Raw genomic sequence first — 576,716 nt, 5'->3', positions numbered from 1 at the left:
GTCCTCCCACATATAAGAACAGGGTTCATTAGGTAAACTGACAGGTAATATGTTTACATCTAACAAAAATCTTGTGATCATAAATAATTCAATTTAACTGGTAGCCCAGAGATCCACCTATTTGATTTTGTGTTAAGCACCGTACATGATTTGAAATCCAACGTTAGCAAGGTCATGTGGCGTACAATCCCATTTTATTTTTATAGATTGTGGATGATGAATGGTTTCAGGTTTAGTTATCATTTTAGACCTTTCACCCAAGCAAATGTCTGCGACATGAACAACAGAATAGTCAAGGATAATGTTTAAATCCACTGAAAAGTAAGTATACTGCACTGCAAACTGAAGATACAGAATATAGAGATAACAATAATCTTATAAATCAATGTATGACAATTGATGTTTCCCAAAGTAATATGCACCAAAGTCACCAGTAACCAACACAATTGCATTTGAATGGTTTTCTTCCAAATGCTCAATCTCCTATTAAAAGAGAATACAGTGCCACTCTACCCTTGAAAATCAAAGGTCTCATATAAACTATAATTATTAGAAACTGGGGCGTTAAATAATGCTTACTATTAATCTCTTTGTGGAGGGACAGTCGGAATTAAGGCTTAGGGAGCGTTTCTGATTTGCAAATGATGGCTTTAGTAGCCGGAAAAGGGAAAGAATTCCAAATGAGTGGTGGAAACAATAAAGAAAAAAAATGAATCCTTAAGTATAGTCTCTTGGCTATGTCGGGCAGGTGGTAGTTGTCCTATCATTCCTTGTAATGTACTCCTTTGTGTTCTTCTTTTCCAAGTCCGACGGGATGTGCCACCAATATACCTCCAACAAAAGGAGAATTCCCACGTAAGTAGTTTGACAGGGTTCTCTCAAAACTAGCGTCTCCTACTGTGCTCTATATGTTGAACTCCTACAGTACTTGTGCCTCAGAGGAGTGATTCCTTCACCATTGAGGATTTGTTCTCTTCCCCCACTCGGCGTTTACTCTATGTCGGTTTGCACATGGTACAGACAGTCAAACATACATTTAGTTACCATTCTTTATTTTCAAGGATTTTTAACATTTAACTCCTGTCACCAGCCTTTATGCATATACCCTGTGTGCCACACTTGCACCAATGCTCACCCCTTCTGAGTTGTGACTTTCCCCGATTAGGATGCAGAAGAGTGGGGAAAAGATAAAGTAGCGAAAAAATGTACAAGGGAAAACAAACACGTCCGCCCCAGCCTTTCGCTTTCGATTACTCACCCAGACAGCCACAACTCTTCTGATTCCGGGCGTCTTCCTCTTGCTCTCCCCATTGCAGCCTTCACCTCCGTCTGCCTCTTAGAGCTTCCTTTAGCACAAGGAACTGACTTCCTGCTTTCTCCCATCTACGAGGTGTCAGGATTTTTCTCCTGGTCTCTTCGGTTTGCTGTCCTCCCCACTTTCCTTTCGTTCTCTTGACTTCTCCCCTTCTCTGTGTTATCTCACCTTCTCCCTCACCTTGTTTGCCTCCTCGCCGCCTTTTCTCTCTCCACCCACCTCCTCTGGGAGTGAGTAAATTTTTTCTAGCTAACACAACAAAGAATTTTCAGTTCTATGAAGGACACGGAGGCAAAGATTATGCTTCTCTTACCTTCACTGCAAAATCACAGCAGCCAATTAAAATGGTTTAACATTATAGAAATCAAAAACATACTACATATTACTCAAGAATGACATGACACTCTTTGTCCAATTATGTCCCTTTGAGCTTATATGCCTTGCTGTCGCCATCTTTATACCTCTTTCTTTGCAGTCGTCCATCCAACAATTCAGACATCCCGATAGCCCAAATGAAACTTCTCAGAACTGCTGCATCTTCCTGAGATAACTCTCCATGCGTAACAACGCCAACTCCAAATGCAATCAAAACTATCAACCAGGGATCAGCTTCAGGCATCCTAGCTCTCATCCCTCTTTGCTCTCTGAGCCTTGAAAAAAGAAATCACAAGTCTACACCGTCACCAAAAAGCCAGTAATAAGGGTGGAGATATCAACGATTGAAATATAATAATGACATCAGCATTATAAAACAATTAGGGGGTTATTCTAACTTTGGAGGAGGTGTTAATCCGTCCCAAAAGTGACGGAAAAGTGACGGATTTACCACCAGCCGTATTACGAGTCCATTATATCCTATGGAACTCGTAATACGGCTGGTGGTATATCCGTCACTTTACCGTCACTTTTGGGACGGATTAACACTCCTCCAAAGTTAGAATAACCCCCTTAGTGTTCATATATAATGTGCTTTTATCATTATCATAAAATACATTTGGGTGCGATAATCCTCGCCTCCTTGTCCTTAACAGACACGTTTGCACAACACAATACATAGAACAGTGAGATTTGTGGAAAGTTGTTTCCTTGAGGGATCCTCATTATCAGGCAAGGACTGAATGAAACAAAGAACTACATTGAAGTCCCATAATTCAGAATACTTTGGTTTGGGAGGTTGGATCAAACAAACACCCCTCAACAATTTACAGACTAGAGGCTGTTCGCTCACGGGTTTACCATCTATAGGATGATATCCAGCCAAGATGGCCGATCTGAAATTGTTAACAGATCTGTATGCTAGACCTTGAGCTGCTAAGGAAGAGAGAAAGCTCACTACAAGAAGCATATCTGCGACTAGGGGATCCACATGCCTCTCGTCTCACCAACAAACCCATCGCCAACAGGCCGAGGCATTACGTTTGTGTGTCCCAGGGACCAAGGATTGTTCAAGATAGAAAGAAGATCTGTCTGAAAAGTCTGGCATTTGCCATTGTCTCCCGAAACCCTCCAGGCCATCAGGCTCAGTTGTTTTGACAGAAATAATCCGTGGGGTTGTCCTAAGGGGTCTGCATAAAGGTCCTGGAAGATTGGAATATGAATTAGATTCTGACAAGACATCTCCAGCAACAATGGGAAACAGGGCTGGTTTAACACCCCAGGGAGGTATTAGACTCAATTCGGCCGACTGATGTCTCACCTGGGAAATGATCAGTAGTATCATGAGAAAAGTTGGAAAGGCCTAGTGGAGATTCCCGAACCAATTCTGGAGGAACGCTTCTGAAATTATTGTCATGGGAACCCGGTCTCCAAATGAAGAACATCAGACTTTGGGCATTCAGACAGGACAAAAACAGGTCTATCATACAATAACTCCAAAAACTGTTGATCTGAAGAAAAATTGAGGGATGAGGTTTCCAGTCGCTGGAAACCCTCAAATATCGGGAATTCCAATCAGCTACCACATTCATTTTTCCAGGGAGATACTCTGCAATTACTGAGATCTGGTTCTGGAGGCAAAAGTGCCATATGTCTTTGGCAATCTCTGCTAGGGGGCAAGATTTGGTGCCCCCCCAATTTGTGGATATATTGTACCGCAGAGATTTTGTCCATCCGCAGAAGGATACAGCATTGCAATTTGAGAGGGGACAAAGTTTGGATCGCAAAAGATCCTGTCAGAAGTTACAAACAATTTATGTGTAACTGAAGCTCTGCTGTGGAACATCGGCATCCCGTAGATAGTTGTCAACATCTTGCTCCCCGCCCCACTGACTTGCGTCAAACTCAATCACTATATCTGGGGTACATCCAAAGATGGCTTTGACATTCCAGGCTTCCATGTGGTCTAACCACCAAGAGATCTCTGTCCAGGCTTCCGTGAAGACTTTTGAGATGTTGAATGGCTCGGTAATGAAGTGGGTCCAGGAATATCGCCTGGATGGATGAGGCTAAGAGTACCACCAGTCGAGCCTGTGATCTGAGAGATACCATCGCAGATGACAGTGCTCGTCTCAACTCCCTTTTGATCGAGAAAATCTTCTGAGAGGGGAGTTGTAAAGTTGCCTGAGAAGAATCTAATCTGAAACCTATGAACTGTGTTGTTTGAGAAGGGCGCAGACAAGATTTCAGAACGTTTATTATGAACCCTAGTTCCTGAATCAAGTTGATTGCCCAATGCAACTGACAAATAACGTCATTTGGACCCTGGGCCATGTTGAGCATATCGCCCAGGTAATAATAAGACGTACACCTCTGAGCCGGAGACCTTCCACCACCAGTTTCATCAACTTGGTGAAGAACAAGGGGGCTGAAGACAGCCTGAACGGGAAGGCGGTAAATTCATACAACTGGCCTTTCCAAAAGAATTGGGGGAAGTGCCTGTGCGGAGGGAACATCGGGACTGAAAGGTAGGTGTCTTTTAGATCTAGGCGCACTAACCCACCGTTGACCTGTAGAAGGTCCCTGTGAAGGTGGATACTCTTTATTTTGAGCTGGCGATAAACCACCCAACCATTGAATGTTTTTAAATTGAGAACTAGCCAGGAACCACCTCCTAATTTCTGTACCAGAAAGATAGTGCTGACGAATCCGCTGGGGTGGGGAGCAGACTGCACTATAGCTCCCTTCTGCAGAAGATAAAAGAAATCTCTTGACAGGAAAAAGACAGGGGAGTGGGAGGCACTTCTTGAATGGGGTTGTTGTAGAACTCTATCTTGAAACCCTGTATTGTTTGTAGGACCTACGGGTCATTTGAAATTTTGCACACTGAGGTAGGAAGTGACGAACCCTCCCCCTAAAGACTACCTGAAGGGGTGAAATCAAATTTACCAGTGGAATCCACGGATCTGGAATAGCCACCTCGGAAATTGTTTCTGCTGTAGTTTCCTCTGGGCTGTTTGTGTCTGGTGGAGTAGAAGGTTCCTTGATCTTGGGCGTTGTTGTAACCACCCCCTTCCTCTGGGCAGGAATCCTCTGGTAGAGGCCTGATTGAATCCTCAGCCTGGCACTCGGCTCCTACTGCGTCCGCCCTTACAAAAAGTGAGCCATGGAAGACCTTTTTTAATGAGGATTGAGCCGTGACCAATTTGGAGAAGGTAGCCACATGTTTACTTAAATCTGTGACAAAGTGGCCATCAAACAATTGTCCATTTCCCAGGGCGCTAGAGTCCACTGGTACTAACTCTGCTAGTTTTGGATCTATTCTCATGAAAATAGAGAGCATCCTCTCCAATGAGATGGCATAGTTAGCGTTTCCTAAAAAGCTAATTGGCCCCAGTCCAACAAAACAGGATCCACCGAGGACTGAAATTCTTTGGCAAGGGTTGCCATCTACAGGATCTTGGTGAGGGGGCCCGCTAAGTCCAACACTTAGTCCTGGAAACCTTTCCACGCTCTATCTATACCTTTTTTGGGACCTTTGGCATAAACACCACCATACTTTCATCAATCTGAGGAGTTTCCGCTACCTTGCCTTGTAGCGATAGGCGAGGACATTTAGGGCCAGATGTAGGTACGTTGCAAATTGCGACTTGCAATTTGCGAGTCCGAGCGACTCGCAAATTGCAACTCGCAATTTGCTATGCAGAAAGGTGTCTCAGACACCTTCTGCGACTCGCAATGGGGTCGCAAAGACCCACCTCATTAATATTAATGAGGTGGGTCGCAGTTTGCGACCCCATTGCGAGTCTGGGCACTCACGGGGATGGTGGCCTGCTGGAGACAGCAGACCACCATGTCCATGACTGCTTTTCAATAAAGCAGTTTTTTTTTTCCATCTGCAGCCCGTTTTCCTTAAAGGAAAACGAGCTGCACTTGGAAAAAAATACTGAAACCTTTTGTTTCGGTTTTTTTCAGAGCAGGCAGTGGTCTATAGGACCACTACCTGCTCTGAAAAAATATTTTTCTGATCATTCACAAAGGGGAAGGGGTCCCCTGGGGACCCCTTCCCGTTTGCGAATGAGTTACCATCCACTTCAAGTGGATGGTAACTGCGAGTTGATTTGCGACTGCGACTTACATCGCGTTGCAAGTCGCAAATAGGAAGGGAACACCCCTTCCTATTTGCAAGTCGGAAACGCATTTTGCGAGTCGGTTCTGACTCGCAAAATGCGTTTCTGCATCGCGTGTGGGCTTTTGCGCCTCGCAAACGGCGTTTTTCGCCGTTTGCGAGGCGCAAAAGCCTTGCTACATCTGGCCCTTAGTGCAAAGTTTCACCAGAACGTCTTTTTCAAAACTTTTGCAGAGTCTTGACTGTACATAGTCTGCCACTTCTGTTGAAGGGCACCATTCGATGGATCTGGGGTGGATAATGGAATCCGGATCGAAATCTAAGAGGAGTTCTGGCTGAAGTTTTTCCACATCAGTTTAACAACTGTGTTTTGCTGGAAGTGGAGCTGATGTTTCCCCGGACGAAGTTGTCACACTAGGTGAGTCGGCATCATCTTGCGTCACCAGTGAGGGTTGTGACAAAATAGAGGAACCCGATTTCCTACAAACCCATAAGCATGATCAATTAAGGCTTCTTTAGCGATGGCATGCAGAGTGAAGGTGTGTGGCCAAGCTTGATCCACCACCAGAGGTTCAACAAGTTGTTGATTAGGCGCCAAACGTTGACCTCTACGATCTCTGTCTCTGATGGCAAAATTTGTCAGTTGGCGTTCAAAAGGGACTCAGAGCAGCCGCAGCCACCAAGGCTCTATTAACTGAATCCTGTACGGAGTTATCAATCGCCTTCACCAAACGGTCCTCAAATTGGATTTCTGAAGGATCTTCATATTCGTAATACCCATCAGTATAGCCCTCATTAGAATCATCATTTTATGAATATCCTGCCATTTTGTTGTAGAAAATCAGTATACAATTTAATTGCAGTTATGTGGTGAAGGGTTCTAAAAAGGAAGGGGTTGCCTCAAACAGGCATGTGGCACAAAGCTTGAAATTCAAGCCTGCTCACAAGAGAGAGCCCACTATAGTCAGCAAATATATAGGCTCTCATTTTGAGAATGGCGGTAAATGCTGCCTACCGCCACGGTGACGGCCGCCAAAAGACCATCGCCACGGCTAACATCCGTTCACCAAATTATGACCACAGCTGGATTTCCGCCACAAGAAGCGCAGAAATCCGGCTGTGGCCATGCTGGCGGACGGTGTTAAGGTGGCGCTAATAATACAGCCTGACGGTGTTCTGCTGGTGGGGCTGCTAGTGGTAGCAGCGCCCCGTGGATGTAGGTAAGTCAGGTTTCCGACAGGGGAGAGGGGTGAGGGGTGTTGTGTGTGGGGGGGTGTGCATGAATGTGTGAGTGTGTGTGTGAATGCGAATGTGTGTGTAGTGTTGTTTGCGTGTGTGTGTGTGTGCATGTGTGGGACTGCATGTATGAATGGAAATGTGAATGCGTGTCTGTGTGTCAGTGTGAATGTGTGTGTACGGATGTGTGTGTGAATGAATGGATGCATGGATGTATGCCTGTGTGAGTGAGTGTGTGAATGTGTGGTGTGTGCCTGCGATTGTGCGTGTATGGGGGGACTGGAAGGTGGGGAGCGTTGATGGAAGGGGGTGGTGGGCGGTCTGGGGAGTGTTGGGGGGATGGATGGGCCTTCTACCAGTGACAGGGAAGGAATTCCCTGTCACAGTTAGGGCCTTCCGTCATGGTTTTCGTGGCGTTACTAACACCACAAAAACCATGGCGGTAGGCAGGGTTAAAATTCTGCCTGCAGTACAGTAGCGACCGCAGGGTTGGAGATTGTTATCTCCGGCCCGACGGATGCTACCGCCATGGCGGTCAGTGTGGTATATTGGAGGGTTGGCTTCAGCCAACCGGTCAATGTCATAATGTGGTGGTATGTACCACCAGCCTGTTGGCGGTACTACCGCCACATTTACACCGACTGCCGGCGTCATAATGACCCCCATAATCTTTTCAGAAGACTGGAAGGAGGTGCCTGACCTTTCAAGCAGTGCTCTAGTAAGGTGTTATGCAGCTTCCCCAGGCGTATAAAAGAGCTGAGGTAGCGCTTGACAATTGGTAATCTACTGCCTCTCTGACTTTCCATTCAAAAAAAGCGCTTCCAACTCTTGGGCGCCTCGTGCATGTGTGATCAGGGGCCCGCTATAGAAAGAGGACTGCGTGACTAGCGTGCTTCACGCTCCTTGCTTCCTTCAGACGCCTGTATACAAGGCTGGTCCCTGGAACCTCGAAGAGATTCCTCGTATGAGGGCAGCGGGTGCCACGTATATATCCCCTACTGGCCATCCATGGTCGCCGTACTACAGGGAAATCAAACGCACACCATGCACTCTCACTGGACGCTCGTTAGAGACTGCAAACAAATGTGAGACAGAGCGCGGGTCAGTTGTAGGCTGTTTTGGGCAATCTTACAATGTTTATTATATAAATAAAATAATAGAAATGCACTTATCTCCAGACTGCTGAGCTGCAAAAAAAGAGGAATAAAGATGGCAACAGCAAGTTATATAGGATGCAAAGGGACATGATTGGACAGAGAGCATGATGTCATTCTTGAGTAATAGGTAGTATGAATTTCATTTCTATAACGTTAAAACGTTTTAAATGGCTGCTGTGATTTTGTGGTAAAGTTAACAGAAACATAATCCGAAGCCTCCGGTCCTTGCATAGAATCTTTTTTACTTTCCACCTTTCTTTCCATCTCTGCCTTATCCCCTCCTCTCTGTTCATGTCTTTTCCTTTTTCTCTTTCTGGGTCTCCCAACGGATCGGGATGTGGCTCCATAGGGCTCTCCTGCTTACCCCAGGTAACTGTTATATATTTTTTCTGACCCGCCACACCCAAATAAGACTACAAACAGAGATTTGAGTCCAATAAGTATTTTCCCCTTCAAGCCCTACCATAAGGAGTAGCTCACTACTCGGCTTTCCCATTGAATTTTCCAATGCACATGTTACATAAATGGTAAACTTATTAATTTGAAAACTGGTCAATTTCCAAAATTTCTGTATGCAAATATTAGTGTAAAATTATTAAAAGCATTAGATCTGTAATTTATTAATGTCTGATATATTCCAAAACAAATTGACATATTATGGATGACTGTACCTTTATAAATACTCAATGCTCAGTCACAGATTTACATTATGTACCTCATACAACATACATAAGAAGAGCAAGCAACTTCTCATATTCAGAATCAAGGATGATTGTTGCTTGTTACATTCATTTTCAAATATGTGTGAGAACAATAGTGTGTAATCCATTGCCATATGGCGACTCATTTTCCGTATTCTTAGCCCTTGAGTTCAGTAATTTTCCAATACTAATAATATGTAAGAAGTGAGAGGTTCTGCACATTTTTAGTTATTTATCCATTTATTTAGACCACCTAGACAGGTGGTGTGAGGGTGCACACACATTACAATAAGTTAATAAGTCAATAGGCCTGAAGTGCATCGAGATCGGAATATGGCTTGAACAACATAAACATATAAAAAAAGATGGGCTTATCAATAATCGTGATGACAATGAAAAAAAAAATGTTGTGTGGACCAATCTCTTGTCCAGAAAATCTTTAGATGAGGAGCCTATTTGTCAGGGCATCTCAATATCATGATTAGGTATGAGCAAATCTTGGAACACATTAAGCAATTTCTAGTTATATAGAGGGTGTGGCCTGGCAAGATGGCAGTCGGACGCACTTCCACTGAGCAGCAACCCTTTTCCTGCCAATCCTGCATAAACCGAGGGCAGAAATGAGCAGCAATTTCATCCCACGGAACCGAATGATGCTGGGGGAACTTGGCCCGATCCGGAAGACGCTTCTATGCTACATGAGGCTAAGGTAGCTTTTTTGTTGCATGCGGACTAAAGTAACCTGGAGCTAGCGGATTGGACAACATCAGTTGAAAATCCAACATGGCAACCACAAAACATGAAAGCTGCAGGCAGAACTACCAGGCTGTGATCTGAGAGGCCTGGTGGGGTGCCCAGGGGTGCAGAGGTGCATGACACCACTCCAGCACATGAAGAAACTACAGAATGCCGACCTAGTTAGAGGCAAGGCAACTCATCTAAACGAGAAAAAACAGGCATGAATGACAAGGGGACCAGATAGTCCTGAGTACTACACCAGCCAGCCCCTGAAGGTCACTAGGATCGGCCCACCAGCAAGATTGCTATAGAGACATTGCCCAATATATGTAGGGATGGTGCAAGTTGGAAATAAGGGGTGTTCCACCCTGTGCCTGCATTAGCTTCTGTGGCCATAAGTGTAAGGTGTTATGGAGGGGTGCAAATGACTACATTACCAAGAGACCTTGTGTGCCCTAGCAGGGGAGAAGGGGACTAGAGGGAGAGTTTATGAAGAGAAGCAGGACTCTGGACATATGGGGAAAGGGCAGGGCTATTGATCATTCAATCCGCTCAATCCAGTCATGTACATGGTTAAAGTAAATACCGTACGTTTGTCAACCATAGTTTTGCGCCGCAACTCTTAACAGAGAAGCCCAACAAAATGAAAAGGGAGCAGGCAAACAGGGAAACAGGGAGCAGCTGGCATGTGACTCAATAGCTCAAGGTGACAGTATCCTTTAAGCCATACAGGACTACAGACAGCACTGGAAATAAGATTGACACCACAGTAGCGCTAGCAGTTGAACTGCTATAAACTGAAAAGAGGAAGCTGGCTAACAAGCTGATCTCAACAGAGCAGGATGTGCAGCGCCTAAACCTGAAATGATAAACAAGAGAAACCAGATGCTGGATATGAGAGGAAGAGTATGTTTTCTGGAGTTCCACACCAAGGATGTAAAGTAAGAATAGGGAGGAGCAATATTGAGATAGTTAGGCTACTGCAATGCACAGAAGGGAAATATTTGGCAGAGTTCCTCAATAATTGGAAACCTACACATGTGGTTTCGTAGGGACTCTCAAACGTTTTTTGCACCTGAGAGAGCAAACAGGGCTCCTGTTTCACCACCTCCTGCGTGCTCCACTAAAACCAGTGATTGCCAAAATATTTCATCAGAAAGGCTGATGCTTACACCTTCAAAGGGCCAGAGAGAAAGGCATCTCAAGATTGAAAACACACATGTATATATATTTATATTTATTCCTAGACTTCAAGACTGCAGTTCTGGCACTGAGGTGCACATGCCTGCAAATGAAAAATTATTTAAGAAAAACCCAGATCCAGTATATGTCTCTGTTCCCACAAAAGCTGAAACGTATAAATAAAGGGCATACCAACGTCTTTAGAGAGGCAGAAATAAGCTGGGTATATGAACATGGCATTGATGTTCTCTGGGAATCACATAGTGACAGGAGCAAACCACCAAGAGGAGAAAACTCACTTGAGAAGTAAGGAGATAAAATGGTCATCTGTCGCCTGACAGGGTGAGGAGAGAATGAGAGGATGTGGTAGAAGCTCAATAGGAAAGGCAGGTGGAGAGAGGCTCAATATAGACTCCGAACTCAAGCGTGTCTTATGGTGAGGGATCAGAATCAATGGAAGAGGAGGATGAGAAAACCCTGTTGTCACCTCTGTGATGTCTGATTGTCATGAGGTGATGGCGAGTTCACTCTGTAACAGAGCAATTAAGCTGAATTGCATTAATGGGCAATGAATAGACATAATTGAATATACTATGTAAAAGTAATGTAAAGGAAGCAGAAATGTTCATGTAACTTTGCATGATGGAGGTTAAGAGGGGCGTTCTCTTTAGATGTATTTAATTCCCTGTGATTTTGGCAAGAGAGAGGAGTCACATCCAAGTTTTGGACCCAACTACAGAGAATCTGGCACCCCACACATAGCAGGAACTATTTCATATGGATGGGGCTAAAGCAGTTTTAAGCTACGCTGGGAGGAGGGGGGGGGGAGAATCAGTTATAGTTCACGTTAAACCATTTTAGTCATTTATAATGAGCTTACACTGTGACTCAATGTCCTATGAAGAGAAGTGAGTGTAATGGGAGTGGAGTTGGAGGAGTGAGTGAGCGGCCTGTCAAGATGGCTAAACAATGATTATGAACACCTATAGATGCTGGTAAGGGGAGCGGTCAAGTGGCATAAAGTGTATTCTTAGCTTCACAGATGGGTAATTGACTGTGCATCCCTTTACGAAATGCACATAACAGTCAGAAGAGTGGCCAGGGTATTAAAGGGTAAGCGAGTGCAACTCGTTGACACCTCCTATTCGTTATATGATCTCCTCTGGGTTAGGCAAGGAGTCCCTTTTCTAGCAGGGCAGCACCACTAACCCTTAGTGTAAATATGTAATTATGGAAGGGGTACTGAATTGGGTTCCCATTTGAAAAGCAAGAGTCTATGCACCAGCTACAGCACAGGTGGCGTTTCTAGAGTAGAGTGGGACCACTCAAGTTGGATAGATAACAGGCCTATGATACAGGAAGTAGAGTCAAACTGTGTTTAGGATAGCACATTAGACACATCGTTGCAATGGGACGAGAGTGATTAAAGTCACTGTAGGTTGTATTAAATGACCAAAGTATTGAAAAGGGGGTGACGGAAACTTGTCCACACCTGTTATTCATCTTTTCTCTCCTCCGGGTTAGGCCATGAGTCCCCGTTCTGGTGGAATTTAGCACCACCAAAGCATGAGTCTGTGCACCAGCTACAGCCCAAGTTGTGAATCAAGAGTAGCGAGGAACCACTTACGTTGGCTAGTTAACAGGCCTACGATACAGGAAGAAGACTATAACTGTGTAGAGGTAAACGGTTAAATAGATTGTTGGAGGGGGGACAGGAGTGGTTAAAGTCACTGAAGGTTGTGTTAAATGGTATAATAATTGGGAGCCATCAGAAGCATGGAGTGTCCAGCACCTAGTGAAGACTGAAAATGTGCTTTATTCAGGGCAGGACCTGCTATCGTGGCTGGACATGGTTCTAGATATGGATCATATGGTAGGATACACTACATATGCAGGATGTTTGGGCCATACCATAATCAGACCAAAACCTGGCCCTAGGATATTTCCTAAGGGGGGGGGGGAGCAAGTTAGGCCCGCTGAACAAAGTACCTCAAATCCTGGTTGCAGAGCTTTGTGAGATCTCACATCAAGGATGCATTGTGCAATGGCCGTTCTGGGGAGGCTGTGGGCTGAGAAGTGAGGTCTTGAATCAGGAATGTGTAGCACAGGGGCAGTTCTGAAGTGAAGCTGCAAAGAGATGAGTGGCACTGCACTGGTTCTGTTTTCAAATGGTCAAGTACTATGTGGCCACTGCTTGGGGTGGGGATGTGGGCTAAGACTCATGGCAGATAAAGTCAGGGTGCAGGGTTCAAGGTGGCTGGAGCCTTTTCTGTCCCTGAGGCTCTGATCAGGAGGGCAGCCGACTAGCCTTGGAGTCACTATGGTAGTCCCTTGTTCAAGATGGAGGTCCTGTCCTTTTCACTCAGGCAGCAGCGCAGCAGAGTAGCTGTAGTTCTGATAGAGAAGAACAGCAATCATTCTGAGCCTTCTATCGGTCCAGAGGTGTAGGTATGGGGATCCACTATTTATATGTGGTACCCACCTTGAAGTAGAAGAAGGTTCTGGAGGTTTCCTACCCCGGAGATGTCTGAAATGTTCTGCCTTGCAGCCCTGCCCCAGCATGTCTGCGGACACAAAAGTGTCAAATCCTTTCTGGGTGTTCTACGGCAGTGCCTTTGCGATGTGCAAGTGTAGTAGATGACAGCTCTGCCCACCACCAATTCAGAGATGGCCCATCCTGCTACAACCTGTTTCCCTTGCTGTCTAGGAGCAATACACAAAAAACAACTACCAGCTACACCTAGTCATGTGACCCAGGATACAGGCACAAGGCACCAAATGGTTGGGACAAGAAAATGCCAACTTTCTAAAAGTAAGATAAAAGGATGATGGAAGGAGTGCTGAACCTTTTCAAACACTCACCCCCAGGCACAGAGCTGGGTTTAGTGGTTTAATCTATTGTTCTTTTGCTCACATGCCACCCCAGCTTGGATCCAGATATGTGCAAATCAGTCTTGACCCTGTTCTCCATGAGAACAGTCCAGCCCAAACTGCCAGGTCAGGTCCTACCTGGACCAGAAACAAGCATCTGAGCACCGGTTTCATGGTTTTACCCTTCATCAGACAGGCTAGCTTGAATCCAGTGGTACAGTGAGCATGGTACCCATGTCTGGGCATAGCCTTCCCCAGAGGGCAATTTTAGCAACACAAAAGTATGATGGATGGAGTGCTGAACCTGTTCAAACACTCACCCCTAGTCACAGATTTGGGTTTAATCCATTGTTCTTTTGCTCACCATGCCACCCCAGTTTGGACCCAACCATATGCAAATCAGTCTTGACCCTGTTCCCCATGGGAACAGTCCAGCCCGAACTGCCTGGCAAGGTCCTCCCTGGACTGGAAACAAGCATCCTAGGACCAGTTTCAGGGTATCACCCTTCATCAGCCAGGCTAGGTTGAATCCAGTGGCACAGTGAGCACAGGACCCACGTCTGGGCATACCCAACGCACTTAGGGCAACAAAAGAAAACAAACACAAATGATGGACGGAATGCGGAACCAATCAAACATTCACCACCAGTCACTGATCAGGGTTCTAAAAGCCAACAAAAACAGATTCGGAAAACAGGAAGGTGAAGGGCAAAACATTTGGGGATGACCCTGCAGAAAGCACCAAGTCCAACAATTACTAACTGAGGAAACTGATAAAACATTCATATCAAAGATCTAACTACTAGACAAGGGAGAGCATGTTCATGGAAAACAATAATGATGAGAGCATTGAGAGAACATTGAGAGGACTGTTTTAGCAAGATTTCTCTAGACTTTTTATTATTATTATTATTATTATTAATAATGAAGACTATGTAATAGGATAAGAAATTTTATCAGTAGAAATTTGAATATTTGAAATAGTGAACAAGTGGTGAAATTACGAAGACCCTTTATTGTTTTTCATAGAAACTTCAGGAACTAGGTTTGTTATGTACAGAAATCAGAGACTACAGGTGCAGGTAAATGTAAATATGGAAAGGGTTATTGGCAATTATGGAGGAGAGGGCTTTAATGTCTGCCACCAGTGTATTAGAGATGTTAGGATATCATGTCTGGGAGTGACACATTTTTTACTAATTGCTGAAGTACGAATGTGGTATATTTGACTATCTGCCTATGTAATCAGGGGTACGCTGCTGAAACCAGCTGGGAACTGCATATTGGATAAATGAGCTCAAATCTGCTCTTAGGACCAAGAAAACAAAGGCCCCATTGGTGGACCACTTTTTAGAGGTGAAACATGATGAGCATGGCATCTGGTGGTCCATTTTAAAGAAGTTACAAGCAAAACGTAGAGGTGAAAACATTAGCAAGTTGAGAAAGATTAAGGAACAGTTTTTTATGTCAAATTTCAACTCATGTAGACTTGACTTAACAATGGGGAAGAGTGGGAATGTTAAATTGTTGATTAACTCTTGATTTAGATTTTGTTTAAAGAATGGAGGGTTCATGCCTGTTTTAGATCTTTTGGAGGCTGTATATGGCAGGATGGGAATTACATGGTGAATGGAGTTTCCACAATGAGTTAGATAGCCTGAATGTTTCCCCTTTATGGAAGAGTTACCCAATATGAGTGGCAGACGTTGATGCATTTCCAAGATGACAGCCATTAGGAGCTTAGTTTCATTGTGGAGGATGAGCAGAGTATTTAAATGAGGAATGCCTCATGGAGATTGCACCTGCACTTCACACCAAGTAAGTTGTCCACTAGGCATGAGTGCAGTATTTCTCATAAGGCTTTAGAGTGCTCATTTTGAAGGGAATATTTGTTGGTAAAGTAGGAAGGAAGGTGTTTGTATCTGATTACCATCAGGTCCATTCAGCCTTTGAATACAGTTGTTCAGACTCCGATCAGTTTTCTACATGTGGGTTTAATGATCAACTAAATCAAAGGAACCTAATGCAGTCAGAACACAACACCACCTTGGACAAACTGAATACCCCACACCTGACACACATTAGACACACCAACACACACAACTATAAAACACACACCCACACAACCCACAACACTTTGCACAGGCTGAGGGTGTCAGGGGCCCTGGGAGGGCACTTGTGGGCCAGGGAATGGGGCCCCCAAGGGACTCGACTGGCCAGGAAATTATCTCCCAAGTCCTACGAGCATACCAGCACTCCCAGGGCAAGATGGTCCAAATACTCACCATTCTGGAGGGAAACCAAAGGCTGTAGAGGCAATACCAACAGGAGGCCATGGAGCACTGGCAGGCCCACAATGCCACAATGGCCTCCATTGCAGGGGTGCTCAAGGAGCTCATAAGCATCCTGTGTGCTCCCTCCACCACACCAGCAGGCCCCATCCACTAGCCAGATACCAACTGAGCCATCAACATCAGCCTCAGCTAGTGGAATGGAGGCTCTGCCAGAGGAACCACAGGCCACTAGCACCCCATCTTTTGTAGCTGAGGAACACCCCATCTCTCCCTCTCCCCGAAAACATGGTTGTCCGCCCAGACATCCTGCAGGAGCTGATTCCAAGGCCAAACCCACTGCCAGGAAGTGACCCTCTTCTGGACATTCTCCCTTGTGTGCCACTGAGTTACCCTGTTGGCTGTTTAATGTCATTACTCCATTTTCACATGGCCCTTGGATACTTGACATGAACTGGCTACAGCTATGCCACCTACTCTGATGTTTACTCCAACCACACTCATCAACTCTTCCAAACTTTGTGGACAATAAACACCATAGAACACAGGAACTGTCTTCATGTCTTTATTCTCACATGTACGAAGGTCAATCCTAGCGAAATGTAATGTGTGGTAATTCCCCTTCACAAAAAGTATGTCACTTGGACAGCAGAGGGAGCCACTCCCTGCAGCTGACACCCTACACCAGACAGGGTCCAAATTCTAGTTGCAAGAGAGTCACTAGCCCAGCTACACATAAAAGATCCACAAATACAACCTGCAAATATACCAAGACAGGGACTCACATCAGTAGGTAGTATGCATGATGTGAACTACAGCACACATGTAGTACATTGTTGTCATGCAGTGTGAATTTGCAACTACGCAAGAGACAACAGTAGACAATGTCACACCCACAAGATCAGGAATCACTTGACTACTACGCAGTAGATCACAGGTGAAATGGGTAAATCACTACACTTACTACTGTTTTGTGAAAGGACAATGTCCATGAATACCACAGCCAATAGTTTTGATAGAGAGACACACTACACAAATCTTCACTTGGTAAAAATCTGCATAGGACCTTGCAGGACACATGACACACTACATGCCTGTACATACAAACTGTCAACCTACCAATCGGCATTCAACACACCTCAGTGAAATTTCATCAGTAAAACAGCTCCTGATAGGCTATCTGTTGGACTTTTTTGCTTATGCAGGGTCATCCCCAATCTTTTTGCCTCCGGCCTCCTATTTTTTCTGACCTGTTGCTGTTGGCTTTTGAACTCTGAGCACGTTACCACTGCTAACCAGTGCTAAAGTGCATATGCTCTCTGTGTAAATTGTATGTAATTGGTTTATCCATAATTGACATATTTGATTTACTAGTAACTCCCTAGTAAAGTGCACTAGAGGTGCCAGGACCTGTAAATCAAATGCTACTAGTGGGCCTGCAGCACTGGTTGTGCCACCCACATAAATAGCTCTGTAATCATGTCTCAGACCTGCCACTGCAGTGTCTGTGTGTGCAGTTTTAACCGTAAATTCGACTTGGCAAGTGTAACCACTTGTCAGGCCCAAACCTTCCCTTTTCTTAAATGTAAGGCACCCCTAAGGTGGTAGGCCCTAGGTAGCCCCAAGGGCAGGGTGCAGTGTATGGTTAAGGTAGGACATATAGTAATGTGTTTTATATATCCTGACAGTGAAATACTGTTAAATTCGTTTTTCACTGTTGTAAGGCCTGTCCCTCTCATAGGTTAACATGGGGGCTACCTTTAAATCTGATTAAAGTGTAGATTCCCTTTGGGAGAGGATGGACATGTGGAGTTTGGGGTCTCTGAGCTCACAATTTAAAAATACATCATTTAGTAAAGTTGATTTTAACATTGTGTGTTTGAAAATGCCACTTTTAGAAAGTGAGCATTTTCTTGCTTATACCATTTCTGTGACTCTGCCTGTTTGTGGATTCCCTGTCTGGGTCAGTTTGACAGTTGGGCTGGTTGCACCTCACACTAGACAGTGACACAAAAGGAGCTGGGGTGTAGTCTGCATTTCCTGATGAGCCATCTGTGCTAGGAGGGAGGGCAGGAGTGGTCACTTACACCTGAAAGGGCTGTGCCTGTCCCCACACAATGCAGTCTCCGACCCCCTGGTGAGTGTCTGGGGCCTGGCCTGGGCAAGCCAGGATTTCACATTCAAAAGAGACTTTACTTTGAAGTAGGCCTACTTCAAAGGAGAAATTGGGTATAAGAAGGGCACCCAAAACCACAGGCTTTAGGAACACTTCTGGAAACAAGAGGAACCTCTGCCTGAAGAAGAGCTGAGGAGAAGTGCTGCCCTGCCTGTGACTGTGCTTTGTTGAGCTATCCTGCAGTTGCTGCTTCTGCCAGAGTAAGAGGGCAAAGACTGGACTTTGTGTGCCTTACATCTTGAGAAGAAATCTCCAAGGGCTTGATTTAGAGCTTGCCTCCTGTTGTTTGAAGTCTCAGGGACAGCAAAGACTTCTCTCTGCCAGCACCTGGAGTCTCTGGAGAGACTCCTGCTCTGACAAGTGGTGCCCTATCCAGTCCCTGGGCCCTTGAAAGGAAAGCTTGTGGAAATCCAAGGAAATTGCCTTCGGACGACTTTGGACCAACACCACTGCTGAATCGGGTGACGCCGCCTGCAACCGACTCCGTGATCTTTGCTGGAACGCAACGACCTTCGCAGGCCCGACGCCGCTGCTGCACCGCTAAAGTCCGCGACTCCGTGGAAGTCGCCGCACCACGTCGTGACCGACGCCGCTCGAAGTGCGCGGATTCAACACTTCACACCGACGCCACAATCCCCAACTTCTCGCATGGACTTGTTTTCATTCTTCACCAAAGGTACTGTACTTGGGGGTCTACGCGACTCCGTGTCCTGCGCCGCTGGTGTTGGCTTGCTGGGAACGACTCCGTCACGACGCCGTGTTAACACCTCATTGAAGCATTTTGTGTTTCTAAGCGCTATTTTTGAGTTTAATCTTAAAAAATTCATAACTTGACTTGTGTATGTCGGATTTTTGTCATTTTGGTCTTGTTTTGTTTAGATAAATATTTCCTATTTTTCTAAACTGGTGTTGTGTTATTTTGCAGTGTTCTCATTACGTTACTGTGTGTGTTGGTACAAATACTTTACACCTAGCACTCTGAAGCTAAGCCTACTGCTCTGCCAAGCTACCAAGGGGGAGGCAGGGGTTAGCTGAGGGTGATTCTCTTTTACCCTGACTAGAATGAGGGTCCTTGCTTGAACAGGGGGTAATCTGACTGTCAACCAAAAACCCCATTTCTAACACTATCTGTCTCCCACCACAAGTCACACAGAGGAGTAGGTACACTGAACACCTCAAATTATGTACCAGACCATGAGCAGCACTGTCATGAGGCATTTTAAAAATAATACACCTGACAATAAACACACAACATACCTGTATGTTACTGGACGTAATGAGTGATCAGCTCTGTCCTACAATCAGCTGCACCTTCCTCATCAGCCTCCTCATCACTTTCCATGTCCCCAGCATCAGCCACTGGTCCAGCTGCCTCCTCCTCATTAGCCAGTAATGGAATCTGTTGTCTCAGGGCCAGACTGTGTAGCATGCAGCGGGCAACTATGATCTGGCATACCTTTAGGGGACTGTAGAAGAGGGCACCTCTAGAGACGTGGAGGCACCTGAATCTGGCCTTCAGGAGCCAAATAATCTTTCCGTTACTCGCCTCGTCGTACCATGGGCCTCATTGAAACAGTGTTCCCCACCCGTGGTAAGGTACCTCACTGGTGCCAGCAGCTTGGGAAGGTTTGGATAGCCAGAGCCACCTGTGTGCACAAGGGTAGAACCTGTCACAGCAGCGGTAGAGGCACAGGGCTGAATGGGATGACAGTTGACATTACAGTGACACACATCCTATTGCAAACTTACCAATGAGCCACACTCTTTCTCTCCATAGTTTTGCCATCATGTGTGGGACACTGCTGTTCCTCAGAATGAAGGACTCATGCACAGATCCTGGATACTTGGCCATCACTTGGGAGATATACTGGTCTGCAAGACACACCACCTGCACTTTGATGGAGTAGTAGTTTTTCCTGTTCCTCTAGAGTTGCTCATTAGCTGTGGGAGGGACCAAAGTAATGTGGGTGCCATCAATGCCCCAATCATGAGGGATGCATCCAATATGATAGACATCAGCCTTAACAGTAGGCAAATCCACTTGTTGTGGGAACCTGATGTAGCTGTCCATGTGTTTCAGTAAAGTTAGACAGTACATCTGTCAACACAAGACTGAACATGGGCTGTGACATCCCTGCTGCTAAACCCACTGTTATCTGGAAAGAGCCAGAGGTAAGGAAATGTAGCACAGACAAGACCTGTACTGTGGGAGTAATAGCATAAGCATTACATATTGCAGGCAATAGATAGGCTTCAACTGGGTACCATTATGGTGTTACAATTCAAACAATAGGCCTGGATGATGTGTCTCTCCTCCAGGGTTGAAAGGTCCAATAGGAAGCAGTACACTGGTGCATGTCTCCTTCTCCCCAATACTGGGTGTCTAGGATAGAGAGGGAAGAATGAAGAATGTACAACTTGATGACCACTCAACACATGCTAGATGACAAGACCCTCGTTGCACACAACATACACTTGTGACAAGCCCCAATAGTTGCCACATACCATTATGGTCATGTGCAGGGCCCATGTAGACCAATCTAGCTGTCCGTTACAGGGCCTGGACAACAGCATGTCACACACATCACATGCCCAATGGTCTATGTAAAAGCTGCATATTAGTCCAGCACGTCCCACGTAGGTACAAATGCCACTGCTTCATATGGTTACACTGCCTATGAGGTACTGAGCCACTGGTCATGCCCTTAATTTGAGATCCGCCCATTCTACATCTCTGTGGCATGATTATCACATTCATGGGCCCAGCCATGATGGCTGAACATAGGCCTACAGTGCATTCGGTACATATGTCTATCATGATGCACTTATTACTTTACAAACCATCATATGTGCCTAAAATGGCAGCCGTCTGTCCTACGTGCACTGGACACATGGAAGTGACCTAACTCCGCCGGCGTATATGTTACCATGGCTGTAAGTGGTCACAACCACTGTGCAACTCCTCATTGGATCACATTGCTACCTATGGGGGACTGGGGCTAATGATGATCACCGCCGGCGTTGACAATCATGTATGCGGCAGCCGTAACTGCCATTTTCTGCCGCCTAGCTCACTTGACTCCTGACACTCGTGCAAGCAAGACCTCCACTACGTAGCTTCTGTGTCTTTCTATGGGATCCACCATACCACGTCCTGCAGGAGATAGGGCCCCAGCCTTCACCCAGGAGGAGCTGGAGAAGCTTGTGGAGAGGATTCTACCCCTGTATGGACAGCTGAATGGGGCACCAGAGGAGCAGGTGGGATAGAGGTGTGTGAGGCAGTAAGGTATTTCCATGCCGTTGTTATGCTATTAATTGTGTTTGACCAATGACTTTTGTGTTTCACCACTGCGCATATTCACCAGTAGCACATTACATGTTGTATTCAGTTTAGCTGCCTATTGGCTTTAACATGGCATTGGACATTACATTTGGTATTTAGGTTAGCTGCCTATTGGCTTTAACGTGGAGTTAGACATTGCAGTTGAGACATTGCAGATCAGCTGTGTTTTTCCAAGCTGTGTTTTTCACACCAAACCCTAGCTGATAAGAGAGCGTAGATTTTGTGTTTACCTTTCAATCCAGCCTGGGAACGAGTGAAGTTTGGAGAATTGGCCACTCTCCAAGTTTATTTGGTTCCCACACTGAGCTTGAACGATGGCCCTGGGCAGCATCGATGGGGAGAGGATCTTAACTTCAGACAGGAACGGACGTCAGTTGCCTGTCTCCCGTTTGGGTGGAAAATCTCTTTCTCGCAGTTGAACCGGAGTCATCAACTTGCAGCCCTTAGAAAGATAAAGCAGAGTGATAGGCCCTACAGTGATGCAATTTTGCCTTTTATGCTTTGCTTTGAAGTTATGCTATAATATAATCACATGTATTTGCTGTGTACATTGCGACTTAGCAGTACTTTGATATATTTTGCTTTCATTGCTGTGACTACTTTTAAACGTGTGCTTCCAACCTACTAATTTCGTCTTTCAGGAACCTCGTGGTGAAGTAATAATAACAATAAATGTCTTCTTTAAACTAAGAAGTGCATTCCAGAGAAGTTTAGTAAGCTCGGTCATAAGATAAGAGAAGGAAAACAAAACATTTTGGCGTTCTGGGAGTCGGAGTTAGAGATTGGAAGTGCACTATTTCAAAGTGTAATTGTTTCTTGTTGTTTAGAGAATTAAAGAAGCATGTCAGACCATGTTTGAAAATGCATCTGAAGTTAAACTGCCTTATGGTGCTGTGAGAAACATGTTTTCTTGTTTATCAGGACTTTGTGAGTCTTGGCATGAGTGCTTTGTGCCTTTTGAAAGAAATGATGTTCCTTTTGTTCTTGACAGAAGGGTTTGGATACTTTTGTCTGCTTACAAAAAAATGCAGGAGAGATGTAGGCAGTTAGAACATGAAAATAATAATTTACGTGAGCAAATTAGCCAGAACACATTATTGCACGATAATGCTGAAATCTATAAAACTATTGTAGTAGAATCTGGCTTTTCCCATTCCAGTAATGAGAAGGTTACCAGTGGGGGCCAGTGTGAGCAGAACGTAGATGTGCAGAACAGCCCACGGTTGTTGGCAGGTGAAGTGAAGCTTGTTTGATTTTTGGAAACATCTGAGTGAAATCAGACTTTAGGTTTCTGCACAGTGCAAGAGGGAAACACTGATTTACATGTAAATCAGAATCAGGGAAGACAAAAGTGCCCCGGGAACTTTCGATGAAGCTTTTGACTTGTTATTGGGCTCTAGTGAATACTGAGCAAATGACATTAAATGATAATGTAATTCTGAAACCTGAAATATCAAGCATGCAGTGGGTGATGAGTTCACCTAACTCTCACAGTATGGGACAGGCACAGGAGGCTAGTATCATACACTGGATCTGGTACATGCAAGACAGGGCTAGAGTCACTGCAGCCCTACATGAACAGGTGTCACAAGCCCCTTTTCAGGATGAGGAGAGGGTGCAGGGAGTACCACAGGTAAAAGAGTCACCAGTGAAATTGAGTGCACCATTTGAATTCGTGTCCCCTGAGGATAAAAAGCATGTTTGTTTGACTAATGATTCATTGACTGAAAAGTTGTCTACCACAGGAGAAGGAACAGAGTTGTACAATGTGTGTCAGACTTTAAAGCAAGAGCTGCTTGAGATGTGTCATTTTTACACTGATTCTTGGTTCACTGCCAATGGTTTAGCCGTTTGGTTTTCCACATGGCTTGTACATAACTGGTTCAATTCCCTTGCAGATGTTAAAGAGAAAAATTCAGAGTCTGAAGTGTCCACCCAGAATTCTGACTTAGTGGGGATGGCTAAGTGGGTGCACCAGAAATGTGGACATCTGGGAGAAAAAGCCATTTACAGGTGGGCAGAGATTAGAGAGATGCACATTCCCCTAGATTTGATCAAAACTATGATTTTGCAAAGTCCTATTTGTCAGCACGCACAACAGCAATCTGTCCCACAAACAGTCAAAGATCAGTTGGGGAGAGTAAAGTTACTAGGACAGATATGGCAAATTGATCAGGTTTTAGGGGGAGTGATTGCTGCAGATTACCAAGTAGAAATCAAAATTATGCTGATAACTAGAAGAGAATCTGATTCATTTATACAGATTGGAGACAGAATTGCCCAACTTGTCATAAGTGCAGTGAATGGAGGTTTGGTAAAGAAGGAGTCTGCCCCAGCCCTTCTGACAGTGCAAGGAAAGGGAAGCTGTGGTGCAGCAGATAAAAACATCAGTGCTAAGGTGTGGGTTGAATCCCCAAATGACCCTCCAGAACCTGCAGAAATTATAACAAAGGGCCCCAAGATTATAAAACAAGTAAAGGAAGAAGAAGGGCACATTTCAGATGACAAATGTTATTTGCAAGAAAAGTCATACTTTTTTCTTTTGCAGATCCTACCACGACTCGCCACTGACCATGAGTGTGCTGTGTGGTCTCCCTTCAGGTGTGTGTGTATGGGGTCAGGGGAGGGACCGCCCCCAACCTGAACCTGATTGATTAAAGCACAAACCCCATGGATCCATTTTGCGCAACTGGCGCCTTCAGTTCCAGTTCTACATGGGATCAATATAAAGTTTGTCAACTTGTTTGATTACATTCTTCCACTGGAACTAAGCAACCTTACCAGTTAATTGTCTGTGTTTTTTTTCGTGTGGAACACTGACTTTCGCTTACATTCCAGCAAACCTTTCAGGTGGACCGTGTACCTTTACATGAGTAGAACTCATGCTACATCAACTTGCTGTTTTAGAGACACTATTATCCCAATCAGAGTATATAAGTTTCAGTCTTTTCATTGTAGATGTATCTGGTTTGAAAGGTTATGAGATCAATATGTTAATCCACTTCCATTGCTTTACAGTGATTGCTTTTATCATTCAAATCTTATTTGCTTATAATGTTTTTTGTTGTTGATGTTTTTGTTTTTTGTTTGAAATAAGAGGTATGTAAACAAAAATTCATTGGTCATAGGGTGGAGTGTTATGCTATTAATTGTGTTTGACCAATGACTTTGTGTTTCACCACTGCACATATTAGTTGCTCAATGTTCACCAGTAGCACATTACATATTGTATTCAGTTTAGCTGCCTATTGGCTTTAACCCCTTAGCTGCTGGGCCATTTCCCCCCCAGTGCTGAGCCCTTTTTTGGCTATTTGGGGTAGTTAGCGCTTAGGCCTTCATAACTTTGTGTCCACATAAGCTATCCACGCCAAATTGGCATCTTTTTTTCCAACATCCTAGGGATTCTAATGGTACCCAGAGTTCGTGGTTTCCGTTGGAGGAGACCAAGAAATTAGCCAAAATACAGTGAACATTTCTTTTTTTCCAAAAAAATAGGAAAAAAGGGCTGCTGAAGAAGGCTTGTGTTTTTTTCCCTGAAAATGGCATCAACAAAGGGTTCCTGGTGCTAAAATCACCATCTTCCCACCTTTCAGGAACGGGCAGACTTGAATCAGAAAACCACATTTTTCAACACAAATTTGGCATTTTACTGGGACATACACCATTTTTACTATTTTTGGTGCTTTCAGCCTCCTTCCAGTTAGTGACAGGAATGGGTGTGAAACCAATGCTGGATCGCGGGAAGCTAAACATTTCTGAAAACTAGACAAAATTCTGAATTAAGCAAGGGGTCATTTGTGTAGATCCTACAAGGTTTTCCTACAGAAAATAACAGCTGAAATAAAAAAAAAATGAAATTGAGCTGAAAACAACAGCCATTTTTTTAAATGTTTTACTCTGTAACTTTTTCCTGCGATGTCGGATTTTTTAAAGCAATATACCGTTATGTCTGCTGGACTCTTCTGGTTGCGGGAATATAAAGGGCTTGTAGGTTCATCATGAACCCTAGGTACCCAGAGCCAATAAATGAGCTGCACCCTGCAGTTGGTTTTCATTCTATACTGGATATACAGTAATTCATTTGCTGAAATATGAAGAGTGAAAAATAGGTATCAAGAAAACCTTTGCATTTCCAAAATGGGCTCAAGATAAGGTTTTGAGGAGCAGTGGTTATTTGCACATCTCTGAATTCCGGGGTGCCCATACTAGCATGTGAATTTCAGGGCATTTCTCAAATAGACATCTTTTTTACACACTCTCTTATATTTGGAAGGAAAAAATGTTGAGAAAGATAAGGGGCAATAACACTTGTTTTGCTATTCTATGTTCCCCCAAGTCTCCCGATAAAAATGATACCTCACTTGTGTGGGTAGGCCTAGCGCCCGCGACAGAAAATGCCCCAAAACACAACGTGGACACATCCCATTTTTTGACAGAAAACAGAGCTGTTTTTTGCAAAGTGCCTACCTGTAGATTTTGGCCTCTAGCTCAGCCGCCACCTAGGAAAACCTACCAACCCTGTGCATTTTTGAAAACTAGAGACCTAGGAGAATCCAAGATGGGGTGACTTGTGGGGTCTGACCAGGTTCTGTTACCCAGAATCCTTTGCAAACCTCAAAGTGTGGCTAAAAAAGCACGTTTTCCTCACATTTCAGTAACAGAAAGTTCTGGAATCTGAGAGGAGCCACAAATTTCCTTCCACCCAGCGTTCCCCCAAGTCTCCTGATAAAAATTATACCTCACTTATGTGGGTAGGCCTAGCGCCCGCGACAGGAAATGCCCCAAAACACAACGTGGACACATCCCATTTTTTGACAGAAAACACAGCTGTTTTTTGCAAAGTGCCTACCTGTAGATTTTGGCCTCTAGCTCAGCCGGCACCTAGGGAAACCTACCAAACCTGTGCATTTTTGAAAACTAGAGACCTAGGGGAATCCAAGATGGGGTGACTTGTGGGGCTTTGACCAGGTTCTGTTACCCAAAATCCTTTGCAAACCTCAAAATGTGGCTAAAAAAACACGTTTTCCTCACATTTCGGTGACAGAAAGTTCTGGAATCTGAGAGGAGCCACAAATTTCTTTCCACCCAGCGTTCCCCCAAGTCTCCCGATAAAATTGATACCTCACTTGTTTGGGTAGGCCTAGCGCCCGCAACAGGAAATGCCCCAAAACACAACGTGGACACATCCCATTTTTTGACAGAAAACAGAGCTGTTTTTTGCAAAGTGCCTACCTGTAGATTTTGGCCTCTAGCTCGGCCGGCACCTGGAGAAACCTACCAAACCTGTGCATTTTTGAAAACTAGAGACCTAGGGGAATCCAAGATGGGGTGACTTGTGGGGCTTTGACCAGGTTCTGTTACCCAAAATCCTTTGCAAACCTCAAAATGTGGCTAAAAAAACACGTTTTCCTCACATTTCGGTGACAGAAAGTTCTGGAATCTGAGAGGAGCCACAAATTTCTTTCCACCCAGCGTTCCCCCAAGTCTCCCGATAAAATTGATACCTCACTTGTTTGGGTAGGCCTAGCGCCCGCAACAGGAAATGCCCCAAAACACAACGTGGACACATCCCATTTTTTGACAGAAAACAGAGCTGTTTTTTGCAAAGTGCCTACCTGTAGATTTTGGCCTCTAGCTCGGCCGGCACCTGGAGAAACCTACCAAACCTGTGCATTTTTTAAAACTAGAGACCTAGGGGAATCCAAGATGGGGTGACTTGTGGGGCTCTGACCAGGTTCTGTTACCCAGAATCCTTTGCAAACCTCAATATGTGGCTAAAATAACACGTTTTCCTCACATTTCGGTGACAAAAAGTTCTGGAATCTGAGAGGAGCCACAAATTTCCTTCCACCCAGCGTTCCTCCAAGTCTCCCAATAAAAATGATACCTCACTTGTGTGGGTAGGCCTAGCGCCCGTGACAGGAAATGCCCCAAAACACAACGTGGACACATCACATTTTTTCATAGAAAACAGTGCCTACCTGTGGATTTTGGCCTCTAGCTCAGCCGGCACCTGGGGAAACCTAGCAAACCAGTGCATTTTTTAAAACTAGAAACCCAGGGGAATCCAAGATGGGGTAACTTGTGAGGCTCTGACCAGGTTCTGTTACCCAGAATCCTTTGCAAACATCAAACTTTGGCCAAAAAACACTTTTTCCTCTCATTTCGGTGACAGAAAGTTCTGGAATCTGAGAGGAGCCACAAATTTCCTTCCACCCAGCATTCCCCCAAGACTCCCGATAAAAATGGTACCTCACTTGTGTGGGTAGGCCTGGTGCCCATGACAGGAATAGATCACACAACGGTCAAAGTTGGTCCTTACATGAGGCAGCTGTTGACCCTGGGGTGATCCATTGCTGATGCAGGCACTAGGTGTAGGCACTCAAGTGGGGTAGTGTTTTTATCAGGACAGGTGAGGAATCACTGGGCAGTAGGAATTTTGTGGATCCCAGCATATTCCTGTAGTTTGTGTGACAGAAATGCGAGAAAAATAGAGTTTTTATTCAACATTTCAGCTTTGCAGGGTATTCTGGGTAAGACAACTTTGGGGAATCCACACAAGTCACACATCTGTGGACTCCCCCGAATGTCTAGTTTCCAGAAATGTTTGGGTTTAGTGTGTTTCTCTATATGGCCGCCGAACCCAGGACCAAAAACACAGGTGCCTGCCTTACAAAACCAGTTTGTTTTGAGATAGATAATTTTGATGTCTCCACAATACGATTTGGGCGGTGGAATTTGGGGCTGAACTAAATTGGGGAGCTCCCAAGAGAGCACTCTCTCTCTCTCTCTGCTTGCCGCCACATTCACCTGCTCTCTGGGTTGGGCTAACCCACTATTACCCAGTTGCACAGACTGCTTGCGAAGGGACAGCAGGACTGTCCTCATCACCTCCCTCATAATGTACTGGAAGAGGAGTTATCGAATGGGACTCCTCGGACTGAAAAATCACTCCCAGAGTCTGCGCCACTGTCCTATCCCTCAGATGCTGTCTCAGTATCTGATGTCTCAGTCTCTGATCCTATGTCAGAGCTGTCCTCTATAACCCGAGTGACGGCAGCAGTCATCCATCAAGATGCCATCTCTGCTATTGGCTAAACTGTTGCTCTAATACACTAGCCTACGTAGACAGTCACAAAATCGATGGTGTGTGTGAGATACGTGCAACAGTAGAGGCCACCTTACCTGCGCTTCTTCCCTCAATCAGCACGTTCTTTCAAGACACTCAAAAAACACCTTGTCACATACCATTCGTCACAGTCTTTAGCACCTCCTGCGCCCAGTCCAACAATCATTATTGGTGCTCCCACTCCCTCCTCCTCGGATTCCCTCATTACCACCCAGCAAAAGTGCCCTTCATCTCTCCATAGCCGCCCTCCACCCCGCACATACATTTCATTTATATTATAGCGCAGGTAATGGCTGACTTTACTAATGTACTCAGCTATTTACATAAAATACAGATGTGCTCTTTGCAGTAGGCATATAAACCTTCTGCGCTTCTTTATGGCACTAAAACTGCCACTAGACAAGTCTGACCCTTTTGTAGCAGAAACATAATCGCAATACTTACTTGACTTTTTTATTGCTGCCTAAAAGCTACAGTTGAAAAGCGTCAGTTGAAGTATGTGCATTGCTTTGAAGACGCAAGCTGCAACTGCAAGACAACTGGTGGCAAATCTATATATAAATAGAAGAGCTTCCGTGTCTCCCAGGGATAAAAAAAAAAAAATCCTCGGGTGCGATGCACCCGAGGATTTATTAACCCCCTCCCTGGTGTCGCCCACTGGTCGTGACCCGCACCAGGGAGGTAGTGTGGGCGTCGGCCAGTGGCCGACACCCGCACTTAAGTGGTTAACATGGCATTAGACATTACATTTGGTATTTAGGTTAGCTGCCTATTGGCTTTAACGTGGAGTTAGACATTGTAGTTGAGACTTTGCAGATGAGCTGTGTTTTTCCAAGCTGTGTTTTTCACACCAAACCCCAGCTGATAAGAGAGCTGTTTTTTGCAAAGTGCCTACCTGTAGATTTTGGCCTCTAGCTCAGCCGCCACCTAGGAAAACCTTCCAACCCTGTGCATTTTTGAAAACTAGAGACCTAGGAGAATCCAAGATGGGGTGACTTGTGGGGTCTGACCAGGTTCTGTTACCCAGAATCCTTTGCAAACCTCAAAGTGTGGCTAAAAAAGCACGTTTTCCTCACATTTCAGTAACAGAAAGTTCTGGAATCTGAGAGGAGCCACAAATTTCCTTCCACCCAGCGTTCCCCCAAGTCTCCTGATAAAAATGATACCTCACTTATGTGGGTAGGCCTAGCGCCCGCGACAGGAAATGCCCCAAAACACAACGTGGACACATCCCATTTTTTGACAGAAAACACAGCTGTTTTTTGCAAAGTGCCTACCTGTAGATTTTGGCCTCTAGCTCAGCCGGCACCTAGGGAAACCTACCAAACCTGTGCATTTTTGAAAACTAGAGACCTAGGGGAATCCAAGATGGGGTGACTTGTGGGGCTTTGACCAGGTTCTGTTACCCAAAATCCTTTGCAAACCTCAAAATGTGGCTAAAAAAACACGTTTTCCTCACATTTCGGTGACAGAAAGTTCTGGAATCTGAGAGGAGCCACAAATTTCTTTCCACCCAGCGTTCCCCCAAGTCTCCCGATAAAATTGATACCTCACTTGTTTGGGTAGGCCTAGCGCCCGCAACAGGAAATGCCCCAAAACACAACGTGGACACATCCCATTTTTTGACAGAAAACAGAGCTGTTTTTTGCAAAGTGCCTACCTGTAGATTTTGGCCTCTAGCTCGGCCGGCACCTGGAGAAACCTACCAAACCTGTGCATTTTTGAAAACTAGAGACCTAGGGGAATCCAAGATGGGGTGACTTGTGGGGCTTTGACCAGGTTCTGTTACCCAAAATCCTTTGCAAACCTCAAAATGTGGCTAAAAAAACACGTTTTCCTCACATTTCGGTGACAGAAAGTTCTGGAATCTGAGAGGAGCCACAAATTTCTTTCCACCCAGCGTTCCCCCAAGTCTCCCGATAAAATTGATACCTCACTTGTTTGGGTAGGCCTAGCGCCCGCAACAGGAAATGCCCCAAAACACAACGTGGACACATCCCATTTTTTGACAGAAAACAGAGCTGTTTTTTGCAAAGTGCCTACCTGTAGATTTTGGCCTCTAGCTCGGCCGGCACCTGGAGAAACCTACCAAACCTGTGCATTTTTTTAAACTAGAGACCTAGGGGAATCCAAGATGGGGTGACTTGTGGGGCTCTGACCAGGTTCTGTTACCCAGAATCCTTTGCAAACCTCAATATGTGGCTAAAATAACACGTTTTCCTCACATTTCGGTGACAAAAAGTTCTGGAATCTGAGAGGAGCCACAAATTTCCTTCCACCCAGCGTTCCTCCAAGTCTCCCAATAAAAATGATACCTCACTTGTGTGGGTAGGCCTAGCGCCCGTGACAGGAAATGCCCCAAAACACAACGTGGACACATCACATTTTTTCATAGAAAACAGTGCCTACCTGTGGATTTTGGCCTCTAGCTCAGCCGGCACCTGGGGAAACCTAGCAAACCAGTGCATTTTTTAAAACTAGAAACCCAGGGGAATCCAAGATGGGGTAACTTGTGAGGCTCTGACCAGGTTCTGTTACCCAGAATCCTTTGCAAACATCAAACTTTGGCCAAAAAACACTTTTTCCTCTCATTTCGGTGACAGAAAGTTCTGGAATCTGAGAGGAGCCACAAATTTCCTTCCACCCAGCATTCCCCCAAGACTCCCGATAAAAATGGTACCTCACTTGTGTGGGTAGGCCTGGTGCCCATGACAGGAATAGATCACACAACGGTCAAAGTTGGTCCTTACATGAGGCAGCTGTTGACCCTGGGGTGATCCATTGCTGATGCAGGCACTAGGTGTAGGCACTCAAGTGGGGTAGTGTTTTTATCAGGACAGGTGAGGAATCACTGGGCAGTAGGAATTTTGTGGATCCCAGCATATTCCTGTAGTTTGTGTGACAGAAATGCGAGAAAAATAGAGTTTTTATTCAACATTTCAGCTTTGCAGGGTATTCTGGGTAAGACAACTTTGGGGAATCCACACAAGTCACACATCTGTGGACTCCCCCGAATGTCTAGTTTCCAGAAATGTTTGGGTTTAGTGTGTTTCTCTATATGGCCGCCGAACCCAGGACCAAAAACACAGGTGCCTGCCTTACAAAACCAGTTTGTTTTGAGATAGATAATTTTGATGTCTCCACAATACGATTTGGGCGGTGGAATTTGGGGCTGAACTAAATTGGGGAGCTCCCAAGAGAGCACTCTCTCTCTCTCTCTGCTTACCGCCACATTCACCTGCTCTCTGGGTTGGGCTAACCCACTATTACCCAGTTGCACAGACTGCTTGCGAAGGGACAGCAGGACTGTCCTCATCACCTCCCTCATAATGTACTGGAAGAGGAGTTATCGAATGGGACTCCTCGGACTGAAAAATCACTCCCAGAGTCTGCGCCACTGTCCTATCCCTCAGATGCTGTCTCAGTATCTGATGTCTCAGTCTCTGATCCTATGTCAGAGCTGTCCTCTATAACCCGAGTGACGGCAGCAGTCATCCATCAAGATGCCATCTCTGCTATTGGCTAAACTGTTGCTCTAATACACTAGCCTACGTAGACAGTCACAAAATCGATGGTGTGTGTGAGATACGTGCAACAGTAGAGGCCACCTTACCTGCGCTTCTTCCCTCAATCAGCACGTTCTTTCAAGACACTCAAAAAACACCTTGTCACATACCATTCGTCACAGTCTTTAGCACCTCCTGCGCCCAGTCCAACAATCATTATTGGTGCTCCCACTCCCTCCTCCTCGGATTCCCTCATTACCACCCAGCAAAAGTGCCCTTCATCTCTCCATAGCCGCCCTCCACCCCGCACATACATTTCATTTATATTATAGCGCAGGTAATGGCTGACTTTACTAATGTACTCAGCTATTTACATAAAATACAGATGTGCTCTTTGCAGTAGGCATATAAACCTTCTGCGCTTCTTTATGGCACTAAAACTGCCACTAGACAAGTCTGACCCTTTTGTAGCAGAAACATAATCGCAATACTTACTTGACTTTTTTATTGCTGCCTAAAAGCTACAGTTGAAAAGCGTCAGTTGAAGTATGTGCATTGCTTTGAAGACGCAAGCTGCAACTGCAAGACAACTGGTGGCAAATCTATATATAAATAGAAGAGCTTCCGTGTCTCCCAGGGATAAAAAAAAAAAAATCCTCGGGTGCGATGCACCCGAGGATTTATTAACCCCCTCCCTGGTGTCGCCCACTGGTCGTGACCCGCACCAGGGAGGTAGTGTGGGCGTCGGCCAGTGGCCGACACCCGCACTTAAGTGGTTAACATGGCATTAGACATTACATTTGGTATTTAGGTTAGCTGCCTATTGGCTTTAACGTGGAGTTAGACATTGTAGTTGAGACTTTGCAGATGAGCTGTGTTTTTCCAAGCTGTGTTTTTCACACCAAACCCCAGCTGATAAGAGAGCTGTTTTTTGCAAAGTGCCTACCTGTAGATTTTGGCCTCTAGCTCAGCCGCCACCTAGGAAAACCTTCCAACCCTGTGCATTTTTGAAAACTAGAGACCTAGGAGAATCCAAGATGGGGTGACTTGTGGGGTCTGACCAGGTTCTGTTACCCAGAATCCTTTGCAAACCTCAAAGTGTGGCTAAAAAAGCACGTTTTCCTCACATTTCAGTAACAGAAAGTTCTGGAATCTGAGAGGAGCCACAAATTTCCTTCCACCCAGCGTTCCCCCAAGTCTCCTGATAAAAATGATACCTCACTTATGTGGGTAGGCCTAGCGCCCGCGACAGGAAATGCCCCAAAACACAACGTGGACACATCCCATTTTTTGACAGAAAACACAGCTGTTTTTTGCAAAGTGCCTACCTGTAGATTTTGGCCTCTAGCTCAGCCGGCACCTAGGGAAACCTACCAAACCTGTGCATTTTTTAAAACTAGAGACCTAGGGGAATCCAAGATGGGGTGACTTGTGGGGCTTTGACCAGGTTCTGTTACCCAAAATCCTTTGCAAACCTCAAAATGTGGCTAAAAAAACACGTTTTCCTCACATTTCGGTGACAGAAAGTTCTGGAATCTGAGAGGAGCCACAAATTTCTTTCCACCCAGCGTTCCCCCAAGTCTCCCGATAAAATTGATACCTCACTTGTTTGGGTAGGCCTAGCGCCCGCAACAGGAAATGCCCCAAAACACAACGTGGACACATCCCATTTTTTGACAGAAAACAGAGCAGTTTTTTGCAAAGTGCCTACCTGTAGATTTTGGCCTCTAGCTCGGCCGGCACCTGGAGAAACCTACCAAACCTGTGCATTTTTGAAAACTAGAGACCTAGGGGAATCCAAGATGGGGTGACTTGTGGGGCTTTGACCAGGTTCTGTTACCCAAAATCCTTTGCAAACCTCAAAATGTGGCTAAAAAAACACGTTTTCCTCACATTTCGGTGACAGAAAGTTCTGGAATCTGAGAGGAGCCACAAATTTCTTTCCACCCAGCGTTCCCCCAAGTCTCCCGATAAAATTGATACCTCACTTGTTTGGGTAGGCCTAGCGCCCGCAACAGGAAATGCCCCAAAACACAACGTGGACACATCCCATTTTTTGACAGAAAACAGAGCTGTTTTTTGCAAAGTGCCTACCTGTAGATTTTGGCCTCTAGCTCGGCCGGCACCTGGAGAAACCTACCAAACCTGTGCATTTTTTTAAACTAGAGACCTAGGGGAATCCAAGATGGGGTGACTTGTGGGGCTCTGACCAGGTTCTGTTACCCAGAATCCTTTGCAAACCTCAATATGTGGCTAAAATAACACGTTTTCCTCACATTTCGGTGACAAAAAGTTCTGGAATCTGAGAGGAGCCACAAATTTCCTTCCACCCAGCGTTCCTCCAAGTCTCCCAATAAAAATGATACCTCACTTGTGTGGGTAGGCCTAGCGCCCGTGACAGGAAATGCCCCAAAACACAACGTGGACACATCACATTTTTTCATAGAAAACAGTGCCTACCTGTGGATTTTGGCCTCTAGCTCAGCCGGCACCTGGGGAAACCTAGCAAACCAGTGCATTTTTTAAAACTAGAAACCCAGGGGAATCCAAGATGGGGTAACTTGTGAGGCTCTGACCAGGTTCTGTTACCCAGAATCCTTTGCAAACATCAAACTTTGGCCAAAAAACACTTTTTCCTCTCATTTCGGTGACAGAAAGTTCTGGAATCTGAGAGGAGCCACAAATTTCCTTCCACCCAGCATTCCCCCAAGACTCCCGATAAAAATGGTACCTCACTTGTGTGGGTAGGCCTGGTGCCCATGACAGGAATAGATCACACAACGGTCAAAGTTGGTCCTTACATGAGGCAGCTGTTGACCCTGGGGTGATCCATTGCTGATGCAGGCACTAGGTGTAGGCACTCAAGTGGGGTAGTGTTTTTATCAGGACAGGTGAGGAATCACTGGGCAGTAGGAATTTTGTGGATCCCAGCATATTCCTGTAGTTTGTGTGACAGAAATGCGAGAAAAATAGAGTTTTTATTCAACATTTCAGCTTTGCAGGGTATTCTGGGTAAGACAACTTTGGGGAATCCACACAAGTCACACATCTGTGGACTCCCCCGAATGTCTAGTTTCCAGAAATGTTTGGGTTTAGTGTGTTTCTCTATATGGCCGCCGAACCCAGGACCAAAAACACAGGTGCCTGCCTTACAAAACCAGTTTGTTTTGAGATAGATAATTTTGATGTCTCCACAATACGATTTGGGCGGTGGAATTTGGGGCTGAACTAAATTGGGGAGCTCCCAAGAGAGCACTCTCTCTCTCTCTCTGCTTACCGCCACATTCACCTGCTCTCTGGGTTGGGCTAACCCACTATTACCCAGTTGCACAGACTGCTTGCGAAGGGACAGCAGGACTGTCCTCATCACCTCCCTCATAATGTACTGGAAGAGGAGTTATCGAATGGGACTCCTCGGACTGAAAAATCACTCCCAGAGTCTGCGCCACTGTCCTATCCCTCAGATGCTGTCTCAGTATCTGATGTCTCAGTCTCTGATCCTATGTCAGAGCTGTCCTCTATAACCCGAGTGACGGCAGCAGTCATCCATCAAGATGCCATCTCTGCTATTGGCTAAACTGTTGCTCTAATACACTAGCCTACGTAGACAGTCACAAAATCGATGGTGTGTGTGAGATACGTGCAACAGTAGAGGCCACCTTACCTGCGCTTCTTCCCTCAATCAGCACGTTCTTTCAAGACACTCAAAAAACACCTTGTCACATACCATTCGTCACAGTCTTTAGCACCTCCTGCGCCCAGTCCAACAATCATTATTGGTGCTCCCACTCCCTCCTCCTCGGATTCCCTCATTACCACCCAGCAAAAGTGCCCTTCATCTCTCCATAGCCGCCCTCCACCCCGCACATACATTTCATTTATATTATAGCGCAGGTAATGGCTGACTTTACTAATGTACTCAGCTATTTACATAAAATACAGATGTGCTCTTTGCAGTAGGCATATAAACCTTCTGCGCTTCTTTATGGCACTAAAACTGCCACTAGACAAGTCTGACCCTTTTGTAGCAGAAACATAATCGCAATACTTACTTGACTTTTTTATTGCTGCCTAAAAGCTACAGTTGAAAAGCGTCAGTTGAAGTATGTGCATTGCTTTGAAGACGCAAGCTGCAACTGCAAGACAACTGGTGGCAAATCTATATATAAATAGAAGAGCTTCCGTGTCTCCCAGGGATAAAAAAAAAAAAATCCTCGGGTGCGATGCACCCGAGGATTTATTAACCCCCTCCCTGGTGTCGCCCACTGGTCGTGACCCGCACCAGGGAGGTAGTGTGGGCGTCGGCCAGTGGCCGACACCCGCACTTAAGTGGTTAACATGGCATTAGACATTACATTTGGTATTTAGGTTAGCTGCCTATTGGCTTTAACGTGGAGTTAGACATTGTAGTTGAGACTTTGCAGATGAGCTGTGTTTTTCCAAGCTGTGTTTTTCACACCAAACCCCAGCTGATAAGAGAGCGTAGATTTTGTGTTTCCCTCTCAATACAGTCTGGGAACTAGTGAAGTTTGGAGAATTGGCCACTCTCCAAGTTTATTCGGTTCCCACACTGAGCTTGAAAGATGGCCCTGGGCAGCAGCGAGGGGGAGGGGATCTTGACTTCAGACAGGAACGGACGTCTGTTGCCTGTCTCCCGTTTGGGTGGAAAATCTCTTTCTCGCAGTTAAACCGGAGTCATCAACTTGCAGCCCTTAGAAAGATGAAGCAGAGTGATAGGCCCTACGGTGATGCAATTCTGCCTTTTATGCTTTGCTTTGAAGTTATGCTATAATATAATCACATGTATTTGCTGTGTACATTGCAACTGAGAAGTAATTTTATATATTTTGCTTTCATTGCTGCAACTACTTTTAAACGTGTGCTTCCAACCAACTAATTTCGTCTTTCAGGAACCTCGTGGTGAAGTAATAATAACAATAAATGTCTTCTTTAAACTAAGAAGTGCATTCCAGAAAAGTTTTGTAAGCTCGGTCATAAGATAAGAGAAGGAAAGCAAAACAGCTGTACAGGGATTGGATGCATGTTGGGGCCATGTAGTACATGAGTTTGTGCTGTGAAGACACATTGGTGTGGGCATGTGATGTGTATGATGTGATTAGTCCACTGCTGCTGTGTTGCCTTCTACATGACCTTTTCTTTCTGTCTGTCACCCATGCAGGTCAGCGCCCATCAGAAGAAGGGGATCTGTAGTATGTAGTGCCATCGCCAAGCAAGTGCGGACCCTGGGGGTCCACAGCCGGTGGAGCACCCACTGCAGAAAGCGGTAGGAGGACCTGAGACGCTGGGCCTGGAAGACTGCAGAGGCCCAGCTGGGGATGTCCTCCCAACGAGGGAGAGGTGCCCATCGGACCAAGACCCCCCTAATGGCGTGCATTTTGGCGGTGGCGGTACCCTGAGGTAGATGGGCGCTTGAGGTCAGCACCGCAGCCACAAGGGGATGAGTACAGGGTCCCACCTCCCACATGATAGGCCTTGTTTGGGATAGAGAGAGTACATGTGGGCAGATGTGCATATGATCAGTGGTTGATGGACATCCACAATGGATATCAGTCACCCTACCAGGCTGTGAATCGGACATGTGTGGCTATACACTGCTTTCAGTGTATATCCAATGGGGAATTTTGATGGTTGGGTGAGCTGGGGCACTGGATGCATTGTGTCAGACCAGCTTCTTCCATCTGCATCAATATACCTGAGGTGTAAGTGCTATCACATCAGTATTATCTCCCACTATGACCGAAGATTTCTCTATCTTGCACAGTAACTGCCACGGACTGATTGTGGGGGTGGCATCAGGGGTATTCAACATGGATGGCCTAAATGGGACTGAATTCAGGAAATGACTCCTTACCATGTTGACGTATGTTGCCCTAAGAGTGTAGGATATGCGTAGGGTAACAACCATGGCATACTGCTACATGTGACTTTATGTGTGCAAATAGCAACATCTATTGTAGCACCTGTCATTCTGTGGTCTAGCCTTTCCAACTCTGCTATGGTAGTAGATGTGGTAAGTCCCCTGGGAGGTCCCTGGAATCTTACCCTTTTGTTGAAAAGTCATGCATGACATCGTCCTGCCAATCAAAATGTTGCTCTGCAGCGTTTCAGCCTTGCCAATTCACTAAGTCAAGATGTTCTTGCAATAGCTGGATTATGAGCCTAGCATCTTGCAATTCATAATGTATGTGTATTTACTGAAATGCACTGACATTGTAATGGTATGGCATGCCATTTGGTAATTGGTGAGATATACATGTTGATCTGTGTTAATGGTTGGTAAGTATTGAGCCTTTTCCATCCTATTTTTCTCTCTCCTTCTCCCTCCCTCTCTTCCTGTGTCTTTGTGAGCATCATCAGGCGAAGGAGAAGGGGCACAGGTGAGTGTGGAAGCAGCAGCCCACGGGACCCAGGAGGCTGACACCAGCAAAGCCGAAGGGACCAATGGGATGGAGGACAAGGGGAGTGCCAGGGGGGAGACAGGTTCATCTGTGTCATCTATGGATTTCTCCTCTGATGGAAGCTCCTTGGTGGTGGCGGACCCATCTGGGACCAGCCCCGCCACCCCCCTTACCAGCACCGCCCTCCCTGTTGCTCCCCACCCAGTTGCACATGCCTATTCACCCTGGAGGAATGGTGTCTCCTTCCCCGCGGGCACCTCTGCCGCTACCCCAGTCAGCCCTGCTGCCCTCAGTGAGGAGGCTATTGACCTCCTGAGGTCCATCTCTGTGGGTCAGACAACCATTGTGAATGCCATCCAGGGACTGGAAGCTCAGGTTCAACAGAGCAATGTGTTCCTGGAAGGCATTTACAATGCTGTGGCTGGCCTGCAGAGATCCTTTCAGGCTCTGGCCTCTTTGCTGACGGGAGTCAGTGTCCCTCTTTCTTCCATCCCCCCTCCAGCTACTTGTGCCCAATCTCATACCCCTCTCCCCACACCCATCCAGAACACAGTCAGACCGTCATTCATCCACCTCAACAGACACAGTGCGCAGTGACAAACACAAGCATCATAAGACCCAGCACCGGCATGCACACAGGCAACACACACCTGCACACACAACAACATCCAATCCCTACACTGGCCCCCACACCACCCCCTCCTTCACAGACACTACACCACTCACACCTGCTGGCACAACACCAACACTCCCTGAACCAGCCACTAGTCCCATCATAACCAGTCACCACACTTTCAGACCCGCATATATCCACCACATGTGGACTCACCATACCTACCAACAGCTCCACATGCAGCACATCCACCTTACCCGCAGGGACCACCCCAATAGACAGTCACCCTTCCACCATGGCATCTCCCTGCACATCCTCCTCCTCCCAAGACACCTACTCGCCCGCAGTCCCACACCCAACAGACACCCAGCACACACATGCCTTCCACCAACGCACCTGCACCCACAACACGTACACACCTCGCAACCATCCCTCTCCCTCAATCCCCAAACGCTTTTCCCATGACAGCCCTTGTGTCCCTAGGAAAAGGTTCCTATATGAATTTTCCCTCTTCCCTACCACACTCCCACCCCATGATTCCCCAAAATGCAGTGTCCCTCTCTGACCCCAGCCCTTCCACCTCCCAGTCCTCCCTTGCCCCCCCCGGTGTTGCCCATGCCCCTCCGCCTGCCAAACAATCAACCCCCCACCTCCCAAGGACAAACCTAAGGAGCTACAAACTAAGCCCAAAGCCAAGCCCAAACCTCCCCCAAACCCAAGGACCCCCTCCCAAACCCAAAACCCCTCCTTAACCACCACCCCATCACCCCTGAGATGCCTGTCTGCCACCCTTTATGCACCTACCATGTGGAGGGCACTTTGCAGTCAGGAGTCAAGTTGGGGATTCACAAGTGCATATGTGCCAGGTGGCACTTGGACTATCTGGACTGGCCAGTTGGCCCTGTTTGTACTTATTTGATAGTTTTGAAACTTCATTAATAATATATATGGGCCAACCATCTGTAGGTCTCAATGGAGACATACTTGTCCTGCCTTTCCTTTGTGCTGGATGTGCTGTATTTGTGCGATTTGGTATGTGTGTGTTTTGTGTATGTGATTGTGTTCAGCATGTTTTGTGTGGTTTCCTTGTGCATTCTACTCGATGTGATGTGTTGTGATGGCACTGTGTGGTCATTGAGTGTGTGTGTGTGGTGTTCGATTTGTCATGTGCGCTGTGTTATGTGGGGACGTGGTATGACATCTGACACAAGTGGCAGTGTTTTGGTATGAGTTGGTTGTATGTGGTTGTTACGTGTTGCTGTCAGTATGTGTTTTCATGTGGAGGTGTGCAGTGTTGTTGCTTGCTAATGGCTTTGTGTGTTTGCGTAGTGATGTTGTTGTGTGTGTCTGTGGTGTTGGGTATGTTTGGTTTAGACATTAGCAGTGGTGTGTGGGTGTAGGGTGGTGTGTGGATGGCACGTGTATGTTGAATGTGGTGTGTGTAGTTTATGTGTGTGTGTGTGTTTATGTTGGTGTGTGTATGTGTGTTGGTACAGGTGTTAGTTTGCATGTGTGGCCGTCACTCGCCATCCTGGATGCGTGTGTTGTGTGTGGGTATGTACTAATGCTTTTCCCTCCAGTTTGTGCTAGGAGGGTGTAATAACGGTTGTTGTCTTCATCGCCATCGCTGGTTCTGGAGTTGTAGGGCGATCAGGAGCACTGGGAAGACTTCAAGTTCAGGTTCCATGGCGGCTCCGGACATGTCTGTGTTACTAAAGGTGAGGGTCTCCTTTTATACTGGTTGTTTCTGCTAGGGTTTTAGTGGCGGTCCAACCGCGCAGATATCCTGGTGGTGTGAAACCTCATAATATGCTCGGCGGTAACATGGTCCCTGCCGGACTGGAGATGCTTGCCGCCTTCCGTGGTGGTCGGCCCACAATGGCGGTCTATTGGCTGTATCCCATTGGGAACACCGCCAAGCTCATAATATGGCGGTCTTCTCCAACGGGCCTGTGGCGATGTGACCGCCACCTCCACCATAGCGGTCCTTGGACTGCCAAACTCGGAATGAGGGCCTGAGTGTGTAGGATATTTGATTCCTGAATGTAGGGATGTGTCCTGGAAGTGAAAGGAATATTTACTGGCAATGAACACCACTTGATACTGGATAGTTGTATATGTTTTTTTAATCCAGAGAGTTTTTTAAAAAACTGTTAGTGTATGATTGTTTTTTATCAAATTTGGACAAGTATATGAAAACCTTTTTTCGATGGATTAATTTAAATTTTGAATGTTATTTGCCTGTAAAGTGGTTTTGATGTTTTGCTAATATGTTATGCATTGTTCATATTTTGACAAAATTAGGTGGAGGTTGGTCATGTCTTTAATATGTTATATTTGGTTTTACTTTGTAGATGTACGTGAAATTGTTTTTTAAAATCACAGATGATTCATAAGTGTGTTAGTCCTAAAGAAGATGGAATTTATAAGCTAACCCGACCACAATGTGTCCATATAAAGACATGATCTATGGGCACTCGGAGTCTTTATATGATACTAATCAAATATCTTGGCCATTCAGTGATACGTAAAGTAAAGGTATATACATTTAAAGTCAGATTGACTTGTCTTAAAAGGATCTTTCTTGTTTTTTTAAGATGTGCGATATATCTTTTCTTACTTGTTTGTATTTTTAACACAGATTGTGGGACTAAAACCATATATATTTTACATACCTTTCATAGTATTCTAATTTGCCATATTCAGCAGTATGAGTTTATGTATGTGATAAGTGTGGGATTGAATGGTGTGCAGTGCTTCTCGTTTTAAGTTTTAATGGTTACTAAGGGGAGCACTTATAAATATGCTGCAGACAACTCTGTTCCCTTGGTTTGAGGAGTTACTGTCTCTCAGCTTGTGATTGTAACCCGATGCACTGAAAGATAAGGTATATAAATCCTAAATTAGTATTTGACCCAGTACTTTAAGGACAGCAGGGGTAGAGGAGACGATGCATTGGTAAAATGGGATGCTTTTAAGATGTATCTGGTGGGCATATGTATTAAAACTGTATCAGAATCAGGAAAATGCTGCCAGACAGTAACCATAATGGAAACAGACATTAAAAAGCTGAAGATTAAAGTGACAATGGACCATGAAGCATTATCTCCCCCTAAAAATTAAGAGAACAGATTACAGGGCTGCCTTGACCAGATTAAGGAAGTTTGATTATAACCAGTATGTGGCTAGACAAAACTGGTAATTTGTCAGCACGGATACTGCGTACTAAGCATATGGCTACTCCAATGGCTGCCATCAAAAAAGTGAGGGTGTACTTGTCTGCTCCCAGTTAGAGATTAACAAAATGATGAAAGATTATTATAGTACATTATATAGTAAACCTAATGGCGTCATCCAAAATCTGCATGTTCAATATACTGAAGTGACATGTTGAATACAGTATCAGAAAAGCAGGGCAAAGCTGGATACCCTCTAAAAACAGAGGAAATTGTAAGCTCCAGAGAGTGGCAGGCTCCAGATGGAGTTTTATAAAGTATATAGTGATTACCTAGTTACCAAACTGTTTATATATGGAATCCAGACAGAAATGGTAGCTACCACGAACTAGCGCTGAAGCTTTAATAGCAGCTCTCCCTAAATTAAATGCGACCGGGACCCACAGGTACTGCCATCTTATAGACACTTGGCCCTGTTAAATATTGACTGCAGTGTTCTATGTACACTGTTATTAGAGACTCACTAGAGTGGTTCTTGACTTGCATCTAGACCAGGCAGGATTTGTCTCCAAGCGAAACGCAATGTTAAATGTTAGAAGACTTTTCCATGTTATGGGGAGTTCTCTAGAGAAGCTCAGTTACCAGTAGTTATAGCAATGAACATGGAAAAGGGGATCAACATGCATGATTGGAGTTGTATGCTTCAAGCCCTACATGTGATGGGCCTCTGTCCTAGGATAGAAGTATGGATAAAGTTATGAAATACATCCTCTAACAGAAGAATTCAGACTACTAAATGTATCTCAGATAATTTCCCCATTCAGAGAAGCATAGCACACAGCTGCCTTCCATTGCTGCTGCTCTTCGCTTTAGCAATGGACTTTTTTGTCACAACACCCAGGAGAACAAATATAGAAAGAGGGGTCTGGATAAGAAATTAAATTGTGTGCATACTGTATCTTTGAAAGCAGTTGATGTCATGCCTTAGTTAAGTAATGTAGGATCAGGCTTCAATTCAACACTTGAATAATTGAGGGAATTTGGGAGAGCATCAGAGCTGTAACTCAATAGAGATAAGTCCTATATCTTCACCTTTAGAGCATTAGAAAATGAAAATTGACAAGACCCATTAAGCTCACAGTTAACTTAAATCATAGACATGTTTAAATATCTTAGAGGTAAGGGTTTTCTTTTTATCCTCAAGTGCCCTGGTCATACGAATTCCCTTCTGCTTGATGCCTACTAACCAGGTCATGCCCTTGCCCAGAACCTTGCTAGCAATGATGGCTTAAGCATTGGGCTTTTATTGCAGGATTATCCACCATCCACTTCCAATAACAAGTCCATAAGTTCTCTGTGTTCCTACTATGGCAGGTCTCTCAATCCATTCCCAGATCTTATCTACTCAATCCAACTATTCATTAATGGTGGGGATGTTACACAGTAGCCACTTTACGCAGATCTCCCTCCGTAAGATAAGCAGTGAGTAAAATAATAACCTATTCAGATTGCTGGAATGTACCGATTTAGCTGCAAGTCAGTTCCAAAGACAAAAAACTTACCTTCACTCTTGGTGTCAAGATTTCCAATATTATACTACTTACTGCCTTCCAGTATATACAAATAATAAATATGAATACATACTGAAAGGTATTAATTTCATTTTTTGCCATAAAAAATCGAATAAATAACAAGAATAAATTATTTAAATAACAAGAGAGAGTAAGAGGTAAATGATTTTATTTAAGTTTATACATTTTTCGCACCTTCTCCTTACCATTTCCCCAACTGGGATTTATGCTAAACAAGCATACTATGGAGAGCACAGACAAAAGTAGGCTAAAAAGGCTTGCCATTTTTAAGTCTACCTTCACTTCAGAGCTTTGTGACTGATTCCTCTGCTGAAGATGATTACTAGAAGGCATACTGAAGAGAACCCTGCCAGTGAGGGACAAGTTACAAGCATGGACATTATTTAATCAACGAACGGTCACAGCATCAATGCAGTTGATGCAGGAGAGCATAGGTTACTTACTTGCAGCCTCTTTTAATGAAATAATTATTTCCTCCAAGAGATGATCCATAGATCTCTGAGGGACGCAGTTCCCATGCCACAAAACAAAAATGTGTTCCCTTTAATATAGGGAGTGTTGAGGCATCTCAGACACAGGTACCATCCATTTCTTCTAGTGATTTTCCCACTAATAAGTTGATGAAAATTTCCTTTTCAGGATATTCCATCTGCAGACTGTAGTCAAGTGACTCAGTGGTTTAGCATGACCTTTCTGATTCAGATATGTTATACCCTGCCAATCCCCAGGATATAAATGATGATATCTTGGGGGATGCACTAATTCAGTAGTGAGATCCTAGTTCTAAATCCTCTGAAATGTTGCTTCATTCCTCAGGTAGCCTTTTTTTTTATCTTGAAGTGATAATTCATCCCAAATCAGATAAATAGGCCCTGTTAGAAATTGGGCAGAGGTATACACCCTTGTACAAGTAGGGACCACAATCCTAGTCAGGGTGAGTCACAACACAACCTAAATCATCCTGTGCTCACCCTCTGGTAGCTTGGCACTGAGCAGTCAGGCTTAACTTAGAAGGCAATGTGTAAAGTATTTGTGCAATAACTCATAAAGTAATACAGTGAAAATACAACAAAAATACATCACACAGGTTTAGAAAAATAGGTAATATTTATCTGAGTACAATAAGGTTGGAATTATGAAAATCCAATGTACATAAGTAAGGTTATGATTTTTTTAAGATTAAATCCCACTATAGCGCTTAGAAACTCAATAGCTCTAACAGGGGCTATCATGGCGTCATTGAGGAAGTCGCTCCCAATAATCTGACGCCACAGGTGTCTGTCACGGAGTAACACAGACCCCCAGGTACAGTACCTTTGAAAACGAAGAAACAAAGATGTCGCTGGAGCCGGTGCGGCATCAGTCCCTTATGGCATCAGGGAAGGTGAGGCGTTGGTTCCGTACTGCGAGGTAGGGGAGGCGAGGCGTGGGGTCTGTCCGGTTACAGGGGGAGTTAGTACAGTGTTGGTGGCGAGGCGTCGGTTCCTTGAGACCCGGCAGGGTAGATGGATCCAGTCGCTCAAGACGTGAAGAGTTGACTTCACAGTGCTGTGATCACACTGTGTGATCTCAGAGGCGATGTGGAAATGTTGGACTTGCATTGCAGGCTGAGGTTGTTGCGTGCAGTGATATCCACGGATTGGGAGCAGGCTGCGGCGTCGATGCTGACTTCGCTGAAGTCGTTCCTGACGTTGCTGAAGTCGGAAACCTAGCTAAAAGCTAGTAGATTAAATCTTTGCTGTCCCTTAGACTTCAGAACAGCAGGCAAGCTCAATCCAAGCCCTTGGAGAGCACTTTTGGGGAAGGCAGAGTCCTTTCAGCAAGGTCAGAGGCCAGCAGGGCAGCAGCACAACATTCAGGGCAGCAGTCCTTCCCAGCAAAGCAGTCTAGATGAGTCCTTTTGACAGCCAGGCAGTTTCTCTGACAGAGTGCATGTGTAGATCCAGAAGTATCTTGATTGGTGGGGTCAGAGACCCAGTTTATATACTCAAAAATGCCTTTGAAGTGGGGGAAACTTAAAGAGTGGTTTTGAAGTGCACAAGTTCCCATTTCAGCCCAGTCCTGTCTGCCAGGATCCCCGTGGGGTGTTATCAGTCCTTTGTGTGAGGGCATGCCACTGGCCTTTGAAATGTAGAGAGAGACCCTCCACCCTGCATGCCCAGGGAGATTCATTCAGTATGCAGGTGAATGCAGATGAGACTGAGGCGGTCATTTTGACCCTGGCGGTACGAGACCGCCAGGGCTAAAATGACGGAAGCACCGCCAACAGGCTGGCGGTGCTTCCTGGCCTATTACGACCGTGGCAGAAGCGCTGTGGTCGCACCGGCGGGGCCGGCGATATTCCGCCAGATTTGCCCTGGCGGTGATAATCCGCCTGGGCAGCTCCGCTAGCAGCGCTGCCCAGGGGATTACGAGTCCCCGACCGCCAGCCTTTTTCTGGCAGTCTGAACCGCCAGGACAAGGCTGGCGGTACGGGGAGTCGTGGGGCCCATGCCACCGGCACTGCCCATGCCACCGGCATGGGCAGTGCAGGGGCCCCCTGACAGGGCCCCATGCGGCTTTTCACTGTCTGCTATGCAGACAGTGAAAAGCGCGACAGGTGCAACTGCACCCGTCGCACGGCTGCAACACCGCCGGCTCCATTTGGAGCCGGCTCCCATGTTGCGGCCCACATCCCCGCCGGCCCAGCGGGTATTGTCCAAATGGGCACCGCGGGAGTGCGGCCGCATTGGCGGCCGCCCGGCGGTTACAGCTTGGCGGGCGGCTGACCCCCTGAGTGTCCTGTGTTTATGGCTGTCTGGGTGGAATACACAAGGGGAGCTGTTAACCAGCACAGTCCAGATGTGGACTGGAGACAGACTGCAAGGCACAAATGGCAGTAAGTGCAGAGATATGCCTACTTTCTAAAAGTCGCATTTGTAAAATAGTAATATTAAATCCAACTTCACCGATAAGCAGGATTTTCTGTTACCAATCTGGCAATACTAAACATGAAAGGGCCACTCCTTCCAGATCAGATTCTACCACTCAAAAGGATATGATGGCCAGTTCTAATGCTAGTCTATGAGAGGAGCGGGCCTCATAGTAGTGGAAAACAAATTGGTGAGTTTTTAACTACAAGGACATGTAAACCACATAAGTACATGTCCTGCCCTACCTACATAGCACCCTGCCCTATGGGTTACCTAGGGCTTACCTTAGGGCGTATGTATGTGTAGAAAAAGGGGAGCTTAAGGCTTGGCAAGTAGTTTTAAATACCATGTCCAAGTGGCAATGAAACTGCACACAAAGGAATAGCAATGGCTGTCTTGCGATGTGGTTAAGGGGCTACTTAATGTGTGGCACAATCAGTGCTGCAGGCCCACTAGTAGCATTTAATTTACAGGTCCTAGGCACATGTAGTCACTTTACTAGGGACTCACATGTGAATTAAATATGCCAATTGGGTAGGAACCAATGTTACCATGTTTAGGGGACAGAGCATATCCACTTTAGCACTGGACAGCAGTTGTAAAGTGTGCAGAGTCCTAATACCAGCAGAAACAAGGTCAGAAAAATGGAGTCAGGCAGGCAAAAGTTGGAGAATGACCACCCTAAAGCTGTCGGGTCTAATAGGCCCCTTTAGCAACTATTTCCGCTTTCTTATCTAATTGGGTTAGAAAACTGATGGAAAAAGCCAGTCGTAACAAACTCTGACCACAGTGAGTGTCCTAGGTCCTTACTCCCTCATATATTTTCTACCCCATATGTGGATCCCGCAATGGTGGCTTTCCTCTCCAAGAAAGGCAAAGATCCCAAAAAGGGAATTGACAAGGCACTGCAACCATGTCAGGACAAACATTTACATGTCCTGGAACCCCTAACACAAATTATGAAGATTACTGGGGATGCAGCTCCTACTGATGCTTCAGAAAACCTTCCTGTTCTTACAACAGAGGTCTTCAAATGTTTTGCTCTGAGCCCACATAAGTAAATTGTTTTGAAGCTGCACCCCCTCTAAACTTGTATAGCAAGAATTGGGGAAGCAAGAGAGGCAGGGCTTGGGGAGGGGTTGGGGCTTCTAAGATCATTTCAGGGGAATCTTCTATGTAGCCCATAATCTACACAAAATGTGGGACTAATAAATGAGCAAAGACATAGAATAAAAACAGAAATTGACCAGAAAACACTACCCACCTAATTGGGATGTTATAAGCCCTGCACTCACCTGGCTCTCAATGCAATTGCACCCAGTGCACTAATGACAGCTGTAGCCATGAGTAGCAAGCTGTCTCTTCAACCTCTTTCACCCCTTCTCCACCACACCTGGCCATGACTCCAATCTTGAAACAGGCTCTCAGTCCTATTCAGAAGAAAATGAACTCTTGCGCGTTGCCCCCTCATTGTGACAAGGGTGCCTTTGGTCATAATGCTAACATGGAATATGAGACCCATTCCCCTTTTGTAGAATAAAACAGTCATAACTGTGATGCAGTGGGCCTTTCACACTCTTGGCACCACTCTACTTTACTAATTATAGCGAATGTCTTGCAAAGTGGGCAGTCTCCTCAGCCGTTTGTTAAAAATAAGGACCCCCATGTTGCTTCCTTCCTCTCTCTGTCAACCCTCTGAGGCTCAGCTCAGGTATCTCCTCTGCTTCATTTTTATCCTCCTTTGGGCCATTCGTCCAAGACCAAAAGCAAACCTGGCACAGCAAAGGTTCGCTGGGCTCTAATAAGATCAAAGGATAGTGAAACAGACATAAGGTTTGTTTAGCTGGCCCTTAACACTGCTGGGCTCCAGTGGAACTGCACATACAGAACAAATTATACCTAAAGCCTTGCAAAGCAAGCTGTTCCCCTTACCCATTTCACTGGGCCAACACTCCTAGGCCTGAGACACAAAGCAGGCTATCTGCTCCCTTATGTAAAAAAAAAAAGGCAGGAAAGAGCTCCACACTTCACCCTGTCACTTGTGTCTTGTTCCCTGCGCAGCAAAGGTGACCCAAGCTCTAATGCAAATAAGGATAATGGACCCCTAACCCGTTTTGTCTTACAATACAGCCATAATTTCTGTGCAGTATCCCCTCAAGCCACTGCACCTGCTACAGGAATGACAATGGTTGCCCTTTAAAAATGAGCCTCAAAATCTCCCACCTTCTATATGGCATCCCTCTGAAGAAGCTGTCTCTCTCCTTTTATAAACAAATACATTAGCCCCCACATAACATCCCGTAATCTGGCCCATCTCTTTGATGATATTCATAGATCTTGCTAATTTTTGTTTTTTTCTGGGATAATTCCATGAGGACCATAGGTCAGGACTATCAGGGCACTCCGCTTTCTTCTGGGATATTACCATAAGACCAGGGGTCTCGACTATTAGGACTCTTGTTCTGAAATAGAAAGGCTGCTTGAGGGTCAGTCTATGTTTCAATCAATGGAGTCACTGAATATTTATGGCAACAAATATTTACTCTATTTGAGAATTAATGTGAGGGTGTTAACTGAGTTCTGGAAAGTATACTGTTAATTGACTCAAAAAATGTTTGCACTGTGTGCAGTTTACCTATGTCTAAAATATACACTTTGAATGAAACTGTTTTAGCTAAAACATAAAATAATTTTGCAGCACCCTACCTTATACTGTGTGAAATACAATTTTACAGTAATGACTGACATATTCATACTGTTTTTTGTTACAGGGTTGGACCTCGCAGGACTATCCATACACTAGTCACTATTCCCCACTGCACCAATCAGGATTTAGGGGCAGATGTGTGAAAAAAAATTGCACTTCCAAACGCTGCGAATTGCAAAATTTGGCCGTTTGCGAGTGCAAAAAAGTGGTCTGCGATGCATGAAAGGCATTCGCAGACCACAAATAAGAAATCGCACAAATTGCGATTTCTTGTGTTGTGACCTGGTTTTATGAGTCGCAATTTGCGATTCGCAAAATCCAAATCGCAAGGAGATGCTGCAAAAAATCGCAAATTGCGATTTTTCGCAGGATGGCATTTTGCACATGCAAAATACCATCAAAAGAAACCAGGTGGTAACCTGGTGCAAAATTTTAAAATGCATTTTTAAATTGCACATGTAAAGCACACATGCCCTTTTGGCATGTGTGCACCGTACATGTCCCCAAAAATGTTTTTGGGGTGCAGCAGAGGGGGCCTTAGGGCCCCAGCACCCTGGGGTTTTGCATTTCCAAAATTGCGATTTCTGGTTCAGAAATCGCAATTTTGGAAATGCAAAAAATTCGCAGACAGGCCCGTAGCTGCGAATGGGGCCGGTATCGCCATTTGCGATTCGGTAATAGCATTTGCGATTTTTAAGTAATCGCTATTACTGATTCGCAAATGTGATACATGGCACTTTGCAAGTCGGAAATAGCGATTTCTTTAAAATCGCTATTTCCGAATCGCAAAGGGCCGTGACGATACATCTGGCCCTTAGTTCTTAAGCTCTTTGATCACACATACAGGCATCTGCAGTGATCACATTAACTAGAATAACCAAAGCCAGTATATCCATGCGGGTGATAGTGAGCTTTACAAATGCACATAACATAACCAAGGTTTCATATGTAAAAAAACTGCATTGCTCACTGATTACTTTAACTTGCATTTATCATGCATTTAAGGTTTGTGTGTTTTTGCACTCAGTTACCTGAAAGTGAAAAAAAGGAAGACGCTGAATATTTGGTTCTTTTTATGTAAGTCTTTGACCCTCGCCACCATCACCACGGCACGGATTACAGTTCCCTCTTTCTTAAGCATTTCACCCCTGCATTCACATGAAGGCAGCCCGGAAACACACCAAATAAAGAAATTCATGCTTCCTGGGCTTCTTCATTTACAAGTACTCGGAGAGGCATTTGTGCCCCTCCTCCACCAGGGACACATAGGGGCAGTGCTCCCAACAGTTCTACTTTAGAGGTTGGAGGCCAAAAGCTAAATTGTCCTAGGTAATGCAAAAGGAGGGAATCTATCCTTATGAGAATTGACTCTAAACTATCGGACACAACATAGAAGGAATTGGGTCCTGAGTATCATCTCTTTGGAGATCACTTTGTAAAAGCATATTTCTTCATATCTACAGACATTTACGTCAATTGACAAAGCACAACAAAACCTAAAAACAAGTATTTTAGCCATGTGTTTTTCGAAAAGCTGGTCGAGGAAGAGCTTCCTCTTCCAGTGTTTCCCAACAGAGCTCCTTTCGGCCATCATTCTATGCTTCCAGAGGTGGGCATACTTTTCAATTCAGTGATCTTGCAGGGCATAAACCTTTCTTTCGACAAAATTGAACTCAATATAGAGGGCAATTTCAACGAGACAGAGGTAGATGCCATGCCAATTGAGATAGGTCACAATACTTAAAATATTTTTCTCACAAGAAATTTGGGTTGCAGACATGCTCTTTTTCTCAACAACTGGTGATTAATTATGCCATATCATTGGTTTTGCAGGCAATTCTTTATCGACCAATGGAATTCAATAAACTAGCAAAATAAGTAATTTTACAAGGAGTCCATGACTTGTTGTACAAGGGTGCAATTCAAAAAGTACCACTTCATTTTCTTGGCTTTCTCAGTCTCCTTTTCCTTTTGCAGAAAGCAGACAATGGCTTCATAAATCTCAAACTATTAAACAGCTTTGTTCATTCTGGACATTTCAAAATGGAGAGTACACACTGTCTAAGGGATTACCTTCAATTGGAGGATTGGTTGGTGAAGATAGATATCAACATAGAAAGAATTGCGTCCTGAAGCAGAGGATCATCTCTTTGGCGATCACTTTGTAAAAGCATATTTTATCATATCTACAGACATTTACGTCAATTGACAAACCACAACAAAACCTACAAAAGTATTTTAGCCATGTGTTTTCAAAAGGCTGGTAGAGGAAGAGCTTCCTCTTCCAGTGTTTCCCAACTGAGCTCCTTTCGGCCATCATTCTATGCTTCCAGAGGTGGGCATACTTTTCAATTCAGTGATCTTGCAGGGCATGAACCTTTCTTTCTACAAAGTAGAACTCAATATAGAGGGCAATTTCAATGAGACAGAGGTAGATCCCATGCCAATTGAGATAGGTCACAATACTTAAAATATTATTCTCGCAAGAAATTTGGGTGGCAGACATGCTCTTTTTCTCAACAACTGGTGATTAATTATGCCATATCAATGGGTTTGCAGGCAATTCTTTATCGACCAATGGAATTCAATGAACTAGCAAAATAATTAATTTTACAAGAAGTCAATGACTTGGTGTACAAGGGTGCAATTCAAAAAGTACCACTTCATTTTCTTGCCTTTCTCAGTCTCCTTTTCCTTTTGTGGAAAGCAGACAAGGGCTTCATAAATCTCAAACTATTAAACAGCTTTGTTCAATCTAGACATTTCAAAATGGAGAGTACACACTGTCTAAGGGATTACCTTCAATTGGAGGATTGGTTGGAGAAGATAGATATTAAAGATGCTTATCTTTTAGTCCGAAAACACCGTTTCCACACACATTATCTACAGCTTTTCTGGGAGGGGTGCAGGTAACAGCTCATCTCCTTACCTTTCAGCCTCTCATCAGCTCCCTGTTGCTTCACCAAAATCCTGAAAATGATAGTGGCTCTGCATCCACAATATGGGATTGGATTAATCACCTACTTAGACAACATGTTGCAACTGGCCAATTTCAAACATTTGTTACACACTCAGACCCAATTGAGTGTCGCCCTTATGCAAGGATTTGATTTTGTGATAAATCAAAAGAAATCCATTTTGGCCTCTTCCCAGATGATTCAATTCTCAGGGATCATTATATATTCCAGAAAGGCAGCTCTATTTCTCCCACAGGAGATGAAAGTAATAAAGAAAGAGATATGTTAAGTTTGAACATTTAGCAGATTTTTGCTCTGAAGATTAGCAAGGACAGTAAGCCTGTTATCAGAATCCATACAAGCAATCTTCCCTACTCCTCTTCACTATCGGGTGCTCCAATATTTGAAAGCACTTCATCTTCACAGATGCCTCCCTTAGTGTTAATTTTCCTTTCCGTAGAGGCAAAGGAGGAGTTGGGAGTTGTAGCTCTCCCAGATCCAGATGAAAGCCTGAAATGGAAAATCCATTTTTGGTCTGACCCCAGATATCACGTTAGAGTCAGATGCCAGCAAGACATGGTGGGGGCAAGATGTGGTCTTATTGTAAGAGGGGGAAAATGGCCTCCAGAAGAAACTCAATATCATATCAGTTGCTTAAATCTGGCAGCAAGTTCCTTTACTGTAAAACATTTAGCCCCCTCTCAAGTAAATTGTTGTAGCTGTTGGACCTGGCCCTATCTGCAGGGTCACACCAATACTTTTTGACTTCACTCCTCATTTTTTGCCTAAATCGTTTTAGTTGGCTTTAAGACTCTGTGCACTTTACTACTGCTAACCAGAGCTAAAGTGCTTGTGCTCTCGCCTCTAAAAATGACAACATTGGCTTACAGCCAATTGTCACATTTAATTTACTTTTAAGCCCCTAGCCAAGTGATACTATTGGTATCCAGGGCCTGTAAATTGAATGCTACTAGTGGGCCTGCAGCACTCATTGTGCCACCCACTAGCCTTTTCAAATGTGTCTCATGGTTGCCATTTGCATTTAAACTGCCATTTCGAGCTGGATAACAAACCCTTTTGCCAGGCCTCAACCTTTGTTTCCTACATATAAATTACCCCTAAAGCATGCCCTAAAAAACCCTTAGAACCGGGTGCAGTGTATTTTAAAAGTTGGACATGTAATGAAAAACTCCTAAATTACTTTTTTATTACTGCAAAACCTCTCCCATAGAGTAACCTAGGGTTACCTTATTACATTTAATAAGTGATAACTTTTGATTTGTAGCAAGTAAGAACGTCAAGTTAAATCTCCAATTATTTGGAAATTAAAACCCACTTTAATGTTAAAGCCGGATTTTTTATCACAATTCTGACATGCCACTTCTAGAAGATTGGCATTTTCTTGTCCTAACCATAAAGGGCCTACTGCCAGTATCCGGGTCACATGACTATGTGTAGTTGGCCTTTGTGTAGTCCTCCCAGGCAGTATCACAAACGGGGGCTGGTTCTGTCACCTATGACACTTTCACTTCAAAGGGGATGCCTCAGCATACCAACACAGGAAACACCCTAGTCTATTGTCAGCCCTGATCCCTCAGTGCCAGGGCAGGGGAATGAAGGACATTTCAGAATCAAATATGGGGTTGAATTCCATACGTTTCTCCCACTTCAAAGCTGGCACCAGCAATAAATATTGTGCCGTAAAGTCCACAAGGTCAGACTCCATTTTGAGTTGGCCCGAAACATCTTAGGTAACGGGAGTCATCATGTCCAACTTTTATGCAGAATTATTGTCATGCCTGCCACTTTTGCAGATGTCGTAAGACCTTATCTTTCTAAGAACCGTGGAAGTGTCAAGTCATTCGGCTAATGACACAGATATAACACCGGATATCAGTCTTGGACAAGTGTCTACTTCTCACCATGTAACGGTCAAATACGAACAAATTAAAACATATAGCCAAAATAGTGTAGTCTGAATTGACAATCTTTCCCCTTGCATGTTCATAAGGAAATGTCTGGGACGTACACCTTCATGCACGTAATCTCTGTCAGACATTTCTAAATTTATGTCAGAAAATGTCAATCTCTGATAAGATTTAATATATAAGGGCTGCCACTTTACCACTTGTCAGGAGAGGTCCTTCAACCAAGGAATCACACAAGATTCTGCCAAAGACAGTCTCATCACCTGCCAGCACAGTTCGAAAATGTTGTCTCTTACCTGATGCTGATAATGTTGACTCCCTGAGGAAGGCCATTACCGCAGAGCACTTGCCTTTTGCAGGGAACACAGTCTTCAGCAAGCTATGCAGTGTGTTGCTTCTTCCTACAAAACTCTAGACAGCACGTTCCTCTATTCTCCCTGCTCTACTAGTCTAGCACACAGAGGTAGGTAGTAGGGTGTTAGGTTTTAAATTACATTTTAACCATGTTAGAAATGTTTATTTTATTCTTGTTCACAATGTCTTTTTATGATATCTTATGTAGTTGCTTTAGATGTGCTGAGAAACAGGTTCACCCTGTTGTAATAAATGCTTCTAATTAGGGGAGGTCTATGCTTTTTAGTAAGTGTGTGATATTGTGAATAACAAACTAGGTTTGTTTCTGGTACCACAGTACCTCAGATCTCAGTTTAAGGACTGTTAGTAACCAAAGAGCAGTGATTTCACTTCAATAACGTATTGGGTGGTGTTCTGCAGGGCTACAAAACCTGTCTTTCACAGATGCAGTGAACCAAGTTCATCTGTGTCACCTGTGGGTGGGAAAGCAAACCTTGTAGAGGCTACGCAAGAGTTGTAATTTACACAACAACTAGACACATAGGCCAACTCTTCAGATCACTTCTAGACCTTTGGAAGAATCAGAAGGACTGCTCTGCTGCCCTGCTGCTGAAAGGATATCTCTGCTGCCTATGGAATACTGGGCCTGCTTTTTGAGCCCAGAATTAGATTGACTCCAGGGGTTAGCTCACTGACCTGTTCTGCATCTGTCCAGACTCAACTAGCCCTGCCAGTGCCTAGATGCTGGCCTCTGCTGGAATAAGCTCTAATCCCCAAGAACTGCCCCTTTGGTCCTGGACCCTTGGCTGGCATCAGTGTACTCCTCCTTGTTCAATTGTGGGTCTCCTCAGAACCAATGCACAGCGATGCAACTTGACGCAGGTCCTCGCATCACAGCATTTTGCAGCTCCACATTAGAACCAACGCAGCTCAACACAACCCTATGTATCAAGGCCATAAGGTACAATTCTCAGTGAGACTAACCTGGTCCCTGTAGCTGGCCTGCACTCAATTGCGGTCAGCATGAACTTGTGACTTTTTCCCGCTCCGGTGTGCTTGTTGCGCTATTTTCACTTTAGACTTTCAAAATTCATAACTCCAGTTCTACTGATTGGATTTTTGTCATTTTGGTCTATTTTTATTCATTAAACCGAAATCTAGTCTTCTAAATTGGTGTGGGACATTTAATGTGTTGGGTTTTCACTTTACTACTGTTTGTGTGATGCATAAATACTGAATACATTGCCTCTAAGTAAAGCTTGACTGCTTTTGTGCCAAGCTACCAGAGGGTCAAACAGACGCTAATGTACTGATTTTCTGTAGTTCACACTGACGAGGTTTGTAGTTATTGCTTCGGAAGGAGCTCACCTCCCTCAACAATAACGCAATTTCTCACAGCATTCTTCTTCGAATGGACAATATTTCCACAGTTCTATACATAATCAAGATAGCAGAAATCAGATCAAAAGGCTAGCATATTAGGCCAAAGACTTCTTGCACCTTTGCCTAGACAGAGGGCTTTTCCTTCAAGTGCAATATATCCCACGCCTTTTACAATTCAGTAGCAGACTGGGGCTCCAGGTTCCTCAACAACAACAGCGACTGGTCGCTTCATCCCAAACATTTCAGGTAAATTCTCTGTCTATGGGGCCCTCTTCAGATCAATGTATTTGCCTGTCATCTTAATTGCAAGATTCCATGCTACTTCAGCTGGAGACCAGATCCAGAAGCAGTTGATGCATTTCTGCAACAGTGGAGTTCTCTCCTAGCTGATGCTTTCCCTGCTTTTGCAATGATTCTCAGAACACTTACATATCAGAAGAGACTTATTCTTATTAGTGATAATATTACATTTTTTGACCTTCCTAAGTGTGGTTCCCTCAACTTCTGAAACTCTAGTTAGACTTTCCAAGACCTCCTTCTCTATTTCCAACATTTCTCATGAATCCTCAGTGTCAGCCGCATAACCGAGTTCCCCAGGGACACCCTCATCTCATGACATGGAAGATTTCAGGTAGGCCTGTCATGTCCCATGTCTTTCGTCAGAGGCGTTGTTGGTTATCAATGATTCCTGGGCTCCTTCCACTCAACCCAGTTATAAATACGTCTGGACATTCTGGGTTAGCTAGCGTGTGGAAGAGTGATTAACCCAATATCTGCATCGCAGGTAGAGGCAGTCAATTTTCTAGAATCCCTTTTTATGTCTGGTATGGCTTACAAAACAGTCAACACCCACTGGTCAGCTATTTCAGCAGGTCATATCTTAGTAAAGGGAGAACCTGTTGATAAACACTTCCTAGTCTCTAGAGTCTTAAAATCTATCTGACCCAGGATTCCTCCAAAACCCAAGAATTCAGAACTCCACGGCTTAAAGCTGGTATTAGATTTTATTTAAATTAGCCTCAAAATTAATTTCTTTCATTAATACAATTGTCAGTCAAACTAACTATGCTTTTGTGTCTTATATCTTTTAGATGGGTCTCAGATGTTAACCCCTTCGCTGCCAGGCCTTTTCCCCCTCCTGTGCCAGGCCTTTTTTTGCCTATTTGGAATAGTTCTCGCTTAGGCCCTCATAACTTTTTGTCCACATAAGCTACCGACGCCAAATTTGCGTCCTTTTTTTCCAACATCCTAGGGATTCTACAGGTACCCATACTTTGTGGGATCCCCTGAAGGAGGCCAAGAAATTAGCCAAAATACAGTGAAGATTTCTGAATTCAGCAAGGGGTAATTTGTGTAGATCCTACAAGGGTTTCCTACAGAAAATAACAACTTAAAAAACAGAGGGGGTCATTCCGACCCTGGCGGTCATGGACCGCCAGGGCCGGGGATGGAGGAAGCACCACCAACAGGCTGGCGGTGCTTCTGGGGCGGTTTCCCGCCGGTTTTCCCCTGCCCCAGGGAATCCTCCACGGCAGCGCTGTTTGGGATTCCGACCCCCTTCCCGCCAGCCTGTTCCTGGCGGTTTACACCGCCAGGAAGAGGCTGGCGGGAACGGGTGTCGTGGGGCCCCTGCAGTGCCCATGCCACTGGCATGGGCACTGCAGGGGCCCCCTAACAGGGCCCCATTCAGATTTTCAGTGTCTGCAAAGCAGACACTGAAAATCGCGATGGGTGCCACTGCACCCGTCGCACACCAGCAACTCCGCCGGCTCCATTCGGAGCCGGCTTCATCGTTGCTGGGGCTTTCCCGCTTTCTTTTGGCAGTCGCCCGCCCGCCCAGCGGGAAAGTCAGAATGACCGCCGCGGTCATTTGACCGCGGTGCGGTCTTCTGGCGGTCTCCGCCCGGCGGGCAGCGCCCGCCACCCGCCGGGATCAGAATGACCCCCAGAATATTGAAATTGAGGTTAAAAAACAGCAATTTTTCTCTACATTTTACTCTGTAACTTTTTCCTGCAATGTCAGATTTTTTAAAGCAATAAACCGTTACGTCTGCTGGACTCTTCTGGTTGCTGGGATATATAGGGCTTGTAGGTTCATCAAGAACCCTAGGTACCCAGAGCCAATAAATGAGCTGCACCCTGCAGTGGGTTTTCATTCTATACCGGGTATACAGCAATTCATTTGCTGAAATATAAAGAGTAAAAAATAGCTATCAAGAAAACCTTCGTATTTCCAAAATGGGCACAAGATAAGGTGTTGAGGAGCAGTGGTTATTTGCACATCTCTGAATTCCGGGGTGCCCATACTAGCATGTGACTTACAGGACCTTTCTCAAATATACGTCTTTTTTACACACTCTCTTATATTTGGAAGGAAAAAATGTAGAGAAAGACAAGGGGCAATAACACTTGTTTTGCTATTCTATGTTCACCCAAGTCTCCCGATAAAAATGGTACCTCACTTGTGTGGGTAGGCCTAGGGCCCGCGACAGGAAATGTCCCAAAACACAACGTGGACACATCCCATTTTTTGACAGAAAACAGAGCTCTTTTTTGCAAAGTGCCTACCTGTAGATTTTGGCCTCTAGCTCAGCCGGCACCTAGGAAAACCAACCCTGTGCATTTTTGAAAACTAGAGACCTAGGGGAATCCAAGATGGGGTGACTTGTGGGGCTCTGACCAGGTTCTGTTACCCAGAATCCTTTGCAAACCTCAAAATTTGGCTAAAAAAACAAATTTTCCTCACATTTCGGTGACAGAAAGTTCTGAAATCTGAGAGGAGCCACAAATTTTCTTCCACTCAGCGTTCCCCCAAGTCTCCCAATAAAAATGATACCTCACTTGTGTGGGTAGGCCTAGCGCCCGCGACAGGAAATGCCCCAAAACACAACGTGGACACATCACATTTTTTTACAGAAAACAGAGGTGTTTTTTGCAAAGTGCCTACCTGTAGATTTTCGCCTCTAGCTCAGCCACCTAGGGAAACCTACCAAACCTGTGCATTTCTGAAAACTAGAGACCTAGGGGAATCCAAGATGGGGTGACTTGTGGGGTTCTGACCAGGTTCTGTTACCCAGAATCCTTTACAAACCTCAAAATTTGGCTAAAAAAACACATTTTCCTCACATTTCGGTGACAAAAAGTTCTGGAATCTGAGAGAAGCCACAAATGTCCTTCCACCCAGTGTTCCCCCAAGTCTTCCGATAAAAATGATACCTCACTTGTGTGGGTAGGCCTAGCGCCCACGAAAGGAAATGGCCCAAAACACAACATGGACACATCACATTTTTTCACAGAAAACAGAGGTGTTTTTTACAAAGTGCCTACCTGTGGATTTTTGCCTCTAGCTCATCCCGTCCCAGGGGGGACAGAAATGGCCTAAAATAAATATGCCACCACAACCCCCCTCCCCGGGGAGCGACCCTTGCCTACGGGGTCGCTCCCCCTGCGTGACATCGTCGCAAAAAAAAAGATCCCCGGTGCCTAGTTGTTTATGCCCCCTTGGGGGCAGATTGACCTAAAATCGTCTGATTTGCCCCCAAGGGGGGCAGAAATAGTCTCAATACAATTTGCCCCCCAGGGGAGCGACCCTTGCCTAATGGGTCGCTCCCCATCTCTAAAAAAACAAACAAACAAAAAAAAACACAAAAAAAGCATTAGCCCTGGCGCCTAGAAGTTTCTGCCCCCAGGGGGGGCAGAAATGGCCTAAAATAAATTTGACCCCCCCCCGGACCCCCACAAGCCCCTCCGGGAGCGACCCTTGCCTACGGGGTCGCTCTCCTTGCATGACATTGGCGCAAAAAAAACATCCCCGGTGCCTAGTGGTTTCTGACCCCCTTGGGGGCAGATTGACCTAAAATCGGCCGTTCTGCCCCCAAGGGGGGCAGAAATGGTCTAAATACAATTTGCCCCCCAGGGGAGCGACCCTTGCCTAATGGGTCGCTCCCCATCTCTAAAAAAACAAACAAACAAAAAAAACACACAAAAAAATTAGCCCTGGCGCTTAGAGGTTTCTGCCCCCCCTAGGGGCAGATCGGCCTAATAACAATAGGCCGAGCTGCCCCCAGGGGGGGCAGAAATGGTCTAAAATAAATTTGTCCCACCCCTCCCCGGGAGCGACCCTTGCATACAGGGTCGCTACTCTTGCGTGACATTGGCACAAAAAAAATAATCCCCGGTGCCTAGTGGTTTCTGCCCCCATGGGGACAGATTGACCTAAAATCGGCCGATCTGCCCCCACGGGGGGCAGAAATGGCCTAAATGTAATTTGCCCCCAGGGGGGCCACCCTTGCCTAAGGGGTCGCTCCCCACCTCTTAAAAAAAAAAAAAAAAATGATCCCTGGTGCCTAGAGAATTCTCTGCCCCCCCTGTGGGCAGATCAGCCCCTGGGGGCAGAAAAGGCATTTAAAAAAATGCCCCCCCTGGGAGCGACCCTTGCCAAAGGGGTCGCTCCCTTATGCCAATTTCCACTTTCAAAAGAAATCCCTGGTGTCTAGTAGGTGTTTCAAAAGCCGGATTGCTTTACAATCCGGCTTTTGAAACGCTGAGAGAGACTTCAAAGGGAAGGAAATTAATTTCCTTCCCTTTGAAGCCTCTCCAGCCTCCTCCACGTGATCGGAAGAGAAATGCTTTGCATTTCTCTTCCGAGCGCGCTGGAAGCTGAGCTTCCAGCGTGAAGGAGGAGGCCTCTGTGACGTCATGGGGGCTGGAGGAGGGGTGGTGGGGGGGTGGAAGGGGAAGGGATTCCCCTTCCATCCACGACCGAGGGGATGTGGGTGGGGGGCCCATGGGGGGAGTGCTAGCGTTCCCCCCGGTTCCCAGGTGCAGGACGAGGTGATCTCGTCCAAGGCACCCGGGAACCGGTGCCTTGGACGAGATCACCTCGTCCAAGGCACAGAAGGGGTTAAAGCTCTACATATTGATAACAAACCTTTTTTCTCCATGGGGGTAACATTTTATATCACAAGATAAACAAAACAGATTCCTCCTCAATATTCTACCCCTCTTTTCAGAATTATAGAAAGCTGTGGGTAGTTTAATGTATTCGTTGTTATGAAGTCCAGACTACTGTTTTTTCTTCTGCAGGTCCTTCCCAATTATTGATCTGTTTTACAAAGTCTACTGCTCCAATTTCTCCACCTACTCTTGCTAGATATGTCAGATGGATTATGGCAGAAGCTGGTACAGATATTTCTTTGTTTGGGGCCCATTTTGTTAAAGGGGCTATGGTGCCTAAAAGCTTTTATTTCAGCTGTACTTTAGAGGAGAGTCTTAAAGCAGCAGATTCATCAAGAGAATCTACTTTTAGAACATTTTATTTCAAACCAGTCAATCATATCTCCTGTAATGTCATTGCACTGCTTTACACTTGTTATAATCGAGCCTCAGGTCTTGCAACAGAATGGAAATATCCCCCACTAATGTGATGGAAGGTTTGGATTGTATTAAAGACGTAGGAGGTAAAGATTACACCTCCCACCTCTCCCAGCAATTATTATTGTTAGTACTTTTTAACTTCAATACATTCCTCTGGGAAGAGAATCATTCTTTGTCTCCATTATTTCAATTTCAAGGCTGGAGATTTCCAACTTTGTGGTTCAAAATGTGACAAGACAATTGTGTATGTTTGCATTTCGTATGTGTTTCTACTTTTTGTACTTATATTGCAAAGAATAAGTGTGCTGTCCTGCAGAGATGATTATACTACACTATGGACACTGATTAGTGGAGCATGGGCATGAGGTCATCAGCACACTGGACCTCTGTTTCTATACTCTGTATAAATATTTTATTCATCTGAGTTAATGTATTTGGTTTATACATTGCAGCTAGGGTTTTGCCAATAAAGAAGATATGTTAGAATCTTCACATCCATGTCTTTAACAGAATCCAAACCTCCTGTCACATTAGTGGGGGAGATTTCCATTACTTTTGCTAAACTATTTTTATAGTGATGCAACCTGCAAAATGGCATTTCAACCAATGAGACTGGGTGTTCCGTTCCTGGTCCCTACATCCTGGGATTTTATACCCTTTTATCGCCACATACATCTTTGAATAAATTAAGCTTTCATAAAAGTATCACAATTCCATTGCCAGATTAGGTAGTGCCTGTAGTGTTCTGTGGGTTAGTGATGACATGGCCCTTTTGGGTCCTGATGGACTCTGTAGAACTGTGAAGTAATTGTTCGGATGTGGTGAACAGATTTAGAATGTTGAATCTGCAATTACACGCAGAGCAGTAAAGATGTGTAAGATCAAGCTCTGTGTGTGGCGAAGTCATTTACCCAGGCTAGGGAGGACGCTACAACTGGAGACGAGATAGGGGATACGTAACCTGAAGATTGACAGTGCGGTGTTTGCCGTGGTCCAGCAAACTGCTCGTGTGTGCCACATGTGCCTCAGTCGAACTGAAGATTGATGTTTGGCGTATGTGGAGTTAAAGCGCCACTCCAGCCATTGTGATGCTTTTGAAGATAATGAAAGCCTCATTGAGAAGATTATGCATTGCTGGTGAGAAACTTGCTAGTAAGGCAGTGAATGAGGTACAGCGCCACTTTGCAACACTAAGCTATGAATCAACCAGCACAACAACGCAAAAAGCAGTGACAACCAGGTACATAGAAACACTAAAGGCAAAAAAAAAAAAAATACAATGCAGAGAGGCGAGAAGGGTGAAGAACCCGTGCAAGAAACAAAGTCGCTATTCACTACCAAAGAAGAAGACATCGCCTCACAGACAGAGAGCGGGCGCGACGACTCAGGTAGTAGCATGCAGCTAGTCTTTGCAAAGGTGCCAGCACAAGTGGACAGCAGATGCTGCCAGAGCAAGCACTGCTCTCGACAGCAGAAAGTTCCACAGGTTATGATGCTGCCATGTTCCTAAAACGACTGCCTCCCTCTGATACAACTAAACATGCAAAATATTGCGGACAGATTGACTGCCTGGATAGAAATGTTTGATGATCTCATCAATGCACTTGAAGAAACAGACAACAAAAAGATTGTCAAATACCTCAAAAATCTTGCTGGTCAAGCTGAAAAAGAGGTAATAAAGAAACTGTTGCGAACTGAAGTCACATACTGTCAAATCAAAGAAGCGCTAAATCTCAAGTTCAATCCAATGCCAAATGTTGATTACAAAAGATATATTTTCAGTCAGGAAGGACATTACGTTTTTGGAACAATCGACAATTTTGTTAAGCGACTTGATGCACCTGTCAAAGACTGTAAGCTCAATAAATTCAATGATGAAGAAGACATATGTCTTTGAATTACTGACGGATGTCCGTCAGATTCATTCAGACAACGAATGCTAAGAGAAACCTTTAGTCTGGAGCAAGTTCTCATGGCTGCCACAGCTGAGGAACGTGCTGATCGACAAGCTGCTGACATGAAGGCCAAAGTGCCCAGAATAAATTAGTCATGAACATGAAAAGTAAGCAGAAACACAAAGCTGGAGAACACAAAGTGACAACTTTAAAGAAAAAGAAACTGTGCTCCACACGTGGCTTTCTTTCTTCACAAATCTAAATGTCCTGCCACTGGACAAGTATGCAAAGGATGTGGTAAGGAGAACCATTTCATAACGGTTTGCAGAACGAAGGAAAAGCTAAGTGCATCACGACAAGAAAACAAAATGGATGTCTGAAGGTTCCAGAAGCGACACTCAACGCACGCCCACAAAGACAAGAAGCAACATCAGCTGAGGCAAATTGGCACTAAACGAACTTGATTGTCATCTAAATCTTCATCCAACAGTTCTTCAGTTTCATTGTCAAATGACAGTAAGGTAGACGAATGTGCCATGTTGATGTTTACCTCAGTTCCTGTTGCTGTTTCATGGATTGGGAACTCCTAAGACTATGAAAGTGAAACTGCATATCAATGAGGATGTTTGTCCTGTTGCTCAAAGACATAAACAAATTCCATTCCATCTACAAGAAGTTGTTTAAAAAGAGTTTAGGACATTACTAAAACATGATATGACTGAGCAATCTACTGGTCCAACTCTGCAGGTTTCGCCCACAGTGCTATTGCCCAAAAAAGACAGTAAACGAGCTGTAGGCATGTGCTGATATGCATCAAGCTAACAAGGCAATTAAAAGAGAAAAGGCAACCCGGTTAGCATATTGCCGACATGATCACACAGCTAAACAGTGCTAAAGTCTTACCTCGCTTTTACCTGAACAAAGGATATCATCAAATGGAACTCAAAGAAAATTGCACGTACATTACCACCTTTTCTACACATATTGATCTGTTAAGATATAAACATTTACGTTTTGGTGTGTCATCAGCTGCAGGACATTATCGGGACATCGTCGACGTATCATACAACCTGTTATGAATGCTTTCAATTACAGTGATGACATATTGGTTTACAGAGCTACCCAAAAGGAACATTGTAAAGCTCTTACACAAGTGTATTGTTTACTTGCTGATGCAGGTTTAAATCTGAATGCTGAGAAATGGGAGTTTCACAAAACAAAGCTCAGACTCTTTGGCCATATCCTTTCTGATGGGGGTATGATGCCAGATCCAGCTAAAGTATAAGCTTTGTCAGCCACCAATCCCCCACAAGATGTTACCATGTTACGTTCACCCCTTGGCATGGCCAGTTTCGGTTCCAGATACATATGTGACTTTGCCACAGTAAGTACTCCCTTAAGAGACTTAACAAAAAGAAATTCTTCATTTTACTGGTCACACGAATGCGAACAGAGATTTAAGAAAATCAAGAACGCAATTGAGAACCCCACTTAAGTGGCCTATTTTGATCCAAATTTTCATATGGGGGTTGTTGTTGATGCAAGCCCTGTTGGGTTGAGCCCAAACCTTCCTCAACACAGTGGACACTTAAATGCTCGAAGGCATATTGTGGTATATGCAAGCAGAAGTTTGTCACAAACTGAACATGCCTATTCCCGACCTGAGAAAGAAAGTTTAGCAGTGGGGTGGGCTTGTTAACATTTCCACATCTTCTTATATGGAAAGCCTTTCACCCTTGTGGCCGATCATCAAGCATTGCTTACCATCTTTGGCAATCCAAAAGCCAAGAATCCTCCTAGAATTGAATGCTGGGGTTTGCGACTACAGAAATATGTATGACTCCACTACTGTGCACTGCCCAGGGAAAGATCAGAACCCTACTGCCTACTTTTCACGACTGCCAGTACAGTGTCATGGTACCTCTTCCAAAGCTGTTGAAGCCTACATTAACTTCACTGTAAAATTCAGTAGCCCCACCATTATTTATTTGGAACAAATTAATACTGCAATGAGTAAAGATAGTAACATGTTGACCCTAAAAATACATTATTGCACATCAATCCTGGAAACAGCACATCTGACCTCCCACAACACAGTGAATATCAGAAGTTCAAAAATGTGAAAGAGGAAATGTCCGTTACTCAATAAGGTATTGACTTACGAGGTTCGAGAATTGTCACACAGGAGAATCTTTGACAAGTAACTGACGTGGCATATAAAGGACACTGTGGAATTGTTGCCACTAAACGAACTCTATGAGACTGAATTTGGTTTCCTCATCTTGATGAGAGAGTTGAAAGGGTGTTGAAAGTCTATTATTTGTGCAAATGCTTGTTTCCCAAAATCACTCAACACACCTTGGACATGTTAGATTTACCATAACATGTATGGAAGAGAATCACTGTTGATTTATTTGGTCCTCTTGACAATGGACCTCACCTGATGGTGATTATTGATGCATACTCCTGTTTTCCACTAGTAGAAATTCTCATCCATTACTCAAGAAACAGTCATCGAGAAGTTTGATGGCAGTTTTGTAATATGGGGTGTTCCTTCAATTTTTAGGTTTGACAATGGCCTGCCTTTCAAAATTTGAGAATTCAGAGACTTTCTTGATCATCTCAATGTGAAGCATCAGAAAAGCACACCTCTTTGGCCACAAGTAAATTGTGTTGTTGAACGCTTTATAAACAATCATTCAAGTCGTATTTGTAAGGTGTGGCTTGTCACCCGAGAGGATATCCAGGTGCTTGCTGCCAGTATTAGTCGAAGAGCCAGGGCTTAAGCCCTTTTTCTGCTGTGGGTCAGCAAGGGTATGGTGCGGAGGCGGAGGGTGTTCCAGGCTCTGGTGGTGAAGTAGGAGAATCTTGCAGAGCGGCTGCGGTGCTTGCGAGGTATTTGTGTGAGGGCATGGTGTGTGGAGTGGAGGTTCCTGGGAGGATGGTGGAAGTGCAGGCAGTGGTTCAGATAGGCGGGTCCTTGGTCGTGGAGAGCTTTGTAGGCATGAGTTAGGAGTTTGAAGTTGCATCTCTTCTGAATCAAGAGCCAGTGGCAGTCCTTCAGGTGCTGGGTGATGTGTGATTCCTTGGGCAGGTTGAGGATCAATCTACCAGCTGCGTTCTAGATCATCTGGAGTCTTTGCATGAGTTTGGTGTTGGTGCCTACATACAATGCGTTGCCGTAGTCCAGTCGGCTGATAATTAGGGCTGGCATCACTGTCTTCCTGCTGCAGATGGAAGGCCATTTGAAAATTTTGCAGAGCATGCGGAGTGTGTGGAAGCAGGGTGAGGAGACGGCATTGACCTGCTGTTTAATGGAGAGTTTGCTGTTGAGGGTGGTGCAGAGGTTGTGGGCATGATCCGTCAGCATGGGGGTGGGTCTGAGTTCAGACAGCTGCTAAGAGTCATTCTAGAGGGCTGTGTGTCTGCTGAAGATTAGAACTTCAGTCTTGTCCGTGTGTAGCCTCAGGCAGCTGTCACTCATCCAGGCTGATACGTTCTTGATACAGTTGTGGAAGTTGATCTTCATCGGGGTGGGGTCTGCTGAGAGAGCGAGCTGCATGTCGTCAGCACAGGAGATGATGTTGATGTCATGTGATCTAATTATGTTTGCCGGTGGTGTCATGTAGACATTGAAGAGAGTTGGGCTGAGGGATGAGCTTTGGGGGATGTTGCAGATGATGTGCTTGCCTCATGAGGTGAAGGGGGAGGCCGACTATCTGGGTGCGCCCTGTAAGAAAGGATGCCATCAATCTGAGCACAGTGCTTGTGATCCCAATGTGGCGTAGTCGATTGATGAGTGTGTGGTGGGAGAGGGTGTCACAGGCTGCGGAGAGGTCGAGCAAGATCAGGGGGGCTGATTCTCCTCTGTCGAGTAGGGTGCAGATGTTGTTTGTTGCAGTGATCCGAGCTGTATCTGTGCTATGATTGGTTTGAAGCCTGATTGGGATGGGTCCAGTTGGTTGTTTTTCTCCAGGTCCTTGGTGAGTTTGAGGTTGATGGCCTTCTCCAGGACTTTGGCAGGGGACGGGAGCAGAGAGATTGGACAGCAATTCTGCAGCTCGCTAGTGTTTCAGGAGGGTTTCTTGAGGAGGGATCTGATCTCTGTGTGTTTCCAGGCATCGGAAAGATGGCTGTGGTTAATGAGGCGCTGAGGATGGTGATGAGCTGGCGGGTGATCTCATCTCTTCCGAGGTTCAAAAGTCGGTGGGGGCAGGAATCGGTGAGTGCTCCAGAATGGATGGAGTTCATAAGTGTGGTTGGGTTCATTGTGCTGAGTTGTTCCCATGCAGTGAGCGGGTGGTCAGCGGTGGTGGTTGATGGGATGCTGAGGAGGTTGGAGGGCTGGGGATCGAAGTTTCTATAGATGGTTTCTATCTTGTTGTGGAAGTGGTCGATGAGGGCATCGCAGAGTTCCTGCGAGGAGGGGATAGGGTGTTCAGTGGCCGACAGACAGGTCAGATGGTGAAGCGTTCCTTGGTTTGGTTGGAGCTAGCCTTGATCTGGTGGGTTAAGGCCTCCTCTTTTGTGTTTCTGATTTGGTGGTGGTGGTAGTCGTTGAGGGCTGATCTGGAGGTGGCTCAGTCGGTGTGGTTCCTGCTAGTGTGCCATCTTCTTTCCAGTTGTTTGCACCTGTGTTTTGATGTGCTGAGTTCTGCTGGGGGTGTACCAGCTGGCTTGTTTGGAGGGGCTGTGTGATTTGGGTGGTTTGGTTAGAGCGACTCAGTTGGTGGCGTTGGTAATCGAGTCATTGGAAGTTCTGTACTGCCTGATCCAGGTTGGTGGTGAAGTTGGGCTGTGTGGTGTTCAGGGAGTCGGTCCATTGTTGCTGAGTGACCTTAGTCTAGCTGCGGAAGGGGGCACTGTGGCGGTTGGGAACGGTGTGGGGAAATATGGCATGGATGAAGTGAACGATGAGTGGTCCAACCAGGTGAGTTCTGAGGTGTGGTTGTATCTGGTTGTTGCTGGATGCGAAGATGGGGTCCAGCATGTGTCCAGCTTTGGGTGTGGGGTCTGTACCTGCTGCCTGAGGCAGATGTTGTCTAATCTTTTTAGGGGGTCTGTGGAGTTGAAGTCAGTGGAGTCGTCCAGGTGGGCATTGAGGCCTTCCAAGAAGACTTAGTGCTCAGATTCATGGCGAGTGTGGTGATGAATTTAACAGTGGCATTGATGAGACCAGTGCGTGGTCCCAGTGGTCTGCAGGTGAGTGTGCCTTTGATGGTGGTGTTGTCATCGGTGTGGAGCGGGATGCTCATGTGTTCCATGATCAGCGTGGTTTTTCATTGTTGGTGATGAAGCAGATGATTGATTCCTTGGGTATGATGGCAATGCTGTCTCCGTGTCTGTTGTTGAGGTCCTGGTGTTTAATTTTGTACCCGGTGGGTGTTGCCATGGCAATGTCAGGAGCTGATGCAGGGTGAGCCAGGTCTCTGTGATGACGGTTACATCAGGGGCGAGGGTAGAGATGGTGTCCTAGACTTCGGTTGCGCGTTTGCAGAGTAATCTGGTGTTGAGCAGGAGATATCTGAGTTGTTCAAGGGGAAGTGGGATCTCAGTCAGCAGGGGATGGTGAGGCATTGGTAGCTATGATGGCAGTCGGTCATGGGGTGAGGAGTACCGGAAGTGGATGCAGGTGAATGGTCCGGCTGTGGAGCGCGGTGATACGAGCCAGCAGCTGTTGTTGCCTCTGGGATCTAGAGCATGGAGATGTGCGGGTGAGTATCTGTATGAGTGCGAAGAGCCAGGGCTCCTGGCGCCGTCCAGCCAAGGACGAGCGCAGACGAGTTTGCCTTTGGCGCACCTTCGAGTACACTCAAAAAGACTGTCCAGCGTGCTAAATTAGAGAAGCTTGTCCTGAAGTCAGCTCTCCGTTCTACTCTTCGAGCTTATCAGTCGACTCCTCATTCAACGACAGGTGAAAGTCCTGCCAGATATTCGGGAGAGCCATGATGACCAAGTTACCACAATTGGCCAACAAAAGATCTACAACAGATAGAGAACTTCGAACAGACTTGTGTCATCAACAAAAGATGAAAGCATATGCTGACAAGCGTTGATATGCCAAGAACATTGTTTTGAATGAAGGAAATCGAGTATAGGTGCAACAACAGGGAAAATGCAAACTGGATGCACCCTTTGATGCTAAACTCTTTGAAGCTGTAACTAGCAAAGGACACAAGGTGATTGCTCACTGTCCTAGAAAGAACATTTTGCAAGATTCTTTGCACTTCAGGTATTTGCCTCATCATTCGCCAGCTCCTGATGTCAGAGATGGGACTGGTTCAATGAGACTGTAGCGAGCCCCTTGACTGCACTTTTTCTCTACATCACCTGTGCCAGTCGCAGACGTTCCTCTTCTCTTTCACATCTGCAGAAGACACAATCTTGGCGTTTAGTCAGCGCTCCACAACAACTCATAGAGGAGTTGTAATATATATCTGTAAAAAGATTGTGTCTTTTACTTAACAAGGGGGGGTGTAGTGTCTCGAGTTAGTGATTATGAGACCCTTTTCATTCCTGATGGATTGTAGAACTGACCTTAATGTTTGAACATGGTAAATAGATTTCATGTTTAGTTGAGTTCGCAGTGACACGCAGAGCTATAAAGACATGTAAGACCAGCTCTAGGCGTGGTCTAGTCACTTACGATTACCAAGGCTGTGGAGGACGCTACAGTCCTCTAAGTGATGAAAGGAGAAGAGCACAGCAGCAAGGAAGATTAAACAAATGTATTCCAGCGAAGAGTTGAAAGCACACATTGTCTCTCTGATTCCTCCAGTTTCAGCAATAACTGAAGAGCCAGAACATCCACTAAGCAATCTCAGCAAAACAAGTGTGAATGTTCCAAAGATTAAAGTGACAAACCACAACTAGTTTATATCATACCTCTTCCAAACTTTACTTTGTCTAGGATTATGACACTACGCTTTGTTTATTCCAACATGTTTACACTGTTACTCCGGATCAAAGACTACTGTATCAAGTACGTCTGATGTGTAACTTTATATGTGTCATCACGTAGGAACTGCTCAATTCTAGACCCTCACTGTTATGGTACTTAAATTAACACAGGTATTGGCTTGGTCGGTTTACTATTCAAAGAAGCACCTTTTCTAAATTCCAGTAAAGGGTGCTAACCACCACAACCAGTTTTGCAATTGCATTATGTGGAGACATTTATACTGCTACCGATTATTTGTTTTCAAAAGCTAACAACAGTTTTGGCAGAACAAAAACAATAATAAATTCCACTTCTTTCCACGAAATCTTGAGCATTGCTGTCCTTCCATTTCAGTGGCGCTAAATCAATATTTTCTACGGGCATTCACACTCTGCATATAATATATGTTCAGTATAATTCCTGAGAATCTAGGAGAGGGGAAAAGGGTGTTCCCAAAGACATCCGTCTCCTTCTTTACCAATTTAATGCCACCAGTATCTGGATAACTATGCCGCCATGCCAACAAAAAAACATTATTTTAGACCATTGCATCCCTATTGAAAACAAGGCCATGGCAAGCATTTGAATGTAAAAGTGCCCGCAACACGACGTTTTATCTATGTAATCTCGAAACAATGCCCTCCCGCCAGCCAGGGAAGATCTATTGGATTCAGGGGGCTTCGGAGGCCCCCCACCCAGCTTTCAGCTATTGTCTCCTGCAGCCATATGAGCTGCGCGAGCTTCTCCAAAAGCGTCACAGCCGTCCTCTCGCGCGTCATACATTCCACGTGCTCAGCGTTCCAAGCGGTTCGAATCAAAAAGCTACCGTTGCCTGTCGTTTTTAATGCCATTTACATACGCGTCATTTCTTGAGAAAGCTATCAGTCAGCGCTTTACTATCACTTATCACTCGACCAACCTTTGAAACGAAATACTCGCTCTTAAACTATGTACAAACATAGCATCTCTGCCCCTACCACCACTAAACCAACGTTTAAAGTAACACCTTGGCCTAGGGAGGAAAGGGGCGGGAGAAAGTGGCTGACCTCCTTAATACCCCGCAGACCGCATCTGTACGTCGAAACAGAAAGCGGACGCAGTTTTAAGCAGGATCTCACTGCACTAACAAAACCGGAAGCGTTGTTTGGTGCCGCTAGCTATACGTATGTGAGCTTGTAAGAAAAAGCTGCAGCACAAAGCAAAGGCCGCATGGAAATCAAACACGTTTTAGATTTAGAAGCTAAAATAATGGGCATGGTTTTGTGCATGAATTGCCAACTTAAATTGTAATGTAACGTACAGAAAGCCTTTACAAACCTAACGATGCTTAGTAAATGCATTGAAATTGCATAATATATAGCGTGCTCCAGACTTATGTTAAAGTACTCAGCTGTGTATCTAGCGTCGCCGAATCTCTGAAGGGCATGTGCATGTGTTTCAAGATGGCCACATAATTAATTAGCGTTGGCAAGCCGGGTAGTTGACTGCTGGCTAATCCCGATCACTGAGCTTTCACCCTCTAAAGAGTCGGAGGGGTGAAATTGAAAGCCGACTTTGCAGGAGCCAATGGAATGTCGGTATGTAAATAAGGCAGGCGGCAGTTGGCTGTTTCTGCCGGTAGGAGCACAACGATGCACTTTGAGGTGGAAACGGGGTAGTGCTGAGGGAGGCGGCTGCGGCTCAGTCTGCCGTGCTACTGCCTCCTCCAGGTCGTGCCACCCTTTCAGGTCACCCGAAGAAGAGCCGCTGGAGTGCAGAGCCCCGATGCGGAGTATGACTCTAGAGGAGCTGACAGCGGAGCAAGCTATGGGGAGGTAAGTCCTGATCAGTGCGTTTGACTGATGCACAACCCTGAGGGATACATTGTGCATCAGAGAGCTGCGAGGAAAGGCATCCGGGGCATTGAAGCGATCGCGGATCTAGGGCTACAAGGAGAGCCTTTGTACTCTGGTGTCTCTCAGAGGAGGCTGTGTGCATCAGATTGCAACGTGAAGGAGGTGTGAATCGAAGGCTGTGAGCGGACTGTACACTCAGGACTGTGAGGAAATTATGCACGCAGGGCTGTGCCTGTGAGGAGACTGTGCACATATGGCCGTGAGGAGACTGCACCCACAGTTGTGAGAGGATCAAGTGCGCCAACGGATTTGAGGTGATCGTGTGCAAAGGAGTGGGCTGTGTACATCCAAGGCTGTGAGGGGACTGCGTGCGCTCATTGCTGTGAGGGGACTGCGTGCGCTCATTGCTGTGAGGGGATCGTGTGCACCCATGGCTGTGAGGGGGTCGTGTGCACCCATGGCTGTGAGGGGATCGTGTGCACCCATGGCTGTGAGGGGATCGTGTGCACCCATTGCTGTGAGGGGATCGTGTGCACCCATTGCTGTGAGGGGATCGTGTGCACCCATGGCTGTGAGGGGATCGTGTGCACCCATGGCTGTGAGGGGATCGTGTGCACCCATGGCTGTGAGGGGATCGTGTGCACCCATGGCTGTGAGGGGATCGTGTGCACCCATTGCTGTGAGGGGATCGTGTGCACCCATTGCTGTGAGGGGATCGTGTGCACCCATTGCTGTGAGGGGATCGTGTGCACCCATTGCTGTGAGGGGATCGTGTGCACCCATGGCTGTGAGGGGATCGTGTGCACCCATGGCTGTGAGGGGATCGTGTGCACCCATGGCTGTGAGGGGATCGTGTGCACCCATGGCTGTGAGGGGATCGTGTGCACCCATGGCTGTGAGGGGATAGTGTGCACCCATGGCTGTGAGGGGACCGTGTGCACCCATGGCTGTGAGGGGACCGTGTGCACCCATGGCTGTGAGGGGATCGTGTGCACCCATGGCTGTGAGGGGATCGTGTGCACCCATGGCTGTGAGGGGATCGTGTGCACCCATGGCTGTGAGGAGACCGTGTGCACCCATGGCTGTGAGGGGATCGTGTGCACCCATTGCTGTGAGGAGACCGTGTGCACCCATGGCTGTGAGGGGATCGTGTGCACCCATGGCTGTGAGGGGATCGTGTGCACCCATGGCTGTGAGGAGACCGTGTGCACCCATGGCGGTGAGGGGATTGTGCGCACCCATGGCTGTGAGGAGACCGTGTGCACCCATGGCGGTGAGGGGATTGTGCGCACCCATGGCGGTGAGGAGTCTGTGCACCAATGGCTGTAAGGAGTCCGAGTTCATCCGTGGCAGTAAATAAGGCTGTGAGCACACGAAGTGCACCCGTGGCTGTGAAGGGATCTCAGCGACGAGGCTGCGCGCCCCCTTAGTAATTATGAGGCCCATCCAGGGCTGTGAGGGGACAGTTTGCACCCAAGGTTTTCAGACGACCGCGCAGCCCCGAGACTGTGAGGAAACTGCACCGAAATCTGCGGACACATTGTATGCGCTCGAGGCTGAGGGGAGACTTGCATGCTTTCGCTTGCAGTCTTTCAAGACGAGCGCACCCATGCATGAGAGACGGCTAATTATCGAGCTCTGTTTAATTATCGAGCTCTGTGTGCAGATACTTTATGCATTTGGCGCAGATCTTTCGTTTCCATGGCTGTAAATAGACTACCGAAGGGACGCAAGGATGGTTGTGCTTTCACTTTCATTACTGCGCGGATACTGCCTCAACACAGACCCACCTGATGTAGGGTTATAGGGCTGCGTGAATGCACCGACTCTCGCGTGGTAGGTTGTGAGAGGATTCACTGTGTGCGCAATTTAGACGGTCATCAGAGTACACTTTTATATCGAGTTTGATTAAGGCCCCGAGAATACACCACGTTCACTGACATACTTGTAGTGTACGTTTAGCAGTCGCTTTGTAGCATTCTGAGGTCACATTGCGCATGTCTTGAACTGGGGTCTGGAGAGGGCATGCTGTGCAATGGGATTCCTGTTTTTTTTTGGTAGCTTTGTTTCCATCTGCCTATTGTAGAATGCAGGAATTAAATATCACTAGAGGGTGAGACGCATGGGCGTGCATTACAGTATCTGTAACTGTCCAGTGGCTTCTCGCTGCCACATTGTGCGTAGGCACGAACCTATGCTTTCGGGGTGGGGGGACGGTGCGGGATGCGTTGCAAGTGCATCTATGCCGAGCCCCACTTTGCACCGTTAAGTCTTCGACATTATGTGTTTAGCAGTCGGTGGCTCCTTTGCGCTGACTACATTTCTGGGTAAAGCCGTCATGTTTAATGCGTGAGCACGGAAAGCACAGCCCGCTTACCAGCAGAGGTCACGCCTGGGGCATGTCCAGTCATCGTAAGGTTCCTGCCCCCGGCAGTGCTGCAAGGCATGAATCTGTTTAGGACTGCACAGGAGTATTGGCTTTCGTTTATATAATGAATACTCGAACCACCGTTAGAGAGATTTTTATTCTTGGAATCAATGTGGGCACGAGTTGTTTAAAAAAAAAAAAAAAAAGTACCCAATGTTGATTCCAAGGATGAGTGTTTAGGTCCAGTAACTGAAAATTAGAGACTTTAGCCGTGGTTTCGCAATTGTGGCAAGATGTAATCTCAGTATGCACAAAAAGGCATTTTTGTCTCGCCTGTTAACAAATGGGGCGATTTTTAGAACAGTTAATGGTTTCGTTAGATGGCGTGCGTTATAGGGGTGGGCACTGAGTACTAGACTTAACTGTTGCAGTATTTTTTATGGGAGATTTCAAACACGGGTTATTTAGCCCCTGTATAACTTTTTATTTATTTATTTGTTATCCTGTGTACTCCAAACAAAGTTTTAGCGCTTGATTGAGAGTTTCAAGTTCAACCCCCCCCCCCCCATCCCTCTTCCCCCTTCCCCGGTGCAGCTTTTTAGCGTTTATGACGGTATTTATTTGTAGTCCTCGTATACTGGAGGCAGACATATTAGTTATGTTATGCCAAGTGCAGAGGTTTTCTTCTGTTTACGTCCGGTATCCCTAATGCAGAGTTCGTAGTCTCGGTACCCATGCAGCGTTAAATCCTGGTTTCCCCAATGGTGAATGTTTGGTTTGTGTATTCCAGAGGTAGATTTTTTTATTTTAATCCTGGTATTCCAGGTGTAAAGTGTTTAACCCCAGAACCAACAATACATAGTTTTTATTCCCAATGCAGATTTTTTAAATGTGTTTAGTTCTAGTATGCCCTGTTTGTCCTCCTGGTAACCCCAGCGGCCAAGTTTAAGGTTCAGTTCTCGTCCCATAGTTATTTAAATGTATTTGGCCCTGGTGTCTATCTACCCAGTGCAGTGTTTTTTTGTCTGTGTAGTTCTGGTGTCTTCAATGCAGGGCCTTACCTTGGTATCACAGAAGCAGAGTTTTTAGTTATTACCAAGAAGGTTTCGCTTACGCCTATTTTTGTTTTTACTGTTATATCCAGTGCATTTATCTGGTCGTAGTATCGCCGGCACAAGAGTGTAGGCCCGTGGGAATTTAATAGCCGTACATAAGGGACGGCATAAAATACACTCTTGTTATTTATCTGTGCTAACCATTTTCTTTGTTTTAACAGGATGGAAGTGGTGGGAAGTGCCTTGGAAGAAGTTCTCAGCAAAGCTGTAGTGCAGAGGAACATCACCGTTGGAGTTCTTGAGGCTGCCAAAGTTTTGAATGTGTATGTACTAGAACCCGTTTTTTTGCTTTTTCCATTGAGTTCCATCTTTGTTTTATGGACTTGTGATTAGTCATCCTCCGCACATGAATATGTTGGGCATAGACCAGGGCATCTTGTTACCTTCTCTATTTCCCTAGGGTTTGCTTTATGTCATTAGTGACAGGCTACTGTTTTGAGATACTCCATGAAAAACCGTGCGTCATGGCAGCGCTAGTACCATGTGTTCTTTTTAACATAGCTAATGTTTGAAATGACATAAAGGCAAGGTGCATTTTTCTTTATACACACAGGTAGACACATATAACGCTGTGTTAGATCCCAAATGAGGTACTTTACCTTCTGTTGAAGTAGAATTGGTCTCATGCTTATTATGGGCACTCACTCAGATGTGACTCAGACAATTTGTGGAAACAACACAAGGTCTGCAGAAAGTTTTCATTATCCCCAGTGAAATCCATTAAGGGACAGCCATTTCGATTAAGTGGATAGTTAACAAATCGTGATGTTTTAAGAAAAAAAGGCTAACAAAAATACAGAAAACGTGGGAGAATTGACAGGCATCGTTTGTGCACAACGTGTAGTTATCAGTCTGCTGATGTGCTGTGCCTATTGCAAACGTAACGCCACTAACAGTATACAATAAAAAACTGCCCGTCGTTTTTTTATTTTTTAAAGAAAATAATAAATTCCATTATATTAATTCTATGAGTTAGAGCTCTTCTGAGCAAGAGAACAGTTGTGATTCCCTTACGTGCAGATGTGTATTTAGTTATGGCCGCTGTCATGCATGTAACCAACCAAACAAACACATTTTCTTTAAAAGGTATTTACCTAGCATGTTACTTAGCGGTTAGTGTTAGCATCCTTTTTTTTTCTTGGTGTTTTGTGGGTGTGTCTTAAATACATTGGCATTAGTCATGCTTTGTGTTTTGTGTATGTAATGGGTGTGTATCTCCCAGGGTCATAAAGACCCTCATGCAATGCCTAGCCTGCCTTCCCTGCAACGTGAAGGTTTTCAGATAGGCTGGTGCCTCTGTAAAACCAGTAGAGCTAGCGTAGTCTGTCAAATCCCTGACTGGACTTTGTGGACACTGCAAGATTTTTATAGAGGCATGAGCCTCAGGTGGGCAGACGGGGTTATAACAAAAAATCAGTGTGAAGACAAACGGGAAATAACACCTTTGGCTGATCACCAGGCAGGCGTATGCCTCCAAAGCTAATGTGTCTAAGAAAGGCAGTGGAACGCCAATTGGTCTGTAGGGGCATTTGTATATTTTCGGACATGGTTGCGTTTTTCAGAGCCTCATGAGTCTGAGGTAGTCACACGCCAGGCAGAATTTATGAACACTTGACATTTCCATACGTTTCCGCAAAAAGCGTATAGGGCGCAATGCAGAGTTATTGATGGGCCCAGGGATGTAACTTCGGATGGGGTATTAACCTCCCCCCCCAATGAATTGATTTTCTGATAAATAGTTGGGTACAGGTGCTTTTAGTCTGGTATGGTATGGTGTATGTCAGATTGGGGGCTTGGGGGGGAGCCGAGGTTTAACCCGGTCTTCCCCCAGGCTTATCGGGCGGATGGAAAGGGCCACAGAGAGATCGGGCACCATTGGGTGATCTGACAGGATGGGTCTTTGAGGTGGGTATATAAGGGGTGGGCTGGATGTGGGCGGCCTCTTTTGGCCGTTGTACACACCCAGGAGGCAGTACTGTTTTTTTGGACCCACCCGCCCTCCCTTTAATTAGTAGTTTTGATTTTGTTCGAGTTTGAGTCTCTTTTGTAGGAAAGGGTGGTTTTATTTCTTTGGGTAAGAAAGTTTTGTTTGGTGTAGCTTAATTAGGCTATAATAGGACAGGTTTCTTCATGATGTGTGGTGTTATTTATTGGTATTTGAGTATTTTGGTTAGTTTAGTTCATGCCGCTGGTAGGCAGGTCTGGTGGGGCAGGGGATTTACACAAAAAGGCTTTGGGGGAGGAAGGGGATAATGCCAAAGATTTGAGGGCAGGGAGGTTTTAGCGAGGGGCACAAGGGAGGAAAGGCAAGGGTAACTGCAGAAGGTGGGCAGCAGGACAGATGGGGAAGGGATTGTTCAAGGGGTGATTTGGGGAGTGGAAAGTTTAGAGGGTGGGGGAGGGGTTAGGAGAGAAATATTGTATAGTGAGGTTTGTAGTTTTGTGAGGCAAAAGCCAAGGTTATTGTTTTGTACCAGACCTGTTCTATTAAAGCAGCCTTTTATCCCTTACAACGAGCGTCTGTGGTTTGTTCCTCTTTTCCGCCCGATTCACCAGGAATGTGTACATACACACAGAGAAAAATGCGTGCAAACTCTCTCCCTTTCTCTATTTTGAAAGTCTTCAAAAATATTGGCAAGTTTACAAAATACTGTGATTTCCCTCTCTTAGTAGCCATACCAACTGCACTCCTCTCCCTTTCCGCTGCCCCTTGAGCTCCTCTCATACTCCACTCTTGTGCAGTGCAGTTTTACATTATATGCCAGCGTAATTGTCGGAAAATCTGAAGCTCACACTCTCCTAATCTTATTGGCCTAGCTACACCCCTGGATAGGCCACACAGGTCTATGGGATAGGCATGGACCTCTGAACGGTCAGGGTTGAAACAGTCCAGCACGCCAGGCAATGTGATAGAAGGGAAAGTTGGAACTTTCGACAGGGGCCGGGCAAGCGAGGCATAGTCAGTCATCCCCCATGCTTCCACGTGCTGCCTGGCAGGTGACTGGCACTGCCCCATCCTTACCGACCTCTTAGAAGCACCAACTTGCATAACAGGACTAGTCCGGCCCTATCGGCCTCGGGGGCACTTTCCTCACCCCGCCTTCATGTGGATCCTTTACTAAGGAGCAGGTCTGCAGTTAGCGTGCTTTCTAAAGCCGTGGGAGGCTGGGCGCAGCTTCCTGCCAGGTGCACGCACGCAAGCGCTGTGTGTTTTTAGTAAACTACTTTTATTGCGGTTGTTTGAGGAGCCTTGGGCGTACGTCAGCGATTCTAAAAATAAAAACCCTTTCTCCCCCTTCCAGGGATCCCGATAACGTCGTGCTTTGTTTGCTGGCTGCTGACGAAGAAGATGACCAAGACGTGGCTCTGCAAATACATTTCACCCTGATCCAGGCCTTCTGCTGTGAGAATGACATCAACATCCTGCGAGTGGGCAACGTGGGTCGGCTGGGAGCCATCCTGGGCGGGCCCGGCACAGAAGAGCCCGGGGCGGACCTGCACTGTGTGCTAGTCAATGTGAGTCAACCCCCACTGACTGAGGGGCCAGCGGGTAGGGGACCTTTCGGGAGTCGCTCCAAATGTAAAAAAAAAAAATGCAACCTGCGAGTTCACAGCGTTGGGGTGTGTGGTGCCTGCCAGCACAGGGGTTGGCAGCGCATGCTTGTTACAGTCGCTTGCCAACTAAGCCCTTCCTTCCCTTTTTATAGAATGGTTCGAAACTGCATGCTCTTTTGTTAGAATCCCCGGAGTAAAATCTAAATTCCTTGTAGAAACAACCACGGTAATTTTCACCATTAATTGCATGTGGCCTAGCCTGGCAGCGGTGAGAGGAGTACATGGATTTTACAAGTAGATAAACAGCCACGCTTTTAGCTGAGAAGGAACCTCTTCGCCCCAATAGGTTGGATAGCTATGTACGCCAATAAGTTGAGGATGGTATGTCTAATCGTGTGCCCTTGTGCTCAGTTTAAGGGGGTGCTCAGTGAGCGTTAGTGCACTCCTGCAGCGGCTGCTCCGATTTCATTTCCTCGCCCCTCCTCCTCTCTGGCTGCAGGGAAACACCTCACGCATTCCTCAGCAGCAGGGTTTCGGTGAAACGAGCTCACTCAGCACTTGCTGTGCCCACGCTGCTCTTTGCCCTGTAATGAGTACTAAACACGAGCTCCTCAGCGAACTTTAGTGGAGTTCAAATTGTGTAATATGTATTTGCGTTCCTAACACAGATTGACATTTGAGAGGTGGCAACACCGGTTTTACGCGTTTTCATTAATTACTTGTGGACCACTGATTAAGATTTGGCTGTCGGGCCCCGTCTTTAACACATTTTCTTGTTTGCTTATCCTTTTGCATGTAGAAACAGCACTGCACTCCTTAAACTTTCAGCGCCATAAGAGATGCCTCATAAACCCTTGATGAACTTGAGTTGGTTTGCTTAGCTGCAGTGGTACTCAAAACAAGCACTGGGCTACCTGAGATGGATTGGCTTTGCCAATGTGGTTTAGCCATGTTGTACAGCAGTGTAGAGTGAAGAGGGATAGACTGAAGTGGGGTGGAGAGGACTGGTTTAGCGTAAAGTAGAGTGGCTTTGGGTGGCTTAAAGTAGCATTTTGTGAAGTGGCGCAGCGTGCAGTGTCATAGAGTGGTGTATAATACAGTAGTGTAGAGAGGTGGGTGGGAAAAGAAGCAACATGGAAGAGGAGTGTGTGGTAGGGAATAGAAGCTATATGCAGGATGATATGGGGACAAACTGAAAACACAAGCACTCGTATGGTGTGCTTAAACATGATCTTTCTTTAGGCTGTGCAGAATTCTGGACTAATCATCAATTATTGATGACCTCAGGTGTGCAAATAATTAAGGGAAAATAGTGGACCCATAAGAACGCACAGCAAGGCAGCACAATAATGGCACAATTTCAGAAAATTCAACCTTCTGTTATGTATTAACAGTACTTGGGTCAGTTATTGCCAGAGATAAAAAAAATATCATTGTACTTAAGGTTCAGAATAGGCACACTTCCAATAATGACTTATACTAACAACTGGTTCAACACGTTTTCAGCGACCACACATGGGGGTTGACCATACCCAGCAGGATGTCAGCAGGGCGTTGATGTAGCAAGTGCTGGCTGCCCATTGAGTGTTGGGTGCAGGGCCTGGCCTTGTGGCCAGTTCCCACTGTGCATGGTTGAAGGCTGCACACTGTGGGGTATATCCACCCACTGAGTGTCAGGTGCAGAAGCCAGGCCATGAGTGTGCATATCCGAGTTGGGCCACATGTGATGGTTCGAGCGCAGGACCTACAGGCCAAGTCCTGCGTGGATGTTGGCTGTCTATGGAGTGTTAGATGCAGGTCCTGGCCAGAGGTCCTACCCTGTCGCAACTCTCTGCAGCATACGGCTAAAGGTGGGGGAAGGTGGAATCGCCACAGCAAGTTGGGCACAGTGCCTGGCCAGAGGCTGAGTCCTGTTTCCAACACCCAACTGCCCACGGAAAGATAGGCAAAGGACCTGGTCACAGGCCAGGCCTTGTGACCAATACCCAGCTGCATACGATTGAAAGACATGCACAATGAATGGGTTGAGTGTGGGAAACCTTTGGATGTTACAGGAACAAAAAAAACTCAGAAACTCATCTACACATAGCCCCATTTAAGGTGCACTTGTGGTAATGAATTGAAACTGAAAATCTAATACATTTGATAGATTATAGATAGGAGCACACTCCATAACTCACACAAAGGCCATGTAACCCCAACTTTCCCACCAAATGTATAGCTTATGACCTCACAGTATTTATAAAAGCAAGTAACAACACCTAAAAGCGAAATGTAATTAAACAAAAACACATAATCAAGCCAGTTAATGAGACTACATACACACTTGTAACAGTAATGAGAACTGATATGTTCTGACGTGTGTAATTCATAATTGCATCTGTTTAGTTAAAAGTGAGGTCATCAGCACTGTGCCTGAGTTATAGTTTGTGTGGCTGTTGCACAAGTTATGAAGTGTGCTCCTAAACCTAACCTGGTGTTTTTTGGGTTCTTATTCTTAGAAACGACGGCACATTTTATACATGTATATCAATTTCTCAATTTTTATTCCCCTACATTGAGGTATGCTAACCTTTTCTAACCAAAGCTCTCCTCACTTTAATCCTTGTTTTTTTTAGTTAGAAATGTGACATGTGTATAAATTATAGCACTTGAGGCAGCTTTATTTGTCCTGCCAGACCTTCTTTTTTTTATATATCATAAATAATATGCATCCATAATGGCTTTTTGTCAGCCGACTTCATCCATTGGTCTGTTAAATTTTCATTCACATTTTGCTTCCAGCCACCACAGCATAGGACAGTGGGTCTTCCCACTTAGCCCATTTATTTCAGTCACTTGGATTGACTGCACAAAGCCTGTGCATATTGTCTACATGCACTGAAAAATAGTTCCATCTCTTCAGTGTCCTACCTGGTTCAAAGTCTGATTTATTTTGGTTATTTTTTTGTATTAACTTAAACTACTAAGTATTTATTTTCCCTGCACCCTAGGTACGCAGTTAAATGGTGATTCAGTGTCTCTCCCCTCATTTTAAAGTAGCTGTTGCAAAGTGTTTAAGTGACATTGTAACTTTGTAGCAGCCTTCAGTGTTAGTGCTCCATTTCGTGGTGTTTTATTCTTGTCTACTTCACGAAAAACAAAATGCATGGCACAACTGCCAGGGTTGCTATTTTAAAAGTATTACTAGTGAAAGGGCCACATCAGTTTTTAAAAAACCTTTTACATTTTCATTGTGAGCATAAGGCAGCAATCTGTCTACTGATTTGTGCAATGCGTGCCAGAAAAAAAGAAATTACCATCACACAAGAAAGACCAATTGACTTTGCAAGTGGTTGTTTTAAATGTATTTTCTATTTCAAGTATATATTTAGAAAAAAATTAAACAATACATGCTGCTTCCTAAACTTGGGGGCATCTAACAACAGTGTCCCAGAGTGTGTCATTTAGCAGCAGCATCACACATAAATTGGAAAAGGAGTGATCAGTGTGCAATATGAACACACAGTGCTCTTGAACTTTGTGTGGAAAATATAACAACGAAAAAAGAAAATATGAATACAAGTAACGGATCAAAAGAGGAGCACCAAAAGTCTAACTGCTGCCTGTATGTTCAGCAAACCATCTTTTTGTGCTACACTTTTGTCCTGATGATGATCTGTTAAATAGTGGAAGGTCAAACCACCGTTGACAGTTCTCTGGGCGAAAAAGACGCCTATATGAACTTTTGATCTTTTACCTTATTCATACTGACAATTGGATGCAGAAATCAAATTGTTTTTGGCCATATCTCTCTGTACAATTCATTTGTATTGTCAGTACATTGATTTCAAGAATTGTATGATAAATTTTTTATAAATGGTACTCTCTGGGGCATTGTTTATAAATGCAAGTATTACCCTGGCCCCTTCTGTGTTTATAGGTATCTCCTGTTGTATGTGCTATCCTAAACATGGCAGCCACATGTTTGCAATAAAGAAAACATATATTGTAATTTTACTAACGGTGGCAAGCTGGTAGGTGTACTTGGAACAGTTATACCAATTCTTTTCAGTTTTGTAATTGTGATATATAAAATATTAGGTAGTTATAGTTGAGACCTAGTTTCCCTGGAAAGAGCGTTTTTGGCGCTATTGACGAATCTTCATGAAATTTCCAAAATGGTCTTGTTATGCATGGAAAGTTTCAGGGTGACCTGTCAAGAGGGAGCCGAGAAAAGGAGGCGGGGCTTCAGGGGCAAAAAAAAAAGTGCATTTGCTTTGTTAATTTCCATAGCTATTTTAGACACAACTTCAGCCTGAACCGCTGAACGGAATTACACCAGATGTGGCAGAAAGGTAGCTCTTGGTCCAAAAGGCACCCTTTTTAGGTCGGGCGTAAGCGCTCATCTTCATTTATACTTCTTATGGCTTAAAGCAATTTCATTTGTTGGTTGCAGTATCGTTTAAAAATTCTTGCTCCCTAGTTTTCAGTTCTGCCTTTTTCTCCCTCCTTTTTCGGTTTCAGAGCAGTGACCAACTACTGTATTACTCCACTGTGGGTTCATTATCTGTTGCTGTGACAGACTATTTTTGTTATTTCTTTGGTGCTCCCCTTTCACTGAGTGTTTTAGGCTGTTAGCTACCTGCGTTTTATTGCAGCATTCCTCTCCTCCCATGTCCCTGACATTTTGTTTTGGCTTTATTCGTGTGCTGTCCTGGTTTACCACTGGCTCCTAAAATAAGATTATTTTACAAAAGAAACACGCGGTCGTTTAGCTCACTGCTCACGAAAGCCACATTATGCACTTTCTGGTAGAATGTAGCTACATCTAGAAGTAATTATGTGAAACTTGTTTAGCTTCACATCGCATCTTAAGTCTCTCTCTCCAGGGCCCCTCACTGCCAGCCCATCGACATTGCACATAGGGCATTGCTTATCTCCTTTATTTGGGCCATAAATCTTCTCAGGCGGCTCTGCTTGTTGAAATGCAAGGCAAGAATGCTTGCAAGATTTTTCATTCTGTTAAAATAAAAATAAAATTATTTTCCAGCCTTATTTTCCATTTTGTGTTCAGATGTTTCCACAACGTGAGATAGTGCAATCTCTCCTCAAGAGCTTGTGATATCTGATATCAGTAGCTGCCAGTGACCACCAAAACATGTCAGAAAAAGATGAAATAATGAGACAATGTATGTGGCAAGAAAAGTCCAATTCTGAATTTACAATGCATTTAGCTCTAACTCGAGAAAACGCAAGACCTATTACATTGCAAATGCTTGTTATTTGGTGTAAATCCGTTCAGTAGTTGTTGAGATATTTAAAGAAAAACAAATTTGTATATCTGGATGGAGCCTAAGAACAGATCTCATGATGATATCTGATTGGCTGCCACTGCATCAACCAGGAAGTGATGGCAGCCATCTTGGGACCAATATACATGATAGCACTCCATTGAAATACACTGTAGTGAATGGCAGGTTTTGAGGGTCACTGAAAGAAGAACATGTAAAGGGTGATAACAGATTTTAGTTAAACAATATAAATCTTTTGTTGATGGTACTATAGTAATTTTAGGAATTGTGGTGTTCTAAGGTGATTCTTACCCAGTGAAAAATCCTTCCGCTGGGATTTCATGAATCATGTTTGAAAGAAAACTATTCTCTCATGAATTTCTCATGGAAGTGATGGAAGGTGCTCCAGAAGCTAAAATGAGAGCAATTTTCCTGAAAATTCACACCATCTTTCTCAGGCATATGAGAATGAAGTCTGCCATTCTCAGTAAAACATGTACTTCCAACAGAAGTCTGTTAGTTGATTCTCTTGTGTTCTGCTGCACCCTCCCAGAGTGTTCTAAAGAACAACTGGAGTGCTAACAGTTTTACTTATGAAAAAGGTGTTGCACACATGAAGCCATTTTGATTGAATCAAACTGATATAATGTAAAACATTTAATTTAGAAAGGAATAACAGGAGGGGGTTCATGATGTCATAGAAATAATGGTTAGTGCTAAAGCAAGAAAAAATATGACATGTTTTAAGTGTGTTTTCAAATATCTTCCTCTTCTATTTCATAAAATATTCTGACAAGCGGACTGAAGCATGCTCTTCCAACATCAGCAGCAGATTGCCAGTTCACTCCCTTGTGATCAGCAGCTTACAGTGTTCTAATGAGAAACCAGAGCTCCACGGAGGGCAGGGGGAAAGGGGGCAGAGGCAACAAATCAATCACGTAGTACAGGCAAAAGAGGCTGTGGCAGTATAACAGACCAATATTTTATCTGCCCCCTGCCTAAAATCTTCTCTGTTTCAATGTAAGGCAATGGGGAAAATCAATTCCCCATATTTTTTTATTCAAAATCTCCCTCTTACCAAGTTAAAAATGTTTGCAACTATGGTACATTGGATCACGGAGGGCAGGAGGAATGGGGTAGGGACATGGACTTGGATAACAGAGGGCAGTAGGGTGATTGGCAGGGGCACCAAACTTACCTTACCTGGCAAGCGTCAGGGGTTGCTGCAGCACAATACACCACACAGGGTGAGTGGGACGGCAGTGCAGCACAACAGACCATGGAAAGCAATAGTGAATGGTCCGGGCCATGCACATGGACAACAGAGAGCAGAGGGTAAAGAGGCAAGGTCAGCAAGCTGACCATACTGGACAGACAAGAGGGACAGTTGCAGCATATGGATCATGAAGGGCAGGAGGAAGGGGGCAGAGGCCGCACATCGGACCATGAAATAGGGCTGGTGCATGCACTAGGACAACAGAAGGTAGGGAGGAGGTGGATGATGCAACAAGCTAACTGTTCAGGGCAGGCAGGAAAAGCAGTGGCAGTACAACAGCTGCACAGGACAGTAATGAAGGAGTGGGGGCATGGACTCGGACAGTGGATGGCAGTGGGGGAGGGCAAGTTTGGGTGGGGCAGCACAATGCCAAGCCTTCTCCCACCTCATACATGCATTGCAATGAGCATCTTCCTTAACGCTAAAAAACCTAGACATTTACTGGAAAAAACAGAGGTTAGAGGGACGTTCTAGTTAAGAAATAGAGTTTTTTTAAACGTAGAAATTCACACAAAAAAAAACAAAGGTTCCGTGGATGTTATAGTTGGGTTCGGATTTTACACGCATAAAGCCATAGAAATCTGTATGCTAAGATAACTATAACTTGCACCCTCGCCATGCACTGCTATTACCCCAGTTACTACATTACTCATGACATCATATTTGACATCATTTATAATATCAGTAACATTTGCCGTAAGATTATTGATGATAAAACTATACATGCTGAAGGCATGAGTTATAGTTACTTGAAATAACTCTAACTTCAGGGAGGACTTGGCTTAGCAGTTCGAGTCTCATCGAAAATGCTAGCTTGAATCCAGTGGCATATTGCCCCTCTGCCATATGTAGAGTGGATGGTTAGATAACTTTTTAAAATTATTATTTGAATGCCCATCCAAATAAAATAACTGCAACACCCTGGTATGGTGTTGTGTCTGTATTTTTATTTTATTTTAATTATTATTATTTTATTTTTCAGCAACAAACTCCCTGTTTGCGTGTTTCTTTTGGGGGGTGGGGGGGGGAATGTTTTACATTGTTCAGTTCCCTGTCCATCATCTGTTCTTTTTGCAATTATGCATAATTCAGTTTGAGGTTGTGCTTCATCTATCAGAGGTTTCCTTTTGGGGTTCATTCACTCCTGAACCACAGTTAGTGTGAGTGAGTCGTTTGGAGGATGTGTTATTATTCAGGTGTGACAGAAAGGGTCCTGTGGGGAAGAGGGAATAGGTTTTTCACCTTCCAAACTAACTTATATGAAAGTGGTGTGTGTGTGATTTCTTGCCTCTGCATTCCTGTTCCCTGTGGCAGGTTAGGTCTTATAGTCCTCTGTCTCATCCATATCTTCTGATGTTCACGGAATTCTGTCTATGAAGGTTGGTATTCTGGGTCTTGTATACCTTATAGCATCAGGATTCTTGCATTTGTTTATTTTTTCTTGTGGTCTTATGGCCAATGATAGTCTGTATAGTCTGTATACGCTTCCCAGTTAGATTATTCAACAGTATACTTTCTTCCAATGTAGGCTTCAATGTAACTAAAATGGGCATGCATCCCACATATGTATACTCCTCAACTTCTGTAACTATCTAGCTGTCCATCTCCCTCAAACTATACATGCATTCTTTCGTTCGGTAGATAAACTACATGAGCTACCAGAAGTGCATACATGTGTATGTATAGAATGCAACCCCAAATATACAATGCAGAGATCACAATGAAAGACACAGTTAATCAGGTAGGTCTGCAGTTCTTGGATAAAATTACCTGTAACATTGGATATCCATCACAAGCATCTCGCACACTTCTCCAGGTAACTGTTTTGCATATCTAAGAGCAGTTATCTGCAATCTCAATGAGTCTAAAAAGGGCAGCTATTACACATTTGTCTCTTGAAGAATGTTTTTTTCTTTTCTACAAATAAGGGGCTTGTTTACGTGCTGATTATAACATTACCCACTCAGAAGCCATCCTGAAATGGATTGCTTAGAAGTGGCCAAACCTGTGTGATCGGTCATATAGTTGATGAACTATGGTTAGTTTTCCATTGGTTTTTGGTTCTGTCTACATAAAAGCGTAGGGATTTCTCTCTCTGTTTGAGAAGACATATTTTGAATGAAGGTTGTGAATGAAATTGACTGATTTACATAAAAAAATGGAAATTACTTTGGAAATAAAAGCAGGGCTCTTCTGATGGAACATTGCATGGTTCCTGAAAATACAAAGCCCAGTTAGATAAATAGAGGATGAGGTGATGCTGACCAAGTCTCCTACAAGTTAAGTCTTCTAAAGGAGCTTTGTGCATCCATTCGGAGGGGGGAAGGTTGTCTGATTCAAGAGGACTGTATTCAGTTCCCCGTATCTGGGGCAGAGGGTGGTAGATGGTTTCCTAACTAATGGAAGCACTTTTCTTATACCCTCTAAAGTCCCTTATCACAGGGAGTTTGACGAATTAGGTTTGTGAAGGATGCTTTCTTTATGCTGAAATAGCTTCCATATGTACCACAATTAATTAATTAAAATTGCCTACAAATAGTTGTGGCTTGAAGTCAAACATGGCAGATGTGTTTAGCATGCTTTTGGACTAACAACCCTGAAACCCTATGACTTCCTGACTCGGGCCAGCTTTTACTGTCCCAAACTGCTGTCTGGCCTTGGGGGAGTTCCTACCATCTTCATCGGACCTGAGCTCTGGGCTGATTCTGAGCCAGTGGGAGGTATGAGGGAGTGACTCCTGTGATGGATGGCAGAGACAGTACCTGCTGGCTGGCTAATGAGCAGGTAAGTGGAGCGATAATGCAGCAGCTGACCAGAGTGGTGTTTATCCCGTACCCTCCTTCTGGGCTGGGAGGCTGAAAGTCGGTGCGCTGAGGAGTAGGTGAGTCTGACACTTCAGATGGGGACTGGTGGTGGGGTGGCCACAACAGCTGTGGCCTGTTGGTAGGTCAGGTGGAGCCTGGACAGGACTGTGGCCTTCACTGGGCCTTCACTGGGCCTTCACTGGGCCTCAGTGACCAAACCTGGCAGCACTAGATACCAGGTCAAGGCGCCTGCTGTAGCGCCTAGTCTTAGCCTCAGAGTGATGTGCATGCTGCTGCACAACCCTAAACTCAATCTACATTGATTGTGGTGGGCCCTCCAAACCCCCTTCTGTGGCATTGGTGAGAGACCTTGTTTTATTAGCCTGATAGCAGACCCTCTCAGTCGAAGCTGTGACCTGGAACTTGTGGGGCTTAGGGGACCCCTGCTGTATGAAACACTTTCATTGTAAACCGCATGTAGAATTCTTGCACCATCCCACATATCTCTCAGTGAGTGACTTTTTTCGGAAGAGTATCCAGGCTGGGGATGAGGCACAGCTATTCGACTTTGGAGCCTTTAGAACCCTTAATCAGATGTGGTGATAATCGCCAAGCCTGCATAATTCACCGCCAGGTGTGCTGTAGTGCCCCGTTCCTATCACCTGTTCTGGTCTGTCCCTACCACCTTTTCTGCTCCTTTCAAGTCCATGCAGATAGGACTCAATCTAGAGACAGCTAGACCTAAAAAGAAGCATTCTATCCGTGTGTTTGGGGAGGGCCTCACCCTTTCACTGGGCTGTGGTCAACCCAGTTGCTCGACTTGACCAAATAGGGAAAGAATGAAAAGTTTACACACCACGCTCTTCATCCAGAAACTCAAGCAGATAAACTCTCAAGTATTATCTCAAGGCATTTGAATCGCAGATCAAGGCAATGGGCCCCACCAACACTATTCTGCAAGCCATCTCAGACTTACGTACTGCACTTGAACATAAAATAGGAGAGGTAGCCTTTGATGCATTATTGCTGCACAATAATGTTTGACATATAGTGGAAAGGATCACTGGTAGAAGGAAGGTAGAATCTGAAGTGGAGGACGCACTCCGCATACTAAAATCCATGGTTTCTCATCTTTCTATTTCAACTAAGGCCCATACTGAGAGGTTTGAACATGCTGAAGGGCTTGCTGCTGCAGTAAATTGCATATTATTGGCTTCCCCAAAGGCGTGGAGGGAACACAGCCTGAGCTGTTCCTTTGAGTCATGGCTGAAAACCATCATTCCTCCAGATAAACCCTCATAATGTTTTGTCTTTGAAAGAGCCCATCATGCGATAGCACAGAAACTACCACTGGATGCACCATCTTGAGCACCGATATCCAAAATCCTAAATTACAAAGATTGAGATGTGATCCCAATGACGGTTCACACCCTTGGTGAACTGAAGCATAATACACAGTATATACCCAGCTTATTCTTGGTTCTTCCAGACTCATAGTCGTTTGAGGGCATTAAAACAACTCCTAGCTTTAAACCAAGAGTATAAGCTCCTATATTGATCTAAGCTGAAGGTTATTCTTCAACCAAAATTATTTCTTGACACGCCAGAGGCTGCACGGGAATGGGTTTAGGAGAGTAAGGATCTTCAAAGTACTCACCTATGCCCCTTTTTGCAAACTTTTTGCCCCCTAATCGACAGCGCAGGGAAACAAGGTGAGGGCTGACATTGGCCCGACGTTGTCAAAAATCACAATCCGATGTTTTCCAGATATTCTCCTTATCCTATTCCATCTGCAATAGGCATAGCCACAATCCTGCAGTAATTTTTTGTTTACTGTGTGGATATCTCAAAACCAAATGCGCACTAGTTCGGATTGCTGTACAGATGATGCAAAAACACCAACTTAGAACTATCTGAAGTTTGGTTATCTCCCTGACTAGGGCAAGAACTGCTATTTATGGAACAGGCCTAGAAAAATCTACTTTCCCACTCGCTATGGCAAGTCCTATTTTATCACGGCGGGACCTACTCACCTCTTCTGGCGAGGTGACATTTCTGTCCAGTCAGAAAGTGAAGGAGCAAAAAAAGACGCCTTTAAATCTTGTTCTTGTCACATTTTCTCTGTGTTCAGAAACAGAGGTCAAAAGTCATGTTGACATTTTTCATTCTGACTGCAGAGTTCCAAATTTTTTTAAGGCTAACTGCCTGACCTGCTTTAAAACGTGTGAAATTAAAGGCTGCAGAGTGTCTAGTTTTTCCTAACACAGAACATTTAAATAACTAAGTTAACCGTACAAACATTTCAAAATGTGTCCGTAGTTGTGAAAGACCATTTTTTTATTTGTTGTTTTAAAAATATTTTAATAGGATGAAAACAAACCAGAACACTTTGCTTGGTGATGTGCAAATGATAAATATGTTTTCTGAAACCCAATTTTCACAGATTATTGTTAATATACTATATAGTTTTATCCCCATTAAGCTGCAAGCTAGTTGGAAGGTTTTTGGACATTTCTTTCAAACTTACTGTCTGTAAATGACAGTGTGCTACCACATTATGCTTCAGTAATATACTTATTAAAGTGAGTGTTTAAAAACACTGAGAAACACTCTGATGGCAATGCTATAAGTAAACAAAGAGACAAGTCATGGATCGTGTGTACCCTATATGTGGGCTAGATTCTTGTTATACATGTGTCAAACGTTTAGTCTGTTTAATTAAACAAAAGGTTTTTTTGTACAGCAGGAATGCTGAACTCACATATGTACTCCCATGTGAGAATAAAGAAAAAGGTGACTGTAAAATAAAATATTTGCCTAGGATCAAACAATTTGAGGCCTGTTTACATGTCAAGTACATTACAGTTATATCGAGTAAATTATTCAAGTTACTCGACCTGCAGGTCTAGCAACATTTAATGACTTTTCAAGGCCTGGACAGGGTAATCACAACACCAGCAGCACTCTAAATCGACCCACCTCAAAATGTCTATTCATGAAAAGCTAGAAACATGACAAAGCCTTATGACTCTTTTTTTTTTTTTGCAGCACAGAACCCAAGCATAGGATTAGTTAGTGCTGTCTACAATGAGCTGAAAAATGACAAACACATTTTCACATTTCAAGGGCAGTACTACAATTGTATAATACTTTCCAAGATAACCTGGAATGAGTAAAAGCACCCCCTGACATGTTTCGTTCTCATTGGAACTCTTCAGGGAAAAATAGCTGTTTTCAGACATGAGGGACATCTACTGTAGGTCTAACCTCAATGCTTTGGAACGCTGCTAAATTATGGAAAACACCTCCTAGGAACTCTTGAGTAATTTCCTGGTTGTTGACTGCAAAAATGTTAAGACTATTATTACTTTAGTTTGGGCAGGGGTTGTAGGCACAAATGCAGCCGGCCATCTATGTGACTCCCTCTACAGGATGGGGGAGCATGGATGGCTCCAGTCTTCCTCTTGTCTGGCACTCTCACATAGCTCCCACCCCCTGTCCGGCCTTCCCCCAGTTACTACCTGTTCAGAGCCCTGAGTGGCAGTGTTTTACCATTAAAATCAGTTGTTTACTTCTTTTCACCTACTTGCCCTTTTTTAAATTTCATACCTTAGGGAATAAAATGTGATCTGCACACTCTCAAGCCTCAACCCTCCATGGCCTCATAGAATGCATTTTAACATTCTTTTAAAATGATGATACCTACCTGAGACCCTTAGGTAAATGTGTTGATATTCTGTCTGAAATGTTGAACTGTGTATTTATGAATTCTAAGTATTGCATGTGCATGGAGTTTCATCACAAAAAGGTAAGGGCTGCAGTTTTTAGGTTGAGTCTACCAGATTTTGCAAGCTGTTTGGTTGCAAAAGGTCTATTGTGGACTTACCAAAAAATTACAGAGGGTTCAGCACAACTATTGCTTACCATTGTTGGCATCATTTTCACTTTTGCTTCTTATTCTTCGACTTTCCTTGCCTGTCATGAGTTTGTCCCTCCCCTGGAGCATAGCTTCTTTATAGGCTCTCTGATTGGCTGGCTTCTATCCTTCCACTTTTCACTTTTAGGGAACTTTTTTTTTTTTTTTTGTTAAACACTTCATGAGAGTTCATGTGTTTTTTTTTCAAATGTCTCCTTTTTTCCCCTTGCGTGCTTCCTCCAAATACCCAGCCCATGCTCTCTGGTTCTCGCTTGTGTACTTTATCCTCCGTCTTCCCTCACACTCTTTTATTCTCATCCTTCTGAGCTTGTATCCACTCCTTATATTTCTGACCCTTTCGAGTGATTCTCCTCATTAGTATCAATTTCTCAACCCCCCGCCTTCCCCCACATTCTTTTCTCACTTGTGCTGTGTTCTTCTCCTCACGTGTGACTCTCCCTTGCGCCAACATGTTTCTCTGGTTTGCACAATACTATCTCCTTGCCCCCACCTACACCCTCCTCCATTATCCCCACTCTTCCCCCACATCCACCATCTTGGATCGGTAAATAAAGAGTTAAAGTAAAATGATGCTAGATCATTCTGCTGGTGCATGCATGCGTTCTGATGCATGTGGTTGCACCATTGTGCCTTTTCAAAAAAATTATTTTGGGCCATTCTGCACAGTATTGGGCTGTAGAGCATTGCCAAAAGCAATTGGTAAAGCCAACAGGTCCCAAAGATGAGACTTACTGGCTTTGCCAATGCTTGTTATTGATTGGATCTACATAGTACAGTCATTGGCATATTTACCTTCTCTGTGTTATCATTTTTTATTCTATGATACTGATGGAGTAAAAGCCAAAATTGTTATTGCTATTGTAATTACAGATAAATAATTCTAAATATTTTATTTGTGTTTGAAAAAACTTTCTTTCATTATAGTCATAAAAGGGGTGTATCCTTGATAGTGGACTATCAAAACTTAACTGCTTTTACCCGCTCAGAATAAGGCAGCTTGGGTTATCCAGGCATGAATAAATGTGAAAACATCTTATTGCAGTTGTTACAATCTGAATACATTTGATGAAAACAAACTGCGTCTCCTAACTTGCAAGGATATGCTTTACATCACTGGTGGTCTCTGACAAGGAGTTTTCTAGACTTCTTTCTAACTGCACAGTTTTTAATGTTGAATGATTTCAGTTACTATTTTATGAAGGAGACAAAGATGTAAATGGATTCTTGTGAAGTAAAAGATAGGTGTTAAATGTTGGATGATGCCCAATAAGTCTCATATAATTCATTTTTAGGTTGAGCACGAAGGTGCTTTGACCTGTTGTAAGTCTTGTTATTATTTCTGTGATGTAGAGTCTTAGCTTTGCTTATAGGAGTTAGCCTTCTAAAAGCGGAATCTAAGGGTGTGGCCAAAATGGCAGATGGGTAGGCAGCATCCTGCTGTCCTATGCCTGACACCAGCTGAATTGATAACCGGAGGAGTCCGGGGGGCCTCCACGCCAGTGTGGTCTTGCCGCTGATGGCTTGGCATGTAAGGGGAGGGGGCCAGCTGATGCTGATGGCCCTGATCGTGTACTGAACCAGTCCCAAGAGCTGGCAGCAAGACACAAAGACAGTCAGTGGGTAATCTCCGGCCATTGTGGAGCAGCAAACCCAGGAGGAGACAGAGCCCACCATGGCGTGACGTCCTTGGCCATGGGACTCCATGTGATTCAATACATAACAGTGGTGGATGGTGGCAACAGAGATTTGACATGGCGAAGGTGGCCTGCAGGGCCAGAAATGGGGCCTAGAGTAAAGCCAGGAAATGGCAGGGCCATCTTTGCGGCGTCAGAGTACGCTGCGTAACAGATGAAAGCATGGTGCTGCCCCAGAACCAGGTTGCTTGCGGGCTGGGGTTACCCTAGAGCCCCGACATTGAATGAGCCAAGGTCCGGAGCAGACAGGCAGGCTGGAGGCTGCTGCTACTCGACAACTTGCAGCAGCACAGGTGGCTACTGATGGGACCCTCAAATAAGAATGGGCCAGGAGAGCAAACTGAGCCAGTGACCAGACAGTGCGGTTTCAACACTGACCATCTGGGGGATTATGGTGCATCAGGTGCACATGTAGGAAGCCAAGAGGGATAGTGCCAAGAAGCCACCTCTAGCCTAGATTCAAGAGACTGAGGGCCTCCCATGTGAAGTGAGGCCTCCAGGAAGGGGTGTAGGGAGGGGGAGGTCTGCCTCCTTTGGAATGTGGTGTACTTGAAATTTGTTTGGGAGAAGATCTGTGTAACTTGCCTCTTCCACAACCCAACTCCAACCCTAGTGAGGCGCCATTGTAGACTGGCATGGTAGGAGACCTATCCTCCATTTGGCACTCAGCAGTGTAAACAGCTCTGTCAAGTGACTCCCACATAGGCACCAGTGCTTGGTATATTGTTCCGATACACAATCATGGTGTGGCACCTGGGAAATATAAGAAAAGGAAGTGTGCAAGATATGAAAAGCAGGTAAGCGATGTCCAAGCGTGACTTACTCTGCGGAGACTGTGCCCCCATCCACCCCCCTCGCTGCGTCTTTCCCTGGTTGCCGACATGGAACCCTTTACTTAAGCCTCCATGGAGTGCCTCTTTGACACTCTGAGCGGATCTGTTATCTGTTTTACAAGACCTTACTAAGGAACTCAACAAAGTCAGAAACAGGATTTTAATGACATCGGCAAAAAGCTTTCTACTCCTAAGGACACAAGTACATCACAAGACAGGCGGAGATGTGAAGCAAAAAATCATTACACCAAAGGACCAGTAGCTAGAGGTGGACCATGGAATTGGTCCTAGTGGCAAAACGTACGAACAAGGTGTGGTCCCGCAAAAAGAAGAGTGCTCTGATACAGCCCAGTATGTACAGAGGCTATTCCAACACATTTTGTCTGCCAAGGACACCTGTGACATCGAGATTGATAAGGTGGGGCCCCGTGGTCCAAAAGGCTATAGAGCCTCAGACATTATAGCCTGCTTTCACCACTTTACAGTGTGAGATCACCCGCGCAGTGAGGGAGTGTGGCTTCAGAGTTCTGGAGCCATAAGATCTCACTGTTTCAAGACCTTGATTATCTCACTGCAGGAAAGCAGACTTCAAACCTGTCACTGATTTCCTCAAAGACAAACTATGGTTGGGCCATCCATTTTGTGTTATCTTCAGATTGCTAGAACGACTATTCTAGCTGAGCTCGATTTTGAAGGTCCAAGAACTTGCATCAGCAGCTATGATCTGGGATTAGCAACTGCCCCCACGTGTCACAGATAGCTGTGTCCATTCCTTGACAAACTTGAAACTGAATCCCTTCACCATGGCTCTAGAAAGACAAGCCATCTTAGACAGCTTGCTGAGGCAAGAGGACATATTTAATACTTCATAGCAATCCCTCCTGAGATTTTTGATCTGTTGTGCCTGAGATGGGGCCTCGTTGGGAGTGCTGTGCCTTTCAAAACTACGCAGCTGCAGGCAAAGGGCAGCCACCCAAAAGAAGACCCTGTCAACCCATACTGTAGGCACACAACCTTTGCTCGTTCTCCTGTGTGTTGCCCCTTTTTGATGACCATGGATTGTTACACCAAACTAGTTTGTCATGGTTTTTCATGGCACTAATTTATTGAATCAAACTTAAGTGTTAAGATGTATTGCTGATAGTCCTACCATTCACTTCCATTGGCCATCCACTTGCCCACGTTTCATCACCCACTAGCTAAAAGTTATTCTACTAACCACATACTATGGTGAGGCTGGACAAGCTAAGCGTCATGGTTTTTCACTTTCAGGCAGAAGTAAATAGCTTTAATATTGGGGATCAGACCAACCCAGCTAAGCAGGCGGTGATGCTCGCCATGTAACACATGACAGAGTGCGACATATGCCTTATTCACGAGACCCAAATGCTCCCTCAGGAGTAGCACAGACTCAAATACTGGTAGTTCCCTAGAACATTATTTCCTTCCGGCCCAAAAATAAGACGGGTGAGTATCTTGGTGTCAATCAGATTTCTGGGGATGCTTGGAGCCTAAGTTTTGGAGCACAAAGGACGGTTCTTGGACTTCTGGTATGAGCTAAGCAAGCAATCCTTCACGGTGGTGAACTCCTGTGCCTCTTACAAGGGTCAAGAGTCGTTCCGCCATCAGGCCAGCACAGCCATCCTACAGTCGCTACTGAGTGTGGTTTTAGTAGGAGAAGGCTTCAACATTATGAATAATGAGGTAGATAGGTTGTGCCGTAGGTATGGTCATTCCGAGGCCTTTAACACATGGCTGAGACGGCTAAAGGAGACCCGGATGGTAGATGTGTGTTGACGACTCCATCATATGTAATCTGACTACACATACTCCTCGGCCACACAAAAACATGTGCAAACATTAACTACTTCCAAGGTAAACACTTGATGTTGGAGAAGACAAAGGAAATAGAGATTCCTCCCCTGACCCTCTCTGATCACACCCCAGTCTCTATCAAGCTATACTTCTCTGGGGTAAGGAAAGCCCAGGGATTCTGGATGCCATTATACAATCTGAGAACAACATAGCATCAGTGCAAGCTGCCATTTCCTGGATTTTTGGCTGAAAATGACATGGGGGGGGGGGGATAGAGCACATCAAGTGCACCTTATGGGACACATTGAAGGCAGTAATCAGACACCGGATAGCCATTATAGCTAATAATGCAAGAAGGGAGAAAAGGGGGATCTTGAATGCTCCATGCAGGAACTGGAAGCGGCCCACGAACAAAGTGGGGCACCAAGAGTTTGGCAAACACTGTCATCCGCACAAGCCCAACAGTGGCTACTAGATTTAAGACTGGGCTGAGTATGCTCAGGTTAAAGTACTTGTCCTCAAACTCCGGGCAAAAGTAAATCAAGAAAGAGTGAAACACCTCACTGCTGTACAAGACAACAGTGGATGGGCAGATTGTGCAAAATTAGAACATTTCACAAAACCCTCTATACTCCACAGAATCTACTCTCCACAAATTTCCAACCATCATGAAGGCTAATCTTCCCCATGCTGACCACCCCACAAATTGAGCTTCTAGATGAACCCGTTACACAAGCAGAAGTTATTTCGGCTATTGCTATGTTAAAACCAAATAAAGACCCATTCCCTGATGGATTAATGCCTAGCTTCTAAAATATTTTGTGCTAGACCTTGGTCCCTATTCTGGCTGTTCCAGTAAAAAGGGGGACTAGGAGTTTAACTGGTCCAGTGTACGTACTCCCTAATCATAATGAATCAATCAACAGAGTATGCTGTTCCAAACACTTAAGGTGTCTCAGGTATGGGTAGGATCAGAAGCAAAGGCCCTCATGTATCATCATTGGGCTTACTCCACGTCAGACTGGCACTGCAGTGTCTGACGGGACCCTTGTTTGGGCCTCTTTGACAGAATTTTGTGACAGAATAAAGGGTATAACAAGGCTGGAGAGAAAGAAAAAAATTGTAAAATTGGCTCTGAAGCTCCCCTAACCACTCCATTCTATGCTACTTCACTCTACTCTGAAACAATCTACTCTTTGCCACTGCACTCTATTCCACTCCACACCACTGTGCTTTATGCCGCTACTCTTCAAACATAAGCACTTTATGCCGCTACTCTTCAAACATAAGCACTCTATGCAATTCCACTCCGTGACCATCTACTCTGCTTTATGCCACTCTACTCTACAACACTCTATGCAACATATTCTACGCCACGACACTCCATGCCTCTCTATGACACTCTACTCCACTTTACGACACTCCACACTTCTCTGTTTTACCCCACTAACTTTTATTCATGCTGAACAGAAGCCACACTGGTGTGAAACAGTGCTCAAACATGTTGGCAAAGCCAATAGCTCTTCCATTGGCTGGACCTATTTGGCTTTGCCAGTGCTTGTTCTAAATACTACTAAAACATACTGTATGGGGCAGTGGGTCAACCTCCTTCAGCTGTTGGCTAACTTCACTGTGAGTGGTTCCATTCTGCCACTTTACAAAGAGCACATCCCCACACAAAGTAGTTGGTAATGACTTTTACTTTTAGCCATTGTGTGTTTTTAAAGCCATGCTGCTTCTCCTATAATAAAATGCAGCAGATGATGGATTATGTGTCAAATATGGCTCTTCCATAATTATGCAGTAAATCCCAGGGCCGCAAAATTGCATAATTTCAGTGATTATAACTTAGCATCTATATGGGAGTTTGGTGTAGGACATATGATTTGGAGAAGTACTTCATTCATGATGCAGTGAACTAGTAACTGTGCCTAAGTACTGGGTGTTTAAGAACAGACTAAGTGCCCGATTTAGTTCTTGGTGGAAGAGTTACAACAGTGACAGATATCCCGTCTGCCAAAATATAAATCCCATTAAATCCTATGGGATTTATATTTCGGCGGACGGGATATCCGTCGCCATTGTTACGGAGTAACGCAGTCGCTAAGAACTAAATCAGGCCCTAAGTCATGCATTTTGGTATCTATCTTCCTTTGTAGGAACAGTCTTTGCAGTGGACACTTATTAGCAAAGGCTTCTAACCGAGACCACATCTGAAACAGGAAGTTATAACTTTTGTGTAGCATGTTGGGCAAAGTCTGAAGTGGGTTAGAATAAAACGTCTGCAATGATTAGTTTCAATAAAGCTGATGAGATGGGAACGGCACTGAACGTGGAGACATGGGCGGCTGGTTTGAAAAGTTGCTAAGGTTTTAGGATTAGGCTGGCTTAATTCTGTACCATTCCTGTAATGAAGTCTTGATGTTGCACTTACATTGGCTGTAGATGCAAAAATAACCGAGATCCAGATCCAGAAGTTAGGTAGTTTTGTATTTTTATCAGATTCTGTCCACTTTGAAGTTTATAAAATATCCGTGTCTCTAGCTGCTATGATGTTTTTGTGCTTAGCTTTTTATTTCCAAAGGCCTCTGTAGCAGACATACAAAATAAACAATTCCACCTCGAATGTATAAAATAAATGGAGTAAGAAACTCTGGTAAATGTGGTCCAGATGTATCAAACATTTTTGGGCCGTTTGGGATCGCAGAAATGCGTTTTGGTATGTAACAAGTCCAATTTGCGATTCGGTAACTTGTTACCGAACCGCAAATTGGGTTTGCAACTACATACCGATTCGGTATTAGGAAGGGGCGTGTCAAGGGCGTCCCTCCTAATACCGAATTGCAGAGATGTGTATGATTGATTTGTGACCATGAATGCGGTCGCATTCTACATGCAAAAACGTTTTTTAAGAGCAGGCAGTGGTCCCACAGACCACTGCCTGCTCTTAAAAAATGAAAAGAAAAGAAAACTTTTCATTTTTAAACGCATCCCGTTTTCCTTCCAGGAAAACGGGCTGCATTTAAAAAAATAAATAAATGATTGCTTTATTGAAAAGCAATCACAGACATGGTGGTCTGCTGAGCCCAGCAGGCCACCATCCCTGTGATTGTAGCCATTCGCAATGGCTCACAAATTGCGACCTACCTCATGAATATTAATGAGGTAGGTCGATTTGCGAGCCCTTGCAAATCGCAGTATGAAACTCCTGGAGTTTCATACATTCCAATAGCGATTACTTAATTGCAATTTGCTAAAAATCGCAATTAGGTAATTGCTATTGTGAAAAATTATACATCTGGCCCTAAATTCACAGTTTCTGATGGATACAACTACCTGTGGATTCCTCACCTAATGAATACTCCCATGGCGCCAGCATTCGACGGAAATCTTCTTACTAGTCTCTGCACGTCGACGAGGACGTCACTCTAGCCCACGCGACGCCGTCTGACGTCATACAGACAATAAGAGGTCCTCGACGACGTGCGGACGTCAGTTCCCTTTTTTCCATGCATTCGAAACGGTTATCTTCGAGGGAGCAACTGTTACTTTTTTGGTTACAGTGTATTTTTGCTGCGTAGTCTTTCGCTGTGGTAATAATGTCGCAGAGAAAGTCTGGATTTAAGCCTTGTCGTGAGTGTGGAGGCAAGATGTCGGTGACGGATCCTCATTCCGATTGCCTTTGGTGTTTGAGCTCCGACCACGACGTCTCGACTTGTGATTCATGCCAGCACATGAATCCAAAGGCCCTCAAGGAACGTGAGGCGAAGCTGTTTATGGCTAAATCGAAGGAGAAGCATCACAAGAAGTCTTCTTCTCCAAGACATCGGCGTCATCGAGACTCCCGGCGCCGTAGAGAATCTCGGCGTCATTCGAAGGAGACTCGTTCCAGGTCTTCGGATCGGCGCCGAAGGACATGGGAGATCAGTCCCACGGTTACGCCGCATCCTTCGACGCCGTTGCCCTCTCCGCCGTCTCCGACTTCACCTGGACAGGCGTCGGTGATTGAGGTATTGGAGCCTCAGGTGTTTTCTCCGGCGCAGACGCCGAGGCCGGCGTCGGGGTCGCCTCCGAGACAGGCACCTCAGTATCCGGCTTTTCCCACACCTGGAGCCGATAGTTCCGCATTCTTGAATGCGATGTATGCCATCTTCCAACAGATGGCTCCAGGGGGTGCTCCGGCTGGGCCTTTGGCCTTTTCTTTGGGTGATCCTGCGCCTCTTCGGCCGGCACCCTTTATGCCCTTTCTCCCTTTTGGGAACGTGGGCTCGGCGCCAGTGTCGGCGCCGGTGGCCGCTCCGGTGGCTTCAGAAGGATTGGCCCCGGGGATTTCCATCCCGTCGACGTCGAAGTCGGGATTTCGGCCTGTGACTCCGGTGGGTCCATCTGCTTCAGCTGCTCTTTTGTCGGCGCCGAAGTTACCTGTGGCGCCGGACGCGGCGTCGGTGGCTTCTGAAGATCGGCGCCGATCTTCGACTTCGGCGGAGGCATTGTCGACTCCGCGTATTGAACAGCGACTTCATTCCAGGAGACGTGCTCTCCGTGTATTAGAAGAGCAGGAGTACCAACGAGCCCTGGAGGAAGGAGAGCTAGAGGACTCGTGTGATGGGCTGCGTGGACTGGGGTCGGCCAGTGGGCTGGACACTTCCCCTGAGTGGGATCTTTCGTCCCCGGGAGAGTATACTGAGGAGGCTGCTTCCTTTCATGCAGTGGTACGGAAGGCAGCTAGTTTTTTGGACCTGCCTTTGCCGGTGGTGGAGGCTAAACAAAACCTTTTAACAGAGGTGCTACATCCGGCCTCAGCTGCGGCGGAGCCTCTGTTGCCATTTAATGACGCTCTGCTGGATCCGGTGATAGAGGTGTGGAAGAGGCCGGCATCTTCCCCAGCAGTTCACAGAGCTGTGGCCAGGAGGTATCGGGCGGCTCCGACTGACCCTGGGTTTCTATCTAGGCACCCTACGCCGGAGAGCTTGGTGGTGCAGGCCTCCTGTTCAGCCAAGTCAGCGCCTGGTTCTTTCCCGACGGTGCCTGGGGACAGAGATTCAAAGAAGCTAGAGGCGCAGTCGAAGAAATTTTTTTCGGCCTGCAGTCTGGCGTTAAAAGCCACCAATGCAACCTGTATCCTGGGGAGGTATATTCATGCTCTGATGGATGACATTTCCTCATCGTTTACAGAGATTCCCCAGGGTCTTTTGGATCTTGTCTCAAATGCCCAGGCTGCTGCGACCCAGATTATCCAGACGGGACTGGATACCACCGACTCGGTAGCCAGAGCAATGGGCACAACTGTGGTGGCAAGGAGACAGGCCTGGCTCCGTAACTCAGGCTTTTCTGCAGATGTACAGTCCACATTGTTGGATCTCCCGTTTGATGGGGACAAACTGTTTGGAGCCAAGGCTGATTCGGCCTTGGAACGTTTTAAGGAAAGCAGGGCCACGGCTAAGTCGTTAGGGCTCCAAGCTCCTTCTTCCACGGCCTCTACCAGATTTTTCAGGAGGTTTCGTGGATTTGGGCGTGGCTCTTCCTCCTCTTCCTTTCGGGGAAGATATCAGCAACCTGCCTCTTCCCATCCCTATAGATCTTTCAGGGGGAGAGGTAGGGTCCGCACCAGAGGAGCCTCTCAGCAGCACTCTGCCTCTTCCTCATCCTCTGGCGGGGTGCAGCAGGGGAAGCAGCCTTAGGCTTCCACCATTTCCCACTCACTCCTCTCCTGTAGGGGGAAGATTACAGCATTTTCTCACCAAATGGAAGACTGTTACAACGGACACTTGGGTTCTCAGTATTGTGGGAAAAGGCTACACCCTTCCCTTTCGGGAGTTCCCGCCCCTCATCCCGCCCCGCCCTTCTTATTGTTCAGAAGAACACCTCCTGTTGCTAGAACAGGAGGTACAAGCCCTCCTTTCCAAGGGCGCGGTGGAGTTGGTCCCAGAGCAGGAAAGGGGTCGAGGATGTTACTCAAGGTATTTCCTGATTCCCAAGAAGGATGGTCATTTGAGACCAATTCTGGACCTGAGGATCTTGAATTGGTTCCTCAAGCAGGAAAAATTCAAGATGCTGACCCTAGCACAGGTGCTTTTGGCGTTGAACAAGGAAGACTGGATGGTGTCTGTCGACTTGCAGGATGCTTACTTTCATATCCCGATACTCAAGTCACACAGGAAGTATCTCCGGTTTGTGGTGGGATCGCAACACTATCAGTTTGCGGTCCTTCCGTTTGGTCTTACTTCAGCACCTCGAGTCTTCACGAAGGTGATGTCGGTGGTTGCGGCAGAACTCAGAAGGAAGGGGATAGCAGTATTCCCTTACTTGGACGACTGGTTGATCAAAGCCAAGTCCCCGGAGCTTGTGTCGCATCATCTGCAGTCAACAACCCAGTTGTTGTTCGACCTGGGTTTTTCGGTGAACGAGCCCAAATCTCACCTAGAGCCCTCTCAGCGCCTCCTGTTCATAGGGGCAGTACTGGATACAACATTGGGTCGGGCCTTTCCTCCGCCTCAGCGGATTCAAGATATTCAGGATTTGGTTCCAATGTTTCGAAATGGAGCGGTAGTTCCAGTCCTCAAGGTCCTTCGTCTGCTCGGTCTGTTTGCCTCCTGCATTCTGTTGGTCACGCATGCTCGCTGGCACATGAGGGCTCTTCAGTGTTGCCTCCGAAGGCAGTGGTCTCAACACAAAGGGGATCTAGAGAGTACTGTCAAGATCTCCAGAGATGCTGCTGTGGATTTGAAGTGGTGGATTGCAAGCAACAATCTTTCACAAGGAAAGCCGTTCCAGCAGTCGCCACCAGTGGCCACAGTCATAACGGATGCTTCCACTCTAGGGTGGGGAGCTCATCTGGGGGATCTGGAGATCAAAGGTCTTTGGTCTCCAGAGGAACAGATGTTTCACATCAATCTGTTAGAGTTACGGGCTGTACGTCTGGCTCTCAAGGCCTTCCTCCCTTCCCTTCGTGGTCAGTCGGTACAGGTCCTAACGGAAAATACTACCACGATGTGGTACATAAACAAGCAGGGAGGAGTGGGGTCGTACCTTCTCTGCAGAGAAGCTCTTCGACTATGGTCCTGGGCAAAGGACCATCGGATTTGCTTGATAGCAAACCATCTGGCCGGAGTCTTGAACGTGCGTGCGGACAGTCTCAGTCGCCAATTCTCGGCAGACCATGAGTGGCGTCTCCATCCAGATCAAGTCCGTTTAATCTTCCAGAGGTGGGGGTTTCCTCGGGTAGATCTGTTTGCCACTCGAGAGAACGCGCATTGTCCGTTATTCTGCAGCCTCCAGTATCCGATGCAGGGAGCGTTGGGGGACGCGTTTCAAATAACCTGGTGCGGCCAGTTGCTTTACGCGTTTCCTCCCATACCCTTGATTCCTCGAGTATTGAGGAAGATTCGCCAGGACCGGGCTCTAGTCATCCTAATAGCTCCGGATTGGCCAAGGAGGGTATGGTACTCCGACCTTCTCCAACTCTCAATGTGCCCTCCGCTCCATCTCCCTTTCAGGGCAGACCTCCTCTCGCAGTCGCAGGGGCAGGTTCTACACCCCAACCTCCAGAGTCTGCACCTACATGCCTGGAGATTGAACGGGGCAACCTGAGTTCCTTCTCTCTCCCGCCTGAGGTAGTGGATGTTATATTAGCGGCCAGGCGACACTCCACTAAATCTATCTACGCTAATAGATGGTCTAAATTTGTTGCGTGGTGTGGAGAGAGGCAGATTGATCCTTTGCATGCTCATCTATCGGACGTTTTGTCTTTTGCTCTGTCTCTAGCGCAGAAAGGTTGTGCAGTGGCTACCATTAAGGGTTATTTATCGGCCTTGTCAGCCTTCATATGTCTTCCAGACCAACCATCTTTATTTAAGTCCCCTATTGTTATCAGATTCCTGAAAGGTCTTCTAAATAAATATCCTCCAAAGCCATTCGTTATGCCGCAATGGGATTTGTCCTTGGTCCTGACTTTCCTTATGGGGTCCCCTTTTGAACCTATGCATTCTTGCCCCTTAAGGTATTTGGTTTTAAAAACAGTCTTCCTGATAGCTATAACATCAGCAAGGAGAGTGAGTGAGTTGCAGGCCTTATCAGTAAAGCCCCCTTATACAACTTTTTATGGGGATAAGGTGGTGTTGAGGACCAAGGCTGCTTTCCTCCCGAAGGTTGTTTCACCCTTCCATTTGGCTCAGGCAATTACTTTGTCCACGTTCTATCCTCCGCCTCATCCTTCCAAAGAGGAAGAAAGACTGCACCGTCTGGACCCAAAGAGAGCGTTGAGCTTCTTTATTGATAGAACAAAGGATTTCAGGCTGGAGGATCAGCTGTTTATTGGATACGTGGGCAAGAGGAGAGGAAAGGCAGTCCACAAGAGAACACTATCCAGGTGGGTTGTTCTTTGCATTAAAATCTGTTACTCTTTGGCAAAGAAGGATCCTCCTGAGGGCATTAGAGCTCATTCCACCAGAGCTAAGTCGGCCACTTCGGCCTTGGCCAGGGGTGTTCCTGTGGTTGACATCTGCAAGGCCTCAACTTGGTCGTCCCTTCACACTTTTGCAAAACATTACTGTTTGGATTCTGAGGTTAGAAGGGACGGCCATTTTGCACGGTCAGTGCTGCAGGATTTCTTGGTTTGACCATTTAGGCACCCACCGCCGGGCGTGGTACTGCTTTGGGACTCTATTCATTAGGTGAGGAATCCACAGGTAGTTGTATCCATCAGAAGAACGAGTTACTTACCTTCGGTAACGACTTTTCTGGTGGATACATTAGCTACCTGTGGATTCCTCACGGTCCCACCCGCCTCCCCGTTGCCTTTCTGGTCTTTCCAAGTAATCCTTGAGTGCGCTCCTCTTGGTCTTTGAGGGTGCAATAGATGTTGTATTTATATATATGTATATATCTTTGTGTATATACTTGATGTGTGTATATATTTAAAAAAAAAAAAAAAAAAAAAAGAGAGTTTTATATATATATATATATATATATATATAAAAGATTTACAGTTATTCATGCAATGTTGTGTATTTTTACAATATAATGGGATGTTGCCTTGCTCTTTCATTGCATTGCCTGGTTGTTCTCATGCACGTAAAAAATGATTGGTACTGACGTCCGCACGTCGTCGAGGACCTCTTATTGTCTGTATGACGTCAGACGGCGTCGCGTGGGCTAGAGTGACGTCCTCGTCGACGTGCAGAGACTAGTAAGAAGATTTCCGTCGAATGCTGGCGCCATGGGAGTATTCATTAGGTGAGGAATCCACAGGTAGCTAATGTATCCACCAGAAAAGTCGTTACCGAAGGTAAGTAACTCGTTCATCTTCATCTATCAAGTCCAACAGAGGTAGATAAATGCATTTGAAAATTGTTATTTAGACACTTTGAAGAAGAATTAAGCAACTCAGATTGATGGTGCGTGCTTTCACTTGTCCGTACGTGTACTGATCGATTTACATTTCTGGTCTGGCTTAAAAATGCACATTTTTCTCTTTTTAATCACTATTGCAGTGCTGCAATTAGTGCAGCTTTTAAAAATCGTGAATGCACAATTCTGACAAAGTCAAAAGAACGGTACAAACGATTTTTACAAATTGTGGAGTTCTTGGGATGAAAAGCAAATCTCGGACTTTTACAGGGAATGGTGAAAAGTCAAACTCCTATGTTGTGAGTTTTCATCATAGTGCATAAAACTCGATAAATAATTGTTGTGCTTTAGTTATCGTTTGGAGACTGGAAAATTATCAAATTGGCTACCAACACCTTGTTTACATAAATGTTTTCAAGATTAGTGATACGCACATTATGAGAACGCTTGAAAATTACAACCACAGAGAATGCTGGGATAGTCTAAAGACGAATGGAGATATTCACTCAAACTGAACGTGAGTGTAAACAATCTCCATTATTGAGAATGCAAATTGCCAAATTTTTAAATTGCACAATTAAAGTTCCTTTTCATCGTATGTTGAGAAAGTGTGTTTGTATTGGTTACTCCTTTTAAGGTCTCGCCTACGAGACAACATAGGTGCAAAGAACGATTGTGGGCTTAGTAGAATTTACAATGGGCTTAACGCCTGCCAATTGTCTACCACTGAGTGGCTTTTTTTCACTCTTATTTGCTTGCTCATGATTCGATTTGCGTGTTTGTCCCTCCTCTACAGCAAGGCCTCATTACAATATGAAAATGAAACAATCATTGCTAATGCCAATCAGTCTGCAATTTGGCTGCTAGCATTTTTGTCTTTGTCAGTGCTTGTTTCCTTTAGCAGCGGCTGTATAAAACATTCTTGTAGAAGTTACCGGCGATTTGCCAATATTAAAAATGCATTGGGGAAAAAAGCAAAAATATTTTTGGGTGTCAAAAAGCACACGTTGCCAGAGTTGTCCCTGACACTTAAGGCAACTGCTTTGTGCAGAATGTGCTTCTTGTAAAAAAAATTAAAAAATTAAAAGCAGAATGTTGGCACTCACAGGGAAGTTGGCCAGTGGCAGTATTTGGTTGGCCCACTGCCCCATGTTGCATGTTGCAGTGGGTGGAAAAAAAATAAAAATGAAGAGGGCTAAGTGAAAGTTCACAGTATATCACACATTTAATGTTAGTAAAATCAAAAGGACTTGGCTTGGGTAACGCCTGGCCTAAAGAGGCAAACTATTAAAGTTCCAGTGGAGCTCGAGGAGGAAAAAATATTGTCTTCACTCTTGAACTATTGTGTCTTTTTCTTCCCTGGTATTTACTTGCAGTACACCAGGGACCGGTAATATTACCGCCTGTTATTTATAGCGCCTGGAAATAGTAGTAGTGAGATGTCTTGAAACAAAAGTATAAATCAGTCAAGGGACACGTTACCCTGAGACTTTGTCTTATCGGTTGGTCCTGTCTTGACAACCAACAGCACTTTTCCAGACAGGACTAGCTGGAGGTGTTTGGTATTACACTGGTTTCATCACAGCTCCGAGTCTAGCCTTTTGATGTTATAAATCCGCTACCATTTAATTGTTAACTAGTTGCCTACTATTTGTTTTTTACAAAATATATATTTTCTTTTTAATTCAGAATCCACACGCGTCCCAGTGGAAAGACCCCGCTCTCAATCAGGTGATTTGCTTTTGCCAAGAAAGTCGCTATTTGGACCAGTGGGTGCCAGTGATAAACCTCCCCGACCGATGATGGAAGCTGGACGAAGGAACGCACAATAGAAATGCACTGAAGCTTTCAAGTACTTTTGTCGCTGCTCGAAGACAAACTGGTCTCACTGCCGCAGCAACTGGAAAAAAATCAACACGGACGTTAAGTGGGATAGGCTGAGGTCGAACAACACGTTGTGTGGGAATTAAGCTAGACGAGTCAGCAGATGGTGTGTGGCGAGGCTGGCGGCTGAGGTAATGAGGGGCTGTGTTCTAACAGCTCCGGTGTTAGTCCAGCTAAACCAGCAACAGTTTAAAAGGCTAACGGCCGCAGATGGCTGTCATATGCAAACAGTGCTGCAGCTCACTTGATATTAAAGGTAGTACTGTAGCCATGTTTTGTAGTTTTTGTTTAGAAGTAAAGCGAAAGAAACAAGAACAAAATATTCACTTTAAAAAACAGCATCATTTGAAATGTTGATTGAAGTTGTAAGTTATTCTAACTTAATTGAAGTTTATTTATACTATTAAATCCTTCAGCGACGCCTGTAATAAATTAAAATTGTAACATTGGCATACATAAAAAGAAGCATCTGCACTTTCGTTGCAACAAATCGAAAATGGTTCTCCAAAATAAAATGTAAAAATTACTTTTGCTTGGCATTTTTGTTCAATGGGTATATCAGAATGTTTACACATTTACCGCAAGTTATGCAGACTGGAATTTCATATTTTGGCAGGTTATTTTACTGTCAAATATTCTGTATGTGCATCAGTCTCGAGAGAGGTTGGTGTGGAACTGCGGTGTTTTGAAAATTAAACACAGTTTATGCTCAGCACTGTAAAGTGAAATACACCCATCCTCGGGTGGCATGGCAGTTGGAAGATTCCACACTGGACCTAAATGAAGAAGGCAATTGCATATGGGCTTGGGGGCACTATTTGTATCACAACAATTGGGAAAAGGGTGTGGACTCCGCAGCCTGAAACTAAAGAGATGGCAGGAAGAATGAGGAAAACTATTACAAATGTAAATATTCGGTGTGAGTTTAATTTGAAAGACCTTATACTGAATAATTGTTTGGAGAGCCCCTCTGCCTTTGGCCAGGGCAAGGACCATGGAATCAGTTGGTGCATTAGAGCAAGATAGTGCAATTACGTCAGAGTTTCACCAGAAGGCCCTGTGAAATCTTTCCAGAGTCAGTGCAAGTGCAAGTAACTAGTTCATGCAGTCCTCAATGAGTAGCTCCTGGGGATAGGAACGGCCCCAGGGCACCATATGTTAGCAAGAGGCCCAGTGATTGAATAGTTTAAGTGATAGCGGTATATGTGGTGGCAGCCCCATATAAGACGGGGGCTAGGTTAGTGAATGCCCTAGTTTCCCCAGATGGGTTGGAATTTTACCCTCCAGAGATCAGAGGGGTGACCTAAATTTAGGGGATGGGTCGGTGGTGGACCCTGAGGCTCGGTATGGTGAATCACTGCTCAAGAAAACTGAAAGTTGTTATTCTTGGTAGTATGTTGCAAGTCCATGAAGTGGAGGGTGTGCAATGGCCAGGTAGGTAACCTCTTCAGTATGTCCTACAGATACAGATCCTAACAACAGTAGAGGGAGGTGTAAAAGATGGGATATGCCCACAGTGTCATAGTTGGTTGGTCAGGTCATGACCACTTTACTCTGTGCTGTTTGTAGTGAAAGGAAAAAGTATACACCTACAAGCTCAGACTAAGAATGACCTGTTGGATACACTAAGGAATCTGTAGGATCCCGAATAAGTCTCCCACTTGATGGTTTGTAGACAAGAGATTGCTGGGTGATTGCTTGTGCCAGGCAACCTGCACAGTCCCCAGAGTTACACTCTTGATGCATTAGGGCTTACCAGTTAGCTTGTAGATCCTAACTTTGTGGAGGGCAGGTGGACCAGTCGATGGTTCCGAGAGCTACACAAGGAGTGTGCCAATTTATCTCCCAGTGGAAGATGTCAATTCCTTGACCCCACCTGTGTGGTGGAAGACCTTAGCATGAAAAAGTGGCATAGTGAATTATACTTTCTACACTTGTGCTCTTGTAACTGGGATGCAGCATGATTCTAATTTTTCTGCAATCTGTGGACCTAATTTTTCAAGAAAGGACTGATTTAATAAAATAAAAAAAATAATAGTCTTGCCGCCCACTGTGCTCACATGGCGGTTAAACAGGTCGATACAAAATATGTTCCACAAATCAACTCCACTCTAAGTAGTACTGCATATGAACATAGTTTTTTAGAATGTAGTGTAGTACTTTTTCATGCTTCCTGGCATCTAGAAGCTAAACAGAAGAATGCTTCCTAGTTTTCTGCTTAAGAGGCCAGCCCATGTATAGATAGGAGACCTGAATATACCAGTACAGAAAAAGCAAATTCATTCCTCATGGGACTCTAATGAGCAGAGAATGTATTCTATATTGGAGTTTCATATAGTAATATATGTAACAGATCATGCAGATTGAGAAATACAGCCACTTCAAGCACGTTGACTTAGATAAGAGTTTTTGTAGACCCGTAGATGATGTGGGTATGCCTTACTGAAGTGTAAACAGGAGTGACACTGGAAGATATGACCGGGTATTTGCCATAAATGAAGGTCTGACAAGCAATACGGTTCATAGTGGTGAGTACAAAAGCTGCAGTTGTGCAGTTGTCAACCTATTTTGCTTTCATCAAATACCTTGTAGTTGTGACCAAAGGCTGTCTTAGCTGTTGTCCAAATTCATGTGACGGGAAAAAGGAGTTGTTTGTGTTGATTTCAGCAATAATATGTTTTTCATTGTTTGCGTAGGCGAGGGTGCTAAAAAGTATTACATCTTGGTGAACGCACTATGGAGCTACACTAACACAAATGCCTCTTCCTGTGTTCCCGCTGACGTTGCTATGACCCACAGCAGTGACAACAGCCGCAACCACATTTACCACCAAAACAGGGACCAGCTCAATACCACATGTTACTTCAGGAAAGACCACAGCTGCTACAACAGCCGACCTAACAGCAGCCACGGTGGCTGGGCCAGCAACAACAATTGCCAGCACAACAGAGACCCCTGCTGGAACCATTGCAAGGCCAGCAGCTGTCAGCAAACGAAGGATAACAATGATGGCCATAGTTGTAACCAAGAAAAACAAAAAGTGATAGATGGAGTACTTCAATTAATTGCAGTCCCACATAATTACTTGGGCTGAACCCCAATCCATCTTTTATGTGCCCACCATGCCACCTCCGAGCGAAATCAGCCATATGTAAATCAGCCTTGATCCCGCTCCAGTGGTAACAGTCAAGCCCCACCTGCTAGGCGAGGTCCCCTCTGAAGGGGAATACAAACAACTTCAGACCAGTTTCAGCCTATTTGAACCTCTTCAGTAGGGTGCAGTTTGAGTCCTGTGGTACAGTGAGCATGGGACCCTCATCTGGGCACACTGGTCTCATTTAGGCAAACAAAACATGATGGGTGGAAGGCTTGAATTAATCTCAACCCCCAGAGTTTACTTGGGCTGTTTACCAGTTCATTTGTTTTGCCCGCCATTCTTCTTCAGACAGGAACAAGCCATATACACATCAGTCTTGGCCCTGATACAACAGAAACATGCCAACCATGGTACCCTCTGAAAGGTAACAAAGTCAACACCAGACCAGTTTCAGGCTGTTTGGACATCATCGGTAGAGTACAGCCAGAGTCCTATGGGACAGTAAGCACAGGACCGACAGTCTAGATATACGCATAGCACTTACGGTATCACACTGAGGAAAAACAGATATTACTGGATGAAATGCTTGCATTTATATCAGCAATGATAATTGCTTAGTGCCACATCTCAGCTCATAATTGTTTTGCCCACTGTGCCACCTCAGATAGGAATCAGCTGTATGCAAATTAGCCCTGATTCTGTTACAATAGAAACAAATCAGACCAAACTGTTAGCTCATGTCCCCTCCAGATAGGTGCACATTAATCAGTAGCAGTCCCCTGGCAAAGGTAGTCCACATGTGATTTCTGTTGGCTTAATTTTTTTCATCCACACACACAGGTTGTCAATTTAATATGGATTACACAGGTGCTAAACCAGATGAAGTGCAATGAGGCACTTTCAGAAGCAATGGAAGCACAAACCTAGTGTAAGAAATTGGATTATTTTTTGGAGGTGAGTAACTATCCTGCTGAAGGAATAAAGAAAAAAATCTGTCAGGATGAACCTTCAAAGTCTCTAATTTAATCTCAGCTCAGTGCCATGGAAGCTATGGCGCAGCACAGACAGGCTGAACTTGGAGCAATCTATAAAGTACTAATGCAGTACTAAAGAAGTAATAAAGTCAAAATGCTAAAATATAAAAATCACAAATTAGGAAAATAAAGTAAAATTTAATAAACAAATTACAATAAGATGACAAAGATACAATAATTGGAAAGGGAGATATGGATCTCAAAGCGTTAAGTAGGAACAGCGCAAGGAAGCACATAGTTAATGGTCGCTGTACACTGGGACCTAAGCACACTTTGACGCTGATGGAGTGCAGGTTGGATACACAAACTAGGTTCATCCTGGTCAAATATTTTACCTTCTGACTTTAGTCCTTTAAATTACAATCCACCACAGGGGTTACACTTCTAAAGACCCTCAGGGGAGGTAATCCGACTCACAAGATGTCAGGCAGAGGCCAACAACAGGGTCCAGTGCAGGTCCAGCTGCCACGGGTCAGCTGACCAGTTACAGGAAAGGCCTCTTGTAGCTTGCTGTATCCCTGTAACCTGAACAGGAGGCCAACTTTATGACCATAGCAGCCCACGTCTTTCCCCTGGGCACAAGAGGGAGCAAGTCCAGTCCTTCAGGGCTCCACTCAGGTCACAGACAGAAGGTCATGTTCTCTTCTGTTCTTCCTCAGGTCTGGCTATATTCCTAAATGGGTGCCTGAAGATACCATATTTTTGCCTGGCACAAGCTAATTGGTAGAAAAGACTTGGGCATGCTCGAGCCAACTAAGTAAAAGTTCCTAGGGGCAATCCTACCCACTTTGGACATTTTCATGGTTGAGAAAGTTTTTAGTCATAGCAAACGTGTGCCCTGGAAATGGAAAGTGTTCTATGGTAATCCTAGTTTTCTCCCACATCTAACACTAAAATCTAGCTTCATTCAGGTACTCCACCTCCAATAAACCCAGACACAAAAGTCTGGTAGGAACAAAACAGGGGTTTCCAGCAACCAGACAGTGGACACACAAGAATTTTCTTGGCATCCTGTTTCCTTCTTTTCAAGAGTGCCCCACATGTTGTATGTAAATCCAACAGACCTGTCAAGCAGTCTTTGACACTCAAGCAGGATTTGACATTGTAATGTCAAAGAGGATGCTCACAACCCCACCCTTCTGCTGAGCCTAGATGAGGCATCCCTGCCCATTCAGGTCGACTTCTCAATTACAGTGACCTATTGAGTAGCTCCTGGGAGGCATTTCACTTCGTTTCCCACACCAATTCAAATACTAATCCCTGGGTGGGAGAAACTTGAGAGCAAATGCAAATTAGCCTCTAGGAGCATCAAGCTGGGAAAAGGTAACTTTCTAAAAGTTAAAATCTGACTTTGCCATTGAATTGGATTTTTAATAACTATTAAAAAGTTGTTAAATTATTGTTCTATCTGGATCAATTTCTGAGATGCAGTATGTAGGAAGTTGGCTCTGTATGCACTATTTCAAAGTAAGGAATAGTATGCACAGAGTCCAAGGGTTCCCCTTAGAGGTAAGATAGTGGCAAAAAGAGATAATACTAATGTTCTATTTTGTGGTAGTGTGGTCGAGCAGTAGGCTTATCAAAGGAGTAGTGTTAAGCATTTGTTGTACATACACACAGGCAATAAATGAGGAACACACACTCAGAGACAATTCCAGGCCAATAGGTTTTTGTATAGAAAAATAACTTTTCTTAGTTTATTTTAAGAACCACAGGTTCAAATTCTACATGTAATATCTCATTTGAAAGGTATTGCAGGTAAGTACTGCGCCTTGAGACCCGCACGGGTGAGTAGCGCGCTTTATAAATGCTAATGATTTGATTTGATTTGATACTTTAGGAACTTTGAATAATCAAAATAGCATATATACTTTTTACATAAAACACATATAGCTATTTTAAAAGTGGACACAGTGCAATTTTCACAGTTCCTGGGGGAGGTAAGTTAATGTTAGTTTTTGCAGGTAAGTAAACCACCAGGGGGTTCAAATTGGGGTCCAAGGTAGCCCACCGTTGGGGGTTCAGAGCAACCCCAAAGTTACCACACCAGCAGCTCAGGGCCGGTCAGGTGCAGAGTTCAAAGTGGTGCCCAAAACACATAGGCTTCAATGGAGAAAGGGGTGCCCCGGTTTCCGTCTGCCAGCAGATAAGTACCCGCGTCTTCGGAGGGCAGACCAGGGGGGTTTTGTAGGGCACCGGGGGGGACACAAGTCCACAAAGAAAGTACACCCTCAGCAGCGCGGGGGCGGCCGGGTGCAGTGTGCAAACAAGCGTCGGGTTTGTAATAGGAATCAATGGGAGACCAAGGGGTCCCTTCAGCGGTGCAGGCAGGCAAGGGGGGGGGCTCCTCTGGGTAGCCACCACCTGGGCAAGGGAGAGGGCCTCCTGGGGGTCACTCCTGCACTGGAGTTCCGATCCTTCAGGTCCTGGGGGCTGCGGGTGCAGGGTTTTTTCCAGGCGTCGGGATCTTAGAGTCAGGCAGTCGCGGTCAGGGGGAGCCTCGGGATTCCCTCTGCAGGCGTCGCTGTGGGGGCTCAGGGGGGACAACTTTGGTTACTCACAGTCTCTGAGTCGCCGGAGGGTCCTCCCTGAAGTGTTGTTTCTCCACCAGTCGAGTCGGGGTCGCCGGGTGCAGGGTTGCAAGTCTCACGCTTCTGGTGGGAAACGCGGTTGCTTTTAAGTTGCTCCTTTAGAAACAAAGTTGCAGTCTTGGGTGAACAGGGCCGCTGTTCTCGGGAGTTTCTTGGTCCTTTTAGAGCAGGGCAGTCCTCTGAGGATTCAGAGGTCGCTGGTCCTGGGGAAAGCGTTGCTGGAGCAGTTTTCTTCCGAAGGGGGGAGACAGGACGGTAGGGCTGGGGCCAAGGCAGTTGGTGTCTCCGTCTTCTCTGCAGGGTTTTTCAGCTCAGCAGTCCTCTTCTTCTTAGGTTGCAGGAATCTGAGTTCCTAGGTTCTGGGGAGCCCTTAAATACTAAATTTAAGGGTGTGTTTAGGTCTGGGGGGTTAGTAGCCAATGGCTACTAGCCCTGAGGGTGGGTACACCCTCTTTGTGCCTCCTCCCAAGGGGAGGGGGTCACATTCCTATCCCTATTGGGGGAATCCTCCATCTGCAAGATGGAGGATTTCTAAAAGTCAGGGTCACCTCAGCTCAGGACACCTTAGGGGCTGTCCTGACTGGCCAGTGACTCCTCCTTGTTTTTCTAATTATCTCTCCTGGACTTGCCGCCAAAAGTGGGGGCTGTGTCCAGGGGGCGGGCATCTCCACTAGCTGGAGTGCCCTGGGGCATTGTAACACCAAGCTTGAGCCTTTGAAGCTCACTGCTAGGTGTTACAGTTCCTGCAGGGGGGAGGTGTGAAGCACCTCCACCCAGAGCAGGCTTTGTTTCTGTCCTCAGAGAGCACAAAGGCTCTCACCGCATGGGGTCAGAAACTCGTCTCTCAGCAGCAGGCTGGCACAGACCAGTCAGTCCTGCACTGAACAATTGGGTAAAATACAGGGGACATCTCTAAGATGCCCTCTGTGTGCATTTTTTAAGAAATCCAACACTGGCATCAGTGTGGGTTTATTATTCTGAGAAGTTTGATACTAAACTTCCCAGTATTCAGTGTAGCCATTATGGAGCTGTGGAGTTCGTTTTTGACAGACTCCCAGACCATATACTCTTATGGCTACCCTGCACTTACAATGTCTAAGGTTTTGCTTAGACACTGTTGGGGCATAGGGCTCATGCACCTATGCCCTCACCTGTGGTATAGTGCACCCTGCCTTAGGGCTGTAAGGCCTGCTAGAGGGGTGACTTACCTATGCCACAGACAGTGTGAGGTTGGCATGGCACCCTGAGGGGAGTGCCATGTCGACTTAGTCATTTTATCCCCACTAGCACACACAAGCTGGCAAGCAGGGTGTCTGTGCTGAGTGAGGGGTCCCCAGGGTGGCATAAGATATGCTGCAGCCCTTAGAGACCTTCCCTGGCATCAGGGCCCTTGGTACCAGGGGTACCAGTTACAAGGGACTTACCTGGATGCCAGGGTGTGCCAATTGTGGAAACAATGGTACATTTTAGGTGAAAGAACACTGGTGCTGGGGCCTGGTTAGCAGGGTCCCAGCACACTTCTCAGTCAAGTCAGCATCAGTATCAGGCAAAAAGTGGGGGGTAACTGCAACAGGGAGCCATTTCTTTACACAGTATTAGTATTTTAATCTGTACTCTGGTTTTATACATAAAAGAGCTAGGCCTACCATAGTGAAAACAGCTTTTGGTGCTAGTCACTCTAAGGAAACGACAACATTAAATGTATACATGTCCTACTTTTAAATACCATGCACCCTGTCTTGAGGGCTACAAGGCCTACATAGGGTTGACATATGTAAAAATAAGGATTTTTTTACTTGTCAGAAGGTTTTTTGTTTTGTTTTGACAGGTCGACCAGCATTTTTTACACTGCTACAGTCAGGCAACAATAGTACACCTGGAGCCATTTTGCACTGCTACTGTAATGGACGGCTGAAAAGGTGATGCAGCCTACTAGTGGCATTTAATTTCTAGGCCGTGGGTTAACTTTGTACCATGTAGTAGGGACTTATAGGCAGGTTACATAAGCCAAATAGGAATGTTCCGATTCAACCATGTTTAAAGGGGGTAAAGTCAAATTCAACCATGTTTAAAGCAGGGGAAAAGTGCAGAGGGTTCTAAATCCAGCAAAAATATAAGATTCAGCAGAGGGTGAAAAGTATGGGGCAACCATGCAGAAAAAGATTTCTTACTCACAGGTTTCGGGCTTCTCTTCTTTGGTCAGAGGTATTAATAATGGGCTGAAGGGACTCTTATGTAAATTTGGATACCCAAATGCATCCAGTGGAAGGTGGCAGTCCACCTAACTTCACAGAAAATGGTTGTATTTACATTCTAATACATTCCACATGAAATGGCCTTCTGTTCTGCCTCCACTGCACTGAAAATCGTGGTTGGAAAGGAAAACTCCCTATATGTTTCCCTGTATCTCCTGTCTGCGGGTATATCGGACATGCAGAAGTGTGCATAGGGCCTCTAGCTGTATGAATTATTTCTTTCTGCAGTACTTTTTGAGGGTTTAATTCACAAAAGTTCCTGTCATGCATAGGCAGACTTAAACAAGGAATTTCAGAAGTAAGTTAATGTAAGCCATACCTACTCACAGAAGAAATTATTGTGAATTGGGCCCTTGGACAGTATTTAAAATCCGTCCATCTGTTTATTCGCAAAGTCACCCAAAACTGGTTGTAAGTGTATTAAAAGCTTGTAATATTTTATTGGGCATACCTTAGAGAATGTGCAGAGGGGTGACGGTCCTGTTAGTTCTTGACTAACTAGACCTAATTCTCTGCTGAAAGTATAACTCTTGGGACATGGAGTCCCCACCATGGCTCTGGAAAGCATGCTTCCCCTACCTCACGTCCTTCATACCCTTATAGCCCACTGCCGACGAATATACCTGTTGTTAAAGGCCCTAAATCCAAGGTATAGGCCTGAGCCACAAGCTAGGGCCTATTACGAGGGAGAGGGCCTTTAACAACAGGTATAGCCCAAGGCAGAATGGCTAAAAGGCTATTGGAGAATTCTACCCACTCAGGGTAGAATGTTTTATATGAAAACATGAAGACAAACATTGGAATGTTGGAGCTCCAGGCATATACCAGCCATTATAATTCCAACGTTATAATTCTATTTACTGTCTTTGGCTTTTTATCTCACATTGTAAGCCGAACAATTAAACAAGCTCACTGAGGAGCTTTCCTGTCTCTGGGTCTTTCACATACTTCTGATTGGGATTTGAATGGAAGGTGAGTGTGTATTGTAGGTTTAATGGGTTCACTGGAAACATCTGAGAGAGTAACAAAACCTTTACCCAATGCAGTGCAGCACCCAAAGTTGCTGCAATGCAATGCATGAGGAGAGAGCACAAAAGCGCCATATCTACAATGTTATGGCACTATCCTGGGCTCTCTCTCTAGCGCTGCTGCACAATTGGGCTGCCGAGTGCCACACACACATCTTTGTGCCATAGTGCAAACATGACTGTGAATCTAGCTTAGGTTTTGTATTATAAGTGTGCCATTCCAGTGCAAAATACTATGCCCAGACAAACATTAAAACTTTTGCCACTTTGGATAATTGGTGTACAGTGCAGCACACATACAAAGTGCGAAACATTAGGAGGAATAAAAGCATTTCTTCTTTTTAATGCCTCCTATCAAGTGATGTTATACTTTTGACTCAAAACCCTCTCTACTATTGGCTGCATGGAAACACCCATGGAACACCCCCTTGATGCAGAGTAATACAAAGCAGCGATTCCAGCTGCTTCTCGTTACTGTGAGGCAACCATCCAACACAAAACTAGTTTTGCACTGGAAAGTAAACTACAAAAAAAACTGTGCAGGCATGCACCACTTTTGTGACACAGACCAAGGGTAAAATGTTTGTTAATCTGGGTCCAAGTGTGCTCGCCAACCTAAGATAGTGGATGGTTTTGTGAGAGGTTCTGCATGTCAGTGGTAATAGCAGCCCAGCCTTGGTGCATTAGCTTTCCCTAGTTACTAATATGGCCATGCAGGATTTGGTTGTTGGGAGCCCCCCAAATCTGAGCAGTGCAATAGAGTTGATTGTTCAGCTATGATGATAAATAGTAGCCAGTTTGACCAGTCCTTTATCCCGGATTCCTCCAGGAAGAGGATTGAGTTCCAAGAACGCAGTCTGCCTAACTGACGCAAAAAAAAAGAGCGGGCCAAGAATGCCACGGGAAACCCTGCTCGACTGCCCTGAAGGAAAAAGTGCTCCACTGCTATGGAAGAGAATTCATGACTGTATCCTACAGAGGTCAGCCTGCCAGAGAGAGGCTGAATTCCAGTGCAGCCGGCCTTGATGACTTGTGAGTTGCTGTTGAGATGTGCAAACTGCTCCAGGAACACCATGCCACTCCACTTCTGCACAGGAGAATCTACAACATCTGCTTGCTTTACCCATAGCCTGGGGAAAGTGCCACCTTGAGCACTGGTTGGTGAGCGTGCTTTGTCTCTGACCCACTTGTACTGCAGGGTAACCTGTGTGCACCATTCAGTTGCGTCTTGGAGTGGGGTTTTCTATATCTTCATCTTCCTCCTGTTGCCTCCTCTCCTCCCAGTGAGTACCTAACTATCAGTTTTGGACCATGAATCCTTTTCTGCATTCACGTACTGTGCACCATACTGCCATCTAGTGGTTGGGTCCGTAATAGTCTCTTGTTTCTTTTTTCTTTTTGGGTGTCATCAACCACAATTTGGTGCTTGGTCCGACCCCTGTATGACATCAGATGGTGCCCTGGAAGGTCCTGTGCGTGGTAGCCATCTTCCGATTTTTGTTGTTGTTGCTTTTGTTTACATCAGACCTCTTTCCCACCGGTTTGTCCTGTTCTCATTTCTGGGGAGGTAGGTGGGTTGCACGTGAATTCAGAAAACTCTTCAGGCTGCAAAACTACTACTGGTAAGTAATTATTTCGTTTTGCAGCATGAATCCTTTTCTGGCTTTACATGCTGTGCATCAGATTGTGTAGCAGTTTTCCCCTTTATTTGGGTTGATTGGGTTGAAATGATGAGTTTGCAAACAGGTGTTGCAGTACCTTCTGTCTCACTTGGGCTTCTTTATGCATTTGAATGTCCACACAATAATGTTTTGTGAATGTGTGTGGGGATGCCCATGTTGCTGCTGCACAGATAGTGCCTATGGGAAAGTTTTCCATGAAAGCTAGTGTTGCTCCCTTTGTCCTTGTTGAGTGTGCTTTTGGACCAGCTGTTGGGTAGCATATTTGGATTGTTTCCATGCTCCATTGTGAGATAGTCCCCTTTGTGACGGGAATCCTTTACTGGATTTGGCATATGAGACAAACAGTTGGTTTCCTTTGTGGAGCCGCTTGGTCTCCTCCAAGTAGTATATTAGTGCCCTTCTTACGTCCAGCGCATTTAGTTTTCTTTACAGTTGTGTTTCTGGGTTCTTAAAGAAGACTGGCAACTGTATTGTTTGGTTGACATGGAATTTGCTCACCACTTTAGGTAGGAATTGGGGGTTCATTCTGAAACAACCTTGTCCTTGAGGATTTGCATTTATGGTTTCTGTATTGTTAGCGCTTAAATTTCACTTACTGATAGCATGAGGAAGGTGGTCTTTAGTGTGGTAAACCAGAGATTAGCTTGTGCAGGGGTTCAAATGGTTTTGGTATAAATTGTGTTAACACTGTGTTTAAGCTCCACGTCAGGGCTGGTGCCCTTCTTGGAAGGGTGATTCGTTTGGATCCTTCCAGAAACCTTTTTATACCCGGTGTTGTGAAGAAACCTTCACATAACAATCCTCTGGTGTAAGCCACGATTGCCAACAAGTGTACCTTGAGAGAAGAGTATTTGATCCCACTGTCTAGCAAGTGTCTGAGATAGGTTATTACTGTTTCCTGCCTAGACGTTGCTTTCAGGGTATTATTTCTTGTGCATCATAGGAGGTATTGATTCCATTTTGATGCATAACATCTTCTTTTTGTTGGCTTTCTAGCTTCCTTTAGTATCTCCATGGTTCTGGGTGGTAGGTTTAAGTGCTCAAATTATATGTATTCAGATGCCATGCTGCTGGATTGACTGTTGCTGTTTCCGGGAGGAGCACTTGCCCCTTCTGCATTGTGAGTCGGTCCCGTTCCGCTTTGATCTTTATCATCAGTCCCTTGGACAGCTCAAGTAGGTTTGAATACCATGCTTGTATGGCCCACTGAGGGGCTATGAGGCTGAGGTGTGTCCCTGGTTTCCTGGCCTTCTCCAGTACCTTTGGTAAAAGGAGAATCAGCAGAAAGGCTTAGGTAAATCTCCCTCACCAGGTTAGTGACAGGGCATCCCCTTCTGACTGGTGGTGTGGAAACTTGGAGTTGAATTGTTGGCATTTTTTGTTTTCTGCTGATGCGAACAAGTCAATTGTTGGTGTGCCCCAAATCCTGAAGATTTTTTTCTAGGGTCCTTTGTTTTATCTTCCATTTGTGTGTTGTTTTCCTGTCTCTTTAGTCTGTCTGCCTCTATGTTGTCCTTCCCTGGTATGTGGACTGTTTGTAGGTTGATCGGCTGTGGTATTGCCAAATTCCATATTTCCTGGGCTAGCATGCTTAGGGTGAACAACTTTGTACCCCCTTGTTTGTTCAACTAAAACGTTGTTGTATTTTCTGTTTGGATTAGTACTGTCTTTCCTGATACTTGCGTTTGAAATGCTTTCAGGGTCAGTAACACAGTTTTCAGCTCTATGGAATTTGTATTTGTATTTATAAAGCGCATTCCAGCCATAGCATCGAAGCACGGAGCAATAGAGGGTAGAGTGTCTAAAAGAGAAAACAGAAAAAGAGAAAATGAAACTACTGAGGAAAGAGCCACGTCTTTAGCTGCTTCCTAAGGGCCAAATAGTTATGTTCCTTCCTAATGGTCAAGGGGAGCATATTCCAATGTTTGGCAGCAGCCACAATAAATGCTTTATCCCCCCCATCTGGCCTTATGAGTGCGAGGAACATGGACCAGATGGGATCCTGTTGATCTGAGCTGACGGCTCGGCATATACCAACGTAGCTTTGAGGAGAGATATTCAGACCCGTGCAGATGCAAAGACTTGTGAGTCAAACACAAAGGCCCATATTTATACTTTTTGACGCAAAACTGCGCCAACGCAGTTTTGCGTCAAAAAAATTAGCGCCGGCTAACGCCATTCTGAAGCGCCATGCGGGCGCCGTATTTATTGAATGACGTTAGCCGGCGTTAGCCGCCGGCGCCGTCTGGTGTGCGTTAAAAAAAACGACGTACACCAGGCAGTGTCGGCGTAGGGGGATATGGGACTTGGGCGTCAAGAAATGGGGCAAGTCAGGTTGAGGCAATTTTTTCGCCTCAACCCGATTTGCGCCATTTTTTACGACTCCCAACCCCCATAGAAATGACTCCTGTCTTAGCAAAGACAGGAGTCATGCCCCCTTGCCCAATGGCCATGCCCAGGGGACTTCTGTCCCCTGGGCATGGTCATTGGGCATAGTGGCATGTAGGGGGGCACAAATCAGGCCCCCCTATGCCACAAAAAAATAAAAAAAAAATACTTACCTGAACTTACCTTAATGTCCCTGGGATGGGTCCCTCCAGCCTTGGGTGTCCTCCTGGGGTGGGCAAGGGTGACAGGGGGTGTCCCTGGGGGCATGGAGGGCACCTCTGGGCTCCTTCAGAGCCCACTGGTCCCTTAACGCCTGCCTTTTGCAGGCGCTAAATAACGGCGCAAAAGCGGCCGTACGTAATTTTTTTTGACCCGCCCACTCCCGGGTGTGATTTTTGCCCGGGAGTATAAATCCGACGCACATGCCTCGGAGTCGATTTTTTAGACGGGAACGCCTACCTTGCATATAATTAACGCAAAGTAGGTGTCCACGCTAAAAAATTACGCTAACTCCATGGACTTTGGCGCTAGACGCGTCTAACGCCAAAGTATAAATATGGAGTTAGTTTTGCGTCGAAATTGCGTAAAAAAAAACGACGCAATTCCGGCGCAAACGGAGTATAAATATGCCCCAAAGTTTTTAAAATAATGCACTTCATGTCAGGTAGCCAATGCAATTGTTTCAAATTTCCGCTGGCCGAAGCTGAGCGGGGAAGGTCTAATATTAAACGGGCAGCTGTATTTTGAATCAATTGAAGTTTCCTAAGTGAGGCATTGTCAGTGTTAAGCATTAGAGCATTACAGTAATCTAATCAAGAAATTACTAGTGTCAGGACCACTGTGATTCTAAGCTCCTTTCGTAAATAAGGAAACATTTTCTTCAAAATTTCTAAAAACTGGATTTAATAATGGAATTACCTTGAGACTAAAAAGATAGGCAGTTGTCAAATATAACTCCCAAATGTTTGGTGGATGTAATGGGGGCAGGCAATTCGCCACACACTGATGGCCACCAGCGTGAACTCCACAATTCCTTACTAGAGCCAAAGAGAAAAATTACTGTTTTATCGCCATTCATCTTATGCCAGTTCAAGCCCATCCAACTGTGAACATCACTCATACAGTGATGGAAGCAATCTGTAACGTCCTCTCAGTTCTTAGGAACAAGAATGATTAGTTGTGAGTCATCAGCATAAGAAGTGGCCATAAAACCAAACGATCAAATAAGGCTGGCCAATGGTGCTACGTACAAATTAAGTATGGGACTGAGTGAAGAGCCTTGAGGGACACCGCACAGTAGTTGATATGCGGGTGCTCTAAAATCTCCACAACTTACCGTGGTAGATCTCTCTCCTAAAAAGGATTTCAAAATATTCAGTGCTGTACCTCTAATCTCTGCTTGATAGAGACGAGATGCCATAATATTAGGGGAGATGGTATCAAAAGGAGCTGTTAGGTATAATAGTACTAAAATGGCTCCTTGCCCCTCATACACTAATCTGCGGATAGTGTCTGATGTGGTAATGAAGGTGGATTCTGTGCTATGGGCTTTTCTAAAGCCATGTTGAGTAGAATCTAGGCTACCAGAATCTTGAAGAAATTTGGTTAGTCCTGCATTAATGTGTTGGTCAAAAATTTTAGCCTGGAGAGGCAGCAGGGCAATGGGCCGCAGATTTTTGAGATCATGTGTGCTCTATCTGGTTTCTTTTTCAGGGGAACACTGTCGCTTCCTTCCAGGATGGTGGAAAAACTCCCGTAGTCAGAACCTCCTGAAAGACTGGAGCAAGAGTTGTAGATACTAAATCAGGGACAAGCTGTAATATATGAAGAGGGCAAGGGTCCCTGGAGGAACCTGACTTAATGCCCGTCATGATCTCTTTAATCCTTTGCGGTCGTAGTGGCTGAAAATTAGTCAACATGGGGCAGGCTCTTGAGATCATTAGTAAACCAGGGGCAAATAACTTTTTTCTTCTTTAAAGGGAAAGGGGTTCTAAGCGGGGCCAGTTGATCAATTGCAAAATTGATCCCCTCATTAAATCTGTCCGTTGCCGACAGAGGAAGATTCATTGCCGCTTTTCACCCTAAAACCAATGCTGGTCCTAATTGTTGACTCTTAATGCAGTTCCAATGTCTAACTGGTTTCAAGGTGGGGCTAACATGCTGAGGGCATAGAGCTTTAGTCAAACTAAAAATAAGAAGATGGCGGTCAGTCCAATCAAGCTGCCTATTCTTCAACAAAACCAAATCATCATGACGGGCAAATATCCCGTCTAGCAGGTGACCTGCCCTATGTGTGGCTGTCGTAACTTTTAATTTCCAATCAAAATCGGCCATAAAATTCAGGAACTCTTTGGTGTGAGGGTCCTGACTATCACCAAAGTGAAACTTGAAGTCCCCCAATGCAATACATTAGGTAGACATTTCTGCAGAAAACTAGAGTAGGGACCCAGAGGTCGGTACACCAATAGTCCCTCAAATAACACAGTATTTTTCTGGCAAATTTTAAAGCAAATACCCTCGCACATTTCTGATGTGACATTTATGGCTTCCCAATGAAAAAGACTTCAAAATAATAGCCAGACCTCCTTTACTTGAAATTCTATGCAGTCTACAAAATGAATATCCTAGTGGAGTGACTGCTATGAAATAAGGGCTAGAATCTTCCTTAGTTCAAGTTTCGGTAATGAGAAGGCAATCTAAATTTTGATTGACAATTAAGTTTTCTATTTCGGTCTTATGTTTGACAAAAGAGCGTGCATTAATTAGTCCACAAATCAGAGGGTTAGCATTAACAATCACTTCATTTTTGGAGCTTACACGTACCTCCTGATGTGTTTTATTGCATCCATCATGTTCCATTGGCCTCAGATTCTTAATTTCGCTTGTATGTGCGCCCCATCCCTTGCGGGACATGTCCATTGTGATGGTCACTGAGGCAGTTGCTGTCTTGAAAGGTCTTTGACCTGGTTATGTGTTTGGATGCCCACCATTGTATCTCCTTCTGTATTCTCTCTGCTACAACCACTAGATCCTACCAACTCCCGGTGGTTTGTGACCAGTAGTTGGTCAACCATTCTTGGAATGGTCACATGTGGAGTCTTGCATGGGGTAAGAGGGGAATCCATGATGCCATCATGCCCATCCACTTCATGATTGTCCTCACTGTCAGAGATTGTCCCTTCTGGTAAAGACGAGTTTGCTCTGTAATCGCCTGTATTCTCCTTTGGGCAAGGTAAGCATGCGCTTTTCTTGCATTGAGTCTGGCTCCTAGGAAGATCTTTTCTTGTTGTGGTTTTCAGGATGATATTTTGTGATTTATGCTGAACCCTAGCTTTTGTAGGGTTGTGATCACTATTTTGGTATCCCTTTGACATTTCTCCTTTGAGTGTGCCTTTATAAACCAGTCATTCAGGTAGGGGTATTGTGAATTCCCTTCCATCGTAGAAATTCTGTGACTGTTGCTAGGCATTTTGTGAAAATCCTTTGTGCTGACTTTATTCCAAAGGATAAGACCTTGAATTGATAGTGAACTCCTTCCAGTACAAATCTGAGGTATCTTTTGTGTGCCTGGTTCATCGGTATGTACAGACAGGCATCCTGAAGGTCTATGGTTGCCATGTAGCCTCCTTTTTGAAGGAGTGGGATTCCCTCCTGTACGGTTGTCATTTTGAAATGCTGAGTGTGGATGAATTTGTTTATGAATCTGAGGTCCAAATTGTAAGGTCTTGTTTTAATACCAGGAAGTAAGGCGAGTGGTTTCCCTTGTTTAATTACTTTTTTTGGTACTCTTTCTATTGCTTGTTTTTGGAGGAGTTTTTTCACTTCTCTCCTTAGTTGTACCAGTTCTGTTTTTTGATATGTTTTCCTCTTTGATAGGTTTGGTGGTGGCAGGCTTGAGAGTTCTATACAGTAGCTGTGGTGTACCACGTTTAAAACCCAGTTGTCTATAGTAATTTTTTCCTATTGCTGGAAACTGAGCTATTCTGCCCCTACTGGTGTTGTTTGTGGGCTTGCGGCTATTTGTGAGTCACTTGGCTGTTCCTACTCCCCTGGGGGACTGGCACCTTGCACTCCCTCTACCTCGAAAGGGCTGTCTTGCGAGGTGTTGCCACTTCTGGTACCTGGGCCCATATTTATACTTTTTGACGCAAAACTGCGCCAACGCAGTTTTGCGTCAAAAAAATTAGCGCCGGCTAACGCCATTCTGAAGCGCCATGCGGGCGCCGTATTTATTGAATGACGTTAGCCGCCGGCGCCGTCTGGTGTGCGTTAAAAAAAACGACGTACACCAGGCAGCGCCGGCGTAAGGGGATATGGGGCTTGGGCGTCAAGAAATGTGGCAAGTCAGGTTGAGGCAATTTTTTCGCCTCAACCCGATTTGCGCAATTTTTTTTCACTCCCAACCCCCATAGAAATGACTCCTGTCTTAGCAAAGACAGGAGTCATGCCCCCTTGCCCAATGGCCAAGCCCAGGGGACTTCTGTCCCCTGGGCATGGTCATTGGGCATAGTGGCATGTAGGGGGGCACAAATCAGGCCCCCCTATGCCACAAAAAAAAAAAAAAAACACTTACCTGAACTTACCTTAATGTCCCTGGGATGGGTCCCTCCGTCCTCCTGGGGTGGGCATGGGTGACAGGGGGTGTCCCTGGGGGTATGGGGGGGCACCTCTGGGCTCCTTCAGAGCCCACAGGTCCCTTAACGCCTGCCTTTTGCAGGCGCAAAAAAACGGCGCAAAAGCGGCCGTACGTCATGTTTTTTGACCCGCCCACTCCCGGGCGTGATTTTTGCCCGGGAGTATAAATCCGAGGCACATGCCTCGGAGTCGATTTTTTAGACGGGAATGCCTACCTTGCATATAATTAACGCAAAGTAGGTGTCCACGCTAAAAAATTACGCAAACTCCATGGACTTTGGCGCTAGACGCGTCTAACGCCAAAGTATAAATATGGAGTTAGTTTTGTGTCGAAATTGCGTTAAAAAAAATGACGCAATTCCGGCGCAAACGGAGTATAAATATGCCCCCTGGTATCTTGGACACTTTGGGGCATATTTATACTCCGTCTGCACCGAATGTGCGTCAAACATTTTGACGCACATTGAGCGCAAACCTTGCCCCATATTTAAACTTTGACGCCCGGGCCCGCGGATGACAAAATTCCGCCGTGTGTGTCATTTTTTGGATGCGGCAACCCGCCTTGCATTAATGATATGCAAGGTAGGCGTTCCCGTCCAAAAAATGACTTAAACGGCAGTGCGTCGTATTTATGCTTTCGGGCAAAAATGAGGCACGGCCAAGAGGCGGAGCAGGAAAATGACGCACAGCCCGATTTGCATCACAATTTAACGCCTGAGTCAGGGCAGGCGTTACAATGGGGCAAACACACCTGTATTTAATCAGAACACACAGAAGCAACAGCAGAGCAGCAAAAGGGAGACATGGAGGTGCTTCTCATCCAGCGGGCACGCAGACACAGAGCCCAGCAGCAACAACAGCAGCTACCACAACACCAGCAGGGACCCCAAAGGCAGAGCAGAAGGCAGGAGAGGATATTCCGCACCAGAACAACCCTTCATGGCCTCAGGGAACATGACATCATCCAGAGGTACAGGTTGAACTGGCAGGCCTTTGAGCAGCTGCTGCGCAACATTGAGCCGCAGTTCGCACCCACCTTGCGGACACCCCGCACCATCCCAACAGAAAACAAGCTGCTTGCCATACTTCACATGCTGGCAAGTGGCTCTTTTCAAACAACTGGTGACCTGGTTGCTGGAATATCACAGCCATCATTCTCTGACTTTTTGCCCAAAGTACTGGATACCCTCATTGGACTCACACCCGCCACATCTGCTTCCCTAACACACTGCAGAAGCAGCAGGAAACAAAACAGGGATTCTACCTCATTAGTGGCTTCCCACACATCCTTTGTGCAATCGACTGCACACATGTACGTCTTGTGCCACCTGCTGCAACTGAACACCTCTACCGCAATAGGAAACACACACATTTCATCAATGTGCAGGCCATTGTCGATACTAAGGATTGATCACCAACATTGTGGCTAAATATCCTGGGAGTGTCCATGACTCATTCATCTTTCGTCACAGCACCATCAATCAACACTTCCAGGATGGACGGTATGGCAATGGACTACTTGTTGGTAAGTACAAAAAACTACTTATATACACACTGCACAGCAACCCTCTAGGACACACAACACATACACCACAACAGCAACATGTCGACAGGAACACACTGAGGTTGTCACACCGCTAGCCATGTTTCTTAGGTCACCATTGAACCTGTCACACATCTGAAATTACTTGTAGGAAGTTGGCTCTGTATGCACTATTTCAAAGAAAGGAATAGTATGCACAGAGTCCAAGGGTTCCCCTTAGAGGTAAGATAGTGGCAAAAAGAGATAATACTAATGCTCTATTTTGTGGTAGTGTGGTCGAGCAGTAGGCTCATCAAAGGAGTAGTGTTAAGCATTTGTTGTACACACACAAGCAATAAATGAGGAACACACACTCAGAGCCAATTCCAGGCCAATAGGTTTTTGTATAGAAAAATATATTTTCTTAGTTTATTTTAAGAACCACAGGTTCAAATTTTACATGTAATACTTTAAATGAAAGGTATTGCAGGTAAGTACTTTAGGAACTTTGAATAATCAAAATAGCATACACAGTTTTCAAGTAAATCACATATAGCTATTTTAAAACTAGACACTGCAATTTTCAACGGTTCCTGGGGGGAGTAAGAGTTAGTTAGTTTTTGCAGGTAAGTAAACCACCTACGGGGTTCAAGTTCGGGTCCAAGGTAGCCCACCGTTGGGGGTTCAGAGCAACCCCAAAGTTACCACACCAGCAGCTCAGGGCCGGTCAGGTGCAGAGGTCAAAGTGGTGCCCAAAATGCATAGGCTTCAATGGAGAAGAGGGTGCCCCGGTTCCAGTCTGCCAGCAGGTAAGTACCCACGTCTTCGGAGGGCAGACCAGGGGGGTTTTGTAGGGCACCGGGGTGGGACACAAGTTAGCACAGAAAGTACACCCTCAGCAGCACGGGGGCGGCCGGGTGCAGTGTGCAAACACACGTCGGGTTTCCAATGGAAATCAATGGGAGACCAAGGGGTCTCTTCAGCAATGCAGGCAGGCAAGGGGGGGGCTCCTCGGGGTAGCCACCACCTGGACAAGGGAGAGGGCCTCCTGGGGGTCACTCCTGCACTGGAGTTCCGATCTTTCAGGTCCTGGGGGCTGCGGGTGCAGAGTCTTTACCAGGCGTCGGGATCTGGGAGTCAGGCAGTCGCGGTCAGGGGGAGCCTCAGGATCCCCTCTGTAGGCGTCGCTGTGGGGGCTCAGGGGGGGGCAACTCTGGTTACTCATGGTCTTGTAGTCGCCGGGGAGTCCTCCCTGAAGTGTTGTTTCTCACAAGTCGAGCCGGGGGCGTCGGGTGCAGAGTAGCAAGTCTCACGCTTCCGGCGGGAAACACAGTTGTTTTAAAGTTGCTCCTTTGAAACAAAGTTGCAGTCTTGGGTGAACAGAGCCGCTGTCCTCAGGAGTTTCTTGGTCCTTCTAGAGCAGGGCAGTTCTCTGAGGATTCAGAGGTCGCTGGTCCCTGGGGAGAGCGTCGCTGGAGCAGTGTCTTTAGAAGTGGGGAGACAGGCTGGTAGAGCTGGGGCCAAAGCAGTTGGTGTCTCCGTCTTCTCTGCATGGTTTTTCAGCTTAGCAGTCCTCTTCTTCTTAGGTTGCAGGAATCTGAGTTCCTAGGTTCTGGGGAGCCCTTAAATACTAAATTTTAGGGCGTGTTTAGGTCTGGGGGGTTAGTAGCCAATGGCTACTAGCCCTGAGGGTGGGTACACCCTCTTTGTGCCCCCTCCCAAGGGGAGGGGGTCACATTCCTATCCCTATTGGGGGAATCCTCCATCTGCAAGATGGAGGATTTCTAAAAGTCAGAGTCACCTCAGCTCAGGACACCTTAGGGGCTGTCCTGACTGGCCAGTGATTCCTCCTTGTTTTTCTCATTATCTCCTCCGGCCTTGCCGCCAAAAGTGGGGCCGTGGCCGGAGGGGGCGGGCAACTCCACTAGCTGGAGTGCCCTGTGGTGCTGTAACAAAGGGGGTGAGCCTTTGAGGCTCACCGCCAGGTGTTACAGTTCCTGCAGGGGGAGGTGTGAAGCACCTCCACCCAGTACAGGCTTTGTTACTAGCCACAGAGTGACAAAGGCACTCTCCCCATGTGACCAGCAACATGTCTGGTGTGTGGCAGGCTGCTTGAACTAGTCAGCCTACACAGATAGTCGCTTAAGGTTTCAGGGGGCACCTCTAAGGTACCCTCTGGGGTGTATGTTACAATAAAATGTACACTGGAATCAGTGTGCATTTATTGTGCTGAGAAGTTTGATACCAAACTTCCCAGTTTTCAGTGTAGCCATTATGGTGCTGTGGAGTTCGTGTTTGACAGACTCCCAGACCATATACTCTTATACAATGTCTAAGGTTTTGCTTAGACACTGTAGGGGCACAGTGCTCATGCACTGGTGCCCTCACCTATGGTATAGTGCACCCTGCCTTAGGGCTGTAAGGCCTGCTAGAGGGGTGACTTATCTATACTGCATAGGCAGTGTGAGGTTGGCATGGCACCCTGAAGGGAGTGCCATGTCGACGTACTCGTTTTGTCCTCACCAGCACACACAAGCTGGCAAGCAGTGTGTCTGTGCTGAGTGAGGGGTCCCCAGGTTGGCATAAGATATGCTACAGCCCTTAGAGATCTTCCCTGGCATCAGGGCCCTTGGTACCAGGGGTACCAGTTACAAGGGACTTACCTGGATGCCAGGGTGTGCCAATTGTGAAAACAAAAGTATAGGTTAGGGAAAGAACACTGGTGCTGGGGCCTGGTTAGCAGGCCTCAGCACACTTTCAAATCAAAACTTAGCATCAGCAAAGGCAAAAAGTCAGGGAGTAACCATGCCAAGGAGGCATTTCCTTACACAACCCCTCCCCCCCCCAAACGAAAGAGGATGAGACTAACCTTTCCCAAGAGAGTCTTCATTTTCTAAGTGGAAGAACCTGGAAAGGCCATCTGCATTGGCATGGGCAGTCCCAGGTCTGTGTTCCACTATAAAGTCCATTCCCTGTATTGAGATGGACCACCTCAACAGTTTTGGATTTTCACCTTTCATTTGCATCAGCCATCTGAGAGGTCTGTGGTCAGTTTGAACTACAAAGTGAGTACCAAAGAGGTATGGTCTCAGCTTCTTCAGGGACCAAACCACAGCAAAGGCCTCCCTCTCAATGGCACTCCAACGCTGCTCCCTGGGGAGTAACCTCCTGCTAATGAAAGCAACAGGCTGGTCAAGGCCATCATCATTTGTTTGGGACAAAACTGCCCCTATCCCATGTTCAGAGGCATCTGTCTGCACAATGAACTGCTTGGAGTAATCTGGAGCTTTTAGAACTGGTGCTGTGCACATTGCTTGTTTCAGGGTGTCAAAGGCCTGTTGGCATTCTACAGTCCAGTTTACCTTCTTGGGCATTTTCTTGGAGGTAAGCTCTGTGAGGGCTGTCACTATGGATCCATATCCCTTCACAAACCTCCTATAATACCCACTCAAGCCAAGGAATGCCCTGACTTGAGTCTGGGTTTTTGGAGCTGCCCAATCCAGAATAGTCTGGATCTTAGGCTGGAGTGGCTGAACTTGGCCTCCACCTACAAGGTGTCCCAAGTAAACCACATTTCCCTGCCCTATCTGGCATTTGGATGCCTTGATAGAGAGGCCTGCTGATTGCAGAGCCTTCAAAACCTTCTTCAGGTGGACCAGGAGATCCTGCCAGCTGGAGCTAAAGACAGCAATATCGTCAAGATAAGCTGCACTAAAGGACTCCAAGCCAGCAAGGACTTGATTCACCAACCTTTGGAAGGTGGCAGGGGCATTCTTTAAACCAAAGGGCATAACAGTAAACTGATAATGCCCATCAGGTGTGGAGAATGCTGTCTTTTCTTTTGCTCCAGGTGCCATTTTGATTTGCCAGTACCCTGCTGTTAAGTCAAAGGTACTTAAGAATTTGGCAGCACCTAATTTATCAATCAGTTCATCAGCCCTTGGAATGGGATGGGCATCTGTCTTGGTGACAGAATTAAGTCCTCTGTAGTCCACACAAAACCTCATCTCTCTCTTTCCATCTTTGGTGTGAGGTTTGGGGACTAAGACCACTGGGCTAGCCCAGTGGCTGTCAGAGTGCTCAATGACTCCCAATTCCAGCATCTTGTGGACTTCCACTTTGATGCTTTCCTTAACTTGGTCAGACTGTCTGAATATTTTGTTTTTGACAGGCATGCTGTCTCCTGTGTCCACATCATGGGTACACAGGTGTGTCTGACCAGGGGTTAGGGAAAAGAGCTCAGCAAACTGTTGCAGGACCTTCCTGCAGTCAGATTGCTGTTGGCCAGAGAGGGTGTCTGAATAGATCACTTCATCTACTGAACCATCTTTAGGGTTTGATGAGAGGAGATCAGGGAGAGGTTCACTCTCAGCTTCCTGGTCCTCATCTGTTACCATCAACAGATTCACATCAGCCCTATCATGGAAGAGCTTAAGGCGGTTCACATGGATCACCCTCTTGGGGCTCCTGCTAGTGCCTAGGTCCACCAGGTAGGTGACCTGACTCTTCTTCTCTAGCACTGAATTTGTCCTGAAGTGCCCTGGGAGCCACAGGCTCCAAAACCCAGACTTTCTGCCCTGGTTGAAATTCAACCATTGCAGCCTTTTGGTCATACCAAAACTTCTAGAGCTGTTGGCTGGCCTCAAGGTTTTTACTTGCCTTTTCCATGTACTCTGCCATCCTTGAACGTAGGCCAAGTACATAGTCCACTATGTCTTGTTTAGGCTCATGAAGAGGTCTCTCCCAGCCTTCTTTCACAAGAGCTAGTGGTCCCCTTACAGGGTGGCCAAACAGAAGTTCAAAGGGTGAGAACCCTACTCCCTTCTGAGGCACCTCTCTGTAAGCGAAAAGCAGACATGGCAAGAGGACATCCCATCTCCTTTTGAGTTTTTCAGGGAGCCCCATGATCATGCCTTTTAATGTCTTTTTGAATCTCTCAACAAGGCCATTAGTTTGTGGATGGTAGGGTTCCACATGTGTTTCAGGTATGCTGACATGAAGTTGGTACCTCTGTCAGACACCACCTCCTTAGGAAAACCCACTCTGGTAAAAATACCAATGAGGGCCTTGGCTACTAAGGGGAATAGCTTCAGGGTATCTAGTAGCATGATCCACTACTACTAGTATGTACATATTCCCTGAGGCTGTGGGAGGTTCAAGTGGACCCACTATGTCCACACCCACTCTTTCAAAGGGGACCCCCACCACTGGAAGTGGAATGAGGGGGGCCTTTGGGTGTCCACATGTCTTACCACTGGCTTGACAGGTGGTACAGGAGACACAAAACTCCTTGACTTTCTGGGACATGTTGGGCCAATAGAAGTGGTTGACTAGTCTCTCCCACGTCTTGGTTTGTCCCAAATGCCCAGCAAGAGGAATATCATGGGCTAAGGTCAGTATGAACTCTCTAAACTCCTGAGGCACTACCACTCTCCTAGTGGCACCAGGTTTGGGATCTCTTGCGTCAGTGTAAAGGAGTCCATCTTCCCAATAGACCCTATGTGTTCCAGTTTTCTTGCCATTGGACTCTTCAGCAGCTTGCTACCTAAGGCCTTCAAGAGAGGTTCAGGTTTCTTGCCCCTTACACAACTGTTCCCCTGAGGGTCCCCCTGGGCCTAAGAGCTCAACCTGATAAGGTTCTAACTCCATAGGCTCAGTTCCCTCAAAGGGCAGAACTTCTTCCTGAGAAGAGAGGTTCTCTTTTTGTTGTTGTGTTGCAGCTGGTTTCCCAGTTGTCTTTCCTTTCCTCTTGGTAGGCTGGGCCCTTTTTCCAGGCTCCAGCTCTACTTTTTCACCCTGAGCCTTGCACTGTGCCCTTGTCTTGACACACACCAGTTCAGGGATACCCAGCATGGCTGCATGGGTTTTCAGTTCTACCTCAGCCCATGCTGAGGACTCCAGGTTATTTCCAAGCAAACAGTCTACTGGGATATTTGAGGAGACCACCACCTGTTTCAGGCCATTGACACCTCCCCACTCTAAAGTTACCATAGCCATGGGATGTACTTTAGTCTGATTGTCAGCGTTGGTGACTGGATAAGTTTGTCCAGCCAGGTATTGACCAGGGGAAACCAGTTTCTCTGTCACCATGGTGACACTGGCACCTGTATCCCTCAGGCCTTCTACACTTGTCCCATTAATTAAGAGCTGCTGCCTGTATTTTTGCATGTTAGGAGGCCAGGCAGCCAGTGTGGCTAAATCCACCCCACCCTCAGAGACTAATGTAGCTTCAGTGTGACACCTGATTTGCTCTGGGCACACTGTTGATCCCACTTGGAGACTAGCCATTCCAGTGTTAGCTGGAGTGGAGTTAGAAGTGGTACTTTTCCTGGGACAGGCCTTGTCTCCAGTTTGGTGTCCAGGCTGATTACAGCTACGACACCAGGCCTTTTTGGGATCAAAGTTTTTACCCTTGTACCCAAAATTGTTTTGTGAAGAGGCTCTGGGCCCACCCTCCTGTGCAGGTTTTTGGGGGCCTGAAGAAGACTCTTTACTATTTTTGTTTTTGGATGTCTCAACACTCTTCCGCTGGGGAGGCTTTGTGACCCCTTTCTTTTGGTCACCCCCTGTGGAAGTCTTGGTCACCCTAGTCTTGACCCAATGGTCCGCCTTCTTTCCCAATTCTTGGGGAGAAATTGGTCCTAGGTCTACCAGATGCTGATGCAGTTTATCATTTGAACAATTACTTAATAGGTGTTCTTTCACAAATAAATTGTACAGCCCATCATAATCATTTACACCACTGCCTTGAATCCAACCATCTAGTGTTTTTACTGAGTAGTCCACAAAATCAACCCAGGTCTGGCTCGAGGTTTTTTGAGCCCGCCTGAATCTAATTCTATACTCCTCAGTGGAGAATCCAAAGCCCTCAATCAGGGTACCCTTCATGAGGTCATAAGATTCTGCATCTTTTCCAGAGAGTGTGAGGAGTCTATCCCTACACTTTCCAGTGAACATTTCCCAAAGGAGAGCACCCCAGTGAGATCTGTTTACTTTTCTGGTTGCACAAGCCCTCTCAAAAGCTGTGAACCATTTGGTGATGCCATCACCATCTTCATATTTAGTTACAATCCCTTTAGGGATTTTCAACATGTCAGGAGAATCTCTGACCCTATTTAAGTTGCTGCCACCAAGGATGGGACCAAAACCCATCTCTTGTCTTTCCCTTTCTATGGCTAGGAGCTGTCTCTCCAAAGCCAATCTTTTGGACATCCTGGCTAACAGGAGGTCATCTTCACTAAGGCTATCCTCAGTGACTTCAGAGGTGCTGGCCCCTCCTGTGAGGGAAGCAGCATCTCTGACTATCACAGTTGGAATCAGGGATTGAGGGTCCCTGATCTCCCTAATTAGGACTGGAAGGTGGGAATTCTCCTCCAAGTCACTATCATCATCCTCTGAGTTGTCATCCTCAGAGGGGTTGGCTTTTTCAAACTCTGCCAAAAGCTCCTGGAGCTGTTGTTTGGAGGGTCTTAAGCCAATTGGGATTTTCTTTATTTTGCAGAGAGACCTTAGCTCTCTCATCTTAAGATGGAGGTAAGGTGTGAGGTCGAGTTCCACCACATTCTCATCTGCACCAGGCATTATGGGGGTCATTACAACATTGGCGGTAAAAGCCGCTTACCGCCGTGCAGAAGACCGCCAATACACCGCCGCCGCCGCGGGAGACCGCCACAGCTATTATGACACACATCACGGAATCCGCCGAAATTCAGACACCCACACAAGTCCGCCACACCAAAGGTCAGCGATAAATATGCGGAAACAAATCCTCCACCTCCATGCCAACAGAAACACGCCCATGCTATTACGACCCACGAATCCACGCGGCGGTCTTTCAACCGCGATATTCCATTGGCGGTACACACCGCCGCGCTCAAAATACACACACATCTCCAAAACACCGCCACATTGGACAATTCCAAATACACACACCTGATACACATGCACACACCACTCCCACACACCCAACACTATATAAAACACACACCCACATCACCCACAAACCCCTACGACCACAAATTAGAGACGAAGGCCAGAGAGAGACAGCACAGAATAGATAACACCATCACACAGAGGCACACTACACCATCACCCACACAACATCCACGCACAAAACACCACATACCACTACACTCACCACACTCATCAACACATACACCACCCCACACATCACACACAACACCCCATGTCACGCCAAAGACACCCCCGCTTCTCCGAGGAGGAGCTCAGGGTCATGGTGGAGGAAATCATCAGGGTAGAGCCACAGCTATTTGGCTCACAGGTACAGTACACATCCATAGCCAGGAAGATGGAGCTATGGCAAAGAATAGTCGACAGGGTCAACGCTGTGGGACAGCACCCAAGAAATAGGGAGGACATCAGGAATAGGTGGAACGACCTACGGGGGAAGGTGCGTTCCACGGTATCCAGGCACCACATCGCGGTAAGGCGGACTGGCGGCGGACCCCCACCTCCTCCCCCAAAACTAACAACATGGGAGGAGCAAGTCTTGTCCATCTTGCATCCTGAGGGCCTCGCAGGAGTCGTTGGAGGAACGGACACTGGTAAGTCTAATCTTCACTATCATATCCCCCACCCTACTTGCATTCTATCACACCCCCCCACCCTCACACCCTCCCCTATCACCCTAACTCCTCACTAATCTACCCATAACACCAACCACCCATCCCAGCCCCAAGACCTGCATGACACAACTAAGCATGGACACCCATCACTAAAGCATGGCCACTGCACAGACCCACAACACCCCCCAACCATCACCACACAAGCCCCCACACAGGAATGCCTGCACTGGGGTTCACGCACACCCAACCATTGCACACCATGAAACACACACATGCAATAATCATGTACTTATACCCCCGCAGGAACCCGAAGGAACGTCACCACACCAGAGGGTCCAGACAACACCACTCCACCCCCAGAAGAGGCCCACAGTGACAACAGCAGCTCTGCCCTACTGGATCTTGATGACCAGCCCGGACCATCGTGGGCCTCAGGACAGTCGGTTCCCCTTGCCCAGCCACAGCCCAACACCGAGCTTCCACCCTCTGGTAACCCCAGCACAGCACCCACCCAGCGGGCCCATACCTCCCTACCCAGGACAGGTCAATCAGCGGTGTGTCCACCACTACAGGGCACCCAGGGTAACCCACCACCCCAACAACAACAGGGACCTGGGGGCAGTGGTAGTGGGCACACGGTCCAGGGGACGGAGGCACAGGAACACCGGGGAACTGGGAGGGCTGCTGTGCGACAGAGGGAGGACAGGCCAAGGGAACCCACTCTCCACAAGGCCCTATCCTCCATCATGGGAGCATACCACCACTCCCAGGAGACGATGGCAACGGTCCTGGACAAGTTGCAGGAGACCCTGCGTCTGCAGGAGGAGCAGTATTTGGGGTTCAGGGAGGAGCTCAGGACCATCGGCTCCGCCCTGGGCACCATCGTAGGGGTGCTGACGGACATTCAAAAGACCTTGAGGGACACCATGGCACTCCAAGGGGCCCCTGACACTAGCCAGGACGATGAAATGCCCACCACCTCTGCCGGCGCTAGTGGACAGGACGCCCCGCCACAGGACCACCACACCAGCACCCCACCCCCTGCAGACGGACAACCACCACTAAAGCGGGCCCTGAGATCCAGGAACAGGACAGAGCAAGATGGCAAGACCCCCGCCAGGAAATAAGACCGCCCTGATTGTCCCCCCACTGTCCCACTTTGTTACCCTGTCCAGATTGGAACTGCCCCAGCTCCACTTCCAATGGCCAGATGTGCAATGTACCTGTGAGACTAATAGACAGGACTCTGCCATGGACATTCTTCCACCATGACCTCTCCCCATTTCACAACTCCCTATATTTTTATGCACTTCAATAAACACCCTTGAAACCTCAATAATATTGGAATCAGTCAATGATTGTGAACTTTGTATTGTCAATTACAGTGTTAAAAAAGGTTACCCATTGGAGGGTCAACATACCAATGTCACACATCACAAGCCTTTCAAGGGTGCAAGCTGTTGACACGTAGGTTACCACATTACTGAAACTGAAATGGAAGGGGACAACTCAGTTACCAAATAGGGAGTGAAATGTAGGTAGAGGATAGAGGTAGACGTGTGAAATGTAATATAATGTGAAACATGAAATTGTACTCACCTGTGTCTCATTGAAAATATTGCTGTATGACTAACTCCCTGTTGTCGTTTTCATCTTCATCAGCTTCCTCCTCATCACTGTCCACAGGCTCCACCGGCTTACCCGCTGCAACAGCACTGTCATCTGGATCATCCTCCTGCAGAAAAGGCACCTGGCGTCGCAATGCCAAGTTATGGAGCATGGAGCAGGCGATGATGATGTCGCACACCTTCATTGGTGAGTAGAATAGGGACCCACCTGTCATATGGAGGCACCTGAACCTGGCCTTCAGGAGGCCGAAGGTACGCTCGATCACCCTCCTAGTCCGCCCATGGGTCTCATTGTACCGTTCCTCTGCCCTGGTCCTGGGATTCCTCACTGGGGTCAGTAGCCAGGACAGGTTGGGGTAACCAGAGTCCCCCAATAGCCATACACAGTGCCTCTGGAGTTCACCCATCATATCAGGGATGCTGCTATTCCGCAGGATGTAGGCATCATGCACTGAGCCAGGGAAGATTGCATTTACCTGCGAGATGTACTGGTCTGCCAAACAGACCATCTGGACATTCATCGAATGATAACTCTTCCTGTTCCTGTACACCTGTTCATTCCTGCGGGGGGGACCAGAGCTACATGGGTCCCATCAATGGCACCTGTGACGTTGGGGATATGTCCAAGGGCATAGAAGTCACCTTTCACTGTAGGCAAATCCGCCACCTCAGGGAAAATGATGTATCTCCTTACGTGTTTCAGCAGGGCAGACAACACTCTGGACAACACATTGGAAAACATAGGCTGGGACATCCCTGATGCCATGGCCACTGTTGTCTGAAAAGACCCACTTGCAAAGAAATGGAGCACTGACAGCACCTGCACGTCAGGGGGTATTCCAGTCGGATGGCGGATTGGTGACATCAGGTCTGGCTCCAACTGGGTACATAGTTCCCGGATTGTGGCACGGTCAAACCGGTAGGTCACGATGACATGTCGCTCTTCCATTGTCAACAGGTCCACCAGCGGTCGGTACACCAGCGGATTCCGCCATCTTCCAATATGTCCCAACTGACGGTGCCTAAGAAGGGCAACAGCGAAAAAACTGTCAGCATTCCTCCAGGTATGTACCCACAGTCACACACAAGACTGCACCAGACAATTAACCCATCCGGGAAAGGTTTTGAGTGTAGGCCTCGATATGTGTGACGCAGTAGTAATTGAAGCCATGTGGGCCCCTGAAATGGCGGCTGCCTAACCTCTAAACTGGGACAATGGAATTGTGGGGTAACTGCGCTGGCGTTGGACACCGTCGCGGTTGGCGGTCGTAGAGTACGGCGCTATGCTGCATTGGTTAGCATTGGACCCTATGGGTCCCAGGAGCCAATGAACAGGTGCGCTGGCGGTGATGATGCGCACCGCCGCGGACGTCACCACCATTTTCTATCTCTTCAATCACTAGATACCTGACCTTCGACAGGAGAGGACCTACACTGCTAGTGCTGCTGTGACCTCGGTCTGGAAGCGACGATGGCTGCTGCGTCTGGGGAAAGGGCCCCTGCCTTCACTGCACAGGAGTTGGAGAAACTTGTGGATGGGGTCCTCCCCCAGTATACGCTACTCTACGGTCCTCCAGACCAACAGGTTAGTACACAGGGAGCACGTTGTATGGGCTAGGCCTGGGTGGACAGGGCTGGGTGGATGAGGGAAGGGGGCAGAGTACATAGAACAGTCATGCATGGGGATGAATGGGCCACAGGGATAGAGTTGGGAGGGGGCCAATTACAACGACGGTGCTGTAGGTAATGACTGTTCCTCTTTCCTTGTGCATGTCATGTAGGTCAGCGCCCACCAGAAGAGGGACATTTGGCGTGCCATCGCCAAGGAAGTCCGGACCCTGGGGGCCCACCAGAGACGGGGCACCCACTGCCGGAAGAGATGGGAGGACATTCGCCGCTGCAGCAAGAAGACGGCGGAGGCTCAGCTGGGGATGGCCTCCCAGCGTGGGAGGGGTGCCCGTCGCACCATGACCCCCCTGATGTTCCGGATACTGGCGGTGGCCTACCCGGAGTTGGATGGGCGCTTAAGGACATCACAGCAGACACAAGGGGGTGAGTACAACCTCGTCCTATGGACTTTGCGTGCAGTGGAGCTGTCTGGGTGGGGGTGGTGGGCTGTGGGTGTCCCTAGGCCAGGGCGAGTTAGGTAGGCAAGGCCCCTCCGTTATGTAGGCCATGTGGCACTCTACCCTAGCTAAAAAAAAAGGCAAATTGATGTATAGTTGCCCCTTTGCCATCCATGTGGGCAGATTTGTACCATTGCCATGTAGGCCATATGCCAGAAATTGCATGTGCAGAGGTCAGGAGCACGGCGTAATGCAGGGGGCTGCTGCGTTTGTCTTGTCCGCCAACGGTAGCGGTATGCCATGCACTAAAACTCTCTTTCTTCTGTCTCCACCCTTTTTCTGCTCTCCCTGTCCTTCTGTACATCAGCATCAACAGGCGGAGGTACAGTGGCACCGGAGCACGAGGGAGCTGCATCCCACATGCCCATGGAGGGCCACACCACAGACTCTGAATTCACCAGTGGGACGGAGGGCGAGGGGAGCTTCACGTCGGCCACAGGATCACCAAACAGCGACACGGACTCGTCCGCCGATGGGAGCCCCCCTGTGGTGGCGGCACCATCTGTGCGCCCCACTTCTACAGGTACAGCCGCCACCTCCCCTACCAGCACCGCCCTCCCAGCAGCCCCTCAGCGTTCGCCCCGTGCCCGCTCACCCAGGAGGGTGGGCATCACCTTCGCCCCAGGCACCTCAGGCCCTGCCCCAGTCACCCCTGCTGCCCCCAGTGAGGAGGCCATTGACCTCCTCAGGTCACTCACTGTTGGGCAGTCTACCATTGTGAATGCCATCCAGGGTGTAGAACGAGAGTTGAAACACGGTAATGCATTCCTGGAAGGCATTCATTCTGGTCAGGCTGTCCTTCAGCGAACCCTGCAATCTCTGGCCTCAGCACTGATGGCAGCCATTGTCCCTGTGTCCAGCCTCCCCCTCCAACTTCCTCCACCCAGACCCAATCCCCTGTACCCCAGCCCATCCCAAGCACACCTACAGACCAGCATGCACACAAGTCAACACACACAAGTAGCTCAAGCAAACATAGGCACCACACACACCACAGGCACTCACACAAGCATCAGACCCATACAGACACAGCAACATCCACTGTCTCCACTGTGTCCCCCTCCTCCTCTTCTCCCTCCTCCCTCCCAGTGTCGTCTACACACACACCTGCATGCACCACATCTACAGGCACTAGGACTCGCACCAGGACACCCAGCACCACAAGCCGCTCACCTGCACTCACCACCTCCACTGCCATATACACGTCCCCTGTGTCCTCTTCCAGTGTGTCTGTGACGCCCCCTCCCAAAGTACACAAACGCCGGCAATCACTCACCCAACATCCATCCACCTCACGACAGCCTCCAGTACCTGCACCTGCACCCAAAACAGCTAAAGTGACACCACCTACAACCACCTCCTCTTCCTCCACTCCCAGAGCCCCTCCAGCTACCCATCCCAGTGTACGTCAGAAACTGTCCCTATGTCAAATTGACCTTTTTGCCCCCCCCCTCCAATTCATCAGCCCTGTCGTAGCGCCTCAGCCAAAAAGCCTCCAGTACCAGTGGTGCGTGTACCAGGTTTTTGGAGTGCCCCGTCCACCAGGGCAGGCAGTAGGACCCGGAGCCAAGGCACTGTCAGCCCACCCCCTGTAAAGGCTCCGAAATTGGAGAGTGGACGACGGGACCGTGTCAAGACTCCTGGTGGGACAAACAGTGAAATGGGATCCAAGGCGATTGGTGAGTCATCTGTAACTCAAAAGAAGGTGGGGAAGGTCCAGAGGAAGTCTCCCTAACCTGTTGTGAGTGTCACGGCGGAGAAGTGCGCCATCATTTCCGGCGGTCCAGACACAACCGCCAGCACCGTCGTCACTGGTCCAGAGACCACCGCCAGAGTCATAGCCCAGGAAGGCCCAAGTATCGTTACTGGTCAGGAGACCACCACCATAGTCATAGCCCAGGAGGGCCCAAGTATCGTTACTGGTCAGGAGACCACCGCCACCGCCGGAGTCACAGCCCAGGAGGGCCCAAGTATCGTTACTGGTCAGGAGACCACCGCCACCCCCGGAGTCACAGCCCAGGAGGGCTCAAGTATCGTAACTGGTCAGGAGACCACCGCCAGAGTCATAGCCCAGGAGGGCCCAAGTATCGTTACTGGTCAGGAGACCACCGCCACCGCCGGAGTCACAGCCCAGGAGGGCTCAAGTATTGTAACTGGTCAGGAGACCACCGCCAGAGTCATAGCCCAGGAGGGCCCAAGTATCGTTACTGGTCAGGAGACCACCGCCACCGCCGAGTCACAGCCAAGGAGGGCTCAAGTATCGTAACTGGTCAGGAGACCACCGCCAGAGTCATAGCCCAGGAGGGCCCAAGTATCGTTATTGGTCAGGAGACCACCGCCACCGCCGGAGTCACAGCCCATGAGGGTCCAGAATCCCACAGCCCCGCTGGGCAATGATGGAACGTCAAGCCACACACCAATGTCCAGTTTGGAGTTCGTCATGCCACACATCAACGTCCAATGTGGAGTTCGTCATGCCACACACCAACGTCCAGTGTGGAGTTCGTCATGCCACACACCAACGTCAAGTGTGGAGTTCGTCATGCCACACACCAATGTCCAGTGTGGAGTTCGTCATGCCACACACCAATTTCCAGTGTGGAGATCGTCATGCCACACACCAATGTCCAGTGTGGAGATCGTCATGCCACACACCAATGTGGAGATCATCATGCCACACACCAATGTCCAGTGTGGAGATCGTCATGCCACACACCAATGTCCAGTGTGGAGATCGTCATGCCACACACCAATGTCCATTGTGGAGATCGTAATGCCACACACCAATGTCCATTGTGGAGATCGTAATGCCACACACCAATATCCGTACCAGAACCGCCATGGCAAAGCACCGCTGAACAAGGCCAAGACCGCTGAACAGGGCAAAGACTGCCATGGCAAAGCACCACTGAACAGTCCATAGCCAGCCATGGCAAAGCACTGCTGAACAAGGCCAAGACCAAGACCGCCATGGTGAAGACCGCTGAACAGGGCAAAGACCGCCATGGTGAAGACCGCTGAACAGGGCAAAGACCGCCATGGCAAAGCACCGCTGAACAGTCCATAGCCAGCCATGGCAAAGCACCGCTGAACAAGGCCAAGACCGCCATGGTGAGGACCGCTGAACACGGCAAAGACCGCCATGGTGAAGACCGCTGAACAGGGCAAAGACTGCCATGGCAAAGCATCGCTGAACAGTCCATAGCCAGCCATGGCAAAGCACCGCTGAACAAGGCCAAGACCGCCATGGTGAAGACCGCTGAACAGGGCAAAGACTGCCATGGCAAAGCATCGCTGAACAGTCCATAGCCAGCCATGGCAAAGCACCGCTGAACAAGGCCAAGACCGCCATGGTGAAGACCGCTGAACAGGGCAAAGACCGCCATAGTGAAGACCGCTGAACAGGGCAAAGACTGCCATGGCAAAGCACCGCTGAACAGTCCATAGCCAGCCATGGCAAAGCACCGCTGAACAAGGCCAAGACTGCCATGGTGAAGACCGCTGAACAGTCCATAGCCAGCCATGGCAAAGCACCGCTGAACAAGGCCAAGACCGCCATGGTGAGGACCGCTGAACACGGCAAAGACCGCCATGGTGAAGACCGCTGAACAGGGCAAAGACTGCCATGGCAAAGCATCGCTGAACAGTCCATAGCCAGCCATGGCAAAGCACCGCTGAACAAGGCCAAGACCGCCATGGTGAAGACCGCTGAACAGGGCAAAGACTGCCATGGCAAAGCACCGCTGAACAGTCCATAGCCAGCCATGGCAAAGCACCGCTGAACAAGGCCAAGACCGCCATGGTGAAGACCGCTGAACAGGGCAAAGACCGCCATGGTGAAGACCGCTGAAGAGGGCAAAGACTGCCATGGCAAAGCACCGCTGAACAGTCCATAGCCAGCCATGGCAAAGCACCGCTAAACAAGGCCAAGACCGCCATGGTGAAGAACGCTGAACAGGGCAAAGACTGCCATGGCAAAGCACCGCTGAACAGTCCATAGCCAGCCATGGCAAAGCACCGCTGAACAAGGCCAAGACCGCCATGGTGAAGACCGCTGAACAGGGCAAAGACCGCCATGGTGAAGACCGCTGAACAGGGCAAAGACTGCCATGGCAAAGCACCGCTGAACAGGGCAAAGACCGTGTGGGTATGAATAGTCCGGCACATCAGGCATCGTTCTCCCATGTGCAGCTGGGACTGTGACAGGACATGTACTTTCACGGGGAGACTCATCCAGTCTGGGCACCAGTCCCACCCAGTACCAGTAGAGAACTGCATCTACTTGCAAAGATGTGTCTTTGCACTCCCCAGGATGGCACAGTGGGCAACCTACCCACTGTAGAGACTTGAGAGACTGTGGCTTTGCACTCCCCAGGATGTAATAGTGGGCAAGCCACCCACTGTAGAGACTTGAGAGACTGTGGCTTTGCACTCCCCAGGATGGCACAGTGGGCAACCCACCCACTGAAGTGACTTGAGAGACTGTGGCTTTGCACTCCCCAGGATGTAACAGTGGGCAAGCCACCCACTTGTTAGACTTGAGAGACTGTGGCTTAGCACTCCCCAGGATGTAACAGTGGGCAAGCCACCCACTGTAGAGACTTGAGAGACTGTGGCTTTGCACTCCCCAGGATGGCACAGTGGGCAACCCACCCACTGAAGTGACTTGAGAGACTGTGGCTTTGCACTCTCCAGGATACATCAATGGGCATGGAGCCCCGTCGTGGATCTGGCTTTGCATTCATCTGGCTGAGGTGCCCCCCCTTCCCTTCCCCCTGAGGTGCCTGTAGTGTTTCTATCTGATGCCCCGGCAGTGTTCTCTCGGATTTTGGTCAGGTATCTATTGTGGGCGTCGCCCATGCATTTTTGGACTGTTGGTGAACGGACATTGTTGTGTACATATCTGCACTACTTCTTGTATTGTACATTTATTTTTGACAGATTTCTTGATATATATATCCGTATATTTTTTAATGAGTAGTATATTGGCACAATACAAAGTTTGACCGCTATTCGCTTTGTCTTTGCATTCTTCCGGGGGGATCATGGGTTGTTACTGTGATTTTTGTGAATGCATTGGTGTGTATGTTGTAATATGCGAGGGTGGGGGTGGGGGTGTTTGGTGGGTGTCCCCGTAACTTTTGCCTCCCCCCTCCCCCGTGTCGTAGGTGCTGTACTCACCGGTATGTTCTGCACCTACGTCGCTGTTGGTCGTACATGAGCAGGAATGCAAGGGCAGGGAGTATTTGTAGTTCCGGATCCATGGCGTCCTCGTTCCTCGTGGGATGTGTTGAGGTGAGCGTTTTCCCATAGCAAAAGCTGTTTCTGCCGTGTTTTTATCCACGGTGAATCCGCCCCGGAAAAGGTGGCGGATTGGTGTGTTGTGATAGTGTGGGCGGTACATAGTCTTCCGCCTGTCTGTTGGCGGTGACCGCCGCGCTGTTTGTCTGTACCGCCGTGGCGGGCGGTGTGTTAAAGTGGCTGTCTTAGTTGGCGGTTTCCGCCAGGGTCGTAATTCCCTTTTTTTGTCCGCCGGCCTGTTTGCGGTATTACCGCAGCTTTAACACCGTCCGCCAGGGTTGTAATGACCACCTATGTTTCTAAAAGTTGGAATACTTTTTAAGAATCTAAAACTATTTCTAGAACTTAATTCACACTTTCACAAAACTTTTAAACTCTAAAAGAAATGCTAACAGGGACTAACACAAGGCCCTAGCAGGACTTTAAAAAATTTAGAAAAATAGCACAAATTGTAAAAATCTATTTCTAATGACAATTTTTGGAATTTGTCGTGTGATCAGGTATTGGCTGAGTAGTCCAGCAAATGCAGTCTTGTACCCCACCGCTGATCCACCAATGTAGGAAGTTGGCTCTGTATGCACTATTTCAAAGTGAGGAATAGTATGCACAGAGTCCAAGGGTTCCCCTTAGAGGTAAGATAGTGGCAAAAAGAGATAATACTAATGCTCTATGTTGTGGTAGTGTGGTCGAGCAGTAGGCTTATCAAAGGAGTAGTGTTAAGCATTTGTTGTACACACACAAGCAATAAATGAGGAACACACACTCAGAGACAATTCCAGGCCAATAGGTTTTTGTATAGAAAAATATAGTTTCTTAGTTTATTGTAAGAACCACAGGTTCAAATTTTACATGTAATACTTTAAATGAAAGGTATTGCAGGTAGGTACTTCAGGAACTTTGAATAATCAAAATAGCATACACAGTTTTCAAGTAAATCACATATAGCTATTTTAAAACTAGACACCGTGCAATTTTCAACGGTTCCTGGGGGGAGTAAGAGTTAGTTAGTTTTTGCAGGTAAGTAAACCACCTACGGGGTTCAAGTTCGGGTCCAAGGTAGCCCACCGTTGGGGGTTCAGAGCAACCCCAAAGTTACCACACCAGCAGCTCAGGGCCGGTCAGGTGCAGAGGTCAAAGTGGTGCCCAAAATGCATAGGCTTCAATGGAGAAGGGGGTGCCCCGATTCCAGTCTGCCAGTAGGTAAGTACCCGCGTCTTCGGAGGGCAGACCAGGGGGGTTTTGTAGGGCACCGGGGGGGACACAAGTTAGCACAGAAAGTACACCCTCAGCAGCACGGGGCGGCCGGATGCAGTGTGCAAACACACGTTGGGTTTCCAATGGAAATCAATGGGAGACCAAGGGGACTCTCCAGCGATGCAGACAGGCAAGGGGGGGGCTCCTCGGGGTAGCCACCACCTGGGCAAGGGAGAGGGCCTCCTGGGGGTCACTCCTGCACTGGAGTTCCGATCTTTCAGGTCCTGGGGGCTGCGGGTGCAGACCTTTACCAGGCGTCGGGATCTGGGAGTCAGGCAGTCGCGGTCAGGGGGAGCCTCGGGATTCCCTCTGCAGGCGTCGCTGTGGGAGCTCAGGGGGGGCAACTCTGGCTACTCACGGTCTCGTAGTCGCCGGGGAGTCCTCCCTGAAGTGTTGTTTCTCCACAAGTCGAGCCGGGGGCGTCGGGTGCAGAGTAGCAAGTCTCACGCTTCCGGCGGGAAACGCAGTTGTTTTAAAGTTGCTCCTTTGAAACAAAGTTGCAGTCTTGGGTGAACAGAGCCGCTGTCCTCGGGAGTTTCTTGGTTCTTCTAGAGCAGGGCAGTCCTCTGAGGATTCAGAGGTCGCTGGTCCCTGGGGAGAGCGTCGCTGGAGCAGTGTCTTTAGAAGTGGGGAGACAGGCCGGTAGAGCTGGGGCCAAAGCAGTTGGTGTCTCCGTCTTCTCTGCAGGGTTTTTCAGCTTAGCAGTCCTCTTCTTCTTAGGTTGCAGGAATCTGAGTTCCTAGGTCCTGGGGAGCCCTTAAATACTACATTTTAGGGCGTGTTTAGGTCTGGGGGGTTAGTAGCCAATGGCTACTAGCCCTGAGGGTGGGTACACCCTCTTTGTGCCTCCTCCCAAGGGGAGGGGGTCACATTCCTATCCCTATTGGGGGAATCCTCCATCTGCAAGATGGAGGATTTCTAAAAGTTAGGGTCACCTCAGGACACCTTAGGGGCTGTCCTGACTGGCCAGTGACTCCTCCTTGTTTTTCTAATTATCTCTCCTGGACTTGCCGCCAAAAGTGGGGGCTGTGTCCAGGGGGCGGGCATCTCCACTAGCTGGAGTGCCCTGGGGCATTGTAACACGAAGCTTGAGCCTTTGAAGCTCACTGCTAGGTGTTACAGTTCCTGCAGGGGGGAGGTGTGAAGCACCTCCACCAAGTACAGGCTTTGTTACTAGCCACAGAGTGACAAAGGCACTCTCCCCATGTGGCCAGCAACATGTCTGGTGTGTGGCAGGCTGCTTGAACTAATCAGCCTACACAGATAGTCGGTTAAGGTTTCAGGGGGCACCTCTAAGGTGCCCTCTGGGGTGTATTTTACAATAAAATGTACACTGGAATCAGTGTGCATTTATTGTGCTGAGAAGTTTGATACCAAACTTCCCAGTTTTCAATGTAGCCATTATGGTGCTGTGGAGTTCGTGTTTGACAGACTCCCAGACCATATACTCTTATGGCTACCCTGCACTTACAATGTCTAAGGTTTTGCTTAGACACTGTAGGGGCACAGTGCTCATGCACTGGTGCCCTCACCTATGGTATAGTGCACCATGCCTTAGGCCTGTAAGGCCTGCTAGAGGGGTGACTTATCTATACTGCATAGGCAGTGTGAGGTTGGCACGGCACCCTGAAGGGAGTGCTATGTCGACTTACTCGTTTTGTCCTCACCAGCACACACAAGCTGGCAAGCAGTGTGTCTGTGCTGAGTGAGGGGTCCCCAGGGTGGCATAAGATATGCTGCAGCCCTTAGAGATCTTCCCTGGCATCAGGGCCCAGTTACAAGGGACTTACCTGGATGCCAGGGTGTGCCAATTGTGAAAATAAAAGTACAGAACACTGGTGCTGGGGCCTGGTTAGCAGGCCTCAGCACACTTTCAAATCCAAACTTAGCATCAGCAAAGGCAAAAAGTCAGGGGGTAACCATGCCAAGGAGGCATTTCCTTACATTACTGTACAGCCTAAAGTTAAGACGTCAATGATCACAAAGTTTGGAGTGTGTTGCCTAAATGTCACCTTGAAAATTGTAAACGTCTCAATTATGTTTACATTAATCCATTGAATAAGTCTAAAGGTATGTGATGTCCAGGGTACATTGATATGAACGTGATACCACCACTGTCAATTTTAACCTGTGTATGGAACTATCATCTCACCCCCATTAAAGACACAGGGACACCTTTATCACAAGTCACAATGCTAGGGAGGGCACACTGTACTACATATCCCAAAACATACTGCTGACAACTGGTTAGCAGCCAAACACTCGTTCAGCCAAGGAAACAACACAATGTAGATGGTACATCCTACTAGCCTAGGATGGGACATAATAACACAAAAGAGTAATAGACAACACAAGACAACTACTGCCATGAAAGGTGATTTAAATGAGGCTAGCTACATCAACATGATCCCATTCATTTTCTCTTGCAGCTGATCAGGGGTATGGCATCCAGCCATGGATAATGACACCTATTGGCAACCCGAGTACTGCAGCAGAGCGTGCCTACAATAACGCACATAGGAGGACACGCACCATAGTCGAGAGGACCTTCGGCATCCTCATGTCAAGGTTCCGGTGCCTCGACATCACTGGTGGTAGCCTCCTATATTCCCCGGAAATGGTCTGTAAGATCATCCTAACATGTGCTATTCTGCACATTTGCATAAAAAGGAACATTCCCCTCCTGGAACTCGAGCCACACATGCCTGAAGAGGAGGAAGAGGATGATGGTGGCCTGCAACATGAGGGGGAACAACAAAACACAGCCGCTGGTTTACGTAGGCGGCAACATATCGTGAACAATTTCTTTTAAATATAATCTCCATCACCACTTTAGGAACTAATTTAAATAAACACCTATAATAATCACCATATCATCGTTTGGCTATTCATTTTTGCACACCTTTATCTCTAACTATCAGATTAGGAGTGTTGCCTCATGGAGCATTGCTGATATACCGATTAGGACACTGAAAATCCCAGAGCAAATGTCATGCGTACCATACAACGGTCACATACACACACACAGTAAATGACATATATCCTGTACATTTCACTGTTGAAGGGCAATAGCAGAGGACCACCCCTATTTCACACACACATGTTGAAAACATGGTTCATCGCAGCATATGGCTCACTACTAACACACCATCACTCAATAAGGGGAAAACAAGCCTCATACATGAGGCAGTTGATGTGCTTTTGCATCAGTAACAGGAACATCTGACCAGACCCTTGACAGCAGTAAGTCCAACTGCATCCAATCTTTGCAAGGACTATGGGGGTCATTCTGACCCGCCAACAGGCTGGCGGTGCTCCCACGAGCATTCTGACCGCGGCGGTTCAGCCGCGGTCAGAAGCGGAAAGTCGGCAGTCTCCCGCCGACTTCCCGCTGCTCGGGGGAATCATCCATGGCGGCGGAGCGCGCTCCGCCGCCATGGGGATTCTGACACCCCCTACCGCCATCCTGTTCCTGGCGGGTCTCCCGCCAGGAACAGGATGGCGGTAGGGGGTGCCGCGGGGCCCCTGGGGGCCCCTGCAGTGCCCATGCCCATGGCATGGGCACTGCAGGGGCCCGCGTAAGAGGGCCCCACTGTGTATTTCAGTGTCTGCAATGCAGACACTGAAATACGCGACGGGTGCAAACTGCACCAGTCGCACCCCTGCAACTACGCCGGCTCAATTCTGAGCCGGCGTCCTCGTTGCAGGGGCATTTCCTCTGGGCCGGCGGGCGCTCTTTTGGAGAGCGCCCGCCGGGCCAGAGGAAATGTCTGAATGGCCGCCGCGGTCTTTTGACCGCGGTGCGGTCATTTGGCGGCTCCCTCCAGGCGGGCGGCCTGAGCCCCTATCTGTGACCAGAGTTCTATAGAAGCAGAACATAGACAGTACAAGTGCCACACATATGAGCAGCATTGCGCACATGACATTCCATGTACGTCAGCCCATTTCCTAACTCCTGACACACCCATGCACCTGGTCACAACCCACCTGTCTGAAGAGGTCCCTGGAATAGTAAGGTGTGTACCCTGATATTCCCTCCTCTACACACACAGCTTGTCAATAGCAATCCAGTCTGCTACACCCTTTCCTATGGTATACCATTGTCATTGGACATCTGACTGCATGGACGTCAGGTCAATTAATACACTGGCTTCTAGTTTCCAAGCCCTGTTAGCACCTGTAGATTGCTTCCCGTGTGAAAATGTCTGTTGGCCATTAGAATGCAAATCTCACCTACAAGACTTGTAAGAAACTGATGCAGCCCACATCTGTGATCACCTCCATGCACACCACCCATTTCAACAAGCACTGCCCCTGCTGATGCCTGGAACAGCATAGGAGTTGCCATTTTGTCAAATACACTGTTAAGCATTGCCACTAATTAAGCCGTGTAACACAGCCCTTGGGTTCATTTGTCACCTTCAAAAACACAGGACATACACAGTTTTACATGTCAACTGTCTAGTTCGTCCTTCAAACAGTCTTACTCAGACCACTGATTATGTAACTTGTTAAATTGCTGGATTCTGATTCACCCTGCATCCTGTCAGCCTGACTGGCATCTGTCTGTGCGTCACCCTAAACTTTCCCTGTGGCTACATATGTACCACACTTGCGTTAGCAAACCTCTCATTCCTCAGAGGGTATTTGGGCATGTGCTTCATCAATGTATACCCAAATACATTGTATAGCACCATCTGCCTTTTAATTGTACCATATGAGTTAAATCCCCTGTGAATACCAAAATTCATGGCCCATCCCTTGTCTGGGTCTCATTTATGCATGAATGACAAAGTGTGACAGTGTCCCAGGGCCGTATGCAGGGATTGGGTACGGGGCCTTTAGCAGAACCAGAAACCTCTGATAATGTCCATGAAAAATCCACACCTGTCAGGACCCTGACAGTTCACACACAGAATTACATTGCTCCCAACATTTTGATGGGCCTTGTGTGGTGAATAGCTGCGAGAATAATCAGCACAGAGGCTATGATGTTCCCAGATGCAGTGGGAATTGCAGAGGCTAAACTGTGTACAAATGTTGTAATGACACCTGCCGGAACATGACACCTGAGACATTATCTCACTCAACACACCAAGATTGCCCTGTTGACTGTCTCATTACACGTCTTCAGTGACAGGGTGGGACCATCCCCATGTAGGTTCTTATGTCCACATCCACTTTACTCACATTGATCAACAAAGGATACTCAGTAGATACAGGAATAGCTGCCACTGACTCATGATGAGACCTGGACCTAACTGTAACAAATGACACCCATAAAAATATACAGGCTCAACATTGGACCACACACATGAACAAGACACCTCTGTGCAATGGATCACTGGAAATATGTGGGCACGTGCTGCCTCGTCTACTGGTCCACCACAGCCACTGGAGAGTTGTGGCTCAGTTATATGACCTCAACTGTGGCGTCATCATACATTTGTGGTTCACCTTTGGCTGTCTGGGCCAACTACATGGTACCCACTTCCTCAATGCATGTGTCTGACTCACTGTGGGATTCACCAACAAGTGCCTAGGAAGCTGTTACCAAAAATCTAGGACATAGGATGGTGAAAATGTGGACCATTGACATGAACAAGCGTCGGCCATCTATCTGGTGCATGCTTTGTCATATGTGGTGTCTACGTTACCCTAAATCTTGGAAGTGCACATAACGGATGTTGCTACATGTATGACTAACACATGTCCTCTCTCAGTTCCACAATGACTTGCATCTAAGGTTTGGACACATTGACTTCACATTCATACAAGCATATGTTCAATAATGCATCATGTGATGCACACACACTTGGTCAACAAATACATTAGTTGCCACTGCACACACATTGAGCCATAGGCATTGAGGTATTGTACAGATGTGCGTCACATTGCTATCCTCTCCTGCTGCCAAACATCCCCAAATTGTGCAATACATATATTTAGGCCACACATATGGCCATCTAGTGCGTCAGCCAACTGTCAAAATACTGTTAAGGAAGTAGCGGGTCATGGTCCGCTGCAGTATGATGTCTCACATGTGAACATACACCATCAACACCATAGTGGGTGCCATCAACCTATCTCTGATGTGTCCCAAATGTAACATAACATAAAAACAGAAAAAATGCCCAAAATCAGTTCATGCACTGAAATTTTGAAGTTGCTAGCGTTATGCGTCAATTTTCCCCCACAAATACTGTTTGTGCGTCATATTTTTTGATGCACAGGAGTGAAAATTAGGCCACATCCAAATAATTGTACAGACTACTATTATTTGGATGCGGGCTAATTTTCACTCCTGAGCGGCGAAAAATATGACGCACAAACTGTATGCGTGAAAAAATATGACGCATAACGCAAATACGGCGGCCATTTTATGCAGGAAATGATGTAATAGGATATCCTGTTTACAGATCATGTACAGTGGGTGTACTTTCACTTTCACTTTGCAGTCTGTGAATCTTATAGACTGTGTGGCCGTTTACTGAGTGGTGTCCAGTGATTTTGTGCTTTTGTGTCCTGTGTGCTGTCTCAATTGTCAATTTGTGAAATAAATATTGTTGGTCTATAGTGTCCTACTGTGTTTTTTTTTTTTACATTTGTCCAGTTTTCTAGTGTTTTTGTTGTTTGTGGGAGTCTGTTGTGGGTAGTGCTAGTTTGGGGATAGTTGGGCTCTTTTAGTGGTTAATTTTACTTTTCATCTGTTTTTGTACCCCTTCTTTCCCCCTTTCTACTTCTTTTACCCCTATTCCCCTTTTAATTTGCACAATGTCTGGTAGGCCACGTCTTGGCAGAATGGGTGAAGAGGAGTTTGGGGGCTTCATATGGCTTGTGTGCCATTTCTTACCACTGATGATCGAGGCAAGGGGCAGGGTGATACAGGGGTATCACACTGAGGCATGCCGAATACGGTGGGGAAAGGTGCTGCATCACCTGCAGCGTGTGTATGCCAGCCAGTGGAGTGACCACCAGCTGAAGCACCAGTGGGCTGACCTCATCACCAGGGAGCAGGAGCTCTTGGAACACCTGGGAATCGTGATTGATGGCACTGTTGGTAAGTACTAATCATGTAAATGTGCACGATTAAATGCTCTGTAGTGACATCAGATGATTTGTACAATATCTGCCAGCTAACTTGCTGACTGTGTGTAATGCTGTGGAAACATACAGGGTACTTGATGCACTATGGGAAGGATCACAATTGCTAGCTGTCGGGTAGCACATGCTCTTCAAACTTACAGGATACTTTTCCGTTAAGTAAATTGGTGCTGCCTTTGTGTCAGACAACCAAACAAAATAGGAGCCAATCATGTCGATATAGGCCAAATTTGGCAGAGAAGTAAAGATGTACTAAAATATTGGCTAACTTTGTTGACGCCTTAGCTAGACTGACTTTAGAAACACTACATGATGCAGAAAACGAGTGCTGGCTTCACGTCAATTGATGATAGCAAAGTGGCCCAGACATATGTCTCATGTGAGTCAGGTGAATGTGGAAGGAAAGCATTCACGGAAGTTCTACGAATGTTAGGGATTTATTGTGGTCCTTCATCTTTTTGGATACATGTCAGATCTGGATTTGAAAACATTGTGAAAAGGTGTAAGGTGCCCTCAGCTAACATCTTAGACTGGTATTTGAAGTTAGTTGTGCCACATTCGAATTAGGGATGGCAGTCCAAAGGTATGCACATGGCTTCACATCTACATGGTTTGTGCAAATCACCATTGCAGGGCCACATCAAATGAAGAAACTGTAACAACAGGAGGGCTTACAAAAGTCCCTGCCCCTGTGTACATTGTACCTATGTGTATGAAATGTGTCATGGCCACATAGGCTTTTTGACTGGTAATGCAGTCCTCAAGTAACCAGGCTTTGGATGTCTCTCTTGGATGCACATGATGAGACGATTACAGTCCATTATTTTTTCTGATCACTAATGACGGGGCATGTTTGCCACCACATGATAGTTAGGGCCAGTGCATGTGTGCAGATATGTGTGTAACTGTCACAGGATACCTATGCTGTGTACATGTTGGCTGTGATATATCAGATGCAGTATCATCATGTCTGAATGGCTGTCATTTCCTTATTGAGCTTACACATTGTATATGTCTTTGAAATTGTTGGTCAGTGCACAGATTTTGAGCACATTTCTTCCTTCCATGCCTTACAGGTGGACCGGCACCCTACACTGTGGGAGAGGTGGCTACATTTGAGGACCCCGACCACTCCAGTAAGTGTTGATATGTCTGTTCTGTGTTGTGTTTGCTGGTGATGTGTGATGGACTCGTGTATGTTGAACACATAGCAAGGTGTGATGCGTTGGCCAATCATTTGCCTTTTTCCATGAGTTGGATTTCAGTTTCTCAAAAGTTTTGAGTTGGCCATTGCTTATCCTATTGTATTATCTAGGGATTGTAGGTCATTCCTGTAGGCCCCACAATGAGTACTGGGGTGAGTCATGCAGATGACACTTGTATCAACAAGAGTCGCACTGGAAGTCAGCTCAGATTTAGTCAGCCTGTCAGACCCACATTCTCCCAGATTCGTACTGCAAATTGCTTTCCAACAGACTTCTGCTTCCCTATTTACCAAGGTACTTATTAAACTGTAGGTAGAACTTCCTAGCAGCATGTACTTCCACTTGTTGTGCTACATGTATGTGGAACTTGAGATGGCCTAGGTGTGCATGCTAATCATGATCATGGGTGTTCTTGCAACTCTGTGTCTGGTGTAAGTCATGCCGTACTGGAAGTATATGTTGTGTACCAAGCTCTGCATTTCCTGACATGTGTGGCGCTATGATTGGTCAAGGGTTTGCAGACTCCTAATTATTGATAGGCCTTACCTGTGGTGTGTGTGTAGAGCCAAACACGTGTGGAGTTTTTTATACACTCCTCGGTGTCCATGTTGTTTGGAATTGTTAGTTGTTTCTCCCCCCCCCCCCTCAAACACAGGCATGGGTTTGTCAATAGGGTACCTAGGACTGATGCTACCAGTATGTTACACATACATGTGAATAAGTAACTGTTTGGTCGGAACCTAGTATACACACTCAGGTATGGCACATGGGTACTATACTGGCAAGTCCTGTTACAACTTGCAGACCATGTGGCTTTAGTTTTGCATTCCATACACTGACATTTGTAGCCCAGGTATTGGCGGAGGATATGCAGCATGATTGTTAGCTGATAACTGGCAGAACTCAGATGGCAAGTCAATGCCAGTTGTTACCCACCTCTTAGGTTGTGGATGTGCTATGTGTGATGTGACCTTTGTAGGCTGGCCTGCCATGTACTTCCTCAGGGACATTCAATGATCTGTATGGTGATATTAGCTGTTATAAGTACAGTAGATGTATTGTCTGATTGACTTCTTGTGCCATTTCACACAATGCAGTTCCTAATGTAAATTATTTGCATTTGTCTCCACAGCTGCAAACATGACTCCCAACCAGGTCCGTGAGTTCCAGCGGCGGGCCATGAGATACCAGCATATGTTGCTGATAGAGTCGGGGTTCAGGAGGATGGCCTGTCGATACTGCCATGAACGGGCCTCCGGGGCATGGAGAGCCTCCCCACAGGGTGGCCCTACTTTGCCCACCACAGCCACCACCAGCAAAACCACCAGTTCTACCCAGGTGGCCCCACCCACAGCTGGGACTGTTGTCCCTACGTCTGCTGTACTTCCAGGCCCCAGCATTGCAACAGCTGCAGGACAGCCCACTGGCCTTGGCTCCACACGCGCACAAACCTCCTCCACCAGTACCCAGACTGCCCCAGTTCCATCAGTTGACCCTGCAGCATTCCACGAAATGAAACGGAAGATCGACCGTGTCTTGAGGAAGATAAGCAATCTGAGCCAGGATGTTCGCCACATGAACAGGCGTGTGAAGTCCATAAAGCGGACCCTCCCGAGGGCCAACCTCTAGACTTTTGTGACAATGGACATGATTCCCTCCCCTCCCTCCTCTTTCCTTGTTCTCATACTTAGGGGGCTTAGTGTTAGGGAGGTATAGTCTGTTAGTTTAGTTAGTGTTAGTGGGTGGGGGGTCCTGATTCTTTCTATTTTTACTTATTATGTGTGTGGGTGGGGGACTATGTTGGGGTTCTTGTGTGTTTAATAACAAAAAAAATAAAAAATAAAATATATTTGTTTAGGATAGTATAGTATGTGTTTAGGTTAGTATGTGTTGTCCTCCATGTGTCCCGTCTCATAAGGGGGATGGTGGGTTGATGTTTAGAACGTTTCGTTACATGTGATAAGTAAGTTTAGCTTAGGTTAGTTAGGGATAGTTGTGGGTAATGAGTAGTCAGGGTAGATTAGGGTAGGTAAGACTTTTCCCTCAGTTTCCTCTTCTGTGATTACCATTTAATAAATATATAGTTAACCCTTTACAGTATGTGTTAAATGCTACTTGATCATGGCCTTGGCATTAGTGTACATTAACTTTGTTCTATTACATTTGTGTCCTATGCTACAAACAAATCCAAACTGAGCTGTAAGATTGGCAGCTACCCCAGAGCTACCTTGCAAAGTTACCACCATTCGTTGCAACCACCAATCACAGTTAATATGGATCCCAACGTGTTTCTGTCGATAAGTATGTTTTCTACATCACAAACAGTGCTTCCAGACTTGGTATTGGGGGAACAGTTTTAGGTATGACTGCAGTGTGATGTTCAAGGACACCCTCATAAGATGATTTCTCATAAGCACTCTTGTATTCTTGACATCATGACTCACATAGATCATTTGTGACACAGTTCAGCATGATTACCTATTTGGATGTCAACTCAGACAGCTTCGTTCATGCAGTTTTTGTAGTGTTTGCTTAGATTTGTGTGCACTGTTATATGTGTTAGTATTGCATGGTGACAACATTTTGCTGCCACTATTTGATGACTTAGATATCCCTTGAGGAAGCATTATTCTGTCCAACACAGCATGATGGTGTATGGTTTCTCACTTCATCAGATATTACCCTCAGGAAGGGCAGAGTATGATGCAATCATGGCCACTGTGCCGATTTATCTGACTACAAAATATCAGGACAGTTGTATTGACAAGCTACGTAATTTGACAGTAGGCACATTTCAGTTATCTACTGCACAGTTGATATGTCACATTACCCAGAGACAGATTTGTTGTGTAAGTGCTATTTATTGAAAAGTGATGTAGTGCTATATGTACATTGTCCATGATTGTGAGTCCATTATAGTGACATCTTACATTGTGATCCTACACAAGGGGTTAAGGAAATGCTTTTGACATGCTGGGGTGATGTTTCAGACAGTGAAGAGGGACAGGATTTGCCAATGAGTAAGAGAGAGACAATCACTGGGCAGGCTGACAGGATATACAGTGGTTAGCAGAACAGCCATTAAGCAGAGTTGTTGTAAGACTGGCATGTTACAAAACGCAGGACCTTGGTAATAGTTGGCCATGTGGCAGGGACTAGTGCTTCCGGGTACTTTTCCGTGTGAATGTGATCTGTTCCATGTCTTCTTCTTCTGATGTGTGTGTTGCCTCCTCTGTCCTTGTTGGTGGTGGTTGTGAAAGGGCAACATACACCTCTGTGTTAGAAGACGTGGAGTCAGACATCCCGGTCGCTGATACCTGTGAAGGTCTAAAGAGCAGTACTGCTGCAAGGAGGATCTGCTGATTCTTAAGAATAGCAGCCACATCACAATGGTAGGCAGCCAGGTCGGCCCTGAGGGGTTCAATGTTGCATTCGTGCACACGTTGACAGGATTGCTGTTGTAGGTGTTGGGTCAACTGTATTACAGCTGTGCTGATTTCCTTCAGGCTTTTTTGCTGTTCCTGCAAGATAGATGTTAGCGCTTGCATAGTTGCTGCCTGATCTGCAGATGACATCATGTACGAGCGCACCCCCTCAAGGCTGGCTGCCATAGTTTGCATCCCTACCCGCACCTCATTGGCCAGCTCCCGCTGTACTCCGACTACAGTTCTCTCAAAGCTGGTGCCTGTGTCGTCGGAGTCCTCAGCTGTATTTGAGCTGGCAGGTCTTACAATTGGGGTGGTGGGTGGGTCCTCTGTGATGGCTGCTTGTTCTGTGCTCCTCCTTGTGACTGAAGGTGGGGTCTGGAGGGTTCCAAGGACCTCTTGGATGGTCTCCTGGGGAATGTTTGTCAGCTCGTCGTCCATGTCATCAGGGTATTCTGGTACAGGCATATCCGCAGGAGATCCTTCTTCCTCTGCAATGAAACGGGGTACAATTAGTGGGTCTGTGTTGTGGCATTAGTGATGTGACATGCCTGCCTTGTGATTAATTCACATTGTGATCTTGTTTCGTGTTTATTGCTCCAGTCTTTCAGATGGGCATTCTCCCAGGCCAATGGCCCACCTGCATGTCACACGTATAGTATTAAGTTATTGGACTTCTCTGCATCATCTCCTCTAGTATTGTTTTAGGCCAAATAGTGAATTGCCACCTTCTTGTCCTACTCAACCCTCACCCTACTTCCATTCTCATGGTGAGGCCTTTCACTGGCTGTGGGTGTTCTGATGGCACTGGAAGCACACTTAACAATCTGGACCTGCCCCAGTCTCTGTTCTTTCACATCCACTTAAATGTAGTTGACATGTAGCATATCCTATGCATAGCATTGTTATGGCACAATATGGATGTTGGCATTGGTAATGTGTACAGCTGATGTTGGGAATGAGTGGTACATTGGATTGCCCTGATAATCGTATCAGTGTCCTATTTCCTCCTCTGACTGTACAGGTGTATTTCAGTGACCAGTTACATGTGTCCTCCCCCTCAATGCTGTTGTCTGAGCAGTATGACATTTGCAATGTTACCTTGTGACCCAGGCACAGGATTGACCCTGACATATGCAGCATGGGTATGTCCTTAGTGCTGGGTAGCTCCTATTGTTGTTGACATTGGCTGATGTTTGCGACAACTATGGGCATTGACATTTGACAGTACTGGGGCCTTTGTCTTTTTTCAGGGGATTACTGGAGCTGTCATCCTCAGCCCTCTAATTTAGGTGTGTATGATCCATGGGGAGGTTACTGCCATTGGAAACTTGAGCTGCACACAGTGCGGAGGTGGTAGTGGCAACTGTTGTCGCAGTTACATTCCAGTTGTCGGTATGGCTAGAGGTTGTTAATAGGGCCCTAGTTAATGTAGGGGGTATGGTGGCTGACGTGTGCCGGGATGTCAGTTTGACGTTGTGCCCTTCCCTCCTGGCGTGGCTTTCCCTTTGCTCCATCGTTGGCATGACAGCATGCCCCCATGGGACTGTTGTTGGTGTAGTATTATGGTGTGCCCCAGCTTCTCTCTGTGCAGGCCATTCCCCCATGCCATCCCCCTTTACCCATGCCACTCCATGTATATAATGACTTCCATGCATCTTGTGCTCAGTATCCCCCCCCCAGTTGTAGTTGACATTAGTGCATTTTAATTCCCCAATGCGACTTACCCTGCATGTGCGTTGTCTCCTGGTAGTCTGCGCTGTCCTGTCCTTGAATCCCTGTGACGATCTCCTCAGGGACGACGGCTGCGACCATCTCCTTCATGTGGTCCAGGGCCTCCTGGTGTGCTGGACTCCCACCTCCAGTCTGCAGTGCTGCCTCCCTGTTCCGGGCCATCTTTTCCTTGGTCCTGCGCTTGCAGTCATGCCAGCGTTTCTTGCACTCGATGACTGTTCTGCGTACTTCTGCCACACTGTTGATCTTGTCAACAATTTGTTGCCATATAGCCTCTCTCCTACTAATTGGCAATTTTGAGATGACAAACAGTTGGTGCTGTTGTTCCGTCACCTCTTTAACCAGAATTTCCTGCTCCTCTGCACTGAAGCAACACTTTTTTTTCTTCTTAAAAGTGTCCTGGTTCGTGTGTGGGTCCTCCTGGCTGGTTCCTGGTCTGTTGTCTTCTTCCTGGGGTCTGTAGAGGCATCTGGGATCCATTTTGGCTCTCCTCTGCTGAAATGGCAGTGTTTGCGTTTTTTTTTTACGCTATTGCGTCAAAAAACGCCGCATATCAGGTTTGCGGGGTCGTAAATCGACCCACAGTCATTTCCGCCGCGTTAACGTCATTTTGCTTTACGACTTGATGCTGCGGTGTGCGTAAAAAAAATGACTCACACCTGTGGTTTGCGCCGCCATGCGTCAAAGTATAAATTTGACGCCCGCATGATGCACCAAAATGCCGTTAACCGGCGGTATTATTTTTGACGCAAAACTGCGCCGGCGCAGTTTTGCATCAAAAAGTATAAATATGGCCCTTTGTTGGGTACTCCCTGGGGCGGTTGCTGATGTTGCTCCTCTCCTGTCATAAGGGCTCCCCTTCCTGTGGGTCTTCCGATAGTGCTTGCTCTTCTGAAATTGTCTCTGTCTTGGAGTGCCTCCATTGCATTTGCTGTTTCGTTGTCCTTTTTGATCTGCTCTAAGGACTCATCCACCTCTTTGCCACATAAGGCGTCTCCAGTGAAGGGCTTGTTTATTATGGAGACCTGTACCTTGGGTTTGAAGCTGGATATCCTGAGCTATGCATGCCTCCTTGGTGTTGTGCCTGTGCACCTTTGTCTCCTGGCTGTGTCTGCGGCATCTAGCACTGATTTTAGGCAGGCATTGGCGATGGTTTTCTCCTCCTATATGATCACTTTTGCTCTTTTCTTATCTCCTTCTGGGAGTTTCGTCATTAGTTCTTCAATTTTGTGCCACTGCTGGTGGCCACATCTGTTAAGAAGAGCATTTGAGTTCGCCATACGCTACTGTGTTGCCACTTAAATAGGAAACAAAGAGACAATTCCGGAACCAGCCACTAAATGGCAGAATGATGCACAGCATGTGAATCCAGAAAACTCTTCAGCCTGCAAAATTACTCCTACTGGTAAGTAACCATTTCCATGTTTAACACAAACAATTGCCTATTCACTAACAAACAGAAAATTTCTGGAAAATTACATCTGCAGCAAAACAGAAAAGCATCTAATGGAAAATAACAATACAATGTTAAAACAGGCCTTTGAATGTTAATGCATTATTTCCAGTTAACATTAAATCAACAGGCTACTTACTTCACTTGTAGGCTTCTAACATTTAAATATGATTATCTACTACAAATGTTTGCATTTAGAATATGTGCTATTTAAACATAGGTTTTTACACATTAGTAATACAAAAGCATTTTTGTTTGCAAATAAAATTCACTTATGCACCTCCATGAAGCTTTGAGGACCCCCTTAGCTGATCACTTGGTCTGAGATTAACACAGCAGTAACTGGAGAAGAAACACTGAGTCCATGGCTACATACTGCACCCAAATCCATAAAGCAATTGTAAAGATATAGACATTTAAACCCTGGTGCATACCTTTCTGTGCTGAGAGTGAAGGACTAAAAAAAGAGTACTTGACAATTTAGTTTGGTGGGCTTAGGATACTAGTGCGAAACAACTCCAGTTGTCACAGCCCATTAACTTCTGGCTGCCTGAGTACCACCTGAAAAATATTGCACATTAACTCCTGTATTTGTTTCCTGGAATTTCTTAAAAGAAGGCATTTCTTTTAGTGCTTTCTAACATGTTAGGTGGACAGATATAAAACCCCCTTAGCACTCCTAGTCTTGTGTTACTATAAAATTTACAGGAACTTTGATATGCAGCTGCACCTAATGGATACCTTATCTTAATACTATTGTAGACACTATATTGACCACAACCCTCAGTTTATTCATTAATTAACTATTGGAAATGGCATTTCTGCACTGTCACCCCCTAACGTTTTGCCTTCCTCCTCCATTTTTCTGACCTCGTTTCTGCTGGCTTTAGGACTCTGAGGACTTGACCACTGGTAACCAATGTTGAAGTGCATGTACTCTGTCCTCTAAACATGGTAACCGTGGCTCAGACCCTAATTGGCATATTTAATTTACTTAGAAGTCCCTAGTAAAGTGCACTATGTCTCCGGCCTGCCATTGCAGAGCCTGTGTGTGCAGTTGTAAAGTGCTATGTCGACCTGGCAAATTAGACCTGTTGCCAGGCCTCACACTTCCTTTTTACTACATATGTCATCCTAAGGTAGGCTCTGGACAGTCCACAGCTGGGTGCAGTGTATTTAAAATTAAGATGAGTACTTCTAAGTTTTACATGTCCTGGTAGTGGAAAATTCCCAAATATCGTTTTTCACTACTGCAAGGCCTGTCTCTTCCATGGGAAAACATAGGGATTACTTTAATACATTTTGAAATGTAATTCCCAATGGTGAAGAGATAGACTTTTCAAGTCTGGTGTTACTGGACTTTTAATTTAAAATTATAACTTATGGTGAAGTCAGATTTTAAATTGCAGTTCTGAAAATACCACTTTTCAAAAGTTGGTATTTTCTTACTTTAGCCATTTGGGGCCTCCTGCCTATCTCCAATACACGCCTGGCGTGGGGTGACTGCTGGCCTTGTGCATTCCCTCTAGACAGTCACACAGAAAGCAAGCTAAGGTGTGACTGATGGGCCATCCACAGCCTGATAGGCCATCCTGGGCAGGATGTGAGGAGGGGCTGACACACCTGAATAAGCAGTGTCCTGTCCCCACACAAAGGGCTGCATACCCCCCTGATGTGAGTCTGGAGCCAGAGCAGGAAAGGAGGACCTCTGTGCACTTCAAAGACCTTTCTTTGAAGTCACCTCCATTTCAATGGCTCAACTAGGTACAAGTACTAGATCTCTAACACCACCAACTCAGTACACTTATGGACCTGTGGATATTCTGCCAGGAAGAAGGACAGCTGTGCTGCTACAAGGACTGCTTCTCTGCAAGACTGCTGTTCTACAAGTAACTGCTGATCTCCTGTGCTGACCTGCTGCTCTCCTGCCTGGAAAGGAGAACTGGACCTCCACTTCATCTTGAACTCAGGACCCCAGGATGACTCCAAGGGCTAGTTTGCAGGGCTCCTGACCTGAGCCTCAGGGACATAACAGACTCCCCACAACTCCTGGACCCATCTTCAATGAGCTCCTGACCCATAAGAGGCATCTCTCAGGCCGGTCCTGGGCCCTTGGAAGTGTTTTTCTGCTCCTGAAAGCAAGCTTTTGGGGTCATTGCAATCGCAAATGGGGCTGTATGCACCAGAACTGCACCACTCTCCCAAAGGATCAGCACAAGCCGCTGTGAGTTTGTCTCTTCACACAGCAAGTATCGCCGCTCACAACTTCAAGGCTTCAGCGTGCTCATCCGTGACGCCCGACTGACTCTTCACACCTGCGGACCACCGCAAGCAACGCTTTACTTGCTCCTGGCGAACTTCTTCCCTGTGAATGGGACTCTAGGCCCAATTCTTGAGACAGTAAAACTTCAGGGGTACTTATCTGAGACCCCATGCACCATTGCGGTCAGCCTGAACATTTGGATTTAACCCGATCTAGTGTGATCAGATGTCCCCAGTTGGCGCTTTATCCTTTTGAGCACTATATTGCATTTTAATCCTTAAAAATTCATAACACCGGTTTTACTTATTTTATTTTTGTCATTTTTGTCCTGTTTTGTTTATTAAATCATGCTCTAGTTTTCTAACCATCTTTTTGTGTGGTAATTTCACTGTTTTATTTTTTTAAATGTCTCAAAAATACTTAACACATTGCCTCCTAAGTTAAGCCTGACTGCTCTATGCCAAGGTACCAGAGGGTGAGCACACACTAACCTAGGGTGTGTTTGTGACTTATCCTGACTAGGGTTGTGGTTCCTGCTTGGGCAGAGTACACATCTCTGCCAACCAGAAATCAATTTTTAACAGTAATCATAGGCAAACATACCATCCTAGGCAGTTTTTGCTGGGCTACAATGTAAGGAATCTAATGAATGGTGACAGCCTTCTGCTAACCAGTGTACTTTTGCCAGTCCTGTCAATTATCTTGTGCCTCACTCTTGTTGCTCATCATTAGTACGCCTGAGTGAAATGTATTAATGGCAGCATAATTGGTGTATTCGATTTTTGCTTGCCCTCTCTGCATTCTATAGGGTCCCCATGGGCCCTGTTGGGGCACCAAGTTAGCTTTTTCTATGTAATGTCTAGCCGCCAACGTTTGGTCTGGCTCTAATGATTAGGTACGACTGACTCTCTTGGTCTCATATATATTTTGACTCCTCGGTTCCGTATACGGAGACGTCCGTGGGGCTGAGGGTTTCCGCCGCCACGGCATAGGTGCTTCCTATTGCTTAGTGGTTGGTTGTTCAAGCTTGAACTTTGAAAGGAAAACCCCGATATTGGTGTGCCTTCTCTGACCTGAAGCTGTTTTTTATAAAAAATGGCGAACCCTAATGTAGTGAATATAGCAATTAATATGCGTCACCCGCTCACGGGACATCTGTTGGCACATGGACTGACAGTCCAGGGGGGTCCAGTCACTTTTGTGGTGGACGCCCATGCAGCCTATAGAACGGAACTTTTTTATTCTTGGGTCGGATTTCCAGCAGTGGATGGGGGAACAAATACTTTTCACGAATACACAGTGGCGAATGTCCCTGGACAATACAGGGCTTACGCTTATTTAGAAATACCTCTATCTTATCAAGAACACCATAATTGGCTTGATGGCGCCCTCCCACACTCAGTAGCACAAGTTAGGTTAGGTCCACTGAGTAATGATGGTCCTACCTGGCCTTTATTGGCTACATATACACCACATCCTGCGGTTGCTCAATTGGCAGTGGTTGAAGTTCGTCGTTTATATACAGAATTAACGGCTACGTATAGACGATTAGTTCAGTTTGTCATGCAGACATTAAATACGAATGCAGCGCGTGCTGCTCCAGCGCACCCACAGGCAGTGGTTCCGGGTATTAATCCGGCCACTGTACACTCAGTTATGGGTAAAGTACCGGCTAAACGAGAGGAGACTCCATTTTGGCTGGCGCAAAAAATAAATACGCTGGAAGCAGTATTTCCCCATACGGGACCTCAGGATAAACATAGAATTTTGACGATGTGTTTGCCGTACGGGATGGTTCCTCCGGTGGACCTTTGTAATACCTGGGGCACGGTGTTTGCCGCGCTCTACACTACGGCACACGGTACACCGACATTAGCTAATTTACCGGACGTGCTTAAACAGATTCAAGATGAATATGGGGCTGCCCCTGCCTTAGATTTGGGCATGCAGTTGCTGGGCAATTTTGCCACAGTTTCTTCTATTATTTTGAGTAATCTCAAAGGAGAGGCAGTAGCACTAGCAGTGTAATGTCTAGCAAAAATAGTTTATTCATGGATTAACTACTGTTAAGCATTTATGATGACATATTACATTGGCAAGATTGCCAGTCTCACTTACTTCCTGCTGCATTTTTATTGCCTGCAGATACACGAGTCATCACAGACAGAGAGAAGTATGCAAACTACATGCTTCAATGCCTGTTAGAGTAGTACAGGCAGATCAATGATTATGTAATTCAAAAGAAAGGAGATACAACGGCAAATACCATGATGATGGAGGCTGACAAATGGGGGGCTAGTGGTGGGGTAGTCTGAACCAAATGCTGCTCTCTTAAGATTTTGCCACAGGAACTCAACTAGGAGGAGAGTAACATGAGCAAAGCAATCTCATTTCTGCACACCTCCAGGAATATTTGCAAATGTGGCACAAACATTTAGCAATGTCAGTGAAGAAGCAGGTGGCTTGGTCAACAACTCAATCATTTGTTTGAACAGCAATCAAAGAAAGAGGTTGTGTCCTCCTAAAAGAAGTACACCTGTGCCACAATAGAAACAAAGTGCTGTACACTCATTCCTTTCTCAAAATTGGATGGCTCAATTTGCAAGGTTTGGATATTCAGGAAAGCAGGTGGTCTAGAAGAAGATCAGATGACAATTTGAGGCCAGGCCACAACTCGGTTGCAGCCTTTAACCTCTAGAGAGGGCAGTGCTGTTGTCTCCGTCTCAGCAGCAACCAGCACCTTCATCAGCTACTAAACCCACAGCAACAACAGCTTCAGGTTCACTGCCAACCTCTAAAATGTTTTTTTTCATATGGCAGGAATTAAGTGCACAATGCAGGCAAAGCACAAATGACGATTGAGAAAATAGTCCAAGGCTATCTAGATAGCTTAAAGGAAGTGTACTTGGATAAAGACCCATTGACATATTGGCATGGGAAGAGGGAACAGTGGCCAGAACTCAGCAGGCTGGCAATAAAGTATCTAGCACGTCCAGTAGCCAGTGTAACTCTAAAGTATGTGCTCAGTGTAGCTGGGGCAGTCAGAAGGGCCAGTGTCTCTCCTCAAAATGTGGAGAGACTAAAGACGATTAAAATACAGAAACAATTCATACCAATGTTCCTAAGACACAACCATGGATGAGGGTAGTTGATATGACAACACAAGCGTGGTGAGTGATCATATTCTGGATGACCCTCCTGAATATGAAGACAGACTTTACTTTCCTGACTAATATTTAACACAAAAAAGAATATATATGACAGCTTTTAAACAGAATATAAATATTTGGTGTGCGACTTGTATATAATCTTAAATGGACCCGTGTGTATTGCACAGATAGTCAATCAAGGAGGACCCAGCAATTTTTTTGCGAGGGCTCACTGAGTGGTGAGAGGCGAGAAAGACTAATTCAAACTTTTGTTCAACTGTAGACATTGAAATGAGCAATGGTAACAGTCAGCAGTGAGAGCCTCCATTTTATTTGTTTGTATTCCCATTCTGGGCTGCCAGTGAAGATTTAAAATAGTGTACTGTATTTTTTATGGCTTCCATGGGAAAGAGTGACAGATAGGTAAATGAACACCACACTCGTAACAGGTAACCTGAACCAATGTATACCAAATGGTGATGATTTCTGTGATAGCTGGGAAGGTCTTTACAGGTACACTAAACTTGATATATAATGTTTAGGTGATCATTCTAGATCACTGCTTGCCTTCCACGTGACACTGAGATCATTAACTTAAGTCAGTGATCTCTAGACCACTCACTTTACCCAGATTAGACTAATTCTCAATTTCTTTTAACAGTCTTGTTCAACAGGTCTAACTCCTATTGAACAAAATATTAAAGTACTATTGGCAACAGACAAAAAAAGGACCAGTGCCTATCTACTATCATGGGGAAAAAAGAGGACTAAAAAAGCCTACCACTGTGGACTGCAAAGAGGTGTGTTGATTAAGAATATGTAGACTAGTGGCTCAAGTGAAAACCTCTAGTAAAGTGGTTGTGGGCTGGGCATATATCAAGACAAGCAAAACTTTTTCCATTGTTTTTCATCACTAATTAGCCTGGTACAGGAAACCAGTTGTCAGTCTGAACTCAGAGATTGATCCAAGATTGGCTCCTGCCTAATGCTACACCAATACTCCAACCTATGCTTCATCCTCCGACAGTGGCTCTGCATGAATCATGCTTACCATGGACTCTCCAAAATAATAATTTTCTATTTGCATTCAGCATGCATTCTCTTATGCAAGGAACGTCCATGGCATCTCTTGCTCAGTGAGTCAGTCGGCCTGCACCCCAGATGGACAGTGACAGAACAATGCAGATATTCCCTCTATTTGTATACTCTATCATTTTTCTTTTATTGTAAATATTTTTTGAACTGTGCAGGTCCTCCCTATTTTGCAGATTTCCGGCCTAGGAGAAGTTCTAAAGACAGGAAGGGGGGGATAGGACACGAGTTATAGTTTCTTGAAATAACTCTATAATAGCAGAATTTCTTTGGTTTTGTGAGTGTAAAATCTGACTCTAACTATAACGTCCCTCTTACCTTTTGCTTTTAGTGGATTTCTAAGTTTTTTTTTAATGATATTACCTAACTATAACATAACTGTAACCCTTGTTTTTTCAGTGAATTGCTAGGGTTTTTAACGTTAAGTAATATTAAATTACCTTATTTTAACACAACCCTTCCCGTGCATGGCCGAAGGTTGTGAACAGCGAGCGTTGGCCCCAGGGTTTGCCCTGCAGCCAGGCCCTGCAGCTAACCTCCCTTAGGCACACACCACTGCATTACTAAACGGGGGTGGGGCGACTGTGTGGCCACCCTCCCTTGGCCAATTTTGGCCTCAGGATCCCAAACCCCTGGGGCCTGACAAATTTGTGAAAGGAGAGGGAGGGCTGCGTGGCCTCCCTCCCTGGGCCAATTCTGGCCCTAGAGACCCCATCACCCCAGGACCTGGCCAGTTCATGAAAGAGGGGGGAGACCACGTGGCCCCCTCTCTTGAACAAATTTGACCTCAGGGACCCAATCCCCTGGGGCCCAGCCAATTTTAAAAAAGAAAAAGGGGTGCCTCTCGCTGGGCTGATTTTGGTCCTGGTCAACCCATTCCCTGGGGCCTGGACAATTAGTGGAAGGGGAAAGGGGGGGCCAAATGGCCCTCCTTCTTAGGATGATTTTGGCCCAGAGGATGCTATTCCTGGGGCCCGCCCAATTAATGGAAAGGGAGGGGCTGTGTGCCTCCCCTCCCTGGGCCAAGTTTGGACCCAGGGACCCCAACCACTAAGGCCCAGCCACTTATTCCTGGGTGCCCTGGCCCCATTCAGGGCACCCCAATGTGCACTTTTATGGACTGTGGGGGGATCCTCAATTCCCCTGCGGTGTCATTTCTTCGGCATGCAGAGAGTAGCACGAAATGCTGCTCCCTGCGTGCAGGAGCAATTCTTTAATTTATTTTCCTGCTTGATTCACGGTAGCAAGGAAAACAGATGAAAAGTCAACTCCCAGTGAGCAGGAGAAGTTTTCCTGCTCTTGCCAGCTGGGAGCAGACTTATTGGGCCTGATTAATTATAATAAGGCAACGGGAAGGAGGTAGTCCTCAAAATGCCCGGGGGGGGGGGCATATCCTCTCATTTATTTCAAAATGCCCACAGGACCTGGCTCACCCAGTGGTTTCATAAAAAGAAGCACAGGTGCCTGCACTTGTTTTTTTTATGAAAATGTTTGGCATGAATTTGCAACATCACAAATTGGCAGCAAACATTTTTTTTAAATGTGCTTTTTTTGCCCTTTGGGGTCCCTCTAGGACCCCAGCACCAGAGCAAAGGGGTAATGGTGTACCTACTTTGGCCCCTTTTAATTTTTTATCACTTTTTGCTGGCAAGATGGCTGCGAACACTTCCTGTTTGAAGTGTTGGCAGCCAATCAGAGCTCTGCATTTCTCTGCACAAGCTTGCAATTATTTGCGAAGTTGTAGCAGGCAGAGATATACAAATTTGGATGTCCTTAAATTTCTCAATAACTACTGAACGGATTTACACCAAATAACTGAAAGTGTAATCTGCGTACCGAAAGCTACCTTTCTCCCAAATTTGGTGTAATTCCATCCAGCAGTTTGGAATGTAGTCGTGTTCAAAACTCCTATGAGAATTAACATAGGAAACGCATGTTTTTTTCCCCTCCCCTTTTTTCTCGGCCCCCACTTGATGAATCACCCTGAAACTTCCCATGCACAACACGAATCACCGGCACACTGTTTTTTGAAATATTTTTGAAGATTCGTCAAATTGTGCCAAAGATATAGGCAAGTCACAAAATGCTTTTCTATAGAAACATGATCCTAACTATAACTACGTAGTGGCATATATATGTGTATATATATATATATATATATATATATATATATATATATATATATATATATATATACGTGTGTGTGAGTATATTTATATATATTTATATATATATGTATATATATTAACAAAAGTAATAAATAAAATACTTATTTCACAGTATATTAATGTTTTAATTCATTAGTATGTACTATATATATATTCATAGCAATAAATGTAAAATGGATAAAATACACATGCAGTACAAGCATAAAAATATAATCAATTGAAGACAAAAATTATTAATTAATGCAGACACATAAAATATTAAACATTTAGAACCCCAAAAACATTTACTAAAAATACTATAAATTAATTAATACTATAAAATATATTTTACCAATTAAATATACTATTCCCAATCTAGCTTATGCAATATTAGGAAAAGTGTTGGACTTCAGAGGGGTTAGATATACTATTCCTACTCCAGTGTAATCAACAGTAGGGAAAGCTTTGGACTTAAGAGGGGTTAAATGTACTATTCCCACTCCAAATAGCACAACAGCAGAGAAAGTGTTGGATTTCAGGGGGGGGGGGCAGGCGGGTAAAAAAGGTACTATTCCCACTCTGGTCAATGCAACAGCAGGGAAAGCATTGGATTTCTACGGGGTAAAAATTACTACTCCCTATTCCAAACAGCGCCACAGCAGAGAAAGTGTTGGACTTTGGAGGGATAACATTTACTGTTCCCACTCTTGTCTTTGCAACTGTAGGTAAAGCAGTGGATTTCAAAGGTGTTAAATTTACTATTCACACTCCAAACAATGCAACAGTAGGGAAAGCGTTGGACTTCCAAGGGGTAAAATTTACTATTCTCACCCCAAGCACGACAAAAGTAGGGAAAGCTTTGGATTTTGGAGGGTTAAAATGTGCTATTCCCACTTCATACAGCGCATTAATAAGGAAAGTGTTGAAGTGCGAAGAGGTTTATTTTACTATTCCCATGCAGTCAATTACGAGAGTAGGGAAAGTACTTGACTTAAACACATTAAACTCTGAGGGGCATATTTATACTCTGTTTGCGCCGGATTTGCGTCGTTTTTTTTAACGCAAATCCGACGCAAAACTAACTCCATATTTATACTTTGGCGTTAGACCCGTCTATTGCCAAAGATCTTGGAGTTTGCGTCATTTTTTAGCGTGGACACCTTCCTTGCGTTAATGATATGCAAGGTAGGCGTTCCCGTCTAAAAAATGACTCCGAGGCATGTGTGCCATATTTACACTCCCGGGCAAAAATGACGCCCGGGAGTGGGCGGGTCAAAAAAAATGACGTCCAGCCGCTTTAGCGTAATTTTTTAATGCCTGGTCAGGGCAGGCGTTAAGGGACCTGTGGGCTCGGAAGGAGCCCAGAGGTGCCCTCCCATGCCCCCTGCCACCCTTGCCCACCCCAGGAGGACGCCCAAGGATGGAGGGACCCATCCCAGGGAACTTAAGGTAAGTTCAGGTAAGTATTTTTTCTTTTTTTTGGGTGGCATAGGGGGGCCTGATTTGTGCCCCCCTACATGCCACTATGCCCAATGACCATGCCCAGGGGACATAAGTCCCCTGGGCATGGCCATTGGGCAAGGGGGCATGACTCCTGTCTTTGCTAAGACAGGAGTCATTTCAATGAGGGTTGGGAGTAAAAAAAAATGGCGCTAATCGGGTTGAGGTGAAAATTTTGCCTCAGCCTGACTTGCCCCATTTTTGGGCGCCCAAGCTCCATTTTCCCCTACGCCGGCGCTGCCTGGTGTAAGTCATTTTTTTTTACGCACACCAGGCAGCTCCGCCGGCTAACGTCATTCCATAAATAAGGCGCCCGCATGGCGCTTTGGAATGGCGTTAGCCGGCGTTAAATTTTTTGACGCACAACTGCGTTGGCGCAGTTGTGCGCCAAAAAGTATAAATACGGCCCTTAGTATAAAAATGATTAATTAACATGAAAAATATAGCTATGTATTAAAACAACTAAAACAATTAACCAATTTAAACTTCGCACTTGTATAGCTCACTACTCACCCGTTAGGGTCTCAAGGTGCTTTACGCATACCACTGTGGAACCCCTCCTGGCTTTTCCCTGTGAGGCGCCCACTCCCGGGCATCCAAGCACTGTGAGGGCCATTGTGGAGATTAAGCAAGCTATTGCCCAGAGTTACAGAGTGGGACCCATTAATTAGATGAGGCACCGAGGCAAGAATTATCTGGTCCAAGGGAATTGAGCCAAAGACCCGCCGAGGTGGGAATTGAATCTTGGTCCCAGGCCAGATCTCTGCATCAGGGTGTGCCACTCTAGCCATTGTGCCACACTTCTCCACTCCATTTACATGATTACTCTTCAATAAAACAATGATCAATTAATGAATAATTAATATTCCATTATTCATTAAATAACTTCCCATTCTATACCCCGATACACCTAGGGGCATATTTATACTCCGTTTGCGCCGAATTTGCGTCGTTTTTTTCAACGCAAATTCGACGCAAAACTAACTCCATATTTATACTTTGGCGTTAGACGCGTCTAGCGCCAAAGTTCCTGGAATTAGCGTTATTTTTTTGCGTGAACACCTTCCTTGCGTTAATGATATGCAAGGTAGGCGTTCCCGTCTTAAAAAATGACTCCGATGCTATTGCGTCGGATTTATACTCCCGGGCAAAAATGACGCCCGGGAGTGGGCGGGTCTAAAAAACCTGCATTTGCGCCGGATTTTAGCGCCTGGGTCAGGGCAGGCGTTAAGGGACCTGTGGGCTCAGAATGAGCCCAGAGGTGCCCTCCCCTGCCCCCAGGGACACCCCCTGCCACCCTTGCCCACCCCAGGAGGACACCCAAGGATGGAGGGACCCACCCCAGGGACATTAAGGTAAGTCCAGGTAAGTATTTTTTTAATTTTTTTTTGTGGCCTGATTTGTGCCCCCCGACATGCCACTATGCCCAATGACCATGCCCAGGGGACAGAAGTCCCCTGGGCATGGCCATTGGGCAAGGGGGCATGACTCCTGTCTTTGCTAAGACAGGAGTCATTTCAATGGGGGATGGGCATCGTAAAAAAATGGCGCAAATCGGGTTAAGACGTTTTTTTTGCCTCAGCCTGACTTGCCCCATTTTTAGACGCCCAAACGCCATTTTTCCCTACGCCGGCGCTGCCTGGTGTACGTGTTTTTTTTTCACGCATACCAGGCAGCGCCGGTCGGCTAACGCCGGCTAACGCCATTCAATAAATACGGCGCCCGCATGGCGCTTCAGAATGCCGTTAGCCGGCGCTAATTTTTTTGGCGCAAAACTGCGTTAGCGCAGTTTTGCGTCAAAAAGTATAAATATGGGCCCTAGCAACCTGCACCTAAAATATAACTAAAAAAATAATTATTCCATAATTTACGTATTTAAAATCAGTTAAAATTAATTTACAATAATTAACTAATTATTACCTAATTAACTCCCATCCTATACCTTTACAAAGCTTGTATCCTGCAATTAAAATATAAGTGAAATAAATCAGTATTCCATACTTTACATAATTTAAAATAAATCAAATAAGTAACAATTATTAATGAATTGATAAATATTACCTCACTAACGTCCCACCCTGGACCCCTACAAACATAGCAGTCCACAACTAAAATATAAGTAGTATTCCATAAATTACATAATTAAAAATCAATTAAATATTTAACAGTTAATTGTTAGTTATGACCTAATTAACTTCTTATCCGAAGCCCCTACAAACCTAACAACCCACAAAGAATATATAATGAAAATAAATCAGTATTCCAAAATTTACATAATAAAAATCTATCCTATAATTACATCTAAGGTATCAAATGATTCATAATTATTACCTAATTAACTTCCGCCCCTAGCTCCCTACAAACTCATCAACCCACTGCAACACTATAACACTATTAAAAATTGAATAACATTTTCTAAATCACTTAAAATTGCTAGTTTTTTTAAAATAAAAAAATAACATTCATATGACCAACAGTAGCACATAAAATAATATAAGCTTAACCACATTAAAATATGCTTTTAAAGATATATATTTAACCACTATATTATTGAAAATGATAGTAAAAACATCAAAAATACTTAAATCGATATTACGTACCTCATAAAAAGATATTCTTGTCAAAGATATTTGTGCATCACTATATTTGTGCATCAAAATATTAATTTTTTTATATTTCTGTCTCCTGATATTTTTACAATAACCATCTTAATGTGCACTAGGTCCAGACTGCATTTTAAGGCCTGTCACTTGAATAAATAGTGTCATTGTCATTCTTAATTATATCAAGAGGAAAGTGGAGCAGTAGTAACACTATAAAGAGAGCTATGCCACATTTGGTGAACTCAGTGCTTAAAGTGTAAAATATTAAGCATACAGAGCTGAGCTCAACATTTTCTTATGAGCCTTCTGGAAGGGTTCTCAAATGTCAAGATTACTGACCAAGCCTATTAAGTGGAGGGGCCATTTTGTTGCACCCTACTACAAAGCTACAGCTAAAATGTTCTAAAAGAGAGGTTGCCTAGCAATGAAAAAAGAATGGCTTTTTGACTGGTTTTATTCCTACCTCTGCAACCAATCATTTTCAGGTCAAGCTTAGTAGCACGCAAGTGTTGCTCTTCGACCTGTTGTAATCTACTCTGTGGGTCTATCTCACGCCCATCACTTTCATTTGTTCCTGGGCCTGCCTGCGTTCTCTGACCTTGTTGTCAGGACAGGACACTCCCCCCGCTACGCAGCGCACCCTGCAGGTGCCCTGTCCCTGACTGCCGCTGCTGCCTGAGTTCGAGGCCCTCCTCCACCCGCAGGACCCCGCCTGCGCCTCATCCCTGGTGGCCCAGTGGTGGGCAGTAAGGTTTGCTCTGTCGTGTCTGTTTCTGTCTCTGTTTCCTCGCCGTCTCTCCCTGTTGTGCATTCTGTGTGTTGTATTGTATTGTGGTCACGTTGTCACTGTTGTTCACTGTTGTTCCATCTGTGCCCTGTGTCCTAGTGTCTGTATCTGTTGCCTAGTGGTCTCGTTGTCCTGTGTGTTGTGCCGCTTCTTGCTCTCTCCCCTTGCGCGTCTCCCTCCTCCTCTGTCCCCCCCGCCCTCAATCCAGCGCCATCCGCCCGCTTCCCTGACTATTTCTCCCAGCCTACACCCCCTGCCCTCCCACCTCCCCCGCCCCTCTATCTACCTAGCGTTATTTTTTTCACCCCCCCCTCCCTACTCACCGCTCCCTCGCCCGTTTGCCGCCGCTTCGGCCACACCCCCCTACCGCCCCCAGCTCCTCCTCCCTCATTCCACCCCCTCTTAATGCAGGTCGCTGCGCGACCGCGCCGATGGCGCCCCAGAGGCAAGCCAGTCTGCACCCGTATGCGCCTGGCCCGCGCCCAGCGCCAGGACCCCTGGACCTCGCACCGCGCACTGCCCAGGCTCAGGTACGACGCCGCCTGCCTCCACGCACTCAACTACGACCAAGACCAAAACCAACGCTGCTACCAAGCCTCCCCGAAGCACACCCACGGACCTTTCGCCTGCCGCCACTGCCACTTCTCATGCGACCGAACCTCCAAGACAATGACCGCCAGTCCGAACCACCTCCGCTGCATACTCATCAACACCCGCTCCGCACGCAAACACGCCGTAGAACTCTGGGACCTGCTCGACAGCACCGCCCCGGACGTAGCCTTCCTGACCGGTGGAACGACTCATCCGTGCCAGACATCGCCATCGCCATCCCAGACGGATATAAGATCTTCCGCAGGGACCGCATCAACGGCCACGGAGGAGGACTCGCCATCGTCCACAAATCCTCCCTCAAGATCACGACCCACACCGACGACCACTTCAACACCGCAGAGCTTCTACACTTCCGGATCAACACCGACCCCAACACCACCCTCAGAGGAACGCTCGTCTACAGACCCCCCTGGACCACGAGCCTGGGTTCTGCGACGCCATCGCTGACCTCGCAAGCACCCACGCACTCGCCTCCACGGACTACATCCTCCTCGGGGACCTCAATTTTCACCTCGAGAACAACAACGACCACAACTCCACCACACTGATCAGCTACCTCACGAACCTCGGCCTCAGACAACTCGTCACGTCACCAACCCACGCCGCCGGACACACACTGGACGCCATCTTCTCCACCAGCGACCACGTTACCTTCAACGACACCACCGAACCCTACTGGACCGACCACCACTGCGTCCACTTCACCTACAACAAAAACACTGCACACCACCACAGCCGCCAACTCCCCCGCCGCAACTGGGGCAAAGTCACCAAAGAACAACTTCTCAGCACCCTCTCCCAGAACCCACCAAACTAGCCCACCGACCCAGACACCGCGGCCTGTAACTTCAGACAATGGATCAACAACTGCGCCAACATTCTCGCCCCACTGAAGAAACCTCCCAGCAACCCCGCCACCAAGAAAGCCTCCTGGTTCACCGACGAACTCCTGGCCTCCAAACGCGCCTGCAGGAAACTGGAAAAGAAATGGCTCCAAGAACGCACACCGGACAATCACGCAGTCCTCAAAGACGCAACCCGCCGACCACCACCACCACCTCATCAGGACCACCAAGAGGTTCTCCTTCAAAGACCGCCTAGACAACAATGCACATGACAGCAAAGAGCTCTTCCGCATCGTGAAGGAACTATCCACCCCCAGCACCAACGTCAACGACATCCCGCCCTCTCAGGAACTTTGCGACTCCCTCGCCGCCTTTTTCCACAGCAAGATCGCCGACATCCACAGCAGCTTCAACACCCCGAACGCACCCACCTCCGTCACCACCTCGTACCCTAGCATCACCAACCCCATCACCGCCTGGTCCAACGTCGACGACGACGCAACACGCAAAATCATGAACTCCATCCACTCCGGATCACCGACTGCCCCCTGCCCCCACCACATCTTCAACAAAGCCGACTCTATCATCGCGCCCCAACTCTGCAAGATCATCAACGCCTCCTTCGAAACAGGCACCTTTCCAGAAAGCTGGAAGCACGCAGACATCAACGCCCTCCTCAAGAAACCAAAAGCCGACCCCAAGGACCTCAAGAACTTCCGCCCCATCTCCCTCCTCCCCTACCCAGCTAAAGTCGCAGAAAAGATCATCAACCTTCAACTGACACGCCACATCGAAGACAACAATGTCCTCGACCCCTCACAAACCGGATTTAGACGCAACCACAGCACCGAGACCGCCCTCATCGCCGCGACAGATGACATCAGACGCCAACTCGACCGCGGCGAGACCTCCGCCCTCATTCTCCTAGACCTCTCCACGGCCTTCGACACAGTCTGTCACCGCACCCTACTGTCACGCCTCCAAGAAGCCGGCATCCAGGAAAAAGCCCTAGCCTGGACCTCTTCCTTCCTCTCCGGCAGAACACAGACCGTCCTCCTCCCACCCTTCCGCTCAGAAGCCAACAACATCATCTGCGGCGTCCCCCAGGGCTCCTCCCTGAGCCCAACGCTGTTCAACATTTACATGGCCCCCCTCGCACAAGTGGCCCGCTGTTTCGACTTCAACATCATCACCTACGCTGACGACACCCAGCTCATCCTCTCCCTCACCAACGACCCTGCCACCGCCAAAGCCAACCTCCACGAGGGAATGAAAGCAGTCGCCGACTGGATGAGAAATAGCCGCCTGAAACTCAACACCGACAAGACAGAAATCCTCATCCTCGGGACATCTCCCTCCGCCTGGGACGACTCGTGGTGGCCCACCACCCTCGGAACTGCCCCGACGCCCACCGACCACGCCCGCAACTTAGGATTGATCCTCGACTCCGCACTCTCCATGGACAGACAAGTCAGCGCCGTCACCTCCTCCTGCTACAACACCCTCCGCACCCTCCGCAGGATCTACAAGTGGATCCCGACCGACACCAGGAAGACAGTGACCCACGCCCTCGTCAGCAGCAGACTGGACTACGGCAACGCACTCTATGCAGGAATCCCAGCAAAACACCTACAGCGACTCCAACGCATCCAAAACGCCTCAACCCGACTCATCACCAACGCACCCCGCCACAGCCACATCACCCCTCACCTCAAAGGACTCCACTGGCTCCCCGTCAACAAAAGGGTCACCTTCAAGCTCCTCACCCACGCACACAAAGCACTCCACAATGCCGGCCCCTCCTACCTCAACGACAGACTCAACTTCTACACCCCGACCCGCCAACTGCGATCCGCGAGCCTCGCCCTCGCCACCGTCCCCCGCATCCAACGAACCTCCTCCGGCGGCAGATCCTTCACCTACCTCGCCGCCAAGACCTGGAACACGCTCCCTACCTATCTCCGACAGACTCAAGACCTACTCGCCTTCAGAAGACTCCTCAAGACCTGGCTCTTCGAGCAGTAGTAGTTTCCCCCCCCCACCCTCAGCGCCTTGGAACCCTAACGGGTAAGTAGCGCGCTCTATAAATGTCTGTGATTGATTGATTGATTGATTGATTTCAAAATTCCCTTGATTTCATAGGTAAATGCTTTACATTTGTCCCGCCTTGAGGCTACTTTGAAGACTGACCTGTTACATGGATTATTGCACCATCGGCCAGATACCTTAGTGTGATGCACTATTTTTTTTCTTTTGCCTCGCTGCTCCGCACTGTATGGCTGTATGTTTCTCTTTCTCTTCCTTGTTTGGGGTATGCTGCTGTTTCTTTGCGGTGTCTGCGCCCAAAGGCTGCAAGCTGGAGTGGAGTTCTTTTTAATTTTATTTTTTATTTTTAAAAAAAGGTTCATAAAGCGCAAACTCGATTGGAGGAGCGCTGAAGTTCCATAGAGCTTGAACTCGATCAGAAGAGCGATTTACACAAGGAACACTTTACAAGTTTAGCTGTTGAAAAATGTACAAACCAAAGCATTTACAACACAAATAAACACAGAAATCCTCAAAGCGGCTCTCCCAGAACAGCGGGAGAGCTGATACTACAATAATCACTGTACTCGGGAAACTAACCCCATAATTTCTTTTTCAAATAATTTTTGCCTAGAACACATCCTGTGGTGGTCCTACAACAATGGGACCACCAACAAAAACATTCATCAAGACGCACTCTTTCTATCTAGGCCATGTCTGGGTCCCCATCCTAGTTTGGAGGGACCCCAAAATGGGGACCACTCCCACCATTCTGTGTCGTTTCAAGCTCTCTCATGGCAGGAACTTTTGTTTTACAGCTGAGTGCAGTTTATGTTTTAAGGGCCTTGTTTGTAATAGTATTGCAGTAGGCCTGCTAGACCTGAAAATTGTAAGGCACTACGTCCTCTAGGGGCTACATATATGTTACAATGCATTACTTTCTGCCGTTCTGTTTCCATGTTGTTAGGCCCGCTAGGGGCTGACTATATGGTTACATGACCACGTTTCTTACAAATGCTATTTTTATTATGGTGTCCTCTCAGGGCTGTTCTGAGCATTACAATATTCCCTGCACTCGGAAAATCGACCCGTAATGCTTTGCAGGGCATTCCTTTTACAAAACATTGATGCCCATAACTTACTGTGTGGTGGTTCTAGGAAAATATGACCACCATCAAAATGTTCAGCACAACACACTCTCTCTGTCTAGAGTATCTCTGTGTTCCCACACCAGGTTGGGGGCACCACAAATTAGTACCCTTTCCCACCATTCAATGTCTTATTAGGCTCTCTCATGGGAGGAACGTTTTTGTTTTTACATTTGGGAGTAGTTTGTGTTTTAAGGGGCCTTGTTTGTAATAGTACTGCAGTAGGCCTCCTAGGCCTGAAAATGTGTTGTCACTATGCCCGTTAGGGGTTACATATATGGTTACACTGCATTACTTTCTGCCATTCTGTTTTCACTTTATTATGCTCTCCAGGGGCTGGCTGTATAGTTACATGACCATGTTTCTTACAAATGTTACTTTTATACTGGTGACCTCTAGGGGTGCTGTATAGCTATTTTAGCCATCTTTTAGACACATTATTTTAGAAAACTAGGCCTGCCGTAGTGCACTTTAGCCCAGTTACATTTTATTCAGCATCCCTTTGTTTTTCTACCATTAGCCACATTTGTGGTGGTGTTTTATTTTCTCTATCTGGTTGTTTTTTCACTTAGGAAAGCATTACGTTCTTAGCACAGCATCATTTCACTTTGTGCTTTCCTTACGCTGCAGTCAGATAGGGTTGCCAGCAAAAGTGGTATGCTGTGTCTCTGACATTCACAGAAACATACATATCCTTTAGTTAGAACATCAACTGTTTTTATTATAAAAACACTTCTTTGTCCCATACATGTTAGAGAGAGATTCCAGCCAGATGACCACGAATGCATGCTGATTGCTGAATGTCTTTGGCACAGCTGCTCGTTTAGACTGCCAAATCCCTGGCATGGGGATGGTGTCTTTTTAGACAACAGGCTTTCGTGCTCTGGTATGGAGGATGATGTCTTCCCAGGTGGGAAACCTGAAGGGTGGATTAGGGCTCATGTGTTATGACATAGCTTAGATAGGAAATATATTTATATTATTCCTAGTGACAGTATGGTGGGACTGTTTTTGTGTTTCACTTTTCTTGTCACAATTTTGCTTTTAGCGTGTTTTATAATCCTAGTTATTGCAATACGTGCCATTCTAAGATGCAGTTATTTCAATAAACCTTATTGAACTATACTCTGCTTCTGTTTGTCCTTGCCTGTGTGAGACTAATGTAACTGAGGGAAAGGGATGTGATCTGATCGACCACGATTCCCCTGAGGAGTCTTCTCTGTCATGTGGCCAGTTGTCACAATCATCCCCACTCTCAGATGGAGATGAGGCACTGCTTGTTGGCCAGAAAACCCGGATTGGGCTGACAGGTGTCACATGGTGTGGGATTGTATTCAGTACCCACAATTCTGGCGATTCTGCCGCCCAAATCCAATAGTCTCATTAGGATAATGAGAACCTATGTGACAGGGGCTGTTTTGAGCATTACAGTCAAGATACTACAATATTTGCTGCATTCGGTTTGTGGGGCATTCCTTTTACAAAACATATTTGCCTATAACTCACTGCACAGCCTGCTCTTTCTATCTAGGTTATCCCTGAGTCGCCACACTAGGTTGGGGGAACCCCAAAATAATAATATAAAAAAATATAATAAATGATGGCAATATTTTCATTTTTTTGCTGCAGAGAGAGGAAGAAGGCAAATGGAAGTGGTTTAGTTATATGCAGGGTCACTGGAATTATGTGGCAGAGAGGACGAATTATGCAGCATGGTTGACCATTTTATGTGGCAAGAAAAGTCCAGTTATGCATTTACAACACCAATAGCTCTAACTCAAGCAAATGCAAGACCTACTGCATTGCAAATGCTTGTTTAGTCTTCTTTTGCTGTGTTGTGTTTGTGTCAAATTTTTCCCTGCATAGATCACCTTTGTAGAAGGGCATCAAGCTGCGATGACCTTGATCCGTAAGTCAAATTAATTCAGCTGTCACTGCTCAATCTCCACTTTGGCTCATTGACAGTAAACCTTAGCAATGCCAGGATGTAAGGAGCTCAGCCGACATCTGTAAATGGTCTACAACTGTGGTGAGCTCGCCTTCAGCAAGCAGTTGATGAATGGCAATACATGTACTACCTCCCTTCAAAGATGGGCAGCAACCACTATCAACATTTTTGTTAAGATCTGAGGGGACAGGAAAGGCTGAAGAGGGGCACAATATATTCAAAGTTTTCCTTCCCTACCTTGAAACAGAGATAAACTCTGTGAGTAGCAGGCCGGGTATATGGAAAAATACATCCTGCAAGTCCAAGGGTGCAGTCCATATTTAACCTGTCTTTCCTCAGAAAGGCGTTCACCTGGAGGAGGTCCAAAATAGATTTAAGGCTTCCCTCCTCCTTTGGAATGAGGAAGCTATGTACATAGGGCCCCTCCTTCTTTTCTGAGTCTAGTCTCCTTGGGATGGCTCCCTTGGACAACGGATTTGGGCTTCCTGCATTACAGTTGAAGAGTGCTCCCCTGTGACACACACTGGTGTAGGGGTAATGAGGAGAGCAAGAGCAGGCAATAGCCACTTTGAACAATCAATAAGACCCCTCTGTCTCAAGCGATGCATTTCTAGCCAGGAAGGAAAAGCCATGTTCTGCCTCATCTCAGCCAGCCTCAAAAGCAGGACTGCAAGCAGGCCCACAACCTGGTGTTGGGAGTTGAGCAATGATATTGTGACCAATGCTTTGGCCACAACCTCTTCTTACATTCAGTGAAGTAGAGTTTTGTTTCCCAGTCCCAAATCACCATAGAGTGCATGAGGGCACACTTGTCACACAAATTAGAGTTGTAGCCCAGGCACCATAGGCATACCTCTTGCGGTCTGTGACTGAGATCTGCTTCTGAAGTCGTGACACTGTTTGAATACTGTCGTTTTGATGGGAGTTGGTGTTCCCTTGGACACAGTGAAAATACTTTTTCAGTTATTAGAAGGACAATAAAATTGGCAGTGGAGAGCCAGATCCCCAGCAATGAGCAAAGAAAGAAAGTAAATTAGGTCCACATGCGGGGATGGGTTTTATATCTGGCTTGGCTGCATCACTTCTACAGGGGTATGAGTCACCGCTCAGCCATACATGCCACCTACCGTCATGCTGGAGCACTGTTGGAATAATTCTTCAGATCCTGGCAACTGGAGATACTCTAAAGGAGAGGAATCTGCAGCTGGCTGGAAGTATCTATCAGAATGAGAAATGTTCCCTTTCCCCCTAGTTCCTTGGGGACACTACACTGGTTAAGCTGGTTACCCCAGTTTTAGAACACCAAGAGTCATCTTGGCATGAACTAACATGTTTGGAGATATACTTTTTTTAAAGTGCAGTATAAACCTAAGCCCAGGTTCTCCAGCCATCTAAATATTTTCACTGTGTCTAGTCATTTCCAAGAAAAAAACCTAAGGTACGGTGTCACTAGAGGGTGCATTCTTGCTCCTTAGTCTATTTCAAGTAGTTGGAGCTATAGCTACTCACCTCCCCCTGAACAGTGTTTGAGGCCACTTTACGCTGGCAATGCAATCCCCGGTGGGCCAGTTAATGAGTACTGGACCAGCGTTTTTGTTACCATTTATGTGGGTTGGGAATTTCAGGTCACTTTGGGTGGTGGGTTACCTGGCATTAGTGACATGTATCGTCTGTTCTTAACTACCTGCACCAATGAGCTCTGAGAGCCAGAGAGAAGGCATGAAAAGATGGATAATGAATACAATATAGCATATCACAGCAAAATTGATACATATTTAACATTTAGCACCTCCAGTCAATGAACATCTCTTCCACAACAAACACGCATTAGCAAAGTCATTAGGTCTGGATATGACAACCAGCCTCTTGGCTTTGTCAATTCTTGTTTTGTTTTGCATGGTTTTTGCAAAGCATTATTGGGGAGCGACCAGGCCCACATCAATGTAAAGAAAAGCATTGCTAAAAGCAAAAATAGTTATTTGGATTCAGAAAGCACCTTGACATTGTACTGAAGGGAACTACTTTATGTGCAGATGTGCTGCTTGTGAAAGAGCAGAATGCCATCACTCACAGCTAAGTTACTCATTAGCTAAAGAGGGATGACCCATTGCTTCAAGCAGAGGTCTCAGATCTTGGTGTGTTTGTGAAGACAACCACAGATGTGACATGTATGCTTGCGCCAGTGAAGATCTGTTTATTCCTAGCAGCCAGTCTGCCAAATGGGCAACTCCTCTGACCTCCATTGCTTTGTAATATCCTTCTTACCAAATAGAAATCCCATACTAATCAGTGCACTTGTGTGACAAAGGTCTTCCACCAACTCTAGGAGCACTACCTTAGAGGAGTACCGTCCAGCCAAGCAGCTGAGGTAACATGAGTTACCACAAGCCAGAAACTCTGTATCATCCCACAGGTGTACATTGAATGGAGAACGTTTCTAAACTATATGCATGCCAACTCAGGCATTTTGAGGAGTGGATCCTATTGATTTTTCACAGATACTCAGGCGTGTAATATATATAGATGTTTATTCCCCCTCTATAAACAACTTCCTACTCTATAAGTGATCCAAAATTATTATCCAATTGTAACAAAAGCGGAGTCAACATTAGTTGAGTTGCACTACTCGAGATTAGTCGTTTTCATAGTTTAAAAAATCAAACAAAAAAAGAAAGTCCCTATCCCAAAAGAAAGATGAGTTCAGATGCTCATATTCATATATGTTGTGTTTTAGTCGCGTGCATGACCCTTGCACACGACTAGATATAGAATGGTGGGGGTAGAACGTGGGGAGGATTGAAGAATGTGTACGGCAGATTGCAGTTAGCTTGAAGGACATACGGATGTGTTCCGACTGGCATGACATAAATAAAGGTTTTACGCGATATACCTGCTTTGGATGGCGTAATCACTACATAAATGTGGCGACGAGTGGAACCTCGAATCTACATGGATAACTTATGTGCCGCGCAACTGAGGAAGCGTACCTCTGGACAGTGAGGTGTTGCGGAGCACGTCAGGAACAGGTGGTGTGTTTTTTTAATGAGACAGCCGGCTTCGAAGATTGGTGTCTGTTAGCACTGTACGTGGAGATGGCTGGCCAGTCAGCGAGGACGCAGTGATGTATGTGGGGAGTGTCAGACCGGACCTTCAAATAAGCAGTAATTGATATTTATTTTTTCTTCTTATTGATTTTAACTTGACGCTTACCTCGCGCTTGGATTATAACAACCATTGCGTGTCTCGCCCTAGAACTGATAAGGGCTGCAGCGGCTGAATTCTGGCACAAGCTCAGAACGAGGTGACGTAGGACTTAACATCGGGTCACAGTAGCCAAAATAAAGAGAGGACTTTAGACGGCGGCCACATTTGAGTCAGGCAATTAACGCTAAGACGTTTTAGCAGATTGCCACCATATCGGATAAGTACTTTGAGTATATAATGACAACAATGGATGAGAATATGAGATTTTGATGTTATAAAAAACTATTTTTTTTCCTAGCTAGATTTTAAAAAAAAACATTTTGGGGGGGATTATTTATTTGTTGGTGATAAACATTTCCACAGTTCGAAGGAAGGACATTTTATTACTTGTTTGGGAGAATGTGTGCACAATCATTTTCGCTCACTCCTCCAGTTCCTTTTCTACCTAAGGCTGGGGAACCTAATATGAAATGGAATGATTGGAAAGACTAGATTTTGAATTACATAGCTGCAATAGAAGATGAGAGTGAAGAAGTGTTCTCTAGTGTTAGGAAAAAAAGCATTCTTTTACATTTTCTGGGACCTGAAGGACAGAGAGTATTCACCCAAATGGAGAAAAATCAGAGGGTGAATGAGGACACGGATGTCTTCAGGCATGCTTTGGAAGACTTAGATGCACATTATCAACCGGTTGTGTGTGCAGCTGCGGACAGATACATTTTTTTCAATGCAAGCAAAGCAAAGATGAGTCGGTGGAAGATTATGTATCTGCTCTGAAGAAATTGGCAATAACTTGCAAGTTCGGACAAGTGCTGCCCAGCGTCCACGTCGAAATGTGCCTTTTGTGGAGTTGTAGGGCATTTCGCCAAGGAGTGCAAAAGAAAGACGGATGAGTCTACTGTAAAGTGTGTGGATATTGAACAAGAAAGCCATACTGAAGGGTGTGAGTAAGATGATGGTGATTACATTCTAAGTATAGACAATTTCATTTTAGGTACCTATGCGCTGCAGACCAAGCCAGTTTGTGATATCAAAATTGAAGGTATTCAGATACAAGTAGTGGCAGATTCTGGGTCACCTTTCACAATTATCTGTAATGATGTATAGAATGAAAAATGTGCTTATTTATATAGAAGTGTTCTATCACCCTCGTGTGTACAACCTGTTACCTTTACGGGAGAAAAGATTCCCATGGTGGGTTCTGTGATTTGATGTTTGAGTTCAAAGGCAGGAAGGCACCTGGTACCTTGTTGGTAGCAGAGAAGGGACCTTTTATCTTAGGATGGAAGGACCAGGGAGCTTTGGGAGTCGTCTTAAACCTTAATAGTGTCACACAAGTACTAGCCTTGGAGGAACAGGGTAAACTCTTAGAGGTAGAGTTATTGGAAAAATGTCCACAAGTGTTTTCTGGCAAGGTAGGTGAGTTGTTAAAGTTTAAGCACACACGTGTACTTAAAGATGGGGTTGCCCCTGTTTCCCACAAGGTAAGAAACACACCTTTAAGTGTGAGGGAAGCTGTCATGAAGGAATTAGATAGATTGGAGAAAGATGGTATAATAGAGCCTATTGAGAGTGCGAGTGGTTAGCACCCTTACTTGTAGCTTGTAAGGCCAATGGGCAGATTAGGCTTGTGTAGATTTGAGGGAGCTTAACAAGTGTATTGTAGTTGATAAATTTCCTAAACCCAAGAAGAGCTTTTATCTAAATCGAAGGGTTGTCAATGGTTTTCTACAATAGATCTCAAGTCAGCATACCATCAAATCTGTTTACATCATTTATAACACCTTTTGGGTGTTATAGATTCATTCGTATGCCATTTGGTTTGGCTTCTGCTGCAGCAGTGTTCCAACGACTTATGGTGGGGGTCACTTATTTCCAAGACAACATACTCATCATGGGAAAAGATAGGTGTGAACATGACACAAGACTGATGTTTATGGAAAGGCTGGCAGAGAATGGACTTACGGCTAAATTGAGCATGTGCAAGATTGCTAAAGAATCTGTTACGTATTTAGGACATGTAGTAAGTAAACAAGGCATCCTTCCAAAGAATAGTATCCTATCAGCGATCAGAGATGCACCTGCTCCAAATTCCAAAGACGTATTAGATCCTTTTTGGGTTTAGTTGAATTCTATGCGAGATTTGTGGAACATTTTTTCACTAAGACTTAGCTTTTGGGACAACTGATAAAGGAGAGACAGGAATTTGTGTGGAATTCTGAGCTGAATAAGGATTTTGAGCAAATAAAAAAGGAAATTTGTTCAGCTCTTCCCCTGCAAGGATTTCACAGCAAAGAGAAGAGTATTCTCACGGTTGATGCTAGTGGAAAAGGCCTTGGGGTGGCATTAGCACAAGTGTCAGATAAAGGGTCTGAAAATGTCATTGCCTTTGCCTCATGTGCCTTATCCCCTTCAGAGGAGAAATTATCTGTTATTAAAAAGGAAGTACTGGCAGCAGTTTGGGGTATGGAGAAATGTAGGCACTACCTGTTGGGATCAGATTTTGTATTGAGGACGGATCATAAACCTTTGGTGAAGGTTTTGACTTCCAAAGGCATTACTAAGGCAACACCTCGCATAGCTAGATTAAAATTACGATTAGTGGATTATGTTTATAAAGAATATCTTTCTGGCATAAGGAATACGTTGGCAGATTACCTAAGCCGTTCTCCACTACCATTCCAAGCAATTGAAGATTGCGAATGGAATGAGTACAGTATTGCCACTGCTAATATTGTTGAAGATGATCAGGCCAAGTTGGCGGGTGATGTCATTAACGAGATGGAATGGATTTCTGCTTACAACAATGATGAGATTTTGCAAAAAATGATGGGGTGTGTCCGTAATGGGTGGCCTTGCAAGAATAAAATGACTCAAAATCTTGTCAAATGGTGGGAGGTTAGGAATGAGTTGACCATTAATGAGGGCAATTTTCTCATGAGAAGGGAGAAAATGGTACCACCTGAAGTGCTTCATGAAAAGATTCTAGCAATAACACATGAAGGTCATCTAAGAGTTGTCAAATCAAAGTAAAGAGTGAAAATGTCCTATTGTGGCCAGGTATAGATGCAGAGGTGGAAAGAGTGGTGCTGAATTGCAGTGTGTGTGCTAATGCAGACGAGTCCTTGAAAATATTCGGACCAGCATTAGGTATGAATTTGAGTCCGGAGAATCCGTGGGAGGATGTTGCAATTGACATTTTAGGTCCTATATCTAAATCTTTAGATAGCCACTATAACAAAACTAAGTATGTAATAGTATTGTTAGATCTGTATTCTAAGTGGCCTGAATACAAAGTGTGTGAGAAGTGTGACTCATCCACTGTGATTTCTTTTGTTTCGAGTGTGTTTTTGAGGGAGGTTATACCGAGATCAATTTTGAGTGACAATGGGCCTCAATTTGTGTCTGAGAAGTGGAAGGAGTTTCTATCCAGGAATGGTGTTAAAGTTAAAGAAAAACATACTCCTGTCTATCATCCCGCAGGGAATGGTGTCTGGAATGCTTCAACTGTGTGATAATAGGTTATATTCAAACAGCCATCAGTGCAGGGAAGGATTGGGAAAGGAACTTGCATGCATGATGTGGGCATATAGAATCACACCAACGGTTACAGGATATAGTCCATTCAAAATATTAAGAGGTAGAGAACCATTCACTAAAGATAACAGAGTGTGGTTAAATCTCAAGATTCAGAGCTAGTGGTCCCCTGCCATGGTCAAAAGCAATATTTTGAAAGCACATGAAGCATATAGGAAGTATTATGATCATAGTCACAAGGCTATGGAAGTCAAACTTAAGCCAGGGGATTGGGTCATGGTGAAACTGATGTGTAAAACAGGGAAAGGGGACGGCAAATTCTCAGTGTTCAGCGTTGTTGAGTGATGGAAAGATAGGGCATTGTGGTAAGTTGGCCAAGTGTAGTGACAGGGTGAAGTGTTCTCGTGTGAGTGCACGTGAAAAACCTTGTGCTGATTTAGATTGGTCTGGGCCAGAGGTGGAAAGTAATTATGAGAGTAATTATGAGCATCTGCAAACAGCACGAGAATAATCTGGAAGGGATGATCAACGTGGGCACTCTTCAAGTTCCACATCCTCAGTTACCCAAAATGAGTTGTCACCTGCTCAAGGAACACAGGTGCCAAACCAGTCTTATGCTAATAACCATAAGGAATTGCTTCAGGTTGCTAAGCGTAGTGGAAGGGTAGTGGAATTGCCAAAGAAGTTTCAGGATTTTGTGTTGGACTCTTAAGGGACAATTTAGAATTTTTATGATCTATAATCGTAGAGCTTAAATTTAAGTTTGATACATATAATTGTCGTTATTAAAGGGAAGGGATGTGTTGTGTTATAGTCGGATACTTGCACACGACTAGATATAAAATGGTGGGGGTCAATCGTGGGGAGGACTGAAGAATGTGTATAGCAGATTGCCGTTAGCATGAAGGACATACGGATGTGTTACGACTGGCATGACATAAATAAAGGTTTTATGATATATACCTGCTTTGGACGGCGTAATCACTGCAGTATAGAGATCTATTATTCGGTCATGATAATCCATATTTATACAGCATATGAAACAACAGCCAACATGTTTCGTTCCCACATTGTGGAACGTCCGCGGGGCATTTGTGTATTTTTCCTAACAACTAGCAAGTGTAACAATGAGAAGAGTATTCGAAGAAAGTATCTGAACTCATAAAGTTCCTAGGCATCATATGTACCTAGCATTGTGTCTTGGACATACCATCAGATGATGTACACCATTTTTGCTGTTTAACTAGCATTTACAAGGCAGAATGATGGGTAACTATGACAGTGTCAAAGAACTAAGGCCTACGGTGGGGCAGTGCCATCCCACCCCAGCTCGAATGGTAGCCTACAGAAAGGCTGAAAGCCACGTGAAGGTGAGGCACTGCTGAAAGGGAACGCAGGAGAATGGTGCTGGCCCGAGACAGCGTGGATACCACTCTGATCTGAGCTTCAGGAGGGTTGCAGCAGTGAATGCCAATATTGACACAGAAGCAGGGAGGGTTGCAAGCAGATAAGTATGGGCCTTCCTCTCTGTGTGGGACACACTGTGGATGCACATGGTGCCCAAAACAAATTTAATCTTGAACTGATACCAACCCAGAACTCCACTCAAATAATTAGAGAAGTGACATATATAAAATCAAAAAAAAGGAGGAAAATGAGCTTACAGCACAGCATCTAACCCTGATAGTGCACAGGGAGTCCAATTGTTGAGCTGTTGATCAAGCCACAGTCCAATGTGCTAAACCAGACCTGACCCAGTTTGACACTGTGAAACAGGAGGGCAACAAGCAAGGAGTCTTACACAGTGTACTGACCTCTGCATACACAGAGGGCGCCTTTTGGGGCTGCACAACATACAATATTCATAGAGCAGATAATAACCCTATGAACTGACACCTGTGCCTCAACCAAAACCCACCTGGATAGCTAGCTCACTGAAGTAACCGCAGCAAGGCACAGACACAACCATAAGAGACCTACTTAAGAGATCCACTCTGCATAAGACAGGATCCAGTAGAAGTGATAAACACGAAGTCCAGGGTGAACAGGCCCTGTCATCTGCCTGCCAGAAGAATTCCAATCATGCAGTTACAAGAGAGTTAATTGAGGACCTGGTTCAAGGACTGAGATCCGATTTTATGATGATAAATTAAAACCTCTGGCATGAAATTGAGAACATCTGCAAAGATGTAAGTGATTTGGTAGAGAGAGGTTTGTGACTTGAAGAATCGGGCACAAGTAGAGAAGAGGAGACAGAATATCTCCCAAAAGACGTGGTGCCCGACAGTGAACATACATGGCCAGTTGTGGCTGTTAGAGATTTACAAGTGTACTATCTATATAGTATTCTGTAAAGTGTTTTCACTATTTCCTTTATACTTCAGAATGTTTCTTGCATGTCATAATGCTGTTCTGTAATTCCTACTTAGAACCCTGGTTGCTAGGTGAGGTCAGATGACTTCTGACTTTGATCTGGCAGGCAGTGGTTCACCGTGGGTCCTTGTTTACCTTTGATATAAACTACCTTTTAATGTACTCTACCTCTGTAGTCTTTCTCTGCATTGGACAATACAATAAGGCAGAGTATTCTCTTACTAAAATGCAACAAAAATACGATGAGGGAAGGAGTAAGGTCTGGAGGCTATGACCAGCTAACCTGACGAGAGCACAGGTTATCTCTTGTCTCTTAGCTGTTAAACCATTAAGTGGCTCAGTTAGGACAAATGAAAGAGATAACAGCTTTCCAATTTATCAGGCTCGACATAAGACTGAACCTAAGGATGAGGTGACTATTTGACAATACCTACCTAACACAAGGCTTGGTAGACATAACTGGGAACAAATAGAGTTAATATAAGGACCCATAATGGGGGAAGAGATAATCACGGTATCAAGAGCACTACACTTTCCAAGGCACCGGGTCCTGAACGATGATATGGCTGAAATTCCTGGAGATTAGGTTCAAGGTTTTATGAGGAGATTGTCTGAAGTGATGTCACGCTGCAGACCAGGTAGAAGATAAAACGTTTATTGAAGGAAGAGGTGAAAGGAACAGGTCCGTTGAGGGAAAAAGCACAGGGTCAACTGACTTCAGGAGACTCACGTACTAGAACGTGGAATCTCCCTAGGTCAGCATCTGAAAGCATTCCAGAAAAGAAGCAGAACATACTGCATATCCCCCTTCTTTTCCCACAACAAAAAATAACAAAAATAACAAAAAAACAAAAATAAAATTCAAGGAAAAATTACTTACAAACATTAGCTATGTATCCTAACAATCAGAAAAGTTAGCTATGTATCCTAACACATAATCCTTTAACCAACCAGGAGGTGTCACTTTCCTTTTCCCTTCTACAGAGTCACACTGCTGCACACGATCAGATAAACTCAAATCCCCATTCTTAGAGTCGGCAACTGAGTCACTCGTCACATCCTCCTCCTCACTCAAAGCGCACTCATCTAGCATGTGTGGAGACGCATCCCTATTTAACACATCGTGAATAGTAACCTCATCTTCCAACCATTCTGCTCTTCCTTTCTCACACCTCCTACTGTTAATATGAACACCGCCACATCCAGATTCCTGTCCATTCCTAAGTAGGACAATGCGCTTAAAATTCCACACCCAGTTTTACGGCATTATGCAAAACCTCCATAACTCGCTCAGGATTAAAGTACTGGCTCTCACCCTTCCTTACCTTATAAGGTTTTTTAACTTTAACCCAATCTCCAACATTGATTACCACTGACTTGACATGATGGAGCTTGTCATAATAAGACTTCGATTTCTCTAGAGACTTATCCAAATTATCCCTTATTTCCTCCAAAGACCAGTGTTGGATACCAATCTTAACCAACCAAGCCGGGTTATGTTTGCTTCTCGGTCTTCTACCCCTCATAACAATGAAAGGGCTGAATCCAGTAGTAACATTCTCAGTAATCCTATAAGCCCACACTGCTTTAAAGATGGCAATGTGCCAATTCTCTCCACCATCCATCGCACCCTGAATGATACCTTTAATGACTCTGTTGAACCTTTCTACTGCGCCATTGCCACTGGGATTATACAATGAAGTGGTTTTATGCTCAATCCCCACTCTCCTAAAATACTTTTTAGCAGCATCTGACATAAACTGTACTCCATTATCACTTAATAATTTAGAAGGAATGCCTTCAGCAAGGAAAACCTTATCCAAAAACTCCAACACACTGGTAGTATCTGCTCTTTCCAAAATACCAATTTCAGGCTATTTAGAAAACAAATCAATCATAACTATTACAAACTCTTGAGAGCTACCCACCGGACCCAGAGATCAATAGCAACAAATTCCCATGGTTGCCTAGGTATGAACATTTGCTGCATAGGTGGTCTAAGGGTACACAAACTCTTGTCAGTGGAAGAACACACATGACAAGTTCTGACAAATCTTTCCATTGATTTGTCAACACCTGGCCACCAAAACAACTCCTTAACCACAGACTTAAGGGCATATTTATACTCTGTTTGCGCCGGATTTGCGTAGTTTTTTTTAACGCAAATCCGACGCAAAACGAACTCCATATTTATACTTTGGCGTTAGACCCGTCTAGCGCCAAAGATCCTGGAGTTTGCGTCATTTTTTAGCGTGGACACCTTCCTTGCGTTAATGATATGCAAGGCAGGCGTTCCCGTCTAAAAAATGACTCCGAGGCATGTGCGCCTTATTTACACTCCCGGGCAAAAATGACGCCCGGGAGTGGGCGGGTCAAAAAAAATGACGTCCAGCCGCTTTAGCGTCATTTTTTAACGCCTGGTCAGGGCAGGCGTTAAGGGACCTGTGGGCTCGAAAGGAGCCCAGAGGTGCCCTCCCATGCCCCCGGGGACACCCCCTGCCATCCTTGCCCACCCCAGGAGGACGCCCAAGGATGGAGGGACCCATCCCAGGGAACTTAAGGTAAGTTCAGGTAAGTATTTTTTTTTTGTGGCATAGGGGGGCCTGATTTGTGCCCCCTACATGCCACTATGCCCAATGGCCATGCCCAGGGGACATAAGCAAGGGGCAAGGGGGAATACGGCCCTTAGTTCTAACGATGCCAAAATGGCCCTCATGACATAATTCTAAAATTGCTTCTCTTAAGCCAGATGGGGGAATTATTCTATCACCTCTCCAAAGAACATTGCTCACAACAGAGAGTTCATTCCTAACCTCCCAAAAACTTCTGCATTGTTCAGATAGCTGATCCTTCTTAGGCCATCCTTCTACAACGTATTTTAAATCAGACAATAAACTGGTGTCAACCTCCATTTCCTTCCTCCAAGTATCTTCACTAAGAGAAGGGCTACCAGAATCTTGTACGAGAGCCACACTCCACTCCAACCAGGGGTCATCAACACACATTTCCAGAAAATTAGGTAATCTGGAAAGACAACCCGCCATTACATTACTCTTGCCAGGTACATTCACAATACGATAAGTGTAATCCTTTAGGCGCATGGACAACCTTGAGATCCTAGCCGAAGCTAGTACACTTCCTTCACTTGTAAGAAGTTTAATCAAAGGTTGGTGGGCGCACCGAATAGTTATGTCCTTTCCCCACACAAATGCTCAGAAGTGCTCCAAAGCCCAAGCACAGGCTAAGGCTTCCTTCTCTATAACCGAGTACTTCTCTTCTGATGGAGACAAAGACCTGGAAGCAAAAAGTATAATCCTTTCCTTACCACTACAATCCTTTTGTGACAGGACAGCACCTAGACCCTTTTTACTAGCATCTGTGGTAACAAAGGTATCTAACTTAGGGTCAAACTTTCCAAACATGCTGCCTTGCTTAAATCCCTTTTCACGTTCTCAAACTCTTGATTGCATGCTTCACTCCATGTGAATGGAGAGTTCTTTTTGAGTAACGCCCTTAAGTTATAAACCTTGCTGGCAAAATTCGGAATAAATTTGGCACAAAACTCTGCCATGCCCAAAAATGATCTTACCTCATCCTTAGATATAGGAGGTGACACCCCCACTATAGCATTCACCAAGGATGCTTTAGGTTTAACACCCTCACCACTTATCTCATGTCCCAAATACTCCACACTCCTTTTCCCAAACTTGCACTTACTCAGTTCAACAGTTAACCCTTTATCACCTAACACTTCCAACACATGTTCCAACCGCTCATCATGCACACTCTTATCTTTCCCAAAGATTAATATGTCATCTTGGAAGCACATAACCCCTTTGACTTTCCCAAAAATTTTGTGCATTAGACGTAGAAAAACAGCTGCTGCAGACGCAAGACCAAAGGGCATCCTCTGTATTGAAAGCATCCAAAGGGTGTGATAAAGGCTGTTAGTCCTTTGGAATCTTCAGATAAGGGAATCTGATGATAAGCGGACGACAGATCAATAGTAGAAAACCAGCATGCTCCCTCAAGACTAGAAACCATTTCCGTAATTTCTGGTAGGGGGAACCAATCAATCAGAATATTATTATTTAAGTATCTTAAGTCCACACATAAGTGGATTTTCCCGTTGCTGCGCCTAGCTATTACTACAGGCGAAATCCTTTCCGAGCTTTCAGTTGGCTCTATCACATCCATTAATACTAATTTATCTAGCTCCTTGGAAACTTCTTCTCTGATCATGATTGGCACAGTTCTGACCTTATGAATTTTTGGCACAGCTTCCCTCTTTAATATGATTTTGTGCTCGAAACCAGTAAGTTTCCCCAAACCCTTGCTGAAAACCTTCGGGAAGTTAGTTTCAATCTTGGAGGTCAAAGAACATTCATCATTCACCATTAAGACCTTTTCTTTGCCGTTTGGATCCAGGATCATTTGCAACCGTCCTTGATCCTTCCAACCCAGAACTGACGGCCCTATTTTAGCCACATATAGTTTTCCTCTAGCGTTCCTGTTCTTGAATGAGAATGCCAACCATCTAAAACCTAACAGATCAATCTTTTCTCCTGTGTAACTTTCTGGTTGAATGTCTGGCGGGGCAAGCTGTTTGCCAATTTTTCCCATGAAAGAAGTGTTCCACACATCCTCATTTACTATTGTGAAGGGTGAGCCTGAGTCAGCATACATTGTAATTGGTACTCCACCAATTTCCATGTTGCATATGGGTTTATCCTTGGTGTTTGCCTCCATTATATTGAGAATGACATTCTTATCCTCAGCGATTCCTCTGGGTTCCGTTGTTTTTTCTTCCGTATCACACTTTACAACATTTTCACCTTCATATATACATTTAACTATTTTCTTTTTAGTTTTATAAACTTTTGCAAAATGTCCCACAATTCCACATTTGTTGCACTTCAATTTTAAAGCCGGGCACGACTTGGAGTGAGCCAAGTGGTCCTTGTTATCACATCTGTAACATCTTCTTTCAGGTTCCCCACTCTGTAAGCCCCTCCCCGTTTTGCGATTAGTAACTTTATAAATGCCATCCTCACTTTTTCCAGTAGATTTTAGTTTTGAAAAACATCTTTCAGAGATCTCCGCCTTCCTTACTGTAGCAAAAATTTCTTCCAGAGGAGAGTCACCATTTATCCAAAGTCTTTCCTGAATAGATTGATTATTGCAATGCATGACCACTTGATCTCTAATAAGTTTGTCATGAATTGTCCCAAATTCACAGTCAAGAGACAGTTTCTTTAAGTCCTCTACGTAGTCATCCACCAGCTCACTTTTTTCTTGTTTTCTTTGGAAAAACGTATAACGGACAATTCCGATACAAACTTTTGGAGCAAAATATTTGTCAAGATCTAGCATCACAGCATTAAAGCACAAATATCACCACTTACAGGGTTTTTGGACATCTTATTATATGTTTTTAGACCCATTGGACCCAAAGAATGCAATAGAATACTCTTTTTCTGTTCTGCGGACATCTTGTTATCAACGTCAATAGCCCCTAAATAATTAAAAAAATAGTCCTTCCACTCCAGCCATTTGATGGGTGGTGAATTACCCATGGGCCAAAATACTTGCGGGGGAACAATGGTAAAATTGGCTTGCGCCATATCAGAGGCCAATTATAAGGTACACGCGGTAATTTATGGCGCTGACTGACTAACTAACTAAAAATGGATTCAACTCCTCCCTTCCCGGACCTGTTCACAAAATATAAAGTACAGCCCTACACAGTAAAATAAGCTCTCTTTACTTCCTTAAAAAAAATTGTAGTCTTACTTCTTTCTTCTTTTTTCCTCTTTTATCTTCTCCTTTGTGACTAGAACAATACACAAAAAAAAACTGAAGCGGTATGAGGAGACCGTCTTTGCGTCTCTGTGAGTCCGAAAGGAACGCTTGAGGACGCTCGAGGAAGGGTTAGCGTCTCCGTAGCTTAGGAGACACTAGCGGAAGCAGCTTCCGTGCTCCGCGTCTCCTCGAGGTCAATTTCCTAAGAGCTAGCGTCTCCGTCTCCTAGGATACGCTAGCGGAAGCGGCGTCAATCTCCACAGCGTGTGCGTTGCTGAGGAGACACACGTGAGACGCTAGTGGAAGCCGCGTCAGTCTCCTCAGCGTGTCCGTTGCCAAGGAGACGCTCGAGAGACGCGATGCGTGCTCCACTTTAACGGCCGTAGCCGTGCAAGAAAAACGGAGAAACTGGGGAAAAAAAACAAAAAAACAAATCTTCACCGGAAAGTCCTGCGACGGCAGATCAGGTCAGCAGGCACCAGGAAAGGCACAGCAAAGTGAGCAGTGTAACGAGTGCACAACACCAGCTGAAAACAGGTAATAAGACGAAGGTTCATCGAAGTCCACTCCTACGTCGCCAAATTGAAGTGATGTCACGCTGCAGACCAGGTAGAAGATAAGACGTTTATTGAAAGAAGAGGTGAAAGGAACAGGTCCGTTGAGGGAAGAAGCACAGGGTCAACTGACTTCAGGAGACTCGCGTATTAGAACGTGGAATCTCCCTAGGTCAGCATCTGAAAGCATTCCAGAAAAGAAGCAGAACACACTACATAGTCACTAAGCTGTTACCCCACCAATGAAAGATGCAATAATCTTCGTTATTTTGAAAATGGGAAAGGATTCTGAAAGTTGTCACTCATATGGGCCAATGCCTCTCCTAAATGTTGACCTGAAATATATACAAAAATAATAGCTAATAGACTCCAGCATTTACTGCCAGGCATTGTTTATCCTGACAAAGTGGGATTTATAAAGCGGAGTGCAGGAGATAATGCAAAGAAAATCATCCATTTAATACACAACACAAATAAGCACAGAAAAAACATGGTGCTACTTTCAGATGCCAAAAACACCTTTAATAGAGTCAACTTGAGCTTTATGTAGGAGGTGCCAAGGGACATCATGGTGAAAATAGTGGGATATACTAATCCAACAGTCAATATTGAAAGTAATTGACAAGACTTCAACAGTATCAAAGTAAAGGGAAGGACTAGTCAGGGGTGGCCCCTGTTGCCCTTGCTCTTCATGTTAGGCATAGAGCTGCGATCTGAGCATATCTGCAATAATACACAGAGCATAATATCGGCCAAGGTGAGTTTAACTCCCGCTCTTTATTGGTGACATCCTTATGTCATTAACAAATACACAAGGGTCTATCCTCCCTATTTTGGAGGAATTGGACAGGTTTGTAGGTTCTTGATATTGAAATGAATTCATATATTGAAAGGAGACAGGCAAAGCTTCCAGGAGATGTCCCAATTTCAATATAACAGAAATACTATCAAATATCTGGGAATACAACTTGGCACTACAATAAGGGCAACTCGCAAGGCTAACTTCTCCATTCCACTGGGAAAAAAAAATCTGTGTGATCTCCAAAGATGGCACAGTAGTTCCCTGTCGAGGCAGGGAACATTGTGTATGTCACGATGAGCAAACTACCATGGGTTCTATTTTTGTTTTGAAATCCCCATACAAGTGGACCATAAAAATCCTAATTTGAATTAAACAGACATACTTAATTATCAGGGAAACCAGATCCAGAATAGTGCTGAAATTTACCTACCAACCACTGAACAAAGGGGACCTAGCGATTCCATCCTTATTATCAGGCTACACATCTGAGTTTCTGTGGTCCAAACTAGAATCAAATAGGCACTGGTGCTTTACAGAAGATCTTTTGGAGGAAAGGCGAATATCTGTGATAAAGCTCAAGGCAGAAACACAAATTTAGAACCACAAATTTGACTAGATCCCCAGCAAGAATATGAAATGCAGCTGGGTTGCGCATTTATCCCCATACACACCATTATGTGGGAATCTTGATTTCACACTGGAACACTAAAGAAATGTCTTTAAACATTCGAGGGAGTCCAGGTTATTACACAGTGACATGTTCTAATGGCAAATAAGTAAGAGCAGGCTTTGGGCTGGGGGAAAGGGAGCGAATTTGGTACACAAACAAGGCACTGAGTTCTGCAAAAACAGAAAGTGAGGCTTCCACTCACCCACTCACAGAATCCGATAAACTGCTAGGAAAGGTTAAGACACTCCCCAGATTTTCAGAATTTTTACATTAATACTAGCTGGGAGACATTCACGCAGATTGCATTCCAAGTTAGCTGGGAAAAGGAATTAGAAGAATTGTCCCAGGAACAATGGGAACATACTGTTAAAAAAATAGACTGTCTATATACAAGGGAGAGAGACAGCCTGTAAGATCCTCCATTGTGGAATCTGACCACTAATAGGGAGCATCTAATGAAAGAGAGCGTTTCAAACCAACGCTGAAGGAGATGTGGTCATTCAGGGCAGACAAAGACGTTTGGGGAGGAAGTTCTGAATATATTCGATAAAATAATGGGTAATAACATTCCTAGATCCCAGAACCGGCATAATGCTTGGTTAGATGCCATACTTTAAATGGGCAAAACAGTGGAACCAGTGAACATTTTAAAGCAACAAGCTATATTAACGAAATGGGGCAACATATCACTCAATACCTTCCATGAGAGTCCTGCAGGGCCGGCTGTGGTTTATCGTTGGCATAGAAAATATCACATTTGCTGGAATGGGTGATGATAGAAAATTCAGCAGATTCTGGACTGCTGTATTGAGTTATTTCGCAAAAGACTACAGAGCTCCAATGTGCCTGTGAGCACATTCAAGATAATTGAAATTTGAGATTGTCAGTTAGAAGTGAATTAAGCAATGTGGACAGCAATGTACGTCAAAAATTGACGTTTTGGCTATGTCACTGTCTAGCAGGATAATAAATTGCTCAAGATGTTGTACTTGAAAAATTCAATACAGATTTATTGAAGCTTAAAGCGTGCCTGATTCTTCGTAACTAGGTTCCATGTTTTACACATTTTATTGTGAAATCCTTGGTCACCGCCTCTCTCAGATGGTCGTTTGGTTTTCGCTTTGCCTGGTTAGTATCATTCTTAAGAGATTATCATTCTTAGGAGATTGTTTACTGGCAATTCCAAATCCAACTTTAAACCATTTAACTGAGGAGTTCCTGAGGGATCTTCACATAGCCTTACTCTTAACATGTAGAAGATTAATTTAACCAATTTTACACAGTCTCTTGGTTTCTAGAGAATGGCTTATTCAAGCGACACACAAATCATCATGCTGTTTAACACCCACATTACCGGTATTCACTCTAACGTCTGTCAGTGCTTGCCTAATGTGACCAACTGAAAGGGCACATTTAAATTTAACAACGAGATTTCGAGGTCCTTGTTCTTGGAAATGACTAGTCCATCTTGAACTCTATTATGTGGCCACCCCAGTTAGGCACAACTCCTCAACCCTCGTGTGCTGTCCGTAACCTCTAATTCACGTTCCACAGCTCTTTACCTTTCAAAGAACGAATTCCAAAAATCAGTGCCACTTGCTTAGTTCTGCTGCACAGGGTTCTCTCTTTTCTCCCCATAAGTACAAAGAGCCATTAATCCAAGCCCTTACACTTTTCAGATTGGGTTATTGTAACTCTTAGTCCAGAAGTCAGCAGCCGGCCTCTCTTTTTGTCCACTGACACTTTTGTCTGCTTCCCAATAACTATTGGAACTTAATTGGTTCCCAGGAGTCAAACATGTCCTTCATAAAACACTCTGGGGGTCATTCTGACCCCGGCCGGCGGCGGAAGCCGCCGGCCTGGCTGGGACCGCCAGAATACCGCTGCGCGGTCAAAAGACCGCCGCGGGTATTCTGGGTTTCCCGCTGGGCTGGCGGACGACCGCCAGAAGGCCGCCCGCCAGCCCAGCGGGAAACACCCTTCCATGAGGATGCCGGCTCCGAATGGAGCCGGCGGAGTGGAAGGGGTGCGACGGGTGCAGTTGCACCCGTCGCGATTTTCAGTGTCTGCATGGCAGACACTGAAAATCTTTGTGGGGCCCTGTTACAGGGGCCCCTGCATGCCCATGCCATTGGCATGGGCACTGCAGGGGCCCCACGACACCCCATACCGCCATTCTGTTCCTGGCGGCCAAAACCACCAGGAACAGGATGGCGGTCGGAATCCCCATGGCGGCGCAGCAAGCTGCGCCGCCATGGAGGATTCCCCAGGGCAGCGGGAAACCGGCGGTACACCGCCGGTTTTCCGTTTCTGACCGCGGCTGTACCGCCGCGGTCAGAATGCCCATGGGAGCACCGCCAGCCTGTTGCCGGTGCTCCCGCGGTCGTTGGCCCTGGCGGATTTTACCGCCAGGGTCAGAATGACCCCCTCTGTGTATGTCATCTACTGCAGAATGGGTTGCAAAATGATGTAGACTAAGAAACTCCAGAAGCTCCAATATAGCAAAGGATTGTGGTTTAAGAGGAATTTTCGGCCAAATTGTGAGACTGCCAAGAATAAATAAATGTGAGTGCAGCTTGATGAGCGGGGATCAAAGGGAAACATAGGATCTTGGCAGGATTTAGAGTTAACCTCCATCGTGAAGAGAGAAGTTTCAACATACAAAAGATCTTTCAGAGAATTGGGGAGATTTTAAAAGTGGTGTGAACTTTGATGGGAGGTCTGCCACCATGGCTCGTTGGGGGAAACCTAGGATTGTGTCAAGGTTTGACAGGTCCTTAAGTTGCGATTGAGTAATAAAGACAATATCCAGCTCTTGAGAGCAAACTACAAATATGTTTTTCAGGAAGTTTGCTTGTGTTAAGTAAAAGCCATTTAAGGGGATCGATATTCTGTGAGCAAGGGAACCCGAAGCAGAGGTACTTCTTTGTCTGGGAAGGAAGTTTAGCGAGGGGGGGATTGTGGGGCAGGCACTAGGGAGCCTTGTCTCATGTCCCCCACCCTACCCATGGTCTTCAAGCGAGTGGAGCAGGTCAAGGGCTGCTGGGGTAGCAATAAGCCAATATGAGTAGGGGGTCGTATTTGACAGGGTTAAGTGGAAAAAGAGCTAGTTTGTGAGTCCAGGCGTCTGAGTTCATTCCAGCCATCAGGGCAGGGAGCTAGCGTAGGTTGTGGGTACGTTTTTCAGTCCTTTCCACCCATCCTGTAATAAGGGATCTGAGAGTGGATCAGTGTGGGCTGTAAGGGGCAGAGCTGATGGAATGGAAGAGGTGCGTTTACAGATGTGTAAGTGGGGGAGTCCTCACTTATGAACAGGTGCAAGGAGGGTTTTTAAACTGTAGCTAGCATATTTATGAGAGGTTTGTGCTGCCATTGCGTCACTTTTGGTGACGGAGCGGTGGCATAACACCTCAACTATATCTATGAGGCCACGTAAAGCCACTGTGTGTGCCTTGAATGGCCTCAAAGATATGGAGTAAGGCAAGACAGTGCAAGCTATTGTGATTCCTTACTCTGCTCCAGGGAGGCATTCCAAGAGTGTTGCGATGGGTTTTCCCACGCAACGTCCCAGGAGAAGCTCAAAGAGGAGAAAAATCTTAATTTCTCCTCGTTTTCTTCCTCTTTCTATGTGTGCTGTGTTCTGCAGCACACTAGAAAGAGGAAAAAGCCTCTAGGGATTGTTTTTGTGTAGAAAGGTGTCCCTTCCTGCACAAAAACAATCCTGCTGACAACAGAAACAAGACTGTAGTGGCGCTTGGCAGCCAAAATTGCACCACGGCAGCTGGAAGGGACAGTAATGAGCCGTATTGCATAGATAAGGTGCATTCCTGCCCTTTCCTTTTGATGCAGCGCAGCAAGATAACTTGCTGCACCGCCCTGCACCAAAGGTTTGTTAGTCTGGGCCTTGGTAGGGACAGAAACAAAGTTGGTTACGCTGCTGGCGGACATATCAGCTTGGGGGTGGATTATAGATTGAGTTCTTTACAGGTTAACAGGGGCATAACATGTTGGTTCCAGAAGGGAAATCGTTTTGGTTGAGGATATAGTTGCTGAAATCCAAAAGGGTTGTCTTTAGAGAAAGGGAAAGGGACAATTTGATGTCAGGTAAAACTGATGCAGTAGTGAGGCTTTGAATCATAAGCTATGTTGTATTTGCCAAGGTTTTGTCATTTATCTGTGCTTAATGGAATGTCCGTCTCGCTCAGAGGAAGGAATGGTGAGGTAATGTACCTGTTGGCATGAGTGAAAAAGAGTTCAGCAGGAGGAGGTCAGAACAGCTTGAATGATTTGAGGATAAAGATTTGTAGCGCTTTACTCATCCGGGTTGTGGATGGGCTTGCCTTTAGAGCACGCTTGCTGCACAGATACACACTAGCCAACCTTACGTAAGCCAGCATGGCAGGTAGGACACAAAGTCAGTGTGAGTTTGCTAGGCAGTAAGGTGACCAGGTGTCTGGATTTGCTGGGACAGTCCCTGTTTTTCACCAGCTATCCCGTTAGTTTTAGGTAAATTTGACTTGTGCCCCGGTTTTTGGTGAGAGTCGACTGAAAACAGAGGGAGGCATGTTTTTGTGTGTTACATTGCAGGGCTAGTTAGCAGCTGTTATAAGAAAGCAATTTAATGAAAATGTATCTTAATGGGTTTGAAAAAAATGCATTTTTAAAATGTTCTTAGTGCCTCGTCTGTGATTTCAGGTTGATAAGAGCTTTCAATTAGGGTGACCACCTGGCATTGAGGCAAATTCAGGACAAAGGGTCAAAAGTTAGGACAAAAATTCAAGAACAAATGCCAGTTTTACAGATTCACCAAAGAGAGGCCATGCCTCACTATGTTGTCAGTGCATTTATTTACTCTTTTTTAACATAGCACTATTTATTCACTGTGGTCTTTTTGTGATTCCCTTCTGGTATGCTATGTTCAGGTGTCACATTGCGTCCTTGTTCAGTAGTCAATTAATGCCCTTCAGCACTGTATCAAGGCCATCACCCCTACCCAAATCTACCCAATCTTTTTTTAAGAGAAAGTAACAGCAACATTTTGCCTATGTTTCTGAAGATTTAAAAACCCCTGGCAAACAGTTTGGGAAACATTAAGGTAATTAACCTTATGCTAGTTTAAACAAATTGAACAAAAACATCTGGCTTGCCCCAACCACCCATGGACTTTCATCCTAAAAATAATTTATGATGCAAGGCAGATGGTGTGTGCGACTGTCTCACACCTAATGTCAGGATGTGAGGTGCCCACAACTTATCTGTAGTCTCACAGCACTATAGTGTATGTCTGGGACTTTACATTTATCTCAGAAATGAGAGCCCAGACTTCCAATCAAAGATAATAAAAGAGGAGGATGAAATTGAGATCAAATGGGAGATCCACGGCAAGTGATTCAAAGGGTTGTTGCTAAGAACTGGATAAATAAGGAACAGAAGAACAAGGTGGGACAATTCCTAGAATCAGACAAGATGAGTCCACCAAGACTATCGGGAGGTATTGGGTACCGGGGGAGTTGTCTCTGCACACAGGAGAGAAACTGAAGAGGCACTGTGAAGTGACTGAACAAGCAACACCCATCCTCCTTGGCAAACTCTTCTGGTGCAATGGTCCGCTGTTCATGCTTGTGAAGGGTGAGCAGGGGCCAAACCCCTTGCAAGGTTGTGCAAGGCAATTGCCTGTTTTGTCCATGTCTTTAAATGGTTTTCAAATTGAGCAAAAGCCAAACTAGTGATTTGGGTTATCCTTAAGTGTCAAGTACACATAGACTCTTCCAAATATTAAGGATGTATATTGCACAAACAAAATGTAAAAATGTTAAAGTGTAATTAGTGTTTCTTTAACATATGGCACTGTTTTCCCCCTTTACATATAATTCGATCTCAGATTGAACTGGGACCCATTATCTTTTGATACTTAGGGGGTCATTCTGACCGGGTCGGCGATAGCACCTCCAACAGGCTGGCGGTGCTCCGCCGGGCATTCTGACCGCGGCGGTACAGCCACGGCCAGAAACGGAAAGTCGGCGGTGTACCGCCGACTTTCCGCTGCCCATGGGAATCTGCCATGGCGGCGCAGCTTGCTGCGCCGCCATGGGGATTCCGACCCCCTCACCGCCATCCTGTTCCTGGCGGTTCCGCCCGCCAGGAACAGGATGGCGGTGAGGGGTGTCGTGGGGCCCCTGCAGTGCCCATGCCAATGGCATGGGCACTGCAGGGGCCCCCGTAAGAGGGCCCCACTTTGTATTTCAGTGTCTGCTTTGCAGACACTGAAATACGCGACGGGTGCCACTGCACCCGTCGCACATCCTACACTCCGCCGGCTCCATTCGGAGCCGGCATCCTCATGGAGGGGTGTTTCCCACTGGGCTGGCGGGCGGCCTTTTGGCGGTCGCCCGCCAGCCCAGTGGGAAACCCAGAATACCCGTGGCGGTCTTTTGACCGCGCAGCGGTATTCTGGCGGTTCCCTCCAGACGGCCGGCTCCCGCCGCCCGCCGGGGTCAGAATGACCCCCTTAGTGATTAATATCTACCATTCTCCCTCTGATTTGCAGGATGGAAATCTCAGCAGAGCATCATGGTCCCTCCAAGCCCAGTTAGCTTTTTGGACTTGTCTTCTGCTTTCTGTAGTGGGCCACGTGGCACTAGTGAAGATGGTGTGCTACCCCAATGATAGTATTATTTTGCAAACCTTCCCCTGCTCGTCCTTCATTTCTTCTTCAGACATGCCACACATCAGATTTGGTCGCTGCGGCACAGTCGGGTAGCTCTTTCTACTCTAAAGCTACCTGTGACTGCGGGTGGATTAGGTCTTCTGGAGTTAGAATGCTATGATTCCACTGCACATGTCCAATGGGTGGCTCTCTGGCTTTCTGTCTACCTCCCTGCATGAGATGGGGTTTATCAGGAAAGACTTTTAAGGAAGGCTTAATGCACTGCTCATTGTTTCCTACTGACTATTCTATGGATCACCATCTGGGGTTATCATGCACAGCTTTCTCTTGGCTTGCTAGAACCTGTAAACTCACTGACACGAAGAAACCCTGTGCTTCTGCACTACCTTTGCTAAGCCTTCCCACTCGCACAGGACAGCTTTGCTCAGAGCAACTCCATCAGTGGCATGCTGCAGGTGTAAAAAAATTGGAGGATTTGTTTCTGGACGGCAAGCTACTAAATTTCCAAAACCTTGTAGCAGACTACCATCTTCACCCAGGTCAACTCCTTACTTAGAACCACCTTAAATGCCCTATTTCATGTCTGCCACCTGGCACTAACCCTACAAGAGGTGTGCCAGAAGCTCTACACCATAGGAACTGGTGGCAAATTGATAGAATGGGTGTACAGACCTTTCCTGCAACATGGAAACCACTCCAGATCTTCTCGTCATGCTACCTAGGTGATTGATGTGGCCAAACCTCTGCAAGACACGGACTGGACTAAAATACTGGACTTTTTCCACAAATTATCCCACAGCTGTCACTTTAAGTACATTCATAGTGCTTCCTTGGGAATGCATTCTGCCCGTTGCTTGCCATTGACCTTGTGGTTTATAACTCACATTTTGTTGCTTTCAATTTGCTGGGTTTATTTGTTTTAGGGTATGCAGCTTGAGTTCGTCCTTTCTCGAGGCCAAACCTTATTTACAGTATTCTTCTGAGTGCACCTTTCTGTAAACAGGGCTGTAAACTTGTTCTTATCTCTGTGCATTCAAAGAACAAAGTCAAATATCAGCCTCTGTCTTCGGTGGGGACTTAGTGTTTCTTTTCTTTCTCTGACTTCAAAGTGAGAGGATTTATAAGACAATCTTGCGTTTTTTCTATCACATGACAACATTTAAATAATCTTCAGAATATATCAGAATTAGGGGTACAAATGAAGCACATTTTTGTTAATTCTGAACTGTACTGGAAACAAATACCTTTATATGTTTAAAACAAATCATTGCATTAGGTGATGCAATTTCCACACATCATCATCTGTGCACAGTATAGTTTGATTTGAAAAACTGTATGTCAGTGCAAATGGAATGGTCATTTCAATAAAAAATGTGTTGTCTGTAATGGCAGTGTGTTACCACACCATGCATACTCCACTCTGCTATGCACCATTCCCCACCACAGCACCCTAATCTGTATCCCTCCACTTTACACCACTTCATGCCACTGCACTCTTCTCCATTCTGAACCACTCCACATTATGCCACTGCACTCTATGCTACTTCACACTGTGCCTCTCTACTCTACTCTGTACCACCCTACTCTATGCCAATGCACTTTACACCTCTCTACACCACTGCGCTCTGCGCTTCTGCATGCTATACCATTCCAATCTAGGCAACACCAATCTAGTCTGCACAACTCCACTCTATGCCACTCTGCAAGACTGCACTGTACACTACTGCACTCTAAGCTAATACACTCTATGCTAGTGAACTTCACTCTGTAACACTCAACTCTATGCCCCTGCACGCTACATCAATACACTGTACGTCACTTTAATTTACTCTGCACCTCTGCACTCTACACCACTTTACTCTATGCCATCACACTATATGCCACTCTACACAACTCCACTCTACCCTGCACCTCTCCACTCTATGCAACTGCACTCTACTCTGAAACAATCTATTCTACGCCACTGCACTCTACTCCACTCTGATCACTGCACTCAAGTTCAATGCACTCTACACCACTGCACGCTGACACACTACTCTGCAACACTGCACTGGCCACCACTATACTCTAGACCACTCTATGTACTACTACACTCTATTCCACTGCACTCTGCCTCATGCCACTCTATGCACACCAGTGCACTCTAAACAACTGCACTGTCTGCCACTTCCCTTTAATCTGCACCACTGTACTATATGCCACAGTTCTCTGTACCACTCTACACCACTGCACTGACACTCTACTCTGCAACACTGCACTCTACACCACTGTACTCTCTACTATGCCACTGCACTATGCATTACTGCACTCTAGGCACTATACTCTACTCTGCACTGCACCACTCTACAATACTCCACTCTGCACCACTCTACGTCACTGCACTTTACGCCATGAGTCTACTCTGCACTCTATGACACTGCACCACTCTGCATCACTGCACTCTCTGCCACTCTATTGTATGCCACTCTACTCAACTGCACTCTATGCTACTCTACCACATGCCACTCTAGAGTGCATTGGTGCAGGGTGCAGTAGCATAAACAACTGCACTATACGCTACTGCCCTCTACTTTGCACCACTGTACTCTATGCCACTCTACTCCACTCACAATCACTGCACTGACACTCTATTCTGCAACATTGCACTCTGTGCCACTGTACTGTGCACCAATCTACTCTGTTCTACTGCATTCTACTCCACTGCACTCAAATGCACTCTACAGCACTATACTCTACACTGCACCACTCTACACTACTCCATTATATGCCGCTGCACTCTCTGCCACGCGTCTACTCTGCACTCTATGCCACTGCACCACTCTACACTACTGCACTCTCTGCCACTCTATTGTATGCCACTCTACTCCACTGCACTCTATGCCACTCTCTTTCCCATGCCACTCCATGCCACTGCACTCTAAACCACTGCACTCTACGCTAATGAACTCAAAACAACTGCACTGTACCCCACTACACTGCACTCTGCACCACTGGGCTCTGGACCACTGGGCTCTACACCACTCTACTCCACTCCACACCAATATGCCACTAACTTTTAGCCATGCTGATCAGCAGCCACTCTGGTGTATAACATGGCTAAAACATATTGGCAAAGCCAATAACTCTTGCGTATACAAGACCTATTGGCTTTGCCAATGTTTGTTAGTACTATGAGGTACCGAGGTCGCTGAAAGAAATGTGAAAGTGTAAGTCCTTATTTTAAACATACATTTGACGCCTCGTCAGGGGTAGTAAGCGCTATATAAATACAATTACATCATAATACAGGCTGCCACAAAATTTGCAAATACTTTTTGGTTAAATTGAAAGAAGTGCTTCTCAAATTCAGATTTGAATAATATACAGTTTATACCTAGTAATAACATTTTTTATAACACTCCTTTAAATCCACACACTCCTTTAAAGCTCACCTTTGAACACCATTACAGTACCTCTCTAAAAAAATTGCCATCAGAAAGCTTCTAGTAGATTAAAGTCAATGCAGGTTTCTAAGCCCCTTTGCATTTGCAGATTTACCTGTTGCACACATTTGCATTTCTTTAGGAAAGGAGAAAACCCTGGCAAGAAAACCTTTTCTTATCTGTCTGCCCCTTCCTCCCTCAAAGCACAGGGACTCCCTGCTGTTCAACTAAACTGGGGAAACTGATCTGCCCGTAATTTCGCCCTGCCGCCCGTTGTCCTTTTTGGTGAAAGGTTAAAATTACGGACAAATGCTGTCCCTTATGCCTTTCATCACGGGACAACTGACGGCAGGGCGAAATTATGGGCAGTCCGTGAAAATTACGGTCACCCTACTCTCAATCTGTGCCATTCGGTTCATATAAAATTGTTGTACTTCTTTTGTTTTTGTGAAATGTCCTGGTTTTTGGGATTCAAAATCTGGTCACTTTACTAGGCAAACATGTCTCAGTATAAATAAAAAAGACAAGGGAGGTAACAAGTAATCAAAGCATAGTGGAACCCAACTTCTCCTGTAGCAGGCAAAGATTCTCTGCTATGTGACTACAGGAAAATGAGGTCCAGTTAAAAAAAACAAAAAAACTAAAAGGCAATTAAAATACCAATATGCCACAGACAGCATTTGAACCAAAATAAGAAATGAGAATAATTAAGAGGTTGTTTCATCATGTCCCCAAATACAAGTGAAATGAGGTGGAAATTAAGGTCAAAATGAGCATGTAAGCAGTGAGAGGCTGGACAGCAAGCATTGGCTTACCCCTAGATCTGAGGCAGACACGGAGCAGCCACCCTCAAAACCCACTGGCGACTGCAGTTCTGGGCTTTACATGAACTGAGTTGCAAAATCCGGAAAGCCAATGGATAAAATCATTTACACTGCTCGACAAAGGTATATGTAGTATCTGTGGCCCCAAAAACCATCTCAACCCTCAACCTTCGAACGTTAGCTACCACCACCCAGGAGGCCAACGCCTCTGTGGCAAGTACAACAACTTGTGAAGTTGCCTTTTTGTGTCCCACTGTCACAGTCAACTCCCTTGTGGAATAGATCGATACGTTGTAGGTGAGGATGTGTGACATACTCTGCCAACACAAAGAAATAAAGTGAGAGAGTAACTGGCAAATAAACGTAGGTTAATTTCCGCCGGTGCCATTGTTGACAGGAATCTTGCAACCTCAAACAGACAGTCAAGTCAATGCAAACATTCATGAAACTTCATGCACATCTTCAGAGAATTCCAGTCATAACAATATATCTGCCCTTCGTCTCTAATGTGTTATGGCTTTTAGTGAAAGGGAACAATTTCTCAAGCAGAATGGGATCACCACGAACTCTCAGCTTGTCGATTTCTTACTTACATGAAGTGTCTGAGGAAGTCGCATTTAGTTCTCAACAGGTTTGTCACCTGCAACACAGGTACCTTGAGAGAATCCCTTTTAGTAAATGCATGGCTGCCTGTTTAATCTTGTCATTAAGAGTGTTAGCAGTCTGTGATATCACCTGAAAGCTGCCCAACTCAGCACTAAAGTTCTGTGCTGCTAAAATGTGTAAATGCACAGTTCCAAGGATTACAATGCAAAAACAGTAAAATAAACATCCCAATAGCTCCTAATCTCCCGATCACCCAGAACAGGTGTGTGACCTAAAGGCTTGTAGGGATATTGGGTCTGGACTGTCGGCTATCTTTTCCAAGTAAGTTGCGCTTTTATTCTTTCCAGCAGGGTCTCTGGTCTGGCATGTTGGTCATTTCCACTGGGTTCTCTGGTCTTTGGGTCTCATCCATACAATTCCTCCTCTGAAGACTTGGGAAGAGTCTGCTTGATTTGTTGACGTAGGTAGCTATATAAATATCTCCCAGGCTGATTCTCCATTCCCTCACCCATTTCGAGGCTTACTCCAGTTTCAAAGAACTATTTTTAACTACTGAGGTGCACTTTTTATTTTCAGGGCAGGGAAGTATGGTGTTTACTTTCCTCACATTTAATCTCTTCAAAGGATTTCCGTCCCTGGTGCTCAATTTTTGCAGTTTGGGAAGTGCCTGATTTAGGCTGGTACTTCACCCAGTTCTTGTGTTGCACGTAGTGCAATTTTGCCAAATGACCCTATGAATATAAATTAATTTGCTTGTATATCTGGACCCCAAACTGTGTGTTCGATACTTGTGAAATATAGATCGGCAGGCCATGCCACTGAACAATACCTCTTTGCCATATTAAGTTCTACCCTAGCCAGCCCTGTAAAAACAGAGAAAGGTCCATCTCCCATGGATAAAGCATCAAAAATGCTCTCTTAAAAAGAAATTGAATATAACAATAGCAACTATTGGCATAGAGCCATAAATATATCTGTATTTATATATATATATACACACACACACACACACATACACACACACTGACACAGGAGTAGAACAATTAAATGGCTATATAATAATAATAATAGTAAGTTATTACTTACAGATACAAAAATAAAGCAGAGTAATCAGTCAGACGATACTAATACAACAGTATGGAACGTATAGTGGACACCATACCACTAAGGAAAGCAACAGCCATCCAAAGCGACAGAGTAATACAAGCTGCCTGAGACACTGCCATCAAGCAATCGTATATTAAAATATATTATTGCAGTGACACCTTAATAGTGGTAAACGGTTGAATATGATAAGTTTGAAAAAGAACCTTGATAACCTGGTGGGAACTAAGGTTAGTACGTGACCCTACAATATGAAGAGAGACTCTGGAAAAGGTCTCCCATACTTAGTCCAGATAATTTAAAGGATTCAATCATAAAAAGAATCCAACTGATTTTGTAAATTCCATCTATGGACAGCACTCAAAGTGCAAACCCAAAAACTAGAGTTAGTTGAATGATGACAATATCGGACAAGATTGAGTGCCTTGAGACCTTCCTTAATATAGCAATACAAGTTTTCTACAAAAAGTAGAAGTTATGAGGCAAACACCTACTCCCCTCATGTACAAACATATTTGACCATCTCCATAGAAAAGAAAAGGTACACCATTAGAAGGACATTTTCTTCAGAAAAGCAGGATATCTTAAGTGACATGCAAAAAACACCATAAAGACACCTAAAGATTCAAGAATATTAAGCACTCTTCACAATAGAGAGAATATAATCAATCGAGAGACATCTCCTTGGAGACCTATAAAAGCATGACATAATTCTATGAAAACAAAACCATAATGTTCGAAGAACATGTATAAACCAACAATGTCTAAACAAAGGTATAGAATAGTCACCAAAGTGTAATGGCTATATGACAGTACCTTAGGAACAGAAACACAAAGAGGTCATTACTGATTTGGCGGACTCACGGCCGCCATGTTGGCAGTTGCGGTCATACCCCCAACAGGCTGGTGGAGAACGCCGCCATAGTGGCCACCAGCAGGCCGGCGAAGACCATGTTACCATCGGACATATTACGAGGCTGCACACCACCAAGGTTTCTGCTGCGGTCGCACCACCACGGAAACCCTGGTGGAAACTGCCAGCATAAAAGGAGACACTCACCTTCAGGAAGCCATACCCGTCAGGAGCCAACATGGAACCAGAACTACTTGTCTTCCCACTGCTCCGGCTCCCCAATGACTTCGGAACCAGTGATGACAGCAACCGCGAGTACACACATTAACCTGTTGTAAAATGTCAAAGTACCTACGCACACACAACATACCCATTTTGACGGGTGGCAAGGGTGACACACACACACACATCCAGAGATGCGTGTGTGTCGCCCTCACACCGACACGCACACAGCCACATACATATTAACCACACTACGGCCAACACACACACAAATGGCTCAAACACACACGAACCCCCTGATACACAGCACTACACAGTCACACACACAACACCAACAAAAGACACAACTACACCACATCCGCAACACCAAAGCATCATCAAGCACCCACAATACATACCACCACTTGACAAATCATACATACAACACATCGTAACAACACCAGAGAACGAACACACACAATCACACATTCAAACAATGAGGCATAAGTCATACCCCACGAACACACATCAGAACGGATCTGACATACCAATCTCCACACACACTCATGCACACAGTATAACCACACAAAAGCACACAACACTGAAAATAACACATCAACACAAACACCATACAATACCAACACAATATGTCCCCAACATACACATGCCCATCAATCAATCAATAAACACCCATCACAGAGGGACAAATGCTATGTACACAACCACACATGCTGGCAACACACAACTGGTAGCACCACCACCACTCACACAAAACCTAATCACACACAAACAAAATCAGCCAAGTCCAAAACTGCCCTAAGAAAATAAAAGCAGGACTAAGAGGTAACCTTTGAACCAACAACTGTCCATATATATATATATATGCGCACACACACACAATTATTTACAAAGATGAATGCCATAGGCTAGTCCAAACAGACAAGTGCTACTTGCACGTATGGCACTTGTATGTGCTCCTAACCTGACTCCTAATTGCCAGGTAACCTCCACAGATCAAGGGGCGGCAGGCACCTCAGGGATTTGGGGTGGCGGTGGCGGTGGGGGTTTGGGCTTAGGTTTGTGACAGGTGATCTTTGGGCTTATGAGGGATGGCTTAGGGGATGGTTGGTAACTCTTGGGAGGGGCAAGCTTCTTGGCGGGGAGGGGCAGGTGAGGTGGCAGGGCTGGACTTGGGGAGGGACAGAGCGTTTTGTGGTCACACGGGCTGGGAGAGCAGTGGGGAAAAGGTTCAACTCCGAGAGGAAAGCTTTCTTTGACACATGGGGACGGTCATGGCAAAAGGGTTTGGGTGTGGAGGGAGAGAGAGTGGTAGTCTGAATGTGTTTTGGTGGATTTCTTGTGTGCATGTGTGTGTGAGGTATACCCGTGGGTGCAGGCTGTCTGTTGGGTGGGTGAGTGTGGGTGTTTGTGTCTTGGGAAGTGGGGGTTGGAGGTGCTGGGAGATGAAGTGGTTGATGGGTGTCTGTTGGGGTGGTGACTGCAGGCATGGTGGGTGTGCTGCATGTAGGCATGTGTGGTTGTGGTGACTAGGGTGGATATCTGAGGGTCTGATATTATGCTGATTGTGGGTAGGATAGGTGGTGTGGCTGTATCGGTGAATGATGGTGTGGTGACTGCTGGTGTGTTAGGTGTTGTGTATGTGATACTGGGGCTGGTGGGGTGTCTGGGCAGGTAGTGACTGTTGTTGTGTCTGCATGTGTATGCTGCTTGTGTGCATGCCTGTGGTGGGTCTTGTAGTGCTTGTGTTTGTCAGCTCTACCCTTGGATGTTGAGGTGGATGCATGCTTGTATGTTTGTGTGCTGTGGCGGGGTTTGGGAAGAGGGGTTTAGGAAGAGGAAGGTGGAGGGGCGACAGAAGACAAAGGGTGACTGGCTGTTGTCAATGTGGAGGCCAGAGCCTGAAAGGATCGCTGTTGGCCAGCCAGTGCACCGTGAATGCCCTCCAGGAACGCAATACTCTGTCATATCCGAGTTGCCAGTCTCTAGATGGCATTCATGATGGTCGACTGACCCACAGAGATCCACCTCAGGAGGTCAATAGCCTCCTCACTGAGGGCAACAGGGCTGGCAGGGTCAGGGGCACCTCTTGGGTGAGTGGGCACGGACAACTGGGTGGGGAGCTACAGGGACGGCAGTGGTAGAAGGGGAAAGGCGGACAAAGATGGTGGTGGGTTGGTCCCAGATGGGTCCGCCACTGCCAGGAAGTGTCCACTGGAGGAGGATTCCGAAGATGATGCTCTGGATCCAGTCTCCCCCATGGCATTCCCCTTGCACTCTGGGCCACTGGGTCCCTCGCTATCGGTGGTATCAGCACTCTGGGTCTCATGGCCAGAAGCATCCCCACTCACCTGTGCCCCATCTCCTTTGCCTGCTGATGCACACAAATGGAGACATAGGGAGAATTAGAGAGGGTCATCACACTCTTCACATACACACATTACAACATGCACAACTGTAGGTATACATCTCCTGACTAGGAAATCCCATATTGAAAACCACAGATCCTACATCAAAATATGTTACATGGATTATGATATCGGTGGTAGAAATTACAAAGGGGGTAGATCGAAGTAAGGTAGCTGCACAAGAGCATTCCATCAAATCACCTGTAAATCAATGTCAGCATGCTCATTATGCATGCAAAAGCTGATATATCGTCCTAATCCAGGTCAAAATGCTCTATAATCTTACCAGCTTTAGGAAATGCAGTTGACTGATAACACTATATCATGCATATTCCGAATCTACACCTGACCAGTCCATGTCCATAAGTCATGTTCCATGCAAGTAAAGACAGCTCTCTTCACAAACGAGACAGCACGTGCCACTCCAATCACATGTCTAGCTGATCCCATATATGACTACAATCTGTGAAGAAGACACAACATGTAGCAGTTCCCTTCCAGATGCAATCACATTTTCACATTCTATTTCTGGAGAACAGCAATGTCACTTCATGTACCAAATCTTAGGGGAATAGCTGCAGTCACTATTCGCAGATATTCCTTATCACACCATAAATGCATGTACATCTACAGTGGCCTACCTAGCACACACAACATCCACTGACAATAACAGAGAGCATAGTTACAACAACTAAACAAAGGACTGCCTACTAATGTCTAATAGGGCACCTTACATTCCACCTGAGATGCAGAGCCACAACATGACAACATGAGTACACCAAAATCACTCACACCATTCCTGACGTGATTTACAGTAGCTAAGTCCAGACAACACGCATATCCCACTGAAAAGACATGTACACATGGACCTACATGACTGCCATTGCACTGACAACATATCCCACAACACCTGTATGAGAAATGGTAGTACAGCTAAACCCTGACATCTTGAAATATGTGGTGATCCAAAACCAATTCCAGTCCAAACTGGCCATATCAGCTAGGCTAAGGGTAGCAATGATTGTCCCACTCAATAAGCTCTGCCCCCAAGTAACCGCTGTGACATTATGTAGGCAGCTAATACCATATGTTGCACTTTTATTGGTAGGGCATTGGCACATATAGCATGGACATTGCATTGTCAAAGGGTAGGACAGCTTAACCACTTACCTCCTCGAAAACAAAGGCATTAGGATAGAAGTGATTTGCTCATATGTCAATGGAAATGCATGGTAAGGGCAAATGGACAAAATCAGACACCCATAGTTAGATGTCCTTCTGTTACAACCTTCATATACCACATTGTATAAATATGTAGGGACAATGGGGACACCTCCACAAACCCATATGAACAGTCGAGTATGAGCCATACTTATTGACTGAATGAGATGCCAGCCTCACATGGAGTCAATACCTGTACAAGGACAAAAAGTAATTAGGCCATGTATCAAATATGTCAGGCACTATGTAGCAAATACAGTTGATCTTTACATATGGAAGTGGTCCGACACCTTAAGAGCTACATATTCATAATAATGCCCCTGGAAATACTAAATGGGTAGGATTATACAGCAGCTTTCATACATATATATGGCTGTGTAGAGTCACACATGTGGCACTGTTAACTGTGCATCTACACATGCAGTCATAGATATTCCTTGACACAGGTGATCTAAATGTACAGATGTGCAACCCTAAGGCCAGATCTCCATCTTTTAGTCAGGCAGCTTGAGTACTTTGTATTCCCAGTAGTTAACATACATGTAGCACCTACTATGGTGTCACAGTTGCTAAAGTGAGACAGCAAACACCTAACTACCAGAGTAAAGTACATAAAGTCAACCAGTACTTACCCCTTTGTGGCTGCTGTGCTGCCATCAAACGCCCATCCCCCTCAGGGTAGGTCACTGCCAAAATGCAGGTCATTAGGAGGGTCTGATGGGCAACTCCTCCTTTGTTGGGAGGACATCCCCAGCTGGGCATCAGTGGTCTTCTGGGCCCAGCATCTCAGATCCTCCTACCACTTTCTGCAATGAGTGCTCCACTGGCTATGGAACCCCAGGGTCTGCACTTGCTTGGCGATGGCATGCCAGATCCCCTTATTCTGATGGATGTTCACCTGCATGGATGACAGACAAAAGGATAAAGCCATACACATGTGTCATACCAATAGGACTTGTCAGTACACATCAGTCACAGAAAGTAGGCACACATATCCATCGTCTCTGCAAGCACACCTTCACATTATGCGATCTGCATGCATCAACACCCTTACAAGTTCACATGCCCATTGCAACGTCACCCAGAACCCCTATCACACATAGGTAGGACATTGGACTCATCTGCTCCTCTGGTGCCCAATATAGCTGTTCATACAGGGGTAGGACCTCCTCCACTAGCTTCTCAAGCTCTTCCTGGGTGAAGGAAGGGGCCCTATCACCCGCAGGACATGGCATGATGGCTCCCAGAGGCAGTACACAGCACCTCACATCGTGGAGGTCTTGCTGGCAATAGTGTCAGGAGTCAAGTGAGCAATAATGCAGAAGATGGCGGTCATGGCCGCCACGTTCATGACCGTCACTGGCGGTGGCACTGCCATTGGCCAAAGTACGCCAAAGGCAGCAATATTTACCAATGGCAAGTTACACAGCGGTTGCGACCGCCATGATGACTTCTGCCTGCAGACTTAGGTCACTTCCACCTGTCCATTCCAGTTGGTAAGGCGTCTGCCATTTTAGGCACATTTCAAAGATGGAAGTGTTTACTAATCTGCGTCATTCACTTACTCCCCTAAAATGCTGTATATCTGTATGTAGTGCCATCATGTTTGTGTAACATATTGTGCAAATGTGAAGTAAAAGCTGCGTTGAGTGAGTAAATATGGTGATAACTATGTGCAGCTACTCAGCGGTTCATACTCCCCTGGAAGATATTGATCGATTCTGAAAAATTTGTGCTTAGTGCAGGACAGCTAATTCGTACACATATATATTCTAACATTAGTATCAAAATGTACAATCCCATTGTCATACTTGCCAATGTGCACCAAAGAGGGCGAAATCTGTGCATATCTATGGGCTGTACTGTATGTCAGATGTGCTAGGCATCCTGTACAAATATTAGGTGTGAGGTAATAAACCAAGTGTACATGATGTGTGCATTCTGCATAACTCATGGTATTTAACTTCTCTAGCATAGATATCCTGCCATGAGGAGAGTGAGAAACACCAGTGTACCGTCCACTAGTAGACCTGGACACCATGGAGGAAAGGCATATCATCCAGACATATAGTCTTAATCATCATACCATCATGGATCTTTGTACTCCGTTGGAGGCAGATCTGATGCCTGCCATTCGCAATACCTATGGCAAACCTCCCATCGTTCAAGTCTTGTTAGTGCTACACTTCCTGGCCACAGCCTCCTTTCAGAATAGAGTTGCTTTAACAGCAGGGGTGTCTCAGCCCATGTTCAGTCTGGTTTTGAAGTATGTACTGTGTACATTGTTGAGACACCTGGACGACTACATCAGGTTTCCCCACTGTGCTGATTTGGCCTATTTGAAGGCAGACTCTTATGAGATGGGACACATTCCTCATTTGGTAGGAGCCATTGATGGCACCTTGTATTCTTGATCCCTCCCAGTGCCAATGAACATGTGTATAGGAACAGGAAGAACTACCACTCAATCAACTGTCAGGTGGTGTGTCTGGCAGACCAGTACATCTCAAGTCACATCCAAGTATCTAGGATCTGTGCATGATTCCGACATCATGCAGAAAAGCAATGTCCCACAGCTAATGGCACGACTCCACACAGAGAGGGTCTGGCTGGTTGTTAAGTTTCCATAGTGTGTGTTTGTGCGTTATGTCTTCTGTCATCACAATATAGCCAGTCACACATACATTTTTGAGTTGTTCAACCATTGTGTTCAAAGGTGACTCAGGCTATCCAAACCCTCCTTAGCTGTTGACACCAGTGAGATACCCAACCATGCCAGGCGAACTCCGTTACAATGAGGCACAAGAGAGGACAAGGCGTGTAACAGAGCGGACATTTGGGCTCCTGAAGACGCTTGGACCTATCTGAAGCAACTCTCCTCTACTCACCCCACAAACTATGCCAAATTATTGTTGCCTGCTGCATGCTCCACAATCTAGCCCTGAGATGTCAGATATCACTGATGGCAGATGAGGAGGAGGCTACTGGACCAGTTGCTGGAAATGCTGATATGGCACGAGATGAAGAGCCAGAGGAAAAAGGAGCAGATGACTCTAGGGCAGATCTCATCAATCAGTACTTCAACTGACATACAGGTATGTTACGTGGACCTTTTGTTGTGATGCATGTGCACAACTTTGAGTAGAAGGCTGCCATTACACCTCCTTTCTTGCGTAATCAGTGGGGGTGAAATGAGCTCCAATGCCTATGTGCGAGTTGTGGATGCAGACTAATAGATTGTAATGTGTACAGGGCAGAATGTTCTGCATTTTCATGTATTGTTACAGCAGATGCTATCATACACTTCTGGTAAAGACCTCTCTGATTTGAGGTATGTTTTGTGCAATCTCCTAGCCTCTTTTCCTTCCACTCACTGATTTAGCTATATCCTGTTTGGCTCTGCAACCCAGGCTTGAGGTATTCAGTGTCAGCAGCCTATAGTAATTGCTGACAGAAATGAGGTGTACCGGACAGATACCTAGTGAAATGAGTTTAGTTTCATTGTGGTGATACCTTGATAGTTTATCCTTCATAAAAGAGGAGAGGCAAATGCTTAGTCCTTTTCTTTTACCTGTGGGGTTGAGGAGGATATAAAATGGTGTATAATGTGTCAGGTGAAGTTTGTGGTAGATGTGTGAAGGTTGGGTTGGATCATGGCCTCTTGCTTCACAATGGGTGGAGTACTTTGTGATGGCCATGGGTCCTGACTGTGTTCAAACTTTGCTGTCCAAGGTGCATGTCATTGTATACTGACATATGTGAGTGACAATCCTACAGGTATGGTGCCTATGTTTCTGTATGTTTTAAGTAATGCGTTCCTCTGTCATGTTCTTTCTGTGTTACATGGCATACGTGAATGTGCAGATATGGTATGGGTATGTGAAGACCCTTTACTTGGTGATATGGAGGACCTATCTGTGTGCCCCTGCTTTGTAGGTAGTTTACCATGAGCTTGACTTCTATAACCTGTATATGTGCATTGTATGACACCATGGCTTACATCTTGAAGGTACTCTCTGTCATGCTCTATTTGAAGATATGAATACTGACTATACCATTGTGTTGACCTGGATTTAAACGTCTCTGACATCTTTCCTGTGACATTTCTGTTCTAATGTGAATCCTGCTGAGGAAGCCTCCGGCTGATGACCATTACACTGGCTCTTCAATACAGGGGGCCATGACGAGACCACAGTTTGCAAGCATGACTACTGTACATGCATTATAAAGGACACATACACAGTAGCTGTGTTTAATTGTGATTTATTGTGCATATCAAAATAATATCAGTTAAAATTAAAGTGCATAAATGAAAATAAAAGTGATGATTGAAGTCATGGTGGATGTATTCATCAGGGTAGCTGCTACACCAGTTGATTACACAAGTCCAGTGTCCTTGTACCATGGGAAAAGTAAGTGAGCTTTGTGAACAGTCAACAGGGTGTATCTGTGGCACACAAGGGTGACAAATCAGGAGAAGTTCACTTCCTGGCAGTGGGTTTAGCCCTGGCATCTGCTGCTGCTGGATGTCTGGGTGGATGTCCACGTCTGCGCGGGGTTCTGCTACAGATGGAGAGGTGTCTGAGGTATGAGGTTCCCATGGCAGGGCCTCCATTTCACTAGCTGCCGCAGATTTAGAAGGGGCAAATCTAACATTGCTAGTGGAAGGGGCCTGATAGTGTGTGGAGAAACCAATCAGGGTGGTATTGATGTCCTTCAGCAATCCACAAATTGTAGCCATGTGGGCATTTTGTGCTTGCCACTGCTGCGTAACTTTCTGGTGGCGTTCCCGCTGCAGCCTTTGATTTTCCCCCAACATGGTGATGTTTGGCCCATCCTGTCTTGGGAACTTTGGAATGCTCCCAAGACATGGGAGATGGTTTCCTGGTCAGTTGTATCTCTTTGATGCCCCAATACCTGCCCTACAGCATTCCTCCCATGCACACTACCACCATGTGCCTAAGCCTCTGGCACATGGGTGCTCACTCACAGTGGTTGGAGATCCATCATTGTGAGGGGTGTCCAGGTTAGACTCAGGTCCCTGCACTGTGGGAGCACACAATAGATTGAACAGTCCTTGGGAAACAGGTTTGGGGGCGAATGGTTGCCTGTGATGTGGATGCAACAGTGTTGGGAGGAGTTGATGTGGCCAGGGTAAGGCTGAGAGTCTTTGAATGACCAGGTGTCTCAGATGGGCCAGGTTGTTTGTCAGTGTCCAGACATCCAAGCGTGTTGTCCTCACTGGGGCCTTCATCCTGAGAGGGACTGACAGTCTCAGGTATCCTCTCCATGGTGGCAATGGCAAGGTAACCTGTGAAGGGAGTGAGACACAGAGTTCAGGTTAGAATGTGTGTTTGGTTGATTTTTCGTGAGTTGCAGACAGTGGCTTAGCACAAATCCCTGCAATGACATTGACAGATGCTGCACAGCATACCATAGTTGTACATACGACTCAGTCAATTGTTTTCATTACTCCATGTTGAGAGCGGTCATTCAACATTGGGCACAGGTGTTTGTGCAGATTAAATCAGATTATGACTGATATATGACATGACTGTTCAGCTCTGTTACCTAGTGAATAGTCGGGCTTGTTAGATGTCACACATTGAAGCTCCACAATGTATCATAGTGTTCTAGTGGGAACACAGCTTGTGAGTAAGCAGGGGAAATTGTCCTGTAACTAGATGTTGTGCATGTGCGTCGACTTTGTCATCTTACTTTCCAACCAAGGTCTGTATATTTCTGGTTTATATATGTGATCTGTGGCCATTGGGAATGGTCACTCGGCTGTAGCTGTGTTTTGCTTTTGTTGCTATTATGAGTGTTCCATTGCACTGCTGTCATTACGATGTACTGGTCCTCAATTGAACAATCTAGATGGTGTAGCTAGCACATTAGTTATTAATGCATGACACGTGATGTGCACAATCCAGGTTTGCACAATGATGGGTTAATGCATTCTGGGAGTCGTAGTGATCTGATCAGCCTGTAGTTTATGTGGCATTTCCAAGGGCTGTGAGGGCAATGGGGCTGAGAGGAGAGGTGGCATGGCAGAGAGGGGCTTTAGGTGATTAAGTGAGAGGTGTAGTGGCTACAATAGTTCAATAGGGAGGATTTCGGTGGTGGCAAAGCATGCAGGACTAGTCAATTGTGACATAAATGTTGTGGGTACTTGCCAGCCTCCAGCACCCCCCCCCCCCCCCCCCCTCAGATCCTCAGGATGCAGTATGTCGAAGACCTTCTCCTCTCAAGATGTGATCTGTGAGAGAGGAGGCCCACCACCAGTCTTCTGCACGGCAACCCTTGTGCGTGGATGAGTGCCTACAGAATTGACCCTGTCGACTATCCTTTGCCACAGCTCCATTTTCCTTGCAATATATGTTTGTTGGACCTGTGCTCCAAACAGGTGTGGCTCTACCCTCACAATTTAATCCAACATGACTCTCAATATGTCATCTGAGAAACATGGGTGTTTTTGTGGGGACACTGTAGTGGTTGTGTAGATGGTGTGTGGGGGTGTTGCGAGTATAAGAGTGCAGTGTTACGTAATTGGTGAGGTGTGGGTGCTGCGATTTGAGTTGGAGACAGTCGTTGCGGATGGGGGGTGTATTGTGATAGTTGTGCTGATGTGATGGCTGTGTGCTGAGTGAGATGTGTATATGTGCCTATAGTGTAAAAGTGCAATATCTATACTAGTGGCTTCTCGGAGTATCTGAATGGCATTCTGTTTGCAAAGGATTGTGGGTTCGGTAGGGGTTGTTATATAGAGCAGTGAGTGGGTGTGTGGATGTTTCTTGGGTATGGGGTATTCAAACTATTTAACGTGGTGTGGTGTTTTAATGTGAGTTCCGACCGCCACGGTTCGCACTGCCAATGGTTTCCCGCCATGGAAGAACTCCTGTGATTTGTTGCTCATAATCTGGTGGGTGGATTTTTGTCAGGCTGGCGGCGCTGGAGGTTCGACTGTCTTTTTTCTGTCCTCCAGTGTACTGGCGGTTTCGGATTTTTGGCGTTTTTTTGTCGGTCTTCACAGTGTGAGTCGTAATACAGCAGTCTGATTACTGCCAACATGGCGGTCTTTTGGCTGCGGCCACCGTGGCAGTCTTGCCAAAAGACCACCAAACTCATAATGAGACCTATAGTGTCTTAAGGTTCACAAGACAATAACCTTCTGGTGTACAATGTACTAAATCTAGCAAAAGTAGAGAATTTTTACTATGAATGATAAGTAATGTCATGCATCACTGAAAGATAAATGGATGTACCAAGGATAAAAAAAAATAGACCATTTAAACGAATAATGAAGGTCACAATAGACCTTCTTCGAAAACACAAGAAGGAATTTTGAGAGAGAAATCCTCAATGGGGTATAATCTAATTAATGGAATTTCATTCTGCTGATGAATGTCACACAAATACCACATAGAAGTAAAAGAAACACATGATTAATAAGAGGTGTATTTAAATACACTGCCTTATCAGAAGGTACATAATATACTGAGACTCTCCTGGAGCTGCTAATATCAACTCTTCCCTACAAGGGATACTAAGGGCCTTATTACGACCCCGGCGGGTGGCGTTCTGACTGCCACATTATGACTGTGGCAGTCGTGCCACAGTGCGACTGCCAGTTCTCCTCCACAGGAGGGACTGGTGGTCCTAATCCACCAGGGGGCCCTGCACTGCCCATGCACTTGCTCCGCCTCCCCCAGCCGGCCCTGTTGCAATGTTAAGCAGACAGCGAACATCACGATGGGTGCTGGTGCACCCTATGCACTACAGCACTACCGCCAGCTCTATTATGAGCCGGTGTCAATGTTGTAGGCCTTTACCCGCTGACCCATCTAGGAACTCTTAATGGGGCCCACGGGAAGGTGGCTGCCCTGGCGGCAATCTGATCGCAGGACTTCAGCGGATGGTGAAATCCGTCCGCCGAAGTCATAGTTAGGCCCTAAGTCTTGTAAGTTAGAATAAAGAACACTGCACTCAGAGGAGAACTCTGTACCCTCAAACAAGGGAATAATAGTTCACAAACTGAGTTATCCCAGCCCAGCATATATACACACACATAAATATATATATATATATATATATATATACACACACACACACACATACATACATACGCAAAAATATACTCCACCTAGAGTAAGGTATATACCATGAAGGTATCAACTCTTGAGACCAAGCTCTTCTTTAGACCAAAGAAACCTGTAAGACCTATATATCATGTATTATTTAATAAACAAAAAACGATAAACGGCTGAAGAGCTGTCACTGACCAGCCTGGAGTAGAATTCTACCACTTCTGCACCACGTATTGTAGAACAGGGGAAAAAGCAACAGTACATCTGCACAATGCTATCAAAACACCACTTAGAAAGTTGCCTGGAAGCAGCAGGCATGAAAACCCCCGTATGGGCCTAAGGTAATAAAAGCCCCAAGCGGGAAAATAAAAAAAGAAGAATGAATAATTACTGCAGAAGGCAGGAACACCTCACCAGCTGCTAACATTAGGTGGCACAGGAAAGAAAACCCTCACAGGCACTATCCAAAAATGACTCATCTGTGAAAAAAGGCAAATAAAAATGTCCTCCATACAAACCAGTTTGGTAGGAACTGGCTAGACAGAGTATTGAGGAACATAGCTAGTTTGCTGTTTCACTTAGAAAACATCTCAAAGCAGAGACAGCATGTGCGCCCAATAAATGGGCACCATCAAAAGGCATGTCAACCAAAGTGGCTTTAACAGCTTCTGAAAATCCGGCGATACATAACAGCAAAGTAGTGCCACTGAAGAGGCCATGGCCCAACCCAGAGTCAGTGGTATACATACCACAACAAATGAGTAATTTAGCTGCCTGCTGGCCATCTAGGATCAAAAGGGCAAGATCATTCTGGGTATCATCTGGAAGAAATGGCAAGATGCATTCCAATAAGTCCCACAATCAAAGGGGAAAATGTAAAAGAACGCAAGACGTATCAAGATTGCAGAGCAGAATTAGTGGAGGAGAAAATACGCCTGCCACAAGTGTCAAGTCTTCTGGATTCTCTGTCAGATGAAACATGAGGGTAAGAATCAGTATCATGTGATGCACCACCAAACTGCGAGGAGTAGGATGCCGTAAACGGTAGGCCAGATCACCAGGGGTTGGTTGGTGCCTATGTAATATGGCCCGATCAACTGGGCCCTTAGTCATAACCTGTAAAAAAAAACATGTAGGGCTTCACTGTAAGGCAGTACTGGCTCAACCAGTTTGGCTGTGATGGAGGACAGTAGCCGATTCCACAGAGGGACGTGTCAGATCCAAAATTTCAGCAACTCTCCTTAGCATGTCAGCTAGAGGGGAACTTGCCTCCATAGCAAGGTCACGTGGGGAAAGGAGGCCCACGGCTGGAGAAGAGTCCAAGCCACTAGCCATCTCTAGATCAGCCAACCAACAGTCCTCCATAGGAGGCTGAGTATCGTGCGAAAACCCAAACCAGAGGGAGCGTGAATGGCATGACTGGCGAAGCGCCTGAAATTGACCGGCGCTGAAATGACGCTATCTCGATGTCGGAAGGGGAGAGGGGCATAACTTCAGTTGGGGTCGCCGGAGTCAGCTGATTGGATACAGGTGGGAAGCCCGAAGGGTTGTGCACTGGTGACGTGACAGCTTTCGAAGCTGAAGCCAAAGGCTTTACTGAAGCAGAGGCTGGATTGCTGGTGGGGACATAGTCAAGGCATCTTGCACCTCCTTGGAGCCCACAGGCGCTCCAGGGGAAGGCGATTTCCCAAAGATAGTGTGAAGTGAGTTGTAAAATTCATGCATTTGGGTCAGTCAGCCCGGAATGGTGAGGGAAACCTGTGGTATGCTCTGGCCTCGCCTTCTTAACCGAGAAATGGTGAGAGGCTGCACGCGGTGAAGTCAGCAACTGCTACGCCTTCGACAGCGTGTGGTGTGACAACGCATGAAGCAGATGGAGATTGAGGTCTATGAGAAAGACTCCTTGAATGACATGTACAAAAAACAAAAAGGGGGAGTGTAAGGATTGGCAAGAGGTTTGACATGCGAGTTGAAGTGGCAGTGAAACTGCACACATAGGCTCTGCAATGGCAGGCCTGTGACATGTTTAAGGGCTATTGAAGTGGGTGAAACAATTGTGCTGCAGGTACACTAGTTGCATTTACTTTATGGTTCTGGGTATGGGATATACACTTTACAAGGGACTTACAGGTACATTGAATATGCCAGTTGTGGATAAACTAATATTACCATGCTTAGGGGAGAAGCATATGCACTTTAGCACTGGTTAGCAGTGGTAAAGTGCTTAGAGTCCTAAGGCCAACAAAAAGAAACAGCAATAAAACAGGAGGTGAAAGGCAAAAAGTCTGGGGTAAGACCGTTATAAGGATGCCAGGTCTAACATATATTTTATAACCCCTCTCCCCCACCCAGTGATGAATCTACATTTAATGAGGCATTACATCTGTTACTTTCACATTTTAGTTCCCATATGAAATTTTGGCATACCTACAGCTTAAGCCACTAAACAGATTCACACCAAACTGATGAAAGTAGATGTTTACTCAGAAATTGTTATTATTGATTTGGTGTGAATCAGTTCAGCAGTGCCTCAGACATTAGTGCTTAAAAGGGCTCACACGTGTCTAGTCAGTTGACAAACTATTTGTTGATTTGCTTTTCACTGTTTGAAGAATATGCATGAAATCAGGCAGACACAAGTATGCTGAGATTACTCTGTATCTTACAATTCATGCAGATGCATGGGGGGGAGGTAAAAGGGTGGGAGGTAAAAGGGTGGAAGGTAAAAAGAGGGGGCCATCAACTGTTGATTTGTATTAAAATTGGCAGTGTGTGTTGAACCTGCACAGCATTTAGTAGAAGTTTAAACAAATGGTTTTCTATTGGTTTGTCAAATTTTGTGCAAATCAATCCAGGGGAAGCAAGCTAAGGCCTGAGGGTGGGGGAGGGGCGATTACATTTTTATTTGCTTATAACTTTAGTATTATTTGATGGATACCTGGAAGTTCAAAAAAAAGCCCCTGACGTTCACTGAAAAGCACAGAGTAGTGGAGAGCAGGCACATTTAGCACAATAATAAGCTGGTATTACAAAACATAACATGCATTTGTGAACTGCATATTCACCCCAGGGGGCCTCTTGAGAGGAATAGATGTCTGCTGTTACCCAACTAAATGGTACTAGTTTTAACGGCCTTAGCATTGTGCAGAAGGAGTTTGATGAGGGGTAAGCACCCAACCCCCTGCTGCCAGCCAAACCCCGCTGCACAACGTCTTTTGCCAATTGCAGCTAAATTTGTGTGCAGGGCCTGGTCTGCGCCCAATCGACTGCCTGCATGCCTGTATCTTCCTCATCTGTACCACCCTGGCCTTGGGTTTAGACACTCACTATATTGTCTCCAACACTGCCTGTGGAATTTTTGTAGCCAATGTGCAAATGTGGCAAATCATAACAAATTCACAAATCTTTCATAAAACAGCAGTCGAATACAGCCCTAAATTGGCAGAGTGCAGGATCATAATTGCTTTTAGATTTTCAAATCCTTCTAAATTTTTATCTTGCTGTGATACTTGACTTTTCCACGCTTTTGGATACCCCAGGATAGAGTGGTCACTCATAATATGTTATTTGATATAACTGATAACATCAACGTAATATACAGCATAGGGTTACTGTGTATTCATGTGTAGGTGCATCAAATGGAAACAGCATAAGCATCAAGAGTGGTTGTGCATGGTTAAAGTTATATGGTGCACACCTTCCAAATCAGTAGTTTGGAGTGCAATTAGTACTCTATGCCAGACAAGGTAAATGCTGAGTGCATCTGATATGGGTTGCAGAGGTATGTTTCAAAATAGGTTGTGGCTTATAGCCAAAGCCCATTGCAAAAACTCTGGGAGAAAAGCCAAAGGTCTTTTGTATACAATAGATTGCACACCCGTCGATGGCTGGGCATGTGCCCATGTTAAATGCTGCAGACAACTTTTATATAACAAGTACCTGTAAATGTGGATGTTTATTTCAAGAACTTTGCTGAAGACTTTGGGGCATTGCAGATGCTGTAATGTTGAATGCAGGAGTAAGCCACTTACAAGTGGTTTAACACACTGGAGTGATAGGCATGGCTCTGTGGCTGTATGCCATTGTGCACATCGTAGGAAACATTGTAGCGTATTTTAGCAAACTATGAAGGGTTGTCAATAATGCCTGGCAGAAGGTATATCATCACTGGTAAATGCATATCTGTCAACCTTTTGACTAAAATGTCTGGGCCATGTAAAGATTCTAAGTGGGTAATTAATTTAAGGTGAATAGAGTACAATTTTTTTGGGATGAGGTTTTAAAACAAGCATTTACAATGCAATGGGTCTCACACTTGGTCGAGTTAGAGCTATTAGCGTTGTAAACTCCTAACCTGACTTTTCTTGCCACAAACTGAAAATGAAAACTAAATAGTTTCACATAACTCAGCCAATTCAAACCACCACAGCTGCCATGAGCATCAGCATGAAGGAGACACACATTAGGAAAAAGAAGTTTGCTCGCAGTCAAATATATCGGCAAAATTGCAATCAGCCATGTAACAGGGCTAATGTCCAAGGTGGTAACCAAACTGCCCCAAGGAGGGACAAAAGTATAGCATTTACCAATGATAAAAAAGGATTTTTGAAGGGCAAACCCATGACCGAGCGATAGTGATGGGTGTGGTTAAAAGCCCAAATTGATAACAACATGTCGGAAAAGCAGCACTTGCGCGCTGCTATCTCAACCTAAAAAGGGAGTGACCACAAAGGTCTATGGAGACATTCTGTTTGTTAAGCAACTGCTACTGTGTGACATATATATGTATAAATTACACAATGGCGATTGCCACTGTGTAGTTGTAGTTAACTCAAGGTTTCCATAGGAAGAGCATTTTTTAATTTTGGTAATAACTTTGGAGCAAAAAGGGGGTGGGCGGCCAAACTTTGTTTTCTCCTGTAAATCCCAAGGAAAACTATTCTATCTGAAAAATGTAAAATAGCTGACTGGAATTACACCAAATTTGGTAAGAACTTACAAAGTAAGATTTTTTTGATTCACTGTAACGAGGTTCAGCTGTTTTTGAGACATTTTCATTAAAGAGAGGCTCGGAGTGGGCGTCAAAGGGTTAAAATATTAGGTATATCTGGACAGTTGGTCCCAAAGGACACAGCAGGCGGTGACCCTCACCGCACACGGCCTACAACCATCACAAAGGCAATTAGTCAAAAGGTCCGGTCTATGACCAGACCCTGGAATTTTTCTTTTAATGTTTTTGTGGCACCACAGATGCTGCAGCGCAAAGTACTGTGGTATCAGTGCCCTGAAAAAATTATTTTGTTTATTTGACTTAAATAGGGGTCCCTTTGGAGCCCCTCCACATAGACCTAGGGGATCACTTGTGAGTTTTTCCAATTTTTTCCCGCACTTGGGGACAGTGTCCCAGTGTCCTTAGTGGCAGCCACAAAATTTTGCTGAGAGTTGCGGACTGCCAATCTGCTTACTGATGCTGGCACCATAGTACCCAAATGTTAAACAATAAAAAAAAGTTTCCTTGGCAATCACAAGGCTCTATTTATTTTTATTTTTTTTACACTTAATGGGACAGTGGGAATACTGCGGGATCGATCACCCAGATATACCTAACTTCTTCTGAGCGATAACCCCTACATGCCCGAACGGAGTCCTTTCTTGAACACTAATTTCTCGAAGAATGGCTGAACAGATTTACACTCAAGCAGCAGTGGAGATCAGGTGCACTTGGCACAATAGGAAGCTGTATTACAAAACATAACATGCATTTGTAAACCTTAGGGGGGCTTTTGAGCGTAATAGATGTCTATGTTACCCAAGTAAATGGTACTTGTTATATTGACGTCTGATAGATGAAAGGCTGAGTGAGTTTGCAAGAATCCAAACCTGTGACTGTAGGGTTAAACACAGATCCTTGGAATAAATGCCCTAGTCCACCGACACAAATTCTCAAAATGAACACTGCGGGAACATTTTTCCTGTTTGACCATGTTTATAGCACCTACATACAATCTAGAGTGCATGAATACTTTGCCAAACTGCATTTTGTTATAGGCTCAGAAGTACCACAATAGTAATACTAGTGTACTACAAAATGCTATTCACCAACCTACGTGCGGAGGTTCAGCCCCGCCTCTATCTTTTCTGAGCACAGATCTCGATACCAACTGCGGAGTTACAGCACGCACAAGTATACTTTTCTTTTTAAGTATGTATGGTAGGGACAGAGAGGAGTGGCTGTAAATGGGGAATACTTATTAGCAAATGGGTACAAAGTAAGAGGGGTTAAATGAGGAGTAAGTAGGGGTTAGTGAGGGATGTTCACCTACAGGAAAAAAAACAGACAGCACATTCATATTTACATTAACAAGTTAAAAAGAACCCAAAACAATCGCATATGTACTCCATGTCAGTTTGGGAGTAATTCCGGCACCATGCATGGCCAACCACTGGAAATGCAACACCCTCCTACAGAAAATAATGGAGGCAGAGACTTAAAATAAAATCCCATTTGAAATAGTGTAATAGTAAATACAATTACTTAAAGTAGTTACCAATATAAATACAATTAATATAGTGTAAACAAAAAAAACAAAAAAACTAGAAACACATTTATTTGAATCTAACATTTTTATTAATTTTACATCTGAAAAAGCTATATAACATTAATGTTTCTTAAAATACAATTGAATATTTATTTTAATCAAGTCTACACATCACTTAATTTTTTTAATACATTTGTTTTTACTTTAGGTGGATTCTAAAGTTTGGAATAATGTTATTGTAATATATTTTTTTTAATTCGGTTTTAAATTCAGTCACTAGCCCTGTAACTTTTTAAAAATAGTGATACATTTAAATATTTAATAATTTATATAAGAACAATGTTTATACTTTTTAAAAGTTTAATACAATTTTATACTCTTCAATATACTTTACCATGAGATCTCCACCCACGTAATCATTACATTAACTTAAATATATAAACTAGAATAAAATGCTTATATTTACTTATGTATTGCATATTACAAAACGTTACCTATAGAATGAAGACAAATTAAAGTTAAATATTGTTTCATTTATTTTTAAATTTCAAAAAAGTTGACATCAAATAATATTTGTTTAACTACATTTGTATTTGAGTCGAAACCGATTATTTTAATTTAACATTATATACTATGGTGTTCTATTTCAAGTCTCTGTCTTGATTATTTTCAACAGGAGGTTGCTGCAGGATCATATACTGGCCACGTGTAGTGATGGACTTACTACTGTTCCTTTTTCGCTGGAGAATCTTTACACTCTTAAATTAGGCTCCATCCTATTTAAGGAGCCTACACTTCTAAGTAACTTTACATTTGTAAATGAATAGCCAAAAGTAGTAAAGTTACTCCCAAAGTGTAAGACTAAAGTTAACCATGTAGATATGCCCATGCATAAGTTTAACTTTGTGAACAGGCCCCTTTGAACTAAGCATATTGAACAATATAAAACATCCTAAAGAATTTAAACTAATTTAGAATTTATTTAAAAATGTAAACGTTTGAACTGAAATATAGTTTTCGAAAAGTCGTTGAAGGTGTAGGTGAACTGAATTAACAGATCCAACTATTTAAAATATGCCAACGATATGTCAGAAATGTAAAAATGCAAAAAGTGTTTCTAATCGAAAATCTTTATACAGTATAAAGGGTGAAAAATTCAGGAATACTTTAATTCTAGATTTAGGCAAGAACTTGAACTTCTGTTGAAACCTGGTCAAGGTGTTTCATGGACAACATATTAGGTTCCCAGATGCAGCAGGCTCAGCAAAGGCCCTGACAATATGAAATATGGAAACAGTGGAAAACACAGCAATGCAAAATACTGGCATGCATAACCAGGGCAAATAGTTTCAAGAAAAGACAGATCTGTTACATGGTACAAGCCACACTAGAGCCTGCCATAGTGTCAATGGAGGAAGACAATATAAGGACATAAGAGCTGTATAAACAGGCATTGGCACAAGCATTGACACAATCTCTTTACTTGCACTATAGCAGTCACTCTGCGTTCCATCCCAACAGCTTTGTTATTTTCTCCCTCCTCAGGACACTTGTGTCCTCATTTTGAGTTTGGTGGATGGGAAAGCCATGGCCACAGCCTATGCGTTGACCTCCCCCCCGGAGTTATTATGAGTTTCGTAATCAAGCCAGCAGCAATGTTGTAGCCAGCAGTGTGCACCTGCACCCTCGCAATGTTAGCTGTCTGCAAAGCAGTGAACATTGCGATGGTGCAGGGCAGGGGGGGCCTGCACTGCCCATGCCAAGTTCATGGGCAGTGCAGGGGACCTCATGGCCCCCTGCACCTGTTCTCTGCTAGACTTTCCATGGTGGTGAAACTGCCATGAAAAGGCTGGCGGAGAACAAGGTCTTAATTCGCATGGAAGCGTTGCTTTGAGCGCTGCGCTGGTGGATTACAATTTCCGCCACCGCCAGGCTGCTGGGATCCATGATCCTGCTGGAGCTGGTGGTTTGACCTCCATGGTTGTAATGTGGCAGCCGGATCGCCCCATCTGCGGCAGTCCTGACTGCCACCGCAAGTGTGGCGGTCCTAAGACTCCCTTGGTCTTTAGCATTCCACTAAGTTTGGTACTAACCCCATACTGCTTAGATTGGTGTCTCTTTCTGTAGACTGTCTCTCTACCAGCGGTGCAGTGTTCTCATATTCTATTTCAGCTATGGGAGGACAGGACCTTAAGTATGGCGGTGGGGCTAGTAATAGTCAGCCTGCACTTCGTGCTGGGTATGTCATATGCCAAAATACTTGTGATAAGTCAAAAGTACATTGTTATCATAGTTCCTTGCTTATTGTACTCTTTCCTTTGAAGTTGGGAAGTCACTGTACCTTTATTACCTTTCAATATGCTGTGCCGCAACCTTTGGTGGTTTCATTCCAACCACCTGTAGGAGCAAGTCTCTATCTCAATTTCTGCACTCTCTTCTCCCCCCTGTACATGTTGCCCTTTCACAAGCTTACAGGTTAGTAGAGAACACGTGTGCACCCATAAGTGGAGGAGGGATTGGCCTTGACATGTTCAGTTTGCATGTATTCGAGTCATGGCAAAGTGAGATGACAGTTCAAAAAAATCTTTCATAACTTCTACCACTGAAGAAAACTGATCACACAATTTGCATTAGTAAATAAACCCCTTTAAAGGGGGGTGGCTGTGGTGCAATTTCAAAAAGTAAAGTACTCTACATTCCACAATAGCTTAAACAAGTCACACAATGGCTGCATCTTACAGCTTCCTACAGACTGATTGACACTTAAAACATAGCTATTCTTTAAAACCAGATCTTGACATTTACATCACAATCCATATTATTGCATATTACCTCCATCGGCCACAAGAATCCGGATGAAAAACAAAAATAGCGAGCCTATGAGCTACAAAGAAATGTTTTAATGAGATAGAGCAGTTAAGACAGATGGAACAAATGAATTAATAATGTTGGTCCGTCCTTACTAAGATAGCACATTTTATTTCAGAAGTCAAACAGATGGATCTTTAAGTTTCACAACTCGAGAATTCACATGTGCTTCTTACTGTTCAGTACGACTTTGGCATCTGAATACGTGTGACAAGTTAGAGTTCATGTACAGCATGGTTAATACAATCATTGGTGTGTGTTTACAATTTTGATTGCGCAATGTACAATACATTAGGACAAGCAAAATGACAAGGTTTCTACCACAGTGTTCCAGAAGTCCCATTAACATCAACACTTACGAACATAATACATTGAAAATGGTAGTGTTTTATCTTTTTCAATATATGTACATACACTATAAAAAATTCATAGTGAATTAAGATTGAATACTTCTTGCCCTGCTAAATTATTGAGGAAGCAGAGGCAACTTTGGTCTAGACTTTGCGTTTTTACAATACTTTTGACTGGAAAGGTTTACATTGCACATTTCACAACAGAGAATACAAAACAAACAAATGCAGAGACTATGATCTATTACTCCTACTTTCAATTTACAAGAATTAATACAATTTGGTTTCTATGATCATTCCCCCTCAGATAGAAAGCCAGCCATAAAGAAAAACCAAGAGACAATTTAAAATGAATTTATACAGAATTCAAATGATTATTTAGCAGTGGATATATGCAGATTATTTTTCCTTTGTGGTGGTGGTGTTCAGGAATGTGGGAAGGGGGAGGGCAAAAGATCTTTCTAATTGCAATTTGGATTACAGTATTATACAGGGTTTCTTATCCTTGAAAGGGTTTTCTGAAGTAGGTATTCCCATTAGCAAAGGGTCATTCTTGGCATGTTCGTCACAGTAGCGCATTAGGTCTGCTGATGCTTTGGAAATCTGAAAAATAAAACATGCCATCCATAATTATTTTTTCAAACCCTATGTTTAGCCTATATACACACACACACACACACACACACACACACCTGCAGTTAAACATACTTCAACAGCCATCCCCCAGAAGTAAAAATATCACACAAAGACTACTAATTGTGTCAAACACAAAGAGGACCTAAGATCATCTGAATTATCGGTTTAGTGAAAATATGTCATGCAAAGAAGAAGAGGTTAGGAAATCTTCACTTTCACTTTCTTAATACATTCTACAAAATTCCCATTTATTCTGTTTTGTCGCTACATGAGTATGTGGCTATATAAAGGATAATACTTTCATGTATTATATTTACAGAAAATGCCTCATTATAAGATTCAAACCTGTGTGCACTTTTATCTTGTAATACACAATGCTGCGGAAAATGCACAAATGTAATGCTCGATGCCAAAAAATGGACAGATGTAAAGGTTGATAACAGCTCGTCTCCAACAAAGTACCTAATATATTTGGAAAAAAAGGACATTAGGCTATAAACTGGTTAATTGTGTCTTAATTACTTAAGAGACACATGATGTAAGGGAGTCTAATTAAATAAAAGATTGGGCAGCCAGTTAACAGTAAAGCATGCAATACAATTCTTTTAGTAAGTGTGAAATTGCTTGACAAAGCCCACTGTATCGGAATTTAAGAGTAGTTCGCTTTACCCAACGAGTTTAGGATGTCAGATCTAACTCAAAGACGTTCACACTAGTTATAAGACATGCTACGCTTTGCGCTCCCTGTTAATCTGGATACCTTAAATAATAACTGTGGCTCTTATTTTCTTTAATTTGAATCTTACGTAATTAGTTCCTTAATTGTATTATAGTACTCATAGGCAAGTGGACCCCTACACACTAATCACACAAAACTTCTTTAATACAAGGGCTCAGCACGGCTCTGCGGCATGATCTTCATAGTTTCGGTCCCGGAGGGCTGTTCGCCAAACAGTAAATAGTGGTAGTGTAGTAATTAGAATCCCAAATGAACAAAGGTGTACGTCTATAAAGATCTTCATAGGTCTTCAAGGTCATATTTGGCACACACTTTATGACTATCTGTTTAACACATGGAACTATGCAAAGAAGAAAGTTGTTCCTGCTCTAGGTCTCGGGGTTTTGCATTTATTAGTGAGTTCACGGAGAATGAAGGCTTACTCAAATTTTCTGAGGTTGGAAAGCAAGATATCCGTTAGCGAGTGCAGGTTCTCTCCGACCAGCACAGGTGGATGTGAGCTATACTGCTCTGATTACTACAGACAGGGTAAGGTCACAGCTGGCATGTATTTCATACCTCATGACCAATGACCATGATCAGTGCTTTCGCCCTAGTTTTAAAGATCAGCTGTTCATGAACACTATACTATCATTTCCATGGTGATGATGGGAGTTTAGTCTATTCAGATGTCAACTCAATGACAAAGCCTACAGCCACACAGACTGACTTACCAGTCACTGGAACAAAATCTGTGCCAATTGTCCCACCAAATCTTTGAAAGAGGAACTGCCACTTGTGGCGAATTCTGCAACGTTCACAGATCATAAAGGCAAAGCTGTCTCATTGACAATGGCAGTATGATAGCTGTAACTGTCCCTTTAAAGTTCACAAATGGCATTATATTTTGGTGAAAAGGTTAAAAAAAAATGGTCACAAATCTTTGGCAGCTAGTGGTATTCAATGGCAATTTTTTTTACTAGTAGTCACACACTTAAACATAATCAAAACACAAAGGAGGAAAAAGGCAGGATTATGATACACTAGAGAAGATGCCATATTTCTTATAGTTTAAGGAGCTATATGTCAGAGGGACATAAGAACAATTTAATAATGCAAGACGTATGGAGGCAGAGCCAAGGGCGTCATAAGAGTGCTTCTTTCCTGAATGCTTAGCTTGGTGCATAGTACTCACTACCATGCAATGAAGAATAAATAAGGAGAATTCCAATACAGCGACAAGCCATCCACAGGTTGAATAGCAACCAATCTGCAGAGTACCCCACCGAAATGGGTGAGCTTCAGAACAAAAACCTTTAACATCACATATGCTATGTAAATCTTTCCCGAAGTCAAGTGACGGCTGCTTGTCTTTCACTCTCTCCTCGTTCGACATCCATGGAGGAATTTTAAGTGCTGGACGTTTGGTGGTAAAGAGATTATATATTTGTATCATCTTTTTTTTACAACAAAGTAGTAATAAAAATAAAATAAAAACTTTATTATAACGAGGGAAAAAATAATACACGATGTACTCATTGTGCTATAGAATATACAACTGGACTGCTATGAAGCACAATTTCTAACTGAACTGTCTCAAAGCATACCTTAGCTACAGAACTACTCTAAGTGAATATCTTAACTCAGATCGATTGCGGGCAATACCCTATAAGCATTTTAAATAAAAGAACCTTTCCTGGAAGAAACCAGGCAGTAGAATTCCGCATCCCACTGCTTTCTGTCCCATTCCACCCAGCCCATCATTGCAGCATACTCTCTCTTTTGAGTGGGAGATGCAGTCCTGGGGCTTCTCAAGTCCATGGGCAGTAGTACCAAAAATCGTATAATGCCACAATCTGCAAGTTTCACACCCATTAAGCAGTGTAGGACGGACAGCTACAAATCCTGTCACCACCCAGCACTTTCTGTGTTTGGTAGGGAAAGGCCTGCCAGCTATGTCAAGAAAGAGAGCAAGACGGGCAGACAGAACAATCCGGATATTCTGTGGCTCTTCAAGGCCAGACCATACCTCAGGCTAGTATCCAACTAAATTAATGCATCTCCACAGGACATGTAAAAATATCACATCCATTCACCCCACACCACCAACAGTCCAACTGTGGTAGCAGACTTGCTCTGTGTACGATGGCTGGGGCCCCGTACCAATTATTGAGTAACTTCAAGTATGAAGACTTAGCTTCTTAGAAGAATGATCCATGAGAGTCTGGCAATGAGGACCAGGTGGTGAGGGAGTATGTGTGCCTCACAGACGTCTGCCAAAAGATTCTGGTTTCACAGTGATGGGCATTGTGAAATTAGAGTTGACCAGTATACTATACATTCCTTAAATCCCTTGGCCCTCAGTCCCCCACACCTGCACGGCAGCATCTCATTTAGCAAAGTATGAGAGAATCAGTGAAGGATGGACAAATAGTGGATGTCTGCTTAGCTTATATCTGCGGTAAAGGCACATTTGAAGGTATTGCTATCATTGTGCATGTCCAAGGCCATATTCTGAATTCAGTGATGTATTTGAGAGTATGCCCCAAAATGATCGGATGTAGTGTATTTATACCTCAGCCCCTCTACTTGGATCTGTTAACTATCAGCACTCCCATCTAGAAACCTGCATTGTTAAAGAAAGGAGCCAAATCATGTAGCCAGTGGTCTACTTTCAACGAGGCGCGGGTCTGCATCCATCTGCAAAGCATTTTCTGGATTGCTGGGTTGTTTCTTCCATGGGGTTCAGGTAGCTCAGTACAGAGGACTCTTAAGTCAGCCTTGCAGTGCAGAATGTTCTTTCCTATCTGTCTCCACATTAGGGGATCCAGTAGCACCAGTGACCAGAATACCATTAGAGATAAATGGTTAGCTAGGTAATACTTGCCGATGTGCAGTAGATTGTGGTCCCGGCCTTTGTGTGTGCATATAGTTCAGCCATGAAGAGTCAAGGCTTACCTGTATCCCACACAAAGCATGCAATGTCAAAGTCTATGCGTGTCAGGATGGAAAGTGGAATGGTTATTAGCAGCATTATATAGTTAAACTGTGGTATTGTCACTATCTTCACTGCCTGTGCACATCCCCACATTGATAGTTAAAGGTGGGACCACCTAGTAAAGTCACCAACATAAACCCCCTGGCAAGCAGGGCTTTATGTTATCCTTAGCCATGAACGCTAGCCCCTGTTAACAGCACTCCTACGTATTTCATTCGTCAGGGACCCACATTATTCACACGCCTTGAATGCATGCCCTTTTCCTAGCTATGGGCATTGTATTGCTTCACAGTTCTCCTAGTCCACTATATAACCAGAGAATTATGAGAAAGTATTCAGCAGCGCCATCAGTGCTGGAACAGAAATCTGTGGCTTGGACATAGTCATCAGTATGTCATCTGCATAAAGGAAGGCCTGTAGTAGTGGAGAGGCCCTGTATAAGAAGAGACATTCTAATGGCAACTGTCAAGGGTTCGAGAGCAAGGAAAACAGTTACCTTTTCTGATTTGTATCATGCGGAGCAAAGGATCTCTGTGGGTAATTTGCATTACCGGCCCAACAGAAAGCCACCTAACCTTCTAAAAGGAAGTCCTGCCCAGTATAAAGCAGTCCATGACCCTGAAGAGGTAAGGCCACTCAACATGGTCAAAGGCCTTCTCTGCATTCAGGGACTAGGCCACCAATTCCTCATCTGTGCTTCAAGAACCCCTCAATAGAAGAGCAAGGATTCACATGGGGTTATTCAAGAAGCGACTAAGGACAAGTCCAACTTAATAGTCATGGATCAATGAGGGTATCACTCTCTGAAGCCTGTTTGCAAGTACTTCTGCTAGTATCTTAACTTTGACATTCAAGAGCGAGAAGGATCTATAGCTTCCACATTCAAGTGGGCCTAGGCTGCTATGAGGAGGAGGGGCACAAAGTCCAATGCTGGGAGTCCCTAAGGGGTCATGCGGATACTGCCTCTGACATGCCAATCCAGCTTCGTTTCAACTTATGGATTTCAGGTAAACGTAGCTCTTGTAGGAACATGATGTTAGCCTGATGGTGGGGCAGATGGTTAAGCATTTTTTCAATTTTTCCATTTAACAAAGCTAGTTAGCCATTTGCATTCATTGATAGCACAGGGAGCTGTAGGTTTCGTGGTGGGGTATGGGCCATAGTCCCAGGCCAGCAATGTCGTTGGAATGGGAGTAAAGAAGTGCAGCCTCAGGGCAAGACTTGTGCTGGGGAAAAAAAAAAAATCACACCAGAGGACTAGTTCTTACAGTCTGTACTGATATAAAAGGAAGCCGTAGCGTTAATATAGGAGCAGACAGAACATTGTGTTGAGGGCACTCCTGTTTGGTTACGGTGGTGGAATTCAATTGTGATGTCTGGGGTGAAGCCTGCACATACAGAGTCTAACACTGGGTTTCCAGGTCTTCGAAGTGTGGCCTTGGATGGTCACTATCATCACCGCAAGATCTAGGAGGCCAAACGTAATTTCTTATTTTCACAGGCGTGGGCTTAAAGCCAGAAAAGTCTTTTTGAAAGCTGTTTCATGAAGTATCCATCATCATGTTACCCTCATTCTAAAATGGTCCACTTTTCTGTTTCACTGCCTGCAGAACAAGCCTGGTGTGTTGGTGTCAAAAGAGGCATGCTGTGATGGCTCTGAGGATATTTGTCATTCGGGAGAGGTATGCCCTTAGTCTGTGCGCCCTCTGAAATTCCAGAGGTTCTAGAAATGTAGCCTAAAGCAAGGTAGGGATAGAGATCGTTGGAACATGATCATGTCCTCTTCCATGCTCTCTGTGATCCTGTTGAGGTGTATATTATCCCTGTACAGAGTGGTCTTCCAGAACATACACCTTTCTCTGCAGTGAGGTAGTTCAATGCTCCAGTCAGGCTGTATGAGTTATAGCCTGTCTTAGTTCACCCTTACTTTTGTATGTAGAATCTGGGAGTAGAAACATATGCGTAAGGTCAGTCCTGACAGGTTTGATGCCTGTTGCCATGTCTACCATTGTAGTGTTAAAAGTGATAATCCTGGAGCTCATACTAATGACTTCTCTGAAGACAGTGTCTAGAGTGCTCTCTGTCATTGTGTTTGGTTTACTAGCACTTTGTGTGGACCCACCAGACAAGGCCTCAAATGATTACTGATAGGCTGTCTTTGTTCCCGGCAAGGGTACTGAATGTAGGCAACTTAGAATAATATAACTAGTTGTTAACAGTGTAGCCCGTGCCCAGTGTAGATGCTGTGGTTACAGATACAATCCAGAGAATCCCACCAGAGCCTCTTGTAGCGCTGGTGGGCCTGACAGGTCCTGTGTTGTAGTCATAGATTTGAATAGATCACCTACGCTGGGTAGAGGTGGGCTGATTCCTGTGTGGACTAGGACCCTCCCCACAGAATGAACAGCTGTGCTGCAATGGCTAACCACAGGGGACTGGCTTTCATGGTTTCACAATTGTTCTCCTGCATTAACGCTTGTCCCTTGGCTTACCTCAGTGCCATGGCATGTCCATAAGACACATGTTTGGCCCATATGAACATAGGAATGCTTGGTCCATAGTCGAGCAGTGTTTCAGGGCACTGCAAGAAAGTCCATGGGAGACTTGGGTGCCTGCAAAGGGATTGTGTCTGTACTCCAGTTCAACTATGTCACTCGGGGCACCTTCATACCGGCGCTAAGTACTGCAGGATGTATTCTTTCAGTGAAGATCAAACCATTCATCCCTTTGCCCTCAATTCTGTTCATTCCCTGTGGACATGAAAGGAAGTTGAGGCTTTCAAGCCCTAGTCACATATGGTGTCCTGGGGACAGTGCTTCTCTGATGCCCAGGGGGGGGGGGACTATGGCTACTGTTGTGGTTACCAGGGTGGTTTGAGTAGGCTTAGTTGAGAGCCATTACCAGTGCTGAGGGACTGGAGATCATAAGGGTTCAGGAATGGATGCGGTCTATGTCTGAGGACTGATCTCGCTATGCGAGCCCTGCTTCCAGGCAGACATTCACATTAGAGTCCAGGCCCCTCGTATGGTCTGCACTTTGAGGCAATCCAGTAGCCCCTTAGGTTTGCTTGCAATTTCTGTTCATGCGTCATTGAACAGAAATGGCATGGCATATTCATGTGTCGCTGGAGGACACTCCTACTTCACTTCTCACAGGCTCGGCTTATTGCTCACTCTGGAGTCGGAGTGTTTAGATCGCAGTGCGGGTCCCTTGATCACCATTTGGGGTGGGGGAAGAAGTATTTGACTCACCAGTACCAAAGCCGCCCCTCTATGCGGCTGCTACTTTTATCTATTTTATTATAGTCTGTGGGTCCAAGCTTCTCTGTCCCTGATAGAGATGTTGGCCAGTCCGCTCCACTGGGTCTCAGGATTTAGTCAAATGGTCTCCTGGCAACTAGTGCACTTTTAATGATTCACAGTCTTGGATCGTGGTAAAAATCTGCCTCTAAATTGGCCTGTTCTGTATTGGTATATTTAACTTGACTATGAAGTGCAACCTAGGCCTGGAAGTTAAGTGGTAATAGTGGACTGCAGCACCTAGTGTGCCACCCACTACAGTGGGAAAGTAAGCATGGCTTCAGGTTCAACCCTTTATAGCCAAGGCAGAACACTTTTTAAGCCTTCAGAAGATCAGGAGAGGGCTGGACCTGCTATCTGTAACCTTAAAGGCAACCTTAAGGACTTGACCTGATCCCTCTTGTACCCAGGATAAAGTGGACTCCAAGGGTCAGTTGGCTGCCGCCCTGTGTGGCTACAGGGAGACAAAAAGCTTCAAGAGACATCTTCCTTGAAGTACCCAGCTGACCAGTAGCCACTGGGCCTGGACTGGACTCTGGTGTTGGCTGCTGCCTGATACCTTATGAGTTACTACGTGCCTCCCCTGAGTTCCTGTGGGTTTAGAAGTGTACTCCTGTGGTTGACTGGGACTTAAAAGACTAAATCAAAAGGTCAAATCTTTGACCGAACAACCCTGGTTGCTATAGCCAACCAGCACTCCATCATGGTCAGCCAGAAATTACACATAGGTCCTGGTCTACAGCAAACATTCACCATCATTGGCGCTTTGTGCTCTCCAACTCCCCTTACTAAGTTTTCGTCCTTTATGTAATTCTGAATATTACATTTTACTCTATTCTTTTTTAAGTTGGTTTGGGATTTTTATTGCCTTGTATTTTGACTTTATTACTGTTCATACTTTACACACTGCACTAAGTGCCGGAGCTGCCAGGGGGATAAGTGCAGGTTAGTTTAGTGACTTGGAGGGTTCACCCAGACAAGCATTGTGATTATTCAATATGGATGATAGTAAACCAATTTCTCACACCCTCACCACACCGCTTGGAGTGATCCCCATTCTTAAGCCACTCCCAACAAGCCAAGCAACGCTTCTCATTTCCTAACTTTGGGCGATAATGAATAGCTTCAAAACTGTAAGAAGAAGAAGCGAACAATAGGACAATGGTCCACTAAATATTTTTAAAGTATAGGTATGTTATATTAACATTAGGAGTTCACTGCTTACTCTGTGCACCACAACAGAGCAGTCAGCAAAGTTCTTTAAAACCCACACTTGTTTCCTCCCAAAGAGGCCCACTAAAAGAACACCCTCTAGGACTCTTTCAGAGTCATTACTTCATCAGACTGCGCAAAACATATCTCAGCGTCTATCATCAGTCTTCTGGAGGAGTTGCTCTGACAGAGCTTACTCTTTGCATCTCCAAAAGAGCTACATCAGGTTCTGATTCAGTGGGTTCCTTTGATGCAGATTTGAGGCCCAGGATATCACAGACCTGAGAGAGAAAAAGAAAGAGAGAAAAAGAAAGAGAAAGAGAGAGAGGGAGAGAGAAAGAAAGAGAGAGAGATTTGAAGACAGGCAATCCCGCCCATTGAAGAGAATTTAAATTGGATGCCCCATCTATGTTTCTCTATGTTGAAGTCAGTCACTATTCGGCAGGTTACAAGGAAGAGAGCTGGAAGAGCTGCCTGGTCATGCCGTTAAAAGGTGAAGAAGGCACTGGAAATAAAGCTCTGCTTGAACAGTTCCCCATCTTCAAAGTCAGAATATCATTCGGAACCAACCTCCTGGTAGCTATCTCAGTCACCCACAGTACATTGTCAACGAGGGGTGACTCTTGATTTCAATACCTGTAGCTGAAGGAGGCATGTAAGAAATCCTTCTGGATGGCAGCTCACACACCTGCTAACCCTTTTAGCGCTCGCTGAATTTATGCTTCAAAACAAACACAAAAAAAGGTTCTGTCATCTGGAGTCTCCTCAAGGGAGTGGACTCTTACTCGCATCAGTAATGCCTTTAATCAACTCGTTCAAGCTCTGATTAAGATGCTTGCCGATTGCCACAATATCCGATCTCAAGAAAAAAAAACCTCCCTCAGAAGCTCTTGGTGTTGCTAGAAGATGTGGCTCCTGTAGTGTCTCACATCCTCCTGCTTTCTGCATTGTGTTGCCACTTCATTCTTCTTGGCACGCTCCTGGTGAAGAAAATCTTTAGTAGTGGAGTCTTTTACTTTCAGCTTTTGTACGGACTAGTTTCTCCCACATGGAAAGACATTCCTGCATCTCATTGGATACTGCCTGCCCGGTGTAGCCTTCAAATCTTTTTTTCCTCTGACAAACGGAAATCCTTGGATCACTACATATTTCCCTCTGGGCCTGAACCACATCACTTGGTAGGTGCCATTTATCAGGTCTGACAAATAGGTTGTTTCCTCTTGTGCTGTCCACTACCTTGTCTGAATGTTAAGTACTTGTTAACAAAATCTCACCCTTTGAGTGGACAGCCTTGCCACTCTCCTGCATAGTTCCACCAACAGCCCCTAATGACCCTCCAAGCATCCTCAGTGCAGGAAATCACTAGCTTTCCATAGTTTCCCTCATTTGCAGAAGGTGGGAGCAGTTGCTAACTGCACCTTCATTTCACCATCAGGGCCCAATTGCTATAACTCCAACATGATCCTGCTGACTCTCCCAAGGGCTCACCAGCGCACCACAACCCTCAATAGGTATGTTCATCCTCCTTAACCTGCCAATAAAGGATAGTGTCAGCATACCAGGACTCAAACTGATTCCACTTGCAGTCTAAGACACCAAGAGTGTCCCTATACATCTCTCTTGTTCAGATTGTGGTAGCTGCCTCACCAAGCAGGCTCTTCTGGATCCAGGTGCAAAGACTGCAGCCTGCACCCTCCTGAGGTAGCCAGTAGCTCAATATCTCTCATTTGCCTGGTCTTGATGGCAACAATGGACAGCTGTACGCAACCTCATTAATCAAGCGGCCAAAGCCAGCTTCTCATGCTTCTCCTGTCTTTGTGACTTCAGCGTTATGGACTACTCAGTTGCCTGCCATGTTGTGGGCTTCAGGCAGGGTTTGTCGTTGATGGACCATGCCATTAGCAAGCTTTTTTTGGTGACTGGAGCACCTCCTGCTCGCTCACTAGTTGCTCCACACTGCCCTACCGAGGCTGCCGTAAAGGAGCCTCTCACTAATTATTTCTTTCTGCCATAGACCCTTCACCTCGTGCTCTGCCCTGCTCCAACTTTGAAGAGCCATCTTTTAAACAATATCCATGCAAGCCCTAAGGTGACACAGTAGGTGGTAAACAATTTGCCATGGAATCAATGGGAACTTGGAAGAATGAGCGCAATGAATTATGCTTCCAATTTAAGATGACACCCACGTTCAAATACGGTTTTTGTTTCCTTTTCTCAACTCAGTTCTCCTTTAGAGGTCTTTAATTTGGAATTCTATATAAACTTCTTTTTTTTAATTATCATTCATGCTTGAGATTATTGAAAGCTCTTACATTCAACCTGATTTGATTACAGGCTATTACTCTGAACAGCAGTGCAGACAGATTCAGCAGTGTTGTAGGCTTGCAGCGGCTACTCCAGCTTCTTGCTTTTGGAAGTTTCAAAGTTTATGGAACACATGACACATGTACTGGGGCCTGTGATGGTCTTTGCATGGACGTCGACCCTTATGAGGCACATCATATCAAGAGAGTGCCCAGAGTGCCATGCATTTATCTGACACTCAGAACTTCCCCAATCCCCTTCGCTGGTGGGCAGAAACCAGATCAACTGCGCTGGCAACTGGCTAAATGTAAACGCAAAAACCACTGCCCAAATCACTGTCACCTTTTACCCTGCCTCTTTTGTCATGGTTAATTCCATGTTTTGCCTCATATGGCTTATTCACCTCTTGTGCTTCTGTTCCCGCCTCCCCCGGGGTCTGTACTTTCATTCCTGGCTTTGCTTCCCGTGAACTGGATCTTCTCTGCCATATTCACTCAACTCCTGCACTCCTGTCGTCCAGCTCACTGAGTATCTCTCAATTTTTTCTTTCGTATTCCACTGTTTTCTGTTTCAATTTTTCGTTTATGCTAGACTCATGTGGATGCTACACCTTGTAAGTACATATTCAGTGTCATGGATGCCCACCCACAAATGTGTGACGCATAAACGTGCCATAGGCCTGGGCACTCGGAAATCCAGCAGTAAAGAAGGGGAAGGTGAAATAAACAATGGCAAACCAAATAGGTCTGTTTTGTTAGAGAGTGATTGGTAATTAATGGGTAGGTTAGTGTGTCTGACTGAATTCTGGGGTTATGTGAATGGGTAGATGTGGGTGAAGAACTGCGTGTCTGGGAGCCTGGACTGAACAATGGGTTAATGTAGGGGGTGAGTGAGCAACAGCACTGATGGGAATGAAGGCTAGCCTTCTGCCACTAACATCACTTAGTTGTAATCATACATTCACTCGCTCATTAATTCACTTGCTCATCCATGCACCCAATTACTCATCCATCTATGGTCCGATTCATTCATCCATCCATCATCTATATGACAACTTAGCTGGCCCACTCAATGATCAGCACAATACACACAAAATATCCACACCCTGAAGAAGGCAGTCTTAGTGCTGGTTCTTCTTTCTGTATGCTAATATACAAAACCTGCAGCTGCCTACTTCAGCGCATTCAACAACAATTAATTGAAAAACACAGAAATTAGGTTGTTGCAGTAGGCTGTGTGAAAGCTAACTATTGTAATTCCGCACAATTACGATTCTTATTCCAAAAATGTGATTTGTTCCTCCAGGACCTTCAAGACCATCTGTAGGTCACACATCGCCCTTTTTCAAACAACTTCAAGGATCTTCAGGAGTATCTAAACATGTGGGACATACGCTGCTCTTTTTAAATCAGTCCCAAGGATCTTCACGAGCGTCTAAAACCTGTAGAGCATACGAGGATCTTGTTAAAACAATCCCACGCATCTTAAGGAGTTTCTAAAACCTATAGACCATACACTGCCCTTTTTAAAACAATCCCAAGGATCTTCAAGAATGTCCAAAACTCGTATTGCTTCTTTGACTAGATATTAATGATGTCCTAGTATGGCTCTGCAACAGACATTTTTATGGGCGTTGTACGTGTGAGTGTGAAAAAAATAATAATATATATATATATATATATATATATATATATATATATATATATATATATATATATATATATATTTTTTTTTTTTGATTTTCTTTCCATTCCTTGGGTACGCAAAGCTCTTCTTCCCCCTACTGGCGCAATTGTGTATCTAAACATAGGGGTCTTGTGTTCCGTAAGCACTGAAAAAACACAGGTTTAGACAAAATAATTACTTTTGGTTTATAGATACTTAAGTGTCTGCACAGTGCATCCCAACATTTTACATAAATGAGAAGAGTGGAGGGAAACCAGTGACTTTTGTTTCATTTTAAAAGGAGGAGAGAGGGGGAGGTTAAGGAACAGCCTCAGGCTATTTTCACCAGAATGTCAATAGTTCCTGAACACATTATCCACAAATTATGTCAGAATGTGTTTTACCTTAAAAAGTGCAGTTCGAGCAGAAGGCTTTTCCCCACCTATGTGGTTAGAAAACTCACACACAGATGAAGACTCCATTAAAGATATTTCACACTTGTCATGGGTTTAAAATGAGTTTATGATAAAGTTTGCACACAACTGATACAATTACACTGAATTTCTAAATATTCGGTTTTATACAAAGGGCAAGGGGGCATATTCTGCACAGTACTCAAGAGGGCTCGAATTGAAGGAAATAAGTTCCGCCGTCATGATTTTTTTTTTTCTTAGAACTAAATATATGGATCAACATTTGATTGGGACTTAAAATAGGAAAGTTTGTGGCAGGGTATTTTATTAGAAGATATATGTACGAGCTAGGTGGCTGGGAACATGGCGGCCGTCGAGGAGGGCGCCACTCCTGAAAAGATAATGTAAAAATAATGCAAGCCTTACCGGGGGCTCGCCGGGCTTGACAAGCTTGACTGAAGGGGTTAGTTTTTCCCTGTTTTCTGATCCGGCGGTGCTGCGATGGACGAGGGAGCTGGTGGGGAGACAGCACTCCTGAGAGCACGGAGCTGCTCCTTTGCAGTGTGCCTCCCCGAAACTCAACCGGGTCAGAGAGGCAGCGGCTCGGGTTTCCCTCCGGGGAAATCAAGGAAGAGCCAGCACAAGTGTAGATACCAGTGGAAGGAAGAAGAACAGGTGCTTTAGGATTGTTCAGCGAGCTGAGGACTTGGGGACTTTTGAGTCTGGTAGGAAAGCACCAAGACTGGAAGGCTTTTTTCAGGCTTATGTTATAAATGCTGTAGAAACTCTTTTTAGAACTTATGGTGGACAGGGTAAAGGGGCAGGTGGGATTCAGGAAAGAAGGGAGGAAGGTGGTATTTAAAAATGGTGTTGGTCAAGTAGCGTATTCCCTCCATAGCGCTAAGAAAAGTAAGAAAAGAGTTGAATTTGAAAGTCTGCCCCGCGCCCCCCTCAGAAATCTTCTTTTGTGAGAAGTAAAACAGAGCAAATTAATAGTTCTGTTATAAGGAAACTGGATGCGAAGAGTGTTGGTGGGCTGAGTTACAGGAGAGCTCGTGTCACCCCTTCAGTTAGGTCTTATTTTCGATTACTGCTGGGCGCTCCCAGGGTGTTAGCCGGAGGGACGAATACGCACGAGTTGGACAAAATGGACAGATTAGAGTCTGCCGCTAGCCCAGAGGGTAGAGGCTCAGACCTCCGGGTGGATGGGGGAAGTGTGTTACAGCACCCTCTTCCTGTGAATTCCCTAGAGAGGCAAGCAGAAGCGAATGTAGTGCAGATTTCCCAACCTGTCGGAGAGGATCATGGGCAATCAATTGCGAATATGTTAAAAGCATTATCTATGGAACTGAAGAGTGGCTTTGAGACTTCTAATGCCAATCAGGTGGAGATAAGGGGTCTCTGTGAAGATTTGGGAAAGAAAATTGATGATCTGGCAGGTCGTACCGCCGCTTTGGAGGAGGAAGTGGGGTAGTTAAGAGTGGCAGTGGAAGAAAATAAGGAGCAGATAAGATATTTAAAAGAAGAAGAAACTAGGGTTCTGGCTAAAATGGAATCCCTGGAAAATAATCTGAGGAGAAATAATTTGAGGTTTCTCAGGGTCCCAGAAGGGCTGGAAGAAGGTGACTTAAAAGGGTTTATGGCGCATCTGATAAAGCAAGAGGTAAATGTGGAAATATCAGAGGAAGACATTGTTAAAGATATTTAAAGGGTGCACCGGGTTCCGGCTAAAATGCCTCCCAACAGGGTCAGACCAAGGAAAATCTTAGTTTATTTTCAGACATACTCCTTGAAGGAACATATTCTCGCCCAGGCACTAAAAAAGAAATCGTTGATGGTAAACGGTTCCCCTTTTGAAATCAGGTCAGACCTTGCGGCTGTGACTTTGAACAAACAGTGGGAGCTGGGTAAAAGAATAGATATTCTGAAAAAACTGGGGGCTACAGCTACAGCTCAGTTGAGATTTCCTGCGTCTCTAAAAGTTATGGTAAATAATAAGATGTATAATTTTACGGCTGGAAGGAGGTGGACAAGTTGATTATGAAAATTGAGAAAGAGGGCAGGAATGAGGCAGGTCTAACCTAAGATTGGAGTGTTCCCCTGGTAGGGAGGTTTTGTGGGCAATGTCCTAACTTCGGAGCGGTGATCCTCCTCTGACCTAGGTCAGGACAATGTTTGGGTGGGTCCCCAGGGGAGGAGGGGAGTAGGGTGATTGGGTGGGGTGCAGGAGGAGTTTAGAGGGGGGCACTGGGTGGGATGTATAATAGTGGTAAAAAAGATTATTTTTGGTGTAAGTAGTTTGGGGGGGGGAAGGGAGGGAGTGGCGGTGATGGTGACCACTGGGTGGGGAGTATATTACAGGGAAAAAAGATCCTCAATGTGGTAGGTGGACCTGGGGGGTGGGGGAGGGATGGGTGGGTGGGGTGTAAGAAGGTAGGAGGTTTGGATGTTGGAAAATGGCAATAAAGAACTTGAGACTCCTGTCCTGGAATGTAAATGGTCTCAGGGTAAAGAGTAGGCAGAAAAGGTTGGTGCAATATTTGAGAGATGTCCTGTTCGATGTCTTGATTTTACAAGAGACTCATCTTTCCAGGGAGGAATGTTTTGAAGTTTTTAAGACATGCGGGTGGGTCCAGCAGATAGCCAGCTCAAATTGTTTGAGTGGTAGTAAAGGAGTGGCTGTTCTAATTAAGAAACATGACAGTATTACTTTTCTGGAAGGGCCCCATAGATAACTCGGACAGGTGGGTGGTGGGGAAGCTGTCTGCTTTTGAATATCGCTTTACCTTGGTAGGATATTATGGTCCTAACAGGGATGATGTAGGCCCATTAAGGGAACTCTCAGATTCTCTTTTACAATATTTAGATCCTGTAATATGGGCAGGTGATTTCAATGTTTGAATTAAGAATTAGATAGCTCAGCGGGTAGTAGGTCCAAAGTAAACGAGAAAATGCAGGGTTGGATTCGGGTAATGATGTCCCAATGGGGGTTATATGATGTTTGGAGGGATAAAAGGGGGTCAGAGAGAGGTTACTCTTATTATAATAAGAAGTATCAGCATCAGTCCAGAATTGACTATTTCCTGTTGGATATGGGTTTGAGGGACTTTGTTGAGTCAGTTGTACATATTGGGGCCCATTTATCAGATCACTTGGTGGTTAGTTTAGTTCTTAGGTTGCCAACAAAAAGGAGGGGAAAAAGGTGGACTCTAGACAGAACCTTGCTTCTGGAAGATGAGGTGGTTACGGAATTGCGGGCAGATTCAGAGGAATTTTTTAGAATAAACATGGGTTCAGCTCCCTTAGCGATAGTTTGAGATACATTTAAGGCCTTTTTGAGGAGATGTCTGATTAGGATTGCTGCATATAGGAGGAAATTATATAACGAAGAAATAAGTAGGCTGGAGACTCAAATATGACAGTGTGAGCAGGGAATGTTAAGTAAGGAACAGGGTGAAGAGTTGGACAACTTTAAGCAACTTCAGACAGCTAGTCTGGAGTTGGCAGCTCTTTTGGATCGCAGGGTTAGATTGAGATGTGAAGCTAATAGGGTGATGCATTTAGAGTATAGTGAGAACAGCAGTAAATTGTTGGCTTGGAAGATAAAATCAGATAGGGTCAGGAATCGGGTGACAGAAATCCGAGATGAGGACTCGGGTGAGATTAGTAAAGGCGCTGAGCAGGTGGATGAGTTTTTTAAAAATTTCTTTAAGGACTTATATACAGAGGATTTGAAGCCATCGGAGGAGAAATTGAAGGAGTGGCTTGGGGAATTAGAGTTACCGACTCTGGATGAAGAGGAGAGAAGGATGGTTAATGAACCGGTACAGCTAAGTGAGGTAGAAAGGGTCATCTCAGCAGGTAAATTGGGGAAGGCATCAGGAACAGATGGGTTACCGATGGAGGTTTATCGAGCTCTGGGTAGCAGCATTTTAAAAATTCTGAAGCAATTATGTAACAAGATTATGGGGGGAGATGAGAATCTTCTTCCTTCTTGGAAAGGGGCGATTATTATGTTAATTCTAAAGCCCGGTAAGGACCCTAGGAAGTGTGATTCATAGTGCACAATATGACTGTTAAACTCTGACTATAAAACCTTTGCTAAACTCCTGGCTGATAGATTAGCGATGGTGATGGGGAAACTCATACATACAGACCAGAGAGGGTTTCTGAAAGGTAGGCATATGCATGAATTGACACAGGGATTGGTAGGGTCGATTGATTTAGCTTCGTCATTGCATATGCCTTTGGCGGTGGTAATGGTGGATGCAACAAAAGCATTTTAAGGGTTAATTGGAGTTATTTGATGACGGTTTGTGAATCATATAAAATCGGAGGCCAATTTATTAGAATATTGAAAAAAACAACTATCAGGACCCAAGTGCAACAATTTTGGTTAACGGTGTGCTCACTCCTTCAGTAAAGATAGAAAGAGGGACGAGACAGAGGTGCCCATTATCCCCTCTATTATTTGATCTTTATATTGAACCATTAGCCTGCAGAATTAGGAGAGATAAGAGAATACCGCCTTTCCGGTGTGGAGACCTGGTTAAGAAGATCTCTTTATATGTGGATGATCTAGTGATTTATACAGCGAATCTAAGCCAGGCTAAACCAGTTCTACAAGAGTTAACAGAGGATTTTGGGGGGATTTCTGGTTATGCGGTTAACAATCAAAAGACTGAAATTATGGCATGGAATATGGAACTAAATGATGAGGTAGCGAATGTAAAAAAAAGAAGTCAAATATTTGGGGATTACGGTGACACATGATATATGTAAAATGGTGGAAATAAATCTTGCTCGGGTTATGAGGGAGGTGGACCTTTTACTGAGGAAATGGCTAAATCTTCCACCAACTATTTTAGGTCGGATTAATGGGTAAAAATGGTGATAGTCCCTAAATTAACTTTTATTTTCAATGCATTGCCATTAATGTTTAACCAGGTTGCTTTAAAGAAATTGCAGGGGAAAATTAGTAGTTTCATTTGGGCATCAAAAGATGTTCGTATATCATGGAAAAAGCTCAGGAGAAAGAAAGAAAAAGGTGGGCTGGCAGCTCCTGATATACAGTGCTATGCATGGGCATATCTGTTAAAAAAATGTAAGACAGAGTTTTTATGCATTTCACCGTTCTGAGCTGGGGCAGGTGTTAACTCCTATGATGGAAGGCCAGGCGGTCCAGAGAAGTTTCTTGTATAAGTTTGGGGATCCGAAGTTCTTCAAAAAAATTTGATTTAAGATATTATATAATTGAGCAGTGTTGTGGTATGAGGCGAGGAAGATCACGAAGTTGTCATATTATAATGAATATGCGCCGATTTGGGACTCTCCTGGCTCCCCAGAGTGGACTAAAGATGCCCTGGCTATTCCCCTGAAAGAGGCAGGTTTTTTTGCAATGGAAACATCTTTGTTATAATGGTGAACTTAGACAGCCCTCTTCCTACCACGATATTAAGGTTATCAAAGTCTCTAAGTTTAAATACCTTCAGATGAAGTCCTGTGTTGGGAATGTAACAGAGGAAGTGGGATGTACTAATGGACTGGTGGACCAGATGCAGCTGGACATCTCAATGAAGAATGAAGTGGCGAGATGGTATTGGCTGATGTTGGATATTGTGGATGGGGAATTTAACCTCCCGGAAGAAATCTGGAGGGAGTGCTTGCCGGAGCCGCAGCTTAAAGACCTTTGGCAAGTATCTACTACACTGTTGTAGAACACTGTTAAACCCGCTGCGTTAAGGAGAAATCATCTATTCTCTATCCACAGAGCCTTCTGGACTCCCAAAAAATTGTCCAGGCTGAGACAAGATAACGTGGTGGGGAATAAGAAGTGTGGTTTTGCATCAGCTGATCTACATATGTTTATTGACTGCCCTTTACTTCATACGTTTTGGCAAGAGGTGGGGGATGCAATTAATGACATTCTTCCCTCAAGCCCAAAGGTAAGACCTTCGATTGTGATGTTTGGCTGCTCATATGAGACACAGAAGATGGGTAGAGATGGAGCTAAACTGTTGTTTTATATGATGCTTGTGGTGAGAACGGAGATTTGTAGGAAATGGATCAGCCCTGTCCCCCCTACTTTTATCGAATGGAACAATTCTCTAATTCACTATCATAAATTTGACCGTTATAAAGTTTGTAGGAGACCTGTTGTTGTTGGCTTTTGACCTCTGGGCACTTTACCACTGCTAACCAGTGCTAAAGTGCATATGCTCTCTGTGTAAATTGTACTACTGATTGGTTTATCCATGATTGACTATTTAATTTACTTGCAAGTCCCTGGGAGAGTGCACTACATGTGCCTAGGGCAGGTAGATTAAATGCTACTAGTGGGCCTGCAGCACTGGTTGTGCCACCCACCTCAGTAGCCCCTTAACCCTGTCTCAGGCCTACCATTGCAAGGCCTGTGTGTGCAGTTTCACTGCCACTTCGACTTGGCATTTAAAAGTACTTGCCAAGCCTAGAACTCCCCTTTTACTACATATAAGTCATCCCTAATGTGTGCCCTAGGTAAACCCTAGAGCAGGGTGCTGTGTAGGTAAAAGGTAGGACATGTACCTGTGTAGTTATATGTCCTGGTAGTGTAAAACTCCTAAATTCGTTTTTACACTACTGTGAGGCCTGCTCCTTTCATAGGCTAACATTGGGGCTGCCCTCATACACTGTTGAAGTGGCAGCTGCTGATCTGAAAGGAGCAGGAAGGTCATATTTAGTATGGCCAGAATGGTAATACAAAATCCTGCTGACTGGTGAAGTCGGATTTAATATTACTATTCTAGAAATGCCACTTTTAGAAAGTGAGCATTTCTTTGCACTAAAATCTTGTTGTGCCCTCCAATCCACGTCTGGCTAGGTTTAGTTGACAGCTCCTTGTGCATTCACTCAGACACACCCCAAACACAGGGTACTCAGCCTCACTTGCATACATCTGCATTTTGAATGGGTCTTCCTGGGCTGGGAGGGTGGAGGGCCTGCCCTCACACAAAGGACTGCCACACCCCCTACTGGGACTCTTGCAGACAGGATTGAACTGAAAGGGGGCTTGGTGCATTTCTTAGAGACTCTTTGAAGTCACCCCCACTTCAAAGGCACAACTTAGTATAAAACAGGGCCTCTGCCCTACCTCATCAGACACTTGCTGGAGAAGAAACCTGAACCAGAAAATACATCCTGCCAAGAAGAACTGCCTGGCTGCTCAAAGGACTCACCTGTCTGCTTTTCTACAAAGGACTGCTGCCTTGTTGTTGGCCTGCTGCCTTGCTGAACTCTTGCCTGGCTGTAAAAGTGCTCTCCAAGGGCTTGGATAGAGCTTGCCTCCTGTTCCCTGAAGTCTCAGGACCAAAAAGACTTCACTCTTCCTCTTGGACGCTCCGTGCGCCGAACTTTTCGACGCACAGCTTGTTCAGCGGCAAGAAAAACGCCGCACACCGACGCTGATCAACGCGACGCCTTCGGGACGACCGAAACTTTGACGCACGGCCTTGCAAGGACAACGCCGCCCGACTTCCCGGGAGAAATCGACGCGACGCCTGCCGTGAGATCGAAACTTTGACGCACGGCCTCGCAAGGACAACGCCGCCCGGCTTCCCAGGAGAAAGACGCTACGCCTGCCGTGAGATCAAAACTTTGACGCACGGCCTCGCAAGGACAACGCCGCCCGACTCCGCAGGGGAAATCGACGCGACGCCTGCCGTGAGATCAAAACTTCGACGCACAGCCCCGCAGAACGACGCGCAGACGGAAAACAAGCAGGAAAATCCACGCACAGACCCGGGATATCTGGTAATCCCCGCGACCCACAGAAAGAGACTGTCCGCGCGCCGGAAAACGACGCTCGACTTCCCCGCGTGGAAAATAACGACGCAAGTCCGTGTGTGCTGGGGAGAAATCGACGCACACACCCTTTTTCCACGCACCTCTTCCTTTGTGGCCCTCTGAGGAGATTTTCCACCAGAAACCAGGTACTTTGTGTTTGAAAGAGACTTTGTTTACTTTCTAAAGACTTAAGACACTTTATATCACTTTTCAGTGATATCTTTACAAATTCATATTGCAACTTTGATCGTTTTGACCTGAAGATACCCAGATAAATATTATATATTTTTCTAAACACTGTGTGGTGTATTTTTGTGGTGTTATGCCATGGTGTTGTATGATTTAATGCACAAATGCTTTACACATTGCCTTCTAAGTTAAGCCTGACTGCTCGTGCCAAGCTACCGGAGGGTGAGCACAGGCTGATTTTGGATTGTGTGTGACTTACCCTGACTAGAGTGAGGGTTCTTGCTTGGACAGAGGGCAACCTGACTGCCAACCAAAAACCCCATTTCTAACAGATGTGATCATATGATTATATCCTTCCCTCTGCTTCCCGCACTAGAGTTTTGGATGGGACGTCTGTCCTGGACAGGGGTGACGAGGTTAGGGTTGGGAGGAGAGCAGTTGGGTGAGAACCTTTGCTGCCGCTCCCCCCCCCTATTGGTTATGTGAGGGAAATTTGGAAGATGTATGAGGATCAAAAAAAAAAAAAAAAAAAAAAGAAGATATATGTCCAAAGGAAAAAAAAGGCAGAGTTCACTGGAACAGAATCAGGTGGATACATTCGAGATTAACAATTTATTTTATGAATGTTTTTCGATTTTAATTTTTATTTAAACACGTCTCAGCGGTTTTTATTTAGGGTCTACACAGACCCATGTACAAAGATACTAGATACACTGACTACGAATCACAAAAATACATAAGGCACATGATTAAACTAAACGGCCAGTGTGGCGGAAGATGAGCCCGATGCCCTAGATATCAGAAAAAGGGATTTGGGAAAACCAACCATGAAAGCTTTTTCTTAATAAAAGGGTTTAAGAAAAAGAAAAAAGAAAACAGGCCAGAGCAGACCATTCCCCCCAAACATGGTTATAATCAGGCTGTGAAGTGCTATCCATACTCATTTGGAACGGAAGAACAAAAGACCTGCTTGGTTTTAATTCGGCTTTGCATCCCTGATGAATTGAAATGAAGGAGCAGGGAGAGTGTGCTATCTCCAGCAAAAAACAAGATGAATGTTCAAAAAGAGAATGCAAAATCCATGATCCGCAGTTGCACACAGATATTCCTGGAAAGAGTCCAAGGCAAGGTGCCAAAACAACCCAAAACTAAATTATGCCTCTGCAAAGATAAAATGGGAAGTTGACCAATGTGAACAGTACCTTAATACACTGATGTTCCAAAGCAGAGACCGAGGAAAAAAAGAAGCAAAGCAAACTGTAGCTCCCTGCAAACATTTTATTAAGGAAGCATAGCAAATGTAGGACAGTGCGTCTAATCTGTAGTATCTACAGCGTTAGTGTGCAGATGCGCTCCTTGTGAAAGAGCAAAATGGCGTCACTCACAGTGAAATTAGATGATGGCTGAGGTGAGCCAATGCATGCTTTAGAGGCAGGAAGTAAAATGTGACTGACAACAACAGGTCAATGAAGTAAGGGAGCTAACTCAAATCCCCCATCAATAAATATTTTATAGTTGCAATTTTACTAAAATAAAAAAGCCTTGTCTAACATCAGAATTAAAAAGGATTATTTTATTTATATACCGCATGCATGAAAAATATACTTTCTCAAAGGTTCACCGGCGCACCTCAACCCTCAGTGGGTATGTTCACCCTCTTCTGCCTGCCAATGTAGGAAAGCGTTAGGCACACTGGGGCCCAAACAGAGTCCACCTGTAGTCCAAGACACTAAGAGTGTCCCTCTACATCCTTCTTGTTCGTAATATAGCAGTTGCCTCACCAAGCAGGCACTCATTGTTGGATCCAGAAACAAAGACTGCAGACACTGATTACTGGTGCAGCCTGCACCATTCCGAAGCAGCCAGCAGCTCAACATCTCCTATTTTCTTGGGCTTCTGATGGCTCAGCAGCAGCAATAGACAGCTACATGTGATCTCCTATTCAAATCGGCAGCAGTCAGCTCTTCGGGGCTTCTCCTGTCTGAGACTTCGGCATCACGGACTGCTCCATTGCCTGCCATCTTGTGGGCTTCAGGTGGGGTATGCTACTGATAGATCGTGCCATCAGCAAGCTGCTTTTGGTAGCCAGAGAACCTCTTGCCCACTCACAGGTTTCTCCACAACACTCTGTCCCGCCTAGACTGCCATAAAGAAGCCTCACACTGAGCCAGGTGGGCTATTTTTCTCTGCACTAGATGCTGAGTAATGCAGTTATGCATCTGCCTCCACCATCCGCTCTGCCTGTGTAACGAAAGAGTGTACTGTTTAGACGTAAAATACTTCCTTATGCTTTGTAATGGAAATCAGAAAAAGACTGTAAAACAACCAACAGCAGTACTCTGGGCTACAGCCAACCCCCACTCTATATGTTTATTAAAGTATAGCTAACAGTAGGTGACACAGACAGATGCGCTTTCAAACCAAAGCTAAAAAGTACCTAGGGTGTGGGCAGTAGGCACAACAAAACAGTGTACAACATAGTCTTGACCCGTGTGTAATAGGTTAATACTGTCTAGATAGGATTGCCACAAGATTCCATAAAACTTGTTAAAACAGCATTCCAGTTGGCTGGTAATTTGTGGAAAGACAAACACATCAGAGTCTCCGTTGGTCAACCCACACTGGTTCCCAGTTGCAGAAAAATTTAAAAATGCTGTGGTCCATAAAAGCATCCCTTCATATACTTCTAGATATTAACGCCAGGATCTTAGATGACACATATTGGGTTGCATAATATAATCTTCAGCGAGCACCCAAGTATAAAACTCAAAAATGTGGAAATTCTCTTTCTTGGGTATCGAAAGATGGAACAATATCCTAAACTCCCTTTGTTCTCAGTCTCTGGCGCTGGCATTTCTCTTTTGTACAGGAATTGAGAACACGCTCACCACTGCGCTGACGACATTCTTTTATGTCTTTTGTCTCTTATGAACTGCCACCAGGAGAAAAGGCTAGTTTTTTTCCCTTCAAGAGCAGCACTACAAGGGGATTCGTTTAGTAAAAATGCTTTACAAGTGTACACAGATTAAGCTACACCTGGATGTTTATTATGCACATTTAGCTTGTACAATAACAGTTCCTGGTGCGCTCCTGGAATACGTTTTAAGGAAATGTGCACGACCTGAACATACCCTAGCAATCATTTTACAGAGATCCTGGAGAGCAACTGTTTTAAAAGACTTCTGCATCTCAGACATGAAAGATCCCATCAAACTGCAACACAAAAGACATCTTGACTACGTGACTGGAATAATCAAGTGTAATTAAATATATACTTATACAATAATGAGACGTTTTGCTTACCTTTATCCTTTCTATTGAGGCTTCTATTCTTAACTGCTGAACAGTTCTTCTTGCCTGTGCTATATTGTTTGTGCTGGTTGTTTTGGCAGACATCTTCAAGGGATTTTCTGAATTTAAACAATAACAAATGAGTTACTAATTTCTTAAAAGGGTGATGAAAAGTACATTAAATGACCACAGGTCTGCATTGTATTTTTGTGTCGTACGTTCATAGACTGGCATGCACTGACTCTGCATCTGCAAATTCATAGAGGCCGAAAAGTATTCAAAATGTACAAGCTGACTATGTTAAACACAAATTGACAACACTTATTTGCATTGTTTTTAAAATAAAAAACATCTGTTATGAAAGAAAACAAGAGTTTCAGATTGGGAAGAGGTATAATTGGAAGGAACGAAGTGAGGTTACAGGAGAAGATAGAGAAGAGCGAATAAATCTGAGGATGGGAAAAATGTGAGGGAACTTGAAGTGGAGACGAGAGGAGAGGGATGTCATTTTCAAGTGTCATTTATATGTTACGCTCTACCCATTCATCTCACTTCTTATGGAAAGATACTCCCCGCAGATGCCATATGTACTCAGTAAGCCCTCCTGAAAACTTCCACCTTAAGACATGTTTTCAGAAACGGATGGCCTGGTAGTTCATTCCGAGTATGGGTCAGCAGGTTATTCCAGACTTGCTTCTTCTTTGGACAAGTAAGTTTGAGCACAAACTAGACCGTCTGCATGTTCATCTCAGATAGAGGGCCACTACCAAGCGAACCTTGGTATATCAAGCAAACATCTTTAATTAAATCCTGCTGGGAGTCAATACAATTTTGTCACTGCTGGATTCCCATTGCCTGTCTACTTAAGGCTGCACACTTATCAGACTCTCCATTTTGAATGCCTGCAGGTATCTGATGGCTGAGTACTGGTAAACCAGTGGAGATTGGATTGGGATAGTTCAGTCCGGCCACAAAAACGTCTTGGTAGTGTCCTGGTCTGGGTTGGCTCGAGACAAAGCACATTATTACTCGCCAGTTAAAACGGATGGTTGCATTTCTACACAAGCTGAAACATTTGTTTTTCTGTCAACTGTTTAGTGATTTGGCAAAGAAGGGTTTTAGTGCCAGCAGGTGAAACCTACTGGAGTGAATCTTCAAAGAAATGGAATACTCGGCAGGAAGATGCTGGTGGTTTTATCACCAATTCTTTAGGCTCAATAAAATATCAGTATATTGCCATGAAATGCTAAAATTGCAATAAATGGATGGTTAAATCTCCATTTGTTCACGCCTCACTGATCCTCATTATGCAATGGTTGCTTCACCACATTTCAATGATAGTCAGGACATTGTAAAACTGTGAGCTGATGTTACCAACATTCTTAGAGCTGTGCTAAAGAGGAGCCATACAAACTAGATCAACCAGATCCCCTATCTCACCCAGAGTGTGGTCAAAGATCTGGATTCTGTTTGTATTGTGGTGAGGCTGAACGTCTAGTTCAAACCGGTCCTGTATTGCTATTAAGGCTTTCAGGAGGGGTCAAGACCTGCCTTTTTAAGGGAGAAGAAACCAGTGCGCAAAAGACTTCCCTCTGTAGCATCTGCCTTGAACATTTTGAAACGCCATCTATTTCTCCTGTGAAACATTTTCCACACTGAGGATGGGGTTGTTTTCATGGTACATTCAGACTGGGTAGAGTGTAATCAATCAATCAATCAATCAAAAAATGTATAGAGCGCGCTACTCACCCATGAGGTTCTCAAGGCGCTGAGTGTATGCAGATTTAGACTGGGTTGAGAGTGACCACATTGCAAATATATCCAAGAAGGAACCTGAGTACGTCCAGACAGTTGATGCTACACCACATTCTTCTGGACTATTCAATGACATGGCAATTCTCTCTGTTCTAAAGGAGAGGAAGCTTGCATTGTCCATACTGCGGTGCACCTATTCTGTCAGGAAGAGAAATGTGTTCTTCTGAAGGTCATGCTGCGTCTGTTTGGAGGGGTGGAAGATTGCATTGTTGAACCCCATGCTGTGCCCGTTTTGTGGGTAAGGGAAGCTGCGGATGCTTATGTGGCACTGGTCTGTGTCTTACTAAAACTAAAAATCTTTTCTCTAAACAAATGCTAAAACGATTGCCATTACTAATGCTTAATGCATGTAAACAGTATGGCCCTATATATTTTGGGGTGTGGGGGAGAAGGAATCCCAGTAGACCTGGCCACACAAAGGTTATTGGACTATAAACACCCAACTTCAGGTACTGAATTTGGGCTTTAGCTCAGTTCAAAGCAAACTACTCTACTTTACCACATACTATGTTCAGGAGCCAATTGTCCATGCTTTTCCAGCTTAACAAGCAGATGGGCATTCTTCTGAACTACAGAGCATGAAATTATAAAACCTGTAAAGAAATTAAATAGTTAATTGGCCTAAATTAAAGAATATAGACGATCTAGTGACTGAGACCTCAGAGTCCTGCAATGCGAGTTCATTTCTACAATGTCTCAGTTGAAGACACTACCTCTACTTGTCAAACCCATTCACCTCACCATATGTAACCTGATACCTGCTGACATGTGGAAAAGAATGGTCACCACACATCAGATCACCCCTTATTATTGAACATTAAACAGAGTCCTGCATTAATCCCTTCATTGCTTTATTGGTCCCACTGGGCTATGCAAGTTATTACCACTTTAAATGCACATGTTCTGCTCTGTTCCAGACAAAGCAACATCACGTCAGCTCCAGAAACATCTGTAACAACAGCTTCTTGGGTACTAGTCAACTCAGTGATCAATCATCATTACTATTTAAAAATTGTCAGTTGGATTTATTCTTTTTAAACGAGCAGCACTAGAGTAGTGTTGCACAATAGTTGATTAAAAATTAAACATTTCACTGCTTTTTGGGACAAAACAAAAAAAATCTACAGAGCTGCAGGTTTTGTGAATTCCTCTTGCTAAACTCGTTAGTAATGGCTTAAAGCTGGACCACAGCTCATTAATTTAAGATTTCAACGTCTCCTTGTCAGAAAAGAGGTTAAGATATAACGTCTTGAATACAACCATTAAAGTTATAGGGATGTATCACTAAGTGAGCACCGGAAGTGCTACTTTAAGACAGCTCCTGTTACAGTTTTGGGTTAACTAAACTCTTTATCTACTTGAACAGCTGGACCAGCTGTATTTTACAACCTTCGACACTGGTAAATGGCCGTTTGTCACTAACTTTAAAATAACTTGTGGCATTTGGTTGGAGATGTTGCATTTCTAAAATTATTACAAAACAAAAACTTGGCGCAAAGCAAAATAACACCAAAATATGCAGATCAAGCACAACAAAGCATTCAGAGCAGAACACAACAAAACAATTGCAGTGCTATACAAAAATAACAATGAAATAATGCAACATGAAACAATACAGCACAAAAACAACAAAACGCACTGCAGCAACAAAATACAACACAACCAATGTCAGTAAAATATCTTAAATTGACCAAAGAGTAGCCATAAAAGCACAAACAATAACATAAATACGCTAACATTTCTTAACAATCACAGCTTGGCACTAACATTTCCAGATACAGAACATATTAAAACAGCCATGGAAAGTTTTAATGTTTCCACAAAAAAAACAGGTTGATAATACCACGGGAAGAGTTCATAAAAAGTATAAAGCGTGTGAACCAGAATATCAGTAATGCATTAATCTAATCTGAAGCTATAAAAGAATACACACAATCAATCTCGTTCCTTTCTAAGGCATACAATTGCACTAAAAATATTAAATCAGAAAACCATATAATAAGATAACTGTCTCCATGATTAATTAAAACAGTAAAGGTATTAGAAACGCGTCGACTTAGAAATACAATATCGAGAGCCCTCTACGCACAGCAAAGGAATTGATTACATGAAGGTACAATTTATGAGGCTGATTTAACCAAATAATTTCCCTGATCACAAGGTACATTGCAGAAATCTGGTTACATCAAAACAGGTATTTGCAGAGGTAATTGCTGTAATATCAGCGGCGCCTGCCTATCCCTTGTTATCTTGAAATCACGCAGTATGGGCAGCAGATGACGTTTCCTAGGCAGTAGATAGAATGTGCAAGATATTGTAAAAGGCAGAATGTACTGGGCGGTTCTTTGATCACAAATTCTCAAACCAGGTGCCATAGTTAGAAAACACAACCGGGAAGCACACAATATTTAATTTAAAGCGCGACAGATACAACCTGGGGTAAGAGTTATTAATCCACAAAAGATACATGCTGGTTCACTTACCAACAATAATCAACATGATACCGCACTAGCAGCTTGCGTACTTCCTGAATTAGTCTGAGATCTTCAAATGTAGGCGCATACAATTGCTTCACTGCTTCCTTGCCTATTAATGCAGCCTTTTCTGGGTCACAAAAAAACTCTTGGAGCCTTAAAAACGGAAAAGTATTTTTACACATGTCTACCTAAGAATACAGTAAACCCTCACCAGGGTTAAACCGTGTATTAAAATGTGCTGAGTAAGACTTGGCGCTGGCTTTCGCCACACAGAAACCCACAATAGAAGAGGGTGGCTCGTTATGTAGTCCTCAATGTAAAATAAGCCTAACTCACGATGACAGATGAAAGTAGGGCAACACTGGGGGACCACCAGCAGCCTCCTTAAACATTTGTTCTCAACTACCTGAGGTGTATTTGCTGCTCCCAAGCCCCAGAAACCAGTCCCATACATAGTGCTAGACATACATTTACTCTTATATAAAGTGAGCAATTCATTAATAAGTTTATAATCCAGTTTCTGTGCAAACCTGAAAATCGCCTCTAAGGATCTGATAATGTGTTGCGATATGATGCTAATTAAATGGTCCCAAGTGAGCGATAAATGAAAAGAAATTCCCAAATATATTACGGCCTTAACCTGACCCAACAAATAATCCTCCATTATATGGACACATTTCTGTGTTCCATGGTTCACAAATCATAGAAAAGGTATTAAATAGATTTGTATTAAGATCCAAGTTCTTCATAAAGGAGAAAAATTGTACTCCATTTGTAGTTCTGGTCAAAAGAACTGCATCGTCTGCATAAAGTAGGTCGGGGACCGGGCCCTTACCTACAAGTGGTAAGTCCTTCCTATGTTTTTCTAGGCGGTCCGCCAACCCGCATTTATAAAATGTAAATAAAAAAACAGGGCTAAAATACTGCCTTGGCGGACCACTCAGTCAGATTTAGTCAGCTCTGTCCATTCCACAGTCAAACCAAAGCATCCCCTCACTGATGCATCCCTATGCAGATCCTTCAAAAGTCATTACTATGGCACCTCCACTCCATCTCAGACATTATAGACCAGAGCTTTAAGCAACTGTGTCAAATGCCTTAGTCAGTTCCATAAATGCCATATGTACAGCTGCATCCTTGGCTTTTGTGTATTTTGCAATAATAAGGAATACATTAAGTGATTCCTCTACTGTCCCCAAGCCACATCGAAAACCATTCTGTACATCTGATAAAACAGGCTTCAGTTCAGCCCGAGATTCCATTTTTGCCAAGAGACGCTCCTTAGGACCTTGACTGTGTTGTCTAGCAAAGATATTGGCTGATAACAGCAGGGACCATTTCTGTCACCCGTTTTAAAAATTGGTACGATCATGGCCTGCAGCCTTCTTACTGGGAGAGGATAGTTAGAAAAGACCCTGAGGACATCAGTTAAAATTGAGCCCAAAAAGTCTGTATTGTTTAACAAATCCATTGCGATTTCATCCGGACTTGGGGCCTTGCCACTCGGACTATCCTTAATAGCTGCAACGATCACATCCACCACAAATGGAGGATACAAGGACCCCTTCCACGGTACATTAAACTCGCATTCCAACACCAATCCTTTATTATTAGGCTGGGTGGATGATTAGAGCAAATGAAAGTGGTTAAGCGAATTTTCAGATAAAACCAGAGTTTTCACTGTTGGGGCATTTGAGTTAATAATTTTCCAAAAAACACCCAAGTCCCTTAATTCCCCAGCTGCAATAAGGTTTTAGTTATAATGATGCTCTTTCTTCGCTCAATCACCCCCTTGTAATACCTCCAGCATTTCCTGACTTCCTCGTAAATTAGTGTTTTTTTTCCTAAGCATTTAATAGTTTTCTATGGGCCATTGAGTAAGAGTTATCAAACCATCTATAAGGCATGTTGCCTCTAGGCTTGATGTCTACTGTCAAATTTAAGGACTCACAAATAGCAGACTAAGAATCAAAAATCTTTGGGGGTTGTGCTCCATGATCAAAAACGGTCTCAAATGCTCTCATACTCACCCTCAGCAATCCTTGCAATAACCGTTTTGGGTCTAGGTTATTCCATTTAATCCAGGCACATTTATTTTTTGAGAAAGTCAGAGCAACTTGGTTAATCTGAGACAAAGTAGGTAAGGTGATGGATTGGCTTTCATGAAAGGGATCAACCACTATTGGCAAAAAAGGAAGCGCTAGTGTGAAGCACCACTTTGTCAGAATAGATGGAAAGGTAGGGTGGCTTCAATGACAACACCTGCCGCAGAGGAAATGGCCACAAGGAAGGCTGTTTTCAAGGTGAAAAGCCTGAGAGAATTGTGGAGAGGCTTAAAAGGAGCACACATCAGGAATGTCAGAACCAAATTCAAATCCCATTGGGACATAATGAATGGGGATGGAGTAAATATATGAGTAAAACCTTTGAGGAACCTAGTAACAGTAGGAGACTTAAACTAAGAAAGTTGATCAGGGGACCTCAAAAATGCAGAAATATCAGAGAAATAACCTTTCAGGGTGCCTATAGCAGAGCCCTGCTGGGCCAGAGAAAGGATAAACCCCAGGACTTCAGAAAGAGGGGCAGAAAGGGGGGCAACGGACGTGTCTGTGCACCATACCACAAATTTATTCTGACAGGTGTATACAGTTTTGGAGGACAGACGTCTGGCTGCCAAAATTACGTTACAGACGTCAGGCGGAAGGTCAAAAGCTGTCAACTGTCACTGCGCAATCTTTAAGCAAGAAGGCGGAAGCTGGATAGGTTCGGGTGGAGAACCCTCTCCTGCTGCTGTGACACAAGATCCTCCCAAAGGGGCAGTCTGATTGGAGGATCAATGGGCATGCTCAGTAGCTTGGGATGCAAGACTCTCCATGCCCAGACTGGAGCCACAAGAATGACTTGGGTACGGTCATTCTTGATCTTGTTGAGAATTCTGGGCAGAAGTGGTATGGTTAGAAAGGCTCATAAGAGGCCTGAGTTCCACTTGAGACGAAAAGCGTTGCCAAGCGATAGCCACCTTGGAAACTCCAAAGCTCAATACTGAGGACATTGCGCATTCTCTGCAGGGGCATTCAGATCTAACCAAGGCTCTCCCCACTGCTGAAAGAGACCTTGCTCCACCTCTGGATGGAGACACCATTCATGATCAACTAAGCATTGTCAGCTGAGTTTGTCTGCTCTGGTGTTCAGAGGGCCCACCTGAGGTTGAACCATCGGGGATATATCCTGTTGTTCCAGCCATGTTCAGACGCACAGCGCCTTCTGACAAAGGGTCCACGACTACTTGCTGTAGTACCACATGGCGGTGGTGTTGTCTGTGAACCCCTGCACTACCTTTTCCTTGAGAGAGGAAAGAAACCCTTTCAATGCCAGCATGATTGCCCGGCGCAACAACAGGTTGATGTTGAGTCTGGACTCCGCCAGGGACCAGATCCCTCTGATCTCCTCCTCTCCCACATGGCCACCCCATCCCAGGAGAGACGCATCTGTCACTCCTGTCAGCTCTGATTGGGAAAGGGAGAGGGATCTGAGTTTGACCCAATCTTTGTTCATTAGCCACTGCTGCAGCTCTTGCACAATTCCCTCTGGGCAACCTCTGAGTCAGTCTCACCAAAACCCTGGACAGAGGCTGAAACATCGGTATAGCCTGAATATCCTGGTCTCGCCGCTCGGGAGGATAATCCTGAAGGTGCACTGTGTCAAGAACAGCTCTGATGAAAGGAAGCATCTGCGAAGGAGTCAGGTGTTACTTTGGCACATTTATAGTCAACCCCAGCCAATGGAGGAGGTCCACCGTAGTCTGGATGTGGGAGATGACAGCCTGGGGCGATCCAGCCGCCAAAAGCCAATCGTTCAGTAGGAGGAAGACTGAAACCCCGACCTGTGCGGATAAGCTGCAACCACCGCCATCACCTTGGTGAGCACGCAAGGGGCGCTGGTAAGGCCAAAGGGGAGCACTATGAACTGAAAGTACTCTTGGCCTACCATAAACCACAAGTAACATCTTTGGGCAGGCAGGACCGGGATATGGAAATAAGCGTCCTGCAATTCCAATGCTAACATCCAGTCTCCTGGATCCAGGGCAGATGAAACCTGAGCCAGAGCGAGCATTTTGAACTTCTCCTTCCTGAGGAAGAGAGTGAGGGACCCAAGATCTAGAATAGGGCAGAGGCCCTTGTCATTTTTGGGTAACAGAAATTAGCAAGAGTAGCAACCACAATCTACTTCTGGCATAGGAACCCTTTCTATAATTCACTTGGCCAAAAGAGCTGTAGCTTCCACCCAAAGAAGTGCCAAGTGATCCTCCGTCATCCAATCATAGGATGTTGGCATGGATGGGAGAGTAGTCTCAAAGGGGAGGGAGTAGCCCCTTTGGAATATCTGCAAGATCCCCCTGTCTGACGTGATGAATTGCCAGCAGAGCAGGTGATGGCTGATCCTGCCTCCGACTGGCCTCTAGTGGGGAAGAGTCAGACTAGGAAGGTTTGGAGGCAGCTGCAGAGGAGGGAGGAGGTGGGGGGGGGGGGGGTGGGGGGGTGAGTGGGTTTGCCAGGCCGCTGGCTCCCTGATCCATAAGGTCAGTGGATCCCACGTCCCGGGCCGCACAGGGGCTGAGCAGCATGCGTGGCACAGTGGTTGGACGTGATAGGGCACCCCTTCCATAGCCATGAAAGAGGCAAAAAGCAGGTTGAGAAGGAACAGGGGCAAGGCCCAAGGACCTGGCGCAGCATGAGAATCCTTGAAGGGCTCGAGCACCAAGCCTGCTTTTTCTCCAGAGAGACAGGTGCCATAAAAGGGCATGTACATACAATTGGCTTGGACATTCCCTGAAACGACAGACTTATTAAACCAGGCGTGGCGCCTAAGGGACACTGTTGATACAACTGCTTTGCCCAGTGACTTGGTCATGTCCAGCCTACATCGGATCATGAATGTTGCTGCGTCTCTCCCATTAGCAACTGCTTGGGAGGGTACAGCCCGGGCCTCCTCCAGGATCTGCGGCAACACTTGTGAAACCATATCCCACAGGATGTGGGAATAACGGCACAAAAGGCGTAGGGTGATCATAGACCACAATGCCAGGCTGGCAGAAGAAAACATATTCTTCCCAAGTATACCCAGCCTCTTGGATTCCCTATCCAGGGGTGGGGAAGGGATTACACACTGGAAGTGGAGGCTTGGATAACCAAGCTATCAGGGGTGGGGTGTTGCGTAAGGAAACTTGGGTCACCTGGAGAAGGGCAATGAACAATTGTCCTGTTCACAGGAGCCCTTATGCCGGGTTTGGGCTGGGTACTCAGTACAACATCTGTGAGGGCTTCATTGAAGCGTGTTGGGGGCTCAGAGGATGAAGCTCCAGGCTGAAGCACCTCTGCCGGGAGGTAGTCCTGACTGCTACCGAAGGCCGCTCAAGGTCCAGGACCTCAGCTACTCTTTGCACCACCATAGAATATGAAGCACCCTATGCCGTAGCCATGGTAGGATGAGAAAGCATACTAGTCTCTGAGAAGAAGTCCAGTCCACTGGCTTCAACGAAGTCTGTACGGCAGTCCATAGTCTCTTGGAGCTGGTATTCCAAAAGTCTAGCGACCCCTCCCATTCCTCACCCTACCCTAGCCCACAAGAAATTGCCTCAGGATCCGATATAGGAGGCACGACTCTTGTCAGAGTCCGCGTCTTATGACACCCATCCGGCTCCATGTCAGAGTCGGCTATTAGGATGGGATGGCACAGCCGGAGGCATGGACAGTGCCTGGGAGCGTCAGCATCGTGGGAAGGTTGAGATGGTATGACTGATGCTGTCCCAGATCCAAGCATGGATCCATGGATGCCCTTCGGAGCAGAGGCCGAAGCCGCTGGTGCGGAACCCAAAGGAGTCCCTTCTGACTCTGCATGGGCCTGAGGGAACTCCAGCGGTGTTGAGCTTGCCAAAATGAGGAGAAATGCCCTCATAAAACACTTAGCTGTGCAGGGGTCAGTTTGGCTACTGGAAACTCAGGAAAGTTGGGAGTCAGCCCAGATACAGACTCTGCAGATGGAGGCCTAAAACGACGATGCTCACGCTCCCCCATCTCGTCGGCCAATGGACGAGGTGAAGCCAAAGAATGTTTTACTTTCTTTGACTTCTTCTTGTGCCTCGACATACCCGATTGTCCCCAGGACTTGGAGTCGGACAATGATGATGGAGGACTCTGACCACTCCAGAGACCTTCCTCTCGACCGTGACTAACTTGTGAAGTTGAGTGCCGGGCTGCCATCAGCTTCATGGACCGCTTCCTCAAAGCCTTCGGGTGCATGGCCTGACACTCTGAGCACGACTTCCGGTCTTGGTAGGGCTCCAAACACCAAAGGCCCACAACTTGTGGATCAGTCACAGACATCGCCCGATGACACGATTTGCAGGGCTTGAATCCGGTCATTCCGAGATGTCATCCGTGATGCACCAGAAGTTAGTAACTCTGACAAAAGTAAAAAAATGACTGAGGGGTAGATCTCTTCAGATCCGCGCTGGCTGGCATGGAAAGAAAATAACTGACATCACTGCGTAATGGTGACACCTATATAGGATCTGCGATGTCATATCTGTTGAGGAGGATGCCAACGATGGGCATGGAGCAGATTGACATCACCTAACGGCGCACAGGGGCATTGCTAGATGAAGCCTCCAGATCTAGACTGACACCTGGGGGAAATTCTAGATGTCTCTATCAGATAATTTCAGTACCCAAATTAGGGGGGATATATTGCTTGTCATGTCTCCTGTAGCTAGCTAGCTGATCAGTAGCATTAGATGGGGCCCTAACTGACTCCTCTTGATTTGAGGAGTTATTAAACAGCAATTGCTCCATCTTGGTCACTATCTAGCACCACACTGCAAAAGCTTTTCATTTTCTGTTGTATCTTAGATTGACTTGAACAATAGGTTTTATGTGAACACGTTATAAGTTAGGACGTGGATGTTGGCTCCGCCTTCAAAGCCAACTCAGAGGACAGAGCTGGTCGCTTTGTTACTTATTTCTTGGATATGTTGCGTATGGGATGGGTTTTATTCCCTTTTTTCTTTGCTGCAACGGGAGTATTATCTGGAAGGGAAGTAGCATACGGTGCAATAACTATAGAGTTGTTAAGAATGCAGGGGTTATATGCTGTGCATTTGGCTATGCCACTAGCAAAGAGTACACCCTTCTGGGCAAACAACTCGGGTGGATTAGCAGTAACCACACCTTCAGCATCCCTACAGGGAAGGCAGGTTTGACGCTGTTCCACCAATGTCCCTTCAAATAGGTTGATCTCTGAATTGACAGCTCCTGTTCTGTCCGTCTGCCTTCCTGGCTCCCACAGGATTACATTTTTTCCTCTTGCCCATTATGGAGAGAATGCCTTATCAAGGATCACAATGCAATTATTTAAGTAAAAATAAATTAATACTGGATGACAAATAACAAGAAAGCACAACTGAGAGATGTGGCCCAGCTGAGACTCACTAGGGCACGCCCGGCACATCCAGCGCCCAGGGACCCCAACACAATCAATTTCTGTAGCTTGCGCTGAGCTCGCCCTGCCTCCAAAGTGCTGGTGATGTCTGGACTATCAAGTCCTTTGTCCGGGCCCCTGTTGTCACATCACCTATGTACAAATATCCTTGCAACATTACTTCCTCTATAAACCTGCTTTCATAATACAGCAATGAAAGGTATTTGTACCAATTGCTCCCTTACCATCAGTGACATTCCATATCTCGCATTCAACACAGATCTCTGCAGGTAATACAGTTACTATCGTTTCTGTACATCAGACATTGTTTGTACTGCTGCTGTCATGGTATTTTTACTCTTATCAAGGTACTACAGAAATGCTACAACACAGAGCTACTGATGGTCTCAGTTTCTTTACAGGTGATTCATCGGAGGTCAGATACTCTGAAAGCATGGTGCAGATAATGTTCATGGCAAATTAATATATACTTTGTACAAATGGTCCTGATGTTTTTCCAGTATTTCCATACAGATAAAAGCAGTCAAGCTGCTTTTGTACGGTGTCCGTACCCCTTGTACATTAAGCACGGCTGCTTCTGCACATGTAGTGGAAGCAGTGTGCCACTGTTGAACTTTCTGTGCACATAATGAAATACAGCAATGTTACACTTTTTGAACTCCTGGTGCAAGTTGTATTTCTATGTAACCTTTAATGTTGTCACCATGCCAGTACTTAACCATATAGATATTATTTGTATGTTAAGGGCAGTAAAAATGAGTGGGCAAATTAGCAAAAGTCATTATATAGTTCCCTCTGAAATATTAAGATAAAATAGCAAGTACAAGAAGTTTTATGCAAGATGTTTTCGAGCTGTATAAACTATTCATAAATGATTACTAACACCAGCAGGAAGAACGGTCCCGAATGCAAATAGGCGAAAGTGCCATTTTAAAAACTCTCTCTGGCAAAGTAAATAGGTCACATTTTTCACTGCCACTGCAGCCATAGTAGCTTTGCTAACTGATTTGGTCATTGTGGCACAGGGCAATAAAGTTTAATGGTGCATGTGTGCAGCATGATGTAGCCACCATTTTTAGGTCTAGCGCGCAAGCGCACTGACCTGCTGTAATCTATTTGTGGGCTTTCAACCACGCCCATCACTATCACTCATTCGTGGGCTTGCCTTTAAAAAAATCCTTTGTTATCATTGGTAAATGCTTTACGTTTGTCTCTCCTTGGGGCGGTTTGGTTACCTCCTTGGACAATGACCCTGTTACATGGATAATTGCACGTTTGCCAATATGTCTGACTGCAAGCAAACTTTTTTGCTTTTGTGTCTCTCCTTTGCGCTCATGGCGGCCGTAGCGCTTTGAATTGGCTTGCTTATGTAAACTGTTTTACTTTTCATTTTGAATTTAAATGCAGGAAAAGTCGAGTTAGGAATTTAGAACGTTAACAGCTCTAACTCGAGCAAACACGAGACCCACTGCATCGCAAATGCTTGTGTTATTTACTGTTCCAAGATGGCGGACCCCAATCTTGAAGTTGAGAATAAAAAAATCAAACAAAAACAGGTTAAATAAATAAGTGAAAACACATTTTCAAAAGCAGACCAGCAGCAATTTGCAGATACTGGGGCATCAAATAAAAAGAAATATTTACCACAAACATTGGCAAAGCCAACAGGTCTCACCTATGAGCAAGCTGGTGGTTTTGCAATTTGGGCAGAGGTGGCCAACTGGATGGCGGCTGTTGGCCAATGAGACATTTAAAAAAAAACTAAAAAAAAACGTGTGAGGCAGTCAAGCGCTGGCTGCATCATAGTGCTTTTTTCTCCTTATGGCAGTTGGCGGGTGGAGCAATGAAGGGGGAATAAATAAACACCAAGGACCCAGTAAGAGTGGAAGACACAACATGGATGTGGGTGAGAGGCGAAGAAGCAACATGGACTTGGTTGGGAAGAGAAACAGCAAAACGGACAGGGTGTCTGGGAGGGGACGAAGGCACATGGATGAGGGTGGGAGGGGAAGAAGCAAGAAAATAAAAATATAGTACCTCAATCACAGCATTAGCAGTGGATGGACCTCATAAAGCACTTAGTTCTTGGTCCGTGCTCCAGACGGAAAAAAAGGAAGCAAAGCCAGCTGAGAAAATTATAGGGACAATGAAGCCCACAAAAGGTAAGCAATGGGCAGGCACCAAGATCTTTGAAGAGCACAATATCTTGTGCATGTGCTGATGCAGGTGAGCCCTAAAATATTATGCAAGTGAGGTAGGAATGGTGGGGCAGGTGTAGATGGGGTGGAAACAAAACAATAACAAGGATCAGAATGGGGAGCAAAGAAGGAGCTTAATTTTTATTTAGAAGAAAAGGAAATATGTATTAAAAAAATGCAACAGCAAAAAGAATTGACCAAGAGGCTGAGTGAGACATGATTAGGAGGGAAACAATGGATAGACTTGTGACTGGGTGAGAAGGAAAGCAGCACAAATGGATAGAGAGTTAGAAAACTGTTTTAACACATGTTGTGCTAACAGCAAAAGAAACCAATAGTTCCCTGCAAGCGAGCAGTAAAAGGATACAAGTCATCCACGCAAAAGCATGATGAAGAAGCTCTGCTGCAGAGGAACAGCCTCAAAAAGAGGTAGGAAAGCCATAGAAAAATAAAGAAGGAAATGAGTGACTAGAAAACCAAACAATGAAAAGCAACAGGCTGGCCCAAAGCCCACTGAAAGTATTGGTATTGTCAACAGTATAATAATCACAGGAATTAAGATGGGAGGAGCAAATCTGTGTCGGGGGCAGAGGGGGATTCAAACAAAATAAAAAAGGAAACAGAAATTAAAGAAAAACAGCAGTAAAAAAAAAATATATACCAAAGAGCTGGATGAGATGGGTGCGAGAGGGAAGCAATGTACAAGCTCCAATAAGGAGAGCTTGAGGGGAGAGAGAGCGTGGCGGAGGCAAGCAGCACATAGTGGGATAACTAAGGAAACGTGAATTCCATGAACTGCTAAAAGCAAAAGAAAAAAATATTTCCCTGATGTGGGCAGTGGAAGGACAGAAGTCATCAAAATCAAAAGGATGGTAAAGAACCTGTGCTCCAGATAAAGGGCTAACTCAAGAAGAGGACGCAAAGCCAAATAAGTGACGAAAAAACCAACCAATGGTAAGCAACGGGCTAGGCCCAAGTCCACTAAGTATTGTCCATAACAGGTCTTCGACAACAGACAGCTAAACTGCCAGTAGGTTGAGTTAAAAAAAAAAACATGGGATTCCACATATATATTTAATAATCAGGTATAGGCTCTGGCCATTCCAGAATCTCAAAAGGTCAACAAATGGTCTGTTTCTTCTGAACAGGTGGCAACCCTAGTCAAACTTTCCCTGCAGAGCTCGAGCAGGTTCTACGACTGCTGTAGCTTATTTGCGTGACGCATGTGCCTTTAGCACTAATGCCTTTAGCATCTCCTGAGGTTTCTAAAAACTCGAGTTCGTTTAGATTTGGTGAGAAGATAACATGACGGGATGTTCACAATCTGCAGAAAAGCAATGCTAAGGTCAGCACAGGTGAGGGCTGCTCTGAACGTGATGCAACTGTAGCGCAAATGACAACGCGAGAAAGTGCTCTGAACCACAGTGTACGGTACAGTAGGTAAAGATTCACAGTGTAAAATGCAGCGTTGCTGTGATCTTCAAATTGTTTGGCAAAATGAGCGCACTGCGCTTTGCTGATACAATTACAGCGTTGAATCAATAGCTCACACAGATCACCAAACAGCAGCTCATAGCAACTCAAATAGAAGTGCAGGGCTTTAAAAACAATGCCGTCAGCATTCAGCACACCGGGCTCCACAAAAGCCCTTGCAACTAGAACACAAGCACGCAAACAATGGAAAAATACCTTCCACATAACTCGTAACTATCGACGGGAGCCCAGCCTCTCTGTGCAGTAAAACCAATCCTAGCACGGCGTGGATGTACTATAGAAAAACTATTGTGCTGATAACTCTTCTGAAATACTGCCTATTGCGTGGATAGAAAAAGACAGAAATCAATGTTAGTGGTCAAAGTTCTAGGTAAGTCTGAATGAACCTTAAAACAATACGCGTGCTTTCGGTAGTTTCCCAGTAATGTTAGTGAAGCTGAAGGTGATTCAAAAGGGGTGGAGGAAACAAGCAGCAAAAAAAGCAGTAAACTGAAAACTAAATCCAAATTACTCGCTTTCAAAGCAATACTGAAAGCAGGATAAGAGCGATAGTTCAAGGCACGCAAGGGTGTCTACTCACCTAAATAGAAAGCAAGGGAGTAGCAAGAAAAATCAAATTGCGCCTAATTGAACCGCCTCCAGAAAGGCACAAGGTGAGTAAGTGATGCGTGCAATTGTGAACCTCTCTAGGAAGGCGCAAGTTGGGGTTCTTTCCTGGCAAATTTTTAAAAAACCTGAGCCTAATTGTGCATTTTACAGCACAACAATAAAATAATCTGGCCAAATTAACATGTTTTCGAGGTAGATCTGAAAGGGCACACAACAGAATAAACAAGGACTCTCTACCAAAGCAGGGTGTGGGGGGGTCTTCTACCCAAGACAACTTTTAACAAATAGTGCGTTTTACAGCTCAATTGTCTAACAAAATTGCTAAACTACAATTGATTTGAAAAAGTCTTGAAATAACCTAATAAAGCTGTTCTTAACCGTTTGACTGCTGTAGACCCCCCGCTTTGTCTTTACTGGAATACAAAGACCCCCACTGAGTAGGGAGTAGGAAGCAGGGACCACAAGTCTGAAGAATTTTTAATGATTTGAAACTCACAATAACGCACAAAAATGCAAAATCATTTATAACCAAACAAATGCTCAAAGATTGCAATATTTAGTTCAATTCACAATCAATTTTGGAAAAGTCTTCAAATTTTAATTTGTGCTTCTTTATTTGTATGTACTTTATTCATTTCAATATTATACAGGTGTTGTAAAACCGTCACTGTCCCCCTGAAAAGGCTTCCTGCCCACCCCCCCAAGGTTCCCAGGACCACAGGTAAGAACTACTGACCTAGGTGATGGTAAACCACAAATGTTTAGCCCTTCCAAAGGATACTGAGGGGTGTCGGCAGAAGGCAAAGCTCACCCTTTCTCAAGAGCACCAAGTATTAATTAAGCACTTTCAGTCCTTTTCTCTTAAAAAGTCACCAATTTTACAAGCCATAAATGCTGGAGGGATCTGTCAAAAAGACACCACAGATCCCACCATATGTTCCCACCCTAACATTGACTTCCTCCTTATGATCACAGGGACTCCCCAAAGAGATGCAATTTGCAACATGAACTAAGCCTAGCGTAACAAGGAAGGGAGACTTATCAGGCAGGTGATTAGCAAGGAGCATGGATTGCTAGCTTCCCAGTTCCTAACATACGCGCCATCACCGAGAAGTTAAGATGGGAAAGTGGCTCAAGAGAACCGCAGACACATTAAGTGCTACAATTCTTATTTACACCAGGGGATAGCAGTTGCTTTATGTTTTGGCCTTGCAAAATATTTATGAATATGTCTAATTATAACCCGCAGAAGACTAAAACGAAATGGGAAACCAATATGAATGATATTAACCAATATTAATTATATATTAATTAATATTTGTATTGTTATAAAATCCAACAATTAATTAATACTATGAATTGTACATACATTAATATATTAATTAATTTATTTTATATTCATAATATACATTAATATTTGTACACCACTGATATTTACATGATTATTAACATCAACCAATAATAACTGAGTGGGGAAGAGTACTAGAAGCATAGTCAGAGCCATATATTTTTACATGATTTATTTATTTATTTTTAAAAGCTTTAAGTTATGGTTAATACAACACAAAGTTTCCTTTAAAAATATGCATCCAAGAGTACCTAAAATGAGGAGATGTACAATTTGCCATTACAAATAGAATGACCAGAGTGCCCAGCTCAGCATACCACCGTCCATCCCTTTATCCAGTAAACAACTCATTAGTACGGAGCCCTCTCCCCTTCCCAGGTAGATGTCAATGATTTGTTAGTTTCACGCAGCGCCTCTTTCACTTTCACATCCTATTTCCTACCAATAAGATAGGCGCTCTGAGGACCCCATGTTTCCCTCGGGCGTGTTCCCCTAAGCAACAGTGTGCAAAATGTTTCTGAGTTTTCATTACAGGATGTCAAGTCTGTGAGCCACATAACAATGGTAGGTGGCATCCCCTTCCCCATGACATGGCCACGTCTTTTCCCAATAACGGGACCAAGCCAATAAACCTTCCACTGTGTTAGGGTATCCCTTTGACATAGCCCAGGAGTGCCCTCAGGAGTACTTGGAACTGCCAGGACTAGTAATTACCAATCACAGTACAATTTCATGCCAGATGCATAAAATCTGCTGCTGGGCCATTACATCTTTCACATTCATCACTGTACCTTCCCCCATATCTATGTAGTTTAACTGGAGTGTAATAGACTTGGTGGAGGAAATTATAATGCAGCAGCCTGTGCCTGCCGTTCATAAAGACCACCCCTGTATAGCAACAGTATTATTTCTATTGTGCTTCTCTTATTTGTATGCCTATCTACTGACTCCTGAGGGTAGGTAGGGAATACCCTTCTCATTGCTTCACGCAATCTAATGTAAGTGAATATCGCCAAAGGGGTAGAGCTGCCATTTGTTTGACATTCATTCAGAGTAAAATCTCCCTTCCTTGTACAAGTTCCCAAGGGTTAGGAATAGTCTGTCCCGCAAGTGGAGTTTCCCCTCGGGTTCACTAGTAATAGACAATTTGGAGCTGTGTATCAGGTTTATATGTGGGGAGTACATGACGCCCACGGAGGAGATCCAAGACATGCGTGCACAAGCCCATATTTTGCAGTCCACAACCTGTATATCAGATACCGCTCTAGTCTTCATACTGACATCTGCAAGCTTGTGAGTGTTTACCAAACCCAGTTCCAAGTCACGGTGCAGTCCTGGTTGATGATTGTGGAACCAGTGTGTGGTAAATTGCACCTGTGCAATGTAGTAATACAGCACTAAGTGCAGCACAGCAAATCTACCCTGCTCATGTGGTCTCTGAAGTAACCTCCAAGCAACTCGTGGTTGCTAACCCGCCCATGTGAGTCTAATTGAAGAAGGTTGTAGTTCGTCGAAAAATGCTCAAGTTGGTGGGATATTCTGAAACCGGTGTAGGAGTAGTGGAAGTATCACCATCTTTATAAGGGACACACGACCCACCATGGTTATGGGATATAAACGTTGGGACAGTTGTACAATTCGTAAGAACATCATAAGCTATTTGGACCAATTAATGGTAAGCCCTGACCAATGACCAATGTTCCCTCAATTTGATAGAAAAAAAAACTGGAAGGTCGCTTATTCCAGGTTCTGGCTCCTGCCCTCTGGAACAGTATACTCTCTGATTTAAGGAATACTCGGTCATCTCTGCTCCAGAAAAAAAACTACAAAACATAGCTGTTTGCTACATAGGCCTCTTTGTGGCCTCTCCACCATCCTGATATACAATGCCTGGTCTACTGTGATTAGCGCTGGGAAGCCCTAATTGCTGGGGCAGCCATGTGCTTTACAAATCATACTAACATAACAATAACTTAAATAAATTATATTACAATGCAATTTATTAAATATTAGTTAGTCCAAATTCAAAACGTTTGGCCCGCAGTAAAACTTGATCTGCATATGGCTGGTCCCAGTCTAAAAAGGCACAGATAACTTAAACAGAATGAAATGGGACACAGAATGACTATCTGTGTATGAGATAAAAAATTAGTATTTTATCCATCCCTTTATGTGATGGGAAAGATAGCGGGAAGTTTCCCTGAACATTTTAAAAATCAGAAGTTGTAGGAAACACAAAGGGCAGGCAAGAATCTGGAACGTGGTGGCACAGATTTCCAAGCCATGCAGTGGACTTTAACATGAACAGCTCACATTTGAGAACAAGGAAAAACACCCAGACATGATGCTGGGAAAATATAGTTCACATACAACAGATGCTGCTAGCTCTCAAGTCTACTAGCTATAACTTTCAATTTCCATTTTAAACTCATTGTACAATTTTACTTTGGAAAACTACAAGTGGTGAAGTCAGCAATACTGCCTCTAAAAGGCTTTCCACTGAATCTTCATTGCTTATTTTTACGTCTTGTCTACCAGATAGAGAAAACAGCATGGTTGCCAAAGATCCGAATTACTGAGGGCCTACCAAAAACGTACAGAGGGCTTAGATCCCACCCTCTACTTATCACTGGTTGGCTTTACTGTCACTATGCTTCTTATGCAATGGCTTGCCCTCCTCTTCTTTTGCCTGTTCCTTCCCTACAGCATGGCTATTTACTATCCTTCTGATTGTTTGATTTCTATCTTTCTCCTGCTCACCTTCAGGGAATTACTTGTTTCTTTTTGGTTAATCAATCCATGAGTGTGCATGTGCTTTCCAGTTCCCTCCCTCACATGTCTCTCCACCGCCAACTACCAGCTCACTACACACTGGTGCTTTATCCCTCGTGCTGCTCTCTGTGCTTCTCCCTAGAGTTCTGTGTTGCTGTCTCCCTCGTGTGTTGCCCCCCCCCCCCTCACTTACACCCTGCTGCTCCTCCACTCCAGCCCACTTCCCGTAGCTTCCCCCACCTGCTTTTCTGTTACAAATCTTTTTTTTTTCCGGAGGGTCCGGCATCTGACATTTACTGCCGGGCCATAAGAAAGCGCTTTTGTATTAACAATTTTAAAAATGTTATTTACAAATACAAGTGGCATCAGCTAATTTGGACTGGTAAATAAAAAAAAAAAGAAAATAGCGCATGTGTCATTACGATGGTGGCTGGTCTGAGCATGTGCGGTGGGGCATCCATACATTATAATGCATGCAGGTGCTGTGGAATGACAACTGCATCACTGTGCCTTTTTTTTTTTTTTTTTTGCTGACGTTTCACAGCTTCTACAAAAACATTGATAAAGCCGACAAGTCAGCAAGGCTCGATCTATTGGCTTTGCCAATGCTTGTTATGAATGGCTGAATAAAGGCAAAACAGGACTGCGTTTTTCCTCGACTATGTATGAGACACTTAAAGTTAATTATATAGCACAGGATAGTGTACTTGCGCAGGATTTCACAATCCTAATATAAAGTTATGTGCGTAAGGATTTAGACAAAAATCCAAGCTGTACAATCACATTGAATATTACACATTGACGTGACACACTTTTTAACCAAATAGACAGATTAAGAAGGATGCAACGTCCGTTAATGCTGGATGCACCGTTTTATAAAGCATTTAAAAAATCCTCATGGGGACTACACAACGGGTGCATTCTCATGGCCTAAATGCGTCTGTTCAACTAACCTGGCAGAATTATTAACAGCAGGAGCCTGGGGGGTGGCAGATGGTGGGAGAGAGGTTCCAGCAACAAGCTAAAAACAACAACGCGGAATGGTGTTAACGGCAGTCATCTTATTGTCTTAATTGCAGCAAGGCCTCAACCTGGGAGGCCTACACAGACTTTATGAGATTGCATTTTACTTATTGACTACAACAAGTAGGATGGAACTAACAGTACTGATCCGATATTCAGTAAGATCTTAATAACAAAAGACTACTCTGATAGCTTTCAGAAAAGTCGCAGACAGAATTAATTACATTACAGTGGCTAATAACTGGGAATTCAATTTACCATAAAGATACCAGATTATGTAGTGCAAAATTAACAGTCTACCTTAAGCAGTTGACCTTTAGGCCAAGAACTAGACCAGTTAAAAAGTTAATCGCTTTATAGCCTTTTATTCTTAAAGCTTACTGTAAAAAAATAAAAAGTATAAAATGCTAAAATACTTTGTGAATCAGAGAGATGCAGCATCATAAATACCATCTTCACAGCTGTGGGTGTAGCTCACCATGATGCGATTGAGGTTTGACTGATTTAATTCTCAGTAACCACAACGCTTGTTGGAGTGGAGGATGGGAAATCTAGTACTGAAATCCTGAATAAACTGCATCACTAAAACAACCAATGTACTTACACACTTTCCCATGGAAACAGAATGGGAAAACCCGTTCAATACATCAGACTCCAGATTTCAAAGTTGGAAGACAAAATGCATATGAACTAGTTCAAAACATCACAAGCATTTACAATGCAGTGGGTCACGCATTTGCTCAAGTTAGAGCTATTAGCGTTGTGACAGACACTGAAAATTAAAAGTAAAACAGTTTTCACAGCGCCGCGGCTGCCATAAGCATCAGCGCGAAGAGACAAACAAAAGGAAAAAGAAGTTCGCTCGCAGCCAAAACTTATCAGCAAAAGTGCAATTAGCCATGTAACAGGGACAATGGCCAAGGCGTAACAAAACCTGCCCAAACCATTTCCCCACCATTTACCAATGTCAAAGGAATTTTGAAGGGCAAGCCCACGAATGAGTGGTAGTGATGGGTGTGAAGTGGGCGTGGTTAAAAGCCCAGATACATACCAATACGTCAGTAAAGCAGCGCTTGTGCGCTCCTATGCTCGACCTAAAAATATGCCTGAAGGACATATGTGTGCGTATTTTTCAATGAACATATGCATGTGTGTATGCATATTTATACAAAGGTTAAACGGGTGTTAGGTGAAAATGTCAGAACATATTTTAAACTAATAAAACTAGTGAAACTCACAAGTTATAGTTATCTCAAGTAACTGTAACTTGACTGCTAGTAGCTATAACTCGCGCCCTTACCACGCACTGCTAATTACCTCCAGTATTACATCACTCATAACATGTTCTATCACATTATTGGTAACAAGACTGCAATATCTGAAATGACATCATTGATGACAACACTGTGCTGGGGTGTTATAATAACTTGACAAATGGAAATCCAGATATGGATGCAGCATAAGTGTGTCACCTTCTACCCAGAGTAATGTTGTTCATGACACACTAGCGTTCTTGTCAACATGGACTCTAGAAGATTAGAAAGAAATGGGATGAGTAGAACACTGGCTCAGTGCCCGGATGATTCAGAGTGGGCTCACTTTAGCTCACACATACATATTCAGCTACGTGAAGCACCAGATAAATCCCTAGGTGACCAGCATTGGTATTTGTAAAGGAGGACCAACACTTGTGGTGGCAGTCATTAATGAGACTACACAGGCACTGAAACTGATTTTCAGAAGGAAGTGGCTCTCTATGCACTATCTGTAGCTGACCATAATGCTTGTCGGTTGTCCTTTACTTGCTGTTGATGCTTGTATGCCCCAAATGTGATTCAGGTTTACCATGAACTAAGAAAGAAATCTCAAAAAAGGAAGCACACCATAAAATACATTTGGCCCAAATAAGGCTTGTATTTCTGATGCAATTTATTTAAAGAGAGATAACGCCCAAATTTAGCAGCTGCCAAACACTAAGCATTTATTGCATACTTCTGGCATGTGGAAATCAAATACACTAGTCGAAGAATTCAACCATTCAGGAGAAATGATTCAGTGCAACACAACTAGCATGCAAGGAGGACCAGCTAAATAGCAGGTTTAGCATTACTCCTTAAAAAGGTGACCTTCTGTCTGAGCAGTAGGGTGAAAAAACAATCCCTGAGCAGATAGGATTTAGTGATCATTGGTGGAGAAAAAGAAATTGATCTTGGGACTCCGTAGAGATGCATAATAGATGGACCAAAGTGGGGTATGGCGATGGCATGCATTGTACTGCAATGCTCAACTGCCTTTTTACAAAAAGCTGCCATGTCCTGCTGGCAAAGGAAAGTAGAGTCCAGAGTGTAGATCTGTGGAAGTGTGGCCAGAAAAGATACCTAATAGGAAATACTGTGATGCCAGTAGCTATGCTTCTGTCACTTCAGTTATCAATATCATAAGAGGTTAAGTTGCTCTTATGAGATCTGCTTGCATTCTTTCACGTAGAGGAGGAAACACAACATTAGATACGTCAGGAGGAGTGTCCTGTGTATGGCTGCAAGTCTTCAGTTCAAAAGGGGAGTGGTTCACCTCACGATCGAACTATGGCCCAGATTTACTTAGTTTTCATAGGAATAGCTGACCCTCACCTCCGTCTGACAGGATGAGATGCAATGCTATTGGACCTCTGTGTGAGGGAAAATACATGTCTGCACTGACAATTTAGAGTAAAGGCATACTTTAAGAACATGGGTGGCAAAAAACTTCCATTGTCACTTTACACCAAAAGGTTAATGTTGCTATTGGCGAGAGAGATCTTAAAAGCGGACGTAAGTGGCATAAGATGTATATTAGTACGTTTGTCATACTAGTATTTACCATTCACTCAACCCTAGCTAACTGATCCCCACAAGGCTGAACCTATTTCTTTACACTTAGTTTTTTGGGCTTGGCATACTACTGGCCCTCTTTCTACAGAAATTGGTTCTTTTCACTGTTGTGTATGCATTATGTGCTCTAGCCTCTGCCTAAGAGAGTTTTGTGAGAAAACAAAAAGGATGCAACGCGTGTTTGAGGTCAGTTGCTCAACTTGGGAGCAGATTGCCACTTGCATTATGTTCACTTCATTCTTACTCAGCCTTTCTAGAAATACCCTTGCCTTCTCATTGCAGCTAAATGAACCCTTCCTGCGTTTTTGTATATGCAGATGGAGAACAAGGACCAAGAAGCCCATGGTAATACATGAACTCTCCAAATAACAGATTATAATCACAAGATAGTTTCGGAGATATTGAAAAGAATCTGAAGAGAGCACTAACAACATTCAAAATGCTTAATGACCGGTGGCGCTAACTACATAGATGTTCAAGCAGGCACGACCCAAGAATCATATTAAGCTAAGCTTTAAACAACACCACAAAAGAGGAGAAGCCGTGGCAATACACGATGCTTAAGAAGTGTTACCACGAGTCATCACAAAGAGAAGAGCCATTTCTATGACAAAAGCAGTGCTTAATTTGTGCTTGTTGTTTCCGGTGCTGAGCACCGGCACTTATTTTTGAGGGCCGGGGCTTATTCTTCTGCGTCAAGCATTTGCTGCGAGCAAAAAACACATATGGGAACAACGGAGAAAGAGAAAAACGAAAAACGAAAAAGCGTCACAAAGGGAGAATGCAGAAAGCTGCCAGAGTGTGCTGAAGGGGCACGGAGTGGCTTTAAATGGATTGAAGAGGCCCGAGACGTCTTCAGGATTTCGCTGCCTCACTACTCCGTGTTCGCACATTTAAATGCAGCAGTTGTGTGTTTAAGAGGAGGGCTTCGGGCACCGGCACGTCTTTATTTACAAATTAAACACTGGGCAAAAGAATCCGATGTGTTTGAAGAAAAAAAAAAAAATTACATAGACAGCAGTCACAGGCACGTGAGACCTAGAGGAAAAGAGTAGGTCCGCAGTGTTTGTGTTTTCAGGACACATTACTAATTGTTACGCCCAAGGCTACTTAAAGATGTGAGAGCTACGTGACGACAGCATTATTGCTATAAAGCTAGCACAATTCCTCAGTCGAAACCAATACTACATTTTGGTGTTAGGGCCTGCAATTCCTTACCACGGGGCAGGGCACCAGCCTTACAGCCTGATTCTGAACCCTTTGACAGCAGGCAAGAAAGAAAGCTGGACTACTTCAACTAGGGACAAAAGGTCTGATTGCGTGTCCCCCGCAGTCACATCAAGGTTTTACCTCAGAATCTAGACATAGGAGGGTACGCTTTAGTTTTAAAATGGGCTGGAATTGACCAGGTCTGAGCTCAATGTACTTGTGTTTTTTTGGAGAACAGAGACCAAACCGTGAAATTGTATGGGGTGGAGATAGTGGTCTTTACAATGAGAAACTGACCAGTTATTTTTTTTTAATGAAAACGGGGCAATTGGCTATCTTGGAGTTGTAAAGGGAACCCTGCCCTTAAAGAGCAGGGTTGGAGACCTGCATACGGTTTCAGTGGAATCCAGTGGGAATCATCCATGCACCAGGACGAAGATAAGGAAACAGGAACGCCATATGTGCGAGTCAGACATTCTGTTCAATGGGTAAGGTGCACGGACGCGAGTATTATTACTTCAATTAACAATGAACATTAGAGTGACTTAATTAGTCTGCAAGTTTACCATCTGTCACACTGTGCCAAAAGCACACCAAGCAAATCAAGCAATGGCAGCAAGCCAGTTGTTCTGTGCAAAGCGGTGCAGTTTATCAGAAAATACAATTTATCACGTCACAGGTGCAGTGTTTTCTACTGGTAAAAAAAGAATCCTATTTTGATATAACGTAATGTTTCTCATTTATGGTTAACATAACACCACAGGAAGAGTCCTTTCTCTCTTTCTGCAAGTGGATCCTAGTTTGCCATTTCCCAGTGTTTTTCCAGCCCCTCAAGATGTGATACGAATATATAGGTCAGAAAAGTTCAGTTAGCATGAGAATGAGGGACTGTGCTTGTGTGATCCTGCCCCACTGTGCATAATACGTATACACTCCGTCCTTCGGGTGAACACTGGGCTCAGAGCCCGGTGCCGGAATTAAATACCAGTAACACCCTGGAGGGACTGTCGTCGTCTTTCTACCACGCAAAGATTAAAGCTGGGTCCGGTTGCGTGTATTTGGAACCTGTTTTCAACCAGTTTTTCCGAACGACATTCCTGCTGCTTAGCAGGGAGGCTGCTGGCGCGGCGCTGCTTTTTCCTCTTGCTTTAAATAGGAGAGACAGCCTCCAGATCGTTTCGGGTAATTTACCTCCGAGTTTCTTACGAACCTGCGCATAACATTTCGGCCCTATGGCATATTTTTGCCTGTACGAATACGCTTACATTACGGAAGTGTTGGCTTTTAGGGCAGCGCGCGCGAACTCCCAGTGCTTGCTAACTTAGAAACTGCCGCCGTCACGGCCGCGTGCGATTTCTTATTATGGCGGAGCTATATGGGATGGTACCCGTTTTAACCCCTTCGCTGCCAGGCCCTTTCCCCTCCAGTGAGAGCCTTTTTTTTGGCTACTTGGGGCTGTTCGCGCTTAGGCCCTCATAACTTTTTGTCCACATAAACTACGCACGCCAAATTTGCATACATTTTCCCCAACATCTTAGGGATTCTAGGGGTACCCAGAGTTTGTGGGTTCCTCTGGAGGAGACCAAGAAATTAGCCAAAATACAGCAAAAATTTCGTTTAAAAAAAAAATGCAGAATAAGACTTGTGTTTTTTCCCCTGAAAATGGCATCAACAAAAGGTTTGCGGTGCTAAAATCACCATCTTCTCAGCTTTCAGGAACAGGCAGACTTAAATCAGAAAACCAAATGTTTCAACACAATTTTGGCATTTTACTGGGACATACCCCATTTTTACTGTTTTTTTGTGCTTTCAGCCTCCTTCCAGTTAGTGACAGAAATGGGTGTGAAACAATGCCGGATCCCAGAAAGCTAAACATTTCTAAAAAGTAGACAAAATTCTGAATTCAGCAAGGGGTAATTTGTGTAGATCCTACAAGGTTTTCCTACAGAAAATAAGAGCTGAAATAAAACAAATAGTGAAATTGAGGTGAAAAAAACAACAATTTTCCTCCACGTTTTACTCTGTAACTTTTTCCTGGGTTGTTAGATCTTTGAAAGCAATGTACCGTTACATCTGCTGGACTCTTCTGGTTGCTGGGATATATAGGGCTTGTAGGTTCATCAAGAACCATAGGTACCCAGAGCCAATAAATGAGCTGCACTTTAGAATGAGTTTTCATTCTATTCCGGGTATACAGCAATTCATTTGCTGAAATATAGAGTGAAAAATAGGTATCAAGAAAAGCCTTGTATTTCCAAAATGCGCACAAGATAAGGTGTCGAGAAGCAGTGGTTATTTGCACATCTCTGAATTCCGGGGTGCCCATACTAGCATGTGAATTACAGCACAATTCTCAAATAGATGTCTTTTTCACACACTGTCTTACATTTGGAAGGAAGAAATGTAGAGAAAGACAGACAAGGGACAATAGCACTTGTTTTGCTATTCTGTGTTCCTCCAAGTTTCCTGATAAAAATGGTACCTCACTTGCATGGGTAGGCCTAATGCTCGCAACAGGAAACGCAACATGGACGCATCACATTTTTACATTGAAATGTGACTTTTTTTTTTTTTTTACAAAGTGCCTAGCTGTGGATTTTACCCTCTAGCTCAGCCATCACGTAGGGAAACCTACCAAACCTTCGCATTTTTGAAAGCTAGACACCTAGGGGAATCCAAAATAGGGTGACTTGTGGGGCTCTCACCAGGTTCTGTTACCCAGAATCCTTTGCAAAGCTCAAAATTTGGCCCAAAAAACACTTTTTCCTTTCATTTTGGTGACAGAAAGTTCTAGAATCTGAGAGGAGCCACAAATTTCCTTCCACCCAGCGTTCCCTGAAGTCTCCCGATACAAATGGTACCTCACTTGTGTGGGTAGGCCTAGCGCCCGCGAAAGGAATTGCCACAAAACACTAGCTAGACACATAATTATTAAATAGAAAACTATCTGTTTTTGTGGCAGGGGGATGATTGGGGGGTTGGTGGGTGGTGGGCTAGAGTGGCACCTGCGTTTTTGGTCCTGGGCTCAGCAGCCATCTAGGAAAACCTACCAATCCCAGACATTTCTGAAAACTAGACACCTGCGGGACTCCAGGGAGGTGTGACCTACTTAGCTTAAAAAAACAAAAAAAAAACATATTTCACCGCACCGGGACAAGTTTCCTACCACCCAACGTTCCCCTCAGCCTCCCGGTAAAAATGATACCTCACTTGTGTAGGTGGGCCAAGTACATGTGACAGGGAAGAGCCAGAAACATGTCGAAACAGAGGGGGAACCAAAGAAGGGTCCAAAAGGCTAGTTTGAAAAAAAACCAACACATTTTTAGGCTGACAAGTGCAGCAGAATTTTTATTGGTATAGATGAGACAATGCTGGGGGGGTAGGAATTTTGTGGATTCCTGCAGATTCTTGAAGGTTTCATCACAAAAATGTTGGAAAAATCTGTGATTTCCAGCCAATTTGGAGGTTTGCTGGGCATTGTGGGTAAGAAAATGGTGCAGGGTGCACGTGAAGCATACCACCCTGGAATCACCTAGATGTTTCGTTTTCAGGTGTGTCTAGGTCGTGTAGATTTTTCTACATGGCAGCATCCCAAAGTCCAAAAAGTGCAGCCCTCACCATTCCAAGTGGGACAATTTTGAGAGTTAGCCAAGCTCTCATGGCCCAAATGTAAATCCAAAACCCAAAATAATAAAATGTCCTCTTGCTTGCCATGGGATAAGATGTCTTAGTGTCCTGGGGGAGAGCTGAAAGACTGTTACCCCCTTTAGTTGGGGTGGGGGCATAACCAGTCCCATAGTGGTTGGTAGCCACTGCCCCACTATTTTTTTTCTTTTTAATTCCCTGGCATCTAGTAGACTCCGCCCCCCCCCCCACCAGGGTGTGGATCGGGGGTAATTGCCCATCTGCCCACTGGTGGGCAGAACAACTTTGGCCCCATTTATTTGGAGTGGGGGTAAGGCCCTACCCACACCCTCTTATTTTGGGGAAAAAAAAGAATCTTCCCTGGTGGGCTTTTTGCCTCCCCCCCCCCCCCCCTTGGGGGCAGATGGGCCTTCCAAAAATAGGCCGATCTATATGGCCAACAGTAATGTGCCCCCATGGGGAGCGACCCTTGCCCAAGGGGCTCCCCCCCCCCAAACAAAACACACACACATACACACACCAATCCCTGGTGCCTAAGTGGTTTCTGCCTACCCCCCCACCCCCCCGAGAGGCAGATCGGCCTAATAAAAATAGGCCGATCTGCCCCCAAGGGGGACAGAAATGGCCTAAAATAAATTTGCCCCCCCCCCGGGGAACGATCCTTGCCTATGTGGTTGCTCCCCTTGTTTGAAATTGACGCAAAAAAAAAAAAAGTCCCTGGTGTCTTGTGGTTTCTGCCCCCCTTAGGGGCAGATTGACCTAACAAAAATAGGCTGATCTGTGAAATGGCCTAAATACAATTTGCCCACCAGGGGAGCGACCCGCGCCTAAGGGGTCGCTCCCCATACATAAAACAAAGTAAACAAAAAAAAATATCCCTGGTGTCTAGAGGTTTAGGCCGATCTGCACCCGGGGGGAGGGAGGGGTCAGAAAAGGCCTACAAATATTTTGCCCCCCTGGGGGGCTGCTCCCCTTATGGGCAAGTATAACAAAACAAAAAAAAAAAAAATCCTTGTGTCTATTGGTTTCTCCCCCCCGGGGGAGGGGTGGCAGAAGTGAGCTAAAAATTGTGTGCCCGTCCGGGGAGCGACCCTTGCCTAAGGGGTCGCTCCCCACATATAAAAAAGAAAAATAAATAAACAAACAAAAAAATAAATTATCCCTGGTATCTAGTGGGCATTTCTGCTGCCCGATTGTATTGCCTTTCCTTTCATGCCTCTGCCTGCGCTCTCCTCCCAAGCGGAAGAGAAATGATGAACATTTCTCTTCCGATGGGAGGTGACCTCTGATGAGGTCTGCACACGTGCGGACATCAGACGTCACAGGGGGGAGGGGTTGGGGATGTGGAGGGGGAATCAGGGATGGAAGGGGAAGAGATTCGCCTTCCAGCCCTGCCATGGGGTGGGGAGAAGCCCACAGAGGGAGCTCTCCCTCTGAGCTCCATTGCCGGGGCGTAATGGTTACATCCTCGGCACAGGAGCACTGTGCCGCGGGACGTAACCATTACGTCCGTGGCACAGAACGATTTAAAGCAAATATTTTATGGTACTGGTCGCGCAACTGCTCATCACTGTATCTATAAAACATAATGATCTCCCAAGTGCTATGAATCACTAACACGCTCTCATTTCCTTTAAGCTTCACCTTTATCTTAGCTTAAACGGGTATACCTTGCTCTATATCAATCATTCTATTGTATCGCTCATATTGTTTTTACTGACTTCTCCATTATGCTGGAAAACATGATCGCCCCTTTCTTCGTAGTCTAGTTTGCACCATTAAAGTAAATATTGAAGACGTTCCAAAACTATTGCCACTAAGGTGGACAGCATCTAGAAGACACTTAATTGGAAACTCGGATACCCCCAGCTGTCTTTTCTTTTTAGTTACTCATCCATAGCTGGCTTCACGTCTTCTACGGTCTGTTCTCCAGGATTTAACCAGCTCAGACATCCTATTATAATATCTGCTGACGCTCATTTAATGTTAATTTGCATTTCTCTGCCACTGTCTACATCCCTTGCCTGTGGCTTAGAGGATATACTAGATGTGTTCTGGTAGATTCAATTACTATACAACAGTCAAAAACTGGTTTCTTTAATGATTTACCACACATGTCCGAAGGCCTGTATATCACATCTGTCATGTTTGGCAAAGCCTACCGTTTTTGTAATTTTATTCGCAACATTATATTGAGACATCCTCAAGATTAACTTGACAGTGCTGCAACTTTGGTAGCATAATAGGAGCCGCAATTTGCTTTGCAGGCACCTAAAATAATAAAAGCACAAGTCCAATGCAAGTACCGAATCATAGAAAGCCATGCAGTGACACACTCATATCTCACAGGTTCCTTCCTCTCAAGATGCAAACGGAAGACAGTGGCGCCCGGCAACAACTGTGGTGACCACCCCTTGGGTCATGCGGCATGCAGCAGGCTGTGTCAAATGTACACCCAACATTCTATAGCGGTCCACACCAAGCAGCTCCATGTACCAGTTTCTTCCACATATTATTCCTTCTCAGTTATGAAAAACTCACTAGTTACCAAGGTTGGGGTGCATTGTTCTATGACTAATAAAAACCTAGGCGAACAATGCCTAGTCATAAAAACACTCCTGTATTTGCTCAAGAGTGAGCTCTCTGGAGAACTGAAAAAAATCACTACACCATCACAGCTAATCTGAATTCTGCAAGCATCAGAATGTGAAAGATGCCTAATGAAAAATAATACAACAAAGCAAGAGGCATCCCGAACAAAGATGCATAGAAAATGGCAAACTGAGAAAATAAAGCTGAGTTTTCAAAAACAAAACAAGAAAGCAACACAATTTTCCATTGCATACAAATCAAAATAACTACAGTCACATAGCTGTGCTTACAGGCCGTATGAATGTTACGTTTGTGATGCTAAGGAAGAGGATAATTGTATCTCTTATGTGTCTGCACCAGCCTATTAATCCTGAATACTTACTTCGACAGCGCCATCCATCAATCTAAAGAGGAAATGTCTGCAGCTTGGACAGAGTAAGTCACACTATAAGGATATGAATTTGTATTCCAGTTCTCGAATATTAGGAAGCCTCGCTATATGCAGCAAACCAGATATTAGATAGGGCTTTGGGTCAGCCTATTGTTTATCACTGGTTGACTTCCCTGTAAATCTCATGTGCTTATTTCAGATTAGATGCATTTCCTTCCTCTTTTTGTGTTCGTCCCTCCCCTGATGCATAGCTTCTTTTAAGTCTTTTTGATTGGGTGACCTGCTTCCCTCCACAACTACGTTTGTCCTTTTCTTTCAGCATACCATGTGAGTGCCTAGTATTTTCTTGCTCTCTGTCTCCCCCAGCTGCTTCCCCTTTACATCCCCACCACTTCGATCTCCATGTTGCCCTCTGCTCGTCCGATCCTGCTCAGATTTGTTTGTAGTGTTCTTTTTTAAAAGCCTGGCCACACCACTCCTTGCTTATACTGATCAGTGGCATTTATCTGCTTGTCTGCTCCACTGCTGCGCCCTGCAGCTGTTTATTTCATTCTTTTTTGTAAAAAAAAAAAAAAAAAGGTGCCCTACACCTGTCTATTGTATTTTTTTGTAAGGTCCAATAGCTGCAATTTTCCCCCTTTCAATATAAGGTGTTTTTGTGTGTTTATGTATTTTTTTTTTATTTCTCCAGGATAGATGTACTCCATCATTGAACAGTAAATTTAGAAAAGGTAAAAAAAAAAATCCCAGTGCAGTGTCATGGCACCTACATGTTTCCAAGTGCAGTGTCATGGAGCATGTGCATGTATAAGTCATTACACTGGGGCCATAACAGCTTTGACACATAAATGAACAGGTGCGACGAGTCAAACATCACAAACGGTTTACATGGTATTCTGCATCAACAATCATTTTTAGGTCAAGCATAGCAGCGCGCATGAACTGCTTTTCTGACGTGTTGGTATGTATCTGGGCTTTTAACAATGCCCACCTCACGCCCATCACTATCACTTGTTCGTGGGCTTGCCCTTCAAAAATCCTTTGATGATAGTGGTAATAGTTTACGTTTGTCCCTCGTTGGGGAGGTTTAGTTACCACCTTGGCTATCGGCCCTGTTACATGGCTAAGTGTACTATTGCCGATAAGCTTGACTGCGAGCGGACTTCTTTTCCCTTTTGTTTCTCTCCTTGTTGCTGATGGTCATGGCAGCCGTGGCGTTGTGAATCGGCTCACTTATGTGAAACCGTTTTACTTTTGATTTTCAAGTTATGCGGCAAGAAAAGTCCGGTTAGGAGTTTACAACGCTAATAGCTCTAACTCGAGCAAATGCAAACCAATTGCATTGCAAATGCTTGTTTTATACCGATGCCAAACAGCTTCAGCCAATACTTGCTTTCATCTTGACGGCTTGCCTGTAGAAACCCTGGTGAGAAAATATCTATCTGTTTGGCAAACATTAATAATATAGTAAAGCCAAACCTGGCTGCTCTGACAGTAGGCTGAGGTTCTTGGTAGTTTTAAAAAAGGTCCTGCCTGTGCCCAGAAGCCTTTTAAGCAGCGTGTGGTTCATAATGAATACTATTCATAATCAAAGTAAAACTATATGGTCAATTTCTAGGATAAGAACTTCTGGGCTATACCTGGCACATACCTTGCTGACTGCTGGAAAACCTGCACAATCCTAAAAGGTGAAGAAAGGGTAATGTGAGCTTGAAAGAGAATTGTGTGGCCACTTTTGAGCTATTCTGAACTATGCCCGGTATTGGAGCAGTCAACACATGACGGGCAAGCACAAAATCAGTTGTTACAAGGAAAAAAGGTCGCAGACAGCCTTGCAGGACTGTAGCAGCCCCAGATCCACACTGAGGAGGCACCTGTAGCATCCGTCTGACTGCCTCATTATGAGGCATGGATGTGGAGGGGAGGCAACCTTGAAAGGCGAACAACTAATTTTCAGTTAGTGCAGTCATTCATGTGATATCCTTAGAGGCTCACAGCAGTAAATAACCATTAGTAAAAAAACTTTGAAAAAAGACATTCTCATGGCCGCCTCACAACAGCTTTTACAAACACACACAGGTGGAAGATGCCAACATCTCAGGATGCCAATGAGTCCACTGGAAAAGCTATTCAGGATGAACTTAAGTGCCAAATGGGCAGCAGCAGATGGCCCATCCAAGTGGAACTCCAGAGTTCATCAACAACATCTTCATCATCATCATTAATACGTTTATTCAGTGTTTTTACACATCATAAATATCACAATCTAAAATATACTGCAATATCAAGAGGGAGTTAAATGCCATTGATCCATATTTTATTCTAGTTCACGGACAAGAGATAAATACAGAAACTCTACACCCCTGTGAACACATATGGGGAATTGGCCTAATCAGAGAGCACAATACCTGAAAATTTCTGCAATCAAGAACAACTTACAAACTGCCTGGCTGAGAATGTGGGGGCGGAGGATATATGTCTCTTCTGAGCTGACCTAAATGTTTACGTAGTATGTAACAATAGCAAATATTGAGCAGTATTTAATAATGCTATGTCCTGTGACAAAAGTTATACGATTCCAGAAATTAAGCCAATTTTAAAAGTTGAATATCTTTGAACCAAATACCAATAAAATCTATTAAAAAAAATAATATATATATATATATATACACACACACACACACACACACACACACACACACACACACTGCAATACAATGGATTACACAACTGAGACGAGTAGAGTAAAACTCTAGTTATATACAGGAACTACAGCATGAATACATTTTAATGTAGCAAACATTCCATGGGCGATCTTAGCATTAAACATATTAAAACAACAGGTCTATGACGTAAGTCAAGAAATTTTAAAATCTGCAATAAAAATGTCTTCCTTAGGTCAATATATACTGCACACCAAACAAAGTACAAAGTTTGAGTGAAAGTACTACTATAGTGCTAGCAAGAGCAATCTTCTTACACCTGCCCTAAGGTGGAATCTGAAAGAGCAACCTAACATTTCCCTTTACAGTCGAGGCAAAGGTGTTCTAGAAAAAGTTTTACTACCCAGTCCTAGTGGGGTTCAGTATGATCAGTAGTTATAAAACAGACATAAAAACACTCTGAAGACTTCTTCAGTTTGTTATTGACTTGGTCGGCCCCCTTACAATCTAAAAGCCTCAGCAAACCTAATAAATGCCCTTAGCTAAAAACGGTTGGGATTTCTGAATAATTCAGGTCTCTGAAATGATGATGACAATGATAATGGAAATCTGTCTTATCAAACAGGTAGCCTTAATATAGGGACGTGGTGCTGGAGCATGCCACAATTGGTAAGTAAGCATCCTGTGTTCTTAATCAGCTAGGTTTCGATCATCCATTCTTCAAATAGATAGGTTTGTGAACCCTTGGGAGGATGTACACCAGACCTCTAAAAAATTCCTCTCACTCCACTTTTATGCTAGACAGCTGAAATAAGCAGCCGGATCCCTTAAGTATGAAAACAGATGCAGTAGCAATACATTATCTGCAGGTAGAACATCAAGCAAAACAGCTCTACAAAACACTATAGTCTCAGTACACCAAATTGAAATCAAATGAATCAAGAGTGCTCTCTTTATTAACCCATTTCTATGTCTTTATATAGAGGGTAAAGAAGCAGTAGAATGAGAGAAGCCCAAAAGTCTCTGATAAAGCAATGTAGCTTAACCTTTAAGGGATAAGTACACACTGAGCCCCAAATACCATAGGAAGCAATAGCAACTCTCGTCCCCTTGTATGTTTTAATCAAGACATAAATAACTCTCCCCCTAACTTCACGGCAAACCTAAAATGGCACCACTTGCCTATTAGACCTGAAGCGTTTATGGTAAATAAGAAGCTCACAATTGAATGCATCATTGAACTATATTCCTAAATGGGACCATCTCGAAACACAATATTCCCATATTAGGTTTTAATGTATTATTTTTGGCCTGAGCATCATCACCTTTTACACTCCTCTTAAGACTAAGGGAATACACACATTTATCACAGGAGTCAACTACATGTTTAAGACCGATCTCAGTTTTAAAAGTGACTACTGCATCATCTGTGTACAACAATAGTGTGGAAGCAGTCCCCTTATGTTTAGAAAATCTTTCCATCCTTACTTAAAAATGCTCCCCTAGCTACACATTAGAACGCAAGGGGCCCAGGACGCAACCACGTTGACCCAGTTTTATGTTCAACATAAGCAGTACATTCCCCTAGTGCACCACAGCAGACAGCTACCTGGCTCAATCAGAGGTTGGGCCAACCACATCTCAGCTAGAATATTCGTAAAATGTGATCGATCTACGTGGTCAAAGTCTGACACTGGATACAAAGGCAAGATGGATTAGATTAACCTTTATACTTATTACAATATACATGTGGGCAGAGTCCAACATTGCTTATTTGCTCCTAAACTTAACTGGACATCAGCCAGTATCGTCTGTTACTCACACCGTTTTGGTAGTTTACCTAATAGAAGTCTGTCTAAAAGCTTAATAGAAGACTCTAATAGAGATGTAGGATGATAACAGATGTGTTCAATTCTATCTCTCTTCTTAAAGATAGGGATAATAATGGAATGGCACTATGACTGGGGGGAGAAGGCACAGGGTTCTTGTTTTCCGATCTGATTAGCCTGAGAAGCTGTAGCAACACATTTCTACAAATCTCTAAAATCTTTAGGAGAGGAGATAGTCTCTAAATTTGCAGGTCTTGGGGTTTGGCTCAAGGTTGAAATGACAGCGAGTGGTTTGTGCTCACACTCTTAGTTTTAATGACACCTTACCATTACAGGGCTCGACAAATCCACTCACCACTTGCATTGTAATACTTACTGAGTTGACACTGAACAGGTGTTCTGTTCAGTTGAAAAGTGGAGGGGCAATAAAAAATGCCTTTAAATCTTGTTCTTATGTCACATGTGCTCTGTGTTCAAAGACAGAGGTCAAAAGTCAGTTTTTCTTACAATTAATTTTCCTTCTGACTGCAGAGTTCCAGGACTTTGTAAGGTGAACTGTGGTACCTGCTGCTTAGAATGTAAAATAAAAGAATATAGGGTGTCAGGTGTTTCCTAACACACAACATTCAAATGACTAATTCAGCTGTGCAAACATTTCAAAATATATTTCAGTAGTTGAGAAAGCCCTTTTTTATATTCCTGTGTGATGAAAAAAATATTTTAATAGGATGAAAACAAATCAGAATACTTTACATGGTGATGTGCAAAGGATATGTTTTTTTAAACCCAATTTTCAAAGATTGTTAATACACCATATCGTTTTATCAGTAAAGCTTCAAGTTAGTGGAGAGGTTTTTAGACATTTCTTGGAAAGTTACTGTGTGCAGATGACAAAAAGTTACCACATCATGGTTTAGTAATATATGTATTCAAATTAGGTGTTTAAACAAACTGAGAAACACCACTGCCCTGATGGCAATGTTGTTAGTAAACTAAAAGAAGTCCTAGCTTATGTGGGCTAGACGTCATGTGTATTTGGGCTAGATTCTTGTGATGCATGCAGCAAACCTTAGTCTACTTAATCAAACAAAAGAGCTTTTCTTGTACTGCAGAAATGCTGAGCTCACATATTTGAAGGTGCAATCATATGTGAGAATGAAGAAAAAGGCGACTCTGTAAACTATTTGCCTACGATCACACAATTTGAGACCCGTTTACGGGTCAAGTACATTACAATTAGGTCGAGTAGATTATTTAAGTTACTCAACCTGCAGGACTAGTAACATTTTAATGATTTTTTGAGCCCTGTATTAGAAATCACAGACAGTAGTGTGAAAGTGGAATCTAGCTACTGAAAAGCACCATTTTCATAATTGGAATTAAAGTGAATGTCTGGTCACAGCAGTTACATAGGTAATAGAATATTAGACTAACGCCATAAAATACATGTAAGCAGTAAGAGGTAAGCCAAACAGCATCAAACCAGAATACAACAAGTACAAAATATAAAAATATTAATGCAAAGTAGTAACAGTGGAGCAAAGTACATTCAAAATATACTGTACACAATCAGCAATTAATCACCATCAATGTGCTGTTCGTAATACAGAGTTCATAACGTGATGGGAATTCTGTATAAAAAGGAAAGAATGACTATTGTTATTCTGTGTGACATGATCCAATTATTGAGCACCCTCCCCCACCAAAAATTAGAACTCTAGCTCCTGTGTTCGCAACTGTGGACTCCAATCACAAGCCAAATTATAATCAAAAGCTCACTACAATGAAGACAACCTTGTGACGACTTGAAAATGGTATTAACATGGGAATATGAAGGATCTGAGGGTTCATTTTCAAGAGGTTGCCTAGAAAGCCTGCTTTGGCTCCTTTTTTAAGATCAAGGTTTTCAAATTACCTTATAAGTAGGACATCACACGACCTAAAGGTGCTAGTGACACAAGGTTAATGCCTCTAAGTCCAAAAGAGACCGTGCTTGATACGGACTGTAGAACTGCAACTGCACCTGCAGGCAGGGGGACTCCAAAGCATGGGTTGAGACACTTCTAGTAGTCAGGTCACTGATAGGGTTCATGATCCTATTTGCAAAGCCATACAGGGCAGAGGCCTGTAGTCACCAAGGAAGGTCAGGAGGAGGGACCCAACAAAGGAAGAAGTAAGCAAACTAGAGCCCAGAGAAGAATGGGTTCACCAAGCAGAGTCATCATGCTATACTCTTGATCTTGGGCAGTCCTCATCTTGTCACGGGTCAGGAAAACAAGAGCAGCTTGATACCCTAAGAAACGTCTCTAGACTCCTAGTGTGGGCTGGTGGCTTCTGCACTGGCAAGATTAATAGAAGCAACATAGCCAGCCAGCAGAGCACTAACTGGGTTTCATGCTTATTAATAGGCTTGAGCAAATCGATAGCACTTAGCTCCTCATTCAAGACGTATAATCCAGAAACCCATGCAGGTCTGTCTCAAAGTAGCTGTTCAAAATTCTGGAGATGGGATCCAGTCTTTGGCAGTAGGCCACTGCCAATCACTTAAGGTGCGTCTTTAAAAATTTTAAATCCAACCAATCAGGGCATACTGCAGAGACTGTTTTCTGTGACACCCAGAAGGTCTATTAGGGCAGAAAATCATTTGGTTTTCTCAAGTCAAGTGCTTGGGTCAGAGAAGCAAAACATAGGAAAAAGAACTGGGAGATTCACTGACCCAGTCATGTCTTCATGGGCCATCACCTATCTCCGATTCTGATTTCATACACAAATGTCCCCCATTATTTAAAAGTAACACTAACAATGGGTGTACCAAAAAGTTTTTGCAGTGTTTGAAACAATAAGAACTATAGCAAACATTTTAAAAAAAAACAAAAAAAAAACAGTGTTCTCTGTTAATGAAGCTACTACACTTAAATTACAGAAGTGGCTGGGAGGCATAACCCCTGGATGCAGCTCCTGCTTTGCAAAACTATAAAAAGGCTGCCACCTGCTGGGACCTTGAGTAAGGGGGTTTATAAGAATATCCCTAGAGCTTGATGGTGTGGGGATACAAGTGTTGGATCTCTACAGACCTAGGGTAGACCAATGGTGCCCTTAGGCATCTATGGAACTCCAGACACAATAAAAATAAAGGAACTGGGTAACCGGTACAATCAGTTGGAAATATTTAACTTCATAAGGATGTTCAGGGAATACTGTATACATGTCCCAAATTTGAATCCTGAGGCTTTTTAAAGGCAAATGTTAATTAAAATGCTCCAATTATTACTTTTGGGAGAGTGGACATAAAAATGTGGCCAAAGATCACATTTGTATATGTAGTGAAAAGTACCTTGCATTATACCTGGTTTGATCCAAAACTACAATAGGTAACACTGAACATCCCAGGTATTACTGCTAGATACCCCTCAGGGTCAAACTGTTGGCCTTAACACCCTGTGAACAAAATGTTGTGGGTGGGGTGGGGAGAACACTGGGGCCAGACAGAATATCTAACTGCTTATATTATGCCAACATTGCCCTGCCTGTAAGATGCAGTTTTTCTCCTACTTGCCCTTCATCTCACATCTGTGGTCTGTACCAATATAATTCCAACCACCTACATACCTCAATTAGTCTCTCAGACCCCTGTCACATCAGACTAGCCTCCTGAGCTTCACCCCATCCTTCCTGCTGAATTTATCCTAATCTTTAGTTGCCCAGCTTCATGTAATTGTGTGCTGTTGTTTAAATGCTGGTACCATGTGCTTCCCTGGCACTCCTACTTAACTTAAATTAAATTTCCTTATAATTCTTGCCACAGTCCAGAAGTGCTAATCTTATCCACTGGCATTTCAACTAGTGTTTCTTGGTCACATATCTGTTTTTATAGCCAGATGCTAGAATCAGCCTGCTCACTTTCATCACTTATTTCGCGATTCTCTTATATCAAATGCAGGCGAGTTCATAGCCCTCATGTACAATAGATGGAGATACTACTTATGACCTCACTGAATTCCTGAACTTGGCCACTTTCAGTTAACTGTCACTGCATGATGACATGTATAATTTCTCAAGCTTTTCATGTACTGTGCTCTGATGCCCCTTGATAGTAACTGGGATTCTAGTTGGCAGAGCTATGCCCCCAGTCCAAGTAGGAACCACAGTCCTATTCAGGGTAAGTCAGATATGTGTGCTCACCCTCTGGTATCTTGGCACAGAGCAGATAGGCTTAACTTAAGAGGCAATGTATAAAGTAATTGTGCAATACTTAAAACTGTAAAACAGTGAAAACACCACACTAAAATAATCAATTTCAAGTTAGAACAACAGAGCATAATTTGATGAACAAAACAAGATCAAAACAACAAACATCCAATAAGCTGAAGTTAGATATGAATTTTTAAAGATTATCTGCAAATACAGTGCTTAAAAGCTTAAAGCGCCAACTAGGGCTAACTGGTCGTGCTAGACCAGGGGAAATCTGAAAATTCAGGCAGACTACAATGGAGCGCTAGTTGTCCCACTGAAAAAGTAGCTTGGATGGAAGGCAGAGTTGAAGTCGAAGACTCAATGCGAGGAGCAGAAGCGGTGTAGCATTGGTATTTATCCTTTTGGATTTAGGCGATACGTCTGTTTCGATCCGCGGAGGTGCATCGTTGTCGAGCCGTGCAGCTGTTGATGCAATGTCCTCGAACAGCGTTGTGTTGGCAAACCTCTTTGCGATGAAGCTGAGGTGTCATCGTCAAGCCGCCTAACCCGCTATGCGAGGTCTTTGTCCTCGGCGGCAAGGCGTTGAGGAGTGATGTGCCGGCTCTGACAGATGCAACAACGGCAATGTGTGGATTTTTGTAGAAACAGCTGAAGAACCCACTTCCAAGGGCCCAGGATTAGACTGGCACTACTTAGGAGGGTAGGACTCACAGCTGGCAGAGTCCAGAGGCTGCAGCAGGGTTGAGTGAAGTGTTTGATGTCACTGAGACTTCAAACCAGGAGGTAAGTCTGCAAGCCCTTAGAGTCACTGATTCTAGAGATATTGAAATGCAGGTCCAGTCCTTCTCACTCCCAGCCAAGGACGGCAGCAGGGTATGCACAGCAAAGCAGGAGACCAGAAAAAGTCCACCAAAGTGACAGTTCTTTCAGCAACACAGCAGTCCTTTCTGGCAGATTGGTAGGGTCAGAAATTCAGTTTGTATACCCTGGGGTGCCTTTGAAGTGGTGGACACTTCAAAGGGAGGCCTTTGAAGTGCACACAGTTCCTGCCCTAGCTGCAGACACAAAAGGGGGTTATGCAGCCCTTTGCCAGGGCTCAGGACACAGACTATTCAGGTGTGTCAGCTCCTCCCTCCCATCCTGCCCAGGATGGAATATCAACATGCAGATGGCGACTCAGTCACACTTAAGCTCCCTTTGTGTGTGGCTGTCTGGAGGGAATGCACAAGAGCCCAGCTGTCACCCAACCAGACCTGCCTGTCTCTGAATGCACAAGGCACTAGATGATCTAAAGTAAGAAAATGTCAACTTCCTAAAAATGGCAGTCTCAGACTTACAATTTAAAATTCAACTTCACCATAAGTAGTGATTTTAAACTGTGATTCCAGACCCACCAAACGTGGGATTCCCATCTCTTCCTAACTGGAAGTTACACTTAGAAAGTGTAATAGGCCAATTCCAATGTTAACCTATGGGATAGAGAAGTCTTACAGTAGAGAAACACAAATTTAAGAGTTTTTCACTACCTGGACACGGACATGTACTTTTAAGTTTTACAAGTTTTTTAATTCACTGCACCTTTCCCTTGGGGCTGTCTAGACCCTACGTTAGGGGTCACATATGCATTAAAAAGGAAGGTTTGGGCCTGGCAAGAAGTTTAACTTGCCAGCTCGACATGGCAGCTTAAAGCTGCATACACAGGCTCTGCAGTGATACGCCTGAGTCATGTTTGAAGGGCTATAGAAGTGGGTAGCACAATCTGTGCTGCAGGCCCTCCAGTAGCACTTCATTTACAGCCCTTGGGCACAGGTAGTGTACTTTACTTGGGACGTATAAGTAAATTAAATATGCCAACCGTGGCTAAGCCGATGGTATCATGTTTGGGAAAGAGCACATGCACTGTAGCACTTGTCAGCAGTGGTAATGTGCCCAGGGTCTTATAGCCGACAAAAATTAGGTCAGTGAACAGGAGGTCTGAAGGGAAAAAAAGTAAAGAGAGACCACACTACAGATGCCAGGTCTAACACCCCTTCGTATGCATGCTCTATAGAAGACTAAAAATAAATGTAAAAAAATGTCAAAATATTCTGAGAAAATATCTTCATAAGCTAGGACCAAAAATAAAGTTTCACTATGCACAAACAGAACAGCTAACAGTAGCCCAAAAGCAGTTGCAACCCTATATCATTTTCCAGCCTGGGGAACTTTCATCCAATGTATATATGGCCCATAAAGTAAATTGTAATGCTCTAAATCATATTAAGGAAGACCCTAAGAACCTCACAAAAAATATGCCATTAAACGGCTGGATGAAACAGTTTCTTATCTGTGGTAGCGATCTTCTTCCCACTGGATATTCTATCTACCTGCAGATTTCTCACCTGCAGAAACATCCCAAGCATTGAAATGAATCAAGACATTTCAAAGCTCTCCTACATGTCTGGTAAGGGACGCTGGCTTCATTTCAATGTTGGAAGTGATGTCTGGTGACATCAAAGCCATAAAGTGCATATCCTTGCATAACAACATCAGTTCCCATCCTTTTTTCCATGCCCTCGAGGTGACTGATACACAGACACAGAGAGTAGTTCAGTACCAAAAACCAAAACTGGAATCTTAAAAACCTTCTCCATTACATAACTATTAAACAGGGAGGTGTGTATGTAATTGGGAAATCTGCAGCTAGACTATCCACCAGAAAGATCACTGCCACAAAGTAACTTACTTCTAAAGGATACTTCTGCCTGCAGATTCCTCACCGAACAGGTTACAGAGTAATACCCTACCCTTGGAGGGTTAATGGATGGTTAGACAAGGAAATACTGTAGAACAGTTCTGGCAAAGTGCCCATCCCTACGCACTTTGGAACCCAGGCTGTAGTGCTTGGCAAAAATGTGCCAGGATGCTCACACAGCCGCTTTGTAGATTTCAGCAATGGGAACTCCCCTGACAGGGGAAGAAGTTGTGGATTTAGCCCTAGTGAAATGACCCCCAAGTCCTTGCACAGGGTCTTTGTTTAGCAGATCATAGCAGGTTTTAATACATTGGGTGGTTCATCTTGAGATGATGCTTTCCTGTACTGCTTTCACCCTTCTAAGCACCATAGTAACCAGCAAAAATATGTATATGCCCTTAGTGTGAATGACAGTTTTTGACCCCCTGCTTAATATCCAGCTGATGCAAACGTGGCTCTTCCTCAGTGCGGTGGGCCTGGGGGACACAAAGTTCAGCGGGTGATGGACTGACTATGGTAGAAGACTGTCACTACTTTGGGTAGAAAAGCAGCCCTAGTTTGAACACCAATATGTCAGGACAAAAAGAGTTTAAAGGGCAACAGGAACTGAGAGCCTGTAAATCACTCATCTGTCTGGCTGAGGTGATATTCATTAAAAAAATTGTTTTTGAAAGAGAACATCCCTAAAGGACAACTATGCAGGGGCGCAAATGGAGTCCCCGATAAGAAAAGGTGGGGTTGGAGGAAACATATTAAGCAACCCTTTCAGAATACACATGACCATGAGGAGTGAATAAAAAGGGATGGCTGGTCGGGAAGATAGACAAATGCAAACAACGCTGCTAAAAAAAACTAAAAAAACAATAGTGTGCATAGCACAAACCTTCAGAGCAAGAGAAGGAGAAAGAGCGTACTGCAAGACCTGAGGCAGCTTAGCCTGTGAGGGTTCCACATCAAGGTCCATATACTGCACAACAATGCCGCGCCATCTGCTGGAGTGAGCAGATTTGGTGAAGGGGAGACACGCTGACAAGATTATGTCCACCACCTCCGGTAACATCTGAAAGTAGCTCCGATATCCCCATTCAATCTTCTAGCATGTAGTTGGAGACCTTGGAGTTTGGGGTTGAAAACCACTCCCCCCTATGGGGAGATGCAGGAGGCATGTGGAGAATCGCACCACCCCCCTTCTTGGTCAGTCAGTAGCAATAAAATGTACTTGCCTCCTTCTTGACGAATCTTACTCTCAACCAGAGAAATCAAGGGTATTGGGCAAAGGTGCAGCTGAAAGTTCCACCTCAGCTGAAACATATTCCCCACAGTTCCCCTCAACAGAGATTGAAGAACGCAAAACTGCGGTCACTGAGCATTTTCCAGAGGAGTGCCTACTGGGCAAAGATGTATACATTACCTCTGATAGAAGGCACCACTCGTGGTCTATATGATAACGTCGGCTCAGGCTGTTGGCTCTGACACTGAGAGACCCTGCTAAGTAATTTGAGGTGAGCAAGATCCCTTGGCAGAATGCCCAAGACCAGAGACCCAGCGATTCCAGGCAAATGAGGTGAGACCTTAACCCCCTTGCGTGTTGACATACCACACTGCTGTTATTTAGTCCATCAAGATCTAGATGGACCAGCCTCGGCGGGGAGTAAGTTCTTGAGCACCAGCCGAATCAACCACATTTCCAACTGGTTGATGTGATAATCTGTTCTTCCTGAGAACAGAGGCCTCTGTTGTCCATATCTTCCATGTGGGCTCCCCACTCTGAGGAGGAAATCTGAGTCGCTGCCTCAGTAACAGCTGGAAGGGAGTGATGGCCACCGCTTGCTCAGGTTCACCTTGTTCCCCCACCAAACAACTTCTGCCGTAGTGCTGGGGGATAGCACAAAGATTGTCAGGTTTCCCCCGTATTGTAGCCACAGCCTGTGGAGGCACTATTGCAGGGTCCTCATGTGTATGTGATTAGAAGAATCCAGGAAGACAGAAGACCTAGGAATGTTAGGACACTCAAGATTAGAACTCAGGTCTTGCTGGAAAGATGGAACCACTTCCTGAATGCTGCTGATCCTTTGCGGTGGTCGAAAGGTGGAGTCATTGGGAGGGCTGCAGGCGAGATTGTGGCTCTTGACTGAAAAGGCACACTGAACAGCAGGGATGTTGTTGACTGCAGATGACAACACCACCTCTGGCAAACCATCTTTGATCAGCCAGTCAACCAGATACAGAAATACTGGGCTGCACGATCTTCTGAGATGGTCCGCCACCACTGCCATCACATTTGTGAAGACTCGAAGCGTCAATGTCAAGCCAAAGAGTAGTAGTACCGCAAATTGATAGCGAACCCATCATAAATCCAAGTGCTTCCGATGAGGTTGCCGGATAAGGATGTGGAAGAACGCACCCTGCAGGTCGGGTGACACCATCCAGTCTGCACGTTCCAAAGGGTAGTAGTACTTGTAATAGGGTCAGCATCCTGAACTTTTCCTTTCTGAGAAAGAAGTTCAGGTCCCTGAGGTTTGGGTTTGAACGTAAACCGCTGTCCTTCTTGGGCACTAGAAAACAACATGTGGAAGATCCTTTGCTTTCTTGTGGCTCTTGCACTAACTCCACTGTTAGTTTCCATAGGAGTACTGCCACCTTCTATTGTATTATGGAACAGTGGTCTGGAGGAGGATGGATGACAGTGGACAGAGGGGGATCAGAGAGGTAGAACCAGAAGGAAACAAAGGCTGTAACCCTTTCCACAATCTGGGGGACCCACTTGCCCAATAAAATGGCCTTCCCGGCCTGGGGAAAGCTGGACACCTGCCCTACCAAAGGCTCCAGACGGGTTTGGGAGAGTGAACTAGGTCTGCTTTCCTGATGGTGTGGAAAAGGAAGGAGGAGGAAGGTCATAGGGTGGATCCACAACCCTTTTCCTCTGGTTCTACCTCTGTACTGTATAACCACTGGATTAGGATGCTGCTGGGTCTGTTGCTGATATTGCGGTCGGCGACATAAGGAACATCTGCGAAAGCATCATTACTGGTGAATGCCTCTTGAGAGTGCAGATCCATAATATTCGCCTTGACTTCTGTTGAAAAGTTAGATGCCCTGAGTCAAGCATATATTCAAATGTAAACAGAGGTCCCCTTCGCTCGGGCCACTGAGTCAGCTGTGTCCAGTCCTGCTTTAATGATGTGCTGCGATGCATTTTGGCAGTCTGAAACTACCTACTGAAAATGTTCCCTCAAGTCCTCTGGGACATGAGTCAGCACCATCTGTAGCCTATCCCAATAGACATGGTTAAAACGGACCGGCTGGCAGTCGCATTCAGCGATTTCAGGGCGATTTCACCCCATAAAGGTATTGTTGCCCCAGGGTTCTAGCTGCCTAAATACCTTGTCAGAGGATGCGGTCTGGAAGGCTCATCGTGAATGACCTGTGGAGCCTAAAGCTTGTATGGCCAGAATCTCTGGAAATGGGTGGCCGGATCACCTGGAGCAGGAACAACTGGCTACGAGCCTGTTCACCACTGGAGTAGAAGACTGCTTCTCTCATGCTTTTAAGACAGGTTGTAGAATGGCCAGTTGAAAGGGGAGAAGAGGTTCTGCCACAGGAGTACATGTCAGGAGGACCGTGGCCTTGGTTTCTGTAGATAGAAGCTACAAGTCCAACACTTTAGCACCCTTATGCTTAACTTTCTGAAGCAAGACGTTTAGTCATTGGTGGAGCAGTGTAGAAGTCCTTGGCTAACTCCAGAGAGGTGTCTAGACCACTAGCAGAAGACAGACTTTAAAATTCCTTAGCCTGATCTGCAGTATCCCCATAAGGGTACAGGTCAAGATGGTCTGAGCCTGTACAAAAAAGGAAGTTGGGCATTCCTATGGGATCTGTTTTGCGGAATGGTGTAAGGCTGTGGCATTGGTGGCATCCTAACTGGTGCTGGAGGGGAAGTAGAGGCAGTGGCAGCAATTCTATTTATGGTGTCAATAGCTGCTGCACAATATATAAGAGAACCTAGATGAAGCAATGTGACATCTGCACTAGATTCACTGGTGCAGTACTGAAAGGTGTCGGCTCCAAAGGCATAAACATTTGAAATCTGTATGGCCCAGTCAGCTCAGAAGGGCTGCCGGTGACAAGGAAGCATTTGAGTATAACAAACACACAGCGCTCAGGAATGCTGCACTGGAAACTTTGGAAAGGCTGGCTCTACTGCCAGAAGCTCAGGCAGTGAAGACTTGAGCACGGAGGTATCCAGGAAGGTCAGAGACTGATTCGGGGCCAGGTGAAGACTTGAGCACGGAGGTATCCAGGAAGGTCAGAGACTGATTCGGGGCCAGGTCCAGTGTAGTCACTGGAACGGGGCTGATCAGAGAGGGAACCACTGGGTTAAGTCAACTAACTCTGACTCCAAGGACAAGGGTTTGGAGCGTTTCTTATCCTTCTTGTGCTTCTTATTTTTGCCCCCTGAAGATGAAAATGGGGGCTTGGACAGATGCCTCGAGTGCTTGCGCTAGCCCTGCCCATAGAGTTTTGCTTCCTGCTCTTTTATGGCCTTGAGGGGCACGCTCTGACAAATAGCGTGGGGTGCCTTTATGAACATCTGTCCTTCACAAACGCTACAGGTTGTGAATCCTGATTTTTTTTTTTTCCTTAGGAGGGGACATGATACTTAACTTTAGTTACAATTTTTGTGAGAAAAAAAACTAATCTGAGAGCAAGCTCTGGACCCTCATCTAAGAGGTTGATTCCCAGAAAAAAAGGAATCGACGTGGTTATGCCACAGCGAGAGCTTTAGTACTTTGCTGACGTCGGCTGACGGCCTTTCCAGTGTCGACAAGAAGCCAGTGACCCCTTCTGAAGACGTGAGCGATTTGAGGATCCCAGATCCAATCTGATACTTGGGATTGTTCTACAGGAAAAGAATCTGCATGGTGAATCGAATAATGAGATGCTCAGAGAAACTCTTATTGGTTCAGGTACACCCATGACATCTACTGTGCTTCAAAGTGAAGTACAAGAACCAATTCTGTATTCACCCTATTGCCACTGTCCATGGTCGATAGAGAGAACATGAAATTAATCATACTCGCAAAGATGAAAAAAAGAATTGTGGATGTGAAACAAAACTGCTGAATTTGGGATTAAATTACGTCGTGCAAAAATTGAGTAATTTAGTGGTTTAATCAGTTAAAAAAATATATAGAGCTGTGAACTTCCGCCATTATAGAAGCACCTTAATAAAACATCGGGGTGACTATGCTAAGAAGACAGATGCACGCATGCGTCACCCCCATCCTACGACTTATTCTGCCAGTGCTGCAGCTTTAGAGAAGGCTGTGACCACCTCAGTCCTACTGTCACAGCAGCTCTATAAGCTGCTCGCCGTACACAGGTTTTCCCTCGACATTTCGGTCGTGTGCTGCCATTAAAATAACTCAGTCTGCAGGTTGATGAAGAGGGAATGAGAGGTTATTGGGAGGAAGGGGACGAGGTCCAGTTAATTCCACTGCACTCCTATGCTATATTGTGTATCGGCGTGAGACCTTGGGAAGCTGCAAAGCACAACATGTAGACACTGAATGGCAGTAGGATCTAAATGCACAATCCTGGCCCATTACAGAATTGCTATTAGCAGAGAGCTGAAGACAGGGAAGCTGTGTGGGTCATTTCCTGTTCCTGTCCGCCTCCCATGTAAAACCTCTTCTTTAGGGCAGCCCACTATGTTTATTATGGCAAAGGTTTTGGAAAATAGGTTGACACAAGTAATGAAGGGGAAACTCCAAACTGCTCGAATCCAAGCTAGCTAGTGCTCAGCAGATAATCACCTACAAGACCTAAGTTCACTAAAGAATAGTCAGTTCCTTACTTAATAAACTCTAGGTCTGAGATTATTCCAAGAGCAGGCAGTCCACAGGCTAATGTTCTAAATCTAAAGAGCACCTTTGCGCTGCAACTGAAACATGTATAGTCCATTTAAACAGAAGTTGGAAGGATTGACACAAACACAAAGGTAGATATAGAGAATATGCCAACCAAAGAAGAGGTAGGTATTTCCTGCCTCAGGAAAGTATATTTGCCACAGCCACAAAGTTTAGAGAGGTGACAGAAAACCACGAGTTTGCAGACTTGACCCAGGAATGAACACCAAAGAGAGAGAGTGGATTGCAAATAAATCATGATGGAGAGCAGGACATTTTGCCCTTGAATGTTTTCAAAAATATGTTGGAAAAGTAAAACCAATGTGACAACTTCAAGGCATTTCTGTCCTATATTAAAAAAGAAAAATAGGAGATATGAAGTCCAAACACAAGAAACAAGATTCACTCAACCATCTTGGCTGCCTGAAATGGAAGAGAAAACTGCTTGGTGCTCTGAAGAAAATCCTGCAGCACCCACACATGGGCACATTTCTACATCAGCTGCTCAAACCCACCCCAACATCAGTAGGATGGACCGGGGAGGAAAGAAAGTTAAAAGGGGAATATGAAGAAAACTAAGGAACAATGCCCGGTGATCAGAACGCTGGGGATTTAAAAATCCACTGCTTTAAGATTTGATTCGTAATAACACAATCTTTACCAAAAAAGTGCATGAACCTACAAGACTGAACACAAACATGCCCCAAGGAATAAAGTCCTATCACAACTACATGCAAAAGTAGAAGATGGAAGAATTGGAAACATGTTATATAGCAAACCTAAAGAATACTAATACATGAGTGCTCTTCCCAGAGAACAGCTGACTGAATTATTGTTGAATGCAGAGGGAGTAGCCACTCAAAGTTCATGGAGTTTTGTAAAGACTTGGACAAGCAACTATTTTGAAAACTGTTGTATATGTGTGGCTGGTGACTACATCTCAGACACACTCTAAAACCATTTTCAAGTAGAAACAAATGACACATATTAGGACATTACAAGCGGGCCATCCACCAACAAACCATAAATGACCTCCTTCTCAATCTAAAGTGAAACTGGTTCACTTGTGGTAATCCCCAACTTCTGTCTCCCGAATGCTTCTCTGCAATACCTAAATGTGGCTTCCAACGTTTAATCTGAATCCTTTAACAAGTCTATGCTAATGCAAAGCAACTTCCCATCTGGTCACTCATACGCCTAGAGGCAGCTCGGGATTTAACTCTCCAAGTCCCTCCAATCACTTCTGGTTTACAGGGCAATTTTAATGGCAGCAAAAATTAACCGTGACAACTGTGAATAATTTAACACAAGTGGAATAATTTAAATGGAGTCTTCCTCCATTTTTCTTTTCTAATTATCATTCTTTCCTTTGTCATTTCCCATCATTCCTTAACCAAACACTACTTTCAAAGAGCCGGCAACCTCTTTATGAATATTATGTTAATTTTCCAATTATATATATTTGTATTCTTTTTATCCTTTTCCTTCAAGGGGCATGTGGCCAAAAGAAGAACTGTAGCATTGAAGTTTAAAGTTGAAGCTAAAAAAAAAAAAAAAAAACAGACATGGAACGAAGACAAATCGTATATGCTTCCTGTGCATTTAGCTCTATGATCATTGGGCAAATGGGGACCTGTTTTATAACCTTAGCTTTGTGGGATTTTATGAAAATAGCTGCAGCCATTTAAGTTAGAACTAAAGGCAGACGGGTTTTATCGCACATATTTCACTACTAAGATTCACATTTCCCTCTTCATGAAGATACCAACACGTGAACTAATTGGCACAGCCATTAGAAATCCTACGTTTTATTCCAGTAAATTTAAATAAAACCGTTTTTTTGGACTTCCACCTATTGCAACTATCTAAGCACTTTCAATATTATGGTTTAAAGGGTTTTGGATAGGAGAGTGCAGGGTTTGCTGCTTGCGTGATTCATCACCTTAAACAAAAATGTATGAATACTCAAACAGCTTCCGAGAAAAAAACGCCAAAGAACCTTCAATACCCAACTCGGTATCCTACCCTCTAGTGAACATAAATAACTTCCCTCAGTCCCAGTCAAGGGGTTAATTTCTAGGTAAATATTATGAATTTGCAGCCCCAACGCTCTTTGTAGTATAAATGGGAATAAAATTAAGAAAGCATGACTGCTCAGTCAAACTGAAACTCGCTCTCACTTTTCAAGGCACTACATATTGCTGGCCCAGCATACCTCAACAAAAGCATCTGCTTTCGCAAGCCTTCTAGGCATTGCCGCTCGCCCGGACTCCTACCTGCACACATCACACGCATACCTAAAACCAGATCCTGCGCTACACATAAGTGCCCAATCCTCACTACAAGAAGCGGAAGTCCAGGCTTTTCGAGTAGTCCCACTAGTCCTTATATGCGGCTAGTCTCACTCTTGCTCGGCGCCATAATATCCTTCTGGGTGATATTGCGCTGTACAATTCTACATGACATACGAAACTGCTCTAATCATTTGGGTATTTAAAATACATTTGGTAATGCAAATGAGAGAGAGCGAGCGAGAGAGACTGTATTTTTAGTAAATGCATTGTGTAGCAGGGAAAGCACTGTTTATCGTTTAGTCTGCCATGTGGGAAAACCTGCGTCAATTGCAACAAAATGACAACTTAAAAATGAAAGTATTTTCCAAGTTCATAGTGCATTCGCAACCAAAACGTGAGTTTATACGTTCACTTTCAACTGCGGAAATGTCTCATCTCATCGTAAAAGGTGCAACAGCGACATCTAGTGGTTACGGGGAAGAGCAATGAGGAAATTTCAACCAAAACATTACCTTCTCGTACAACGTCCAGTTTAAACATTAATTTTACATCCATTGTGTAATTGTTCAATTGTTTTCTGAATCGATATTGCGAAGCAAAATGAAAAGCAAATCATTTGAATTATTTTCTGTGGCAAATGCTCTGCCAAGTTTAGAATAACCTAAACATTTAATGTGTTTAGTAATCTATGAAACCTCTACTGAGTTCAAGGTGCGGCCACAGAAAAATGTGAAAGAATTCCGAACTGTTGATCGGGAAATGTCCTTCAGAGGCAACGAGAGCACCTGCCGGCGGTATAGTTATCTCACCTCCGGACTTTGGCAACGATAATCTGGCCACTGTTCTCCCTCCTCCTTTGTAAATCTCGAGGCTATACTCCGCTGTAGAGCAAACGTATGACCTCAAAGAGACATTTGATCACATCTCCCTAGCCCTGAAAAACGTACACTGGCAAAGATAACATTTGAAATCTGCTGCGTCACTTACAAAGCTCTCCACCAAAATAGACGTATGCATGTGGCCAACCACCATACCATTTCTGGTGGAGAACGAGGACTCTTGATGGAAAACAGATACAAAACTGCTCATACAATAAACTATTTATTCACTGGTGCTCAATACGCCCCTGGAATCCCTTCTCTTTCTATGCAAGAGCTCACCGTGATTATCTCCAAGACAAATGCAAACAGCACGTTTTACACCTCAATTAATTTGAACCACCACCAATCTCTCAACTGACCGTGGGTCTTTCTTTTTTTCTGGTAAAGCATGCGAATACCAAATTCAGTATAACTGCGTTGTTGAACATTGTTGGACAAGTCACTGAAACACTGCAGAGCAAGTGGATATTGCACTTTCTTTTTTAGTGGCTCACTTTATAGTTGTGGACTAACGAGAACTACCTCAAATTCAGACATTTGAAGGTCTTACTCATCATCGAGTAATTTACAATCAGTCTAATGCAACATTAGATAAACATCTGAAAGGGAGGCAGCTTGGGGGAACTCATGTGTCCTGTATTTCTTCCATAACCTGTATACCTGAAGCTTCCCAGTGTATTCTGATGAGGATCTGAACCAAGGATATTGAAGGCTTCAAGCGCTACAAGCAGCTTGTTTAAATCAACTAGCGATGGATCAATTTATTGAAGAGAATTGATTCCCAAACTGCAATATAAATATTCCCCAGTCTTAAAAGAATGAAGATTGCTAATCCTTTTCAAAATGACAAATGTCAAAATAAAAGCATGAAATCTACACCACTAATCAATCTTTTACACCAGACAACCAAGTACTTACCTTCAGTAACAATTTATCAGGTTGAGACCTATTCTAGTTGAAGATTCCTTACCTTAGAATTTCCCCCAGGTGTCAGACTGGATCCAGAGTTTTTTCTTTGAGCAGTACCCTTATGCGCCGTCCGGTGATGTTGGTCGACTCCACGTCTGTCGCTGACATCATGTTTGCCGTGATGACATCGCAGTGGTATACAGGCGCCAGCCCGGCACGCTGATGTCAGTTTCTTTTCACGACTTTCCACGCAAAAAGCGTGGTGCCACGGAGAACACAGAGATTGGTGCACCAGAACTAGGGCCCTGAAAGGGAGTCCCTGTATCTAGAAATCAGTTCATAGGGCAGGGAGGATGGGTGGGTTGGTAAGGAATCTGCAACTAGAATATGTCTCTTTCACATAAATCATTACCTAAGGTAAGTAAACTTGTTCAGGGGGTTGCTTCTTAGCCAAAGCATATCACATTTCGATGCAAAGAACAACCTAGAGATGGTTCTCTTTTCCACCACTGGTCCTTTCTTCTCTCCCACATAATCCACAAAGAGTTGATCGTCCATCCAGAAGTCTTTTGTACGACTGAGGTAGAACGTCAATGTTCTTTGGGGAGGATAAAAAGTAGGCATGGTGATAGATTGGCCTGCATGAAAGGGCATGACCACTTTAGGGAGGAAAGAGGCCCTAGTACGAAGCACCACTTTGTCTCAGTGGATAGAGATGAAGGGTGGCTTCAAAGAAGAGTTTGTAGCTCACTCACTCTCTGTGCAGAGGTGATGGACACAAGGAAGGCTGTTTTAAAGATGAGGAGTCAAAGGGGACAATTATGAAGAGGCTCAAAAAGAGAATACCTGAGGAAAGTGAGTACCAGGTTCCAGTCCCACATTATGAAGGGTGTAGGTGTGAACATGTGGGTAAGACCTTTAAGGAAGAACACTACAATGTGAGATTTAAACCAGTAGTGTTGATCAGGAAGTTTGAGGAAAGCAGAGATTGCAGACAGATAACGCTTGAGGGTTTCCAAAGAAGAGCAATAGAATAAACAAGAGCACCTCAGACAGAGGTGCATAAAGGGGATCAACAGCTTTGTCGGTGGAGACCGGACAGGTTTGGGTGGATAACCTTCCTCTGCTGCTGCGACAGAACATCCTCCGGAAGAGGCAGTCTGAGTGGAGGATTGATGGCCGCGCTCAGAAGCTCGGGATACCATACTCTCCATGCCTATTCTGGAGCCACAAGAATTACTTGGACATGGTCCTTCTTGATCCTCTCGAGAATTCTAGGCAGAAGTGGTATTGGCGGAGAGGTGTACTGGAAGACTGAGTTCCACTCAAGACGAAAAGCGTTGCAGAGTAAATGTCGCCTTGGAAACTCCAATGCACAAGCTGACATTGCATGTTCTCTGCAGAGGCTAACGGATCTAACCAGGGCTCTCCCCACTGCTGAAAGAGACCTTGCGCCACCTCTGGATGGAGACGCCGTTCGTGATAGATCAGGCATTGATGGCTGAGTTGGTCTGCTCTGGCGTTCAGAGAGCCCGCCAGATGTTGAATCACCAGGGAAAGGCCCTGACATTCCAGCCATGTCCAGAGATGCAGGGCATCTTGACAAAGGGTCCATGAAACCACCCCGCCCTGCTTGCTGCAGTACCACATGGGGGTGTTGTCCATGAGCACCTGCACCACTTTCCCTTGAAGAGGAGGAATGAATGCTTTCAATGCAAGCCTGATCGCCCTGAGCTCCAGAAGGTTGATGGGGAGCCCGGTCTCTGCCAGAGAACCGACGCCTCTGATCTGCACCTCTCCCATGTGGCTGACCCATCCCAGAAGTGACGCATCTGTGTCCACTGTGAGATGGTTGACGAAAGGAAAGGGGTCGCCCTTGGACCCAATCTTGGTTTATTAGCTACCACTGCAGATCTTCCGCAGTTCCCTCTGAGATCTGGACCATTTTGGAGAGATTCACATGATGCTGAACCCACTGGAACATTAGGTCCCACTGCAGAGCTCGCATATGCCATCTGGCATGTGTGACCAGCAGGATGCAGGAGGCCATGAGGCCCAGCAGCCTCAGAGTCATTCTCACCAAAACTCAGGATAGAGGCTGAAACATCAGTATCACAGCCTGAATATCCTGGACTCGCCGCTCGGGAGGATAGGCCCAAAAATGCACTGTGTCCAGAACAGCTCTGATGAAAGGGAGTGTCTGAGAGAGCATCAGGTGTGACTTTGGCACATTTATAGTGAACCCCAATAAATGCAGGAGGTCTGCCGTAGTCTGGAGATGGGAGACGACAGCTTGGGGCGAGCCCGCCTTCACCAGCTTAGTCATCAAGGTAGGGGAGGACCGAAACCCTTAGCTGGCGCAGATGACCTGGAACCATCGCCATCACTTTCGTGAACACCCAAGGGGCGCTGGTACGGGCAAAGGGGGGCACCGTTTACTGAAAGTGCTTGCGACCTACCACGAACCGCAAGTAACGTCTTTGGGCAGACAGGAAGAGAACATGAAAATAGGCATCCTGCAAATCCAACGCTATCATTTAGTCTCCAGGGTACAGGGCAGAAAGGACCGGAGCCAGAGTGAGCATTTTAAACTTCTCCTTCCTGAGGAAGGGATTGAGGGCCCGGAGGTCTAGGATAGGTCTTTTTGGGCACCAGAAAGTAGCAGGAACAACCACCACAACCTACATCTGGCACAGGGACCCTCTCACCGGCTCCCTTGGCCAAGAGAAAACCTCCTCATGGAGAAATGCCAAGTGATCCTTCGCTATCCGATCGTAGGATTGTGGCATGGCAGGAGGTCTAGTCGAAGAGGAGGGGCTAGCCCCTTCAGACGATTTGCAAAACCCACTTGTCTTTTGTAATGGATTCTCAGTGGGGCAAATTATGGTGAATCCTGCCTCCAAATGATCTGTGGTGTAGCAACAGACTAGGAAGGTTTGGAGGCTTCATCAGGGGTGGTGGTGGACTGGGCCAACCGCTGGCTCCCTGATCCACATTGGATCCCGCGTCCTTGGTCATGCAGGGGCTGGCCGGCATGCGCAGCACAGTGGCTGGAGGGAAGTGGATGCAGTTGGGTGCCATTTCCGTAGCCAGGAAAGGGGCGAAAAGTGGACTTCGGGGGGGGGGGGGCAAGGAGTAGCTGCAAGGGCAAAGGACTGAGCCGTAGCCCGGGACTACTTAAAGTGCTTGAGGGCAGAGTCTGCTTTGTCTCCGCAGGGACAGGTGCCATCGAAGGGCAAGTCCATAAGCAATTGCTGGACATCCCCCTAAAAAGCCAGACGTCCTCAACCAATCATGACGATGAAGGGCTACTGTTGACTCAAGCGATCTGCCCAGTGAATCGGTGGTGTCCAGTCCACATCCAATCGTGAACTTGGCTGTGTCCCTCCTGTCAGCAACAGCTTGGGAGAGAATGGCCTGGGACTCCTCCGGGGCATGTGACTGCACCTGGGCGACCATATCCCATAGAGTATGGGTGTAGCGGCCCAGGTATGCAGTGTTTACGGACTGCAATGCCAGACTGGAGGAAGAGAGCATTTTCTTCCCAAGTTAGTCCAGTATTTTTGATTCCCTGTTTGGGGTTGCAAGAGGGAATGCAGCAAAAGAGAAAGAAGCCTGAATGACTAGGCTCTCAGGCCGAGGGTGTTGGGCAGGAATTTAGGGGCGTTAGGCGCAGGCCTATGGAGGCTGGTGATTGTCCTGTTGAGGGGAGCCCCTGTGCTGGGTTTAGACCATGTCCCCAGCAGGACATCAGTGAGGGCCTCATTGGAGGGCAATGGGGGTTCAGATGTGGAAGCCCCAGGCTGAAGCACCTCAGTCAGGAGGTTAGTCCTGACTGCCGCTGAAGGCAGCTCGAGGCCCAGAACTTCGGCCGCCCTTCACACCATTATCAAGTAGGAAGCTCAATCCTCCCTGGCTGCGGTAGGGGGAGAAAGCATGCCAGAGTTAGGGGAAGTGTCAAACCTACTGGCTTCACCCGATTCCTGAGCCTAGTCTATAAGTGTCACGTTGTAGATGCTCCTCAGACTCGGCGCGATGCAAATAAGGGTCCGCCTCCTGACTCCACCAAGTCACCTATATAAACCACGGTGCATTGGAGTAATCGGGTGAGGGAAGGAAGGGGAAGGAACAGCAGGGACGGGATATCTGTAAAGAGAAGAATACACAGTGTTAATATCACATTGCCTGTCTACTCTCGCAATGTCTCGCTAAAGTACCTACGACCGTACCTGCCCATAACTCATGAGGGCAGAACTAATCCAACACCTATCTGTGCTCCATCTGAATCATAGATGGACGCCCCAAGCCAACAATTAATACCGATGATCTCTAATGGGTTGCTCAACACCCACATTTATACAAGATAGTCACGAAATAATGAGGAGACAGAAACGAAGAGAAAGGGAATAAAATTAACGATGATAAGAACATATCTCGTAGTCCTTTCTATGACTCAGTTAATCCACTAAGCCCCAGGTCATAGTCACGCAATTTGTAGGAATAACCCGGTGTTATTTCATTACGTATTGAAAAGAAAAATCGTCCCGGCAGTTCAATTCCCGCAAAAATAAACATTAACCCCTTGTCGTAGCCAAACATATAATGTTCTCTGGCCCCAAGGATACTCGTGCTTTTATTGGTAACTCAAACAAAAGACCGCCGTGCTTCAGAAGTTACCAGTGTCCTTGTCGAACTGAAAAAGAAAGGCGAGGGATTCCGGCACCAAATCGTCTCACCGCTACCACTTCTCCTTCGTGGCAGGTTCCTCTGGGAAAATAAACTCGACACTCCCCCTGATATTGGGAAGGTCCCAGGCTCCCCGGAAAACAGAAAGAGGAATTAAACCTCCTAAGCAAACAACTCAACCTCGGAAACGCCGTCAGCAAGAGCCCTCGTTGTCCATCCGACTGGTTTCTAGGAAACGAATAACGCACATTACTTCCTGTATGTGCTTGCTTTTTAAGCGACCTCTTCCCCTCTAGGCGTCATGGGATATGTAGTCCAAAAGGACTATGTTATCCCGATCGGCAATGTAGGCGCCGTGGCTAACACCTGACAATAAGAGTCTTCAAGCTGGTATTCTAGAGGGTCCAGCGACCCCTCTGTACTCTCACCGTACCCATACACATACCCGAAGGTATAAGCGTCAGGATCCAACCTGGGGAATGAAGTCCCTGTTGAAGTCAGAATCGGCATCGGGAGATGTCGTTCCTTCTCAGGGTCGGAGTCAGGAATGAGTATGGGAATGACATCAATAATGGCGCAACCAATGTTGGAAGCGTCAAATTCTGCACCAGCGCCGAGGAAGGTGGCAATGGCACAACCAGAGTCGGCTCAGATCTGGACATAGATTGAGGTGCCCTCTGGAGCCGAGTCCGAAGCCGCCGGCACAGAACCCGAGTGGACCCTCGCCGACCCCATTGGGCCAAAGGGCATTTGGGTTGGTCTGCCCAAATATGAGGCGCAAGGCCTCAAACCTCCATGAGTTGGGCAGGGGGGCTCCAGTTTCTGGGAGGTGCGGCGCCGACCCAGAAGCAGGCTCCGAGGATGGAGGCGTAAAAGAACGACGCTCCTCCCGCGTTGTATTAGCTGAGTGGTGGGGTGAAATCGAAGAATGTTTGCTCATTTTCAACTTCTTCTTCTTGTGACCCGAAAGGCCCGAGGACTTAGAGTGGGACGAGGGGTGATGGCTCTGCAAACGGTCTCATGACCTTCCTCTCGAGCGAGACTGGGAGCGACACTGAGCCGACCACTAGGCTGTTATGTGCTTTAGGGACTGCTCCCTCAAAGCCTTCGGGTGAATGGCCCGGCAGTCGGAGTATGACTTCGGGTCATGCTCGCGCTCCAGACACTACAATCACACAACGTGCTGATCCATCGCCAACATCATGCGGTGACAGGAGTCACACAGCTTGATTCCGGTCCTACGCAAAGACATCTCGATGCACCAAGAGGTCCAAAACTTAGACAAAAGATCGAAAAGTCTGTCAAAAAGAGACTGAGGGGGGAGCTCTTCTCTGGATCTTTGTGTAGGCTGGCGCAGAAAGAAAAGAACCGTCGTCAGCACGCTGGGGTGGTGCTTATATACGACCGTGACATCACGGCTACCACAACACCAACCACAAACGCGGAGTCGACCAACGCCACCTGATGGCGTGCAAGGGTACAGCTTGAAGAAAAATCTCCAGATCCAGTCGGATGCCTGGGGGATATTCTAAGGTAAGGAATGTGCAACTAGAAATCTCTATCAGATAACTACTTCAACAGAAGTTGGGTGTTCCCTTGATAATCTCAATTCTTGATAGCTCGGCATATCATATGTCATTAAATTTAGTCTTCTCTGTTCCAGCATTCACTAAGTCCACTGTAGGGTTCCCTCTTGTTGTTGTGTCTCATGCCTAAAGAGCACATTTACCAAGTGTCTAGAATTCTGAATAAAATATGATAGCCGAGCATTTGCAAACATCTACTGCAATAGAGTCCTTGTTATTGTGGAGAACATTTTCAAAATACTATAAACCTTTTCCCCTAAACTAGGCCACTGAGAAAACTATGACCCCACTCTGTAAACCCACACTGAAAATGCAGGCAAGTATGCACACTGGACACCCCATGCCATCCTTGAAAAGGCAGTGCATGGTAGCCATGATGTGCCCCTGTATCTCTGGTCGAAAGCTGTATGAAGATAAGCTAGAAGAAAGGTAGACACTTCGAAGTAAGATAGTTTGAAAAACCTTTTGAAGCCAGTCGCATAGCTGCTTAAGAAGATGCCTGGGAAACATAAGGGGAGAGTCAATATTTTCTTTTTCATATTTTTAAAATGTTATTTATTAGTGTTGTGCTAAGCAATTGCCAAAGGACTCCACTCAGCGCTACATGATCTGGTGGCGATTCAGCATAGTTGCAACATTCTTGCTCTTCAGAAAGTCTAAAAGCAGTCCAAGAGTCACTTGGCAGCACAGTCTTCCAACAGCCTAGCAAGCACTTGTCCTACATCTCAACTGTGAGATCACTGATGCTAATATACCCATGCCTCAATGTTTTGTGAAAATGAATAACATAAAATTCTTGGAAATCGAAGCCTAAAAATCCCTCACCTGGAAAACTGCTATGTATTTGCAACATTGTTAAAGTGCCCAAGCGAATGAGATATCTTCGACACTCTGTAGCATCTCTGCCATACATGATCACTGGTCAATATGGAGAGTTCACAATCCCGTAGCATTTCTATTATAAGCCCTGCAAGCCTCAGTTTAGTGGATCCCAGGACACGAAGATGGCTTGCTATGAAACAGTAGGCCAAGAAACAATACTGTGCAATTTTAAACGTGCATAATTATTTCTCTGCAAAAATATAACCATTGGGCAAATGCTGTTGAGGGCAACAATGGCACTCATTTGTACTTGCATTTCACAGATGTGCCTGCAGTGTTAGGTCCGTAAAAGATCATCATTTAAGTGCACCATCCCCATAGATATAAATATATATTATTTATTTACTTAGGGAAACCTAGCACGCGGGACTTGCGCTGGTCGTGCAAGACTTTTACTCAAAATGTTCTGCAAAGTGCAGTACAGACATGCATAAAACAAACTATCCTCATGTGTTAATGTTCGAAATTCGAAAATCCATAACAACGAAAATATATAAGCACATATGTCCAGCCTTCTTATAACGAGTGTGTCCCATATGTGTGATAATGCCACATGTGGATAGGAAACGGTCGAAAGTGCACTTAAGGCAAACTTTTTTACCCGAATTTTACAAGTGCTAATTCGGTAAATTCTGTAAGTTTTTCTTCTTGGAGATCGACATTCTCCTTAACCTAGGGACATTTTTTGGCATGGCCTGACAGACGGAGCTGCATGCCAACCTCACACAGTACAGGAGCATAGACAAAGCAAGCAGATGTGGCGCTGGAAAGAATGCAATGTTTTTTTTATTTATTTTTACTTGCAAACATATGCAATGAGCATACTTTACGAAATATGCACATGTTGATCAGGCAAAATGCCATCATTCACAGTGCAAGAGAGAAAACTGATACAATGGACTGTAGACACAACAGAAAAAAGTGTGCGTATGTCTCATATATGTGAAATATCATACCTTTTATTTTATTATTATGAATTGTTTGGGAAAGAACAAGATGGGTAGACAGCTACAGCTAATTAAGCGACTTGGTCCACAAGTCCTGAAAAACAAAAAATAAATAAAGAACATATGAGTGCAGGGTAGGGATGCCATGACCCACTAGCCATTGTGGGTGGGCCCCCTGGGCAAACCATTGAAAATATTAGTTTTTTCAGGTTGCTGTTGTCACCCCAGATCCAGCGCAGCCCCTGTGCGGTCTTGCAATGCACCAATGGGAGCCAGCACAGTCACCTATGCTCCTGCACGAATCCCGCCGGACCCAATGAATAATAAGAATAATTAAATAAATAAATAAAAAGGGAGAATGTGGAAGTCTGGTCCCTGGTGTACCTTACTTATGTATAACTCCACTGTAACATTTCTACTTACATTGAAAAAACAAAGGCTACAGGGACGTTATAGTTAGGTTCAGATTTTACACCCATAAAACCATAGAAATTCAGCAGTTATAGCAATCTCACCCTCACCATGCACGGATTTGTCACCAATAATTTCACTGTTGTGTTGCAGTAATATTATTAACAATGTCATTGAAGATGTCATGACTGATGTAATATGTGGGGTGATTAGCAATGCATGGGTAGGGCTTGAGCTATAGTTACCTTAGACCACGAGTTATAGTTACTTGAGACACCTTTAACTGTTGATCTTCTATGGATTTGTGTGTGTAAAATCTGAACCTAACTGTAACATCCTTGCAACCTTAGGTTTTTTTCATTGAAATTCAATTTTTTTTTTTTAATTCTATTTCCTAATTATAACATCTCTGTTAAACTTAGGGTTTTTTCCAGTGATTTTTTTTGACAGTTTCTGTGATGCTATTTCCTAATTATAACGTCTCTTTTGGTGTTTTATTTCTAAGGGTTTAAAAAAAAAAAAAGGTAATATTTAATAACTATGGGTTAATCCAACCGCCAACCTGTGGCCAATACTCCGTATGCAGCCAACCCGACACTGCGCATGGCCTTTGGCCATGCGCAGTGGGGGGTTTGCCACAGGGCCTGGCCAGGAGGGGTTGGCCTATAGGACCCCAGAGCCCTATTTATTTATTTGTAAAGGGGAGGGTGGGACACTTGGCCCACCTCCAAAAGCCGCATTGGGCTTTTCCCCCAGGGCCTTTTTTTCTTTTATTAAGGGGGAAGGTGGGTAACCTGCCACAGTCTCCCCAAGCCTTGGGCTTTGAGAACTCCATCCCCCAGAGTCACTAATTTAAATTATGGAGATGAGGACACGTGGTCCCCCTCTGCAGACAAAATTCTACCCCTAAAATCCCATCCCCTGGGCTGCTTTTTTTTTATTACTTTTTTTAAGGGGAGGGGAGGCTTATGCCTCCACACCCCCCCCCCCCCTCCCCCCCGGGAGAATTTCAGCCAGGGGAACACCATCCCTGGGGACCCAGCCATCAAAGGGTGGGTGGCCTGATGCCCACACAGGCCACCCACCACACTATTGATTGGGGCTGCGGGAGAAGTCCTAAAGCCTCTGCTGCCAGAGCCGGCTCCCAGCAAGAGCCAGCACAGTTCCCGCCCGCAGGGAAAAATCTTTTCATCTGTTTCCTTGCCCACTTCACTGTGGGTAGGGGAACTGATGACATCTGCTCCCAGCGGATGGGAGCATTTTTCAAGCTCCTGCCCACTGGGAGCGGACTTCATGTTTGCTCCTGCTCGGTAGAAGACTTGAAATAGCTCCCGCCGAGCGAGAGCAAAAACAGGTTTCTCCCTGCCCGCGCCAGCAGGGGCTGGGAAACAGCTATGTCCCGGACACAGGGTCCCTGGGACATAGCCTGAGCCAGCCCTGAGGGAGTCCCGGGTGATGGGGTCCCTGGGGCCGAAATCTGCCTGGGGAGGACGGCTGTATGCCCCTTTTCAATAAAGGCCAGGCCCAAGGGTGAGGTACCCGAGGTCCAAACTGGACCAGGAAGGGGACCTTACGCCCCCTCCCCCTTTTCAAATAATGCCAGGCGTGTGTGAGGGGGGAAATTATATATATAAAAAAAAATAGTAGATCATCCGCGAATTTGCAGCAAAATAAAAAACGAAATAAATAAAACGTTTTTTGCCCCAGGCAGTGTCCCTACACCACCAGGACTAAGGGGTCAAGGTATCACCACCCTGTCCACTTGTGAATTAAAAAAAAAAAAAAAAAAAAATTTGGACCAGCGTCTTAAGATGGCTGCCACCACTTCCTGGTTGAGGTGGTGGCCACTAATCAGATCTCAGCGGGTTGACAGACTGCATTTGAGACCACGTCCCTAGATATACATAAATATTTTTACTTTATTAATTCCAAAACTACTGAAGAGATTCACACCAAAATAAAAAAGGCATTCTTTCTGGAGCAAGAGCTAGGTTTCTGCCAAACTTGGTGCAATTCAGTTTAGCTGTTCACGCTGAAGTCATGTCTAAAATATCTATAGGAAACTGCATGGGGAAAGCAAGCTTTGGGAGCCCCGCTTTCTGAGCCTTGCTTGACGAATTACCCCGAAACGTTCTAGACAGCAGCTTAAGGGACTGGCAAACTAATGTTCTTCCGATGGAAACTACGTCCTAACTATAACTATCTGCTGGGAACCACCAGTAAACATCTATAAAAAAAATATATATATATATATATATATATATATCAGATAGGTGTTTTTTTTTTTAAATTAAGAATTGGGAAGAAGATAGGGACAGCTAGCACTGCCTCCAAGGCAGACCTTAAAACAATCCTAAATATAATATACGGAGAGTGGTTTTGGTCACCCTTTTTCAGCCAATGGCCTGAATGTCATTCACATCTTGTCTCTGCCGATGACAGCCTATAGAATGGAACAATAGTGCCCTCTGGAAGACAAGTTTTTGCCCGAGGCACATCCACCGTCATAACATTTTTTCTTTTCATTTTGCATCTTCAATGTGCTTTAAAAAAAATACAAATAGGCCAGAGCTATCAAGGCTTGCTTTCACATGTAGACATTATCGGAACCCAGCAGTGTGCAACTTACATTGTTCATGCAACGTTTTCCTAGACAATGAGTTCTGCAAACATCAGTACACTGCATACAAACGTTTGCAATCCTTTACAAATGAAAGCTGGACACTAACGTTAAATAGTGAATGCCATACCATCCTACATTCCCAAGCACCTTAAACAATCCACATCCTACATGTATAGGTTCACATAGCTGAGAGGGCACGAAAGGTTAAATGCGTAGCTATAAAAAATATTTATTAAGACACAACAATTTTGATGGCACGCATTACCTTTCTAAGCATACGCTGTAAAAACACAGCAGTTATCTATGAACACCTACACCTATTCCCCACTTTCCTGGGCTTGGATACCCATTGCACCTTTGTTAAGCAATTCTTTAATTATTGATATAGCTTTCTTCCTGATCAAAGTGTCAGGAAGGACTAGGACCGAGTATAAAATGTAATTCTGCTCACAGAATTGCTGGAATTTGGACACTTCGCGCTACTCATAATGCAGCGTTCTGGCCAAAAACCACCAATTGCTGCATGGTGGAATTCTCTCCCGCAAGGCTCCAGAAATGCTAGTGAGATTTGGCGACCCCTAGTGTGATTTCCAGCCACTCAGGGGATTTCCAGCAAGATTTGTTTTAACACAGGTAGTTGTGAGCGGTCACGGACACGCGGAGTGGGCTGCTTCTTGAGTACAGTTTCCACTTCAGTGCTAGCAAAATCAGCTTGAAAGATCGCGCACTCTTGCTTAGTGTGGTGCTGTTCACGGAATGCGCTACCAGTGCTATTTCGCAGTGTGACCATGGCAAAGTGCATATTTTTGCCCGTTGGCAGAACTCCACGGAATCTTTGGGTTTATGTTACTACGTGGAATTCCACGGAGTGAAAGTCCTCTAGTTCCCGCCATGCCTATTCAGAGGAGTTCAACAGCGAAAAGACAGAGAGATTGTCCTGTACTACTGACTTTTGTGTCATCGCCATTCTCATTATTTCTTCTATACTTATAATCGATTTCTGCAATGACCATCACTGTGGCTCCTGCAGCAGAAGCACCCTTCTCACATCAAGTCTGTACATTCCAAACACTGCCCATCTGATGTCACTGCCTGAATACCTCAACATGGCTCTTAGGATATTTTGCAACTGAGTATTCAAAATGTTGATGTCCACTATTGCAGGAAGTATTTCATGTTGTTATCCAGAATCTCCAAGCATTGCTCCAGTCTCACCAAACCTCTGACTCCACAATCTAAGGGCCATATGTACGAACACATTTTCCCATAGACACAAAATGGGCAAAACGGTTTGATACATCTGGCCATAAGTTCAGTCTTATTGCTTCAAGTGTCCTTTGTGGATTTAGTGTGGCCATCCAGCCCTGGTATCACAGATGTCGGTGCCCCTTCTTCTACCACTGGCACAGCTGTCTAGACTATGTTTTGTTCAAGATCAGCTTGAATAGTGGTAACTGGCCTGAGAAACATTTGGTCCCCTCTTGTGAAGTATGCATGCTTGAAGTGGTGTTTATTTCCAGTACTGTGCCGTGAGTCTGTTCTTGGAAAGCAGTCACCATTTGTTATGTTTACCACTATAGTTACCATTACTCAGAGTGGAGGTGTGATGGACTGCAAGATGGCTGAAGGGGGGGATAAGGAAATTACACTCTTGGAAATGTTATATAGTGGGATGAGTCTCATTTCTGTGTTTATGAACATCAACCTCAGTGTCCGCACAACTGAAGGGTGCTCCAGCTTATAGGAAAGCTAGAGTGGGTCTCAGCAGCTTCAGCTAGAGACCTACTCGTGATAGTTGATCAGAGCCTCCCTGGTGTATCCCTCTGCATCGCTTCCACACGTGTGATGGGTAGCCACAACAGAACATTAAGAAAGCTCCAAAATTAAACATTTTTTGTATTTTTTCCCATTTCTTTTTTTTTTTGTTTGATGAATGCTTGCTTCTGTATTCTTGTGTACTGTTTCGTGGTACAAACTGCAGTAAGCGGGAGTACCCAGTTTCCAAATGTGGGGGTCCCCAGCTTCCAGTAATGTTTAACTAGGGGTCCACAGAAGTCAAATGGTTATGAACCACCCTTCTAAAGAAAGGATGCCGGTTTATAAAATCACCCATTTTTAAGGGTAGAACATAAGGTATGGTGAATGCACTGAAAGTAACAAGCTACAACCTTAGCCCAAAAAGGAGGAAAGGAGTTCCTAGTGCAAGGGCAGCGATACACCAAGATCACACCCACAACATTGTGCAATAAATGTCCTTGCCGGATTAGACTACACAGCTTTGGATATAGAATCCTAACTTGTTTCTCAATCAAACAGTTCTTCCCAAAGAGGCAGTCAAAGTTGAGGGCACAGACTCAGGTTAAGCAGGTTGGAATTCCAGACCCTCTAGGCCCAGCCTGGGGCCAATCAGGATGGGCTGCATTTCAGCCCACCCTGATCTTTCCAGGACCCACGGAATCAGTGGCAGCAGCAGTAACTAGTGCTGGAGAGAATGTTGAAGAGAAGCTCCGAAGCGCAGAACGCTTAACTGTGCATTTTTGAAGGTAGCAAGCCCCAGTGATCAAAGACATGTTGTGCCACCATCTGGATGCTGTACTACTTCTTATCAAAATGCCAAGTTTATATCTGTCAGCTAGTTGGTGGTCCATCAGGGAAATTCCAATGATGGACCAGTCAATGTGCCAGCCAGGGAATCTTCTGAGAGTACACACAAGATCATCACACTTCCATGCTTGGTGTAGTACCACAAGGCAGTTGCGTTGTCCATTCGAATCTGGACAGCTATGTCCCTAATGAAGTCAGAAATGCCTTGAGGGAAAAATGAATGCCCCACAACTCCCAAAAGATTTACTGCTGCTCCATCAGAGACCCGTTGCCCCCGATCTCCACATCGCCTAGGTCACTTCCACAGCCTAGAGTCAATGCATCTGTCATAACCATGATCTCCAATAGGGGTGAGAAAAACAGTCCACTACAAGTCAGATTGCACTTCGTCATCCGCCACTGAAGACCCCAGGCTGCCTTGTATGTAATACGAAAATGATCTGACAAGCACCCAAGTATTAGCCACACTTCAGCTGTAAGTTCCACTGTTGAGCCCTTATGTGGCATGAGACAACAGAAGGATCACAAGGCTAGAAGACCAAGAAGCCTTAAAGTAATCGGTGCTAGAACATGGGCTTCTGCCCATAACATCAGGATCTTAGTCTGAATGTCTCAAGCTGGCTGCAAGGCTGGAAAATTCCTTTGTGCCACTGTGTCCAGGATGTCCTCTATGAAGGGGATGTACTGCACAGGCTTAGGTTGGATCGTTGGTTTGTTGATGGAAAAGCCCAGAGAAAGTTTGAGACTTGGGGTGGAAAATGTACCTTCAGGAGCCAGACGTTATGGCATAGGAAGACATCTTCTTAACCTGTGAAGATGAGCTGCGACCACTGACATCTTCGTGAACACCCTGGGGGACGAGGTAAGTTTGAACGTCAGAAAAGTGAATTGAAATGTTTAGAAGTGGAGCTTGGGACCTACAAAGGGCACAGAAAAAGAGGAACATATGCAAGTGTGCACAGGTGACATTTATATGTGGCTCTGTGGCTCTGAAGATGGTATGCAGTGGAGGAGGAGTCTAAGAACCACCTGTTGGTGCATGGAAGCTATTGTAAGTTTCCAGATGCAGTAAGGCACCTTGGAGGATTCACAAAAATATCGTCCCTAGGGGGAGGAAGGAAGATTTGTTTGTGTGTGATAGTTATACAGTGCGAACCTAGCCAAAAAGGCAGCGGAGCACTGTTGAGGGTCAAAGGCAAGCATACAGTCAACAAGTGATTGGAGAGGCAGCTAGGTATTCCATTGTGCTGTAGTGTTCTTTAAAGAGCCAAGTATTCAACTCTTCCCTAAATTGCAGCAGCCCTGGGGAAGTCCTTATGGATATAGGGATGTTATTTCACATCCTGGCATGGACAGAAAAGTCCTCCTGCCTTTTTTTTTTTTCCTTTTTATACCTCTTAGTCTTCAGTCTGATGATGGTCTGGCTGTGGGTGTGCTGAGAGTCAGTAGAGCTGCTGAGTTTGTCCTGTCCACAAGATAACGGATGGTGCTGGTCAAGATGGCTTTGTAAAGGATGATGGGAGTGATATTTCTTCTGGGCCTGGATGAGATGCGCTGCAGCATGTACAACGCCCTTAAGGGGTATCACTGTGTATACAGATTCATAACAGACTATAGCTGCAAGATCTCCCATAAAGGTAAAAACTTGTTTCTGCTCTAATGCGTGATAGATTCACATGCTGTGCATTCCTTAGTATTTCCTGTCTTATCTTTCTTTCTACTTTTTTGCTTGTGCATTTTTGAAAACTAGACACCTAGAGGAATCCAAGATGGGGTAACTTGTGGGGCTCTCACCAGGTTCTGTTACCCAGAAACCTTTGCAAACCTCAAAATTTCGACCAAAAAACACTTTTTCCTCATTTTTGGTGACAGAAAGTTCTGGAATGTGAGAGGAGCCACAAATTTCCTTCCACCCAGTGTTTCCCAAAGTCTCCCGATAAAAATGGTACCTCACTTGTGGGGGTAGGCCTAGCCCCCGCAACAGGAAATGCCCCAAACACTATCTGGACACATCACAATTATCAAACACAAAACTACCTGTTTTTGTGGGGGAGGGAGGATTGGGGGGGGGGGAGCACCTGCATTTTTGGTCCTGGGCTCAGCAGCCATCTAGGGAAACCTACCAAACCAAGACACTTCTGAAAACTAGACACCTAAGGGAGTCCAGGGAGGTGTGACTTGTGTGGATCCCCCAATGTTTTCCTACCCAGAATCCTCAGCAAACCTCAAATTTAGCTAAAAAAAAATACATCACATTTTTCCCACATTTCTGTGTGGGATGACAGCACCGCGACCAATTTCCTACCACCCAACATTCTCCTTAGACTCCCAGTAAAAATGATTCCTCACTTGTGTAGGAGGGCCCCCAAGTGCCTGTGACAGGGAAGAGACAAAAACATGTCGAAATTGAGGGGGAAACAAAGAGGGTCCGAAAGGGCAGTTGGAAAAAAAAAAAACATTTTTAGGCTGACAAGTGGGGCAGAATTTTTTCCGGTATAGATGAGACAATGCTGGGTGGTAGAAAAGAAGACTTGGCAAAATAAAAATAAAAAGAGTTAACTATAGAAAATACAACTTTTCAATTGTGTTTGTCCCGCTGTGTACATTTTTGCCAGATACACGCCTTCTCTTCTGTTTGCAGGGCACTAGAGGTTAAAAGATGAAAATAGTACTTCAATCATGTCAGGAGCTGCGGACGGGCACTGATTAAGTTGAATCAATAAAGACTTGGTCCCTGCTCCACACAGAGGAACGGAAATAATTCCAGGATTGCTGTGACTAATTCAGAGGCTGTAAAGAAGAGTGACAGGCTACCTCAAAAACAAGAGGGATTTATTTTTTATTTTTTAAATCAATGCCTCGGAGGTGGTGGAAGCCCCGACACCAAGGTGTTCCCCAAGCACGGGTGTAGCACCATAAAAGTAACATCCTTAGCATATCAAGAATTACCTTTCATACAAATTCTGTTAGTTGTTGCCACCATTGGAAATGGAGATAGCTGAAAAAGAAGGCCGCATTAACTTCTGTTACTCACATTTTTTTTTTTAATAATAATTTTATTTGTGCCATAAAAATATATATATATATTTTTTTTTTTAAACAAATTGACGAGTTGCTTCTTACGCTATGTAATTTGAAATGCAACAGATATAAATGCTAACCTCTTTCAGTGGAGGGAAATAAAATGTCTTGCTGTTCGATTTGAACTCCACCTGTACAAAGGCCTCAATGGCACAGCTACCTTTGAGTGAAGAGCTGTCCACGTACTTGATGAGGCAGCCACAGAACTATGCCTTGCCTCACATTAAGAAAACAGCAACCAAAAAAATACTCTTTCCCTACCGCAGCCTCCGGGCTCATGCTGTTGTACTGTGGCACTTGACGACAAGCGAGGAAGAAAGCTACCTTATCGAGATGACTAATGCTACAGGGAATCCAAAGACATTTAAAAGCAAGAGGCAACTGCCAAGATCAGCTTTACTTCTCAATGACGTAAGCATGGAACAATTACAAGCTTATCGCTGTGCTTATGAGAAAGCCTATAATCGGGCAGTGCATACGTGTGCCACAACTTATGTTAAGCCTTGTGTTTACAAAGAAAGGGTGACTCTAAGTGCAGTTGTGGGTTTTGTGCATGCCCCTTAAGACTTTGCAAGAGGTACAAAGGCCCAGCCAGTATCTATTTTAAACCTGTTCATAGCTTGAAGGTTCAGAATGAACTAGAAGTCTTCGGCAGCCATTAGTTGCAAATCTAGGACTGAAAATACACAATCCTTTTTTTTCTTGAGTTGTGAATAGAGTCACTGCACCTTTGAACATCAGATACTGGATACCATGGAGTAGGGCCCGCAGTTTCTCACATCTTAAGTGTTACGTCTGGAATCTTCAGACACTCCATTATGTATCCTTTTGTCCACGTTAATAACTCGGATCTTTGAAAAGACCCTGCTCATAGTTCTAATAAATAAATGCGTTGCTGGGTGAGTTCTCTCATCCCCACGTTCACACCTGTCTACCACCTTGACAGGAAGGAAAGGGGCAGTGTAATCTGGGCTGCTGCTGTGGGTGCTACGAAGGGTGAGCTTGGCAAGCTGGCGAAGCTGTGTCCGTCTTGGCCCTTTGGTCTGCCCATCGAAGTATTTTACTTTTATCTTTTGTTGACTTCTTCAGACTACCAAACGGTAGTCTCAGATCGCGATGGTTCAGATACACAAATGAATATTACACCCATCCACGAGTCTATTATCCATGTTTGCAGAATGGTGGTGGTAAAATCCGATAGAAGATTGCAGCTGGAAGCAGTGTCACTTTCAAGTGCGAGCCAAACATGTAGCAAAGGGGTTCGTTATGGCTGTCCAATATCAAGTGTGGAATCAACATGGGTTCTGTTGCTGTTCTAGTGCCTTGAATGCATGGCGCATGTTGTGTAACATTTAAAGTAAACGTGTTTTCTCCTGGTGCAGTTGCATTACTTACCATTATGTGCTTGGGGCAAAACTTCTACTGTGTGAATACCACTCAAATTCATGACCCTGCATGGGTGCCAGAACACCTTTAGCATATTGTGTTCAAGTAGCAAGTGTTCTTGGAGCTTTCTTTTGTATACCAACTGCAAACAGTGCATGGTGAGTGTGGCACCAGACATGCTGTAGGCTAGGAATCCCTGGTAATGTCAAAACAGCAATAAACAGTGTTAAAATGGCTGTAGTCCCAATAACAGCGCATAGCAGCACATCCACCTCATTTGACAAAAACAAACAAAAAACACAGAAACAAATTCTGTCAATAATGTGAATATGCTGAGCTCTACTCCACCTAAAGGCCACCACAGCTCAGAATTCATAGTACAAGTGTGAAGGATACACAGAAAGGTTTGTGAGCCTCTGGCAAGGGAAAAAGAAGGGTCACATGTGAATCTATGAACGATATCAATGTTGGAGAACTGGACTGGCATTTCTTCTCCAGCACTGGATCTTTGATAAAATCACATATTTATATGAGAATAGCAGGCAATAACAAAAATAGTCAATAAAACAGGAAGCAGGCTCACCTAAAGGGAAAAATTCCCTGCAGCACTGTTTGGTCCACTGAACAATTCACGGGTGTGTCCAGGCAATACTGCTTGGCCAGCAAAGTGCCTGCTGTTCAATGGAGGTGCTCAACATGTGTATTGGAGAAAACCCCCCTTTAGAGTGCAACCATTGCTACCATGCTTTTGGTGGAATGAGCCTTTCCTGTACCTTCTGGGGGATGCTTAGGTTTCTCATGACAGTACATAATGCAGGCTTAGAGCCCATGGTAAATACCATGTTTCGATAGGCGCTGGTTTTAGCATGAGCACACAACCTTTACAAAGAGTTGGGCTGACGTTCCTATAGCCGTAGGTCTAATCAAGTAAAATTTATTACACCTACCACCAACATAAACCGAGCGTAGTGCTTTATCAGCTGATGTCAAAGGACTTGGAGTGAGGGAAGAACAGTCACAAAGGTTTGTTCAAACTGAAGCCCTTGGGTCTGAAACCATGGGTCTGAACCTGGGGTTGGTGTGCCAGGTGAATTTGTCTTTCATGCAGTCCAAGGATGGTTCTTTTATTGTGAAAGAATAAAGCTCTCCCACTCTTCTTAACAGAAGTCAATGTCATATATTGAGATTTGCGCTTTAGATGTGCTCGAAAGGTGTTAGCATTACTGACAAAGTACTGTTATCAGTTACCATGGCAGCAGCTGACACCAGACTTGAGCCCCAAATAATCCTTACATGATAATTCTTCGCAAAAAGAAGAGGGAGCATCACTTGACCTTCTGAACCTCAAAATTGCTGCCTGGTAGACTGACAGATATCAAGAACATATTCGGCTCATGTAATAGATATGGGAGGATCTTATGTGGCTGAACGGGGACTGGTTTGAGACATTGGCATTGTAGGCTTTTGTCACCGCAGGGCGCAATACTTGTGTTAGTATTGCCTTGCAACAAGCAGAAATGTCCACATTCTAGGTGGTCAGGAACAAAGCATTCAGGCCCAGTGACTTCAACTTTTGATGGTGAACCTGGCAGCATGGCCATGCTAGGGCGATCAGTAACAAAAAGCATGGTGCTGTCTTGGCTTTCATCAGCACCCTGGGAATGAGGAGACACAGTGCAAAGACATTCAACCAGGTAACTACCTGGACATTGCCACTAGAACCCAGTAGCCAATGCCTGCTTGCGTGGTACAGACATGTTTTTTCTCTTCTTCAGAGTCCAAGTTGACCGCAGCTAAGTCTTCAGTCATCTTGAAAATGTCCAACGTGGGTAGGGTTAACCCAGGAACCTTTATCCCATTGGTCAGGGCATCCCCAGGGGTCATTCCCACCCATTAGCTCGTGCCAGGAATAAATGTGGCTTCTCCAGGCACCCACCTCAAAACACGTATGGACCTGTGGAAGATCAGATGAGGACTGAGCCTGCAATCTACAGCCCAAGAAGAGCCTAGAAGTCTGGAACTGCTCTCCCTCTCATACCCAGGACAAAGAAGTGAACTCCAAGGGTCACAAGGCTGACCTCCTGTAACGGGCACAGGGACACAGCAATCTACAAGAGACTTTTTCCTGCAACTGCCCATCTGACCAGTGGCAACTGGACTTGGACTGAATTGTCCTGTTGGCCTCCGTCTGCTATCCTGTGAGTCACTAAGTGCCTCGCCTGCAGTCCTGGAGGGCTTTAGAAGTGTACTCCTGTGGTGAAATGGACTTAAGGATTGAAGACAGATGGTAAACTAGTTGACCAGGACAAACCTGATTAATGTATCTGACCCATGCTACATTGTGGCAAGTGCCAAACTGTAGCTAGGTTCTGTTCTACTGGGGCCACTATCATTGGTACTGGGGGCTTCTTGATGCAGTTTCGAATTAATATTTTAAAAATTAGTATGTTCAGTTCTCCTTATTGGATTTTTGACATTTTCTTTATTACATTTTACTCTTTCTTTCTAATTTGTGTTGGGATTTTTATAGTTTTAGTACTGCATACAAACTTTACCCACTTCTCCCAAGTTAACCCTGTCTACTCTGTGCCAAAGCTACCAGTGGGTTGAGCTCACGTTAAAATAGGGACAAGCTTTGTGATTATTACTTGAAGTTGGCCCTTACCCACCTGTACTAATCACCCAATTTCATTCAGTATCCAAGTAGCAGCCATGGGGACTAAGCTTATAAAATCATTGCTCCTAGCAGCTTTCCTACCTATGAAATGCCAAGACATCAACTAAATTATGCCTAGTGAAAAGACTCTGCAGTTTCTGTCTCTCATTCTATGCACAAGGCGGTATGTCATTACAAGAGGAACATTACACATTACGGAGAAAAGGAAATTTGGAAAGATCATTAAGAACTAAGTCCATTATCCAAGAAGCCATCACTCTTGTTCCCAATGATCTTGATGATTAAAAAAAAAAGAAAAAAAAATGAAAAAATCATTATGGTAGACCATGCTAACTTACAGGCTGAATGTGTAAATGAATTTTGATTGTATGTAAATAAAATGTATTAGGAGAAAATGTCAGCAAGGTATTTCTCTACAACTGATCATCTCTGTACAAAAAAACAAAGTATTATTTATTGGTTACATTTGGGGGCAGATACATTTTTTAGGCTATCTCACATGGAGAATGACTATTGTTAGGCATAAACCAATCTGGGGATGTAGAATTACCCAGGCAAACTCAGATGTTGAATTCCTATTGCCCAACACCTTGGACATATTGTTTGGAGTCAAAGGCAACAAGTTTTCATGTTTATTTTGTCCTTTGGACATGTAGGCTCAACCCCCTGCAGCACAAACTATGTGGCTGCCAGTTTAAAGAGAAGGGAACTGTCTGCAGTAGAGGTAATATGTGTTTCCATAGGTTAATGCTGTTCAAACTCGTATTTATGGCTCATTAACTAAAAGTCTTCATAATTAGAGTGAGCGTTGTAAATAAAAGTTTTAAGATCACACTGCACTAATGAAAAGTGGTTCAAGTTTAAAAAAAAAAAAAAAAAGCGTACACACGTTTGACAAGTTTAACAATATGAGGCTAAGTATAATGCTCCCAGAATGCTCTTTGATTAGATGCAAATGTTTGCAGAAGCTTGTAAGCAAGAGTGATGATTCTTTGCTTTCAAAATAAAATGTTCATAAAACAATACAGTTTCGCTACTATGAAATTTTACGTGCTATTTCTTTTAAATGTCTTTTAGTATTATGTGTTAATGCATGCTAATATTTCCCAAAAATATTTCTAAAGGAAAATCAGTTTAACCATATTCAACAAGATTATGGGAAGCATGGCAATAAACAACCACTGGCAAAGTCAACCAGGCTGAGATTTTTTTTTTTGTGAGTCTTGATTTCGTCAATGCGTGTCTTGTTTTGACATGGCTTTTGTATCACTTTATTGTTGTGGGAGCTGCCATGCCCTTATCATTGCAACAAACACTGGTGAAAAGAAAAAAATAAAGTTTTTGGTCTAAAAAAGCACACATTGCCACCAGTGGTGTAACAACGGCCCCGCAGCCCACCTCCAGTTTTGTTATGCCACTGATGGCCACAGTGGTTCCTGGCACTGAACAAAACTATTTTGTGTGCCAATATACTCCTTGCGGAAGAGCAGAATGCGATCACTCACAGCAAAGCCAGCTGATAGAGAAATAGAAATTGAATAAAAAGAAAATGTCTTTATCAACACCAGACCTAATTAGGGACCCAATTCTTAAAGAAAGTCACAAAAGTGCACTCATGGAATATGTCTTTGAATTATTGGCTTTCATGAATTCAAAAGAACTTACAGAAGTAGACCAGGAAAACTGTACTCCTACAAAATATTTGTGAACTGTATTTCAGCACGAGAAAACATGCATGTGTACACTTAGCGTTTACAAGTTCACTTTCCCTCCAACTACTTTTTTCCCCTAACTCTTGAAGAACTTCAACTTCTGCCCTTGTCGGGTGTAAATTTCCAACCTTTCTTATTATGCGAAAAGATTAGAGAAGAGCTGGTGAAGAATCCTTAAAACTTGCAAATTAGTAGGTTGGCAGACTCAAAGGCATTCCTGCTCTCTATTTATTGCTTACTGCTTCCTCCAGCCCTAGTATGTAGATCTGCAGAAAATAAGGAAACTGCTATATTATGGATTAAAACTGCAAGTATTCAAGCCTTACTACAGTAGCAGCACTCACATAATCAGAGAGGCTATTATCAGAGCTCTTGTATAATGAGACTGCTGCCATAATTTGTCGCAGCACTACATGGCACCAAAAGGACAAGTAGATTTAAGAAGCAACCTGTCCCATGGACATGTAGATATTTTATTAAATCCCACACACCTGCATACTAGACTAAAAAAAAAGGCAAATGCTTAACTGTGTTTGACGTGGGGTCTCAAATTTTGTGCAACCAAAAACAAATAAAGAGCATTTCATAAAAGGTGGGAGGTATCATACAAGGAACTCAAGGAAAACACACCTGTATGGTACACTACTGCAACAGAGCAGTAGGCTTTTAGAATGCCTTCTTTAAAAGAATGAGCTGTACCTTGGATAATTTGTTTAGCCGGCCAATTAAGTAAATTACATTGAAAAGTGATGAGATCATTAACCTTCTATGTGGGGTTAAAAAAGGCTATCCTTATTTGAGAAAATAGTTCGATAAATTATGTGTGATAGGTTTCCTGTTTTATTGGTTTGAAGCTAATGGGGTCATCATCAAGAGTGCACCTTAAGTATTTGCTAAATATTTGGTCACGTGTATCGTATGGATTGTTAGTAAATTTTGAATCTGCTATGTAAAACATACTTTTAAAACTTCTCTATCGGGAAAAATGAATTCAAAAGTAAACTTGCATTGGCAAAGCCCACATGTATGGCCTTGGCATGCTAGTGCAATGTTTATTTAATATACCTTTGTTACTGCAAGCACATGCCACAAAATAAAAATAAAGAAAAACTGCCTCCACCTAAATGTGGCCAGGACATGCTTGAAGCAAAATAACATATTTAAAAAATATTCACTGACTTGGATATTTCATGGTTTAATAATGTTTAAAAAAACAAGCCTTTCAGTTGTACTGTGCATTTTACTATTCTGTTTTGATAAGGTAACAAAAGAAATAATGACCCAACCAAGCACACGTTCCTCTATGCTTTATGCTGTGATGTGTTGAAGCAGAATATGAATAATTCAACAGACCCATGGATAAAGCCTGCTGACCAAAGCAACCCAATGAATGTGTATTATGCACGATGTTTTGGGGGGAAAACATTAGCCTAGAGACAGCTTACAAAGCCAGATATAAAAAATATAATTCCTTTATAGGTTGTTATTGCCAGTGCTGAGGAAGTGTAATTTCCTCTCATGCATAACTACATGGAGTAAGTTGCAAAACAGAAAAAAACATATATTCTTGTACAGAGACGAAATCACAAAACATTTTGAAAAGGTACAAACATTTTTTTTTAAATCGCAAAAGAACTTTTGTCACCGGAGCCCCTCAAAGCTGCTTGACACTGTACTGTAGACCAAACTGATTACTGACCCCATGAGACCTCCACGGAGATACAGTACATAGCTATGTAAAGGTCTCCTCGGCTCACCTCTTGCCTAGAATCAGTGTGTGATTTCAGCTCAAAGGCTGCGCGTGTGACCTTAAATATCAAGCACAGTGGTCGAGCTATTTCAGAGGGTGTCAGTAAGCGAGCAGTGCCTCAAAAGTGAAAAGCTAAATTTCAGTCAGACTTGAACCACTGTGCATGCTCGCTGCCTTTCGAGCCTTGCCTGGTAAACTCTTTTGCATCACCCGTTCCTGCGCTGGGAAGCGAAAGTGAGCCCCTCTAGGGGAAACCGTCATATTCTTCTTTTGCATTTTTGATTTGCAAAACCTGACCATGTTGGCAGGGTCATTTTGACGGGGATCATGCCATGAATCGTCTTGCGTGAAATAAGAGGCAAAAGGCTGTCTAGTAAAGCCATGACCATCCGTCTGAACTCTTCTCAAAGTGACAGATAGTCCCATCTCTTATTTCCTGCCTGGCAAACCCCTCACACGCTTTACTGGACACCTCATTAAACAGGATAGCACCGGTCCAGGAGGGCCACGGGAAGTTGTGGTCACCAGAAAAATTGAATAATGCAGCAGCAAAATAGGAACACCACAAGTTTTAAAGTACTAACTAACAGCTTATGTTTCGCCTTCCCCTAACTATTAGCTTACGGTGACTACCCGTGCGTGCATTATGGGTCAAAATGTCTGCTAGGTGAACAACAAGAACACACACCTCTAATGTATTTTCTCCTCGGAGGACGACAGACAGGCGGCCCTGGAGAAGTACGTCCGTTTCTTTTTGTTTGCCCCCCTCCCCAGCAACTCCAGAAAGAATGAAGAGATTTCTGCTCAGCTGCATTCCCCAAATTCCTCGGATGCACAAGGGATCAAGTCTGCCGCTTGGAAACGACCCTGCTTGTTTCACTTCCTGGTTCAGTGTGTGTTACCTCATGAAGGCGCTGGACACGCTCTCAATAAAACTTCAAACACCGAACTCCTGCACGCATGTGGCGGCGACAGTCGTGTTGATCAATCACAGGAAGCGCATACACTCGCATGTATGTCACAACCTGCTGAGCTTAAGACACTTGGTCTACACATTTACGTTTAAAAATAATGTAAACGTGTAGTAATTTCATTTATATAGCGCCTAGTTACCCCTAAGGAGACAGGGAAGGGCTTTGTGGTGGGTAGCGCACTATTCGGTAAACCAAAGTTAGTGGTTAATCAAGCGGTTATTAACTGCGGTCACTAAAATGCGAATTCAACCTTCACAAATGCCTTAACTCTAAAATGCAAACTATTTCTTTAATGTGTTTTATTAACGTAAAATGGAGTAACACAACAAACAACTACAGAAAACATCATATCTAGTTTAGCTATCCTCGGGGACACCTGTCAGACCAGTCGAGGTACAAACAGTCCAACATCTGTGAACATGTAAAATGGAGGTTCAGAGGGAAGAAAACATAAACAAGCTTTCGCAAAGACAGTAGTTCCCACCTTCGGGATCCATGGGCCTTGCCAATGATTTTTAGCTGTGCTATAGTGCCTCTCCGATGATCTGAAGAATATAAAAAAATAACCATGGCGCATCTACAAAATGATGCGCGTGCTCTTTTTTTGCTGATCCAAGTTGGATCCGTAAATAACAATAAAAAAAATAAAAAAATGCACAAAAGTTGTTTTAAAAAAAATTTTTAAGCGGGTGGGGGTAGAAATAAGGGTGGTGGAAGCAACACAGGTGAATGGGCGGCCGAAGCAACACAGAATGCAGTAAGGGACATGGAGGACGTGGGTAGAAAGTGGAGAAAAGCAAAACAGACTAGAGACAACAATGTAGAGCTGGGGGGAGGAGAGGCACAAGGGTGAGAAAGCAACACAGGGCATAAGTCTGCGAAGGAGTACGCATCACGGAAGGGGCAGGACGGAAGTACAAGAGCGAGAGAGAGAAACAACATTGAGAAAAGGAGGCGTGAGCAAACTAGGGAGACAGCTGGAAAACACATGCCAAAGCCAAAAGAGAAAGGTAGTCCACTAAAACAGAACAGTAGAATGATACTAGTAAGCTGGCAATTACCCCAGGGGAGGGACAGACACAAGATTGACAATGCAAGTCAAATAAGAAGCAATTGAGAGTGACAGTAAAGGCAAACAATTGTAAGCAATGGGTGGGCTGTGAGCCCCTCTATGTTCTTGGTAAGCCCATAATAAGTTTTTCGCAACCCGACAAGCTGCACTGTCTGGTAGGCTTGACCTAAAAAAGCCATTTGTGACATGCTTTTAATAAAGTATGGCAAACTAAACAAATTAAATGTAAACAAGTAACTACATCTATTTGCCATATAAAGAATTCATATAGAACAAAAAAAATTCAAACAAGCAAGAGCACATATCAGATATTGAACTGTCAGTGCTTTTTGTTATTGCTGACAATGCTGAATATTATTAGCCAAGAAAGCATGAAGATGTGTGCACAATGCTTAATTTAAGTCAGTGGGAAGCACCAGTAGTTATTTCTAGGGCCTGCACTTATTTTTCATGTTCAGATGTTTTCAGAGCGCAAGAGAGGGAAAAGGTCTCAGATCTGAAAGGCAGAGGAAGAAAAAGACAGCAAAACTGTCACAAAGAGAGAACGTAGTAACCTGCCAGAGCAAGAGAAAGGGGCAGGGAGGGTCTGGTAGTGGTTGAAGATTATCAGCCTCGGTATGTGGTGTGCAGTCGTTTAATTGCACAAGCCGCCAGCAGATCTTCAGGCACCCGCACTTTCTTTCTCAAATTTAGCACTATGTAACCATATGCATTAGTCATCACACATGCAATCTATCCACAATGCAGCTATGGAGCCCCACTGAGAACATATATATGAGCAACTGACATTTCCCCCCCCCCTTATATTTGTTGTTTCAAGAAGGCTAACTGTGTGTCCAGAAGCAAATTGCAGGTGCAGGATCCTTCTAAAACGTTAAAACAAAATAATTAAAAAAAAAAAAAAAAAAAAAGGGAGTGTGCGCTACCGTGGAGCTGGGGGCTAAAGTGATCGCCATGTTCAGGCAGGAGCAGTGAACAGGGGGTTATTAGCATAAAAGTAGGGTGGGACTGGGAGGAGAAGCAAAGGAGGGGGTGTGGGTGGGAAACAAACTTTGAGAAGGCAGCTTGGGATCCAAAGGAGTAAAATGTTTACAGCTCAAATTGTAATGGATTCATCTCAATTGGCTATACGTTCTCTTGGCTCTGTTCAGTGACCTGCCTGCTACTGCCCACTCCACTTTGCTCTCCTGTCTGCTGCATCTCCTCCCCTCTTCTGCTCGGTGTTGCATCTGTTCCCCTTATGTTACCTCCCCCTCATCTTCCCCCTGCTGTGTTGTATGGGCCTCTAGGTTGCTCGTCCACCACTGACACTTCAATTACAAAAAAACACCAAAAACAAAGTACAAGTTAATTACCTTCGGTAACCATATATCTGGTAGAGACATATTCTAGTTGCAGATTCCTTATCTTAGAATTTTCCCCGGGCGTCAGACTGGATCTGGAGATTTTTCTTCGAGCAATACCCTTGTGAGTCGTTAGGTGGTGTCAGTCGACTCCGCAGGAGTCGTACTCGCTGTGATGTTGGGAGTGGTACATAGACGCCGCCTCAGCGCAGTGACGTCAGTTTCTTTTCCCCACTTTTCACGCCAAAGCACAGGGCCGCAAAGACCACTGAAATTGGTGCGCCAGAGCTAAGGCCATGAAAGGGGAATCCCTGTCCCTAGAAATCTGTTCACAAGTGGGGAGGATGGGCAGGTTAGTAAGGAATCTGCAACTAAAATATGTCTCTACCAGATATATCATTACCGAAGGAAAGTAACTTGTACATCTGATAGAGACTTCTAGTTGCAGATTCACTTACCTTAGAATACATACCCAAGCAATGGCATCCTTGGTGGTGGGCTGCAAACCAAGGTCATACTAGAAAGTCCTGCAGGACCGAACGACCAAAGCAGCCATCCCGGAAGACCTGATTGTCCAGGCAGTAATGTTTAGTAAACATGTGCAGGAATGCCCACGTTGCTGTCTGGCAGATATCCAGGAGAGGAACTCTGCGTACTAAAGTTGTGGAAGCAGCCGTTGCTCTGCTGGAATGAGGGTGCAAGCCCTCAGGGGGTTGCTTCTTTGCCAAAGCATAGCACATCTTGATGCAAAGAAGGACACATCGCGAGATGGTAAGTTTTTGCACTCCCTTCCCTTTCTTCGAACCTAAATATCCAACAAAGAGTTGATCATCCATTAGTACGACTGAGATGAATGCCAACGCTCTTTATGGATCCAGGCGATGGAGTCTCTCCTCCTCATGAGAAGGATGTGGAGGTGTGTAAAAAGTAGGCAAAGTGATGGGCTGGCCTACATGAAAAGGAGTAACTATTTTGGGAAGGAATGAGGCCCTAGTGCGTAACACCACTTTGTCAGGTTGCACAGACAAAAATGGGGGCTTAGAAGAAAGAGCCTGCAGCTTACTCACTCTGCGAGCAGAGGTGATGGCAAAAAGTAAAGCAGTCTTGAAAGCAAGGAGCCGTAAGGGACAATTGTGTAACAGCTCAAAGGGAGCACACATTAAGTAGGTAAGAACAAGACTAGGCATGATAAACGGAGTGGAAGGAAATAAATGGATGAGAACCTTAAGGAATATACTAACAACAGGAGACTTAATGAGTGAAGGCTGATAAGGCAACCTAAGAAAGGCTGAGTTAGCCAATAAATAGCCTTTATGGGTGCTCAAAGCAGAGCTCTGCTGGGCCAAAGAAAGAATGAACAAAAGAACCTCAGAAAGAGGAGTAGAGAGGGGAATCAACAGATTTGTTGGTACACCATGCCACAAATCTATGCCAACGACAGGCATGCACTGTTTTGGTAGAGGGATACCTGGCTCCCAAGATTACATCACAGACTTCGGGTGGAAGGTCATGAGCCGTCAACTACCACCGATTAATCTCCACGCATGAAGGTGGTGATTGGACAGGTTTGTGTGGAGAACCGTCCCCTGCTGCTGCAACAACAACTGAAGGCAGTCTGAGTGGAGGATCGGTGGCCATGCTCAGTAGCTCTGGATACCATACTCTCCGTGCCCAGGCCGCAGCCACCAAGAATACTTGGGCCCGGTCGTTCTTGATCTTTTAGAGAACTCTCGACAGAAGTGGTTAAAGGTGGGAAGGCCTAAAGGAGGCCAATATTCTACTTCACAGACTAAAAGCGTCACCAAGCGAGTGCTGCCTTGGATACTCCAATGCACAAAACAGTTGACATTGTGCGTTCTCTGCAGAGACGAACAGATCTAACCAAGGCTCTCCTCCCTGCTGAAAGCGACCTTGCACCACCTCCGGATGGAGACGCCATTCGTGTTTGGCTATGCTTCGATGGTCGCGTTCGTCTGCTCTGGCGTTTAGAGAGCCCGTCAGATGTTGAACCACCAGGGTGATGTCCTGATGTGCCAGCCATGTCCAGAGGCTCAGCACCTCCTGACAAAGGGTCCAGGACCCTGCCCTGTTTGTTGCAGTACCACGTGGCGGTAGTGTTGTCCGTGAACTCCTGCACCACTTTCCCTTTGAGAGACAGAAAGGATGCTTTCAATGCAAGCCTGATCGCCTGGAGCTCCAAAAGATTGATATGGAATCCAGACTTCACCGGAGACCAGAGACCTGATCTCTGCTTAAGCCATGTGGCCGCCCCATTCCAGGAGTGACGTGTTCGTCACTATGGACAGATCTGGTTGGGGACGGGAGAGGGATCTGCCATTGACCTAATGTCGATTCGAAAGCCACCACTGCAGATCTTTTGCAGTCCCCTCCGAGATCTGCACCATGTCAGAGAGATGTCCCTGATGCTGTGTCCACTGGAACTTCAAGTCCCACTGCAGAGTCCGCATATGCCATCTAGCATGTGTCACTAGCAGGATGCAGGAGGCTCAGTAGCCTCAGAGTCATTCTCACAGAAACCCAAGATGGAGGCTGAAAGATCAGAATCATAATCTAGATATCCTGGACTTGCTTTTTGGGAGAACAGGCCCTAAACTGCATGGTGTCACAGAACAGCTCCGATGAAAGAGAGCGTCTGAGAGGGAGTCAGGTGTGACTTCGGCACATTTGTAGTGAACCCCAGCGTGTGCAGGACGCTCGCCGTAGTCTGAAGGTGGAAGACGACTTTCTGGGGCGAGTTCGCCTTCAACAGCCAGTCGCTGAGGTAGGGGAAGACTCAAACCCCCCCCCCCCAACCTGTGCAGATGAGCTGCAACCACTGCATTCACTTTCGTGAACACTCGAGGGGCGCTGTTAAGGCCGAAGTGGAGCACAGTAAAGTTGAAAGTGCTCAGTGAGGGCTTCATTGAATGGAAGGAGAGCCTCAGATGTTGAAGCACCTCCATCAAGAGATTAGATCTAAACAGTAGGCAGCTCAAGGCCAAGAACCTAAGTCGCCATACTGACCACCATGAAATAAGTAGCTCCCTCCACCGTAGCCACGGTAGAAGGACAAAGCATGTCACCGTCTGGCGAGGTATCCAGACCACTGGCCCAGTCCATGTTAGCATCAACCTGGTATTCAGAAGGGTCCATGGACCCCTCCAATTCTTCCCCATATTCACACCCATAAGAATAAGGGTCAGAATCCAACCTGGGGTCAACAGACCCCATCGAAGAAAGAGGTGACGTCGGATAATGCCGTTCTGACTCAGTCATCGGGGATCAGGACTGGGTCGACGTCGATCGTGGGCACGACCGACATCGGGAGCGGCGACAGTCGAACCGGCGCCGGGGAAGGTCTTGATGGTATGACCGCCATTGGTACTGATACGGGAGCAGATCCGGAGGGAACCTCGGTGACCGAAGCCGCCAGCGCGGAACCTGAAGGCCCTCCAACTGAACCCCTTGGGCCCGAAGGCGCTGGAGCGGGTCGGCTGCTCAAAAATGTGGCACATGGCCTCAGAGCTCCTGTAATTGGGTAGGGGTCGCTCCGGCTCCCGGAAACTCGGGGAGATGCAAAGCGGAACCAAAAGTAGGATCCGAGGATGAAGGCCTAGAGTGTCGACACTCCTCGCACATTGCATCTGCCGAGTGACGGGGCTAAGTCAAAGTATGACAAGATTTCTTTGACTTCTTTTTCTGTTTACCTTGACCCGAAGATTTCGAGGACGAAGAGTGGTGGTGCCAGTCTCCAGACCTTCCTCTCGAGCGAGACCAGGAGCTATCCTCAGTCGAGCGATAGGCCGCCGTAGGCTTGAGGGACCGCTCCCTCAAGGCCTTCGGGTGCACGGTCCAGCATTCTGAGCACGACTTCGGATCGAGGGCGCGCTCCAGGCACCACAAACAGTTCTCGCAAGGTTTGAATCTGGTGTAAGGGGACATCTCGACGCCCCAAGATTTCACGCAAAATACAACAAAAATTTTGAAAGCAGTTAAAAAGTGACTAGGGTAGTGCTCTACAGATCAGCACGTGGTGCGGAAAGAAGAGAACTGACGTCACTGTGCTGAAGCGGCATCTATGTACCACTCATGACGTCATCACGGTGACCAGGACGCCTGCGGAGTCGACAAACGCCATCTAAGGACGCGCAAGGGTGTTGCTTGAAGTAAAATCTCCGGATTCAGTCCGACGCCTGGGGAAAATTCCAAAGGTAAGGCAACTTGAAGTCTCTACCAGATAACACATACGCACCCATCCCCCCCCAATGGTACAGGGACGACCTGGCCTGGCAGTTCAGGTTGGACTGTTCCCATGAGAAGGGTCAAGTCTGATTTGCATATGGCTGGGTCCAAACTGAGGTAGCATGGTGGGCAAAAAAAAACTATGGATTGGGATGCAGCCCGAGCATTTGCCAGCAGCTGAGATTAATTCAAGCATTCCATCCATCACCTTTTTTTTTTTTTGTACATTTTCCCTATTCTTGTAGATGGTAGGCTGATATAGTGAACGCAGAAACGAAGGGGAACGATTTTAAACATTTAGAATAATAAAGCAAGATGAAAGTCAACACAAATTTAAATTCTTTTTAACATATAATTATCTTCATTTCCTTGTATGGTACCGAAAAAAGTTACGGTGAACATTACAGTTAAGTTAGATAGGCGTAATTTAAAAATTACTTAAACGGTGAAACCCTCGGTTTCAGAAATATCTGAACTAGGATCAGTGGATGGAGAGACCAGTGCGCTATCCATTACACCATCAAATCATGTGCAGACTGGCTACAACATGCATCTATATCAGTAGTTCCCAACCTTTTGACTTCGGAGGACCCCCCCCCCACTTTATCATTACTGGAACTCAAGGATTCTACTGAATCATTATTGGCTTACGGGGACCCCCCACTGAGTAAAGAAATAGGTCTTCTTCAAACATATACACAAGTAACACATTCTATTTAAATTTACAAACAAACATAAATAGAAAATAATTTTAATAGGAAAGTTGGAGATTTTCTAAATTCCGCTGAAGCCACACATTGTGAATACTATATTCTGTTTTATGTACCTGCACTGCTCCCACGGGTCAATCTGAGGAAAATAATTTAATTTTTAGCCTCCAATTTAAAATTCCTTGACATTTACAGTAAGTTTTAATAATTTCAATTGTACATTTAGCCAATTTATTTATATACAGTTTATTAATCTGTTAATATTATTTAATTTTCTAAACTTTCTAAACATCGCGCACCCTCTGAGAAGACTTAGAGGACACCCAGGGTTCCCCGGACCACAGGTTGGGAACCAATGATCTAAATGACACGTATGCACCAGCACATGATGGTACATAAATGTAAGTGAGGGAGTCTGTACATAAATATAAATGAGGGAATCAAATGCCAGATACCCAGCTGCCTAACCAGAAAGACTGGCATGCTGGGGAACACACCTTTCCATGTCTGCTGGTTTTGACCAGAAGTGATAGCACACATACTCTCTCCGATTAAGCATACACACTAGCAAATGCACTACATACTCCTAAAAAGGATTCTTGCTTTTTAAAACATGTAATTATCCTCACCTTTCCTAAAGAAAATATATTGCACCTGCTTTTTTCAAATACTGAAAGGTATTTGAATTATGGAACAATAAAAACAGTGACTCTCTTACAACCTCTGTGGTGAAAAACAAAAGGCCTTTCATGTTTAAGTCTCGCCTACTAGCAAGCTTATGCGTTGTTTGTATTTTACAATGGGCTAAAAGCTCACTGAGTGGTTAGCTTTGATACTCATTTAACGTCTTCATATTTTTCAGCTTGTGTGAACTTTCATTGCTCTATTTGTTGTTGCCCCTCCCCAGGAGCATGGGCCCATTATTTGTGACCTCCCACTGCTCACTTTCCAAGCACTATTTTTTCAATTTGTCTAAGCACTTCAGGAAAGTGCATGTGTTTTCCAGCTACTTCCAATGTGTAACATGCACAATGTTCCTCTCTCTCTCATCCGTGTGCTTCTTCCTGCCAACTTCATGGTCTTCTCTTGCCTTTGTGCGCTTCCCCACTTGCCTTCCATCTTGCTTTTGCAGCCCACAAGCTCCATCCATGTTACTTCCCCCACCCTGTGTTGCTTCCCTCATCTACAACCTCCGTGCTGGTTCTGCTTTGCGTACCCAGTGTTACTTCACCAATGCACGCACTCCATGTTGCTTCCGCCCTGTTGCGGAAACCCCCATGTTGCTTCCGCCCTGTTGCAGAAACCCCCATGTTGCTTCCTCCTACCTGGTTAAAAAACATAGCTTTCGAACACCTTCATTTTAACTACTGATAAAACTATCAGCAACTAAAAAGAAAAAAAACATCCATGATACTTTGCAGGCATGTGCATGCTTGCTGCTCGTCCATACAAAATGACAGTCACAGACATGAGGCAAATAACGTATTAAAAAGACAGTTACGGATTACTAAACACCAGTTTGTTAAAGGAGAACAGAGATAAAACCTTTTGTGTCTTTATGGTGATACTGAACTCGTAGTGGAATTTACCTCTCAAAGAAGCAAGAAAAAGGGCTAAGTACGGTTAGTAAAAGGCGTCTATTTCCTCAGGATTGTTTTTGTTGACCAAGGTAAGGAACTAGTTTACACTCATTTTTGACGGAGTATAATTGGTAAATGGGAAAGAAATAATGCATGAATTATTTAAGTATAGATTTTCTAATGCTGCCCAAAGGGCTTGTTAAGTTAATTACTGAGCAGTAACAATCCTAGTACAAAAAGAATAATGTGTATGTATGTAGATTTCGCTCTTTAGTCTATGGTTACACTCAGTAGACTAGCCCCGTCACACAAAGACGAACAACAGGAACTTAAGAGATACACGAGGAAGGGCGGGGAGACTTTTGAAGCAGGTTCTAATTTGCTAATTTAAATTTTTATATATGATAGGTGCATAAAAACCTTTAAAATATGAATACGAGACAGAACTACATATATTCTACCCTCACCATAAGAAAAATCATAAATTCTAATTCAGACTAAGCAGTATTAATATTCTATCTTCTTTCTAGATAGACCATGTGGAATAGGCAAACAGAGTGCTCCTGCCAGCCCTTTTCGATTGGAGCCAGTCCGTTCTGAAATTCTATAGTTGATAAATGATCAAAAAATCTGGGCTCATGATGACAGCTTGAACCAGTTCTGAAGCACCTTGTAAGTCAAGGTCAGTTTAAAAAGTTTGATGAATCGTATAAGATGGAATTCTTTACAAGTAACCGATTGGACTCAAAACATGTCTGGCTGTGGAGAATATCGGTATTCTCCTAATGGATTGTTGCTAGGTACAGAAACTTTAGAAATCTAGTCAAAAGCGGTGTATCAGTTCCTTACAGGCATTCATCTTGAGCTAATTGGTGGATCCGATTCCTAGGCCAATGAAACAGACACAAGAATTTCCTTCAGAGACCTAAGAGAAAGGGGCAAAGGCAGATTATATACATTAATAATTAATCTCCTGCCACATCCCATATAGCAAGGACAGGCTTCTTTAAATGTCTAGGGTGTGATAGACTTGAGTGGTAATTGTAGAAATCTGCATCTGATGAATTTAAGGCACTGAATGTTTCAAATTGATAGAAAGCTACGGTTGTTGAGTAGGTGATATGAAGAATGGCAATAATAACGGTGCGCTTGGTAATTTAGCAAAGACCTTTAAGTTGGTCTTAAAGCAAAAACTCACAAGCTTGGCAGCTGATTTGGCAATTGTTTTTAAGATGGTATAGTCCAGTCTAGGTTCTCACAGGTCCTTAAAGTGGAGATTATTCAAGATCTTCTAGATGGCACAACACATTGGTTTGATGGATTTTGGAAAAGGTTACTAGTTCTTTCCAGATCAGGCTTTTAATGGTCTCTTTGGTAGCACTTCTCAGTCTGTGACAATAGTTCATGAAGCTAAGATTAGCTATTGAAATTTTATTCAATGGGCCAAACTCCAGGCTCAGCAGGCTAACAGGCTTTGTTTTCGGCAGCACAAATAGAGTCCTAATTGTTTCTGAATAAATACTCTCAAGGCTCTTATGAAGTTGCGGAGCTCAGATCAGAGAGTCACATAAGAGTGCTAGACCACTTTATATTTGAATATGTTCAAAACATGAGAACCTTTTGGGAATTTCAGCTGTTCAGAGATGCTCCGCAATTGGTTTTGCAGGAAAGAGCAGCAGGCAAAAAAAGGCTTAATGTGGGTGGTTGACTTTTAATCTGCTTAACCCAAACCCTAACAAATGGTATGCCTCTGTTGTTGATATGGTTTGATTGCTGATACTCTGTAAGTATCTGGTCTTGTTGGAAATGAAATTCACAATTTCTGTTTTTGCCAGATTTAGTTTTAGCTCATTCGTGACGTTATGAGTATGGAGACCTGATAAGGGCTATTTGAGTTCAGTCAAGCAATACGGTGTCATCTGTGTAGTGTAGTAAGGCCACGTGCTGACCACTTATTCTCGGGGGATGAGTCCTCAGGGCAGTAAGCGATGGTAATAGGTCAGCACTGCTGAGGAGAGCTGGAGCCAATACACAGCCTTGCTTCAAGCCCAGTTTGGTTGGAATTTTCTTTGAGATTATGAAGCCAGTACGCAGCCTGATACGGACCCAAGTGTCCGTGTGTAGCAGTCTAACTGCCTTAAGAAGCTGATCGTGTATACCCCATGCTTATAATTTCACTCATAATATGCTAGGGTTCATTTTGTCAAACACTTAGCTGTATCCCAGGAAGCAGGCATAGAGAGAAGAGTTTTGTTGTAATGCTTTGATTGCAGGTACGCCGAATGCAAAGATGTTGAGTTTTGCAGCCTTTCGCAAACCCAGTCTGGAATTTCGGGAGAGGTTTCGGATTCAGGGTCCACTCTTAGAGTACAATCCTGGCAAAGGCTTTAGCCTTGACATCAAATAGGGCAATGGTGCTATAGCTTTGCGGTTAATTTCTTAGGCCCTTCTATGAATGGGTTAAACGATTGAGCCAAACCAGTTGTCTGGGACGATGTTATTAGATAACATGATTGAGTAAAGAATTCAGAGCAGAGGGAGGAAACAAGCTAAATCTTGCTTGAACACTGCGATGGGGGACTCCATTTGTGGTGAGAACACCTTTTTAGGGTCGAGCCTGCTTTGCATGCGCTCGCGCATGCGTATCGCAGCAAGACGCTGTAGTAGTTAGAAAAGGGCTCGGCGCCCTGTCGACGTCACGTCAGTTTTTTTCATTGGTTCGTGGGCTTGCCTATTAAAATCTGCTTGCTTTCATTAGTCGAAGGCATGCATACGTCATGCCTTTTCTGGTGGCTAGCCCGCCTCGAGCGCAGCGACCAAGTACAGAAAACATGCGAGGCTCACTGTTTTCCATCGGGCTCGTGGACGCTTTACATAGTTAATTGCACTTTTTTGGGTTAGGTACATAAATGCATTTTTGCTGATAGGTGAAAAGTCGGGTTAGGAGTTTACAACGCTATCAGCTCTAACATGAGCAAACGCGAGACCCGTTGCATTGCAAATGCTTGTTTTTATTTGAGCCCATGATCACGGTTATCACAGATGATTTGGAATGCAACATTTTGAGTGTGTTGCAAAGTGAATCTGTGTTTGGAATATTGCTAGAAGAAATGCATCTACAGTAATGTGTTACTGATTGAGCATAATAGAGGTTTGTCAAATAAGCATGGCAAATTCTTTCATCAATTGAAGTAGCTGACTGCTCGAGTGAGATTAGGTTGTAGATTAAAACAGGCTCTTCGTTGTCCCCATCCCTTTCCACAACTTTATTGCCACTTTTAAATGGATTAATTCGAGGGCACAAGAGACAGGGACTTTAGTATCATTTTTCACAGAGCAACAGGAGATACACTACAAATCCAAGGTCAGTAACCATCATACCTAGGTGCTGTCCCCTTGCCTATTCAACTTTCATGTCTGCACTCACCAACCTTTGTGCCAAACATGAAATCAGAACTGGTATGACTCGCCGTGAATTCTAGTCTCCTTGATGTGAGAGATTCTGCACACTCCTCAGCCAAGAACCATGGAATACCACACTCTAACCAGGAATGATGCAGCATTCTACAACAAGACGTTGCAAAAAAGGCCACCCCCATGTCAAAAGTGCCACAAGTACCCGAAGTAACCTAGAATCTTAACAATATTTTTAAACACCTGGTGAGAGTCTTCGACCATATAGGCAGTTACATCTGTCAAATTTTCTCTGTCTGCAAAGTAATTATACATTCTCAGGATTAGGAGGGGAGCACAAGTTAGATTATGAACGTTTCCCCATTTTTTCCTGAGTTAAGGATGAACGATTCTCACTTCCGGTTCCTTTGTACTCTCAATCTTTGGCTTAAAGCATTCACATTTTGCAGCGTTTAAGCATGATGGTCTGGCATGAAACAATATAAACCACTAGAGCCATTTGCCATAACCTTCTGAGAGCAGGTGCAATAATTGAAATGTCCAGTTACGACTGCAGAAAAATTATAACATTTTAGAAATTAAAAAGAAAAGACAATTCTCGGTGGCAGCAAATAGGCAAAGTATAACTTTTTATTTACTTTTCACGTTGATACGAAAGGCTCTTAAATATGGATGGAAACATAGCTAACTGAGAAAAGAATCAAAGAGAAATATGTCCTTAATGCTTATTTAAAAAAAGGAAAAATGATTATAGTTAGTGCATCCTCAATGTAAATGTGTTCAAACTTTAACAACAGTGGTTGACTACTAAATATACAAAGATGTCAAGGTGTTTGGCATTCTCTCAAACTCTGGGGAGAATTAGTCAACGAAGTACACAATGAAGTATACATACTCATCACTGTTTATGCATAACTAGACAACAAATCACAGTTTATGTTTAGGCAACCTGCACTACTTCCCTGTACATTTCACTTTCAACACAGACTTACATTATGTCACCATCATAACATTAATTAGGCCAGAAGTGAGTCACACAGCATATTTCCTACTACCTAAATGCCAATTAAAACAACTCTACTCTACGGTCTCTAACTGCAGGAGACTGAATGTGATCGCTTTGCTCCAGGTTCCAAAAATGTATTGTTTTGAGATTACATTCTTTAAAGCCGTCATATCCTTGATGAGGCACGGAAACATAACTACCCCGGCACTTAAGAATGTACCAGTCTCCTCGGTTCGACTAGAGTATTTGCAGACTCAATAAGTATAGCTTGTTTTAGGCATCTGTGCTCCTTGTAGTAATGGGTGTAAGTGGTGTGATGTTTTAATGGACAAATAGAAACGCATATGTGCAAACAGACAATACACCAATGCAAATAAACACACAGACATACAGAAAACAGACGGACAACCAGGGCCCATCCTTACGAGCAGAGGGGCCACAACTCTCCACCTTTTCCTCAACAAGAAGAGTGACAGCCTGGCCTTTGCTCTGTTTTAAAGGCAGACACTCTTCTTGTTCAGGTCAGGCAGCCAGGAGTTAAGTGTGCGGGCTCCTGGCTGCTGGAGCCCACCTTTGCTGGGCTGAAGATGTCACAGCTCCAGTGGGCGGGATCTGTTCAGCCTGGCAAAACACCTTGAGGCCCCAAACCCCCACACCCTCGCTCGTGATGAGGGGAACAGTAATTGATAGCCTTAGACCTGGGTGCTTCAGTTTTAATGCCTTGCATGCTGATGACGGAAAGGGTTTGTCATCAGCTGCGGTGTGCGTGTGCTGAGGACAGAACTATTCTGTCCTTGCACCGGCCCATGGGAGAAGCGCTGGTGCTCCCCCCACAGGCCTCTATTTAACCCTCCCGTGAGGATGACAGAGGAAGTGTTTCCACACCCACCACTAACCCCCTTCCCTCGGTGACCTGATGACATTGGCACGCGCAGTCATGGAAAGGTGCCGAGACGAGCTGGAAGACATTTGGCTTCCAGTCTGTCAGTTGAAGGTGGGTCCCCCCCCGTCCCCAGGGCGAGGTGAGGTTGTCGGAGAGGGGGCAAGTGTGTGTGGACTAGCGCTTGGCTAGGTGTGTGTGGGACTGACATTTGGGTGGGGACATAGCATTTCATAATGTTAATCTATTTCTTGTGATCATTTGCATTTGTGATTGTAATGTTTTATTCCTCATTGTTATTCTAGTGCAAAGGTTTTGATTTCCTTTGCTGCGATTCTTGCTTGCAGTTTCAGCACTGGTAGATCTGCAGTTTGTGCAGTTACATGTGTTTGATAGGAAAAAGTTTTTTGTACTGTTTCCTCTAAATTAGTATTATTCCCCAACATGGATGTGTTTGTTTGTAAATGATGTAATAAAAACAGCATATTTAGCTTCTGTTTTATTTTGTGTGAAATTCTCCACTTGGGTTTGAGCACGATCTGTATTGTGTTGTATGGCGAGTAAATTTCATTTGTTCTTCAATTCTGCTGGGATAGGTTTTGTTGAGTCTAGCTCTCTGGCAAGTGAGTGGTATGTTTGAGTATATAGGTGTTTTTGTGCTTTGTATTGATCGTCTTTCCCTTCCAGTTTACCAGTACTTTTACTTTCTGTTTGATAAAGCCACACTTTGTTTATTACTTACTTTACACTGTGGTGTTTATTGTTGACATATTTGTCAATTTACTTGTATTAGTAAGGATTATGGCTAGCCACAGGATTACAGCTCAGCAGGTTGTTAGTATGCTTTTCGAATCTTCCTCTCACTATGATTACGAGACAGACTCTGCATCGGAAGCAGAGGAGAAGGTGCAAGATTCTGGCAGGGAATTTTCCGTCCAAGAGGAATCATCGGATGATGAAGCCACTCTTGGTGCGGGGAAGTGCCTCTTTCAGAGGAGCACACTGATGTGTCGACAAGTGCAGCAAGAGGTATACGGATTGCAGCTTTGGACTGCAAGGCTTCTTATTGGAAAAGCTGAACTTTGGGTTGCCCCAAACATAGTGCAGCCCGCGTTGCCTTCCTTTTCTGGTGTGGAGTGAAAACTGAAAACCTTTTGCCTATACATTTCTTTCAGTCATTCAATCAATTAGTGATTTTTAAAGCACAGCTAATCACCCAGAGGGTCTCAAGATGCTGTTTGCGGGCGTGCTGCTCAATCGAAGAGTCAGATCTTTAGGTCCTTCCTGAACTGCTTCAGTGATGCAGTCTACCTGAGCTTGAGAAGTAGTGTCTTCCATGTCTGGGCTGCGAGGAAGCTGCTGTGCTTTTCCGGATCTTGAGAACGGCTGCTAAGGCGAGCTGGGAAGAACGGAGATGTCTGTTGGGTACGTAGGAGGGGAGGCGGTGGCCGAGGTATGCCGGTCCTATGTTGTGTAGTGCCTTGTAGGTGTGGACCAGGAGTCTGTATGTGATGCGCTTGTCGACTGGGAGCCAGTGTAGGTCTCTGAGGTGGGAGATGTGGCTTTGTCGGGGATGTCCAGGATGAGTCTGGCTGCTGCATTCCTTGTAGTCTTGATTGTAGTTTATTGGTGATGGTGGCATAGAGTGCATTGCTGTAGTCCAATTTACTAGTGACAAGAGCGTGGGTGACAAGTCTTCCTCATGTCAGAGGGGATCCACTTGAAAATCTGTCGCAAGTCGGACGGTGTGGAAGCAGGACGATGAGACAACATTGGCTTGGCGGTTCATGGAAAGAGAGGTGTCCAGGATGATGTTCAGATTGCGTGCGTGGTCCGTGGGAGCATTTTCCAGTGCGGTGGGACACCAGGAGTCGTTCCAGGTTCAAGGGGTGGAGCCGATTACGAGGATCTCAGTCTTGACTGAGATGAGTTTGAGGCAGCTGGCTTCCTCCCAGGCGGGGACTGCTCTCATCCCATTGTGGAAATTTCTCTTGGCCTTTGCTGAGTCATTAGACAGGGAGAGGATCAGCCAGCTATTGTCGGCGTAGGAGGCTGTTTAGCCCATGTTGTTTGATGAGCCTAGCTAGCAGGGCCATGTAGATGTTGAAACGTGTCGGACTGATTAGTGATCCTTGGGGCACTCCGCAGCATGTGTCTTTGGGTTCAGACGTGAAATGTGGTAATCTGACCCTCTGTGTTCTTCCAGTGAGGAAGGACCTGATTCAGTCAAGTGCTTCAACTCGGATGCCAGTGTCCTGTAGTGTGTCGCAGAGGGTGGAGTGGGAGACGGTGTCAAACGCAGCAGAGAGGTCGAGGAAGATGAGTGCAGCCGTGCCTCAGTGGTCTAGTAGGATGTGAATGACGTCAGTGGCTGCTAGGAGTGCTGTTTCTGAACTGTGGTGAGATGTCTACATGCTGACTACCATCCTTCATGAAAGTACTTCACCTGTGACTGGGGTCAGGTTCTGAAGTGCGCAAACCAGTATGCATTTTAGACTATAATAATAAGCACATGAGTGGTGATGACAGAGCAGAACAGAGGTTGGAACTTTACACTGCTGTTCGTAAGGCTTACATTTGGTATAAGAAGTTGGCTATCCAATTATTACACTAAGCAACCTTTATGGCTTTTGTTGTGTGGAAGGATTGTTAATAGATGTTCAGTTTCAGGAGTCTGTGATGGGCAGCATTTTTGTAGTGGAACAGGCAAGTGCTCCTAGAGTTGGAGTGGTGGAAGATGTGGCTAAATTGAAAGATTGCCACTTTGCTGATCGCATTCTTTCCACACCCCAAAAAAAAAAAAAAGACTTTCCCAGTAGGAGATGTAGTGTATATATGGAAAGAGGTGTGCATAAGATTATTATGTACTGCCCCTACTGTCTTTCTAAACCTGGGCTGTGTGTGCACACATGTTTTAGGCTGTACCATATGGAAAAGAGTTTTTGGAACAACTGTGAGCGAAAAAGTGAACTGCTCGGTCTGTATTGTTTTCTAATTTTTGCCCAGTGTAGAGGTTTGTATTAGTGTGATGTATTTAGTGAAGAGCTGTTGTGTTTACATTTGCTTTAATAAAAAAGAAAACACAAATCAATTGTAAGTAAATTCAAAACTACAATGGCGGTGTGTGTGGACTAGATCTTGGCTGGCGGTGTGTGTGTGGACTGGAGCTTGGCTGGCGGTGTGTGTGGACTGGAGCTTGGCTGGCGGTGTGTGTGTGTGTGGACTGGAGCTTGGCTGGCAGTGTGTGTGGACTGGAGCTTGGCTGGCAGTGTGTGTGGACTGGAGCTTGGCTGGCAGTGTGTGTGGACTGGAGCTTGGCTGGCAGTGTGTGTGGACTGGAGCTTGGCTGGCAGTGTGTGTGGACTGGAGCTTGGCTGGCAGTGTGTGTGGACTGGAGCTTGGCTGGCAGTGTGTGTGTGGACTGGAGCTTGGCTGGCAGTGTGTGTGTGGACTGGAGCTTGTGTGAGGACTGGTGCTTGGGCGGCAGTGTGTGAGGACTGGTGCCTGGGCGGCAGTGTGCGAGGACTGGTGCCTGGGCGGCAGTGTGCGAGGACTGGTGCCTGGGCGGCAGTGTGCGAGGACTGGTGCCTGGGCGGCAGTGTGCGAGGACTGGTGCCTGGGCGGCAGTGTGCGAGGACTGGTGCCTGGGCGGCAGTGTGCGAGGACTGGTGCCTGGGCAGCAGTGTGCGAGGACTGGTGCTTGGGCAGCAGTGTGCGAGGACTGGTGCTTGGGCAGCAGTGTGCGAGGACTGGTGCTTGGGCGGCAGTGTGCGAGTCGTGACTTGCTGCTAGTCACTACACACACTGCTAGCCAAATGCCAGTCCACACAGTCACTCAGTCAGATGGTGTAATTGCTGTGTCAGGCATGTGGGCTTATGAAAGTGATGGGCCCCTGAATGGTACGGTCTGTTGATGTGTTGTAATGTGCTGGCTCCGCGGCTGGCAGTGTGAATGGTCTTGTGTGTGTCACGTAAAAAAGTAGTGTGAATGGTCTGTAAAGCAGTTGGTGCCTTGTTGCAGCTTTACACCTCATGAGCTGTGAGTCACTGGTTTGGTTTTCTGACCTATCAATTACTAACAGTGCATTTCATTTTTTTTTTAAATCTCTTGTTGATAAAATTTTATATACTGAAACATCACTCACTGTCGTGCAAAATTCAACTGGTATGTATGTGTATCAATAAAGAGAATCAGAAGGTAGAGCTTGCTCACCTCCCCAAATTACTATCAACAACCACAATAAGCGAGCACCCTACCAATATGGTGAGAGACACACAAGTCACCACATCCTGGACTCCCCTAGATGTCTAGTTTAAAAAAAAAAAAAAAATGTACAGGTTTGCTAGGTTTCCCTAGGTGCTGGCTGAGCTAGGGCCCAAAATCTACAGCAAGACACATTGCAAGAAATGAGTCAGTTTTCGGTGGAAAAACGTGATGTGTCCATGCTGCATTTTGGGCCATTTCATGTGTTGGGCACTAGGTCTAGTCACACAAGTGAGATACCAGTCTTATCGAGAGACTTAGGGGAACAAACAGGAATAGAACAATTATTATTACTAATTGTTCTTCTTGCATTTGCATCTTTCAAATATAAGACAGTGTGTAAGAAAGAATTCATTTTGAGAAATGCCCTATAATTCACATGCTAATATGTGTACCCACAAATTCAGAGACGAGCAAATAACCACTGCTTCTAAATACCATATCTTGTGCCCATTTCGGAAATACATAGGTTTCCTTGATACCTATTTTTCACTTTTTATATTTTATCAACTGAATTACTGTATACCCAGTAATGAAAAATCACTGCAAGGTGCAGCTCAGTTAATGGCTCTGGGTACCCCAAGTTCTTGGTGAACCTATAAGCCCTATATATCCCTGCAACCAGAAGGGTTCGACGGGCTTAACAGTACATTACTTTCAAATATCTGCTATAGTTAGAAAAAGTTACAGATGAAAATGTAGACATAAATGCCTGTTTTTCAACTCCATTTCAATATTTTAGCATTTCAACTGTTACTTTCTATAGGAAAACTTTGAAGGAGCTTCACAAACGACGCCTTGCTGAATTCACAATTTTGTCTACTTTTTAGAAATGTATAGCTTTCTGGGATCCATCATTGGTTTCACATCCATTTCTACCACTAATTGGAAGGATGTTAAAAGCACAAAAAAATAAGAATGATGGGGTATGTCCCAGTAAAATGCCAAAACTGTGTTGAATAATTTAGTTTGCTGATGCAACTCTGCGGAGAAGGTGGTGATTTTAGCACCACAAACCTTTCATTGATGTCATTTGCAGAGAAGAAACAGATGCTTTCTTCTGCAGCAATTTGTTTACCATTTCCCCCCCCCAAAAAAAATGTAGTTGTATTTTGGCTAATTTCTTGGTCCGCTCCAGGAAAATCCACAAGCTTTATAATCACTAGGATGCTGGAAAAAGGACACATATTTGGTATGAGTAGCTTATGAGGACAAAAGGTTCTGGGGCCCTAAGCAAAAACTACCCCAAATAGCCAAAAAAAGGCTTAGCACAGGGTTGAAGGGGTTAAGCCATGAGGTGCCCAGGGCCGACTGTCTATTACTGACATCTTGTCACAGAGTGGGATGGGGTCAGCAACTTTAACTGGCTCCATCCCACTGTGACATGGTAGGGACTTCTGCCCCCTGTCAGTGGCTGACCCAAGGTCAGCCAATGTGAGGAGGCAGCAATCCCAACCCTTTTGGGCCCTTCGAAAGCTTCCCTCCCAGAGAGCTGCAGCACGTAAGTGTAATGTTTTTTTAGAGTTTGGAGCGTGCACACGTGTATGTAGGAATATTTGGGAGTGTGTCTAGTAGATGTGTGTGTGTGAGAGAGAGAGAGAGAGAGAGAGAGAGAGACAGTGTGTGTGTGTGTGTGTGTCAATCAACATATGCAGGCACATGAAGGTTTTGTCTGGATTCATGAAAAAATGTATGGCTATGTGGTTGTATACAAGGATGACACGTTGGGGACTTTTGGTGCAAACTGCATTGTGCTAGCATAGCTCAAGGGATAAATGTTTATCTGTGGGTCGATACAGGATTACTATGATTTAAAGAGGTTGAGTGATGGAGCTGGTAGGTGGGTGGGTGAATGGATGGAAGGATGGATGCATAGGTGTTGGTGGATATGAGAGGACTGATGGATGAGTTGCTCAATGTCTGTTGATGGAAGGATACCCAGGTGAGTACAGGGATGGTTGTGGGTGTGAAGAGAAGAGTAAACGGGCAGATGACAACGGGTAGATAGATGTGTGCACAGGCGACGGTAGACGAAAGCCTGGATGTGGTTAGCCAGAGTAAGTAATTTAAATAAAAATGATCCTCTAGTATTTAATAAACCTAGAAGTATTCTTACCCTGGCTTTCAGAAGCACAAGATTACCATGTGACTCCATGAACCTTGCATAGGCACCATTCCAAGTCTTTTTGCAAATGAACAGACTGCTTGGTCTGTCAGTCCTGCCTTGTACTGCTGTCACTGTCCGCAGACTGCAGTGAAATATAACAAGTGCTAAAAATTACACCGTGAGCAAAGAGACCCCCGCCTTTTAAATTAACATGGCATGATCATTGTGGATTTATTTGCTTCAAACCCTTCAGCTACCCTTTGTAGACTAAAATGTATCAGCACAAAACCTTCAAGAGCAAATGGGTTCAACCACATCCTGAAGTAAGTACCCCTTCTTTATCTGGTCACGACCCAATGATCTATCAAATCTGCACCATTCAACCAACAGAAGGTGTGTCAGATAAAACACTGTGTGAAACCATATAGAATCTAGCCTATAGTGATAACCTATGGAACCAGATGGTACAGGCACTGCAAAGCCAAACAAAGAAATAAAGATTTAACATACAGCTACGAACGGTGTTTAAATCAGTAAAGGTGATTACAGAATATCCCATTTCTATGGACAAAGGGCTGAACCCACTGAACAAACTGCTTCATAAATCAAGCACTGGCAAAGCAAATAGGTTGCGCCTATCCAAGAGGTACTGGTTTTGGCAATGTGTTTTGCCATGTTGTACATCAGTGTGGCTGCTGTCCAGCATGGCTAAAAGTTAGTGGCGTGAAGTGTCAAAGTGGAGTGGGGGAGTAGAGTGTTGCACAGTGGATTTGCTGGAGTGTCAGAATGGAGTAGGAGGAGTAGAATTCAGTGGCAGAGAGTTTCGTAGGGAGGGGTGGAATAGGGTGGAGTGGGTTGGAGTAGATTGAGGTAGTGGGTGGATTGGGGTAGAATAGGGTGGATTGGATTGGGATAGAGTGGGGTTGATTAGACTGGAGTTGAGTTCATTGAAATGGGGAGGTGGACTGGGGTAGAACGAGGTCGATTGGATTGGGATAGAGTGGGGTGGATTAGATTGGAGTGGGGTTCATTGAAATGGGGGAGGTGGACTGGGGTAGAATGAGGTCGATTGGATTGGGATAGAGTGGGATGGATTAGATTGGACTGGGTTAGGTGGTTTGGACTGGAGTGACAGGGTGGGAAGGATTGTATTAGGGTGGACTGGAGTGGATTGGATACACTGGATTGGAGTGGGGGTAGACTGGATTGATTGAATTAGTGTGGGGAGAGGTGAACTGAACTGAGGTGGGGTGGACTGGGCTAGAGTGGGATGGATTGGCTTGGGGTGGATAGAAATGGGGTGGGTCGACTGGACTGAGTTGTGGTGGGTGTAGTGGGATGGATTGGACTGCAGTGGGGTGGAATGGATTGGATTACAGTGAGGAGGGTGGATTGGATTGGAGTGAGGTGTGTTGGACTGGATTGGGGTGGACTGGAGCAGGTTAGACTGGAATGGGGTAGATTGCATTGAGGTAGGTTGGATTGGATTGGTGTGGATTGTAGTGGGGTGGGCTGAACTGGGGTGGGTTGGACTAGACTGGAGTGGGGTAGGATGGATGGATTGGATTAGAGTGTGGTAGACTGAACTGGGATGGAGTGGATTGGAGGGAGTGGATTGGATGTGGGTGGCATGGGGTGGATTGGATTAGAGTGGGGTAGACTGGAGTGGCGCCGAATGGAGTGGGGTGGATTGCAGTGTGGTGAATTGGACTGAGTGAGGTGGATTGGACTGAGTGTGGTGGATGTGGGTGGGGTGGGCTGAACTGGAGTGGGGTGTACTGGAGTGGCGTGAGGTGGAGTGGAGTGGGGTGGACACGACTGGAGTGGGGTGGGGTGGATTTATTGGAGAGGGTGGGTGGATTGTGTGGGGTGGATTGGGCTGGTGAAGAGTGGATTAATGTGGACTGCATTAGCCTAGAGTGGGGTAGATTAGAGTGGATTGCATTTGGGTGGGATGGACTGGCGTGATGTGGGTGGATTGGACTGGAGTGAGGTAGATTGAGTAGCAGTGGACTTGATTGGAGTGGGTGGATTGGTTGGAATGAATTGGTGCTGACTGTATTGGGATGGGGTGGACTGGACTGGAGTGGGGTAAATTGGACTGGATTGGAGCGAACTGTATAGGAATGGAGTGGGGCAGATTGTTTCGGATTTGACTGTTTGGGATTGGAGCGGGCAGATTGTTTCAGATTAAAGTGGGGCAGACTGGAGTGGGGCAGATTGTTCTGGATTGTAGTGGGGCCGATTTGAGTGGGGTAGATTGGAGTGGGACATATTGTATTAGGGTGGATTAGATTGGAGTGGGGTGAACTGGTTGGGATTTGGGTGAACTAGTTGGGAGTGGGGTGGATTGGGATCGGGTGGGCTGGATGGGAATGGTGTGGATTGGAGTGGGGTGAACTGGAATGGAATGGGGTGTATTGTTTTGGATTGGAGCAGCTAGGAGTGGGGCAGACTGGAGTGGGACAGATTGGAGTGGGGTGGATTGGAGTTGGGCACACTGTTTTGATTTGGAGTGGGGCAGATTGGAGTAGGGTGAATTGGAGCAGGTGGATTAAAGTGGGCAGATTGGAGTGAGGCGGATTGGAGTGGGGCAGAATGTTTTGGATTGGGCAAGACTGGAGTGGGGTAGATGGGAGTGGGGCATACTGTTTTGGATTGCAGTGGGGCAGGCTCACTGTGCTGGATTGGAGTGTAGCAGATTGCTGTGGGGCATATTGCTCTGGATTGGGCAGATCGGAGTGGGGCAGATTGAAGCTGGGTAGATGGGAGTGGGACATTGTTTTGGATTGGGGAGGTAGATTGTAGTGGGGCATATTGTTTTGGATTGTAGTGCAGCAGTTTCTTTTGGAGTGATGTGGATTGTTTTGGATTGGAGTGGGGTGAACTAGAGTGGGGCAGATCAGATTGGGGTAGGTTGGGAAGACTGGAGGGGGGCAGATTGGAGTGGACTGCACGAATATGTGTTAAAACATCATTTCAGAAATTAGACATAACAATGGAGCTTTGCAATAGTTAGAAAAAGATAATTGTCATTTTTTAAGAACAGCGCCCACGAGCAAACAACAAAGAAAACGTGAGTGGAAAGTGAGAAAAGACGACTTGGCAAAATAAAAGTTAGCTATAAAAACAATAACATTTTACAGTTTTGTTTGTCGAGCTGGGCACGTTTTTGACAGTTGCATGCCTTCTGTTTGCAGGGCACATGAAGTTAAAAAGAACATAGTACCTCAATCACGTTGGAAACAGCGAAAAGGCACTAATTAAGTTGAATCAATCAGTGCTTGGTCCCTGCTCCACACAGGAATGGAAATTCCAGGCCTGCAGTGTCAAATTCTGAAAGCAGAGTGCCATGTAAGCCAACAAATGGTAAGCAACAGGTGAGCTCCAAGCCCTTTACTGTAGACCGTCTTGCAAGAGAGATGCATGCTCTAGCGCATGCACTCACAGACTCAACCCTAAACAGAACCTAGCACTGCTGCAGCAGTACGTCATCCAAAACAGTCACCAATCAATAATGCTAATACCACATACCCCGAACAATAACCCTCCATCAGTTAACAAAGTAAGTGGAGAGCAACAGGAGTGTGCATTCATGTTTCCATACATCAATTTGCTAGTTTCAGGGGGTTTACACCCATTTGTCTTTTGTGATTTGATGCCAACGATGTAAGTGGTGTCTGAATAGGGAAGAACGTGGTGTAGCTGGAATCGGACAGCAGTCATTGTCAACGGAAGGCTTCCTTGGTTTGTCTTCCTGGCTTTCATCTGTGAGGAGGTCTATTGTATGCTGCCATAGGAGGCTGTCTTTGCTGATACTGGGGCCTAGAGGTGTTACAGGTGGAGGAGTAAAATGGAAACCTATATTGCTGGTATCCGCCACGAAAGGAAGGTTGTCCCCTGCCCCTCGCTCCACAAAAGGGCATTTTCTTGCATTGCAGAGCACCAAGCGATTTGGCAGTATCAGTGTCTGATTTAATCGTCTGGAGGGCGTCATCAACATGCTTCCTGAAAAGTGCTTCTCCATCATATGGGAGATCTAAAACTTTTGTTTGGACCTCCGGGCGGATATTAGTTGCATTTAGCCACCCTTGACGCCTCAAGACTGCTCAGCCTGCTAGAAGTCTAAAGCCCATGGAAGCAATATCCAACGCACAAATAGAATTATTTCTTCAGAGGATCCCTGGCCTTCCATCAGAACCTTTTAGGCCTCCACCTTGGTAGTCTCATCTAAATGTTGACCTACGTCAGACCAGAGTTGTCTATCATACCTGCCAAGGAGCACTAGGGAATTTGGGGCACGCAAAACAATGACAGACATTGAGGAGAATCGCTTTCCAATATTATCCAGGCGTCTACCTTTCTTATCTGGTATCGTGGTTACAGGCGCGGAAGGGTTCCTGGAGCGACAGTGCGTCGCCTGTGATATTACGGAATCTGGCTTTGGATGACCAGAGAGGCATGCAGGAGCATCATCTGTAGATTTATATTTATCCAATTAGGCAGTACTGCCGGTACTGTTGCAGGGTTACGCATTATCTTTAAACCTTGCTGCCAAACATGGTCTATTACTGGAATAGCTGGCGGTTTTCCTGTGGGGTTCCTTGAAATCATACAGGAAACAGACTTGCTGAGCTGCAGACAGTTAAAGGTCAAAACGTGTGGCTGACCGTTCCAAAAGGTTGTGGAAAGTCCCTTTATCCTCCAGAAGGGAGTCCACCAATGGTGGAACAGGAGATACAGGTGCTGGAAGTATATATTCATCCCACTCATCTTGCAGCGAGCAAATCTCGCCATCATCAGCCCAGTCATCTAAAGAAGTTTGTGGATGAACCTGAGGGCAGCCCTGTAGTTGAGGGCTAAGCGGCACCTGTGATAGATGAGGTTGCGGAGGTGAAGGCATAGTGTTGGGAAGCATCGGTTGTGGAACATTCGCAGGCACTGGCGGAAAACGTCTATAGTCTGCCAACATAGCTTGGAGATCGGATACCAGACCGCAAGGCAATGACACTAGGCCCTGTTGCTGGTTATGAGGCGGCTGTTCATTATAGTTATCGTAATAACAGTCGTCAGAGTATTCTTGACATTTAACCCGTAACGGGGAGGGGCTTCTAGCCACTCCAAACATCCCATCTTCTTCTGAATCATCGTCATCTGAAAGGTGTGATGGTAATAACCTGGATACCTTACTTGGGGATGTAACAGATGGGGTCAAATGATGTTTTGATCTCTTTTTACCAGAAATATGGTCTGTAGATGAGTAAAGAGATAACGTCAACGATCTCTTTAATGGTGTGGTCGTCAATGGTGGACGCATCGACAGAATCATCGACTGAGGTGTTGTCGTTGATAACCCCATCGACGAAGGCGTCGCTGTTGGTGGCACCGTCGACGGGCGTTCCATAGAGATAATTGCCGACGGGAGCTCTGTTGACAAAATAGGTGACGGGAGGATCGTCGACGAGACTAGCGTCGTCGAAGAACGAAGTCGGGGAAGATATTGGACGCCCCGCTGATGAAGCTGATAGCATCGTCAACGAGGACTCAGTTGAGGCTGCGGTCGACATGAAAATAGTGAGTATCATTGAGGTTACAGACGATACTCGAGTCGTCAACGAGGATGCCGTCAATAGTGCAGATCCTGTTTTTTTTAATGTATGTTTGATGCGCGGAGGCGGCGTTGGGGGCTCAGAAACAATCTTCTTAGATTTTAAGAGGGAACCTGACCCACCTGATTTACCAGCCTGCCCCTGGTGTTCGTGGAAGGGCTATGATTTTTTTAGAGCCCTCAGATGTCTTTTTAGAGACCTTTTTTGGAGGTTCTTGGGACGTCGACGGTTCACTATGTCTTTTTTCAGGCGTTTTGGTGGCAGACATAGAAGATGAGGCACTGTCCTCAGCAGAACCCCGATTGTCCCTGGTCTTCAACTTTTGTAACCAAAGTAGGAGACGACCCTCTCTGTCTTTTAACATCCTAATAGAAAACTTTCTACATACTTTGCAGTCTCTAGTTTTGTGGACAGGATAGAAACAGTATATACAGTCCTCATGGGGATCGTCTCCATGTAATCTCTTTTTCATACATGTTTTACAGGATCTGAAAAGCCCCTTATTTGGTGTCTGACATGGTTGTCAGTTTGCACACCTAGCTGAAGAAAAATATTGAAGAGATGAATCCAAAGTCTTTTGAATAAGTCTGCGAGAGAAACAAAAAAAACTGAGCAGAGCTCAGGGAGACTCCTAAGCACAACATGCAGTGGAAACTCTGAGGGAAGGCCGCTCCTCACCGGAGGGTTCTAGAGGGTGGTGTGTTGTGATTGGTTGACTCAGAGTTTGGTCCTTTTTATGTAGAAGGACTACGATATGCTACTAAGACAATGGTATAATACATATCATATATATATATATATATATATATATATATATATATATATATACACACATATACACACACACGTAAATATTTTGTATTACACCGGGGACTCCCATCTTGACAACGGGGAAGTATTCAAGCATGTGAATCTATGAAAATTACAATACTGGAGTAATGTCAATGATAAATTGGGAATGTGTTTTACGCCAGGATTCAGTGATGCAGAGAATGTATAACTCATGTTCAGAAACAAGGACAGGAGTTACAGGATGATGAGCGTTAGCTGACCTGGCATTTAGTAGCATGCACAGTTGACAGGAGATGGTGTTTTTGTTAGAAAGATGTAGGCGTAAAGTACATACATTGCTGATGAGTTTTTTGTGTTGGCACATTTGCAAAGAAAGACAATGCGGCAAAAGTAGCAGTGTCAATGGTAGGAATATAGAAGGGCCTGGATAGACACATTTTTGAGTTGCTGGGTGAGCTTAAGAATGGAGAGTTTAATTGAGTGTTGCGAGCATACGTTGTAGGAGAGTGCCAGAGTGCTGGAAGACTGGCATAACCAGGCTTAAAGTTTCAGTATTGATGAGGGTCTTGTGAATAAGGCAGAGGCAAATGATTAAAACAAGTCACCAGATACAGCAATGCTTCCAATTGTGCAGATTGACCTCAAGAGTCATGGACAGTTTATCTCCTGTGGTGAGAAACCGGTCAAGTGATTATTCATAGAAGAGAATAACATGGGAGAGGAGTACAGGAGGCAGAGGTCTGCCAGATTTAAGGAGAGTTGGAGCAGGGATATCTGTAGTAGCGCAGATGAGAAAATCAGTAATGAGAAATATGAGGCAAAATATGAGGTGCAAAGGACGATGCAGGATACAAAGGAAGATGAATAAGGCAGGAGGTTAGAGTATGAGAGCAGGAAGAAAAACAGAAGGTAAAAAGACTTCAGGCAGGAGCAAGCAGGAATATGTCAAAGACTACGAGTAAGAGGATTAGCAAGAAGTCAGAGTAGGTATAAGTGTAATAAAAATAGATGGTACTGGAAGGAGTAAGATTAGGGCGAATTAGAGGAGTGCAAGTAGATAGAAGTAAGATTATGCATAAGTAGGAGTAGGTGTAAGGGTAAGTACGAGTAAAATGACAACAAAATGATTATTTATTCAGTTCTTATATAGCATGTCCATAACCCTAAGCAGAAGGTGACAGAGCACTTTACAGCAAGTTTGAATTCTTGTCCCCTGCACGAGGTTGCCCTGAATTACCCAAATGGTTGTCTCTACAGTATTTTTGATTTTGGCTTGAGTTCCCAAGACCATCATGCAGGTGCGCAGTGGACAGCTTTAGCAAAATGGAATATGCAATCCCGAGCAGAGCTCTCTGATCTGGAAGGACACATCACTGGTGCCTTCCTTAGCGGGTACGATTATTGGTACCTTTTCTGCTCACAAGACATGGTAGTAGTGGGAGCTGGAGTGCGTGAATAATAGTAGCAGAGGAGGCAGGAATTTTGCCCTGTTCTTTGTGCTTTGGCAACTGGCCTACTGACGTCTTTTTTTCTAAAGCTTTGCCTATTCTCATGTAGCCAGGTCAGTTATTACGTTTCTTGTGCCTAGAAAGTGCATGTAGGTAGCGAATAGGAGGATAGTGTGTCAGTGGCATCCATCTTGAATTGCCACTGAAAGCATGTTGTACGAGATGGCGGTTGGACGTAGCCTGTCACTCTAGCACAGTGCATCAACAGCATTCCTGAAACTTATGTGCAGCATCAGACAGGATGGAGGCCGGGACTGTTTTTGTAATAAAGAAGCAACATTTTGCTGTGTCTGCTTTTTGTTCCTTCCTGGAGCACTCCCATTAGATTAGAAGGTCTTGGGAAATCTGGAGACAGTGGCATGCTCTAAATTGCAGGAGTAGACTTTTGACATGATCGTGATAATCTCCAAATGCTGATGGGTGTGAGCTGTGAAGGCATATTTCTTTGTGATCAACTTCCAGCATCAACCCCTACTGCCTGCCATCATCTGAAGACAAAGAATGTCTATTCTGGAAGAAGAGGGACAGACAACCACCTCGGCCAATTTCCACAACAGCATATGTGAAATACACCACCTTGTCTGGAAATGGAATTTAACAGGAGTGACCCTGATAGTCACTGTTTCAGAACTTCTCACTGACCGATGTAAGCAACACCGAAAATATTCTGAGATTCAAGGTGGAAGTGCTGGATTGCCAGCTTCCCAGGTGTGATGAGCGTCAGCTGAAGAAGCCTGCAAATATCTGCTGGAGTAGCTGTGGAACCATTCTGAACAGGATTCTGCTTTTCATTTCATTGCTCAACTTGCTTTCTGCCCATCAACTTCTAAAGGAGTTCACTTAGTACTTAACAGTGTCCATAGTAGGCAAAGCCCTGAGACTTCAGAGGTAGAAAGACTCAATTACCGTGAGGGGACTGCGTAACACCTGTGTGCCCTGGGACTGTCAAACTGGATTGAACAGTGGTACATAAGTACAGATGAGAAAAGACAATTGATAATGTCGGCAGGGTTAAACAGTATAGCAATACAGGCAAAAGAAACATTCTCCCTTAAGAAAGAATATGTAAACATTGTTCAAATAACAGTGGTACATAATACAACTTGGAATAAGGCAATGTTTAATTTGGAATACTGAGGCTAATGTGGCCTGAACTGTATTTAATGGGCATTTCATTCTTTACCACATTTCCAGAGAGGGACTGTTTAAAAGCGGAAGTCTTTCTGAATCTGGGTGTTTCTATGTTGAGCATGCATGGGGTAACTTCTTACAGTTCTGGTACCACCAGAGAGCTGGAGTTTTTGGAAACAGATATTCACAGTAACTTCAGGTGAATTGCCTCGTAGGTGATGGATGTAATATTCAAGGCAACACTTCCAAAGAAGTCACCTGTGGGACATAAAGACAGATGTGATGTGCTAAAATATGTTTCTATTTGAAATTGGGTGGACTCGGATGTGAAGCATTACTTTGAGGTGAGCTAGGCAAAATTTAAGTAGGTCAGTTACAAGTGCATTTCCCGGAACTATATACGAGATGACTAGGGCTTGGGCAGCCAGCTTAATGTTTAGTTTTGGGAGAATTGAGACTACGAAAACATTTTATATGGAACCTGGAGTTTCAGACCAACATTCCTAAGAGAATACGCAGGTGAAATAATGTGTTACATTTGAAGCGAAGACATTTGCTTTTTGCTGAAAGGCCTATGCCTTTCAATTGCCAAGTCTGTGGACAAACCCACGCCATTTGCTAGGGGAGAGCAGGGGAAATGTATCTTATTTTGGTTCAGCTTAAGATTTATATTTTTCATCCAGTTTTGAATTCCCTTGAGGGAGGAGGTTAAGGCTTTGAGGATGTTTAAACATTCAGGTTTGATATATAGCTAGGTTTCATCAACATTTTAGAGAAAGGGTATTCTCTACCTGGTTAAGAACTAACCTAGGAGTTCCACTTAAAGAATGAAAAGGAAGTGCTTCATGATCAAGGATGTAGGTACTCAATTATGGATTTTGAACTAGTCAGAAAAAAATGGCAATTTTAATGAATGGTTATCTGTCTGATAGATGGGACCCAAACCAGTAAGGGACTGTTCTTTCAATGTCCATTCTGCTGCTTAGGATATTTGTAAGAAGATTTCATTATCAGCGGTGCCTAGTGGTGTCAAAAGTTGCAGAAAGCCGAAAAAGGACTATGAAAGCAGCGGTTTCCTTCAAAAGTACAAAAAGCGTCATCCACAATTTTAGGAATGGAGGTTTCAGTGCTGTGCATAGAATAGAATCAAAGTTTGAGATCATCATTATAACCCGCTATTGGCTGGGATGGGTCACTACTTGGCTCTGTTTTGATTTCACAAGTGGATTAAGTAGTCTAGAACCTTCATGTCAAAGTGATAAGATCTACAGATTTTCTCATTTTAGTTGCTGGTTTAGCGTATGGAGATTCGCGAAGGTCATAAATTTGAAATATGTTGTCTGGCCATAAAATACACTGCATTTACATCTCTAAACCACTGTATTTGTATCTTTGCAAAACATCAGGCCTAGGGTAGCAAACCTCCTTTGAGCAGGGAAGAGTTCATATTGTTGTAGATTACGGTCCGATAGAAAGGATTTGAGGATATAGTGGTAGTGTCTTCTTTTCGCAGGGGAGGTAGGAATCACAAAGAAAAAGCATTGCTATAATTAAGGAAACCATCAATTGATCTATTTTGCATTGAATCGTAAGATTTTAAGCCTCATTTTTTGCAATTGTTTTACATGCAAAGAAAAACCATCTTAAACAGAGGGAGAAAAGGATCCTTCTTTAAAACACCTTTTGTATCAAGCATTCACCCCTGAAGAGGTTTAAACCTTTTTGGAGTATGGGGGTACATCATGGTTAAAATTAGGTCGAAAGGAACTACAGAGTCTACAATTGTGGTCTCTACCACCCCCAAGTTGAACGTTATCCTATTCCAATCATGCAGAAACTCTGTAGGAGTTCAACTTGCCAACGTTATGCGGTTAAGAATGGCAGGGAGGGAGTGAAATGAAGAAGTTCCCGGGGTGTTGGCTTTGAAGACTTGCTATTCTGCATCTTGGAAAGGGTGTCCCAATTATGATGAATGTGGTGACCAGAGGGAAGTTTAAAACCTTTGTAGCCAACTCCACTTGGGCAAGGCTGCATTCTGTGCAGTGCGGTAGGCTAGTCTCCCAGATATACAATGACATTTGATAGTGTCCCTAGAATTCAGCGTGTTTTGGAGGGTTAGTGCAGTGTGGTAGGTTACGGTCAGGGTCGATATAGTGCAAGGTTGTATGCTAGCCTGGTCGCTCTAAAATGAAAAGTATTGTGGTAGCCTGCCATCACAATCTTATTGTGTCATGGGCCAGTGTAACTTAAATAAGACTGTTGTAGTGGGTTAGAGCAGCGGTTCCCAACCTGTGATCTGCGGACCCCCAGTGGTCCATGACGCACTCCCAGGGGGTCCGCAGGCCTGGGCTGGGAGAAAGGTACTTCTCCAGCTGTGGCCTCTGACAAACAGGTGCGTGTTTTTATATTTATTACTTCCTTTGTGCAGCAGTTTTAAAAGCACTGCAAAATTCCATGTACATACATGAGCTTTCAGGCAAAAAATGACAAGATAACTCTAGTGAATAATGTATCTGCTGGAGAGAGATGGGAGTTTTGTCTAGTGGCAAAGGCAGTGCAGATGATTAATATGCCTGCTGCAAAGAACATATATTATCATACAAAGAACAGTATTGTATGTGCATAGCACAGTGGGGTAATGTTTTGGTCACAGATTCTTTAGTTGCTGTGCAGATCATAAGTTACAATCGTGATCTAGTACAGTGAGCTATTAACCGCCGTTAAATAGTTGCATGCAAACTGCATGGCACAAATTAAAAAGTTGTTTTTTCTCCGATGCTGCTAAAAAGGTTTGCTTGCGTAGAAATGCATTCTTATTACTAAAGTCAACACAGACCAATGCGTTGTGTTCTGAATCCCGAGTTTGTGCTTCTCCAGACCAAGCACTCTTAGAAAATGCTTACCAGTGTGGATGGCATGGGAATCCTAAACCTTGTAGTCCCCAGTAAGGTGCTTTGACACCCTCGGAGTTAAAAGGTTGGGAACCACTGGGTTAGACAGCTCGGAACGCAGTACACTCGGATGCTCGGAATGTAGTGCATTCCCTTCGCTAGGATGTCAGCTCTTAATAAACACCAACCGAAGCTTCAAAACAGCACAATTAATCCTGTTGCACATGCTTTACACTGCAGTATAAGACAAAACTGTTGTAAGTCAGACCTAAAAATGAGTCTGTTCACACAAACTTATTCGACGAGGAACGACAAAAAAAAAATCTGAGGAATACTGAGCACAATTCTATATAGGGTGTATTTTCCTTGTGTGTTTGTCCCCTTGGTTTTTATTCTGAACCATCTGCCCATTCGTAGATAACTTGTACTCTCCACGTCAGGCGAACGTTGAGCACGTCACGTGCTTTGTGACAGAATGAGCAGTACATTTCTTATTACGATGTTTGTTCTACTGTCTTCAACAATACCATCCTCTGCACAGTAATCTGTGCATCCTCTGATTCAAACGTATTTATATATTGTTTTAGAGCTAGAGGAGGGCACAAGTCAATCTTCCCTCCTATTTATAGAAAGGGAATTATTTAATTAAAGCCTGAATCGTTGGGGCACCTTGTGCATCACAGTTTTTTTGTCATGTACAATTATGTTATGCTATTGCATAAACAGGTGCCTTCTAAGAAGTGCTTCGTGTAACATACACTGGAAATACATGTCGTTATCCTTGCTGCCATTAGTATAAAAAGTCACCAGTGGCAACTATATTTTGAGAAGCGATCTTTTCCTGAACACATACAATTTAAACATTATAACTGCTATTAAAGCTTTAGAAAAATAAAACACTAAAACACATCGAATTCTTTTCTCCGGTATTCCCTACGTCACACTTCAAGCCCTCGGGCCACACGCTCTTTCATCACTGAATTAAACGCATTTTTTGTCAAGAAAGCATAATGAGAATATGCTTTCAGAAAAGAGCCTAAATGTCGTGCTCTGTGGTAAGCAGAGAAGCAAAGATCTGCTGCTAAGCATAAAAGCGGTGTAGCGCAAAACAAACATGAAACAAATCGCCAACACAAGCGCATACGCACACAGAGCAAAAAATACACCAGAACACTAAGTAATTTCAAAGTAAACCTCGCACTATTTTTTCACAATAAATATCACCCCATTCCACACAGAATAACTATACCCGAACTGTTATTGCAAAGGAAACAATGAATTTTAAACTAGGGAAACATGAACAGCTGAGGAACAAAGCTACCACATGGCTCTCGCTATGATGAACTATAACATATTTTGGACATATGGGCTAATTATAACTTACTCTAAGAAAAAAAAAGGATATAAAAAAATCTGTAGCATAAGCTACACATCAACAGGCTCTCTCAGAAATGTTTAATAAGAAACACACGTTGATAAATGATGTGTCCAAATACGACAGACGTTAACTATAACAGCAAAAACCCTTCACTATATTATATATATATATATATATATATATATATATATATATATGGAAAATGTCACTTACCCAGTGTACATCTGTTCGTGGCATGAGACACTGCAGATTCACATGCTGTGCATTATCCTGCCATCTAGTGTTGGGTTTGGAGTGTTACAAGTTGTTTTTCTTCGAAGAAGTCTTTTCGAGTCACGAGACCGAGGGACTCCTCCCTTTCGGCTCCATTGCGCATGGGCGTCGACTCCATCTTAGATTGTTTTTCCCCACAGAGGGTGAGGTAGGACTTGTGTATATAGTAAAGGTGCCCATGCAATGGAGTAAGTATGTATGTACATAATGTGATTAAAAGTGATATATATTTACAAATTTACAAATGTACAAGTTTCATCAACATATAATATACATTTTTCATCAACTTAAATGGCTACAGGCTCCCGGGGAGGCGGGAGGGCGCATGTGAATCTGTAGCGTCTCATGCCACGAACAGATGTACACTGGGTACGTGACATTTTCCATTCAATGGCATGTGTAGCTGCAGATACACATGCTGTGCATAGACTAGTAAGCAGTTACTCCCCAAAAGCGGTTGCTTAGCCTGTAGGAGTCGAAGTTGTTTGAAATAATGTTCGTAATACTGCCTGTCCTACTGTGGCTTGTGTTTATAACACATCTACACATTGGTGTTTTGTGTATGTATGAGGTGTAGACCATGTGGCTGCCTTACAGATTTCTGTCATAGGTATATTTCCTAGAAAGGCCATTGTGGCACCTTTCTTTCTAGTGGAGTGTGCCTTTGGGGTAATAGGCAGGTCTCTCTTTGCTTTCACATAGCAGGTTTGAATACATTTCACCATCCATCTGGCAATGCCTTGTTTGGATATTGGATTTCCTGCATGAGGTTTGTGGAAGGCTACAAACAATTGTTTTGTCTTGCGAAATTGTTTTATTCTATCAATGTAATACATTAGTGCTCTTTTGATGTCTAATGTATGTAAGGCTCTTTCGGCTACTGAGTCTGGTTGTGGAAAAAAGACTGGGAGTTCCACTGTTTGGTTTAGGTGGATCGGTGATATAACTTTTGGTAAAAATTTGGGATTTGTGCGTACAACCACTTTATGTTTGTGTATTTGTATAAAGGGTTCTTGTATAGTAAATGCTTGTATTTCATTTACTCTTCTAAGAGATGCAATAGCTATTAGGAAGGCTACTTTCCAGGTTAAGTATTGCATTTTACAAGAGTGCATGGGTTCAAATGGTGGACCCATGAGTAGTGTTAATACAATATTGAGGTACCATGAGGGAACTGGTGGTGTTCTTGGGGGTAGGATTCTCTCTAGACCCTCCATAAATGCTTTGATGACTGGGATTCTAAAGAGTGATTTTGAATGTGTAATCTGCAGATAGGCAGATATTGCTGTGAGATGTATTTTAATGGACGAAAAAGCTAGATTTGATTTTTGTAAGTGTAATAAGTAGCTTACAATGTTTTTTGCGGACGCATGTAGTGGTTGAATTTGATTATTATGGCAGTAATAAACAAATCTTTTCCATTTATTTGTGTAACAATGTCTTGTAGTAGGTTTTCTTGCTTGTATAATGACCTCCATACATTCTTGTGTAAGGTCTAAATGTCCAAATTCTAAGATTTCAGGAGCCAGATTGCTAGACTGAGCGATGCTGGATTCGGGTGTCTGATCTGTTGTTTGTGTTAGGTTAACAGATCTGGTCTGTTTGGTAGTTTGATATGAGGTACTACTGACAGATCTAGTAGTGTTGTGTACCATGGCTGGCGAGCCCAGGTTGGTGCTATTAGTATTAGTTTGAGTTTGTTTTGACTCAATTTGTTTACTAGATATGGAAGGAGTGGGAGAGGGGGAAAAGCATAAGCAAATATCCCTGACCAACTCATCCATAACGCATTGCCCTTGGAGTGAGGGTGTGGATACCTGGACGCGAAGTTTTGGCATTTTGCGTTTTCTTTTGTTGCAAATAGGTCTATTCGTGGTGTTCCCCAGCTTTGAAAGTAAGTTTGTAGTATCTGGGGATGAATTTCCCATTCGTGGGTTTGTTGGTGATCTCGACTGAGATTGTCGGCTAACTGGTTTTGAATTCCTGGGATGTACTGTGCTATTAGGCGAATGGGATTGTGAATCGCCCAATGCCAAATCTTTTGTGCTAAGAGACACCGCTGTGATGAGTGTGTCCCTCCCTGTTTGTTTAAGTAATACATTGTTGTCATATTGTCTGTTTTGACAAGAATGTGTTTGTGGGCTATTAACGGTTGAAATGCTTTCAATGTTAGAAATACTGCTAGTAGTTCCAGATGATTTATATAAAGTTGGCTTTGTTGAGCGTCCCATTGTCCCTGTATGGTGTGCTGGTTGAGGTGTGCTCCCCCACCCTACCATGGAAGCATCTGTTGTGATCACGTATTGAGGCACAGGGTCTTGGAATGGCCGCCCTTGGTTTAAATTTATAGGATTCCACCATTGAAGCGAGGAGTGTGTTTGGCGGTCTATCAACACTAGATCTTGAAGTTGACCCTGTGCTTGTGTCCATTGTGTTGCTAGGCACTGTTGTAAGGGCCGCATGTGTAGTCTTGCGTTTGGGACAATGGCTATGCATGAAGACATCATGCCTAGAAACCTCACTGGATAGTGTTGGTTTGGGTGCATGTTTAGTATTACATTTTGGAATGCTTGTACCCTTTGTGGACTTGGAGTGGCAATCCCTTTGTGTGTTGATTGTTGCTCCTAAGTATTGTTTTTATTGACATGGTTGTAGATGTGATTTTTGGTAGCTTATAGAGAACCCTAGCTTGTGAAGGCTTTCTATGACGTATTTTGTGTGTTGAAGACACTGTTGCTGAGTGTTGGTTTTTATTAACCAATCGTCTAAGTAAGGGAATACGTGCATGTGCTGCCTCCTGATATGAGCAGCTACTACCGCAAGGCATTTTGTGAATACTCTTGGTGCTGTTGTTATCCCGAACGGTAACACTTTGATTTGGTAATGTACGCCTTGGATTACAAACCTTAAGTATTTCCTGTGGGAAGAATGTATGGGTATGTGGAAGTAAGCATCCTTGAGATCTAATGTTGACATGTAGTCCTGTTGTTTGAGCAAGGGAATCACGTCTTGAAGTGTCACCATGTGAAAGTGATCTGATTTGATGTAAAGATTTAGTGTTCTGAGGTCTAATATGGGTCTCAGTGTTTTGTCCTTTTTTGGAATTAGGAAATACAGGGAGTAAACACCTGTTCCTTTTTGATGGTTGGGTACTAGTTCTATTGCTTCTTTTTGTAACAACGCTTGGACTTCTAGTTGTAACAGATCTAAGTGCTGTTTGGACATGTTGTGTGCTCTTGGAGGCACATTTGGTGGTATTTGTAGGAATTCTATGCAATAACCATGTTGGATAATGGCTAGGACCCACGAGTCCGTAGTTATGTGTTTCCAATTTTGGTAGTAATCTGTGAGTCTCCCCCCCACTGGTGTTGTGTGTTGGGGGTTTGTGACGTTGGAGTCACTGTTTAGTTTGTGGGGTTTTTGGGCTTTGGAATTTTCCTCTTGTTTTAGGGAACTGTCCACCCCTATATTGTCCCCGAAAGCCTCCTCTTTGGTATTGGCCCTGGTATGTGGGTCTGGCCTGTGAGGTAGAAGGCTCTGTGGTTTGGGCCCGAAATCCCCCTCTAAAGTGTGGCTTCCTAAAAGTGCCTCTGCTCTGTGGGGAGTAGAGCGCGCCCATGGCTTTGGCCGTGTCAGTGTCTTTCTTTAGTTTGTCTATTGCTGTATCCACCTCCGGCCCAAACAATTGTTGTCAGTTGAAAGGCATATTCAGCACAGCCTGCTGGATCTCTGGCTTAAATCCGGAGGTACGAGCCACGCTTGTCTCCGAATGGTGACCGCCGTGTTTACTGTTCTGGCCGCCGTGTCTGCCGAGTCCATAGCCGACCTTATTTGATTGTTGGAGATGGTTTGGCCCTCCTCTACAACCTGTGGGGCGCGCTTCTGGAACTCTTTTGGAAGGTGTTCAATGAAATGTTGCATTTTGTCCCAGTGTGCCCTGTCGTATCTTGCCAATAGAGCCTGCGAATTGGCAATTCGCCATTGATTGGCTGCCTGTGCTGCCTCCCTTTTTCCTCCAGCATCTAATTTCCGACTTTCTTTGTCGGGTGGTGGTGCGTCCCCAGAAGTTTGTGAGTTTGCCCTTTTCCGGGCTGCTCTCACTACCACTGAATCAGGAGTCAGCTGTTGCATAATGTACACAGGGTCTGTAGGGGGAGGTTTATATTTCTTTTCCACCCTAGGTGTGATGGCTCTGCTCTTGACTGGGTCTTGAAACACCTGTTTGGTATGTTTTAACATGCCTGGTAACATTGGCAAACTTTGATATTGGTTGTGTGTTGATGACAGGGTATTGAATAAGAAGTCATCTTCTATAGGTTCTGAATGCAATGCTACGTTATGAAAAGTAGCTGCCCTGGAAACCACCTGCATGTAAGCAGTACTGTCTTCTGGTGGTGATGGCCTTGCCGGGTAGCAATCCGGACTATTATCAGAGACTGGTGCATCGTACAGATCCCATGCATCTGGGTCATCTTGGCTCATCCCTGTGTGCGTTGGGGACTGCACCATTGGGGGTGTTGCTAATGGGGACAGATGTGGTGAGGGCGGTGGCGATGGCTGTGGAGAAAACTGTGGTGGTGTTTTTTCTTTAGCCACTTTTGCTTTTGGCTGCATTTCCGCCTCATGGAATGCGAGCTTCCGCTTCATCTTAATTGGAGGAAGTGTACTTATTTTCCCCGTGTCTTTCAGTATATGGAGCCTCCTCTGGGTATGGTCTGGCTCTCCCAACCCCAGTTCTTGTTCAAACCTGTGGCCTTGTAATTGTGAGGAAAGGCCCTGTTCGTCCGTATAGGAGCTTTGTTTCGGCTCCGAGGCTGGGTGTTTCGGCACCGATCCTTTTCAGCAGTCTTTTTCGGCTCCGAAGAAACCTTTTTGGATTTCGGGGTGCCGATTTCTCGGTGCCGGATCTGGTTGGAGCCGGTATCTCGGTGCCGAGTATATTCGGTGCCGGTATCTCCACCGGAGTCAGATGTCTTTGGCTGCTGTGAGGCCTTTTTCGGTGCATATGCTTGGTCACCGTGCTTTCGGGTAAAGCCATGGCCTGTCAGCGGTGGCGTCCCCTGGGCCTTCATGATTTTCGAGTGAGTTTTTGTCTGGGCTGGTTTACTCACGGTTTGTTGCCTCGTCGGCTGCTCACTCTCGGGCTCGTCCGAGTCCGAATCTGGAATGGAGAATGTTTCCTCTTCTTCAACATCGGTGTGCCCGGCCGGTGTCGACGCCATTTGAAGTCTTCGAGCTCTCCGGTCCCGCAGCGTCTTCTTCGACCGAAATTCCCGACAGGCCTTGCACGTATCCTCTTTGTGTTCGGGGGACAAACACAAATTACAGACCAAATGTTGGTCTGTATAAGGATACTTAGCGTGGCATTTGGGGCAGAAGCGGAATGGGGTCCGTTCCATGAGCCTCGAAGACGCACTCGGTCGGGCCGACCAGGCCCCGTCGAGGAGTGGAAGCCCCAAAGGGCTGCCGGAGCTCTTCTTTTCTTCGGTGTCGATGTGCTATCACTAACCCGATACCGAGCGCAAACAATACCGTTGAATTTTCCGATTGTTAACTAACTTTTCCGAACCGAAACACGGAGCGAAGAGGAACACGTCCGAACCCGATGGCAGAAAAAAAACAATCTAAGATGGAGTCGACGCCCATGCGCAATGGAGCCGAAAGGGAGGAGTCCCTCGGTCTCGTGACTCAAAAAGACTTCTTCAAAGAAAAACAACTTGTAACACTCCGAACCCAACACTAGATGGCAGGATAATGCACAGCATGTGTATCTGCAGCTACACATGCCATCGAACATATATATATATATATATATATATATATATATATATATATCTTCAATATATAGATATAAAGAATACAAAATGAGTACTTGAATGATATATTGCTATATTGTCACCGAGGGGATCTGGTGACAGCATAATCTATAAAGTTAAAGAATTGTAAATACCACCAGCACGCGAGATACTAATACAATATCATGCTACTGATGCAATTCATAACGTATATCTTAGAATACATATTTATTTTAGGGCAGTTGCCTCGGAAAGACTGCCACTGTCAAACAGAGAATGTTTATTGAAAACAATAAGAAAAAGCGATTTGGCTGATGTCTGTAGCAAAAAAAGAAGAAAAATACTTCTGCACTTAACTAGGTAGAATTTTAAAAGGAACATTATATATGCTTTCTTAAAAAAAGGCCCAGCAGTTCTTAGTTAAAAAAAAAAAAAAAAAAAAAAGACGGTTGAAATTCTACAATACCTAGGTTTTATTTACCTTTCATTAATAGAACATTCATACAGCTCTCAAGGGCTCTTTGGCGTGGTCAGTATACGACGATTGCTGAAATATATGGAAAATATTGGGCGGATCCTAAGAAAAAGACCTTTTAATACGACTGCATTTTTGCAGTAAGAGCAGACAAACATGATATACATTAGTTATAAATTAGTACTTCGCTGCGTAGTCATCAGGGACTAGGCAAGACTGCTACAGCTAACCAAGTGCACGGTCACCGAACAGGAGAAGGAGAACCTTTTGGGAACGCTGAAAGAACACCCAGTTCTGAGGCCTTGCTCCGTCACTCCTCAGGAGGAAATATGTAAAAAGCGAAACGGCCCTTCCAAGCGCCTCGCACGTGAACAGCCTCCTCAAGCTGCCGTCATGGGACATTGGTGTATCTCAAAAGAGGCTCACAGTGATCAGTGTTGTACTCCTAGGGCTAGGGCCTGTGATTATAATGCATGGCTCTGTGACTTAACAAGAAATCTGCCAAGACCGTTCTGAAACATATTCTAGCCCCAAAAAAGTCTACAACCATTGCCAAGAGTACCCTTCCAATCATTTATATGCACAAAGAACAAACCATTCTTGGAGCTTCTGGTATTTGGGGGTGAACTTGTCCTCCCTTATATTCCCCCATGACAAACACTAGGGGCCTGATTTACAGTTTTGCGGATGGGGTTACACCGTCACAAATGTGACAAGTATCACATCTGTTGCGTTACGATTTCCCTAGAATATAATGTAATTGTAATACAACGGACGGCATATTCGTCACTTTTGTGACGGAATAACCCCATCCGTTAAACTATATCAGGTCCTCGGTTTTTAAAAATATACAGACTAAATAGCCATGAAACACTGATTCTCCAGTGACGTTGATCTTTTCTACTTATACTTCCAAAAAGCGGGCGGGGTGGGGTGTTCGTCTGTTCCTAGTTTTAATTTTAGGATTGAAGTAATCATCTCCTGGGGCAATTTAAACGGGTGGAAAAGTGACATCAAAACTAGAAATCGACATAAAACATTGAGGTGCTTTATTTTCAACTCAAGTAATAGGTACATAGGAAAAATGTTGTGGAAATAGTCAGAATATAATGCAGCTCACCTCTACAAAGTCAGAGATTCACCTTGTCAAAACGTTCTGTTTAATTTGTGAAGTTATCCTGAAAGATGAGAAGGTAAAATACAACATAAGTTAATAAAGAATGATAAAATGCAAGCAAGTATGCAATCTATTTAATATACATTCAAAAGAGCAGAGTAATTCACACCTGAAGGAGCTGCCCATTCACAAATGGGGACAATTAAAATTCCTAATCCACACTTTCAAGGCACTACACAGCACTGGCCCAGCAAACCTTAATCACATCTGCTTCCACAAACCTTAAAGACACATCCAATTGTCCAGGCTCCTACTTGCACAAATCCCACGCATATGAAAATACAGTTCCGGTGGTCGAGCCTTCTTCTACAGGTCTCTTAAAGCATGGGACAACCTGGAGGTGCACATAAGAGTCTCCTCCTCACTTCTTGGATTACGCATTACACTCAAGACCTGGCTTTTTGAGTAGTCCCACTAGGCCTACCTAGACTTACAACTGCTCAGCACCAGGATACCCTCCCGGGCGAGAGTGCGCTGTACAAATCTGCATAACATATCACTGATTTTCAAATACTAGACCACAATAAGAAATTACTCACTGTGGAAAAGAGGTTGCTCATGCAATTGAGGTGTGGTAGCCAGGGCGGTACTGGGAACCAGAGTAAGACCTGGCAAAAATTCTCAAACCAGCCCGGTTTCCTTCTATTCACTTTCTTTCACCTCTCACTGCTCTCCCTCTTCATCTCCCTTCCTCTTCTTCTTCATCTCTCAAAGCCCTCTGTACCTGCTGCAATTAGCCACCCGAGCTGGGGGAAAGTGACCGAGGTACCAGCAGTGGCCCTGGGCTTTGAAAAGTGGTCTCCAATGGCTCCCGTCTACCAGGGAAATGCCAGATGGAATTTGTGCATGTGGGGAATTGCAGTTTTACTAGTGAGAGGTTGCATTTGTATTGTGTACTGTATGAACTAGGAGACAGCTCTAGGTGCTGCTGCACATCTATTGCATCTGAAGGGAGGACACTTTTAAAGGAGGGAGTTGTAGGTCAAAGTTTTGTTCCACAATACAATGCGGTCACCATTGTCATCTCGGCTCATCTCGCCATAAATTCTTGAAAATTTCCAATGAAGCTTCTTGCCGATAGACACTCTGGACATAACTACACTGGAGTATATTTGGCATCAACTTGCATGCTTGACTGTATCAGCACACCAAGTAGGCATGTGGAGAGGAAACGAGAGAGCAAAGAATAACGTGTGCATAACGTTTGATCTTATTAAGTCCTAGCATTAACTCAGGGGCAGAGGGTCGGTTCTACGGAATCTGCAGGAAAATGATATATCCACCAAAATTATGTTATAAAGGTAAAACTTTTTCTTGTGATTGACATCTTCCCACAGATTCCTCACATGAAGAATTTGCCCTGAAGCAATAAAGCTGTGCCTGAGACACTACGTAATCTTTCTTGGCAAAAGTGGGAAGAGATGACCAAGTAGCTGCTCGGAAGCAGTCAGCAAGCGGGACACATCAGGAGAAAGCTGTGGAGGCAGCCCTTGCTCTAGTAAAGTGGGCACTAATGTTCTCAGGAAGTTCGTACATGGCCAAGGCATAGAAGATATGGCCTTGCCCTTCCCAACTCTGATAAAACCAACAAAGAGCTTATTATCCATCCTGTCCTGATGAGTCCAGTCTATGAACTCCTCATTGAACTAATGTGGAGGAGGGAAGAAACATTATAGAGAAATAGTCTAAGGCATAGGAAATGCAGACGCAACCTTCTGTAAGAAGGATGGGCAGGTGCAAAGAATCAATACACCCAAGTAAAAAACTTTAAATGGTGAACAGACTGTTAAAGCTTGTAGTTTTCCAATCCTACAAGTTGAAGTCATTGCCACTAAGAGTAATAATAAGAAGCAGAACTGCGAAACTGCATCAGCTCAAACTGTGAAGTCATTAAGAAAGCCAAAAAAACAAAATTAGGGATGCCGAGGTTGCATCCCAGCTTTGACATATGGGACCTGATCGGTATCTCCAAGACAGGGGATCTCTTGTCACACGGTGGAGTCCTTTCATTTTTGGATTAGCAAAGGGAATATGACCTTGCACCCTTGGAAACGTTTCCGTATTTGCAGGTGCAAAACATGCTCCAGGCAGCAATCCCCAAGGGTGAGGACCTTCCAGAATCCTCCCCTACTACTGGATGAATTCATGAGCCGTAAGACGATTTCCCTCACATAAGAAATGACTCAATAATTCCCCAAATACCTTCCGCCATCTACGCCAAAGATGGAAGACTGACCTTAAAGGTTCCAATCGTACTGAGAAACAAACAAAGGGAAGAACCAAACAGAGAACACTTTTTAAAAATCTGTTACTAATGAGGAAAACAGGGAAGACTGATAAGGCAAAGACATGAAGGCAGATAGATTATTTTTTTAGAACTGTAGCCACCACTAGACTCTGCTGTGCAAGGGATATGGCAATTGCAAGACATTGGAAAGGCAATACTGAAAGGAGGTGATGCCCTCTGACAAGCACCACTGGACAAACTTAGCACAGCTACCTGCGTAGATAGAATTGGTAGGGGAGCTGGAGTCTTCCTGGCCACCAAGATAACAAACAACTTTGTCAGAGAGACAAAATGACTTCAACTGGTACCACTTATCTCAAAGCATGAGGTGGTAGCATTTGGGATTTTGAGGAAAAAAAACACATGACCATTCTGCTGCAAACAGAGGTCCGCTCTGCACAGGAAACGATGTGAGGGGCCGAGTGTCAGACTGGCAAACAAGAGATTCTCCAATCCCAGGATGGTGCAATCAAAACCATCTGTGCTTCAGCCTACTGCAGTTTCCAAAATACTTTTGACAGAAGCGGATTTGGTGGAAATGCATACAGAAAGCCCAGAGACTGGTTGAAACAGATGGCATCCCCCTGGGAACCATTCAGAGATAAGTGAAAGGAAGAGAAATGAAGATACTTCCTGGTCTGGGATATTGCAAAGAGATCCACAAATTAAAACATTCTCTGAAGAAGCTCACCAATATCACTTTGGGTTGCATCTCTCACTTGTCCTTCTACAGCAAATGCAATTTAGTGCATTAGCCATTAGACAGACAGCCTGAGAGGCATGTTGCTACTTGGAAAACTCACTGCCGCAGAGCAGGCTTACACAGGTGAATTACTCCCCTATATAAGGCCCACAACATCACTTCAAATCCCCTGTCGGTTGACATAAAGGCCTATAGTTGTGTTATCGGTCAAAATCTGGATGTGCTTCCTGAGATGGAAGGAATAAATACCGTTGTGGCAAGACAGCCATCCTGCAGCTTCAGCACATTTATGTGCACACTGCTCCGATGCAGACAAAATGCTCTGTGCTTTCATGTCAGCTAGATGGGCACCCCATGGAGGAGGTGTTCATGAACATGTTCTCTTGATGAACCATCACAAAATTAGATAGGTCCTTCCATGAGAGAACCTTCAACTCTCATGAGGAGGAAAAGCCTTCATAGGGGTTGTGTCCAGTATTGATTCTATAAAGTTTAGCCTCTATGAGTGAGATGTGGGAATCTAGGCCTTGAAGTTACAGCCCAAGTTGTAGAGAACAGTCATCATCTACTGAAGGTGTTCTTTGACCACCTCAGAGACTCTGGTTTCTCTAACAAGTAAACCAACTACGGAAATACATGGACTTCCGAATGTCACAGAGAAGCTGCACATGATAGGATGACTGACATAATTTCAAGTCTAATCAATTCTCAATTTGTAATTGCACACCAAGAATAAACCCCAAGGGACTGACTTTTATTAAGAGGCATGGAGATAGTTTTAATAGCACTCTGGATCCCTTGTTTATCGAGCATCATTTATCTTGCAATCACTCACAGTGAGGTAGATTATGCCCTCACTCTACTACCTAATCAGGGTCGAAACGGAAAGCCTATGATGGAAGCATGCCACAGAAGTGTGTGTGCAAGGCTTTTACGTTAATTTTTATAATTATGTTCTGTTAAGGCGGAGATGTTTTAGTCATATTCTTTTGTGTGGCTGAAGCCACTACCATTGCCAACGACTAAATCAAGACACATGGGGTATTTGTGAGCCTCAATGGTAGAACTGTGAACTTAAAGTGCTGGGATTCAACCATGACCCTCGGGAAACATCTATGGGCGAAAGAATCAGAAGATCATGCCAACAATGCAATCCAGCTTTCCAAAATCAGGGACTGTAGTGCTTGGCTCAAGGTCAGCACCTTGAAAATGTCTTGCCGAATAAACAAACTCAGATGGCAAGATCCAGGAAGGGTATTCAATCTTCATCCTTCTTGGGGGACAAGGTAAGATGGGGAATATAATCATGTGCCACAGCCCTTCTAGAGGTTCCAGCTGTATAGCACCTTTGTTCCTTACACTTCCAAAACTGAAACGTGATGTAGACCACATTTTGGTGGAAGGAAGGTGGTCCAAAGGAAGGGACAGGAAATGAAGGGCATAGTGCTTGCATATTGCCAGTGATCCCAGGTAAAAAAAACTGGAGACTTTCCCTCTTCATGTAAGATAATGTCTTGCATAGGAAAACGAGAGGGGTTTGACGCAGAGCTGGCAGAGGTTTGTAGAGACTGCAACTGTTGCTTTCATCCTCTAATCATTCTGCCCTAAAAGAGGGTCATAGTTTGGTGTATTTGGACAGGCTAAGAAGATTGCCTCTCCTGTCTCTCGAAGGACTGTACTGCCCTGGAGGACTGGAGAAGAAATAGAAGGCATCGAAATTCCTAGAAAACCTTACCCTTCTAAAAGCACTATGCTCCAACCCTCATTCCATCATCACAGGTAAGCACCACATATGGAGCAATCAAGAGAAATAAAGTACTCTTTAAGGATATTAAACTGTATGCTAACTCGATCCCAGAACCCCCATCCCACCATTAGCTGACAGATGCAATGCTAGCAACTTCTTTTTCACAGACAAAATCAGATCCAAATATAACTATCATGCACACCATTACAGATACTCAGCAGCCACATCACGAAGTAGTCATCCTTCAACACTATCTTTGCACAGATCTCTCCATAATGCTCAAATCACTCAAAGCCACCTCCTATAAAGATTGACTGCTTTCCTCTTCCATCATCAATTGTCTGCAAGGAGAAGCCTTCACACTCATCTTCCACACTGCCAACACCTCGTTAACAAGGACACACAAAACCGTACAGATCGTCCGCCTACTAAAAAAGCCTACATTTGATACAACAGCTGTTTCCAACTCTTACAGCTCACCTCATTTGTTGGGGAAGTGGGTGGGAAAAATCACGGAGACAACAGTTGTCACCCAGCTACAGAGGCATATCAGCAAGAACAGTGTAGTTCAAGATTATCAATCAGGGTTTAGGTCAGACGGATTTAAACTGCCATGTTCCAAGTAGTCAACAATGCCCTCCTGCCTCAATGAAAAAAAGCTGTGCCTGGAGGTCCTTCTTAACCCATCCAAAGCTTTTCAGCACTGTTGAACAGCCAGCATGGACTCAAATCCTGAAACCTTACATTGACGTCTTTGGCACAATCTTACAATGGGTCACATCCTTCTTCACCCAGTGAAAGCTACTGACTCCAATAGGAAAGGACTGATCCCAGACTCTCCCAGTCCCCTGCGGAATCCCTCAGGGCTCCTTCCTGTTGCCCATCATTTTCAACTTTCATGATGAACCCTTGGGAGACATCCTTGAGGATCCCATCAAGATCCACCATGCTGTGGGCATTAAGTTGTAAGTCAAAAGCTTCTCAACCAACAACTCACACAGAGACTCAAAGTCTACCTCAGTCACATCCAAAGCTCCAATCTGCCAACAATACCAAACCCTGATTCAGTCACAGCTCTGCTATTGAAACATAAGAGGCTTCACATCTCAAGGGACAGAACATTCCAAATACCTCAGATTCCAATTCAACTTGAACCTCTCAAAGAACATAATGCCAAGAAGACCAAAACTGCTTGGTTCCAACTTAGTCTCCTGCAAAAAGTGAAACCTTTTCTCCTAGGAGAAGAATGCAGGATGACCATTCAAACACTAGTGCTCTCACACCTAAATGGAAGCAATGCCTGAGCAATGGCATTGCAGAGACCACCTTTGCTCCACTGAAAGACATCCTTCAGGCGGCATCACAACTCAAAGTGGCTAAAAATCTCAAAGCACACCATCCTTGCTATGAAGCATCACAACTCTGACAAGACCAAGATCCTCATCCTCATCCTGGGACTCTCCACATTAGCCTGGGATGACCCCTGGTGGGCAGCCACCCTTGGCACCCCACTAAACCACGCATGCAACCTTGGTTTCATCCTGGATTCATCACTCACCTTGACCTGCCAAGTCAACTCAGTCTCATCCTCCTGTTTTCACACACTCTGACTTCTCTAGAAGATCTACAAATGGATCCCAAAGGACTGTTGCAGAATGATAACACATGCCCTGGTTACCAGAAAACTCTACTACGGCAATGCCTTCTATGCCGGCACCACCAGAAGAAACTGAAGAAACTACAGCACATCCAAAGTGCCTCCGCTAGACTTATCCTGGATGTCCCCCGCCATGAACACATCACCAGTCACTTTAGAGACCTCCACTGGCTTCCTGTCGAGAAAGGGATCAACTTGGAACTCCTCATCCATGCATACAAGGCCTTCCCCGACTTAACACGCCCCACCTACCTCAACCACCATATCACCTTCTACTCCCCCACCACACCTCTGCTCCACTTAACAGGCACTAGCTACCATATCCTGCATACAGAAGACCTCATCTGGAGGAAGATCCTCCGCCTACCTCACAGCAAAGAGTTGGAACACCTTGCACCTCAATTCAGGAAGGACCTTAAAACTTGGCTTTTCAACTGTAGCACAGAGGACAACCCCCTTGGCCCCCACCCCGTCCAGCCCCTTGAGACCCTTACGGGTGAGTAGTTGTGCTCTATAAATCTCGATTTGATTTGAGAATGGCTCTCCATGCAAGACCCCCAGGTGATCTTCAAGATCAGCTGTATCACTTACAAGGTTCAGACATCGCCAGGATGGAGGCTGAACACTGCAGGAAGGAGAAAACAAGCCTTCTGAGCCTATCCCTCCAGATCTGGATCTACAATATAGGAAGAAACTGAAAACTCACCACATATTTCCCACACCTTCTGCTAACTCTGACTCCCTCTGTTGTCCTATGTGTTCCCCAAGAAGGGCCTGCCCCCTGTACAGCACTCTATTTCTAGCCAGCTAAGTGTGCGCTTTAGAAACACCAAAACATACATACTGTAGTCATGAAACTTTCTTAATTGTTTGCAGAATAAATACGCTGAAGAGGCTACAAGCAGCAAGCAAATTATGGCTTTGTTTTTTTGTAGCGCTCAAGGGAAGAGTGTTTTCTTCCCACATGTACAGCTGCTCTCCATTGTAGGGCATGTCCAGGAGAGTGGCTTGAATATCTATAAAGCTAGTGGAAAGTATCCAAACATGTTGGTGAAGTGTGACAGCAACAGTGGCCACAGAAACTGTATGACACTACAAGATCTGATCAAGGGTGTCCAGGAAGCTATGGACCTTGTCCGAAAATCTCTTTTTCAGGTGGTCCAACAAGTTGTTCACTGTACATTTTGCCAACTTGCACCAGGCATGAATATAGCAGTCTAGGAAGCAGGGGGCATTCATAATACTGAGGGCAAGTATGTCAGAAACAAAGACCTTATTATCCACTGAGTGAAGCTTCTTTTCCATATGGAGGTAATGTGGAGAAGACATTCAGGTTCTGCACCAAGAAAGACATTAATAGAGCCAGACATTCCAATGACACAACAAGAAGTGTGGTGGGTGTGGAGAATACTGGAGACATCTGACTTCTTGTCTTGAGTACTGAACCCAAAAAGGGTTTCACCCATGCAGCCATGACATGATCCAAAAAGCACACCTTGGCATCCCCTTTCAAGTAATCCTCTTGATCTAGCCCACCTTGGTAATGTTCGACAAGCATCGTGTGTTAAAACCTAAAACAATGGGCTTGCTTCCAGCTTTTATTTTAATTCTCATGTTGTAATCTCTCAGTATCAGTCTTTTGTTAGCTATGACCACTCCAGAGAAGCTGTATTCCTACTGCCATGTTAAGCTGCTACATTTTCTCTTGTGAGGCTTGTCATTTACACTTGATATGGTGCATGTTGCCACTTAAGGCATAAGTGGAATGCAAATTAATTTAGCTATCCACAATCATAGCAAAACGTAACATATCAATGGACTAAGTGTGCAGCAGATCAGAGTATCCCAGATTGTAAAAGGAAGCTGTGTAACAGACAGAGGCTGAACGCTGTGCACTAAAGTGGAAGGTACGGCATAGGGTAGACTAGACACAACCCTAACCAAACAACAAGAGACAGCCCACTACCTTAGTCGTAATAAATTCCTTCAATTATTAAATAGGGAACTCCCAATTAGTTTTCGAAGAATCCTCAACCACTCATCAGTTACTGGCATGCTTCATTTTAGGGTTCCCACCCAAGACGCTTATTGCATCTGGGTGTCCTACAAAGTTTGTTTTACAGCCGAGCTCGTTCTTTTCAGGGATCAAGAATATTAAAATTACCTTAAGGTATCCCTACCAAGAAGAGAAATATTTACTAATGGGAATCTTGGGCAAGGTTAAACGATAATGATAGATGTGACCCAGGACTCATGATCTCACATCTTGGTCTACAGGTTTCAACCATGTTATTAGATGCCACTTGGGTCAAATAGTTTTCTTCAAAACCAAAAGATCCCCTTTATCGTGTGCTTATCAAACACTAGTGTACACACCATACTACTGACTGTAAGTTATGACATCATTTCATGTAAGCACACTCTCTGTTATACTCAACAAAGGATTGTGTCCTGTGGGCTCATCTGTAATGATTAATTACAAAGGACATTGTTATACGGGTGACATTAGAAGTATTCAGTGGTAGCCGTATACATTCGGTGTAGAGGTTCATTGGTAACAACCGCACTCAGTTCATGCAGTTTAAGTCAAAGCGAATTCTAGGGGGAAATTGCAGTTCCCCTCTGATCTGGATATTAATCATTATCAGTGTGGTACATGCAATACATGCAGCAAAACTCAATATTGAGGCCAAATGACCTACATTGATTGGTATTGTCCATTGTATCAAAGACTTACAGGAGGGAGGATATCGATGGGAAGTGGAGTGAGACCACATGCTCCTCACGCTCCTTTTGATAGTGACTCTAGACACAACCTTAGCCAGTAATATATTTCTATTGATTTCTCCAGTAATGATGACAAGACACCATAGTTTTCCCCTTAAGATATTTTATCTGATGAATGAGGTATAGTGATTTTCAAGTAATTTAACATTCAGATATTGGACACAATAATTTCCTTTCTCTCTTCCATACCGCTAAAAGATAGATAACCAATATGAACTCTTATCCAGCAACAATGTGAATCAGTACGCCTGATTCCTGGATTCCAGAGGTCTAAGACAAACAGAGGGGGAAAAAGGAATGAAAATGCAGACTACTGTACAACAATGTAAGGAGGTGGTTTCCATGGGAACTGAGACTGCTATAGATCTAATGTATATTGATATTGCTGAATACAGGTCTAATGTGTATTGATATTGTTGAATATAAGTTAGTTTTGCTAATGCTGCTTTGTAACAAGTGAGATACGCGAACGTACCATTTGTGAGTACTCTATGGTGACTACACTGGCACCTTATGAATTCATGTGTTTTGAAAAAGATAACAAAGGTAGGTAAAATAAATACAATTGATTTGGTTATCAATGCATACTTTTGGATGCTTAAGTCTCTTGCTATTCCTTAAACAACTCACTACTGGCGCATATGGTATTCTTCAAAGTAAAAAACGGTCCATTAGTTGGGCTGCAATTGTTCTCCTTTATGACTTACCGAAGTACTTGGTACATGGAGAACACATGTATGTCAACACCACTTCTTTGCCATCAATACATACATTCAGCTTTCATTTTCGCTTCTAGTTTCACCTCTATTCTTCCTTTTTCTCTATTGTCTCAGCATGACCCTCTCTCCAACATCCTCTCCGCTACTGAGCTGTGGATGCTTCCTTACTCTAGTTACTGTAATCACTTGAAAACCAAAATATTCAACTTTGCTGTCGCTCATCCCTTTCCTACATACTGTAACACCCATTTTCTTTTTAAGTCCCCTTTTCTTCAAGGGACACAGAATCTCAAAATCATTTTTTTAGCATTTGCAAATTAATTCTTCACTTGCTACCTTTTGCCTCCCTCTATCATCGTGTTTCATGGCTGGTGCATACTCTTTATTTAAATGTGTTGTATCTGGTCTTCATATTGATTATTAATAGTAAAAGATGGTGCTACTTTGTGTATGCAAAACCCACACACTGTTACCGCCTCTCCAATGCATACCCAACATACTCCTCCCAGAGTATCCCTTAACTGTCAAGCATCCTCCCAATGGAATCGGTTCAGGAAGCTTCTGAATTCTAGAGGTTTAGGGGTTCAAGACTGAACACCCACCTACTCTGTTCTGAACATGGATCTTAGACGTACTTCTCACAATCACTTTTAGTCTTAATTCCCTCCTCACTTTCAGCAATGCATAGTGGTCTTCTGATGGTGTAAGGGATACATAATATAACACAAATAAAACTGATACTGGGTCTTAAAAGCAATTCAAACCTCCTAGCAACTGTTTTCTTTTTTTTCAAGTGATTTTTTACTTTACTCAGGTAATTTGTCAGGTTTTCATGTAACTACCTTTTAGCATTTTATAATTGTCAATATTTCGTGCAAGCAAGCATTGCTTTGTTTATATTAGTATTACTTATTTGATCACAAGATTAATACAATTCTAATAAAATCGTTCTATTCACGGGAAATATATTCATCAATTTTATATTAGTCCGAATTCCAGCAAGATCAACTCAGCCTTTCAATTTTCCGAGGCTGATAAAGGAACACTGCATTAAGTAAATAACAGCTGCTATTGTATTTACAGCACAGAGAAGTGGCCAAAAGAGCAAGTTACTTCAGTAACGCTCTTTCTGGCGGATACTTAATTCCCCAGCAACAAGTCTGGATCCTGAAAACATTTTCCATAACAGTGCTCCCATGTGCCGCTATGTGGCATCATACAGCTCTGCACCGACTCCACACTGCCATGGAAGTAAAGGAGCTGTTCACATCTAAATGCCACCCATGCATGTGTCAGTTTCTTGTTTTTACCCTTTCTGTCCCCTCGGTCAAAATGTGTGAACAGTTGCTGGTAACAGTGTGCAGAATACTACCTTGCGACCTTTTAGATGTTAAAAAGAGGCCACTCCACATATTAGAGAGGTGGGAGGGCCACAACTACAGTCCTCACTTTTGTGGACACCCAAGGGCTGCGCTGGTGAGGACGAAAGGGATCACAGCAACCTGAAAATGCTCTTGGCCTACCTTGAACCACAGATATATGTGGGACAACAGGATAGGTACATAAAAATAAGTCTCCTGCAGGTCCAAGGACACCATCCAGTTGCCCAAGCCCAGGGCAGACAGAATATGGGACATGATGAGCATTCTGAATTTGTTCTTCTGCAGGAAGGGATTACACTGCCAAAGGTCCAGAACATGCCTGAGGCCTCCAGCCTTCTCCAGAAGGAAGAAACAGTGAAAGTAACAACCCCATCTTCTTTCCGATTTGGGCACCATCACAATAGCCCCTTTGGAAGGCAACAACCACATCTAATGTAACAGACTGGACAGGTGCTTATCTGATATTCGCTCTGGTGTGGGAGGATATTGGGTCAGGCAGTAAGAAAAAGCACGCCGGAGCCATTTTGAACCATTTGTGAGACCCATTTGTCCGAAGTGATGGATCACCAACATGGCTGGAAGCACTGAATCTTGCCCACCCTGATGCAAAACAGTCTGCCTTCTCACTAATCAGACATGACCTAGCAAAAGGCAGATCCATGAGGGAGCCCTGATACCTTACTGGAAAATCCAGTGGAATGCATCATGGCTCGATGAAGGACAAAACTAATACAGACTGCCCTTCCAAGGGAAGCTGTAGTAACAGGCCTGCACGGATAGCATATTTGTCCAAGTCCTGACAACCACAAATTGCCTGGGTCTAAAAGCACCTAAGATCTTCCAAACTGCCAGTAAGATTTTGCTGGTCATGTCCCAAAGGGCATGTGTGTAACGACCCAAACAAACATCACTTACAGAGTGCAGTGTTAGACTGGCCGAAGCATGTGCTTGCCAAAAGCATGAATCCTTTTGGATTCTATATCCAAAACCAGAAGTGGCTGGGTAGGATTCAGGGTTCATCTTACTAGTGGAGGCTTGTACAATAATACTCTGTGTGCTTGGTGAAAAAATGTTGGTCAGCAAGTGCCGGTTTGCGATGTCTGGCTACCGGTCTAGTCACAGGTGGACAAGAACAAAGCTTGATTAAGTGGCCATTAGAGTATCAGTGAAGGCATCGTTAAAAAGAAGTAGGGGCTTAGAATTTGCCAACCCAGAATGGAAAATCTCTGTTATAACATTTATTTTATGCTCAAGTGAGGGTAGCTGCAATTCTTGTGCCTCAGCTGCCAACAAACCACAACTACGAATGAGGAACTCTCCTCCATTGATGGGCAAAGTGGAAAGTCAAGCTCTGTTTCAGGTGAGGTGTCAAGCCCACTAGAATTCTGTACATCAATGTATAAGGCATCAATATAGCAAGGAGGAAGCAAGCGACTCCCCCAGCCCACCACCACCATCATCATCATCTTGGGTTCCACCTGCGCTAGATAGAATAAGAGCCCAAACCAAAGATATTATGGAACCTCTGCCGGTAGGTGTGATGTGGTAGATTCATTGGGTTAGAACTAGGTTGGATGATGACCGATTATGCTTTTGTTACTTCGTAGCACGACACTGGCCAGGCTCAAGCTGAAGGCTGGGGTTCAACATTAGCGTCACCCTTCAGTGCCAGTGGAGTCAGCACTGGAGTAAGAGTAGTAATGACCGCCATGGATTTCTGAGCCAGAGATAAATCTCTACTAGCTTCAGTATGGGCCTGGTCAGAAGTCCCGAAGGGACAGGTGGACCCACAAAAAGACACACCTGCGGTAATCTTATTGGCGACCCCAGTGGTTCCATGGGTCATAAAGGCGCTCCAGTGTAAGCCAGAAGGTCACCAAAAATGTGCACTCTGGTGTCCTTGAAGGCCTCAATCTGCTGCAGGGTTGACAACGCCCCAGGAAATTCAGGGTGCATCAGGACCAGCTGAGTAAAATAGTTCAGTGCCAGGAAACCTTGAAGGGGTGTGACTGACATTGTGACACCCTTGCGTCTTGGGTGGGGTGGAGTCCCGATTTGCTGTTATGAGGCTTCCCTCAGTCAATTCAGGGGCAGTGTGGAGCTGCACAGCACAACCTAGAGGCATGCAGGAGAACTGCAATAGATGATGTTTTATGGACTTAGTCTGACAACTGGGGAGTATTCGAAGGTGAGGAATCTGCAGTTAGAAGTATTTATCAGAACTATGGTGAAAGGGACTTGGGGGAAACCTGCCTGTTCACAACGATGCTCATTTCAGACCACAGAGGTAAATGGGTTTCCCTAAAGTTTCGATGGCTTACTTTTGATAGTAGGCCGTAGTGCCAAGGAGAAAATAGACATAACTATTTTTTCACTAGATTGTTTTTTGGTTGTGCAGTTATGGCTTACTAAAGCCTCAAAATTAAATATAGCTAAAAAAGACGCTTAGTAAATAAAAAATTAAGAACATCAAGTGATTAAAAAAATGGTAACAAAAACGATCCGTATGAAAAGGTATGCAGCCTTGACTAATGTGGTATTATGCAAGCAAGTATATACAACTGGTTTTTACTTTTACCCCGCATCCTTTACCACAAGGCCCTTCACTGTGCAGGTGTATGTATAATATTTTCATTTTTATGTTATTTAAAGTCTGGGCAGAGGTAAAGCCAGGTATGGATTTTTTTGTAGGATTCAGGGGCTGGGAAAGGCTTTAAAAAAGACTGAGGGGTAACCCCGAAAACCCAAAAAGAGGGAGGGGCAATCACCCTCCAAAATGCACAGATATATATATATATATATATATATATATATATATATATATATATAACACAATGCAGGGTAATGGTATATGTTGTAAATCTCTGTGTGGTATTACAAAGTGTTGTAATGCCCCCAGGGTTAAGGCATGCAGGGTAAAGACCCACATTGTAAGGTCTGATAGTTGTATCAACATAATAGAGATAATCAGAAACTGCTTAAAAAACACACAAGGAAACACGTATTTTATCCTAAACGTCCACCAGCGGACAGCAGTACATTTAAACGGTTCATTAAAAGAGAACTAGCCAGCCACGAGGATGATTAAAAAGGGACAGAAGAGCTAGAGCACAGTGAGTAACATTAATGTGATGCACACTGTTGATTTGATAAGAACGTTGTATAAATTCTAAACAGTTTCCAAGCTGAGGGAATTCTCAGGGTGGGCTCCAATGTGCTCAGTCCTTTTAGCAAAGTCTTAGGGAACAGTATGCTGTGTGGATGTGGGGTTCTCAAACAAGAAAAGGGCCAGATGCCTCCAGGAAATTAAGATAGGCACCATACAACCCCTTCAGTACTGAAACAAATCCTGTTTACAGAGATTCAAGCTACCAGTGTTCCCCGGCACGCAGTAAAATGCCTTTTTGTAGCTGACAGGAAGGTTCTCCTTATTCTTCAGTGTTCAAATTCTGAATTGTCTTTTCGTTATGTTTAGTTTGTAAGATGGAAACTAGCATAAAAAGAATGGGTGTCCCTAAACTGATTTGTAGACGTGACCCTTAACCTTAAGTCCACTTTTAATAGAAAGTGATGTTATTTCGGTCTATTGTGGGACCAAGGTTCTTCCCAGTGTGGAATTCAAGATGGATCAGATCCGATTTAAAGTTGATAAACTCTCCTTTCCCACCCAGTTCCTGCACCTAGCAAGCTGTTCAGCCAACCCCACATCAAAAAGAATCTAGGGCCTCCCTGCGTCACATGAACACATGCCAAACTGTGTAGACGAGTCTGCTTGTTGCCCATTCCTGGGTACGAGCTAGGGTGACTGCTCCTATTTGCTGCAAAATTTCTACATCAACACTAGATAATCTCACCTTCCCTCTCCCTTGCTTTTGTGAGGGTTTCTTTGAAGTGCAGAAACAGATGCCTTCCCAAAACCATGTTCTGTGAAGAACGAGTTACTTACCTTCGGTAACGACTTTTCTGGTGGATACATTAGCTACCTGTGGATTCCTCACCTCATGAATACTCCCATGGCGCCAGCATTCGACGGAAATCTTCTTACTAGTCTCTGCACGTCGACGAGGACGTCACTGTCTCGCACGCGACGCCGTCTGACGTCATACAGGCAATAAGAGGTCCTCGACGACGTGCAGACGTCAGTACCAATCATTTTTTACGTGCATGAGAACAACCAGGCAATGCAATGAAAGAGCAAGGCAACATCCATTATATTGTAAAATACACCACATTGTATGAATAACTGTAAATCTTTTTATGTACATATATATATATATATATATATATATATATATATATATATATAAAACTCTCTCTTTTAAAATATATACACACACCAAGTATATACCATATACACATATATATATACAAATATATTATATATATACATCTATTGCACCCTCAAGGACCAAGAGGAGCGCACTCAAGGATTACTTGGCAAGACCATAAAGGCAACGGGGAGGCGGGTGGGACCGTGAGGAATCCACAGGTAGCTAATGTATCCACCAGAAAAGTCGTTACCGAAGGTAAGTAACTCGTTCTTCTGATGGATACAACTACCTGTGGATTCCTCACCTCATGAATAGAGTCCCAAAGCAGTACCACGCCCGGCGGTGGGTGCCTAAATGGTCAAACCAAGAAATCCTGCAGCACTGACCGTGCAAAATGGCCGTCCCTTCTAACCTCAGAATCTAAACAGTAATGTTTTGCAAAAGTGTGAAGGGACGACCAAGTTGCGGCCTTGCAGATGTCGACCACAGGAACACCTCTGGCTAAGGCCGAAGTGGCCGACTTAGCTCTGGTGGAATGAGCTCTAATGCCCTCAGGAGGATCCTTCTTTGCCAAAGAGTAACATATTTTAATGCAAAGAACAACCCACCTGGATAGTGTTCTCTTGTGGACTGCCTTTCCTCTCCTCTTGCCCACGTATCCAATAAACAGCTGATCCTCCAGCCTGAAATCCCTTGTTCTATCGATAAAGAAGCTCAACGCTCTCTTTGGGTCCAGACGGTGCAGTCTTTCTTCCTCTTTGGAAGGATGAGGCGGAGGATAGAACGTGGACAAAGTAATTGCCTGAGCCAAATGGAAGGGTGAAACAACCTTCGGGAGGAAAGCAGCCTTGGTCCTCAACACCACCTTATCCCCATAAAAAGTTGTATAAGGGGGTTTTACTGATAAGGCCTGCAACTCACTCACTCTCCTTGCTGATGTTATAGCTATCAGGAAGCCTGTTTTTAAAACCAAATACCTCAAGGGGCAAGAATGCATAGGTTCAAAAGGGGACCCCATAAGGAAAGTCAGGACTAAGGACAAATCCCATTGCGGCATAACGAATGGCTTTGGAGGATATTGATTTAGAAGACCTTTCAAGAATCTGATAACAATAGGGGATTTAAATAAAGATGGTTGGTCTGGAAGACATATGAAGGCTGACAAGGCCGATAAATAACCTTTAATGGTAGCCACTGCACAACCTTTTTGCGCCAGAGATAGAGCAAAAGACAAAATGTCCGATAGATGAGCATGTAAGGGATCAATCTGCCTCTCTCCACACCACGCAACAAATTTAGACCACCTATTAGCGTAGATAGATTTAGTGGAGTGTCGCCTGGCCGCTAATATAACATCCACTACCTCAGGCGGGAGAGAGAAGGAACTCAGGTTGCCCCGTTCAATCTCCAGGCATGTAGGTGCAGACTCTGGAGGTTGGGGTGTAGAACCTGCCCCTGCGACTGTGAGAGGAGGTCTGCCCTGAAAGGGAGACGGAGCGGCGGGCACGTTGAGAGTTGGAGAAGGTCAGAGTACCACACTCTCCTTGGCCAATCCGGAGCTATTAAGATTACTAGAGCCCGGTCTTGGCGAATCTTCCTCAATACTCGAGGAATCAAGGGTATGGGAGGAAACGCGTAAAGCAACTGGCCGCACCAGGTCATTTGAAACGCGTCCCCCAACGCTTCCTGCATCGGATACTGAAGGCTGCAGAACAACGGACAATGCGCGTTCTCTCGAGTGGCGAACAGATCTACCCGAGGAAACCCCCACTTCTGGAAGATTAAACGGACTTGATCTGGATGGAGACGCCACTCGTGGTCTGCCGAGAAGTGGCGACTGAGACTGTCCGCACGCACGTTCAAAACTCCGGCCAGATGGTTTGCTATCAAGCAAATCCGATGGTCCTTTGCCCAGGACCATAGTCGAAGAGCTTCTCTGCAGAGAAGGTACGACCCCACTCCTCCCTGCTTGTTTATGTACCACATCGTGGTAGTATTGTCCGTTAGGACCTGTACCGACTGACCACGAAGGGAAGGGAGGAAGGCCTTGAGAGCCAGACGTACAGCCCGTAACTCTAACAGATTGATGTGAAAAATCTGTTCCTCTGGAGACCAAAGACCTTTGATCTCCAGATCCCCCAGATGAGCTCCCCACCCTAGAGTGGAAGCATCCGTTATGACTGTTGTCACTGGTGGCGACTGCTGGAACGGCTTTCCTTGTGAAAGATTGTTGCTTGCAATCCACCACTTCAAATCCACAGCAGCATCTCTGGAGATCTTGACAGTACCCTCTAGATCCCCTCTGTGTTGAGACCACTGCCTTCGGAGGCACCACTGAAGAGCCCTCATGTGCCAGCGAGCATGCGTGACCAACAGAATGCAGGAGGCAAAAAGACCGAGCAGACGAAGGACCTTGAGGACTGGAACTACCGCTCCATTTCGAAACATTGGAACCAAATCCTGAATATCTTGAATCCGCTGAGGCGGAGGAAAGGCCCGACACAATGTTGTATCCAGTACTGCCCCTATGAACAGGAGGCGCTGAGAGGGCTCTAGGTGAGATTTGGGCTCGTTCACCGAAAAGCCCAGGTCGAACAACAACTGGGTTGTTGACTGCAGATGACGCAACACAAGCTCCGGGGACTTGGCTTTGATTAACCAATCGTCCAAGTAAGGGAATACTGCTATCCCCTTCCTTCTGAGCTCTGCCGCAACCACCGACATCACCTTCGTGAAGACTCGAGGTGCTGAAGTAAGACCAAACGGAAGGACCGCAAACTGGTAGTGTTGCGATCCCACCACAAACCGGAGATACTTCCTGTGTGACTTGAGTATCGGGATATGAAAGTAAGCATCCTGCAAGTCGACAGACACCATCCAGTCTTCCATGTTCAACGCCAAAAGCACCTGTGCTAGGGTCAGCATCTTGAACTTTTCCTGCTTGAGGAACCAATTCAAGATCCTCAGGTCCAGAATTGGTCTCAAACGACCATCCTTCTTGGGAATCAGGAAATACCTTGAGTAAACTCCTTGACCCCTTTCCTGCTCCGGGACCAACTCCACCGCGCCCTTTAAAAGGAGGACTTCTACCTCCTGTTCTAGCAACAGGAGGTGTTCTTGTGAACAATACGAAGGGCGGGGCGGGATGAGGGGCGGAAACTCCCGAAAGGGAAGGGTGTAGCCTTTTCCCACAACACTGAGAACCCAAGTGTCCGACGTAACAGTCTCCCATTTGGTGAGAAAATGCTGTAATCTTCCCCCTACAGGAGAGGAGTGAGTGGGAAATGGTGGAAGCCTAAGGCTGCTTCCCCTGCTGCACCCCGCCAGAGGATGAGGAAGAGGCAGAGTGCTGCTGAGAAGCTCCCCTGGTGCGGACCCTACCCCTCCCCCTAAAAGATCTATAGGGATGGGAAGAGGCAGGTTGCTGATATCTTCCCCGAAAGGAAGAGGAGGAAGAGCCACGCCCAAATCCACGAAACCTCCTGAAGAATCTGGAAGAGGCCGTGGAAGAAGGAGCTTGGAGTCCCAGCGACTTAGCCGTGGCCCTGCTCTCCTTAAACCGTTCCAAGGCCGAATCAGCCTTAGCCCCAAACAGTTTGTCCCCATCAAACGGGAGATCCAACAATGTGGACTGTACATCTGCCGAAAAGCCCGAGTTACGGAGCCAGGCCTGTCTCCTTTCCACCACAGTTGTGCCCATTGCTCTGGCTACCGAGTCGGTGGTATCCAGTCCCGTCTGGATAATTTGGGTCGCAGCAGCCTGAGCATCAGAGACAAGATCCAAAAGACCCTGGGGAAGCTCTGTAAACGAAGAGGAGATGTCATCCATCAGAGCATGAATATACCTCCCCAGGATACAGGTTGCATTGGTGGCTTTTAAAGCCAGACTGCAGGACGAAAAAATCTTCTTCGACTGCGCCTCCAGCTTTTTTGAATCTCTGTCCCCCGGCACCGTCGGAAAAGAACCAGGCGCTGACTTGGACGAACAGGAGGCCTGCACAACCAAGCTCTCCGGCGTAGGGTGCCTAGATAGGAAACCAGGATCAGTTGGAGCCGTCCGATACCTCCTGGCCACGGCTCTGTGAACTGCTGGGGAAGATGCCGGCTTCTTCCACACCTCTAAAACCGGATCCAGCAGAGCGTCATTAAAAGGTAATAGAGGCTCCGCCGCGGCTGAGGCCGGATGCAACACCTCTGTCAAAAGGTTTTGTTTCGCCTCCACCACCGGCAAAGGCAGGTCCAAAAAACTAGCTGCCTTCCGTACCACTGTATGAAAGGAAGCAGCTTCCTCGGTATATTCCCCCGGGGACGAAAGGTCCCACTCAGGGGAAGTGTCCAGCCCACTGGCCGACTCCAGTCCACGCAGCCCATCACCCGAGTCCTCTAGCTCTCCTTCCTCTAGGGCTCGTTGGTACTCCTGCTCCTCTAGTACCCGGAGAGCACGCCTCCTTGAATGCAGTCGTTGCTCAATCCGCGGAGTCGACAATACCTCCGCCGAAGTCGGAGATCGGCGCCGATCTTCCGAAGCCACCGACGCCGCATCCGGCGCCACAGGTAACTTCGGCGCCGACTGAAGAGCAGATGAAACGGATGGACCCACCGGAGTCACAGGCCGAAATCTCGACGTCGACGGGATGGAAATCCCTGGGGCCAATCCGTCCGAAGCCATCGGAGCGGCCACCGGCGCCGACACTGGCGCCGAGCCCACGTTCCCAACCGGGAGAAAGGGCATAAAGGGTGCCGGCCGAAGAGGCGCAGGATCACCCAAAGAAAAGGCCAAAGGCCCAGCCGGAGCACCCCCTGGAGCCATCTGTTGGAAGATGGCATACATCGCATTCAAGAATGCGGAACTATCGGCTCCAGGGGTGGGAAAAGCCGGATACTGGGGTGCCTGACTCGGAGGCGACCCCGACGCCGGCCTCGGCGTCTGCGCCGGAGAAAACACTTGAGGCTCCAATACCTCAATCACCGACGCCTGTCCAGGCGAAGTTGGAGACGCCGGAGAGAGCAACGGCGTCGAAGGATGCGGCGTCACCGTGGGGCTGACCTCCCATGTCCTCCGGCGCCGATCCGGAGACCTGGAACGAGCCTCCCTTGAATGACGCCGAGATTCTCTACGGCGCCGGGAGTCTCGATGACGCCGATGTCTTGGAGAAGACTTTTTCTTGTGATGCTTCTCCTTTGACTTGGCCATAAACAGCTTCGCCTCGCGTTCTTTAAGGGCCTTCGGATTCATGTGCTGACACGAATCACAAGTCGAGACGTCGTGGTCGGAGCTCAAACACCAAAGGCAATCGGAATGAGGATCCGTCACCGACATCTTGCCTCCACACTCACGACAAGGCTTAAATCCAGACTTTCTCTGCGACATTATTTCCACAGAGAAAGAGTACGCAGCAAGATATACACTGTAACCGCAAGAGTAACAGTTGCTCCCTCGAAGATAACCGTTTCGAATGCACGGAAAAAAGGGAACTGACGTCTGCACGTCGAGGACCTCGTATGACGTCAGACGGCGTCGCGTGCGAGACAGTGACGTCCTCGTCGACGTGCAGAGACCAGTAAGAAGATTTCCGTCGAATGCTGGCGCCATGGGAGTATTCATGAGGTGAGGAATCCACAGGTAGTTGTATCCATCAGAAACAGCCCTTTGAAGCAGGTGACAAAGGCATGTCATTTATGTGGAAAACCCGGGCTAAGGACCTGTTTGGCAGGTACCAGCCCACAGTAGCTAAAGAATGGATGGTACGAGTAAGAGGTGAGTGAGCGCTAACAGAATGTCATATTTAACAAAAATACAGGGAATTCGGCAGCAAATTCACAACTGCGCCCAAACCGATTATTTGAAATATTTTTCACAGTTAATTAAACACAACTAGATTGCACCGCTGTGGCCTGCAGACACGTAGATTCTCGTAAATGACCGGGCTAAGGGGAGAATCCTATGTGGAAATTAAAGAAACTGAGGGTGCTCCAAGCAAAGTTAGTTTTGCTTTTAAATCACCAGGATATTATCATATTTGCCATGAACTAACGCTAGGTGGAGCGTTGCCAGCCACACCTATCTTTTTCAATTCCTAAGGCTTGACAAGTCGGACCGCGCCTGGGCAGCCAGCCTAGTCATTTTCCCTTCCAAGGACAATGGAGGAAAACTCACGGTATCATTTGCACCCAAACAAATACTTAAAACGTTATAGGATTTTATTATACTTTCCCCAGGGAACAAATCTAAATTTAACAAGCATTAGCACAGCCAGTTGGTCTTACACTTAGGATTTATGGCTTCACCATTAGTTTTTAGCCATGCTGTTCAACATTCTGCATGCCATGCAGCATGGTTAAAAATAAAAAAATAAAAATAAAAAGGCTGGGGGAAGCAACACGGAGGCTGTTGGCCAGGATTCACCAGAAAGGACAGGGGTGGGCGGAAGCATCACAGGATATAGGCAAGGGAACAACACAACGGTGCGGGATACCCTCTGATACTTTGTCAATTGTTCAACCACAGATGAAACCCTAGGAACGGGTGTATTATAAAGTCACTGTACAAAAACATAGAGAAAACGTGCTATAAAATACAAACAACTAAATATAAGAGATACAGTACTCCCTGTCATACATTGTAAGGAAATTCCAAGTCACAGAGGGGTTAAGTTCGTATATATTGCTATGGAATTCCAAGGTGACTTGCAATATCCTTATCCAGGATGGAAGAGGGAACTTTATCCCCTTTACTACATGGTCACACCATCACCTTTCCCACAAATCAGTTAAAATCGTGGTAGCTTATTACATTTGAGTTCTGACATATTTTCTTTATAATAGACGACTGAATGTGTCACTTGTCAATTATATAAGGGATAAAGCATCCCCTCCCGAACATTAAAAGGATATTGCAAGTCACCCAGGAGTTCCAAAACCCTATAGCGGAATGAGGCTTAATATTCTTATAATATACACCAAGGAGTACTTTATCCCATATAATGCATGGTCACATCATCACCTTAACCACTAACAACTTTAAAAAGTGGTGTGTAGTGCTTTCATATGAAATAGCTAGCATGTTTGCAAATATGAAGAATACAAATAAAACCCCTAGTGCTAAACTGAACACACCAAAAACCAGTTAGTTATTTGTTGAAACATCTGAATACAAGTCAGTTAAAAATGTGTAGAAACATACAGAAAGATTCTAGCTTTTCTCTCTCTAAGGACTGCAAAAACTAAACTGTTCTCTGCTTCTCAATGTAAGTTAAAAGATAGAGCAGCAGAAAGAAAAGCAATGTTCTTTCGTTGCTTTAAAAAGCTACTTTCATTATGTTCTGTGACCCAACCTGACCAGCCTTTCACCTCAACTGCTGGCTCTGTCAGCATGAATTGTTACATCAGAACTCGCTGGTAATAACTTCTAATACTCTAGTTCCAACGTGTTTTCTTTATAATCAACGACAGAATGTGTCACAAGTCGCTGATTATACATGGATTACAGAATCCCATGTACTATAAAGAAATTAAAGACATGCATTTTACAGGGATTGCAGAATCCCACGTATTATAAACGTCATACACAATCAAAAAAGAACTGTTTTGGGGAAAAGGAGATGAGAGATCCGGTCAGCAAGGATACCAGATGTCCAAGGACAGAAAGAATGTTAGAAATAGTGATGCTTGAAAGTGAACATTCAAAGAATCAATATTAGATGCGAAATACTCCTCAGAAGCTACAGCACAATGAGAATATATATACACACACAAGGAGAGGACTGGATTATTGGGTGAAAGATTCAACCTCACAGCATGTGGGACAGAAGACCTCTAAAGTAAATAAAATCATGCATCAGTGGCAGAAGTTCAAGTTGTTAAGGATCATAGGAAATAAAGGTAGATCTTACTGGTAGAATCCAAACAGAAGATCAGATAAACAGCAGGAACACTCATGAAGGAATTTCAACAGTCACCACTAGAGTGGAACATCAGGGCCAAAACATCCGAACAACGCTGCTCTCTGCTCCTGTAGGAGAAAATCTCCTTAATCCAAATGCTGGTAACACAGCCACAAGAGGTACAAGATTAACTAGTTTAGAGCAATAGGAAATCTTTTCTATGCAGTCCAAACTGCAGATACAAAAGCTGAAAGGGTACAGAAGAATGTGAAACATAAGAGAGGACTGTGTAAAACCCACAGGGTGCAGTCATACAGAAATCAGCACGGCGGGTGGACTTGATTACGATTATGCTACACAGCGTGCAAAGAAGTGTGCAGCACAGCCAGTCAAAAAAACATCATGTTGGCTCTTTCTGAGCATGCAGAGTATAGTGAGAAGAGGGAGAATTACGGACACCACATTCTAAGGCTTCTGAAGATCTGTGTTAAGTGAGGGTTGCTTTCCTACTCCTTTACCACATAGATGTAGCTCTGTGTCAGCAGAATACAAAAAAGTCAAAACACTGAGATAATGCTTTGTAGAACAGTCAATCACTTCACTGCTATGTGTCCTGCCCACCGCCCTCAGTTCTGTTCGAGAATAACTCAAATGTTGCTCAGAGAAGAGGTAAAAATCTTCGATTGCTGTGAAATGTAAACATCAATCTGAAATGTGAACCTAGTTAGTGATTTAAAATGTATTTTTCAGTCTTCACCAGCCACACTGGTGGTGTCTTTGACTTCACTGAAAAGCAACAGGCCTTGGAGGACATATTTGTGAACGTCAAGACTGACAACAAAGTTTGTTTATGCTGGTGTTCTGTTGTCCCATTTCTCGCAATCACTGTATACAAAGCACATCCTTTTCCCCCACGTTTCAGCAATTATTACCATGCAGGATATCTGAGAACATCTACCTTTTTCATAACTAGAAATGCTGGGAGTAGAATCCCGCCTTGACGAAGGTTGCAGGGGAGGGCTCCTTAGCCTGATAGTCTGACAAAGGTTCTGGAGATGGCAGCAAAAAGACATGTGGCCTTTCTGGAATGGCTGAGCAGAGAGACTGTAGACCAGTGGTTCTTAACCTATGGACTTATGACCCATGAGTGTCAGCAACACCTACTCAGGGGGTCCGTGACTGCTTAGAAAATTAAATAATATTAATAGATTAATAAAATGTAGGTATATAAATAAGCAAAAAAATTAAAAAGATTTAAACCATTCTGTAAGTGTAATATTTTAGCATTTGTAGTTTTGTTTAATGAATGCTTGCTTCTGTATTTCTTGTGTATTGTTTTGTGGTTCAAAGCATCGAAAGTGCTTAAGCCGGTGTCCACGACTTCCAGTAATTACTCAGCGGGGGTCCTAAGATTCCAAAAATGGCTCAGTGAGGGTCCCAGGGTTCCATTAATGGTTACGTGGGGATCCACAGAAGTTAAAATGTTAAGAACCACTCCAGTAGACAATATGAGAGGAGCCAGGAGTCCTTAGGGATGGAAGAGAGACTTGTGAGTCACAGGGAGGTAATTATGATTTTGAGATCTCCAGCTGAAACCTGTTGGACTTCTCTTTAACACACCTCCTTCTAGGCTAGGAGGTGAGGGGAGGGAAGGGAAGGGGAAAGGTGAACAGAAGGCTTCTGAGAAAATTAATGCTTTACCTTGTAAGACTACAAGGTTTTTATGGGACGGAAGAGACTTGTCACTCCAAATGGTAAGAAGGTGACATAACTGATCTCCTGCTTCAAGTTCAAACGTAGGGCTCATGGGCAGGCCAATAATCTAAAAAGCAAATATATCACAGGACAAGTACAGCTTTTGCTTAGCAAAGCCTTATCTAAGATTGGACATATATCTGTACTCTTCTTTGCCTTGTATGTTTTTTTTAGCAATCAAATTCATGCCACATGATCAACCAATAGTGACACTCATGTTAGCAGTGGCCTGTCTGAAGAAACCAACAGATTTAAATATTTACTTACTGCAATTATGAAGGACTGTTAACTTAGCTGTGTGGAGAACTGATACCTCAACCTTTAAGGAGACCACCATCACCACACACTTGACAGATTCTTGTGAGACAAACACATAACATAACAAAGGACATCTATTTGTAAAGCACATATTCACTCTGACAGGTGTCTCTTTGAGCTATACAACTCTCTGCTACCAAACTTACCAGAACTCATTTGATCAACTTCAAGATGAAAGGATTGGTAGACCTGCTGTAGGATGCTGGCTCTCTCTATAGTGTACAAAAATGATGTGCCCTGTGCAGAGAATCCAGGAAACCCCACCTAGGTCTACAGAGGTCATAACTAGACCACCTAATGCTCTCATTTTTTAGGTACCTTGGTCTAGCAGTTAGGCCAATCTTGGAGAGGTGTTAAGTGTTTGCTGTACTCACATTATCAATACATGTGGTCACACATTCAAAAGAATAACTCAAGACCAATCTACAAACATACCTCAGATTTTAAAACATTTTTAAGACCAAGATCAACAAAATCGGGTAAGTACTTTTAAGTTATGATTTTGCAAAGTTTAGCAAAAATAGTCTTTTGTTCAGTAATAACACACCATAGGAATCAATGGGAGAAAACCTTTTAAAAAAGCATATAAACTCAGGCAATAAGTTTACCAATGTCTCTTTCTGTTGTTCAGTCTAGTTCATCAAGGGATCCTGTGTGCCAGCTGGAGAAGTTTGGTAGGTTCCCAGTTCAAGTGGCAGTATCTGCTGAAATTCTTGGAGCTTGGCAGGACAGGCAAGCGGGCCACTTGGAAATGCACTGGTGCTGCACAGGCGGATCTCAAGGTGAGTTTGGTGGCTCTCGTTGGAGTGCAGAGGTCACAAAGGGTGGGGGACCTTTAGAGCACAGGTGGTTCTCCAGTACAGGGGCCAGGGAGGCCGGGTGAAGAGCAGATCAGTCAGCCAAGAACTGTGCGCAAAGGTGCCCTTGGAACCAGGAGGCAGGTCACTTGGAGGGTGGTTTGCAGGGCAGCAGGGCCACTCTGGAGGGTGGTTCTTGGGTATTATGAAGTCCCTTGACTGGTGCTTGCCTCTGGTCCTTGGAGAGTCCAGAGTGGACCTTTCTTCTGGGTGTCTGACGTTTGGGGTCCAGTTCTCCTCGTTATTGCACCGGTCAGTCACTGGAGGTCGCAGTGCCAAACTCAGAGCTGTGGTTTCTGGTCTAGAGAGCGCAAAGGCACTTGCCTTAGGGATCCAGAATCTTCTCTGGTGGTGGCAGGCTGGTTAGGATGGCCAGCAACCATACCAGGGTTAGTAAGCTTTTGCAGGGGTCACCTCTAAGGTGGTCCCTGGGTACTACTGCAATAAATGCAATACTGGTGCCAGTGTGGATTTATTGTTCTGAGTTGTTTAGAGTAGCCATAATGTAGTTGTGGAACTCTTACTGACCAGTGTCCAGCAGATGAATTTAAAATGGCTGCTCTGTACACTTACTTTGTCCCAGGTTTGGCAAGGACACAGTAGGGGCATATTGCTCATGAACGTATGCCCACACATGCAGTATAGTGCACCCTGCCTTAGGGCTGGAAGGCTTGCCAGGGGTGTGGCTTACCTATGTTGCATGCAGTGTGTAGTCGACAGGTCACACAGGCTGTATGACATGTCATATCTGCATTTTAGGATTGCACCAGGACACCCAGCCTGCAATGGCTGGGCTGAGTGTGTTACCCTTGGGGACCCTGCATCCAAGTACAATCTGTGCTGCTGCCCTCAGGGGCCTCCCCTTAGTACCCCATGCCCTGGGTACCTAAGTACCATTTACTAGGGCCTTATAGTGGAAGCTAAAGGTGTTGTCAACTGTGCCAATGCATCACAACAGTGTTGGGAAAGAGACAGGGTCCAGGGAACCTGTTTAGCAGGGGCCTAGGGCACTACAGCTTTGAAACCACATCAAATAGCAGGCAAAAAGTGGGTGCTAACCATGTCAAAAAAGGCACTTTCCTACACCTGTCAAGTTTCAACTCTGAACATCAGATCAAACAAAAGGCCCAAGGTGTCAATATTTGTCCAGTGAGCCACAAATTGGGAATGTCTCTATGCCAAGGGACCAGTGTACAAAGCTGTAGGGAAGTACCATCTTGTCTGGTATGTTACCCCCATTTTTACATGTATGTCAGCTTGTTTTTGCCTGTCTCACTGGGATCCTGCTAGCCAGGACCCCAGGGCTCATAGTTTGTGGCCTGAATGTGTTTACCTGTGTAGTGACTAACAGTGTCAGTGAGGCTCTGCTAATCAGAACCTTAGTGCTTATGCTCTCAGCCTTTAAATTTGTCACTATAGGCTAGTGACCACTTTTACCAATCTCAATTGGCACACTGGAACACCCTCATAATTCCCTAGTATATGGTACCTAGGTACCCAGGATATTAGGGTTCCAGGAGATCCCTATGGACTGCAGCATTTCTTTTGCCACCTATAGGGAGCTCAGACAAACCTTTAAACAGAACTGCCACTGCAGCCTGAGTGAAATAATGCACACGTTATTTCACAGCCATTTTCACGGGCACTTAAGTAACTTATAAGTCACCTATATGTCTAACCTTCACTGCCTGAAGGTTAGGTGCAAAGTTACTAAGTGTGAGGGCACCCTTGCACTAGCAAAGGTGCCCCCACATAGTTCAGGGCAATTTCCCCGGTCTTTGAGTGCGGGGATACCATTACACGTGTGCACGTGTGCAGGTAGAAATCAAAGCCCATGCAGCCATGGTGGGAATCCCTGAACTAGTGTGCGTGAAAACAAGAGCACAAGCAGAGCGAAAAAGAAGTGTTGGAGACTGGAATAATGGCCCAACCTTCAAAGAGAAAAAGTAAGAGGATTGGGGGCCTGGCCTCTGAAGAGCAAAAGAAGCAAGACCTCTCTTCTCACGAAGATGTCTTATCCCCTGAGGGAATTGAGTCCATAAATAGCCATATGTAGCTTCACAATGGTAACTCAGAATATGGCCATGTAACATGTCTAAGATCATGGAATTGTCTCCCCATGCCAAATATGGTATTGGGGTGCCAATTCCATGCATCCCCGGGGCTCCACTATGGACCCCGGGTACTGCCAAACCAGCTCTCTGGGGTTTTCTCTGCAGCTTCCGCTACTGCCACCTCACAGTCAGGGTTCTGCCCTCCTGGGGTCTGGGCAGCCCAGTCCCAGGAAGGCAGAACAAAGAATTCCCTCTGAGAGAGGGTATTACACCCTCTCCCTTTGGAAATAGGTGTTAAAGGCTGGGGAGGGGTAGCCTCTCCCAGCCTCTGGAAATGCTTTGAACGGCACAGATGGTGCCCTCCTTGCATATGACAGTCTACCCAGGTTTAGGGAACCCCCAGTCCCTGCTCTGGCACGAAACTGGACAAAGGAAAGGGGAGTGACCACTCCTCTGTCCATCACCACCCCACGGGTGGTGCCCAGAGCTCCTCCAGTGTGTCCCAGACCTCTGCCATCTTGGATCGAGGGGTGTGAGGGCACTCTTGAGGCCTCTGAGTGGCCAGTGCCAGGAGGTGATGTCAGACCTGACTAGGTGGCCAATCCTCCTCGGAGGGCTATTTAGGGTCTCTCCAGTGGGCTTTTCCTTGGATACCGACTTGCAAGAATTCACCAGAGTTCCTCTGCACCTCTCTCTTCGACTTCTGCCAAGGATCAACCGCTGACTGCTCCAGGACGCCTGCAAAACTGCAACAAGGTAGCAAGAAGAATACCAGCGACATTGTGGCGCCTAATCCTGCAGGCTTTCTCAACTGTTTCCTGATGGTGCATGCTTTGGGGGCTGCCTGCCTTCATCCTGCACTGGAAGCCACAAAGAAATCTCCAGTGGGTCGACAATCTTCCCCCTGCTTCAGCAGGCACCAAACTTCAGCGTCATCGGTACTCTGGGACCCCGCTCGTCCTGATGAGCGTGGCCCCTGGAACACAGGTGGTGGACCCCAGTGACCCAGACTGTCCAGTTGTCCAACTGTCCAAATCCGGAGGAAGTTTGTCCTTGCCTCCCCTCTCCAGACAGTAATCCTGTGCACTGCGTGAACTGCAGCTTCAAGGGCTTCTGTGCACATTTCCATAAAATCCTGCATGCACAACCAAGCCTAGGTCCCCAGCATTCTGTCCTGCAATGCTCAGCTCCCTGAGTTGATCTCCAGTGTCGTGGGACCTCTCTTTTGCAGTGTTGAGACGACCGCCATGTTCACACTTCTTGAACCTGTGTTCATGGACTTCTGCGGGTGCTACCTTTTTGTGCGTGGGCTCTCTACGTTGTTGAGGGCCCCCTCGGTCTCCTCTCCAAAGTGGCAACATCCTGGTCCTTCCTGGGCCCGGGCAGCACACTTTTTCTACAACCGCGACTCTTGCAGCTGGCAAGGCTTGTTTGTGGTATTTTGCCAAGGAAACAACTCTGCATCCTCCAGCACTCTGTGGGACATCTTCTGCACGAAGGAGAAGTTCCTAGCGCCTTTCGTTGTTTCAGAATCTTCAGCTTCCTCTATCCGGAGGCAGCCATTTTGCACCTTCATCCGGGGTTTAGTGGGCTCCTGCCCCCCTCCCCCACCCCCGGACACTTTCGCAATTCTTGGACTTGGTCCCAGTCCTTTGCAGGTCCATGAAACCGTCTTCAGTGTTTGCAAAATCCTCTATCACAACTTTATTGTGTTTCTGGGGATATTAGTACTTTACTCCTACTTTCCAGGGTCTTGGGGTGGGGTATCTTGGACACCCTTAGTGTTTTTACACTCCCAGCGACCCTCTACACATTACACTAGCCTTGGGGTCCATTTGTGGTTCGCATTCCACTTTCTTAGTATATGGTTTGTGTTGCCCCCAGGCCTTTTGCATCCTATTGTATTCTACTGTGTTTGCACTACTTTCTGACTGTTTTACTGATCTGATTTTGGTTTGTGTGTATATTTGGTGTATTTTACTTACCTCCTACGGGAGTTTATCCTCCGAGATAGGTTTGGCATATTGTCACTAAAATAAAGTACCTTTATTTTTAGTAACTCTGAGTATTGTCTTTAAGATATAGTACCTATATGATATAAGTGGTATAGTAGGAGCTTTGCATGCCTCCTAGTTCAGCCTAAACTGCTCTGCTATAGCTACCTCTTTCAGCCTAAACTGCTAGAACACTACTAATCTACTAATAAGGGATAACTGGACCTGGCACAAGGTGTAAGTACCATTGGTACCCACTATAAGCCAGGCCAGCCTCTTACACAAGCTGACGAAGGACCTGCATATGGGAGGCTCAGAGTTCATCATCTTTTAAAACTCCTAAACCAGATTAAGAATTTTAGACTGAATGAGGAGCACGGTTTAAGGGAGGAAGTAAAAAAACAGAGGTTGCCATCAAGCTATACATGCAATAATGCAGTAAAAGAGGGACTGCAATGTCAAGGAGCTTTGTCTGAATCATGTCAGCAGGGATTTCAAATTTCTTCAAGGGATGGCAGCCATCATCTTAGTTATGATCCACTATTCTTTGCTTGCTACCTGGGACAGGCATTTTCAGTTCAATGGATTGAGATTTACAAAATATATACGACATCAGTGTTTCAAAGTAACAGCAATATGATAATCTATTAGCATTTTCACTTTAAGTCATGGTATTACATCTATCCAAGAAGGGGAAAATATTTAACAAAATCCAATTAATCCTTATTTTTCATTTAAGGGGTGTGATGTCTAAGTAAGACACCTTTTAAAGGTGACCTCTGCATTTCAAATGTCCAAAGATACACATTTCTTCTTCAATTGGGCACCATGGGGGATGGAGAAGGGACAAATACTTGTTCAAATACTAAGTGCACACAAGTGCAAAGATACTAAATTTAAAAACAGTAACTGGTCACTACACCTTAGATCACTCTTACATATCGTACATGCTGTTTGTTTGGAAACACATAGGTATTTTATCCACTTTTTCATCCACTTCTTCAAGCCAAAACTTAACGAAAGCATCTTCCAAGTGAAATTGATGCACTTCTTTCAGGTTGAAGGCAAGCTTAACTGAACCAGAGATGTGGCTGTTAGTAACCTGTTTGTTCTTCTGAACAATTCTACTAATAAATAGTCCAGGTTACTCTCAGATCATACTTTCTCCGGATATTAAAAGAGCTTGTTATGTGAGATCCTAGAGTGATAAGGGGGTAAGAGTTACTCCTGTAAAATCTTGAGCCTCCTGAATAGTAGACAGCCAAGACAAAGGGGCAGGATAAAGAACAGACTGCATAGCTTTAGAAACACTCTTTTGCTTGATATACATTTTCTCGCTGGGTCCTTTTGTGAACCATCCCCAGGTACCAGACCGAAAGAATAACTTTCTTGTAACAAATCCATTTACCAGCACTGGTCACAGGTGCTCTGCTTCACCCACAGATCTTTGAGGTTCCATGCTTGATGTTATGGAGTCAAACGATATAATACATCATGCGCTCGAGGGACGCGAGATCTGCGGAGGCCAATAAGTAATTTGTAGGACAATGTCAATCTATTGAACAGCGATTCTTAACCTGGGGTCCACAAAGTCTACTCAAGCGGTCCCTAAATGTTTAGAAAATGAAAATATATTATAGTAGGACATTAATAGAATACATATATAAAATAAAACAAAGCAAAACTGAAAAAATTAAAACTCTGTAAATGTGAAGAAATTTGAAACTGGACGCTCAAAATTAAGTTGGTACCTTTAGCTTGATTTGTGGAAACAGAGCAAGTACTGCAAATGAAATTTAATATGGTTGAATTGTCGCCTCAATTGTAGAACTGACACGCACAGACAAAATAAGCATTTGCAAAGCCAATAGGTCTGGCCTATGCAAGAGCTATTGGCTTTGCCAATGTGTAGGAGGCTGGCCTGGCTTGTAGTGGGTCCCAGAGGTACTTACACCTTGTGCCAGGTCCAGTTATCCCTTATTAGTGTAGAAGAGGTGTTTCTAGCAGCTTAGGCTGATAGAAGGTAGCTATAGCAAAGCAGCTTAGGCTGAACTAGGAGACATGTAAAGCCCCTACTATACCACTTATATCATATGCACAATATCATAAGAAAACACAATACACAGAGTTACTAAAAATAAAGGTACTTTATTTTTATGACAATATGTCACAAGTAGCTCAGTGAGTACCCTCAGTAAGAAGGTAAGTAATATACACAAGTTATATGTACACAAACCAGAATTAGGTAAGTAAGAGCAAGAAAAGTAATGCAAACAGTGTAGAATTACAATAGGTTGCAATAGGAACACACATAGGTATAGGGCAACACAAACCATATACTCCAAAAGTGGAATGCGAACTACGAATGGACCCCAGACCTATGTGAGCTTGTAGCAGGTCGCTGGGACTGTAAGAAAACAGTGAGGGTTAGAAAAATACCCCACCCCAAGACCCTGAAAAGTAGGAGTAAAGTGCACCTACTACCCCCAGAGAGCACAGAAGTCGTGATCGGGGGATTCTGCAGGAAGAACACACACCAGCAGTGCACTGACAACGGATTTCCGGACCGGAGTACCTGTAATACAAGGGGACCAAGTCCAATAGTCGCGACAGTGTCGAGAGGGGGGCAGGAGCCCAGGAAATGCCAGCTGAAGTGCAAGGAAGCTGCCACCAGTTGGAAGAAGCTTGGAGTTCTGCAAGAAAGAAGAGGACTAGGAACTTCTCCTTTGGAAGACGGAAGTCCCACGTCGCAATGAAGCTTGCAGAGGTGTTCCCATGCAGGAAGACCACAAACAAGCCTTGCTAGCTGCAATGGTCGTGGTAGAGGTTTTTGTGTGCTGCTGTGGCCCAGGAGGGACCAAGATGTCGCCACTTGGAGGAGGAGGAGACAGAGGGGGTGCTCAGCAACTTAGAGAGCCCTCACAGAAGCAGGCAGCGCCCGCAGAAGTACCCCAACAGGCACTTAGAAGAAAAGTGAACCGGAGTCCACGCGGAGTCACAAAAGGGAGTCCCACGACGCCAGAGAACAACTCAGAAGTTTGTGCACTGCAGGATGGAGTGCCGGAGACCCAGGCTTGGCTATGCACAAAGGAAATCCTGGAAGAGTGCACAGGAGCCGGAGCAGCTGCAAATCACGCGTTACACAGCTTTGCAGTCTAGCGTGGAGAGGCAATGACTTACCTCCACCAAACTTGGACTGTGGGAGTCACTTGGACAGAGTTGCTGTGTTCCAGGGACCACGCTCGTCGGGCTGAGAGGGGACCCAGAGGACCAGTGATGCAGTCTTTTGGTGCCTGCGTTAGCAGGGGGAAGATTCCGTCGACCCACAGGAGATTTCTTCAGAGCTTCTGGTGCAGGGTGAAGGCAGGCTACCCCCAGAGCATGCACCACCAGGAAACAGTTGAGAAAGCCGGCAGGATTAGGCGCTACAATGTTGCTGGTAGTCGTCTTGCTACTTTGTTGCGGTTTTGAGGGCGCCCTGGAGCAGTCAGCGGTCGATCCATGGTAGAAGGTGAAGAGGGAGATGCAGAGGAACTCTGGTGAGCTCTTGCATTCGTTATCTGAAGAATTCCCCAAAGCAGAGACCCTAAATAGCCAGAAAAGGTGGTTTGGCTACCAGGTTAGGAGGATTGGCTACCAAGAGAGGTAAGAGCCTATCAGAAGGAGCCTCTGACGTCACCTGCTGGCACTGGCCACTCAGAGCAGTCCAGTGTGCCCCCAACACCTCTGTTTCCAAGATGGCAGACGTCTGGGACACACTGGAGGAGCTCTGGGCACCTCCCCTGGGAGGTACTGATCAGGGGAGTGGTCACTCCCCTTTCCTTTGTCCAGTTTCACGCCAGAGCAGGGCTGGGGGATCCCTGAACCGGTGTAGACTGGCTTATTTAGAGATGGGCACCATCTGTGCCCATCAAAGCATTTCCAGACGCTGGGGGAGGCTACTCCTCCCCAGCCCTTCACACCTACTTCCAAAGGGAGAGGGTGTAACACCCTCTCTCACAGGAAATCATTTGTACTGCCTTCCTGGGCCAGGGCTGCCTGGACCCCAGGAGGGCAGAAACCTGTCTGAGGGGTTGGCAGCAGCAGCAGCTGCAGTGGAGACCCCGGAAAGGCAGTTTGGCAGTACCCGGGTTCTGTGCAAGAGACTCGGGGGGATCATGGAATTGTCACCCCCAATACCAGAATGGTATTGGGGTGACAATTCCATGATCTTAGACATGTTACATGGCCATGTTCGGAGTTACCATTGTGACGCTATACATAGGTAGTGACCTATGTATAGTGCACGTGTGTAATAGTGTCCCCGCACTCACAAAGTCCGGGGAATTTGCCCTGAACAATGTGGGGGCACCTTGGCTAGTGCCAGGGTGCCCACACACTAAGTAACTTTACACCCAACCTTCACCAGGTGAAGGTTAGACATATAGGTGACTTATAAGTTACTTATGTGCAGTGGTAAATGGCTGTGAAATAACGTGGACGTTATTTCACTCAGGCTGCAGTGGCAGGCCTGTGTAAGAATTGTCAGAGCTCCCTATGGGTGGCAAAAGAAATGCTGCAGCCCATAGGGATATCCTGGAACCCCAATACCCTGGGTACCTCAGTACCATATACAAGGGGATTATATGGGTGTACCAGTATGCCAATGTGAATTGGTAAATTTAGTCACTAGCCTGTTAGTGACAAATTTGGAAAGCAGAAAGAGCATAACCACTGAGGTTCTGGTTAGCAGAGCCTCAGTGAGACAGTTAGGCGTCACACAGGGAACACATACAGGGCACATACTTATGAGCACCAGGGCCCTACCTGGCAGGGTCCCTGTGACAGAGACTAAAACAACATATATACAGTGAAATATGGGGGTAACATGCCAGGCAAGATGGTACTTTCCTACACAATGTGTTTTTCTCATATTATACACCAGGTCGACTGCTGTTCGGCATAGCTAAAAGTTAGTGTCGTAGCAGAGAGTGGTGTGGAGTGTCAGAGTGAAAGGGAGTACACTGTCATACAGTGGAGTGTCCTGTACTGGTGTGGCGGCAGAGGAAAGTCATGTACAGTGGAGTGGCGCAGAGTAGAGTGAAGTGCTGTAGAGTGCACTGGCCTAGAGTGTTGCAGAGTATAGTATCAAAGAGTGCAGTGGCGTAGAGTACTGCGGCATAGAAATCAACAGCATACAATGCAGCGTCATAGAATGGCGAAAGATTAGAGTGATGCATAGTAGAGTACAGTGGCATAGAGTGCAGTGGTGTAGAGTAGAGTTGCACAGAGCACACTCGCGTAGAATACAGTGACATACATTGCAGTGGTGCCGCGTAGTGGTGGAGAGTAGACTATAGTGGCATAGAATGCAGTGGTGTAGAGTGGAGTGTTGCAAAGTAGAGTGGCACAGAGTGCATTGGGATAGAGTGCAGTGGCATAGAGAGCAGGGGTGCAGCCTGCAGTGGTACTGAGTAGAGTACAGTGGCATAGAGTGCAGGGACGCAGAGTAGATTGTTTCAGTGTAGAGTGAAGTGGTGCAGTGTAGTTAAGTGATGCAGGGTACAGTGAAGTGGTGTAGAGTAATGGCAGAAAGTGGTGTAGATTGCAGGGGGCCAGAGTAGTTTAGGGTGGCGTACAGTGAATTGGCATATAGTGGAGTGGTACAGAGTAAAGTGCATTGGCGTATAGAGTATTGGCAGAGAGTACAGTGCTGCAAAGTGGAGTGGCATAGAGTCAAGTTGTGCAGAGAAGAGTGGAGTGGCCTAGATTGGAGTGGCATAAAGTAGAGTGACGCAGAGTGTATTGGCATTGAGTACAGAGGTGCAGAGTGGAGTAGATAGGCGTAGAGCGTAGTTGCATACAATGGAGTGGTGCAGGGTAGAGTGTATTAGTGAATAGAGTGACGTCTAGGGTACTGGCATAGAGTGCAGTGGTGTAGAGCACCGCGTTGCAGAGTGGTGAGATGTTGTGCAGAGTAGGGTGGAGTGACCTAGACTGGAATGGTGTAGACTAGAGTGGTGTAGAAGGCATTGGCACAGAGTACAGTGGTGCAGACTAGAGAGGCACATAGTGGAGTGGTGCAGAGTGGAGTAGAGTAGAGAGCAGTGGTGCAATTTGCAGTGGTGTGGGTTAAAGTGGAGTGGTGCAAAGTACAGTGTAGTGGCATACAGTAGTGCAGAATGCAGTGGCGTAGAGTGGAGAATGCAATGTGTGGTAGCACACTGCCATTACAGACAACACATCAATTGAAATTAACATTATATTTGCACAGACATACAGTTTTACTAATAAAACTATAGAGGGCACAAACAATGTGTGGAAATGGCTTCAACTAGTGTATCATAATGAAGTATTTTTTTCCAACAGAGTTCAGAATTGTGATATATTCAGAAATACTTGCTCATTTTATTTAAATGTTGTGTAGAAGAAAAAAAAAAACTTTTCCTCTAACCCAAGTATCCAGCACGATTGTCACATAAATCCTATCACTTTGAAGTCGGACAGCAAAACGTAAAACCGAAGTTCCTTCAGAAGACAGAGCCAGACATCTGACCTCAGTCTTTCAATGCAAGGCAAATGTGACAAGATAAAAACAAGATTTACAGACCTGTTTACAGAAAGGAACACTGTGGAAGAATACAAGGAGAGCTAGTGTAAAAAGGCTTTGCTCCTTGGGAGGGACTAACTGAACCTGAAATGCCTAAAACAAAGCCAGCTAATAGAAAGACAAAACAAGATAGTTGCAAACCACAAAGCCAGTAGTAATGCATTGCTAAGGAAGGGTTCTGAATATCCCCAAGATGTCCTGAGCAAACCAGACAACTGTGCTGTCTGGTAGGCTTCGACCTAAAAACAGCATGCATTGGGAGTCAAAAAGACAAAGTGATATGCTATAGTCTAGCATACTGCTTCATCTTTTAGAAATAAAACCAAATTTTGAAAGTCTCCAACCATCCTATAAGAATTTCACATTTTGTATTTTAATGTTTGTGTTCTAAATAAAATAATTCTTAATGTATCTATTTGTTTGATGTATACTTGTTTCTGTATGTTTAGGAATTGTTTTGAGGTTCAAATCACAGAAACAGCCCAGGCTTGGGGTCTCTGGCTTCAAGTAGTAATTTACTGAGGGTACACAGAAGCCAAACGGTTAATAACTGCTGCATTTAAAAAGGACATTCTCAATGGGAAGTATCTAGAGAGTGTAGTGGCTAGTGCTTGCCATTGATTCTTACTTCAGCCACTTGTGAAGCAGTTATTGAACACAGGGGCTGAGTGAAAAAAGTAAAACTAAACAAGAAAGCTTTGAAGCACAGCCTTTTCAAACTGTAAATTCTGTCAAGTGAGTATGGAAATATTTGAGAAAGAGTGCAAAGATGACTAGGTAGAAAGTAGTAAAGCGAATTGAGATACACACCCCTAGACAATTCCAAAGTAGCAACTGTGTCTAGCTGAGTGTGCCCTAAACCACACTGCAGATTTTTCACAACTCAGCATAACACATTTTCACCACCAAAGAAATCCTTCAGGTAGCAATACTCTGCTTCCTGATCGCTCTATTTTGCACTTTCAAGACCACAAAAAAAAGATTAGCTTCCTTTAACCAAGGCTTTCAGAACGGAGGATAATGACAAAAACCCCTCAAGAGATAAGTCTATGAAACACGCCCACATCCTTTGTTAGTTAAGGTGGAGGGACATAAGGATTGAAACAAAATAACATTTAATAAAAGGAACAGCCACAACTTTACTCAGAAAGGAGGTTTTAACCTCAGAAAGGAGGTTTTAACCACCTGGGTAAAATTATGAGCTGCTTAATCCTTAACTGCGAATTCTGTGAATAACTCCTTAAGGTCACTCGTGTTCCTGTCCAACATAATGGCTAGCAAGATCACTGTCTTAAAGAACAAAAAGCTGAACTGACAAAAGTGAAGGGGATCAGAAACAATAGGACTCTGATGTGAAGCTAGCTCCACAAAAGGGTCAAATTGATCTTTAAAGTTTTCAAAAGCTTACAACCATAGGTAGTTTATGGGTAAATAGCTTCAAACATGGACATTGTTCTAAGAAGAAAACACTGTCTCAGCAAACCTAACACTGACCAAATCATATCCAGCTGAGAACTCAATATTAACTGGTTGGTGAAAGAAGCAGAGGAATATAAGGAAGAAAAGAAGTAAACGGAGTTTACAGAAAGAAGTTAATTGGGATTAAGAAGAGAAGTAAAGTAGGACGGTGAGAAGTAAATGAGGGTGGAAGGAAGGAAAAAGTGAAAATGGGACGGAAGGAAGGAAAGCAGAATGGGAAAAAAAAGAAAGGACATTTGGAGGAAAAATGGAAGGAAAGAAAGGAGGAAGGAAAGATAAACATTGAGAAGGAAGATAGATAGATCTGATCCTATCAATCTGTCTATGTGTTTCCCCCAAACACATCAGGTAGACCGTTCCCAAGCCATGGTAAAATGTAGAACTAGGTTTTCGCTTTGTTTCTCAAACAGTATCTTGGTAAAAGGATTGGACTTCAGTTGCTCAGTGTGCAGTTAGAGCTCCAAGGTTTCTGCTGCTTTCTTCACAGCAGAAAAAGACAAATGTGCTACTGGTTAATGGCCTTCAGGAACAAAAAACTCCAGTTGCTGCAAAATGCCCAAATTGTAAGGAGCATATTCACTGCTTCTTGGATGAACACTACACTGCCAGAGTAAAGCTAATCAAATTGTAAAGCATCAGTCAGAACCTTTTAAAACACTACTTGGTTTTTGTTGTTCATCTGAGGAACATCTTTTCCCTCAAAGTAGTCAGCAGACCTTTACTGTGGTGCAGTCTGCAAAATCTTGTCTGTCAATTGAACCTACTTCATCTTTGAGACAAGTAAACTACACCAGGCTTTGGGACAACTTGGTCAACCCCTTTCTTATTTCTTGAACACCAACTCAAAAAAAGTCAGTGGCAGCACTATCGAGGATGTTCGTAGAATCCCCTCAGAGCACTGAATTTTCTTAGATCATTCAAGATTATTATTATTCCTTTACTGATCTTTCAGGTCCGCCTCTTGGCTACAAGAACACTGGCTGCTAACACACTGCCCCATTCATCTACAAATATCCAAGGATAAGTGTTCTTCCAAGATTCTCTTCTGTACACATAATGGTACTTAACAATTTAATTTCTTATATTTTTCAATTCTCAAGCTATGCTATACATTTTCCATCTCATGGTATCTCTTGGAGTCATTTGTTGCATTCATTCAATTTCTGAGAAACACATTCTCTGTTAATGTTGTTGATTTCATCTCATTTCACAGAAGATACATGGGCAGACTTGCTCTTGCCAATGCAGCAACAGCGCATAACACCACAGCCATCATCAACCCTGAATGATCAAGAGCAGGTACTCCAATAAGGTGTATATTCTCCTGAAGAGCATCCTGAAGAGACTTATCAAATGGGCATCTGCCATCAACACGGTTTAAAGTCTGATAATTTGAAGGGAGACAGGTTTCAGAAACAGAATAGAACAAAAAAGACAAATGTAACCAAGAAAAAATGTCAGCTACCGGTCCTGTGTCGATTAGGCTACTGAAAACAAGTACAGGTAAACCCAAGAGGTCTTGCTTTTTGTTTTAGAAAGAAAAACCCATAATGAAGCAACCATCTTAGACTATAAAAGATACAGGAGGTTGGGAGCAGGACCATCTGCTGAACAGAATGGATTGGCAGTGTTAAAGCTGTACCCTCAAAGAATGACTATTATGAAAATGAGTCAAAAGATACACACACACAACAAAATATTGCATAGTAGATCATTTTGACGAAGAGCCCTTTTTAGGTAAGCTTACAGGCTTGCACATTTTTACTATGTGAAAAAAAGCCATAAGTACAGCATAACCACAAAGTTTAAAAACTGCACAATGGTGATTAGTGAATAGCACTTTCGCATAAAGATGGAAAAAGGGATCCAAACTGTGAGCACTCCGAAACATAAAAGCCATAATTCAGCAATTAAGAGAAGGCTATGTTGCAAAGTAAATATATCAAAGAACACACATTGGGTCCAAGCTACATGCTTAATTGACAGACCATCCAACCAATGACAAGCCATGAAAAGCTCATGAAATGGCTATGGCTGAAGGAGGCTGACCCAAAGTCCAACGTCCCCTTACTTCCCATTACACTTGTTTAAAGAATTGATAATATGGAGTGTTGTAAACAGTAAAAGCTGCCTGTACCCTTACCTACAATAGAACTCCTGTCACTGGTACTTGGGACACAACATTTGATAAAAATTTGTCACTGGTATTTGGTACACAACAGTAGATCAAATCTGTGATGTCACCAAACATTCATGATCGTAGTTTCATGGTTGAAGCAAAGCAACACAAATTGGAACAGTGAATGGTACTGCTTCAAAAAGTTGTTTTGGTGTTTCACAACGGAATGATGTGGGAAACACTATCCATTAGAATGTAACTTTATAGTTACTTTGTTACCCTTAAGCTTTTCACACTATTACATTTGTAGCTATGCACCGAGTGCCACCAATTTTAAGTGCTTGAAAACCTGTTAAAAGTGAATTTTGCATGCTAATACTGCACATGCACACACACACCATGTGAAGCACTCCTGCCCATTCTACATGAGCATGAGCTCACCAATTTCCTTTTTGCGAAAAGGGAGGCATTTCGATGGATGAGGCCAGTGACGGGGAAGAGGGTGATTAGTAACTGGAATGAGCTTGTGGACTAAAAGGAACTTACCATGCACATTATCCTGCTTTATGTCCTAGTTCATTCCCATATTCAACTTTGTTAATTTCTCATGATTATCACCACAATGTGAAAGAGACCAGGCAAGATTCGGCAGTTTAGGCCGAGGCAAACAAGACTGACAAAACCTCTTGGTTAAGCTTTGTATCAATCCAGGAGGAACTCTTGGTAACATAAATATTGGAAGAATGCACACAGGTTAGTCAAAGAGCTGCCTGGTAGAGACCTGTCAGGTACATACATATGTCAAAAAATGCTGCCTTCACTTTTAATGATTTAAGCCCAATACCTAGAAGAGGATCGTCCCAATGAAGAATGAAGCAATGTATGATACACTATGTAATCTATTTGGGAATGGTTGCTTTAGCTGCCAATTTAAAGTAGTAAGAATGCAAGTCCATTCTGCTATTGCAGTTGAAGCGCAAATCGGAACAGATGTCCAGGCTGTGTATGGTCTCCTCAGTTAAGGAGGAAAGTGGACGGGAAAAGAATGTCCAAAGAACTATCTCATTCAATGGAACTCTGAAAAGATGGGAGTATTCAGGTACATAATGGGTGGGTGGAATACAAAGTATGCAAGTTACAAAGGGCTTGGAGCTCACCAAGGCACCTACCCAATATGGTCAGCAAAAAGGAAGTCTTCCATGAAAAGAAATTCAATTCACATGAAGCCAAGGGCTAAAAAGATGTAGGTCTAACTTGCGGCTATTGGCTTAAATGTTTTATGCCTCAGTCTGATTAGAACCAGGCTGAGATCGCAAGAGGCCACAGGATGCATGATTAAAGTAAATGGGAGCATCAGGCGTTTTCAATGTCTTTTGCAGGCTTAACGGCAGTGAAGAACAACTCAATTACAATTTTGACAAGGTCCAATGGCTATTAAATAAGCCCTGTTGGGGTTTATCTGAACTAAAGATCCAAAAAGATGATGAGAAACTGATAATTTGTTTTGATAGGGCACAGTGCCAGAATCTGAGTAATTTGTTCTTGTAATGAAACCTGGTAAAGGCCCCCACAATGTGGGAGACCAGCAGGAACCTGCCATGTCTAACTTGTAATTTCACAGTTCCAGTACCTGGCAAAGATGCAGGAGGTGGGTGCCCACTCCGGACAGGATTTTGTAAGTGCTAAGAACAATGCCTTCAGCTCCAACACATACATGTGGAGAAAAAAGCCAAACACTGCATTATGTCATGGATAGACAGTTAACTCCAATAAGCAGCCCCCTCCCCCTCTAATCATCTCACCTGTACTTGGAAGAGACCGTTGCAACCATAAATTGTGGCTGGGGAAGGTAGAAGAGGCATCACTACAAAAGTATCAGAGTGCACATCCACCATTGGCAGTTTGGGAGCAAGAATGGAAGGAATAGTATAGGCCTGAACTACGAGCTTGGCAAGAGGGATAACTTTTATAAATATTGATTCTGTCCCAGAGGCCTCTGAAACCACCAGAATGATTGTATGGCTGATCAAAAAATGGTCCTCTGCCTATTTTAGGTCTATTAGATTTGTAAAGGAAGGAAGATCTTTGCCAGATTAGCACTCAGAATTGATCCGACGACTAACACCTCTTGGAAGGCACCAAGAAGTTTAAGTGGTTCAGAAAAATCTAACCGTGAATATTGTGGTAATCTGAGTCAAGTGATGGTAAGAGAGAGAAACTTTCATCATCATCATCATCATCATCAGAGTGGAGTGGGCCCACAGTGATGCACCCAATGGTGGGGAGGGCATCCGCTGCCAATGTTTATTAATTTATGTATGATGGACATTTCTACTTAAGATAGGTTTCCTGTGGATAAAAAGTACAGGCAGACATGTACAGTGAAACATAAAGGGAAATGTGACCATGAGCAAAGTCAACAACAGAGTAATGGAAGAGGACAGTTTTGAGTAATTTGAGGAAGTCCTGGTGGTTTTTCCACCCTTTGCAAATTCAGGAAAACTGCTGGTTTATGGGTGCCAAGTAAAGGAATGAACACTCTACAGTACCTACCTTTTTAATGTGGGGATCTGAAAGATGAGAGATTCGCTCACTGCAAGGCAGAACGTGCACGCTTGCCAGAAGTAGGCTGAGATAGATCAGTCAGTGCCAATCAACACCCTATGAGCCATACAAAGACATTTAAATTAGAAGCTACTGTGAAGTCTTCAGGAGCTTCTGCAACATGATCTATCTTCAGAAGCCAACACACAAGTTTCACAGCAAAGTTCTGCTCTCTCTGAAGTACAGCCATGGAATAAGCCAGAAGTCACACAAACAAACTGTTGCAATAGTCAAGCTTAAAGCAAAGCCCATATGCAGGCACAAACCACCACTGCATAGTTTCCCTCAGGAAGAAGACAAGAAATGTCTTCAATAAATGGAGTGGGCAAAAACTGTTTGATGTCACAGTCTTGACCTGAGAGACGCTAAGAGACTATGGCTTCATTATGAGTCTGGCAGGAAAAACTGCAGAACACCATGCTGGCACTCGCCAAAAGATCGGCAGTGTCAGCAGAATGCATTCTGCCGTCAGGACCAACAATGACGGAAAGGCGGGACTCAGCAACCAGTCACTCCCGCGCCACCAAAAGTCCCACGGTCATTCAGCGGCAGTGTGCTATTGGCGATACGGACCGCAGCGGACAGTAATGGCACCCACCAACAACAACCTCATGCATTTGGTTATTCAAAAGCCCCACACCTGAGACACATATACACACACACACACACACACCACTATAAAACACACACACACACACATCCCACAATCCTTTGCAATGCCAACTGCACCATAGCTATGGCCACAAACGGAAGCACAACAAACAGGTGGCTAGTGCTGCAAGGGATATGCCAATGACAGCATAAGGAGAAAAATACAACCATTGCAAAAACTATGAAACAAACACATAAAACAACGAAAGTACTCAGGGACAGTACTGCCAATGCCATATCTCCTCCAGCACTGCCACTGCGCTATCACCCACTAATCACAATGCATAACATTGCAGGAAACCAAATTCTCATTGATGTGACACACAGGTACCACTGCCCATGCCACCCGGCCTGAGATGGCAAGAAGTGCAAGTCCTCCACCAGAAGAAGGGCCTAGTGAGGAGAGTGCATCTGGATGTCTGGACCAAGAGGAATACCCTGGCCCATCCCACAGCACTGTCCAGTCAGCCTCCAGAAGCCCCACCCAGGACACCACTGACACCCCCACCACTCAGCTACCACCATCACCTGTGGCCCAACGTCCCCACACCAGTGTCTCCAGGCCACGGACTGTCTGCCCACCTGTTCAGGGACTGGAGTCCCCACCCACCACCAGGCAGGACAATGAAGGCCCCAGTGCAAGTGGGACTTGGTCACCAGTGGCGGGGGCACAGGCACAGGGGGCTAGGCCCAGTAGGAGTGTGTCAGTGGCCACAGGGGTGGGCCAAGGAGGGATGCGGCTGCCCATGAGGCCATATCAGAGGTCCTGAGGGCATATCACCATTCCCAGGACAGGATGGGCCAGATCCTGACCACGTTGCAGGACAACCAGAGGCTGCATGTGTCACACCACTAGTAGGCCAAGGAGCAATGGAAACAACTAAATGCTACCATGGCCTCCATTGTAGGGGTGCTGCAGAGGTTGCCTGACATCTTGCCAGAGTCTACCACCCACCAGCAGGCCCCTTCCACTAACCAGGACAGAGCCCAGCCATCAACATATGCAGCAGCTAGTGGAATGATGACTCTGCCAGAGGACGCACAGGGCACCATCACCAATCCCCTGTAGCCCAGGAAGTCCCTCGCAAACGTGGCCGGAGAGCCAGACAACCCAGTGACTCAGTAGCCAAGACCAAGCCCACCACCAAGAAGTGACTCTGCCCTGACCTGTCTCCCTTGTGTGCCACTGAGCGATCTTGTTGACTATCCGCTGCCATTTGCCCAGATCACATTGGCCCCATGGATTCTGCCCCTGTGTTACGAAGAGCTGTGCAAATCAAACATAGTACTCTGTTCACCATGTGCCCAATCCCTTCCACATTCCCATCCCTTTGGCTATGCACAAAATCAATAAACAGTACCTGATCACACCAAAAAATAGTTATTATTTCATACTAATGTATGAAATATCAATGTATCCGACATCAAACATGAACCTAAGTACACACATTGTGCAGGAACACGTTGTACAGAGAGGTGAATGGCAAGTATATTACACTGCACACTCAAGGAGTATTAAATACATCCCTTCAACATCCATGATGTAGCCATATGTCAGGGGTAGGACACCATGGCAGCATTTGTCAGCAAGAGAAATGTAACACAATTTTAACTGCACTGTACCAATACAACAGAAGCCACAATTGCTCCCAGGCATACACCCCCCTCCCCCACTCCATTTCAGCATAGGAAAATGGGTTAAAGTTAAAACCTATTACTAATGTGGGCTATGCACTACTCAGACATGTGTAAATACACATTTTCATTGATATGAATGTAGAGTGGCTGATGAAAAGTGAACATTACATCACCCACCACAGTGTCTAGGAATGCCAACCTGCCAGGACAACTGTCAGCCCTTGCCCCACCACAAGTGTCACATCCATGAAAAATATCCAGATGAGCTCCAGACAACAGCCCTGTCAGAGGTATGTGGAGAAAAAAGCCATCACTGTGTCATGCAGGTAATGATGTCTAAAACTACTGTGCCCACTCTGTTCAACACTCGGCAGATGGCCAAAGGTGGATCCCCAAACATCCACACATACACATACTCCTGTTCACACAGCACTGTAGAGGTACAGTCAACATCTGCCAATGACATACAACCCAGTCTAGCTAATATCGCAGTGCAACATGTACCTGAGAGTCATTGGAAGTAGAGCTGTATTAGCTGGGTCCTGGAGCCAACTTTAGCCCTCTCATATTCTCCATCATGGTCATCCATCCCCTGAGCATCCTCCTCTTCCAGTAGTGAAACATGTTTCCTCAGAGCCAAATTATGAAGCATGCTGCAGGCCACTACAATCTGACACCTTGTCAGGGGTATAGCACAGTGATCCACCGGACATGTGCAGGCAGCGGAATCTGACCTTCAGTAGCCCAATGGTCCGCTCAATCACCCTTCTTGTGCGACCCTGGGCATAATTGTACTGTTTTTCTGCATCTGTCCTGGGATTTCTCAAAGGTGTCAGGAGCCACTGCATGTTTGGATATCCGGAATCACCCGGGAAGAGGGCTAAAAGTTAGTTCAGAACACACTTTACTGCAATACAAACAAGCTGACAGTCATGTATGACAGGAAATCTGTGTCATACACACATACCTATTAGTCAGGCTCTCTCCCCCTGTAGTTGTGTCATCATGTGTGGCACACTGCTGTTCCTCAGTATGTAGGCATCATGGACAGATCCAAGGAATCGTGCAGACACCTGTGGCATATACTAATCTGCAAGACAGACCGATTGCACATTCAGTGAGTGGTAGCTTTTGTGATTCCTGTACACCTGTTCATCGGCTCTGGGGGCATTAGGGGTTTGTGAGTGCCATCTATGGCATCAATCACATGTGGTATGCTGGCAATGGGATAATAATTTGACTTAACAGTAGTGAGAGCAGGGCTTCGGGGAAACTAGATGTAACTCTGCATGTGTCGTAAGAAGCCATGCAAGAAATTAGTTAGGATGTTGCTGAACACTGCTGTGACACAACGGATGCCATGCCCACTGTCACCTGAAATGAGCCAGTTGCAAAGAAATGTAGGACTGATAGTACCTTCAATGTTGGAGGGATAACATATGGGTTTCTTATAGCAGGCATGAGTTCACGTTCCAATTGGGCACACAGCTCACAGATTGTTTAACGGTTCAGGTGATAATTGATGATGATGTGGCGCTCCTCCATGGTAGCCAGATAAACCAGGAGTCTGTAGACAGACAGAGCCCTCCCTCTCCACATGAGTCGGAAGCTATGGGGAAAAAAAAAGTAGATACATGTTGTGTAGGTCTAATTATTCACCATTCACCTCTCACATCCATTGCATGAGTTTTCCACACACACTACACAGTATCAGATCCGAAGCAGGATCAGACCCAGAATGGGCAATGTGTTGTGATTGCTGTGGAAGGGACATTTAACAGTGCAGGCATACTTGCAACCATGATATGGGTATAGGCATTTGTCATGTCACCTCTAGCTTCCTGACGGTAGATGAGATGGTGCCATATGCACTGCCCCTGTCCTGTTTGAGTACACAGTTTGTTCATAAAATGGCAGCCTCCAGTAATACACGTTGTGGAGAGTAGGAAGTGACATCATGCTGCTGGCGTATGTCGTCACTGCGGTAGGTGGTGTTCACCGCAGTGCAACAGCTCATTGGTTAACATTGTTGACTATGGGAAACAGGGGCCAATCAAGATCACAGTCGGCGGTGATGGTGCACACCGCTGCGGTCTACACCACCATTTTGGGTTGCCTATGCCACTTGACTCCTGCACCTCAAGATGGCTACTACTCCAATGCATGTGCTGCTGTGTCCAGACTCTGGTCCTGAAAATGGTGCAGGTTACATGGGAACGGGCCCCGGCCTTCACATCGGGGAGTTGGAGAAGCTGGTGGACTGAGTCTTACCCTTGTACACAAAGCTGTATGGGCAACCAGGTGAGTGCTACTCATGCATCATGTGAATGTGTGCCAATGCATCAGAGGGTTGTGTGCGTGACTGAAGAATGTGGGCATGGACAGGTGCAGTGTGCCAGGGCTTATGTGTGTTGGCTCATGGATGACAGTAATTCTGCATGGTAAATTTGCAGGTGCTATTGCATCCCATGTGTTAAAGTGCGCCTCCACTCACAGCTAAATTTTCCTTTTGTGTGTTACATGCAGGTTAGCGCCCATCATAAGAAGGGATACTGGCGAGCCATCGCCAAAGAAGTGCTGACCCTGGGGGTCTACAGCTGGCGGAGCACCCACTGCAGGAAGCGGTGGGAGGATCTGAGGCGCTGTGCTCGGAAGACTGCAGAGGCCCAGCTGGGGACGGCCTCTCAATGAGGAAGGGGTGCCTGGCGGACCATGACACCCTCCCCCCACCCCCCTACTATGTGGCCTGCATTCTGGCAGTGGCCAATCCTGAGTTGGATGGGGGCTTGAAGGCAGCACAGCAGCCACAAGGGGGTGAGTACCACCACTGTTCAGATTGCTTTTCGTGAAGTATAGCTGGGTGTAAAAGGGTGGTGGGCAAGTATTGGTTGGGTCGTACACAGGCGTGTCCATGAAGGCGTCCCCATCTCAGTCAGTGGGATTGTGATTTCTGCTTTGAAGGGTTAGGTATTTGGCCATGTAACACGTCCCATGGGTGGGCTAGTGGGTCTGATGTACGTCCTCTGAGACTGGACACAATTGGTGGGACAACATCCCTCTACGTTGGGCCAACTCAACCTATTTGGAAATTTAGGGAGTGGATGGTTATGTAGTTGGCCAGTAAACTGTAGGTGGTCAGTGTAGTGTAGTGTGGGAGGTAGACAACCAATCAGATGTACCTACCTTGATGTAGTGGCTGATGTGGATGGATAGTGTCTGGGATGGGTGGGAATGCATTTGTGCCAACATGCCAATCAGGTAGGACAGCCTACTTCTTTTTTTTTTCCACCCCTTCCCCCACCCCCGTGTTGTTGTGCCCTTGTGTGCATTTGCATCATCTAACGAAGGAGCAGAGGCACCGGTGAGTGGGGATGCTGCTGCCCAGAGGACCCAGGAGGCTGAGACCACGACACCGAGGGGACCAGTGGGATGTAGGGCAAGGGGAGCACCATGGGGGAGGCAACTACCACTACAGGTAGTGACTGACAGCTCCTCCGATGGCAGCTCCCTGGTGGTGGCGGACCCTTCTGGGACCACCAGGTCTTTCGCCACCGCCCCATACCAGCACCGCCCTCCCAGTAGCTACCCCCTTCCCCGGAGTTGCCCGTGCCCACTCACCCAGGAGGGTGGGCGTCTCCTTCGCCATAGGTACCTCTGCCCCTGCCCCAGTCAGCCCTGCTGCCATCAATGAGGAGGCTTTCACCCCCTGAGAACCATCTCTGTAGGGCAGATAACCATCCTGAATGACATCCACTGGCTGGCATACGAGATGCAGGAACGCAATGCCTACCTGGAAGGCATTCACGGTGCCATGTCTGGCCTCCTCTTTGACGGCAGCCAGTGTCCCTGGTTCTTACATCGCCCCACCCACCTCCTTTGCCCCTTCCAGCACCCCATTCCCTTCATCCAACCCAAGCACACATGCAGACAAGCATACACCCAAGACAACACACAAAAAAGTCAAAGAGGAACACAGGCACCACACGTCCCACCACAAGCAGACACACATCCAACATCCAAGTGCACACTCAACAACATCCACTTTCCCCACTGTGTCGCCCACCCCATCTCCCTGTCACCTCACCATGCACAACCACATGCTCTGCACCCTCAGTCACTGTTCCTGCCCCCATTCTCAGTCACCACAACTGACATCCACTCATGCACCCCAGACACAACACCCGCACTCATCACGACAACTTTCACAGACACTTACTGCACACTCACCAGACCTGCAGACATTCGCACAACATCCATCTACACTAGCTGCCTGTCTTCTCCCACTGTTTCGGACCCACTCATCCACGCAACAGCCATCCACAAAAGATCAGCAAACATAGCATGCACCTGCATCCACTGACAGCACGCCTACACCACATACTTCCACTCCCTCAACATCCACTTCCAAACCTGTCTACAGAACCCCTCCATCTGCACCTAAGAAACTTTTCCTTTCGCTTGTTGACCTTGTTTAACCCACTGGCTCACCCAGTCTTGTCCCTAAATGCTCCTTTGGCCTCACCGAATCCACTCCTTCCTCTTCAGAATCCTACCGAGTCCTCCCTTCACAGCCCCATGCCCCTTCACCAGGAAGGAAAAGAACATGTAGGAGGCCTGATCCCACTCCCACCCCCCAATACAAACCCACTCCCACTACTTCCCTGGACAAGCCCAAAACCCCACCCCCTCTATAGCATGAGTCGCCACCCCCAACCCCTGCTCCCTGAAGTGCCTGCCCCATTGATGCCCTTCCCCCGTGGAGAGCATGGCAGGAGTCAAGTCGGGCCTTGTGGGCCCAACGGGACAATTTGAAAGGACTGGCCCATGGCCTTGTCTGCACTTATTTTTCTGCCTCTAGTTTCTGGTTTAATATATCGGGCCAACAGGGATGTTGATGCAATGTTCTTCTGTAGTCCTGCATTTTAATATGGAAGGGTCGTGTACACCGGTATGTGCTTCGTACTTTTCTTTCTCTGCATGTGTCAGGTAAGTGTCTACCAGTATGGATTGTGTACCTATTTTATTTTGTGTGTGTGTGTGTGTGTGTGTGTGTGTGTGTCTTTGTGTGTGTGTGTGTGTGTGTGTGTGTCTGTGTGTGTCTGTGTGTGTGTGTGTCTGTGTGTGTGTGTGTGTGTGTGTCTTTGTGTGTGTGTGTGTGTGTGTGTGTCTTTGTGTGTGTGTCTGTGTGCGCGTTGGTGGGTGGGGTGTGTGTGTGTGTTTATATATAAATATATAAGGGTGTCAGTGTGTGGGCTTGGTGGTGTGTTGGATGCATGTGGCGTGTGGGTGTGTAATAGTCCCCCTTCCCTCCCTTGTGTGCTACGCGGCTGTACTCACCGTTGTCTTTGTCGGCGGTCACGGTCCTGGAGAAATGTCACAAGGATCAGCACTGGGAAAATTTCCAGTTCACGCTCCATTTCGGCACCATCTGGGTACGTACAGTGAGTGTTTCCTTGTGTACGGCTCCCTTCCGCCAGGCTTTGTGTGGTGGTGGTTCCACCCCAGAAATCGTGGCAGTGTGGTGCGTCGTAATACAGTGGGGGGTGGAGGGGGGGGGGGGAAGAGCCTTTCTGCTGGCCTAAAGATGGCCACCGCTGAAGGCGGCACTCCCACTCTGGCGGTAGCAGTGGTGAAGTGGCTGGTCTGTTCACATTTTCCCACCTGAGTCATAATAGGGCAGTCCGGACCGCCACCCTGTTGGCGGTCGCAACTCCACCGCCGGCAGGGAGAGCCAACACCCCCAAACTCAAATTGAACACGTATATCTTGGTCACTGGGGTAGGAGGAGTGTCCAGACTTGTAGACCTTAGGGTGTAATCTTCCCTGAGGAGATGTTACACAACATCAAAAGTTCAGTTTTATTTGCATATGGCTTAAAGTAGTAATGGCTCATCCACAGTCGACAAAGGACAAGACCAAATATCAAATGGAACTGAAGACGTGAGAAATATGATTATTCTTTGGCTCGATTAAGGAGAATAAGGGTCTTGTCAATGGCTTTCAGAGAAAGGATGCCGTAGTCTTTCAAAAATTGGAAACCCTTTGCCAGCTTGAAGGAAGGAGCATGATTTGGAAGCACCACCTGGATATCACTCAGTGATTTAGCTATGACCATCAAGTACTGCTATTGGATCATGTGTCGGACGGGAAGGGAGTTCAAATAAGTTGTAAAATCAATTTTTCCTGGGCCTGTGGCATGACACCTAAAGACTTCACTTAAGTTTGTTGTGCATGGACAGACTGGAGTGGAGTGGAGTTCATATTTTGGCCTTAGTATCAATGTGAACTCTGGACATCAGCAATTTCTGCTCAGTTCCTTCTTTGACCAGCTAAAGTATAAACGTGAGCACAGCCTAGTAGCAAGGTGGCTTACAGCTTTAACTCGCCAGACATTCAATCCACAGTGCACTCCCTTTCCATCCATGTAGAAGGACAGTACCGTTTCCAGCCATTACCAGTACATTCATAGATGCAAAGTTTCCAGGGACAATACTGGGTTCCCCAAAAAGCCCAGTCGTTAATACTGAGAGATTGTGAACCAACTGGCTCAGAAAATGTTTTACTCCAGTCTCCTGAGCCTGATTGAAACCTGCAGCCAGAGGAGAAGCTGTGACTGCGACCAAAATGCAAAACGTCTGTATGGTATACAAGATAAAGGGAGCTTCAATGGACAGTGCCTCTAAAGTCTTGACCAGGAATTCAAAGTAGCACCTGATTGGGAGCAAGTTGTTGTGGCTGATATCAGTGGTTAGAGTTTGCAAGAGATGTCTCAGGCCAGAGGTGACCTCTGGTACAAGGCTGTGGGAATAGCTCTCATCCCTGGAAGGACTGATAGAGTGGCTGGTTAATGTGTGTGGGACCAGCAGTGACAGAAGAGACACGAGCTTCAATTAAGTGTATAGTTCAACTATGTATCAGTGCACCAGAGAGGTACCCACAATAGCGGTCTATAGTTAGTAGAGTGTGGGTACCTCGTTAGCTGAGCAAGGCTGGTAGAGTGTTGATGTAAAGTGTGGCATGTGTGGATGGCATTTGGTTTCGAGCAAGATGTTCAAAGAGGTACTCCAACTGTGTTTCAGCAAACGGGTAGCTCCGCTTAGGCATGAAATGACTCACAAAAGGTGTGAGATGTTGCTTTCTTTACTCTCATTAGCAGCAATAAGGGGTCGGTAGATCACGTACTAACCGGCTGCATAGAAATTAATAAGTGGACATCATTTCAGATTTTGCTGAGGCTGAAATATCTGCATGTTATCAAATTAGTCGTCCGCAAAATTATTTTTAAGTTGTACATTGTGATCAGGGTACATTAAAGTTTTTGTTCTAAAGCTCGAGATGGCCTGCTTGCTGAGGTACCACAGTCTGGGAGCTCTCCGTGCTCCAAGCTGGTCACTTATGGAAGTTCAGAACTTAAGATGGTGGAGCCAAAGGCGTAAGAGAAGAAGGCAGACGGTTAGCAAGGATTGCTAACAGCCGCCTTTTATTTGAGAGAAAGCTTAAGTAAATTTGCGTTTCTGAACCTCTTTGGGTAAGAAGACGCCATTATGACACACTCCTGACGGACTCTGAAGAGGCTACAATAAAAATCGGAGTGAACTGTTCTGTATAAACAATTAGTGTACCTCGGGTTCGCCAAAAATCAATGCAGATGGATAAACTCATGAGGAGCAAATTACACTTGGACAACTTAGGTTTGTGGAAATATAGGCATCTGATACACACAATATTGGTCTCCATCTCTTGGCACCACCAAGAACTGGCTTGGTCCTATCTCGCCTGTCTATTTTATGTTTTACAGAACTGTAGTCCACCTAGAAGTCTGAAAACTTCTCTGACGAACTGAAACATCCCAAAGACGTTTTATCTGGCTGTAGAACATGCGACCAAAGTCTAATTGCCAGCCTAAAAATCTTTTTGCACTAGCCTTTACACCTTCATCTTATTTTGCCTATGGTGTGTATCTTTGTGAGCAAGATTAGGTGGGATACCGAATACAATATTCTGAAAACATGTTTGAGTATAGTAGCGATATTGAAAAAAAAGTATTCTTTTAAAATATTTAACAGCTTTGTGATTGGTAAGGGCTGTTTTCCATAGATCATCCCAGTGAAACTTGTGAATAACTGGATTAAGGACTGAGAATTAAGAGTGGTCAGTTCTTCAGACAAGCTGGTCTTTCAGGCCCTGATGTTGAGCAACAATTTCCTCAGGTTTCCTAGGCAATGTCATGACTGCTCTTGGAGTTAGATGGTTCATGACAGGCATTATACCTAGCAGCATGTTCTGGTTGGATGGCCATTCCTTAATTTAGGAACAGTAAATCCACTTCATATGAAGGGAAACACTCACTCAGAGTGCTAAGAGAATCCAAATCCGGCCCCAAAAGTGAGTTTGTGCAAACACGGATTCTGAATTTTGGGTTCATAGATGCCCTCAGACAATGTGTCCTATGAAAACTGGTCGCAAATAAGCAACAATCTTTTGCAATAGGGCATGGTATGCCCCCAATTCTACCTGTGGCTTTCAGAATGATGCAACAATAACAGTATCAGTAATTACTGGGTACAGTATTACTGCCCCAATTAAAGGGGTACTCACAATGAGTCTCTCAGTGCAGTGAGGTCCCCTCACAGATTTGTCAGACTGACTGCCAGCGGAGCAAAGAGTGGTTCTCTGATTCTCCATAAGATCTGCGGTGGGCAGTACAGTTCTGAACTTAGTTGATTACACACCCTTACAGTTCAGTCTGCATCAATATTTGCGCACAGGGAACCAGTTTCTTTGCGTGCTGGAAGAAAGAGAGCCCACTTGGGGGAGGAAGGAGGTCTTTCTTTTCATTTTCCAGGTCACAAGCTTTCGAACAACCTTTCCCTGTGATGCGGAAACACGCCAGTTATCTATCCTAAAGGCATGCCCTAAAATCCGTTGTTTTCTGTTAATCTCTGTGTCCCAGCTCCGTTTTAACATTTACGAGACTCAGTGACAGGAAGCCAAGTGGTGACCACGTGTTTTATGAGCAATATAAAGAGATAGTTGAAATACTAGGTATTAGTGGAGGGTTGGCTTTCTGAAGCCCATGCCCCAGACATAGGAGCTCACCTACCAGCAACTTGGGGGCTGGCTATGCTAATCGTGGCTTAGGGGCAGATGGTAAAAAGACCCAGGATAGTGCTCTCATAGGTTCACCCTACTGCACTCTGAAATGGTTAGCCACAAAATCCGCGCTGCTCGACGTCCCACTGAATACATATCTATCTAGGTATGCAGATCCAGGCCAAGGCCCTGTCTGATGTCCTGAATTAACCCATTTGAACTTGCGTCACACCACCGGACTTAATCAGGCCAGACTGCATAACGGATTAATTAAATAACACTAGGAGGCCGTGTGAATGCAGTTACGATAACATGTAATCCAGCTATGGACAAACCAGTACAGAGCAGCGGGAATAAAGAATATTCATCAGCACCTATAAACAAAGGCTGGCGCCAGCCACTACAGAGAGGGCGGGTTGGCAGACACACAGAAGAGAAAGCATACATTTGTCAACCAAAACACAGACCACCAACACGCAGGGAAACACAGGCTAAGACCAATGCAAACAGAAGTAACCGGTAACCAGCCAAGAGAGTCCGAATGGGAACCAAAAGCAGCCCTAGCAAAAATGTTCAAAACGAGCCCTGCTCCCTTTCTCCTCTATCTTGCTCTTTTTCCATTTATCCACTCGCTGCCGGGTCGGACTAGGTCAGAAAACAGGCATTGACACCAAAATGAAAGTCGTCCTCAGCGAATCAGACCGGGAAGAGTGGCCCAGATCTGCAAATCGGGGCAGTTTGCTACTTGTAAAAACATGCTGTATAGGTGCTTTGCAAGGCATGGGAGACGCAACCATTTGTGCTTATTGCAGGTCGTGGTACTATGACCGTAATATCAACAGTAAAGAAAAAAGGCCCACTAGACAATTAAACAGGCCCACCTACTGACTTGTCGGACCAGCTCTTCTGGCACAGCAGGACTGCCACCGAGACAGGGCCACTGGAATAATGTGGCGAGGAGACCGAGTTAAGCAGTAAGATTGAAAACGTGTTGCCCCTTAAATGCTAACGTGTAAAACTTTCAAAATAATGAGCTAATATTAACACTATCTGGGTAAAAGATTCACCTCATTAGTACCACTCAGACAGCCAAATACATAAATTGGCAACAGAAAGGTTAACTTTCGATACGTTTGAGCTAGAAATCATTTTTGTTGAAATCTGCAGATTATGCAGCACAATGCATTATGTGACAAATGTGGATAATCCAGAATTACACAGAACACGCTGCAGCCACAAAAAGGCATAAATCGAGTGGCCCTGCCTGGAGGGAGATCGAACCCTGCTTCTGCCTCTCTCATCTCTACTCGCACTTGAGCCCCTCTCTCTCTAATCTCAAGCCCCCACTGTGCCTGCTGTAATTTATTTTGGGGTGGTTGAGAAAGTGTTAAATTGCCAGCTGGGGCCAAGTGTCTTAAAAAAACTACCTCCAAGCACTCCGGTCACCAGGAAGGGGCAGATGGAATAAACAGCCAATCCGGCCCTCCAGTCAATGTGGATTTCTGTCACTGAAAACTAGAAACTTAAATCAGACCAGACTTGACCTCACAGCTGCATTTCACTTTCCAGGCCGCTCCATATTTGTGTATTTGCACAGCAGATCCGAGACAGAATAAGCTGCTTTCGCACACTGAGAATTGCTCGGAGGAAATATTTGGCATTCGAAGGCTAGATGTCTGCACGACCCTGGATAAACGCAGAGGTCCAGATCGCCCATTCCATGTTCATGTTGAAGCAACCGGGCCCACACAGCACAGTGCAACAGAAAGCGAAATGTCCGTCTACTTGCAAAGTAACACTGAGCGGTTTCTCCTGCACATCGACTTAGTGCGGTTCCTCAAACGAAACCTGTCCAGTTAAAAAACAAAACTAAAAAAAGCCTCCCGTTTGTCCGTAGTGTGTCTATAAAGTAAGGGACAAACCTACCACGGATACAGTGCTGTGTAGAACCAGTTGCCTAAACAGGCCTCACTTGTCCCACATGCAGTACGAGTTTGTTTCTGTCCAATACTTTGCCAAGTAAGGGTGAGGACACAATGAGAGGGCAAAATGCCTGCGGTAAGCGCACGATTACACTGGAATCAGTACGGATACAGTTGGTGCTCCTGGTTACCACTCGGTCGATAACATATTATTTTAGAATCCATTTAGACTTGTGTCTTATTACAGTAATTCACCAGCTCTTTTAGATGGACAACGTGTTTTAGGGGGCGCCGGCGCAAGGAAAAGCAGCGAATCAAGGGCCAGATGTAGCAAAACAGCAAATTGCGACTTGCAATTTGCGAGTCCGTGCGACTCGCAAATTGCAAGTCGCAATTTGCTATGCAGAAAAGTGTCTCAGACACCTTCTGCAACTCGCAAGGGGGTCGCAAAGACCCACCTCATTAACATTAATGAGGTGGGTCGCAGTTTGCGACCCCATCGCAAGTATGGGCACTCACGGGGATGGTGGCCTGTTGGAGTCAGCAGACCACCATGTCCGTGACTGCTTTTTTAATAAAGCAGTTTTTTTTTCTCCATCTGCAGCCTGTTTTCCTTAAAGGAAAACGAGCTGCACTTGGAAAAAAAAACCCAAACCTTTAGTTTCAGTTTTTTTCAGGGCAGGCAGTGCACTGCCTGCTCTGATTTTTTTTTTTCCATTCACAAAGGGGAAGGGGTCCCCTGGGGGACCCCTTCCCGTTTGCGACTGGGTTACCATCCACTTCAAGTGGATGGTAACTGCGATTTCATTTGCGACCGCAAATAGCATTGCGAGTCGCAAATAGGAAGGGAACACCCCTTCCTATTTGCGAGTCGGAAATGCATTTTGCAAGTCGGATCCGACTCGCAAAATGCATTTCTGCATAGCAGAGAGGCTTTTGTGCCTCGCAAACGGCGTTTTTCGCTGTTTGCGACTCGCAAACCCTTTGCTACATCTGGCTCCAAGTCACGTTGAAACAGTTGACGCAGCGGTCAGCTTCGAGAACAGACCAGGGATGGACGGTTTACGTCTTCAAGGAATCACATAACTGTGCACTGATGACAAATAAGATATCACCAGGGATCAGCTAATATTTGATGTACACTTTATTTGGTCTGCTTCAGTTGCCAGCACAATAAACCTACAATTACAGTACTTACAGTACTGGAATTATGCTAATGTGAGGAAATGTTAAAAAAACAAAACAAAAAAAAGACAATTTTCAGGTGTAACATTTCACTTGTTAGTGCACAAGGTAGTACGTTTTACTTGGTGGCAGAAAACAACAAAACAGAAATAGAGGTCATCGCAAAGCTTTAAAAAACGAGTGTCTGCTCTTTGGATAGCTACAGGGTCTCGAACTCTGAGAACGAAGCGCACATCCCGAGTACATTTACAAAACGCCTCTTCTGAATCAGTTCTAAATTCGGTGGTTCAAACACTGGTAATAGACCAACTTTACTATAGAAAAGCCTCCTGAGAGGACACGAAACACCCCAGTTCCCTCTATTTGAAGCCTACATCTCATACAGCCACATCTTCAAGTAAATTCTAATCTGGACACACCTGACGCAAGTGCTGAAGCGTATATTAAAGACGGACAGCCATATAACGCCCTACACTTGGAGGGAAATCTTCAAACACGATAGATCATATGCTCTAGGTAGCAAATGGACCTCTGTCGCAAACTTCTAAGTACTTGAGCTATTCCAAGCCCCTTTCCTCATATCCTCTTCCCCTAAAACAGTACCACAGTTGGCTCTTCCTGGAATGCTATCTTGTGGCAACTGATTCTACTGGAGCCATACCCAGGAAGGAGGAACTAACGCATAAAGGATATGTGCCCAACTGGCACAGCGCCCTTCCACTGTAATGTTGCAGATTGCTCCCCTGGTCGAACAAGGCTCAGCCACTAAATATTCCACCGTCTGAAAAAGACAACCTGGACAGCCCAATGGCCGAAGGCTCTACTGCCCATGTTTTCCTTTAAGCTTTGCGATCACAAGGCTGTCATTCTCTGTGCACTATTGTCCCTAGTATCACTAGAGATTCTGGTATGCTCTACAAATATCCTCGTCTGCCTCCCCCCTCCCATAGTGGGTTGCCAGGTCTCCCTAAAATTCTTTCTGATTCTCATGCACAACCCTATTCTATACAAGCAACTGCAAAGCACACGGCAAACCATTCTGTACTAGCTATGGAAGCCTACTGCATTATGTGCATTTACATACCATAACTGTACGGCCTTTTCAGTTTGACTGCTGATGATGACCAACTACGAATGTTACTTTGAAAATTGTATTTAACACGTTTTCTATGACTCCGCTGTAACCAAATAATGAACTTTATAGGGCTATGTACTCCATAGCGCCTGGTCTTGGGCCCATAAAATGCACACCTGAAACAGATCATGATCTCGTACTGCTCGGAGAGTACAAAGGCATGTACAAGCCATCTCCTTGGGGAAAGGGCACTGCAAAGAAAAGCAAAGAATTATTTAAAGAAATCAGCCAACCCTTAGGGATTGAGGACCTGCCAGTGCTGAGGTATATTAATGTTACTCGATTCGAAAATACCCGAAAGCCCCTGCCTCACAGAATGTTGGCTGCCTCTAGTTCCCTTGAATCTGCTTGTGCCCAGTAAACGCACAACAAACGTGCCCCTCGCTAGGAGGTAAGGCCCATCAAATGACTGAGGAAGCTGCCCATGGGTACCCATAACTAAACTTGGACTGTATGCCGATGTTCGCCCAAGGTGAAGTGAGCTGTACAGAGTCAAGGCAAAATGCAAATTAAATACCCCGTAACATGCAGGATATCGACCTTGAGCTGTACCCATGCCTAAAAGAGTCAGCGCAGGAAATGTGTCTGGGGACAAAGATTGTGCACTCATGAGTGATAACATTTGTAAAGAGCACACAACACAGAACAAACAGTTTTGAATGCTGGGCAAGCCAAATCGGGAGAGATTTGAGAAAATAGGAATTACACAGAAACAGGCAGCATTAGAAGGGGTCATGAAAGGAGTGGTGATATTATTCTATGCTGGTTAACTTGGGAAAATGGGTACAGGTCAATGAGTCTGTAACACAGACGCTTCTATTGCCTCCTTGGACTTCTTTAAAAGATGTGGGGGCAACCCTTAGGGCCAGATGTAGCAAACTGTTTGCGACTCGCACACGGCGAAAATCGCCGTTTGCGACTCTCAAATGCGTGCTTGCTATGCTGAAATGCATTTTGCGAGTCGGAACCGACTCGCAAAATGCATTTCCGAGTCGCAAATAGGAAGCTGAATTTAATTATCTTCTGGCATGGGTGAAGAGCCATGCCATAAAGACTATGATCGGGGCAGATATTTCATGTAAGGTGAGTAATGCGCTTATTGTCTTTAATGACTAGGATAGCCACCACTTGAAATAAGTGCATACTTAAGCTGTTACTGGTAATCTTGCCTACAAGGATCAGAGTACCTAAAGGCATGCCATACCTTTTATTAGACATAAAATAGTTAGATTCGAAAGGAAAATTCTTAAAGTAGATTTTTAAGTGGATCTACTGCCATATGTAAAAGGGGGCACCAATTGTGGATAAGCTAGCATGGTAATACATAGCCATGATCCGGAGGCACTGTCACAGACAGCACATTTCCGTCAACCCCACTTTACAAAGCAAAAAAAACAACTAATTAGAACAGCACCATAGAATAACTTAAAAACTAAGATGGGAAACTGAGGAATTTGTTTCACCCTCACAATTTGGACTAACGTAGATAATGCAGAGTTCCACACATTTTTAAAGTCAGAGTATAGAGTAATGCTGTCCTTGATTTGGCCTACCATCAGATGCAGATCAGAAGCCCATCTAATATTTGAGCACCAAATGCAAGATCAGCGTTCAACCCGATTATACAAGAATGCTCTCATTTGATGAAATCGTATTGCAGGGACACCCAAACTGCTTAGAAGACACCGAGAGGGGAGGGTTGGGGTTATTAATGTTAGATTAAACATCCAAGTAGGATTTTTTTTATACCTGATAACTTAAAGCACAAATTGATGGAACCACACCATTCTTCACTGACCCAGAGATAGGCGAATGTAGGAATATATATGATTCTATTAACCTATATTCAGTGTAAGATCCTACAAGAGTTGTACCACAACGTTTCTAAGCAACGCTAGAAGTGTTCCTGTTCTGTCAAAAGTATTGTACAGCCTTCTGTGTGGGAGGCCATATGCTTTGACCATGCCCTCATGTCCAAAGTATCTGGGTAAAGACGTGGCAAGGCGAAATCCAGTACTGAAATTAAGAGGTTCTCATCCAGACACAAACATGCTTTTTCAATACTGTCAAAAAACTTTCAGAGGCACAGAAAAGACCAAAGTTCTTTTGAGGCCATAAAGACAATAGTTACAGTATGGAAAGCTCAGCCGATACACATTAATGGGGAACACATAACAAACACTTTAAGAAACCTAAATAAAAACAGGGCACTACTGTTTTAACCCCTTCGGTGCCAGGCCTTTTCCCCCTCAGGTGGCAGGCATTTTTTTTGGGCTATTTGGAGCAGTTTGCGCTTAGGCCCTCATAACTTTTTGTTCACATAAGCTAAGCACGCCAAATTTGTGTCCTTTTTTCCACCCAACATCCTAGGGATTTTAGAGGTACCCAGACTGTGTGGGTTCCCCTGGAGGAGACCAATAAATTAGCCAAAATACAGTGAATTCATTCTTTATTTTTTTTTTAACTGGGAAAAAAGGGCTGCAGAAGAAGGCTTGTGTTTTTTCCCTGAACACGGCATCAACAAAGCATTTTTAGGAATAGGCAGACTTGAATCAGAAAACCAAATTTTTCAACACAATTTTGGCATTTTATTGGGACATACCCTTGTCTAAGGGATCGCTCCCCACATATAAAAAAATGTAAGTAAACAAAAAAATATATATATCCCTGGTGTCTTGGGGGGGGGGGGGGGGGGCAGAAAAGGCCATAAACTATTTTGCCCCCCCTGGGGAGCTGCCCTTGCCCAAGGGGCCGCTCCCCTTATGTATAAATATAAATTGAAAACAAATCCCTGGTGGCTAGTGGTTTCTGCCCCCCTCCCCTTGGGGGCAGATTGGCCTAATAAAAATAGGTCATTCTGCCGACAAGGGGGGCAGAAATGGCCGAAATACAATCCCCCCAACCCACCAGGCGATCGACCCTTGCCTAAGGGGTCGCTACCCATACATAAAAACATAAAGTAAACAAACAAAAAAAGTATATCCCTGGTGTCTAGGGGTCTGCCCCCACTGGGAGCAGATCGGCCTAATTAGAATGCCCTTGGGGGCAGAAAAGGGCAAAAAATATTTTGCCCCCCTGGGAAGTAGCCCTTGCCCAGGGGGCCGCTCCCCTGATGCGCAAGTATGAAAAAGAATTCCCTGGTGTCTAGTGGCCATTTCTGCTGCCCGATTGCATCGCGATTGGGCAGCAGAAATGCTTGCAGAGACATGAAAGTAATACATGAAAGTAAAGGAAAGGCCTTTCCTTTCCTTTTGTGCCTCTGCCTGCCCCCTCCTCCTGAGCGGAAGAGAAATGCTGAGCATTTCTCTCCTGCATCGCGCTGGAAGCATTGGAGGTGACCTCTGATGAGGTCAGCACGCGATCGCGTGCTGACGTCATCAGACTTCACTGGGGAGGATGGGGGGGGTCAGGGGTGGAAGGGGAAGTGATTCCCCTTCCATCCCTGATGGGGGTATGTGGGTGGGAGACCAATGGGGGGAGCGCTAGCGCTCCCCCCGTGGGCCCGTTGCAGGACGAGGTGGTCTCGTCGCAGGCACACGGAAACAGTGGTGTGCGAGGACGAGACCACCTCATCCCAGGCACTATAGGGGTTAAATGAACCACCTTAAATTGAGGACACTACCTTAACAAGGCTCTTGGCATACTTCAGTCTGTTACAAGATCTGATATGCTACTATGCTGTCAACTGTCATACAATGCAAACAGCATTGCTTAATTAGCCATTGATTATAACTGTTATGGTCCTAGATAATGAGCTGACAGGTTTGATGTGGCCAAGGAGTTTACAATCTAAACACATGGTAGCAAATGGATGAGAGTTGTACATTCCCCATTTATTGGTGCTTATCTTATTTTGGTTCTCGATTTCCCTAAACATTTATTGCCTCCATTAATCACCAGAGTGTGCGCTGCCTATATTTTTTCTTTGCTAGCAACAAAATGACACACCTAATGGCCCAATCTTTCTCATTTGGACTTGTATTATTTGCATGTGGTTCACATTGTGTAGGGGTTAGTCAATCATGTACAAACTGTCCCTAAGGGGAATAACTTCAAATGAGTTTTGTGCTTGGATTCCTTTGAATCTTAAGAAACCTAAAGTTCAGAAAATAGACTTGCCCTTTAAAAATAAATGCCTTTTGAACTTTACAATTAAACGTACGGATTGTTGTGGTTGCACAGGAAAGGAGACAAATTATTATGGTCATATGTTATTCACCTCTCTGTCCAAATAGTCTTAGTGATGTGCTATTGGGCTGTGGGACCGCAAACAGGGTAAGTCTAAAGGAAGAACTGGTACTCAAATCTTTACAGGGGAAGAACTGGAAAGAGCTCCCACAGTGGATACAGTCATCCAGTGATCTAATTAAATGATTTATTCTGAGTAGCAGACTTGGAGAAAAAAACTACCTGAACAGTTACTAACAAAGAGTCCCACAGAGTGAAGCGGTCCTTACGTCAAAGCTCTAGGCAAAATAGCAGCCCGAGGACAGGAAAAAGGTGTTCTAAAATACATAGGGGGTCATTACGACCTCGGCGGTCTTTCTGTCTCCCTATTATGAAATTTCCGCTGGGCCAGCGGACGGTAACAGTGCTACCGTCCGCTGGCCCAGCGGAAATGTCACATCAACATTGCAGCCGGCTCGTAATAGAGCCGGCAGCAATGCTGATGTGCAGCGAGTGCAGTAGCACCCGTCGCGCATTTCACTGCCCGAAATTCGGACAGTGAAATGCGCGACGGGGCTATGCCTGGGGGCCCCTGCACTGCCCATGCCCAGGGGCACCCCAAATCCCCTTACCGCCGGCCTTTCCATGGCGGTGTGTACCGCCATGGACAGGCCGGCGGTCGGGGACTCATAATCCCCAGGGCAGCGGTGCTGGCACCGCTGCCCTGGGGATTATGACCGCCAGGCGGAATCCTGGCGGGAAAGTGGAGGGGCCGGCGGTATGGCCGTGGCAATTCCCTCACGGTCATAATTGCTGGCGGAACACCACCAGCCTGTTGGCGGTGTTACCACCAACATACCGCCGGCCGCCAGGGTTGTAATGACCCCCATAGTGCCTTTTGAGACCAACAAAGAACAACTTGTGTTGAATTATTTGAGCTGCATGACATCCTCTTCATCCAGAGACCAACCTTGGCTAGGCAATCGATTAAAAAGGGATTTGGTAGGATCCACCCCTAAATACCCATTCCAATTTAAAATCCTAAGGAAAATTTGCTATACTGTACTCCAACTCTACCATGATCACAATCTAATGGAAAGCAGACCATCAATCAGTCAGTGGCACAGATACAATCCTCTTAATCATTTAATCTAAATGATTACACATAACTAGCAATGTTGAACAGCCATCTGTATAATACAATCGAACATGGCGTTCTAGTCAGACTTATTCCACGAGAGAGGAGTGACACAGCAAGCCAACCTGACCCCAGGACTCAACGGGGCGCCGGTAGCAGCCAAGCAGCGCTGCAGTGAGTGGACCGACCAGGACCCATTAGGAGTGGACCCGGACTCGCCCGCACAGCCCGGTTCGGCAGCTGGCCCAGTTCAGCAGCAGCTGGTCACAAGGAGTGATAAACCGCAGAGTGGGGGTAGGACCGTTGAGGACAGCACGTATGTCCCTGCTCCACCCACTGTGGTACTACTGCTGTCGCAACGCACATCGACATATATTAAAGCGCCAGCCAGGCAGCACGGAACCAAGCCAGAGCCCACCACCGCAGCAAGTAAGTAAGTGCCTGCCTTGTCCTGAACTGCCTGATCTCCTCCGGCAAGCGCCCCCGCCCCATCCCGGATTCTCGGCTCCCTCTCCCTCCTTTCTCCTGAGGAGTATAGTGAGGCAAGCAAGGGAGGGAGTGCAGGAGTGTAGGAGGTGAGCGGAAGCACAGGAGAAGGGTGGGTGAGGCAGGAGGTGGCAGGAGGGGCTGTGCCGGCTCGGAGAGACCTGGATTTGGACTGAGAAAGGCAATTTAACAAGGCAATCTAACAAGGCATGAGGAGCACTTGATAAGTTGCACAGGGCTGAATATCATTGAACGTAGATGGACATCACAATACCACAGCACCATAGCAGGACAGCATACTTTGCGTGAGTGCGGCAGCCATAGGCGGCTGCTGCTAAGGGAGAGCCCCGGTCTCCCACGGAGGTGGCCCAGCCAGGTCTGGGTGCGGCTTGTGGAGGAAACCGATAAGACCCACTCGCCATTGGAGTGTGGCCGCAAGACTTTTGAGGCAGTAGGAGCCAAAAGTGAGGGGCTCCTGTCTCAATCCCAGCATCAATCCAACAGCTTTGTATCAACCTATAGGACCTTCAGGATCCCACAGTAGCTGGCATTGCGTAGGATCATCCAGCTTATTCAAGTTCACTAAGATTGTCCAAGCACTCTGCAGGGTTTAATAGTGTGCTCATGCCCTCCCTGCCCTGAGGTCTGCAGCAGCAAACGTCAAATTGATAGGACCACAAAACACAATAGTACAGAAGGCCTGCGCTGAGGGCATGGCAGGGGGTGTGGCAGTGCTCATCGTGCTCAACTGTGAGGGCGAGGTGGCAAGAGGCAAGCAGCAAGAGACGAGTGGCAAAGGGCTACCAATCACTAGCAAATCACTACTGAACCAAGTGGATCCAATCTCCTAAGATGTATCTATAACTCCTCACGTCTTCTACTAGGCGCTAACTCTGTAAAGCCATACTACCCACTTGAGCATAATTGAGCAAGTCGTGCAACAAGCAGGCACAGCAGATCGAGCAGGCCCATGATGCTTCTGGAAGCGGGGCAGACACAGAAACATGCATGGGAACCAAGACTGGAAGAGACATCAATAACCCCTATACCTTCGCAACACAAACTTCGCTTAGTAATTGGAAGTGTTGGAAATGGGGGCCAAAGGAACGAAGGATGCAGAATAAACAAGAAAACTGGAAAGGAGATAGAGCCCTCAAAATATTCGGGAGCTGCTGGAAACCAGCACACAGGATCTTTACCACCCGCAGGGCTCGTAGGGAGACGAGAAGGCGACCAGATATAGCACAATTCCTCCCACTTGGGCATACGATGGACTACTCAAGCATGAGCAAATTTGGATTGGAGAAAGTGGACGAAGGAAGCTGCCCCACCTGCCCTAGCGCTGTAGGCCCAAAGAGGATCAAAGTCATTGCTACGGAAATAACAGAAATTAATTGCCAAGGTGGAAAAGACAAGGGCCTGCATGCTAAAGTTGCCCAATTGCCCACAGTCCAGAAGAATCATAAGACAGGACTCAAACGAAAGGTTCTGAGAACAAAGAAATCATATATACATAACTACTTTACAAGAGCAGGAAGTGGAGCAGGAGAACCCAACAACCTTGTGGATAATGAAACCACACGAATGATGCTTCTCACTAGACTTCCCAAACTAACAATGTATAGTCCACATAGCCCACCAGGATGTGCTAGAGACGTGATAAGCTCCAGCTTAGACACCTCAGCAATAGGTGAACTGCTAGATCTGGCAGATACCACAGATACTACAAGGAGAGAAAGTAATAATTTCCTCAGCAATCTTGGCAGCCTACCTAGCTCCAGTGCTTGCTCAGCGGGACATGACTGTGGACCCGAGGAAACTAAAACAGCCTCCTCGGATTGACCTGGCATCATTTGGTTAAAAGGCAGGCCGATCCTGTAAAAAACACAACAACTGGCAAATAGTGGCAGAGATTCACCAGCCGGAGGATTCACTAAAAGGGAATACCTCTGTGCATGAAATCCTAGGCAACAGCCAATCCTGCTCTACCTCCTAACAAGGCACAAAGGAAGGGACCTTGGCATCCTTTTTGACACCAGAACTGGATGTGTGGGTCTCTCACGAACCTAGCGTGGAAATGCCAGGAAGTGTCAATGAGGCGAGGGGGAGGCTAGAAGTTTCCACAGGGGAGGAAAACCAGCTAAGCGATGAAAAGGGAGCTGAGGGTAAACCAGATCATATTATAAATACGAGCAATGCATCTCTTCTCGCAGCAGGTAAAGCACTTACCTGACAATCACATAAGATGGTGATCCATCTAGAACTTCCCCACATGCTGGTCCAAAGCATACGTGCACTTGACAATATATTTAATCTATTAAGTGGTAAGCTAGACTAACTGGGTAATATATGGCAGGTTGACAAGATGTATAAAGAGACCCACAACGACAAAATAATTGACGAACTTTCAACCCTGCCAGAGCTACTAGCTAGTCTCATTCAACATTGCAAAACTGGAGATGAACCCAACTAAATGGAAAGCGCATCCCCAGTGGAAAAGTAGTGGACCACGGTGCCCTTTGAACTTACCTACAAAAGGGGACCCTCCACTTCTATGAAATCAGTACTTGAAAGGGAATCCTCAGCACTCACAGAAGGAGAGGAAGGTAGTAAGGAGATGGATTCAGACAACATGCTACTAAGTATAACATACTTAAAGCAGTCGACCACTGTTGACATCAAGGTAGGTAGAAACAGTAAAGAAGAGCAAGACTCTGGGGAAACCACCAAGACATCGCATGAATCTGATAACAGAAACAATCAGCAACTAACAAGAAGGCAGAAGAAGAAATTGAAAACAATGGCTCAAAGTTGCAAAACAAACAAAAAAAAAACCCACAAGCAGATTGAACCACACAGGAAAGGCATCACAGGCCTCTGGGATTATGCCAGTTCAGCTGGAGACCTATCCAATCTTCCAGCAGAAACGACCATCTACTCAGGCTCCCGAAACGTGCTCCAACACACATACCATTCTAGATCCTGGGGAGGACCTTGGAGGAAAAGGGGAAAAAAAACAACCCCCTAACGGGCAAACATGATGATAATAGCGGCTCAACCTTGGCGGCAGAGGACAGAGTTAGCTCCCTCCCTGAGCACCACAATGGCGAAGGCCATGTAAGGATCACAAAGTTCTCAATCACATACAAACAGGTATCCTCACAGTCGGGTGTTATAGAACCTGCACTGGAGACAGAACAATTCTGCATGGCTTAGGGTGGCGATGCTCCCCTGGGAGGAAATGCCCCCAAGAAGAATCCTTTAGTGAAGGATGGGATAAGCGCCACTGTAGGTGTAATCCAAGACTCAAAGAATGAAGAACAAATTCTGTACAACAAACCTAACATAGAGGCTACGATGATGCTTGGAAACGGGAAACAATCACAGGAAGAAGTCTTGCAAGGATCAATTTGGCGAACAATCAAAAGAATCAGAAGGAAAGCCCTCCGGGATCTACACAAGCGATCCCGGATACCAGGCAACAATTCCAGGAAGAACTTACACAAGGTGCTTATAATCGAACACATAGAGAAGGTCTCAAAGGGGTGCGGGAGGCACCCCCTCCAGTAACCAGACAATTGATCCCAGCAACAACACCAGAAAGAATCATCTCTAAGACCGAACTATCAAACAATTAAAACAGATCCCAAAGGGAGACAGGAGGCAAGCCCTCTGACACTAAGACAAGGGAACTGGGACCATCAGGCCCAAACTCTGACACAGGAAATGAGACCATTTCCAGAAGCAACGGAGTAGGTACAGGAGTATTCATGGAGCAATGAACGAAACCATTCCCGCGTAGTCACCAGAAAGAACTCTGCCATATATAGGCCTGGGAATGTACAGGAAAACTGTGGTAGATTGAAATTAAGTGCTGGAATTCTACAGGAATTAAAGGAACAACAACTGTCAATTATTTTTCCCCCTTATATGCAACTTAAGGACCTTGGGATATACTTAATAAATCAAATATACTTTGGCTGTTGCATCATATACCAGCTTTAGCGCAACTCTCAGAGGATCTTTCAACTGTAAATGTTAACCCATATGCATGGATCACCCAGAGAGCGTCTACATTAACGATTTTGGCTGACCTGGGCACGGTAGAAAGAATACTCTTTATTGGAAAACTGGGGTATAAAAATCAGGAAGCCAGAGACACAACGCTAGCCTCGAATTCTGGCCAGGGAACTTAAATCAACATGCCCAATTAAATCTGGCAGCGCCCTGCGAAGGACCCCGACAATTAAACCTTCGAAAGTAGACAAGAAAATTATCGTACACCTAACAAGGCACTTAGGAGGAACTCAAGTGAACGATGCAAGCAATGATGGCATCAAGAGGGAAGGCAGGGACTGGGATTGACTCCCTAAAGCTTTGACCACCAAAGGGAAAATGCAGGTTTAGCAATAGAGGACCCCCTCCAAATGAAGCCAATGAGATGATTAGCACACTCAACTGGAATGTGGCTGGCTTGGCCACCCTCCTTGCTAGCCCCAATATTGAAGGCATTTTAAGAAATGCAGATATCCTATGCCTACAGGAAACTTGGGACGCTGGAGCCCAAGCCCATATCGGGCTTCTTAACTACATAATCCCCTACCGCAAAGAAAAAGAAAAGAAAAAGCTGTTTGGAAGATACATGGGTGGTCTCGCAACATAAATCAAGCTACACTTAGCGGTTAAGCTGGTGTCTTGGGAGAAATCGACCTGTGACGTGCATGTGATAACTATACACGGTCTAGCTCTCTCCAAAACAATTACACCAATATCCATCATAAATTTGTAAATAAATCCTAAGGAGGATAGCAAGAAGGCAAAGGTCACATATATCCTGGAACTATTAAAGGAGTTCTTAAATGAGTACCCGGACCACGAATATCTAATTGCAGGCGATTTTAACAGTCAGCACCTTGGTCAGGAGGCAGGTCTCCCCAGAGATGAAATAAGATCAACCCTAGAAACCTTTTTCAAGGAATATGACCTGAGAACCTCTAATTGCAGTAATACAGGAGCAGGCTCTCTGATCCCTACGTTTAGAAAGACACATTGGATATCTTCTTAAGCCTAGCCTTAATACACAGGTGTGTATGCCATAAGGTGATAGGAAGATCGGAGAGTGATCACAATCCCATACAAATAGAGATTGACCTCCAAGCACCTAGACTCCTGTCCTACAAAACCAGCGGGCAGCAACTACCAACCAAGCTATGCCCCCTGACAAAAAGGATCAAACGGAGCTTGCCATGCAAGAAGAAATATGATCCATGGAAGCAGGTCAATGGCCCATTAAACCTGGGAAGTGGACAGGCAGAATTAGTGACCAGTGGGCAAATACGATTAGGAATTTACATGAGTCACTATGCAGCTCTACGCTCCAAGGAATCGCAGGAAGCAAAAGACAAAAAACAGCCAGGTTCACAACAGCTAGGGAATACAGACAGTGTAAGTGGAAATGTAGGCGGGCAGCAGCATACTGTAGGAGGAATAAATCCCCCAAAGTGGAAGCTTTTAGGAGGTTAGCGAGGAAAGATTACAAAAAAGCAATATGGGAGTTGAAACAAAAGGATAGTGAAAAATGCTGGATCCACCTAAATGCATTATCACCACCGAGCAAAAGTAAAGAATTTTGGGACTAGGTCAACTCTCTACTCCATGGAACAAGAAGTAAGCATAATGCAATATCGGCCAGCAAGTGTGAATCCCACGTAGGCAATCTCTACGCAGACCCAGAACACTCTACAGCCCTGAGCACCACAGGAAGGCTACACGATCTGGATGGCCCCATAAATAAGGCACTAGAGACCACAACTAAATCAGTGAAAACCGTGATCGGCAACATCAGGAGGGATGGAGCCCTAGGACTAAATAGCCTCCCAGGGTACATATTCAGAGATGACCAAGATTATACTTCCAGAAAACTATAGGCCAATAGCCCTTCTGGATCAGAGAACAAGATTATACCAATATATCAGACCTAGCCCTTCCACTTAGACAAAGTGCTAGCCATCTCATACCTAGGTCAGAAAGCACAGAAACCATCAGCCCAGCTAATGTATGCTTGCTTTATAGACTATAGCGCGTTCTTTGACGGAGTGGTGCGCCAAATCCTCTGGAAGAAATTAGCGGCATGGGGGATACCAGGGAAACTGCTTGCTTCCATAATCACACTATACTTGGAGACCTGGGTGAGAATCAAGATCACAAACTCACATGAGACCAGGAAGATTTAAACCAATAAAGGTTTAAAACAGGGTTGTCTCATTGCGTCCGCCCTTTTTAACCTGTGCACGGCAGACTTGGGAGCGGCATTGCTGAGAAGAAACACTCCCCTCGAAATTGGGGAAGACAGCGCTCCCCATAATACAATATGCGGACAACATGTTGCTTCTTGCTCAGACCAGAATAGGTTTGAAAAGGGGTTTGGATTTATTAGACAGATACAATGAAAAGAATGATTTAGGGGGAAATGCAGCAAAAACCAAGGTGTTGGTCTTTGGTCATCAGGGCGAAAAACATCAGAGTGGAAGCTTGGCCCACTAACAATAGAAACAGAAGATAAATATCACTGCCTCTGAGTCTGGTTATCAAATACAGGTTTAACATCATACCAGGTAGCGGCAATAAGAACTAAGGCGGAAAGAGCTACCTACGCCTTAACAAAACTCCACCTTCTGCTATGGTCACCTCAGGCAATCGGGAGGGTCATTAAAGCAAAACTACTCCTGGTTATCACCTACGGACATTTGGCATTCCCTGGCAGGATAACTGCATCTTTAGAGACGTGCCAGATGAGAGCCTATAAAAGGATATTTCAGATCCCTATTTTAACCAGACACCCAGGGCTACGTTTAGAGTTTAATACAACAAGAATAGACACACTGTGTAAAATGGATATAATCAAGCTCTGTACATTTTGTACAGAATGATAAACTGCATCCGGGTGGGGCCATGCTGATACCACTGAAGGCTTTGCTGGGCTCGGTTGGATGCTTCCCTTTATCATTGATGCCTCTGGATATTATTCATTAGCAGTCTGCACAAATCCTTTGTAAGGTTGTGTGTTCCTTTCGAGGACTCACAGAAAGGGATGCTACAGTTAACTGTCCCAGAAACGAGGCCCTGATAAAGACCACCAAGTGCCATGTATGGGGTCAAAAACCTTTCTACTTTATATAGTTTGACTCAGTTTAATGAAAAACCAAAATAAAGACTGAGAAAATAAAACTTGATTTTGAGTTGATATAAGGCAAACCATTACAGTGCTACTATTAGACAAAAGACAGACAAGAATTCAACCTCTTTAGCTCTATCTAAGCATGTGTGCCAAGTTCCTTTACTGAGGTTAAAACAGGCTATGCTGAAAGGGTATGTTACATCCAGTCCTGAGGGCAATTAGCCTAGGTCAGCTGTCTGGCCAAATTACAGCAAGCCTCAAATTGTTTTAGAAGAATGAGTCACATCAAAGGATTTTTTTCTAAGGCGATAACTAGTAGGTTAAACTGTCACTTTTTTTGTGACTTCCAAGTAGACAGTATCTGCTCTCAGCAGAAAGCATAAGAGGTTGTAATGTGCATGCAGCACAAGTCTGTCTGTGAAAGGTGTGCTCCTGCAATCCTTGTAGGCCACGGTCTTTGTCCAAGTGTTGCTCTTGGAGCAGGTCAAACCTTGATCTACTGAACAGGTTCAGTTTCAAACCACTGCACATAAAAAGCACTCTCTGGCTAGTTATTAAAATCAAACAATTGCACTTTTATTCATATGCTTTTTTGGGGAGGTATCTTCTAAGTTGTGTGCGTAAAAATGTTCCGTTTTTGCCTGGCCACCACCATTTTTGCTGGATTATATAGCTGGTGTTTAAACTCTTCATTGGGGTACTGCTGCCCAGTGTATGTGTTCCGACCCATAAAATATGTAGAAATTGTCTAATCCCTTATTGGCATATTTAACTCTACTATAATTAGATAATATAGGATATGGAAACTGCATCCATGGCATGGAGAAGTTAAGTGTCACCTGTGGACTGCACCACCCATTATGACATCCACTAGAGGTTCAAAGAATACACAGCTTCAAGGCCTACCATTCAGGCCCGACTGCTGCAGTTTAAACCTGCAATGTGGCTTGTTGAAATAGCCCTTTTTAACAGGTAAAAATTTGCCTTTTAAATACCAGTAGGTCATCCTTATGCAAGCCTTATAGCCACAAGGTAGAGTGCATGGTATTTAAAATGGAGACAAGTAGAAATGTAATGTTATCATGTCCCTACAGTAAATAGCCCTTAAAAGCCAACTTCACCAAACCAGAGTCAAAATCAAAATGCTAACATTGTGTCCATGAAATGCACCAGCTCGAAAAATAAACTTTTTTTAATAGTTATTAAAAATCACGTTTAATGGTAAAGTCAGATTTTAATATAAATTTTAAGGAAAGTAACTTTTAAAAAGTTAATCTCTACCTACCTGAACAGTTATAAGGCTAAATAGCATTCATCTCAACCTGGGAAGAGTTACGAGAGGTGTGAAATTTGTTCCAGGAACACACAACAGGCTGGACTGAATGGGCAAAGATGGCTCATTTAAGCAATATAGAATATGAAAGATGTGGGCCGTGACCCTGCCATTGACTGTGTCAAATCCTACACAACAGGATTATCTGAATCACATGTAAAATGTTTGCTCCTTTCAAAGTGAGCAAACGGGATGACTGGGCAATTCTAGTGTATTCCTTGTCTGTTTGCAAAAGGACCATGCTTTTGTCCTTCCAGGCGTGTGTTTCTGGAAGTGTTAGATTTGGTAGGCCAGTAGGATTACCACAGTACACTTCCACCTCACACACCCAGCTTCAGAGCCCAAGTTTAGTGTTCCCGAAAGCCTTCACTATCTCAGATTTGCCCTGACATTTCATTATTGCAAAATGGCTTAAAATGCAAACAGGAACTACAGCAAAAGCAGGTATGTCAGGGCCTGGCAACCTTTACTCCATTGGACAGAAATGTGCTAGGAGAGTCTTAGAGTGTCACCCAGCCCACAGGCTGGTAAACCCTACAAAACTGGACCTGCACCCAGCATGCCTCAGAACACTGCATGCCGATCTGGAGCTCGTGGTACTCCATGTGCCATTTCTGGAGCACTCTCCTTTGATGAATATAGCTGTGATGGACTAAGATGGATGTTATAGTACATCATTCCGTTACCCAACTTTAGGTGATTATTTTTGGACCTGTAGTGCGTGGATGGGCAAGACAATAGATATTTTAGTGTAAGCCTGCAGCTATATTATCAATGCGGACAAAACATGTATTGGCTTTGGCTCTAGATGCAGTTCTTATGTGAAACACGTTCAATGGATCATTTGAATCTTTGTGCCAAGTTGCATAAGAATAAAGGAACAGGTATTTGGATTGAATTGAAGTTTTGTTCAGCATGGTAAAGGGTTTTTGCTCAGAAAAACAACAAAGTCCCTTTTCTGATCAGGACTTCCTAAATACTTTTTTTTTTTTTTTCACTCACTTCCCTACTTCCCGGCATTTAGGCCCTACCAGGGCCAATCTACTTGGTGTATCAGACCTGCATCACACTGCGCCTGGCCTCAAATCACACATAGGTCCTGGTCTACCATGACCATTGTCACTATTTGGTGTATTTTCACTTAAATCTTTCAAAATTCATTTCTCCAGTTCCCCTTATTCTAATTGTATTCTTTTGGTCGCATTTTGCTTATTGATTTAAAAAAAAAAAATTATAAGTCTTTATTGTGTTGTGTTCGACTGGATAAGTGTTTTGCTACTTCTAAATCCTTTACACATTTTTGTTCAATTAAGCCTGTCTGCTCTGTGCCTTGGCTACCTGGGGTGGAGGTCAGGTTCAAATTATTGAAAGTTTTGGCAGGATAATGACTTTTACTTGTGGTGGGCACCAATCCACAACAGCGAATCAACCACGTTCTCACAATGTGAAAATGTGAGAGCACTTTTGGCAAGAAGGAAAAATGAGTTTTCAGTAGCAACTTGAATGAATTCAGAGCGATTTGTAAAGTGCATGAATACTCCAAGGAGTGTTCCTGCGCTATAAACTCAGTAAGAATAGTAAGGATAGCAAACCTTGACTTCATATAGCATTGTGATACTTCCAAGAAGAAAGACAATAATTAACATCACAACTAGGAAATCAAAATAGTCTTCCAGTTTACAAGTATAAGTTACTTGTGACTACTGAACAAAATGGACCTTCAGAAGAGAACAGTAAATAAGTGCAGAAAAATATAAAAAATGTCTTTGAAATATTAGCTCGTAAATTACCAGGCGTATTTAATGTAGCTAAGAGACCCCACTTACTTAATACTGGCAAAGGGTCCTGGTTACTCTAAATTTAAAGATCCAAAATAAGGCCAATTTCTGTTCTTTACTTTCAACTACCATACATAAAGCAACACACGTACATCAAAGATTGTCCAAAAATACTTCATAATGTGTTACTGAAGATGGGGATGAGTCACTTTTCTGTCCAGACTCCGTTCTGGTACTTTACAAGCGATCAATCACTCTTTGGGGAAAGTGTTAATGCTAAATGCAGTGTTGCGGTTAGTGCTGTGCATCAAAAACCAAAAGGTGCTGATCTAGTTAACAGCACTCAGCCTGATCCGGAGTTGTTATATAACTGTACAGTGAGACCTTGGCCCAAAGGTTTAGCAACAACTCGTCAGCCCACCCATTTAAACTGCATGATGGGGTGGGAGAGGGGGTGTAGGAAAAAGTGCATCTATAAGCAGACGACAATCTATTGCAGGAGTCATACAGAGTTAAAGATGAACAGCGAAAGGACATATAATAGGACTACACAATGCTTTTTTGATTATAAAATAACTGCATCAAACTGTAAAGTTATACAACTGACAAACAGGAAGAGCTACCAGAAGGATCACGCAGATAATACATGTCAGAGTTCTCTAAGAGCAAATTACTTCTTTAAATAAACCATGCAGAAACGTTTAACAATTTATTGGAACTATCAAGCATTTGACACAATTTACCGTTGGCAAGAATTATGCTAATATTATTTTTAATATGTACTTGTATGACTCAAGATTTCTTGACACAAGAAAAAGTTCAAACGATCTGTCAAACTTGCCATCCTGACGTTAGGTGGATTAAAGATGAACCCAAGCTGTAGGCAGTAGTAATTTCACAGTAGGGGCGCGAAAATTGAAAACCAACATCCTTATTTACATTATTTTCGGATGCTCAGAACTTTCAGCAAAAGCGCTAAGCACGGTGAGTAGAATACTTGAAGGGGTGTATTTAATATGATTCCTTTAAGAAAACTAAGATGTAATTTGTTGAAGGTTTGGTGAGCCGCAGATGGACTCCTGAATTAAACCATCAGTGCAACAAGAGGATAGTTAGAGTGTTCATTACTGAGGGGACATAGGGCCAGATGTAGGAAGATGGCAAATTGCGACTTGCAATTTGCGAGTCCGAGCGACTCGCAAATTGCAACTCGCAATTTGCTATGCAGAATGGTGTCTCAGTGTCTAATATTAATGAGGTGGTTCGCAATTTGAGCCCCCATAGCGACTCTGGGCACTCACGGGGATGGTGGCCTGCTGGAGACAGCAGACCTCCATGTCCGTGACTGCTTTTGAATAAAGCAGGTTTTTTTTTCCAAGTGTAGCCCGTTTTCCTTAAAGGAAAACGAGCTGCACTTAGAAGAAAAAAAACGAAACCTTTAGTTTCGGATTTTTCAGGGCAGGTAGTGGTCCCTTGGACCACTGCCTGCTCTAAAAAAATATTTTTGGGTCCACTCACAAAGGGGAAGGGGTCCCATGGGGACCCCTTCCAGTTTGCGAGTGGGTTACCCTTCCAGTTTGCGAGTGGGTTACCATCCACTTCAAGTGGATGGTAACTGCGACTCGCAAATAGGAAGGGAACACCCCTTCCTATTTGCGAGTCGGAAATGCATTTTGCGAGTCTGTTCTGACTCGCAAAATGCATTTCTGCATAGCAAACACACGTTTGCGACTCGCAAACGGCGATTTTCGCCGTTTGCGACTCGCAAACAGTTCGCTACATCTGGCCCATAATGTGCACCAGCCAGACGCTTAGCCATAGCATTTGCAAAGAATTAAAAGCAGCATATCGGATAATTAGCGAGGTCTAGATAAATCATATTTCCCTGCAATGCAGCAAAACCAAGGCAATCATTGTTTTGTGTTTGCAAGCTGGCTAGACAATGTCCATTTCTGAGCGACTACAGATGAGAAATACTTGTCCTGATAATAGATGAAATCCCAGACTCCATACAAAACTCATGTTCAAGCAATAAACCCACATTTCTATTATTCAGAGCAGGAGTGGGTCACTGTCTGAGAATACTTGCACACAAATTGGAGAGCTAGACTTCTTTTTATGAGATTTAATTTTAAGATTCTTCATTTGCTCCGTCTCATCCATTTTAAATTCCTCCACTGTCTATAAAGCCACGCAGCGGTTCTAAATCCAGGTTGGCCGTGGAACAAAATTGCATGTGTTGTAGTTACACACCTGTTTACTTTATCCACCTTGCCTGGCAATGCCCACAGATAAAGACCTTTTGAGCAGATGTTTTCGTGACCATTCATTCAGTCACCAGACACTCCCTCCCTCCCCGGCCCCCCACACTGTTGGTGGACCTGCTTGGTTATGATAAAGATGTGCCTGCTGACTGCCAACGTCTCGATACCATGTTACTCTTACTAGCTAAACGAAGGGTGGCTATACACTAAGGTAGGAAACACGCCTCCTCCATCAGAGCATGGCTGTATGATGTGACATACTGCCAGGTACAACTGATCACCTTTTGGGAATTAATGCCTCCACACTCCCGCCCCAAAGACATTTGGGGAAAAATGTATATCCTTCCTTCGTAACAGAGAATCCATCTTGCCTAATGGAAATACCACCACTGGTGTCGATCACCAAGCAAGTGAGGGATAACAGTCTCTGGCCTACGAGCGCTCCCATAGAATATTGCACTGGGACTGATTTCAAATAACACTGGGCAGTCTCACCTCGTAAGCTACCCACACCCATCCCACGCTCACTTTACCTTGATATTTCAAAGCTTATGGTTCATTCAGGGACTTCTTGCTTGATGTATGTGTTTTATTGACATACCTTGTTTGATACCAAGTGTCTCATCACTGGTTGTAACCATTCATGGTCACCTACTACGTGGCTTGGTTCCTTTTGTTGTACTATTTGTACTACTAAATGACAATAAAGAAAAACTTAAAGAAAAACATGATTCTTCATTTGAATGGCCAACTTGTAAGTTTTTAGTTTCCATTACCTAGCTAGTGTATCATTAGTAAGACTGGTCATGGGTTGGGAGATTGCCAGCTAACACTAATAACACCCAAAAACCAAACTCTCAGTAATAAGAGTAGAGGAACTCGAGGGATCAAAGCGTTGATGTTTCAGACTGCCAACACATTATCAGAAATACAAAAGCAAAACATGTCTAATCAACAATGTGCCCAAAGGCGACAATTTGTTCATATGATAGGAACAGTACTTGTAGGACCCGAGTGTTAGTTCACGGTGAGAATATCATAAAAATGCCAAGTAAGATCCTCTGGCTTCGCCGCTCACCATAAACGGTTCTAGTGGTGAGCACACTTCCTTAAATAAGGAAAGCACTTTCAATCTCTCCCAAGCACAGGAAAAAAATAGGGATCCCGGAAAGTATGATTAAAAATTCCCTGGGTATCTCTGAAGCAGATATCTTCCATAAGTACAAGGAGCAAGGTTAACAGAAAACGAATAGCACTGAAAGAGAGCTGGTAATTCTCCACCACGGTGGTCCATATGTTCCTGCCAAATGGCCCTAAACAAGGTCCGTGGCATTCATCAGGACCGAGATCCCTACTGAACATGGACACTATGCACACATCCACTCGTGTATCATGCAGTCACAACATTTAAATACTAACTGATGATCGGTGTTAATGCTTTCCCTTGGATCGGGAATTTGTAATAAACATAGAAATAAAAGGACAAACAGGACCAAATAAAAATGTAAACCTAAAACTTTTGCATGCTTGATGCGGTTCGTGACAATGCACAGCAAACGTGTATAGAGTCAAAACTAGGTGAATAATGGTGCTCAAAGCGACACAATACTCGTGCATTAAACCTCAACTTTGGGAAAAGAATGCCTCATGGAAGAAGTGTAGTCACATATAGCTAACTATTGATATTGCCTCAAAATAAATTATACGTAGGATCTCGAAATCCCCACCAGTGTCCCACCTTACACTGTCAAAGGATGGACTCTGCCGTACACCTATAGAATGCTGGCCTTCCGAATGTTAGCCAGCACTGTGGAACACAGACAAAAAAAGAGAAAAGCATGTTTTTGTTCTAGCCTAACCAGAAATTATTCCAAAGGTGTACAGGTGGCCAAAGGGATCCCAGGTGAGAGTGTTCCGAGTAATGTGCAGGAACCCTTGCCTAACACGCCAAGGACCATCAAAAGGGATTGGATGGTGGTCCTGTGTTGCATGATAGCTTGATGACGTCATCCTCCAGGGATGCTTGGACCGGTTACTCAAGCAGTGCAATGGTGTAAAGCTATATTGCAGAGACCTGAACATAAAGGCAATGGTAAGAGGAGATATTGTCACAATTGGGGACATCCTATTGGTAATATTGGAATTGATATTGATGAGTAGAGGGGATACTCTAGAGGGACACACGAAGTGAAGCTCCTGAATTTGCTAGGGTGCCACCCCACTGGGAGGTTTGAAATTGGCATGTGTCCCGTTCATATTGGCATATCTAGCCCACCCATAAATACTGGAAACCAAAATGCTAAGATCTAGCTATGATCCCGAATTCCAACCACAATCATACTCAATGGAAATTAGGTAGTAACCTGTAACCATGGAACATTGTCACTGAGTCCAGAAACAAGAGGATCTTCACGTTGAGTGTCCTTCAATGGTAAAGGCTTAAGGGTTGCTCCTGTAGCTAAAGCTTTTTCCCCCGACTTCCTAGACATGAACATGCTTGATACGTTGTAGTTGCAGGTGCAGAATGTAACCTCCCAAAGCACCATATTTATTTGACACGAACTGTGACAATACGGAGTCAATTTGTTTTAAATACAGAAACTTGGTCTGTTGGCCTATTAGTCTCGGCTCTTCTCACTGCCAGGAAACACTATTGGGTTGTGGTGCACACTATAAATGAATCAAATTCAAATACATCAGCCAATGCTCCTCAATGTAAACACTCAAACAGAATAAATGTTAACAGTCCTCATCACTGATAAGTTATTTGAAAAAGGAAATACATATTCCTACCTGGACATTGCTCTCCTAATGTCAGTCAAGCATAGCAAGGAAAGAAAATAAACCATTTCAATATGACTTTGAAATACAAGGGTCTAAAAACAAGAAATCACAAACTCGTGAACAAACATTTCAAGTTAACAAACCAGCACACACAAAAACTCAGTAAAATAAAACCACACTGAAGTCGTCAGTGGTATTTCGGGAAAATACAGTGAGGAGCTTTAACATTATTTAAATGACCAAATAAAACATGTTTTCAGAACGCTCACTGGCTGATATTTCTCACGCATTGCTTTCCCATGCTTAATGGCAAGTACGTGCTCATTTGAAATGTTTTCCACACTCATCTACTCCAAACATAACCTTAAACTGTCGTGATTCACGAGTTTGCCTTTTTTTCCCCACCCACCTCTACTAGATTCATACCATCCGTATTCTGTTCCTCAATTTGTAAGTCCTACATATGGAAACTTTAATTGAAACTAATATACCTGGACATTTTTGAATAAGGGTATTCATTTCACTTTAAGTTATCAAATGGTAAATGTCAACATTTATGATGGCTGCTGAATGCACTTAGTTTGTAGATAGGTTTGGTAATTATCTGGCGCCTGGTCTTACAAAGGCATGATCAATTAGAATAGTTTATTAGGCGTACTTCAGGAAGGGGTCAAGTGGGTTTCCAAAATGTCACAAATTAGAGAATTCACATAAAAGGCAAAAATATACACTGAAAAAAATTAGACATGAGGCCCATGGTACGGAAAACAAGGGTAGAATATCTAAAGGGAACAGAGCAGGACTACTGTGTATACAGCACCGTTTTCTTCACTTTCCTGAGGCCAGCTAGTTTACTCAAAGCTGCAGAGAAGGGATGAGAGTTCCACAGAGTAGCAACAACAGAAATCCATTTTTTTTTTAAAACTCCGCCAGACATCATTTCCTAATGAACAATGAAAGTTGCTAACGTTTCTCCATTGACAACCTAAGCTGTGATACTGAAGCTGGTGGTAAGTAACTAAAGGAGCTTTGAGGTGTATACATAAGGAGGCTTGGCGTGAGACGCAGGACAATCCAGCGGTGGCTAGTAGAGGGCATGACAGCTTGAAGAGGGATGCATTCTGAAGATATTTATACTGGCAATCTGCTGCATTCTGCGGAATTTTAACATTTTAGTAAGAGGGGCTGGTGTGCCCCGACAGAAGGCATTAAATAATAAGAGCGTAAGGAATACTCATCCATGGATGGTTACATTTTTTAAGAAATGTTCGCTGCAAGGGTCTGGCTAGAAAGATATTTGCCTCTAAATTAAAGATTTTTTTATTTTTTTTAATAATGTCTACTAGCCAAAGCTGTGGTTGAAAAGACGGATTAAGCAATAAGATGAGATAACTCTACAGGTACTCAAGGTTCAACAGTTGTGTTCCTTTCCTTTGTTATCAAGTGGTCCAGGGTAGACCCTTTTATATGTCAGAGGCCCATGAAGAGTCCATTCAGTTCAACATTCTTGAGAAGACCAATTAGATGAAAAGCACAGAACCCATGAGGTTCACGCCATTGGAAGTTCAAATGTCCAAAGAACATGTGGTTTGTGGAAGACAATGATTTGCTGGTGATTAGATCAGGCAGCTATTCAATTGATGCACTATTATGACCACTTGAGTGGTACATGTGTATATTTTGGTAGTATCCTGTTCGGAGTTCTATTTCTAACCAATGGAATTAGTGGTTGTAAACAGTTTGAAGACCTTTCAACTTTAGAGCTCTCTGAATAATCACGACCTTTCACCTTGGTCTCACCCCTCAGTCTACTTGCTTCACCACATGATATGGAGAGACAAGAAAAGTTACAACTGTGTGCCTGATGCAGAACTGTGTGGTTTACAGTTCTGCAGCAGGCATATTAGGGATGACGCTACTGTTTTGTGAAGTCAAGGACGTACGCCGACTAGACTTAAAATTAGGCTCCTGTTTGCTGAGTAAATTCTGTTGTGCACAACAGTGTTGAAGTTGAGGGTTAAGTGAGGAACCTGGATTACATTTGGGGCATTTCAGTCAGTTAACAAGTCAATGTCATCATGGGTGACAATGTTGTATGTTTACTTTTTTTCTTTGACGTTCTAAGGTGTCTATTATGGTCCACTGGATGGCACTCTGCTAGTCTGAGCTGTACTCTTGATGTTTATAATCTAGTGCCTTGTGGTTTAGGTTCGTGGATGAGGAATTACATTTTTTGCACTTGTATGTAAGTTATACACATGGATCATTCCTATTATATACCTTGATCATGTAAGAGGTGGTTTCATGTCTTGGAAGGGGTCTGTCAAGACTCAAAGTAGATCAGGAGGCAGGTTCGACAATGTTGAACAGCATGAGTGATTTAGGTTTACTCTGGGATCTGGATCCAGACTGTGGTCATTTGTTATTTCCATAGTCTACAGGAGATGTTGGTGGAATGAAATACTCTGTAAAGATCATTAAATTAAAAGAAAAAGTAGGAAACCAAAAGGTGCCTGCAGCGGTCCTATGTGTCCCGTTGGAAATCAAGGGCCAGATGTACCTAACATTTTTGCGATCGCAAGCAGCCTAACAGGCCGTTTGCGATCGCAAAAATGAGTTTTGTTATGTAACAAGTCCAATTTGCAATTCAGTAACTTGTTACCGAATCGCAAGTTGGATTTGCGACTACATACCAATTTGGTATTAGGAAGGGGCGTGTCAAGGGCGTCCCTTCCTAATACCAAATCGCAGAGGTATGTATGATTGTTTTGTGACTGTGAATGCAGTTGCAAAACAATCGCAGCTACCACCTACTTCAAGTATGTGCTAACCCATTGGCGAAGCATGCAAAAATGTGTTCTTTTAAGAGCAGGGAGTGGTCCCACGGGCTACTGCCCACTCTTAAAAAATGAAAAGAAAACTTTTCATGTTTAAATGCATCCCGTTCTCCGTTAAGGCAAACAGGCTGCATTTAAAAAAAAAAAAAAACGCTTTATTGAAAAGCAATCACAGACATGGTGGTCTGCTGTTTCCAGCAGGCCACCATCCCTGTGATTGTAGCCATTCGCAATGGCTCGCAAATTGCGACCTGCCTCATGAATATTAATGAGGTAGGTCGATTTGCGAGCCATTGCGAATCGCATTATGAAACTCCTGGAGTTTCATACATTTCAATAGCGATTACTTAATTGTGATTCGCTAAAAATCGCAATTAGGTAATTGCTATTGTGAAAAATTATACATCTGGCCCCAAGATTCCTTACTACAGAATAAGTTAACGTAATTAACAGGTCTCCAAACTTTTAATGTTGGAAAGACTCACTGCTACAAGGAATTCAATTTCAGAGCTGCAAAATGTGTAGTTACTTAATATTGCTTGAACAGTAAAACATCAGAGAAGTAGACAGCTGTTCCAGGTGTGTATATGAGGAAGGTTCCCTGTATTCATTTTGTTTTAAAATTGTCTATAGGGTAAATAGTAACTAAACACATTGTGAACCTCAATTTACATTGTATTGTAAAAGCTTGTTTGGTTTGTGTATGTTGCAACACTCTATGCAAAAATAACTTTGTACTGTACAAATGTTGAGTGTGACACTTTAATCTCCCAGGGGCCATACCTCATCCTCTCTCCAAACCACGTCTGCACCCCAGAACTTCTGACCTCCTAGAGCAAGCACAGTTCAGTGACTTGATCCTAAAACAGAGTCTCTACCAAATAATGTGGATTTGTAACCCTTTGCAGCACTCCTCTCGGGTTTGAATATATGGTCTTTGCAGACTGGAAGGCCTGCATGCTTTTAATTCGACACCCTTAGGGGTGATCCAGCGCAAAACAGGTGACTGGCTTATGGCCCACCTGCTATTGCAAAGTAATTCTAAGCAATATTTTCCCTGGTAATGCTAAATGGGATGTGTAGTCTAATGGACAAATTGCAAACTGTGGCACTAAGACCCGAATGTTACTCGTTCCTTGTTCGTCGTGTCTTCCTTTGAACCAGTTTCATTAAATTCGGCGCGCACAGAATCAGGGTAACTCCTAAAACGCTATTTATAAAAAAGTGGATTTTTACATGCAATGAAGTCCTTTGATTTTCGTGGGCCACTGACGCCTATATTTAAATAATTTTACAAAAAAACTCCAGGCCTTCTGTACAACAAAAATAATATCATTAGAAACTTGTAATATCGCAAAACGTGCAATCTGTACACATTTATAGAAGGATACATTTACTTTATTATTACCACAGGTTACCAACGAAAGGCTGATCTGCTGAGAATCAAATTCAAATATGTTCTCTATTACTAGAGCAACAACACGAAAGGAAGTGAAACCGGCCCCCTACTACGTGTAAAATGTAAGCTCTTTTATAGGGTTATTTCAGATAATAACCTTCGTATCTCCGGTAAGGAAACTGCTGGTGTACTGTAGACAGCCTTTTCTATTCAATCGTCAGACGCAGTGTAAAAAAAAAAACATAACAGCACGTTCTGCTGACAACAGCTAAAATGAAATGTGTCTTTGAAAGAAGCTTGCTGTTGCTTAGACGCCTTGAAAGAAGCACACGAGCGTTTAATAAACACGTGTCGTGAAAACGCGCACAAGAAGGCCATATTACTATATTAGATGTAAAATGAACGTCCTCCACCCCGCCCCCTCAAACCACCTCCAATCCCACACCTCGAGCTTACTCTCCGAGTCGGAGGTCCACTTCCGGGAGCAGGCTGTAGTGTTGCAGACAGATAAAGTACTCACACACTGAAATCCGATTAAGTACGGGCCATGTCAGGAGTATGAGAAGACACCTTGGAGGGATGAAGAGTAAATATATAATCCCTCCAAGCTAACAGTGTTGTTTTGAAAAGCTCCAAGACTCCACACCGGCCAATACAGCAGGCCCATTTCCTAATGTTTGCAAGCACCACTGCATGGCACAACCGCACGAACGGTCATATTAAAGCCAAGATGCGAAGCACAAGCCCTTGGCGCTCACATTGTAACTTGCACTTCAAGCTGATGCATCTCTCGGTGTCAAAGATCGTTAAGGACTTAACCAACTCCTTACCTTAGCGGACTTTGTTAAGGAACTTGAAGGGCCACAAAACACAACAAACATTGGCAAAGACAATAGGTCTCGGCTTAGGGACTTAATAGCTTTGCCAATGATTTTAGCCAAGCGGCGCAACATCCCCAACGCTGTGCCGTTTAGCTAAAGAATAAAATAAATAAAAATACTTTCATGTGCCCGATTGTGCTATTTCGTAGTCACGCTCACCATGCACGCATGCGCCTACAAATTGACGCAGCAGCTCTTTTTATTAAAAAAAATGTTACCGATACAAGTTAGATTGGCAACTAAAAAGAAAAAAAACAACATATGAAAGCGTTCTATATTTTTGATAGCAGGTGGGAGGAAACAACGTGGGGTTGAAAGCAACACTAGGGACACGGGCCGAAAGCAACCGGGAGGTTTTTTTAATAAATGGGCGGGGAAAGCACCATGGTGAAGAAGCAATGAGAGGGGAGGCGGGGTGGATGTCAGAAGGTAACACAGGTGGAGGGTGTTAAGCTGATGAGAGAGCTAAGTGGTGATGGTGGGGAGAAACCACATGACGTGAAAACGACAAGGGGGAGTTGAGAAGGACCGTAGTGAGAGGGAGGAACATGGAGACTGACCGGGAAGTAAGAGAAGAGAGGGAAACACCGGGAAAACACATGCACTCTTGTAGCATGCTTAAACAAAAGCACATTTAGTACCTGGCAAAGCAAACAATGGTAGGGCATGGTAATGCATCCATGCTCTTTGGCGGGGTGCAGCAAGGGGACAAACAGGAAAAGGAAGGAAAGCCCGTACACCTAATGAATAAGAAGCAAGCAAATGAGTTGCAATGAAGCCGACCAATGGTAAGTAAACGGCGGGCTCTAAACCCACTGCAAGATAAACATACTGTTCGCAATAGAAAGAATGTGCTGTCTTTGGACAGCCCTAAAAACAAACACAAAGGCAGCAATGCCATTTAAACGTAAATATCACAGGACAGGAGAATAAACTTTTAGAAATTGCAGGTTGATAAAGATCGATAGAATGAGAGTAGAAATCTATGCTGGGTGCGGACAGCTCACTAAAGGTTGACATAAATACAGCTCTTATGTTCTAAAGAATGTTACATGCTATGTTGGTAGAAATGACAACTTTCAAACAAAGCGACTGTAAGTAATATTACGGCCTCCTGCTTGACTAAAAGTACAGACTGGAGCAAATCCTTTTACTGTTGTGTGTTATCCTTTCCTCTAATTTTCTAAAAACTGGAGGCTCAAGCAAGCAGGCTCCATTGCTGTTAACTGGTCCAAGTTAAGATGGTCTCCTTCAGCCAGTCCTGGCATTTCAGCCCACACTGCCTTGCCTGCTGAGACGTAGAGACACAGATTTATATGGGGCAAAAAGAAAACTCGCATTTCAAACACCCGTTGGATACAAAGGCAAGACTGGCTGAAGAAGACCCTTCGGAACCGATCTGGTTTAACAATTAAATCAAAGGTTAAACCAAGGAAACCAGACCAGGAGACATACAAGACAATCTCAGCAGATACATTTTATACAAGTCTCACCACTTACAAGGCACACTGCAAGATAGGAGGACATGGAACACCATTCCACAAAGCATAAATAAATACTTTTGGTAGCATTGAAAAACGTTTCTAAACCAATACTCAAGTGGAAGCGAAGGGGTGTGAATTCAGTTGAGATGATGCTTTCCCGGTCAAAGTTTTACTTTGAACTTTTGGTAAATAAAATACAACGTGACTAAATGTGTAACCAGGAATCTGAGAAATAAAGGTAGTGCAATGAACATGTATCACCAGAAAATACCATAGGTGAGAGTCTCACAAAGGAAGCAAACAGCACTGAGAAGCCGGAGTAGGCCAGCAAACTAGACCTTGGAAGATGGGAAGACAATGGGCAGGGTCAAGACTAAGGGTGCGGTGATGACTTTATTGCGTTCCCAAAGTCACTTAATTTGTATTAACACAAATAATATTTAAGGTTTCAAGTATCCCTATGTGGCAGCATGGCTGTCAAAAACCTAATTGTTTAAATTTCACCAAAGTAGCATTACAAAACAAACAAGCACAGATCAAAACCGATTACCATTCACAGCGCAGGGCTGCAATCCAAATGCATTTCTAGAAAATCTGAGCCAAAGATTTTTCCAAAGAAAATCACTTTGGGTGACTATGAATCAGTACCTTTTCTTGTGTAGCACAAAGCATTAACCCCTTCGCTGCCAGGCCTTTTCCCCCTCCTGTGCCGAGCCTTTTTTTTTAGCTATTTGGGGCTGTTCGTGCTTAGGCCCTCATAACTTTTTGTTCACATAAGCTACCCACGCCAAATTTGCATCCTTTTTTTTTTTCCAACATCCTAGGGATTCTAGAGGTACCCAGACTTTGTGGGTTCCCCAGAAGGAGGCCAAGAAATTAGCCAAATAACAGTGAAAATTTTGTTTTTCAAAAAAATGGGAAAAAGGGGCTGCAGAAGAAGGCTTGTGGTTTTTTCCCCTGAAAATGGCATCAACAAAGGGTTTGCGGTTCTAAAATCACCAGCTTCCCTGCTTTCAGGAACAGGCAGACTTGAATCAGAAAACCAAATTTTTCAACACAATTTTGGCATTTTACTGGGACATACCCATTTTTACGATTTTTTTGTGCTTTCAGCCTCCTTCCAGTCAGTGACAGAAATGGGCATGAAACAAATGCTGGATCCCAGAAACCGCAACATTTCTGAAAAGTAGACAATTCTGAATTCAGCAAGGGGTAATTTGTGTAGATCCTACAAGGGTTTCCTACAGAAAATAACTGAAAAAGAAAAATATTGAAATTGAGGTGAAAAAAACATAAATTTTTCTCTACGTTTTACTCTGTAACTTTTTCCTGCAATGTCAGATTTTCGAAAGCAATATACCGTTACGTCTGCTGGGCTCCTCTGGTTGCGGGAATATATAGGGCTTGTAGGTTCATCAAGAACCCTAGGTACCCAGAGCCAATAAATGAGCTGCACCCTACAGTGCGTTTTCATTCTGTACCGGGTATACAGCAATTCATTTGCTGAAATATAAAGAGTGAAAAATAGCTATCAAGAAAACGTTTGTATTTCCAAGAAGGGCACAAGATAAGGTGTTGAGGAGCAGTGGTTATTTGCACATCTCTGAATTCCGGGGTGACCATACTAGCATGTGAATAACAGGGCATTTCTCAAATAGATGTCTTTTACACACTCTCTTATATTTGGAAGGAAAAAATGTAGAGAAAGACAAGGGGCAATAACACTTGTTTTGCTAATCTATGTTCCCCCAAGTCTCCCGATAAAAATTATACCTCACTTGTGTGGGTAGGCCTAGCGCCCGCGACAGGAAACACCCCAAAACGCAACGTGGACACATCACATTTTTTGAAAGAAAACAGAGGTGTTTTTTGCAAAGTGCCTACCTGTAGATTTTGGCCTCCAGCTCAGCAGGCACCTAGGGAAACCTAGCAAACCAGCACATTTTTGAAAACTAGAAACCCAGGGGAATCCAAGATGGGGTGACTTGTGGGGCTCTGACCAGGTTCTGTTACCCAGAATCCTTTGCAAACCTCAAAATTTGGATTAAAAAAAACACGTTTTCCTCACATTTCGGTGACAGAAAGTTCTGGAATCTGAGAGGAGCCACAAATTTCCTTCGACCCAGCGTTCCCCCAAGTCTCCTGATAAAAATGATACCTCACTTGTGTGGGTAGGCCTAGCGCCCGCGAGAGGAAATGGCCCAAAACACAACGTGGACACATCACATTTTTTCATAGAAAACAGTGCCTACCTGTGGATTTTGGCCTCTAGCTCAGCCGGCCCCAGGGGGGGCAGAAATGGCCTAAAATAAATTTGTCCACCCACCCCCCCTGGGGAGCGACCCTAGCCTACAAGGTCACTCCCCTTGCGTGACGGCGCAAAAAAAAGATCCCTGGTGCCTAGTGGTTTCTGCTCTGGTCTAAATACAATTTGCCCCCCAGGGGAGCGACCCTTGCCTAATGGGTCGCTCCCCATCTCTAAAAAAAAAAAAAAAAAACAACAACAAAAACACAAAAAAACAATTTGCCCTGGCGCCTAGAGGTTTCTGCCCCTCCCCCCCCAGGGGGCAGAAATGGCCTAAAATAAATTTAACCCCCCCCCCCCCCCCCCCCCAGAGCGACCCTTGCCTACGGGGTTGGTCGCTCCCCCTGCGTGACATTGGCACCAAAAAAAAAATCCCCGGTGCCTAGTGGTTTCTGCCCCCTTGGGGGCAGATTGACCTAAAATCGGGCAATCTGCCCCCAAGGGGGCATAAATGGCCTAAATATAATTTGCCCCCTAGGGGAGCGACCCTTGCCTAAGGGGTCGCTCCCCACCTAAAAAAAAAAAAAAAAATCCCTGGTGCCCTATAGGTTTCTGCCCCCAGGAGGGGCAGAAAAGGCCTAAATATAATTTGCCCCCTAGGGGAGCGACCCTTGCCTAAGGGGTCGCTCCCCACCTAAAAAAAAAAAAAAAAATCCCTGGTGCCCTATAGGTTTCTGCCCCCAGGAGGGGCAGAAAAGGCCTTCCCCCAAAAAATGCCCCCCTAGGAGCGATCCTTGCCCAAGGGGTCGCTCCCTTATGTCCATTTAAAAAAAAAAAAAATCCCTGGTATCTAGTGGGGTTTCAAAAGCCGGATTGCAAGCAATCTGGCTTTTGAAACCCTGGGAGAGACTTCAAAGGGAAGGAAGGGGGATGGGGGGGAACCCCACAGAGGGAGCGCTAGCGCTCCCTCTGGGCTCTGTGACTAGGACGTAATGGTTACGTCCTGGGCACAGCAGCACTGTGCCTCAGGACGTAACCATTACGTCCTGGGCACAGAACCGGTTAAACTGAATCGCTTCTAAGCACTCCTAGAATGCTGGCAGGTATGGCAACTGAACCACAGTGACGAACTGGCTTGGTCACGACCACAAAATTTGATAAAGTGAGCAAGATGAGAATGAAACCTAGGACTAGTTTTTCGTTTACATTCATTCCCTCTCGAATAACATAATGGAAACCTCTAACGGATTATAAATTGGCAACTATGAGGCATTAGCCCTGTATTTACCAACTAAGAAACTTTTGGAATTTCACAGAAAGATAGCTAGATAGCAAATTCACCTATCTCCCCCCAATTGACAGTGCTCACTTTGTTCAAATACTACATAATCCATGACAATTGCAGAACTGCAAATGTTTATTACTTCTTCTAAAGCCGCTCTATTCCAGCAGTAAACATTATTCTACAATGTGTTTCTCTGGTGTCATCCACTACATTGTCAGTGCAAACATGGCCTCAGGCCTGCCACTGCAGCCTGACTGTAACAATGTAAAACCTGCAAGTCAACCTGTCAAAATAAAACTCTGGCGTGTCAAAAATTTATTTTTAAATGTCAATAAGTCACCCCTATTTAGCCCTTAAGGCAGAGTCCATGGTATTTAAAAGCAGGATGTATAGAAATGTAATGTTAACATGTCCTTACATTGACTAGCACTCAAAAGCTAATTTCACTGTAGGAAGGCTGGCTGCCCCTGAGAGAAACACTATAAAGTAATATTAAAAGTAGAATGTATCTGAGGAATGGGATCAGCCAGAAAAATACTTAAACAACTATTTCAATAGTTATTAAAAACGCAATTGAATGGTTGTCACATTTTAAATAAACATTAGGGAAAAGTAATTCCCTACCTGAAGTCTTGGGGGGCTAGTTTGCATTGGCTCTCCGCTTCTCCCAGCCAGTGATTAGCTTTAAATAAGTGTGAAATGCTTCACAGGAGCAAACAATAGGCTGATGTGAATGGGCAAAAGGACTCCTGGGTTCAAAAGAATATGTAGGTTGGGGGCTGTGGGCCTCCTTTTTGTCAGCACAGTGTCAAATCCTACTTAACAGTTCTGCTGAGCCACATGCAACACTTGGGGCACACATGAAAGGGAGAGAACAGTAGGTCAAGACACTTCTGATTCATCGCCTGTCTGAAGGACCTGCATTTTGTCCAACCAGGCTTCTGTCTCTGGGTTTGTTGCGGGTACGGTACCTGCCCCAAAATGAATTTTATTGTTATATGTCGGAGGATACTAGGATTACCATAGTACACTACCCACACACAGCTCCCTGCCCTCAGAGTCCAAGTTTACTGTGGCCAAAGACTTCCACCATCTTGAAAACGCCCTAATGTGGAATTTCTGGCCCATCTGCAGTAAAGTAAGGGGTTGGCATCAGGAAAGTTTACAAAAGACTAAAAATTCCCCAGGGCTCGGATTAAAACCACGCTCATTCAGAATATTCACGTCCATTTAAAAAAAAAAAAAAAAAAAAATAGCACCACTAAATACCACCATGATTGCATTCAGAAGCGAGGGTCTGACTTTTTACAGTAAGTAAAAGACCGTTAGTAAAAGAATCAAACACTATGAGGACACTGTAGCACATTTATGCCCTGTATACAAACAAAAGTGGAGGCTGCACTGGAGGATACAAACCAGCATTATATATCCATCACCTGGAGGGACTATAGTGATCTTCCTGGATGACCCCAAGGTGTATGTGAATGAATATCTGTAGGTCCATGCTAGAAATAAACAAACAGAGGTTCTTCAAACTGTAACTTAATAAAGCCGATAATGTGGGCTGGGGTGTACTATGAGCAGTACAGTTTTGTAGCAAGCTGCATATTCAGCTGATTTCGTTGGAGTGTATTGGGGGAAGAGATTTCTATATTGTAGTCCTAGAGAAAGTGGTTACTATAAATTGTTTCCACCGAATCGCATCAACGAGAAATGAAGGCATGCACCGGTCCCTATGTGTTACTGATGTAAACCATTAGATTTTCAAAAAACTAATTTTACGGTCTTAAAATAAATTTCCTGCATTTTAGTATATGCATGTGTTGTTTTATACATGTTTTTTAATACATAAAAAGATTAAAGCCATATACACTTTTCTACTTTCTGTGGTATTTAGGAGTGGTGTATTTAATTGATCTAAGTATACTGAATGACTGGGTTTTTAATTTGAGCCCTGGGAAATTGAGTTTTTTGTACACACAACCCTGCACTCTTGGGTGTGAGAGGTTTCGCTCATTTTTTCTTGGCCTTGGAACTTTTACCCCATTAGTTAAGGAAGAACCAGGAGTCACCCTTCCCACTATCTAGTGCAAGACATAGATGTAGCAGCTCCTTGAATCCACTTCAGAACACTTTCCTGACCTTTGAAAAATCAAGAGGACTGCATCTGCTCTCTGTCACCTATAGAGAGCCCTGAAGGACTGGATCTACTCCTTCTTGTGCCCAGGACAAAGAAATGGACTTCAAGGGTCACTTGGCTGACCTCTTGTGTGGCTACAGAGAAGCAACAAGGTGCAAGAGGCCTTTTCCTAGAGGTACCTAGCTGACCAGTGGCAAGGTCCCTGCTGTTGACTTCTGCCTGACAACCTGTGAGTCTCCAAGTGCCTCCCCTGATGTCCTTGGGAGAGTAAAAGGGGTTTGGGGAGGGGCTATTATGGAGTGTACTTCTGTGGTGAATCAGCACTTAAAACACTAAGGGCCCGAGTTCGACCTTGGTGGATGGATTACTCCATCATAAACGTGACTGATATCCCGCCTGCCATCTTGTGTAATACGGCAGATTGGATATCAGTCAGGTTTGTGGCGGAGTATCCCATCTTCCAAGGTCGTAATCAGGCCATAAGTCAGAAGATAAAATCATTGACCAGGATGAACCTGGTTGGCGCATCTGACCCACACTTCACAGTTGTTCAGATTACACCTAGGTCCCAGTCTACGGCAACCATTGACTAAAACTGGAGCTCTGTGCTGTTTGACACCAAAATGACAAATTCAATAAGGAGAATCCGATATGATTTTTTTTATTTTTACGTTTTAGGTAGAAATAGTTCTATTTTGTTTATTAAAATGTGTTTTATTTTAAAGCAGTTTGGGATTTTTGATGTTTTTGACACTGCGCCTTAGCTTCCAGGGGGCTGAACTCCGGTAAATTGAATGACTTTGAGAGTTCACTCTGACAAGTGTTGTAATTATTGCTTGAGGTGGGTAGTCACCCACCCCAAATAATAATCCAATTTCTTACAATCACCTAAACACAATATTTCGCTAGCATTTGCCTTAGAAGCTTTCTTAACAAAATCAAAGTAAACTGCCTTTTCAGAAAAGCGAATGTCGGAAAAGTAAATCCAAAAAATGCCTTCTGAAAATGGTTATAATCATTTAGGTTGTCCGATGTGAGCCAGTTCCCATGGATATGCTAAGGACACGCTGAACTCATAGGAACAAAAGCGGTCTGCTGCCTTGCCCTGGCTCTTTAAATCTTTCCTTCTCATGTCTCTATGGCTCCCATGAAACACTCCTCCCACCACCTTTCTGCCCATGAAGACCTGCTGGCAAAGGAAATCTTCCACCAAGTGCAGTCACTATTCAGCATATAACATGAACTGTCTCAGTAGCTTCAGAAGAAGAACTCTAACGTGAGAAGGGAGGGGAGTGATAGAGTTAGATGGGACTGCAGAGCACAGTTCGAGACTTGGTAAGGGGGATATGTGTCATACAGCCAGCCATGTAATACAGTCTACGAGTCTCACTGTAGAGAGGTCATACTCCTTTGTCAAAGGAATGGTGCAGAGGGAGAAGGGGCCAGCCATGAAGCAATGCCAGGCAGCGGAGGATCTTGACATATCATTCCAAGTCTGTTATCCTGACAAAAGATATTTCTTCCCAGGTTTGAGACTTGCCTGCAGGAGCCCCTCTTCTTAGATTTTAAGGAGATGTCTCTAACGAAAGCTGTGAAAGTTCTGCAGGTATTATTCACCTCTAGCAGGAAGGGTTCTTGAAAACAAGCTTTCATTAATACCACCTTCCCTTTCAGATTTCTAGGGAGCCACATGGTACTTCATACAGCAAGCACGCCCGTTCTGGAGACACCAATCATAACAAGAGTCTTGGCTTTTATATGGCGAAAGATTTGATAAATAAAAAATCTGAATAGTGTGGGCAGCAACAATACAAGCTTCACTAGGACTCGGAAATCATACAGTAGCAGATGTAGCAGTACAATCTTTCCTACACACGAGCGATGTGTAGCAAACAGCACCAGCAGTGCTAACGTCCTTCACAGTGCTGCAAGCAGCTAGAAGGGAATATAAAGGGAGAAGCAACTTACAAAAAGTGAGATTAAAAGAACACGGTCATCGGTCTGCCAGGGTGATTGAGAAAGGATTCCATTATCAGTGGTCGGAAAGAAAACAAAGTGTGCCTCTGGCACAAAGGTTTGCAGTTTTACCAATGCACTGCGCGCTCAGGCCTTAATGCTCAGTGACATAGCAGGCCAGCCATTGTCTTAAAACTGCAATGATTGAAAGGCTTCTAGCAGAAGAACTCCTCTACCTGGTAGCAAGGGTATTAGCTGTATTTGTCCGACCAGTCCTTTTATTTCAGATAGACGGAAAAAAGCATTCAACTTTCAAGCACTAGGCGGAGGGAATCAGAAAATCCACCAACTCTCCACCCTGCCACCCGATTTTTATTTTTCTCACCCTTGGCCGAGACGCTTCTCTTCCCCCTTACTTCTCGGGGATCTGTGCTTAACGTAGAGACAGCCAACTCTGCTAGTGCGCCGTACATCCACATAGTCCTCGTTCAGGACACCGTGACTGATGCACTAGGTGTAGCTCAAATAGAATAAAGTCCTGCGTGACAGCTGCAGTCTATTAACACTTGCCTTAGTGGCACTAATCACTTGGTCATCCTAGCAAAATGATTACAGCAACGCAATTCGAGGCGGGACGGAAAAAAGATTTGTGAAATTGCATTCTTTGAAGAAATTCTACTAAAATTAGAGTACTTCTAAAACTCACATAAAACCCTGCTTTCTTTACAAAATCAGAAAGGATACATATATGCATGTGTCAGGGGAGTGTGAGGATTACTTTGCATAGTTTGGGTTATCGAATTGTGTGTAGGAGGTGGTGGAATAGGTGAAAATGTTGGAGCAAGTGTAGGTGCTGCAGTACATTTAGGTGGTGGTGATGATGTATTTGTAGGTGGCAGAAGGTAAGCAGTGGTGGTGGTGTGCATAGTGAGAGACTAGGCATGTAGTGAGGTAAGGTCGGAGGTTCTGTTAGAGTATGTGCAAGTGGTGGATTCGATAGCAAAGGAAAATGTGTATGTAATACCATCTGCAAGGAGTAGAAACAGAATATGTGCATGTGTTGAAGGTAAAGTATGTGCGGTCTGTGGTTTATTATGTGCAGGTGGTGGTGTAGGTGGAGTATGTGGAGAAGGTGCTTGCTGGTGTGCTGTGGTGGTTTTAGTAGATGTACATGTGGCAGTGGTGGATTGCACCTAGCCCTGGTGGATGTCCAGTTGCTGGTGAAGGAAGCGCATGTGATGGGTACAAATGCTGGAGAATGGCAAGAATAAAGTGTATGGAATTCCGGGCTTCCTAAAAAGCCACTGGTTTTGTAGGTAGTTCTGAATGGCAGTCAGCCGACTAATGCAATATTTATAGGCTCTTCAACAGCATTCAGAAATAATATTCCACTGTAGAAGCAAACACCTATGCCAACCAGTGAACTTAATACTAAAATATTAGATACACATAAGACACACGCGAAAATGGCGCCAAATAGTAATAAAATGTATGTGTCGGAGGGCAAATCTGTCAAATATATTTTGACTAAGAAAAAAACCCGCTGTTGAAGGGAAATCAGGGTCTTTGCAGAGATTGCATGAAAACCTGGAGCGCTCAAACCGAGAAATTCCACACTGTCTGTGGAAGGAACTTTATGGTTACAATCCAAAAAACTAAAATCCACTCAAATTCATGAGTTCTGGTGAACTTTGCAGGTAGATCAACACCTAAACAGTGCACATGACCACGCACGCTACGTCACAGATGAAATCACACATAAAATCAGCAGCTGAATAAAGATCGGCCACACGGTTCCATTTTACACTACTGCACACTCACTGTCCATTCTCGAAGCAGGTACCCGGTTACATACATAAATGCATCCTCCGGTGCATGCGCTAACACCAAGACTCCGCTCATGTAGTGTCTGCTCACCAGTGAGTGACTGAGCGGCTCCATCTTTGGCTGCAGGCTTCCTCCTACCCCTCCCCAAAAGGCCATGGACATGAAGTAACAGCAGCCACTTGTCGAGTGATCTGAAAGTCCCTATGACCACGGTCAACAATTTGCTAGCCATACGCTGAATATTTATACATTCATTTCCAGTTTTTATAGCGCACTTGTGTAGGAAAGTACTATCTTGCCTGGAATGTTACCCCCATATTTCACTGTATATATGTTGTTTTAGTTGTATGTGTCACTGGGACCCTGCCAGCCAGGGCCCCAGTGCTCATAAGTGTGCCCTGTATGTGTTACCTGTGTTATGACTAACTGTCTCACTGAGGCTCTGCTATCCAGAACCTCAGTGGTTATGGTCTCTCATTTCTTTCCAAATTGTCACTAACGGGCTAGTGACCAATTTCACCAATTTACATTGGCATACTGAAACACCCTTATAATTCCCTATTATATGGTACTGAGGTACCCAGGGTATTGGGGTTCCAGGAGATCCCTATGGGCTGCAGCATTTCTTGTGCCACCCATAGGGAGCTCTGACAATTCTTACACAGGCCTGCCCTTGCAGCCTGAGTGAAATAACGTCCACGTTATTTCACAGCCATGTACCACTGCACTTAAGTAACTTATAAGTCACCTATATGTCTAACCTTTACCTGGTAAAAGTTGGGTGCTAAGTTACTTAGTGTGTGGGCACCCTGGCACTAGCCAAGGTGCTCCCACATTGTTCAGGGCAAATTCCCCGGACTTTGTGAGTGCGGGGACACCATTACACGCGTGCACTTTACATATATCAAGACATATGTATAGCGTCACAATGGTAACTCCGAACATGGCCATGTAACATGTCTAAGATTATGGAATTGTCACCCCAATGGAGAGAAAATTCCATGATCCCCCGAGTCTCTAGCTCAGACCCGGGTACTGCCAAACTACCTTTCCCGGGGTTTAACTGAAGCTGCTGCTGCTGCCAACCCCTCAGACAGGTTTCTGCCCTCCTGGGGTCCAGCCAGGCTTGGCCCAGGAAGGCAGAACAAAGGACTTCCTCAAAGAGAGGGTGTTACACCCTCTCCCTTTGGAAAAAGGTGTCAGGGCTGGGGAGGAGTAGCCTCCCCCAGCCTCTGGAAATGCTTTGATGGGCACAGATGGTGCCCATCTCTGCATAAGCCAGTCTGCACCGGTTCAGGGATCCCTCAGCCTTGCTCTGGCGCGAAACTGGACAAAGGAAAGGGGAGTGACCACTCCCCTGACCTGCACCTCCCCTGGGAGGTGACCAGAGCTCCTCCAGTGTGCTCCAGACCTCTGCCATCTTGGAAACAGAGGAGCTGCTGACACACTGGACTGCTCTGAGTGGCCAGTGCCAGCAGGTGACGTCAGAGACTCCTTCTGATAGGCTCCTTCAGGTGTTGCTAGCCTATCCTCTCTCCTAAGTAGCCAAACCTCCTTTTCTGGCTATTTAGGGTCTCTGCTTTGGGGAATTCCTCAGATAACGAATGCAAGAGCTCATCAGAGTTCCTCTGCATCTCTCTCTTCACCTTCTGCCAAGGAATCGACTGCTGACCGAGCTGGAAGCCTGCAAAACTGCAACAAAGTAGCAAAGACGACTACTGCGACCTTGTAACGCTGATCCTGCCGCCTTCTCGACTGTTTTCCTGGTGGTGCATGCTGTGGGGGTAGTCTGCCTCCTCTCTGCACTAGAAGCTCCGAAGAAATCTCCCGTGGATCGCCGGAATCTTCCCCCTGCAACCGCAGGCACCAAAGAACTGCATCACCGGTCCTCTGGGTCTCCTCTCAGCACGACGAGCGAGGTCCCTTGAACTCAGCAACTCTGTCCAAGTGACTCCCACAGTCCAGTGACTCTTCAGTCCAAGTTTGGTGGAGGTAAGTCCTTGCCTCCCCACGCTAGACTGCATTGCTGGGAACCGCGTGTTTTGCAGCTACTCCGGCTCCTGTGCACTTTTCCAGGATTTCCTTTGTGGACAGCCAAGCCTGGGTCCCCGGCACTCTAACCTGCATTGCACGACCTCCTGAGTTGTCCTCCGGCTTCGTGGGACCCTCTTGTGCAACTTCGGGTGAGCGCCGGTTCACTCCACTTCGTAGTGCCTGTTCCGGCACTTCTGCGGGAGCTGCTTGCTTCTGAGTGGGCTCTTTGTCTTGCTGGACGCCCCCTCTGTCTCCTCACGCAATTGGCGACATCCTGGTCCCTCCAGGGCCACAGCAGCATCCAAAAACCCTAACCGCGACCTTTGCAGCTAGCAAGGCTTGTTGGCGGTCTTTCTGCATGAAAACACCTCTGCACGACTCTTCACGACGTGGGACATCCATCCTCCATAGGGGAAGTTTCTAGCCCTTGTCGTTCTTGCAGAACCCGCAGCTTCTACCCTCCGGTGGCAGCTTCTTTGCACCCACAGCTGGCATTTCCTGGGCATCTGCCCACTCCCGACTTGATCGTGACTTTTGGACTTGGTCCCCTTGTTCCACAGGTACTCTCGTCTGGAAATCCATTGTTGTTGCATTGCTGGTGTTGGTCTTTCCTGCAGAATCCCCCTATCACGACTTCTGTGCTCTTTGGGGAACTTGGGTGCACTTTGCACCCACTTTTCAGGGTCTTGGGGTGGACTATTTTTCTAACCCTCACTGTTTCTTTACAGTCCCAGCGACCCTCTACGAGGTCACATAGGTTTGGGGTCCATTCGTGGTTCGCATTCCACTTCTAGAGTATATGGTTTGTGTTGCCCCTATCCCTATGTGCCCCCATTGCATTCTATTGTGACTATATATATTGTTTGCACTGTTTTCTATTGCTATTACTGCATATTTTGGTATTGTGTACATATATCTTGTGTATATTTGCTATCCTCATACTGAGGGTACTCACTGAGACACTTTGGCATATTGTCATAAAAATATAGTACCTTTATTTTTAGTATATCTGTGTATTGTGTTTTCTTATGATATTGTGCATATGACACTAGTGGTACTGTAGGAGCTTCACTCGTTTCCTAGTTCAGCCTAAGCTGCTCTGCTAAGCTACCTTTTCTATCAGCCTAAGCTGCTAGACACCCCTATACACTAATAAGGGATACCTGGGCCTGGTGCAAGGTGTAAGTACCCCTTGGTACTCACTACAAGCCAGTCCAGCCTCCTACATTGGTTGTGCAGCGGTGGGATAAGTACTTTGCAACTACTTACCACTTTTGTCATTGTACTTTTCATAAGAGAAAAATATAGAAAACAAGTTCAGTGTATGTACACTTAACCAAAAAGTTTTGCTTTTCTTCTCTCACTTCTTTGCTAAGTGCTGAAAAGTACCTCTAAACTTACTAAAAAGTTCTTAAAAAGTTTTAAAAGTTTTTTTTTCTGTCTTTTAAAAAGTTCTGAAAAACTTTTTTCTCACTTTTTCTATCCCTTAAACACTTTCTAATATGTCTGGTACAGGCCAAACTGTTGATCTGTCCAAACTTGCTTATGATCACCTTAGCTGGAAAGGAGCAAGGAGTCTCTGCATTGAAAGAGGTTTAGGGGTAGGCAATAATCCCTCTAGAGAACTGTTGGTTAATATGCTCATTGAACAAGATAAGACCAGAGTTGGCACTTCTGTTGAGAAATTAGCTGATGGTTCCCAATCGGACCCTGGGGCACCCCTAGCAAAGGATTTAGAAGGGAACCTTCCCAACCTGCCCATTAGCAGACCACCTAGCATAGCTGGTACTGATGTGAATTCACACCACAGTAATAGTGTTGCCTCACATCACAGTAAGAGTGTTCCTTCTCATCATAGTAGGAGTGTTACTTCTGTTAGCCAGGTTGTTAGAGTGCCATCTGTTAGGGCCAGGTCTCCTTCTGTTCATTCTCACCATACTTCTGTTTCAAGACATGCCTCACCCACCCACCCTGATGACAGAGTGTTAGAAAGGGAGCTCAATAGATTTAGAGTGGAATAAACCAGGCTGAAGCTCAAGAAGCAACAGCTGGATTTAGATAGGCAGTCCTTGGAGATAGAAAGAGAAAGACAGAAATTGGGGTGTGAACCCCATGGTGGCAGCAGCAGTATTCCCAATAGTCATCCTGCAAGAGAGCATGATTCTAGGAATCTGCACAAGATAGTTCCCCCTTACAAGGAGGGGGATGACATTGACAAGCGGTTTGCTGCACTTGAGAGGGCCTGTGTTGTACAGGAGGTCCCTCAAAGGCAGTGGGCTGCTATCCTATGGCTATGTTTCAGTGGAAAGGGTAGGGATAGGCTCCTTACTGTTAAAGAAAGTGATGCCAATAATTTTACAGTTCTTAAGAATGCACTCCTTGATGGTTATGGCTTAACCACTGAACAGTACAGGATGAAGTTCAGAGAAACCAAAACAGAGTCTTCACAAGACTGGGTAGACTTTGTTGACCATTCAGTGAAGGCCTTGGAGGGGTAGTTACATGGCAGTAAAGTTTCTGACTATGAAAGCCTGTATAACTTAATCCTGAGAGAGCATATTCTTAATAATTGTGTGTCTGATTTGTTACACCAGTACCTGGTGGACTCTGATCTGACCTCTCCCCAAGAATTGGGAAAGAAGGCAGACAAATGGGTCAGAACAAGGGTGAACAGAAAAGTTCATACAGGGGGTGACAAAGATGGCAAGAAGAAGGATGGTAAGTCTTCTGACAAGGGTGGGGACAAATCTAAAAATGAGTCTTCATCAGGCCCACAAAAACACTCTGGTGGGGGTGGTGGGCCCAAATCCTCTTCAAATCAAAACAAAGAAAAGAAACCATGGTGCTATTTATGTAAAATAAAAGGCCATTGGACAACAGATCCCAGTTGTCCAAAGAAAAGCACCAAGCCTCCTACCACTAGAACCCCTGCTGCTACACCTAGTGCCCCTAGTAATAGCAGTGGCGGTGGGAGCAAACCTACTAATAGCCAATCCAAGGGAGTAGCTGGGCTCACTTTTGGTAATTTAGTTGGGGTTGGTCTTGTTAGGGAGACCACAGAGGCTGTGTTAGTCTCTGAGGGGGCTATTGATTTAGCCACCTTAGTTGCTTGCCCCCTTAATATGGATAAGTACAAGCAACTACCCCTAATAAATGGTGTTGAGGTTCAGGCCTACAGGGACACAGGTGCCAGTGTTACCATGGTAATAGAGAAACTGGTCCACCTACTTGGTCACCAGTACCAAGTAACCAATGCTAATAACACTCTTAGCCACCCCATGGCTGTTGTGAATCTCAACTGGGGGGGGTGGGTGTTACTGGTCCAAAGAAAGTTGTGGTTGCCTCAGATTTACCTGTAGACTGTCTATTAGGGAATGATTTAGAGACATCAGCTTGGGCAGAAGTGGAGTTGGAGGCTCATGCAGCAATGCTGGGCATTCCAGGGCATATTTTTGCTTTGACCAGGGCTCGGGCCAAAAAGCAAAAAGGACAGGGTGACTTGGATCCTGGAAGAATGGACCAAGTGCTCCCTAAAGCTAGGGTTAGTAAAGGTAAAACACTACCTACTATCCCTCCCTCTACAGTGGATTCTACTTCTGAGGAAGAAGAATTTCCACCCTGTGCAGAACCTACACCAGAGGAGCTGGAAGCAGACACTGCTGAGCTTTTGGGTGAAGGGGGGCCTGCCGGGGAGGAGCTGAGTGTGGCACAGCATACCTGTCCCACACTAGAGGGTCTAAGGCAGCAAGCTGTCAAACAAGCAAATGGGGATGTCAGTGACTCTCACAGAGTTTACTGGGAGGACAACCTCTTGTACACTGAAGCAAGGGATCCAAAACCTGGAGCTGCCAGGAGATTAGTGATTCCTCAGGTGTACAGAAAGTTCCTCCTAACTCTAGCCCACGACATTCCCTTAGCTGGACATTTGGGGCAAATGAAAACTTGGGACAGGCTTGTTCCCTTGTTTCATTGGCCTAGAATGTCAGAGGACACAAAAGAATTTTGTAAGTCCTGTGAAACCTGTCAAGCCAGTGGCAAGACAGGTGGCACTCCAAAGGCACCCCTTATTCCACTGCCTGTGGTTGGGGTTCCCTTTGAAAGGGTAGGGGTTGACATAGTTGGCCCCCCTTGACCCTCCTACTGCTTCAGGCAATAGGTTTATTTTGGTGGTAGTGGACCATGCCACCAGATATCCTGAAGCAATTCCTCTAAGGACCACTACAGCTCCCGCAGTGGAAAAGGCCCTCCTGGGAATATTTTTCAGGGTGGGCTTCCCAAAAGAGGTGGTATCAGACAGGGGAAGCAATTTCATGTCTGCTTACTTAAAGGCCATGTGGAAGGAATGTGGTGTGACCTACAAGTTCACCACACCCTATCATCCACAAACAAATGGACTGGTGGAGAGATTTAACAAAACTCTCAAAGGTATGATAATGGGACTCCCTGAAAAACTCCGCAGGAGATGGGATATCCTGTTACCTTGCCTCCTTTTTGCTTACAGGGAGGTACCCCAAAAAGGAGTGGGCTTCAGCCCCTTTGAACTCCTATTTGGACACCCTGTAAGAGGTCCTCTAACACTTGTTAAGGAGGGTTGGGAACAACCTTTAAAAGCTCTAAAGCAAGACATAGTGGGCTATGTACTTGGCCTAAGATCTAGGATGGCTGAGTACATGAAAAAGGCCAGTAAAAACCTTCAGGCCAGCCAAGAGCTCCAAAAGCAATGGCATGACCAGAAGGCTGTTTTGGTTCAGTACCAACCAGGGCAGAAAGTGTGGGTCTTGGAGCCTGTGGCCCCAAGAGCACTCCAAGACAAATGGAGTGGACCCCACATAGTTGTTGAAAAGAAGGGTGAAGTCACCTACTTAGTTGACTTAGGCACTGCCAGGAGTCCCCTTAGGGTGCTCCATGTCAATCGCCTGAAACCCTACTATGACAGGGCTGATCTCACCCTGCTCATGGCAACAGATGAGGGACAGGAAGAAGAGAGTGAGCCTCTCCCTGATCTCTTCTCTTCCACAGAACAAGATGCTCTAGTGGAAGGTGTAGTATTGGCAGATTGTCTTACTGCTCAGCAGAAAGACCACTGCATAAATCTCCTGGGTCAGTTTTCTGAACTTCTCTACTGTGCCAGGCACCACTTCTTGGTGTGAGCACACTATAGATACCGGAGACAGCTTGCCTGTCAAAAGTAAGATCTATAGGCAGCCTGACCATGTCAGAGACTGCATAAAGCAAGAAGTGCAGAAAATGCTTGAACTGGGAGTGGTTGAGCACTCAGTCCATGGGCCTCTCCTGTGGTACTTGTACCAAAACCTCATTCCAAAGATGGTAAAAGGGAAATTAGATTTTGTGTTGACTACAGAGGTCTCAGCCAGGTAACCAAAACTGATGCTCACCCTATACCCAGGGCAGATGAGCTAATAGATACACTGGCATCTGCCAAGTATCTAAGCACTTTTGATTTGACTGCAGGGTATTGGCAGATCAAGTTATCAGAAGATGTAAAAGCAAAAACTGCATTTTCAACCATTGGAGGCCATTACCAATTCACAGTAGTGCCTTTTGGATTGAAAAATGCACCTGCCACTTTTCAAAGGTTGGTGAACACAGTCCTGCAAGGGCTGGAAGCTTTTAGTGCAGCATATCTAGATGCTATAGCTGTCTTTACCTCCAGCTGGGATGATCACCTGGTCCACCTATGGAAAGTTTTGGAGGCCCTGCAAAAGGCAGGCCTCACTATCAAGGCTTCAAAGTGCCAGATAGGGCAGGGGAAGGTGGTTTATCTGGGACACCTGGTAGGTGGAGAACAGATTGCACCACTTCAGGGGAAAATCCAAACTATTATAGATTGGGTTCCCCTTACAACTCAGACTCAGGTGAGAGCCTTTTTAGGCCTCACTGGGTACTACAGGAGGTTCATAAAGAACTATGGCTCCATTGCAGCCCCTCTTAATGACCTCACTTCTAAGAAAATGCCTAAGAAGGTATTATGGACAGCAAACTGTCAGAAAGCTTTTGAGGAGCTGAAGCAGGCCATGTGCTCTGCACCTGTCCTGAAAAGCCCGTTACTCCAAAAAATTAATTGTCCAAACTGATGCATCTGAATTAGGGGTAGGGGCAGTCTTATCACAACTTAATCCTGAGGGCCAGGATCAACCTGTTGCTTTTATCAGCAGGAGGTTGACCCCTAGAGAAAAGCGTTGGTCTGCCATAGAAAGGGAGGCCTTTGCTGTGGTCTGGACACTGAAGAAGTTGAGGCCATACCTGTTTGGCACTCATTTCATTGTTCAGACAGACCACAAACCTTTACTTTGGCTAAAACAAATGAAAGGTGAAAATCCTAAATTGTCGAGGTGGTCCATATCCCTACAGGGAATGGACTATACAGTGAAACATAGACCTGGGAGTACCCACTCCAATGCAGATGGACTCTCCAGATATTTCCACTTAGACAATGAAGACTCATCAGGTCATGGCTAGTCTTATTGTCCTTCGTTTGGGGGGGGGGGGGGGGTTGTGTAGGAAAGTACCATCTTGCCTGGCATGTTACCCCCATATTTCACTGTATATATGTTGTTTTAGTTGTATGTGTCACTGGGACCCTGCCAGCCAGGGCCCCAGTGCTCATAAGCGTGCCCTGTATTTGTTACCTGTGTTATGACTAACTGTCTCACTGAGGCTCTGCTATCCAGAACCTCAGTGGTTATGCTCTCTCATTTCTTTCCAAATTGTCACTAACAGGCTAGTGACCAATTTCACCAATTTACATTGGCATACTGGAACACCCTTATAATTCCCTAGTATATGGTCCTGAGGTACCCAGGGTATTGGGGTTCCAGAAGATCCCTATGGGCTGCAGCATTTCTTGTGCCACACATAGGGAGATCTGACAATTCTTACACAGGCCTGCCAGTGCAGCCTGAGTGAAATAACGTCCACGTTATTTCACAGCCATTTACCACTGCACTTAAGTAACTTATAAGTCACCTATATGTCTAACCTTTACCTGGTAAAGGTTGGGTGCTAAGTTACTTAGTGTGTGGGCACCCTGGCACTAGCCAAGGTGCTCCCACATTGTTCAGGGCAAATTCCCCGGACTTTGTGAGTGCGGGGACACCATTACACGCGTGCAGTTCAGAAGTCTTTATTTGGACACGTAAATTAAATCAACAAGTGTGAGAACATTTCTCGTTTTGCTCCATCACCCCCATTTCTTCCCAACTGGTATTGCTGATTTTTAACTCTGCACACTGAGGTACTGCTGTCATGTTCCCAGCATATATCCTCGGACCTTGAAACCATGGTAAAAATGAGCTAATCCCTAAATGTCACTTTCCAGTAAGGCCATAGTTATATGGTGCAGTAAAATGCATTAATTGCATGAAAAGTTCAATTTCGCTGGTGGACTGCAGCACATGTGCCATTAATTAGGCTGACAAAGAAATTGGGCTTCAGGGTCAAAATAATTCTTTTGGCAAGAACGAGTCCCACCTTTAAAAATTAGGTACCCTACCTCGTGGGCTACAAGACCCACTCGGACTGATCCTTTTAGTGTTTAAAAGTGGTACATGTAAGAATTTAGTGTTGGCTCGTAACTGTAGTAACTAACCTCTCCAAGCATCTGTCCCTGTAAAGGGTTGTAGGTGTTGCAATAGGAAAAACGGAAGTTCAGGTAAAATAGTAGTTCCGTTAACTGTGGTTTGGGATAAGTAACTGAGACAATTCAACCACTGTTGTCAAAGATCTTGGTCAATTCAACAAATGCACATTGCATAGGAGCTTCACCACAGCAAACAGCAGGGACTATCAAGATATCTGGATGTCTAAAGTACACAATGTATCACCAGCAAAGATTAGACCTGTCTGGGTGACTGGCGTTGCATTTGTTACATTGTCACTAATTCACGCCATCAAGTGGCCATTTAATATTTTATCAAATATGTTGGCACAAGAGAGCATGGAAACAGCCTAGTATTACTTTGTATCATCATGCTCCCTGCTAATATACTGAACCAGGAATGCTCCTTTCCATTCAACAAGACAGTCCTTTTCCTTAAAATCACTGGAAACATGTTGTGCAGTAAAGGTGCTCGGTGTGCTTGAAGAGTACTCTTTTAAGAATTCCACTACTGTTGGTTCAGAAGCTATCACCTTCAGCAGAATCCGCTTTGGATGAAAGATGTATTCTTACACCAACAGTCAACTCTTATTGACCATACCAGGCAATTATAAAGCAGATGTACAACTTTTCCCCAAACATCCTCAAAGATGGTGCTTAATTTCTGCTACTCTTTGTCCTGGTTCTAGTTCTAAACGAATTGCTTGTGTAATTGGTCAAATATTTCTTTACCATAGTGTATTTGTAAATATCTGGAACCAGAAGCCCATAAACAGCCAGTGCTGATCCAATATTGGCCGTTAATCCTCTTCTGCATTTGATGCTGACCCAGCATGCTGTTTACTGCCGGTTTACCGCTCAAGAGTGTGAAGATTTGAAATGAACCTCCTTTCATCAACCTCCTCGCAATCATCTTCTTCCTGGTTCTCTTCCACTTCACCACCACAAGCATGCAATGAATTTACAATGCCCTAGAAAAATAATCATCACCTTTCCTGTATGCAGCAGTAGAATAGAAGCCCTCTGTATGAAGAGGTCCTCAGTGCCATAAGCCCAAATGTATTGATCCTCAACTCTAAGGACGGGTAGCATTTTCCTCAAAGAAGCAGACCTAGACTGCTAGGAAGGTGGCACCAACTTGCCCTTGTCTTCACTGTGATTTTAAGAAGCAATGCAACACCATTTCTTCTTAGTACGAGGTGCTCTCAGAGGACACTACTTCCAAAGTATTTGGAAATAAGTTGAATCAACTTTTTGTTTGAATAGGTCTCAATATTTATCACCTTTGACAAAACTCAATGGTTGATTGAATGTGTGTTCAGAAAGCCACGTTTGTACCACACTTTCCTGCCTAATACCTAGCACCTGTTCTTTGCTTACTGTAAGGAAACCGTGTTTTTGCAGTTTTACACCCACTTTTTGCCCCCACTTGGACTATTAGCTGCTGGTTTTTTGACTCCAAGTTTGCACAGAGGCCTACTGTCCAGACTTCACTGACAATGTCCAGTCCCTTTACAAAGGTTATGTTGAATTGGGTATCACCAATTGGCAAGGATTTACTTACTTACTTATAAGTCCCTAGTATACTGGAACCTATGATATACTCGGGTCATGCAATGCAGAGTGACCACTCAGGGCTGCAGCACTGTCTGTGCAACCCTGTGTGTGATAAAGTACAAAATGTCTCCCAGCCTGTCCCTGCAAACTGGAAGGGCAGTATTTTAACTGCCAGTTAGTCTTTGCCATTTACACCAATGGCAAAGCCACTGTGTTCCTTAACAATATATATGTCTCACCTAAGGAAGGCCTGTAGAGACTTATGATGGGGAGCTGGATTTTGTTAATCAAGACATATTTTTAATATGTTTTAACAGCAAGATTTCCAAATTGTTTGAAATAAAGGTAGTAGCCCCATTGGCTAACACAAGGTTACTGGCTGGCACCCCAACCCGGCTAACTACTGAATGGCACTACCTAACTGGGTCATGAAAATGATCAAATTAATCGTGGTATTAAACCCAGACCAGATGTCTAAGTCAAATTTAGTACCACAATTAAAGTTTAACAACTTTCAGGAAGTTGCCACTTTGTGCCCCAGTTAGCCATGTGGTCTCACAAAGGCCCTGGTACAAAAGGCAACTTTCTGACCACCTGGTGAGACGTGTGAATAACTCACAGGTTCGGGAACAAAGGCAGTTGCTGCACAGTGAGGTGTGACCTCCTCCCCCAGGATGGCTACTCGGGGTGTTAGCCCAAAAGGTGAGTATCAAAAGGGGAAGCTGTCTTTAAAAGGCAAATGGTGAGAACACTCGAGAGAAGACTGCCTTTTGTTCTTGTAGACAGGGACAGAGAGGGGAAACCCAGTGCCAGAACTGGTTTTTCCGGTAGGTGTGTAACCCTCAGGAAAACTACAACTCTGGGATGGGGTACCCTGCTCCTGACGACCAAGGAAGGGTTGTGCCATCTTAGAAGGGGCAAAAATGTTGCTCTCTGGGATAGCAAGATGACACACAAGACAGGAACTTTGTCACCCATGAGGAGGGGATCTCCTAGTCCATTGGCTAGTGACCGCGTTGTCCCCTCGGGTCACTTTCCTGGGATAAATATGGCATTCCCTGGAACCCTAAACTTCATATCACTCTGGGGTCGAAGTGAGAACCGAATGAGGAGTGCCTAGCTGCCCTGGAACTGGCACAGAGAGGCTGTACCGTTGGAAGGACTGCGCCTGCTTCACTTTGGGCTAGCAACGTTTGGACTACGCCTGTGGCTCCTGGTTCGGGTAAAAGTGGCTTCCCAGCCCCAAGCTACACAGACAAGGTAGTGGCCACTGCAGAAATTGTGCTACTCCTAGTCGGCGGACAACAAAGAGAATACATTTTAAATAGTTAAAAGTTGCACGCGAGTCTGCCTGACCCAGAAGTGCTATCCAAGTCCGGATTTGTCACACCCGAGGGACACTAAACCCACCTAAGGATTTCACCCAAGCGCTCTGCAGACTGACCAGTAGCTCAGCATCGGCTGGCCTGCTACTGCAAAGTAGAGGATTTCGAGGGGCCCTGATCTCTGTGGCCAAGTTCACCCCTACCTCACCGGTGGACCGAGGGGCACCTACAAAGACAAGCCCGTCGACTGCACCACAAACGGAGCATTCTTTGAGCATCTTTTGCCTGCATCCCTGAGCATCAAAACCACTCCATCGAAGTCTATGATGGCTGTCCTGTAAAGATTAGATTTTGCTTAAAATAATGCTCTAGTGGACAGGTAACTGTCCAAGGTGTCAACTCTGACCCCCTAGACCTATGTCCTGTCAGAATTGGTCACCAACCTGGACAGAGCAGCCAAACTAAGGGTTTCAAACTTTTGAAAAGTTTTCAAAGTTTTTGTAGGTCAATGCTAGTTTGCGGTTGCATATAAAAGTGGTAATATCTTCTAAAAATCAGTATCTCTGGAACCCTTCACTGGTTTTTGTTCATGAAGGTCTCTAAAATTAGAATATATTTTTATGAATTAGTGTCTTCTTCCTGTGTTAGTCTTTTTTTATTTTTTTTATTTTGTTGTTTGGTGCTGGTAGATGCTTTACATATAGTTCCTCTGCTAAGCCTTACTGCTCGCAGCCATAGCTACTCAGGATTGAGCTTGAGGTCAAGTAAACGGGCCTGACTGGACTCAAGAAGGTACCTGTGAGTATACTGTATAAGGCCCCACAGCCATATCATATAGCACACTTGAATCCTTACGCTTACTTTCTGTCCTCACAATGGGTGAGACAGCCAAGGTGCTTCCAACATGAGAAACCATTAAGTAGCACAGCCAGGTAGTCCCTTACATGGGTTTCAAGGGCACACACCTTTATCTTCAAAGAACGTGGGCTATTGCTTGTTTTTTGTATTTTGCTTTTAAGTAAAAGTACCCATGGCCCATCATGTTTTCCTGCAAAGAGAGCCCTGGTAGGACAGCGGACTGTCAAGGTGGCTTTGTGAGTTCTCTTTTCCTAGTCAGGAAAAAGGAGAAGGATAATTGACCTATAATTCATATCAGCCCTCAATTGCATGGTCGTATACAGACATTTAAAATGGAGAACATCTCACTATGTTAAGAGATCATGGTCCCAGTTCACTGGGCGGTAACGATTGACCTCTTGATTCCCATTTTCAAAGTTAATCAACCAAACTAAGAGTAGCATGGCAAGATGTGTAATTCTATAGCCTTATGTGGCTATCCTGCTGGATCTTTTGGACTGCCCTCCAACCGGTGGTAAATTACCAAGGTCCACTGGGCCACAGTTGCCCGCAGTCAGCCTCATTTTCATCTTCCGGAACAATAAATAACAGTTTCACCAGTGTCCCACAAGGTTATTCCAGCCTCCGAAAACAATGATTATTTTCACATGGCCCAATCGGGGATTTCAGGTGAATTCAGGGAGTGCTCTTGTCCACTATGAAACTCTGTGAACTGTGTGAGGTCCTAGTCTGTGTGACTATAATGCATTCTCTCAAAAAGATTGCCACCACTGAGGGGCATGGCCAGATTCATCCGTCTTCTAACTGCCTCAGTCCAGGCCATCATCCCCACTATACTCCCAAATTCCCCTGGAATTCTCAAGGGATCACTTTTCTAGCCCATGGTCTTTTATACACAGACATCACCCTCACCCATGGCAGATAGTTTGTGGCTGGCAACCTGAACTGGAACTGCCCTGGACATAGTTATTAGGTCTAATGCAAGTGGCTCAGGTTGGAAGCCAGGGTGGATGATATTTTTATTAGAGGGTTGAGGGCCTCAGCAGAATGGCACCTTTAGATCAGTGTCCTGGAGATCTGTTCTGAGCTCTGGCTCGGTTTGAGGGCCTTTTGCACTCTCTAGCACAAAATGAGCTAAGATTTGATATAGCTTCTGCCTGCCACACACGTAGAAACATATTGCACCAAGAATTAAAGAAAAACATTAACCTTTGAATTAAACAGGTGGGAGGAAGAGATAACATCCGCTCTATGAACTGCACAATGTGAAACCATAACACTTGGGATGAAGCCTGCCTTTCCCTGTTGATCAAATTGTGCGATCTTATGCAAATAGTTTATTTCACAGTGCCTACCTTCTTTATTATTGCATATTAACACCACTGTAACATCTTGAAACCAGTAAATTTATGACAAGCGTACAAAAATATTTTGTGCTTGATTTAATAGACAATAACGTTACTCCATGACAAATACAACATGAGGTGTACATGAAAAATGAGTTGCCTCTTAGTTTACTAACGTCTTTGTCCTCAGGTCAGGGGAGGTGGAATAAATGTTCCCAAACTCATATTTAAAAACTCAAGTGTAACTAATGCCTTTCAATGCACTTACATAATCTGACGTACTAAGGTGAAATGTTAATGCATGTCAAAGAAAGCAGTTTTTTTTTTGTTCATATTAATCCCTTCCACGCCGAGGACGTAATACTTACGGCCGTGGCTGCGCCTCAAAGGCACCACCGACGTAACCATTGCGACCAGGTACTGGCCCTCCGGTTAAGCGCTAGCGCTCCCACCACTGAGGGCCCCTTCCACCCCGACCCCCCAGTGACATCTGATGATGTCAGCATGCGATCGCGTGCTGACCTCATCGGAGGTCACCTCCCATCGCGCTGATGGGAACGAGAAATGCTAAGCATTTCTCTTCCGCTCGGGAGGAGGAGCCAGCAGAGGCATGAAAGGAAAGGCCTTTCCTTTCATGTCTCTGCTAGCATTTCTGCTGCCTGATTGCGATGCGACTGGGCAGCAGAAATGCCTACTAGACACCAGGGATTTTTTATTTTTTTTTCCAGGGAATTGTCAAGAGGGGAGCGGCCCCTAGGGCAAGGGCTCCTCCCCAAGGGGGCAAATCATTTGTAGGTCATTTCTGCCCCCACTACACCCGGGAGGCAAAAACCACTAGACACCAGGGATTTAATTTTTTTTTGTTATATGTGGGGAGCGATCCGGGGGGGGGGGGGGGGGGAAATTATTGATAGGAGATATATATATTTATATTTTTTAATATGTGGGGAGGCCCCTCTTGGGGCATGGGTACTCGCAAACATTTTCCGGGGGCCAAAAAGTTTGGTCTGTGATGTGACCGAGGGCCACATCAATGCCAGCGGAATGGTGGTCGGCGAGGGGGTTGGGAGGACTGGCAGTTAAGAATTGGTACCATTTTTATCGGAAGACTTGGTGGAACGCTGGATGGAAGAAAATTTGTGGCTCCTCTCCGATTCCAGAACTTTGTCACCAAAATGTGAGGAAAAAGTGTTTTTTTGGGCCAAATTTTGAGGTTTGCAAAGGATTCTGGGTAACAGAACCTGGTGAGAGCCCCACAAGTCACCCCATCTTGGATTTCCCCTAGGTGTATAGTTTTAAAAAATACGCAGGGTTGGTAGGCTTCCCTAGGTGCCGGGTGAGCTAGAGGCCAAAATCTACAGTTAGGCACTTTGCAAAAAACATGTCAGATTTCAAGGTAAAAATGTGATGTGTCCATGTTGCGTTTCCTGTCACGAGCATTAGGGCTACCCATGCAAGTGAGGTACCATTTTTAATCGGGAGGCTTGGGGGGGGGGGGGAACACAGAATAGCAAAAGAAGTGTTTTTGCCCCTTGTCTTTCTCTACATTTTTCCTACCAAATATAGGACCGTGTGTAAAAAAAGACGTCTATTTGAGAAATGTCCTGTAATTCACATGCTAGTATGGACACCCCGGAATTCAGTGATGTGCAAATAACCACTGCTTCTCAACACCTTATCTTGTGCCCATTTTGGAAATACAAAGGTTTTCTTGATACCTATTTTTCACTCTTTATATTTCAGCAAATGAATTGCTGTATACCCGGTATAGAATGAAAACCCATTGCAAGGTGCAGTTCATTTATTGGCTCGGGGTACCTAGGGTTCTTGATGAACCTACAAGCCCTATATATATCCCCGCAACAAGAAGAGTCCAGCAGACGTAACGGTATATTGCTTTAAAAAATCTGACATCGCAGGAAAAAGTTACAGAGTAAAACATTGTGAAAAAGTTATGGTTTTTTTACCTCAGTTTCAATATTTTTTTTAATTCAGCTGTTATTTTCTGTAGGAAACCCTTGTAGGATCTACACAAATTACCTCTTGCTGAATTCAGAATTTTGCCTACTTTTCAGAAATGTTTATCTGTCTGGGATCCAGCATTGGTTTCACACCCATTTCTGTCACTAACTGGAAGGAGGCTGAAAGCACAAAAAAAAAAGTGTAAAAATGAGTTATGTCCCAGTAAAATGCCAAAATTGTGTTGAAAAATTGTTTTTTCTGATTCAAGTCTGCCTGTTCCTGAAAGCTGGTGATTTTAGCACCACAAACCATTTGCTGATGCAGTTTTCAGGGGAAAAAACGCAAGCCTTCATCTGCAGCCCCTCCCCCCCCGAAAAACGAAACTTTCACTGTATTTTGGCTAATGCCTTGATCTCCTTCAAGGGAGCCAACAAAGTCTGGGTACCTCTAGAATCCCTAGGATGTTGGGGGAAAAAAGGAAGCAAATTTGGCGTGGGTAGCTTATGTGTACAAAACGTTATGAGGGCCTAAGCGCGAACTACCCCAAACAGCCAAAAAAACAGGCCTGGCACTAAAGAGACTATCATTTTTACATGCTTGTTGCACGCTTGCTTAACTCGTGCACTGGCTCTTAGAGGCAAGCCCGGCCCTTGGCTCCGGTTTTTAATTTGTTGGCTTGCCCACCTAGTTAATGATGAAGTGTATTTATCTCGTTCAGCAGGGTTTCAACTCCCGAGATAAGCAAGAGCCATTGTGCCTTATGACTTTCGTAAAAATATGGCTGTTTAGCTGATAAGATGGCTAAACTAATCAATAGGTCCCCACTCACATCTGCGGTGGTCTGGCTTTTTTTGTGCTTTGTCAAGGACACCCCAGCAGTCCTTCGCCTTAGACTAAGGCAGGGTACCACTAAACAAATTGAACACTAAAGCATAGTGTGCTTAAATTAATAATACAAATGTATGCTACTTTGCCAAGTGCAGTATTAAATGTGTGAAGAAACAAAATCAATCAGTTTAATATTAAAATGTGGGTGTTACGGACTGTAGGTATTACAAAAGCAATTAGCACTATCCTAGCCATTTCTCTACCTCAGCGACTGAGTCACACAGAAAACGAAGGCGCCGCAGTTTCATCGGGTCACCCGAAGGGAATCATTCACTCAGACAACCCCAAGACAATGAGCTCACGTTGAGGAAACTGGGATTCATCGGACGTTCAGACTCAGTTCAGAGTATCTGCTTTTTCAGAACGGATATTTGGCGCCAATAAAACTAATCGAACAATTCCAGTCCCACACCAATTCGTTTGGAAAAAAATACGTCGTGCCTGCAGTCACTGCATAGCTGCTTCACGTCAAGTTAGTATTTGCCACCCAGGTCACTATCGGTTTATCATGGTGAGAGTCAAACTTGCATTAATCAGGGTAACGCGGTTTTATCTTGCACACGTAATATATATGTCCTTTAAAAAAATAAACATCCTGAACTAGCTTCATAGGTGTGCTTTTTTGTGCCCATTTACATCTTTCTCAAAACGTAATCAAGGTAGACTTGTGAGGTGTGGCTTGAAAATTCACACTTTTTCAAATTTTCCTACCTTCTTACCCTGCATCAAAGATGTAATGGAGACATGAACTATCATTTATAATACATTGGTTTACTTTAATTCCTTATATTTGAACACACCACAAAAATATTTATTTTGTGCTGTGGTATATGTGCTAGTAGTGTTCTGTGGGTTGTTCGAATGGTTTCTGTATGGGCCTGAAGTGATGTTTGTCTGTCTGTCTGTCTGTCTGTCTGTGCCTTATGACAAAGGCTCTGACGCACAGGCCTCGAGTGCAGAGCCTGTTAAAGAGCAGGCAGGGAGGAAATTCTGCTCAGTTACTGTCTGCTTCCTAAAAGAAACACATGTTTAAGGCCTTTATTAGATCAGGAACTGAGGAAATGGTTTGGGCCTATATTAGATCAGGAAACAAACGTGATAACGCAAGTCAAGGAGGAAAAGTTGAAGATGACCATACGGCCCGACTCTCCACAAACGAAAACAAAGATAGGTACACGCACAAGATTATTCAAACATGTCACCATTACCAAAACAACAACACCTCGCCGAGTAACGTACACAAATGCCACACAACTCTTAAGAAGCCTACAGTACTGAACATGACTTCTGCAACGCACAGAAAGGATTTGATCACTGCTAGACTTCGGGTGACCATTCGGCCGTAAATTTCACGGACCGTCCTTTTTTTCTTGGATCTCTCGTCAGTGATGATCCCTTTTACGGACGTACTTGGTCTGTAATTTATTTGGGGAGAGGATTGCTGCACTGTTCCCCTGCGGAAATCCTACAGAACTCTGTTGGGGTCGGTTCGCTCTCCTCAGCTGTGCTCAAAAGCAGCCCCTCCCTGGCCAAGCACAGGCTGTGGTGGGCCCAGTCATTAAGTATGCCGACTGTCACATATCGAATGACAATGGTCCAGTCTAGTCAGTTACAGCATGTAGTGGGCCTCCTCCAGCTCCGGCCTAGATGAAAGCATTTTTGCTTTTGTACAGGAGCTTGTTCCACCACACCAGGAGGCAAGGTTTGGTGAGTGGATGGTTGGATGGAAAGTGGGGTGGGGTGGGGCGTTGCATTTTGAAACAGCTTACACAGACTTCAAAAAGGTTCTTGTGTGGTGTGTCAGCAATTTTTCGGCAATATTTTCAGATTGATGCATCTGTTAGAGAGATCTGAGTTTTGCCAAGTTCCAGTTTTGACTCTCATAACGCTATGCACAGTGATAAAGTGCTTTCTGCAAAGCACACGGTGTAACATGCAGATCAAGTAATTTTTTTTATGTATATAGCTCAGTGGGTTGCTGAGGGTGTCGGAGTTCCTTTAGTTATTTGCCATTGTTTTCCCCAATCTCAATATTTTAAGGTCGCTAAACAGGGTTACTTTGGGTAATAATAAACACTTAATAGTAAAAACAACCCCAACCACCATGTTATCCTTTAAATCCAGAGTTTCTATATTTCTCCAGGCCAGGAACTCTTAACCTGTAATAACTACTAGCATGGATGGCATTTGACTCCTACACCTTGTAACCCTCATTGTCATAAAGAACATTCCCTAAACAGTGACTGACACAGTTATACCAGTCATTGTCTGTATAATGTGGGTCGTGTAATGCATGCTGGCCTACATACTTGGGATGAGTTGCACTACAAAAGAAATTAAATACACAAGATAGGGTCAATGTAAATATGAGTGGCACATAGGAGGGTGGTAGAAAGGGAATCTGTAGAGAGGTTGGTCTTTTGGGGTGCATCAAAGACTGTCATGTCAACTGCCTTCAGCACCAAAGCTGCCCAATCAGAGACGTAGCTAGCGGTAGAGAAGCTGATGAAAGCTCGAACCAGCCTAGAGCCTAAAGCATGGCTCAGCTTGAGGTCCCATAGGAACCACGAGCCCATGTCGAGCTTTCATATGGTTTCTGCCTGTAACCCTCATTGTAACTTCATGCACAAAGAGGAAGAAACAAAGCATTAACATCTTAAGAAAAAAAAAAAAAGAAAAAAAAGAGAAAAAGGAGAAACAAACTGATACCCATTAAGCGGCTGATTCGTACAAAGTGAAACAGCAGTACCTGGATTAATGGATCATGGTTTCCCCCCTAGCCAAATTGTGTAATCTTAGATAATTATTTTATTATACTGATCCTCCTTTTTCTTCACTTTTACATACAAAAGGTACCTTCAAATACCAGAGTACCGAAAAACAGCTGTACAAAAACCTACTGTGTTTGGATTGATAGACTATAATGTTGGTCTTTCTATAACTATCTAGGCCACATACAGGGTGCACAGGGCAACTGACTTGCCTCTCAGTTCACTCATTGCACTTCCACCAGGAATGGTTGTAAGTCAAGACCTACTTATGCTCAATGAAAATCATCCAGAGCTACTAATAGTATTAGTGTTGTAATAGTTACTGCATCAGACAAGGTTACGTTAGTGGCCATCCCATGCAACAGTACCAGCAGTGATCACCTCAGTGTGTCATCCAGGGTTTCCAGCTCTAATGTTAAAAAAAAAAAAAAAAAACTCTTTAATGGAATGCTTCTAACTGGATTATACTTAACAACCACAGCTCCAACACCCCTGGCAGGCACCAAGGTAATAATAGGAGCAATATGCCTCACAATGGCACACAATCACTCAAATTATTTAAATATATTTCGGAAATTCAACATTATATTAATTCAACCAAGCACCAAACAAAAACTTTTAAATTTAGTAGGCTGGGGTGCACACAGGAGAGCTACATGCAGGTAGCTGGAGAGTTTCTAGTAGTTCATGAGCTTCTCTGAGAAGCCTGCTCTAAGGTAATGATTAAAAACTATCTTTTCTAATGAGTACTGCTCAGTGCAGTGCTATAACGTGATGTATTAATGTCCAAACTTACACATGTTAACGAAATACTCTATTCTTACTTATGAAGAGACTTTATAATATTTAATGTGATGTTGTTTGTAAGATTTACATGGAAAACATTTTCAAAGCTCAGATTATGTACAGGCTCAAAGAGCCAAGCCAGGCGCTTGGCCTGTTAATTTGTTGGCTCGCCCACCTCTAGGCGTAGCTATCATTCCTGCAGCTTGGGCAGTGCTCCATGTCCCAAGGCAAAAGCACTTTAACAGCTGAACGTTGGACAGACTAGTAGGAAGGTACATCCTATGAATAGAGGGATTTCAGTTTAGTGTAACCTCTGTTTCTCTATAGTTTGTATTTCCCCTTTTTAAAATCAATGGAGAACAAACAGCAGAATTGGAAATGCCTAAAATAATATGACGGCAGAAGCGAGAAGCTGCCTAGCGAGTTTTTCTTGCACTCGATAGAAGCGGACCATTTGTATGGACGCCTAAATACAGAACACGCGCTGATGGTGGAAGGTAGAGGCTGCCTAGCGAGATGAGAGGTTTTGAGCAATACTACTTGCGGTTTCTAATACCAAATGCAAAATTGTGAACAGGACAATTGTACAATGGCATTCGTGTTGCTTGAAACCGCGTGAAAGTAATAACAACCATTTGGATACAAGTTTAAGGCACTGTTTCCAATGTCCTGAGGAGGTTAGAAGTTGAAAGGCCAAAACACATCGACTATCTATCAGAGGAGTTTTGTGTTAATTGGTGAATAAAGGAGAAGAATAAAACAGGATAGTACCGCACACTGCCAACAGGAATTAATATCCTAAAAAAAAAAAGGGGGTACTAAAGAGTACTACCTCATAAAAAAAGACGGCACACCGGGAAAAGGTTTAGCAGCGGATATCTTTAAGAATTAATGACTGGAAAGTGTTGCTGTAAAATACTTTTTTAGAACTTTAAATGCCAAGTGGCATATGTACAGTGGACAGAAATGTGCATAGTTATATGTGTAGATGTTTGTACCTACTGTTTGTAAATAAGATATGTTCCTTTTATGTTTTGTCATAAATTGAGTGTGAGAGAAAGACAAAAATAAAAAAGAATATGAAGTAAAACATTATTTACAGTGATTAATTGATAATTTCACTGAGGAAGAAAAGGATATATACATATCTGTCCCTTCTGTATAGCTGCATTGGTGTATGGTTATATGGCCCATATACAAAGGGGTTACAAGGGCCTCCCTAGATGGTATAGATATAAAATAATATGATCAGCGTGCATTAATCTCAAAATCTTTTAGTGTCTCACTGTAACCTGTTAACCAAACACTCCATGCTGGAACCTTGGATGGATTTTGTTCATTCTTTGAAAAGTAGCCTTTGCTCAACAAACAGTGTGTTTTTTATTTTTTTTATTTTTACTGCATGCATAAATTACTTCAGGAGCGTGACCCCAAGTCAAAAGGCAGCAGAGCCCTGTATAAGGTCCAAAACAACATTTATATCTGGACACTCGTGTTCAATCATTCAGCAGCATATTTACTATAAATTCACTCAAGACAGCACAGTAAGTGAAGGTGCTGTGCTGCATTGCTTGAAAGGGAATGAGCAGAACAGTACCATATTTTCAAAGATATGGCGCATTGGAACTGGGGTTGAAAGCTCTGGCATGCAAGTTACAAACTGAACCCATATATCTCTCTTTCCACTCCCTATTCAACTTTGTCCTCTGTTACCTTTTTGTCATCTGTTCCCTCCTACCTTGCCATTCATCTATGGCCGCTCATTTTCTTTCTGTTTCACACTCTCTAGGAGTGCTAATGTCTGTGTTCAGCACCACAATGTTTCTTCTGGTACAATCATTCATGGTATTGGGGTAGAATTGTGAAATCTGCCCTGTTTGTCGGCTGTTAAATTCTACTTGATTTATATGGTTTTTAATAGTTTTGCATTTTTAAATACGTCCAGCTACGTGTAAATGTTCACTCAGCACTCCAATGTATAATATAAACTAAAGTACACACACCTTTTTTAGCTTGTATTTCTGCCAGGATTTCCCTTTCTACTAGGTGGTAAGAACTAACACATTTTGCGTTAAGGTATCCTGTTGCCCCGAGAATACACTGAAATCTGCACATTAAAGTCCTCTGTGTTTTAAAATTAAAACCAGGAAAACCAACATCTACGAAACATCAGTTAAAGCAGGGTTTCTTTAAAATCAGAAGAATTTCATTTTGCTCCAAAAAAAGAGCAAGATGCGTTTACATGTTTCCTAACTAACAATTGTTCAGTTTAGTTTTATACACTATTTTACAGGGCCACTCACTTGAATTATTTTAGTATTTAAAATCACTTAAAATGTATCACAATACGCCCGTTAATATGTGAGAAGGGGCATGCTGTCTAGGAAGACTACCAACTGAAACGTCCCTTGTCTCAGGCCTAGCTCGCAGTCACGCACTGTAGACCAATACTTCTAAACGGTTTTTATTGTATCAGAATATATTCTGCAAGACTGTCATAAGGTGTTTTGAACACAAGAAGCAGCAAGACCGAATATACCATTTATTTTTTTGGTCTGGGTTTTGGCAGTGCAGATTGAGTTTTGGTTTGTCTCCTTCAACCAGTGGCTTTCTTCGACCAGACTATCAGTCAGTGGCTTGATACTTTGGCAATCACGTCTTGGCTTGGCTCAGCAGAATGGAGCAGTCCATCTCCCACTAACCACTCTGGATGTGTTCTTGCACCTCCACTTGAGTGCTTGCAGTGAACAGCATGAGGGTTTACTTCACAGCTAAAGCCCTCTCTGTTCTCTGCCCACTCCTACTGAAATCCTCCTATGGCTCACTTTAATGAGTTAACGCTGCATACACTAGCACATTAAATTCACACTTATTGGTTTTGCCAAGGCTTGTTCTCTTTAGGATTTCCTATTGCAGCATCACAGACTTCTTTTAATGTCCTGGTGGGTCTCGCTCTCACGGGCACATTGACATGCAGTATGTCTACATCGCGTCTGCTGCAGTATTCCTAAAGCACAAATTAGTATGGCTTCCAATAATCAAAACACAGCAAAGTGTGCAGAGCATGCCTAAGGTCCTGCAATGCCTGAGTGGTCAAGCATGTGCAGCGAGTAGTTGAACATTCACACAAGATGCAAGCTTGGCACTGGGAACACAGATTACTCGGGACCACTTGTGGAGTGAGTGTATGCAGAGCATAGCTAAGCATGCATTCAGTATGCCAGAGGAGATCAGGGTCTAGCAGAGAGGAGTGCAGGAAATGGTGGAGGAGTGGGAGCAGATCAGAGTGTGCAGGTCTTAGAGTGGTAAAGCAACAAATAAACTGATGGAAAGAATGCCACGGTTTTCCCTCACTGTGCCACTCTAGAAAGAGACCAGCCACCTGCAAACTAGTCTTGGGCATGCTCCCATATAAGCAGTCCAACCTGAACTGCCAGGCCAGGACCTCCTAAAGAAAGGAACACAAGCAAACTCATGCAGGTTTTGGCCTACTTAGGCTTCATCAGAAACATTTAGCTCACCCGACAAACGGGGGTCTGTTTGAGTTGAGCTTGAAACAGACCAGGGTAGCAATCTCTCTAGGCAATCATACACCAATCACAAATTTTACAGTTACTAATAAAAATTTATATATGAGCGTGTCTACAGAGAACTAGGCAAATATTCGAACCTTCATTGCACTCCTGGAATTCCTGACCATATTGCCTGAGGAAACTGAGGGGGGAGATTACTCTGCAAGAAATTCGGGCAGCTATAAAGACTATGGTCAGTGGGAAGACACTTGGAACAGATGGGCTCCTGTGGAACTAAACACTGCGTAAGTAGAGGGCTTGGCTCTTAGGCTGGTAGACCTCTATAAGGCAGCCAGGGATACAGGAGCGTTACAAGCTCCACCCGGAAAGCCTTGATAGTACCACTTTTGAAGCATGGGAAGTGAGCACATGACAAGAGAGCGTATCGACCACTCTCAATTTTAAATGTTGATTATAAAATCTTTAGCCAGATTCTGGCCACTAGGCTTCTTCCCCCACATGCCCAAGCTTATCCACCCCGACCAAGCAGGGTTTATTCCTGGCAGCAATACGGCAACTAATATTAGAAGGCTCCTCACAAAACTGGACTCTTACAAATCAAACAGATGCGGCTGTGTTCTCTGTAGAGATATAAAAGGCTTTTGACAGCCTGAAATGGGCCTTCCTATATGGCGCCATGGAAAACGTCCAACTGTGCCAGGTGTTTCTGGATTGGACCAAGTTGCTATCCTCCGCTCCTATTGGCAGGGTGAGAACAGGAAAATAACATCTCTGACAGCTAGAACGTGGGCTGAGAATGCTACAGGGGTGCCCTTTGTTTCTCCACAATAAGACTGAGGCCTTGACGAACGGCAGAGGGTTCTGGACAAATTCAGATGCACTTTCCGGTTAGCTGGCAGAAATGGAGACTGTGCCCAGCGCTGGCCAATACGGACCCCACCACAGGACCTATTAACATTAAAATGGGAACCCAGATGTCTACAATATTTAGGAGTGTAGATATTAGTCAAGCGATTCGGGCCCTTTGTTTGAGTATGGATTTCTGGACAACTAATCAGACGCAGGCGAAGTAGCATTGTTGAAAATGTGCTCTTCTGACTGTTTTACTACTTTAGAGTCTTACTGGTGTGGATCCCACAAGCGATATTTAGTGAAATTGTGTCACTGGTCATTACCTTTTATATGGGGTTTGGGCCATAGACCGGGGGCACTGACTATGCTACAGAGACCTGTGGGAGAGGGAGGCATAGCGGTCACTGATTTTGAATCTTATTATCTGGCTGCACAACTCCAGTGGCCGACACAGTAGGTGGCGGGCAGACTGATTCCTGGGCCAGAGACGGAGTCTGGTGTGTCTGAATGCTGGCATCTGATCAAAGTATTAATATGGCTCAAACGTCCTGCTGGTGCAGACGCCATGAAGTTTAAGGTGCTGAGGTGCTGCTAGTCTAGGTGCGTGCAAAAAAACATGTAATACCTCTTAGGATGCTAGGGTGGCTGCAGGAGTGACAACACTGGGGGACTTGTATAGAGATGGGGCGTTCCTTCCATTCAAGGAGTTCCAGGCTGAGCGTGACTTACACCCCCAAATTATTTTACTCTATAGGGCAGTGACAGCTGCTATCTGTAAACGCTTGTCGGGGAGGGGGGCAGGACCAGTCTGTGAGATATTAGTGGAGACATCGAAGTATTCAGAGACTTCCACCACACTCCCCTTCTCCCCCCCCCCCCCAAAATCTGAGACATCGCTGGACACACCCCAGAGCACACCCAGTAACTGAGTAACCAGTACCCCAGCTGGGAGGTCCAGGGAGGCAAGAGAAGAGCAGAAGCCTCACAGGATCATATGTCTAGATTACAGACTAGCAGATCTATCTGCAGCAGCAGTTAGCATTTCACCTACTTTAGGATCATTTTGGTGCATGAGTGAGGGAAGAGGGTGGGAATTACGAGGAAAGGGCAGTAGAATTTTCATTGCTCTTGCTATCGTGTTCTGTGTAACAATAAGGAGAGACAGATGTGTATATAACAGTTGGCAAGGTCTATATATGTTGTAAAGTCAATAAAGTTTGTTTACAAAAAAAAACAAAAAACAGCAGAGCGTAAAGTAGTGTACCATGCTGAAGGGCATGAAGATGAGGCAATAGCGAGTGTCTGTGGTTCAGAGTGATGCAGATATAGAACTCATTCCATGACTACGCTCATTAGGTTTCCTATGTGCAGTGCTTTTGCTGTGCTTGCGAAATCTCTTATGAAAAAAAAAAAAAAAAAAAAGTCTTAAAAGGGGCTTAGAGCCTCCTTGTCACTCTCCACTTGCCGGATCAATAGTCACACTAATCCTTCCACTGGCCGCACTCGTCTGAAGGTACTTTTTTTTTTTTTTTTTTTTTTAAATTTAGGTTCAGGCTCTCCGCTCAGTCAGTGCCTGCACCCATAAGGGGTCAGTATCTGCATGCGTATCCTCCTTGCCACACAATGGTGCTTGCAACCTACTTGTGTGGTTATTTGTTACACCTCCCTGTCACGTTCTTGGTTTTTGTTGCAGTCAGTCATACCATCACTCCCGTTACTATGCCCCTCCAACAGAGAAATTCATTATCTGCAACTTCCGCCACCCTGCCCTCTCCCGCTTGAAGAAAAAAAAAAATGCACTACAATTCTTTTCCCTTAAGTCTTGGCCATGCTGCAAAGAAGCCACGCTGCTGGCCAAACAATGACTAAGCCAATAGCTTTTGTAGGGGAGAGCTAATGGCTTTGCCAGTGCTTGTTCAATAGCCGATGGGAGTGGCGCAGTGGAGGAGTGAGCCTGTAGTGGTGGTATGGCTATTCTTCCTCTGTCCCGGGGCTGGTTATTCATTGGTTTGTGCTCTGGAGTTGCCTGCTGTGCTCCCCTCCACCAGTACAGATGTAGCCAGCCACCTCGGACTCGGTAAAAGTGATTTATATCTTGAACCTCTACCAGATGGTACGAGCAAGTATTGCGGGAGCTGTGTGTATGGGACCCGACAGCTTTCCAGGCCTGAATGTACATACCACGCTAGCTGTGCTGTGGTGTGGTGTGGTGTGGTGTGAGGCAGGGAACCAAAGAGCTTCTCTGAGGGGTGTGCAGGTAACTCTAGAGCTACTCTAGGACCTGAGGGCTACACCAAGCTGTGAATGTACAGCAGTGGCGTAACAAAACTAGAGGTGACCCACTGAAAACTCGAGGAGGCCTCCTGTAAAATACATGGAAGGGGCCCCATGCGCCAGACACAGTCGGGAGCACCCAGCCAGGGGCCAGAGGATCACTCAGCCTGGGAGCTGAATGCCATGATTTACTCCAATGTGTACACCACCCAGAGCTGCAGTCGCAGCCCTCAGTTCTGCACAGAAACTGAGAGGTGCTGGAACGTCTATTAGAATCGTACTTCAGGAGCCCTCTTGCAGCAGAGAGCTGCAGCTGCACACCTTAGCTGCGAACAACTGGAGAGCTGCAAGAGCTACCCCTTTGCTCTATACACAACTCCAGGAAGCAGCTGCTGTCCTTGATAGCCTGCACCACCGGAAAGAAACAGGAGCTGTCCTAAGCTCATTGGTGCAGGATTTCTCCTTAGTAGTATGCACCATCTATGTGTTGCAGAACTGCTTCCTGCCCACTGAAAGTATGGTGTTGTAGGGCCAGTTTGTTAAAAAAAATAGCTGGGAGCCTCCCATCAGAAATACCCAATGATGTTGCAGGAAGCGATGTCACAGACACCGATGTCATAATCATATCATAGTCGTCACTTTAGTGGCTTGCAGTGTGCCTGTTTTATGGTCAGACAAACTATGATAATAACTGCAAACTATATATACATATTTTATACACACACAAAAATGCAGATGTTCATATTTATACCACACATGCATATTATAAAATACTACAGAGCTGTTAAACAATGAAACATAAAGCATTGACTATATTTCTTTAAAATCTGTGAACTCAAAGTTATATTTCACATTTTGAACTCATCAAGCCTATCTGCTATCAATTAGCCGTGTCAATGTTTTTTAGACATGTACAGCAGCTTGGTTGCTGTACAGCATAGCTGCAGAAAAAAAAGGGAAAAAAAAAAGCACTATATTGTGGCCAGCGCAGACCGCGTCACAGGACTTTCAGCCATGCTGCCAAGTTGCTGTACGTGGCTAAAACATTAACAAAGCCAATAGATCTTGCATAGGCGAAACTCGTTGGCTTTGCCAATGCTTGTTTTTAGTAGTATAGTACGGTTAGCGCCTGGATGTAATTACAAGCACGCACAAGGAATGCAGCCACTTTTTCCCTATTAAGTAATGTCAAAACGGTTGCCTGGTTGCAGAAAACCTATACCTAATGGTTTTCAAACGTAGATCCCAGATAGAAAGATTGCTTAAGCCAACGTTTTTCCCCCTTAGAAATGCTAAATACAAATATATATTTTAATAAATGCTCGACTGAAGGCGGAACAGCTGCCAAATGAATTTAAAGGGAAACACGTGGCATGGTTTAAACGAGTTGACTTAGCCTTTCAATGGCTCCCCCACTGCAATAGCTTAAATAGAGAAGGAAAACAATCCGCCTCCCTCTACTCTTTTTAAACAGTCTAATCCCGTCTACAGGGGTTGTTGTTTACAACCACAAACGTGTCCTTCTCTCATGCCGACTTCTCTTTAATTTTGTGACGCAATTTACAGATCCTTCTCCTTTGCACTTCATGTAAATGTCTGTCAATAATAAAGTCAGGCTTCGGGATTCCCTGTGTATGTAATGGAAATCGCAGAGTACAAATATTTAATTAAAAGGTTAGAGTTTGTGAGAGAACTTAATGAAAGTTTTCCTGAAGCACTTGAACGTTAAACAGCTCATGGAATCGCAGTATTCCAACTATCTTGTTAAATGCACACATCTCCCTTGCTAGTAAATAAGGACCTCGTGCAGAGGTGGGTTAATTGTAGAATCCAGTGCTATGTCCTTAAGATCCAAGAACAGTAGAACTTAATGAGCAGTGCACATGCACATAGCCCAAGATCTTTGATGAACTTCATCGACTGGCCCTCCACTTGAAGGCAGGCAAGAAAATCCTACTCATGGGCATTTTCAATTTGTGAGTCCACAGACCAGATATATAGTCAGCTATTGACCTCTGAATGCATACAAGATCTGGGCTACAAGGAGGTGGTGTGTGGCCAAAGGTTCACACTGCAGGCTTCAAACTTCGACTTACAAAAATCTAAAAATTTCCAGAAGGACCGTGTAACTGTAAATCGGATTGGCTCTCTCGTTACTGTTTTAAAGCCCTGCATTCCCCACCCTGAAAGAACAAGACAGCAAAACATGTTTAAGGCTTCGTAAAAGGCGGTTAGGATCATTTCTGAGTACCTAGCATCATGAAACGGCAAACATCATGAAACCCTGACCGTCAACTGCGGACGCAACATGTACATCACATTTCTACCCATCATCTGACTGCATACACTGCGTGGGGGCCTTGTAGAATGCTATCCTATCATCTTTTAAAGCAATGCTGGGAACACCCATCACCACACCTAGTTAAAGACAAGCCAGGACAAAGTCACGTTATGTCTGGACTGTACTTTGTTGGATGAGTCCTTTGCGTGGGCATAGCAAGGAATGTGATTTCCATGCGTATCAGACTCGCTGACTTTCGAAGGGATTTAGATTGCAGAATGAATATATATCTACCAAGCTGCATTTAAGGAAAAGTCTTTTCCATTCGCATTTAAGGAAAAGTCTTTTCCATTCAGGGCTTTCTAGCGCTTCAAATCAACAGAGCAATCCAGGATGTAAATCTTGGGTTTTCCATACTTCCAAAAACTCTGTCTCCCTCAGACAAGATACAAAGATTTTTATTTATTTTTTATGCGTTGTTTTAACGGCGAAAAATATGACCACTTGAAAGCAGCCTTAATCTCACACACTGAATGCAAGCATCAAGTTCAAAGTATTCTAAAATTTACAAACTTCCTGGAACAAATGACATTTTGACAGACTCTAACCCGTCACCAAGTATAAACTATGAGTTTGCAATTGATAGCTACATAAATGGATATTTTCAAACATACATGGAAAATTAAAACATGCCACAAATGGGATACACAGTCACACACGTTACGGATAACCAATCTGCCATATTACAAAAGCATTATATCCTATGGCACTTGTACTAAGGCAGATGGGATATCTCTCACATTTGTTAGGGAGTATCGCATCTGCATAAGTCTATATCAGGTCCTTAGTATCAAAAGGATATGGCAAATGTGATCTGTGAATGTCTCCATTCTAATGGAAACAAATTAATCCATGCTCCCCATAGCTCTTCAGACTTTTCAGGAAACCTTTCCCTACACATACTAATATCGCGGCCGCAATGCACCAAGTGGCCACCTCGGGTGCCACAGGGCTCTCATCTCTGCTTTATCTGTGTAGGCCACCACCAGACCCACAATTAAGAATAGAGTTTTGTTTCTAATAAAGTTCTGGTAAACCCATATTTCCAAAAGATCAATTTGGTGGTGTGATGTCGATCATCAACTCCACCAACTTGGAGAGCACTGCTTAATCGCCTAGAAAGAGACAATTCTGGAAAATTTCCAAAAGAATGTGAAAATAATAGAAGGTTTTAGAAAATGTACCCTCATTCCTACTAAGACACTCAGGAGTGGGCACTTGGCCAAATAAATATAACTTAAGAGTGGCTACTTCACTCGAGTGAAGACCATCAGCTATACCAGCAAGATGTTGGACTATCTAGCTGCCTACCAGAGACCTCACAGGGGTTCTGGTCAGTCTGCATCATCTATGTCAGACAGGTCCCTTTCCCAACTTCTTCTCAAATAATCCAGTTTTTTTTCTGGGTATTGTTCATCAATGTTTTATAAATTCCAGAGACAGCCACCATATTCAGCTATTGCATGGAGGTTCTCCTACCAATGAGTGAACAGTCTGGAACGTGAACATATACATCCACTCTGTAACCCATTGCATGGTTTAGCAGTTAGTACTTTTAATAACCCGATTTTCACAGCTATCACTAATCTGCATCTTCTTCAAAATCCCACAGCCAAAGATAACCACTACATTTTAAAATCCCTGGCAAGTCCCATTGTATGAAGCCCTGCTGTATATCTGACCCCTTCTAATCTGCTACGCACCAGCAGCAAGGTTTTATGCATATGTGTGCCTTCCCATTCGATCAGGTTGGTGGACTTCAGCCAAACCTGCAAGACTGCACTAGTTTTTTCCAGCATCTGCGAATACCTTCCTTTCAAACATATAATGCTGATACCATCCTCTCCTCATTTTGATCCGGTCATGTATCAGGGAAGGAAGAAGTGGGACAAAGGCCAAGTCATTTGTTAAAAACCAATTCAGATGTCCAGTGGAAATAGTGGATATTTGCAAGTCATTCATTATGAACACTTTTATGAAGTGTCTCTAGGGAGATGCATGGTGGCCCTTCATCCAATAAAAGCATCTGTAGCATTACATTTAGTTTGACAAAAAAACATCCTTTTCGAATGGCATGGTCTGCAGGACAGACGTAACTCCGCAGGGAGATAATATTTAAAGAGGGCTGCTCTGCACTTTATAGGTGAACAGCACATCAATCCTGTGTCAAGTTATGGCCACATGGGGCCACTGTCTAAATACCTACATTTCTAATGAGCAATCCGGAATGCGCACTCCACCATCAAACTCTTAATAATTTTGAAGTGAAAAACTTCCACTAGTTGATCTTCAAACAAGAGAACTCACTAAAAACCCCAAAGATGCTGAACAGCTAAGTAATGGAGTTTTGGTGAAGCATCACTTAAGAATGGATATCATCTGCATATAACAGATCCTATTTCCCCATTCATTATTTCAACAAAAACCTTATCTCAAAGGATCCCTCAGTATATAACATGCTAAGGGCTCCAGTAATAAGGGGGGGAAGCAGGATGGACAGAGAGAACCTTTGCCTCATCCCTCTGCCTACTTGATAGGTGATTTGAGGAGGAGGGTTCTGCAGACCCAAGTATTCTAAAAGAGCCATATTAGTGGATAATTAAATGCATGTATGTCCCCTTGTCGGGCATGAACCCTGCCAGACAGAAATAGTTAAGGGTTTGACAGTTTTTGGGGAAGTTTATACTCAAAATTTGTATTTTTTTTTATGAGTATCGTGTCATACAGTTACTTTTTTTTACAGAGTTAATCAGAAACGCATTTATTTGTCAGATGTAGGTAAATAATTATACGAGATGTTTGATGATGATCCTTTATTCTGGTTCTTTTGCATCAGAAAGCTGCAGCCGACATGTTTCACCTAGTCGTGGCACATAGGTTAGGGGCTTTCTGAAGGTCTTGTTACATAGGTGCATGCTACATTGTCTGCCAGGCCAGAAACAACAATTTGTGCTGTTTAGCTTTGGTCTGTAAAATCAAACTTTTACCCATGCTGTGCGCTACTCAGTAAGGGAAGTGTCCCAGTAACTGTCTCTGGCGGTCTACGGTAGTTTGGTCTCATGTAGTCTGGATGTGCTGTCAGGATGGTGGTTGTCTGGGTCTTGGAGACCCCTCATTCCAGCTACCTCTCACCATCCTCACCCAACCTACATGCAGTGTGTTTAAATTCAGTGCTCTTAACAACATGGAGATAAAGTTCCACATTAGGTAACAGAACTCATTTTAGGTATCAAATGGATTTATCTACTATTTCCGGCAGAGCTAAGCAATTGTACAACCTGAGGAGGTCGAGTCTACCGGACATAAAACATAACTGGTGAGAAAGTATCATTCTGCCTGCCGCTCTCCGGAGATGAGCTGTCATAAGCTTTGTGAGGATCCACCCTTCTATGCCCAATAGTGAAAAGGGATCACATGAGACACAAATATCCCAAGACTTGCCTTTGTTTACTTTAGCTATGGTGGCCCACCCAACACCACCCAGCTGCTTCCCCACTTCCATGCACAAAGGACATGGCCTGAAGGTTTTTCAAATTGGTTAGCCTTTTCATTTTTAACATATTTCCATCAGGTATCCATTTGGACATGGTGCTTTCGTCATTTGGAGCTGAACAATCACCTCATCTTCATTTGTATCATTCAATATAATGTTTCCTATGCCTCTATTGTAGGGAGTGATGAACCAGTGAAAAAATAGTCAAGACCATTTGTGAAATATACAGGACCTAGTCTTTATAGGAGCAGGCAGTAATCTGTGAAAACCTGAGCCGTTCCAGCATCTCACACCATCTCCTTTCCAAAGATATACTTCACAGATTCTACACCTCTACTAACTTTATGGTGTCTAAGACACGCCATTAGTTTGTCCAATTTGTTTCCCAAAGAAAAAGTCAATGCTGAGTAGAAATGTATTGGGCTTTGGCTGCACTGGTAAAAAGCAGCTGGTATTCCTCCTTACAAATCTCTAGCAGTTTCTTGACCGAGGCTCTGGCAACCTATAGTCCCACTACTAGGACCTTTTTTAAATCCCACAATTCCTATATGCTAGCCTTCCCATCTGACCCCCTAAAAATACCTATAGAGGCTGTGTTCCTCAAATATCATTTTATTCGCCTACAACAACGTTGCTTCTGGGTCACTGATCCTAAATTCTTGCCAAACCAGTGTGTGGCTGGCTCAGTAAGCAGCTTGATGGTATTTAGATCCTGCATTTGAAATGTTCCAAACCTTCAGTCTCCATTTAGGAGTGAGCCATCAACAATATAAAGGGGAATGATCAGACATATGCCTCACAACATACTCCATCTTCTTGAAAGGGGTTAGCTATAGGGCGGAAATACAGTAGGTGCTCTTGGGAAAATAAATTTTGATCCCTGGGAGAGAAAGCAAACACTCTGTATGCCTCTGAAGACCTCTCCCCATACCCGATAGGCCCACAAAACCACTAGAAACCTGGCCACTCCACTGAAACACAGCACTCCAGGCAATCGTCCTGCATACCGGATTAGGTACTTAACTATTACCTTGCGAACGTCACCACCCAATACAGATATAGTATTATGCCTCTAACAATAAAGACAACAGTTTTTCAAAGACCACCAGCTGTAGGCATGGGGGAGGGAGGTATAACCTGACCCCACCAACACACTTTCTCTCAAGCTTACCAATGTAGTGAATCCTAGTTTGTTTTAAAGGGATACAGGAGTTAGCTTAGCCTTTGGCTTGCAGACTTGTGCCCCTGTCACCTAGTGACTTTTACCCTACTTAGCTTGCTGTGTTTTAGCGCATTGAATTAAATTAAATCTTTTAAGACGGCTGCCTTGTTTTTAGTTAGGCCCATGCATTAATTTGCGTTATCAGTGCCACCGTGATAAGGCGTCCATATCAAGCGACACAGATAAACTGTAGGTGTTCACATAAGGTACTTTCCCTCTTCATGCTTTCGAGGGAATAGTTTGTATAAATTACCAGCAGATTTGCGTAAATACTCCTCACTTAGACAGTCGGAGGGATTCTGACCAGATGCCATCGCTGCTATCAATGCTGCACGTCGCCTTGATGCTGACCCAGTCCTCAGGTCCCTACGGAGTCTAAGCTACAGACATCATTCTAAGGTAATGAGGGTTGTGGGGGTGGGGGCTCTTCTCATGGACATGGCATTGGCAGATTTAGGTACATGACATTAGGGTATTAGGACAGGTTTCATATCTCATGTCTTCATGATATTGCAAGATGGTAGGGGTCTTTGTATTAATGACTCTAGACTTTCCTATTCTGTTTCTTGCACTGTTCAATATCCTAATCATTGCAGCCCATGCAACTTAGCGCAGATTGCAGTTTTGCTAAATAAAACCTACTGAAACCTTACTGCATCTTCTTCATTGCCTGTGTTTGGTTGATACATGTTATTCATGTGAGAAAGGGGTAATCTCTGTTTAACCACAACACTCCCTGTGATGTCACACTCTTGAGTCCATGTGTAAAGGCTGCCACAAATCACCTTTTACTGTTTGGGTTTTTGTGAGGTGCTGCTTGTGAGCCGGTAGGGCTAGGACGACAGTTGCAAATTGTTGTAGGACTGGCATAGTCGCCTACAAACATAAGTACTCTCATCCTTAAACCAGCAGTCTTGCCTAGAGCAAGAGTCAAACTACGACACCAACACAATGGCATAACATCCCTAGGCATCCACCCATAATGAGAGGTAAAGCGAGCTATTGTCATAGCAATTATCACCAATCCTCTTGGCTCATGCATCACCCATGTGCCCCATCTGTTTGTATTTACCCCTTATAATTAAATTAATCTTTGTCTAACTAAATCAAACCACTTCCCAGTATAATGCAGGGCAAAAGAGCATATATTGCAGCATTAAAATTGCAAAGTGTAAACAACAAAGCAATAAATAAAGTACTACGCCCAGGAAAGAGGTAGAGCAGTGGCAGGCTCAGGAAACAATTTTAAACAATAAGTGGAGCATTAAGGATTCACAGCTAGCTATGGCAGGGTGATGGCAGAATAGCCTGAAGAGGAATGAGACCCAACCTCCGATATGGTCTGAAATACAGTATTCATGAATGAAAAGCACGCCCCAGTGCTTCATTGAAAGGAAGTTCATTGAAACTTCAGGTTTTAACGACAGAGGGTATTATTGGGTGGCAATGCAATAAAGCCAGTCCCATTTGTCTCTCAAAAACTTAGGAACTACCCTTAATACAAAGAATAACGTACTAAACCCTGGAATGATCGATCCTTATACATAACCTTTTCATTCCGAAAAAGTGAAATTGGTCAAATACTGTAACTCAAACCGTTCCATACCCCAAAATGCTTACATATGCAAATTGTCGTGGTAAAGCTGATCAAGCACGAGTAAGGAGGTTTTTGTTTTAGTGCAATATAATCTTTACACCTCTCCCTCCTTATACATTCCATCCAGCTGACACCCTTCGTTTCGGGATAGATTTCCAACAGTACCAAACTAGGCCATGGATATAAATATATGTAGAGTTGACTTCTCTTCAGAGTCTAGGGAGACTTGGATATATTCTTTGCTGTTTCTACTTTCCTAACTCTCGAGCGAACTGAACGTTCTGAGGACAGCGTCGGACGGCACTGAGCACTATAAAAAAAGGTTTATTTTCGATTGTGGAACCAAAATTCGCTGATCTCCCAAATGAATAAAAAACAACAACTCACTAGTCCACTTGACAGCATAAAAATCCTACGATGGAAAGGAACTTTGATTAATATGGGAGATTATAAGAAAACATTAACCTCGTGACCTGAAGTAGTACAACTTGCCGATAAAAAAATATTAATAACAAAAAAAATATAGAGGTGTAGCTGCTTAGGATGTGGCAGGTTTTTTCAACAAATGAAGGTAAATTACACAAACTTTTGGGAAGGGGTGGGCTTTTTTCAAAAGTGCAGGTTCTGTTTTTCTTTTGCAAACCACAACATTGCTAATCTTGGAAGGTCTGCCAAAGGAGTTTATTGATGCCAAGCCAAGTCAGGGCAATACCTTCACAGCACCTAGCACCCTAATTATGACCACTCTTTTTACATGGCTTCTGCACCATTTATGTTCTAGGTAAAATAAGCATCAAGCCAAGTTTAAATATCAAACCACCATAATTACATCTCATGGTAAATCTTACATAATCATGTCTGTTATTGACACACGAATCATGGCCAAAATCTGCGTCCCTTTCTCCCAGAACTTTAAACACCCAACTCATCCCACCCTTCTGCACAAAAACTCCCCACATTCCAAATAAGTAGAACGTGTCGCACTAACGTTAGAAAACAAACCTAACACCTTAAACAATTATGCTTTGCCAATACTTTTGGATATGGCCAAAGACTTATGCGGAATACATTAGCACATCGTAAGGTACAATGCCACATAACACCCTTTTATATAAGGCTACCAAAATTATCACGGTCTTGAAGTGTGGCCATGTCCAAAAAGTGCATCCTTGAGATCCAACACGAGCCCCAGAATCTTTGCACCTTCCCATCTCATCATAGCTATAAGATAAAGAACATTACTTGAGTTTTTCGTACGGCGGGCACCCTGCCCACCAACCCCAGAAGGTTGCAGCAGGTCACCAAGAGTAACTATGTCAGACTGCTTGAAGCACCCGTTGTACGGGGCACATTCATTCAAGCTGATCACATCAAGTACCTTACATTCTGAAACGAAGCTTCACATCAAATCAATATGGAAAGTCAGCCTTTCTTAAACCCCCTCCTTAACAACGCACTTGATCAATAAACATGCCTAGAGCTTATGAAACAGATGCATAGCTCTAATAGATGTGGAATGCAATAAACCCACGAGGGCAGACCCAGCAAAATATGCTTCAGGAAAAGCAAAAGATTCAGATTTGATGCTCGTGCAGAAAATCCATTGTGAATGAATAATGTTGGTCAAAAAGTTGTGTCAAAAAGTTCCAACCCACATCCAACTGGACTCCAGCCTGCTTTTCCCGGTCTTTATATAGGGTGATACACATCTCCTAAAAATGACCAAAATGCAACATGCTGTACGTAATACAATTACAGAATAATAAATATACTAAATAATCACATCCAAATAACAAACATCTCTCAAAGATGTTGGGCCAACCGTACAGGACATGTTGCTAGCCAATTCTGAACTATACTTGAACGCAAATAGGTGAATCATTGGTAGCACCCCTACAGGTTTATATATTAGGCCAAGTCATATGTGGACGCCACCACATCTTGGGTCTGTCTGAAGGCTCTGAGCTCCTGCTAAACGAATGGCATTTGCCAATAGGTCTTTGTATTGTGTAGGGAGAACAGGAATGGCTTTTTTGGTGTCACATTAAACATAAGCTCAGGACTTTAAACAAAAATCAGCACAGGCAAAAATGTTCAAACCAACTTCACACCACTGGAGGCGGGATTTGCATGGGAGCTTTCATGGTTGGAAACTGGCAACCCATCTAGGTGTGAAAGCAGGTCCTAGACTAGCGTTTTTCCTGTGGACTGTAGAGTGGCATAATTGGTATGGGCCGGTTTAATATTTCTGTAGTGTTGTCTGTATAAAGTGACATCCCTTTCCCAATGAGACAAAGATGATAACTGTTTAAATGTTTATCCTTTCAAGGCCCTACAACAAAGACATCTAATGGGCCTATGTAGCTATAACCCAAAAGGGTTGTTTAAAAATATACTTTTACACTAGGTCTTGATGTGTGAGTATAGAGTAAATAACCTCTTTCTCGCTACCAGTTTCTATGAACTGAAAATTCCTTCCGTGTTGACCAACTTCCAACAATTCTGACAGCACAAACAGCCACTTCAGTTTCACAAATTGAAATATGAACCACAGAACAAGGAGGTTGACATTCCCATTCATTTATACACAAACACACACAACCCATCATTTACAACACACAATAAACAATTAAAAAGAAGAAAACTAAGGTATCCAGTATACAAATGTTTCTGGGATACTCGAAAATAAATTTTCTTAGCTAACAGGGTCAATGCTCTACTTCTGGTAGCACCTTGAACCATTAACAACTTAAATTAATAAAGCCATTGGTAAAACCAACAAGTTTGTCCTCAACAAGCTGGTGTGATTATTACATTTTTTAAACATTTATTCAAAGCTAATGGCACAAAAAGAAAATAAACTAACCTACAGCCGAAAAGTCATATGCTTGCAATAAAAATAATAAATGTAAAAATATAACCCCTGCATATAACATTTTAAATCTATCAGTTGACGTGTAATTGGGACAATTATAGAAAGATGTTTTTAGTTGTAATGCAAGAAGATTAATATGGACAAAAAAATAAAAAAAGGCAGACAAGCTACTATTGGCCTTCAAAACACCAGAGAACATTGTTGAAACACATAAGAAAGATGAAAGAATAGAAAATGATAACTAATGTGGGGGGAAAAAAAAAAAATCTTTGACAAAGTCAAGTTCTGGGCCATCAGTTGCACTTTCTAGGCAGAATGTGCACATGTGACAAGGCAAAAAGCTGCCACTCACAATGCAGAAGAACCACTAACAGAAAAGGGCTTGACGCACTGCCCATGTGAATAACAGCTGAGCAGATTCTTTTTACCCTTCTATTGTCCATCACATCATTCGTTTTGGATCACAGCGCATCAAGCAAACAAATAGCTTTGTAACATAAAGATTTCCTGTTTGCAACTGAAACCTATAAACACGAATTCACCACCGGAAGGAGGTCGGCCCCTATCAGTGCGAATAGATAAACACATACATTTCACCAAAGCCCCACCAATTAAAATGAACAAAGAAAAAGAAGGAAAACAATGTGCTGGTTATTTCACTTGATATTGAAGGGACCGACACAAAATAAATGAGTTGCAATGGGCAGCAGATTGGAAGAATGGTTTCAAATAAATCCTGTTGCATTTTGAGCTATAGGAATGACAAAGGCCCTGGCAGCTGTGGCAGTCTCGCCGATGTGGGACCGGCGGTGCAGACCACTACATTATGACAGAAGTGGTTTGGCCACTGCCAAACTGCTGTGTCTCCACCCGTCCTGCTGCTTTACCTTGGCCCGCCGGGCTGGAGGTTTCCACCTGGAGCCCAGTGTGAGTTGACCACAAAATGCTGGCGGTAAGGTATCCAGACGACAGGAACTTGCGAACCGGTCACCGGGATTACCTCCCCCCCCCCCCCAAACAAACATCACCACACACACACACACACATGCATGCATGCACTAAAACACATACACACACCATTCACCCCCATAGACACGCATACATACATTCTCCATCCTCCCCACCGCCTCCCTTCAACTGCATACACACCTGCATGCACTCACACCCCCTTACACATTCACCCATGCACACCCCTGTCCACATGCATACACACATGTATCACCATTGCCACATTTACACACACAGGCACACATGCGCAGACACTCCCCTTGCCTCCCCCATTCATGACACGCATACAAACACTCACTGCCATTCACAGCCCCCCACCACCACCCCCCCTTGTGGACGGCACTTACCTCATCCGACGAGGTGCTGGTACGTTAGGGGACAGGACCGGCGTTCCCACCTCCGGCCCTGCCACACCACCAGAAGACTTCCACACCACCAGAAGACTGCCACACGGAATTACGTGTTGTAATTCTGTGGGCGTTTTTGTCTGGCGTGGCAGTGCCGGCGGTGGAACCGCCTAAACACCACAGACAGCCGTGATGAATGCCGCCGGATATCCAACCGCTGGCGGTGTGGATATCTGGCGGCATTCACAATACAACGGTCGGCAGCTGCGGGGGTCTTGGCAAAAGACCGCCGCAGTCATAATGAGGGCCAAAGTTTTTTTTGTTTTTTTTCTCTCTCATTTGAATGATGCAGATTTTGGGTCACTGACATGGGTTCACATTTGATCCAGTTATTAGATTTTAAGGTTTTGGTAGATTTAAAACAAACCTGCTCTTTTGGTAGTTATGCCAAGGTCTGGCAAAATGGATTGTCCACAATCTGCATCCATCATATGACACATAACAAACATAGTATTCATTGCACAATCAGTGCACAGTGGAGTGGCAAGTTTTGTGGAAAGTGCATTAGTGAGCATAGGAGGGCAGTGAAGGCATTTCAGAACACTTCCACATGCCAAAAGAAAGTAAGTGACACAAATATTTATAGCTGTCAGGGGCTCAATGCTATGTCTAACAACTTGAATCGTTCCTGCATTTTTAGTCAACAGCACTTTGCAGGCTATATCTTTATTATCCCATACCTATGTTAAAACTAAGCGCACAAGTTCTAAAATGTTATCTATTGTTTTCTAAAAAAGCCAGTGTTCGCTGAAAGTCAAGTCCTGCTTGACATGTGGATACTAAGCAGCTATTAACAGCCCCAACATTGCAGGGCCACTTCCATGTAGGTATTTGAGGAGAGCGAAAAACCAGTGGGTAGGATGCTGAAAGGATATGGTTCTGTGTGTTTAGTAATGCAGGATTACGAACTGATCCACTGCAACTCAATTTAAAGGTTCTACAAGGTGACATCTTGTAGATAATGGTGACCACCTCTGTACAGTTTTCGAAATGTACATGAGATTAGGTGAATGAACTCCAACCATTTACAAGCACTTAAAAAAAAAACAAAAAAAAAAAACACACCACAATATCTGAATATGAATCTGTTTTGGCGCATAAGTAGCTAGGTAAACCATTCTCACGAGATTAAAAGTGTGAAACTAAACGTGAGAGCTAAAGAAAGAGTAAAGAATAAGCACCGTGTACGAGAAGACTATTACACACACACACACTGTCAATTGCCAGAGCACAGTATATATGGCCACATTTCTCCTTTGAGTGAAATATATATGTATATATACACAGTATATGCACTACGACAAAACCACTTCATTTTGTAAACACCGGAAAAGTAATTTATGAATTATTTTGGGTGGGGGCAAGAGTATAACCACTACTTTACTAAAATCAGGAGACAATGAGAAAACATTAGCAGAATACCAACAACCTAAGCTTTGGCAAAACTGATCCTACCTTGGTGACATATTGGCTCTGCCAATGCTTTTTCCTCAATGCTGTGTAGGAGGGGAATATTTATTCTCTATGAACACGCAATATGTGATCAGAAGGACATTAATGTGCAATGACATGAGTACCAAAATATATATTATCTCCAGTTTTATTCCGGCGGTGCCTCCCCTGCTCCTAAAAAGCCAGCAGTGTCCATAACGGCGCATGCCACCACATCCACAAATTGCACTCTCTCCTTCGATAAAAGGACAACAGGCACTCAGAAGCAAATGTAACCAAATTTATTCCTCTTGGCAAAGGGGAACAGGAATGTATTTTGCCATTAACTGCCTTTTTCAACTTCTATATATTGCTTAACCAAACCCATGAAATGGACGCCCTTGAAAACGGACTGGGGCTCATCTGCGGTCGTCACCGACCAATCTTCTCCACAACACTCACACAAAATCAGGTGAAACGACGAGCCATGCAAGTATTAGACCAATACCTTTATTCCACCACACTACAACATGTTTCAACCTTCTGGGTCTTGATCCCATGATCAAGGGAGCCATTACAGTCCTTTATAAACCAACATCAACAATGGATGAAGAAAACATACTTTGCTCAGGGTTTCATGTGTAAAACTTAAAGTAAAAAAAGCAATAAGCATAATTGCTTACGAATCAAATTAGCCTGCCCCCCCAGTACTCCAAATAAACCAATTAGGTCATTTTATCATTCGCTGGAAGTAGTCAAACATCACATTATAAAATTTAATTTTAAAAATTCTGAGGAACATTAAACGTTGTGAAGCTAAAGTAGCAAAACATTACATCACATTGTCAAATTTGAAAGACTAGGGTTCCATTGCTTCTAAACCATGTAACCTAAAAATAAATCAAAATGATAAAAACTATTCAATCGAATTTGCAGAGTCAGAAAAAAAACTCACCAAAAAACACAAAAAATTCTATTATTCAAGATGCATATGCAAGTCTTCACCCATATTCATCCCCATGAGTATCAAGGAGCCTATCTCTTGGATAGGCCTTGATTCATTCCTCCCAACACTAGATCTCCCCTTCCTCTTAGGGTTTCTGGGTTCATGATAAATACCCACTAATTTGGCATGTTTCCAAGTAAGTTATTAAAGTGCTTAGCAGTGTCATAGCGATGATCTTTGTTTGTTATGGCACACCAATGTTCCAAGATAAGTTTCTTTGCGGGAAAGATGGTGGATCCTATGTAACATTTGTTAATAGGGACACACAATATTGTATACCACAAATTCTGTTTTACATGTAACGGACTTCGTAATTTTCCACTTCTTGTGTATACAGATTAAGGTAATCTCCTCAGTATTTTGACTGTATTTACATGCTTTACTTCGGCCACAGCATCTAAATCCACTGCCTTGTTCTAGCCTATCTACTGATTTGGGGGCAGAAAACTGATCCAACCAATCTCTAAGACACATTCATTTAAAATGAAATAGATGGATATGTCTCCATCTTTTCTTTCAAATATTGGGGCACCTCTCAATATATCCCATCTTTTCTTCAAGAAATTCCTCAGTTGACTAGATTGTTTAGTGTATTTTATAATGAAACAAATAGTTTTCCTTTTCTTCAATTTACCAGTCGGACTGGAAAGTATTTGTTCCCTATGTAGCTCATCCACTCTCCTGCCTGCATTATTTAGTGCCTTACGAGGCTACCCTCCCACTCAATCTCTCCATTATTTGGGTCTTGACCAACTTCATCTTTTGAACATTTCCTTTTGGCTCTGAGAAATTCACTACAAGGCGTACTCCATTTTAAACTTTGGGGGGGGGGGGGGGATGATTACCAGATGCATGTAAAATTGAGTTACCAGCCAAAATCTTTTAAAAAATGTGTTGTTAAAGTATTATTTTCAATGGACACTGTCAAGTTCACAAATTCTATGCTTTTCTGATTCACAGTGAATCTTAGATTGAGATTATTATCCAGGGCTTTAGAAAATCGCTTCAGCTGATCTTCACTTCCTTCTCAGGTACAGAAAACATCGATGTATCGTAGCCATATTACAACATCTTCTGACCAGGCTTTCACTTTGTGACCCGAGAGCACCTGCTCCTCCCGCCAGCCTACCACCAAATTGCATCGCTGGGTGTGGGGAGGGACGGGGTGAGGGGCAAAACAGGTGCCCATCGCTGTTCCTTGGATTTGTTTAAAAAGGTCCTACCCTAATAAGAATACGTTTTCAGTAAAACAGATAGAAATCATCTCAAGCAGGATCAGAGTTGATACTGCGGGTTCGCAAAAAATACTTGCAAGCTTAAAGGCCATCTGAGTGTCTTATGGAAGTGTAAAAGCTCTCCACATCAAAACATACCATAAAGTAGATCTCCTCACATTGTAAGTTTTACATTTTGGATATAAAATCCTTTGTGTCTCTAACTCAAAAATTCAAATCTCTAACAAAAGGAAACGAGAAGTAATCAACAGATATGAAAGTTTATTCTACCAGACTACACTTAGAAGACACTCTTGTGTTGATGTATTTTAGGCAGGAGATACAGGGCTGGTATAACTGGTGTATCATTTTTAGGAAACTCATCTCATCCCAACTTAACAGTTGGTTGTTATACCATTTTCACAGTCGCTCATTATATCGTTTTAGCAAATCTACTGAAATACCCTCTCTCCACCTTCACATAACAGGTAGCATCACAAAGCTGTCTCAATGCCTCATTCAAATTTTTCTCTCTGGACAACAGAACAATATTTGTTTAACACAGACTTTTATCACCATATTATCATAGTCCTGTAATGGCTGTATAGCCTGCAACTGCTCATGACTTAAATTATGGTAATGTGATTTAGTATTTACCAATTTCAATAGATCTTCAGATATGATGTCACCAAATACATCAACCTTGTTTCTAGGTAACTGGCGACTATACTGTGAAGGTTGCCTGAAATGAGTATCAACTGGTAAACCAGTGATTAATCCAAAGCCTTTGCAAAACTCGCTAGATGTTAGAGTCAAAAGGATCACAACATCCACTTTCACTGTCATCTTCATTTGCTAAATTATACACTGTACCAAGCATCTCAATATCATCAAAAAGATTAGAATGTACAACAATGCACCTTCCTTTTAACACATGTTCTTTACATTTAAACGCTATGCTTTATATAACTTCAACTTGCGGATTAATTTAAATAAATCTGTAGATGGGCATAATTGTCAGTGACATCAGGGCAGAATCTCAATCCCAAATGTTAAAACACTATCCTCCATAGGGTTAGTTTGTGTTGAGATTGATTATTGCGAGTTCTGCAAGATCCATTTTTGCTACTTCAGTCTGTCCCTTCGTTCCTGCTGAGGTTTAATTTTTCCTTCCTTCTCTGTCTTTGCTTCCTGTTTTCTTTCTTCATCCTCTACCGCTGCCTGACCCTTTGTGGGACTGTTCGTTGTCGAATTGTAACAGTCTGTACTCCTCGGAAAAATACATCTTCTGTGTGGGGGCCTCAGACTGATCATCACTGAAATGTACATCAGAACTACCCTCAGTAGTAAAGCCATCTGCCCTTCTGTCCATTTATTGTAGCATGTTATCTTTTGCCAACTGTTTACATGCACTGTCAAACTTGCGTGCAAAGGTTAGGATCCGCCCAGTCTCATAATCCCTTTCATCTCTCCCAAATTTACATTTCCTCTCCATTACCTCTTTTTACATAGATGATAATCCGCTCATTGATCATTTTTAACGTACTCTCAACCCATCCTTGGCCTGCGTCGTAGTAAATCTCTCGAGTTAATGTATCAATTTGTTGGACCTATTCTTTATGTCCCTCACAGGCATGTTGAATTAGACTCTCCATCATTACTTTGGAACATGTAGTTGTATTATCAGCCCATTCCTTCAACAGTTGTGGACTAGGGTCTGTCAAAGTGGGTACAATAAAAATACAAAGTCCTCGGGGAATGCGACCCACATTAATATATTCCTGTAGGGAGGTTTCCTCCCACCATCGACTGACTTCATTACGTCTTACCTTTTCCAATAATTTGCCCCTTTGCTTAATATTAATTAACCATTTCAGTTCCTCCGTTTGAGCATTCTATCATGGCACGTCACTGAAGGATTTAAAAATCTGTTTCATACGAGCCTCCTAGTTTTGCAAGGCCCGCTCTGTCATGGCGGATGGAACACTGGCTTCCCGTTTGGAAAAGCTTTTCCGTGCATCCTAGCTTAAGTATTTTAAGTGATTTATTGTTTCTTAGCGCATTTCTCATTCACACGTCTCTGTACAAAATAAATCTGAAGCCGAAAGCGTTGCCAAAACAATGTACTAATCACCGGTTCAGTTACAAAGTAACACTTATGAAACCATGGAAAACCTTTGCCATGCCAGCACTTCTAGTTAAGTTACAAAATAACTCTTTATCCACAGGCAAGGCAAGTCCGAGCTCAAGGTGAACTGTTTATTCCAGCAACCCCTTTTCCCCCCATGGAATTAGAAAGTAACGCCTTTGATTTATCAGCGCGGCAAGCACATAATCCGTGAAAAGTTTTTATAATGTGAAGTTTAGCTACTGACAGCCAATGAGAACGTGACCTAATAGGCTTAACTGGAGCACTGGGAGCCAGGTTAATTGGATTTGTAAGCAATTTATACTTACTATCTTTTTACTTTAAGTTTTACAAATGAAACACAGAGCAAAGTAGGTTTTCTTTATCCATCGTGATGTTGGTTTATAAAGGACTGTAATGGCTCCCTTGGTCATGTGTTCAAAACCAGGAAGGTCGAAACATGTTGTGGAATTGTTACAATACCTGCTTGCTGGCTTGTGTGGCTCATCTTTTCTGATTTTGTGTGAGCATTGTGGAGAATACACACACACAGACACAGACACAGACACAGACACAGACACAGACACAGACACAGACTCCGAGCCAGCTGCTTTTCAGTATTTATTTACACATAACCAATGAGGAGACCACACGCCTTGTGAGTGTGAGGGGGCGCATGGACCCTCCACACCCCGCTGATAACCACCTTCCTGGGGCCATTTACGTGTTTTTTTTTTTTTTCTTTTTTTTTCTTAAGAGGGCGGGGGGGCTGTGTAGTCCCCCTCCCCTGTCATATACAGTCTCAGGGACCACCACCTCCCTCCCTGATGGGAAAAACTGTGCATGGCAGTAGAGCGAATTATATTTACCTTAGAGCACAAGTTATAATGTCTTGTGATAAGTATCACTATAACTGATGAATTTCTATGGTTTTGTGAGTGTAAAATATGAGCCCAACTATAACGTCCCTGTAACCTTTGTGTTTTCCAGTGAATTTTTTTTTTTTTTTTTAAATTGTTCCCCTACCTATATTTTCTCTGAAACCAGTTTTTTTTTGTTTTTGTTTAATGATAACCAATATTTAATTACCTTACATTAATGCAACCTCTGCCACGCACAGCCTTCAGCGGTGCAAGGGGGTGTGGCCACAGGAACTGACCTGCAGCCACCCACTAGCATGCACCCACACCTGACCTTCAGCCGTGCTTGGTAGGGGAATGGCAACAGAGTCTGGCTTGCTTTCAGGCCCTGTGGCCCACCCCCCACATGTGTACATCCCAGGAGGGGGGCACCCAGCCACCCTCCCGGGCCAATTACATCCCCTGGGACCCCATTCCATATGAAAATATATGAATAAAACTTAAGGTTGCAGGGACGTTATAGCTAGGAAATAGAATTTAAGAAAAGAAGAAATTCACTTAAAATAAAAGAAAAAAAAAAGAAAAAAAAAAAAAAAAGTCACAGGGACATTATAGCCAGGTTCTGAATTTAGTTTCAACAGTTATAGTTAGTTATTTCAAGTAACTACAGCTTGCGCCCTAACATGCACTGCTAATTACCCCATATATTACAGCAGTCAACGTTTTTTATAACATCACTGATATCACTGTAACATGTTTTAAAATTTACAATAAAAAACTGTGCATGGTCGGGGCGCGAGCTATAGTTACCTTAAGCCACGAGTTATAGTTTGTTGTTTCAAATAACTGTAAGTGGTGAATTTCAAAGTTTTTGTTCGAGTAAATTCAGAACCTAACTAACGTCCCTAGAACCCTTGGTTTTTTAAGTGAATATATACATACATATGTGATGCGCACACACAGAAACGTCAGTGCAACTGGTCCTGACCTGGGAGAGGGGGTGCGGACCTCAAGTGGGGGATGGGTGGAGTGCTGTGTTCAGCAGCAACTTACACTTTAAAAACACCTGTTGCAGAGTTCCTTCTACATCTACCTTTCAGCCAGCAATAAAGGTCTCAAGACTAATCACAAGAGTTATGTTCCACTTAGAGAGATTGCCCTACTTTATGGCATGTCAAAACTGCTACTAGACAAACCCCAGAGGTTTAATATGCCCAATGCAAAGAATAGATCTGCATTTTATGTAGATAGCAGAGTGGATCAGTAAAGCCAACCTTTACCAGTGCTTTGAAACAAATTACATTTATGTTGTGGCAATGGAGAGATGAGTGGCACTTATGCTGGGAGGTAGTGAGGTAATCCCTGGAGGTAATGGGGGAGGGCTTGACATCGAAAATAAGGATTGTTGCACTGGTTTTCACCAGCTCTAACAGCCGTGATGATGTGTATGGCAAGGTGAAGTAATCGTTAGCCTTTTTAGTGCCTTTGGAGAACCTGCAGATTTAAAATAGAAGATACTGTAAGGTGACTTCATCTTTATGTACTGTAGCACATATCTCTGAAGCATACAACCCACCAACATCCCAATTTAGTTCAACCCCAAATTCAGACTTTCACTGGCAACGCTAGATGTAAAGTCGTTATGGCCAACTTTTTTGCCAATTGACTAAGTCCATCCCTTTTTGGATGTTGCCTTCCTTGAGCAATTTGTGCAGCACACAAATTTGCATGCCGAAGAACTTCTGAGGGTGGGGGGGCGGGGGCACGCCAGTGGACTCCCACTTCCCTTGAGGAGAAGAAGATATTTTTGGTCCTTACACTCAGAATGGGGTTAGTGTGAAGACCAACCTTGCAGTCCTACTGGTCTACTCGTACAGGGGTTTGGGTAACCCACATCTTTTTACCATATAGGAGCAGAGATTGTTTTTTGATATTGCAGCACATGCTGTATTTCAATGACAAGTCTGCTGCGCTGCCCCAGGACCATTCAGACCAAGACAGGTTGTTCAAAATTCAGCATGGGATAGAATATTTGTCTGCCAGAGATTTATACTCCTGGAAATAATAGCGCCATCAATGAGTCCTTGATCCTGTACAAAGGGAGGCTGCTGTTCAGGTAGTACATTGCAAACAAAAGAGATCACTATGGCATCAAGCTGTACATGCTCTGTGAGAGCCCCACTGGCTATGTGTATAGCTTGAGTGTGTATACAGGGAAGGACTCCACTCTAAACCCTGTAGGTTACCCTCACACCCTAAGAGTCACAGGAAAGATTGTATGGGAAATTTGGCCAGCCACTCCTTCACAAAGGTTAAAACCTTTATGTGGACAAATTCTATACAGGAGTAAAGCTATTCAATGAACTGTACAAAGCTGGCACTGTGGCCTGCAGGTAAGTTTGCCGTCGCCACAAAGGATCCCTGCAGGAGCTTGTTGTCAAAAAGCTCCATAAATCCCACTGCATGCCAATGATCTGCTTGCAGTCAAGTTCTCAGATAGGCATGATGTTTACGAGCTCACCACAGTTCATGATGAGTGCACTTCCCTCATCACAGTTTGGGGTCAGGTTGCGGAGGTTTACAAGCCCACCTGTATACTTCATTACAACAAGTTCATGGGCGAAGTGGATAAGAATGACCAGGTTCTTCAGCCATATAAAGAGAGTTGTAAAACTCACACTTGGTACAAGAAACTGTTTACACATCTGTTCTAGATGGCAACATACAATGTGAATGCTGTTTATTGTCAGACAGCCACAAGAAGACTCATGTCTTTCCTTGACTTTCAGTTTTCCATCACTGAAAGCCATCCTGCTACTGAAGTAGCAGCCTCCACTTCATATGTTCTGGAGGATGTGGCAAGGCTGGTGGAGCGATACTTTAATGGTCACATTCCTTCAACACCTAAAAAGGCTTGACCGTGTTGTCTCAGTAAAGTCTGCTCTAAGCAAGGAAAGAGACAGGAAAGTCGTGTTTACTGTCCCCAGTACCCATCTCAGCCAGCTCTGTATTTTCCTACTTGCTTTATGTTGGATCATACAAAGGGGGATGTACTGGGAAACTGACTGTGGGGGAGCTGCCGTTAAGAAAACCTTTCAATGGCTGCACATGCACACCAGGCCTCGAAAAATCATAAAAATTTTACTAGACCTGCAGGTCGAGTAGCTTGAACAATCTACTCGACCTAACTAATGTACTTGACCTGCAAACGGATCTCAAATTGTGTGATAATATGCAAATATTGTATTTTACAGTCACCTTTTTCTTCATTCTCACATGAGTAAATATGCGAGCTCAGCATTTCTGCTGTAAAAAAAAAAAAAAAGTCCTCTTTTGTCGATTACATACACTAAATGTTTGCTCCATGTATAATAAATCTAGCCCACATGTAGGGTACACATGATCCATGCATGACTTGCCCCTTAGTTTACTAATAGCTTTGCCATCAGGGCAGGAGTGTTTCTCAGTTTATGTTTAAACACTCAATTTTAAAATGTATGTCAACTAAAGCATTATGTTTAGAGTACATTTCCAAGAAATGTCCAAAAACCTTCCCGCTAACTTGCAGCTTTACTGATAAAACTATATAGTGTAGTAATAATCTGTGAAAATTAGGTTTCAGAAAAAATATTTATCATTTGTACATCACCAAGTAAAGTGTTTTGATTTTTTTCTCAGCCTATTAAAATATGTTTTTCATTCATCACACAAGTACAAAAAAATAGTCTTTCACAGCTATTGAAATATATTTTGAAATGTTTGTTAAGTTGACTTAGTAATATACTTTTGTGTGTTAGGAAAGACCTGATACTCACAGCCTTTCATTTCACCCAGGTCAGACAGTTCACCTTACAAAATCCTGGAACTCTGCAGTCAAAAAGAATAGTATCTGCATTGCAAGGAGACAAACTGAATTTTGACCTCCTCTCTGAACACAAAGCAAATGGGACAAGAATAAGATTTAAAGGAATCTTAATTGCTAATTCAGTTTCTGTCTCAACAGAACACTTGTTCTTTGTCCACACGCCAGAAGGGGCGAGTAGGTTATAAAAAAAGATTGACCCCCCTAAAAAAAAGAAATATGACTCGCAATAGCGAGTGTTCAAGTAGATTGTTCAAGCCCTGGACACGTACCTTCCATAGGCCACTACTTCGCTAGGCAAGAAGCTGCAGTATTTTAGTTCCTCTACTTGAGTAAATCATGGACTTTAAGGCCTACTCAACACCTTTTATCAGCGGTCAGAACAGGTTTTCTGCATGCCAATTGACAAGTGCATTATAGTCCCCACACTGCGCATAATGGTGAACAGAACATATACCACGTTGTCACGGAGTAACCTGTGTGGCAAAATGTTAAAGGCTTGGCTAGATTTTTAGGGAACTTACATATACTACACAAGGACTACCCTGATTGCCCAAGTAAGTGTAGTGAGTCAAACAAGTGTCCCGTGGGACTTATTCACCAACATTTCAACTTGCTTTGAAAGTGTCAAAACTCAGTAACTTGTATCATAACCAATGTTATTGAAAAGGGGCACAGGGTGCATTATCTTGTAATTGATTGTTGTCACATCTTTAGTATAAGATGTGAATACAATCATCCTACGAGATATTGGGTCCTCTACCCTTTATGACATTGGGTATGATCATCGTTTTAAATGGAAAAAATAAGTGCAGGCACTAACCAAATTTAATGGAGGGGCAAGGACTGTGGCGGCAGGGTTAAGGGCACAGAGACAAGAATGCACTTAGCCTCCAAATACTAAATTCTGCCAATCCACTGACGCTATCAAAGCTATTTTTTTAATTTGTCAACTGTTCCAAATTTGAAGTGGTTGTTAAACGTGCATAATTGCACAGATATGGTTATTTTCATTTTTTTTTATTTTTATGTCTACTATAGTCCAGCATAAGCCTATTATATTTGACCAATGACCGGAAAATGCCTTTATTAAAATACTTCACCTGATCTTGATCGTAGAATTGCCCCGGATTAGTTCCAAAAGACACACAAGCCCATATTCCCAGGTATTAGAGTGGCATGCAAACAAAATGGACAAGCAGATAAAGCGCCAATAATCACACGGTGATAATGATCTACACAAATATTCACAATGTTTCCAGACAAACCAGCATAGATTCTAATTTTTTTTTTTTTAATTTGCTCAGTCTGGGTAATAGGAGTAGATATTGAAGGTGAAGTAGTATCGGATGCACCAATTAAACGTATGAACGGTCCTCGGCTTTAGTAGCTGAATGCTTCCTTCTTCTGGCCTCTTCCATTCCACAGGTGTGAAATTCTGACTCAACAGACCAATCAATAGTAGATAACATAGTGGAAGCGTGGCCGGTCCATAGATCCGCCATCATGCCACTTTGCAGTGTTGGAATCTGGGAGCTCGATTAGAAGGTAGTGGTTTCTCAATAAATGAGTTCCAAATGCCACCTCACAGGGCGCCGGACTGATTTCTGGAAAGACTAAGGCAGTGAAGAGGATTTGTCTGTGAAAGGATGGGCCCAAGTAACGTCAGATGCTTCTTCAGATCTGCATCTGTCTAGAAGGTCTTTGCTGTCAGGTAGGTGCGGAAAACAGGTGGTTGAATTCGCACCAGTGGCTGTTAAACTGCCACACGAGTGGCCCGCTCCAAAGGACAGGGGACATACCAGAACAAACGAAAACAGGCAGATAGATTATGCACATAACAGCGTCCATATCCCGACTCAGCCAGTGGAAGTGGTGTTCGTGAGCAGGATGGCGATGAAAGCCATGGTTAACCGCATGCACGCACTACTCAATCAAACTAGCATTTGAAGACACTGCTCTTTGGGCTTCAAAACTTTTGCTGCAGTCAACAATCACACACTGCAGCAAGCAAATCAGCTGACCTATGGTTTAGTCATAGCCTGGGGGAGGAGGGAATCCAACACCTGCACTGCTGCTAGGCCCCCGTGAGTACTGGTACTCTCCCTCTCTATGGAGAAGCTTCAGTATTCCAGGGAAGAAAACTGAAAAGTTCCAGCACTCAGTACCGGTGAGTACCAGCCCATTTCAAGCACTGCGTATGATACAAGTTACTAACTGAGTTTGCACACTTTTAAAGCTAAAGTGTCAGTGAAGGAGTCCCACAGGACATTTGTTTGGCTTAGTACTTTAGGGAATTTAGCCAGTACTCTTCAGCCTTAGCCTCAACAGTAGATATGCTCTCTCAGTTCGAGGAATGAGGCCTCGGAAGGCATTCTTGGAACCCCCAACTTGCATCCACAAACTTGAAGAAGTAGAATTTAAAACAGTAAGCGTGCTGATGGCGCAATGCAGACAGATTTTGTTGAGCTTGAAGTAACTAGGGACAGAAGGCATTAGTAAATCTTCACTTGGCAATTATACAGGATTAGTCATTTAACACAACTGCGAAGGACAGGACAGGTGGGTGACGTTTACCCACAGGAGCATACAAGGGCCTCAGGGGAACCGCAATGAGGTTTTCAACACACTACTTTTTAAGTTACAGTTAGAGTGGAATTGAATCATAGATTCCTTGTGCAGATGGAACTATGACAATTCGTACTGCAAGGCCCTGAAGAAGCCCCTCAATGGGACGAAATGTGTTTGTTACTCAGTCGAGGAATAAATTCTAAACTTTCATCGGAGAGAAACTCATTGAGGACTTGTTCACTTCACATGGTCGAATTTGCACTTCTTTAAATGTGATGTCACTTGGAGCAAGAATATCACTGATGTCCTGTTGAACTGGTTTTGGTGATATTCATAAATACACAAGCAGTAACGGATTATTTTGTATTGGTGCTTGGACTATATTTAGGATCAGTCAGGATTCTGAGGAGGACAGAAATGAAAAGGTAAGAAAAGCTTATGGTAGGTGTGCTTTTACCTGCATATTGCATTAGTATAAGGCAGATAGTAACGGTGTGTATCTGTACTACATGACATGACTTCATTTTCAGCTATGGATTCAAACCCATTGGCGCCGCACTCAACCCGATACAGAATTACTATAGCACCCATATAGTGCCATAGTGCTTGCTTGACCTGCTTGCCATGTTCATCCTCCATCAGAACTTAGTAGATGTTCAGTTTTCTGTACGATAAGTGCATTACAGTCACAACACTGCACACAATAGTGGATGGGGCATATGCAGCATTCTCAGCGGACTGCCCTGTGTATCACTAACTTCAGTTCTTCATAGTTTGACGTTCTCTTCAGGGAACTTCTGTAGAATTCCTCAGCATGCCTACCCTAGTTTTAAAGGTAGATATGCTCACTCAGTTTTAAGAATGATGCCTCTGAGGCATACTCGGACACCCCCAAATTGCATTGTTGGATTTACCACAGTGAGTGAGCTAAAGACACATGTAAGACGTCTTTCTAAGCCTCATGTGCCTGTCATGGGAGCTATTAATAAAGCTTCACTAGGCATGCGTTCAGTAATATTCAGAAAGATTGAAGGAGGCGGTTAATTGACAGGTAGTAAAATGCAGTCAAGTTGTTGATGCGAGTGCACTGATCGGTTAGATTGGGCCCACAGCATGAAAGTATTGTGTGTGGTGTGTGAATGAAACAGAGGTTGGTGCCTTGACATGGCTTTATGGCTCACCCTCACAAGTCTTGGTTTCAATATTGAGAAACTTTGATAATTATTTGCGTTTTGAAGCCATCAGTTCTGGAAGTGCTAAATCAACCAGTGTAAGTGGTGGATTAACTTTTAAAAATTAGTGCCAAAATGTGGCAATAAGGTGGCTTACTAATACATTTTCCTCATTATGGATAGCTGTGGATTTTGGGCCTAAGCTCAACCAGCACTTAGGCAAACCTGCATATTTTTAAAAAGTAGGGTACCATGTTAGACCAAGGGTGCATGATCTGCATTGCTGTCACCAAGTAACATCATCTAGATGCCTTTGCAAACATTAAACCATGGTAAGAAACATAAATTTTCATCACATGGAATCTGCGTGGAGCCACAGGTTTCCTACCAGAGTTCTTGCACATTTCCTGATTAGGGCACCCCACTTGCATACATGGCCCAAGAGAAAAGGGCACAAAAGATCCCAAACCGCTAGGTTGAGAAATAAGCAATAGGTATAGGTGCGGTATGTGGGGCGCCACCTATGCAAACCTACAAATTACACACATTTTTGAAAACTAGACAAACAAGGAGGTTCAAGGTGGTGTGCCTTGCATGGCGCTCAAGGGTTTCTTAACCGCAAAGCTCTACAAACCTCCAATTCTGACTGCAATCACAAATTTACCTTCCATTTCTGTGATGGAAAGTTCCGGAATCTGCAGAAATCTACAAAATTCCAACCACAATGCATTACCCAACTTGTGCTGATAAAAATGCTGCCCCACTTGTGTGGTTAGGCCTGATGCCCACTACAGGAGCGGCTCAAAACAAGGTCAATGGGAGCCCTCGCCAGGGGACTTTCACTGGCCTTGGTTTGATATGTTTGTCATAGGCACTAGGTCTACACACACAAGTGAGGTGCAATTTTTTTTTTTTAATTAAAATCGGGGACATGGGGGAATGCCGGGAGAAGGTCAGTTTGTGGCTTCCTGCAAATTCCAGAACTTTCCATCACAGAAATGTGAGGAGAATGTGATTTTTAGTCCGAGTTTGAGGTTTGTGAGGGATTCTTGGGTGGGGGGAGGGAAACAGGGAAACCCACACAAGTCAGCCCAGCCTCTGATACCCCTAGGTGTCTAGTTTTCAAAAATGTGTAGGTTAGCTCTGTTCCCATAGGTGCTGGATGAGCTAGTCTCTAAAATCTAGAACTACGCACATTTGGGGGGGGGGGGGGGGGGGAGTCAGTTTTTGTGTGATGAGCCCATGTTGCATTTTGGGGCATTTCCGGTTGTGGTCACTAGGTTTACCCACACAACTGAATTACCATTTTTATCAGGAGACTTGGTGGAAGGAACTTTGTGGTTCCCCGCAAATTCCAGGACTTTCCATCACAGACAGTTGAGGAATATGTGTTTTTTTTTAAGTCAAACTTTGAGGTTTGCAGGGAATTCTGGGTAAAAATGTGTGGTGAGACCCACGCAAGTCAGCACACCCTGGATACCCGTAAGTGTCTAGTTATCAAAATTAGACAGGTTTGCTGGGTTTCCCTAGGTGCCATCTGAGCTAGGGTCCATAATCTAAAGCTACCCACATTGTGAAAAAAAGGGTAATTTTTCCATGGGAAAATGCGATGCGTCCATGTTGTGTTTTAGGCCATTTCCTTTAGCGGCCATTAGGCCTACCCACACAAGTGTGTTACTATTTTTTTAATCTGAAGACTTGTGGGCGCATAGAATAGTAGAAAATGTGTTATTATCAATTGGATTTCTCTGCATTTGTGCCTTTCAAATGTAAGCCGGTGTATAAAAAATATATTTTGAAAAATACCCTTTAAATAAAATGCTAGTTAGGTTACACACAAATTCAGAGATGTACAAATAACTACTGCCCCTAAACTCCTTATCTTGTACCCATATCAGAAATACACCGGTTTCCTTGATACCCATTTTTTGTTCTCTGCTTATTTCGCTATATGAACTGGTCTCTACTCAAGGAAAAAACATTGTAAGGTGCAGCTCAGCTGTTGGCTTGGAGTACCTTGGGTTCTTGAGAATCTACAAACAATATATATATATATATATATATATATATATATATATATCCCTGCAAACAGAAGGGTCTAGCGGATGTAATATGTTGCTTTTATAAAATCGGCCATTGTGACAAAAAGTTAGATGAAAATGTTATCACAAATGGACGTTTTTCCTACTCTCATTCAATATTTCTTTTATTTCAACAGTTATTTTACTTGGGGAAACCTTGAGGGATCTTCACATATGACCCCTTGCTTAATGTGGAATTTTGTCTACTTTTTAGAAGTCTATAGCTTTTCTGGATCACCCATGTGTTACGCTAGTTTCCACCGCAAACTGGAAGTAGGTTGACAGCACCAAAAAAATAGGAAAAATGGGCTACCTCTTACAAAAATGCCAAAACTGTGATACAAAATTTGGTTTGTTGAAGCAGCGCTGCGTGTTCCTCAAAGTCAGGAAGATGGAGACTTTAGTACAGCAAACATTCATGGATGCCATTTTTGGGGGGAAAAAACAGACACTTATCTGGAGCACTCTGTCCTTCGTTTTCTCAAGAAACTCAAAATGTTGCTATATTTTGCCTATTTTCTCTGTCCCCTATCGGAGAACCCACAAACCCTGGTTAACTTTAGAATCCCCAGGATGTTGGAAAAAACATGACACAAATTTGGCATTGCTACCTTATGCAGGGAAAAACGTTATGGAGCGCAGCACAGGTGGGGAAAAAGGCCCAGCAGCTTAAAGGTTAAAGAAAAAAAATAGTTCTATAAAGTGTTAGCAGTGGAAAGAGATGTCAGACAATCAAAAGAATGGTAAACAGGCTATGTTCCAGAGGAGGGGCAAACACAAGAAAGAAAAGAAAGACACTAAAAAAGAAGCAAGCAAATTTTAGTGACAATAAAGCCAAATAATGGTAAGAAGGGGCAGGCTTTAGGCCCACTGCAAGTGGTTGGTAAGGTCTATAAGAGGCTTTCACCTACCAGACAGGCACAGTCAGGTAGATACAGCCCTGGCAAAGCGGATAGGTAAGTTGATAGGAGCGAGGCTTTTGGCCTTGTCAAAGCATTTTGTTTTTGTTAGGAGTTGCTGGGCCACCACAAATATAAAAACAGAAACACTATCAAAAAGAAAAATGTTTTTTGGTCCCAAAAAGCACACACTAGTACTTCCTTGCCCTGAATGGAACTACTAAGTATGACTATAGACTCCCTGTGAAAGAGCAGAAAGCCGTCACACAGTGATGTTAGTCAAAGTGGGATGACCCTATGCCCCATGCTGTAATGAGTGAGAGAAAAATACTGAATGATAAACAAAAAACCAATTGATGAAGAGGGCTGACTGAAAACCCTGATCTGGAAAGTGTTATGTAACACTTCTTCTAAAGTCATCCAAAAGAACAGGTGTAGCAAGCTCGGTCACCTTTGGATGTCGGTCCTCCTGCACATTGCTGAGAAAAAAAGTAATTCAACCTCATGCATCACCACTGGAGCGCCGAAGGCTAGGTCAGAAGAGACCACAGTCACCACATTCGCACACAGAATGCCAAGTAGTACATCCCTCACCCCTGAAAAACAACTAAAAAATAAATAACTTGAGCAGCAGCATAAATGACAATTTTAGCAAGTTTAAATTGCAGCTACCAGCAGTTAAGGAAGCAAAGTAACCGAATTAATGGACAGGGTTTGCAATACACACAAAAAATAATAATAAAACACACACACACAAACACAACACAACCTCCATGGATATGCCTCCGGCCACTTGTTATTTATTTTGCTTAGATACGCTTTTTTGCGGCTTACAGCATACTTAGTATGATTTGTTAGTTTACCTTTGCTTCTGCTACTACCACATGTAAACAGATGAGTTTTGAGAAAAGTTGCCTCCAGCTGCCAAAATGCATCTTTCAAATTTCTTTCTTTTAACTTTTCGCTGCGTAACAGCTCCTTTGGGCAAAACGATCCACTCTGAGCCTGGAATACTCCTGTCTTCACTCCCTCCAGCCACAAACCCCGAAAATTTGGAGCTCTAACTGTAGTTCCACGGGCTCTTACATTGGGCAAAGAACCAGCATTAACTTCTCAATCTTACCAACTTCACAATACAGAAAAACATGTGATCCCTTCTCAGACTCAAACCATTCCTGAAAGAAAATCTAATTCCATATACACAATATGTACATCCTACACTTCACCCGAAATTGGTTCATTTGTAGCTTCTTCCTCTAGATCATTTGCTCCATACAAGCACTGCCTAAATACTAATATTCTGGTATTTAACTTTCACCCCTCAAACAGTACTTATGCAGGAGTGTCATATGAAGTCAATTTGTGTGATAAAATTCCCATATTCACGGCTTCTTCCCAATGTTGGCTTGTAGAATACAGTATTCTAACACTAATCAAGACTTTGTCTGTCAACTAGGCCACTTTTCACCAGGTACAAACACTTCGAATGTTTAAATCCATTATTGAGCAAATATGCCACGGCCTCATTGGAAGTGAGCTGTAATTCATTGTCTAAACGAAAGTATACTAAGAAGTACCATATTTTAAAAGACATTTCTAGTGGCACCTTTATAATTATAATAAAAACAAAACAAAAAATAAAATAAAATAAAAGTTTTTTAAAAAAAATAATTAAAAAAAATAAAAATAAAACACACCCGGAGTCCTCTAAGAATATTGATTAAGCAAAAATATACCATGGCACCTCACTTCTGATATCTCGTTGTCCTAAACAACAACACCTGCTCTCTCCCGATATTTGGCATCCTGAGTTTACTTCACATATGTTATAGACCTTGTGGTTTATACCACTAGCCAAATAGTCAATGCAACTCCATTCACCCATGCCTACAAAATAGCCATTACTAACTACCTTGTACCCTGTGTTTAGTATGGATGATCCCCATGTGACCTTCATGTGTTGGTCTAACCATCCTTTCTTTGGCTCGTAGCTGTGGCCGCAACTTCTCTCCTCTATACCAGTGGTTCCCAACCTGTGGGCCGGGGACCCCTGGGGGTCCGCGAAGCCTCCTCAGGGGGTCCCCGACTGCTTAGAAAATTTAATAATACTAGGTTCCAACTATCAGTAATGACTTAGTGGGGGTCCCTGGATTCCAATAATGAGTCAGTGGGGGTCCCCGGGCTCCAGTATTGATAAGATGGGGGTGCATAGAAGTCAAAAGGTTGGGAACCACTGCTCTATACAATAAACCAAAACTCCCCTCTAAACAGCCAGAAATAAATGCGCCACTTCGTCCAGAAATTTCCTTACTAGTACCTCTGTCACAGACTGCACTGAGCTCACACTTTTGTGCTAAAGCTTCTTCACTCTATTTCAAGAGGCAGATTCCAGCTTTTAATTTATGAACAAATCCTCCCTCTCCCATGTCCACCTAGAATTCCTTCACGTCATGGACCAGAGACAAGCAAACTGCAGCTAGATTCTTATCTCCTTGAAGATACCCCAGTCCAAAAAGTGCATCCACAGATAAATCAATCATTTACAGATACAAATAAAGAAACAATGTCCAGTGCTTGAATGACATAAATAGCCCCAACACCCACAGCAGTGATTTACTCCTTTTAAACGTTTGCAAATCACCCGACTGCTAGTGCAACTCACCACCCAACTAATTCTTCTAGCTTATATGTTCCTCTCCACCCGCTACCCAATGCAGCTACCAAAAACGTACTGGTTCAGTCTACATCAGTCATTGGCTCTCTTGCCCTGTGAACGACAGCATTTTCTGATCACATATGCATATCCACATGAAAATGAGCGTGCTTCAGTGTCAGGGCTGTTTGGCCAGTCCATTTACATTTCCCCCTTTATAGTTCTCCTTTTATTTATTTGCTTCACCTATTTCTATTTTAGTTTTTCATAAAAGAATATTACAGCTCTCCAGACAGTTCGAACACATAGCTTGCTTACCTCTCACTTCATGTGCAGTGTGCCACATCCCAGGTGACCACTTCATCTAAACAAAGATACCATTATGGAATGCTGTTTTTCCCCATGGTGTATCAACACATCGGTTCTAAATGTGACGGCCATGTTTCAAGTTTAGAACGTCAGGCTATGTAAAATACCGCTGCAAGACAAACACAAGCTGCTGTGTTTAGTTTCGTTATTGCCAGCATATGCGTTTGCAGAAGCACGTTTTTCTTTTTTCTAGTTTTATTCATTTAACTTATCTTGCATATGTTGTGGAGTTTGTGTATACTTTGTTGCTCGTGTCAGAGGGTGACTGCAAGACTGCGTCAGTGGGTGGATGAATAGATGCATGAGTGCCATGATGTGAGGAAGTGTATGAGTAATGACATATTGAGTGCCTAGCCCATCAATGACACAAGACTTGCTTTCATTCATAAGCCAGTCCTATTGGCATTGACAATGCACATTTGTCTGTTAATGCATCTCCAGTCGAATCCCTCCTCTGTTTACATGGGTCCAAATCATTTTGTTTATTAACTATTTACCGGACTCTTGCAACATGCATTTAACATTTACTGTATATTTTGTTGTGATCCCATTCTTCCATGTTCTTTTTTATGTCACGAAAAGAATACTGATGCAATTATTCACTGGAAAAGTAAGGGCCCCATGCTATGGCTACACTGCAATGATAATTACACACACAAAGCGGTTTTGAGGCAGGCATAGGAATTTTGTTATGGAGAATATTTATTAATTTAATGCAGATTCCATCTATAAACCACTAGACATTCATTAAAAGTCTAACTGAAAGTAAAGCAATTAATTTCTGCTGTGTAGTCTTTACGTGTGCTGACTAACTGGCAAGCGATGAGTCCTCTAAACGATGGGTGGAGTGGGGCCGGGTGGATGGGCGGATGAAGGATTAGACTCATCTCTAGCAGCGAGCACTTTCTTTTATGTTTTAGATGGAGCAGAACCTCAACTCTTGGAGACATCATGTCAAGCCAGTTCACCTCAATGGCATCTCTGGAAGCACCACAGTATTTTACACCCAACTCAGCACCACATCTGTCCCTTTCAAGTGGTCAGTCACAAGCCAGAATTGTAGCAGAGAGGCCTTTGTGGGGGTAACTGGTGACATCAGAGGCATGAAACACTGGAGCTAATAAAAACTTTTCAAAATAATTTTAAAAACTACTTTAAATAAAAAGCAAAGGCGAGCGACAATGGTTCAAAATTTCAAAACTACATCAGCTAAATGGCACAGATATAGCAAGGTCACCACCACAGCAGTAACACAGGACCAGATGTATGATGCAATTTTGCGGTCACAAAATGTGAAAGCTGCTGTTTGCGACCGCAAAATGGCCATGAACAATGTGCCGTCCCTATTTTGCGAGTTGGCATTCAGGTACCGACTCGCAAAATAGGGACGGCAACTCTGAATTAGGAAGGGGGGTCCCTTCCTAACTCTGACTCGCAGGGGGATGCATGATTGTTGTGACCTTGAATTCGGATGTAAAAAAACTGCATTTAACACTAATTTCAAATAGGTACTAACCCATTTGCAAATGGGAAGGGGTCAGTCATAGGAACCCTTCCCCTTTGTGAATGGTAGCGGAAATGTTTTTTCAGCCTACTCTGAACACAAGCATTTGCAGTGCATTAGGTCTCACATCTGCATTAGTTAGAGCTATTGGCATTGTAAATTCATAACTGGACTTTACTTGCCACATAAATTGGTCAACCCGCCTTATAATTTGGACTTTTCCTGCCACATAATTCCAGTGGCCCTGCATATAAACTAAAGGTTTTGGTCCTGCCTTGGATGCCATTGCACGGAGCAAGAGCCAGCGCCGCAGTGTCATGCGGCAGGAGGCATAGCCGCGACTGAGAGCGGCATTATCTGGCACCTTCTGGCACTCTCCGGCTGGCATCCCCCAGTCCATGGGTGGGAGGTGAACGCGGCTGAGGAGGATCCACATGCATCTGCACACAGCCACCGCTCGGAGGGGAGAAGCTGCAGCAGGACGTCTGTCACAAAGAGGAAAAGGAAGCATACAGTGTGCATGGGTTTCCCTCTCTGGGGAGCAGGGGTACTCTGCCAAGTTCATTCAGCCAAGTTTTCTCAGCCAAGTCTGCAGCCAAGTCAAAAGCCCAGCAGCAGCCCCGCAGTAGCTGCGGTACTGGTTCAGGTAGTGGGCAAAGAACCCCCTTCTGCACAAGGTACTGGTAGAGGGTAAGGAACCCCACCCACTCCTTTGCTAGGATGACTGCTAAACCCCTCAGGAGGTATAGGACTTTTCTTAGTCACGCATGCAAAAAGACCAAGTCAAATCCCATAAGAAATGAGGGCATCCCCCACTTGCATATAAAAAGTATAAATTCCATTCTTCCTTTCGTCCAAAAGGAGCACCCTGGAGAACCCGTCCTCAAGGATGACACCGATTTAGTAGCCTGCTGTTTTGTCAACGGGGAGAGTAGGCTGATTTAATCCATGTGAAGGGGGTTGGGGGGGGGGGGAATCCTGGTGAACCAAATCCCTCCCCTGGCGAACGGGGATGATATCTCTGGAACTTGTGTCAGAATTAGTGTTGGAGTAGAGGATTTTACCTTTCCCGACTGACTTGATCTGTGTATATGGAGCAAGGAACCTCTCTGTTGGTTGTCCAAAGACCCTGGTAGATAGCAATCTTAAACTTAGTACCCCAGTCTAAGGCTGTTTAGCAGTACACCTACTGACCACTCACTCTCCCCTGCAATACCTTCCTTGACGCCAGAACTCGTGTGCTCTCTGAATCTCCAGAGTGGCCCTCCAGATCAAAATGTAGTACTTTCGGAGACATTTAAGTGTCTTGAGAGAATTCGATCTTCGATCCTGGTTCTCCTAGAAAAATCAATTAACAATTCTGATCATACTCCAGACATATTAATATCTGTATTGAAAGCCTCGTTAGATCAAAAGGATGTTTAATTAGGCTGTGATGGGAAATCTTCTAGGGCCACGGAGGTAGCTTCCTAGAAGTGGGGGCATCAAGATTCAAGTTTGATTTCACTTACATCAGACATTCGTGTGCCCGTGACCTCTTCTTCCCTGCCCTTTCATTCTGATCAGGGTACTCATGCAGGAAAGCCTCAAGTTCATTGGAATTCTTCAGATACACACTCGCCCCCTTTCCCATTTTTCTGCCCAAAGCATACCCTGACTTATCGAAAGCGGAGCATAAGGGGATTTTGGATGTAAAATCTACTAAAGAGAATATAATGGGAGAAAGGGGACAAACTGAGAATTTCTTTAAAAAAAGGTTAAGAAAGGTTACGTTCGCGGACAAGGGCCCCAGTGGAACCTCTCCTCAACGAGAAGAACATGAATTGGTGCGGAGTTAGGAGAGGCCCAAGGTTGTGAGATCGGTCGGATCCCCTACCCCTTGGGGAGAACAAGACTCAACACCTCATCGGGGTGTGCAACAGTTTTTCCCACCAGTCTCTGTTAGCATGCCATCTGATCCAATGCCTCATGCTATTTCTACTTGTAATGTGAATGCTAATGCAGTGGCATTGAACCCTACTTCAGCTGTTTATAAAGTTAGGTAGTACACAGTAAGAAGGAAATTATTCACGGTCATATAGAGACCCCTGAATGCTTGGAGTTTTCTGCTTTATTTGATATGAATTTAGTTTTAAAATCGTTCTTTATTAGTTTTACAGGCATTGATGAGCTAAAATTTATTGACAGTAGTGATATTGCTCGGGTTTTTCTCGATCACAGTATAGGAGTGTGTAAGGAAATGGCTCCCTGTTGCAGTTATCCCCCTACTTTTTGCCTGACACTGATGCTGACTTGACTGAGAAGTGTGCTGGGACCCTGCTAACCAGGCCCCAGCACCAATGTTATTTCACCTAAAATGTACCACTGTCTCCACAATTGGCACAACCCTGGCACCCAGGTAAGTCCCTCATAACTGGTAACCCCGGTACCAAGGGCCCTGATGCCAGGGAAGGTCTCGAAGGGCTGCAGCATGTCTTAAGCCACCCTAGGGACCCCTCACTCAGCGCAGACACACTGCTTGCCAGCTTGTGTGTGCTGGTGGGGAGAAAATGACTACGGCAACATGGCACTCCCCTCAGGGTGCCATGCCAACCTCACACTGCCTGTGGCATAGGTAAGTCACCTCTCTAGCAGGCCTTACAGCCCTAAGGCAGGGTGCACTATACCACAGGTGAGGGCATAGGTGCATTAGCACTATGCCCCTACAGTGTCTAAACAAAACATAAGACATTGTAAGTGCAGGGTAGCCGTAAGAGTATATGGTCTGGGAGACTGTCAAAAACAAACTCCACAGCTCCATAATGGCTACACAGAATACTGGGAAGTTTGGTATCAAACTTCTCAAAATAATAAACCCACACTGATGCCAGTGTTGGAGTTATTAAAAAAATGCACACAGAGGGCATCTTAGAGATGCCCCCTGTATTTTACCCAATTGTTCAGTGCAGGACTGACTGGTCTGTGCCAGCCTGCTGCTGAGGGACGAGTTTCTGACCCCATGTGGTGAGAGCCTTTGTGCTCTCTGAGGACAGAAACAAAAGCCTGCTCTGGGTGGAGGTGCTTCACACACCCCCCGGCAGTAACTGTAACACCTAGCAGTGAGCATCAAAGGCTCAGGCTTCGTGTAACAGTGCCCCAGGGCACTCCAGCTAGTGGAGATGCCCGCCCCCTGGGGACAGCCCCCAGGGGAGATAATGAGAAAAACAAGGAGGAGTCACCCACCAGTCAGGACAGCCTCTAAGGTGCCCTGAGCTGAGGTGACCCCTGCCTTTAGAAATCCTCCATCTTGATTTTGGAGGATTCCCCCAATAGGAATAGGGATGTGCCCCCCCTCCCCTCAGGGAGGAGGCCCAAAGAGGGTGTAGCCACCCTCAAGGACAGTAGCCATTGGCTACTGCCCTCCCAGACCTAAACACACCCCTAAATTCAGTATTTAGGGGCTCACCAGAACCTAGGAAACTAGATTCCTGCAACCTGAAGACGAAGAAGGACTGCTGACCTGAAGCCCTGCAGAGAAGACTGAGACACAAACTGCTTTGGCACCAGCCCTACCGGCCTGTCTCCCCACTTCAAGAAAAACTGCAACAGCGACGTGTTCCACAGGGTCCAGCGACCTCTGAAGCCTCAGAGGACTACCCTGCATCTAAAAGGACCAAGAACTCCTGAGGACAGCGGCTCTGCTCCAAAGAAGAAACATCTTTGCAACAAAGAAGCAACTTTTAAAGACAACACGTTTCCCGCCGGAAGCGTGAGACTTGCCAGAGTTGACCCACCCTGAGCCCCTCCCCCCCCCCCCCAGCGATGCCTGCAGAGGGAATCCAGAGGCTCCCCCTGACAGCGACTGCCTGCTTCTAAGAACCCGACGCCTGGTAAAGACACTGCACCCGCAGCCCCCAGGACCTGAAGGATCCGACCTCCAGTGCAGAAGCAACCCCCCAGGTGGCCCTCTCCCTTGCCCAGTGGTGGCTACCCCGAGGAGCCCCCCCCCCCCTTGCCTGCCTGCTTCGCTGAAGAGACCCCTGGGTCTCCCATTGAACTCCACTGCAAACCAGACGCCTGTTTGCACTCTGCACCCGGCCGCCCCCGTGCCGCTGAGGGTGTACTTTTTGTGCTAACTTGTGTCCCCTCCCCCCCTCCCCACCAGTGCCCTACAAAACCACCCTGGTCGGCCGTCTGAAGACGCGGGTACTTACCTGCTGGCAGACTGGAACCGGGGCACCCCCTTCTCCATTGAAGCCTATGTGTTTTGGGCACCACTTTGACCTCTGCATCTGACCGGCCCTGAGCTGCTTGTGTGGTAACTTTGGGGTTGCCCTGAACCCCCAACGGTGGGCTACCTTGGACCCAACTTTGAACCCTGTAGGTGGTTTACTTACCTGCAAAACTAACAAACACTTACCTCCCCCAGGAACTGTTGAAATTTGCACTGTCTAGTTTTAAAATAGCTTATTGCCATTTTTGTGAAAACTGTACATGCTATTTTGTGATTCAAAGTTACCTAAGTGAAATACCTTTCATTTGAAGTATTACTTGTAAATCTTGAACCTGTAGTTCTTAAAATAAACTAAGAAAATATATTTTTCTATATAAAAACCTATTGGCCTGGAATTGTCTCTGAGTGTGTGTTCCTCATTTATTGCTTGTGTGTGTACAACAAATGCTTAACACTACCCTCTGATAAGCCTACTGATCGACCACACTACCACAAAATAGAGCATTAGAATTTATCACTTTTTGCCACTATCTTACCTCTAAGGGGAACCCTTGGACTCTGTGCAGGATATTTCTTACTTTGAAATAGTACATACAGAGCCAACTTCCTACAGAGTGATAAAGTCAAAAGCCTGGTTCTTCTCTGAAACGGTTATAAACCTGATTCTAGTTAACTGTGAACAATTACAGTGTAGAGGTATAGATGTGGTCTCTATATGGGGTAAGGAAGTTCCTTTTAATCAGCAGCAGTCCCTCCTGCTTTGTATTTAAATGGTATCAAATCCTACCAAACACCTGCTCATATTGCTTCTACCCTTGGAAAATGTTAAAGTTTCCATTCTCCAAGGTGAAGCTCATGGAGTATGTCCCTTCACATCTCAGGTCCCAATGAGGAAAATTGGAGCTGGTTAGCGGGGGCGTCCAATAGCACCAGGGGGAAGGGAAGGTTATCACAACCTGGTCATTAACCACGGTCTCTTGGAATGCTACAGGACTAGGGAACCATTCCGAAAAATTAGATCTTATTTGCTCTCCACAGGCGGACTTAATTTGCATCCAAGAGACCCAGAGCATATCTGTTTTCACTTGTCCCGGGTATTCGGTCCGAAGTATAAAGGCACAGGACTCCAAGAAAGGGCTTGCAAAAGGGGATATGGCTATGCTGTTAAGTAACAAATATAAATGGGAATACGTTAGTCTGCCTGTCTCAAATCTTTTTCAGATACCAATATTGGAGAACGGCAGGAAAACCCCCATGCTAATAGTAAATGTGTATATTCCATCAGATAAGGACTATGATAGTCCACTATTGCATACGTTTAGTCATATTTTTTGCAATCTGTTCTAATCCACATGAAAGTGTGAATGAGTTATTGATAATGAGGGATTTTAGCTGTAAAAATTCCAATCTATCTCTTTCCACCTTTTTTGATCTAGAGAGGGAAACTGCTTTAAATATCCCATTCCATCCTATTCCCCCTAGAATCAGGTCGGACAAAAGGGGCTTCACCCTATTGAAACGTTTGAGGGACCTTTTGTTGCATCATCTTAAATGGACGTTTTCATTAGGACTCCTGCAGCTTTTACACACAAATCCCCATAGAGCAGTAACATTACTGATTATATTTTGGCTTCCTATGTTATCGCCCAATCAGTGGAGGATATGATAGTTAAGGATACATCTTTAAGTGACCATAAGATTCTGATCCTTTCGTTAGAAATGTAGCTTTCCTCCATAGAATCCTGGAATTTTAGGGGCAAGGACATTAGTTTCTGTGGGAAAACGGGTAGAAGTTTTTAGACCCCTGCTAAAATGTCTGCTGTCAAAAATAGTACTCAGTTGCTCAGTGTGAGATATTGATGAATGGAATGTGATTTGTTAAATTACTTTTCCAAACTTACTGAATATACAACCCAGAGTGATCCATATCAACACTACAAGCCTCCACAAAAAAAGGTAAAGCAATCCATTCTACTGTTGAATAGAGAAATTAAAAAATTGGTACAGGGACAGTATCAATAGGAGTAGGAGAATCTCTTTATTAAAAAGAAAAGCGCGAGCTAAGTTGGGCATAAGGAAGGCAGAGCAGATGTGGGTGGCACTGAGGGAAGCTGCAGTGACGAAAAACTCCAGTAAATTCTGGGCTATTATCTGTAAAGGTTGTGGAAAGCGTCAAATCGTCTTGCGCTCCTCCAATAGCTGAGGCTGACTGGAGGAAGTACATACTCACCCTTTACTCAGAAAACCTGGAGAAGGAGCCTTTGGAAATGGATTTGAACACTAGGGTTAGAACTGAAGTGGACTGCTGGGGTCCCCTGTCTGTGAATGAGATAGGTGTTTATTAGGTCGATGCGGGCATCCAGAGCAATGGGCCCCGATGAGGTTCTGATGTCATTAATTAAACAGGAACTGCTGCTCTGGGCAAAAATTCTCCACCCGGTTTTCTGCGCATGCTATTCACACAGAGTCCCTGAATCCTGGATTGAGAGTGTCATAGTCCCACTATATAAAAAGGGAGATAAATCTTTCCCGATAAACAATAGCCAAATTGCACTGCTGGGTGCAACTGGCAAGATATTTGCGAAAAGTATATTAACGCATTTAACTTCTTGGGTTCGAGGAAAATGAGATACACCCTCTGGAACAAGCAGGTTTCAGAAAGGAACATAGTATATTGGATAATATCTTATTGATACAAATTATAAATGAAAAATATGTTCAGATCAGGGGTGGAATAGAATATGCTGCTTTTATAGACTTCTCCACAGCTTTTGATAGGGTAGATAAGAACATTTGGTGGAAAAAAGTATATGAGTTGGGTGTACCCCCAAACCGGTTACGTTTGGTTATAGCTTTGCAGTCTTCAACCTGGTGCAAAGTCCTCTTTGGAGGGGAACGGGACCTGTCATCTAAATTCCCCGCAAAAAATGGTTTGCAGCCAGGCTGTCTATTGGCACCACTATTATTCTCTTTATACATCTTTGATCTGCCCCGTTCCTTGCAGAATGCAGATGGCTTTGCTCCTAAAATTGGAGGTCATTCACTTTCCTGCCTTTTATACGCTAATGATATAGTAGTGATAGACCTCACTCCGAAAGGTTTAAATCTGTGTCTGGCTGCGTTAAATCACTACTCCATACAACACCATTTGCAGATTAGTATATTGAAGTCACAAGTAGTATGTTTTCTAGGGAAAAAAATTGGGCAAGAAAATTAACTTTTCCTGGTCCCAGGGTCAACATAAGTTTGAGCGGGTAAAATCGAATTGCTTTTTGGGGAAACGTTTATCCTCTTCACTCAATGACCAAGATCACATGCGTAATAACGCTACTAAGGCATTCTCAAGTATAAGGTTTAGTGGCCTTTAACACAGTTGGCCGGGTTATTTCCATCATTTACTAACTGCTTATCAAACAAAGATCCCGCCACCCTCTTGTATGCTTTGGAGTGCACAGAGATTTCTAAATGAAATTTTCTCAACAGGATGAAAGGGCAGATCCTAAGACGCTTAGCCTTTTGTAACAACTCAGCCTCAGTGGCTGCTCTCAGGCTTGAATTTGGTATTAAGAACACTTTTGTACTGGGTCTAGCGGCAGTGGTCCGTAGGGCTTATAGCATAGCTCATAGTAGGGAATTCACTCTAAGATACTTATCTTATATAGAAATCTTCAACAGATTAAAAGAAAAATCTATGTTTTCCAGAAACTACAATCTGGCTATGCAATTGCTTGAGCTTGATCTGGGCCCGATTCCATCGTTACCACCTCTTGTTCTTAAAAATAATTCTGAAAGAGGTGACTTGGTCCAAAAGCTTCTCTTTAGACTTACGATATTGTAAGATTATATTAGGCAAGATATTCTCAAAAAGTATATTAACGCATTTAACCTCTTGGGTCGAGGAAAATGAGATACTCCTTCTGGAACAACCAGGTTTCAGAAAGGAACATAGTATATTATATTATTATATTATAGGAGACTGGCCAAGCTTACTAAATCAGTAACTTTCAAACAGTCTCAGCCGTACCTGTCCTGGAATCTCCCACATGGGGCGAGGCGTCTATTCAGCTTGTTGAGATTAGATAGATTGCCACTCAGAACGGACCTCTAAATGAGATGGATACGATGATAATTGTGATCTTTGTCAATTGGGTGTACAGAACTTAAAGCATGTATTATTTGTCTGTCCTGCTTCCACACTGGTTGAAACCTCTCCACTTGTACTTTAATATTTGCTCTGCCGGAGAGGCCTTGGAAGCTATATATAATCCTCCAAATGAATTATTTTGTGTTAGGATTTTTAAATTTTGCCAGTTTAAAAAAAATCTATTTTGAGTCTTCGTGTATTGGTGGTAATTCTCCACAGCTTTGAGAATTACTATCAGTTTTTATTTTGTGCACTAAGGGAGTGGAGTTTTTCTTCTATTGTATGGCAGAGCATGATAATGTCCTATAATGTACCTCTGGTGTGCGGCGGGTTGTCTGTTTTGGATCCAAATGATTACCTCCTACTTTGGAATGGAAGCTTACGCTGCACAATTGTCCTTACTGAAGAACATACTAATGTGCACTAGGGTTTTCAACAAGAATGGCCTCTTTTATGGTGCTGTTTTGCACGGTTTGATGCACTTTGTGGTCCTACTTGTAAATAGATAATGGGGTGGAGCTTTAATGTTTTGCATACAGAAGCTAATCCCTTTTCTAAATCTGATGTATTTGTATAAATTATATTGCTCACTGTGATAGCTTCCAATATTTATTGTCTGCAGGATATTATTGTGATTGTATAATTGATACTATTTAATTTTATTCAGAAATTTTATCTTTAATGTTTTATGTCACTTTTGTATCAGTTATGTATGTGGACCTCTTACAAGTTCCAATTCATGAAATAAATAAACTTGATATAAACTAAAGAACTTTTATTTACCTTCTTCTTTATCTGCAGTCAAAAATAAAAATGTTGCCATTTAGCATCCTAATTTTGATCTGCCATGCTAACTCCAATAGAATGCCACTTTCACCGCCCCACCATCAGAGTTGCTAGCGGACTAACACAATTCCCCCAAAAAACACACAAGATAGCCATGGAGGAGTAACGAGAGAATAAAATAGAAGGACCACCCAAACATATCAAGAGTGCTCAGTCATAGTGTAATAAGGATGTTAAGTTGGCCTGAATCATGGTCATAACTGCAATAAAGAGAGATTTATAAAACATATACAATTATGATGTAAACCCAATAAAAACCTTTATCAGAAATAAACACTTGGCATTAGACTGTACCGCTCAGAACAGCCCCTAGAGGACACCACAATGAAAACAGCATTTCTAAGAAACAAGGTCATGTAACCATATAGTTAGCCCCTATAGGGCATATCCAAATGAAAAGTAAAAGCCAGAACCTAATGCACTGTAACCAATTATTTGGCCCCTAGAGATCATAGCGCATTACACATCTAGACGGCTAGCAGGCCTACTGCAATGGAATTACAACAAGGCCTTTAAAACAAACTACTCCCAGCTGTAGACAAAAGTTACAACCATGAGAGCACTTAAAAAGACATTGAATGGTGGGAGAGGCAATTATTATGGAGTCCCCACTAACCAAATTTGGGGACCTAGAGATGATGCAGACAGAAAGAGCACATTGTGATTAATGTTTTGACAGTGGTCCCATTGTCCTAGGACCATCACAGGCTACTTATGAGCAAAAATGTTTTGTACAAGTAATGCCTTGCAAAGCATTATGGGACAAGTTGTCATGCCTGCAAATATTTGTAGTATGTTGACTGTAATGCCCAGAACAGCCCCTAGAGGACACCATAATAAAAAGAGCACTTTTAGGAAACATGGTCATGTAACCACAGAGTTAGCCCCTAGAGGGCATAACCACATGAAAAAGAGAATGGCAGGACTAATGCAGTCTAACCATATATTTAGCCCCTAGAGGGCGTTGTGCATTACACATTTTCTGAGCTAGCAGGCCAACTGCAATGATGTTACAAACAAGGCCCTTAAAACACAAACTACTCCCAGCTGTAAAAGAAAAAATTACAACCTTTAGGGCGCTTAAAGAGGCACTGAATGATGGGATGGGTTATTATTTTGTGGTCCCCTCTAACATAGTGTGGGACCCAGAGATGGTGTACACAGAAAGAGAGCACGTTGCCATGAATATTTTGGTGGTGGTCCCATTGTCCTAGGACCACCGCAGGCTGAGTTAGGAGCAAAAACATTTTCTAAAAGTAATGCCCTGCAAAGCATTATGGGGCAGGTTCCCCCAAGTGCAGTGAATATTGTAGTATCAGCTCTCCTGCTGTGAGGAGGGACAGCTGCTTTGAGGATTTGTGCTTTTTATGTAAAGCATTTATCAATTACAAGTGTTTTTGTGAAACCTATGGAGCGTGAAGGGGAGAGACTAAAGAAATTACTCTTATTAGGTAACAGTGTGACCAGAGCTTCAATACCTCAGTTGGAGTTCAGGGTATTCTGCGCTATGACCGCCATGGTGCACAAAGGGGAGAGACAAAAGAAAAAAGTAGTTCACCCACACTGAAGCATATCGGCAATTATGCAATAATCAATATAACAGGGTCAGTCTGCAAGGCATAACAAAACCGCCCCAAGGTAGTACAAATGTAAAGCATTTACCAATGACATCAAGGGATTTATGAAAGGCAAGCCCAGGAATGAATTAAAGTGATGGGCGTGAGATGGACATGGTTAAAAGCCCAAAGATTACTTACAACAGATTGAAAAGCACTTGCGCGCGCCATCTAAAAATGAAAGGAACTTTTCATTTTTTAAATGCATACTGAAACCAGTTTCTCTCATTTAAAAAAAAAAAAAAAAAAAATTTTAAAATCTTTTTAATAATGCTTGAAAAACCAGGTGGTAGAGAGGCCACCTTTTCACTTACAACATAGTGAGGTATACTGGTCCAGACGCCTTAGACTCCCTTGCCCGACTTGCACCTTTTGGGGCCAGCTAATACACTGTTCCTCTCCCACTTTCCATTACAAGTTTATCGCCAAACTGCTTGCTCCTCTTCGTATACAACGCATTATGGAGATATTCCCTCTTTGCCTAGTGTCCATAAACTACCACATTCCATACAGCTTTCTTCAACATCATATGCAGCCAGAATCTAGATAAGTCAATACTCTGTCTTTCCTACAATCAAACTTTTAAAAGACCAGTATTCATTTTGTTTTCCCTCTTGAATGTACCCTCACCTTAAATTAAATTAGAGTCTTAGTACCAGCTATGTAAATGTATTCCCGTTTCCCCCCACCAGTCAACTGTCTTACCATTCTCTCGTCTCTAATCCTAGCTTAACCAACAACATACAGCCTAGGCCAAGCATTCAAATTAAAAACAGCAAGCTTCCAGTTACCTCATTCTCTATGAGCCAATTGTCAATCGCAGGAATGCCCAATCTGCTAACCAATACTATTTGTATTGTTAAGTTTAGCGTGATTGATCCTACCACTTGCTAGAAATAACAGAAGGTCTACGCTGCTAGATCCAGTATGTGAGCACCTCACTGCTACTATCTCCCTGCTAGTTATTTATCTGCACCACCAGACCATGGGAATATACACTTTGGCAGGAGAGGAACAAAATGCAGCAGGTAAAATCTGGGTCACAACCGTCCCAAAATTAAAAATAAAACCTTTTCAAACCTAGGGATAAGAAACAAATGTAACAGCAGTAAAGCAATATAGGAGCCTCCCATACAAAGTACATGTGGTTTGGGTGAGGTGGGGCACAGAATACACAATAGAGGTGGGCAGCATCATGGAACCGGACTACAAATTATATTCCATTTCCTTTCCCAGGTTGGACCTACCTAAATGGCTGTGCCACCCATTTCCACTTGTTCTGTAAAAGCGTGCCATTCGGAGTGAACTTAGCCTTCAAAAAAGGAATGAGAAAGACAGCTGCATGAGTAGCGAGTTTTAAATACAAGGGCAGCTCAAACAAAGAACAAACCGGAGAAGGTTTTCAGAGGTGCTAAGCAAGAAACGAAAGCAAATATTTGTCCCAACATTAGGCCAGACATGGTACCTACAAATGAAACTCAGTCCCTCCTCCGTTTGTAAACTCTTCTCCTTATATAAACTCCCACTAGGTAACTCCATAAATTTCCTAGTAATGTATTTTACTATTGCACTTTTAACCAAATCTCTTTGGACACAAACTTTTTCAGCTTCACTGATGCATTACAAAATGTTTCTCAATGGTTTCACAGTTGGCTATGCTAGAACTGTATCTGCACTGGTTCAGTACAATCCTAGACAAACCATTGGCTCAACAATTCTCACACCCACCCAAGCACATACTCCCTTTTACGTTAATGGTCCTGCAATACAGAAGCAAGTTAAACTCGGAGGGAACTCCTCTGTATGACCATTTGGATTAAACTCATACTGTACCAACAGCTTATGGTCTGATTGCTTAAGACTGTTTTCCCAAAATGCAAGACCTGAATGGGGAAAAAGATGCTTATGGTGGCTGGCGTTTGTGCTTGTGCGCCACTGAGGGACTCTTCCGTGTTCTCTGCATCCAGAGAAGCTAAGACAGCAAGTGGGGTAATTTAACAGTGACAGTTCACAGCTTTTGTCTGTGAAACACTTCGCTTTATTTCCCTTATAGTTTATTTCTTGGGTTGTGACTGGGCTACAGGGCAAGCATGGTGGTATACTAGGGGCTATCTTGATGGCGTCACCACCAGAGGGACGTTTTAACTGAACAGGCTAGCCTTTTAGGGGATGTCTCAACCATCCGAGGACCTTAAAACAGATTTTCTGACAGTGTGTGAGCAGCTCTGTTAGGAGCCAGGAGCCAAAGCTGTGTGTGCAGGTCAAGGTTTATGTGCCGATGAGACGCTCTTCAGTGTTGTGGGCTTCTGGTTAATACGTCCCATCTGCTACCTGGGCATGTACAAAGAAATCTTCACCTCAGTTTACCAGCTGAAAAAAATAAAATTGAATGGTTCTAAGATGTCCTCATAGCTGCTAAAATAAAAACAAGATAAATCGAACTCGCTTGACAAATACAAGCTAAAAAAAACAAATCTTCCAGTGCCAAACGTAAAGCATATGAAAAAAGTGCTTACTCAAGCAAGGCAGGCAACCTATGCAGCAATATCAGGGAGGCAATATAAATCTTCACCAACTTTTCACAACCCTGAAATCTTGTAAACCTCTCCTCACTGCTCTCCTGTGCAGGGCGCTGCCTTATTCCCATCAGTTCTGGAATGAACTTGCTAGCTATTTTATATCTAAGTAAAGGGGGGGATTTATGACATCAGAAGTCAGCAATCTGCTCAGAAAGTTCTCCTGTTTTCACTCCTCATTGCTTCTTCCACACAGGGAATCTTTCTGTTTTATTTCTGGAGTGGAGCTTGACTGTGAAATCTAAATCTGGCTCCGAGAAGAGCAATCCTGGCGGCTGTGCTGAGGAAGCTTCAATCTGTCATTTCCAGTCCTCCTGCTTTACAGACTGATGCCAACTTGAACTCCTCATAGGGGTCCGAGGACTAGACACTAGGGGTAGCTTCTCCCCTCTTGAAACAGTTTAACCATGATTCACCCAATAGCAATTATCAACCAGTTACACTTCTTCCGCCTTGGTGAAGATGCTGGAGAAGCTGGTTCCAAGGCATTTGTTCAACTATTTATGGATGTTTACTTCCTAGATACTTGGAAAACTTGTTTGTACCCTGGCTACAAAACTGGATCAGAAATGATAGTATGTGGTTAGGTTGCCACTTGATGTGTGGGGGTGCTGTAGAAGCAATTCTGCTGCCACCTTTGATACACTAGACTATAGGCTGTAGTTACAAAAAAAAAAAAAAAAAAAATCACAAGTAGATATGGATTAGCAGCAGTGCAATTTTACCCTTACACAGAGTAATCCAGTGTGAAGTGTGGAGATCGTCAGGGTTTGTCTCTGCCCCCATACTATTCAACATCTATGTCAGGCCACTATGTGACCTGATGAGATTATTTTGATGTTGAGTCTTGTCCTGTGCAGATACTCCCATAGTCATCAGGCTGGACAAGCAGGACCTTCTCTGGCAAGCTCGAAGGCTTTTTAGTTTCTATACATCAGTAAGTCAACGGTCACAAATATTTGAGACTCCACAAGCAGAAATTAAGGTATTGGTAGTAGGTAAAGATCAACACACTGAGGCACTAGTATTGGTTCATCTTATGTGGCCACTCCTCTTGACCCTGCTCCTAAGCTAAGTCCTTGGAAGTGAGTGTTACTTAACCAAGAGGTGTTCCTACATCTGTAGGTAAATGTGGTGGCTAATATCAACTCTGTCACAGTATTCTCAAAGAGGAAAATCCTTCCTTGTTAGAAATTGGGTGTCTAGCTGGCAGAGGTTTGCACTCTGTTCAAGTAAGGACCACAATCCTAGTCAGGGCAAGTAAGATACACACTAAAAGATTACCTGTGCTCATGCTCTGGTAGCCTGGCACAGAACAGTCAGGCTAAACTAAAGAAGCAATGTGTGAAGTATTTGTGCACACACAGGGAAAAACACCACAGAAGGACTACATATCAATTTAGAAAATAGCAATTATTTATTAGAATCAAACACGACCAAAACAACAAAAGTCCAACATTCACCCGGTTATGTTTTGAATTTTGAAAGGTTAAACCAAAATACAGTGCTTAGAGGACAAGAGTGCCAACCAGAGCTTTCTGGTCACGCTGGACTGGGGCAAATTCAAAAGTTCTGTCTGACTGCGATGAAGTGCGTGACAGGTGCAGGAGACATGCAGACCCGCTAACAGTACCTTTGTTGCATTGATACAGTGGAGGGGATGCTTCGTGCTTGCAGGCAATGCCTCGTTTCCTGATCCGGCAAAGTCATTGGCACTATGTCCAGAAGACATGCATACTGGTTCCGAAGAATCGGTGCTGCATCGCACAGTCAGCGAGCGGTGTCCACATCTTTGGTGCAGACAGCGGCAAAGTGGTATTCAGGGGTGTGGAATTTATTAAAATATCTACTTGTCCAGGGGACAGGTTGCTTCTCAAATCTACTTGTCCTGTAAAAAGATCTACTTGTCCCTTTGGTGCCATGTAGTGTGGCGACAAATTATGGCAGCAATTAATAGCCTCTCTGATTATGCCAGGGCTACTACCATAGTAGGGCTTGAATACTTGAAGTTTCAATCCCTACTGTAGCAATTTCCTTATTTTGCCACCTTTCTGCAGATCTGCATACTGGGGCTGGAGGAAGCAGTAAGCAATAGTTCCAGGGCTGGAATGCCTTTGAGTCTGCAAACCTACTAACCTGCATGTTTTAAAGATTTTTACCAGCTTCTCTCGAATATTTTCCCATAATAAGAAAGGTTGGACATTTACTCCGGACAATGGCAGAATTAGAACTTCTTCCAGAGTTGGGAAGAAAGTGGCTGGAGGGAAAATGAACTTGCAAATGCTCAATAGATTTTCACATGAGCAAATCTACACATCGTATTTACACATGCTAAAATACAGTTCACAAATATTTTACAGGGGTACGACATATACCATGGGTGCACTTTTGTGACTTTCTTTAAAAATTTGGGGCCACATGTAGGTAGGTTCAGATTTGTGACCTGTAAATTGCGAGTCGCAAATCCGAATGTAGGATGGTGTCCTTGACACCATCTGTGATTCGCAAGGGCTTCGCAAATGCCCACCTCATGAATAATCATGAGGTGGGTTGCAATTTGCGACCCCCTCGCGAATGGTGGCCTGCTGGAGACAGCAGACCACCATGTCTGTGACTGCTTTTCAATAAAGCAGTTTTTTTTTGTAATGCAGCCCGTTTTCCTTAAAGGAAAACGAGATGCATAACAAAAATGAAACGTTTTTGTTTCATTTTTTCAGAGCAGGCAGTGGTCCGCAGGACCACTGCCTTCTCTGAATTTTTTTTTACAGTGACATTCACAATGGGGAAGGGGTCCCATGGGGATCCTTTCCCTTTTGTGAAAGTGTTAGCACCCATTTGAAATGGGTGCAAACTGCAATTGGTTTGCGCCCGCGGTCACAAAACAATCCTACATTGCACTGCGACTAGCAATTAGGAAGGGCACACCCCTTACTAATTGCGAGTTGCAAACCCGTTTTGTGATTCGGTAACCAGGTTACTGAATCGCAAAACTGGGTTTGTGCATCGCAATGTGCTTTTTGCACGTCGCAAACAGCGAAAGTCGCTGTTTGCGACATGCAAAAAGCTACCTACATGTGGGTCTTGGTCCCTAATTAGGTCTGGTGTGAACAAAGACATTTTGTTTTTATTAAACTTCTATTTCTCTCTCTTTCGGCTGGCTTTACTGTGAGTGATCGCATTCTGCTCTTCCACAAGGAGCATATTGCCACACAAAGTAGTTTTGTTCAGTGTCAGGAACTACAGTGGCAATCAGTGACGTAACGAAACTGGAGGGTGCCCCTTTGAAAGAACATGGAGGAGCCCCTTCTCCAGACTCACTCAGGGCAGGTGTTGTGCTGAAGGGGCCCCCTGGAGGGCGTGGAAGAAGGAGCTTGGAGCCCTAACGACTTAGCCGTGGCCCTGCTTTCCTTAAAACGTTCCAAGGCCGAATCAGCCTTGGCTTCAAACAGTTTGTCCCCATCAAACGGGAGATCCAACAATGTGGACTGTACATCTGCAGAAAAGCCCGAGTTACGGAGCCAGGCCTGTCTCCTTGCCACCACAGTTGTGCCCATTGCTCTGGCTACCGAGTCGGTGGTATCCAGTCCTGTCTGGATAATCTGGGTCGCAGCAGCCTGGGCATTTGAGACAAGATCCAAAAGACCCTGGGGAAGCTCTGTAAACGATGAGGAAATGTCATCCATCAGAGCATGAATATACCTCCCCAGGATACAGGTTGCATTGGTGGCTTTTAACGCCAGACTGCAGGACGAAAAAATCTTCTTCGACTGCGCCTCTAGCTTCTTTGAATCTCTGTCCCCAGGCACCGTCGGGAAAGAACCAGGCGCTGACTTGGATGAACAGGAGGCCTGCACCACCAAGCTCTCCGGCGTAGGGTGCCTAGATAGAAACCCAGGGTCAGTCGGAGCCGCCCGATACCTCCTGGCCACGGCTCTGTGAAATGCTGGGGAAGATACCGGCCTCTTCCACACCTCTAACACCGGATCCAGCAGAGCGTCATTAAATGGCAACAGAGGCTCCGCCGCAGCTGAGGCCGGATGTAGCACCTCTGTTAAAAGGTTTTGTTTAGCCTCCACCACCGGCAAAGGCAGGTCCAAAAAACTAGCTGCCTTCCGTACCACTGCATGAAAGGAAGCAGCCTCCTCAGTATATTCCCCCGGGGACGAAAGATCCCACTCAGGGGAAGTGTCCAGCCCACTGGCTGACTCCAGTCCACGCAGCCCATCACCCGAGTCCTCTAGCTCTCCTTCCTCCAGGGCTCGTTGGTACTCCTGCTCTTCTAATACACGGAGAGCACGTCTCCTGGAATGAAGTCGTTGTTCAATACGCGGAGTCGACAATGCCTCCGCCGAAGTCGAAGATCGGCGCCGATCTTCAGAAGCCACCGACGCCGCGTCCGGCGCCACAGGTAACTTCGGCGCCGACAAAAGAGCAGCTGAAGCAGATGGACCCACTGGAGTCACAGGCCGAAATCCCGACGTCGACGGGATGGAAATCCCCGGGGCCAATCCTTCTGAAGCCACCGGAGCGGCCACCGGCGCCGACACAGGCGCCGAGCCCACGTTCCCAAAAGGGAGAAAGGGCATAAAGGGTGCCGGCCGAAGAGGCGCAGGATCACCCAAAGAAAAGGCCAAAGGCCCAGCCGGAGCACCCCCTGGAGCCATCTGTTGGAAGATGGCATACATCGCATTCAAGAATGCGGAACTATCGGCTCCAGGGGTGGGAAAAGCCGGATACTGAGGTGCCTGTCTCGGAGGCGACCCCGACGCCGGCCTCGGCGTCTGCGCCGGAGAAAACACCTGAGGCTCCAATACCTCAATCACCGACGCCTGTCCAGGTGAAGTTGGAGACGCCGGAGAGGGCAACGGCGTCGAAGGATGCGGCGTAACCGTGGGACTGATCTCCCATGTTCTTTGGCGCCGATCCGAAGACCTGGAACGAGTCTCCTTCGAATGACGCCGAGATTCTCTACGGCGCCGGGAGTCTCGATGACGCCGATGTCTTGGAGAAGAAGACTTCTTGTGATGCTTCTCCTTCGATTTAGCCATAAACAGCTTCGCCTCACGTTCCTTGAGGGCCTTTGGATTCATGTGCTGGCATGAATCACAAGTCGAGACGTCGTGGTCGGAGCTCAAACACCAAAGGCAATCGGAATGAGGATCCGTCACCGACATCTTGCCTCCACACTCACGACAAGGCTTAAATCCAGACTTTCTCTGCGACATTATTACCACAGCGAAAGACTACGCAGCAAAAATACACTGTAACCAAAAAAGTAACAGTTGCTCCCTCGAAGATAACCGTTTCGAATGCACGGAAAAAAGGGAACTGACGTCCGCACGTCGTCGAGGACCTCTTATTGCCTGTATGACGTCAGACGGCGTCGCGTGGGCTAGAGTGACGTCCTCGTCGACGTGCAGAGACTAGTAAGAAGATTTCCATCGAATGCTGGCGCCATGGGAGTATTCATTAGGTGAGGAATCCACAGGTAGTTGTATCCATCAGAAACATTTATTTACAGCACTCACCCTAATAATGAAGACTTTCAAATAATGAACCATAAATACAAGTTCGAACAGCATTATCTTTTGGAAACACATTACCTCAACTGCAGAGAGTTCCATGCTCTGTAAACAGGCAGCCAAAGGGTTTGTGCTGCAGGGGGTTGGGCCTACTTGTCCCAAGGACAAAACAAACATAAAAACTTGTTGCCCTTGACCCCAAACAAGATGTCCTGGGCGTCGGGCGATAGGAATTCCACATCCCTGGGTATTTCTGCAGTGGGATGCGCTGGTTCAGAGTGATGCGCTGGTGTTGTTGAGTCAGTCCTTGTGTTGCAGCACCACACTCGCCTCCAAGGGCCCAGGACTGGATTTGGCACCACTTGGCAGAGCAGGACTTGCATGAGAGGAGCCCAGGTGCTGGTAGCAAGATGCAGGCAAAGCCTTTGGTATCCCAGAGAATTCAGGAACAGGATGCAAGCACAGTCAGGCCCTTGGAGAACCTTTACATTGCAGGATGTAGAGTTAGATCCAGTCCTCTCACTCCCAGACAAGACCTAGTCAGACCGGCGCATCAATGCCTGAAGGGCTCCCCAAAGGGGGGGGGGCTCAGTGCCAAAATTCTCTTATACTGACTGGCGTGTTTCGCTATGTAGAGGTAAACACCTTTAAAACCCTGCAATAGTGAAAAACGAGTTTAAGAGTTTTTCACTACCTGGACACGTTAAACTTAGAAGTACGTGTCCAACTTTTCAAATACACAATGCCCTGCCCTTGGGGCTAACCATGGCCTACCTTAGGGGTGACTTGCAGGTAATAAAAAGGGAGGTTTGTGCCTGGCAAGTAGGTACACCTGCCAGATTGAAAAGTTAGTTTAAACTGCACACCCAGGCTCTGCAATTGCAGGCCTGAGACATGTTTGTGCCACCCACTACAGTAGCCTTTCAATCAGTGCTGCAGGCCCACTAGTAGCATTTGAATTACAGACCCTGGGCATAGATAGTGCACTCTACTAGGGACTTACCTGTAAATCAAATATGCCAATCATGTTACCATGTGGTAAACACAGAGCACATGCACTTTATCACTGGTCAGCAGTGAAGAAGTGCAGAGTCCTAAAGCCAACAAAAACAAGGTCAGAAAAAAAGGAGGAGGAAGGCAAAACGTCTGAGGATCACCCTGCAGAAAACGGCAATTTCCAACACTCCCAGACCCCTTTATAGGTTTGTAGTCACTGAAAAGGTTCCATCCCAAAACAGACTAAAAACTGCAACATCTTATACCTTTGCCCACTGGTCTACCTCATGGCAACTGTCAACAGAGCAAAAGTTTGCTGCCAGTAGTTGAAAACCTCAACAAATGCAATCATGTATCATCGGAAAGATGATAACTACAGTTCAAGCACCTCTTTATTGCTCAAAGAGCTTCTTGTGGCATGAAAAGATGTACATTTGCTAATATTCTACATTGTCAAATCAAGTACATGAACATCTCGCTACTACAATATCCATGCTGGTTATTTATCTTCCAGCTCTCTACAGTGAGATTATACACTATGCCACCTACAGACAGGGAAAAATATGGCAAAAAAACAAAACACCAAAAAATAAATGATAAAATAAAGGTAGAGCTAAAAAACAAAAAGCAGCAGCAATAAAGCAACTAAGAGACCAACCCCTCAAACTATATGTACCTAGGATAAGGAATGGCATATGATACACCACAGAGGTGGGCAACCTCACTGGGGTAGGCTGCACAGCCAATCCAGTTTCTTTTTGTGGATTGGATTTGCGTAAACAGTTGAATGCAAACTCAACATAGATCCTCAGGAAATGTAAGATGGAAGTGGCAGCTACTGGTATAGTGGGTTTGTAATAGGAGAGGGGGTAAGTGGAACCTTATACATTAACCCACTCTCCATGATCTGTAAGTAAACAAAAAGAGTGATGGGTGCAATGTTTGAATCTCAGCTACTGGTAGTCACTAGGGCAGCATGCCAGTCGATCATTTTGCACATCATGTCACCTCAGTTTGGACCCAGCCATATGCAAATCAGTGTTGGACTGGGATAAGGCCCAGAGTAATTACCAGTAACGGAGATTAATTCAATCATTCCACCCATCACTTTTTTGTATACTTCAGTGTCATGCTCTGAGTGGGATGAGTATGCCCAGATGTAGCTCCGGTGTACACTTTGCCACAGGAACCAAGCTATAACCAGTTGATGAGCCCTAATAAAGGGTTGCTTGTTTTCCAATTCAGGGTGGACCTGCCCTGGCAGTTTGGTTTAGACAGTTCCCATAGGAGCCGGGCCAAAACTGATCTGCGTATGTCTGTGTCCAACCTGAGATGGCATGGTATGGAAAACAATGATGGTTTGGGTTGAGACCCAAGTAATTACCAGTGGCAAAGATTAATTCAAGCATTCAGTCGCTTTTTGGATACTTTAGCTTGATCTGTAAGTGTGCATCAGCTATGCAATTGACTCTTTAGAAAAGTCAGCCAAGAGTTCCTTTTGCTACTCCTCCTCCAGGTTCTGAAGACAGGAGCACTGGAGTGGGGTGGGGTGGGGGCGGGGGGGGGGGGGGGGGGAAATCACAACTTTAGATGAACAGATAAGGAATATCTTATTTGCCCTCTGTAGTCTGTTTTCTTGTCTGCTTCATGGCATTTGCCCCATTCACTTGGGGACAGGATTATTTAAGAGGTAAAACGCAATGATTTCACTGTAGCATATACATATTAGGTAGATATCAATTTAGGGAAATTTCATTATACTACACATGACATTCATCACGGTTTAAATGTAAACAAAACACAAATTACAGCTGTATCAGCAAGCGTATTTAAAAAAAATAACTGGACCAATCCCACTGAAAGAAAAGTATGTGAAGTATTGGATTTTGTGCGAGCAGTGCTAAGTGTAAAAGAATAATGCCAAAACAGAAGAAAAAAAAATTTAAGAAGTACTTGATGCACAATCTCAATAAGGGGTGGCAGTAAAACATTTGGCACATGATCCAACAGAAAATTACAAATGGCCACTTGAGCGTTATCGGTGTTTTGACCTATTGCAACAAGTGAGCATGTCATTAAAACGACTGGAGACTTAATGAAACACATCTGAGGAAGCAGGGTTTAAAAACGGGCAATACAGATCACTATTAAGCACATACTTAAGGATAATAGGCTGATTATGTTTCCATGTTTAAGTGCTGTCAGAAACCAAACTGTGTAATCCATTATGGAACATTAACATGCCTTGCCAGCTACAGACACCAATTCATCTGTACACGTGTTTGGGTTCAAAAGAAGCTGATATTTGTGCAACTACTTAGTAGTATTTAGTTAGGCCTTTGCAAGAATCTAATATGTCTATAGCCTAATTGGTCTTCCCACCCATGACTGGTCACTATAAATTTGGCCACTGCAGGATTTATGAATTGACCATTAACACTAAAACAGGAACCATGAGTACAACATTTTCCAATCTAAACACCCATTTTACCTGCAACGCTTGTATACCGTTTGAGCTACCTGTGGCGCCTGGTATACATTAGTCCTCCACAAAGAAGGCTACACTGAGGGGTAAAACAAACAAAAGAAATGCACAATTGACAGCTCATTTCTTACAAGCTTCAGGCCTCGAAAAAATATCAACAACAAAAAATGTTACTAGACCTGCAAGTCGAGTAGCTTGAATAATGTACCTGACCTGGAAACCGGTCTCAAATCGTGTAATCCTAGGCAAATATAGTATTTTACAGAGTCACCTGTTTCTTCATTCTCGCATGAGTGCACCTTAAAAAATGTGAGTTCAGCATTTCTGCTGTTCCAAAAAATCCTCTTTTATTTGATTAAATACTCTAAACGTTTGCTTCCTGTATAATAAATCTAGCCCACATATAGGGTACACATGATCCATGACTGCCTCTTAGTTTACTAATAGCTTTGCCATTAGGGCAGGAGTGTTTCTCAGTTTGTTTAAACACTCTTTTAAAATGTATGTCACTAAAGCATTATGTTTACAGGCAGTAAATTTCCAAGAAATGTCCAAAAACCTTCCAATTAACTTGAAGCTTTACTGATAAAACTTTAGAGTATTAAAAATAATCTGTGAAAATCTGGTTTCAGAAAACATATTTATCATTTGAACATGACCAAGTAAAGTGTTCAGACTTTTTTTCCATCCTATTAAAAAAAAAAAAAAAAAAATCATCACACGAAGTATACAACATCGGTATTTTGAAATGTTTGTAAAGTTGACTTAGTTATATAAATGTTGTGTGTTAGGAAAAACCTGGTACTGACAGTCTTTCATTTCACACAGGTCACAGTTCACCTTACAAAATCCTGGAATTCTACAGTCACAAGGAAAAGTAATTGCATTTTGAGAAGACAAACTGACTTTTGACCTCTGTCTCTGAACACACAGCAAATGTGACAAGAATAAGATTTAAAGGCATCTTAATTGCTAATTCAGTTTCTGACTGAACAGAACACCTATCCTTTGTCAACTCACCAGAAGGGGCAAGTAGGTTATAAAAATAGCTTGACCTAATTAAATATGACTTGCCATAGGGGAGCGTTCAAGTTGATTCTTCGAGCCCTAAAGCTGGTTTAACAATCAAGACAATATGACTAGGCAAACAATGATTGTTGCCCAGGGCCTCTGTGGATGAGGGGACATCAGTGCCAACCTTTGTATAAAAGACCACTTTTGTATTCAGACTCTTGATTTGATTTCATATGGGTTGAATGAGGCACAAGAAAGGATATTGTGATCTGTCTCTCTGAATAAATGCTAATGGGCCTACTAATACAATGTTTCTGGATCCCACGCAACCAAAATTAGAACTTAAAATCAACTGGCTGGTTATTACCTACTGATGGTCACCAGTTAGAACTAAGAGCCTGATCTAGAGTTCAGCAGACAGGTTGCTCAGTCACAAATGTGACAGAAATCCAGTCTGGTGTATTACGATTTCCATAGGTTATTATGGAACCTTAATACTATGGATGGTGTATCTGTCACGTTTGTGACAGAGTAACCTCATCTGCCAAACTCTAGTTTCCACAGAAGATTTTTTGCTCTAATACTTTGGCGCCGTCTAACTAATCTTCACAAAATGTACAAAACTAGTATGTCAGTCACTTCTGCTCCTGTCTGCAAAGTTTTGAGGTGACCAATCAAGCGGATGCTGAGAATAAGGGGGTGGGAGGTCCCAAAACATGTTTTCCCCATGCAATTCACCATAGGGATTTTAGACAAGACTATAGGCTGAACTGCTGAACAGAATTACAACACATTTGACAGAAAGCTAGACCTTGGTCCAGAAAAGATGATTTTTGTAATTTTGTGTAAATCTGTTCAGTAGTTTTGCAGTTATTAAAATAAAGAAATGTATGTATATCAATAGACGTGGATCCACTGCAGTGGATGCATGCACCAACACCAATGTTGTGACTGACTGGCCCCTACCCGAGAGGAGAGTTGCGGCCCCCATTTTGTTCATTGGGACTCTGTTCACAGCATGAAAATAAAATGTAAAAGCGATAGAAGAGGTTAGGGTAGAGGTACCCTGACCACATAGGACTTGTAGAGGGGTCTGTGAAGGACCCCTCATGGCCAAGAAATTGTCATAAAAATGTTTTTCTGCCATGTCGCATAGGTTTTTCCGCCAGGTCGCGTAGGATCTCATTATGCTAATGAGGCTACTGGACTTGGGAAAGGATCACATGGATTGCGGCTACCAAGTATGAATCCACACCACATGACGCCTGTCGGCCTAATCCGGGTTCTCTGGCTAACTAGCAGTGCCTCATCTCAGGCCGAGACGATTGTAGCAACCGGGCGCATGACAAGAAACACTCCTCAGGGGAATTGTGGTCGATCAGATCCCATCCCTTTCTCTCAGTTACCAAAAAGTTTCATACAGTTAAAGACAACAGAGGCAGACTATAGTTTGTTAATGATTTACTGAAGTAACTGCATCTTAGATTTAGAAAAAAAAGTGCAATAACTAGGATGATAAAACACAATAAAAGCAAGCAGGTGACTAATAGAGTAAAACATAACATTAATTCTACCATACTGTCACTAGGAGGGAGATATATATATTTCCCCTAACTACACTATGTTTGAGCACATGTGAATTAATCATATTTCTCAATTAGCAGTGGAGGCGGTTCTAGCTTGTACATTTATCAATATTGTGGTATATGCATTTTGAAATAAGCTTTGCCGACAGACACAAAAAAAAAATCTGTAAATTCACAATGTGTTTTGCATAAATAAAACTGTAATGAGCTCATAACAATTGTGGGTTCCTTCTGTTAACAAAAACTGCGCGATATGAAGTGGGAACATATTGCTGTACACCAAAAGCTACACCTTTAACATGTGTTTGTACCCCTCGTTCATCCTTCACTTCCTCTTGTCAGAGCCCCACCTCGCAATACCTGCTCTTGTCCCAAACAGTGAATTATTTTCCGCTATTGAGCACAATCCCCACCTTTTAGTCTCTCTTCTTGGCCATTTCCTTCAAATAGGGCATTAACTCATCTACAGATTTATCAACTGAATGTTCTCTAATGCTTAGTTACTGGCCAGGTACAGTGAATCCTCCTGCTGTGAACTACCATCATGCACAATGCACAGTGGAGATACATTCAAGGGGGGGGGGGGGAAGAGACAGAGGAGAGCAGAGAGAAAAGAAAGACGAATGTGGCTAATGGAGGTTAGGTGAAGATGTGGAGGAGAATGGTTTTATTGTCTTCATACATTAGATGAGGAGGCGGATGAGACAAAAGGCTAAGGATTGCTTATCTAAAGAAGCTGCGCTGGAATATGTTTCCCCGCAATAGACATTCAGAGGTTAGACTAAAATGATAAACTCAGACCTCAGCTGCACAACCTGTACACTAGAGTGACAAGAAATACAAAGTCACATTACTTGAAAATTAGCAGTATCACGTCTGCTGCAGAGAAGAGAACAGTAAATACCCGGTCAGTGCACAGAGTGCAATTTAAAAGTGAATAGGGGGAAGAGGACATAGTCCATCAAAATAGTGAGCAGTGAAAAGTAAAATCCATGCAGGAGCTATGGTGCAAATAAACATGCAGTGGAAAAGTATGTGCACTGTTCAGTAATGAAAGAAAAATTGAACAGTTGTGTTGAACGAGGACTATAATGGGAATGATGTAGGTGAGGGTAAGCAGCCAATTCTAGGGAGGCAAACTAGGATCGTTTGTGTCAAGCCAAATGACCCGAGGTACTAACTGGTGCCACTGGACTAACTAAATAGGAGCAGCAATACTCAAAAGTATTCAGTTTGCAGAGGTAAAGAATCAATAAAGTGTTATTGACTCTGAGTGGACCTAGGTGAGCAGTCCAATACTAAGTTCAGTGGAGAATGTGTGTGTATGGCGAACCTATGTATAATACAACAGTTATCAGTCAAGGTACCACCAAGAGTTGTGTACACAACATTTCCAACAACAACAAAAAATCATACATGCATCATATTTACAATATAAACATGATCTGATCACATGAGATGCAACCAGCATTGGCAAAGCCAACAGGTTACTCATCTGAAACCTCCTGGCTTGGCAAACTTTTTTACCCCCTAGACTACTGCCATGCTTTCATGCACATTGGGCATCTTTCAGAAACAGGAAAATATATCATACAAAGATGGATGCTGATTATGTGTGCACCCACATGGTGGCCATGTTTGAACAACTGCCCTTTTGCTTAAAAAAATAATAATAATAAATTACAAGAAGGCCATTGTGTGCGAGCACCCAGGTGTGATGGCCACCTTTGAATAAATTTTAATAAACTGAACGAAAACACATTCAAAGGCTATCTGCTTTGCGCATGCGGAGGCCATCTTTTTACTGTATTTCTAACATCCCAAAAAGTTCTCCTCGAAATAGTAAATGAATTAAAAATTAGGTATGTGTCCACTGGGGTAAAAGCAAACAACCTTGTTGTGGTGTACAGCTGAGTGCTTGGCAAAAGTAACGAACAATAAAAAAATAAAAACAAAAAACAGGAGATGAGGAAGGATACGGTGGCAAATGGAGAAGGGGCCTAAAAGCGACCAGTGTGGCAGAAGTGTGCAGATAACTGACCTTTGAACAAGAAACTAAAAAATAATTAATTTTTAATCAAAGGAACGATATACTAGAGGGGTGGTGGTGAGTGAAGGTGGGTAAAGAAAGCAATGCACACCCATGAAGTGCTGAAACATAACTATAAAAACAAGCACTGGCATAGCCAATAGATCGCGCCTTTGGGACTTTATAAGTGTTTAGCCAAGCAGCATTCAAATAATGCTTTCACTAACTGCAAAACCTTGAGCAGCTTGTGGCACACTTGAAAACAGCGTCTGACATTTGACATTTAATGTTGGCCTTTAAAAAGCAACCTGGATAGGCGTGGGCTCGATTTGTGACACTTTTGGCAGCCTACTGGGTTTGTCAATAAGGTGGGGGTGGCTAACGGCAATAGTGAAGAAAAGGATGAGGATGGGTGGGGTGGGCGGGAATAAGTACAGCACCACATATATGATGCCTTGCTGCGGTGCTTTTAAGCAGAATAAAGGGACATGTGCACCCCCTCTGCATTAGAAAGTCTGGTGGCTAAGGCAGCCTCCAAGTGTCAAGCGTCCCACTGTCCATTACAGGAACTGGCTTCCACGTCGGTGCCTGCTAAAGTAATAAACCAAGCACAAAGAGTATGCACATGCATAGTGTGCCGGGTGTAAGGCGTTTTGCTTCTGCTAGTGGATCGAGCGTTATCAGAATCTAGATGTGCTTCTTACATCACAAACATTTTAAAATGAGAACTCTGACGTAAGTTTTCAAAAATGTTTAAATTGTGAGTTAACAGAGTCCCATCAAAAAATAAATCATTTTTTAAGCTTACGTCCGGTGTGCGCTTTTGGACGGAATGGTTTTCTGTTTAAAAATCGCACACACAACCTGAGCTTACTAAAATGTTTTCTTTTTTGCTGTGACGCGGTTAACCGAGCTGTACTACGATAATGGTTGAACTCCCTTGTATGTGCATACAGGTTCAGGTGAACAAAAGGTGAGGTACCAATTCAAAGAAGGAAAGAAAAGAAAAAAAAAAGTGTGCCAACCAAACCATAAATAAACAAGAGTGTAGGGGAGTGGGGCATGTCACAGTGGAGTAGCCATGAAAGTGAAAAGCCAATCTAATGCGGTCACAAATAGCAACGTTTCACCAATAAAAAGAAAGGAATTTAGAAGTGTCAATGAAGGAACGAATGAAAAGTGAGGGGCGTGATGAAAGCCCACAGTGTAGATACAGCATGTCTCTAAGAGACCGTGCATGCACTGTCTAGGCGAGACCTATTAATAAAAATTTAAAAAATGTCTCCTCAGAAGAGCACTAGAAGTATACAAGATTTTCAGTCAGAAGTTATGTAAAGAAGCTGTACGCCAGGAGTCGGGCAAACACAAGAATAGGGAGGAAAGCACTCTGATAACGAGGGCACCAGAGACCGACAAGACCATCTAATCATGAGCAAAGAGTTGGGCTGAAGTCCACTCTATGTAGTCTTATAAACAACAGGTCTTCCACAACAGAAAGCTAAAGCTGTCTAAAAGGTCAAGATCCAGAAGCATAATGCTAGAGAAAACCAAAAGCAATACTTGATAAAATTCATTAATGATCAAATGAGCCAGTGGTCCAACTAGGAAAATGCCACATGCTGTCATTAGACAAAATCAGCAGTTTTAAAACTGAATAGAGTACTTAAAGCAGAGCCACTGGGTAAACATTGTATATTGTCTAGGAATGGTTCTAATGATTGATTAGATCAATTGTTCACAAAAACCAGAATGTCCATAGAACAGATATGTGCAGAATTAATTTAAGCAATGTAGATACAATATAATAAGGTTCACTAGCCCCTTATTTTTCGCAAAGATTTACGATTATAGAAACTGCTCTGAGAGCAGAGAATCGTAAACTTTCATGCCAAAGCAGGATACTGTGCATCAGCTTGGTTAAATTAAAGAGTGTTCACAGCAGTAGATGTTTTCCAACACTTAAACAGAACAGCAGAGACCAATATCAATGGTATCAACAAAGCAAAGGCAGGGTGTGAGAATTTGTGCCTCTGCAGTGGAGGTACGCCAACTGTGGTAGTGCCAATGACACACCTGGTTAATGGCTCAGGAGCACAGGAACCTCAGGGTGGATCACAATAGCCCATGGATCGAGCCAGCTAGTTAGACAAGTGGGACTGGACTACCACACACAGCAGATCCAGTGAAGCAGCGATGAAAATGAAAAAATAAATAACACAGTGTTGCAAAGAAGGATGTGCTTAGGTCTGCATCATCTCTCGAACACTTACAGAAGTGGTTCTATAGGAAAGCCTGTCTTGGTACTGTCATGTGGTAGGACAGAATGTTAGCCAATTTCATCAGGTAGTATTTGCAATCAGTCCACCTCACTCAGGAGGTGAGGGGTCTTGAGAGTTCAATCTGCATTCATGTTCTTAACAGCAGTGCTCAGATCCTTGAATTAGCTGAGAGTTAAAAAGAAAAAAATTATCACTACACTATTGGACATCAAAAAATTGTATTCACTAAGGTGGTCAGTTGGCAGATTTTTAATGCCTAATTAAAGTCTAGTACAGCTACCAACTTCAAAGTACCAGCCAATCATGGTGAGATTAGGTTCCCTCCTCAGAACAGGCACTGGGGTTTCCTTCTACATGTGGGTGCTCCAGATAAACCCTGCAGTGGCTTCTCTGGTATGTGGAGCCCTACAGTCCAGTTCAAAGGAAAAGCATAAGGAAGTAGTGGCAGAATTTGGTTGTCCTCTGGGTTCTTAACCTCCACAAGTATTTCATAAAGATCTGATCACATCTGCTTTGCTTCAGACTCTAACCACCTTTTAATATGTGAAATCGGAAAGGTGGTTTCATAATGATTGAAAGGCTAAGATGAGTTCCTAGGAGGGTCTTTGTGACTGTATATCCTATTGGTTTCCTCTCTTGGCGCCTCAAGAAACTAATGTTCCACCTTGCAAACATCATGTGTATAGAATGATAATTTTTTGCCAACACTTCTGGGCAATCCTAAAATAACGTGCACCTGTAAGCAACTTGTTATCATAAGATACACTGTAATCCTATTTAACAAATTAAAATGTACACAAAGAGGTCTACATCGGGCCCAAGCATCTGGAATTATTTTTACAGAAGACATCCACTGGGTGCCCCTCCTCCCTCCTAACTAGATGCTTTCAGCCCGAACTTAGTCAAATGGAGAATACGGTCTATCCCGATAATGCCATATGAAGGAAGAAAAACTGGGGAATTCCCTCTCAGGGCTCACTCAATGTGTTACTCTAGGACACTAATCTGAGTTTTGGCTGCCCGGAGGGATCAGGAGCCCTTCACAAATATAAAAAAGCAGGGGGAGCGTTAAGAGGAATGTCAGGATTGTCTGCTGCAAAAGATGATGGGGGAGTTTCACCTGAACAGTAGGACACAGGGAAGGGGTGGGAATGGGGGCCAAGGAGAAGAAAACACAATTCAATACATTGTATTGATATGAATATATAATACAAACATTCCCAAAGCTTGTATTTTCCTTATTTCGCTGAGCCACTATTTATACACAATTTAGGCACTGGTGGGGGGAGGTGATACAGCACATCAAATAAAAACTGGGGAATCACTGATGCAACAGAGGCTGTACAATGCACTTTTGCAAACAACCCTCACAATAGGGAAATGGTGCACATGTGGGTGATGCTGCACTTGAACTATACGAGACAATTATTGGTAATTGGTCTCAAACTGGAAGCTCGCCACTGTGTGCATCTGCATCTATAGCTTCTAAGTGAGCTGAGACTGTAAAATGGCACTTGAGTTATACAGCTGGGAATGAACACCTACTGTAGCTCTTGCTTCACTTTACCCCCCATTACTACACATCACACACCTGTAGAATCCTATAGTAAGTCCTGACCTCAGTAGAGCTTCTCCTAGCACTGGAAGGACAGCTTATCACTATAGGAGAAGAAATGGAGAAAAGCAAGGAATGGGGAATAGAAGGAGGAGCAGCAAGCACCAATGGGGGGTTGGGAGGAGGAAGAATATAACAAGATACAGGCAGATGGGTGGGTAGAGAGGTCAGAGGGAGAGACGGTACACATCCTGGAAGGTAAGCAGGTTAAAATGGGATACCAGCAAGTGAGCAAGGAAAGCAGTCAAAATGGTGCAAGTTCCATTTGTAATTGCAACGTGAAGGTGCAAGTGTGAAGCGCCATCACTGCTTACAGCAACACTTTTGGCCACAGCGCCTCATGCTTTCTCTGATGTAGCGGTCTACTACTGCAAGAAAGAGAAGCAGCTACCTCCATAAAGAAGCCCAATGTGCCTCCGCTACACCGAATGAATGCCCGACTATTCACACAATGCAACTGAAGCACTCCAACAATGTGAGGATATGAGGTGGACCCTGTCCTAGTAAGTCGTTCATTTTGAGAATATACAAGAATAGTTCTCTCTTGATATTAAAGCGCTGTTATGCTAAAATTTGAAACACTGCAACAAAGCCAGCCAAATGCTGCAGTTAAACCAAGATTTCAGGAGTTAGCTGAAACATCATTTGGAGAATGGGACTGGAATTCGAGAACATGCCAGGGGGAGAATAAAGTGAGGTAAAACATCTGTTGCCAAAACAGAGTTAATCACACTCTGAGTGTTCAGCGCCTTTAAAATGGAGTTTAGCATCCATATTCACTTATTATAGAATATTTAGAAAAGGGAAGAATATTCTTGCATTTTAGTGTACCCTTAGTCAAATAACATATCTAAAGCTACAATCAAAACATTTAGAAAAAGCCACTACCTTTATATAAAGGCTACTACCATTCTTGCAGAGTATTTGTACTAACAAAAGCACATTTTAATGAGCTAATTGTAACGTCTGGAAAAAGCCAGGCTCGTTAAAAGGTCAGCAGGGATGGTTTGATTTAATTTTCTTTTGTCAAACTGCTCTTCCTGATCATTCCCTTCAGCGCTCATGACCCTATAAACAGATTAGCTGCACTAGAGAGGTGGCGGTTCATTCTTACAATATATTTTCATACTACTTATGGAAAACAACACGGGCCTAAAAAAAAAAAAACTACAAAAAAAAAAAAAAAAAAAACTCTTGACTGACGAGACGCGTTTAAATATAGATGAGCGATAGCATCCTTAATTATTAAATCACACAAATTGTAGTACAACAGCCACAGGTCGTCCAATGTAATGAAAACACCCTGAAGGAAAAGCGTGACGAATAACAAAACGTCAACCCACACTTCATTCAATTATCCTTAAGGCAGAGAAAAGTTGAATGTTTCTGGTTGCCAGTAACCTTCAGATAAATGCAAGAGATATCAACTAACGTACAAAATCCAACGATTTTATTATAAAAGTAAAAAGAGAAAGGTTTTAGCATCTTATGAGAACGAAAAAGTAACCGTACACGCCAGTGATTGGTTAAGCTTCTAAATTTCCAGACCCTTGTTTTCCTGTCACACTGGGCCTACGTGACCTCAGTCCGAGAGAAAGTTTACCTCCAGGGGCAAGGTTTGCTTCCTAGGAGTAAAGGAAGTTGGACCGTTTCCGAGCACAGGAACTTGCTCCCAGAAGGTAGGACACCTAGAACAGCGTGAGGAAGAGACTATGCCAAACTACACATTATCAAACACGATGGGAAATGGGGACCGTCCCAGTGTAAACCTTTACACGTTATAAACAAGTCCACCGGGTATTTTATACGTGGGGCCGGGTAGTACCCTTTTCGATCTTAGAGAAATAAGAACTCCGTAGCACTCAGTGGTCCGAATACGATTATGTACAGTCATAAATAAAATACAGTAACATTTTAGGATTCGTTTCCATTTTGTTATTACGCATACTTTCATTAAGTGGCATCTCGCGAACAGCAGACCACTTAGCTACAAGATAAATAAAAACAAGATCAAACTGACACATAGCGCAAAGGCTTAGTTTACAACTGCTATGCAGTATATGTGAAATCCAAAATAAATAATATTGATCAGTCACTGGGTACAGGCTCTGGTGCATTTTTATTTCAATTGAGCCGGATTGGTAGTGAGCCAAAAGACCAGGTTGATCAGTACGTGCCTGGCACCGACAGCTTTTGTGTAGCCGTGTTACACAGAGCTGTATATTCGTCCGAAAAGTAATTGGTGTATTTTAATAGTTTGGAACATTCCTTCCTAACACAATCACGACTGAATCACTTCCGTAAGTGGGTTTTTATAAGGGACGGAGAGCGAAAGAACTAAAAATTTTATTGTCTGTGGGTGATTATGGAGAAGTCTATAAAAGGGAGTCAGTGTTTCATTTTTATGGTCTTTTCGGGGCGGTGAGGTCTGTCAAACAAGTGTAACCCAAGGGCTTCTTTCTTTGTGGGTTTTAATAAAATACCCGGGTATAAATTGTCGGTTAAATGTGAAGCTGTCTGACATGAGGTTAAGGGGCTATAGGTTGGATCGTAGAGCTTTATCTGACTGCTGTATTGCTGTGTCATGTGGTTCTATGAAGGGTCTCGATGACACTTAGGGGTGTTCTCCGTTAGTATGTTTTTTTCACTGACGACTTGGCTTCGAGGGTGTGATTTAATGTGCCGTCTGGGTTGTTACAAAATCCACCTCTGGAGTCGCCAGGTTGCATCTTAAGCTTTATATGAGCTTCTGGTGCGCACAGGGCTTGGTAAGTCACGGGCATCAGTTTTCGTATCCCTGTCTAGTAGGTCTGTGGGTTTTACAGCTGTTGTGGGTGTGTCAGTCCCCGGGGTCTCATGGGTCACAAGTACCAACATGCCAGCCCTCCCAAACCACACAGGAAGTTCCCGAACAAGGACCTTACCTCCCGCCAGTAGATCATAAAAATCCGATCGCCTCTGCTTTGCTTCCGACTCTAACCAACTTTCAATACGTGAAATCGGAAAGCTGGTTTTATAATGATTGACAGGCTAAGAGGAGGTCCTAGGAGGGTCTTTGTGACTGTACGTTCCTGTGCTTTCCTCTATTGGCCCCTAAAGAGACAACCCGCCCACCTCTGAGGAAACCGCCCTTGGTCCTGCACCGGAAAAGGCCGCCCGTTGCTCCGGAAAGCGTCGCCCAGCCGCAAGTGAGCCGGTGCACCAGGCAGAGCGTGCCCAGTCCTCCCTTTGCTTGCTGTAATCTATGCTGCGGCCTGTGGCCAGGGTGCAGCGAGAATCGAGCTGCTGACAGGGAAGGACAGTTTCTGGTACCTGATAGGCGGCTCCACCTGCTGGAAAAAAGAACCAGAGCTGCACAGCGTGGGCTTATAGGTGAATGTGAGCAGATCACGGATGATGAGAGCGTCTTCCTCTTGCAGTCGGGCTTGGGAGGAGGAGGAGGGAAGGGACGCACTTGAGCTGTCAGCAGCGCGGTTGCTTCCACGAGGTGGCGTGTCAGAGGAGCGTACGTTTGGTTAATGTGCAAGGACGCCAAGGAGTACCTGCAGCAGCATGTTATCCCGGGCAGCGCCTACTGAAATAAACAGTCAGACATTTGATGGTTGGGAGTAAAGGCCGCAGTTTTAATTATAGTCGCTGCTTGCAGACGGCCGCTCATAAGTAATCAAACTACACAAGCTGCCATCTTCATTCGAAGTTATGGCGATAGTCAGTGTGTGGACGCATACATCAAAAGCTCAAGAGGTCGAGCGACCTTTGGAACCAGAAAGTAGTGTGGTGAACCATCAACAGCGTTTCATCAACACCCAGACAATTTAGACACCATTACCAATGTGCCCACTGAGGGAAAACTCCAATCAGGAATGAAGTTAACAGATTTATTACAAGCAGAAGCAAAGTCATGTAAGCAACGCACAAAACCAAATAATAAGGATACATACTCACCAAGGGTTGCCCAAGGCATCAAAATAAATTCAGGCAAACGTAATAAAAGTAAGCATTCAATTAGAATAATACAAACCATTAATAAGAATATCTGAGACAGGTGTTCGCTGCTCAGAATTTACAGTCATTAGTCAATTCAAATTTAGCAGAGTCAATCTTTAGCTGGGCACAGGTCAACCCCACTGCTAACCAAATTGGGGAAATACATGTGTGGGTAGGAACACATACGGGAACATACTAAAAGAACAAAAAGGACAAAAATAATTTGTAAAAAGATAATCTTGGACTGCAGGATACTAAATTTGACAAAAGGTAGATGAAAGAAAGCGTCAGACACAAGTCTTCTGAAGGGGCAAAATAAAAGGATTATTAAACCTAAAAAGGGCATCTCAGGAGTAAAGGCAAATGGCAGAGTGGAAGATACCTCTCCAACGGATACAGCATTCAGGGAATATTCATCAACAAAACATCATGGTCCACAAGTCACCTGTAAGCATCTGGGCAACCTTTGCAAGCCGCAAAGGTCTGTTCAGGACTGACCAAAGGTCAAATGTACAACAATATTTCAAATTACATAAATCAATTTGATTTGCCAAAGGTGTCAGTTCACGCTATGTTCAATAGACATCAACCAATCAGGGGTAGTCAGAAGTCTCCAAATTGAAACAAGCACACAATTTCCCAGGCATGTCATGGGAAAATCTCCTTTCAATGTGACTCCAAGCAGGTTTGGAAAAAAATGCATAAATCTCAATCCATGTTCCTGCAAGGTTATGTTTCCAAGGGAAAATGGGTACGTCTCTTCCACGTTTGAACAATGGGTCTGTTACAAGAGGACTTTGCTTCTCCTGGGGCCAAAATCTGAAAGAAGACTTTACATTAGGAAAAAATAATTCAACACTTTTGCATGACTGAAAAATGCAAGCTGTGTAGACCTTACATATGCTAACACAATCAGAAATATAAAATGCATTTAAATAATACGTTTTAGTAAAACACATACAAACTTTTAAATTTATCAATAATATTTCATCCGTATGAGTAATACATGTCATTTAAACTGAAAAGCTTTGTTCCTGCATTCTATTAACTATAACACAGAAGTTCCTTTTTTCTCACCTGCACATATTTTTAAAGTCATTAATTTTTAATCACAAGAAATTCAACATCATTTCTATATGCACAGTTAATCCAGTGCAGTGGTCGCCAAACTTTTTAATGCCGCGCACCCCTCCCTTCCCCCCCAGTTGAAAAATCAAAATTATCGAGCCCCCCTCAGAATTGTTCACAATTTTTTTTTTTTAAAGATGGCAATGTTTAAATATGTCTAGACCTATTTAAACATTGCAGTTAAGTAATGTTATCTTTAAAAAAATGCAAAAACATGCTTCTGTTTAAAGCAAAGGCATGTTATCTGTATAATGCTTCTTTTGGCCAGTGTCTGGCACCACCCTCTGGGATAACTTGAGGCCCCTCTAAAGGGGCCCGCCCCCCAGTTTGAAGACCTCTGGTCTAGAGGCTAAATTACAGTTTAACACCAAATTGATCCTTCTAAAATGGGTTTTAATTCAAAAGACACCTAAGTCGAACTTTGAAATACAAGCAATTGCACATTTAAAATGCATGTCAGTGCAGCTTTCTGCGTTAGTTTTTCCACTCTTTACTTTCATTAACTTTAAGTTGTCACATCTTGATGACTTTTGTGACACGAGGAACAGCACTAAAATTTAAGCTCCATCAAGTGTTATGTTTTGGAGTCCTTACTGTGGGGGTCCTGGTCTCCCCTGGAGTAAACCTAAGTTGTTACCTTGAACAACTGTCCACCTTGCAGCTCTAGACCACGAGTCCTATGTTCCTTGTGTGCCCAGCACTCTTTCGTGCTAGCTGGCCCCATCGTCAGGCATCCCAAGGCGAGCAGCATAAGTCTAATACCTGTTTGTGACTGGGTGTTGTACCTCCTTCCCGTTCTTTGTCATGGAGCTTACTGCAATAATGACAAGTGTTTGCAGCCTTTCATGTTTAACACTTGACAACCTTTAGTTCTTCACAGCTTATGCATCTTTTGAAAGCGTGGCTGAGTAGAATGTTACACCATCCTGCCACCACCTTGAATGTCCTTATCCCCCCTTTGTGTTGGCCTTATATCCTCTCTGGACCACCTGTCCTATTGGTCCATTTGACTGGCACTGCCGCCAACTATTCAGCAGCGCTTCATGCTCTTTCTCCTTTGCTTGCCTCTCCTTCTGGTAAAGACAACCTGCCATTGGGACAACCACTTGTGGCCACCATCTGTGCCTCTTTGGTTGCTCCCATGCTTCTTCCCAGATCATGTAGTGCAGTTTACAGGCCCCAGGCTGGGTTAACCCTCAGGTCCCCTACGCATATGGACTTTGTTCGTCGTCATGAAAAGGAACTTGGGAGCTAGCATTTAAATACATTTCCATAAACAGTGAAACCATTAGGCTCCAAAGGAAATGACAAGGATCATATAAATAATTTCAAAAAGGATTTATGAACAAGATTTGATTTAAGCAATTATATTACTCCATTAAGAATTCTCATTCAATGAATCAGTTAGAAATTTAAATAGTTAAGAATCCAAATTTTAGGACAAGGAAAAAAAGAACGTCAGTGAGAATTACATAAAGAACACAGCATATCCAGAAAGCGTGTTCCATAAATGAAATCCCTAATCTAAATTAGGTACTATGGCTTGAGGAAAAAAGGGTATTTAGTTTAGACAAATAAGGTAAGGTGTCAGCCTATGAAAATCAAATACAAATATGTGGACAAGAGAACAAGAACTTTGCATTCAGGCCGTGGATATCAGCAGAGGTGAGAAAAGTCTTCTCAGTTCGAAGTCAGAAAGCATCCCCTCTACCTAGCCTCAGCAACACACACTTTTAATTCAACAAAACATTATTTGCAGCATTTCAGGTTGTCCCACTTTCAGGAACCAATCAGTTCTTTTCCAGACTCTGCAGCAGGTATACTCCCCCCATTATCATGTCTAAACAATGGTCCATGCAGGGCTACGTTACAGAATTTTCTACCCTGGACAGACTATGGGCTAGAGTCAACACTTCCCGTAATCTGCTCGCCCACACTGGCATCTTTTTTTGTTTAATGAGAACCTCACTATCAGTTGTCTAATACATAACAAATAACTATTCACTATCTAGCAAAAAGCATCCAGAAAACACATCTGCGAGGGAAGAAAAAAATCATGATGTGCAAGTCAAACATAAAATATGCATGCCTTTCACATGTAAAGACGACATTCAAAATGGCACTAGAAAAAATGTCTAACGTTAACTATTTAACATGTTAACTCAGGTGCTGCTCATCATGGCTAAGTCATAATTCAGTCACCTACTTACTACAACTTATATGATTACTCAGCACACATTATTTAGTAATGTAAATCACATTTTGCTTGTAAGTGCGTTTCCTCAACCGCAAGAAAGCAACCCTATGATAGCAGCAGGTTTTTGGGTTTAATGAATAAGGGACCAATCAACAGCAGCTCATGTGTTGCTGGTGGCCCACTGTTGTAGAGAGAAGAATGATGGTGACTTTGAGAAGGGGGTTGAGTTGCTATTTTCCCAGAGAAAAATACCAGGCATGCATTCGTACAAGATGACCGCATGGTAGAGGGGCTCAATTTTCCAGTTCTGGGATTTGTGTTAACAAGCTGGTGCATTGCAGGAGCTGTAGTTTTGTTTCATTTCAACAGATGCAGATGCCCTGACTTTTTGCAAGTAATACACAATGGATCGAGCCCCTCACAACATGCGACCCCCAAGCACTCAGCCGGAATCTCAGCCTATGACGAGCGATGAACTGTTCTCTCCGGATTAACCTTGTGGCATGGTCTTGGCCTCTTGGAATGTCTTTGTGACCTGCACTACAAATACCTTCTCTGAGATCCCTGGCGCGTGCAACACTCCTCCACTCCAGCATTACACAAATCATTCTAATCCACAGGATACCTGGCCCGCATCAACTATTGGCTAGTATCTACCACTTTGTTCCCATGGCTGGGCACCATTTCCCATTTGGCC

General features: G+C 44.5%; 3 protein-coding genes across 8 annotated transcripts; 1 reads left to right on the top strand and 2 right to left on the bottom strand.

The window, feature by feature from the left end:
- Positions 1–72,010: 72,010 nt before the first annotated feature.
- On the top strand, positions 72,011–108,664 carry GADD45A (growth arrest and DNA damage inducible alpha). Of its 2 annotated transcripts, none has more exons than XM_069232466.1 (4): positions 72,011–72,215; positions 75,881–75,982; positions 79,022–79,235; positions 107,944–108,664. In XM_069232466.1, exons 1-4 carry the CDS (start codon positions 72,166–72,168, stop codon positions 108,055–108,057), a joined length of 480 nt encoding a protein of 159 aa, XP_069088567.1. In that variant the 5' UTR covers positions 72,011–72,165; the 3' UTR covers positions 108,058–108,664. The 2 variants fall into 2 exon arrangements, with proteins under 2 accessions (XP_069088567.1, XP_069088568.1); XM_069232467.1 differs by lacking the exon at positions 72,011–72,215 and adding an exon at positions 72,530–72,550.
- Positions 108,665–158,432: 49,768 nt separating this feature from the next.
- On the bottom strand, positions 158,433–162,148 carry LOC138293314 (myb-related transcription factor, partner of profilin-like). Its single transcript, XM_069232465.1, has 2 exons — positions 160,726–162,148; positions 158,433–159,489 (listed from the first exon to the last, which is right to left on the bottom strand). Exons 1-2 carry the CDS (start codon positions 161,210–161,212, stop codon positions 158,729–158,731), a joined length of 1,248 nt encoding a protein of 415 aa, XP_069088566.1. The 5' UTR covers positions 161,213–162,148; the 3' UTR covers positions 158,433–158,728.
- Positions 162,149–234,076: 71,928 nt separating this feature from the next.
- Positions 234,077–572,131, bottom strand: GNG12 (G protein subunit gamma 12). 5 transcript variants are annotated; one of them, XM_069232461.1, is made up of 4 exons: positions 572,020–572,131; positions 379,223–379,280; positions 258,973–259,079; positions 234,077–235,017 (listed from the first exon to the last, which is right to left on the bottom strand). In XM_069232461.1, exons 3-4 carry the CDS (start codon positions 259,063–259,065, stop codon positions 234,892–234,894), a joined length of 219 nt encoding a protein of 72 aa, XP_069088562.1. In that variant the 5' UTR covers positions 259,066–259,079; positions 379,223–379,280; positions 572,020–572,131; the 3' UTR covers positions 234,077–234,891. The 5 variants fall into 5 exon arrangements, with proteins under 5 accessions (XP_069088562.1, XP_069088561.1, XP_069088563.1 ...); XM_069232460.1 differs by lacking the exon at positions 572,020–572,131 and adding an exon at positions 571,632–571,787; XM_069232462.1 differs by lacking the exon at positions 572,020–572,131 and adding an exon at positions 402,725–402,806.
- Positions 572,132–576,716: the final 4,585 nt, after the last annotated feature.

Source organism: Pleurodeles waltl, chromosome 4_2, assembly GCF_031143425.1.
Source record: "Pleurodeles waltl isolate 20211129_DDA chromosome 4_2, aPleWal1.hap1.20221129, whole genome shotgun sequence".
NCBI classification, from domain to species: domain Eukaryota; kingdom Metazoa; phylum Chordata; class Amphibia; order Caudata; family Salamandridae; genus Pleurodeles; species Pleurodeles waltl.
This window is presented reverse-complemented; position numbering and strand designations above follow the sequence as displayed.

Excerpts from the sequence above, each read along its gene's own strand:
- GNG12 (XM_069232461.1), bottom strand. The coding sequence starts at position 259,065 with ATGTCTGCCAAAACAACCAGCACAAACAATATAGCACAGGCAAGAAGA. Across the intron at positions 235,018-258,972 it reads CCTCAATAGAAAGGATAAAG|ATTTCCAAAGCATCAGCAGA; the intron begins GTAAGCAAAACG and ends TTTATTTTTCAG.
- GADD45A (XM_069232466.1), top strand. The coding sequence starts at position 72,166 with ATGCGGAGTATGACTCTAGAGGAGCTGACAGCGGAGCAAGCTATGGGG. Across the intron at positions 72,216-75,880 it reads GCGGAGCAAGCTATGGGGAG|GATGGAAGTGGTGGGAAGTG; the intron begins GTAAGTCCTGAT and ends TTGTTTTAACAG. Across the intron at positions 79,236-107,943 it reads TGCACTGTGTGCTAGTCAAT|AATCCACACGCGTCCCAGTG; the intron begins GTGAGTCAACCC and ends TTTTTAATTCAG.
- LOC138293314 (XM_069232465.1), bottom strand. The coding sequence starts at position 161,212 with ATGGATCCCAGATGCCTCTACAGACCCCAGGAAGAAGACAACAGACCA. Across the intron at positions 159,490-160,725 it reads GGAGACAACGCACATGCAGG|AGGAAGAAGGATCTCCTGCG; the intron begins GTAAGTCGCATT and ends GTTTCATTGCAG.